The sequence below is a fragment of the Camelus ferus genome, chromosome 6 (genome assembly GCF_009834535.1).
Source record: "Camelus ferus isolate YT-003-E chromosome 6, BCGSAC_Cfer_1.0, whole genome shotgun sequence".
Classification (NCBI taxonomy): Eukaryota; Metazoa; Chordata; class Mammalia; order Artiodactyla; family Camelidae; genus Camelus; species Camelus ferus.
Window position 1 is genome coordinate 65,860,604 of NC_045701.1, and position 542,600 is coordinate 66,403,203.

The window sequence follows — 542,600 nt, forward strand, 5'->3', positions numbered from 1 at the left end:
GAGACAAAGGAATCACTTACAAAACCAGGTGGAAATAAAAGTGGAGGGAAAGGTTTTCTATATCTGGACCAGCCACTTAAAAATTTTATATACAGGATGCAGAAAAAAAGAAAACATGAGGCACTTTTGAATAGTTCTTAATCTAATCAGTGCCATCTGTCCTGCTAGTAAAAACAGCTATCATGGAAGAATCTGGGGATTAAATGTGCCTCCAAAGTTGGGGCCTCAATTCTCCAAGTTTACACAAAGGCACCCTGGAAGTAGTGGTTCCTGCCAGGTTTCCAGGACCATGATCACAGACAGGAAATTTCTGGAAATGAGAGTGGAATGGCTACAGAGACGAGCATTTCTCAGCCTGCTTCCATGGGTGTGCTGCAGGGGCATCTCTCTGGGCAAGCTGAACCAGGGGTGCTGGGAAGAGTGTCTCCCAAGGATGGAAGGCATCCTTGCTAAATAAAAACATCTTTCTTAGACTAAAGTTGAACCAGAATGAACTTTGACTTCTCTTTTGAGTACCCAAATGAGATTAAGGCTTTTAAAATAAAAAGACCAAATTCTGCATTTGGAAACAGTAACTACCAAGTAGCTAGTTCCCAAGGGAACTTTACTTCTTTTTCTCCAGGAGGATATGTGGATTGCCCTTAGAGAAGTCAGAAGAGGTCAGCTACTAATTGGATTAATTAAAATAAAACAAAAAGATTGGTTATGCTGACTAGGAAGGGGAAGAGAAACACACAGAGTGATTATATCTTTTTTTTGTATATAAAGGATTAAAAAATTCCAATTTAATAAATTTTGGAAAAGCAAATGTAAAATGACTTGGGCTTATAAAACCAGAATTTACAATTATCTGTGTATAGCCAAAGACAAATCATAGAACTGTTTTGATTACAAATCAAAGTAATTCTAACGGTTACAGAATCACTTTCCCATCCCCAGTGAGATTACAGTTGTTAAATTGTAAGCATCCCCACCGCTACTCACACTCCTTCGTCTCCTTCTCCTTAGACAGTATTTTTACACCCAAGTCACACCACACACACCAGGCACACCTTTCCTTTCACAAAGCTTAGCAAAATGACATCTCCTTTTGGCTTAGATCAACCTTCCTTTTATAAATAACCCCCCTTCCCCCAGTGATTAAATTCATCCAAGACTTCACCCTCCACAGGCTGTCTCCTCCTTGGTCCCAGTTCCAGTAGGACAGGTCCTCCCCTAAAAAGAACGCTGGATCAGTCTGGCCACATCAGTCATACACTAGGTCCTCTCTATGCCAATGCCGCTGGCTCCTAGTTATTCAGCACTCTGTGCCCAAGAAAGTTGTAGTGTTTTCTCTCTCCTTCATTTCTTCCCAGTATTCTCCTGCCTTTTCATGACATCTATGCCAACGAGACATCTAGTCATCCCTAGGTCTTCCTGTCTTGTATAATCGTTCAGTAATAACAAAGTGACCATAATGAGCACTGCAACGCCGAAAAGCTCCTGGCCTTTTCCTCTCTCTGTCTTTATCTACCTTAATGAAAGAGTCTCTTCTAAGAGCCAGGAGGCTTGAAAGCAGTGACTCCTTTCTCTACTCTCTGCCTCCTAACAGACCTACCCAGTAAGAATCTGTTACTTCGAGGTGCCTACTGCTCTGCAAGATCCAGTCAGAACGCCATAGCCTCCAAAGACTGCGAGCCTGAGGGAAGACGCCAGTCCCAGCCATTCTGACCAATCATTCTGGGTTGAATTAAACGAATGTAGTACCACACTCTGCTCTTCCCTACACTTCTTCATTATCACACGTATAGCATCCACTTTAGTAGTTTGAGCACAAAGCTCTTGAGAGCTTTCTCCTTTCAATATGCCTAGATTGCCACATGGGGCCAAGGCAGTGCCTGCTGGCCTTCCGAGTGCCTCTTAGGAACTAGCACCTAACTTGTTAAAGTGTTACCCACAATTAGTTATATTTTATGGCCTCCATACAGTATGTGTTGCAGCACTGCTCCATTTGCAATCAATGAAATTTTATCAGGCCTCTTTATTTTCTTGAATCTGACTTTAAGTGCTAACCTCTCATCAGCATTAAAAATGCTCCCCTTTTAGTACATCTACATTAAATGCTCAAAGAAGTGCTACTGAGAGAAAACATGGAAGATTTCTTTAAGAAAGGAACCATGCTTTCCTTTGCAGCACGGCCAGTGGGCTGAAGGTCTATTCCCATTCTCCTCTCCGTTCTTTCAGCATAAATCCACTCCTCACTGGCAGCACAACCTGATTTAGCAGGCACTCATCATTAAGACCAGAAAACCTATGGTGTGTAAACAGGTGAGATGGCAAAAAATACAGACCCATAGATCCTTTCTGATAGAAAATGGAAAGAAAAGTCTGAGACAATGAGCTCATGCGTGCCAGTGCACACACACACACAAGAACAAGTCAAACATCTTAACAAGGATTTACTTTAACAGAGTCTGCACAGGTACACTATGCTCAAGTCTCACTAGAAAGGAGTCACTTGGATTTTTTTTTTTCCCTTGACACAGCACGGCCAATGGCCAGCTAAACATCAGACCCATTGTTGAATGGAAGGGAGCAGCATCAGACACAAAATTGCAGGCCCTGGTTTTATGTGCCTTTAATACTATTTTTCCTTTCCTCTGTGTTCACTAAACAGGGTTTAAAATTTTCTGTTTGTAAAGCTACTTTTCATAGCTCTTTGTTTTCCCTTTGTATTTATCATGTTTTTAATTTCTTCTCTGAGGAGGAATTCTCCGAATCTGTATCTTCCAATTCGATTCGGTGCCTTTTGAGGCCACTATGGCCATGAACAGCCCTGCTGCTGTCTGTGTCTGCGGGGTCAGTGGGGTCCTCTCTCGTTCCAGCACTGGGGGTCTCACAGGCCATTTCAGACCCACAACAATCTTTGTGTAGGAGTGTCCCTGTCAGGGACAAGTTATCATGGTCAGTGTCTGAATGTCCTGGGGAAGAGCAGGCCACCGTCTCCAGCTCCCCAAAGTTCTGCCCATTGTTGTGGGGGTGAGGGGGGCGGGGGTGTAAGCGTCCATTGTTGTGATTGGCACAGATGCTTTCGAGGCTCCTCTCCTCACTGTCATCAGACTGGGCCCTGAGACAGTTGCCAGACCCGCTGCTGAGATTGGAGCCAGATGCCTTGGGGACAGAAGGGGATGGTGGCTCCTCAGCCCGGCTGCTCAGGGCCTTGCTTAGGGCCTTTCCATTGAGCCTCTTGGTTTCAAAAGTGTGTTCTACAGAGCCACCATTGCTAGTGTCCTGAAAGGTGTCCTCTGGTGCCTCTGCCCAAGGGTGGCTGCTGTGCTCATGGCCTGGGCCACTGCTGGGATTTCTGGCAGAAGTCCCTTCTTTAAAAGCGTCTTTGCTGCGGCCTTCGGGGGGCAGGTCCTGGTTCCTCTGGGCCATGGCCATGTTTAGATAGGCTTCCTTACTGGAAGAAGGGGCTGGGTTGTCCTTGTGGCTGGTTCCAGCTCTCCCTTCATCTGCTTCCCCAGACACAAGGGAGCTCTCTCCATCTTTGTTATTTGAATAGGAGATGTAGGAGTAGCGAAGCCACTTGTAAGCTTTATAAATCTTTCGTTCAACTGACTCTATGTCGGAAGTTGGCGATGCTCGGCTTGGCTGAATCTCCAGAGTGGATGTGCTACGCTCAGGGGAGGAGGCTGGGGAGGAAGAGAGGTCATCTACTTTGATCTGGGGATAATCGTAATTATCTTCTCCAATGTAGGTGTCGGCGGGCTTAGTCGGGACGCTGGGCCTCTCTTCTCGGGGTGTCTTCTGCCGGCGCCGCATGGCATTCCGCTGCCGCGTGGATGCTCTTCGTTCATTTAGCTCCTCTTCATCCTCAGAGCTGCTGGAGCTGCTGGAGCTGCTGGACTCATCTTCGGGGCTGGGAGACCGTGGCCGGGGGAAGAGATCTGTGTCCAGTTCAACCTCACAGGTGTTCTCTTCAGAATCAGACTCATTGGAAAGGGCCAGGAGGCGTTTGTCCTGGTAGCGCCGCAGGGCAGACAGGCGCTGCTGGCGAGAGGTGGCATCCTCACATGTGGGTGGCGGTGGAGTTGACGCCACCACGTTTGTGGTAGTGACCCGCAGGGGCCCCAGGTGGAAGGCGCTATCAGCAGACTCATCCACTGTGGGTGGAGGGGAGCGGGGCAGTGAGGCCGAGGACTCGGAGTCAGTGTAGCCTGAGCGCTCACTGACCCCTGCGTGCAGCTGGAGGATCGTGCTCTCGCTGAGGTCACTGTCCGAGTCAGAGCTCCAGCCCTCGATCTCACGACGGACCAGGGAGTCAAAGAAGGCCATCATCCGGGGATCTTCCTGCACAGACTGGTTGGCATAGTCATGCGACAGGCCACTCCCACTATTCAGCACGAGGCTGATGTACTCTTCGTGGGTATACAGACAGCGAGAATCATCCTCAATCCGCCCATCCAGGTCTCCGGTACACCCTGGCTGCTTGTATGGGCTCCAGATCTGCACAGAAGGCGAAAACAAAACGAACGAGGACTGATTGGAACGTACTCTGAGCTGGTGGCCATAAAGAATGCCAAAGCAGAGCTTCCCCCAAACCTCCCTGTCATTTAGCCAGGACTTGCTAACCAACTTAAAAATGCATTCTTTACCAGATTGGATTATGTGGGCCACATATGAAATGGAGGCTTCCAGAGTCAGATGTGGGAAGAAGTATGGTCTAGGACACAGCATTAACTTAGTGTCAGGAGACCAAGTCCTGTCTCCAGGCCCAGGACACACACATACCATCTCCCCCACAATCCCCCTCCCCTTTAGCTTCCTCTGTTAGAGGACAGAGGATGACTTGAAGATTGGCCAATCTTCAAAACTCTCAGAAGACTGGAGAGGTACTACTTTTCCAAAGTGAAAACAGACCCAGCAGTCAGTCCTCTGCGACAGTTAATATTTCAGCCTATAACTTCTCTTCTCCCCAACTGCAACATTTCTATTTTTAACTAATGGGAATTGCTTACTGGAGCTTGATAAGAATAGCCAACTGCCTACACTGCAGTTCCCTCTTAGACGTGCAGGCATCAGTTACCCAGGAAACTGGGCTCTCTTAACTAGGGAGCTGCTGGTCTGCTCCCCAACTCTTCTGTTATATGTAGGAATAGGTGGGTCACACCCTCCAAGACCACAGACCTATCCCCTAACATCCCTCCACTCCGTGGTCAGAGACATGGGCTTACAGCCAAAAGGTGGCAGAGCTAGAATTCAAACCCAGGTTTGTCTGAATGCAAAAGCCCAACTCTACAAGTTGAGTAAGTCATGCAAAAATCAAGTTCAAGGTAATTAAACTGTCACTGCAAATGAGAACAATTAGCTTCACCTGACTGCCAGACTAGTCCAGAGCAGCACAGAGAAACTCGGTTACATCAGCTGGTAGCCATGGCAACTCAGATGAAATTCCAGGCGATTTTCTTGCCTTGACAGGCTGGTGTCTATCTTTAGATGGCACCCAACCCAGAAAACAGTGGCTCCTCATTCCCTATCTTCTATCAAGACAATGGCTTTGTTCCCCCAAAGCTATCCAAGGACAAATTCGCCTCCTTGTGAGCACCTTCCTGAGGCCCATTCCTCTCATGCTTTACTTGCATCTCCTGGGAGGTGGTGTCTCTTTGGAGGATCCTCAGTTTAAGAGGGGTTGAAGAAACCTTCTAAGTTTGCTCTTTTCATCAATTCCCAACTCAGATTCATTCCTCCTTCAGTTTTGTTCCTGCTCACCACTCTTCAAGTGTTCTCCCATCTCCAGCTTCATAATCTCAACCCAGGGGAGTTTTAAGGCAGTGATTCTCAAACTTTGGTGTGCAAATGAATTACCTGAAGAATAATTACATCACTGACTCCTGAGCCTCACCCTTAGAGATTCTAATTCAGTAAGTCATGGGAAGGTACCAGGGCTCTGCATTTTAAATAAGCACTCCAGGAGGGAGTAGGTGGTGAGACCAATTTTTAAGAAACACTGGAATATAGTTAGCATAAAACAAGTAGCAGAAAATAAAGGATTTGTCTGAAGGGATCCTCAAATTCTTTGTGAGACTCAATGTTTGGAAAATATTTACAGGTGGCCTTCAGCAACAGGCTCAAGCTATAAATGACGATCTCTGCAAACAGATGTCTCTGGGAAGAAGAGTTTGGTGGCTTAGGGAAGAAACTGAGGGATCCAAAAGGCAAAGCCCTTAGGATGTTTTTGGGTCTTAGTCTATATTCTGTGACAAATCTCTCACTTCTCCAGTTTAAAAGTGGTAAAATGTCACTAACTGTGTTGCATAATATGAAGAAAAATCTGTATGTATTTCACAGAAACTGAATTTAACAGAATTACAAAATATTAATGGTGAGATGCTGGTCCAACATTCCAACACGCCAGTTTCTAGGTTCTAACCTACTACCCAGCCAGGGTATGTATCTTCACTCCAGGAATGAAAATCATAACACTGGAAGTCAGCTTTTATATGCGCTCTGGAATGTATTAAGCTGAGGTAGACCTTCATTCCTGAAGCTTGGAGTAATGGAACAAAATGCTGGATTAGGAGGCAGAAGGCTTGAGTGTGGGTTCCCACACAGCTCTAGTTCGCTGGTGACCTTGTGGGAAGCTCAGCTCCCTCATCTAGTGAATTAGATGAGTCTCATCCAGTTCTAAGATTCAGAGCAAAACAAAACCCTCATCCCAGATGGCCAGTCTTCAGTCCTCAAGGATTTGCAGCACAGAGCTGCAGGAGCAGGCAGAATAGGTAGGAACCCAGCCCCACCACTTCACACAGCTCTGGGCAAATGACTTCACCCCTGAAACCTCTTTTCTCATCTGTGGAAATGAGAATGATGAAATGGCACAACCTAACCAAAGCACCAATAAACGTGGTGTTGCTTCTTTCATTTGGCAGCTGAATACCTCAACCAGAAGGTTTCAGACCCCTCCTCAAAGAGACTTTTGAACACCAGAAGCACTGACCATTCCTATTATCTTAGTCCTCATCCTTAAAATACTAATTTCAAACATTTGGTTTTTTTTTTTATACTGAAAGTCAACAACTCAGAAGTGAAGTAATGAAAACACAACCCTATTGCATGTTAAATGTGGCTGGACATCCCTCTTCATGGGATAAGATTCATGAGAAAAGGAGGAAAGATGAGCAGCTTTCTCTCCAAGCCCAGGGAAAAGTTTAGCTCCAGAGGATGCTGAGGAAAAGGATGCAATTCACTTCTTATTCAAACATCACTGAAATGGAAAGCAGTTTAAGTCACAAGTGTTCTGATCTACACAGGTGACCATAACATGCTTCATGTAGCATCTCTAAGCCCTCTTCTCTCTTTGCACTATTATGATAAATTTAGACATTTGCCACCTACCAAGAAAAATGACAGATAGGGACTTAAATTGTTATTCAGGGGTGCTCCACACTCTCTAATCTGGCTTCCAAAATCCCCTGGGCTCACCTCCAGCTTACCCTCCCAGCCTTATACCTTAGCCCTTTCTTTTTGTGCTCTTCACTTGATTAAACAGAATCATTTTCTAAACAGGTTTTATACTTCGCTGTTTCTGAGCATTTATTTGTAAGCACAATGCCTGGAATGCAGAAAGTGATCAACAAATATTTATTGATTCAGTGAAATAATTAAATACCCATTCCCTTCCCTTAGAGTGGTCTTCCTATCTTATTTCTCTCCTTTATTTTGCAGTCTATTTTCTTCAAAGTCTAGTTCAAGTATTACCTACACTGAGATTACCCCAGATGGGAAAAAAAATCTCTCCCTCCCTAGACAGCACTGTTTCTATCTCTTGTGTCCTTACTGCATTTTTCATTACCTTTATTTCTTGGCTCTCCTACTGGGTCATCAATTCCTGTGGGGACCTGCATCACCTTTCTTTCTTTGTATTCCTCATGGAGCCTAGCACAAATAGCACACAGTAGGTATATATCACAAATATGGGATGAGTAAATGAATATTGGTCTTTGAGGGAAAAAATGCCAGTATTTGCTCCATCTTGCCCTCCCTTATGTTTAACTACAAACTGAACCCCCTTTTTGCTAAGTGTGGGAATTCAAGGGGGACAGAAGACCTGTTATGGGTGAGAAGAGGCTGGCCCTGACAACAGGGACTCTTCTCCAGGCTAGAAAGGCATCAGTAAAGGACAAGTCAGGGAAAAGGTGGAATGAGTGGAGAGAGGTGGAGAGAGAAAAGCAGGCTGGGATGTGGTGGGATGATGCTCTCTGAGCTACTGAACCTCTCAGAAACAGCAAAGAGGAAAGCGACATTTATTAAAATAGTCAGAAATTGTCAGGCACAGGTAACTCACAAGGCAATCCTGGTGTCACGTCATTGTTAGTGTCCTCACTTGACAGATGGGAGATAGACTCAAAGAGCTGCCCAAGGGTACTAATGGTACTGACTTAAGGTTTTAAATGGCTAGACATGCCTCCTGGTGGGGCAGGGTTCAGACTCCACTGGAACCTGGAAACAGTGAGCTCCATCGTTCAGTCTGGATAACCTCACAGAGAAAATATTTTCTTTCTTCTCTGAGAACTTGGCTAGTTTCCAACCTATGACCTTTTGGATAAGGACTCCAGTTGACTAAACAGTAATTAGGGAGACTTAGCACAGAAGCATCCCAGAGTGCACAGCCAAGCAGGAATCTCTCTTTTAAAGGAGATGCTCAAGCAGATTTCCCTAAGAGAATGATGTTAACAGGCTTAAAGAGGATATGCTACCATGCCAATCCATGAGTCACAAGCTAAAGGAGAAGGGATAGCAATGCAAGGGACAGGGCCAATTCAGTGACTGCCCAAGTGAAGGACTACTGAGATGATCAAATCCAGCAGGGGCATCAGGCTGCCTGCTGCCTCCCCACCAGCATGGTAAGTGTAGTAGTACACTGGGAAGAACAAAGAACAGGGTTCTATCCTGCTTTACCACTGGTTAGCTGTGTAATCAACCCCAGTCAGTAAATTTATAATTTAAACCTCATCATCTATAAAAAGTCAGTAAGAACTATCTAGGAGTCCTGTTCTAGCCCTATGGGGAAATAAATGTGTACAATCATGAAAGTCAGCCCTAATCTACAGGACCAACAAAACCTAAATAGAAGAAATTGGAACAAGGACAAATAAAAATATTGAGCCATAGTCCAACATTAAATTTCTGATAGTTTCTTTGCCTCAGATACAACTTGGTTTAACTCTGGATAGTTGTTTTGTTTTTTTTTTTTAAGAACAAAAGAAAATTAAAACTACCAGTTTGTTACAAACCAATTTTCATGTTCCCCTGAGACCTCCCTTAGGTTTTCAATGTCATTTTGGGGAAATAGTGAGGAGTTCTAACTTTTGCTGGGAGTTGAGGTGGAGGAGAGTTGGGATATCATCTATTCTTACTTAAAAGTCAAGTTATCACAGGGTCCTTAAAGTATTCATCAGTTGCTCCAAACGCTCATTTTCTCAGATGTGGGAAGGGTTACTAGCAACTGGAATGTGAGTATGGGCAATGGGCCATCCTTCCATGGACAAAGGCCAGGCTGGGTGTCTCAGTTGCAAGCTCTAAAAACATTCCTTGGCAGGGTTAAATTCACTCAGTCAATGTGCAGTTGATGCAAGTGTTTAGCCTCAATCACAACCACAGCAGTGGTTTTTGATATGTCCTTAGACAAGGTAGCTATGATTCTGACAGCCACTTAGTTATATCTGTGCCATATAAGGACAGCAATTAATGCAAAGTGCACACTGAGTAACTTAGGGGATGGTGGCTTCTTAAACTCCAGATGAAGTTTGGAAAGCAGAATTCATCAGACTCCAGATCAAAGGCCATTGGAAGTATAGTGTCACACAGATAGTGTCTAGTTTCAAAGCCTAGTGAGTATTTTTAAAAAATGGTCCTGAAAGGAGGGTTTTAAACCACTCTTTTTAACATCATTTTTCCATATTTTACAATAATATGTCAAAATAATCCAGAATTTAGATAGACCTTTAGTATATTTAGATAGACCTTTAGTATATTTAGATATGAGGTTCTACAAACACTTAGTTTCTTCCATTCATGAACTGCAACAGTTTCTCTACAAGGACAAAAGGGGAAGGTGCCTCACCTTGATAATCTTTTCTACACCAGAAGAGCAGATCATGTAGGTGTGGGGGTTAAATCGGACCTGGTTAACAATAGACCGATGCCCTTTCAGCACCATGAAGGCTCCGTTGACCACTCTACCAATGCCACCTGGGAAGACAGAAGGAAACAAAAATCAAATGTTGTAATGGATGAAAGTAAATAAGTTCCAGTAATGGCAGACAAACAGCTCTGAACTGGAGCTGAGATTTTTTATTATCTGTATCACCAGCAGAATGCTTACTCTTACAAATTAAGTTGCTATGGAAAGAAAAAAGATGAAATATCTCTCAGCATATGTGCTCTTACCCAGAGTCTTTATTTAGCCTTTAAGCATTGCCCACGCCCACCCACTGCAATTCCATTGTCAATGAAGCCACAGCAACTTTTTTCAACTTTTTGATCCCCAAGATAGAATAGTGTCACCTTAGAAAAGGCCAGTCATGAGCAAAATGAGACTGAACTGCTTGGGAACAGTTAGGCAGCTGAGCCAGGGACACGCAGAACCAGAAGCATATAATTACTTAAATGCACAAAAAACATCTCTGATCCAGTTGCCCTCAATTTCTATTATGAAAATAGCAAACAAAACAAACATACAAAAACCGCTGTTACACAAAATAATGGAGAAAATCCTTTCTTCACCCTGATAGCAGGGAGAACTAAGGATAAAGAAAGGAGAGACAGGTCACTTCCATAATAAACAAAGCCCAAGCACTGAGAGTTAGAGAGTGTGGGCCTTAAAGACATCATTTGTGGATTAAAATCAAGAGGCCACTAATAGAAAGCTGTATCTTAAAAACCATCCTGTGGACTTTCTTCTTCAATGACTGAGAAAAGTACCAGAGGCCTGGAATTTACTAACACAGATGAAGCTGTCATCATTTATGAACTTGGGATAATCTCAAAGGTTCAACTTCATTTTTAAGGGCAACACACTCACATAGGACACAGGCACCCAAGTTCTGAACAAGGTCACTTCTAAGCGGCCATCAACAGTTCAATACATGCAGAGACCAACCTGGCCAACTGGTAAAATGTGATGCATTCAGACACAAACAAATGAGTGTTCATTTATTTAAGCAATGAGTACCTTCTTAGTCCTACCAGGAGCATGGCACCTTGGGGCACAAAGTACCATCAGGCACCATCTCAGCTCCACATGCCTCCATCCCACTCCCAACTCCACCTTGTTCAAACATTCATTCCAAACACTTACCATCTCAGTATCTGGAAGGAAAATGGCTAGAACACTACCCATTCTCCAGAAATAATCTGGTTCTGCAGAAGGTGTTTTCAGACTATACCAATCTGCTCCTCGGTGGTGCCAATTTGGCTAACACCAGGCGCTTACTCTACTTAGTGGGTGCCAAAAATGTCCTTTGCCTAAACTTTCTCCCATAGTTGACATTAATATTTGAATTATCCAGGGTGGATAATACAACCATTCATACCTTGGCCCAACATCATCAAGTTTGCTAATAAACCATAAAGGAAAAAAGAGCAACTAGGACACAGGAACGTTTTTATGGGGAAAAAAAGGATCACAAAAGGTCAAACACCAATGTATGCTGCCTTGAGTGCACTAGGTTCCTAGGTTAGAGTGGGAACCCCTAGGCAGCCTGAGTGCACTAGGTTCCTAGGTTAGAGTGGGAGGAGGGAAAGGTAATCTGAGCCTAGTCAAATAAACTGGAGAGAATTAAAGGAAAAAGGGATCCATGGGAATCTAAAACAGTTTTCTCAATACAGTGATCTCACCACTCCAAGGAGGTCCTTTGGGTTTATTATTATTTTTTCTATATATGGTTGATTCAACAAGTAGTAGTCCTGAATTCTGTTTCCTACATGCTACTCCTATCCATACCCCCACTGGGGTAGTCACTAGCAAAGAAACTTAGGGTTAAACCTAGTACTAATCTCTTGTTTAATCCTTCTGCCTCTAAGAAAAGGAATTTAAGTGATTCAGTGAATTGAAGTGACTTCTTCCAAGTAGCTAGTAAATGACAGAGCCAGAATTTGAACCTGAGTCTGGTTACAATGCCCTAATATCCCTCCCACCATATCAGTGGTCTTTAAGAGATGAAAAGGTTTGAATAGGGATGGAGTCAGAAGGTCATAAATTATTTCTAAATCCTTCTGGTTGTCATCATATAAGCTGGTTTTCTTTTTTAAGTCCTAAATTTAAAAAAGGGGAAGGAAGAGACTCTGTCCAATGGTATCCTGAGTGCAAGCTCTAGAGTATGAGCAGAGGACATTTCATCACATTGCAAACACCGACTAATCTATGAGAGTAGAACTGGATCTCTTGCATACCTAGAACTTGGGGTGCAATGCCTGAACTAAAGCAGGTGCTCAGCAAACAGCTGTTGAATGGACAGTGTTTCTGGAGGGTAATTCTAGATAAATATTACCAAAGGAGGACAGATAGAGGGTCTCATGTCTTAAAGGATCAGCTACCAACAGAACTAAAGTTTATCAACCAAACTAATTATTTCTGTCAAAGATTACATGGAATACAATTACAGTAACTTGCAGATCTAAACAGTAGCTGAAGGGTATCAATGCTTGAAAATTCAGACCATAGAAAAACTGTTTCTATTGTTCTTTCACACACTGTACCCTCATCTGGTTTCTCTTCTTGGCAGCAATTTTAATACAGGATCATTTCTCCTTCTCCCTACCCAAATGTGTACCCAGGAAACCTGAAAAAGAGTCAGTAGAGCCAAGAAACCGATGGTGAAAGCAGGTACAGGAAGAATTATTGCTGCCATTTGTTTAAGGTAACCAGGTTGTGTACACAGAATCACAGCAATGAACAGGCTTCAGAGAGGTTCTCTATCATCTCTCTCTCCTGGTTTCCAGGTTTCAAGTGATTGAATACAGCTGCTACTGTACAGTTTAGATACAATGAAGTTTAAAGAATACATTTTTATCAGTCCTGGAGATTTGTTTCAGATAGATTTCTTAAGTCTGAAATGGCTGATGTCGAGATGCCAATACCAGTGAGAACTTGGGGTCTCCTCTCCCCTATTATCTAACCAGAACCTGCCCATCAGCAGCAGGATCACGTTGGAAGAAGTTAGGTAGGGAATATTTTTTCCAAGAAGTACATAACCTACATAATCTTCCTTTGGCGTCATCCCTCATCTGTGGGTAAGGGGCTTGGTAAGGATCAACCTCTTCCCATGGTTCCTGAGCTGAGTCATGATCTAATCAATAATGGCACCAATGAGCAAAATAGCACATACCCAGGAAAAACGACCTTACTCATCTTTGAGCTGTCATTTGTTTATAGAGTCCTGTACAAAGCAGTGGTCATTTTTCTGGACCATCTGCTCTAGCTGGCTCAGCCAAACATGTTGGCACCACTCTGTAGGTTTCTTTTATTACTCATGGTCAAAGTTCCTGTATCTCCATCTTTCCTTTGATTCAGAAGAGATGCTAGGGAAGTGGGGAAGGCTATATATAAATCACCTATTCTACTGTAAGACCTCAGAAAAGAAAATGAGTGGGTCATAAGATTCCAGCATCATATTCCCTATCTTGGGGGTATCCCAGAATCCCAGGAAACACAAAAGATTCAGAGAAAACACTCTGCTCATAACTCTGATAAAGACCTTTCTAAAATGCTATGGCCAAATGTTCCCCGAGAGAAGGCAAGGGGCTAAGCCTACAGGTCCTCATTTCCCTCTACTTCCTTATCTATGCTTTTCTTTTCATAACATTCAGCCAGAAATTTGTCCCCTCAAGCCACTCAAGAGGCCTCCCATTTCTCACCAACTTTGGTTACTTCTGTCTCTTACCAATTTCATTTGCTTTAACAAAGTCCTCCAAGAATGACTATACTTTCAACTCAAAAGCAAAAAGTAACCTGGTCAGGATTCCTAAATGACCTGGTCTAACAGCAACTTATCAATCATGCTGGGAAGTGATCCTCAATGGCACTTGGGGCTATAGAACAGGACACTTAAATATTTTCTACTGAAATAAATCCCAAATCAACTTGGATAAAATGGCAGTATTAATTTTCTTGTCAGTCTTCGGATTTTCACCCCTTCCTTGTATCCTATTACTTAATGCATAGGACAAACATCTTTGTGAGAATGGGAAGGAGAAACAATGGACAACACTGAAATTCAGAAGTGGGAAGTGTGAAAGCAGCAGTAATGAACCAGGAACAGGGACCAGAGGACTAGAAGGGGCTGCTGGAAGATGAGAAATTAAGACAGCATGAGATAAATTCGCACTTCCAAGAAATAGAGAACTGGCTCTCATGAAGAGGGTAAAATATCCTTGATCTTTCAAGATTTATATGCTGACACATCCAAGATAATAAGAAAAGAGCTGGGCATATAAAAAGGACTTCACAAGCAATTGTTAAATTGAATTTTTTTTTTTGGTGAGAGCGGGGAGGTAATAAAGTTTTATTTTTAGAGGAGGTACTGGGGATTGAACCCAGGACCTTATGCCTGCTAAGCATGCGCTCTACCACTTCAGCTATACCCGCAACCCTCACAAGCAATTGCTAAACTGAAATTAGTGGAGAACACTGTTAAGAGTGGTATTTAAAAATAAACAATACTCAGGTAAAAAAGACAGATTATGATATAGGAAATCAGTATTTCAAGGGAGAAGTTCATTTGGTAGCTTTAGATTGGGGTTGCAAACAAAATCCTGCAGAACACACTGATAAGGCAGGATGCTAAGCAAATATATAAAGGGGCAGTACTAATTTATAGGGAAAGAAGTCGAAATGTTAGGCAATGATGATTATTCAAGTGATGCAATGGACATTAAATCTCTATATTTACCTAGTCCTTCCCTAAGCAGTAAGACTTGGGCTTGGTGATAGTCATCAAAGAATCCAATGGTTAATTCACCTCTCACCTTATTTGACTTAGCAGGATTCAACAGAGTTGCCTCTCCTTTGATGCATTTTTTTCACTGCCTTCCTAGGATCACTCTCTTTTGGTTTTCCTGCTACCTCACTGGTCACTCCTTGACTTCCCTTTTGGGTCTTCTTCCCGACTTTTTAACATGAAAATGCCTTAGGGCTCAGTCTTTGATTCCCTTCTCTTGACTAGTTACACTCTCTTCACTCACTGGTGATCTCATCCAGTCCTGTGGCTTTAGATACTACCTATACGATACCAAAACTAGAAATTGTATCTCTAGTCCAGATCTTTCTCTTGAACTCCAGCCTTCCATACTTCTATATCCAAACTGTTTATTCAACCTCTCTACCTGGATGTTTAAGAGACAACTCAAACTCTATCAGCTCCCCCGCTCCCCCAATCTAATCTATCAGAAAATCATGGGGGCCTTACTTTCAAAATACATCTAGACTTCAACCCCTATTACCTTGGTTTAAGCCACCATCACTACTCACCTGTATTATGAGAGACTCCCACTGGTTCGCCTCATTTCTATCCTTGGCAGCCTCACTCCCACCATTTACCCCCAACTCAGCAGCCAGAGTAATGCTGTTAAATAAGTTGGATCATGTCGCTCCTCTGCTAAAAAAATCTCTAATGGTTCCCCACTTCACTCACAGTAGGTGCCTATGTGATTGGATACCTCTGTACCCCACTTACCTCTATGATAACCCCTTTTATTCTCCCTCTCTCTCACTCTGCTTCAACACATTGATTTCCTTGCTATTTCTCAAACACACAAGGCACATTCTCACTTCAAAACCTTCACATTGATACTGAGATGCTTTTACTCCAGATTTCTGCCAGGCTCCCTCACCACTTTGAGGTTTTACTCAAGTGTGACCTTCTCAACGAGGACCATACTGAATATCCAGAATTCAATATAATGAAATATAAAATTATATTCCCCTGATCCCTTCCCCATACCACTTCCTATCCCCCTAATTCTGCTCTCTTTTTTCTAAGTTGAAGTATAGTTGATTTACAAAGTTGTGTTAGTTTCTGGTGTATAGCAAAGTGATTCAGATATATATATATATATAAAATTCACCATTATGGTTTATTACAGGATATTGAATACAGTTCTATTATACAGTAGGATCTTGTTGTTTATCAATTTTATATATAGTAATTTGTATCTGCTACTCCCAAACTCCTAATTTAGCCCTTCCCCACCCCCTTTCCCCTTTGGTAACCATAAATTTGTTATCTATGTCTGTGAGTCTGTTTCTGTTTTGTAAATAAGTTCATGTCATATTTTAGATTCCACGTATAAGTGATAACGTGGTATTTGTCTTTCTTTCTGACCTACTTCACTTAGAATGATAATCTCTAGGTTCATCCATGTTGCTGCAAATGGTAGTTCATCTTTTTTATGGCTCACTAGTATTCCACTATAGATATATGTGTGTGTGTGTGTGTGTATGTGTATGTATGTGTGTGTGTGTGTGTATACATACACACTCCTCACATCTTTATCCATTCATCTGTCAATGGACATTTAGGTTGTTTCCATGGCTCAGCTATTGTAAATAGTGCTGCTCTGAACACTGGGGTGTGTGTATGTTTTCAAATTACAGTTTTCTCCAGATATATGCCCAGGAGTGGGATTGCTGGCAACTCTATCTTTAGTTTTTTAAGGAACCTCCATACTATTTTCCATAGTGGCTGCACCAATTTACATTCCCACCAACAGTGTAGGAGGGTTCTCTTTTCTAAATACCCTCTCTAGCATTTGTTATTGGCAGATTTTAAATGATGGCCATTCTGACCAGTGGGAGGTGATACTTCACTGTAGTTTTGATTTACATTTCTCTAATAGTTATGTTGAGCATGTTTTCATGTGCCTGTTGTTCATCTGTATATCTTTTTTTGGAGAAATGTCTAGTTAGGTCTTCTGCCCATTTTTTGATTGGGTTGTTTGCTTTTTTGTTATTGAGTTGTGTAAGTTGTTTGTGTATTTTAGAAATTAAGCCCTTGTCAATCACATTGTTTGTATTTTTCTCTCAGTCCATACGTTGTCTTTTTATTTTGCTTATGGTTTCCTTTGCTGTGCAAAAGCTTGTAAGTTTGATTAGGTACCATTTGTTTATTTTTGCTTTTATTTCTACTGCCTTGGGAGACTGACCTAGAACACTGGGATGATTTATGTCAGAGAATGTTTTGCCTATGTTTTCCTCTAGGAGTTTTATGGTATACGGTCTTATATTTAGGTCTTAAATCCATTTTGAGTTTATTTTTATATATGGTATCAGAGAATGTTCTAATTTCAATCTTTTACCTGTAATTATCCAGTTTTCCCAGCACCACTTATTGAAGAGACTGTCTTTTCTCCACTGTATATTCTTGCCTCCTTTGTCGAAGATTAATTGACTGTAGCTATGGGGGTTTACCTCTGGGCTGTCTATTTTGTTCCATTGATCCATCTGTCTTTGTGCCGATACCATGCTGTTTTGACTACTATAGCTTTGTAGTATTGTCGAAGTCTGGGGGGGGTCATTTCTCCAGCTTTGCTTTTTTTTTCTCAGGATTGCTTCAGCAATTCTGGGTCTTTTATGGTTCTGTATAAATTTTAGGGTTATTTGTCCTATTTCTGTGAAAAATGTCCTGGGTAAATTGATAGAGATTGCATTAAATCTATTGACTGTTTTGGACAGTGTGGCCATTTTAACAATATTAATTCTTCCAATCCAAGAGCATGGGATATCTTTCATTTCTTTGAATCATCTTCAATTTCCTTTATCAACATTTTATAGTGCTTAGCACATAAGTCTTTCACCTCCTTGGTCAGGTTTATTCCTAAGCATTCTTTTGTCTTTTTAATGTGAGTTTAAAAGGGATTTTTTGTCCCCCACCCCCTTTCTGTTATTTCACTGTTAGTGTAAAGAAATGCAACAGATTTCTATATGTTAATCTTATATCCTGCTGCCTTGCTGAATTTATCAGTTCTAGCAGTTTTTGTGTGGAGTCTTTAGGGTCATCTATATACTACTCTTTTTCTTTTTCTAAAGCACTTCTAACCTTTTAAACATACAATATAATTTATTGAGTCTATGTTTATTGTCTGTTTCCCCTGCTAGAGTTTAAGTTCCATGATAGCAGGGCTCTTTTGTTCCTCCGCTGTATCCCAAGCCTCTAGAACAGTGCCTGGCATATACTAAGTTTCCAACAAATGTTTGATGACTAATGAAAAGATTTGACTGTATTAGACTGCGGAATATAAGCGTGGAGGAAAAGGACTCAATCTTCACTAGTGGGCTTCATCATCCAACATGTGGGTTATCCAAGTGTCTCCCTCCATCTTCCTGCTGTCAATTTTGCGTGTTTCTTTTATAGCATTTTGACTATAGTAAGAGCAGACAAATAAAGGGGTTAAAATCCTAACTATACTTCATGGTCCTCTGAAATACTAATTCCATGAAAACTTTACTGACCCCCCAAACCACTTCAAGCCCTGCTTAGTTATCTTTTTTATGGGCCTTAGAACCTACTTTTAAATTTAGCATACATACACATACCCATACTTTTTTTTATCCCTCTTAGATTGGGAATTCTTGGAGGACAAGAAAGTGTTTATCTTCCATTTGCCCATAGGATTTGCATAATGTCTTATCTAAGGATATTCAGTAAGTGAACAAGATAAAGTAAATCTCATTATTCTCTCTGGAACAAGGCTTGAAGGAGAAAGCTAAAGCTATTATCTATCAAAATGAGGTTTAGTAGTTACGTGTTGAGGCAATTAATTTATTTCTTTCTTGACTCCACTGGTAGAATTAAGAGTTTACTCCTATGAGGGAAAAGGGGCTACTTCTTTTCCTTGCTATATCTAAAAGAGTTGTCCAAACAACCTCTTAGTAATTCCAAAAGGCCCAAGTGAACATTCCCAGGGCTCCAAGTTTCAAGCCATAAAGAGAAATACAATCAGGGTACTGACAATACAGAGAGAGCAGTGGCTGCCTCCTGAGGATCATGTAACCACTTAAGAGTTTAGAAAAGCCAGATGGGTACAGCCAGTGCTGTCAGTAAAGCTCTCAAAGAACTCCACAGACAGCAATGCTTAATTGCACAAAAAAGTCAATTATACTAAGTTCTTCTTTCATCATCTGTATTTCACATGTGTTTGCAACCAACTACTCGTGACCAATTAAAAACAGTTGTTCTTCTGATTACAGGGGAGGAAAAAGCAGATGCCCAGGCCTAACTCACTGAGAGTAAATGTAGGTCTAGAAAAAGGAGAGACAGAGCATGCACACATATGCAGGCCCATGGAAATGTATTTACAGCTGTTTCCAGTCTACTTCATCAGCCTACTAGCAGAGGGGGTGGCTGCAGTGACTTGGCAGTGAAGCTGCATGTTCTTCCCCTCCATTCAGGGAAAAATTTGTCATATAACTTCCCCCCTCTTAAACTATTAGATAAGTCAAGAGCAGCCTTCATGTAAAAAAATTCAACTGACCATTCAGGAGGGTCCCAGAGGAGAACAACGTCTTGGTCTCTAAGGAGTTTTTCAGAGGAAAGTTAAAAGGGAGAAAGCTTTCTTAATGAGGAATAACAACATTTAGTAGTCACTGAGTACCCTCACAATACCCCTAAGAAGGTAGATATTATTATTGTTGTTGTTGTTTGTACTGTATATATTCTTACTTGTAATGATGAAGAAATGAAAGTTTGGCAAGATTAAACAATTTTTCCAAAGCCTCCAACTAGAAGACAAATGGATCAGGAGTTTAAACCCAGGCTTACCAACTCTATTACGTTATGCTTCTTTCCATGAATAGTAAGGTCTTGTGTACAGGCATATCTCAGGGGAAGCAACTCTATCAGTAAAAATCCTAAAGCCCTTTCTAACAAGAATTAGAGAAAAAGGAAGGACAAGGCAATATGAATATTTTCCAGAGACACCCACCTTTGCCACATGTTGTCAAACCCATTATTTCTATTACCAAAGTTACTAGGGAGCAAATGCTTTGGAAATTATAAATCTATGGGCACTGATCTTATATATACCAATAACTGTTTTACATTTGAAAGCACATAGTTTTCAGAAAGCCTCCAATACTGTTAAATCATTCCACGATGTGAGGTGGTAGGGCAGGCGGTGGGTGGCAATTTTACAGAAGAAACGGAGGTTCAGACAATTGCTGTTGCATAACCTGCCTAGAATCACTCAATCAATTAGTTACTTGGCAGCACTGGACTTGAATTCAGGTGTGATTTTTAAGCCTATTGCTCCTTCCAGTATTCCACACTGGCTCCATACACAACTATCAGCCTGTTTATTTTATCTTCAGAATTATCACGTAAAAACAGATGCTCTTCTTAATTACTTCAGAAGTGTAAAACAGAATGCGCTTTTTCTTTGCCACAGCAAAATTCCCAGTTCTATTCCTTCCTCTGGTTTTTAAAGAGGTTTTTAGAAATGAATTATTAATTGACATCAACTAAAAAATTAAGTCTAATATTGTCAGGTTTTATGGTATTAGGTCTTACATCTCAAAATGATTTCCTCAGCCCACAAGGAAGACCTATATGAATTATGTAGCCTAGTGGCTAGTTCTGTACTGTTTATATAATAAATAAATTTCATGCCTTTGGAGTTTGTGTAGGAAGAAAATTTTCCCAGTGATTGTCAGTCTTTCTGAACAGGGGAGTGGAGAAGAAAAAGATGCCCTTGATTTTGGCTCACTCTCAGGGCTGCTCTCCATCTAATTCTCTCAGCATCTGGCATGCACTGTGAAAAACAGCAGGCATTCAATAAATGCCGATTGCTTGTCATCTGATTATGCCATTAAGGCATATGACAGCAAGGCACAAAACAGTGTTACTCTGCCTCGGCATCTTACTTTCAACTGGCATGATCAGAGGTGGCAAGCTCAGCCTCATTCCAGATTTAAGTCAAAGTGGCAGTAGATTAGATTAGGATTTTTTCTTTCTTTTTTTAGTTACAAAAATTATTCTTTCAATGAGAACTCTCAAGATAGATTAGGCATTTTCTGACAGACTTTTCACCATCTAAACATTCAAAGCTGGAACTCAAGACCAAATCTAGCCCTTATACATTATGTTTGGCTTGCTGAACCTTACTAAGTATTTTTTAAAACTATCAATTGCCAACATTTAAGAACAGAGATGAGGGAGGTATAAATTAGGAGTTTGGGATTAATATATACACACTACTATATATAATATAGATAACCTACAAGGACCTACTGTATAGCACAAGGAACTATACTCAATGTCTTGTAATAATCTATAATGGAAAAGAATCTGAAAAAGAATAGATATATATGTATAACTGGATCACTCTGCTGTACACCTGAAATGAACACAACACTGTAAATCAACTATACCTCAATTAAAAACATTAAAAAAATAAAAACAAAGAGATTAACATACAAAAGTAAAAGGTGCTAAGTACCCCTGAAGCTAGCTTGAAGGATAGGGCCAGAAACAGGATGAGATGTAAGCTTTATAAAGAGCAGTTACACCTTCACACTCCTCCTTCAAGCACACATGGCCATGAAACTGCCCCTTCCCCACACAAGCAGAGACCTGGGAGTTACCAGCTGGAGTTGATCTAAAGAGGTTTTGGACTGGGGACACAAGGAACAGCTTGGGTGGAATTAAACAAAAATCTGTGTATAGATCTGTGAGATCTCCAGCTCTATTCCCTTATTTGGCATTTAGAACCATAGTTCAACTGCCAGGCAAATACCTTCTTGACAGGAAATCAAAGATTCCTATTGTGGGAAATTGGCTGATTTTGAAAGTAGAAAGTCAGGAGAAAATACCCAAAATTGAAAATTCAAAAATATTATGAGTATGTTATAGGAAGAGAAAGAAACTGTTGCATTAAAAAAAAAGATTTGTAATATTATTTGATTAAAAAGTTAGGTACCTGTATTACTTTGATAACAAGAATTATAGTAAAAGAAATGAAAAAAAGAATAAGGAAAAACAGAACGAAAAAGGAAGCCTATATGAACAAGAAAAAAGAATATGGGTGGGTTGTCAGAACAGTGGCAGGAAGGCTAAATCCCCAAAAGAGCCAAGATTTGCTTAAAAATAATCCAAAAAGATGCTTTAGTTAACATGCAGAGCAAGATGAGGATCAAAGGGAGAGACTTACTGTGACAGACAAATGATATAATATTGAAGGGGTAATAAAGAGAAAAACTCCTCAACTACCAGTTACTGAATCCAACAAGAGAGATAATCATGAGGTCCTTTCCTTACCTACAAGAAACCCAAGCACCCAGACAAGGATGGGGATCCAGGACCAACCAGAGCCCATGTGGAAACCATAGGGCTTCCAGTCAACTCTAAGTAGATCATGGGTTCTGTGGTCTCCAAAAGCAGCTTATGTGATGCTGAGTGTACTTTTTAAAATACCATGTAGCACCTTTAATATCAAGGAGCTAAATATTTTTTTTGGTCTAGTCCAACTACATCTGTTAAACTTAGTTAATTTTTAAAGAGGTAGAGGAAGAAATCAGTACAGCAAAGAAATTGACATCATTTCTTTTTCTCATCAGAATGTGTTTGTTGAAGAACAAAGGTCATCTGGTCAGTCTGGATTCTGTGGATTGTATCCTCACAATGTAGTACAATATGCTCCTCTGTCCTCTGTATTTTGTGCAAAGTGAAAGCTGGATCCTGAGATCTGATCTGATTCAGGGTTGTTTTATTTTGCAAGCACAGGCAGTGTTGTGTTTCTTCATCAGGAGGCACATAATGTCCAATTGCCTTTATTTCTGTGATGTGAGTAGCTGCTGGTGCTCAATGTTTAGATGCATTAATTCATTGAGAACTGGTAAGTGATTATATTAAAATTTTATAATTTCTTTTTTAAAAATATCTTTTATTTTACCTATTTTTCATTAAAAATTTATTTATGTATTTATTTTACAATATCATACTATTTAAATTGAAGTATAGTTGATGTACAATATTGTATGTTAAAGGTATACAACAGTAATTCACAATTTTTAAAGGTTATACTCCATTTATTTTTATAAGTTATACTCCACTTATACTATAAAATACTGGCTATGTTCCTCATGTTGTACAATACATCCTTGTAGCTTATTATTTTTTTTTTTTTGGAGGGGGGAGGTAATTAGGTTCGTTCGTTCATTCACTTGAGGAGGTACTAGGGATTGAACCCAGGACCTTGTGTATGCTAGGCATGCGCTCTACCACTTGAGCTATATCCTCCCCTCCCCACCATAGCTTATTTTATACCTGACAGTTTGTACCTTTTAATCCTCCACCTCCTTCTTGCCCCTCCCCCTCCCTTCTCCCTACTGGTAACCCCTAGTTCTCTACATCTGTGAGTCTGTTTCTTTTCTCTTGTATTCACTAGTTGTATTTTTTTAGATTCCATATGCAAGTGATATCTTACAGTATTTGTTTTCCTCTGTCTGACTTATTTCACTTAGCATAATGCCATATATTTTTGAAGGATATTTTCCCTGGATATAGAATTCTAGGATGCCAGGTTTTAATTCTTTAAGCACTTTAGAGATAAAATTCTATTATATTCTGGCTTCCATAATTTGATCATCAGTCTGACTGTGGCTTATTTACAGGTAATTTGTCCATTTTCTCAGGCTGTTTTGGGGCTTTTTCTCATTATTTTTTATTTTCAATAGGTTGACTTATGATGCTCCTAGGGGTGCTGTATTTACCCTGTTTGTGGTTAGTGAGCTCCTTGAATCTGAGAATTGTCATATTTCATTTGTTTTGAAAACTTACAGCTATTATTTCTGCATTTATTGCATCTGCTTCACTTTCTCTCTTTTATCCTTCTGGGATTTCAATTTCATACATGTTAGATCCTGTATGTTCCACTTGTCTCTAACACTGTTTTGCTCTTTCCGTTCGCCGTTCTCACTGTCCTTCAGTTTGAATGTCTCTTATTGATCTGTCTTCTATTCGCTAAGTCTATCCTCGGTAGCTTAAACCCAACCAAAAAATTCTTAGTTTTAGACATATTTTTCAGTTTTAGAATGTCTGCATGATTTTTTAAAAAAAGTAGATTCCAATTCTTTGTTTAAATCCTCTCTTTTCATCCATTTGCCCATCTTTTCTTCTATTTTCTTTATAATATTTATAATATTTAAAGATCCTGTCTGTTAACTTCAATATCTGGATAATATTGAGGGTTGATTTCTGTAATTTTTTCCCCTTTTGATTACTGACCACATTTTCATATCTCATAATTTCTTGGGGGGGAGGCAGTTAATTAGGTTTGTTTGTTTTTGTTTATTTATTACTGGAGGTACTGAGGATTGAACACAGGACCTTGTACATGCTAAGCACGCACTCTACCACTGAACTATACCCTCTTCCCTTCATATTTTTTTTTTTTGTAGGCTGGACATTGAGAATAAAAAACCACAGAGACTCTTATGAACTGAATTGTCTCCTGCAAATTCATAGGCTGAATCCCTAACCCATAATGTGACTATCTGGAGACAGGGCCTTTAAAGAGATAGTTGAGGCTAAATGATGTTGTAAGGGTAGGACTCTAATTCAATAAGACTGGTGTCCTCATGAGAAGAGGGAGGGACACCAAGGATGTGTGTACACAGAGAAAAGGCCATGTGAGAACACAATGAGAAGGCAATCATCTGCAAGCCAAGGAGAAAGGCCTCAGAAGAAATTAAACTTGCCAGAAACTTGCTAAATCTTGGACACCTAGCCTCCAGAACTGTGAGAAAATACATATCTGTTGTTTAAGTCACCCAGTCTGTGGGATTTTGTTATGTCACCCCTAGCAGACTAATACAGGACAAAAGCTGGATCCTCCATATGCCATTTACCCATTCCACTCTTAAGAAAAGAATGTAAGGGACTGATCACCTTCAATCCAATCAGGAGGAACTAAGTCTGGGCTGGGATGTTTCTTTAGTCAGAATAAGTCTATTTCTGGTTTCAAACATGCCAGGCAAAACCTGCAGGATGCTTGTTGCAGGTCTCTTTCTCTAATCGGAGCTAGGGTCCTAGGTACCAGGAGATTGCAGAATACCTCACTCGGCCTTTCTGGTCTGGCCCCACCCTTGAGTGTAGTCCCCTTGGGCTTCTGATGGAGAGCCTGTCAAGTCTCCTCTGCTCTGAATGTTCTGTCCTTTGGAGGTTTGATGCTTAGCTCTTTATCTTGCTTTCTCACGCAGGTTCAAAATGCTCTGTGGAACAAGCCCCTCCCACTTGGCAGACTTTGTCTTTTAAGCACTATATACTGTTGGAATTTCATTCTGCCTTTCCAGCCCAGCCCCCTAGCTCCTGGTGCAATTCCAGCACTCAGTAAATGTCCTATAAGGAAGACTGGCCATGTGCTTGGGGCCTTCTAGATTCCAATCTGTCCCAGCAACCCACGTGGCCATCAAAAACTCTGATTTCTTTTGACCCTGGTACAGTCTGTCAGTGGCAGCCCAGTCTGCAACTCGTTCACAGATGCCCTCAGGAAAGAACAGGGCCCGCACCTCTTCTGCTCAGCTAGGAGGGGTTCTTCCTTCTTCAGAACTTTAGTTCTCGCACACTTTGTTGTCACAGCTCTCTGACATTTTTAAAATATAACTTGTGTAATTTGATGTTTGTACTTATTGCAGTGGGAGCTATCTACTGCATTCTATGTCGAGTGTGAAGTCTAACAATTTCTTTTTAATAGAAATTTTACATCATTCATTTTTCCTCCTTGAAATAATATTTCTACTTTATCTACCTCCCCCCAAATTTCAATCTAATATATTTTTATGAAAACTCTATCACAGTTTCACCAGCAAAAATATAAATACAAATTTAAATTTTTCTTAATTTATTGCAAACATAAGGCTGTGTCAAAATTTTGTCTTGGATTTGAGTTACCATTACAACTATTACTGGAACACAATTGATCAAAACAAATATACTTTTAATGTTTTATAAAAATCAACCACTATAAAAAGAAGCGATTTATTGTAAGCGTTGTAAGAAGAGAAGGGATAAGATGAGGGGGTGTGGTTGGGTTACAGTCCTATGATTAAAGGATGCTTTAGTTTTTTGGCACTTTAGGGGTTTCTGTACCTTAAGGGCAGTGTACTACACCAAGGTTCAAATAGTCAAAAATTTGTGGAGTATTTTTGATTTTCTGGTATTTTTTTGTTGTTGTTTTTTGTAAAGTGGGAGAAGGACAAAGGAGGAAAGAGAGGTGGGAAAGGAGAATGAATACCTTCTTAGGAATATGTGGAAGAATACATATGGAATTTGAGAATCTAGAAATGGATTCCTTTAAACCAGCTGTGCCTATACAATACTTGGAAAGTCCAGGCACTCACTTCCCAGTTTAATACTGGAGTCCTAAATCAGCTATGAGGGTCCTGCTAAACCAGAGATTGCATAATCTTCTAAAGTCAGCCTAACAGTGGCCCATATCCTGTCAGTACATAAATCATCAGGGGTTTAGAAAAAGATCATTTATAATACTACTGTTAATTCTTCCCCCTTCTCTATACAAAACAGGAAAAAGATTCTAGTGAATAGTCCTGGGGAAGGGGGATCATTTACTTTCTATTTTAAAAGTCACACGGACTTAATAATGAAAAGCTTTTCAAGATCAGGTAAAAGATACAACTAAGATTTTTTTCTCAGCGAATCAATCTAGGACTCATAGGGGTGGGAGACTCAATACAGAACTATGTTTAGTGCTAGAACATCACTTTTTGTTCAGATAGACTGCTGCTGTCCCATCTGGTTATGCTACAAAGGTAAGATGCTCCACTCACGCTTTCCAAATTCCAGAAGGGGAAAAAGGCCTTTTGCAATTTGTTTAGTAACCAGACCATAGCAATAGGATTGTTTCCAAAAGTAAGCTTCAACAAGTTCTGAAAGGCAGGTGTTTGATAACAATATTAATTCACCAATAAGCAAGCCAACAACTTCCTTAACTCTGAGCACTAGACACATTTTGTGTAATACGCTCCCACAGTCCTCTATTTACTTTCTTGACAGCCATTTTCCAGTTTGATGCCATGTACCACCTTGAGCAGAAAGCTGTATTGAGCTGTTCTGAGAATAAAAAATAGACATTTTTCTACCAGTAGGAGCAATGCAGAAATTTCTTCCTAATTTCTCTGATGTCTGCGGTCAGCTAGGGAATATGCCTGTCCATCAGTAAAGAAAGTTTCCCTTTAGTTAACATCACTGGGGAGGCCAAAGGAAAGACAGAGGCCCTAACCACTGTTTGTAAAGTAGTAAGAGTTAACAAGCAGGAATGTGCTCATGGAAAAGAATAAGCAGAAGCAGAAGCAGAAGAATAAGGCATATAAAAAGCAAGGTAAAAGTTCCAAGTGTGAAACAGGAAGACAGGAAAATGTACATAAAGGAAATCTATGAAGTCTAAAGAAAAGTTCTTAGGAGGAAAAAAATCTGAGCATCATAATGTCAGATAAGGCTGTGCATGAAGGTTATAGTTAAATCTGGCTTCTAATTTTTATTTTAAAATTTCCTTTGGTCACTTTTCCAATAAACTTATATTAAAAGAGAAATACCTTCCTCTATTGCTACAGAACTGTCCTTTGAGGGCACAGCATGCAGAAGGTCAAAGAGCTGACATTAGCAGCAGGTTCATCCTAGTGATGTACTCACCTGCTTCTGGATCTGCAGGAATTCTCCACATGTATAGGTTGAAGTCATCAGAGCCTGAAAGGATATACTGTTGGGACAGAAAAAAATCTATGTATTACTTATGTATTAGCTGACTGATAATCTCCCTCTCTCTCTCTCTCTTTTTACAGAGAAAGATTGTTTTAAACAAACAAGATAAATGAACACATATTCATAAGTACCACAAAGCAAACATTCTCTTAAAAGTATTTGCAAATCAAAAGGCTCGTTGGCTTAAACTTAGCAACAAACAACCTGATTTTAAAATGGGCAAAGGACTTGGATAGCTATTTCTCCAAAGAAAATATACAAACGACCAATAACATGAAGAGATGCTTAATATCACTAATCATTAGGGAAGTGAAAATGAGATACCACTTCACATCCATTAGGATGGCTATTACTAAAACCAAACAAACGGAAAACAAGTATTGGTGAGGATCTGGAGAAACTGGCACCCTTATGCACTGCTGGGGGGACTACACAATGGTGCAGCCATTAAACACAGAACTACCACATAACCCAAAATTTCACTCCTAGGTATATATTAAAAAATTGAAAGCAGGGATTTGAGATATCTGTACACCAATGTTCACAGAAGAATGCTCAGAACAGCCAAAAAGTGTAAACAACCTAAATGTCCATCAATGGATGAACAAAAAATCAAGATGTGGTATATCCATACAATGGAATATTATTCAATTTTAAAAAGGAAGGAAGTTCTGACACATGCTACAACATGGGTGAATCTTGAAGACATTACGTTAAGTGAAATAAGTCAGATACAAAAAGACAAATACCGTATGATTCAACTTACATGAGGAACCAAGAGTAGTCAAATTCACAGAGACACAAAGTAGAATGGTAGTTGCCAAGGACTGAGGGGAGGGAGAAATGGGGAGCAACTGTTTAATGGGTATAGAGTTTCATTCTGGGAAGACAAAAAAATTCTGGAGATGAACAGTTGTGATGGTTATACAACAATGTGAATGTACTTAATGCCATGAAACTGTACGCTTAAAAATGGTTATAGTGGTTTTATGTTATATATATAGTTTACCACAATTTAAGAAAAAAAAATCTTCTTTTTTTTAATGTGGGAAAGAAGATTAAGGAGTTTCCCAGAGATCTTTTATGCAAGCCCAAGTATCCTAAACTTCCCTGCTGTCATCTGACATCTCTGAGCAGGAAGTTACTGCTAACCCAGCCATGAGTTAGTGCTAGAGACGTAAGCAATCCCCTTTTATGTGGCAGATTCAAACTGCTTGATCTCAAAAAGATAGGACACTAAGCCAGACCTGTTCTAATTAGAACCCATAAAAACATTGTCTAACATTGTCTAATAGCAACCAGCTGGCAATTCTAGAGTTCATTTATTCCCAAAGATTAACAAAAGTGCTTTACTTTAACTTGAGGTCATTATTATCTCCTGCCTTTTGGTCCCATCTTCTTATTTCCCTAGAAAAATAAAGGCCTACAGTTTTGTAAAGAAAATGTCTGACTTAAAAATGACACTGCAAAGAAGCCCAAAGTGTAAGTCCAACACACACACATCCTCATGCCTAATGTAACTGCTTTACTGAATACTTTGTAGTCAGCAAAAACCAGCTTACCAGTCTTCAAAACACTTGTAGGAACATAAGAAAGGAGGGAGAGAAAGACATGTTTAAAGATGAAGAAAATGCTACCCACAGGGGCAAGATGACTTGGCCCAGGGCACAGTGGAAAAAGAAGTGGGTCTAGTACCCCTGTCTGGTTGCTCTGCTATGGTCTGAATGTTTGTGTCCCCCCCCAAGTTCACATGCTGAAATCCTAATGCCCAATGTGATGATATTAGGAGGTGGAACACTGGGGAGGTGATTGGGACTTGAGGGTGAAGCCCTCATGAATGGGATTGCACTTTTATAAAAGAGAACAAACAGGGCTCCTTAGCCCCTTCTACCATGTGAGGAAACAGTCAAAGTCATCAGTCTGCAACCTGGAAGAGGGCCTTCATCAGATCCCAACCAAGTTGGGATCCTGACCTTGGATTTCTAGCCTCCAGAACTGTGAGAAAGAAATTACTGTTGTTTATAAGCCACCCAGTCTCTGGTATTTTGTTATGGCAGCCAGAACAGACTAAGACACCCTCTGAGGCCCATTTAACTCTAAGATTCTATGATTACTCTGTGAAGAAATGGTGGAAGCCAGAACAGAGCTGAAAGTCCCTAAACTGCTGGCCCATGGTTACTTGACAAGTCACTACATAAGTATGCTCAAAACAAAATAACTCAAAGACTAATTCTGTTACACGTCAATTAAAAAGTTTCCTTAACAACAATAACAACAAAAACCAAAGAACTCAGGATTTTATAAAAATGGGCAAAGTGGGGAGGGTATAGCTTTGTGGTAGACTGCATGCTTAGCATGCACAGGGTCTTGGGTTCAATCTCCAGTACCTCCATTAAGAAATAAATAAACAAACAAACAAACCTAATTTACAGCCCCCACCCCAAAATGGGTAAAGTACTTAAACAGACATTCTCCAAAGAAAAAATATATACAAGCCCTATATAAACAGCCAATAAACATATGAAAAGATGCTCAACATCACTAATCATTAGGGAAATGCATATCAAAACTATGAGATACCACTGCACACTCATTAGGATGACTACTATCAAAAAAACCGAAAATAGTTCCTCAAAAAATTAAAAATAAAATCACTGCATGATTCATCAATTCCATCTCTGGGTAATTATCTGAAAGAACTGAATGCAGGATCTCTAAGAGATCTTTGTATACCTATGTTCATAGAAGCACTATTTACAATAGCCAAAGATGGAAGCAATTCAAGTGTCCATCGACAGATAAATGTATAAACAAAATGTGGTATATACACACGGTGGAATATTATTCAGATTTGCAAAGGAAGGAAATTCGGACACAAGTTACAACGTGGATGAATCTTGAACGTTATGCGAAATGAAATAAGCCAGTTACAAAAAGACACATAACGTATGATTCCACTTATGAGGTTCCTAGAGATAAGTGAGTAGTCAAATTCATAGACAGAAAGTGGAATAGTGATTGCCAAGAACCAGGGGTAGGGGAGGAAGGGGAGAATGTTTAATGGGTATAGTTTCAGTTTTGCAAGATGAGAAACTTCTTGAGATGGATGGTGGTGATGGTTACATAACAATGTGAGTGTATTTAGTACTAAAACTATTTTTTTCCTTAAAAAAAGAAGAAGAAAATGAATCCTCATTGCCTTGATTTTAGGGTCCACCCAGTAACTCCCTTCAGTTTATGACATCATCCTGGTTAAAGTTAGGAAGCTGGACTTCAGGAACCCAAAGGTTTTCCTCTCATAGTCTGTTCGGCAAAATTACCTACTAGTCAGGACGAAAAATTCATTCATTACACGTGAACTGAGCATTTATGTACCAGGCACTCTGGTGCTTACAAAGATATATAAGGTAGTACCTGGGTTCCAAGGAGCTTGAATCAAGTAGAAAATACACATGTAGATACACAACTACTATGCCATGAAATATAAATCACTAAGAGCCATTATGAGAAATAAGGTGCCTGCTGACTCAAAAGTCAAGGCAAGATAGATTTCAGCACTGAGTCACCCCTGGGAAAAGATGTGGTGGAAAAAGGTGAAAGAAAAGAGCAAAGATAAAGCTACGGTGCTCATATCATCTACTGTTTAAACTGAAACAGGAAGCATGGGTTAACTTACTCCTTGATACCCTGCTGTTCATATCCCTCAGGCCTTACTGCTTAGTGTACTCAGCCTGATTTCCAACTGCTAGTATCCATCTCTTTGCCTGAGGGCTACTCCAACGTCCAGGAGGCTGCAGGCTACTCTAGAGAATGAAGACTTCTTGGGAGCAGGCTGGAGCAATGACTCAAGGGAGACGGTGCATCAATATCCCAGCTGCCTAGCTCCCAGGTGGAGTAACTCTGAGGTGTGAGTCCTATACCCTTTCCCCTCATGATCTAACTCCAACTGCCCACAGTTTTTGTAGTTGGCTCACTAAATCATCCTTCCTTTCTATATTTCACTTTTCTATTTCTCCAGTATTTCCTGCATTTCCAAATAAACTACTTGTACCTGAAACTTGAACCCCAATTAAGACACACGGGGAAGGGGCAGGAAGGGGACAAAACATAAAAAAACTGTGCACAAATAATCTATATACAAGACATATTTAATACTCAACATCTCATCATTTCATGCTCTGTGTTTAAAAGAGGCCATAAAACTTCATACAGAATCCCCGCTACCCTGTCCCCTCAATATCTTCCCCAAACTAAACAAACAATAAATATTAAAAAGAGAGTAAGCTGAGGCTGGGCTTATCAGAGGTTTTACTATCTCATTGTGAAGGATTAGCACTTTCCTATTTGTTCAACTATTCACCAGGGAAAGCCATAAAAAGGTAAAAGGGGACTCCTAGACAGAATGCTGACTAAAGGCTGACTTAGAAGGAAGAAAACTCCCACAGAGTTAAGGCCTCTTGAATTTCATACGACAGCTCTAGAAGTACGTAGAAAATGAGTACAATGCACAGGCTTCCTCTCCGGGATGAGGGCAGCTCCTGACCCTTTCTTCCTCTTGGAACCACCACAAGGGAACAGCTTGGGATGATTTCCAAGGAGGGGGGTCTTGACCTGCTGCCGTCTAGTCAGACCGTTTAAGTGTTCACACACACTGGAATCACAAAACTGCCGTGAGGAATTCATTTATGGCATTTCATGGTTGTCTGCTGGGCCCCTTCCAACACTAAAAGTTGGCCGCCTAGGATACTGCTGACTGTGGGAGAATGAAATAAAAATGAGTTCATCCATTTATTCATAAAACAAATATTTATTAAGTGTCTGCTATGTGTTGGGTACTGTCCCAGGGAAAGGAGAATAGAATTGATCAAAAAAGACCCTGCCCCTACATTCATATGACTTACATCTTATTGGGTGAGGAAAGGGAAAAAAAAAATTATGCATATATAATGTGAGTGGAGAGTGGGTAGAGGAAAAAAGTTAAAAAGTGTGTGTGTGTGTGTGTGTGTGTGTGTAAAATGTGTCCAGTTGTGGTGGTATAGAGAAAAATTAAACAGCAGGTCGGGCACACAGGGAGTGCTGGGGTTGCTTAGTTCTGTTTTATATAGGGTGGTCACAGAAGGCCTCTCTGATAAAATGGCATTTTGAGCAGAGCCCTGAAGGAAATGAGGGAGCAAGTTATACAAATATCTGGGAGAAAAACATTCCAGGAGAGGGGACAGAGCTCTGGAGTATTTAAAAATATAAAGTAGCCCAAAGAGCTCTTTTTCTCTCTTCCCTTCGTTTTCTTTCCTCTCTTTTCTTTCTCTTTCTTCCACCTCTAGCTCTCCCTTCCCTTTTTTTTTTTTTATAAACTTTGTGGAAATAAAGATTATTTCAAGTAGGCTGAGTCCAGAGATACATTTAATATCATCAGGGCAGTTGGAAAGATTTCTCTCCTCCCAGGTTGAAGGAGGTTGAAGCCTCTGACTGAGGGGCGAATGATAAAGTAAAAACTTCATATGAGTCTTTTATCTTATATCCTAACAGACAGACAGGGCAGGGCTCCAAAGGAGAAGGAATGTTTTAGGTAGTCCATTATCTAGGTAATAGAAGCCCCAGTTTCCAAAATGTTCTGGGGTGGGGGTGGGTGGAGGGAAGTGGGAGACCCACAGGTACTTCAGATCAGAGTGGAAGACATACTTAATTTTAACTTGGCTTTATGGGTAAGATGGGTGATATCAATGCAAAAATGAGCATAAGTGGTTGTGTGGACTTATACCATCCATAATCCTTCCCAGCTGGCCACAAAGGTTAAAAGTTGGCCACGGTCTGACTCAGCTCAGTAGTCGTTCAGTAGTCCATGAGGGCACTGTTTACCGATCTTGATGTGGCCCAGTCATTGTAAGGAGAGTTAACCTGAGGCCAGTGCATTTTAGCTAATCTACTATCAGTATGGAGATATTAAACTTGTTCAAGCATAGATACAGAACAACAACTGCTCCTCTCAAAAGATTTCAAGGAGCCACCACCATGACCACCACCACCATCCAAAAAAAAAAAAAAAAACAAAAAACAAAAAACACAACTTACCACATTAGCACTCTGTCACTATCTCATCTGCCCACATGTCCTCTGACAATCCATTAACCTTTATAGAAAACAGTTACTTACATAATCCTTACTCTGGTAGACTGATACAATGCCCAGCATCCCCTCCTACCCTTTCTTCATCTCTTAGCATTTTCAAATTGAGCATACTCTCAAGAAAGACCTTTTTCTATTTGCAAAGGCATTTTGCTAGCTGAACACTCTGAGAAGCCCATGCCTCTAAATATGAAGACCATCTCTGTAGAGTGACCCAACTCACAAGAAATTTTTAATAAACTGAAAGTTCAAACAAGGATCTAAATGTGGCTGCCACAGCAAAAGTGACTACTAAATGGAAGTATACTGTAGAAAAAAATTATTTATTAGCCATATTCAAGTAAAGCAATAGTTTTTCCTTCCCTAACATCTTTATGTAAACCTTAATGATTGAACAAGCCAAAAAGGGAACAAGTTTGGAACAAAGATAACTCCCTACCGATTATATTCTAAGGCCTCATTGGATTTAGAGATACAAATATAAACCAAAAAAAAAAAAAAAAAAAAAAAAAAAGCCACCCTTCCTACTGACCAAAAATCCACATTGAAAAGAGGAGAAAGTTCTAGAAGGCAGGAGGAACACGCCATCCACCTGATACACTCCAAGAACAACCCAGAGTATGTCTTCAGTTCTTTGCTAACAGAGAAATCTTTCTGCTAATTTCTCTGCCCCCATTGCTCTCTCTAAATATATGTATATGATATGTACATGTAAGTGTAAAGTGTATCTGTGCTTGTGTGTGTCTGCAAAACATCTGACATTGTCCAACATCTGTTGATGGAGAAGGAGATATATCAATCGGTTACTCTTCACTGAGTACTGATCAATTTACACAGTTCTCTCCAAGGTTCCTTCCATGGTAATTGATTAATTATTCCCCAGTAAATGGCGTGCCTGTCTAATTAACTATATTGACTAGGATAGAAAAACCAGATGGCTCTCTAGGCTAGATGAATAAAAACAGAGAAACTGCTACTTAACATTTAAGTCAAACACAGCTCTTATTTCTCCTTGACTTTTATCAGAAGGGGGAAAAATGTGATAGAACAATTTTGTGATGTGCCCTCTGGAAGACTACCTTCGGAAAAAAGTTTGCCAATTTGTATATAATATACCTTTGATTATATCATTCATACCCAGGGCCTGCCACAATTTCCGTGCCAAAGCAATCAAGGAAATTTTTATTTCAAAATGCCCAAAGCCATAGATTTATTTTATCTGTGGTAGGAGAAAATAGAATTCCACTGGCTCCCAATAAAAGCATACACATATGCATACCCCTAAGATTAACACCATTTTTCATATGTGAAGTTACATGATTCTTGCTTCTTTGGATCATTTGCCATTTCAGCTCCAGTAGGCTCCTGGAATTCTTTGGTTTATTAAAATAACTAATGTTTATGGGTTCTGAGTAGGAAAAATTCTATTAATAAAGAAACGTTCCATAAAGACAGCCAATAATTGTCAAATAATCAGTAGGGAAGAAATTTTTAAAATGTTCTAAATCTCCAACATCTGCTTGTAACAAAGCAGCCTGCATGATTTAAAAATGAATTTTTATTGGTAAAACCTGGGCAAGATGAACGGTCATCAACCAGATGGCCTTCAACAGTCAATCTCTCCGCTGTGGGCCTTAGTTGTTGTATGTGGGGGCTGGGAAGAGAGGAGATGGCATCACTCATTTCAGTCTGCAAATGAGTGTTTATACTCTTCATTTAAGCAAAAGTCTCCAGGCATTTAGAGGATAGAATATTACTTTCCTTTTTCCTTTTTTTGAAGACTCCAAAAAAGAGGTAAAGGTACTTAACCTCTCTAAGGAGGACAGGGCAGGTGGAGCAGGTTGTACTCCATTCCCATTGTTGGTATCTACTGGGGACCTCCTAGTGGAGCCCAGACTCCTAGCCAGGAACTGTACATTAAAGGAGAATTCTCATGTTGTGTCTTGAGATCACATCAATTCCATTTGTCCTAAGTAGAAATCAGGTCACCCAGTGTGCCTTTTCAGCTTAGTGATTATAAACCAGACCATATCTAGCAGGTCTGCACACACTCTAAAACCTTTTAAGCTTTCTAAGTTTGAAACTGCATCAGTAAATGAACTAAAAGATGGTTTAATCCATGAAAACAGTCTTAATCCAGGATTGCTAATACCTGAAACCCCTGGTTTTCAGGAATTCCATAACCTCTGTAATAGTATATGTAAAACTATGTGCATATGTACACTTTCCTGAAATGATTGTTCATAGCTTTTAGACTTTCAAGTAGGTTCAGGATTCAAAAAGTTACAGGGTGGAGGGTACAGTTCAGCGGTAGAGTGCGTGCTTAGCATGCACGTGGTCCTAGGTTCAATCCCTAGTACCTCCATTAAAATAAACAAATAAATAAATAAGCAAGTAAACCTAATTACCTCCCTTTTACCCCTCAAAAAAAAAAAAAAAAAAGAAAAAACAACTAAACCAAACCAAACCAAACAACCTGAAGTACAAAAAGGGTTATAAATGGTTGATTTAATAAACAAGTTGTTTTCACACTACCTTCTCTTTTTAAAATAAAAAATCTCCTAAATATTCACCTAAAAATACATACAACAAGGAATTCCTCTGCCACAACATTCTGTGTTTAGCTCTTCCTCATCAGCTCATGGAAGAGTCTATCACCACTTGATCTGTAAAACACAGGTGGCAGCAAGCCTATGAGGAAGAAGGGGCTGAGTCTAGTCCTGGTTTTGCTAAGTGATTGGATCTGCTATTTCTAATTACTCTAGACCTCAGTTTCATATGGAGATAATACCTGTCCAATGACATCCAAAGGTCATGGGGAGGATTAATATGAAATCAAAGTGCTTTGGAAGCTAAAAAGCTAAAAATACATGATATAAAATAAAGGCAGAAAGAAGAAAAGTTAGCCTAAAGACATAAAGTAAGTCAAAGGATGGAACTCAAGAGTTGAATCTCCCCCTATTAAAAATGTGCCTTTATTTCAGCTGAAGGAGAACATATGGCATGCCAGGCCTCCAAGTGAGCTTAATCAGGGCTGCATGGAGTTATTACAAATAAGAAAAAGAAAAAGAAAATTTATAACTTTGTAGGGTGCCTCACTGGCTTGGAGTGCACTTCCTGGAGAATTTTTGCACCTCTGTTATACCCATATAATATCAACACAGAAAGGTTGAGTGGTGATGTAATGTCTGAGGCCAGGCCATGTATTCAAGGCCATTTGTTGCATTCACAGGGTGCAAGTCAGCTCTTTTCTCCAAGGGATGAGATAGAATGATTCAATTATCATGATTTTAGGGGCCTTTGCCACCTATCAAGCTCAAAAGAAAGACCTGTGTAAGTGATCCCAATGTTTAGACACTCCAGAGCTCAGTTCTTTTAAGAAAACCTTTATTATATTTTCTCCTTCTTTCTCCATCCCACTTTCAACAAGATGTAGGAACTATTAGACCAGGTGTTAGATGAGACTAAACCAAGAGAAGATTTTTAAATTACCACACTGTCCATTTCCAGGTTACACATAACCCATTAGCCTGAAAGACTTATTTTCCAGAAGCCTGAGCTGCTCTGCTGGACTCTCACAATCTAGGGCAAGAGCCATTTAAGGAATTGTGAAAGAAAGGAAACAAAAGCTGGGTACTGTCTTACAAGTGGTGTGCCAGAAAAGCTAGCAGGTGGAAAATTGGCCTTCTTTTTTAACCCAGCTAAGAGATTGGCTCACTGAATATACAGAGGGGAGTGTGAAGCTTGGGAGACAGAATGTACCCAAGTCAGGCTTCAAGGAGAAAATGAAAAACAAACAAAAAAGTTCAAGCATGATACGAAAGCAAGGAGAACTCTTGGGTTCAAGCAGCCTCCAGAGGAAGGAATGCTATTTGCAGTTTTACTGAAAGATTCTTTACTATACTGTAAAACCAGAAGGTGGGCTGGCTTTAAAATAATAAAGGGTCAAGGCTTTATGTGGGACTAACTGTTCCTGTTGATGCCCAGCCAATCTGAGGTTACTTATGTCATCTCATCTGATGATACAAGTCACCAAACTTGAGTAACTGAAAGATTATACTAGCAATAAACTAACAATGTAATTGTAGCCAAAAATAGGGGAAACAGAGTATATACAGGGCTTAGAATGAAAATCTCAGAGGTACTGTCTGGTAGTCATGTGAGTGTGTCTAACCACAGCAACTGGCACATAGTAGATGCTCAGTAAATATCTGCTTTCTTATTTTATAAGATGGAGGGGGAGAAAAGTCATGAAATTAAAATGAGTTCAGTAGGAAACAGGGAAAAGGAACCTTTCTCCACTCACCTATGAATTAGTAATAGACCAGGAAACTAAACATGACAGAAAAACATCCTGCTGAATCAGAGGTTTCAAGCTGGTGGCTCTAGAACAGAATAGGTGTTATGGTACACAGGTTTGTTTAATCTGCAACGAAGTATGAATCTGCTGCAATACTTAAAAATCAGGAAACTTCACATAAAAAAAAAATCTTTATTTCTGGCTTCCCTTGAAAAAAGCCAAAAGCCCTCTTGGCAACAATGGGCTGAAGCTGAGTCAAAGCTTCATTTACGTGGCATTCATTTAGATTTAGGATGGGGTGGGCTCTTTAGTTGGTCACAGTATCCAACACTCCCTATGTTTACTTCTAGCCCAGTTCACTCACTTTTGCTGCTTGCTTTGCTTCTGTTGGCATTAAGTTGTGACCTTTTGTACAGTGAAAAAGGGCCTCTTCTGAGAGCTCAAAAATCTGGGTTCTAGTCCTACTCAGCTACAAACTTGTATATGTCTTAACTTGTGTACCTAACCGCTCTAAGCCTATTTTCTCTTTTTTTAAACATTTTTTATTGATTTATAATCATTTTACAATGTTGTGTCCAATTCCAGTGTAGAGCACAATTTTTCAGTTATACATGAACATATATATATTCATTGTCACATTTTTTTCTCTGTGAGCTACCATAAGATCTTGTATCTAAGTCTATTTTCTCATCTATAAGAGTAAGGTTTGTACAAATTGAACTCTAATAGCTCTATAATTAGAATTTATCTAAATGGTGGCAACGAGCATGGGGAAGACACAAAGTAGACTGAGCCAGTTTTGTACTTTATTCCCTGAGTCCAAGTTCTTGAAATGTTAGTTTCATTTTGAGGCTAATGAATTATCTAGTGATCCTAGGATAGTTTAACAGGAAGTACAGGCTCTCTGGCATAATACTGGGTTTGATTTCTGTGGAGTGAGCAATCTCACTGTAATTAAAAAACAGAAGCCTGTCTTAGATAGACAGCTCACTTACTGCCTTTCTTGATCATGTTCATTCCTATTATGGAAATTCTCAGATTCCTCTGGGATGGTTAGTTACCCAGCCTATGACTAAATGAAGAGTTCCAGAGCACAGAGCCTCAGGCTGTGGGCGTCCTCAAAGTATACAAGAACAAGATCAAATATAAAGACCAATATAAGGAAAGGGTAGGCTTTGGAATTTGAAAGTAGCTAAAAAGATCCTGTCTGAACTAGTCAAAGAATATACACATCAGTCCTGCAGCTCATACTGTAACCATGGCAGCTGCTGCTTTAGCCCTGAGTGTGGAAACTCAGAGCCCATAAGTCACCTATGAGAGACATGTTTTAGAAATGAGATAATAAGTCTGCCCTCCTGTGTCACACTCAAAAAGTATAAGCTCAGTAGATCAGTTTCACGGAAAATCCATTATTCAATTCATCCTCCTAAAGTCCCCAGAAGTTGACCAGGAAAAATGGTACTTATCAATCCTGATTTGCAATTAGACAAGCCTTAGGCCCAGAAAGCTAAAAACCACACATTGACCAAAGTACTCCAGATTCACTTCAACAAATATTTATTGTGCTCTCAGTGTATCAGGCATTGGAGACAAGACAACGATGAATTAGCTACATTTCTTAGTCCCCAACGAATGAAGAAAACAGCCAAACATAATTCTCTTACTTCCTATTCCCTAGGTTAAATACTTCTGATAATCTATATGAGGAATATAAATAGATTTTAAAGACTTTTAACTCTGAAATGGATTCAAAGTTAAACTCACTGACTTCGCATCCTCCTCTATCCATGGAAAACCACTTACCCCAACCAAACAGCAGTCTAGTTTGTCAGAGAGGATATATCACCATATATATGGGACAAAAATCATAAATAACGGTCAAATCTGAATAGAGAAAATCCAAAGCCATTCAATGTTTTTATCATTATACATAACCTAAAGGGCAAAAACAACTACATCTTGTCAATGTACATAACCAAGACGATGACAAAATACCTTGTGTGGCTCTACCTATGGTAATACCTGTACTTGTCCCCATGTATCTGGGCAAAATGGGTAATTATCATCTAGGTCAAAAGGTCTCAACCAGAGGCAATTTTCCCCCCGGGACATTGGGCAATGTCTGGAGACATTTTTGGTTTTTTTGGAGGGGATGTCTGGGGAAGATAATACTGATATCTAGTGGGGAGAGACCAGGGATGCTACTAACCATCCTATAATGCACAGAATAGCCTCACACAGCAAAAAATTCTCTGACCATACATGCACCCCAATGTTCACAGCAGCACATTTACAATAGCCAAGACATGAAAACAATGTAAATATCCATTGACAGATGATGTAAAGAAGTTGTGGTATGTATATATCTATGGAGTACGACTCAGGCATAAAAAAGAATAAAATAATGCCATTTGCTGCAACATGGATGGACCTATAGTTTATCATTCTAAGTGAAATAAGCCAGAAAGAGAAAGAAAAATACCATATGATATCATTCATATGTGAAATCTAAAACACACACACACACACACACACAAATGAATTTATTTACAAAACAGAAACAGACTTGTAGACATAGAAAACAAACTTATGGTTACCAGAGGGGCAAAGGGGTGGGAAGGGATAAATTGGGAGCCTGAGATTTGCAGACACTAATTACATAACATAATTTTATACATAAAATAGATTAACAACAAGTTTATACTATATAGCACAAGGAACTATATTCAATATCTTGCAATAACCTATAATGAAACAGAATATGAAAAGGAATATATGCATGTATATGTATGACTGAAACATGTTGTACACCAGAAATAATTGACACAACACTGTAAACTGATTATACTTCAATTTAAAAAAAATCATCTGACCAAAATGTCAATGCCCAAGTTGAGAAATCATGGTCTAAGTCTCTTACATATTGGTTAGAGGCCTTTGTTCTGGGTTTTTTAAGGACTATGCAGACAGGTTGTGGCTGCTAATACAGGAATTGAAAGAAAATACAGTATCATTCTCCTTCACTTCTTTCTTCTTTCCCTCAGCCCCTATATTTCTGGTAATAAAACCTACTAAACCATTACATTTAGTGCCTGCTCTTTATTGTTCAATGGAATAAAAGTCATATGCATAAGAGGTTGACAAAAAATGGAAAAGCAACAAAAGCAAGGAAGAAAGGTAGAGAGGAAGGGAGGGGCTTGGTTGTCATTTCCACAGCTAAATGAAACTAAACCAACCGTTCTGCAGCTGTTCTATTATGAGTCAGATCATTTCTAGAAGCTGTTTCTTTCTACCCAAGAAACAAATTGCCTATAAAAACTAAGTCATTCAAGCATTGTGGCCCCTCTAAGGAGGTATCACTTATATAACTGAGGCCACCTGGTGGTTTTAAGTGTAGATCGCAGCTCAGTAGGCAGTAGGACTCTGACTTGAATATAAATTCTGAATTTGGATATACATTCTGTATTACAAAAGGGGAAATCCCCTAACCTGGACAACTTAAAAGATATTCTCAGTTTCTTTAATGTGCAACTCAATTAAACAGGCATTTCCTGTGCTCCTGCTACATGTGCTAATCTTAAAGCTATGACGCTGGGGAGCCTCCAGCAACCTCAACAAGGGAGAATAATCTTACCTATTGCCTTCTAAAAGCAGGGTCTTCTCATAGAACTGTTTCTTTTATGCCCCTTGCACACAAATAACTCTAAAGTGGTAGAGTACAGTATGTGAGAATTATGTCAAAATTTGACATAGTTGATGGACCTAAAGAGAACACTAAGAATGAGTATGAGACTAAGGTTTCTCTTTTTCCAATTTGGATGTGAAATAGCAGTATTTGTTGTGCTTGAGAAGAAAAAAAAACTATTAGTTTATTTGATCAATTTCTCTTCATGTTTGCTTTAGTCAGCTTGATTACTCAGACCAGTCCAACTGGTCCACTCACTGACATCCACTTCAGAACTTCTATAGCCATGACAGACAGGTACAAGAATGCTAAGTATGTTTTTAAACTGCCAGCTCTAAGACAACATCAATATATCGACTCCCAGTAAGACTGAAAAGGCTGGAAACTCACAGCTTGGGATCTCCTTCCCAGTTGTGATGCTGGCTATAAAAAGGAAAAGAGTCAGCATCTGGCTTCCTCTCAAACAAAGCTGCCCAGCCCATTTCATCTAAGAAAAAGATGCCATCCCAAGGGGCTATTCAGGATATATGCCTCTTGGATGGTACTTAGGGTGTTTCACTCATTATTGTGTTTTTTTGATACAAAAAAGGTCTCTTTTTTTTGGCAGGCTGATTTTCCATGGGCTCCCTCCTTTCTTTTGAAATGATACATTCTTAGAATCTTAAAATCTGTTCACAAACTTGGCAGAGCTTGCTTGCTAGAACCATACTGTGGTTTATGGTGTGTGCCTCATATAATCCAATGGCAGCTCTGATAAAAAAACTCACTATTAAGCCAGAATGTCTCCAGACACTTATATAGCTTCCCCTCAATTGTTTCTACCTGACATGGCTAAAGAGAAATAAAGACCAATAAAGAAAAAGCAATCTGAGAGGAAAGCATGAGTATGGGATACAGGAGGCAGAAGGCACTTACCTGGTCACGATCGCCTGCAAAACAGCAGCTTTTCATGGTGCAAGAGTTGAAGTAACCCTGATTGTCAAACTGGAACACAGGCAGGCGGGAGTGGATGTCATAGAGCACAGGGGGCAGGCGACGCCTCAGGGCCAGGAGCTGGGTCCCGTTGCTGTTGAATCGCACACTCATGGCACTTTGAAGGGATAGGTTGCCACCATAGCGCAGGAGAGAACTGGAAGGCAGAAAGCAAGGGGATCGGGGATCAGGCATGAGGCAAGCTGGACAGGAGTCTGCAAAAATCACTGCATTTATTTCTTCCCACCATGTCCCCAAGACCTCCTGTCAGGCTTGCACTTCTGAATTTTTTTTTAAACAATTTTATTGTGCTATAATTCTACACAGTAAACTACATTTATTTCTGCACATCTGAATTTTGACAGAAAGGTATTTCTATGCAGTGGGCTAGAAGGTAATAGAATAGAAATGACTCTTTGATTACATTAAAGCAAGTTATTTAACCTGGCAGCTACCCCTTTCAATCTCCAAAAGGTAAATTACCAGTAAATTTATAGGAAAAGGATAAGACCAGCATCTTGAAAGAAGAGAGATATTAAAATAATTAGTTCTTTCATTAACTTGAGCTAACTACATAATCAAATAGATACTTGTCAGGACTCTGGGAAGTCAGTGGTGTCCACTCTAACTAGCTAATCAGGGATGGTATTTAAGGAATATATTTGTCCTCTGTATAAGAGATACAAGAACCATCAGCAAGAAAAACAGATACTTTATAGTTTATTCTGGATTTTTTAAATAATTATTTTATTGTTTAAGCATTCATTTTTGAATTTTAATATTCCATATGGCATAACTCAAGAGTAAATATTAAAGAAAAAATTTTAATTAAATGTATAGCAAGAAGTTACAACTAAAAAAGCAAGATGACTTGTTTCCCTTGACAATTCCCAACAAGCTTACATTTAGCTCTGAAATAAACTTTGGTTAATATGTATAATTTCATTTATCTAGTTTCAGCAGGGAGCAGTATGTTCTGGTTCACTCAATTTTCTTCTGTAGTTTCATAATCTTCATAACATTTTTAAAAAGTCACACAGTAAAAAAAAAAAGTCATACAGTATTGTTCCAAATTATTTTGATGACTCAGAAGATACTTTTAATTTTACAGTTAAGTAGGATGGCTGTGAACAGTACTAAGTAACAAAGCATATTATGTTTTATTTTTCTAGTAGTCAGTTTTAGTCTCCTTGATAACCTGGGCACTATTTTATTATGGAGGGATGGCTGCTCAGTGTTCATGTCGTAACCAACTTTTCTTTCTTCAATTCTTGGAGCACTGAATAACTGGTAGGAAAGTGAGCTTAAGGATATGTGCTGGAGTTGCTACAGAAATGAGGGCCACATCACAGGGCCAAACTCGTTCTGCCTCACAAGACACTGTGGCCATGGAAAGAGACCCTCGTAGGTTAAGGGAAAAAAGTTTATAAATTCTAGTGAATTACAGAAAGGGCCTCAAGATACCTAAATTAGAGCCTGGCAGATTTATTTGAAACATTTTTAAGAAAGAAGTTTTAAAGCATTTTACCAAGTGAAAACTTAAGAGAGAAAAACTTAGATGCTACCAGAAGAGGTTTAATATTGAATGAAAATAATACATTTTCTTTTCTTTCTTTTCTGGCAAGAGAGTGATGGGGAAGATTAAGGGGACAAGAAAGGAGGTATCTTGAAAACAAAACTAAACTGACCTAAATAAAACTGAAAAAGAAACTTGCAGACAAGCAAAAAAGAAGTTTATAAAAGTGAATTAAGTTATTTACAATTATAATAATGTCTATAGGTTTTATAGAGAATTACTTGTTATTATTATAAGCATGTTTGACTACTTGATGTAATTGAATTCATAATTTTAGTTTTTTCAACATGCTATGTTAAACATAAATCCAAGAAGTTACCTCCTCTCTGAAACTCTGATATTAATTTTGATTCTGAAGACTCTTTAATACATTTTTATATATAAATTGAATTTATTTCATTATAAAAGTATAATGATATGGTATATGGTATAAATCTTTTGTAACTGGCAAAGTACTATACAAATTAAAGAGATTACTACTATTGGAAAAAAAAAAAAAAGAAGCAGCAAAGGTGAGATCCCATGGGAAAAGGAGCCCCTGGACCACAATGCAAAGGAAGCTGTCATTCTGGCCTGGTCATAAAAACAGCCTGAACTACCACTAGCCACGGTCAGTCCTGTGTCTCCCAAAGCAGTCTTCTCACCAGAGGGAAGAATGCTCTAGTACTGCAGCTATGTTTGGAAACAAGGCTTGGGCAAAACAGACTTTAATTCTCTTATGTTTGGAATGGAAAGGAAGAGAGAAGTAACTTAGAAAACAATCCTTACCTAGAATTCCAAACATCAAGGAGAAGCCCAGTACCCCTGCAGGCCCCAAATAATAATCCCTGCAGATGAATGTTCTTGTAATGGTCTTATACACAGGCCACACTCACTCACATACAGTGAATGAATGATGGGGCTGTTAGAGCCCAGGCATTTCCTTTACAGGGTGCCCACGTTGCCACAGGCATGTGGTGTTATCTAAACACCTAGCTCAAAAACAATGAGAGCCTTTCAACTCAAGATCAGCATGGAGTGTGCAAATAAACCAGCATCTGCAGGGCTGAAGAGGAGTAGGGGGTGGAAATAAGACTCAACAAAAAGAAATCTGGCCAGCCCCACCAGCCACAGCAGCAGGGGTTTGCATCAGCTCAGACATCCCTGACAGGAAAGCTGAGGCCTCTGGCAAATGCCCTTTCCATCTGCTAACAGGAACTTACTCAGCAGATTCTCATAAGACCTGCAGGAGTCTGCTCAGGACAGGGTTCTAAGACCACCCCATTCCCACCCAAGTCCTTGACCTATGTCTGCAATCTGGCCATTCTACAGGGGTCTGTCTGTGAGTTCCAGGAAAGTCACTAACTTTTCTCTGGCCTATGCTTCTGGGCAGGGAACGCCTATCTCTCGCATAAAGAGGGCACATAGGAATCTTGCTCCTAGAGTGTTTAGGGTTGCAGCCACTAAAACTGTACCAGCAGATTCATGTTTGGGCATAAAAGTCCATTCAGAGGGATAGACTGACACCTGAAATTCAGAAAGTGAGCTATGTTAATTGCAATCTCTCAGCAGGGGTTCTGTTGCTGGCTCCTCCTGTTGAGAATGGTAAGAATGATCTAGTTCATCAGAAAGAAAAAGCTTCTTTAGATGCAGTTTGTCCTCACAGTCAAGATATAAAGATAATGTCAAAAATCCTGTTGTTTATAATTACCAGCGTAAGCTGCGTGAGAAGTTAGCTGGGACTTTTTTTTTTAATGAAGATTCTCAGGATCCATCCATCTCCAGATATTCTAACTCAATCTGAGTAGTGGGCCCAGGAATCTGAATTTAATAAGCAACTTCAATTAATTATGATGCACGTGACTTTCAAACCACACTTTGGAAAACATGGTTCCATTTTGGAATTTAGGGTGGGGGAGCTAGGAGGGAAAATGAGGTAGAGAGGCACAGCAGATTACCAGGAGCTCAACAAAAAGCCAACCACACAACATGACACCTTTTTACAGCCCCATGTCTAATAATGGAAAGGATGCAAATTCCTTTACAAGATCAGAGTTCCACTCTACCAAAAATGCCTGAAATATTTTTTCCCGCCCTCAACACATTCCCTGAAGAAGTTTTGTATTTCCTCTTGGAGAACTGATGGTACCTGCACACAACAAGAATGCCTCAATCTTGACCTGCTTTCTGGATTCTCATTTTTTTTTTCCTGGATTCTCATCTTGATGGTACAGATGCCACCATATCCACTCCTCCAAAGAAATGGGCACCATTACACACCCAAAAGAAACAAGCAGTATATTGAAAAAACTAGCAACAAGTTAAAATGAGTTCAAATAAAAATATTCCTGTAAGAAAAATAAAAGCAGTACAGCCATTATGGAAAACAGTATGGAGATTCCTCAAAAAACTAAAAACAGACTTATAATATGATCCAGCAGTCCCACTCCTGGCATGTATCTGGAGAGAACTCAAATTCGAAAAGATACATGCACCCTAGTATTCATAGCAGCACAATTTACAATAGCTAAGACATGGAAACAACCTAAATGTCCATCGACAGATGACTAGATAAAGAAACTGTGGAATATATATATAATGGAATACTATTCAGCCATAAAAAGGAAGGAAATAATGCCACTTGCAGCAACATGGATGGACCTAGAGATTGTCATTCTAAGTGAGTAAGCCAGAAAGAAGAAGAAAAATACCATATGATATCACTCATATGTGGAATCTAAAAAAAAATAAGACACAAATGAACTTATTTACAAAACAGAAAGAGACTCACAGACAGAGAAAACAAACTCATGGTTACCAGGGGCAGGGGGGTGGGAGGGGATAAACTGGGAGTTTGCAGATACTAACTACTATATATAAAATAGATAAATAACAAGTTTATACTGTATAGCACAGGAAACTATACTCAGTATCTTGTAGTAATCTATAATGAAAAAGAATATAAAAGAAAAAAAGTATGTTATCTGTATGACTGAAACATTATGCTGTACACTAGAAATTGACACAACATTGTAAACTAACTATACTACAATTAAAAAAAAGAAAAAAGAAAGGCAATAAATCTATTCCCAACCTATCTTCTACCAAGGATTTGTCACAAAATGCAACAGGAATGGGGTAAGAGGTAATCCAAGGGTCAGCATACAAAAGACCCAGGACAAAAAGCAAGAGAATCTCAGAACATGAGGAAAATATTCCTCCCTAGTATGCTCCCCTGGTTTTTACTTTTTGGTTTTTTGGCCCCTCAAAAATACTCAGTTGGACTTCTTTATTGCTCTGGCGGGATAAAAGAACATTTGAAAAAGTCTTTGGCCAAGGTTAAAGTCTTGGAACAGAAGAGAAACAAGCTGAGGCTATTTCCAGAAAAACTGACTGGGAGTATCACGTCCAGCACAAGGTAGAGCATCAATAAATGTTTCAAGATCTGGATCCTTGAACCTAGATTTCCATAATTCCATAATTAAGTAGTTTATCAGACGGTGCCAACAAGATTTTCCAAAGCCTACTGGCATGAATTTCCTCAGAGTGTCTACGTGAAAGTTTCCTAACACCTGTGAAACGCTCAGAAGCAAGGTACTGCTAATCTAATTCACAGACATCAGAGCTGGTATTGGACAGCCAGAGAAGAAAATTCAAGGTCCCACAGGTGGGGGAAAACCTCTCCTCTCCAGTTTGTTTTAGGATAGGATGACCCATAAGGAAGAAGGGGGCATTTTGTACATTCTCTAACACAACCCACAGAACATGACAAGTCCTAGAGGAAACTAGAATTAAATAAAAAAGTGAACAAGTTCAAAAGTCCCAGCCCATTCCCACACTTCCATTCAAGTGTGTTCAAAGTCTCAGTAATCCTTTAACCATTTCTTTTATGTGAGTTGGGAGGGGAAGAACCGGGCTTTCTCTTTTATTTTTTCTAACACAATCCCTAGTCCCAAGATTGAGCCTTCTCTAGAGGACACCAGAACTGTTGGACAACAACCCTGAGAAAGACACATTTGTCATCTGTGACTGAACAAACTTACTTATTTTCCCTAGAACATGACCCACTGCCAAGACCCTCTGGTTTGAAATATACATACAGGTTCAGTGTGCGTGGCAAAATTTTCTTTCCTTTTTTTTTTTTAAAAAATTGAAGTATAGTCAGTTTGCAATGTTGTGTCAATTTCTGTGTACAGCATGTTCAGTCATACATATACACACATGTATTTGTTTTCATATTCTTTCATTACAGGTTACTACATGATATTGAATATAGTTCCCTGGGCTATATACAGTATAAACTTGTTATTTATCTATTTTATATATAGCAGTTAGTATCTGCAAATTCCTTCCTTCTTTGAACATCCAGAAATTCAAGTTTGACTGAGGTTGGAAGAAGGACTGGACTAAAGTTCTATTAAAAAGATCTTCAGGTAATCAAATGGCATATCTAGTCCCTCCATGAAGCAAACATGGACGGTAGGCATTGCAGTGCCTCTAAATCACATCTTCCAGAACAGGTACATGCCCAGAGCTGAAGTGATCCAGAGCATAAATTTTTGCCTTTGGCTCAGAAATCCCAAAGCCACACAGAACCACCCAACCAAGATCTCAAAATGAATTAAGAGGCAGTGTCATAACATTTGTTCTAGGACACTCATGACTTTTCTCCAGAATTAAGGACTCAGCATTTAGCCATCTCAGTTCATCAAATGACATGGCTTATTCAAACCCCTCCCCTTTATTCCAGTTGTGCAAAGTAGAGAGGGATTTCATAAGCAGCCATTTAATCTTCATCTTAAAACTATTCTTGGCCCTACCTTCTGATAGACGTTACAAAGCATCAGCCTTGATCTCATAGTATATAAAATCAGAGAGGGTTTAATGAATAGTGGTTGACAGGAGAAAGGAAAAAGGAAGGGGAAGTCAGGAGACTGAGATGGCACAATTGCTACGGCAACAGTAACAGTGCAGAAGGAGTGGGTGGGAATATAGGCAGGTAAACAGGCAGTCCCTGATGACAGGAGAAGAAACTGAGTGGGTGTGCTGTTAGGGTACAAGGCCACAAAGCTAGAGGAATGTTAAAGAGGGAAGGGGCAAAGTCTAGAAAAAATACAAAGCAGAAGAGGATCTGAAAACAAAAATCACAATTTGGTATCGTCCAAGAACACTTATGCAAACAGTGGAAAATAAGAGAAGAGAGGAACATAAAGAAAAGGAGAGAGAAGGCCAAAGTGCTGACTGATGAGACACGATTACAGGAAGACAGCCTGTTTCATACAGAAGCCACTTACTGAGAATGTGTCCAAAAACCAAAGTCATTTCTAGTTGTCAATAACAGAAATGTCTTAGGATAATGACTTTCAAACTTTTTTTTATAGTAAAGCTTTGTAATAAGTACGCTGTATACTGCATTGCAGTACACCCTTATTTATTTAGTATAAATTCATTAAACAACTTACCGCCTACTGTGTGTAATGCACTGATCTTCTGTTTTTTATTTAATAAAGGCTTGTGACCATCTAAATTAATTTCATGGTTCAATGGACTACTTGAAAAAGCTTCCTACCTTATTTCTTTGCTTCCACTCCCCATGCTTCAGTCTATCTTGAACAAAGCAGCCAGAAGGATGCTGAACCATGAGTCAGGTCATGTCATTCTTTTGCTGAAAATCCTCCAATGGCTTCTCATTTCAACGAGATTAAAACCCAAATTCCTTTTAATGCCAACAAGGCCCTGGACAATCCCAGCTGCCCCATCCCTTTACGTCTCTGATCCCACCCCTCCTACTGCTCTTTTTACCTTACTCTACTTCAACCACATGATGCCTCCTCACTGTTCCTGGAACATGTCAGACAGACTTCTGCTTCAGGGCCTTTACACTTGCAGATTCTAAGGGAATGTTCCTCTCCAGATATAAGCATAATTCATTCACTTAACTTTTTTTTTTCTCACTTAACTCTTTATTCAAATATCCTCAATTAGCCCTTCCTGATACTCCATACAAAAATGCAACTTCCCCAATACTCCCTGACTCCCTTGCCTGATTATTTTTCTCTACTACATGAAATCACCATCTTACATACCAATACATACCATATTTTTTACATATTTATTTTGCTTGTCTTTTCCCACTAGACTATTACCTTTTATATCTTTTCCTGTGCATCCCAAGTACTTTAACAGTGCCAGACACATAATAGGCATTCAATAAATAGCTGTTGCATGATCTAATGGATCATGAGTAGCAATCTGAAAAACCCTGACTTAGAACATTAAAAAAAAACATGCTCCACCAAGGTTCACCTGGCTCCTGACATCTGTCTGCCCATGAAACTTAATTGTGAGAGGCAAGTAGCAGAGCAGCATAAAATCAGAGAATTAGCAGAAGGCTTTGAGGTCATCTGAGCCAAAGTCTTCCTTCATAGGCAAAGAACCGTGGCCCAGAAAGTAAGATGATTTGCCAATGACCACTCAGGTCTCCCTCTCTTCACTGACACCACCACACATCTTTCAAATGAGTTAAATTTATCTACTTGTTAATAAGCAGTCAACAAGGAGGAAGAGCTTTAACAGGTAAACAAGTATCAATTATATTTTGTGCTTTAAAGCAAGTTCTGCTATTTGCAGAATAAAAGTTGAAAAGGAAAATTAGTAATTAAATTTTAGGAAGTCAATTACAGGCTGAAAAAAAGAAAATTCATTTGTCAGATTTCAGAATGTGAACAGTGAATTCTACAGGTTTTGAACACACGCTCTACCCAATTATATTTAAAAACAGATAGTGCTAAACATTTGGACTGATGTACGTACTGAGACCAACATGAAGATACATTAACTAGACTATAGGATTTAGGTAATTTCTACTTTTTTTTTTTCCAAGTTTTTCTACAACGAATATGAACTTCTCCTGTAATCAGCAGAAAATACGTTATTCTAAAATGCCATCTCAAACACACTCTTTTAATTAGGGAGCCACAGAGAGCTTTGAGAAAAGTATGAGAGTGGGGAATTTAAAGAGCTTCTTAATGGAAACTTCAAATAATGTGCTGCCCCATAGAATTCTGATGCAGATGGTAAATTTGAAATGAAATCATTTTAAATTCCTATAATGATAGTCAAACAAACATTTTCAAAGGACTCTGAAAATTTCAGAGTCCCTCACCAACCTTCTCAATGAGGGTAAATAATATCCCTCCTTTGATGGGTTTCTTAGTACCAAACAGGCCTCCCTTGGTTAGCACTGGACACAGTACCAGGTTAGATCTGAAACTACACTCAGTTTGACTTATTTCTGTAGATCCACCATCCCACTTCCAAAGCACCCATAAATAAGTGGCAAAGTTGTATTATTGGAATAAAAAAACAGATTTAAAACACAAAGTATTTTATGCAGAATCCAGAAACATTAGCAATGTTCTTGGGAAGTCTTCCATACATGGGAAAATTTATGGGTAAATGAAGCCAAGATTATGAAGAGTGTACTAAGAAGTTCTTACCTACAAAATGTGACTCACAGCAGATAAAATACAGGTAGTCAAACCTGAGATAACAACTTAAAAAGTTCAAACTATGAAGAATTCACTGAAGGAATTATATCACAATAGATACCCTTGAGGAAGCAACAAGTTCTTCATTAAATTTAATTGCCAAAATGTTTGTATGTAGATTGCATCATCTAACCCTTACATTAATCATTTCAAACTGAAGACCAAGGTCCTGAATGCTTATATGACTTGGCCCTGGCCAAACAATAAATGAGCAGCAGAAATAGGCCAAGCAAGTTTCTTTCTGCTTCTTGACTCAACAAGATTTCACAGAATACACTCTGGAGATGGATTATTCCACCCAGCAAAAAGAACAGCATCAGATGACAATGCATCAGGGCCAGAAGGATTCATCTAAGTCATTCACTTCATAACCTCCTCTGTAGTACAGTAACTCATTTATTTACTTATGCATTTATTGAATAAATACTTACTGAATACCTGACAACTATTCTAGACATTATGCTAGGCAGATTCAAGATGAAGTAAGATGAAAAAGATACCCTCGAGAACTTATGATGGACAAGAAAACGAACAGTTTCCTTCCATAATGCGAACAGTGTTGTAATAAGGGGAGCATGTGCTTTAACAGACATAGGAAGAATATCTACCCTCTCCTGGGGAGACAGGAGTGGGAGTGGTCACAAAAGATTTCCTAGAAGAAAGATCTAAGCTGACGCTTAACAGAGAGAGTCAGAGTTGACTCAAAATTTTAACTGGCAAAAGAAATGAGGTAAACCTAGATATGTTAATGTATGTATAAATTCCCAACACATACTGATGAGTGAAATAGTCAAGTTGTAGAATAATTGTATAGTAGCCATCACTTGTGTGAAAAACATACATGCATATAAAGTCATCTATTTTCTATGGGTACATGTATAAGCATATTAAAGAAAAGCAAAGGTTCTGAAGACATATAGTACAAACTCCTAACACTCATTTACTCCCAAGGGAGGGGGCAAGGGGCCAGGACTGGAAGAGGCAGTCAGACTTTAGCCTTACTGACAGTCTTAAAAGGAGGATGTTATTATCTATTACTTGCATTTAACTTTTTATTTTGAAGTAATTATAGATTCAGAGGAATTTGCGAAGAAATGTACAAGAAGGTCCTTTACACCCTTAACCCAGTCTCTCCCAATGTTACCACCTTGCATAACTATAGTAAGACACCAAAACCAGGAAATTTACATTGGTACAATCTCTAGAGCTTACTCAGATTTTGTCAGTTACCACATGCACTCATTAGTGTATGGGTGTGTATGTGTGTGTGCACACTCATGTCCATGAGCTTTATGCAACTGTATCAACTGCATAACTTCATATAACCACCACCATAATTAAGATACTCACCACAAGACTTCCTCATGCTACCCTTTTATAGTTACATCCACACCCTCTACCCCTAACCCTAACACCTGGCAACGACTAATCTTTTCTCCATCTCTATAATTATATTGTCTCATGAATGTTATATAAATGAAATCATGCAGTATTCATCCTTTTGAGATTGGCTTTTTCATGCAGCATAATTCCTTTAAGATTTATCCAAATTGTTGCATATATCAATATAGTTCACTTTTTTATTGCTGAGTAGTAGTCTGTTGTATAAATGTACCACAAGTTTTCTTTTTTTTTTTTTAACTATTCACCAATTGAAAAACAAAAGGGCAGTTTCCAGCTTTTGGCGATTATGAATAAAGCTGCTATGAATATTCATATACAAGTTTTTGTATGAAAATAAGTTTTCCTTTCTCTTGGATAAATGCCCAAGAATGCAACTGCTGGGTCAGATAAGTTAATTTTTAATTTATAAAGGAACTACCAAAATATTTTCTAGAGTGGCTTTACTATTTTACATTCCTACCAGCAATGTATGAGTAATCCAGTTTCTCCACATCTTCACCAGCATTACTTGTATTTTAAAAAGCTAAACTAAGAAGTCAGTCAATATATTTTAAAACAAAAGGAAAGACAAAACCAGACATCTTAACTTCCTTATGAATGTAATAACACCATCTAGGAAATATTTTTGTAAGCAAAAAAAAAAAAAAAAAAAAAAAAAAAAAAAAAGAAAAAAAAGAAAAAAAGAAAAAAATCAAACCTGAATCTGTTCGAGTCCCTAGATCTAATACTAATTTATGAAAAAACTGGGGTAAGAGGGAGCATGCTAAATGATGGTGTAAGAATGCAATCAGTATTCACTGGGGATTGGTTCCAGGACCCCCACAAATACAAAAATCAGTAGATACAAAACCTGAGGGTACAGAGGGTTGATTGTATAATATAAGATGTGAGAAATTCCATAAAACAATCTAGTTTCTTTAACAAATAAATTATAAGAAAATAAGTGAGAGGTAGGAGTAATCATAGATTTAAAAAGACTTAGAAGCTATGTCAACTAATTGCTTTGTATGAACCTTACTTACTTTTAATTAAAAAAATTTTTTATTGAAGTATAGTTGGTTTACAATGTTGTATTAATTTCTGGTGTACAGCACAGTGATTTAGTTATATATACTTCTTTTCATATTCTTTTTCATTATAGGCTATTACAAGGTATTGAATATAGTTCCCTGTGTTACACAATCGGATCTTGCTGTTTATATGTTTTATATAGTAGTTAGTATCTGCAAATCTCAAACTCCCAATTTATCCCTCCACCTCCACCCCATTGCCTCTGGTAATGACAAGTTTGTTTTCTATGTTTGTGAATGTTTTCTATGTTTCTGTTTTGTAAATAAGCTCATTTGTCTCGTTTTTTTAGATTCCACATATAAGTGATATCATATGGTATTTTTCTTTCTTTTTCTGGCTTACTTCACTTAGTATGACAATCTCCAGGTCCATCCATGTTGCTGCAAATGGCATTATTTTATTCTTTTTTATGGCTGAATAGTATTCTTGTGTGTGTGTGTGTGTGTATGTCACATCTTCTTTATCCAATCACCTGTCAATGGACATTTAGGTTGCTTCCATGTCTTGGCTATTGTCAATTGTGCTGCTATAAACACTGAGGTGCATTATCTTTTCAAATTACAGTTTCCTCCGGATATATGCCCAGGAGCGGGACTGTTAAATCATATGGTAAGTGCATCTGTAGTTTTTTAAGGAATCTCTGTACTGTTTTCCATAATGGCCACACCAAACTACATTCCTACCAACAGTGTAGGAGAGTTCCCTTTTCTGTATGGACCTTATTTAAATCCTGATTCATAAAAACTAATTGTAACATTGATGAGGCAATTAAAGAAATTTAAACACTCATTAAATATGCAATGGTATTAAGGAATTACTGTTAATTTTTAGGTGTGATAGTAATATTATGGTTTTTTTTTTTAAAGAATTATCTTTTTATGGAAAGTAATTTGGCAGCTTCTTAAAGTTTTAACACAGGATTACCATATGATCCAGGAATTCTACTCTTAAATAGAAACCCGAAAAGAACCTAAAACAAGTACTCAAACAAAAACTTATTCATGAGTCTTAACAGTAATCGTAATAGCCAAAAGGCAGAAACAATTTGAATGTCCCTTAATGGATGAATAGATCAACAAAATATGGTATATATCCACACATAGAAAATTAGTCAGCCATAAAAGGAATGAATTACTGATACATACTACAAGGTAGATGAACCTCAGAAACATTATGTTAAGTAAAAGAAGCCAAACAAAATGTTACATCATGTATGAAATATCCAGAATAGGTAAATACATAGACACAGAAAGCAGACAGGTGGTGGCCAAGAGCTAGCAGAGAAGTATTCTGGGAGTAATCGTTTAATGGGTAAGGGTTTTATTTGGAAATGATAAAAATGCTTTGGAATAGACAGAGATGGTAGCTGTATGACACTGTGAATGTACTAAATGCACTGAATTTTTCACTTTTAAATGGTTAATTTTATTTTATGAATTTTATCTCAATTTTTAAAAAAAGAATATTTTTCAGAGATACATATTAAGGTATTTACAGAGGAAATGATATAATGTTTTTTGAAAATGCATTCAAAATTGGGAAGGTCACAGATGAAGAATAAATGAAATAAGATTGCCCATGGGTTAATTATTGAAACTAGGTGCTAGGCATACTGAAGTTTATTTTACTATTAAATATATGTGTGTATATGTGAATTTTTTTAACATAAAAATTTTTTAGAAGAATAAAGTCAAGATTTGATATTAAAATAAGAGTCTACTCGACTTAGGGATTTGACATCACCTCCTCCTGAATAACAAGAGTTGGAGAGTTTTAAAGGGAGGATATGAACTGGTACATGCTTCCAGAACTCCCATCCATTAACCAGACATTCCTGAATAGCTCTGGTCTGAACCTAAGTCTCTCGCTATAAAAAGGCACATTTGTACTTGGTGAAAACTAATGGACACAGGGAAGCTCTGGCCTAAAGCCTGAAGATCTTGGGTCAGAATGAACATAGCAGCAAATTCAACACAGACCTCTGAATAACTACAGCTTCCACCTTGCAGAATAAGCAAAGTTGCTAAATTACTGGGGGTAGGGGTACCTGTTTAAAAAAAAATAGCAGATTCACAATTCAATCACTGGGTCTGTGCTCCAGGAAGCAGCACGTTAACAAGCTGCCCAGGTGATTCTGCTGCCCTCTAAAGTTTGAGAATCACTGGGTTAGGATATTGGGACCCTGGTGTCTTCCAGTGGACAAAGCTGACTCTAGAGCTCCACCTTGTGGTGCAAAAGCTAGAAAGCAACTTGACCAGAATCCTTGGCTTCCATTCATCACTCTGACAGGTGTCCAAAGCCTGGCAAGAACCATAACAACCTCCTCTAAGGGTTTACTCCCTAAAGATGACATTTTGATCCATGTCATCATACTCAGGGAGTTAACAGGTTCAGAAAACATTATAGAAAGCTAGCTTTGTAAATACATACTATTTTGGAATGAGTGTAACACTGCATTCATTTGATATTTATTGAGTGTCTGTAACATTCTAAGCACTATGCTAGGCACTACAGGTTAAAGATGAATAAAACACGGTCCTGTCGTTTAAAAATCCACAGAAAAACATGAGATGTAATAGTACACATTGAGACAAGTACTTTCTTTCTGAGAAGCAACTCCTGGGCACTGGAAGGAAATTAAGATTTTTTTTAATACTGGCCTACCTGGACATAAGGCTTACTCATATTAAAGACAATCAATGATGGCAAACGCAGTAACTGAGACATGCAACATGAATGCCACAGACCATTAGTTCTTCAGAGAGGGTCTGAATAGAGCGCACTCTTCCACTAGAAGTGAGAGAAAGCTTCACTCATTCAACACATACTCTGTGCCAAAACCGTGCTAGGTGCTGGGGACACAGTGAGTAAAGGAAGCTTGAAGATCTAACAAGGATGTTTTCCCTGATGGGGTACCATTAGATCCTGGACCTTGAAGGGTAACTAGGATTTGAATAGGAAAAGAAAAATTATGAAAAAAGGAGAAATTCTCAATGTGTGTTTGTATGCAGAAGAGGAGTTACAAAGGGAGAAGGGACACTGGCACCACAGAAGGGGTAGACTGCTTGCTTAATGAGTCTTTATTTCTCCCAGTAAACTAGGTCATACATTAATTCCAAAAAAAACCATTTCCTTGGAGTATCCCACATTATAGGTTCTGGAGATATGGCCATGAACAAAAATAATGAAAAGCCACTAACACTACTGGGTAGGGGAATGGCAAAAGTGAGGTTTAAGGTTATGTGCTATGTGTCAGAAGCAAGAGGTAGGTTAGGAAGCCAGTGCAGTCAACACCTTATGGAAAGAGTGCCATAGACCTGAAATAGGGCAGGGGCTTTAAGAACTGAAAACAGCGGCCAGGTACTAACACAGAGCAGGGCTGGTTATGGCAGAGGGGTGGAGAGACAGAAGAGTCAAATGGGATTCTGGGACTTTAGCCAGGACGGTTACAAGAGTGATGGTGACATTAATAAAAAAACAAACAACTTAAGAAAGGAATATAATTTTAGCAGGGAAATAAGCTTTTATTACAGGCTTCAGTAGATGGAACACTTGCCTGAGTACTGTATATGTACATATAGATAGTAAAGACGGGTGAGTGGGAGGAGAGAGAGAGAAAGCAGTGGCCAACTAGAAGGCATGTCCCCTGACTAGAGCTATGCATTCTGACAACTGAACTCCAACCATTCCCAGCTTTTCTCTTGCAGTTTTCTATAATACCATCTGAACTGTTAGGTCCTCCTGACTCCTCTCCCTCTTTTTCCCCTTCCAGCTGCTCCAAAAATTGCTGGTGATATTGCTACTACTATTGGAATCATAGGGAAGAAAGTAAATACCCACTTGAAGACAACAGTGACCTTGGGTTCTTCTTCTTCCTTTTTTTTTTTTTAATGTACTTTAACATATAATACATTACACTACTTCTAAAGCATACAGCTCAGTAAGTGCTTTTGCATAAATATACACTCATGAAACTATCACACAGGTAAAGACACAGAACACCTGAAGTTTCTCTCGTGCCTTCTTAAGTCAATACTCTACCAAGACCTAACCACTATTCTGACTTCTGTAACCTGCCTGTTCTTTAATAGCATACCAGTGAAATCACACAGTATTATGCTCTTTTGTATCTGGCCTCTTTCATTTAACATTATGGCTAGGAGATTCATCCACATCGGTGTGCGTTATCTACGGCTCATTCTTTTTTACATCTGCATAGTATTTTATAGTACGGCTACTCTGCAGTTAATCCACTCTCCTTTAATGGACATTTGAGTTGTTTCCAGCTTTGGGCTATCATGAATAAAGCAGCTGTCAATATTCTTGCACGTGTCTTTGGTGGAAACATGTACTCAGATATATCTAACAGTAAGACTGCTGAGTCATGGAGTCATGTTTAGCTTTAGTCAATACTGACAAATAGTTTTCCCAAATGGTTGTCCCAATTTACACTCACCTAAAATGTGTAAGTGTTTATTGCTCCATACCTTTGACAACACTTGGTACTATCAGCCTCTAATTTTAACCATTCAGGGTATACACTGATAAATCATTGTGGTTTTAATTTGCACTTCCCTCATGAGTAGTGAAGTTGAGTACCTTTCAAATACTTATTGGTTATTTGGATATCTGTTTCTGTGAAGTGCCTATTCAATATTTCTGCTCATTTTAAAAACTGAGTTTTGGGTCTTTTACTTACTGATTTATAGTTTGTTACATATTCTGAATGTGAATTGTTGTTTAATACATGTATTATGAATATTTTTTCCTAGACTATGGCTCGTCCTTTGACTCATCTTTTCACTTAATAGTGTCTTTGGTGAATAAAAGTTCTTAATTTGAATGAAATTCAATTCATCAATTTTTTGTCTTTCATGTATAGTGCTTTTGGGGTCCTGTTAAAGTTAAGAATCTTTGTTTACCCTCATGGCTGTGCATTCTGTGAGGTCTGGAGAGCACCAATCTTTAAAGTTTCAACAAAGGATGGGTGCCTCTTCCAGCCTTTGAAGTTGAACCCCTGGGCTCTATTTTCCACTAACAGTACAAGCAACCCTCAAATGCAATGTGGGCAGAGACTGTCCGGCTGCTCAGAAGGCAAGGAGTTAACTTAATTTGGTCTCTACAGAAGGATTGGCACAGGCTCAGAAAACAGACCATTAGTCCCCAAAGCCAGATGAGTTCCCAAGAGCAATTTCTTTCTAATAGTAGAATTACACTCATTGCCCATTTTCAGATGCGTCATCTACACAACACATAAAAGCACTGGCTTATAAGGCAAGTCTTTACAGGAATTCCTGGCTTGCCCTAGTTTTATTATTGAGTGGGAAAGAACCACTGTCTTTATTAGCCTTGTCAAAGCAAGACATTGTTACTTGTCACAGAACTAACAAAAACTGACAGAAACTAAAGACACGAGAAGGGAGAGAGGTGGTGAGCTAGCAGACAGCTAAAACAGGCAATGAAAACGGTGAGACAAGGAGAGTAATAGCAGGGGAAATTTCACTTTTTCTGAATGCTTTGGATGTTCAAGGATCTCAGTTCTGAAAATTGTTCAGAGACCACTGCAACTATCCAAGCAAGACATCATAACTTGGATGTTGGTAATGACAAAGGAGAGGATGGTTGTGAAAAGACATCAGCAGAAATAATGTAAATGAAATAAATGAAGCCCTGCCCAAACATGCAATGTACACTTGTATATGTTAAGTTTTCTCTTATCCAATCACTTATACTCAAGTTCCCCACCCTATGGAACACTCTTTATCAGTAAAATCCCCAAAGTCAACCTTCAAACTCCAATGGCTACATGGCCAGGGAAGTAATATAAATGAGAGAAGTACACCTGGATCAAGACATCAAGGACTGGTGGAATCCTTAACACATCATAAAGGGTTAAAGAGGAACTCATGGCTCAGCTCGTATGACTGCTGCCACATGAGAACAGAGGTCCAATGATAGATCTTTTGATTTTTTTCAAGAGATGTTAGAAATTGTGATTTTTCTGTGTAATTTTCCAAACACTATTACATTATGTAGGCCAAAATATCTCTGTGGGTTGAATTTGGCCTATGGGCAACTAGTTCACAACCTCTGTTCCAAAACTTTACAAAAGAAAAATAAGTAGCATGTGCAGGTTTCCAGGGTTAGGAGAACAAGAAACTTGGAAAGTCAGCATGTAGACAGGGGCTGGGCCAGGAGACAGTGAAAAGGGAGGCAGGATGTCTAAAGGACTCAGCCTTCAGAGTTGGATAGGTCTGTATTAGAAAAATTTGAGAGAAATTCTGAAAAAGTTTTATTGCAAGGAGGCCTAGATGAAAGAACACTAGAATATACAGGGCCCCTAACTGATTTAAAAGCAGGGGAAGATATTATACATACACACATGTATTATTTCATCTTTCTGTACCTTGATTTCTTTATTATTAAAGTAAGAATAATAGAATCTACTTCATAAAGTTGTCATAAGGATTAAATAAGGAATTCTTCTTATAGTTGTCATTATCCTTGGCAAATAACGCCTAATAAATGTAGGCTATTATTTACTATTATGAGACACTGAGAGGTGGAATAACATGCTCAAGATCACATGGCTACTAGGTGGACTGCCTGCCTTTGTGCCCAGAATGTACAGCTTCAGCTCCTACACTCTAAACCATCAAGCTCTTCTGCCTCCCTTTACCCTCACTGGGCTAGTTTCTTAATCTGTACAATGAGGAAGTCAGATCAGTCCCTTCCAGAGCTGACATTTTACTCTGCCAGCCACTCTCTGATCAGCTTATTTCAGGGCTGTACAGTGGGACAAATATGTCCCTGTTCACACTCCTACGGGATAACTAGCTAAGGTAGAGAGGCACATCTTAGGCTGGGGTAGGGCAGAGAAACCGTTCCAGCAATGGAATCATCCAGAAGGTAGGTTAGGAAGGACAAGGTATTCAGTGTGAGGCCCTGATTGTTCCACAGGGATTATTTTTATCTCTAGAAGGCCAGTGGGCCTCTCAAGTAGGTCCAGAATTCACACGTGTGCCCAACCTATTACAAGCTGAAGTCACTTATAAGCCTGCTAAGGAACCACAATAGGCTCTAAATCCAGAATCTTTAGAACACCAAGCGACTCATTTTCTTGGGGTTCAAGGGTCTCTATGAGAACCTGGTAAAAGCTCTCCCAGTCCCCAAAAGAAAATGCCACATGTGCTCAGATATGCAAGCACACATGATTTTACCTGCAGTCATAAGGGGTTCACAAACTCCCTAAAATCTTTCCCTAGACTTTAAGTATCCCTGAAATAGATCTATCCTATTCCAGGCTTGTCCTCCCAGGAGATTCAGAATTGTCCCTAGATCTGGGTTGGGGTTTCTAGGCAGCTGTGTTCGGGAGACAAATCATCTATTGCAACTCAGCATAATTAACCCCACATGGAAAAGATAAAGGGCCAACTCTTCCTCCCCACACCTTGTACTGAGAGAATTCAAACAGAGATCTGCAGTTTAATGTCCGAACACCAGTGGATGTGAAGAACAGTACCCCAAGAATATTTCATGTTCCTTTTCTGCCTCATATCCATAAAACCACACAGAACCTTAGAAAAGTTGAAAGAAATAGGTAAAAACATCCTAGGTCTCTGCAGTACTGCACTCCTCCTTTTATTCCAAGACAGGAAATCAGTCAAGATTGCCAATTAGTTTTATTAGTTGACTTTTCTCCCATGTGGGCTTTGAAAACTATAGATTACCAAAGGAACCACATAATCTCACCCATAAATGACAGGGTAATCAAAACAAGAAGATAATATTTTCCCCCCATAAGACTTGCAAAAGTTTAAGTGTTGATGAGAGTCTGGAGATACACGTAGTCTCATGCAGTTGGTAAATAGGATTAAATCAGTGCAGCCTTTAGTGGTGGTGGGAAAATCTGGCAATTTTTATTGTAAAACATACACCCTTTGGTGCAGCAATTCCCAAGATACTTCTGCAAAGGGAGGCCAAGACAGATGTGCAACCATATTCATGCAGCACAGTTTATAATAGCCCAAACTGGAAACAAGAAGTCTGGCTGTTGGATACATCATAAGAATGGAATACCATGTAGTCATTAACAGAATGTGCTAGAACTGTAAGTGCTGATATGAATAAAAAGCTCCAAGACATAGTGTTAATTGAAAAAAGAAGCTGAGAACAGTGGTAAGCATTACATGGTTCCTTTACTCTAAATTTTTTAAAGGATACGTATTCTTTACACTAATTATACACATTAAATCATGTCTGGACAGATACTTAAACTGTGTGCTGTAGTTACCTTCGGAAAGAAGAGATTAGGAAAGAGAAGAACCATATTGATGTACAAACATTTAAAATAACATACAAGGAACAGAGATAATCTCAACATGAGATTTTCCTTCTTCCTTTTTTTCATTACACGTCTCTGGACAAGAGACCCTAAGTCTAATAAGTGTTACTATAAAAATAAAGCAATAATCTCACTTAGAATTTTTTGAAAAGAAAAGAATTCAAGCAGAAAGAAGAGAGCCCAAATATAACGCAGAGCAGGAAGCTAGTAGAAGAAAATCGGGATGAGCATTAACATTCAGCCCCTTTCTTCTCTCAAGACACTGCTGACATCATGAACTACTCAAGCTTTCCACTGAGGATGAACAGCTCAGGGCCCCACTCCCATTCCAGTTGCCAGCTGTTCACTACAATTATCAGTACGGGAGATAGCAGGTTGGGAAAAGGCTGGCCTTAGTCCAAAATCCTGCCCTTTGTGATATGGATGAGGCAGAACAGTTGTTCCTAAAAAGTCCCAAGTAGCAGAGAATGCCATAGCTGAACACAGGAGACTGTCTTTTGGGCAGAGGACAAGCCTCCTAAGTACACAGTGCAAAGAGCACAACAGAGGTCCTGCCACTACATGCATTTCAGCTGCATAGAAAAGGAAGAACCAAGTGCATATGCAACAGAGAGCAGAAATCTCTGCTGCCCTATGGAGCCTCAGGGAGCCCTGCTCAACACCAGGGACCCCCTTCTGTTCTATCCAGATCTGCCACAGTTCCAACCCCATCAGACTGCCCCATGGAGAGAATTAGCTAGAACTAAATATCACCAAGGAAGATAAAATCCTCTGTACTTAACTGCCCCTTTCATCTGAGGCCCCTGCAATAAACCATAACTTTTCCATGATACTCTTCTGCAACAGTGCTTTAGTGTGGGAAGCTAGCTCCACGTAGAACTTTCAGAGGAGCTAGCACTGCATGTAAAAGCAAGGTTTGCTTTATATACAGGTGCCATAAAAGGTTATCTCTCCCCCATAGGATTTAAGGAACATGAAAGAGGCTCCTACTTGCCCTCAGCCACATATTTCTCTTAAGGATGCCTAAAATTCTTCCATTAGTGATTCATACCATCAGTTCAGAATTGTCCTAAGTGTACTCTTAATAATGCAAACAGAAGGGGAACACATTAGGTCCCTGACACTGTAGTCCAGTAACTGTAGTCCTCTTGACCTTTATTGTTACAGTCACTCTTCCTTTTGAGAAACATAAAAAATAAACAAACTCCCTTCTCAGAAAACGCTCTTAGATGAATACATGGTATAATTTCCATGCAATTTGGAGGGCTCACAGTTCTCATGAAGCCCATACCCTCTTCAGCCTGGGGTTAAGAATCCCCAGTTCAGTGGAAATGAGTTTAACAAATCACCATCACTCCCCTGACAAGACCTCCCGTGACTGTGGGGAAGCCTGGACCTACAGGTAGAAGGCAGCACTGAAGGGAGGCTTTCAGTATTGCAAAGTTTGCCTAGAGTGGACCCTGTCTAGAGTGCAGATTATAATTTATGACTCCTCCTCAGCAAGGAGTGTGCTATCTCAACACTGTCTGCCCTTTGGGAACAGGGCTCCCCTGGCTTCAGAGACACCAGGACATGTTAAGAGATGTCCAACTGAGATCAACTGCCAAACAGGTTCGCACAACCCTTGCTGGCTGATAACATTACCTGAGAGTTGAGGCAGGGAAAAGTGTTTTTTTTTTTTTTTTTTTTGTCTATAATGCTTAATTTTTTTTTTTAACATTTTTTAATGGAGTTATAGTCATTTTACAATGTTGTGTCAAATTCCAGTGTAGAGCACAATTTTTCAGTTATACATACATATATTCATTGTCACATTTATTTTGCTGTGAGTTACCCTAAGATCTTGTATATAAGGCAGGGAAAAGTTTTAACATCTTCTGAATAAAGGGGACTCACCTCTGAGGTTTTCGAATATCCCAGAGTCCCACTCCTTCCTTTGAATTGGCTGTGGCCAATAACCTGGGTTCCACAGGGTTAAACATGACACTGTGAAAGGCTGATGGATAGTTGGCCAAGCAGAAGGGCTCTGTGAAGAGAGAAATTCTGATCAGTCCTCTACAGGCACCTCTGGACCAGTGGCAGGCAGACAAGCAAGGAATGTGAATGCGAGGAGGAGCACACTCTTTTAACAACCATCCCAGTGGGCTGGAATCCAACAGAGTACATCACCCCAGGAGCTGTGCTTACTCACAAAGTCCCCACAAGTCCTGGTACACACTTTCTGCACACAGAAAGTCTGAAAACAGCAACTTAAACATACATACACAAATTTTAAACTATAATACTCAGAAATACACACAGAATCTATTCAGATCCTGTGACAAAACAGAAATGGTCACGGTAAATGGTAAATTAAGGTTTTTTTTTCTTTTTTTTGCAGTAAGTAAAACTGAATTCCTCATGAGCTGAAAAAAATTCACAACCTATTACTGGTAAAATCATAATACCTTAATTCAAATATATTAGCTTCAGAAATTAAGTTTTAAAATTATACAAAGATTTAATGAAGACAAAACAAAACAATAGTGCAGTTTTTCCTTCTGGTCATATTGCTCCTTAAATTGAAAAGAAAAGGGCTTCAGTCTAGAATTTTAAGATTTCACTTGCAATGTTGAAATACCTAAAAAAAAAAAAAAGGCATCGAACTTCCCTTGCATCCAGCCAGCTCCTTATCAACTTCACTTAGAACCCTGCAGCCTCTTACACGTGTTAGCTGGCTGCTAGGCGAAGCCATAGGCCTACAGAAGTTGTTTAGAAGCAGTAGACAGAAAGCACTCCCCAGTCTACGATTTCCGTATGTGACACTTCACAGGTCTCTGGGCACAGAGAGCACTCAATCATCTCTGCCAGCAGGCAGTTCAGACAGAGGAGAATTTCCCCTACCAAGCACACAGTGACTCGACCATCACCTCTGCTTTCAGCTACCTTGTCTGTCTGACCCTGAGAACAAGCTTCTCTTATAGCCTGAACCTCAATAATGAGCACAGCACACTATATTAAATGTTCAGAATACAGAATAATAAGACCCAGAGCCTGCCAGACAGACTAGGCAGGCAGAACAGTAACTCTGTGTACACAGGTGTGCACAAGAGTAGGGGTGGAGGCAGCACTAAGGGTCTGCTGGAGGAAAGAGCCTTTGAGGACAGAATGACAGAGAAACCTCTCTACCGAAAATGAGCAGAAGAGATGCATTTCCTGAAAACTCCAGAAACATTCAACATGACAAATTCTTCATTTTACATTTCAGAGACCCACAGAACTGATTTGGAAGAGGAACTCACTCAGACAATCCACTTTAAGTAGAATGTATCTGCTATCATTTTAAGCTCCTGCACACAGTTAAGGTGAGGTTCTGTGGTTCTTTCAGCAAAATAACAAGCCTGAAACTAGGATGCAAGAAAGAGCACAACACCCCCATTCTCTGTAAAAAGCCAGGAATATGTACATGCCAGCACCATGCACAGAGCTGACCCCTGGTGACTACCCTCTACAATTGAGGCACTACATGTCCTGTTCCTTGGGACTACTAAACACCAAGATACTGCGGTGTTTACTACAGGTGCAAAGGTCTGTGGAGATTCACAGGTGATTGGAGAAGGATTGGTAAAGGTGCCTCACTTCTGACTGCTTAGGGGTAGGATGGGGCCTCCACAGACACATATTTATGCCCCCACATGTGAGTTTCCTCTTCCTTTACAGCTCTTCCCTTCAGGCTTCCCAGGCCATAAATTGTATCTGCAATGAACCCAACTTCAAACTCTTCAACACAATCCAAAAGCTTTTTGCACAGTGACCCTACCTCCATGGGGAGACTCCCGGATGTCCCAGATGAGAACCCGGCCATCATCTGAGGAGCTGGCAAAAATGTTGTCATTCACTGGGCTCACCGACAAGCCATACACTGCATCTTCATGAGCAAACACATCCAAGGTCTCACTGCTGAGAGACAGAGAGCAGAGAGAGGCACACAGGCACACACATACACATCACCATGGAGCAGAGTCCCAGCCCTCTAGTTCCTAGAATGGAGTTCTCTTTCATTTCCTCCAGCAGAAAGTCAACCTAGCTAAACCCAAAGGATTATATATTTACTAAAAAAAGTAGGTACTCAACTTCCAGGTTTAAAGAAAAAATATTGTTGAACAGACTTCATAGATTTCATGACAAGTTTGCTTTGCAATAAATAAGCATGAAAGTGACTCAACAGACGAGCTTCATGTTTTCACTTCCTGCAGAATTCATCTGCTTGTGTACAGGCCTGGAGGTGGCGCTAGACTTCTAAGAGCAAGGGAATGCTTTAGAGCAGCCCCGATGCCAGCAGGGGCAGAAGAGGGATTTCCTGGCAATCTGGCATGGTGAAGAAAAGCATGGCTCCAAGGCCAGGCTACCTAAATTCAGGTCCTAACACCACTTGACCTTAAGTTACCTAACAGCTCTACTCCTCGGTTTTCTAATTGAGGTCATAATAGTATCACCTGATAAAATTACTGTGAGGGTTAAATAAATTAATACATACAAAGCACTTAGAGTGGTACCAGGCACATAAAATATTAGCTATCATTATTATTAAGGACTATGTTTACTTCCCTTCCAACCTCTCCCTTTAAATTTTCACCTGAAAACTATAATTTTATAGCAGCTTTCCAAATTTTTTTTTAAATCAAAATTTTATTCCGAAACTATTACGGAAATCTTTTTCAGCAAAGGACAGCTGGTTTCAGGTTATTTTCGTCAAAAAACAAAAACTACTTTGGTCTAAAGAGATATTTGCCTCTCTTCATATGAAAAACAGAGTTAATTACCTTTATACCAACAATCTATTTACCTTTCAACATCGTGGAGGATAACTTGCTCATCATTTCCTGTAAAGGAAAAAGCAGACGTTTGATAATTCCTGTAATTCATTAACTGTGAAACCTGGAGTAACATCTGTAACTTTTCTATGCCTCAGTAAAAACAGAATAATAACTGTATCTATATAGGTATTGTGAAGATAAGAGTGCATTTGTAAAAGCATTCAGAATAGGACTAAGCCCCAACAAATGTTTGCTACTATTCACATCCTCATCATTTTTTATGGCATTAAAATTTAATGACTGTGTGATTCTAAATGATGGGAAAGTGTTTATCCACAAGTTTTTTTCTCTTGCATTTCTCTTTATTCTGTCAAGGAATCTAAAAATACTACATTCATGATATGTGTAGTCCTGCCTTCAAATGGTTAATATAGTCAAAAAAAAAAAAACTCAAAAATGAAGACAGTAAAAAAATTTCCCCTTGTATGCTGAAAGCATAAGCAGTAGAGATGTGGCCCAGGTCATCCTAAAGCCCTGGCTGTAACTCTGCTACAGGTTCATACCAAGTAAATCAAACCCATACTAATGCCTTCCAGGTAACAGGCACAGTGTCAGGTGCTGGGGACAAGATTCAGCCCAGCCCTTGAGGACTTCTCAGTCCACCTGTATATACAACTAATCATGACAAGAGGGGTTATCTTGTTGCAGTGATATGCTCTACAATGAGGACACAGATACAGGAGCAACTGTGTCCTTTATGAGCAGGATGAAAGTACGTAACACAGGTGAGAATATTTTTAAGGGGAAGGAGACACATAAAGAAACTAAATAACCCAAAACTCTTACCGATGGAAGACGTAGGGGAAGTGGTGGGTACTGGACAATTAATCATGGCCTAGAGAGGAACAGCATGTGCAAAAGGCACAGGGCACTTAAGATGTAAAGTGATTTAGTAACTAGAGTACAAGATGTGGGGGAGGAAGATGAGGCCAGACAGGTAGATTGGATTTAGACTTTATCCCATGCACACTGTAGGGTCAAAGGTTCACATGGTTGAAACTTTCTTTTAAGAGAAAACCTGTATAAGCAATGAATAAGGAGAGTTACATACTGGTAGCAGAAATCACAGGACACTGCAATAGTCCAGGCCAAAGCTAAGGATCTGAATCAGGGCAGTAGGTATAGAAAGAAAACAGAAACTAAAGGATGAGTATGATGCTCTCAAAATAGATCTGACAGTCTAGTTGGTGACTAATAAGATGCGTAAATGAAAGAAAGGCAGGTTTGAGGATGACTTTGAGATTTCTATTAGGCTGAACCATACGAAATTGTCATTTTTGTAAGCTGAAAATGCTTCAATGTCAGCAGTTTCTTAAAAGTTAAACCTAACAGCTTAAATAATTAAGTGAATGGTGATAATAATTGGGAAAGGGAATCCAGGGAACAAGAAGAAGTATTTGTGCAGGGGAGGACTAATAATTTTAGTTTTAGATCTGCTGCATTTAAATTACTTTTGGAACACAAAGGTAGATATTCAGTGAGGAAATCTGCAGCTCAGAAGAGAGGGCAGGGCTAGAAATGCAGTGGTCAGAAAGGAGTGCGACTGACAGATGCCATCAAGAAGCTGGCTTGAGCACAAGCCATTACAGTTGCACCCTAACACAATGTTTTTTCAAACAGGAGCCATCCATGGTCATAACATCAATCTGAGTCACAATTTTTTAAATCTTTAAAAACAAAATAGAACAGAATAGAAAAAAAACTAGAGTGTACCTCAAATAGTAAGGTTAAGTACAGTTTCTAAAACCTTTCTGTGTACCAGACTGCAATGTGAAAGTTTCTACTGAAAAAGAAACAAGAGCAAAGGAGAGGAAGGAAAGTAGAAGGACAGACAGACATTAGTCTATAAATGTGTCTAAACTGCTGTAATGCAGAGAAGACAAGCTATGGGAAACCACAACTCAATGAGACAAAGGAAAGAAAATTACGGAGTTATTTTAGCACTCCTTTATCTGAAATTCCAGCCACAGTGAATTTCCCAAGGTGGAAATCTCCCTTCTTCTCACCTCCAGAGAATACTTTGGTGTTCCCACTGTTGAAAGCCAGGCAAAAAATATTGGAATGATGCTCTCCTTTCAGCTGTATGGGCTTGACTCTGGAGTGGATGGCTTGTTCCATGTGCCATAGTAGAACCCGGCGATCATCTCCTCCTTGAGAGGGGAGTAAGAATCTAGGGTTAAAACAGTTAACATTTCAAGGCTGACATTTGGTTTTGCCAGCCTTGAATCCCATCATTTTCAAAACTGCACCTCGACAACTCCATGTGATTCTGATGGGGCACACAAACCCAGGACTCTACCCTCTGAACCATCAGTAAACACATGGCCTCTAAACCACTCACTTTTCCTCAGAAATTACATCTTACAACACACAGAAAAGGAAGGGGATAAAAACACTAACATTAAAACCTTCAAAGCCACCCTGAATTTCCAGAGACCCAGTTGCTTAAATATTTCTTTATTTGCTACCTGAAATCTTTCTACTAATGTCCCCCTACTTTTTTTTTTCTGTCTAACAGAATCTGAGTTGGTTTCTAGTGCTTGCAACCAAAGAACTCTAAAGAAACATGCTAGTATTTCTATCATAATAGCTTTCAAAGCACTCTCCTTGATGTGATCTCACTGACTATGGGACACTATACAAATGAGGAACCTGTATGACTGTCACAACAGCAGTATCAAGACAGAATCCACCTTTCATGAAGCTCAGTCCAGCTCTTTCCTCTGCGTAACTCTCAACTGTCCAAGTTAAATGAGCAATATTATACTGCATGAGCCAGGTCCTATACATGTTCTATATATTCTTTGTATTTGCACATGCATTAAACACATCTGGAAGAATGAACAATGGACTGTAAACAGTAGTTACTACTTCCAGGAAATGGGATTAAAAGAGAGGTACAGGACAGATTAGACGGTTCTTGCCTTTATAGATTTGACACTGCTTGACTCTTTATAACAAGACTATATTATACTACTAACAAAAATTTAACTTACAATAGGCTCAAACATGGGCAGCAAACCGTAGTAAGTTGTATACCTCTGCCTCCACTCCTCTATTAAATACATTAAATAGCCACAAATTATAGCACATCCATACAAGGGCATACCATGTAACCATCAAATTAGTGAATCTGTAAGAACTAACTCAGAAAAGATGTCCAAAGGTCTTTGTTAAGGGAAAAATGAGGTGTAAAACAGAATGCATACCAACATCCATTTGTGTAAAACAAATTTTTAAAAAGCTCCACGATAGCAGGAACTTTGTCACTTTTGTTCACTGCAGAATTTCCAGCACCTAAATGAATACCCCAGAGTAGACACTGAATGAATATATTTATGCTTGTATTTGCATATCTAGATGGCTATAAAAGAAATTATTTTTAATGGACACATCACCTCTAGGCTAGGATTGTTTGGAGAATTTTTATTGTGGTGAAATATATATAATATAAAACTTACCATTTTAACCACTTACAGGTGCACAGATCAGTGGCATCTGCAGTGTTTGTGCAACCATCACCATTATCTATTTCCAGAAATTTTACATCATCCCCAAATGAAACTCTGTACCCAATAAACAATAACTTCCTCCAGTCCTCAGTAATTATCATTCTAGTTTCTGCCTCTATGAATTTGATTACTCTAGGTAGGTATCCTCATATAAGTGGAATTATACAGTATTTGTCCTTTTGTGTCTGGTTTCTTCACTTAGTGTAATGTCCTCAAGGTTCATCCATATTGTAGCATGTATCAGAATTTCATTCCTTTTCAAGGCTGAATAATATTTCACTATGCACACATCAAATTTTTTTATTCATTCATCCATCTATGGACATTTAGGTTATTTCCACCTCTTGGCTATTGTGAATAATGTTTCTAAGAGCACAGATGTACAAATATCTGTTTTCAATTCTTTGGGGTATATACTGTTAGAAAGCTTTTATGTTTTACCTTTTACTTTACCATCCGACATTTTGCTATAAACAAATTTCCTTTTACAGTAAAAAAAAAACTACAAAAACCAAAAAACAGTAGAAGATATAGTAGCCAAACCATACTTCTCTCTCTCCTAGAAAGAAGTTGTCTTTGCTCCTTGAGTTCCCTTGTTTCTTGAGATCCTTCTTCCTCTCATTATTGTTCAAAATCAAATTCTGCAGCTGTCCTCCTCCACAGTATTTCAGTGGCTACCACAGTGATCCCTTAAGTATGGCCCACCGTGTTCTGTATTTATGATTTGCCTATCTCAACTATGAGTTCTCTGGCTTGAATGGTTATTTAAATTCTGTATCTCTTATAAGTTTAAGGTCATAAAAATAAAGGTGGCTTTTTATTGTTTTATTTTAATGAAGAGTAACATAAAGGGGCTTTCCACCCTATTAATAGATTTAGACAGGGCACCAACACTTTAGTTCTCAATAGTCTCTACTCTTACTGTTTTTCTCCAACACTGAGGCCACAGGTCAGGGATCTAGCAATGCTTTTGCTACTGTGTATTTTATATTAGAGAAATATTTCTCTGTACCCATGACTCTATCAAAAGTGGAAAATTAAAAGATAAAGAGGCCCACATATTTTTTGTATTTACTCATATTTCTAATCTAATCTCCCTGAGCCTGAGGTTCATCAAATACAAAATGAGGATCATAATAGCTCTACTCCATGGGTTTTATAGATTGTAAAGCCAAGTCCAAGAGAGTTAAGTAACTTGCCAAGGTCACAACAGTAGTAAAGTGGTTGAGCTAAGATTCAAAAGCAAGCAGCTAAGACTCCATAGCCCCACTCTTAACCACTCCTCTAGACTGCCTGTCTTACAGAACAAAAAATGAACCATAACTGACAAAGCAAACTCAGTTGATGGACCACTGAAGGGATTCTCTGCCTTGGTAGCATAATCCAAAAACAAGTAGGTAAGAATAAAATAAAGGACCACAGGAATAAAAACAAACCAACTTAACTAAGAGTAAATGGAGGGAGCACGGGCAGGGACCAGGAAAGGACTGCCTGAAATTATAAATATTCTAGCAACGCACAAAACTGATAATGGCTTATTATGAAGAGTATACAAAGAATCCCTATAAATCAGTTTTGAAAACTACTAGGAAAAGAAGCAAATATGAGAACTCACAGAAGTGGAAAACTAAATAGTCAACAGGTATTATAGAGGATCTCAACCTCTGCAGTAATCAATGAAATGTAATTTATAATCTAGATACTTTCTTACAAAATGGCACAAGAAAATGTACTAGAATGTTCACTGCCTCATTTCTTGTTTGTTTTTTAAATTTTTTGGTGGGGGGGAGGAGATAATTAAGTTTTTGTTTATTTTTTTAGTGGAGGTGCTGGTGATTGAACCCAGGACCTCGTGCATGCTAGGCAGGCACTCTACCACTGGGCTATACCCTCCCCCTCCGCCTCATTGTTCATAATAACAAAAAAAAGTAAGTAACGTAAATATCCATCAATATATAAACTGATAAAATTCAATGGAATATAAATACAAATGAAATCTAAACCTAGAGGAACACCATACAGCATTTAATATGGGTTAGCAGTGGGGAAGATATAGCTCAAGCACTAGAGCATGCACAAGGTCCTGGGTTCAATCCCTAGTACCTCCTCTATAAATAAGTAAGTAAGTAAGTAAGTAAACCTAATTACCTCCCCCCTCAAAAAAACCAATAAAATCAGTTAGCGACACATGTACCAAAATGAGTAAAACCTAGTGGTAAGTAATAAAAAGTTTCAGAAGGATATGTATATATAAGCATATATTTTAAAATATGCAAACAATACCATAATATTTATGAATAAACACACATAGTAAAAGCAGACTTCAACTGTATCTGTAAAGTTTTGTTCTTTTAAAAAAACAATAGATTGGAAGAAAATTTAACAAATTGTCAACACTTAGCCAAATACAATTGATCTCTCTCTTCTTTATGTATTTCATGATATTGTTATATCTCTTAGGTGTAATATAGTGGTCATGTTAAAAAAGAAACAAGTCCTTATCAGTTAGGGATGCATTCTGAAGTGGGTCAAATAGTGAATGTCTGGAATTTCCTTTAAAATATTCCAGGGTAAAAAAAGGTGCAGAGATAGGTGATTAATATAATGTTGATAATTACTATGGATGAGTACACTACATTTTTATATATGCTTGCATATTTCCATAAAATAAATATATTTTTAATGTTTATGATAGAAAAAAGAAGACAAGACTCTCCAGGATGTGCTGGGATGCCCATAGTAAAGAAATATAACTGAGGGCACCTCTGCATTTTTTCAGGCAGCACAACCTCTCCAGACTGCAACAGCTTAAAAAAAAAAAGTTCAATAAAAAAGAAAACAGAATATCTAAACCTATGTACTCAGTCATAACCATTCTCAGCCAAAAGATCTTCCTCCATCACCCAGACAGCATTATCTTTAATGTTTATTCTAGACATTTATTGGATGATTTAACTTTGCCAAATAAATACTTTGTAATTTAAAATGCATGGTTATTTGTAGAGCATGCCTTGGGATCATTTAAAATGATGAGTCCTTAGTACCTAAAAATGATGATGACAGCCCAAGTTCACAGGAGATTGGAATCACTGAGGCAGAAATTATTGCTATGGCAGGGCCTGCTTCTTCTACTTTGACCTCAAGGTTAGTGTCAGTAGATGAGAGGTGCACCCCGCCCCTGCCACTTTCTTTAGGTAAGGTATTAAGAGCCCTATGCAAAGACAACACTTTTCAATCATGCGTAGGCAAAACCCACAAAGGGTGCAAACTGAGGCATAATCTGAAATTGTTGGGCTGCTTTTAAGCCAGTAGAGGGAGCAGAACAGCTATGCCCAAATCTCTGACCCCACAAAGCAAAGGAGGGCTGGTGAAGCAAGGATAAATCAGTTTAGAACATGAAAAAAGCTCTACAGTCTGTCTCTGTAAATCACCTGGTCAGTTCAAAAAAGCAGAGATTTACTGTATCTTCCTACAGAGAGACACAACAATCCAAGTGAAGAGTATGATCCTTTAAGGCAGCTCTGTGAGCCTGGAAGTTGGATGCTTGTGGGCCAGCCCCAGCCTCTCAAACACCTCAGGGAAAGCACAGGAACCTCTTAGGAAGGCAAGCCCTTTCTGTTTGGCGCCAGTGTCAGGCAAGGAACAAGTAGAGGCCAAGCCTTCTAAACTTTAGTTTCAACCCATCTGAGAACCCCAAGAGAAACAGCCACTCTGATGCTGGTTATCTTGGGTTGATTTAGTTCTGCACCAAACTGACCAATTCATCCTGAAATGTACTACAATCACATTGTGGCAACAGCTTTGTAGTTACAGAAAGCCTTTATATTTAAATACTGTTCTTTCCTACTGGGTTGTAAGCTATAAGCAGAAAGTATGCAAGAGCTCACATCGTACTGTAACAAAAGTAATTATTTAGTATTCTTCTTATTTTATAGCCCAGAAAACTAAGGCACAAAAGGAAAGAAATTGCTTTAGGTTTCCTCAGAAAGTCAGCCAAGTACAGCACAGAACAGAGAGAGCAGTGAAATTATGGATCAAATGTTCCTGCAGCACAACATTGTTTGAAGAGCAAAAGACATTTAAACGTCTATCAACAGAAGTCTGTTTAAAACTGTTGTTCAGTGAAAATAGCCAAACACAAAAGGACAAAAAGTGTGATTCCACTTACATGAAGTACCTAGAGCAGTCAAATTCATATTGACATGAAGTAGAATGGTGGTGGCCAGGGGCTCAGGGGAGGAGCAATGGGAGCCCTTATTTAATGGGTACAGAGTTTCAGTTTTGCAAGATGAAAATGTTCCAGAGATGGATGGTGGTGATGGTGGCTCAGCAATGTGAAAGTACTTAATGTTACTGAACAGCACACTTAAAAGTGGTTAAAATGGTAAATTTTGTGTTATGTATATCCTACCACAATTTTAAAAATGCAGAAGTTTATTGCTTATATATGTACTATGTATCCTGCAGGCAAAAAAAAAAAAAAAAAAAAGGGTAAGGCAGCTGTTTGTACTGTACTGACATGGAATAATCACTAAGATACAGAAGGTTAATGACTGTGTTAAGTATTCAAAATGTTATTTTCTTTTAAAAATTGACACAATGGGATTAGAGTCAGAGTTTGGGGTTTCATCTTTGACAGGCAGCAATGGTGGTACAGGAAGTGTAAGCTCTGGAATAAGTGTCTGGAACCAAATCCTGGTCTCACCATCCATGTGGCCTTGGGTGTGTTATTCTACTTCTCGAGCTTCATTTCTGTGGCTGTAAAATGAAGAAAATACCAACTATCCCCCAGGGCTGTTGTGTGTCTTGAGTGAGATAATATATTTAATAGCACTTAGCCCAGTATGTCATTTATTAGGTATATACACTCCTCAAAAAATCCTAGTTTCTCTTAAGTATCATTCATGAATTTGTTCTAATCTTTTAACTCGTTTTAGGTGGCCTAAGAGAATGAATAGCATGACATATTTTAACAAAACTAAAGTACACACAAATTTGTATGTGGAAGGGCAGATGCAAAATGGTTAACAGAGGTACCTCTAGGGATAGTAATTTACTTAATGTCTTTAATGTCCATCTATATTGCTGCAGTTTTATTTTTTCAACCTGAAAAAACTAAAGGAAATCATTTAGCCTGCCCTTCTTTCTCAGTCTACTGATTCCTTCTTCTGTATGTGTGTAATCACCGCTCTGCAGCCAAACCTCCTTTTGTGTCACCCATACCTCTCCTGAGCTCTAAGACGAAGCATGGAGATACAGAGGTAGAGCCTGTGTGCCATACAGCCCAGCTGCATCAGTGAATGAGAAATAGGTCTGTTTTGTTTTCCCAAAGTTGAAAATAATTAACATTTGTATAAAAGTTTATTTGCATGTATCTTTGCTTGCAGTGTAAGGATTATATAACCTTTTTTCCAGATGAGGATGAGAGAGACAAAATGACTCACTAATAATCCAAGAAGCTAGGCCTGAAGCCTAAAACCAAGTTGCATCCCTTCCACCAAAGTGCAAGAGGCCAGAACACCACTTACAACTCCAAATGAGGATGTTCCACAGCTTTACACAAGAAAGAGAAGCACCATCCATCTAGAACTTCTCATATTCCCAAACCGAGATTCCATATGTATTAAATTATAGCTATTCATTCAGGCCCTCCCCTACCCCAGGCAACCACCATTCCACCTCTGAAGACACCATTCCTATCTCTATGAATTTGACTACTCTGGGTACATCATGTGAATGGATTCAAGCAATATTTGTCCTTTTATGACTGCCTTATATCATTCAGCATAAAGTCTTTAAGGTCTACCCATGTTGTAGCATGTGCCAGAATTTCATTCCTTTTTAAGGCTGAGCAATATTCTACTGTATGTATATACCACATTTTGTTTATCCACTCATCTGTTGACAGACACTTAGGATACTCCGACTTTTGGCTATTGTGAATAATGCTATTATGAACATGGGTGTACAAATATTTGTTCAAGTCCCTATTTTCAATTCTTTTGGATGTAAATCTAGAAATGAAATTCCTGGATCATACAGTAATTCTTTCTTTGAGGAACCACCATATTGTTTTTCACAGCGGCTGTACCATTTTCCATTCCCACCAGCAATGCCAATTTTCTATATCCCCACCAACATTTGTTATTTTCTGCTTTTGGTTTTTTGATAATAGCTATACTGGGTGTGAAATGTTGGCCATCTCAACCTTTGAATAATAGCCTAAAATGACTCTCAAGTCCTTACTGAATATTTTGGAACACATCATTCTATAAGAAGTCTGTTATTTTTCTTTATGTATTCTTTTATACTTACCTACTCTGAAATTCAGTTATCACTCTGCTCCTCACTCACTCCACCCAGACAAAATAGTTGCCTGCAGTTTATTCCCATCAGTTTGGTATTTCACTACTTGAAGGAACTAATGTCATATATAAATTTGGGATACTTGTATGCATTCTCTTCTCAAATCATTTACAAAAACATTAAGAGCACTAATCTCTACTTACCCAAGGATGCCATTTCTGCAATTAGACCTGTTTTAGAGATGGATGTAGTGTGAAGCAGCACAGCATAGCACTGAAAACCACAGGCTTAGGATACAGGCATCTAGGTTCAATTGTCAATGTTACTACCACTTACTAGCTGTGTACCTTTAGACAGGTTACCTAACCTCTCTTAAATTGTATCCTCTTATCTGAAAAACTGAGAAAATAACTCTACCTATTTTGTGTTAGGATTAATGAATTAGATAAATGTTAGCTAATTATCATGTTCTTTGAACACCAACAACAATAGTTAACATCAGCTAAATTTACTCTAGGTCAGGGACTACCTTAAGGGTTTTACATGTAGTAGCTCTTCTAATCCTCATAACAACCCTATGAAGCAAGCAAGTATTGCTATCCTTATTATCTAGATGAAACTACAGAAAAGCTAAGTAACCTGAAGGTATACAGCTACCAAGAATGGAAACTGGGATCTGAATCCAGGCTATCTGGCTCCAAAGACCGCTCCTTACAATGATACAATCCAGTCTCTCAGGTACAACAGGGGCCAGGCAGCAAAGTAAATGAGTGAAAACTGCCAGATTAAATGGCAGACTAGAAAATATACAACCCTGTTTAAAGGAAGCCACGATTCAGCTCCAGCCAGCTACTGCTAAAGAGGAATACAGGCTTAAGTGTGCCAGATCTTCCAATTTTTCAAGAGAAGACAGCAACCTGATTTTTGCAGGCTGAATGCAGGTCTTGGTGCAGGCTGCATTTAGCCCACAGGTAAGTTAAAGTTGGGTAATTTGCCCAAGGTCACAAAATTGGAGTCCAATGGCACTTCCGAAATCAGGAAGAAAAAAACCAAATGGCAAGTACTGGCAGGTATGGAGAGATAAGGAGAGGTGATGTCATGGATTTTGCACTTCACTACACAAGTATTCAGAGGAGGGATAACATCTACAGGCATCAACTTCTGCTAATACCCTGCCCTTGCCTAGTACCCTTGTCCTAAAAGCTGATTCCACTTATCTGCCTATTTTCTCATTTTTCCACATATCCAATTAGGTATGTAAGGCAGAAACATTATCCCCATTTTAAAGAAATGAAAAGTGAGGCATTGCTTTCTTTGCCTCAATGATAGACGGCTTGTCTCCTAGCTTGAAGCACTTTACATTAAACGGAAAACAGGAATTAAAGTAGTAGCAACACCTAGAGAGACTAGAACCCTGGAAAATAAGTTTCTCTAAAATCAACTAGTAGCAGTAGAGTTTAACAGAGCTAGTATTAAGTTTTAAGCCCGCACACCAATCCCTAGACAATGTCTCTAATTCCTAAGCAGAAACAGAGAAAGGAATCTACAAATACCTTACACCAGAATCACAGAATAGAGTTGGAAGACACCAACAGATCATCTCCAACATCCCCATTTTGCCAATGAAGAAATTACGGCACAAAGAGGTAAATTCACCTACCCAAGTGACAACTACTAGGCAGAGGCAGAGTGGGATTCAAATCCAAGATGTCTGATTCCAAAGCCTCTGCTCTTCCTAAAGTGTGGTAAGCAGAAGCCACTGGATGATTTCAGATGGTAGAGAAGTAATTTTAACAATTATGTATTTTAATGTGTATCAGGAAAAAAAATCCTACCACACAAAAGCCATGATTTCATAGACATTATAGTAATATAAAGTTTACTTTCAAATACTGTTTTAAGAAGTCAATTTAGGAAAAAAATGTTAAATAATAGCACAGGTGATACCCTTTAAATATGACAAAAGTCAAAATATGGGGCTCAAACTTCTGAAATTTAGAGAATAGTTTACCTGGCAATTTACTACATACCTCCTGAAGAGAAGGCCCCTAAATCTGAGGTTGTGATTTGATACATACCCAGACCGAAACAGGGTACCCAGGGATTAACCTTAGAAGGTATTAGGAGAACGTGACCATTTTAACAAAGAAAGTTGCAACCTAATCAGTTGTGCTGTAATCACCCTAAAGGAAGACTACAAAATGGCCAAAACTTGAGATAAAAATATTCAGCTTCACTAATAATCAAGTCCAGATATATGAGAACTTCAGTAATAATAAAAATTTTAAAATAATGCCATTTTCACATACTGACTGAATTGGCAAAGATTAAATGAGGCCCAGCAATAGCCATGATGCAATCTCATAATATACTGGTACAAGTATAAATAGGTTAGTTCAACCATCTTAGTAGATAAATATATATCAAATGAATTTTATAAATAAAAAAATTTTGATCCAGAATCCCATTTCTAAGATTTTATTCTAAGGGGAAAGAAGACAAGTTTTTGCAAAGGTTTAGCTATAAGATTTCTGATAAAAGCAAAAAACAACTAGAATAAGAGGGAATTAGTGGTGAGGGTATAGCTCAGTGGTAGAGTGCGTGCTTAACATGCAAAGTCCTGGGTACAATCCCCAGTAGCTCCATTAAAAATAAATAAATAAACCTAATTATCCACCCCCCAAATAAAAAAAGAGAATAAGAGGGAACTGGTTAAATTCTGATGTAGGCCCTTGACAGGACACAATACTGCTATATTATACTTTAGAACAGTTCTCAAAGTATGTTCCACAAACTTCAGGAGGCCTGCTAAGACAAAACCATTTTCACAATAACACTAAAATGTTATTTGCCTTTTTCATGATGTTGACACTGTACTGATGGTGCAAAAGCAAAGATGGGTAAAACTTCTGGTGCCTTAGGGCTAATCAAGGTAGTGATTGCCCTTAACTGCCACACACTGGTAGTAGAAAATAAATGCCACTTTCACTTAGGAATGTCCCTGATGAAGCAGTAAAAATAATTTTAACAAATTTCAACCAGAGTACACATCTTAATGTTCTGTATGATGAGATGGGAAGTACACATGAAGCACTTCCACTGCACACTGAAAAAAATGTTTTTTTTTTTTAAAAAGCATGTGTGAGATAGTTCCTATTGTGAGCTGAACTGGCTGCATTTTTCATGGAATATCATCTTACTTGAAACAACTGATATACACTGTGGTTATTCAGACTTGGGTATTTGGCAGGTATTTTCTCAAAAATGAACACGAGTCTGTCATTTCAAGGAAAACAACTGGCAGTATCTGTAGTCAATGATAAAATTCAAGCTCTCAAGTAAAAATAAGAATTTTGGAAAATGTACTATTTGCCACAGTGAACCTGACCACTTCCCAATACTTAAAGACTTTTCTGATGAAATGGTGGTGATATTAACAAATATGATTTCTTAAAATACATTACATAATGAAATGGATCAAGATTTGGAAAATCTGCTAACTCAGCCACTATTTTCCAAATGATCAATGCATGACGTTATAAAACAATGCATGGGTTGTGTGCTGCCACATACAGAAATGTTAGTATCTAGGTTAATGCTTGTATGCTAAGAAGTCTTTCAAAGAAAACATACAATAAAGGTTAAGAAATAATGATTTAAAAAAATTAAAACAATGCATGGGGCTCTTCTAATCCTCTCAACAACCCTATGAAGTAGGTATTGTTATCCTTAATATCCAGATGAAACTATAGGAAAGCTAAATAACCCGAAGGTATACAGGTACCAAGAATGGGAGCTGGGAGCTGAATCCAGGCTATCTGGCTCCAAAGACCGCCCCTTAACCATGATACAATCCAGCCTCTCAGGTACAACAGGGCAGGCAGCAAAGCAAATGAGTGAAAACTGCCAAATTAAACGGCAGACTGGAGAATATACAACCCTTTTTAAAGGACAAGCCACTACTCAGCTCCAGCCAGTTACTGCCTTAGAGGAGTGTAGGCTCAAGGTTGCCAGCTCTTTGCATTTTTCAAGAGAAGACAGCAACCTGAGGAGCTAAAGGTGTTAAAGGCAAACTAACAGATTATCATGTAACAGACTATGTAAAGTTCTCTGATATGGTTTCAAATTCTACAATGCAGCTAATCTTTAAGAAACTTCCACTTACTGAGTTTTGATATAGTATCAGAGAAGAATATACACAATTAACTGATACGGTGTTAAAATACTCTTCCCCTTTTAAAATTACGTATCTGTGGAAAGCTGAATTTTCTTCACATACTTCAGCTAAATCATTATTTCACAACAGAGTAAGTGTAAATGCCCTCATGATATTTATTATGACATTAAAGAGATTTGGGAAAATGTAACAATGCTATTCTATTTTTTTACTTCTGTAAAGTATACTTATTTTCATTACAATATTATCGTTAATATAAAATTCTCTATTGCTGATTTTAAATAAATAAATTTTTAAATTTTATCAGTTTTAAATTCTTATACAATAAAAACTGATAAATACGATCCATATAATATGAAATTCTTTGAGGTCTTCAATGATTTTTAAGAATGCAGAGAGGTCCTGACACCAAAGAATTTTAAGAATTTTTGCTTTAGAATAGTAATTCTCAACCAGGGTAATTCCCAATCTGCCACCCCCACCCCCGGTGAACATTCAGTAATATCTGGAGACATTTTTCGTTGTCACAACTGAGAAGATGTTACTGGCATATACTAGTCTTAGGTAAGGGATGCTGCTAAATGTCCTACAATGCACAGGACAGCCCCCCCATAACAAAGAATTATCCAGCCCAAAATGTCAACAGTGTTGAGGCTGAGAAATTCTGCTTCTGAAAATATTCAATGACATTTGAAAAAAATGTTAATATTAAGAAAAAACTAAAATAGCAGAGATGGCCTAATTCCATTTTTAAAATATGTACATATGAATGCAAAAAAGGCTAAAATATGTCCCATGTGCCCAAAATGGTTATCTTAAGTTGGTGGGATACTTCTTTAAGTATCTCTTTATTTTCCAAATTTCCCATAATTAACATGTGACTTTTCCAAAATTTAAGAATGTGGGAAATCTGTCTTATAAATGCCATATTCTGATAACCTGTATGATTCAACAGAATTCTCAACAGTAAAGTATGGAACTAGTGAAATGTCAAAAAACAAAAGCTCCTCAAATAGAGCTAGGGCAACACTAAAAACAGATTCTCAGAGCCTCAACAACAGTAAGGATTTACAGGGAAGTTACTAGGATAGTGGATGATGCAATCATTTTGAAGTACTCCCAGACTACAGACTGTCTTCATGTCTAATCCCACTTCTTCTGCCATAGTGAATTAACCTGGACAATATGCTCTCCCGATTAAAGCACAGATGTTCTTCAGTCATTCTGAGAAGTTTCTAACATTTCAGGTTTTTTTTTTTTTTAATTATGCCTGCTAACTTTTGCAAAATTCCTTGCGTAAGCATCCATTAACAACATAATAAAGCTTTCTTTTCCTGGGCAATTTCTAAAAATTGAACCAATGAGCAGCACCAATGCTTAGTCCTTCCAGGAAAGTACACAATACCCACCCAAGAGTAGGTATAAACAGAGATGTGAACTTTGAGAGTAAATTAAGGGCTGCTTGAAGTTGGATGCCAAATGTGCCAATTTCAGTTGTTTTTTGCTGGTATGTCTAAGGCAAAACATGCTTCAGCCATCTACGGTAGCAAGTGATAAGATATCTGCACTAGGCCATCAAACATGGTTAAGACTATAAAGATCTATAAAGAAGGAAACAACAATCCTCAGAGACTCCAATTAGTCTCTTGGCCTTAAGGAGTAACACAAAAGATACAACCGGAAATTTAAATACAAGACTTGAATGGAAATTCAGAATGAAGAAAGTTGTGTAACAAGATTTTGACAGGCATCTGGATTTGCAAAAAATTCCTCCTCCTGAGTAATAATCTTGGAAGACTTTTTAAAGTAAGGAAGTAGAGGCAGGCTAAGAATTAAAACTGGAGAGACAGTCAGAGTGACAGTCTGCCTCCACCCTGGAAAATCTCTACTACTCATCTGTGAAATAATGAGACATCACTAACTTAATCAAAACAACCATGTTCAGAGACAATAAAACAGCTCCTGGTGGAGTAAGTCGCTTTGTTTGACTAAGTCCTTCATAAATGCAAAACCTCATGACTCCCTTCTGAGTACCAGATCAGAAGATGCAGGATTTTAACTCTGCTTGTACTACTTACTATCACAATAGTAGTTGTGAGCTACTGGGCTAATCACCTTACCTTTTTGTTTCTTTATATCCATATATGTAAAATTAAAGGCTTCAATTAGATGATCATTAGTCCTTTCCAGCAATAAAATTGTATGATTCCAGAGACAGAACATCATTAGTCTAAGATCACAAGAAGGGTAAAATCAGAACTCTAATCCAGATCTCTTAAACTTCTTTAATGATGACGTTCCATAACATGAAAGACATTCGAGAGCCAATTGCCCATATATACCTTAAAAACTACAATTCCTGAAAACCCTTCTCAGGGCCAACCTATACACTATAGAGGGCCAACTTTTATATCAAATGTATCTGGTGCTAGACTTATACTCCACAAAACTAAGCATTTAGCATAGTTTTAGTATCAATCTCGTATCACTTTTGGTTAAAAATACCTCAGGAAAAAAAATCCAACTCAGTGGAGAAACATTCCTCAAAACATCTTTTCTCAAAATCAACTCTGCAAGAAACAATCCACAGGAAGACTTTAAAAAGAAAGAAAAAAAATGTACACGTCAACAGTTGAACAAGAACTATAAGAAAAGATATATAGAAAGGGGTAACTTATTAGCCTCTAGATCTAGGCTTTTCTTAATGGTTTTAGCCTTTTTTTTTTCCTTCTTCTTTTCTAAGTAAGAGGACAAGGAGGGGACAAATGACTAATCAACCACTAGGCCTCTCAGATTCAATTCAGTACCTTGAAAGTGGCAGCTGAAAGACCTGACAAGGGGAAAACGGAGGCCTGGAGGCTTTCCCAGCAAGAGGCATTCGATGGTGAATGGGAGGAGTTAAGAGACTAGGGCTTTGGTTTTACCTGAGTACCAGACAGCTCAGATGATTATGAATAGGTGGCCATATGACTTATCATCCAAACTAGGACCTTTTTAAGAATGAAAGCACTAATAATTGTACCAGGACAATGGGGAACAGTCCTAGGTAAACCAGGACATACGGTTACCTTAGTTATAAAGGACCCCAGCAAAGGAAGGGGACCCTGTAGAGCTACCTGATCAACCACATAAGGTAGTCTTACCTTACCTTGTCAACAGAAGGAGTCCCGGCAGAGGCAACAGGGAAGATGGGAATCAGCCTTTCTGCCAACATCATCTCTGCTGCTTGGATCTATTACAAACTTGTCAGTTACCTCAAATGCCATTTCCTCACTGATTCCTACATGCCCCAGCCCTCTGGAAAATAACTCCTGTTTTAGGATTTGCTCTAACTGGAAAATAGTACTCAAAGCACACAGACCTGATCTCCAATGTATATCAGCTCTGTATCCTGAGAGGTATAGAATCTCGGGTATCCACCTCTGCAAAGTGCGGAGTGAGCAAGGCGGCAAGGAAAGTGTGAACGTGAAAGCATGTCAGCTAAACTATGCTTGGCATGAGAAGAGCAAACAACTAAAGTGACGAACTACTGCTGTCAAGTCTTTCCCTAAATCCCTGACCTAGGAAACTCAATGTGAAGAGCAACTGGGAATCCAAGACCAGAACCTGAAGAGCAACTCTCCTTGTTCATCCCATCAGTGAGTAACCTTGGAAATGAAAGCAGAGAGAAGTTGCAGGTGACAGAAGTAAACTTAGCTTGCAAGAACACTGTGCTTCAAGTTAGTGTTAAAAGTACTTCCAAGTGAGTAACAGAGTGCTCTGTGGGCAGATCTCCCACATTACATTGTTTGAATCTTCTTCCGAAAACCACTTTATTCTGAAGTACATTATTTATCTGAGCTCCAGGCACAGATATTTTCTCCTCATGTATAATTATGAGGAAAGATACCGACTTCTGTTGGCTGAAATTCAGTCAAACATGCTCAATCAGTATGCTTTCAGTAGAAATCAAACTCAAATCACAGGCTCAGCACTTGTTTGTACTTTCAATTGGGCTAATAAAGAAGAGGAAGCAACTTGGTAACCAGAGTATGTATACCCACTCCTAATTAGGCGAGTTTAACCCAGTGTGAAGTTTATGTAAGCAGGCATGGAACACGCAGTGTAAGAAAGAAGGAAACTTCAGCTGACTGCCAAGACCAAAATCCAGGTGAAGTGATCTGCAGCTGTGAACAGAACTGTGCTCAGTGGCCCCAAGCCCATTGATCCATCCCCTCAACCCCAGCCCCAACTCCTTCCTCTATTTCCATAAATAGGGGAAAAAAGCAATTAGCAAATCACAGGAGATGAGAATGTAGGGAAAAGGTCAGATCCTTTTAAAATGTATGTAACATTCTAAAAATTTCAGAGCAGTTAGCAACATGTCTCAGAGCAACATGTCTCAGAGCTCATGCAGACCCAGGCTGGAAATTCAGCTCCACCACAAACCACAGGTTTCATAAAAGTTCCTTAACTTCTCAAGCCTCAGTTTTCCTCATATGTACAATAAGGACAACAGTACTATCCCCAACTTAGGAAAGATTCTTTAAGGCATTAGTTGTGATCGTGTGTGTAAATGTGCCTGACACATATGAAACACCCTCAAATAATATTTGATGAATAACATGCTCAAATATTAGCTATTTTTATTGTTAAATATTTATTTTTATAAACAGCAAGGTCTCCAGTGTCAGGTGAGGCATTCCTACTTAATTTGGTAGCCACTGGGGAAAACTGTAGATTTCTGAGGGATCAGTAGGGGATGTGAGATAATGAGTTAAGTTTTAGGAAGCTTATACTATGTTGGCAGTGGTGACTAATAAGTATTCAAGCTGAAGAGAATAAACTTGGGAAGCAGCTATTGGAACCAAATTTTCTGCAAAGACTAAGGTAACAGATAAGGTAATAAAAATCTTTTTCATGCCTAAAATTCTATTTCACTTCCTTTTAAACAGAAACAATGAATTCCACTATTTTTCCACTAATGCCCTACCTGTTCTCATTACAGAACCCTCAGCAATCATTTTTCAATGTCCTTTCTTGATTCTTTATGACAATTAAATATAAAACCTACAAATCCCTTTGTCTTTCTAGATCACAGGTAACACTAGCTATTTTTAAGTGGCAAATAAAACATATTAAAGTGCTTAGCAGAGGGCCTGGCATACATTACTTGCTAAATAAATGCTTTAAAAAATTCTTAAAATTATTATTGAGATTCAAGAGGCTCACATCGTGTGTTCTTATTAAACATTTTTAATGAAAAAATAAACATAAGATACGTGTGTGGAGCAAGCTACATACAGCAAAACACAGAAATACAATTTATCATCTAAGAGGAGGAACTAGAGTTGGACACGTGCTCAGAAATTGCTAACATTCAGCTTTCAGTTCTTTAGAACAGCTCCAGAAAAGGTGGCCTTCTCTTTAAAAAGAAAAAGGACATACAAAAAGGCAACTTAAAAGCCACACTTGCCTAGGAGCAATGAGCCCTACTTGTAGTCCTCACCGCCAAAGACTAACTGGACAGTTCTGGACAAGTTACCTTTCTACTTCTCCACAGTATGAAGATCTTTCCATCTCTCTGATTTGACAAGAAAGAAAAAAAGAAATTTTTAAAAAGATTACCTAATGCAGTATTTCCCAAGCTTCAGTCAATTGTGATTACCTTTTGATTATTGCCATATCCATAACACATTAACCATTATTTTACTTTAAACTGACTCTTTAAAATTTAACCTCACCTTACGCAATAAATCCATGAAGATATTTTATACATGCTAGTTAACTTCTCTAATATGTATAAAATCAATGTACTACTAAAATATAAACATTCAAAGAGCACCTAAAATCAGGCAAACAGTAACCAGTCCTTATAACTTAAAATAAAAATTTTTAAAGAACAGAGAATTAAGCAGAAATGTAATTTTACATTGCCACCACAATCTAAGAGCTAATCCTAATAGATTCATAATCATTTCTTTAATTATAAGAGACAATACTTTTAATATAATGTGGGGCACTAAAAACTGAAAACAGAATCAATTCCTTCTTAACCTACATAATCTTCATTGGAATTCAGATTTTAGATCCTTTAACCTTAAAAGGCTTTAATTCTACCCTTGAGTATCTAAATTCAGACTAAAAAAAATAATTACTTTCTTGAAATCATGACAAAGAAAAAAAGATCAAAATTAAGTGCTATTTATTGGCAATAAAAGTGCTCTTTGCTCAATGCATGAGAAAATAAATGTATCCACTTCTTAACTCAGAATTCAGAAAGCAGTATCCATTTGTCTCAAACTTACTGATCAATAAAGTTTCCCTGATTTAAATGACTCCAACTGTACTTTACAACCAAATCTATCAATCATCAGTCAATGAACACTTGCACCTGGGCCTTTCAGTGTGTGGCCAGGATACGTAACTGAGAGCTACTGCTCTTCTTAGAACTCTTAGTAATCAGAAACACATTGACAAGTCAAGTCAGTGATGATCTTTTGAACAACACTGAACACAAAGACAACTTTCTGATGTGTTTCTAATGTCTAATGAGAGTAGTGGTCATCAGTTAAACCTCATCGGGTTATTTTAAAGCAGAAGTGACAAACCCAGGCATATTCTAAATTTGCCAATTTTTGATAGGTATCAATTGGCTGACTGAAGAACAAGTCGGAAAAATAATGCATACCTATAAATATCCATGTTACCTTATCCTTATGACATGATCTTTATAATTTATCATAGCAATGTCCTCCAAGGCCATCTCTATGAGCCATCTTTTTCACTAGAGCTCAGAGACAAGGGGGATTTTTGCTGTATTAAGTACTACAAACCTGAGAAAAATCAAATATCTATTAAATCAAATATCCATTAAAGTCAAGTAAAGCAGAAGAGAAAAATTAAAAAGTGTCATGCACTGTTACAATTGAGAAGTAAATGTTCATAAAACGCAAGCTTAAGAGCATGATTTATATCTGATTCATCATCTCTGTTCTCCCCATAGCTCCTGTCTTATAAACAGCATACACTCAAAAACTATTTGTTGAACTAATTAATAGACCAAAGAATAATACAACACCTTCACAGCAATGCATTATCAGTAAATGGAAAAGCCCAGAATTCTGATCACCATGTCAAAATGTATGTACTACAAAAGTTTATTTTAAAGTCAGAAACCTGTCCTGCCACTAGACGTATTTCTCCTGATAAACTAACCCCTGGACCACGAAATTAATTCTAATTAAATACATAAGAAGTGTTAATAAAGTCAGATTTTATTTAACTGGCTAAAGCCAAACACTACCTGCAGATAATAGGCTCTTACATAAATTTATTTACAAAAAACTGATTCCATAAAATGAAACATAACTAGTGACTGGGCAGCAGAAAATGATCATTAATTAGCGAGTCCCAATTAAGCATGTAGTTATTATCATAGCTATTATTTGATGCTTAAAATTATGCTTTGATGACAACACTGGGGATAAGCTTATTCATAAGGCATTTCTAACAGTTCCCCTCACTGAGATCATTCTCAGTTTTTCATACTGTACTGTGCCATGTGCAATAAATGTTAGATGTTGAGGTGCCGACCTCCTGTAAGCTTTTTGTGGGGTTCAAGTTAAACCACAACAGTAATAACAGTTGCATCAGCAATAGCAACCCGAGCCACAGAATGTCTGGGCCCTTGTGCTAGGAACTTTACAAGTGTTACTTCATTCAGTCCTCACCACAGCCCTGTGAGGTATTACTGTCCTTATACTGGTGAGGAAACAAACAAGTGACTTGTCAAAGGTAACCCAGTTTGCAAGCAATTGAGGTGATATTCACCCCAGGCACTCTGACTCCAGAGCTCATACTCTAATCTCTACATATAACTGTGGATACTTATAATGATCAATAAGGTCAGAGACCCATATAAAACAGAGATAGGACTAAATAGTTATCCCAATTATAAACATCATGACCAAGTTAATTAAATGCCTCTGCCCATTCACAACTCCCACTTTGAAATAGTATAGTTGCTGACGCTATCTGAAAAGCTTCTGAAGGTGCTTTTTCTACATTTTGTCACAAGCATTAAAAAAGAGATCGTAATCTCTCACTGTAACTCAAAACTTCATACTTACAGGCTATTAATCTACTAGCTCTACAGGTTCCAAAGCCTTGAATATCAATTCAGGGTAAATAATATTACAGCAACTCTCGTCCTACAGAGCTGAATATTTTTGTTTACTATTAGATTCTGTTTACACAAACCATTTATAAGATATAAGAAAGCAGAGAGTTATAATCCAAGTCAGGTACATATGGAGCTACATTCTGATTGGTCTCCCAACCAGATCCCAAGATGTTCATCTTCTTCCCAAGGAAGAAATAAAAAGACTTTTAAGCAAACATATAAAAGACTCCATTTTAGGGAAAAGGAGAAACCTAAGAGGAGGCAATTTAAAGAATTAGACTCAACCAAACACTTAAAAAAGTAAACCCAGGCTATCACCTAAATATATGTACTAGCATAACCTCCTCGATGTTGTCAGGCTCTCTTCTAAGTAGCATTCGAATATACAATGTTGTTCCTTATCTCTCAAAGGACTAACATCCATAAATATTCTAAGATGAGACTGCAAGCAAAAGCTGTCCTTTATAGACAGTCATGTTCACTCAAAGCCATGTAGTTCACAAAGTACCTTCACATATGACATTTCATTGAACACTACCTCCTTGCCAGGTAGTGAGGGCAATTTGTTGTCTCCAGTTTACTGATGAGGAATGAAGGGACTTACCTAAATTCATATAATTTATGTCTGGTAGAGCCTCCAACATATCACGTGACACCAAATTCCAGGCTCTTCCGTTGTGCCTCAGTCCACATCAAAAAGTCACAAAACTATCCTGTCTGCCCCATTTGCATGTGTTCATTATCAGCACTGTAAGAACAAGTGTCAGCTAACAATGACACCATGAGTTGTAAGTACAAAGGGGAAAGAAAAACTCAACATTTTTCTGAGAGGCCTAGCACTCTGTTCAGCATCCGATATAACCTTTGCCTAATGTAGCTCTCACAACAGCCCTTCAGGTGGGTGCTGGTACTCCCATTGCTTACAGCAGGAAAGAGAAGCTTAGCAACTTGACTTTAGTCACACATTAAATGACATAGCAGTGATTTTAACCATGTGTGTGCTATACCACACTGCCTTACATGATATCATAGTAACAACTTTTTCTAATCAACAGTAAAGAAACTACTTTTTATGTTAAAATGTTTTTATGTTTTAAAACATCAAAAAACCATCCTCTCACTTGTTGCTGTCACACTCTCACTTCCCCGGCAGAGTACCTTTTCTCCTTCCTGGTTTTCTCTGGTTTATTCTTAATATCTGTTGCCCTCATTGTATCCTAGAAAAGGGGCCAGCTATTAGAACGAAAAAGCAATGATGTAGCCTTAACAAATAGCATTTTATAAGGCCATAGGAATCATGCAAATATTATTTTTGCCCTAGGTCAAAGTTAATTCTATCAAATAGTGTGTGTCAGAAGACATGTGAGCCTGCCCAAACAATTAGAAAATGAAAACAGTGAACTATGAACAATCTGTCATTTTAAAAAATGGTTTTTCTTCCAGTTTTATTGACATAATTGACAAATGGCACTATATAAGTTTAAGGTGTACAGCATAATGATTTGGTTTATATACATCACAAAATGATAACCACAATAAATTTAGTCACATCCATGATCTCATATAGATAGAAAAATTAAAGAAACAAAAAAAAATATTTTTCTTGTGATAAGAACTCTAAGAATTTATTCTCCTAACATTCATATATAACATACAGCAGTATTAATTACAGTTATCATAATGTACTTTATACATTACAACTCTAGTAGTTGCTTATCTTAAAACTGGAAGTTTGCACCTTTTGACTGCCTTCATCCAAATCCCTACCCTACCCTAGCCCTGGTAACCACAAATCTGACCTCTTTTTCTATGGAACAATCTATCATTTTAATCACCACTTTCAAGGGCTTTAAACAATCCAGACAAGATATAAGAACCACAATAAAATGCATCAAAGTAATCTTATTACCATCCCAGAGTCTGGCCTCCCACATTATTTGAAACATTAGGGATAGATAGCATTAGCCTCAAAATACTACATACTCCTCCCCTCAGGTGTTAACTGCTAAAAGAAGGACAACGATAATTAAAATGTAAACATGACACTTTAGTTTTAAATTGGGGAAGATTATTGAAGGACTTCCCAGAACAAAATTTAATTAGCTTTAACATGTTAAGGTGTATTTACAACTCCTAGAGGGAGCTTTCTTATCTGAAGCAAACAGAAGGAACTTTCTGTTAGCATAAGTTGTACTCATAATTGAAGGTGAATAGCTAATAAGGCTTTTAACCAAAACTCCATGTTTAGGGAACAAATAAAAGCTAACACTATCTGAACTAAACTGGAGGGGCAGGAAGAAAAGCCTGCTGGAAGGACTAGGAACAAGGACAGGAGTAGATAAAAAGGAAACAGGAAGGACTCAGCTAGAGGAAGTGTGAGGGAAAGGAGGAGGAGTAAGGGGAAAAGACGGCTGGAACCCAGAAAGTACTGATGGAGTACTCAGGCCTAGAAAAGTGGAAATCAATGCCTAGAACCAGAAGGTTTGCTAGAGACTGACCTGTGGAAAGGGCCCTGCTCTTCTATAGACTTAAATTAAGATAAAGGAAATGAACTGGCCAAGTCTAGAGAACATGGGGTTCCTTTAAGACATAAGGGAAGGTACTTGCACAAGGATAACTGGTAGAGAATAGAGGAAACTTTTTAGCTTTTTAAAAAAAATGTTAATTAACTTTAAATGGATTGATTGTATGGCATGTGAATTACATCTTAGGAAATCTGTTATTTTTAAAAAGCGTGTTAAATTCAGCAATGTATGACTACATTTACGATTTAATCAACATGATTAATTCAATCTATACGAGGGTCCCCAATTTCCCTCACCCAGTACGGTGCGTTTATTTGCGTCTGGGAACAGTTCTGTTGGAATACTCCCGTATGAGAAGGAGACAGGAGTATTATGAATACAGAAGAAACAGGAGGGGGAAAAAAACTTGGAGCTGTTTAAAGAGCTCTTCCCCCATTTTAGCCCTTGGAATTTTTGGCCCTGTGCGGGAAGGACGCTTTTGTTTAGGGTATGCCTTTAAGTGGGATATCAAGTTTCTTCAGGAGATGATCTAGGGTCAAAATCTACCTAGTCAAAGAGAAAATGATCTGGGGTTGAAAAGTCAAGTCAGTCCTGGAGAAACCCCAGAAGGTTTATTGTGAAATGATCACATAAGTCTTATCTCTGCTAACCCCCCAAAATGGACCGCACGCCCCCTGTCACTTCCGAGTGCTACCAGCGAAGACGACGGATGCTATGCCGTGATCCCAGAAGTTTCTGGCGAGCTACCCACTGACGTAAATTAGAAAACCATTCGGGGACCAGCCTGGGTAAAGCAAAGCGCCACGTCCAGCGCTGGGCTCCCCCTTCCTCCTTCCTAATGTAGGAAAAGGGACGAGGTAAGGAGGGCAAAAGGCGAGCGGGAACGCCAGATCAGCCGTATTCGCCTTCCTCCCCTGAGCCCAGTTTCGGGGAGCGGCCCCCAGCGTACCCCATCTCCATTCGCCTGCCTGGGGCCCGCGACCCCCCGGAGGAGGGTGGCGGCGGCGAGCGCCCCCAAGGGCAGCAGGGGCACCTCCCCCGGGGCAGCTGTCGCCTCCGCCCGCTCAGCCCCGGCCTCCCCGGGAGCAATAGGCTATCGATTCAGCTGCCTGTCGCTAGGAGCCCAGGGAGAGCGAGGCCTACACCGCCCGGCCGGAGCCCCGGCCTCGATTTCGCCACTTTCCCCACACCAGAGGGGAAGCCCGGGGGCAACCAAGCCCAGCAGGGTGGGAGGGAAGAGGCGCGGAGACCACCTGCAACGGAAGCCGCGGGGAAAGGGGGTGCGGAAACGCGGCTCCCGCCAACAAGTCTCCCGGGGTCGCCCACCCCAAGCCTCACAAGTTGCGCATTCAAGTTCAGGCCGGTACCCCTTAAGCCTTCCAGAGCCCTCGGCACTCCCGAAATCATAAGAAAAACAAGACGCGGAAGAGGCCACTTCAGGAGCCGAGGAGATGGAGCCGGGCCCCTGAGGGCGCCGAGGGGGCGGCCGACAGGGACCCGCCCCCCCGTCACCACCCTTCGGTCGCCCGGCCAGCCCCCGAGTCGCAGCCCCGACCCCTCCAGCGGCCGGCCCTGTCACTGCCCACCCCAGGCCCCAAGGCCCCTTCCCCGGACGCCAGCAACAAGGGCTCGAGCTCCCCACTGGCCTCCGGCGCGCCTCGGCCTCCTCCCCCTCCAAAGCCCCCAAATGCCCCCCGCACCTTTTAAAGTAAACGGAGGAAGAGTTTCCCATCAAACTTTGTCAAGCGGTAACCTCGCCCCCCTCCCCGACCCACACTCTCAGGCCAGTCACCGGGAGAGAGCACTTTACACTTGGGATAAATCGAATTAAGGACCTGTCAACCATTTTAGGTCTTTTTTATGGAAGACATCCTCTCCTTCCCCTCCCTCCCCCTGCCAGGGTTTTAATTTGACACCCAACCTTGCCACCGCCGGGGAGGGGGGGGGGCGAGGAATTGAGGAGGGAGGGGGTGGGGACGGAGGGCAGGAGGAGGGTGGCGAGGGAAAGCGGAAAGGGGAGGTGGGAAGAGGGCCTGGAGGCGCGGGGAGGGGAAGGGGGTTGATTTACCTGAGACCAGCCACTGGCCTCCATTGTTGGAGAATTCAATGGCATTGACACAGCCGAAGTGGCCGAGGAGGTCCTTCTTGTAGAGGTTTCTGCAGCCTCGCAGGCGTCTCCTCTGAAAGTCCTGAGTGAGCAGGGGGTCCCCATGCAAGCCCCGCTGGGACAAGAAGCCCACCACTGACCTCATGCTGCCCCCCAGGCCAGCTCTCCTCTTCATGCTGGAACCGCCGCCGCTCGCGCCGCCGCCCCTCCCTCGGCCTCACGCGCGGCCGCCGCTCTCCCCCCACCCGGCCCTCCCCCCGCACTGCGATCCGGATGGTTCTTTAACCAGCCATAGCAGACGGAGCGAGGTGTGCAGACACTCGGTGGCGTTCGCGGCTTCCTGACGGTCTCCTCCCTCCCCTTCCCCCTCCTAGGCTCCTCCCACTTCTTCTCCGCCTCCTCCAGCAGCTGATCCTCAGTTGCGGCCGCGCTTCCGCGATGCGCGCGGCCCTTCCGTCGGCGGCGGGGGCCGGGAGTACGCGGGCGGCAGCGGCCCCTCCCCCGCCGCGGGCTGCGGGCCGGAAGAACGCGGGCGGCTGGGCTTTCCCGCCGCAGCTCCTCCCCGCGCGAGGAGTGGGGTCGCGCTTGGCTGAGGCCCGGCTGCACCCCCTGAGCGTCCCACTCTGTGAAGTTGGCGGCGCGCAACAATCAAAGTGGCCGCGGGGCTGCGGGCTCGCTTTCCTCCCCCGGCGGCCGGCGGTCCATCGCCTCCTGGAGGCCGGGCGCCGGGGCGAGTGCGGCTCCCCGCGCTTTTTTTTTCTTTCGGTCCGGAAAATGCAGCCCGAGGTGGCACAGAGGTGGAGGAAGGACTGCGGGCAGACGCTCCGGTCGTCTTCCCTTAGTTCTGCTCATCCTGGGGCCGCCCGAGCCCTGTCCAAGGGAAGGGAGCCCGGAGTTAGGACTGGACACTTGGGGTAAGGTTGCTTTGGACCCTCCCCTCAAAGAAATTTTTAACACCGCCTCTCCCCTCATCCAGTTCTCTGATTTTCCCTTCCTCCAGCCGTTTAGTGAAAAAGGCTAAACTGGGTTCCATCTGGTAGATGATAAAGTGGTATATGAGAAAAAGGTAGGAGGGGGAAGGAGAAATTCTTAAGAACTGAGAAGAAAATTGCCAAAACTGAGTTGAGAAAGCTCAGGTAAGCAGAAAATACTTCTGCCCATTAGTTCCAGGTACATCTGCAAGAAACAAGAAGCCTTATTTCAAAATAGCAATATATGTTATTTAATTGGGTGCGCCTCTTCAAGGTCTTGAGCGTGGAGCTCTGAGGCCGTACAGCTGTTAAGCAGCAGCTGCGTTCCAGGCCAGAAGTGGCTGCACTTCAGTAGGCTGGGAGCCTCCGCGTTGACCCCAGTGAGTAGTCTGGGTGTTAAGTGCTTTGGAATTCGACCAGATAAAGTGAGACAAAAAAAAAAGTCCGCTTGTCAGTGTATTGGACTTTTCCCAGAAGCTATTCTCTGTCATTAAACGGTAATAAGCTACTAGAATAGGCAGGTATCAGTTTTGCCCTTTCAATTTAGCAGGAATTACATCCTCTATCAGAAATAACAGATGGGCAGTCGGATATACTGCCATGAAAGATGGGCTGAACTTGAAAGAGGACACCTATCAAGCAAAATCACCTACTTCTACTTTTTGTACAAGGACAATAAGATTAATTATACTAATAAAAAATATACAGGTAAATGTTTAATTTAAAAGTCAACATTAAAACAAATGTTGCTGAACTTAAATTCTCCTAATTCCAAAAATTATGGTTTTAATGGAATTTTATTTCCATAAACAGGAAAATGTGTAATGCTTTCTTTTTAAAAGTTTAATTCTCAGGATGCTTCATAGTATTTATTCACTATAGCAGCACCATAAAGATCAGTAGTGGTTTACCAGCTTGATTATAACCAACATCTTTTCTTCATGGCAACCACCATCTTTTCTTCATAGTGATGTCATAATCTTTAATTAAATGTGTATTATTTTTATTATATCAGCATGTTCCCCTACTGTGCTGTAAGTTCTCATTGAGTTTGAAGTGTCTGTGCTTCATTCCAGTGGAGATGATTTCAAAGCCAGTTTCTCATCTCACTGTTCTTTTGCTTGACCTACTCAAAACACACATTCAAAAACAGGGAGCCCTCTGGCTCCTTCCAGTTAACAGGACATCATTTATACCTACTTTATTTTGCCTGGGGTGGGGGAGATGAGCACAGTAATGATGTGGTTGAAGTGAAATTTACTGTGGCAGTATATGACACCCCCTTCTGCCCTCTCATGCACATACCTCTTCTCCACAATTTTAAATGTAACTCACTTTTCCCCAATCCCTGGAATAACTGTCCCATTTACCTCAGCCTAAAAATAGACGAGGATCTGGTCACAAGCCAGCCCAATTCTAGGACCTTGCTGGAATTCTCCTTAACTGTTCAGTGACCAGCCAGGACAGAAATGTAGGACCACTCAGTCTGTTTATACACTACTGCTAGTCTAAGCAGCTTTTCATAAGCAAAGTGCATAAAATCTCTCATTCTCATAATTAGAATTGCCAGATAAAATGCAGGATGCCCAGTTCTATGTGAATTTCAGGTAAGCAATGAATAGTTTTTAGCATAAGTATGGACCATGTAATATTTGGGATATACTTATACTAAAATTATTGTTTATCTGAAGTTCAAATTTAATTGAGCATCATGTATTTTTATTTGCTAAGTCTGGCAACCCTGCCTATAACATAAGACAACTTTGGAAGATCAAACCCCATAGTATCTATTTGATTTTATTATGAATTTAACATGGTCCCTTGTGTCATTTATTGCCAACTAATAATATTGTACATAGCTATATAACACATTTAATCAATTTCAATGACCATATGAGCTTGGCCTTTTTTGTTTTGTTTTTTGATGGGGGGAGGGGATAATTAAGTTTGTTTGTTTGTATAATGGTGGTACTGGGGACTGAACCTGGACCTTGTGCATGCTAAGCATACACTTTACCACTGACTATACCCTCCCCCCCTAGACTTTCTGATGTAGGCATGTAGTGTAAAAGGCCAGTGTCCTTAATTTAAAAATAGCAAAGGAAATTGGACTCCTGAGTAATCTCTCCAGTACATAGAACATGTGGAGGAAGAGGGAGAAAAGTGAAAAATTCATGTTTTTCTTACTCAGGTGTAGAAAATTCTGTATATTAACATTCCTACTCAGAAAGCTTTGAAACACTTGAAAATTCATTCTGGAAAAACCATGATATGGAAATTACTTAACATGGAAACTCTTACTTAATTGTTACACCATGAGTTGAATACTGATCAAACATAGAATTCCCAGAAAGTCATTTATTCTTTGACTTCTATTTTGTTTGGCCCTGATATCACTGAAAAAAAAAGTAAAGAATCTTTAAAAATTTAGTTTCCTTAGATGCTAAAGAAATGCTCAAACATTAGAAAAATTTTTTTAAACTGAGAAAATACTAAGCCCCTTCTCACACATTTACTCAACTTTAGCATATTAAGAACTATGTATGGATACTAGCATGCTCAAAAATTTTTCACTTCAAAATATTTTCAACTTTAAAATAAAATAAACTGCTACTCATAGATAAGCGGTATTAATTGGGATAAAGATCAATGCATCAAGTATATGTATACTTTAACTGTAATGTCATTTAAATTTTAAAGGATAAATTATTTATTGGTCATTTCAAATAGACAAGAGTCAATTTTAACTTTGGAAAAAAAAATACCTATTTAAATGCAAATTCCTCCAACAAGAGCTATAGGACATATGTCCTTTTATTTATAACAATTTTATTAGATATAATTGACATAATGTAAAGTTCACCCTTTTAAAGTTCACAGTTCAGTGGCTTTTAGTACGTTCACAAAGTGGTACAGCCAGCACCACTATCAAATTTCAGAATACTTTTATTACCCCAAAGAGAAACCTCATTCACATTAGCAATCACTCCCCATTCCTTCCTCCCCTTACCCTCTGGCAAAAACTGATCTATTTACTGTCTCTTTGGATTTGCCTATTCTGGATATTTCATATGAGTAGAATTATACAATATGTGGTCTTTGTGTCTGGACTCATTCATTTAACATAATGTTGTCAAGGTTTATCCTTGTAGCATGTATCAGTATTCCATTCTGTTTTTTAGACCAAGTTATATTGTGTTGTTTGGATGATATCACATTTTGATTATCCATTCATCAGTTGATGGGCATTTGGCCTGTTTCCACTTTTTGGATTTTATGAATAATGCTGCTATTAACTTTTGTGTGAACATATGTTTTTATTTCTCTTGGGTATATATACCTAGTAGTGGAATTGTTGGATTATATGAAAACTATGTTTAACTTTGTGAGGAACTTCCAAACTGTTTTCCAAAGCAGCTGACCATGTTACATTCCTACCAGCAATGTGTGAGGGTTCCAATTTTTCCATATCCTTGTCAATCCCTGTTACTGTCCATATTTTTTATTAAAGCCATACAGGTGAGTGAAATAGTTTCTCAGGATTGTTTTGATTTGCGATTCTGTGATGATTTTTGATGTTGAGCATCTTTGCATGTGTTAATGGCCATTTGTATAGATCTTCTTTGGAGAAATAACTATTCGGATTCTTTTCCCATTTTTTAAATGATTTGTCTTTTTATTGCTGAGTTATAAGAGTTCTTTACATATTTTAGACACAAGTCCCTTATCAGATGTGTGATCTCCAAATATTTTTCCCATTCTGTGAATTGTCTTTTCACTTTATTGTATCCTTTGAATCACAAAATTTTTAAAATTTTGATAAGGTCTAATTACCTATTTTTCCTTTGGTTATGTGTACTTTTGGTGTCATAGCTGAGAAACACTGCCTAATCCGAAGTTACAAAGATTTATTCCTATATTTCTTCTAAGAGTTTTATAGTTTTAGCTCTTGCATTTAGGTCTGTGATACATTTTGAGTTAATTTGTGTGTATAGTGTGAGCTAGAGGTCCAACTTTATTCTTTTACAGATGGACATCTAGTCATCACCCAACCATTTTTTTAAAAGACTCTTCTTTCCTCCATTGAATTGATAGTGTATAGAAATACAACAGATTTTTGTATATTGACCTTGTATCCTGCAAATTTGCTTAACCCATTTATTAGCTCTAATAATTTTTTGGTAGGTTTCTTAAAATTTCTATGTACAAGATCATGTCATGGGCTAATAAGAAATAGTTTTACTTCTTCCTTTTCAATCCTAATGCCTTTTATTTCTTTTTCTTACCTAATTGCCTTGGCTGGAATGTCTCGTACAGTGTTGAATAGAAGTTTTAAGAACAGACATCTTGTCTTATTCCTAGTATTAGTCACTATTAAATATTATGTTAGCTATGGGTTTTATGTGATTCCCTCAGGCTGCAGAAGTTACTTTTTATTCCTGGTTGTAGATATTTTTATCATGAAAGGGTATTGGATTTTGTCAAATTCTTTTTCTTTGTATGTTGAGAGGATCATATATGGTTTTTGTACTTTATTCTATTAATATGATTTTCATATGTTAAACCAATCTTACATTCCTTGGTCATGGTGTTTAATACTTTTTATATGTTGCTGAATTCACTTTGCTAGTATTTTGTTGAGGAGTTTTGTGACTGTATTCATAGGTTTTTAGTTTTCTTTTCTTGTGATATCTTTGTCTGCTTTTGGTGTCAGGCTAATACTGACCTTATAAAATGAGATGGAAGTCCATTGATTTTTTGGAAGAGTTTGTGAAGGATTAGTGTTACTTCTTTTTTAAACATTTGGTAGGATTCAGTAGAGAAGTCATCTGGCCTGGGCTTTTCTTTGTGGGAAGATGCTGATATATTGATTTGATTTCTTTACTTGTTACAGTTTTATTCAGATTTTCTGTTTCTTCTTGATTCAGTTTTGGTAGTTTGGGTGTTTCTAGGTATTCATCTAGGCTATCTAATTTGTTGGTATGCTAATAGTATTCCCTTTTAATTCTTTTTATTTCTATAAAGTTGGTGGCAATGTCACTTCTTTAATTCCTGGTTTTAGTAATTTGAGTCTTCCCCCTCTTTTACTTGGTCAGTCCAGCTAAAGATTTGTCAATTTTGTTGATATTTTCAAAGAACCAACTTTTGTTTTTGTTTATTCTCTCTACTTTTTTTTTTTTACTTTTATTGTTTTTATTATTTCCTTCCTTCTGTTTGCTTTGGGTTTAATCATCTTTTTCTAATTTCTTAATTTGGAAGGTTAGGTTACTGATTTGAGCTCTTTCTTTTTAATGTAGATATTTACAGCTATTAATTTGTCTCTAAGCACTGTTTTAGCTGCATGCTGTAAGTTTTTGTATGTAGTATGTTTTCATTTATCTGAAGGTGTTTTCTAATTTCCCTTGTGATTTCTTTTTGTCTCACTAGTTATGTAAGAGTGTGTTGTTTAATTTCCACATATTGTGAACTTCCTCAATTTCTTTGTTATTGATTTCTAATACTTTTTAAAAATTTTATTTATTTATTTATTTTTTAAACTTTTTTATTGAGTTATAGTCATTTTACAATGTTGTGTCAAATTTTGTTTTTTTATGGAAGTGCAGTTGATTTACAATGTTAGTTTCAGGTGTACAGAAAAGCGATTGTCTACTACATTTTTTAAGGGGGGCATTTCCCACAGTTCTTGAAGGGAGTTCCCAGTCTGTGAAGTGATTGAATTCAGTAATTAAAGCCAGAATATTATTTGTTACTAGAATTTTCAAATCACACTTCAACTTACTTTCCAGACATTTGGTTCAAGTTTGCCATGCATATTTCTTCATGATGAATGAAGAACTCCAGTTTGAAATAACCTTTATGGAGTGAAAGTGGACAGAAATTCTCAATGGCCAGTATTATTCATTTGATATTTACTCAGTCATATTTTCTATGCTATTCTATGCCAACCATCTGGGTTTTGTATACTTGAAGTTTTCTTGACAAAATCATCATGAGCCAGCTGTTTTTACTTATTTTTAATTTTAGGCTTCCACATGAATAACCTCTGGTGAGTGGTATGAGAAACTGTTAAAACAGTTATCGTTTATTGCTATTGGTATGTAGTCACATAGCCAAGATTTCTTTTTCAGAGATGGTTCCGTGGATATATAATGTTTATTGAGCATCTTTAGTCTGCTAAACACCATTTAGAAAATAAAATTGGGCAATGCCCCTTCCCCTGAGTAAAATATGCCCAAGGAGAGGCAAGAAGATTCTTTGCTGTGGAGGTCAAATATATTGTCTTTATGGATTCAGTGGTAATCGAGGACAGGCTCCTGGAAAATGAAGTGACCACAGCATGCGTTTATAAACTTCTTTCCCCTCCCTTCTGAGCAAACCACATGAACTCATGATGTAAATATAACCAGCATTCTTGACTACAGATCCCACTTAAGTTGGAGCTGGTAATGTACTTGGCTATCTATGAGCTCGCTGAAAGATAATCATTATTCAAATTACAAAATGGTAAAGCCCATGGGATCTCAGAAATCACCTGGTCAAATCTCTTCACCATTCATGGTTGTTTTGTTTTGTTTTTTCATCCCCATTGAATCTACAGCATCAAGAAGAGTTCCTGGCTCACAAGTTGTTGGGTGAAAGGGATCTTCTTGAAATTTCCCTGCCCAAGACTCTCCCTTTTCACTGTCATGGCAGGTCCAGACTCCTTGATCTGCCTGTCAGGTCCCTCCATGATTTGTCTCTGCCATATCTATGATTAGATTTCCTGTTACTCCTCATCACACACCCATAAAATAGGCTTGTAGCCCATTCTTCCCTACATAACTATGTGTCACACGACTCTACCAAATCCAATACATACTTCAAGGTCCACTTCATCCATCTAAATCCTGTGCATATTCTGAGGGCCACTTCTTCTCTGACAACTTGAGGCTACATTAGTTTTCCTATCCTGAAATTCCTGTCACACTTACAGTCAGCATCACAATTTACTATTTAAAAGTTTAACATTTCTGTATCCCTGTGTAGTTTTTAAAAGTACTTTACATACTTTTTTTTTTTAGCTTTGTAACAGTCCTGTGTGGTTGGACATGAATTATCAATCATTCACTCAAGAAATGTGTTTTGAGCATTTACAATGTGCCAATGCCCTAGGGAGAGGTAAGGGGTATAATAGTGGACAAAAAAGAAGACCCTGACCAATGTTCATCGTACTTACAGGACAGAGACTGACTTTAATCAAATAATCATGCAGTAAGTGTAAGATTACAACAATACTAACAACTGCTAACATTTATTGAACATTTATTATGTGGCTGGCACTATTCCAAGTTCTTTACAGATATTAACTTATTCTATGTTCTCAACCACCCTATGAAGAAAGGCTTAGTTTATGTTGCACGTGAGGAAAATTACAGTTGTAGTACATAAAAGTGTGTGATAATTCAATTTCCATATATATTAAATAGAGATATTATGTTAAACAAATTTGTATTGGTAGAACCCTTAGGTCAGTGACTGACTTGTAGTGAATATGTCTGAGTATTAGCTATTATGAAGATGACTGTGAAAGATTAAAATGGGAGAATCCTATTAGAGACATTAAGGGAAGCTATGATCTGAAGGAAAGGCAGGTGTGAATAAGGCCGAGTGGGTGGTTGGGTGATGGTGCTCCAAGCAAAGGTAACAGCACATGCAGATGCTCTGGGGGCAGTGGGCGGGGTTGGGGGCAGGAGCCTAGAATGCAGCCATTGTGACTGAACCATAAATGGGGTGGGGAGCATGATATCAGATGAGAATGCAGCTGGGAAGCTGCTAGATTCTGCAGGGGCCTGGCCATGTTAAAGATTTTAGTCTTTAATAGTCACTGAAGGGTTTTTAACCGGGCTTATATGCATTTTATAAATTATTTTGGCTACTAAGAGAAGAAAAGATTGGAGGGGCTATGAGTGGATTAGAATAGGTGATTAGGAAGATTTTACAGTAGTATAGGGGAGAGAAGATGGTAGTTTACACAAGTCTAGTGAAAGTGGAGTTGGAGAGAAGTAAATGGATTTAATAGAAAAAGATAGAATTTGGTGATAGATTAGAGAGATTAGAGGTTGAGGGACAAGACATTGGGGAAATGCCTAGGTTTTTGTATAACCACTGAAGTAAAACCACTGGAAAAGGCGAAGTTTTAAGGGAGAAAACCATGAATTTAGTTACATACACATTGAATTTGAGATGTCTCTGAGACTTCCAAAAAGAATTGACAAGTAGCCTGAGCTCTTGCATGGTCTTGGCTGGTGTCACTGACACAGAGGTGATGATAAAATCCTAGGCATGGATAAGAATATTCAGGAGAAGTATCAAGTGGAAAGAAAAGAGAAGAAGGCCTGAAACTGAGCTTTGAGAGATGCTTGTGATTAATGCTTGGATAAAGGAGAATACTTGCAAGAAGCCAAAGCAGAGGTCAGAAATATAAGAAAAAAAAAAAACAACTGGGAGAATACTGTCATAGAAGCTGGGACGTGAGAGCATTTCAAGAAGGGAAAGTGGTCAGTTGTGTCAATTATTGGAAAGTCAATAAGACTGAAAAGTGTTGGATTTGTTGACATCAAGCGTTTAATCAGTGAGGCACAGGTGATCTTAATCAGTGGTCCTTCATGGGTGTAATGGTGGCAGGGCCTCAGAGGAGAATTGACTGAACTGGAAGGAAAGGAAACAGGGGCAGTTAGGTGAGTAGCTAGAAGGGAACCTAGGATCCAGGAAGGGTTTTATTTTGTTATCTTCAATAGAAAAAAGAAGTTGAGAATGCTTCCAAACCTTTGAGAAGGATCCTATTGAGAGGGAAAAACTGAAAAAGATACATAGATGAAACCAGACTGTATAGTCTTCAGGGAGGAGCTCTGAGAGGGTGGAGGGCATCCAAGGCACAGGAAAAGAATTTGGCCCTTAGGTGGAAGAGGAGCTTTAGGAGGAAGGACAGACAGCTCCTCTGTTAAAACAGGAGGGAAGGAAGACAGGATGAGTACAGGTGAAAGTAAGATTATATGTTTGGTAGTAAGAAGATGGGGAGTGCCCATGTAATAGTTTCTACTTCTAATGTGAAGGAGGAAGACAGTGTCATCCACTGCAACTATGGGGCAAGGAGGAGGAACCAAAGTTTGATGAGAGAGGGAAGGTTTGAATTAACAGTGAAGATTGGGAGAGTGTGATGACCTAGTTGGATGACACTGAGGGCTCATTTGGAGATTCTCTGGACCAGTCTGCCCTCTTATGTGGCTCTTAGGAATAGTGCACAAACTGCTCGTAACCAGGGCCATAGAGAAAGAGGAAAATGAAGTTCATTCAGGTTTGGGGATTTTTCAGGTGGATGAAATGGAGAAAAGGAGGAACAATGGAGGCTAGGGTCTTGACAAAATAGTGAAATCATATAGACCATGGAATCTAAACTACATCATGAGGGAAAGTAAGGAATTGAAAGAAAACTGATGAGGGTCAATGAATGAGGGTCCTGATGAGGTCAAAGAAAGTTGTAGGAGTAGTTAACAGGCAATTTGGAAAAAGAGAAGGTTGTAGTCAAAGAAGATGTTCACATTAGAGATTCTGAAACTGGCAGTTACCGATGATGACAGGGCCCAAAGGGTGATGGAAGGAGGGTGGCTCAGGTGGAGTCAAGGAAAAGAATGTTGAGAAGATAAAAGAAATGAGTGGCTAGGACACTGGTGGATGGATCCTCTTTTTGATTGTTGAAGTCACTCAGGATAATGGCAGGGCTTGTGGAAAGAAGATTAATGGGCCAGTCTTAGCTTGACTGAAGGGAGAGTTACAGCAAGGGAAGTAAATAAAAGCAATGAGAAGGCAAAAAGACTTGTGTATGCAAGTGGCATGGCCCTCCAAGAGGCTGACTCTTTTTTTTCATTTTAAGTACAAGTGAAAGAATAATAGCCAGGGAATGCAATGAGAAGCAAAAGAATGACAACCTCCCCCCAGACTCCCATTAAAGAAACATTTAATAAGTTAAAAAGGGTAAAATCATTACTCTCATCCAGATATAAAATGAAATATGTTAAAGATTTTAGTTAACCATTATTAATGAGAGAACAAGTTAAGATGTCCAAAGGTGAATCCACATTTATAGGTCAAGAAAATTGAAACAACCTTGAAAATATAGGCAAAACTGGCTTCTCCCTGAAGTGGGGGAGGCAAGTCAATTGCACTTCCACTGGACAGGGTTTATTTTGCCGTGCTCTTCGTTATCTACAGTGCACAGAGATGTAAAATACCTCAAAAGCAATAAAAGGCTAGAATCAGATAACCCGGAAAGTTCAGCTCTAAAGAATGCATAGTTTTCCATTGAAAACACCACTATATTTTTTGCTTATTCCAAGTTTCAGTACACCTCTCATCCCTGAGGTATGTGGAACCTGAGAGTATAAACAGCACCATTTGGGTGGGGCAACAGGAAAATAGTGTCCTTAAGGGAGAGTCAGATTTTAATGAGGATAAGAAATTGAAGAGAAAACTTGACAATGCAGGGGCTTTTACAGGTTGTGGATAATTAGTTCCAGAGGGCACAGTGGAAGAGTTTGGAAGGCAGAGTGAGGCTGAGAGAGGGGTAGGGATGTAGAAAATAATACAGGCATAGTAATGCATTAGCACTGTTGGTCCCAGTGGTGGTGGGACTGCCTTCCCATCTTAGGGTGGTCAGGTAGAACACCGGAAGCCAGCTAATTTTCAAATTTCAGATAAACAGGGTTTTTTAAAAATAAGTATGTTCTGCTGTTTTTGTTTTTAATTTTGCTTTTTTGTTTTGCTAAATCTGGCAACTCTATCCTAACAGGACATCTGTCAATGTCTGGAGAAGTTTTTTGATTGTCATAACCGTAGGGGGAGGGGTGCTATTGGCATCTGGTGGGTTGAAGCCAGGGATGCTGCCAAATATCTTACAATGCACAGGGCAGCCCCACAAAAAGAAGTTTCCAGCCCAAAATGTCAATAATGCTCAAGTTGAGAAACCCTGTATTTAAACAATGATCTATAAATTTTTTATCACAAACTCTCCTTTAAACATTTTTTTAAACATATACCCATGTTATTTATACATTATATACATTTACTACTGTCCTAATACGTACATTTTTAAGTCACAAAAAATGTTTAAAAATGTAAAACTAAAGGAAGATATAAAGCTGAAATAAACACACTATTTTAAAATATAAAACTTTATTACCTATACAAAAATCCCTTTTTGGTCCTATGAACTTTTTTTAAGCAAGAGCAATCTGGTTGACTTTGCTTTATTTTTGAAATGGTGGTTTAACACACTATGGTATTACAATTTCAAAAATTTATCTTTATGATCTGTTTCTTAGTTGATTTTAATGGAAACAGAACTCAACAAAATAAAGGATCCAAATGGAAAAACAGTTGGCTGGGCTTACTCAAACATGAAACTAATTTTTCAGTCTCATCGAATTTTATTAAAATTCAGCTAGTTAATTTTTATCTTTCATGATATCAATCAGTTGCATTTGCAAATTAACAAGAAGATGTTATATTTTTAACAAATATATTTAAAATTCACTAAATCCCTTTTATTTGGAAGATTCTTAAACACAGTAGAAAGCCATTTCCAAGATTTTATGTGTGTAAACATGAACATTTTATAAGTGACATACTTCTATACATTTTGGCAAAGGAAAAAAACCCACCAAAATGGAAACACTTCTAAATATAATTTTTCAAAATAATTGTTTACAATAGCTTTCAAAAGGCAGTTGTCACTTATTACACTGTCAACTTTATCTTGAAAGAAGAGAGTTTAAAACATTGCTTTTTAGTATCTATTAACTTGCATACTACTGACAGTCACCCTATCATTATTGAAAAAGTCAGCAAGTTTGAATGCCTGTCTTTTTGTAAAAGAAAACTGCACGTTACTTATAGTTTCTGACTATTTTAAAACTCTGACAAGAAATACCTAGCAAATCTCTGAGTGAAACCAAATATCTTTGTCATCAATCCTTTTTTCATAAAGGCCACTGTATCATAAAGATTCCACCATATAAAAGTCTTGATTCTACCAAAATGAACACATTGATGTCATCCTTTAAACACAAAAAATATATAATATGGGCAAGCACCACTATCAATCCATCTGTTCTGGAGCTCCTATGTCTCCCTCGAGATACCAGAATGACTCATAACCAGCTGCCATCCAGACCAAATAAGGATGCCAGTGTCCATCTGTATATTAAATAGTAGCAAAGCTGAATTTGTTATTTTTTTAGATTTAAAAAGTATAAATAGAAATCTAACATTTTCTGTTAATATCCCAGTGGACCATCATGCACACCCTGGATGTGCTCACCCTCCTTCACTGTGGGGACCACTATGTTAGGGGATGGGGTAGCTTGGGACCATTTCCACTTCACTGGGGAGGAGCATGAGGCCTAGACACATGCAGTAAATTGAAGTCAGAAAGGCCTGGGTTAGAGCTTCCAAAATGGCTCCATTGTTCAGCTGTGTGGTCTTGTGCAAATTACAAAATCCCTGTGCTTCTGTTTCTGTATCTGTAAAATAGAATACTGTTGTAAAGTGGAGATGATAATACCTCATGGGCTGTTGTTAGGATTCAATGGAAGAATTTTGTTAATATAACCATACCACGTTTCCTAAAGCCTCACAAATTGAGCACACTCCCCAAGCTCTTGCCCTCAGCCCTCAGCCTTGGCCTCCCCATCTTCTTCACATGACCCTTCACAAGGGTCATGGAGGCCATCGGTTGAGAAGCCCCTCAAATTCAGGTCTCCCCAGGGCAAAACTCCTCTTATCCAAGCACAGTGCTTTTACGTGCTCTAGAACCATTTCATGTTATCTTCTCATCTACCTTGTTCCATCAATTATCCCCTTTCTTCTATATATTAACCCACTCCAATGCTACTGACCTTTTCCCCTAAATTGGCAAATATGTTCCAGTGTCTCCCAACATTGAAAAAAATGTTAAACCTAGGTAATAAGTTAAATTCTGTATTTATGCTCTCCCTCAATTTCTGAGAGTAAACCATGAATAACAGTTTGATTAGTATTTATAAATCCACCTTATTATTTTAAACTCCTGCTTAAAATAGTGCTCCATAGTCAGCAAATATCTTGAGTGTCTACATTGTTTGATGCACGGAGGGTATAGCACTGAACTAGCTGGATAACAGCCCCTGACCTTAAGGAGCTTACCTTCTAAAGGGAGTAGGGCACAAAAAGTCAGTAAGGTAATCAAGTAAATATATATAATATGTTCGATAATGATAACTAGTTTGAGGTTTAAATAGGGTGGTCAGAGAAACCATCACCAAGAAAGGTAACATTTGAATAAAGATTAAAAGGAGGTGAGGGAGAAGCTCTCATGGATATCTGGGGGATGAGCATTCCAGGCAGAGAAAATAGCAAGTGCAAATGCCCTGAGGCAGGAAGAAAGCTTGCCATGGAGTTGTAGTTACAGTGTCTATATATGGGCAATGTTATTTAATTTTCAAATTCAGTCAAGGTCCTATCTGCATATATTGAAATCAAAAGACTAAATTATAAAGTTAACAACCATCGGCAATCCTTATGTAAATAAATAAGGGGAAGTCGGGAGAGAGGTTCTTTTTATGTACACACATTAAAAAGTTGGAAGAAAATCTGCACGACTATTACTGTGCTCGTTTCTGTAAGCTGCCACAAGGCCATAATTGACATTTATAACTTTTTTTTCCACTATCCATTTGTTATTTCCTTTGCCCTCAGCTAGATCATCTTTTTCTGGTCTGGGTTCTTTACCTGCTGGGGCAAATGAAAATTTCATTCCTGAAGGATCTAAATCCCTTTCAGGGTCCTGCTTTTGTCTGGGTTGCATTAATTTTCCATTAATCTTTTCGATTAGAAGTGGAAATGCTCAAAGGCTTCCCAGAGAATCCCTTGGGTTCCAGAGAAACCCTTGGATACCTGTCCCTATGTGTAACAGAGACCCAATCCCCTCATGTAATTAGGATGAATCACCTTACCCAGTTGAGTAATCCTTTCTTAGCTATTGACTCTGTGACATGAGGAGCCCAAAATGGCTAGATGGCATCTCACCTTCCCATTCAAAGGGACTGTTACTGTGTTTCATGGTAGAAGCATTCCTTTGTTGAGGACTAAGATCTCCAAACCAACAGAACTCAAAGTTACAGACATGGGAAGTAAAAATTCTGTAAGTGAATTATTAGGTGTAAGAATGAGAAAAGTCACTTGCATTTCCAACCCTTGATTCATGGATCCATGTGTTCTCGCTGTGGAAGGAATAGCACTATATACCAAGGAATAATACTGAAGTTTGTAAGACAATCCCAGTCTTTCAAGACTCTATCTCCTCCCTGGTTTTGGTGCTGAAACCAAGCCATCAGTAGTTCATTCCAGCACTCTTTCAGGCCAGCTCCTTTTGGATAATAAGGTACGTGGAAAGGTCAATGAATTCCACAGACATGAGCCCATTGCCACGTATCTTTTACAGGAAAACATTCTTGTTAGAAGCAACACTGTATGAAACACCATCATAGTAAGTAAGGCATTCTGTTTAAGTCATGGATGGTGAAGCTGGGAGAAGCACCATATGAGCAAGGAAGGCAAATCCATACCCATCTAGTAAGGACAAATTGCTGTTATGAAAGAGGTCCAGTGTGACCAACTTGCTACCGATCAGCTGACTGCTTCCCCCAGGGAATGTCACATTGAGGCTCCAGTCTAAGCCTTCGTTGTAGGTGTGTTACGCTTACTGAGGAGCTTACTCAGCCAGATCAGACTTACTGGGGGGAAGTTGACGTTGCTGGGTCCACGCAACATGGCCATATTGTACTTGAGCTTGTTGAGCAAACACTGCTGTATCTGAAGAAAAGAGGTGAAGTAACACTCATACTAAGTGTAATTTTGTCCACCTGATTGAGAGCTTCTTCCACAGTGGATGTCCTTTTGTGAGCATTTTTATGAGACTCAAATATCATTACGTTTTGCCTACTTGAGAGGTCCATTCATGCACCTCTTCCCCATACCTTCTTTCACTTCTTTTCCAATGCTGCTATTCTTTCCAACTCCATAAGCGTATAGTGAAGCTATCAGCAACTGCCCATTAGTCAGTGTAGATGTGTTCTGGTCATTTTTCCATCCAGATATAGTGGACATCCAAGTGTATTTCTTGGCTATTTGCTCACTTGGAGGATTTTACTTCACCACTGTCTTTTAAAGATACTCCTATTAGGGGTTGTAATGCTACAGCAGTTAGCTTCTGTTTGGTGCAGAATTATCTGTAAATCAAACAAGATACAGGTAAATTAAATACGTTGATTTTCAAATGTTAAACTTACTTTCAATTCCTGAGAAATTTTTTTGTCTTCTCTCTCTTTTTTTCTTTACTTTTTTCTCTTGATCAGTCTGGCTAGAGGTTTGTGGATTCTTTTGATCAATTTTTAAAAATAGTTTTTGTTTTCATTGATTACTGCTATTTTTGCCCATTTTCTGTTTTGTTGATTTCCACTCTTACCTTGATTATTTCCTTCTATTTTCTTTGGGCTTAATTTGCTCTTTATTAAAAATTTTTTTATTGAGGTATAGTCAGTTTACAATGTTGTGTCAGTTTCTGGTGTGCAGCACAATTCCTAAGTCATACATGAATATACACATATTCATTTTCATATTCTTTTTCACCGTAAGCTACTACAAGATATTGAATATATTCCCCTGCACTATACAGTATAAACTTGTTTATCCATTTTATATAAAAAATATGGAATGCTTCACGAATTTGCATGTCATCCTTGCGCAGGGGCCATGCTAATCTTCTCTGTATTATTCCAATTTTAGTATATGTGCTGGTGAAGTGAGCACTCATCTTGTAAACCTGGATGCCAAATTCAACACCTACTCAAATTCCTCCTAAGAATCTACTGGAACAAAAGCATTAGAGAATGATACAGACTTTATTGAAACTTATGAGAGAGAGAGAGAGAGAGAGAGAGAGAGAGGGAGAGAGGAAGAGAGGGAGAGAGGGGAGATGAGGTTGTATAACATGCATACATCCCAATGCAGAGAACTTAAACTCACATCCCTGAACACTTTAAACATTTCTTTCTCCCCCAATGTCTCTCCTGTGAGATGTCTTTCTCTTTCTCCCAGGAAGATTCAGCCTTTCAACCCCTATGGTTAGGTGAACTTGTCCCACTGCAGGGGTGTGTGTCTCACTCTCACTCTAAGGGGTCTTCATGAATTTCTTCTAAATGAATATAAGCATCTTTCCCAAGAGGTAGTCTCCACCTCTCGGGGAGGGAAAAAAAAGTTCCAGTTCTCTAGACCACCAAAAATGATCCCTTTTCTCACTTGCTGACAAGTAGTATTTTTGTGTTTCCAACTAGCTTGTAAGCTGCTTGAGTGCATAGCTACATAGTGTTATACTCTGTATAGTACCTAATATTACAAAGTTTATAGGAGGGATCAGTTGGCATAGAATTTCCATGGAAGGAAACAGGATTTTCAGAAAAAGCCTATTTGGTGGTTCCTCTAAGTTTTGACCCCTATTTTCAAAACACCAAGCAATCCAATAAAGGTTTTCCACCTTTATTGTGTACCTTCAGTTCTGGGCACTGTACTGAACAGGTTGTGGTTTACCTGTGTGGCATGCATTCATTATTCATATCTTTCATTTCCCATATCACTTAGGGATTGGGTTCTACTGCTGGTAACAAAGACTTGACTGCAGTGGCTTAAAAAAATTATTTTCTCATGCAAAAGAAGTCCTGAAGTAGGTAGTTCAGGGTTAGTATGGAAACTACAGAAGGCATCAAGGATCCAGTCTTCTACCTCCCCACACCACCTTCTTAAGAACCTGGCTTCCATCTTCAAGGTTCCACTGCAGTGGCAGAGAGCTCTGGCACTCCAGCCATCAGGTCCTAATCTCAGCAAGAAAGAAGTGGAAAGGTAATGACAAAAAGGCAAAAAAAAAAAAAAAAAAAAAAAAAAAAAAAGGCCTTTTTAGTAATTTTACCAAAAGTCCTATGCAAAAACTTTTGTTTATACCTCATTGGCCAGAACATAGTCACATGGCTACCATACCTATTCACAATGGAGACAGAAAAATATATTTTTTAAATGCCCCTTGACTTCTGCTACTAAACAGAGGGTAGAATGCATGTTGGGTAGACCACTAGCACTTCCTGCCATAGTTCCTCTTGAGTTTTCTGTGCATGTCCCAGTACTTGGCATTAAGTTGTCCTTGGAATCAATGAATAAATGAATAAAGCATTTTAGATAAATCAAGCAGTTCACAAGATGTAAGTGATCTTTTAAAAAATTAATTGATTTTATTTACAGAGCAGTTTTAGTTTCACAGAAAATTCTAATAGAATATACGGGGAGGGGGTATAGCTCAAGTGGTAGAGTACATGCTTAGTATGCACAAGGTCCTGGGTTCAGTCCCCAGTATGTCCTCCAAAATAAATAAGTAAGTAAGTAAAACCTAATTACCTCCCACCTCAAAATTTTTTTAAGATCTTAAAAAAAAAAGTACAGAGTTCCCATATACCTTCCCCCTACCCCACATAGTTTCCCCTATTATTAACATCTTCCACTGGTGTGGTACATTTGTTATAATTGAGGGACCAATATTGATACATAATTACTAACAAAAGTCCACAGTTTCGAGTTTTCTTTTTGTATTGCACAATTCTTTGGGTTTTGACACATGTATAATGTCATGTATCCATCATTACATTATAATACAAAATAGTTTCACTACCCTAAAAATCCTCTGTGCTGCACCTATGCACCCCTTCCTTCGTCCCCAGAACCTCTGGCAACCACTGATCTTTTTACTGTTGCCATAGTTGGCCTTTTCCAGAATGTCATGTAGTTGGAGTCACACAGTATGTACCCTTCTCAGACTGGCTTCTTTCACTTAGCAAAATGCATTTAAGTCTCCTCCATGTCTTTCTGTGTCTTGATAGCTCACTTATTTTTATCACTGAATAATATTCTGTTGTATGAATGTACCACAGTTTGGTTATCGATTCATCTATTGAAGAACATCTTGGTTGCTTTCAATTTATGACTAAAGTTGCTATAAACATTTGTATGTAAGTTTTTATGTGGATTAAGTTTTCAACTCATTTGTGTAAATACCTAGGAGCATGATTGCTGGATTGTATGGTAAAACTATGTTTAGGTTTGTAAGAAACTGAAAAAATATCTTCAGAAGTGGCTGTACCATTTTGCATTCTAGCCAGCAATGAATGAGAGTTCCTGTTGCTCCACATCCTCATCAGCACTCAGTGTTGTCAGTATTTGGATTTTAGCCATTCTAATAAGTTATTCAATGAAATAATTGTTTTTGATTTGCATCTCATTATTATTTTGATTTGCAATTCTCTAATAACATATAATGTTGAATACATTTTCATATGCTTATTTGGATATCACATATCTTCTTTGAAGTGTTTATTCAGATCTTTTGCTCACTTTTTAATTGGGTTGTTGAGTTTCAAAAGTTCTCTCTATAACAGTCTTTTAATAGATATGTGTTTTGCAGATATCTCCTCTAAGTCTGTGACTTGTTTTCATTCTCTTGTCTAGTAAATTTTTTTAGCATGAAGTTGTTCATTATATTTTTCTAGTTTATATCTCTGCTGTATTTTGTTATGTCCCTCCTTTTAGTCCTAATATTATTTATTGCTATTTCTCTTTTATCTGGAGCAATTTTTGATTGAATCAGGACCTCATGCATGCTAAGCATGCACTCTTATCACTGAGCTATACCCTCCCACCTACCTGGATCAATCTTACAGAGCTTTTTCCATTAGTATTTTCAAAGATCTAAACTTAGTTTCATTGGTCATATGAATTGTGTCTTTTTCTATTTTATTAATTTATTCTCTGATTTTTGTTATCTTCTTCCTTCTAGTATTTTGAATTTATTCTTTTGGTTTTTTTCTAATGAATTAGCTGATCACTTACATAATTTGCTTTTAGTCTTTCTTATTTTCTAGTGTAAAAAGCATATAAGGTTATTAATTTACCTGTATCCTAAAAGTTTTCATTTTGTATAGTATTTTTATTACCTCTAAAAGCTAATATTATAAATTTCCATTGGGATTTCTTCTTTGATCTTTCAGTTACTAAGGTTTTTTTTTGTTTTTGTTTTTTGTTTGTTTTGTTTTGATGGGAGGAGATAATTAGATTTACTTATTTATTTATTGTTCAAGAAAGTACTGGGGATTGAACCCAGGACCTCATACATGCTAAGCATGCACTCTACCACTTGGGCTATAACCTCCCCTCTTACTAAGATTTTTTTTAAATGTCCAAATATATAGGGTTTTAAAAATAATCACTTTATTATTGATTTCTAACTTAATTGTAACGTGGTTAGAGAATGAGATCTGCGTGATAGCTTTTTTCTTTTTTTTTTGGCAACATGTACAAAGTTGCTCAATGGCCTAAATTAAAATTTTCTTAAGTCTTCTTCATATATTTTAAAGTATGTGTGTTCTCAAAATTTGGTTACAGTGTTCTATACATGTTCATTAGAAAATGCTAATTAATGGTGTTGGAGACTCCTGCAATGACTGGTGATTCTTGGATGTCTTTTCTTTTTTAAGAGTGCTATAGAATGAATGTTTTGTGTCTCCTCAAAATTCATACATTGAAAACTAACCCCCAATATAATGGTATCAGGAGGGAGGGCCTTTGGGAAGTGATTATGTCATGAGGTTGGAGCCCTCATGAGTGGGATTAGTGCCTTATAAAAGAGGCCCAAGAGAGCTCCCTATCCCTTTGGCCAAGTGAGGACACAGTGACAAGACCGTGGAAGTAGGCACCCACCAGACAATAAACTTGTCAGCACCTTGATCATAACTTTTCAGCCTCTGGAAATATGAAAAATGAATTTCTGTTTATAAGCCACTCAGTCAGTGGTATTTTGTTATTATAATCCAGAGGGACCAAGGCAAAGAGTGAGGTACTAAAAAGCTGATTGGAAATTCTCTGTGCACAAATGGGGCTTGTTGACTGGGCCTTAAATGTTGGATGATTGCTTATAGACCTAGACAGTGTGCTATGAGATCCCTCAAATGATATATATCCTTCCATTCTAATCTAATTTCTATCTCTAAAATTATATTGATATTTGTTTGTCTGCTATTATCTCCTATCCTGTTCTTTTTCTTTTTTGGGTTTATAAACATTTCAGTCCTTCACTTTCACCTAAAAACCTCCACTTTTTATTGAAGTATATATGCATTCAGAAAAGTGCCCATAAATATGCAACTGGAGCACACATGTAAATCAGTACTCAGACTAAGAAACAGAACATTATTAACCCTTCATGAGGCTCCCCATGTTCTCTTCCAGAGTCATTACTCCACCGAGAATAATCATTACATTGACTTCTAACAGCATGGATATTTCGGTACTTTTCAGTTTAGGGCTATTACAGGGTATGGGTATGTGCTTTTTTTGTGCATGTCCTTTTAGTGCACGTATGTACACATTTCTTTTGGGTATATACATAGAAGTGAAATTATTGGGACAAAGGCTATGCATATATTCCACTTTAGTTGATACTGCCAAATAATTGAACAAAGTGATTGTATCAACTTATGTTCCCTTCAGCAGCCTATTTGAGTTCTGGTTGCTCTGCAGTCTTGCCAGTACTGGGCATTTTCTGTCTTTTTCATTTAGCCTTTCTGGTGGGTGTGTAATGGTATCTCATTGTGATTTTAATTTGCATTTCCTCCTTACTATTTATTTATTTATTTATTTATTTATTTATTTATTTATTTATTTATTTATTTTTGGTATTTCAGGATGGAGCAGATTAAAATGCGGGGGGTTAATTCTTTGTATCAGCCAGAAATTTTCCCCTTACGGGTAATTATCTAATGAAATCTATAACCTTTCTTCCTGTGCTGGAGACAATACAATATATAGGATGAAGGCAACAAGCTTTGCAATCAGACATACTGAGGTTTGATTCCCAGCAGCAATTGTTACTTGCTGAGTTACCTTGAGAAATTTATTTAACCTTCTTAAATTTTATGTAAAATGTCACTAATAATAGTACTGCCTCATAATGTTATGAGGATTAAATGAGATAAAATATGTAAAACGTTTGTAAAGTTCCTCGCATGCTGTGAGCACATAGTCAATGAATGGCAGCTATCATTATATCTTATATTGTTTATGCACATCTCATTTCTCCTTCTATTTTACACATGCTATGACAAAGCAACAGCACATACCACACATTAGCTGCCTCACATATAATTGTTGATGAAAAAGACTGGTTGAAATATTTTAAATATAAATGGAAGATACTGTGGTTATTGTTATAAATTATGGCATAAATTATTATAACGCTATAGGATAAAATGCACTGGAACGCGGAATACATTATTTAAGCAAGTGTCTCTTCTATTTACCTTCAGCATTTAACAGTTAAGCAAATTAATGCCGTAGAGAAACACCACTGGGGCTAATTTGTAAGGACAGATGTTCCATACTGCATTTATGAGAGTTCCAGAGGCTTCCTTCTTTAAAATCAAAACCAAAACAAACAAAAATATCACCCAGAAACAAAAACATAAACACTACTTTTCAGAAGAGATGTTAGCCCTTTCCCATTTTAACAGATCCTTTGTTCAGCAGTGGAGAAAACTGGGGAGGCAACAGCTGCCCCAGCTGCTTCCGTACAAGATGGCGTCGCCCATTTGTACACCCTAGCTGGGGTTATGGCCTCAGCCAGTCACAGGACCGGAAGTGGTTTCGGTCCTAGTGGATCCGGGTGGGTGCGTGCAGGTGGCCACAGAGGTTCCAGTTCTTCAGCGTGAGGTGCCGCAGGTGTTCGGGTCGGGTCCCGGGCCACAGGTAAGTGGGGATCAGGGCCCCGGGAGGCCTTTCTTCAGGCTTGTGCGAGCGGCGGAGGGCATTTCCAGTGCGGATCCAGAGAGGGCTCATGGAGCTGATGTTGTCACCGTCTGCGGGGGCGACTGATAGCGGGGACCTCGCTGTCCCCGAGGCACTTGGCCCTGCCCCTCTCCCCGCCCCTGGCGCGGTCTCCTCTCCCACCTCGCCCGCGGCGGGGGCGGCTCAGCACCCAGGTGCCCAACGAGGGATCTCACCGCGGTCAGCGGGCCCCCACGCCCTTCGCTGGCCGCCTCCCCGAACCTCCTCCTGCGGAGTACCTACCTCATGGCTTCTTGACCCAATTAGCTAGAAAGGAAGCACCGCGGGCAGCCTCTGGCAACTCCCTGGGCGCTATGTATTCCACGCGTCCGCAGATACAGTTCTGTGCCCTCGATTCGTTGGGACCTTCCCCGTCGCCATTGTTACCACCCTTCTCCTCCCAGACCACACCTGCTGCTCTGGGCCCTGCCGAGAGACACCGCTTTCTCTTTTCGCATCACTGGAATAGATCAAAACTAAAACCTTAATGATTATTTATTCCAAAATTGATACCTGTTCGTTAAAAAGATAAGCAAACCCAAATCTTTATAAGCCTTTGATATACGAATGGGCGCAAACTACCTTAGAAACCCACTCCCTGAAAACACTAAAATATTTATACTGTATTTTTAAAGTTGCATTACAAGGACAGAAGGAACTGGACCGAACGGTTTTGATAATATTGAAGTTGCGAAGTGAGAGAGAAAAGAGGTTTAGTAGGAGGAAGGAATTACTAATTTTGGTCAAGTTGGACTTGTTTTTAAAAATGTATTTTTTCTTCTATATTTATTTTAGTTGTTCTCCATGCATATGATCATAGAAGAAATTTAAACAAAATAGGCCTTTTTTGACTTATCTCTTCCCATCTTCATCTTTTCTTGTTTAATCTGTTGCCCCAAAGTAAAAACTGTTACCAGTTTGGGGTGGTTTTTTTCTATTTCTTTTTCTTTACATTTATTGACACGTGTATATACATATAAGTAAGATTTTGTGTTAAACTTTTACAAATGTGTATTTTACAAATGGAGTATATTGTACCCCTTCAACAACTGCACTTTTTATGCCTTAAAGTGGGTCTTGGAACTTTTTCTTTGTCAATATGTAAACGTCTACCATATTCTTTTTATTTGCTCTGTAAACTCCAGAGTATATTAAGACTTCATAGTATGTGAGATTCCATACAGTTTTTCACTGTTAGGTTGTGGCACAGAGCATTTCTCAAGGATAGAAACCTGGAGGTGGAATTGCTGGGTAGGAAGGAGGGGACATTTAATGCCAAACCTCCCACCAACAGTATATAATAATACTTAATTCTCCAACTCTTTTAAACATTTGATGGTATCCATCATGTTTTACTTTTGCCAATCTGGTGGGTGGAAAATGATTGTAATTTGGTGTTTTAATTTGTATTTCCCTAGTTATTAGTGAGATTGAGCATCTTTTCATGATCGTCAGCTATTTGTATTTTCTCTTTTGAGAAATGTCTCTTATTTTATCGGGTTATCTTTTTATATATGGTAGTTTTTTATATATCCAGGATATTAATCTCTTGTCATTTATATATATTTGAAATATTTATTCCCAATGTAGAGCATTTTAAAGTTGTTACTTATCTTTTAACCATGTGGCATCTTTGTTGAACCAGTTGTAAATTTTATGTTTAAATGTATCAATCTTTTACTATGTGTATTTTGTATTTTGTGACTGTCATTCCCTACCACTGTGGTTCTCACATGGGAGGTATTTTGCTTTCTAGGAGTCTTTAAGCAATGTTAGGAGACAGTTTTTGGTTGTCATCTAGTGGGCTGTAGCCACGGATGCTACCAAACATCCTGCAATGCACAGGACAGCCCCTACAAAGCAGAATTTTTCTGGCCTAAAATGTCGGTAATGCTGAGATTTAAAAACCCTGTTCTACTCTGAGGCAGAATTTTCTTTTATGAGTATGTTTTCTCCTGTTAGTTCTTACGTGTTAGTTTTTCTCTAATTCCTCTGTGTGTGTGTATGTGCGTGTATATGTGAGAGAATGGTGTGTGCATAACTATTGTTTTCCAAACAATGTCACTCTGAATATTCAGTCCATTCTTGACCCATTAATCTAAAATGCTGCATTTATCATGTACTAATTTCTCACCCACACAGTGTCTGTTTCTGGACTGCCTTCTGTTCAATGTCCTAATTTCTATTTTGCTGGACCAATACCACAACATATCTAATAGGGTAAATTGTCCTTCATGATTACTGTAATTTTACTGGAAGTTGTATACTTTATAAGCTCACATACTCATTATTTAATGAGTGTTTTGGGGGTAATCTTACAATTTCTTTTCCAGATTAACTTTAGAATCAGCTTGCCAAGTAGTTTTTTTGTTTTTTTTTTTTTTTGAGTGGCTTTATTTAGATGTAATTCACACAATTCATTGTTACTGAGTACACTTTAGTGATTTTTAGTATATTCACAGTTATGCAGCCATCACCTCAATCTAATTTTAGAACATTTTTATCATCCCTGAAAGAAACTCTGTACCTCTTAGCAGTCACTCTCCATCCTATTCCCCAATACCGCAGTCCTAGACAACCACTAATCTTTCTGCTGTTACAGATCTGAATATTTCATGTAAATGGAATCGTACAATTCGTGGTATTTTATGGTTGACTTCTTTCACTTAGCATAATATTTTCAAGGTTCATCCATGTTGTAGCATGAATCAGTACTCATTCCTTTTTTTTTTTTGAAACAGGAACACATTGTCCTATATTTGTGTTTCTCAGAATATTGTACAAAGGGAGTAAAACTCCTGTTCACACTTTGCTTAGAAAGATTTTGAAGTGAAAGTTCCCCATGATACATGGGGTAAATGTTCATTCCTTTTGATTGCTGAAGAAAATTCCATCCTATGATATATTTGTTTGCTACAACTACAGTATCAAAGTAACACAAACTGCAGTGGCTTAAAATAACAAATGTATTCTCTCACAGTCCTAGAGATTGTCAAGTCCAAAATCGAGGTGTCAGCAGGGCTGTGCTCTCTAACAGCTCTATGGGAGAATCCTTTCTTGCCTCTTTCTAGCTTCTGATGTTTGCCAGCTATCCTTGGCATTCCTTGGCATTCCTTGGCTTGCAACTGTGTAACTCCAACTTCTGCCTCTGTCTTCACATGGCCTTCTTCCCAGAGTGTCTATCTTCAGATCATAACTCTCTCTGTGCGAGTCTGTCTCCATGTCTCTTCTCCCAGTCATGTAAGGACACCAGTTATATTGGATTGAAGGCCTGTTCTTCTCCAGCATGACCTCATTTTAACTTGATTAGGTGTGCAAAGGCCTATTTCCAAATAAGGTCACGTTCACAAGTACCAGGGGTACCACAGGACTTCAAAATATCTTTTGGGGTGATACAATTCAACCCATAACATTATGGATGTACTACATTTTATTTATCCATTCATCAGCTGATGGATATTTGGGTTGTTTCTACCTTTGGGCTATTGTGAATAATGCTCTTGTGAACTTTTGTGTGGACATGTGTTTTTATTCCTCTTGGATATATACCTAGGAGCAGAGTTGCTGGGTCATATGGCAACTCTATGTTTGATTATTTGAGGAACTGCCAGATTATTTGCCAAAGCAGCTGCTCCATTTTATGTTCCCAGCAACAGTGTGTGAGAGTTCTGATTTCTTCATATTATTTATTGCCAGCACTTATCATCTGTCTCTTTAATTAGAGCCATCCTCGTGGGTAGGAAGTGCTATCTCACTGTGGTTTTGATTTGCATTTCCCTAACAGCTAATGATATTGAGCATTTTTTCATGTGCTTATTGTCCACTTGTATATCTTCTTTGAAGAAATGTCTATTCAGATCCTTGCTTGTTTTTAATTGGTTTATTTGTCTTTTTATTAATGCGTTGTAAGAGTTTTTTCATATATTCTATATACATGCACTTACCAGATATATGATTCACAAATATTTTCTTCTATCCTGTGGGTTGTCTTTTTCACTTTCTTGATAGTTCATTTTCAAGAAAGTTTTTAAAAAAGTGTTTGCATTTAATTTACTACATATTATTTTGAGTATTTCTATAAGACCTTTTCTCCTTTATTAAAGGAAAATAGGGTCATTATAGTACCTTCTGTAGAGGGTCGTTGAGAGGAGTAAGTGAGTAATTATACATGATATACATGAGTATCATGTCAAGCACCTAGCACGTGCTCCGTGCTCTGTGAGTGACAGCTGCTGTCTCTGCTCTTCCAGTCTTCTTCTATATCTTTGACGAAGTTTTCTATTTTTCTTCTCTATTGATCTTGCACATTTCTTATTGAGTTTATACCTAGGTTTGTATGTGTGTACATGTGGTTGTTGTTTTAAAGCATGTGGTTTGTAGTTTTAAAAAGGTGTATGTTGCTATTATGAATGAAATTTTCTTCATATTTTTATAATGGGTTTGGAAAGCTAATTTTTTTTTTGTTTGGTGTTTATTTTTTATTTTTTTTAATTAAAAAAATTTATTGAAGTATGGTTGATTTACAATGTGTTAGTTTCAGGTGTACAGCAAAGTGATTCAGTTATACATATATATACTTTTTCAGATTCTTTTATACTTAAATGATTTTTGTGTGTGTGTGTTTTATATGCATTGTTTTATTTGATTTTTAAAAAATTTTTTTATTGAGTTATAGTCATTTTACAATGTGGTGTCAAATTCCAGTGTAGAGCACAATTTTTCAGTTATACATGAACATACATATATTCTTTGTCATATTTTTTTTTCCGCTGTGAGCTACCACAAGATCTTGTATATATTTCCCTGTGCTATACAGTATAATCTATTCTACATTTTAAAATCCCTTCCCACCCCCTGGAAAGCTATTAATTTTATATTCATTGAACTTTCAAAATTATAAGTTGTAACACTTGTGACTTGTTTACTTATCCAAGTGATTCTGGTGCCGCTGTTCTGTTAGGAACTGTGGTTCTTTTCCATTCTGCCTTCTTCTGCCCTGATTGGAATCTTCTTCCCCTCTTGGCTCTACTATTGTGAGACTTCTAACGGGTCCCCCAGCCTCTAGCCTAGCCCCTCTCCAGTGTAGCGCCACACTGCCACCATGGTGTTCTTTGAAATATGAGTCTGCGCCTGTCACTCCCCCGTAAGTCTGTTATTGGCTCGCCACTACCTATATGGTTTTACCTTACAGGATAATATAAGGCTCCTCATGACTTGACCTGTATCTTCCAGCATCATCCCTCTCTATTACTCTGTGTGCTATGCTGTAGCAGACTGTTGTCCAGTAGAAATATAATGTGAGCCACATAAATAGTTTAACGATTTCTAGTAGCCACATTAAAAATATAAAAAGAAACAGGTGAACTTAATTTTAACATGTTTTATTTAACCCAGTATATCCAAAGTATTATTTCAACGTAAGATATAAAAAATCAATATGGAATTCATAGAGATAGGAAGTGTAATAGAGCTTACCAGGGGCTGGGGGCGGAAGAAATGGGAAGTTATTGTACAACAGGTACAGAATTTGTTTGAGATGATGAAGTAGTTCTAGAAATGGGTAGTGGTGATGGTTGCACAACATTGTAAATGCAGTTATGCCACTGGTACACTTAAAAATGGTTAAAATGATAAATTTTGTGTTATTTCTATTTTATTACAATTTAAAAAGTTCACTGTAATTAGATCAATGAAGGAAATTACCAGTAAGATATTTTTACATTTTTTAATGAGTAAATCTTCAAAATTCGGTATTTTACACTTAAAGTGCATCTTAAATTTGCTTGAACTTTTTCACTTGTACCACTTTGGGCCTTTCCTATCCTTGCATGTGCTGTTCCCTTTGCCTAGAGGGCCCTTTCTCTGCCTTGTGCACCTGGAGAAAGTTTGCTCATTTTTTAATGCCAGCATCTATCTCGGAGGTCATCTCTCTAAGCGAGTGTTTCTGTTAATAACCCCCCTTCCCCCTTTGCCATTCCTGTACTTGTGTGTGCTTCTGTTACTGGTATTATCTCACTGGATTGCAGCTTGTTCAGTACATGTATTTCTCCTTTTCTGAATTCTGCATTTTTGAAAGCAGATTGTGCCTTTTCACCCTTTTTACCCAGAGTCTAGTACAATGTCTGGTTTATTGAAACTGCAACATAATGTTTGCTGAGTGAATCTCTCTGCTGGAAAAAACTCACATAAAATTTCTCCATATAAAAATGAATTAAATTAAGTATTTTGAATATTGCCAAGAATTCCCTCATGTGGAGGTACCTCATGTACTCCTTCAATTTCCCTGTGAGGCCTTCCTTTTTCACACATGAGAAAGAATAAATCAGGAACCAGACTCTATGCCTGGGAACTGCAGGTCTGAGGGAGTCCTTCTCAGTGGAAGCAAATCAGTAATACTGTTTTTAAAAAACGTTTCTACTTTAATGTAACCTCACTTTAGTATTATGAAATGTGGAGATAGTGTGAAATGCAAAAATAAATTTGAAAAATCAATTAATAAGAACACATGCTAGAAGATGTTATTTTCTTTGAAAATAGAAACTCACTTTTTTATACAAAAACATGTTTAAGTTGGGAGGGAAGGCACAGTCAAGATGCAAACTGGTCTCAAAGGATGAAGTGTTTGGCTAAAATAAACAAGAGGAGGGGGAGAGTGTATAGCTCAGTAGTAGAGTGTGTGTTTAGCATGTACAAGGTCCTGGGTTCGATCCCCAGTACCTCCATTAAAAAAGTTTAAAACAAAAACAAATGAAATGCAGAAGAAAGAAATGTAAAATTGTGGACTTAACTGCAAAATATAAATTACAAATATATAAAATGGGGAACTCAATTTGATTTCAGTGAGTTCTGATTTACCACAAACTTTATATGACTTATCAGTGTGGTTCTACTATTAAAAAAACATATCATTTCATATAACATTGGTAAAATATAGGGTCCTGACACTGGGAAGTGATAGAACCTATGTAGTCGATGCCAATTAGACCGTGTGTCAAGTATGGAACACAGACCTGTGTGCCACATTTTAAGAGATACATTGATAAGTTTGGAGCCGTTCAGAAGGATCTAGCCACAATGATGAATGTCTATAAACTAGGTCACACAGGAAGACTGGTTGGGTTAAGTAGAATGTCCTAAGGGGAGTCAAAAGAGCTGTATTCACATGTTCACAAGATCTCAGGAGGGAATAAACACTTCCGTCTTTTCAGAGGCCAGAATGAGCATCAAATAGAGCAATTTCTATGGTAGGGAGCTTTTACAGAATGCAAGGACTTTTCAATAAAAACTGCCTCTTAAGGGAGTGACCTCTATTCCCAGAAGTATTCAGGTAGAGACTGGGTCATGATCTGTCAGGATTACCGTGGCAAGAAATCTTGAATTGTGTGGGAGCTGAATTTGACTCCTAAATTCTACTCTACAATTCTTTGATTTCCTTTAATAGCAGTTCTATGGTGTATAAAACCCCAATAGTAGTCATAGCTAACATTTATTGAACCCTAATGTGCAAGCCAATATGCTAAGTGAAATATTTTGATCATCTGACTTAGGTCTCCCAGGCAGAAAACATGCAGGACTCCCATGGAAGATCAGTCCCTAGAAGAATGCTCATAAACAAATCAAAACAAAACAAAAATGTGGTATCTTTCCCATTTTACCGATGAGGAAACCGAGGGTTAGAGAAGTTCAGTAAATTGCCCAAATGTATATGGCTAGCAAGTGGCAGAGGCTGGATTTGAACCGAGGATATTTGACTCTAAGGCTCATATTGTTATCCTCTACCTTATGCCACTCTGAACGTTTCAACATATTTGTTCAATTCATTAAAATGCGATTTATTTCAGGAATGTGATCATATGTCTTGTGTTAAGTGGGATATTACCTATCTCTAAAAAGCACCACTAAAACTTATAATTTCTAATTATGAATATATACATACTCAGATAGAATTTGAAAAATCAAAACTATTTATAACCCTACTACCCTTCAGAAACAGACTCAGACTTAGTAGCAATCTTATGGTTACTGGGGAAAGAGGGTGGGAGGGGATAAATTTGGGAGCTTGATATTTGCAAATGTTAGCCACTGTATATAAAATAGATTTTTTAAAAAAGTTTCTTTTGTAAAGCACAGGGAACTATGCTCAATATCTTGTAATAAACCTTTAATAAAAAAATATGAAAAGGAATATATGTATATATGTGAAAGACTGGGACATTGTGCTGTACACCAGAAATTGATACACTGTGATTGACTGTACTTCAATTAAAAAAAAAACCTACTACCCTTCAGTAACACTGTTACCAGTTTGGTGTTCAATTATTTTATATGATTTTTAAAAAAGAATGGCAGATCCTTTCAGTCACTGGAGATGATGAGGCACTGAAAACTTTGGATCCCAGAGCAAGTCCTTAGTGAGGTGTGCTAGTCTATTCAGGCTGCTGTAATAGAGCCACAGACTGAGTGGCTTATGGGCAGCAGAAATTAATTTCTCCTGGTTCTGGAGGCTGGGAAGTCTGAGATCAGATTGCTAGCATGGCTGGGTCCTGATGAGAACTCTATTCCAGGCTGCAGACTGCCAGCAATTTCTTATTGTATCCTCATGTGGCAGAGATCAGAGAGAAGCAAGCTCTCTCGTGACTTTTTAAGAGCACTAATCTCATTCATGAGAGCGCCACCCTCTTGACCTCATGTGAACCTAATTACCTCCCAAAGGTCCCACTTCCTAATACCATCACATTAGAGGTTAGGGTTTCCGCATGATTTTAGAGGGAAGCAGACATTCAGTCTATTTTTTTTTTTAAGAGTTTAGAAAAGTTGAATAGGTACGCTGCTATAGGCAACAGTGGGCCACACAGCCAAGAGGTGCCTGCATGAGCCCAGACATTCAGTCTATAGCAGATTTGATTTTTCTCATGCCTGGGTCAGTATTAAACCATACTGCTTCTTTATAGCACCAAGGCTCAATAAGGGAAAAAAAAATTTTGTTTCGTATGAATAAATAGATTTTTGTAATTTGATGACTGAATTAGAAACATTTATCATAAAATGTTAACATATAATACCTTGAATTGAGTTTTATCCATTAAATAAATACTTATTTTTATCAACTCTGTGCTTATTGTTGAGAATATTTATATATAAATGAAGAAGCCAGTTAAGTGATGAAGGAGCTAGTAAAGTTCCTTCTTTTCATGGGGTTTAAATTCTAGTGGGAAAGATAGACAATGAATGAACCAGCAGTCATTTCCTTCATCAATGTGGCCAACAGGAGAAAAATCAGAAATATCCTTGAATCTTGACATTTGCATACACCTGTGTAACCCAAACCTCCATCAAGAATTGAACTTTACCACAATTCCAGAAATTTCCCTCATGCCTGAAATGCTCTTCCTTAGAATTTGGCATGACTGGCTCCTTTTTGTCATTCAGAGCTCAGCTTAAATGTCTCTTCCCTGTACTCACCTCTCCCAGAGGCAACTATTGTTCAGATTTTTTTTCTACCATAGATTAGTTTTAGCTGTTCTAGAACTTTATAGAAATAGAGCTATACAATATCTCTTTTGTGTCTGGCTTCTTTCACTTGGTATAAGGTAATTTGAGATTCATCCATGTTGTATGTGTCAGTGATTCATCTTTTTTTATTGCTGATTAGCATTCCATTGTGTGGATGTACCACTTGGGCTGTTTCCAATTTGGGGCAGTTATGAATAAAGCTGTTATGAATATTCTTTTTCAAGTCTTTTTGTGGATAGATTTAATTTATCCAGTTTGGGACTCAGAGGGCTGTACCAAATCAGACCTCCTTCATTTTCCAAATGTTCATTATCTGGAAATTGAGTTTCTCAATCCATCCTCCATGTCTCTACTCATATTTTCTACCCCTTTATCTCTGTGCTGCGTTCTGGGTGACATCCTCAGATTTATCCTCAAGTCAGTAACGGTCTCTCTCTGTATATATCTGATCTACTGTTTAACCTGTCTATTGAGTATTAAGTTTTTAAAAATTTTTAACAAATATTTTTCACGTCTAGAAATTCTACTTTTTGTTGTCTCCTGTTCCTGTTTCTGTTTTAAATTTTATTTTCCTTAATTTCCCTGAGTGTTAAAGTCCCTTTCAGATCTTAGGCATGGATATTTTTGTTTGCTGGCTCTGTGAACTATTTTTATTGGCTTTAGGGGCTTTGGTTTTGTTTTGATTTGTTTATGAGCATTCTTCTAGGGACTGATCTTCAGTGGGAGTCCTGCATGTTTCCTGCTTGGTAGAAATATACCACTGTGTGGTGAAACAGTTTTATGATCAACTTCGTCTGATTCCAACAGAACTCACCAATTCTAAGCATTTTAAATTGAGTTTCTTGGCTGAGGGTTTCCTTTTGTGAGGGTAATGTGAACTCGGGCCCTGTATCAGTCCAGAGTGCAGGTTTGAGGGTCTGTCCTCTCATGAGGGATCCTGCTCATACTCTTTTAAAAATTATTATTGAATGAATGACTCTTTACATTTGATAGTGTTTTACAATTTTCAGAAGTTTCGTGCACATGATTTCATATAATCTCATGATAACCCCCTTTCTCCCTCACCCATTTTGCCCTTCCCCCTTCCCTTTCCCACTGGTAAGCACTCACTTATTTTCTAGATCTGTGAGTCTGCTTCTTTTTTGTTATACTCACTAGTTTGTTGTATTTGTTGTTGTTGTTGTTGTTGTATTTTTTTAGATTCCACCATGTAAATGATATCATACAGTATTTGTCCTTTTTTGTCTGACTTATTTAACTTGTATTTTTTTTCCATGTAATTGATTACTGGTTTCATAATGTTTTGGTTAGAAAAGGTACTTGTTATGACTTTAATTTTCTTAAATTTACTGGGGCTGGTTCTGTGGCCTAGCATGTGATTTATCCTGGAGAATGTTCCATGTGCACTTGAAAAGAATGTATATTCTGCTGCTTTCAGATGGAATGCTTTCTATATAATAAATTAAGTCCATCTGGTCTAATGTGTCCTTGAAGACAAGTGTTTCCTTACTGATTTTATATCTGAATAATCTGTCCATTGATGTAAATGGGGTATTAAAGTCCTCTACTATTATTTTGTTATAGTCAATTTTTCCCTTTATGTTAACAGTTGCCGTATACATTGAGGTGCTCCTAAGTTGGGTGCACATACATTTACAATTGTTACATCTTCTTGGATTGATCCCTTGAGCATTATGTAGTGTCCTTTATTGTCTCTTGTACAGTTTTTATTTTAAAGTCTGTTTTGCTTCATATAAGTATTGCTACTCCAACTTTCCTTTGATTTCCACTTGCACAGAATACCTTTTCCCATCCTCTCAGTTTCAATGTTTGTGTCTCTAGATCTGAAGTGAGCAAATAAACTGGTCTTGTTTCTTTTTTGTATCCATTCAGCCAGTCTGTGTCTTTTGGTTGAAGCATTTAGTCCATTTATATGTAAGGTAATTATCAATATGTATGTTCTTATTGCCATTTTATTAATTGTTTTGGATTTGTTTTTGTAGGCCTTCCCCCCAGCCCTTTTTCTTTTGCTCTCTTCTCTGTGATTTGATGGCTATATTTAGTGTGTGTTTATATTCCTTTGTGTGTGTGTGTGTGAGTGTGTGTGTGTGTGTATGTATGTGTCTATTATAGATATTTGATTTGCAGTTACCATGAGGTTTGGGTATAGCAGTCTGCATACATACATGATTGTTTTAAGTTGCTGATCTCTTAATTTCAAATGCATTTTAAAAACACTGCATTTGTACTCTTCTCCCGTCATGATTACTGCTTTTGATATCGTATTTTACATCTAATTGTTCTGTGTATCCCTTAACTGCTTATTGTAGAGATAGATGATTTTGCTACTGTTGTCCTTTAACCTCCCTACTAGCTTTGCATGTGGCTGATATTCTACCTTCATTGTATGTTTGCCTTTACCAGTGAGCTTTTTCATTTCAAAATGTTCTTGTTTCCAGTGTGGCCTTTTCTTTTTCTACCTAGAGAAGTTTAACATTTGTTGTAAAGCTGGTTTGACAGAGCTGAATTCTTTTAGCTTTTGGTTGTCTGTAAAGCTTTTGATTTCTCCGTCAAATCTGAAGGAGACCCTTGATGGGTAGAGTATTCTTGGTTGTAGTTTTTCCTCTTTCATCACTTTGAATATATAATATCACTTCTTTCTGGCCTGTAGAATTTCTGCTGAAAGATAAGCTGATAGCCTTATGGGAGTTCCATTATGTGTTATTTGTTGCTTTTCTCTTGCTGCTTTTAATATCCTCTCTTTGTTTTAATTACAATGTGTTTTAATTATAATGTGTCTTGGTGTGTTCCTCTTGAGGTTAATCCTGTATGGGACTCTCTGCACTTCCTGGGCTTGTGTGACTCTTTCCTTTCCCAGGCTAGGGAAGTTTTCAGCTATTATGTCTTCAAATATTTTCTTAGGCCCTTTCTCTTTCCCTTCTTCTGGGACTCCTATAGTGTGAATATTAGTGCACTTGATGTTGTCCCAAAGGTCTCTTAAATTGTCCTCATTTCTTTTTATTCTTTTTTTTTTTTCTATTCAGTGGCAGTGATTTCCACTATTCTGTCTCCAGGTCACTGATTCATTCCTCTGTGTCATTTAGTTTATTACTGATTCCTTCTAGTGTATTTTTCATTTTAGTTATTGCATTTTTCATCTCTGTTTGGTTATTCTTTATATTTTCTAACTCTTTATTAAAAACTTCTAACTTCTTGCCCTGTGCATCCATTCTTCTCCCAAGCTCTTTGATCATCTTTACGATCTGGGTAGTGCAGAGCCCAAAATATTTTTATTTGGCTGGCACAGTGTTTCAAAAACTGTGAATTTGTTGCTGGCACATAAAAATGGTGATGTTTTACAAAAATTCAGATATTTGACTTCTCTTGAATAATCAAGATAATCTGACCACACTGGGCCTTCTTCCCAAACAGGATCAACAGCTTGTGTTGAATGGTTGCTGTCTCATGTTTTCTCTCCATTATTGAGGCCAAGGCCAGTACTATTTCCATTCATTTTCAATTTACTGTTACATTTTTACTGTTGTTTTTAAAATAGTACAGAAATAGTAGTATATACGTATTTTTCTGTCAAAAACAGGAGATAGATGGGGAAAAAACCACATTGTAAGTATCAGTGAAAAAAAGTAATCAATCGATCTAAGAAAGAAATGGAAAATTTTATAAGAGCTAAATTTTGAGGATTACAACCTGGGAAGAGCATGTCAGGAAGCTCTGAGAACTGTTCCACTGTTTGGAAGTCAAGGGCTGTACAGCAAATGATGTATTATTGACAGTTTACATAATCCAGATGTAAGCACCATGTGTTTCCTTATGAGATCAAGAAGGAATGTTATCTTTAAAGAGTTGTCTTGTTGATGCTAGAACATTGCTCTTTAGGGTTGAGCATGTATTTCTGCTGATGGGGAAGGTTTAGTTGATGCATAATGGAGACATGCAATGCACAGTGGGGGAGAGAGGCCAAAGGGCAGAGAAATTTTTTTGTTTAATCTTTTCTTGACTTGCCATAAAATATGAATTTTATTTCACAGAAGAAAAATGGGAAAGAGGGTATTTTGTGATAGAGGAAGACAGTTCCTACGTATTTAATAGGATGTCTGTGTCAGTTTTCTCTTGCACTTGGCTTGCTTCACTTACTTATGTTATCCTGTTTTGACCCTGTGGACATTTCAATTTGGAACCTCTTTCTAAACATCTTGGGTCTCTCTCTAAGTCCTGTTCTTTTCTTTTTCTTTTCTAACGCCGTCTTTCCTTTTGTACTGCTCTAGCATACCCTCAATAACTGACTCTGTTTCTATGAAGAACTACTGAGACTTCTGGAGGAACAGAAAAATCCATGTTTACTCAAGCCTGTTTGTTCCATCCCCTACCACCCATACCTTCTAGAAAAGTGAAAAAAAGAAAAAAAAAAGAAAAGAAAAAAAACTTCCCACCAACTTGCTGATGATAAGAATTTTTTTTTTTAACTTAAGAGCAGAAGTTTCCATTTGACTGTTGGAGATTGAGGGTTTAAAGTGCCAACAGCCTGAGGCATGTATGTTAACTAAAATTTACTCACAGTACATCAGCAAGTGGAAGTGAGAGTCTAGTTTATTCTGTTTTGATTGATATGATTTTATAGGATTAAGAGAGCCCCGGACAACTAGTAGAGGGCGGGAAGGGGATGTTTCTCGGGTGAGAATGGAGATGGAGTACAGGATGTACAAAAGGGAAAAAAATTTTAAATATCATTGTGTCAAGTGGAAATTTGTAACAATTTTTTAAATTTGTGGGCACATGGATTGTAATTAGAACTTTTTCGGGGAAAACTTGTTTTCACATAGCTTTAAATTCTGTATGTAAATGTATTGTTACCATTTGTTTTGCAGATTGTGGGATTAGTGATATGCTTTCCTAAATAGCAGAAAAGTTGAAGATGTCTAAACATTTAGTGGCTTTGACAGTGACCACCCTTCTTGGGGTGGCTGTCGGGGGGTTTGTCCTGTGGAAAGGCATCCAGCGCCGGAGGAGTAAAACGAACCGTGGGACCCGGGAGCAGCCGCCGCCGCCGCCGCCGCCGCCGCCGCCGTCTCCGCCGCAGAAAGTGCCAGGCAGGAGAGAGCTGCCCGCCCCAGAAGAGGAGCAGTCGCGCTCCAGTGCCCCCAGAGCCTCCTGGGAGGAGAGGATCCTCCAAGCAAAGGTGGTGACTGTGTCTCAGGAGGCAGAGTGGGATCAAATCGAGCCCTTGCTTAGGAATGAGTTAGAGGATTTCCCAGTCCTTGGAATCGACTGTGAGTGGGTAAGTTAAAAAGCAAAAATAAAACAAATCAGTCTTTTCCGTTCTTCCAGCTAGTCAAATAGAGAATAAGAATAAAGGAAAATTAGCTTGTTCTCAACTTACTTGTAAATAAATGTGAGCAGAAGGAGAAACGGCTTCTCTTCTCGGGATAGGGGAGTGCTTATCGTCATGGATTCTGGAGTCAGACATGTATGAGTTCCTTTTCACCACTTATCATTCTGTGAACTTGTCTTGGACAAGCTACTTAACCTCTTTGAGCCTCAGCATACTTATCTGTAATAGGGATGTAATAGAATCCACCACCCAGGGCTTTTTTAAGGATTCAAATAGATGATCCCTATATAGGCTTCAGCACAATTTTAACATATAGTGAGTTCTCATTAAATATTAGCTACTGTTAATATTTTCAGTAGTGTTTTCATAAGGAGAAGATAGTTAAGGAAGTCTATTTAAGGGGAATTATTACATGAATTAGAATTTTAAAAGATAATAGTTAAAATGTAAGACATTATTTACTCCATGCCAGGTACTATGCTCGGTTTTGTGGGTTTGTTTTTTTTTTTTTTTTTGCATTATCTCATTTAATTTTGACAATAATTCTCTGTAGGAAGATACTATTATCTTCACTTTACAGCTAGGAAACCATAAAAAAGTTTAAGTTACTTGCCCAAGTCTATGAAGTTAGCAACTAGCTTTTGAGTTGGTCTTAAACATCTGATTAATTTTTCTAATAGCTGTTCCTTTGGGAGTGTTGTCACATAGTTGTGATGAGGATATGGTACACCTATTCTTCTATCATTCTGATTCACAGAGTGAACTTTAATCTCCTTGAAACAGAAGTTACTACAAAAATATAAATAAATCATAGTTATCATCTCTTATTAAACAGAATAATACCTTGCCAGGATTCTCTGATATATATCATCTGGGTATCTGGAGTTCAGTCAAGAGCCAGGTAGTGTCATGGAAAGAGGCCCTGAGCAGAATAGCTGCCACAAAATCAGATCACAGGTTGGTAGGAGGGATTATCAGATGCCAATACAATGATGACCAAGAAGAGAACATGTGACAGTGTGGGAAAAGTTTAGTAGTCACACAAGGCCTTCTATAGCTACTGAGGGTGTTTCTTTGTATCAGCAAGAGTAGTGGTTTATACCAGTGACCTTGGGCCATCAGGAAAGGATAGGGAATTTTTAATCTGTTGTGTATATGAATTATATCATTTTCGATATATTAACATGTTTCTATATCATTCTAGAAATATTTACACCAACAGCAGTAGAAGAAAACACAGTAAACAGTGAGCTTTGGTAGATTATGAAAATTCACATTTGCCAAATACCTTGATTATTCCAACTAAACTAAGTATAACTACAGCAAAAACAGAGTGGTCTGAAGTGAATAGTGACAGCAATTGATTTAATAATATATTTGATTACTGTAGCAGAGGCACGGAAAAGTTAAAGTGGCAAATAATCCAAAACTCACTTTGTTTTGGCTTTTGAGTGTTCTGAACTTACACTGATGCCACATCTCCCTTCAGGTGTGATTGTATTTCTCTGATTGCTGCCACAGAAAAACTGTTCCATCCATCCTTGTTCTCTTCATTTTTCCATTTGTTTCCCTTTCTCTTTCATTCACTTTTGTGTAAGTACTTGTTTAGTTACTGTTTTTGTTCTTCTTTTATATAGTCAGTATTTGTTTAGATTTACCCAAGTGTTTACCTTTTTCTTTGCTTACCTTTCCTTATATCTCAGAACTTTCTGGCATCATTCCTTCTCTTTTTTAAAGGCTTCTTGTGTTTATTTGTTTGTTTGTTTGTTTGTTTAGTGGAGATACTGGGGATTGAACCCAGGACATTGTGCATGCTAATAAGCACGTACTGTACCACTGAGCTATATCCCTCCCTACTTGGCATCATTCTCTTTAAGATGATCCTTGAGAAGTTCTCTTCTTGTGGACTCAGTACTAAACTTAATCAGTATTGTTTTGGAAGTGTCTTTATTTTGCTTTTGATCTTGGAAGATTTAAAAAATTTTTTTAAATTTGCATTCTTTTTTATTGAAGTATAGTCGGTTTACAATGTTGTATCAATTTCTGGTGTACAGCATGTTTAAGTTATACATATACATACATATATTCATTTTCATATTCTTTTTTGTTATAGGTTACTACAAGATATTGAATATAGTTCCTTGTGCTATACAGTATAAAGTTGTTGTTCATCTATTTCACATGTAGTAGTTAGTATCTGCAAATCTCAAACTCCCAGTTTATCCCCTGTACCCCCTGGTAACCATAAATTTGTTCTCTGTGTCTGTGAGTCTGTTTTTGTTTTGTAAATTAAGTTCATTTGTGTCTTTTTTTTTTTTTTTTTTTTTGGATTCCACATATAAGCAATATCATATGGTATTTTTCTTTCTCTTATCTGGCTTAGAATGACGATCTCCAGGTCCATCCATGTTGCTGCAAATGTTATTGTATTCTTTTTATGGCTGAGTAGTATTCCATTGAATGTATGTACCACATTTTCTTTATCCATTCATCTGTCAGTCGACACTTAGATTGTTTTCATGTCTTGGCTATTGTAAATTTTGCCGCTATGAACATTGGGGTGCATGTATCTTTTCAAATTATAGTTTTCTCTGGGTATATGCCCAGGAGTGGGATTGCTGGATCATTTAAGTCAATTTTTAGTTTTTTAAGGAACCTCCATACTATCCTCCATAGTGACTGTACCAGTTTACATTCCCACCAATTGTTTAAGAGGGTTCCTTTTTCTCCACACCATCTCCAGCATTTATTATTTGTAGGCTTTTTAATGATAGCCATTCTGACTGTTGTGAGGTGACACCTCATTGTAGTTTTAATTTGCACTTCTCTAATAATTAACGATGTTGAGCATCTTTTCATGTGCCTGCTGGCCATCTGAATGTCTTCTTTGGAGAGATGTCTATTTAGGTCTTCTGCCCATTTTTGATTGGGTTGCTTGTAGTTTTTTTTTATATTAAGCTATATGAGCTTTTTGTATATTTTGGAATTTAGTCTCTTGTTGGTTGCATCATTTGCAAATATTTTCTCCTGTTCTGTAGGCTGTCTTTTCGTTTTGTTGATGGTATCCTTAGCTGTGCAGAAGCTTTTAAATTTAATTAGATTCCATTTGTTTATGCTTTTATTTCCATTACTCTAGGAGCTGGTTCAAAAAACATATTGCTGCAATTTATGTCAAAGAGTATTCTGTCTGTGTTTTCCTCTACGAGTTTTATAGTACCCAGTCTTATATTTAGATCTTTAATCCATTTTGAGTTTATTTCTGTATATAGTGTTAGAGAATGTTCTTATTTCATTCGTTTTCAGGTAGCTGTCCAGTTTTCCCAGCACCACTTATTAAAGCGACTGTCTTTTTTCCATTGTATATTTTTGCCTCCTCTGTCATAGATTAATTGACCATAAGTGGGTGGGTTTATTTCCGGATGTCCTATCCTATTCCATTGATCTATGTGTCTGTTTTTGAACTTTAAAAGTTCATTTCTTGAGGACTCATAGATAGTAAACTTAATTATTCTTGTTTTGAAAGCGTCTTTATTTTGCCTTTGATCTTGGAAGATATTTTTACTGGAGATACAATTCCAGTTTAGCAATTTATCATCATTTTCAAGATTGCATCCCATTTTCTTCTGGCTTCCATTGTTGCATTGAAAATAACTGTCAGTCTAAATGTTGGTTCTTTATAGGTAATCTAATTTTTTGTAGCTCCTTTTAAGATCTTCTCTTTGAGTTGGTGGTTCTGAAGTTTCACTATGATAAGACTAGGTGTTGTCTTCTCTCTGTATTCCTGCTTGGGATTCAGAGAGATACCTGGATGTAAGGATAGATATCTTAAATCAATTTTTAATTCTCTTCAAAGATTGCCTTTACCCTGTTTCTCCTCCTCCTTCTCCTCCTCCCCTTCCTCTTCCTCCACCTTTTTCACCTCCTTCTTTCTTGCTGGAACTTGATCAGCTGTGCTCTGAACTTTTTATGCTCCCTTACATGGTTTGTACTCTCTTTAATGCCTAACATCTTTGTCTCCCTGGATTCATTCTGCACAATTTCTTCAGGTCTCTTTTATACTTCCCTTTTTCTTTCTTTAGTTCTGTCTAATCTGCTATTTAACTTGCCCCTTGAGTCTTTTTTTTTTTTTATCTTTCTTGTGAAATAAAACACGTGAGGAAAAGTGCCTGAAATGAAAATAAACAGCTAAATGATTTCCTAAAGAAAATATCTATTTAACTAGGAACTAGGTCAAGAAACAGAATTTGCTAGAACCCCAGAAGCTCTCCTTGTGACCCCTAGTAATCATTGTCTCCTTCCTCCCCTCTAAGAGTTACCATTATCTTGATTTTATGGTATTTACTTTCTTGTTTTTCTTTATACTTTTGCTACTCAAGCATGCATCTCTAGGCACTGTAATTGACTTTTGTCTGTTTTTTAAAATTTAATGTAAATGAAGCTATCGAGTATGTATTTTGTGTCTGGCTTCTTTTGTTCAGTATTATGTTTGTGAGATTTACCCATGTTGTGACTGTGATTCACTGCCATGTAGTAGCCTGTTGTGTAAATACATCAAGATTTATTCATCCATTTTAATATTGTTGGACATTTGGGTTGTTTACAGGTTGGGACTCTTACAAAGAATGCTGCAATGAACAAATGCATTTATTATTATTAGGTATATGTATCTGTGAGTGGTGTCCTGGATCATAGAATTTGTATCTATATCTTTAACTTTTATAGATATGCCAAATTGTTTTCCAAGGTGGTTTTAACTAGTTTATTCTCTCATCAGTAGTATATGAATGTACCCATTGTTTCAGCTGTTTTCAGAAGTGGTTCTACTAATTTAATCTCTCACCAAGACTATGAAAATTGCCTTTGTCTTATAACCCCGTCAGCGTTTGGTACTGTCAGATTTTAAAATTTTAGCCATTCTAATGGATGTATAATAATATTTCATTGCAGTTTTAATTTGCATGTCCCTGATTAGTAATGAGATTGAGCATCTTTTAGTATTTAATTGATCATTTAGATATCTTGTTTTATGGAGTACCTGTTTAAGTCTCCTATCTCTTTTTCTATTGAGTTGTCTATTTTTTACTGATTTATTGGAGTTCTTTATATATTCTAGATATGAACCCTTTGTAAGTTAAATGCATTGTAAATGTCTTCCCCCATTCTGTGGATTGCCTTTACATTCTTTTAATGTTATCTCTTGATGATCAGATCTATATAGTGCTGTTTAACAAGTCTTACCCTGCCCCTAGTCATGAAGATACTCTCCTGTGTTATTTTCTTGGAGTTTTGTGGCTTTAACCTTGCATATTTAGATTTACAATCCACCTGGAATTGATTTTGTGTGTGTGTGTGTGTTTGTGTGTGTATGTGTGTATGATGTGAGATGGAAATGAGTTTTATTTCCCCCCATATGCATATCCAACTGTCCTAGCACCATTGATTGAAAAGATAAACCTCTCCTCACTGTTCTGCAATGCCAATTTACTATAAAACAAATATCTATATATAAGTAAATCTAGACTCTCTAATAATCTATTTTTCTGTTCTTCCACCAGTGATCACAAACTATCTTAGTTACAGTTGCTTTATAATAACTTTTGATACCTGCAACACCAAGGCTTTCTATCTTGTTCTTTTCCCAGAATGTCTTGGATAGTCTTGGTCCTTTGCATTTCCTTATACATTTTGGATCAGTTTTTTGGGTTCTACAAAAAAAAAATTCTTGATAGTGTGATTGAGATTGCATTGAATCAATGGATCAATTGGTGGGGAATTGACTTCTTTTTAATACTGAGTTTTCTAAGAATATTTAATTAGATCTTTAATTTCTCTTTATATGTATTTATAGTTTTATGTAATTTAAAAAATTGTATTATAAATGAAACCTTTAAAAATTTGTGTTTCTGGCATATAGAAATGCAGTTTAAAGATATATTTCTCTTGTATTAAAGAACATAATAAACTCGCTTATTAATTCTAATTACTTGTAGAATTACTGCTAATTCCTTTTGAATTTCTGTGTAAACTATTATGTCAGTGAATTTATTATTTTATTTCTTTCTGGTCCTTATACATTGTGTTTCTTTTCTTGCCTCATTGTACTGGCCAGGGTCACAGTATAGTGCTCAGTAGAAGTGGTGATAGTAGGCATCCTTGACGACAGCTTTCTACATTTTCGTATTATTATTTTTTTTACATTTTTTTATTGAGTTATAGTCATTTTGCAATGTTGTGTCAAATTCCAGTGTGGAGCACAATTTTTCAGTTATACATGAACATACACATATTCATTGTCACAATTTTTTTCACTGTTAACTACCATAAGATCTTGTATATATTTCCCTGTGCTATACAGTATACTCTTGTTTATCTATTGTACATTTTGAAATCCCAGTCTGTCCCTTCCCACCCCCACCCCCTTGGCAACCACAAGTTTGTATTCTATGTCTATGAGTCTGTTTTTGTTTTGTATTTATGTTTTGTTTTGTTTTGTGTTTTTAGATTCCACTACGAGTGATCTCCTATGGTATTTTTCTTTCTCTTTTCTGGCTTACTTCGCTTAGAATAAAATTCTCCAGGAACATCCATGTTGCTGCAAATGGTGTTATGTTGTCGGTTTTTATGACTGAATAGTATTCCATGGTATAAATATACCACATCTTCTTTATCTAGTCATCTGTTGATGGACATTTAGGCTGTTTCCATGTCTTGGCTATTGTAAATAGTGCTGCTATGAACATTGGGGTGCAGGTGTCATCCTGAAGTAGGGTTCCTTCTGGATATATGCCCAGGAGCGGGATTCCTGGGTCATATGGTAAGTCTATTCCTAGTCTTTTGAGGAATCTCCATGCCATTTTCCACAGTGGCTGCACCAAACTGCATTCCTACCAGCAGTGTAGGAGGGTTCCCTTTTCTCCACAGCCTCTCCAGCATTTGTCATTTGTGGACTTTTGAATGATGGCCATTCTGACTGGTGTGAGGTGATACCTAATTGTAGTTTTGATTTGCATTTCTCTGATAATTAGTGATATTGAGCATTTTTTCATGTGCCTATTGATCATTTGTATTTCTTCCTTGGAGAATTGCTTGTTTAGGTCTTTTGCCCATTTTTGGATTGGGTTGTTTGGTTTTTTCTTATTAAGTCATATGAGCTGCTTGTATATTCTGGAGATCAAGCCTTTGTTGGTTTCATTTGCAAAAATTTTCCCACATTCAACATTTTCATATGGAGGATGACATCTGCAGTAGGTTTGTTTGTAGACCCCTTTGCAGATTAAATTGTTCAATTCTGTTCTTGGTTTGTTAAGATATTTTTTTAAGAATGAAATATGGTCATTTGCAGCAATATTGATGGACCTAGAGATTATTATATTAAGTGAAGTAAGTGAGACAGAGAAAGAAATACTATAGGATATCATTTATATATGGAATCTAAAAAATAGTACAAATGAATCTATATATAAAACAGAAACAGTCTCACAGACATAGAAAACAAACTTCTGGTTACCAGAGGGGAGAGGGAGAGAGGAGGGATAAATTAGGAGTAAAGGATTAACAGATACAAACTACCATACATAAAATAGGTAAGCAACAAGGATTTACTGTATAGCACAAGGAACTATAGTCAATATCTTGTAATAACCTATAGTGGAAAATAATTTGAAAAAAATATGTATATCTTGTAGCTGTATACCTGAAATTAACACAATATTGTAAATCAACTATCCTTCAATTTTTTTAAAGAGTTTTTTTTTGAAAATCATGAATAGTTGTTGAATTTTATCAAATACTTTTTCTGCATTTCTTGAGATGAGTATGTAGTTTTTCTCCTTTACTCTGTTTTTTTGTGGTGAAATACATTTTTTGAATTCCTGGAATAAATCCAACTTGGTCATGATATCTTATTCTTATACATTGCTGAATTCCTTTTGCTAGTGTTTTTAGAGGATTTTACAAAATAATCTAGTCTGTGAGTGATACTGGCTTATAATTTTCCTTTCTAGAAATGATCTTGTCAGATTTTGATTAAAAAAAAAAAAGTAATGCTGGCCTCCACGATGAGTTAGGGCTGTTCCTTATTTTTGTGTTCTCTGGAAGAGTTTGTGTAAGATCATCATTCTTTTTTCTTTAAATGTTTGATGAAAATCTGCTGGTGAAGCTGTATGAAATTTTTTTTAAGGGAAGTTTTTGAATTATGAATACAATTTCTTTAATAGTTTGGGGATATTGATATTTTTCTGTTTCTTCTTGTCTGTTTTGGTAAATTATATTTTTCGTCTAAATCTGTCTTCTTTGAAATTTTTAAGTTACAGGCATATACTTATTTATAATATCCTCTGACAATTTATTTCCTGTCTGATGATATATGTTGGGATGGCTCCTTTCTCATTTTTGACATTGCTTCTTTGTGCTTCTCTCTTTTTCCCCTCATTACTCCTTCCATGGGTTTATCAATGTTATTAATCTTTTTCAAAGAACCAGCTTCTGGCTTTGTTGATCTTTCTTGTATGTTTTTGTTCTATTACATTGATTTCTGCTCTTTCTCTGTTATTTTATTTCTTCTACTTGTTTGGGTATATTTGCTGTTCTCAATTTATTCTTCAACTGACTTTAATCTAACATCCTACCATACTACTTCACTAAAACTGATCAAATTGATGACTTTCTTGTTTTCTAATCCAGTGGACACTTATTCAGACTCATATTATTTTGGCTCTGAAAAGTATCTGCATAATTCCTGCATGAAGCATTCTCTTCATTTTCATGCCGTCACAGTCTCCTGTCTCCTATCTTACAGTTCTTTCCTCTTTTTCCTTTTGTGATCCCCCTTCTACCTGACATCTAAATGTTGAGATGGCTCCAGTTTAGTCTCTTCTGTATCTCCCCCAGGAATTGCCAACTCAGATGCCAGCAGGGTCCAGACAGGAAATGTAAATGAATGAACTAGAGTGATTGTTCGCACTTTTGAATGAATAGGAATGTTATTCAATTTCATAAAGAAATATGCTTTCTCCCTTTTTTTCTTAAGCATAAGGCCTCTGTGGTCTAGCTTCCATTTTTCTGGTTTTGATAGAAACACGGATCCTGAGAAATATTTCTTTGTATTAGAAAAACAGTGGTGTGCAAATACACTGATAAATGGAAAATGACAGTTGGCTTCAGTGTTGAGAAGACATTATGGTGAATTAGAGACTTCATGCCTTTTATAAATGAGGAAGCTGCTACACAGTTCAAGCCAAGTGTTGCCATATTGTCCAGTTCTTTAAAAAGTAACTTGACATACAGATTTTTAAAAATGTGAACTCCACTAATTTAAAAAATCTAACACAAGCTTTTAAAAATATGGAAACCCCAAAAAAAAAAAAAAATTAAACATGTCCATGGATCCGCAGGTGGGTCCATGGACCACTAATTTATGTCCTCTAATCTTATTCTTTTCCTAAGTGATCTCATCTAATTTTATAGCTTTAAATATCACTGATGGGCTGATGACTCTCAAAATTAGAACTACAGCCTTTTATATCCATCTGTCTACTTGACATCTCCCTTGAATATCTAATAGTCATCTTAAACTTAACATGTTCCTAACAGAACTCTTAATTTTTCTCCTCAAACTTATATTATCCCTAGTCTTCTCCACCTTTAAGATCAAAATCAGAGAGCTCCCCGCTAAGGGTTGTCTAACAGAAGTGGTATGATTGAAAGTCAGACAGAAATAGGCATTTACAGTATGTTAAATTTTTTTAATGGCAAAATATGTGGAAATTCAAATAAGTGGCTGTAGAAAGCAGGAAGTAACACAGCATGCCACCAGGTAGAGGTATGGGTTTCCAGATAGTTACCCATGATGATGTGCAGCTATGGATAAATCACTATGGATAAAATGAGGATTCTGCTGTGTTTCAGAAGCTATTACTGCCTTTCTCCTGGGAAGGAAGGAGATGGAAATGTTAGATATCTTTCTGGTTCATGTCTCCTGCCTGATTTTTTCTGGAGTCTCTGGCTTCAGACCACCGTGCTTAACAGGTGCAGATAATTGGTATAATAAAGATTGAATGAAGTGAAGATCATTTTCCCAGGAGCATCCTTCTGCTGGCCCAGGCTTCAGGCTTGCCTCAAGTCTCCTTCTTTTTCCTTACTATTAATCCTTCCCATCCATTTAGGAAATATTACAAAATAGATTTTGCAGCCATCTATTTCTCTACATCTCCTCTACTTCCTTCCTAGTCCAGGCCTCAAGTGTCTCTCACGTAGACCTTTGCAATAGCCTCCTGACCAGCTTCCTTACTTGGACTCTTGTACATGTACAGTCCCTTCTCCATATGGTAACCAAAGTGATCTTTTAAAAATGCAAATCTGATCATGTCGGACCCCTGCTTAAAACTCTTCCATTGCTTCGTATAAAACCAAAATGTCTTAGTTATGTGTTCTTAAGGATTCACATGCTCTCGCCTCTCTCAACATCTCTGATTCTGTCTCCTATTTTCTTCCCATCCTCCTCTTATTACATATATTCCTGCCTCATTGGGCCTTTATTCTGTTGCTTGAACAGGACAAACAAATTCCTGTCTCAAAGCCATAGTCTAAATTGAATTGATGCATAATCCACAGACTAGGGGTGCTTGCTACTGAACGTTGTTCCAGCCCAGAAGACAGTCCCAGATTATTCTTTACTCCCTGCTGCCATCACGGGGTCATTTAAAGAATCATGGACTTTTCCAGAAAGTTTATCTGCTCTGTACTTAATAGACTCCTGAAACTAAAATGGATTATCCACTGGCCCTCAGAAGGAGGATCTCTAAACCAATCCTTTCTAACTGAATCACTGAAATATAGAAAAAAGTGTTAGAAATTTTGTCTATAATTATTGATGGAATAATTCATTTAAAATGTTTGTGTATATTTAATGTCTGTAATACATTAGTGTAGTACTACATTTATATGATTTATAAATACATGTGCATATGTATTGTGTAATTCCAAACATTTTTTATGAGTTGACTAACCAAAAAAAAGTGACTACTGGATTACATAATGCTAATGAAATTTAAATGTCTTTTTTTTCCCTAATAAATATAACATTGGTAAGCCAAGGGTTTCATTTTTCCCATGGGTGGTAAGTGCTGTCAAGGCAAAAAGATGACAGCAAGGGGGGAAATATGAGAAACAAAGACTAGATATCTTATTTTTTAAGCCAAACTATTCTGCTGGAAGCATTATTCTTCCAATTATACATTCAGTGTAAATTAGATACCTATTAGAATCATAAACATTTGGATTTCTGATAGGAAGACCTTAATTATAATACAATGAATCTTAAGCAAATCCAGAAACAGTATTAAAGAGACAACTAATCTATGTAGTTATTTTTTTAGTGTATCTTAGACAATGGAATTTGACTGAAAAGAAGTACGAAGATTTGACCTTAAGATTTAGCAGTATCATGTCAAATTAGGAGTTCTAAATATTAGAAGTAGAGATTGACAGCTTTTTCATGAAGACACCTCGTATTACAAAGGGAGAGACTTAAGCTTTAATAATAATAATTTTAAAAAGGTGATTTGGCCATGTCCAGATAAATTGTTATAGAACAGGAACAACTTTCCTGTAGGTCTTTTTGACCTTGGCAGAGCCCCAAGAAATAGACACATTGGAAGTCAAACTGGCATGTTTTCATTTGAGGATATGGAAATGGCCCCCGTTGATAGTGCCTGACAAGGGAAATCCTGAAGCTTTTGTGTGTTAAGCCATGGTTTTACTTAGCACTGAAGTAGAAGTCCAGGGTGAAGTCCCTCGTGAATTTTGCTTTTAATAGCATTCTTTGTGATTTTGATTTGACTGTTTCTTCTCTGTTCTACAGATTGAGAAATTTAGGTTCTAGTTCTGACTTTGCCATTATCTCCATGTTTAGGCAAACAGCTTCTCCTGTAGACCTTAAATTTCCTCTCCTGAAAAAATGGGAAGGATTGGAATTTATTGCATGCTTAACCTGGGTTCTGTGGATAGCTTTAGAGAACCTTTAATTAATGTGAATTTTGTATGTAAATTTTTCTGGGAATAACTTCCTTAACTTTCAGCATTTTCTCCAACTTATTATCTCAAAAAGATTGAAACTAGATCAGTTCATATATAAAGTTACTTTTATCTCTTAAAATATGAGGATCCTTAGCTTATGCTTAATATGCATTTCTTTAAGAACAACATTTGTGATCATAAAATGCTGAGAAAGCACTTTGAGCTACCAGGCTTTATTATATTGGCAGGTACCACTTATTAATAGTACTGTATTTCCTACCTCTTTTCAGAAATCGGATGTTGAGGCAATGTCAGGTTACTAGCCTGCGTGTTGATGGATAATGGAAAGAGAGTGTTATCAATTGGCACTCTTGCTCCTTAGCTTTTTATTCCCTTAGCTGTTTAAACCAGTGTGTTTCCTGTGACTCTGCCAATGTGTGTCCCAGCGCTCCTCCGGGTCAGCTGGTCACTATTTATGGACTGCTCGTATTTCAGGCTCGTCTTTGGGCCCGCAGTAAGTAACCTCTGTTTAGGCTGCGGCTTGACAGAGTCCGTCCCATTTGTTAGCATTAACTCATCCTTAGGTTTTAGCCAAACTCTGGCCAGCTGTTCCCTTCCGGAAGTCAAGAATGTACCTCTTTAGATTTTCTTGCCACAGTTTCATGTTGTACTTGGCGCTGTGCTGAGGTGTGAACTGTGGCTCTGTTTTCCTCTGTTGCAGGTGAATTTGGAAGGCAAGGCCAGTCCTCTGTCACTCCTTCAAATGGCCTCTCCAAGTGGTTTCTGTGTCTTGGTTCGCTTGCCCAAGCTGATCTGTGGAGGAAAAACAGTACCAAAAACGTTATTGGACATTTTGGCAGATGGCACTGTTTTAAAAGTTGGAGTAGGATGTTCGGAAGATGCCAGCAAGCTTTTGCAGGATTATGGCCTCGTGGTTAAGGGATGCCTGGACCTCCGATACTTAGCCATGAGGCAGAGGTATGATTTGTATGAATGCTGGGATTCCTGTAGCTGCGGGGCAAATATTTAGCAAGATTTGTAGATTATGAGAATCAATAATGAAGCATCTAAAATTCTTTAGATGCATGGAAGTTCTGAGATATGTGCTGAATTTGTAAAGAAATATTGCAACTTCTGGGAAAACTTTAGTTACCTAGAATTGGTCTTTTTAGATGAAGCATTAATGAGGTGTCTCTGTAAGATACAGGTTGTAAACTCATGGGCCCCCTGGGCAAATTAGAGTTGCAGATATTTTGTTTTTGTTTTTGTTCTTTTCCCCATATGATATTTTGGGGAAATTTTATTTTAAGTCCAGAAGATTTAATGTAAAAATCTGTATCTCTGGCTTCTTTTGAAAATTGTGTGATCTGACTACACTAGGTTAGTGGTTCTAGATGACAGCTGTTGGCTGGTAGCACTATCTTCTTTAGATGGCATGCTCTGTTCAGTTTGCCAGTCACCACCTCTCCCATTGTAACCTCAACTCATCCTGATAAGCATTTGAGTTTGCAAACCCTGCTTCAGGCCAAAAATGATGGTAGACTTAACTTTTTTCTGGGGAGGAAGAGATTTTCCTTTTCTTTGGAATTCTATTCTTATGGAAATTCGACCTTTTTTTTTTTTAGGGAATTGCAGTCACCTTCCTATGTGTATGTGCAGGTTCTCATTTTAATAATGTGGACTGAAACAGTTTCTCCCTACCATGACACTGATATTGAAAGTCTGGAGGATTTGGTACATTAAGAGAAGGCCTGATTAAAATCTATGCTTATGATTTTTTAGTATAAAATGAAGTTTTATTTTGGCTTAGTAGTTTGCCTTATGTAAATAAAATTTATAAATAAAATATCAATTTTTTAAAGTAATACATCAAAATATTTACTGTAAAAATTTTTTTCAACTCTGTGAAATTATTTGGAATATAACAAAAAGCCATCTTTCATCAGGCCCTCCTCTTTTTGGCATTGCCTGCCCAGAGGTAGTGCTATTACTCTAACATGGCTGTTAGAGGCCTTGTGTGTAGTGGCTAAGAATTGACTCTGGAGCTGACTGTGGGGTGGGAGTCCTGTGCTTCCTCTGACCAGCTGTGCGATCTTTGGCAAGTTACTGAGCCTCACTGTTCCTCAGTTCCCTCTCTGTAAAGTAGAAATAATAATGTTCCCCCCGCATAGGATTGGTGTGAGGATTAAATGTAAAGAACTTAGACATGGTGTTTGACATATACAGAGTGCTGTGTAAATTTCAACCATTACTGTCAATCATCATCGTCACTGCCACCTTCAGCACCATCGTCATCTGATTGGTTTGTCCTTCTTCCAGATTTCTTTCTATCCAGTTACAGTCCTATGAGTATATAGAAATTAGAAGTGCGTTTAATTATCTGGTTAAGTGCAGAATAGCCAAATGTCAAAATTAAAATTTGGCCAAAGTTGAGTATTACCATGAACTTCTCTAGAAATAAGAATGAAGTATTTATCAAGCTTTTTAACTTTTAATGAAATTTTATTAAAATTTTAAACATTCCTATTAGAAATTTTTTTTCCATTCTTTTTTTATTGAAGTGTAGTCAGTTTACAATGTTGTGTCAATTTCTGGAATACAGTATAACTTCAGTCATATGTATACGTGCATACATTCTAAACATTCTTATTTTATTAATGAATACTTTAGTAGTAAAATTTGAATTTTTTGACATTATAATGGAAGAAATTTGACATTATAGTACAAGAATTGTACTTAGCACTTGTAGCTATAAGGTTGCTCCTGATGTTTGCTGTAAGTAGTTGTTACTTTCATTTGACTTTGGAGAGATGTACACATTTTCTTGGTAACGCTGTCTTTTTCCTTCATATTCTTTATATTTTTTATTATACGTTAGCAGAAGATAATTTATTATTGAGATTGGTGTATATGACTTTGGAATTTTTCCTAGTGAAACTTTAAAGTGGCAAAGGTGGCATCTTGTTTTTAATTCATTCTCAAAAAATATGAAACTTTCTTAAATATGACATTTTAAAAAAGACTAATGACCTAAATGGAATTAAATAACTAAAAGCTAAGTGCTATCTTTCAATAAGGGTAATGATTTCAAGAATTATGGAATACCCATGCGTATAAATTGCATACTTGTTAAAACGAATGAAATAAGTACATTTGTGCTTATTGTCATGGAAGGAGGTCTCTGATACATTAAGTGATAAAGCCACTTGTAGAAAAAAAACCAAAACAAATACCAAAAAACTGTATCTGCTTCTCCGTCTGACCATCTGTTTATTTGTGTGTAGAAAAGGTCTGGAGGGGCCACAGCATACTTATGAGTGTCATTCCTGAGGAGTGGAAGTGGGGGCAGAAGCTTTCACTTTTTACCCATTACTCTTCTCTGTTGTTTGAATTTTTAATAATAGGCATTTGTTCCTTTTATAATTACTAATGTGAAGGAAAACATAAAAAGATTTAAAAATGAAAAGAAAGTGGTTTGTCTCTCTCAAATTCTTAATTTCCATTCATTGAAACATGACCTTATGTATTTTATTTACCTAAGTGTGTCTGACTTTTTTTTTTAAATTTTTTAGTTAGTGTTGCCTTTTGAGGGTGATGAAATGCAACAAGTTACTGCTTGTATTTATAAGAAAAGATTTCCTTTTCTTCATCATTGTAATGATTTCATTTTCCACAGTACCTGAGGGAATCCTGCATGTTCTAACACTGATGTGAGCCTCCACCTCGAAGCTCCCTGCTCTAAACCTTCTAGTCTCTCACTTGGGAACCAGAAAGTCAGCCCCATTTTTTGGAGACTGATGTGTTCTTAATTTTACATTTAGCTCTTGTTTGGACTTTCCAATCCTTGGTTAATTTAAATTTTTTCCCACCACCCTGCAGCTACTTTAATCAGAGAGTGTTTGAAGAACAGAAGACTATTTGGTTTTATTGTACCTGTACCCCTTCAGTGAAAATAGCCTTATCATATTTTCAAATTTGAAAAGTAATGCACAAACACTGGCCAATACAAATATAAAAATGATAAAGATGTCTGATCACCCAAAACCCCACACCCAGAGATAACATCACTAACATTTGATTAATATCTTTCCAGTTATCTCTTTGTGCTTCCTCTCTTTCACATATCTAGAATCACATACCCACATTTATTATGTAGTATATATATTTTAATGTAAAGGGTTCATAACATGTATTTTCTTTCATAATCTCTTTTTACTTAATTAATATGTCATGGACATCTTTTCACATCAGTATACATCCACATCCTTATTTATAATAGCTGTATGGGATTTAATTGCATGGATATTTAACCAATTCTCTATTGAGGGTTTTTAGGTTGTTTCCAATTCTTTGCTAGTATAAATTGTGCTGTAATGAAGATTGTTTTATGTGCTTTTGTCTTAGGATGAATTCCTAGAAGTGGAATTATTGAATCAGAGAATTTTCATCTTCAAAATTTTGATAGCTATTTGTTGTCAGACTGTTTTTCAAAAGATTGTAAAAATGTTCAGCTTGTGAATTTTAGGGTAGACTGATTCTTCATGCTCTGCCAATAATAGACAGAGGTATTTTTAAAAATCTTTGTAATCTGATGGATTAAAAATTACATATACTTTTAGTTTTATTTTATGTAGTGAGATTGAGTATTTATCATCTGTTTATTGGTCACTTATACACTTTTTTTTGATTTGCCTGTTCTTGTCCTTTGCCTGTTTTTGATACATGATTTTATTTATTTCTCATAGAAACAATTTGCTCTCTAATGGGCTTAGCCTGAAATCACTCGCTGAGACTGTTTTGAACTTTCCCCTTGACAAGTCTGTTCTACTTCGTTGCAGCAACTGGGATGCTGAGAATCTTACTGAGGACCAGGTACTACTTATCAGAGTAGCTGAAGAATGGAAGAGCTATTGCTTGTGAAGTAAAATGGTTTTCAAAATTCTAATCCTCAAATATAAGTACTGGGTGGAAATACTTTAAAATAGACTCATTGTCTAATGATGCCCAAATAACTGGTCTTTAATAACACAGATGCCACTTAAATAAAAGGGTGAGAGTCTCTATTCTATTTTTGTTTGAGCATTTACTGTATGCCAGGCATTTCGGAAAATGTACCTTTTTGAAAATCATGAATACAAGTGCATAATTTAAAAAACCAGTGTTACAAGACTTATAAGAAACAGCAAGTAGTTCCCTGCCTTCCTCCCCCCATTCCTAATTGCTCTTCCTTCTTGTCAGAGACAACTAATTTCATTTCTTTCTGGTAATTATCATTGTATTTTTAAATTACATGCATATATTGCTTTTTCTTATTTTACATATTGTCTTTTGACTCCTTACTGTGGAAGACATGATTTAGTACTCCTGCAATTCCTCTATCCCCAGATAGAGACTTAATTCCCTTCCGCGTGCTCCCAATATAGGTAAATCATCATTTTTATTAGATCAATATCTACTTATATTGATATTATTTATAGCTGTTCCACATAGTAAACTGCAGTTTTTTTCTTATACAACTTTTTGTTTACCCAGGAGTAAAAATTTACATTTTTATTTGCTTAGTTTTCTATATACCTATTAACTATTTCAACCCCAGACTCTTTGACAGCCCTATATAGAGATCTCCTCTCTCTGGTTCAGGCATAATCAGGTAACTTATGCATTTCATTTCCCTTTGGAGCCAGCCCCCTGGAGCCCTCGGTCTTCCTGCTCCTTTCAGGACTGTTTGCACTCCAGCCCTGTTGCCCAACTCTCTCATCTTGGATTTTGCGTTTACCATCAGCCTGGGAACTCCCTTCCCCTCTCCTCTATAGTAGATCCTCAGTTTTTTAAATTGCATGTCTTCTTTCTTGGTGAAGTACATTTATAATAGCTTCCTGAGAAAGGGAGCATGGGGAGTTAATTTACGACACCCTGCATGTCTGACAAGACATTGGTTTCCCTATTAACTGATAGTTTGGCTGAGGACAGCATTTTAGGGTGGAAATCATTTTCCTTCAGAACTTTGAAGGCTTCCAGTGTTGACGTTGAGCATGTGACTTATTTTTCTTTCTGGAAAATATTCTCTTTATTCTCAGCTTTTAAAATTCATGATGATGTCTGTTAGTATGGGCCATTTTTCATTATAGTCTTAGATTCAGTGGACCCTTTCAGTCTGGCAGCTCATGTCTTTCAGTTCAGAGAATTATTCTCATAATATTTATTAGAAAATTTTCCTCCTTTTTGTTTGTAGAACTCGGATTATTTGGATATTAGATCCCCTGACTTGATCCTCTAATTTTCTTAAAAAAATTTTTTGTCTTTGATTTTCCATCTCTATATTTTTTGTTTTACCTTCAGGGAAATTTCCTCAAGTATGTCTTTCAGTATTTCAATCAAAATTTTAATTATTTCTATCATATTAAGTTACAAGAGCTCCTTGGTCTTCTCTGAATATTTATTTTTAAAATAACTTTGCATCTTTGTTTAGTGGATATAATATCTTCTGTAATCTTAGAGTATTGGAGATTTCTGAAGTTTCTTTCTCCTTCCCACATTGCCTCTTTTTCCTCTGAGATCCTAATTTTAAATGTTTGATTTGGTCTTTGTCTTTCACATTAAGATTTTTCTCAAATGTTTAGATCCTTAGCTATCCATTTATATTTACAAAGGAGACATTAAAGCACCGATTGAATCTATCAGCTAATGAAGGAGTAAATAAAATATGGTATAGCCATACAATGGAATATTATTCAGCAATAAAAAGGATACATGCTACAACATGGATGAGTCTTGAAAACTAATGCTAAGTGAAATAAGCCAGTTATATAATATCACATTTTGTATGATTCCATTTATATGAAATATTCAGAACAGGCAGATCTATGGAGACAGAAAATAATGATTGCCTAGAGCTGGGAGTAATGGGGGACGATTGCTAAAGGATATAAGGCTTCTTATTGGAGTGATGAAAATATTCTAAATTGATTGTGGTGATGGTTGCACAATTCTGTAAATATACTAAAAATCCTGAATCCTGCAACATCTGTAACAGACATCTTTAGGACAATTGGAGACATTAGAATAAATCTGTGTATTATTAGATTTTATCAGTGTTAAAGTTCTTAGGTGTAATAATGGTGGTGTGATCCTATAGAAAAGTGTCCTTATTCCTAGGAGATGCAAACCAAACTATTGAGAGTATCATAATAGCTGCAACTTAATTTTGAAATGTGTTGAACCAAAAAAAATTTGTGTGGTGTATGTATTATAAAGATATAAAGCAAATGTTGATAATTGTGAATGTCAGTTGTCATTCTTTTAACTTTTATGGAGGTTTGAAAAGTTTCAAAATAAAACGTGGGGAAGAAAAAGTTAATTGCTCCCAAATTTGAAACCAAATTTGTGATCCATATTATTGTGAGAATTCAGAATTTCCAAAGATTCTTACTCATTCTTTATTTAAAATATTTTTATTGTTGTAGTTCAATTATAAACATAATGCTTAATGAGATTTTATAAAATGCAAAAAATAGTATTTAAATTAAACACTTAAAAAATGGAATGAGAGCAAAGCACATATGGCCAGATTTTTTTGACTGGTGGATTTTATTATTAGTAACTATAGATTACAGTCAAATGTCAGTCACTGTATAAATCTTTTTTGTCATACTACTCAGTTTCTCCAGAGATGAATCTTCTTGTCCTCTGCCCAAGAGTTGTAAGTCTCACAGCCTGTATTCTGGTAGCTGAGTGGGAGAGAAGGTGCTGTTAGTCTCATCATTCAATATACAGACTTTCCCATAATCCCCCTTTTTTCTGGTGACACTTGGACCCCAACCTCTGCCATGCCCGATATTACTAGGTCCAGATCCTCTGTGATTTAGCCAGTATATGACTTAAACTTACCTAAACCCAAACCCTGCACATACAGTAAAACAAAGCAGAAATATGAGTTTTTTGCAACAGTTTTGACCTGCAGGCTGGAAAATGCAAGGCTTTGGGAGCAACGAGTTTTGAGTTGCTTACAGACTGAAGGGTTTTATGGGTAAATATGGAAGTTTTTTGGCTTTTTCAACTGATTGGTTGCCTAGTGATCTTCTTCCTAATTTGGATTAGGGTAGCTGAGACAGGGGAACAAGGAGGTCCAAAGATGGCATGGGCAGACTTGATGTTTGGGGGTTGACTGGCATCCTCTGCTGATTTTTGTGAAGAGATGTAAATTTCTGCAGCTTACGTTAAGTTTCATTTTCTTTAATGAGCCTATGTTAACTAACTCCGTTTTGTTCCTGACATAAGTGGCTCTGTTTTAGTTTTGGTTCCATAAACTTTTACTCTTCTGGGTTAGAGAAAGCATAATTAATTGCCTGACTCTGCACTGGTAAAAGAGGAGATCTGGGGTTATAAGTGTTCTTTACAGAGACTTCCACCTTATCCTCCTGCTTGTATCATTGCTTTCACAGATACCTCATGCCTCCCATTCCATTCCTATGCTTTGCCATTTTTGTGGCTCAAATTAATTTGATTTTTGGATTTTTTGCTCACCAACCCCTATAGGCCCAGGTTTCAGACTTCTCTTGTTTGCTGAGTGGGTTACCATTTGTTCATCCTTCCAAAACATTGTTAATGGAAATAGTTAGCAATAGTTAGTAACTTAAGGTTAATATTATCCTGTGAGAGAGTTCTGGGAATCAAATTATCTGAATTTATTTTCTACAACTTTTCTGATTTGCTGTGACCCTGAGTAAGTTACTTCTTTGTGCCTTGGTTGTTTTGTTCCTTTCTTTGAATAGTTTTAATGAAATATAATTTACATACAATAAAATCCACCCATTTAAAGTATATAAATCAATGGATTTTAGTGTATTTACAGAGTTGTATAACCATTACCACAATCTGGTTTGTTTCTTTAACTTTATTTATTTTACAATATCATATTTTTAAAATTGAAGGATAGTTGACATATAGTATGGTATATTACAGGTATATAATAATGATTAACAATTTTTAAAGGTTATATTCCATTTATAGTTATTATAAAATATTGCTATATTCCCCATGTTGTACAGTACATCTTTGTAGCTTATTTTATACCTGATAGTTTGTACCTCTTAATCGTCTACCTCCATCTTGCCCCTCTTTCTTCTCTCTCCCCACTGGTAACTACTAGTTCCTTCTCTACATCTGTGAGTCTGTTTCTTTTCTATTATATTCACTAGTTTGTTATATTTTTTTAGATTCCACATGTAAGTGATATCTTACAGTATTTGTCTTTCTCTGTCTGACTTATTTCACTTAGCATGATGCCCTCCAAGTCCATCCATACTGTACACCAGAAACTAATACAACATTTTAAATCACCTGTACTTCAATTAAAAAGCAAACAAACAAACGACCCATTTAAAATACGGGCAGAAGAACTGAACAGACATTTTTCCAAAAGAGGAAATGCAGATGGCCAACAGGAGCATGAAAAGCTGCTCAACATCACTAATATCAGGGAAATGCAAATCAAAATCATGAGACACCATCTCATACCTGTCAGAATGGCCATCATCAAAAAGAACACAAATAACAAATGTTGGCAAGGATGTGGAGAAAAGGAAACCCCTTTACACAGTGGGTGGGAATGCAAATTGGTGCAGCCACTATGGAAAACAATATAGAGGTTTCTCAAAACCCCAAAACAGAACCACCACATGGCCCAGCAGTTCCACTCCTGGGTACACACCCAAGAAAAACAAAAACATTAATTCAAAAAGATACATACTCCCACTATTAACAGCGGCACTATTTACAGTTGCCAAGACATGGAAGCATCCCAGGTGCACATCAGCAGATGAATGGACAAAGCAGATATAACACATACCTACAGTGGAATACAACTCACCCATAAGAAAGAAGGACATTTTGCCATTTGTAACTCTTCATTCACTTTTTTTTCACTTCAAAAACCAGAATTTTATAACTGGCATAAACATTTACATTGCATCAAAAACAACAAAATACCTAGAAATAAACTTAACCAAGGAGGTTACCTATATTCTTCAGACTGTAAAACATTGATGAAGGAAATTGAAGATGATACAAAGAAATGGAAAGATACCTTGTGCTCCTGGATTGGAAGAATCAACATTATCAAAATGGCCACACTATCCAAAGCAATCTACAGATCCAATACAACCCCTGTCAAAATACTCAGGACATTTTTCACAGAACTAGAACAAACAATTCCAGAATTTATGTGGAACCATGAAAGTCCCTGAATTGCCAGAGAAATCTTTTTGTAGGTCTTTTTTTTCTCTTCTTTTTGTTCTCTTTTCTTGTGGTTTGATGACTAGAGAAGTTCCTGTAACATTTGTTGTAAAGCTGATTTGGTGGTGCTGAATTCTTTTAGCTTTTGCTTATCTGTGAAGCTTTTGATTTCTCCATCAAATCTGAATGAGAGCCTTGCTGAATAGAGTATTGGTTGTAAATTTTCCCCTTTCATCACTTTAAATATATTGTGCCACTCCCTTCTGGCCTGTAGAATTTCTGCTGAAAAATCAGCTGATAACCTTATGAGAGTTCCCTTGTATGTTATTTGTTGCTTTCCTCTTGCTGATTTTATTTTCTCCTTATCCTTAATTTTTTGTCAATTTGATGACTACGTGCCTTGGTGTGTTCCTCTTTGGGCTGATCCTGTGTGGAACTTTCTGTGCTTCCTGGACTTGGGTGACTGTTTCCTTCCCCAAGTTAGGCAAGTTTTCGGTGATTATCTCTCCAAAAATTTTCTCAGGTCCTTTCTGTCTCTCTTCTCTTTCTGGGACCCCTATAATGTGAATATTAGTGTACTTCATGTTGTCCCAGAGTTCTCTTAAACTATCCTCATTTCTTTTCATTCTTTTTTCTTTTCTCTATTCTGCAGTAGTGAGTTCCACTAATCTGTCTTCTAGCTGACGGATCTGTTCTTCTGCCTCATTTAGTCTATTCTTGGTTCCTTGTAGTGTGTTATTCATTTCAGTGACTTTATTCTTCAACTCTGTTTGGGTATTCTTTATATTTTCCAACTCTTTGCTAAAAACTTCACTCTGTGCATCTATACTCCTCTTGAGTTCTCTGAACATCTTCGCTATCATTACTCTAAACTCTTTCTCGGATAAATTGCTCATCTCTTCATCACTTATTTCTTCTTCTGGGATTATATCTGGTGCCTTGGCCTGGGAGATATTCCTCTGCTGCTTCATATTGTCTATCTTTCTATTTGTATTTTTAGGTAGGACCTTGGAGAGGTGGCCCTCTGTGGGAGATGTCCTGTGCGTCCCAGCAGTACATTCCTCTCTTGTCACCCAAGGGCCAGGGTCCAGCCAGTCCCAGTGTAGAGTCTGGCCTGTGTTTGTGGATTCCTTCCACAGGCTTTGGGATTGTGGTTTTCCTATTTCTGGTATCTGCCCCCTAGTGGATGAGGCTGGGCTAGAGGCTTATGCAGGTTTCCTGGCAGGAGGAGCTGGTGCCTGCCCACTGCTGGGTGAAGCTTGGTCCTGGACCTCTGGTGGGTAGGGCTGTGTCTAGAGGCGTTTGGGGCTCAAGAAGTCTGCTGATGGCTGGGGCTGTGTTCCTACTTACTATGTTGTTTGGCCTGAGGCTTCCCAGCCCTTAAGCCTACAGGCTGTTGGGTGGGGCCAGGTCTTGGTGCTAATGATCCAATCAAGATGTCAACCTCCAGGAAAGCTCTTGTAGATGAACACTCCCAGAATGCCCCACACCACCAGCTTTTATGTCCCCTAGGGGAGCCACAGCCATCCCCTACTTCCCCAGGAGCCATCCCCCTTCTAAAACCAGAAGCAGGTCTGGCCCACGTTCCTATGAAATCACTGCCTCTGCTCTTGGACCTCGTGCATGTGAGATTCTGTGTACACTTCCCCAAAAAACGAAGACTCTGTTTCCCCCAGTCCCATGGGGCTCCTAGAATTAAGCCCCTCTGGCCTTCAAAACCAGATGTACTGGGGTCTCCTTCTCCCAGTGCCGGAACCTTGGGCTGGGGAGCCTGACATGGGGCTCAGAACTCTCACTCGTGTGGGAGGGCCTCTGTGACTTCATTATTCTTCAGCTTGTGGGTCCCCTACCCGGGGGCAGGGGGATGAAGTATGGGCCCAATTATTTCGTGAGCACGCTCTTCCTACCCTCCCACTGTGGTTCCCTCTTTATGTTTCCAGTTAAGGATCTTTTTCACTAGGTTCTGGTCTTTTTTCCCCATTGGTTGTTTAGCTGTCAGTTACGGTTTTGACGTAGTCTTGAGAAGAGGTGAGCTTGTGGTCCTACTAGTCCACCATCTTGACCTCAAAATCCTACCACAGTCTAGTTTTAAAACATTTTCATCACTCCAAAAAGAAACCCTATACTCATTAGCAGTTACTTCCCATCTCACCTCCCCAATACCCCAGCCTTAGGCCACCACTAATCTACTTTTTGTCTCTATAGTTTTGCCTATTCTGGACATTTCATATAAATAAAATTATACAATATGTTTTTTTTGTGATTGGCTTCTTCACTTACCATGTTTTTGTGGTTCATCCATGTTGTAGCATTTATTGGTACTTCATTTCTTTTTTGTTGTTAAATAACACTCCATTGTGTGGATATACCACGTTTTGTTTATTCATTCATCAGTTGGTAGAGATTTGGATTGCTTTTATTTTTTGGCTTAAGAATAATATCACTATGAACATCTATGTGTAAGTTTTTATGTTGACATCTCTTGGGTAAATACCTAGGATGGAATTACTGGGTCATATGATAACTTTATGTTTAACTGGTTGAGGAACTGCCGAACTATTTTCCAAAGTAGCTGTACCATTTTATAGTCCCACCAGCAATGTATGAGGGTTCCAATTTTCCATAACTGTACCAACATTTATTACCATCTTCTTGACTAGAGCCATCCTAGTAGGTGTGAAGTGGTATTTTGCTGTGGTTTTGATTAACGTTTCCCTAGTGATCAGTGGTGCTGAGCATCTTTCATTTGTACATTGGCTGTTTGTATATCTTTTTTGGAGAAATGCCTATACAAATCCTTTGTTCATATTTTAATTGTTTTATTTGTCTTTAAATTGTTGAGTTTTAAAAGATATATATATAATACATAATACATATGTATAAATGTATATATATATCACATTATACATATATTCTTTATATATTCAGTACACTAGTTTCATATCAGATATATAATTTATAAGTATTTTCTCCCATTCTGAAGATTGACTTTTTACTTAAGCACAAAAGTTTTAAATTTTGATGAGGTCCAGGTATCTGTTTTTTCTTTTCTTGCTCATGCTTTTGGTGTCATATCTAAGAAATTGTTGCCTAACCCAAGGTCATGAACATTTACTCTTATGTTCTCTTCTAAAGTCTTGTGTTTTAGCTCTTATACGTAGGTTCTTGATCCATTTGGAGTTAATTTTTGTGTGTGATGTGAGGTAGGGGTCAAACTTTAGTCTTTTGCATGTGGACATCCAGTTGTTTCAGCACCATTTGTTGAAAGAACCTTGGTTTCCTTATCATTTGAAAACAATTTGTTAAAAAGGCATTCTGAGCTATTCACATTCAAGCACCCTCTTTTCCTGTGGAAGACAGCTGGCTGATAGAGATGTCAGTTGTTGGGTCTAGGTGGAAAATTTTATCTAAACCTTTTTTTCTATTATTTTATTCTTTTTTCTATTATTCTAAAACCACAAAAAAATCCACACTAATATTATTATTTACCAGGCTTCATTAGTAAAGATGAATTAAAGAAATTTTAAAGTCCTTACATGGTTTCTTGGAAAAAGCTATTAATTAATTACAGTTTTAACTACTTTTATTTATGGCCAGCTTGCCTGTGAGCAGTTGCTTGGGAGAATGACTTACACTATTAAATACATGAATTCCAGAAATGGGCCCTTGTGACTTTTGACTTGAGATCCATGTTTGAAATAGTTTGTTTTCATTGTTTTGCACATCTTATTAATAAGTACAGAAGTTTGTTTCTTATCAACAACTACACAGGCCTCCTAATGAGTCTCGATTTCAGTTGTTCTAGATGATGACCATTCCCAAAGCGAAGTTCATGTACTAGTTATCAGACCTTTAGTAACTACCCTACCCCAAACTTGAGAAAAATCTGTCCAGCAGGTTTGGTGGCAGATGGAAAGAAACTAGGCTGATTTATATAGATTGGGAATTTCGAGCATTTAGAGTAAGTTATTATTTTAGTTAAAAACATAGGAAACACAAGGATTTATTATGCTATTTGATTTATTTTTGCACAGTTTGAAATTTTTCATAATAGAAGGGTTTTAAAGAGTACATGGTGTCTGGGTTACTGTATATCCTGAATTAGAATTTAGAAGTTGTCTCTGTCTTTGTGATTGACTTTGAAGTTGCTCTCTCTGATTTGCCTCCCAGATTCCACTGATCTCTGACTTTTCTCTTCAGGTAATTTATGCTGCCAGGGATGCCCAGATTTCAGTGGCTCTCTTTCTCCATCTTCTTGGATACCCTTTCTCTAGGAATTCAACTCTGGAAGAAAAGGATGACTGCATTGGCTGGAGAAAAGTCTTGGAGAAATGCCAGGATGTGGTAGATCTCCCATTCCGAAGTAAAGGAATCAGCAGATTGGGAGAAGAGGTTAATGGGGAATCAACAGAATCTCAGCAGAAGCCAAGAAATAAGAAGTCTAAGACTGATGGAACAATGCCAGGCAACCACCAAGCAAGAGACCCCAGAAAACATAAAAGAAAGCCCTTGGGAGTGGGCTATTCTGCCAGGTAACTGAGTTGTTTCTTGTCTAGTAAAGATTCAGAGGCCCAGCCTCCAGCAAAAGACGAGATGCCTCCCCTTGGATCTGGGGAGATGGCTTGTGTAGTAATGGGGCAGAGGCTCTCCTGGATTAATTTTATTACTCCTTTCCTTCAAGGACATTTGGGGCTATCTTTTTTTGTTTTCTTTTTGGCGCTATCCTTTGGTTTATTTGTGTATTTTTTTTCCTTTGCCCTTCTTATACTTTTTTATTTGGGGGCAGTTGGAGTGGAAATGAGGAGAGCTTAACCTAGCTTTGTCACTGACCTCAATGTGACGTCAGATCTGTGCTTCTCCAATTGTAAGTGAGGGCATAATTGTTATTCCTTGTTTGCTTCAGGATAGCTGTGAAAATGAATAACATGAAGTGCCTCATACTTTTCAGGAGAAATGCATCGTCTGAGTTCTTGTTCATTTGGTATTTGATTAGAGTGGCATCTAGCTCTAAGCCAATGTTATTCTCTAGCCAATGAGAATTTTCCTGTACAGCTTCTGCCTCTACTGCAGAAAGATGATTAATAAGTACTTTGGAGTAGAAGTTTGGTCCCTATAGCAAAGTGCCTTTAGGAATTGGATGATTAAATTGAAGCAAGTATTGCATATGAACCAGAAATAAATCCACATGGCACTCATTACTTTAGCTTGAAGTTCTTTAATTTTAATTTACTTTGTTTAATCCAGTGGTTACTCTACAGGGAAGTTTTTTTGGTGCTCTGTTCCTATTTGCTTTCATAATTGAACCATGTAAACACTACCTAATGTCCCAATCCATAAATATAAAAACTAAGAGTATAAACTAATTCATTTTAATTTCTGTTTCCTACCCCAGTGCAGATGGAGGAGTAAACATGGTTTCTTGCCTTGTTTCTTTGTTTTTCCATAAATGTAATGTTTGACCCTAGCATTGAGAATAGCTTGGGTCACTGGGAAGAGAACATAGGGAGGCATTTGATAGCTTGATCAACAGTTATCTCACAGATTTAGATTTCTCTCTGCCTTCCCCACAGAAAATCACCCCTGTATGATAACTGCTTTCTCCATGCTCCTGATGGACAGCCCCTCTGCACCTGTGATCGAAGGAAGGCTCAGTGGTACCTGGACAAAGGCATTGGAGGTTTGAGATTCAGCTGTCATATTTGATCTGTGATTCGGTGCATGTGGGCACTGGCTGGAGTTGGAGTGAGATAAGGGAGAGGGATGGATGGAAGATGGCAGAGAGACCTTGAGACACGTGGGACTGGGCTGTTCAAAACCCAGAAATAGTGATCTCTACCAGGACACAGGAGAGCAGTTGAGGTGGTGCTTCTTCCCTAGGGGAGAAGTGGGCAGTCATACGCTAACACTGCTTCTTTTCTCCAAGAGCTGGTGAGTGAAGAACCTTTTGTGGTCAAGCTACAGTTCGAACCTGCGGGGAGACCCGAATCCCCGGGGGACTACTACTTGATGGTCAAAGAGAACCTGTGTGTAGTGTGTGGCAAGAAAGACTCATACATTCGGTGAGTGTGGGGCAAGGCTACCGTTTTGTCTGCCTCTCATGGAAATTGCCCTTGAAGCCACACGCAGAGCCCCTCAGTAGGCTTGGCTGAGTCTGCCCACTTTGGCTGAGAGACTTGTCCCTAGGGGCATCCCAGTTTCCCCGAGAGCTTTGACGTCTTGCCTGGTCTTGCTGTAGTGGCTCCTGTCTGTCCTGGGGCAGCCAGTTCTTAGTTTCTGGGATGAAACACTTCTCAGTAACAGACTGCCATGAAGAGAGTAGTTCCCTTTCGCTCATGAAGGAACGGAGACCAGTGCCTTCTCTCTGTGTCCTTATGATCCTCCCTTGAGTGGCTCACAAGCTTTCTGATTCTTGGTACTGTCCATGAAGTATCCAGATGACCTGAAGGCACCTTCTGGAAGAGTCTGGAAGATTATTCTGAGTCAAGGTCCCCCCACAAAGAAGGTGAAGCTACCACTGGGCTGGGGTGCCCAGACATCTGGGCTTTCTGCTGGTTTCTGTGGAGTAACTCACTTCCCTCCTTCTCCACTTGCAAAGTGAGACAAATAGTTGCTGCCAAGAGTTTTTCCTGAGATCTTAGTCCTCCTTAGAAAATGATGATGGACTTCGATGAACCAGGGAAATAGTTTCAGATAAGGGATTCCTCAGATGAAGGAAACTGGCTTTCACAGATCACCAGGTTTCCAGAATTTCAGTAGAGGTTATCTGCTACATGCTTTGAGAGAAAGTTCTTTTCCAGATGTTAAGGGCCATTGGAATTTCTTCTTATTTCTCGGATACTTTTCCTTGTGGGAGCACTGCTTTCTCAAAGGTTGTTATTAGCCTCTTCCTCCCCTTGGCCCGCCAGTGAAGTCCAGCAGCAGGTAGTCTGCACTCACTTGGGGGAGAGGGCAGCCTAAGGCATGTAGGTAGGTGGCCAAGAATGAGATAGGTAGTATTGCTTTTATGTCATCTCTGCTGAATTGTGGCACCCAGGGCATCTCAGTCGTGTTTAGACGCAGATCAGAATCCCAGTAGCCCATCTGCCAACTCTGTGTGTGTTCTGTGTCATATGCTAATGAGCATTGCCTTCCGGGTGGGGCTCGTTTAGGAAGAACGTGATTCCGCACGAGTACCGAAAGCACTTCCCCATTGAAATGAAGGACCACAACTCCCACGACGTGCTGCTGCTCTGCACCTCCTGCCACGCCATCTCCAACTACTATGACAACCACTTGAAGCAGCAGCTGGCCAGGGAGTTCCAGGCCCCCATTGGCTCCGAGGAGGGCCTGCGCCTGCTGGAAGACCCCGAGCGCCGGCAGGTGCGTTCTGGGGCCAGGGCCCTACTCAACGCGGAGAGCCTGCCTGCTCACCGAAAGGAGGAGCTGCTGCGGGCACTCAGAGAGTTTTATGACACAGACACGGTCACGGACGAGATGCTTCAGGAGGCTGCCAGCCTGGAGACCAGGTACAGTCTACAGTGCTGCCCACAGGGCATTGAGGATTAACCCAGTGACATTAACCCTGACTGCTCAGTGAGAACGCTTGCCAGGGAGTGAGCATTAGTCACTGAGGTCAGGGCACAGCCTCATGCTCATCCCATTAAGTCTCCAGTGGCTTAAGATACCATGCAGGTGGGACAGAACTATCTATTTGCTAATTTACTTTCCACAGGAGACTTGCCTTCTGTCCTTGACCCTTTAAGGTCATATACTTATGTCCAGCCATTTTCATGATTAGCGGGAGAGTTCAAATGCCTTATACACTTTATGCAAAAGGTCAGCACATAAGAGGAAAATAAGAGTCAAAAAATGCCCTCAAATCTCTGGAGTTGCCCATGAAGTACAGTGTTTGTGGTTTTGCAGCTCTTCCCTTATCTAGATCTGTGGGAACTGGGACAAATGGATCCATGTTTCCGTCTCGCCTGCACTCTGGGGTTTTGGCCCACGGAGTGGAATGTTGGCTAGAGATGTTGTTACTCTTTAAATTCCTTTTCACCCTTTACCTTCCTTGCTTGCTTCTCTCTCCTTCCCCATGAGTACATAGTTGAATTCAGATCGTTTAATTCAGTGTTCCTAAATGAGAAGCATTTTATGGTGCTGAGAGATGACTGGGCACGTGGCCCAGATGATAAAAACTCTGGGCTACCTGCTGTAGTTTTGCTTCCCAACTGCCACTTCTTTCAATAGTTCTAAGGGTTGAAATAATTAAACTTATAAGTTCACAAATTCTGATACTGATGCTGGTTGCCTATAGTGTTTGTTATAAAATTTCTAAAAACCCACCTCCCCAAACTTGATTATAGCAACAAATATTTATTGAACAAATTTTTATTGATACCCTAATCTATTTAACCAAGTTAATAAACTTTCTATAAATTGCCTTCATTATTTCTTATAACGACCCTATAAGGTAGAATTCAGATTTCTTACTGGTAACTGCTAACATTATAGCCTATATTTTTAAAAATCTTTCAAAGTTTAAAAAAATTATTATTGAATTTTATCCTTATAACTATTTTCTAAGTTCTATATTAGGTCCCACGAAGTTGAAGTAACTTGCCAAGGTCATTTTAGAAATGAATGAGATTGGCTCCTTTAACCAATTCCCAGATGTATTTCCTAAAACAGCTAAACTTCCCCTTTCAGTCACAGACCTTACTAACAAATGCATCTTGCTGACCTGGATGGAAGGGTGCTGGACTTGGATGTCTAGGACCAAGAAGAATAGCTGTTTGGGGAAGGTCAGACAAGTTAGTGGGATGCTTATGAGCTAAATAATAAAATGCCTGCAGCTACCCAGAGGGCAGGAATACTGCTAGACTGTGCAGGGGGTGGTCTTGAGAGGGAGGATTGAGGGGGGTGCAGATGCAAGGAGAAGAACTGAGACTGTGGGCAGGGAGCTTCCTCAAGAAAGGTGATCTTTCTTCACATGAGCTGACATCACTGTTCACAGGGCATCTTAGGAAGGAGGCAGGGTTCATCTCATTTAACAGCACTAGCCACACAACCGAGCAACCCTGGGAGCATTTCACTGTGACCTAAACACATCTCTTGGATGTGGTTTGGCATTCTTTTTATGAGAAGGAAGGCACCAAAGAAATATGCCACCTTCATTTTACATTCAGGCATTACACTGTGATGAAAACTGGAACCGGTGGGCTGATGCAACAGCTCATATAAAGGCTGAATATGATTCAGAATGAGTAACTTAAAAGAAGGGTGAGCTGGTAACTGGGTAACCCTGGAGTTGATGAAGGACCAACATTCTTCACCCACCATCAGCCAGACAGCGGGGCCCCTCTAATGGAGGCTGAGCAGATGCAGTGAGTGGCCTTCCTATAGGTTCAGCACAGAATCCCCCAGTGCCTTCTGCTGGATTGTGTGTAATACATTGGAACTATTTTTTAAAAGGCAGATATGAAAAAGAGGATGTTTTTCAAAGCATCAAAGTGCCAGCCCTTTAGGGGTCCAGCAGCATCCTCATGTACCCCCAGGGAAGCTCCTTGACCCATAGTGTTTGGCACCATTGTGAGGCTGTCCTGTGCTTGCTTCCCTCAGACCCTTGTACTTTGTGTCTCAGCAGGATTTCCAATGAAAGCTACATCCCTCATGGGCTGAAGGTGGTGCAGCGCCACACCCGGGGCGGGCTGCGCTCCCTCATGCAGCTGGAGAGCCGCTGGCGCCAGCACTTCCTGGACTCCATGCAGCCCAAGCACCTGCCCCAGCAGTGGTCGGTGGACCACAACCATCAGAAGCTGCTCCGGAAATACGGGGAAGACCTTCCCATCAAGCTGTCTTGATAGGGGCTTCCCTTCCAGGCAAGAACAGCTGGGAAGCTGGAGCCAAGGTTGAAAAGACACCTCTTCCTGTTTTAATGCCATTAGTTGTCAAAGCCTGGTGACACAACTCACAATACTAACCTGTACTGATCCCAGGGTGCTTCTGGTGGAGCAAAGCTGTTGTTTTTTAAGGGGAGCTTATGGTTTTGAATTTTCATTGGGCCGGGTAAGAACTCTTATTTTTGTGGACAAGTGGGGGCCTTGGCCTTCATTTTACTCTCCCATCTTCTGCTTTCTCTGCTCAGACGACAGATGAAGGCTTCTCCCTGAAGTGTTTTTGTCAAGACTCTCAGATTTTTAATACTTTTCTTCCCTGTTGATTTATCTCAAACAGGCGCTGTCAAATATTTCAATCCTGTCAAATGAGGAGGGGAGAAAACATTCTTCCAGAAGTTGGAGGGGTGAAAAGGGGTCAAATTTATTTTCCCAGGTCAAACTTATAAATTCTTTGGCTTACTGCTCTCCTGCAACTCACCTGGTTGGTATCCAGGCCATCTCTGTGACTTCAGTTTATTTCATATGCTTGAAAATCCTCCCCTTTCCACGTGCAGGACCAAAGGAGCAACCTCCTGCCAGATGCATCTGCCGTAATGTGGGAGGGAATCCTTTTTTGGAAATAGGCCTTCAACCTGGGTAGGGCAGAGGGAGGCAGAAGCACTGTCTCCCAGAAAACTTGGGGGATTGTCTCAGCTTTCCCTTGAGTGCTATTCATCATCTGCTCATTGCGGTCCCCCTGCCCTGAACCACAAGGATTTTTTGCTAAATCCCTTCCTGAGAGGAAGATGATCTTTTCTCAGAATCGGTATCAGATCCCTTCAGTGTTCTGTGTTCCATCAGATTTGCAATACTGACCTCTTTTAAGTTCTTAATTCTTTCCCAGCGTCATTTGGTCAGGTTGCAGTGAGAGGATTTCTCCATCTCCCCTCAGGCCTGGGACACTGAGATTAATTAGTATGTTTAGATGTTCAAAACGGTGGTGTTTCATCTTTCAGAATGGGAGGCTGCCACTTTGATCATCGAACCAACTTGTTGGTGATTAGTATTTTTTTAAAGTATTAAGAAAGCTTTCTTAACTTAGAAGATCTTAACAAGCTTAAAAAAGAATTTTATGGCCAGAATCCAACAAGAGCTCTGTTTTGGAATTATGCCCGAGTTGGTGATGGTTGCTTTAACATTGATAAATAAAACTTCTTCTAAGCACAGAGTTCACTAATTATAAATGTAAAACTTTTTCTTCATAACTTTATAAAATCAGTAGATATTCTTGGGGAAGGAGATCTTTATCCTACAGGTCCCTGCCGTGTGGCAGCCCGTGGTATGTGTGTGTAGATATCCCCCACACATAGCATCCCAGACACACAGCGCTGGCCCGTCCACAGCAGCCCACGACCTCTGTATGGCCTGCGTTTTGTTCTGCCCCTTCATTCCCGCTTGTCCTCAAACAGGTATTTCTGGGATCTAAACTAGAAATCCTTGAAAACAAATAGTTTGTTTTGGGGACCTTATGTTCAACGCAGCAGGTTATTATGGGGCACATGTCTCCATGACTGTACTGCACAGAGCCGGTGGTGGAGAACCATAGGATGGATGGTGGTCGTCGTAGTAGTCAGGCTTGCCACGAGGTGGCACTCAGAGATCTTGTTTTATATTCATTCTCACGAAATAAGGGGCTTTTGTACATGTTTCCTGGAATAACTCATGACTTATGTTTCAGTTTGTGCACATCTGATTTTGAGTAATTTTGATAGCGTTAAAAGAAAAATGCCTTCCTCTGAAGCAAGAGAGTAGGGCTCTTCCTTTCTCTTTCCCTGTGATCCTCATTCTAAGAGGTGAGAAATATGTAAGAGGTTGCTTAAGGTGCTGCGGTTGCTGTGGGAAGAAGGCATGGGTTCTCCAGCAGAGCTCCCTACAAAGCTTAGTAACGTAGAGCCAGCAGCCAAGATAAAGGAAAAATGTAGACTGTGGCATAAGAAATTTCTCGTCTTTTTCGGAAGACTTACTGTGTGGATTTGAACCTTTTTGTTTTCTGAGTCAGCCTTGGATTTTAGCATCCTTTCCCTGAGACTGACAGTTACTATCTCAAATGACTTATTTTAGGGTAAGCATATTTTAAAATAAAAATTTTTTCTGATATAAAAGTAATGTGTATGCTCGTTAAAGATGAATCTAAAGAAAGAATAAAAATCCATGTAAAACAGAGCTAATCTTTGCTGTTATGTTTATGAATATCCCCCTTTCATTTTTTTTTAAATGCATATAATACATGTAATATTTAAACGAAGTTGAGAGTCATATATTCAGCTTGGTTTCCTATTTTTTTTCCCCTCATGTAACATGATATCACAAGTAATTTCTTGTGTCTTTAAATTTTTAAAAGTAGATTTCTAGTAACTTTACCTTAACTTTAATTATCTATTCCCACACTGTTGAAAATTTCGGTGGTTTCAGATACTCTGTTAATGTCAATGAGTGTGTGATAAACTTCTTTGTGTTTGAATCTTTCACTGTATCTTTGATCAGTTCTTTAGAGGAGAACCCTAGAAATTGGATTGCAAGGAGGGGAACTCACATTGCTGGAGTGAGTACAAATTGATAACCACCTTTTAGGAGTTTCTAGCAAGGCAATGCCTCTCTTTGACCCTTTACTCATGTCCTTGTGCATTTGCTGAGCTTCCTTACGAGTGGCAGTGGGAGGACAGTGACAGAGAAGGGCCTCTCTGAATGTGCCTGATGGTTCTGTTTGCAGGCTCAGGGTGTTTTCTCTGCTTCCCTTCTGTCTCCCATCCTTTATTGCCTCATTTCCCCTTGCAGTCAGTGTTTTTTGGAAATACTGCTTATTTTAAAATAAAAAATAAAAATGTTTAATTTTAAAATAGAAGTTATAGACTTCATTTTCCTGATAGACAAGCAATTAGTGGTTTGCCATCATAGAGTAAACAAGGCACCATATTCAGGGATTTATTGCCTCTTAAGAGCGCAGCCATAAGTCACTTATTCTTATCCATGTCACAGATAGAGATCAGATGACAAAATGTGTTCTGTTGAAATAAAGCCATTTTAATCTCTCATTTTAGACTCCTAGGAACCCAGCAGGCAGAACGAGCTTTGTTCAGCTTCCAATTCTACCTGTTAGTCTGGGGCCCTAACATTTGACTATAATTTAAATCCTTTGCTACCACCCTTTCTCTCTGAGTTTGTCACTCATCCATTTATCTTTTCTTCCTTTTTTTTTTTTAACTTATGTCTCACCCTCATGAGAAGTATCATGGTTTCTCAGCTTGCTAGTTTGTTAATTATTATATATTTTAAAAGGATCCTTCTTTCTGGCCTCTCATCTTTTCTGTTGTTTACATGATCATTTTTAGAGTACCTCATCCCTCAGGAATACAGTGAGAATCAATTTTTCTTGGATGAGTTAAGCTAAAAGAGGGTGTAAGAATTCTTACATGGTTAACTCTTGATCTAAGTAACAAAATAATACATAATCTTCAAAATACTTGTGTTTTGGAACTCAGCTATACTTTTTAGATATTCACCCAGTAGCCCCCTCGTGCTGGAGCCTAATACTTCCTGCCTGTCCCTAGTCCTGGGGCAGTTTTGCATCAGGTGACAGAGCAAGGCTGACATGCAGCCAAACATCCCTCTTGTTCAAAAGTACCTATTCCCCAACCCTGCCAGGGAGATGCTTTTGCTTGCGGCATTGAGGTCCTTGCTTAACTGCCAACATGTCATTTGGGAAGATGGGACCGTTGCTTCCTTCTGACCAGCTTTGGCTGTGGCCAGCTCTGTTGCTGGAGGAGGGTCCTGGACCAAGTGGGTAGTCATGTGCTGGGTAATTGAGGGCGGACTTCCGGTGCGCTGGAGCAGGGAACGTCAAGTGAGCTGGTCCGCATGTCCTGGGCTCTTCCCTCCTCTCATGTGGTGCACACTGCCTTCAACGGTGTTCTCTGCCCTGACTGAATGGAGACAGTTAATCTCATACCCTCCAGACTGAACTCAAAAGCATTTGCCCTCCTTGCAACCTCCTTATTTGTTATTAATTCTTAAATTTTTCTCTCTTGCTAGATGGGTAGCCTATTGCCTTTCTGCCAGCATAAGCTTCAAAAGCTGCTGAGTTTACAGTCAGCATTATTATAAGCATGATGTGTGGTCCAGATATTCCTGAGCTGGAGAAGGTACTTATACTCTGCTCCTGCTTCCCAAAGATCTCCCTTCTCAGGCTGCAACATGCAGAGGCAGTGTTGGGATTCTGACTTCTCAGGCCACCAGGGTATCTATTAAGTCCTGGGTAAAAATCAGAAATTTGAGCTTAGTAAGCTCATGGGGCTGAAAAGAAATGGGAGATCACGACACGGGGTTGTTTAAAAAAAAAAAGACACAGGTGGTTTTAAAGAAGGTACGTTTATTTGATTGGCAGGGATGATGGGAGTGTAGTCCATGGAGTTAACTTTATATTTTGCTTTTCCCTAAACTCAGTTCTGTAGTGTGTTGGAGGATCAGAAGAGTGGGTTGGTGACCTGGGTTCTGGTTCTGGCCATCAGCTATGTGTCTTGGAACCAATCACTTAACTTTTCTGGGCTCCCCTCTGTTCCTATAAAATGAGGAGTTTGAATGAGATGTGCCGTAAGGGCCTTCCCAGTGTAGCATTCTGTAATGTACCCCTCCGTTTCCTTATGTGGCCCCTGCCCTTGAGTGCTGTGTACCTTCTGCTTTCTTGCACGCTCTCATCCCACCTCCAGCCCTGGGAGTGAGGCTGTGCGTGGCAAGAAGGGGGATGAAGGCAGCGGGCGGCGACACCATGTCGTCCTGGCCTCGCAGACTCCATCTGAGCCCCGCCTGGATCAGAGTACTCTTCTCACCAGAGGGGACTCACGTTTCTATTCAGTTCACTATTTAACCGTAAAGAGAGGAGAGAAATTTTTATCTTCACCCACATTGCCAGTGCTGTAAGGTTTAATAAGAGATAAGCATAGAGTAGAAATGAGGCAATTTTTCCAAGTGTTGTAGTTGGGGGGATGTTGGGGGAGGGAGGAAGAGTGTTTCTCATTTTAAAGAGAGGAGAAATTAAGGTTATACCATAGAGAGAACTGAAAAGAATTGGATACTTTAAAAGGAAAACATTAAACCAGAAAGTTAAAAATATCCTCTCCCTTTTTTTATGTTGTCACGACTGCTTAAGTAAATTAGAGGGGTCCACAGTGTTAACACATTGTTATCCCCTCATGAGTCTAAGCTGTGATTAACTCACAGGGAGACGCGAGACGTCTCTGGGCCTGCTCCTGTCTAACCCGGACTTGCCTGGGACTTCATCCTGCTTCCCTTCGCCTGGCCGCCAGCGAGACAGTCATGCAAAGTGAAAAGTTGGTATTTTATCAGCTGCCGAGAGACATTTTTCTCTCTGTATATCCATTCCCTGTGACCTGGCAGAAGATACATTTTCCAGTCCATCCTTATGCTTAGTTTCAGCCCCAAAAAGGTATAGTGTATTTGTTTTGTTTTGTTTTGTTTGTAGCACGGATTTGTACCAAGTATGCTAAACTTGAAGCTCTTCACAATAATCACCTCGATGTAGACTTGAGCCCCCCATTTTCTACCAAACTGGGGTCATTTTGTTTTTTGTCCCAGATAGCCAGAAGGGAGGCGACAGTATATTTCTCTGTCCTCTCCTGGATGGACCCTAACTTTATCTAGAATTTTGACATCTTTCATTATATCCCATAGAGCCAGCTGGAGCCCCAGTGAGCTAGCTTCATTTCTTTTTAATCAGGATCTGTACGTTTGGCCCTAGAGGTGCGATGGGCCCATATGGCTTCCTCTGAGTTCTTGGATACAATGAGCAAGACTGAAGTTGGCTCAGAAAAGGAACAGAAGATGACTTGGGGTTAGTGTTTCTTTTTTAAATGTTACACAAGTGCAGAGAGTTGGCTGCCATCCTCCTCTCAAACCATCAGCAGAGCTTGACCTTGGCCAAGATTTTGCCTCATCCTCTCGGCATTTTAGCATAGAGTTGCGTTTCAGCCGTGGAATGCTTAACCAAAAGCACATGCTGTAGTGGTAGTTTCCAAAGAGCAAGTTTTTGCAAAACGTCTGCATCATGTTTTCTCAAAACAACAGTTTTCCCTGAGCCACCAACACAGTAAACCCCAAATGGTGATTCTTTGGTTTACTTGTACACAAGGGCTGGGATTTTTGTTGCTGTTAATAATACTTTATTGAAGTGCAGTACAGTGAACATACAATAAAGTGTACAAAGCTTAGAAGTACAACTCAGTGAATTTTAACAGCTGTAAACACCCACGTGATCATTAAAGGCTGGGGGTTTTTTATGTTACATGCAGTATAGATGCTGGTGATGTACAGCTTGGGGTTGGGAGGTTGAGCAGATTATTGTAATGCAGCAAATCCAGGTCAAAGTGTGCTAAGACTTGGTGGTCTGAGCCAGGCAGTTTGCCCTGCTGTCCTGTCTGGTGGACTTGGGAACTGCAAAGCTTCGTGATGTTTGTCTTTAACAAATTACTTTTAAAAACAGGTAGTATGTGCGCATAGTACAAAATTTGTTTTTAGATGTATAATGAGAAAGGACTTTCCTCCGCAGTCCTTTCCCTCCCTGACGGTCACCACTGTTGCTGTGATTTGTGCATGTGCCTCCTTCAGAGACAGAGACAAGAGGTGAATGTGTGTGTTTGTTTTAAATCCCAGGTTTCTTCTTTGATTGCTAAACAAGAACTTCTCTGCCCCCTCTTCATACTGTAGACTGTAGTCTAGGGAATTTGTGTGGAAAGTTGGCTCCTGTAGCCTCAGTGAGACTGAAGTCCATTCTCTTTATCTGTCATTTGGTTCAAAAGTCCATGTTTCTCAGAGGATTGGCTGTAGGTGGATAATTGTTGAGGCTGTGTTTTTTATATTAGGCTTTCTACTTTTAAAAAATATATATTTGAAAATTCCTGTTAAAAAGTGTCTTTCTTAATTCATATTTCTTTAGCAGTAGCTCCTGCAGTGCACCTATCTTCTTAAGTTTAGTGTTGATTTTAAAGTAATGTTTAATTGCAACCTGAAAGTAAACTATAGGCGGATCTCTAGACAGTCCCACCGCCACCAAGTCAGACACTCAAAATCCCAAAGTTACAAACAAACTGGGATGATTATTCACCTTCAAAAGCCATCCTTCTTTTTAAACATAGGATTGATCTCAAATTTCTTTTGAAAGGCCAACTTCTCTGGTAGGCAAAAATTGATTTGATTTGTACACTAGGTTTTTCAAGAATATAAATCTCATGCAGTGCAGAGGACTTATTTTTAGCCTTGAATAATGTTTTACACAATTTATGGGCTCAAGAGCCAGGGAAGGAAGAACCTCTCCTACCCACCGTCTCAGCTGGGGAGAATACAAAGCTCTCATGGACGGCTTTCCTTGGCCACCCCCTCTAGTGCCCACCCACCTTGTTTTGTACTCCTCTGTGGCAGGTGGATGAGAAGTCAGGCCTTCTTCAGATTAGAGCTTCCCAAAAGATACATGGTCCAGGGAAAGGTGTTTTCCGATTCAAGTCCCATATGGCCTCCCCAGGGCCATTTTACCCTTGATGTCTTTGCATGCTCTCTACTCCATCTTGCTGTAATCTGATCACCCAAGGCCTCTCCAGTCATCATTAAGTGTATTCCCACTGGCCAGGAAGCTCCCTTTGAGTGTGGCTTTGGAGCAGCTGTCACATTTGAGCAGCATCTGCTCTCTGACAAGCTCATAGGCGGAAAGAAGGAAGTCGTTGAGTCTTCCCCAGTGGAAGTAGGTAACACGAGCAACCTTTGGGACTGCGATCATATGCTGTGGGCTGAGTGGCCTGGCAGCTGGCGTGTGCAGGGAGGCGGGGGGTGATTCCCAGATGGGGCAGCAATCTTCATGGTCTCAGCCCTGTGATCCGTGCAGGGTCCTAAGGCTGGAATGGTTCCCTAAACCTTTGGCTCCAGCTTTTTCTGGGCAGGGAGACAGAATGAGGCAAAATGCCTGGTGTGTTTTAAATAGATTCTGCTTGCTGCAGCCAATGAACCCAACAGCTTGGGAGGTGAGTGACCCTTCCTGAGAGATTTCTGTTGCGCCATTCCTCAGGCCTCCGGCCCTGCAAATGCTGACACCCCCTTCCCTCCTGCTCCTCCCCCTGACCTAACACCATTGCTCTCTGGATGGTTTCTCTTCAGGTCTTTCTTGTTTCTTATACTTTGATGTTTTTTGCTTTCTGCTTTTTCTTTCCCTGAAGCAGTTTTTTCTTCTGCTCAATATCTTTTCATCTCTTGGAGTCTGTTTGTGTCCACTCTACTGAGTCCACAACCCATCCGCTGCTCCTTGTCTGACTCTGTCATGACTTCTCAAGTGTCCTCTTGCCTCCACCTTCCCACGGGCTGCTGGGGTCAGTCCACCCTCACTTGGGCTTTGCTGCACCTGGAAAGAAAGAATGGAGGGTGGAGGAACCCACCTTGAGCAATCCCAGTCATGGGGCAGGTCGCAGCTCCAGCCTGGGAAATGGGCCGGAAAGACGGCAGCTCGTTCTCGGCAGCGTGGCAGTACAGGAGGGAAGCCAATGAGGTAAGCCAAGGAGGAAGAATTGAGGGACGACAGGAGAGGTAGGGGACACAGATGTGCAGGGCCAGCTTCTATCGAAGGTGACCACCAGAAATGGAGGTGGAAGAGGAAGGCCAGGTGGAAGCTGGAGGTCACGAGGGAAAGCTGAGGAGGAGCTGGCGCAGGGGAGAGAGCCAGGGCCCCGCGAGCCCAGCTCTGCGGAGCCTTAAAGACCCTTTCTCCCCACTCATCTCTGGCCCTTTTGTTCTTTTTTCTTTCATGTTTCTGTCCTCATGTTGTATTAGCAGCAGAAAACAGAACAAAACAAAAGGCAGTCTGTCTCTGAAAGGGAATGGCAAGCTCTGGAGGATTTGAGATTTAAAGCTGGATGCTCTGGCCCCTTCACTGAACACTTAGGCCCCTTTGCCTGTCTGGCTGGTGGGGCCAGGAGGACCAGCCCTTTACTGGAACTCCTTGAATGGAGTCCCTATAACAGCCTGACAGCCCAGCTGGAGCACCAGCAGTAATGTGCGCACACAGCACCCCTCTGGGTGCATAGGGCAGCCAGGGGAGCATAGGGCAGCCAGGGTAGCAGGGCTGTGGGCTGACCCAGCTGGAGGGGTGGAGCTGGCCTTAGGCAGGGCCTGGGTTGAGGGGCAGCTACCCATGTGTGATGCCAGCCACGCCTTGGACTCCTTCCCCTCTAGGAACGGAACTGTAGAGAGGACTGTGGTAGAAGAAAGAGAAAGGAAAACTCTTCTTTTGCTTAAAAAGTTTTTTTAATTGAAGAGGTAATACCTGCATGTGGCAAAAATTCAAAAGGTACAAAAGAGCGTGCAGTGAAGTCTGCCACTTCTGTTCACCTCGGCTTCCCCTCCGCAGAGGTCTCCTTGGATGTACCAATTTCTATTACATTCTTCCAGTTTCTCCTTTTCAGGTCTGCTGTAATCTGGAAAATTTCAGATTCTCGATGCAATGGAACATTTTAAATTGTTTGGATGTATATGTATCTATGTAACGTGCCAGGGGTCCCAATGATAATAAAGAAAATTGAATTGGTTTATTGCCAATAATTCTTGCTGGGGCAGGGAATGGTTTAAAAAATTAAAACAAGTAAAATGCTGGCACTAGAAAGGACCTTCCAAGTCCTTTTGCACCAAAGCTCTCATTTGAAACATGAGAATGGGGTCCAGATAAGAGACTTTTTCAGAGTCAGCAAGCTGGCTTATGGCACACCTGGGACTAAAACCCAGGTTCCCCACCTCCTAATCATCCTTGTTGCCCAAGAACATACCAAACATTCCGTCTTTAGGTAGTGGCCTTTGTAAAGATGTGTGAAATCTTTGTAAAGATTTCAAAGAAATGGAAGGAAAGACAAATGATTGGCCATGGATTTAGAAATTTCCTCCATGGGACACAAATACAGGAAAAGAAATTAGTAATCCCAGGAAAAGCCTGAAGTCAGATTCCAACTGAAAAATAGCACGTGTGCTTTCACGCACAGACAGACACACAGAGGCACTGGCAGAAGACAGAAGACTAAGTCGTTAAAGTCTGTCTCTCCTGCCAAGCCCGGTAGAGGCTGTGAGAGGTGGTAGGACACCCCAACTCTGCTGAAGAACCTGCAGCCCTCAGACCTGCTTCACTGAGCTGGAGGCAGAGGCAGGCATTTCTGGGTTGGGCAGGAGGGAGAAACACCTACCTAGACTACGGTAAGAGGACAATCTGTGTGGGGATGTGGGGGCAGGGGTACTGAGGGAGAGTGCGCCTGGCCATGCCACCACTGGCTCCAGTGAGCACTGGCAGCCCCAACTGTTTATACCACCTCCCAGGAGGAGATATCCCAAGATTTATGTGCTTGCACAATGGCAACATAATTTTAAAAATTCCCTCTGCTTTGACATCAGCTCCAGACACTGAACAATTTCAGTGTCCAAGCCAGATTGATGAGCCTTTTGATGGCTTCAGAGTGTGACTCCAGTGAGAGGGGACATGTATGACTGTAAACATTGGCTGTAAAAACCGTCAGTTGCTTTGAAATGGTAAATTTCCAGGCAATGTGGATCTGATGTCACACGCCTCCTGCATTAACAGCTTTTTCTTCCTCTTCAATTATTTTGGCTGGTAAAGGAGTGGAAATTACACTTCAAAATATACCGATGGGTATTTTCAGCCTTGCTGAGAACTTCAAAATATATACCAATCTTGGGAACATTTCCTTAATTTCCACCTCCCAGGTTCTCAAGGAAAATGGAGGTTTCAATTATAGGCACCATTAGACTGAGATGCTGGACCAGGACCATGGGTGTCTTTTCAGTTCAGTTCTTTCTCAGTCTTATCACCTGACCCCTTCTTGAGCCAGATTTTGTTCCAGCCCTAGGTGTAGGAGTCCACTCTAACATGTGTCAGATGATGAAGTCCTTAATAAAAACATGAGTATTTCTAAGAGCCTGGGTCTGGGGCTTTGAATCAGGGCATCTGACAGGCAGGAGAGGAAAAAAAAGCCAATTCTGTCCCTTCATCTTCACAGGAGGGATCCAGAAGTCCTGCTCTCTGGTGCACATGGCCTCTCCCCTATGTCTAGGTGGTGGGTGCACAGGCAGCCACCCAGCTACGTCTTTGCCCCAATTGTGTTCTGGCTTTCTTGTCTCTACCTGACTGGCCTTTTCCACTCTTCCTAAGCACTAGCCCTTATAGCTCCCTTCCTGGGCGGACCACAGAGAACTCAAGTTCAGTTGAACATATCTCCCAAATTGGCTCCTCCTGTGTTCCCCAGTTCAGTTAGTGGTTACCTTACACCAAAGCTCTTGTCACCTACGCAAGAAATTTACATGTTATTCTCAAATCCTTTCTCTCACTACGCCTCCAACTGATCACCAAGTCCTTTGAGTCTGCCCTCTTTCTCTTCTGCACCAGTGTTTCTACCCTAATCCAGGCCCACAGCGCTGCTTGCTTGGACTGCTGCAATGTCATTGTGATCCCCTGCCACTAGGCTCCAGCCTCTTCACTAAAATTTAGAACTGATCATCTCACTCCCTGTTACAGAATCTTGGGTAGTTCTCCATGGCTTACCAGAATAAGTCCAAACTTCTTACAAAAGCATAAAAGATATCTGTTAACTGGCCCATGCCTACCTCTCTAAACTCTTTACCATCACCACCCCCTACCCATACACCCCAAACAGCTGACCATTTCCTGTGCTCCCCGCACACTTCCACGCATTAGTTCCTTTGTTTGCCTCTTGCTCTGTGTAGAACACCCTTCCACATCTTGCCCACCTGCTTATCCTTTAAGACTCAGCTCTCAGATGACTTCTTTCTTGTGAATAAGCCCCCTTTGTGCTTGTATAGAGCTCTGTTATGTCATGTTGTGACCATTTATGCCGCCCGTTTCCCCGTTATCCGTCACTGGGCTCCTCAGAAGCTGGGGTCAGGTTTTGTTCATTTTTGTATCCTTGGAACTTAGAGCTGCCTGGCATGGTAGGCATTCAAGAAGGAAAGGGAAGGAAGGAACTGGAAATACCACCCTAATGGACAAACAGGCATTGGCTTATGTCTGAGTAGGCTCTGTGGCATTTTAATGGGACTGAATAGGGATCAGCTGCAGCCTGCTGTCCTAGATATTTATTTATTCATTTATTCACTGCACAGATACTTAGTGAGCGCTGCCATGATGCCTGAAGCTGTGCTGGAAACTGGTGATACACAGAAGAAGGCTGTCAGGCCCTGCCCAGAGGAACTCCCATTCAAGAGCAAGAGACAGGCGTGTGACAGGCACTGGCCTGACATTTTGGGCCCTCTGGTCTGCTCTACGGACCTTTGCCACTCAGCTCCACAGAGGCTGTGGAGGAGGGAAAGGGAGTGAGATGGGAAGGTCAGGGAGGCCTTGCAAAGGGCTTTGCCTCCAGGACCGATTCTGCTGCCCAGCTGGCTTTATTTATGCATTTCTCCTTTGCAGGAATTCCTTGCTATTAAGAAACAGCATTTGACACACTTCTAATTAGCCCTCAGACTCTGCAATCCTACTGTTTCCAAATGTAGCAGCTGGGTCATTTCATGATCAGAAATAACATTGGTAGTTGCTGCAGTTAGTCACCAAAATCAGGGTCATTCCTCCCCTGACTTCTGACGGGACCACAGAGGACTTGCTCACCCTCTCATCAGGGGCAGCGGGATTTGGTGCCTGGCCCCATGGTTGGGGGTGGGGGGCAGCTGCTCCTGAGGCAGTACTGTGAGGGAACCCAGTCACTCAGTACACGGCCCACGCTGCCCCAGGTGAGGCGCTCCTGTCTCTCAGGTGCCTGACTTAAGAGAGAAGTGGATCTGCACAGAGTCCCCTCCCCTTCTGCCCTCCTTCCTCCCACCAGTGGATACTTAGTGAGCATGTAACATGTGTCACTAAGTGCCAAGCACTGTTCTAAGCACTGGGGAGACAAAGGTGAACAAAACACACGAGAACCTCAGCCCTCATGGAGCTTACAGTCCAGGGGTAGAAACTGATAAAAAGCCATGGTTCTCAGACAAATAGGAGAATGATGACAGATGAAGAAGACTCTTCGAGTTCCTTTCAAAGACCTAGGTCCTCTCCTCCATCTATTTGTAGAAACTTAACTTAAAAATGACTTTTCCTTAGGTACACTGGTGTATTAAGTGTGGACAGCCGGCAGGGGGTCGCAGGTGTGCTGCTTGATGGCCGGGTGACCCCTGCAGGCATCAATGTCCTCGTTTGTGAGATGGAGATGGTCGAGCCTTCCTCACACGGTGGTCATGAGTATTCCGAGATCGTGTGTCGGCGCAGTGCCTGTTTCATGGTAACAGACATTCTGATCAGCATCCCTGCCTCCTTTCCAGCTTAGAGCAGACACAGGGGTCTAATCAGCTCCTGTCACCCATTGTCTGGGCCCCTGCTGCAGCTGCAGACAAGGCAAGCGGCTTTTGAGGCAACCCAGAGTCTCAAGGGTAATGGGTATCCTGGCAAGAATGGACACCCAGCGGAGGCTAGGGCCCCACACTCTGCTTCTCCCCTGTGGCCTCCCCAGCCCACAGAGCAGAGGCTCTGGAAGAGGTAGCCACCCACCTGTGCGGCAGGACAATCATCCTTGTTTGATCCTGGGTGTGGCTGAAGAGGCCTGTCTGGGATTTGTTCTCCTTTGTAGCCCTGGTGCGCAGTTCCCGGCCTGTGACCTGGCGGGTCTTTCGGGAGTCCCCCTCACCCTAGCAGCCTGTAGCAGTGCCTGTAAGAGTGGGCCTCCACTAGGGTGTGGAGTAAAGGGAGCCCTCCTACCCTGTTGGTGGGAATGTAGTGTGGTGCAGCTATTATGGAAAACAGTAGGGAGATTTCTTAAAAAACTAAAAATGAACTTACCGTATGATCCAGCAATCCCACTCCTGGGCATATATCTGGAGAAAACTATAATTTGAAAAGATACATGCGCCCCAATGTTCATAGCAGCACTATTTGCAATAGCCAAGACATTGAAACAAATTAAATGTCCATTGACAGATGACTGGATAAAGAAGTTATGGTGTGTGTGTGTGTGTATATATATATACACACCCACATACATACATATATACACACATACATACACACATACATACATGCATATAGGAATACTACCCAGCCATCAAAAAGAACAAAATAATGCCATTTGCTGCAACGTGGATGGACTTGGAGATCGTCATTCTAAGTGAAGTAAGCCAGAAAGAGAAAGAAAAACACCATATGATACCACTTATATGTGGAATCTAAAAAAAGGACACAAATGAACTTATTTACAAAACAGAAACAGACTCACAGAAAACAAACTTATGTTGAGAGGGGTGGAAGAGGATAGGAAGGGATAAATTGGGGGTTTGAGATTTGCATATACTAGCTATTATATATAAAATAGATAAGTTTATACTATATAGCACAGGGAGCTATATTCAGTATCTTGTGGTCCTATAATGGAAAAGAATATGTAAAGGAACATATGTATGTATATGTGTGACTGAGACATCATGCTGTCACCAGAAATTGACACATTATAAAATAACTATATTTCAATTTTTAAAAAGTTACAAAATTAAAAAAAAATAAGTGGCCTCCGTTAGATTTTACTTGCTTTATTTCATCCTGTCTTTTCCAACAAATCTGCAAGTTAAGAGTTGTTAATTCCTCATTTTACAGTTGAGAAAACTGAGGCTAAGAAGGGGTAAGAATGTGTCCAAGCCACTCTCTTAATATGTGACAGAACCAGCATTTGAATTCAGGTTGTCCAACTCCAGAGCTAGGATCTTACACTGACCTATACTCTTTCTCCCCTCTGTTACCCACCTCGCCCTCCAAGTCAAATGCACAACAGTTCCCTGGGCCTCTGGGAGTGCCAGGAACACATGGCACTTTGCCAAGCTTACCTAAGTGCTGGCTTCAGCAGCTTTAAAAAGAAGGGGCCTGTGCCCGAGAGCAGTGCCACAAGGAAGAAAGCGCCCGAGGGACTGGAAGTCCAAAGTGGCAGAGTTGGAGGGAACTTGGAGGTTATCTCTCTGCATCCTCCTTTTACAGAAAAGAAAACGGAGGCCCAGAGTGGGAGTGAAGTCCTGCAGACTGCCCAGTGGCCTCTAAAGCCCAGCACTAGTGCCCAGACACTGGTGTGGAAAATGGGTTTAGACCTGGCCCCTCTACCCACCTGTTGTGTGGTTCTCGGCAATTGAGAGCTTCACTGAGCCTCAGAGTCCTCGTCTGCAGGCTGTGGGTGCTTTAGAGATAATGTATGTGAGATGCCAGCACAGCAGCTGGACCCGCTGGGCACTCAGTGAGCTGTAGCTATTATTATCACTCTGGTTGTTTTCAAAGTTCAATGATGTGAGGCAACAGTAAGTCTTCTAGGTGTCGCTTTGGTCCTATGGTTCTGCTGGAATCATTCCTAGGCCCAGAGAGGAAACAATGCTCAGAGTCATGTCTGAACACCGAAATCCATCTCCAGGAGGGCTGAGGCTCAGCTCCGTGCCTATTCGGGATTAGAATCTGGAAGAATAACCATGGGTTGTAGCTGAGGTGGCAGCTGCTAGCTCCCTGCTCTTCTAATGTGCCTGTGGCTTGAGACTTACCATTTCACCTCTGTTAAATTTCTGTGGGTCAAATGAGCCTAATAATCACCTGTCCCCTGACCTTCACCCCCGTCCCCAAGGACGTTTACCGTGCTTATCTAAGACAGTGCTGTCTGTGAAGTCTACACTCCTGTGGGGTTTTTCTGAAGATGCGGGGTAAGTAGGGAAGTCTTCTCTTTGGGCCAGAGCTACCAGGGAAGTGAAATTTGGTGCAGATGTATAGCATCCTCGCTACTGAGCCCTGGGGAATAAGGGGTGAGACTTATAGAAATCTGGCCAAATTCTAGCTCCTCCTTCCCTCCCTCTCTTCAGGGATCCCTCCTTTTGGAGCCATCAGAAATCCATCAGCCTGATTTGGGCTTGGGTCCAGCTCCATCCCCCATGCCTAGGGATGAGTTTGCAGCCTCCCACTAGGGGTTGATGTGATGTCTTTGGATACCACATCCTCTCACCTAGTTCTCTCAAGCCCAAAGGCAACTAGACACACATAGACCAGGCTGGGATGAGGCGAGCAGCCTATAGCAACAGAGGGTCATTGCCCAAGTCTCTCCACCTGGCTGACCTGAGAGCCTGTATGGAGGTGGGGACCCCAGGAGGGCAGTTCCCTTACATTTTCCCATTGTCTGGAGATGCCTGTGAGGCCTGATTTCTAAGGAGCAAAGTCTTTCTGGCTTTCCATGGAGGATACCGCCACTGGATCTTCCCCATGATTCCTGCAGAAACTAGGCTATGGCTTGACAGTGGTCTTCTCCATCTGTAAAGAGATGACCCTGGCAGTAGCAGTCTAATTAAACTCTCCAGCAGGAGAGAGAATTAGGAGAGCAAAGCTGGCCGGCATCTGCGCACCATTTCCTATTGTTCCTGACTGCCACACAGCTTTCCCTCAGATCTCTTTGTGAGCCCCTCTTTTGTGCATTCCCTTCTTTCTAGGGTCACATTATTGGTAGGACCATTTTTGGACTTCTCTGAATGTCCTTGTGGTTAGACTTCTGAGTGAGGAATGGGTACTGCAGTTACAACAATAACCTTTCTGTAGCAAAACTCCACTAGGATTTTCTTTCTTCATTTCATTTCACTCCAACAGAAACGTACTGAGCATCTATCAGAGGCGGCTTCAGTCCTGAGTGCTGGAGATGTGGGGAAATGAGTGGTGCCGATGAGAGAGGTTGGGGAAAAGCATGAGCTGTGACTTCATCATTTGTCTGATTCCTGAGGCAGCTTCATTTAGAGGCCAGGACCCTACATGGACCTTCAGATGAGCCAGTGTCTGGGAGCACCATCAGGACTCAAACTCCCTGACAACCCTGCCCCTCACCTTCAAGGGCCTCCTGAGTCCACACCCATCTAGAATGGCCAGCCTCAACTCCCACCAAGAACTGCCCAGCATCCTGGGCCCCAGTAACAGCAGGTAGCCCTCTTCCTTGAACACATCAAGTATTTCCATCCTCTGGACCTTTGCTGAGACTGTTCATGAAGCTGACACCCTGCCCTGTCCTCCCCTTCCCTGCCTCTTAATAATCTATTCAAAGAATTTATCCACTTTCTGTGAGAAGCCTTCCCCTAAGACCACCTTGCAATATATTATTTCTTCCTCTGTGATCCCTGCTTGGTTTGTTTATTTGACATCTATTTACAGAGTGTCTGCTTTGTGCCTGACCCTGCGCTGGTCTCCTAGAACTAATTTAGCCCACCTTGTCTTCTGCCCCGAGTAAGAGTTGTTCACATCACATTCTCAGTGTCACCAGGGCTGGGGCAGAATCTCAATGTTTTCTGTGTCCGTGTCTCTCACCATCGTGTTTGGCACTTTATTCAAAGTGTCAGACAGAGAGGTGGCTTCTAGACTGTGCTCTGCCGACTAATTTGTTGTGTGGTTTCGGGGGAATCTTCCAGCCTCTCTGGCCTCCTCCCTTCTTCCTGATGAAGTAATACCCCAGGGATGTCCAGGGGACAGTGGAGGGAAGCATCATTAAACTGGGAGCCCCCGGCCAATGTAAAACGTGGAGATGGTTTTACCCTCATTCTCCTTTCGCTGTGAAGCAGCGTTGCTTTCCCTTCGCTTTCTTCGAATGTCAAGTGCATCGGCTTCCAATCCCTCTTCGGAGTGGGCCCTCCGGCTCGGAAACCTAGGCTGCTGAAGATTTCGGTGCAAACTCCAGACTCTCCTGCCCAGCCGCCCCTTCCCAAGGACTCGCAGAATACACCTTAAACCCCGCGCCAGAGCGCAGTTTAGAGCACAGCTCAGAACTGCAGCTCCGCGGCGCAGGCCCGGGCCGGGGTCGCGCATCTTCAGCCGGTGACTCAGGGCTGCTCCGTCCGGGGGTGGGTGGAGGTAGGCGGGACCGACCAGGGCCGCGCGGGGGCAGCCGCCGGGAGCTCGGTCGCCGAGCTTTGGGAGTCGAGACTGGCTCTGGCCCTTCGCCATTCCGCCGTGGGCGTCTGCCTCGCCGGGCCTTCCTCCCGCCGCGCTCCTCTCCCCGGGCGTAGCAGCCGGGCGGCCGGCGGGGGCTGGAGCGCGAGGCGGACTCCGTGCTTGAATGAATGGGCCCCCGGAGGACGCTCGCGCTTGGGGCTGAAGGGCATTAGGACCGTGAGGATCGCTCCGCGCTCCTGTCTCTCCCTATCACCCCCCCCCCCAGCCCCCACCTCTCTCCTTTTTCGCTCTGCGGGACTGAGCAGCCAGGCACGAGAGAAAACAAACAGCTGGGGCTGCGAGTACCCCCGCTCCGGCCCCGAGAGCACGCCGGTCCGGGCCCCTACTCGGAGTGCCCGCCCGCCCACCATGAGGAAGATCCGCGCCAATGCCATCGCCATCCTAACCGTAGCCTGGATCCTGGGCACTTTCTACTACTTATGGCAGGACAACCGAGCCCATGCAGCATCCTCCGGCGGCCGGGGCGCGCAGAGAGCCGGCGGGAGGCCGGAGCAGCTCCGCGAGGACCGCACCATCCCTCTCATTGTGAGTAAGAGCTGCGCGCAGGGCGGCCGGCCGGGGAGCCACGGCGCGCGTCCTAGCCCCGCGCGGCTGCAGAGGGCGCGGGACCGGGCCGGGGGCTGCCGGCCCGCCGTGCCTCGCCGGCTTTGTATATGTTGGAGCATTCCTGTCCGTTGTTATGGCAACCTCTGTCGGGCTAGCGAGGCCAGGGCTCGCGGTTGGAGAGAGGGTGACAGCGGGTGGGGGCTGGGAGAAAGTGCTGCAAGTTTGGTGGGCCCGGCGTGTACGCGCGACTGGGAACGTGGCGGCTCTCTTGGCACTGCGCATCCGAGGCCCGGGGCCTGGGGCTGGGGGCCCGGGGCTGCCCGAGCCTCGCCAGCCCCGGAAGGCAGCCGGACCTTGCGCGCGGCAAGCCGGCAGTGGGAAGCTCGCGCTGCCGAGCGTGTAGGTGGCCGTGCGCACCCCATCTTCTCTTAGGGGCAAAGGACATCGGGTGGGGTCGCTGGGTGAGGCGGGATCGTTAGGGGCTGTACTGGACTTTGAGCCACCTTCTCAGCCTGGGTCAACTTGAACATGCTTCTTTGGCACGGAGGACTCCCTCACTATCACCCCCGGAGAAAGGTCTTGTCCTGCACCCGTCCCTCGCCCCAACACCAGCCCATCACAACGGGTGAGCTAGCAGTGCCTGCGCCCATGTTCGGAGATACTCTCACGAGGTCAGCCCCGCGACTTCAATGAGAGCCGGGATATCAAGGCGGCGGGGCACCGCCGGGGCCTTCTGCGTGTGCGCAGGGGGTACCCCCAGGCGCCCAGCGGACCTGGGCTGGGGTGTGCCTGTCGCTGCTTCCGTCCGGGCCGGGGGTGATGGCGCTTTGTGCCAGGGGCACCTGTTGAGACCGGTGGCTGTGGGACCCGAGAGGAGTGCTTCAGCAGGCAGTGTTCTTCCGATGCGGGCAGGTGGTGTGTGAGTCTTGGGAGACCCTCAGGACGAAATACTGGGCGGGGACAGCCTGGACGGCGCCCGGCAGGAGGAAGGAGAGCGAAGTGTGGGTCTGAGGGTGGACGAGTGGATCAGGGTGGCCATTCTGAAAGAGCTGGGCCTGGGGAGGGAGGGGTGAGGAGCTCCTAAAAAGGTGCAGGGTCAGGAGAGCGAAGGCTTGCGTGGAGCAGTCTGAGATATTTGCACCAAGGCAGCTGAGCCCCAGGAATATGGTGTGTGTGCGTTGAGGGGGTGGTCGGTGTGGAAATGCTCTCATATTTCCATCCGGCCCGATTTGGTTTCTTGTTACCGACTCAAGACGATGTAAAAATTCCCTGTAAAGGAACCATATTTCCAGGCTTTGCCTGAGGAGACCTTGGAGTTTGTGGGCTTTCCCCGGAGCCACTCCCCTATTCCCGATCTGTCTGGAGGCTGGTCTGGTTGGATGGAGTGTTCCCTTCAGGGCTGAGGGTCCCTGCCACTAGGTCACTGTTTTCAAAGCACTTGTGGATATTTGGACAGAAAAGCTGATGAAGAAAAAAAACCTCCTGTGTAAAGATCTCCGAGTGCTGGGATCTGGGTGGATGGACAGAGTAGAGTGGGAGCAACACAGATGGCCCCGGACCCCCAGGGAGCTAACACAGAAAAGACTCATCCAAGCTGCCCCGTTCTTACTCTCTGAGAGAGCCACCCCGGGTCCAGGTTAGGCGGGCCTGGAGTAGCAGGGGAGAGGCAGGCTGGCCAGATGTTCTGTCCATCTCTGTGGTGACGCGATGGGAGGAGGGTCTGAGCTGGAAAAGGAGGAGGGGAGAGAGGAGGGGGGATATAAAGGAAGAGCACAGAGAAACTGCTGCTCAGAGCCTGAGGCTGGTCTCATCACAGGTGCCTCTGCTTCAGAATCTGAGAAGACCACTCAGACTTCGAGCTGGGAAAGGCGCAGGGAGGGGAGGGGCAGGGGAGAAGGGTGGGGGTGGACTGCTGGAGGTATGGGATACTGGTTTTGAAGGGTGGAAATTGGAGGTCATGCGGGCTCCAGTGAACAACCTCTCACCCCTACTTGTTCCCTTGGGGTTTGACTTGCTGCCGATTAGAAAAGGCCTGTGAACTTGAAGCCAAATTTAAACTGTAAAGGACTATTGGGGAGCCAGGAATGGAGGCGAAGGAGAAGAGGAAGAGTGGAAGTTCCTGGGAGGGAGCAGCAGAGCCCTCCCTGGCCACTCAGGGGCATAGCCAGCTCCCTGGCAGTTCTTAAGCTTTAGCACAGGCTGGAGTGGGGGGTGGGGGTGGGGTTTTAAGTATTGATTCCCAGTCACACACCGCCTTTGACACAGCCTTGCATTGTATTCCTATCTTCTGGGTATTTCACTTCAGTTGGATTCTCAGTCTTGGGCCTGTCTCCTCACTGAATGGAAGCTATCAGGCAGGGACTAAGCAGGCAGCTCCTTGCATGCCCACATTGATGAGCAAGACTTAATAAGTACTGTTAGATGAGTGAAGTAGGATTTCTGCCCATCTCTGGGAGCAGTCAATGGTCCAAGCTTCATATCTTACTAAGACTTTATTCCAGCTCCAACCTGACTATAGCTAGAGAGCTAGGAGAATGCTGTTCAGCTTTTCCAGGAGGTAAACCCTTTGCCCAACTTAAAAGGGGCAGGTGCAGGTGCAGGTGCAGGTGCAGGTGCAGGTAAGGATTTGCTTTGTCCCTAAAAATCTGTGGTTAACCTCTCACTGGTCTCCTTGTGCTTCCAAAACATGTCTCTGTCTATTTGGGCCAGGACGCTGTGTGTGGATTTTCAGATTCTTAGGGAATGATGTGGCCAGTCCTGCTGACAGAGGCTGAGAAAATTCAGACAAGCGTCATCATCACTCCCCTGGGGAATCAGAGAGCTGAGTTGGGAAAGGGAGGGTCTGCCTAACAGCCCGGGCCAGGAGGCAGCTCTGCCTTCACAATGTCTGGGTAATTCGAAGCCAGCCAAGTTGCTTCTGGACCTTGGAGGCACTTGTTTGGCATTGTGGGGTGTCGGCATGGCAACCGTATGGCCCAGATTTCTCAGGGAGGTCCTGATTTTTAATATTCTGTCCTGCTGTCAGCCCGTGTGTCATAAATTTTGAGGTAAAAAATTGGTTACGGAATCTGTAAAACTAAAGAGAGATGCTGACTTCGTCCCTAAATGGTTGCTTCAGATGTGGCAGGCTTTGCGATTCTTCCACGCTGTACTTTATGGGCAAGGCAGTGGACTGGGGACTATCCACTTGAATCTACATCGATGCACGATGCACGCTAGCTCTGGACAGCTGCCAAAGCAGGAGGCAGAGCTGACACAGCTGGCCTTCAGTCTTCAGACCTCACAGTTGGGAAGAGCCTTTGTGATTGGTTTGGGTTTCCATATGCTAATTCTCTAATAGGCATGGATGGGATGCTAAGGTGTTACATGGAGTTTCACTTTACAGACAGATTTTTAAAAGACTATCCATTATGGATATTTTTGAGATAGGTGTACTCTTTTGCAGCGTCTCCTATTTGAAACTATGAAAGTTTTAGGCAAGAGTTTCCCTAAACTGGGGTTTTTTATCGTACTATTGGGATACTGCTCAGTGACTATGGACAAAAACTTACATCTCTGGACCTTCGTTATTTTATGTGTTAAATTTGGGTGAAATGATTTGTAAAGTTTGTTGATCCTTAGATAAGCTGATAATAGTTTCATTTCTAGAAGCAAATAAATGACTGTAAGGGAGTTCTTTTGAAGGGTGTCATGAGGTTTATTTCTGGTGGAGGGACACCCCTGTCCGAAGTAGATCCCGTAGTGATCCCTGATGCTGCGCAGGGATCCCAGCTTACCTAGCAGCAGAAAGGAACACAAATGATGGCTTTTCCAGCACTGTTCTCTGAGAGCAGAGGCTTCAATCCCATCTGGGTGAGTTTATATTTTATTTATAATGTATGCATTTCAGAACCGTAAGAATATGATTTGCCTAAGTGACCGAAAATGATTTTGTATTTAATTTGTCTGGGTGCCCTATGCAAGAAAGAGGGTGGGGAGGAAGAAGCATAAGCACCCCCAATTCCTTTTGCCAAAATGTTCAGATTGAAGGGGACTGATTTCCCATTGCTGGGGTCCCAGCCTGGGTCATGTTGAGACCTGCCCATAGGACTTGGGGACAGCACAGTGGCAGCAAGACTGGTAAGGGCCCTGACAGCCCAAGAGTTCCCTCCTTGGGAGATCTGAGGGCCAATGCACAGATCACTTTTAAGGCTCTGCTCATTCTCCTGCTGGGCCCTTTACTTCTGGTCAGAATAGCAGTTCCCCCACTGGCTGCTCTGAGGGCATGGGGCCTGGCTTTCTTCTCTGGTGACCTTGTCTATCAGCTCTGTGGGCAGAGGAAGCCCTGGGGTCTGGAAGTACCATTTAAGTAGATGTGGAGGGGCTCTGACAGGCAAGGCTGGGCCCTGATGTCTGTCTTACTGTGATGGAGGAAACAGGCCTGGAGTCAGAGGTAAGCCTGTGGCCAGGCAGTTCATTCCAGTTAGAAGATTGCAAATTTATCCCCATCTGCTTCTTGAGGAGACCTGAAAATCCTTCCCTATGAATAAGGGGGTCAAAGACACAAGGAGGCTAAACAGACAAGAGACCCAGGGCTTTTGGAAAGGAGCAGGGAGCAGAGTGCTGAGATTCAGGTCAATGATGATTACACTTAGGGAGTCATTCGGTTCGCTAAATCAGACAACGTGCATGGTACAGTCACAGTCAGTGTACAGCCCACTTTGGAAATGGTTTCAGGGGGTCAAGTCTCTCTCCCCTGAATGCTGTGGTCTTTGACCTGAACCTGAACCTGTCTAGCCTCTGTAATCACTGTTACATCTGTATTATATTTTTGATGGCTTCATACACTGGACCCAACAATGCTGTGTTAGGTGTTTTGCAAGCTTTAACCTCTTTGAATCCCTTCAATAACCTAATGAGGTAGGTGCCATTATCAGGTCCAGTTAACATGAGTAAACTGAGGCTCAGAGGGAGTCAGTGTCTTACCTATGATCTGGCAACTAGTAAGTGTCTTTGAAAGTAGGTATTTCTGCCTCTAAAGCCCAAGCTTGTGTCTTTTCCCTAAAGCACCTTCAGGGCAAGATCCAAGTCTGATGCATCAGTGCATCTTTCCAGGAACACCTAGATCAGCACCTTGCTTCGTATTCACTCCATAAACATTTGTTGGGAAAAAATGCGAACACCATACACAACAAAATATTAGCAACAGGAAAGTAGGATTATGGGTAATCCCCTTCCACCTTTTGGTTTTTTCCAACATTTTCTATATTAAACATCTATTAATGTTATAATGATATAAAGCCAATCAAGATCATCATTTAAAAAATACTCAACGCCTGAATAAAATCACTCTTGATTCTTTGATTAAAGTGTAAACTTCTTAACCTTGTCTCCCACTTCTGAATCCTCCAGTACTTAGCACTGAGCCAGCAGAAAAGGCAAGAGACTTATGTGAGTTATTCTGTAGGGTTCCAAGGAAGAGAACTGGGGCCAGTGGGGAGAGGTGGCAGGGAGGGAGATTTCTTTTCACCAGAAGGAACACTTTGTCACTGAGCTGTCCATCATTGGAACAGTCTGCAGGCTGACCAGGGTTTCTCTCCATGCTCCCTGTCAACAGGTCCGCACTTCCTCCCAGAAACGGTGGGAGGAGGCAGATAAAGCTTGTGGTCCTGACTATCTCTGAAGATGTCCAGGCAGCTCGGTAACCAAGTTTGAAATAAGGTCCAATTATTGCACTGCAGGAGACCTAGTGCCCTGGGAAGCAGGGCTAGCTGCACATACCAAGGCCAGGGAGGAGGGCGACAGAAAGAAACCCATCACTGCCACTGTGCTGTCCCCTCCCTGTTCCTTTGGAGCTGCCAAACAGGGAAGGAGAGGGAGCCAAGGCCAGTCAGAGGCAAAGCCACAAAATAGAAAGAGCTGGTCTTCAGTATCCTTCCTGCTCCCCAGAGCAAGGCCCACAAAGATTTTTCTGCCCACTTGAGGCCCCTGGAGTCTGACCTTCCCATATGCTGCTCTGTTTCCCCATCTGGCCTGGAGAGAGTTTCCAGAGAGCCTGTCCTGTCTCCCAGGGCCCTGCTGGGGGGTGCTGGCCGGAAGTGCCCCTGAGCTGGGTTTATGGAAGAGGCTGAAGCCCAGGCCTGCCTGGGTCCCCAACACCCTAAATTTCAGCCACACCCTATACTGGTATCTGGTTAGAGACAGAAAGGGATGGCGGGGTCTGTCATTATACTCTATAGGCAAAATGAGGCTCAGGCCACGTCTGGGGAGACACTGAGGCAAGCCTGCCCCAGGTAGAGATTTTCCACTTTTCTGGACCCATTAGGAAGAACTTCAAGTTTAGTTAAGGGCACGAGTGTCACTTTCCTGCCATTCCATGTGTGGCTCCATATAGATCAGGGACAACATTTTCTCAGAGCTTAGAGGGAGTGACATCTTTTAACATGCTCAGAATTGTGAGACCTGCCATTGTGGGATTCCTCTGGGTTCCAGCTGGTTCAGGTCTTGGCAGAACAGACCAGCCCAGGGTGGAAACAGATGTTGGCTGTTGGGGACAAGGGGGAGGGGATGGAGAGAACATGTGGGTGGAAGGCCAAGTGACCCCTCTTCTAGGATCAGCCCTGCTCCCACTGGGCTGTGTTTCCTTACGTGAGTCACTTCCACTCTCTGGGCCTTAGTTTCCTCATCTATCAGATGAGGGTTGAACTACAGGATCTCCCAGCTCAAACTATCTTTCACTTTGTTGACTCATTTCTGCAAAAGTGAGTTGGCCCCAAGCCAGGGCTCATGGTGTGCTGGTGCTTGGATTAAGTAGAATAAGGCCAGAGGGTGAGTTGTACAAAGACCAGACCACTTGTGTTCAGAAGAGCATGAAACCAATTCTCATAAATAAATGGATCAAATAAATAAATGGAATAAACTGAACCAAACCCTCCCCATTCTCTTCTCTTGAAACACTGATGGAGCAGTGCAGCTTGCCTTCTGCTGAAGGAGCAGCCTGTGGTATTTGTGTGTGTTTGGGAGGCACACAGACACATATGTAGGAGTGTCTACAGGTGGACTTCAGACTCTCAACAATCCAGGAAGACCAGAGGGAGGCTGCAAAGACCCCTGAGCAGAGAATTCATAGTCTCAAGCTCTTGGACTTTATTCAGAAGACAGTCATGGAATTAGGCTACAGCCTAGAAATGCACATTTTTTTTTGTAAAAATCAGTTTAAGGAGTTCAGAGGTTGTCCATCTCCTGGTAACCTTTCATAGGTTATATATTAGGAAAAACTATATATATATTAGATGAGAAGAAGCAAGATGAGGGCATTGCTATGAGGCGCTGATACACTGAGAAGTCAGTTGGCGGCAAAGGACCAACCAGGAAGGGCCAAGTGAGGCTGGGGCAACAACCCCCCACCCCACAGGCACACACTGATCAGAAGTGCTGAAGGCATCATTTATTCCTTCACTTGACTATTATTTACTGCTATGTGGCAGGACTGTTATAGGTTCTGGAGATAACAAAACAGGCAAAATCCCTGCTCTTAAGAAGCTCACGTCCTGGTAGGGGAGACAGTCCATAAATAGATAAAAATGCAACGTGTTAAGTGGTGGCAAACACTATGAAAACAAAATAAAGTGGCAAAATGGACAGAAAAATGAGAGAAAGATGGCCAGGAAAGGCCTGCAGGGTAAAATGGTGTTTGAGCTGCAGCGTGAATGGAAAGAGTGAGCCAGGCAGGCGTCTGGGGAGAGAGTGTTCCAGACAGCCAAGGCCCGGGCACCATCTCTGCAGGATGTGCACTCAGAGCACTTGGCTGGGGCAGCCTAAACAAGGGAGCAAGTGGCCCAAGGTGAGAGTCCAGATCGTTAGGCCTTGTAGACCAGGATAAAGACAGGCTTAGAAGCATGTCCCTGAGTCATCAGGAAGTGATAAATTATATTTGGTGTATCGACTTGGTATGTCAGGGAGCTTATGTCATTCAGTTCAAAAAATTTTCCAGTAATACAGTCAAATATATTAGTAAGTGTCGGTTATTTTAAAGAGCTAAACCGAGGTTCTTTGCAAGATGTTCTATGCTTGGGACACTTCATTTTCCTTATAATGTGAGGTCAATGATGTACTTGTGTGTCGTGTGTGTGTGTGTGTGTGTGTGTGTGTGTGTGGTGAGGCTGGTAAGGGGGAACAGAGTGCCTAGTGCCTGAAGATATTTAAAAGGCAAAAGATAATGGAGCCCTTGTTGAAATATTGGAGTAGAGCGGGATGGGGGAGGGCTCTGCCTCTGGGGGAGAGCTTTGTGTGGGAAGAATTCCTCTGTGTGGTGGTACCTGATCAAGCACGCCTTTGTTTCTTCGTCTGGTTCATCGTGTTCTCTTCAGGTGCATTTGGGACTCTGGAGATGTTTTCCTGCAATGCAGGAACTCAGAATTCTTGCCCTTTCCTGCCCCCTTCTGTACAAATAAACCCTAAAGGCCAGAGCGTCAGGGCTGTCCCTCACACGGAGGTGGGCACTTGGGGGGGACGCCAGGGCCTGGCAGGATCAATGACCCTGCAAAGCTCTTTTTCAGGCAGGAGGTGGATGAAAGGCGCTACTTTCAGGAAGTCGACTCTGCCTAGGCCTGTCTGAGGCTGTGTCCTGTGCCATTGAGGTGGCTTCCCCAGGGCCCAGGCGACTGTTATGATGGGGCTGTAGGCATTCTGTTTTTGTGGTTCAGGTCACACCCAATCCCAGAGCCCTGTCAATCATGCCCTTTTAGATGCTGCTTTTCAGACTTCAGATTTCCATCCCTTCATCTTCTCACAGAGGCTCTGGCTTCTGGCTCCTTTAAACAAACTGTTGGGGAGGGCTTCTGACATTTCAAGGTCTTTCATTTCAAGGGGTCTGGCCTTGGGATGCCACAGCCAGAGGGAACCCACGTTGCCTTCCAAAGCTGCCAAGTCAGTTCCAGGGGCGTTAGCTTCTGGCGCCTTGCAAGTCTGCGACCAGATTCTTTACTTGGAAGCCTCCCTGTGAAATCCCTCCCTGGGTGGGGAACCAGAGGAGAGTGTGGGAGGCTGAGGGTATCGCCCCAGGGTTTGGGACAGAGCCCAGCCTGAGGCTCAGGAGGAAAGAACCTGTGATCGATTAGTGATGTCTGCTGTGCTGTTGGTGCCTGAAGGAGGGATGTGATAGGACTGGGCCACAGCCCCCAAATCCTTCACCAATCCAAGAGGCCACAGGAAGAAAGGGAACCAAGGGACAGGGCACACACATACTGCAGGGGCGGGGGAAGGTGATGGAGGGCCTTTTGGAGCCATAAGCCAAAAGGGACTTCAGATAGAGAGCAGAGCTGCCCACGGGGATGTTTTAGTATAGTCCTGGTCCACCTTGTAGGGCATGAAAATGGCAAGGGTCTTCTCCTAGAACACCAAAAGGAAATGGCTTGCCCATGGATGCACCCCCAAATTGCCCATCCCTGTATATATTTTTTAATTTTTTTGCAAAGCAGAGAACACAGCATCACCTAGACAGCTCTTGCAGTCAAGCAGGGCGCTGAAGCACACCCGGTAGGAACTGAGAGCCAGGTGGGGGTGGATGAGCCTGAGAACCAAAAGCATGGAGCCTGGGAGCTCTGAAAGCCTGTACTGGGGCAAAGCTGAGGGCAAGTCAAGCAGAGAGAGTAAGAAAGGGCCCCGTCAGAGAGTGAAACAATGGTTGTGAGGCCCAGGCCTGTGCAAAAAGTGTTCAGAAGAGCCAGGCCATAGATCCCCTGAGCAAAGGGGCTCTGATGGGAGATGGCATCTGCCCACAGGTAGGGAGAGCCCTGCGTGGTCCAGACCTGCACTGACCGATACAGTAGCCACCAACTACATGTGGCTGTTGGGTGCTTGAAATGTGGCTAGTGCAACAAGAGGAGCTGAGTTTTTTTAATTTTATTTAATTTTAATTGATTTAAATTTAAAAGCAGACACTCATTTCAGTTATTGAGAAACTTTTAGGAGTGTTTAGAAGAACTTTGATATATGGAACCTACATTTTCTGTAGATTTTATGAAATCACAACACTGATCTAGTATGTCTGGTGAAAGTTTTGTATCTGAATTGAAATGTGCTGTAAGTGTAAAGTACACACTGGATTTCAGAGACTTAGTACAAAACAAAGAATCAAAATACTTCACTAATATTTTTTTATATTATGTGTCAAAATGATAATATTTGTTTATTTTGGGCTAAATAAAGTATATTACAATTAATTTTACCTGTTTCTTTTTACAGTATTTTTTTTAATGTAGCCACACTTTTTAACATGGCCACTAGAAATTTTAAAATTATACGTGTGGCTTATATTCTGTTTCTCTGGCCATTGCTTGTCCTTACATGTGTTCATGACCCCTTTCTAAAGTGCTAAGAGGTTGTCAGCCGAAGGTTATGTATAAAGAATGTGGCTCCACTCCTAGTTTGCCTTGACTTCAGGATGAGTCCTTTCCGGTCCAGCTGTTGCTGAGTCGTTGGTTCCTAATTCACCATCATGCATGGACACGGACACCTCTCAGCCTGGGCCGTCATCCTTACACCATCATTAAAACCAAGGTCAATGTTTTCTTGCAGTGTCTTCTCTTTTGTTAAATCCCTTCTAAGCTCTCGCTGTGATGAAAATGGGTTTTGGAGGAGGGGTAAGGGCAGTGGAGGCAGGGAGCCTTTTACTCCCTTGGAAAGTAGGGGGATTAGTTCCAGTCTGTTGCTTTCGCTGTTTCGTCTTTGTCCTGTTAGAGCCAGAATGACAAATAGGTCTCAGCTCTACTGCCAACTCAAAACCTGTGGAAGTGGCATCCTAGAGCACAGTGATGAGATGGATTCTGAAGCTGCATCCAGACTGAGTGGGAAAGAGGTGATTGATTAGCCAAGTCTGTAAAGGGCATAGAATGGGACTAAAGAATGTGTGCTTTGTATTTACTGATCCTGCGTTGATGAAGCTGTCTTCTTTGAGCAATTTTTCTGCACTTGAAAGACCTGATATGTTTTAAGACTTTAGCCACTTTGAAGAAGCAGGGATGAAACTTGCATTGGGTCAGAAGATGTGCAGAGGAGAAAATGGTCATCTCCATGGATCAGAGTCCTAACTGAGGAGATGTGACAAGAGCTTTAAAACACTATGCAAAGTTTTAGTAAGTTTTTCCACTTACTCAGTAGAGGTGAGTTGGCTCTGGTCTGCAACCAGCCAACTGGCCACATAGGAGATGGTTAAAACTGAAACCCAAGGAGAAGGGTAAAACCTGGAGGGTCCAGTGGGAGAGAAGAGGGTTGGCCCTTTTCCTTTTTCTCTCCTTCCTCTTCCTCCCTTAAAAGCGGGCTCTGTGAATTTGGGAACATTTCCCGCTTCTTGGTGTCACATTTCTGGTTATGGCTTAGTTCAGGAAGCAGCATGAGATGGTGGTTATGGGCACAGCCACTGGAGCCAGTGTAGGGGTGCCTTTTCCACCTCTGCTGCTCACTAGCAAGTTATTGAAGCATTCTGTGCCTTAGTTTTCTTATGTCTAAAATGGGGATACTAGTAGTCCCCATTTCAGATGGTTGCTATGAGACGTGCTGTAAGTATAAAATACACACTGGATCTCAGAGACATAAGGTGTTTAGAATAGTGCCTAGCACATAGTAAGTGCTATACTAGCGTTAGCATACAAGTTAATAATAACAATACTAGTTGTCATTATTTGTCAACTTGCATATTATTTATTTAATGCTGCATAACAAATCGCCCTAAAACTTAATGGCTTAAAACAATAATGATCATTTATTGTCTCGTCTCTCATTGTTTTTTGTGGGTCAGGTATTTGGGAGTGGCTTGGCTGGGTGGTTCTGGCTTGGGGTTTCTCAGTGTGGTTGGGCTCAGGTGTCAGCTGGGGTACCGTCATTGAAAGGATGGAGAGTTGCTGTCTCATATGGCTGGCAAGTTGGTTCAGGCTGTTGGCGGGAGGCCTCAGTTCTTCCCCATGTGGGTCCCACCACAGGCCTGCTTGGGTGTCTTCATGGTGTGTGGTGCCTGGCTTCCCTCACAGCAAGCAACCCAGGAAGCCAAGATACGTATTGCAAAGCCTTCCTGACCTGACCTGGGAAATCACATAAGCAGAGGAGTGATGAGGTCTGACTTACATTTTGAGAGACCCCTGTGGCTGCTGGTTTGAGAAGAGACAGAAGAAGGGCAAGGGCAGAAGCATTTTTTGACTGCCTGCTGTGAGCCAGGAGCCTGCCAATTGTGTTTCATATATTTTGCCCTTGACTGTCAAGGCAGGCTTGTGAGCTGAGCATTACTCCCCCATTTTACAGATGAGGAACCTGACTCAGAGAGGGCAAGTTACCAGGATTTGATCAGGGCAGCCTGGCACCAAAACCGGAAGAAACACTGACTTCTTAGGACGCCCACCACCTGATGGCACGACTTACGAGAGGAAAGCAGGCTTTGTGAAAGATCTTAATTCCCTTATTTCTTGAAATCAGGATGGGGAACTTTAGAAGACCAAGAGATATTCACAGGTCAGACAAAGGAGTGAGGTGGAGACCAGGTGATCTCAGCACCTGGCGGAGCTGGGGGAAAGATGAGGACCTAGGGCAGGGTTTGGGAGTTTTTATGAATTAGAAGTATGAGGGACAGGGAGAGTCCCTGCAATTGGCTTAGGCTCTCCAAATTAGCAGAACCTCTGAGGTCAGAGGAAGCCTTGGTATTCCCTGCACCCCAGAGTACCATGCCGAGGCATCCAGTCCACTCACCTGGGATGGAATACTTTGTGCGGTAGTAAAATAAATGAACTAGATCAATATATATCAGCATGAATGAGGCTTAAAAACATGATGTTAGAGGGGGAAAGAAAACCAGATTGCAGATCAGAATAATACAGAACAATTACTCTATTTTTCCTGGATGTGTGTGTGTGTGTGTGCCTATATTTGTCAAAGTATGATGCTGGACAAAAGAGGATACAGAGCACACTCAGGACAGTGAGTGTTTATGGAAGAGATGGTGGAGGCGACCAACAGGGAGCTTTGGCTGGCTTTGTAACATTTCATTTCACTTGGTTTGTTTGTTTGTTTTTGAGGGGGGTGGCTTAAATAAAAGAGAGAGGCTTAAAGCCAGTCTGATAAAATGCTAAGGAGTTGTTGATTGGGGGAGCAATGCAGGTGATTCTTAGTCTTTGTACCTTTTGGAATTAAAAAAAATCTTAACTCTAAAAGTATTTGAAAAAGAGAGAGCTGGCGCCCAAAGGTTGAGTCTCAGCTGCATGAAGGCAGAGGAGGGAAGTGGAGTTACTGAAGGCAAGAATCCTGCTCCACCAAACCCCTCCTCCCCCTGCAAATCCTGTCACCCACGCAGCACTGTTTTCACTTGCCTGAAGGACAGCTCTGTTCAGTTGATGGTGCTTGGGTGTGTGTTGCGTACCTGCAGGTCAGCCCCCTGCAGGGGGTCGGGGGCCAGAAGGTGGGGGTAGAGGGGGAGTTGGTGCGGGCTTTGGAGCAGGTGGTGGTAGAGAAAGCACTTTCTTCAGCAAGGTCAGGTGTTGGGAGTGCAGGGGGCTGGAAGGAAGGAAGGGTCGGGAAAGGAGGAAAGGGTCAGAGGAAGAGAATTAAGAGCCGGAGGGGGAGAGTCCCATCGGTGAAATGGTGTGAATAATAAAAATGGTGTTACACCCCTTTCAGGGTGAGGGGGTGGCAAAGTCTTGGTGGAAAGGTATGAGATCAACGACAAGCACATTTTTCTCTTTTTTTGTTGTTGTTGATAATAATGGGGTTTTTTTTTCAGTTTTATTAGGTAGAATTATTACAGTTTGACTGCACTTTACAATGTATTGCATGTAAATACATATACACAATATGTTACACATATTTTTAAAATTTACATACGTGTACTGTTCATTGTTTCTAAGAACGTTTAGAGCTTTGGCTTTTTAAACTTACATAGTTAACAAAGGAATAAGATAACAAGGTTTTTTATTGAAGTGTAGTTGATGTATATAATATTATATAAATTATAAGTGTACAATATACTGAGTCACAATTTTTAAAGGCTATACTCTATTTATAGTTATTATAAAATATTTGCTATATTCCCCGTATTACAATATATCCTTGTAGCTTACTTTATACATAATGGTTTGTACCTCTTAATCCTCTGTCCCTATACTGCCCCTCCTCCCTTCCCTCTCCCCACTGGTAACCACTAGTTTGTTCTCTGTATCTGTGGGTAAGCAGGTTTTTCTTTATTGTTCTTTTCTCTCTCTTTAGATGTAGTACGTTTAATATACAAGAGATGGGAAATCAAAAAACGACATGAAAATCACTCCAAAACTCACCATTCAGGTTTACCTCGATTCACATTTTGATGAATGATCAATGCAGATCTTTTCTGGTGAATTTTTCTTAATGAAATGATACATTTCATCCAGCTTTGTACCTGGTTCTTTTCATTTAACACTTCCTTGTGAACACCTTTCTACGTCCTTGTTGTCTTCCAAATATTTTTTAATGGCTGCCTGGATTTCATTGAGAGAATGTTCCCTAGATTATATGTAATCACGGTTTGTAAATTCTGGCTGTTTAGATTAGGTTGGCAATTGGAATTGTTCTTTTTAGATCAAAAATGGTCAAATACTAGCAGTTTCATGTGGTTCAACCAAATGTTCTCCTATTTTTTTGTAATTTTCATAAACAACGCAACAATAACATGTTTGTAGGTAAATCTTTACACATGGCCTTGATTAATTCATTAGATAATACGTGGAAATGGATTTGGTGAACAAAATCTCAAAAATTTAAATAAAGACAGAATCTGATAGGGCTGGGATTAGGTGAGGTGAGGGAGGCAAGTGGTGGTAAGTGCTGGGCCGGATCTTGTCTTGATCTGAAATTTTAATACTCGGTTGTAAAATATTCATTAAAATATTATCTATGTTGATTCCTGAGTTTTTTTGGTACCCCTTTCCATTTTGCATCCGAGCTGAGTGCTTCACTTCCCTCACCCAAATCTATCCCTGGATAAATATAATATTTACCTTTTTGCGTTGTTATGATGAGTGAATGCCTGTAAACCTCTCAGAACTGCATCCACAGTAAGTATGCTCATAAATGTTATACACGTGGCCACTGAGAAAGTGTTTGTTTTCTGGTGTGTGACAAGTGCCAATCTAGAAGCTGGGGTGCAAGGGTGAAAGAGCCCCAGTTCTTGCCTTCCAGTTGCTTAGACTTGGGAGGGAGCTGGTGAGGGTGAGGAAGGCTGTGGGTACCATCACAGGGCACATGCTGGGGAGAGTCTTTGCCGCTCTCACTGAGGGGGTGATGACGTGGCTGGACTTTAGAGGTGGGCACATGCTGGTTGACATGGAGAGACAGGAACCCTCAGGCAGGAGGTGTGGCCTGAGCAAAGGTACAGCGTGGTATGCCCAATTCCAAGTCATTCTGTAAGGTTGTAGCCTGGAATGGGGCGAAGACTAGATGATGGTTAGGAGCCAGAGCAAGGAGGCTCTTCACATGTGGGCTGCTTACTCATGCAAATGCTCCAGGGCAGAAAACTTGCCACCTGGACCCACACGTGACTCTGAACCTTGCCTCCACCCCAGTACCTGCCCAGGCACAGGAGAGAACGCTGGGACTCAGGACTCTGTACTCTGCACCCCAGCTCTGGTTCCACAGTTTACTGGGAACTTGGGCAGATTACAGCTCGGTTCTGTGCCTGTCTCAACTGCAAAATGGGAACAGAATACCTGTTGTTTGGAAAAGGCTGGTGCAAGGGTCAGATGAGCCTATGGTTAAAACGTGCAGTAGCGGGCTTGGCTTTACCATCACTTCTGATGCCGATGTCATGTATTATTGTCATCAATTTCCAGGGGCATTTAGGTCATGCCTACAGCCCGTCCCACACAGAAGTAGGGCGGCTCTCATGGAAGAAAGATCCTTTCATTTTCCCAACAAACTGGCCGACGTACCACTGTCTGCATTTCCATTACAAGGGGGCTGTTGTAGTTGCACAGAGGCGAGGCCCTCGAGTTTCTGCAGACTCCGGACACCTGGAATGGCAGCTGCAGCCAAAGGAAACTGAGGCCCCCTCTCCCGTGCCTTCCTCAGGGACCATGTCGTCCCTCACACAGAGGTTTGTGCCGCCTGGGAACACGCTCGTGTTCCTCACTAGCCCTGAGTTCTCCGCACTTCTGCTGGCCTGTGGCTCGTGATCATGGCGACCCAGCCCCAGATCTGCCTCATGGCCTTCAGCTCAGTGTCTTTGACCAACAAGTGAGGTCTCTCAGTGTTCTACCTCCTGAGGGAGCCTGGGATTGGCCCAGATCATCCCCCTGAGCCCAGCCATAGAGGTTAAAGGTCACTAGCCAACACCTTGATGGACTGCCTTCGGGTCAAGTGCCCACCCTGGTTCAGACAGCTGTGGTGAAGCACCCAGAACTGCGGGGCATATTATTCACAGATTAGGGCAGCAGGGGATATGGGGATGAGATGTGGGGTGGGTCCCTTAAAAATGGGTGGACAAGGGAGCTCTCTGGAGTGATAGTAATGTTCTGTTTCTCGGTGAGGATTTGGATGACACAGGTGTATGCATTTATCAAAATTCATCTGAAGGTACCCTTAAGATTCATGCATTGTACAGACACACACACACAAAACTTTAAACATATTTTGAACTCTAGTTAATGATATGCATGCTTAAGTGTTTAAGGGTGAAGTAAACTGAGGTCTACAGCTTTCTTTGAAATACACCAAAAAATTGAGGTGGATTGACTGACAGATGAAAGGATGGCTAGCAGGACAGATATATGATGAAGCAAAACCAGCAAAATGCTGTAGAATCAAGGTGGTGGGTATATGGGTGTTCACTAGATAATTCCTTCAACTTTTCAGTACATTTGAAAAATTTTACAACAAAATGTAAAAGTTTCAATAAAAAAAAAGAAAGGGAGAAGGAAGACAGCTCAGTGGTAGAGCACATGGTGAGCATGCATGAGGTCCTGGGTTCAAGCCCCAGTATCTCCACTTAAATAAAAAAAAAAAAAAAAAGAAGAAGTGGAGTGTGGACAGGCAGGCACTGACTGGCATCTCAGCATGATTTGCTCTATCTTCACTCAGAAACACAGGAAATTAGCCCCCCAGGCCTGCCCCAGGATGCTCAGCATCTCTTGACCAGTACCTAACTCCAGTCAAAAGCTGAGATGAGTTGATGAACAATTGAGTCTCCAGGGTCCGGAAGTCGCTCCCCACTCCCGGTTCTCCAGGTCAAGTTCCCACTTTAAGCCAAGTCACCAGCAAGTGGCATAACCTGGCAGTGATTTACGATTTTGTTCGCTGTTGGAAAGTCTTTGTAGAAGTACACCTCTGTGCCGCACCCTCACTTTTATAGCGCCCCTCTCAGCATCTTTTGTACCATTGCCGTTGGCATTTTTGTTGTTTTTCCCCAAGATAAAATCCCCATTGCCGGAGCCTCAGGTCTGGTTGCTGCTGTAGGCCCAGCTCAGTTGGCCTCTCCCAGATGCTTAGTAAATGTTTACTGGCTAAATGCAAGATTGAGTGAATTGTAGAATTCAGTGGAGGAAAGAAGCATCTCTGGTACATACTGTTTACCTTTTGGTGCAGCTAGAAATTCAGTATAGCAATTAAAACTGCTCCTGTAGCCAGGGATCCCTCGCTGGAAGTGGGAGGGCTACCCACTCCCCCTCTCCTACGACTCTGGATTTTATGTCTTCCTGTGTCTGATGCTACAGGGAAGACATAATATATAAATGAGTAAAGCCAAGTCCAATTCTTTCTTTTTGCTGTTGAAGAAAATGACTCAGAGAAGTTAAGTGACTTGCCCGAAGGTGAACAGCAGGGCCAATACAGATCCAGCCTTTCCTGCTTCCACAGTTCTTTCTCCTGGAGCACACTGCCTCTTGTGTTCAGATCTGAGGATAAGCTACAGCTTGGAAATGAGGCAACTGCCTCTAAGTGAGATACACTAACTGAAAATCCTAACTGTGGGACCCAAGTACAGTAGAAAATTCCCCACTTCATCCTTGTCTGGGTATTGAGTGGCTAACTCCAAGGACTCAGAGAAAGCCCTCTAAAACACCAGTAGCTCTGAATTGTCCCTGAAGTCTCTCGAGTCCTGAAAGACGGTGCTAAGAATGGAATCTTGGAATCAGGGACTCTGCAAGTCCAGAGGAAACTAGCACAGGTGTCTGCCACTGCCTCTCTCAAAGCCCCACACCCTCTTTCTGGCAGTGCCTGGAAGAATGGCCACTCGGATCTGAGGAAATGACCAGGAAGGACACCTGGTGGCCTGATTTACAGGAGAAGAAATGAAGATCGGTGAAAGCATCACTTGTTTAAAATCATATAGCTTGTCTGGGCAGATGAGGCTGGGATGCAGGCCTCCCAGGCTCCCAGCCACAATTCTTCCCATCACACCATGCTGCCTCTTCAGAAAGCCACAGGACAGTTGTTCTGCATTAGGGCAAACCAGAAGGCAGTCAGAACGGGTTTGACAACCAGCTGCAAAGAATTGTCTGATGCAATTGGTGGTGAATGAATTTAGTGGAGATGCTACCAAACTAGCCCTGCACCAACATGTCAGGCCCACGAGACTACAGCACTCCGGCCAGTAACCCCAGCACCAGGGCATCCTCAGGGCTTCTCAGGGCCAGTGATATTGTCTTTATTCCTTCCACATTGAGTGAGCACCTAGCCTGGCCCAGTGGACTGTGGCCCCAGGCCTCACTGGTTCACCACCTGGAATCACTTGGAGACAATGATATTCATGGGCCTTTCACAGGGTACGTCCTCAAGGATCAGAAGGTTCCAGTAGCTTTGCATCAACCCAGAACTTTATAGGTTGGAAAACAGTCAGTCTGCACAGCATCAGAAACTTGAAATCTCCAACCCAGGGTCTGGGAAAGTCAGCACTTAGAGAAAGAGAGAGAATGCGTGTGGCCCAGGCTCATGTTTGGGTCTGACGATGACATAGCTTTTTTCTATGGAGAGGGGTCTTTAATGATTTTCCCTCTGGGGGCCTCTGAGGGATGCTGAGGTGCTAGAGGCCTTGGGGACACTCCGTGGCTAGACCCTGTGTGGAACTTGTCACTTTGGTGAGATCGCCATTTTGGAGCCTCTGGCTATAAGTTAGCACGACAAACTTAAGGGTAGGGGAATAAACTTCTAGAATACCTGGGAGCCTGGGAACCAGCGGCTTCGGGTGGGCCAAACTTTGCTTGAAGGGTCACACTCTGCAAGTCTCTGCTGCTGGTCTCAAGCCTAAGACCTGGGAGGGCTTTGTTGGTCCATCTAAGTCCCATGGTTGCCCTTCGGTGGGAAGAAGTGGGATGTCTCCAAAGGGGCCTGCAAGGACCCCTCTGGCTTCTGTGGTGATGTTGGTGAGGGTTGGGGAGAGACCCTTGAATTTACCCTCCCAGTGAGGTTGCCCTCAGAGACAAGAGGCAGGTCCCTAAAAGGAAACCAAGGTGCTCCTCGGAAGGGGACATGGATGCTGGGCTTCCAAAAACAAAGGCTGTCTCCTATGCCAGGGGTAGAAATTGTTCTGAGTTATTTTTGTTAATTAATTTAATATGAACACATGTTTTTGTTGGTCATTGTCAGTGATCTAATACGTAGGAGACAGAGCCACAATGCTGGCTATTGCTGCATACCCACATGTGCGTCTTTCTCCGCAGAACACATATTTGTAGACACTCTCAAGTTTACACTTTGACCCGCATCATCTTGCCTGATCTTTGCAAGGTCCCTGGGAGGCAGTTTTCCTGGATTCAGTGCTCCCAGGAGAAGGACCCTTTGCTTCAGGAAACCAACATCTTGGATGGCTTTGCAGGCAAACAGGAAGGCGGGGGAAGAGAAAATTGTCTCAAGACATGAGAATTGAACCCAGGCCACCTGCACTGGGAACAGCTCTGCAGGGGTGGACTCCCAGAATCATCTGTTCCTTGGGGCCTCCCCAGAGGAGCCAAGACAAGACATTAGCGTGGGCTTTACCCTTTGGTTTAATTGCTGATAATTTTAAACTGACAGAAACAAATGAAAACGTTATAAAAATAATAAGGCTCTCTTTGACCCCTAGATGCTGGGGAGAGTGAGTGAAAGATTCACGTGAAGAATGGGGCTCCTGAGGGTGCCTTCCTTCACTCAGACTTGCTGAGGAAAATTCCCTGCACATGTCACCTCTGTGCTGGGAACAGAATCTCAGCCCCAATGGTAACGGTCTCAGAAAATTACCAGCCCTTGGAAATGAGGGTGGAGAATAAAAATGCTATTTCAGCTCTACCTGGAAAGAATTAAAAGCCCAAACCCTCCATCCCAGTCCCAGGGAAACTGTTAGAGGACATAAATGTTGGCTGGGAAGGTCCCCTGCAGCTTTTAGGACCCCTGGAGCTCCCTGGACACCTGTGGTTCTCAGAGGAGGAGGGGACTGTGCCCACAGAGCAGGAGAAAGGGGGTAGAAGCTTCCAGACCCATGGGGCTCAGTGATCCTCTTTTCATATTAAAATTCTCACCTTCAGTGGTTTTTACCTTAGGGTTAAAAGATAAAGGAGATTCTTTTTGGAAGGACTGGTCTTTGCTTTTTTTCCCCACAAGTCTTAATATTTAAAAATTTTATATAGAAATGTCTGAGGTTTGTCCCCAAAGTCTTCTGGGAGGACTCAACTCCACTTCCCATATCTCTGCACTGGGTGGTCCCAGGTAGGCCTGCTTGTGCGGACAGCTAACTGAGTTGCTGAGGATACGACTCAGTGAGACCAAGGCCTGGCCCCGCTTCTCCTGCTCTTGGGCAGGGCCGTGGGAGGGGTGCGCTCCTTCCACAGACGTACACCAAGCCCTAACCTTGGCCCTGGCCTGCCAGGCTTGTGCTTAAAGACCCCTGGGCGCAGAAGCTCAGGCGGGAGAGCAAGTGCATGAAGGGGCAGGACAAACAGTCACCTCTGCCAGGAAGACCCAGAATGATATGGAACAGATATGGCCCTGGGTTTAAGTCCCCCTTCACTAGCTGTGGAAGCTTCCTTGAATCTCTCTGCTTTTCAGCCTGTAGAACTGCCATTATAATACACACGGGCTTATCAAATGAGACAGTGCATGTGAAACTGCTTTATGAACTGTCCAGTGCTGCAAAAGCATAAGGAACCACAGTCATCACTGTAGTGGGTGCCCCCAGTTTTCTGATGGGTGGGATCCCAAAGGCACTGCTAACTTGGGAGGGGTGTGGATGCCCCTCTTGGGCACAGACCAGATGGCATCCTGATGGGTCCCTCTTTAAGACAGGAGCCTGGGGTGGGAAAGGGGACCTGTGGATGGCTTTGTCTCAGCCTCAACACTAGCTTAATAAGAGCTGCTATCTGTGACCAGCACCGGCCTAAGCATTTTACACACAGGATCTCATTTTCTTCTCCCAACATCTATGGGCTATGTACTGGGGCACAGAGAGGCTAAGTAACTTGCCTGAGGCTACACAGCTAGTAAGTGGCAGAGCTGGGACTCCCACACAGGTTGTCTCATTCTTGAGTTAGTATTCTTAGCCCGTCCAGACCACCTTTTTGTTTCCCATCATAACCTGTGTCCTGGGACAGACAGGAAAAGGTGGCTCAGCTGTTTAATGGTGTTGCCCGTGCTGGACCCTGCTCCTCCTGGGAGAGGAGACCGAAGCCAAGGTAGGCAGGGCAGGCAGAGGGAGTACCATTCCAGAGCCCAGGGGAGCGTATCTGACTGCTCCTCAGCTGGTCCTCCGTCCCCTGAAGACACCAAGGCAGGGCTCCCTCCACATCTTTCTCTGGTCTTACGGCCACAGGAAGGCCTTCTTTGTGCCTAACTTGGCCACCCTCCCAGCCCAGCCTAGACCCAGCTGCTCTTTCTCTGCTCTCTGGAGAGATGCAGAATTATTCCATTCTACCCATAATAATCTTTCTTTTACCAAACTCACAGATCTACTTAAAGCCCCTGCCCCTTGGGTCTTTAGTCTAGTGAGGCTGGCTTCCTGACACCCATTAGGTTTGCAGGCACCCAGTGGAGAGGCTGGCGGATGCCTCCTGGGGACAGTGGCTGCAGTCCCTGGGTCCTCTCCAGGGTGAGATCAGGGTTGGCCCACTGGGCAGCCTTTCCCAACATGGAGAGTTGGATCACAGTGCTGGGAGCACAAGACGTTTGGTTAATTTTCCTCTACAAGTGCAGTGCTTTCCTTAATGATCTGCAGTGAGAAATATATTTATAGGTGACAAGAAAATTAGATAGTCACCTAAGTATGTGTCCTGAACTTGTGCTGATCACTTTATACATATGACAATACGTAATCCTCACATCCCCCAAGCTGGTCCGTTTTTTTTTTTCAACCCACTTTTCAAATGAGGAAGTTGAGACTTAACAGAAGTTAAGCACCTTGTCACTGACTGGATGGCCTCTTTGGTAGAGGAGCCGAGATCAGACCCGATCTGTCTCACCCCAAAGCCTGGCCTCTGAACTCCTCAGCACCCTGTCCCACCACCTTGTGAAGAAACCCAGGCACTTAAGTACACATTAGGAATAGCCTTGACTTCTCTCTTCTCTCTCCACCCCATGATGTCTAAACCAGATAGAAAAGGAATTTCTTTATGGCTGGTCTGTAGGGTTTAGCGATTTCCTTCCAGACTATTTCTTAAATAGGGTTGGCTTTTTATTCCCTGAACATTTCAAAATACAGCTGGACAAAGGCAAGCCGTTTGAGTCAATTAGATGGTACTTTCTTCCCTAGCATTTACTGAATATTTAATGTATGTGCAATACTTTGTATTAATTATTTCCATTTAGTTCTTATAACAACCTGGGCTAGGTAGGGTCATTGTGAGGTAATGCAGTAAGATGATTAAGCACTTGGCCCTTAAAATCAGGCTACCTGCTCTTCAGCTTACTAGTCATGTGACCGGTAAGACCATGGGCAAGTCACTTAACCTTTCTGTGCCCAGTTTCCTCATTTGCCAAATGATGTAAAGTGATCACCATAGGAGAGCTGTAAGGCTTATTAAATGGGTAGACATGTAAAATGCTTGGAACAATGCCTGGCATTACAGTAAGCATGAGTTATTACAGACCCACTTTACACATAGGGGCGCTGGAAGGTAAGGTAGCTCGCCCAGCTAATCTGGGAGGGCTCACACTTTACCCCAGTGAGTCTAATGCCAGGGTCCATGCTCTTAACCACCACCACGCCTCAGTAGCCCCGGTTCCTTCACTTTTCGTAAGCTACTTTATTGAGGTATAATTTACGCACCATAAAATTCGTTCATTTTAAGTGTGAAGTTCAATGACTTTTACTAAATTTATAGAGTTGTGCAGCCTTCACCATAATCAAGTTAGGCTATTCCTATTATCCTGAAAAAGATTCCTGCTGCCCCTTTACAGTAACTTCCCCTTCCCATCCCCAGCCCTAGGCAACCACTCATTTACTCTGTCTCTATGGATTTGCCTTTTTTTGATATTTCATATAAAAGGAATCATAATATATGGTCATGTGTCTGGCTTTTTCCGCTTTGCATGGTGTTTTTGAGGTTCATCCATGTTGCAGTTTGCTTATCAGTAGGTTGTTCCTTTTTATTGATGAGTAGTGTTCCATGGTATCTGTAGGCCACATTTTGTTTGTTCATTGACCAGCTGATAGACATTTAGATTATCTCCAACATTTGACTATTATGAATACTTCTTAAATTTTTGATAATTTATTGTGAAAAATTCTCATACAGTGAATCCCCACAGACCCATCAACCAGTGTCAACATTTAGCATTAACACCCACCATTGTTATTTCATGAAGACCCTGGGGGTCTATCATTTCACTCTTTAGCTTCTTCCTTTAAACACTCATTCTTATTTAATTTTATTATTTTTTTATTGAAGTATAGATGGTTTACAGTGTTGTGTCAGTTTCTGGTGTACAGCAAAATGATTCAATTATACATACATATACATATTCTTTTCCTTATGGTTTGTTACAGGATATTGAGTATAGTTCCCTGTGCTAACAGTAAGACCTTGTTTACCTATTTTATATATAATTTTAATAAGGATTATATTCACAAGATTGTAAGACCAAAGTTTATAAAGAGATATATAGTGAAAAGTTTCACTCTGGAAAGTTTTATTCCCCATCTGCTCAGTTTTCACTCAGTGCCCTCCAATTTCTGCTATCTCTATGTATTCTTCCAGAATGCATATGTGAGAAAATAGGACTATATTGTCTCTGCACACTTTTTACACAAAAGGTAGCAAGGTTATTATAATACTGTTTAGTGCTTGGATTTTTATTTTTTACTTAATACTATTGCTTAAAAATCTTTCCATATCAGACTATAGTTTCCTTTTTCTTTTCTTTTTGTTTTTACAGCTTCCTATTATTCAATTGCATAGATGTACCATAACTTACTCAACCAGCCATCTAGTGGTGGACATTTGGGCTGTTTCTAGTGTTTTACTATTACAGATAATGCCGTGGTTCATAAACTTGTACATACATCATTTCTCACTTACACAGAATGTCTATGGGATAAATTTCCTAAAATGGAATTGCTGGGTCAGAGAGCACATGCATTCATAGCATTTGTAATTTTCATTGATTCTCCCTGATTGGCAGTTGTACCAATTTACACCCCAGCAGCAATCTATGCAAGTATTTGATTCCCTGTTGCCTTGACAATAGCGTGAGTTATCGGACATTATACCTTATACATAATAGTTCTGTTTGTCAGCTCTCGCCTTATTCTCTTTCTTTCTTGTACTTCTTATTTTGCTTAGTTTATACATTTTTGTGTTAAGAATTTTTGCATGGGTTATTGCCTGCACATCTTGAGTCATTTTTAAAGTTTTTTTTGGCAACAGCTCTTTGAGATATAATTCAAACACCATACAATTCATCCGTTTAAACTCTACCCTTCAATGGTTTTTTAGTTTGTAGCTCATTTTTAATGCTCATCTCTAACCTTTTAAAAAAGTGTTTTTTCTAATTACAGAAAAATACATGTTCAGTTCAGAAAACTTGGAAAGACAAAAAGCAAAGAAGAAAAATAATATAGTGCCATCATCACCCAAAGAGATCCACTGTTAACATTTCTAAAACTTTTAAATTTTTATTGAAGTATAATTGGTTTACAATGTTGTGTTAGTTTCAGGTGTACAACAAAGTGATTCAGTTATACATATACATCTATATATTATTTTTCAGATTCGTTTCCATTACAAGTTATTACAAGATACTGAATATAGTTCACTGTGCTATACAGTAGGTCCTTGAACTTTTTTTTAAACAAAAATGGTATTTAATGTATATACCATGTTGGGGTTTGCTTTTATCATTCTCAGTGCTTTGAAATCTCTCCTTTAGTTATGTCTTCAACACTGTAGGTCTGCTAATGAACATAATTATCACTGATGATGATAACAATAGCAGTAATAATAACCACAGTACTCCCCACTTACTGTGAGATTGCTGTGTGCCAGGCACCGCATGTCACACACTTTATGGACTCAATCTCAATTAATTCTGGAAATAATTCGGTGACATTGGTCCTATGCTCATCCCATTTTACAGCTAGAAAACCCGAGGCTCAGAGAGGTTAAGTAATTTGCCTAATGTTAAACAGGTAGCAGGTGCTGAGGCTTGAACTCTTATCTGTGTGACTTCAGAACCCCTGCTATCTAAACTATACTTCAGATTAAAGACGTTCAGGACTGATTCAAGCAAACAGCTTCTCTCGGGACGAGTCAGGAGGACACAGAGCTTACAGCATCTCAAGAGCGACCTTGGGGCCCCCCAATGCCAGCCCCACTCTGTCTCTGGGTGGGGTTGTCTCGGGCCCAGTGCCCTTCACCTGCACCTGCAGGATTTTCTACTGGATGGGTATGGTCCCCTCTCTGCCTCTGGAGGGCCCCTTCCTTCTCCAGCTTTCAGAAAGGGAGTAGAGGGTGTGTGGGGGGTTATAGCTGGAGAAATGGCCTACATCACAAGAAGATTAAGGACCCCCTGGCACAAGTCATTTACAGCTCTCCCGGTTTCAACCTGTTGGTGGGGAATTACGGACAATTACAAAAGCACTGAGCTCTGTGCCCCACAAACACCCTCCCATCGCCCCCTCTCACTTCCCACGTCCCCCCACCATGTTCCGGCCTTTGGACACTTTGGGGGTACCTTCCCCTGGGTTCACTAGCCAAAGAGCCAGTGGGAGGCTTGCGGCTGTTACCTAGCACAGCAGGCTGGCTGCTTGGTTGCCATGGCAACAGCTGTTGTGAGTAAGTGGTCTTTGTGGCAGAAGATTTAATTTAATAAACTAAATATGGGGGCCCAGTGGGATGATCTGGTACAGGCGTTATTGGGTATCTTCTGTGGAGTGGGGGCTGCAGGCAGAGGGCATGTTGGAGGAAGGCTGGAAGCTTTTGTCCTGCAGAGGTCGGCCCAGAGATGAGAGCTGTGTCCTGTGTCCTCAGAGGCCCTGAGACTCAGCTCTAGACATCACCTGTGGATGGCTGGCTGAGACCTGGCCCTACTGTTTCCAGCTATGAGGTGTTGGAGCAGCCTTCCCACAGGGAACAGCTGGAAAGTCTGGACAAAACAGGCAGAACTTGTGTGTGAGGTCGAGACTGGGGTGGCCAGGGCAGGTGTCCACCCCTAGGGGCCCATTTTGATGCGTGCAGTGGTCCCGGGGAAATGGCATACTGTTTCTGTTTCTCTGTGCTACCATTAAAATAGCAAAACTGGGAAGAGTTGTCTATTTTTCCTTTCTTTCTTGGTCCACTTCAGTCAGGTTTTTGTCCCTACTGTTTCTCTGAAATGCTCTTGTAAAGGGCACCAGTGACCTTCATGTGACTAGACCCCTTTGTTAATCCGGGTCCTCAGCCTTCTTGTCTATCAGCTGCTTTTGACACTGTCAGTCACTCTCTTTTCCCTGTCACTCTTGGCTTCTGAGAGACCACACTCAGCTGGCCATTCCCTCCCCTCTCTATACTGGGGCTTCCTCCTCCCTGACCCTTAACCTTTGGAAGGCCCAGGGCTCAGGGCTTCATCCTCTTTGTTTATTCTGTCTTCAATGGCTCCCTAAGGGATCTCACCTAGACTCTTAGGCTCCCAGGAAACAGGCTCTGAGCCAGAGACTTGCATGCAGTGGGTTCACTGGGAGTGCCTGGGGATGAGCACCTGCGAGGGAGTGAGGGCTGCTGGAGGCGCAGAGGGAGGAGTTGAACTGGGATGCTGTTGCAGCAGAAGCTTCAGCCAGTAGGGCCTGCATCCTGTGGAGTGCCAGGCACTGTGCTTTGCAGGAATTATCTCAGTGAATTCTCATAAAGCCCTTGTGGAGGAGATTCTGTCATTGTTCCCATTTTGCAGGAACAGAGATTGAGGCTGGGTGAAGTTATCCATGTTCCCACTGTGAGGAGCTGGGACTCAGACCCCGTTTGGCTGCTTCCCAGAACCCTATGCAGAGCCTCAAAAAAAGCATATCGAGTAAATTCTTGAGCCAGGTCTCTTGAAGGCCCTGCCAGGGTCTGCAACTCTATACTTACTCCCCTCACCACTGGCATTCTAGAATGCACACCTGTCCCCAGAGCATGTCACCTTTCTGAGGAGAGGGAACACATTCTTCTGGGGGCCTGGAGCAGGGCCTGAGGCCCCACAAAGCTATGAGAGTCTCCCGTTTCGTTTAAAGATATACGAGAAGTTTGTACCTGCTTCTTGTGTCATAGAAAAATAAAGTTTCCTAGCTCCTGAATTTTTGAACAAAAGATAGATGTGCTGGGATTATCTCATGTCTATGTGTATCCCTGGCTGGATGACCTTATATCCTTGAGATCCATGGGCCCTCCTTTGATAAGCACCAGCCCCCACCTCCTTACTTAATAGACGTGGGCACTGAAAATTAGGGCAGGCGGGCAGATTCTCCCTCCCCCAACCTAGTCCTGGAGTCCCCCCTCCCTCGAGTCCGTCTTTCCTTTCCTCCCTTATCTCCAGGCACTGTGACTCACACTGCCCTGGGCTGGCTGCCGAGAACCTCCAGCTTCACTGCGTGGCTGTCAGTCTGGGGGTTGAGGGGTAAGGGTGGTGCCAGAGCCCTGCCTCCCCAAACTCCGGATTCTGTCCCTAAGATGCCAAGGTGGCCGTGTTTCAGGGCCTGATGGAGCTGATCTCAGTTGATGAAAGAATTCAAGCAACCCCAGAAGCAAAATGAAAGGATAGAGACCCAGGTGATGGCTTTCAGGAGACACGTGTGCAAACTTCAGGGAGGGATGTTTCTTAGGGTGCAGCCATATGCTACAAACTGTTCAGAGGTATGCCCACAAAAAAGTCAATGGCAAAATAAGCAGATCTCTAACCTTTGGGGTGAAACCCTCTGCCTTCTTGAAGGGCTTTTATATCTTAAAGTAGATGTGCGTGTGCCACACATACACAAGCACACCCGTGTGTGCACACACACATGCCCCAATGCACACAAACATGCTCTCGTCCTCACAAAAGCTCGTGCCCATGTGTATGCATAAGCACACCCATGCCACCGCCAGCACACCCGCATGCACACACATGTACATGTACTCATACAATCATACAGGCTCAGAATGGAAACCCCGACCAGAATCAAGACTGGAGTGAAGCCATTCTCACCTTTGCTGCCCCTGGGGTCACCAGGGATCAAGGTGACATTCTCTGATCTCAGAAAACTATTCATGCCTTTGCCCACTCAGAACCCAGGGTGATGTTTGAAGCCTGTAGGGAAAACTTTGTAGATTTGGAGGATGGCCACTGAAGCATCTGCAGATTTTCACAGCATTCAACGTGGGGCTGGAGGGAAAGTCGGGTGGGCTGGCTTTAGACATGACAACCTGGGTTTCACTGACTGAGTGCTGGGCGTCAGTTTGGGGCCCATGGGAGAAGGGCTGAGGACGGGACTCCTGCTGGGAGTGCGAGGTAGAGGTGGAGGAGGGGCTAGCCCAGTGTGGAGTCCCTGGGGTGGTATCTTTCCCAGATGGGAAGGAAGGAGTGACTGTCCAGTGGCAGGGGCCAAGGGCATTGGTTGGCCCAGCTCTGGGAAGTTCAGCTAGCCGTGCTCGGTTTTAGGGCTGTGGGCTATACCCCTAACCTTGGTCCAACTGGAGGATGCAGGAAGGACTGGAGCTTGACAGAGCCTTCCAGTGGAACATGAGCTTCCCTGAGACCTGGGGGACCCTGACAGTCCCGGTCCCACTCCCTCATTCACAGCGTCTAATGAAGCACCTCTATTTGTTGTGCCTTGTTTTCCTCTGCTGGTCCCTTGGGCAGCTCTCTGCTCACGTGACTTCATTCAATCCTCCCGGGAGCCAGGGGTCAAGTCAGGAATTGATCCCATTGTACAGCAAGAATGTCAGGTCAGACAGAGAGCTCATGAAGGGCAGAACCAAGAATTAAAGCCTGTATTCTTTCTTCTTTAAAAAGAATTATTACGTTTTTAAAAGTCACCAAAGCAACACACACCTGTTTTCACAAGCACAACAGTACAGAGCTATCTAAAGAAAAAGTTAAATCTCTCTTCTTCCCCTGCTGCCCACCCCACTCCAATCCCATCTCCCTGAGCTAAACATTAACAGCCTACCGTGGGATTTCCGATTCTTTTCTCTAAGGCCATAGAAATGCACACAAACATGTAGCCAGCTCTCTCCGCCTTGCTCTCTTTTTACACAGAAAATGGAATCTTGCCTTATAAATGAGTCCTCAACTTACTTTCCCCCTTACAATGTTGGGACATCTCTTCAGGTCAGTGTGCTTAGAGCTACCGCTTCTGGGGAGTGGCCTTACCACGACTGTTTACCCATCCCCAGTAATGGGCATTTCGGGTGTTTCAATCTTTGCCAGCATACACACTGCTATAATGAACCCTCTTACGTGTAGGACTTTACATATTCATGTTTCATTTCTGTTGCATAGCATTCCCAAACTGGGATTACTGGTCAAAGCTCTGTATATTTTAAATTTAAACACACCTTGCCAAATTATTTTCCCTAAGGTGGTGGAAATGAATCCCTTCTCTAGCTGTGTTTCCTGCGGTCTCATCGGCACTGGATGTTTTTATTCCTTCTTCATTTTTTTTTTTCCTTCTTCATTTTTGCCCATCTGATAGATGAAAATGACGCCTTATTTTATTTTGATTTTCTAGCTACCCATTGTTTCATGTGTTCATTGGCAATTTGCACTTCCTCTTTAATGAGCTGTCCAAGTCCTTTGCCCAGTTATTTTTTGAGTTTTTTTTTTCATATTTCAGGGATTAACTTTTAGCTGTCAAATGTGGAATAAATATTGAGGTATTAAATAATAGGTTATTATTTGTCTTTTGAGTTTGTTAATAGTATTTCTGCTGTAGGAAAATTCTAAATTTTTGAAAAGTCCAATCTATTTACTTTTTCCTTAATGGCTTCTGGACTTCCTGCCTTCCGTAAGGATCATCCTCATGGTTCAGTTATTCTAAATTTTATTATAATTTGTATTGTTTTTTAATATTGGTATTTAAAATTCATCTGGAATTTATTTTCATATCTGTTGTGAAGTGCAGACCTAATTTTGTTTTCTTTCATATGAGTAACCAGTTATATCAACACTATTCATGCCAAATGATCCTCCTCATTGAATTAGAATGCCGATTTGTCATATACTGAGTCCTTGTATATATTATTTCTAGATTATATTCTGCTCCACTGATCTGTTTGTCTTTTCCTCAGCCAATATCATATTGTTCTGATTATAGTGGCTTTTGAGTTAGTTTTGATAACGGGCAAGGCAAGCCTTTTTCATTGTTGTTTGCCTTCTTTTGGGACAGTGGGCGTGGAGGGAATAGAGAGGTCGGGGCTCTTTTCAAATGTTTATTCTTCCAAATGAACTTTAAGATCTTTTTGTCAAGATGAGAGCAAACAGAGAAAAGGACTGGTGTTCACACTGGAAGGACATCCATTAGTCTTACATGACTTTCGAAGCCTGTGCTCCTGCCACTGTAGAGGGCTACTGTAGGCACTTTGGTCCTGTGAACCTGTGAGTACATAGGGGTGAGGTAGAAAAGATAAAGGCAGCTTTAGCCTGAGCTTGGAACTTTCCCTGTGCAGACTATTGTTGTGGTTTTCCCTTGGAAAGGAAATGCAAATTCATATTATGTTCATAGGGTTTGGTGATTATGTTTTGGTTTAAAAATGTATAATGAGTCAGAGATAACTTTGTGTTGGTTGACATGCTCCAAAAAAATGCCTTGAATATGCCTCCTTGCATTTGTAGATAAGTTTTGTTTGTTTGTTTGTTTGTTTGTTTGTTTGTTTGTTTTAAGAGATACCAAGTAGCGCAGTTGCTTGGTGGGAGGGTGTGCACATTGATATTCCAAGAGCTACTGCCAAATTACCCTGTTCTCCATGCGGCTGTCCTCCCAGGCTCCCAGCCCTCTCCCACACTGTCAGTTGGCTCCCCCCACTTGGTTTTCAAGGCCATAAAAGCGGTTGGTTCACGTTACAGCTACTTAAGGACTATTAAAGGGACTGGGTGGCCAACTCGGAGTTGACACAGTGCTCCTGTATCTCACTCCCGCACCTGCTCCCTGCCCCATTCAGCCATCCCGCAGGCACAGATCACACAGAGCAAGAGGTACCAACTTTGACTCTCCCTTCTGGTTCTTCCTCCTGTCCGTGGAATTCTCCCAACGCTAATGCTTTTCAGCAGCACTCAGTGTGCAAGAAATTCTTTCTCTGCGTCATGTTCTCCACCCCCGCCCCTGTCTGTCTCTCTTTCTCTCACTCTCTCACACACACTCACTCAGTCACTCACGGTTTTAGAAGTGCTTGCTGTGTGACAGTGCCCTGGGAATGCTGAGCTAGATTCTATCCCTGGCTCTGTCCCTTTTTTCATAGTCTATATTTAACCAGTTTGGCCCTAAAGGGAATTAGCGAAGTCAGGGCTCCAGCGAGTGCCAAAGGCTTGGGATTACACCAGAGGTGCTGACCCCACGTCTGAGAACGGACCTCGGGGAGTTTCTGAGCTTTGGAAACCGCCTGCAGCAGCATTTGGGTTCATGTGTGCTTTTTCACTGAGGCAAGTCCAGAGCTTTAAATAGGATCTCAGAGCAGGTGTGTGGCCATCCCCTACCCACCACCCCTGAAAAGGTTAAGAACAACTGCCACAGGGACAGAGTGAGGAGCTTTATGAGCAAGCAGAGTAAAGGAATGGCATTCTAGAATCGAAGGAGGGGTTCTTAACAAGAAGGGATGGGAGGGGGGACTGTATGTGGAATTTTCTATGAATATACCTTCTGAGATTAGGACAAAGAGATTTCATTAGATCCCCAAAGAATGCATAACTCCCAAATTGAAGAATCACAGATACAGAGGCTTGATGTTAAAGTATGAATGTCATCTGAGAGGACAGATATTTCTAATAGTAATTTTTTTTCAAAATGTAAATGCCTTTAGTTCATCATAGAGAATCTGAAAAAAATCTGGAAATCTAAAAATCACCTACAATCCCAACACCCAGAGATAATACCTTTAAAAAAAAAAAAAAAAGGATTCTTCTAGAGTGCTCTGTCTCTCACTCTGTCTCCCCACATACGTACATGTATATATACAAACCTATAGTCATACTGATTTTTAACATGGATTTTTCTACTTATTATTTTATAGCACTCTCTCCTGTTGTTAAATAATTTTCTAAAACAATGTTTTTCAACCTTCTTTTAGTAACAGAACTCTAATTTTCAAAGCAAACCTTATGTGGAAGGTTAAAATATAAAATAAATAAAAGATGAGACATTTCAGCTAAAAGGTGGCCAGATTTAGCAAATAAAAATACACGATGTCCAGGTAAATTAGAGTTTCAGATAAACAATTAATAATTTTAGTATAACTGTGTTCCAATTTGAATTTCAGATAAACAACAAATACTTTTTTTAGAATAAGTATATCCCATGTAATATTTGGGATATACTTATACTGAAAAAATTATTTGTTGTTTATTTGAAATTCTTATTAAACTGGACTTTCTGTATTTTACATGGCAACCTTGTGGTATACTATGGTTTATTTAACCAAGCTCCCATTATTGGACATTTGGCTTATTTCCAATGTTATGCTAGTATAAAATATATTGAGGGCTATATCTTTGTACTCATTTCTTCATATACTTATTGTTTTATAACACCCTAGGATCAGAATTGCTAAACCAAAGCTTGTAGACATTTTAAAGGCTTTCAACACATTTGCCAAGTTGTTTTCCAGAAAGAAATGTACTCTGGAGAGCTGTGAATGCAAACACCTGTTTCAGGAGGGGTTCAACATGTGTTGATCCATTATTAGTGGTTTATGTTAGGTTGTCATTCTGCCCCTGCAAGAAACACCCTGAGACATTAAGGTTCAAAGCTGGTAAGTTTGATCCATGGGATCCAGGAAAGCCAAAATGGGCTGGTTAGCCCAATAGCATTTGGATGCTTGGGGTCATGAGTCAGAGCTGATAAGCAGTAGAGATGTACAGACCCATAAAGGAGAAGGGGTTGGGAGTGGGGGTGTATCTCAGTGGTAGAGCACGTGCTTAGCATGTGTGAGGTCTTGGGTTCAATCCCCAGTATGTCTATTTAAAAAAAAAAGGAGAAGGGGTCACCATGATAGACTTCACCCAGGAAAAGTTTGTAAAGACAACCATTCCAAGCAGGGGAGAGGCTACAAAGGAAAAACTCTAAAAGGAGTTTTTTTCTACTTAAAGAATAAAAATTACTTAAACATAGTCATAACTGAATGGATGGAAAATCACCCATAATTTCCCCATCCTAACAAATCGGTGTTTTTATTTTTCCATATGCCTTTCCTGTCAAGCTCCATAATTTTTACATAGTTGCAATCACAGAGTATATACAATTTTTATCCTGCTCTTTCCTCCCGTTATCATGCAAGTAATTTTCTGTGCTGCTGCAGCGCTTTCATAGCTAATGTTGCTAATGTTATTTTTTCTTGATTTCACAGGTAGCAATTATTCATTAAGACAAATTAGAACATCTAGATAAACAAAAATGGGATCACAATGCTCATATTAATTTGTAGTCTGCTTTTTTCCCCACTTAACTGTGTACAGTGAACATCTTTCCATGTTAGAAAAAAATACATTTCTACATTTTTAAAAACAATTGTAATGTGTTCTTTTGTAGGGGTGTACCAAAACTTACTGATCCAATTCCCTATTACTGGAAGTCTAGGGGGTTCTCCTCCACAGTCTTTTGCTATTATAAATGGAACACATTTTTAATCATTTCCTTAGGACAGATTCCTAAAATTGAATCATATGTACACATCTTTTTCAGACTCTTGATACATATGGGTAAGTTTACCTCTAGAAGGTTTATATCCATTTATACTCCCTCTAATAACCCATAAGAGTCTATTTATCTCCCCACAGCCTGTGACAGTTATTGTAAATAGTTGCCAAATATTCTTTTTAGTTGATGGACCATAATTTACTTACCCAATTTACTTACTCTTTTCCCTGCTGTTGACACTTGAGTTGTTTTCAGATTTTCATTCTTATAAATATGACTGTTGTGAACATCTTTATGCCTAATATTTGTCTATAATTAGTTATATGATTAAAATAAAAATCCTAGATGAGAAGGCATATTTACACATGTCACTCATGCCTTGCGAAGTTTAAATTTAAATCTTCTGGGTACATGGGAGATTTGGGGCCCAACTGGCACCCTGCCATGACTAGGGGAAGGTAATGGACAGAATAAAACAGAAAAGGCCATGTGCCAAAGGATATAGTGCTAGAAATGTACTGCCAGACTGTTTTCCAAAAGGGTACTAATTTAATAACCATTCTGGTGACTTAAAAATAATTTAATGTAATACTCAAAGATATTAGTCAAGGGAGAAAAGCACTGTCTGCCATTAACCCATCATAATGTCATTTCCCACAAATGACTCTCAAACCACGATAAAACACAAATTTCTGTCTCTCCTGGACCCAAAGCTAGCATGCCCATCTGCCTAGTTCATGCACTTGGCAGAAGCCACCAGTGGGGGTCTCAGGTTAACCCATTTCCGGAAGCCCCCACTCCCTTTGTAGTGATCCTTTGTATTCTTACCTCCTGTCCGAACTCAAGGCCCTGGAGTGAGCAAGTGCCATTTTGGTGACACTTAATCAGAGCTACCAACCACTTCTCCAGCTCCCACCGAACCGGGGGCTCTGGGGCACAATGTACACACCTTCCTAATGTGACAAACACCCCCTGAGCACCTACTGTGTGTCAAGAATAGTGATAGGTCACATAAGAAGAAGCTCTTGTGGGGGCAAGGAGGGTATAGCTCAAGTGGTAGAGTTCATGCCTGACATGCACGAGGTCCCAGGTTCAATCCCCAGTACCTCCTCCAAAAAGAAAAAATGAAGCTCTTGGCTCCTTAGAGGTCCTCCACGATCTGCAATAAATACGTATTGAAGAATGATGAGGTGAACGGATATAGTTATAGATCAACTTAATGTTTGAGATGGAAGAGGCCTCAGAAATAATCTTGCTCAGAGTGCCTCCTTTTATTTATTTATTTTTTCGATTTACTTTTTAAAAATTTTTATTTTTTACTGTAGTTGATTTACAGTGTTAGTTTCAGGTGTACAGCAAAGCAACTCGATTTTACATGCATTATATATACACATATATTTTCAGATTCTTTCCCATTATAGCTTATTACAAGAAATTGAATATAGTTCCCTGTGCTATACAGTAGGTCCTTTGTTGTTTATCTATTTTTATAGTAGTGTGTGTCTGTTAATCCCAATTTATCCCTCCCCCTCAACCCACCTCCTTTTATACAGTCACTTAGTGAGGGCCTCCCACAGCCCAAATGTGATGGTTTTATTTACTACGCTTGACACCTCTGGGTGGAATTATTACCTCCTCTCTGCAGCTGTGGAAACAGCTGTGCTCAGGGGTTAACTCAGACGCTGCCGGATGGCTTGTGGGCTAACCTGAAGGACTTAACTGACAGCCCTTCTCAGCTCTCCTCGGCCTGCTTGCCCCTTTCAACCAAGTTGCTAAGTTTAGCACTCAACACTAGGCACTTGTGAAAAGGTTAAAAAAATTTTTAAGTTTAAAATGGACAAAATGAAACAGAATTGACACCAATCCCCCATGAGTCTGGGTACCAGCCTCTTCAGAGTGTACTTCTGTGGGCTGTACCTGTAGTACAATTGAGGTTAATAGCCCTTGACCAGGGTTTGGCTTCTTAGCATCCCCCCTGCACCCCATTTTCAGTTGTTAGACTCGCACTTTGGGGAGAAATCAGAAGTCAAGCTGGGTCCCAAGCATTACCTGAATGGTGAATTCACCTGCAACGGCTCCCCCTCCCCCTCCCCCTTCCACACCCTCACCTTATGTACTGTCTGGCTGTTGCTTCATATCATTCAGTATCCTTTGTGATAAACTGGTAATCTGGTGAGTTCTGTGAGCTGCTCTAGCAAGTTAATTGAACCTGATGAGGGGGTTGTGGGAACCTCTGATTTTTAGCTGGTCGGTCAGAAGCACAGCTAACAATCTGGGCTTGCAACTGGCATCTGAAGTGAGAGGCAGCCTTGTGGGACTGAGCCCTCAACCTGTAGGATCTGATACTATCTCTAGGTAGACAGTGTCATTTTTGAGTTGAATTGTAGGACATCCAGCAGGCAACCGAGAATTGCATGTTAGTGGTTTGGGGAAAACCCCCAGCACATGTTGGAATTGGGTCCCAGAATCCTGTATCTGTCTTTTTTTTTTTTTTTTTGATTGATTGATTGATTGATTTAAAACATTTTAATATTGAGTTATAGTCATTTTACAATGTTGTGTCAAATTCCAGTGTAGAGCACAATTTTTCAGTTATACATGAACATACATATTTTCATTGTCGCATTTTTTTCGCTGTGATCTACCACAAGATCTTGTATATATTTCCCTGTGCTATACAGTATAATCTTGTTTATCTATTCTACATATGCCTGTCAGTATCTACAAATTTTGAACTCCCAGTCTATCCCTTCCCACCCCACTTCCCCCTGGCAACCACAAGTTTGTCCAGAATCCTTTATCTGTCTTTTATTACAGGAGTCTCAGCAAAGAACTCAGAAGGGTAGAGGGAAAATTACTTTTCCTTCCCTAAAATTCCCTCTCCCCACTCTCCATCTGGTACTTCTGCCCCCAAATATTACAGCTGAGGAAGGGCTTATTTTTTAATCAACTTATTTATATCTGAGATTTACAAGAAAGATATTAATGTTGATGTTGACAATAATTAGCTCAACTCTTAACTAGAGAAGAATTAAAGTTCATCTGCCTTTTTAAAAAAATAATTTTATTTTAAAAGAATAAATACTTATTTATTTAAAAAACAGATTTGTATAAAAGAAAAGGTAAAATTCTTTAGTCTTCCAGCCCACTCCTGTGCCACTTTCTGGAAGTGACTGTTGTTTAGCAGTTTTCTATGTATTTTTGCAGATATATCTATGTATTTATGAACTGTTTATATGAAATGAATCACAATATTTATGCATGTCTTCTTTGTAACATTTGTTTAGAATTCTACTGTAAGCATAAACTGTAATTTATTTAATCAGTTCTCTACTGATGGACATTTAAATTATTTCCATCTTTTTCATAAATAGTATTGTAATTAGGATACTTGTATATTTCAGATACTCATGTGAGTTTAATTGTAGAGTTAATGTCTAGAAATGTAAGGTGATTGTATAATCTATAACCTAAACTAAGAGAAATTCTAATTCAGAGGAGCTCCTAAGAGCACAGGAGTATACTGGGACTGTCTCAGGAAAAACAGGTATATGTTTATATAAAATTGGAACTTCTACTGAGTCAAAAAGTAGTATTTAAAATACTAAAAACAAAAAAAAAAAAAGAAAAGAAAAGAATTATAAAAAAAAAATTGGGGGGTGGGAATAGCTCAGTTGTAGAGTGCCTGCTTAGCATGCACGAGGTCCTGGGTTCAATCCCCAGTACCTCCATTAAAAAACAAATAAATAAATAAACCTAATTACCACCCCCCCAAACAAACAAACAAACAAAAAAGAATTATTAAAAAAAGCTGATGTTTTCAGCCTTGGTGATATCAATTTATAATTCACCAATATATCAGGGCTTCTATTTTTTTCAAACTTTCAAAATACTGAGCACTATATTAATAATTATTCTTGAATTTTCCAAATTAGCAAGAAATAGTATCTTGTTTTAACTTGCATTTATTTAATAATCAGTGAGGTTGAACTTCTGTCATTTATTATTGGTCATTTTTATGTCATGTTTCTATGAACTACTTGTTCATATCCATTATGTTTATATTTCTTTTTATTGGTCCTTTTCTTACTGATTTGTCAGAGCTCTTTGTATGTTAAAGATATTAGTCCTTTGTTAGGCATATATTTGGTTAACATTTTTTCCCAATGTGATGTTTGTATCTTGACTTTCTGGTGTTTCTAGCCTCATAAAAATTTAAGTTTTTATGTACTTTAAAAAGTGACATTTGTATTTGTGTCCAAGATTGCAAAAAACAAAAACAAAGAGTAAACAATTTTTCTTTATACTTTTTAGTTTCTTTTTAAAATCTACATTTTTGAGGGAGGTGGGTATAGCTCAGTGGTAGGACACAGGCTTAGCATGCATGAGGTCCTGGGTTCAATGCCTAGTACCTTCATTAAAAAAAAAAAATCTAAATTTTTGAGCCACCTAGAATTTGTTTGGGTTTAAGAAATGAATTCAGCTTTATTTGTTTCTGTATTGTCTAGTCACTTTTCCTAACATCATTCACTGAATAGCAAGTCTGTCCCTTCCCCCTGCCTTTTGAAATGCAACTGTATCTTATGCCAACCCTTCATGTGTACTTGGGTGTATTTCTGACCTCTCCATTTCCTTTTATTGATCTATTTGGTTTTATGCCAGTAGTATCTTGCTTTATAAAGTCCTCAGTCTTTAATATGTCTTAATATCTGGTCGGCATGTTTCTCTATCTTTTTTTTCAAATTTTTTTTTCAATCCTGTTTGTTCACTCATGTTTAAACTCTTTCAGCTGAATCCTCCCCGCCCCACAGAACAGTTGTTATTTAATCAGGATTGCAATGAGTTTGTAGATTAAGTCAGGGAGGATTTATATCTTTATATCACTGAATCTTTTTCAAGAATGAGCTACATCTTCCCTTTAAGGTTCTGTTTAGCTACAGAGTGTCCATTGAGGAAAACACAGACAAACACATATAACAAGTTGTTTATTTACATTACATGACAATGCATGACATCATTTTTGTTGTTCATCCACAATGCCTGGTTCCATGCACTCTGCAAACCTGCAGTGAATACAGTACATAAAACCACATTTCTGTGGACCCCAGCACGTGCATCTGTGTGTGATACATGGAGATCAGATGATTTGTGTCTCTGATTTCTCATGGACTAAAACTGTGTCTTTAGCAGTTCCCAGAAGAAGTAATCAAAAGGGCTCTATTTGTTAAATAAATTTTAGTATTATCCCTGTTTCCAGATTTTATGGCCATTTTGTATTCTGTACCTAGATAAAACGCTGGGCTGCAGTGAGAGGTGTCAGTCCCAGAGCATGGTCCTGTTTAGGGGACAAGTTGTACCTGCCCCAGCCACGGCCCTTGAAGAAATCTGTCCATGAAGCAGGCTGCGTTTTCCAGTTCCCATCCCCTGCCTCCTTTTTCTGTTTGTTTAATCTGATTTTTAAAATCTGCCTCTGTCATGCTCTCTCCTATTGATGGGTATAACCTAATTGTTTAATTATATTAGTCATGACCCACAGGTGATGCACTTCTAAACTTGACCCACAATGCCAGTCATGTACTGTATCAGCCACTACTCTAATGTGGCTCTCTGTTCTGAAAAGTGTTACAAACTGAGGTGCCCAGTCCACGATTGCCGAGTGCCAGTGGGATGAATTTGATCCTGGCCCAGCTGGTCCCGACCTCAGTGGTGAGACAGGAGGCTGTTGCCACCCTCGAAGTAGTCATGCTGTATGTGTTGTATGTGTTCTATGTATTACATGGCTCAGTATTGCTTTTATTTTTCCAGTTACTATCTGACAGCCAGATAGATTCTGAGCCAGTCTAATAGATTCTGAGCATGAAACACTCCAATTGCAATGATAACTTACAAACGTGGGCATATTAACACTTGCGTGACTAGAGCAGAACTGGGTGGTGACTTGTGCCATCTGTTGGCCAGGAGAGTGTGCGCTGAGCCTGGGGAGCCCTGAGGTTGCCCTGTCACTGCTGTCACTGCCCTGTCATGGTAGTTCCTTCTGTTCGTTTCCCTTCTCTCAGCCGTAGAGCATGGCAGTGTTGTTTAGGGGATTGATTCTAGCAAGCAGACAAGCACCTAAACAGGAACCAGCTTTGTCCCCCTTTGCTGTGACTGCAGCTGAAGGTCACCAGGATCCTGAGGGTGTCCCTGGCTGGGAAGAAAGGAGGGCCTGGGCTGACCTGAGGCAATTTGGTTATGTGCTGTTTTGGTCTGAGTAATACAAACTCTTATACTATTCATTTTTTCCATGTTCTTTCTAGCTGTAAGCAGAGAAGCGTTTCCATGCTCATGTCAGGCCAAGAGATGACAGCACTGGGCAGGTCCCCATCAGAGCCATGAACTGAAGCTCTGAACCCTGAGCCCAGGAAGGGGGCCACCTCGAGCTTGCACTTGTCAGGGCCTGATCGTGTTCCAAGCACCAGAGGCCAGCTTGCTTTGGAGCTGAGGGGCCCAGAGGTGGAAGGGGATGCCAAGCACATCTGGCCCAGGACTAGTCTGAAGGCACACAGAGGAAGCTTTGTGCTTAGGCTTTGCAGCCAGACAGCCTCAATTCCAGTGCCAGCCCAGCCACTCAGCAGCTGTGTGACCTTGGGTGTGTGATTTTTCCCTCTCTGGGCCTCAGTTTCCACCTCTGTAAAATAGGGATTAAAAAGAGCACCCATTTGGCAGGACTACTCGAAGATAGAAATAAGCATCTCGTAACACATCCAGCTCATTGCAGGCCCTCAGTGAGCAGACAGTATCGATAGAAGAGGCCTAATCTTTCCTCATTCTCTGAAGCAGCTGTGGCTGGGAGGGGACGGCAGGGTTCTGGTACCCTTCATAGTCTCAAGAGTGCTCTACTCAAGATGGGTAAACTGATAAGCAGGGGGAAACTGAGTTATCACACCACATATTCCTAACATGGACCACTTTCAGGATCCCTCCATCCCTAGATGGCCTCTGGGCCAGGCAGAGAATGGGAAATGAGACCTGGAGAGCTTGATTGGGCCTAGAATCTCCCTGGATCTGAGCAGAGATGGCCTGAGCCCGATGCCTTGTCCCAGCCTCGAACAGAGGACCCTGGTTGGCTCAGATCCCTAAGGGAATGGAGAATTTGCCAGCCACTCCCCCCTCTTTCTTGGTGAGATCAGTAGAACCACTGGAACTCTTTCTTGGTGAGACCACATAAAGCTGTGCAGTCATCAGCACCCTGGAGAAGGCAGGCATGGTGGGAAATCTAACTGGAAGCCCAGGGTGTGCTTCCCAGGCAGCCCCCTACCGTGTGCTCCTCAGTATGTAATTAAACTAGAACTTCCCAGGCCTGTGAGCATAAGTGTTGCATGGTGGGGTTGCTATAGTAACACTGGAGGCTCTAGCTGATTGCAGTTGGTTCTGCTGATGATGAAACCCTGGGTCAGTACAAAAACAGGCCAAAAAAATCCAGTGAGGCTCCTGGCAAGGGGTCAGGGGAGATGGCCTCTAAGATCCCTCCTAGTTCTTGGTCCTGAGATTTCAGCGGCCGTGACTAGCAGTCACTCACCATCTTGCATCCATATGAAGCAGCAGCGCAGCATTGGTAACACATTGGAACACCTGGAGAGCTTTAAGAACCCCTTGTGCTTGCGCCCCACCTCCAGAGATTCTGATTTAATCAGTCTTGCGTAGGGCCTGGACATCAGGTGGTTAAAAATCTTCCCAGATGTTTCTAATGTGGGGAGCGGGGGAGAGCCACTGGTAAAAAAAGGCAGGCAAGCTAATAATAATTAATAATTATAATTTATGTGCCAGTTACTGTGCTAAACATGTTTTACATTATCCCCTTTAATCCTCACCATAATCTCCATTTTCCAGATGAAGAAGCACGCTCAGAAAGAGTAGGTGACTTTCCAAAGCCAGAGAGCAGTTAGCACTGGTGTTCTAGCCCAGGGCCATCAGATTTCAAAGCCCAGGCTTGTAACCCCTATGATAAGTCCCTTTGAGGTGATGTGAAAATGAAGATGGGGACACGTCTGGGGCGGCCCCTCAGAGACTCTTGGTAACCTAGGTGAGTTTCCCCTGTACCCAAGCTGAGGTTCCCGGCCAGGTGCCACCTCCAGCATCTTGTCTGGTTGGACAGGAGCACTGGCAGTATGAGCAGGGTTGGCTACTTCCCCAGAACCCAGCAGCTTGCAGGGAGACCCAGGGGACCCAACTTTTCATTTGGGAGAGGTGGAAGCTGAGACAGTGCACTCTGAGATGGTGACATGTGCTGTGCCCCAGCTCTCATAATGGATGGCAGGCTTTCAACTTGGGACACAGCATCAGATGAGATTTTGTTCCCAGGGGATTCAGGAGTGCTTGGGAATCACATTTTGTTCTCCAGGTGTTTTGGGTTTAAAGCCGACACAGGGGGAAAAAAAGTCAGGATCCATCCATAAATAGGACCAGAGCCTTTTTATTTGTAGTTTCGTCGAATTTAGTGAAAGGCAAACCCAGTGGGTACCTGTTTTACTGGCAGTAAAAGGAAATTGGGCAGCAGTTATTTAAAAGGAGCTCAAGTTGTTTAAATTTAAAATTTAGGGGTACATGTATATTTTAAAAGTATATAAGACTTGGAGATTTGGGTTGAACTGTTTTTGATGAAAATGACATGGAAGATATTTTCCTTTCTTATTTTAAACCTTCCCCTTGGCTGTTTGTTTCCTAAATTTAGTAGTTGAGAAGAAATAAGCAAATCCAGCTGGAAAAAAATGGATGCAAGTCAGGCAGGTTTCAAAGTTTAATCTAAGTGATGCACTGAAAATAAAAGCCTCCAAGATGAGAAATAATTCTTCCCATTTTATAGAGCAGAGTCATCATTTCAGCTTAAACAATTTCAGATGTGATTGACCTTATTGGATGTGGAAGTGCTGGATTTGGCACTTCCAGAAAAGACAGACTGGGTAGGAGGTGGCCACCTAAACATCACCAAGAACTCTCAGCGAGAGGCTGTGGGACTGTGGGAGGCTCATCAGGCTGGCACTCAGCAGCCATCTTCCCAGCCCTTGTTCCTCGCCATGGCAACTGAAGGGTCTCTTAAACTGTGGTCCAGATGGAACTTCCCCAACCAAAGCCTGACCACAGCCCTGCCTGCTGGGGAAAGCTGGAAATGCCTCATCCAGCTCTCAGCTTAAGTTGCCGGAGACCCCAGCCTGAAAATCCTGGAATGGATGGCTTCCACCTACGCTGTGTCATTGCCATTGGTGGCTCAGTTGTTGGTTTTTGCTTTTGATTTTTCTTTCTTACTTTTGGAGAGTGATTTTCTTTTCATTGAAAGGACCAAAGGACTGATTTCTGAACTTTTGGTTATTAGAGAAGAACAGGCAACTCAGATTAGTTCAAGAGGGAAAAAAATGCAGATAGGTAGGTAGTAGGGAGGTAAGTAGATAGATAGATAGAGATAGGAAAAACCCAAAGTGAATTTGGATTAGATATGATTAGCTCCAGGGACCTCAAACAATATCATTAGAGCTCTTTCTTTCCATCTCTTGGCTTTGAGTCTTTCTTCTTGGTTTCATTCTCCAGACAAGATTTCTCCATGTGATAGGAAAGAAGATTCTCACCTCCCAAACTTAGCAGTGCTGATGAGAAGAGCTCATCTTATGGAAGTCTCAGGATGGGTTCTGATTGGCCCAGATTGAGTTGCATGACCATTCCTGAACCAGTCCCCTGTGTCTAGGGTGCAGTGATAAGATCTGCTTAGCCAGGGTCTTGTGTGGTGGGATGGGAGGACAGTGATTAACAGCCCTGCCAGGAGCATGTGAGTGAGGAGACCCCCTAAGACAAGAAAAAGCTACCCTATCACCTCCTTGGTCCACCTCAGTTCTGTGTTAGCCAAGTGTTTTGGGGGGAGGGGAAAAGGGATGCTTGCAGTCATGACAGCTCATCACTCATGTGCTCATTAGCCATTGCTTTTGAGTCCTGTTGGGCACTGTTCTGGGCTTTGGGATCCAGCATTAAACAAAACAGACAATCCCTGCCCTGGTGAAGCTTATATTCTTGTGGGAAGAAGCAGTCAAAAAGATAACATAAATAAGCAAATGACACATAGAACATCAGATGGTGCTGAGTGCTGGAGGGAAAGATTAAAGCGGGCAGGAGGGCAGGGAAGGTGAGGGTGGGGCTGAGGCCACAGTTTTACAGATGGTGGTTGGGGAAGCCTCACAGAAGCGGTGTGGTGTGAGCAGAGCCCTGTAGGATGTGAAGGAGGGAACCCTGGAGACATTTGGGAGAAGAGCTTTCCAGAAAGAAGGCAGAAGGGGCAAAGGCGCTAAGGGGAAAGGTGCTGGCAGGCTCAAGGAACATAAGGAGGACACCATGACTGGAGCAGAGCCAGGGAGGGGGAACAGTAGGAGCTGAGTCCAGTGAGGTGACAGGGCATCCGCTCAGAGAGTCTCCTGGTCCCCTGTGAGCTTGTCCCCTGAGAGGGAGCGAAAGCCACTGAAGGTCATGTGTTGTGTCTGATTTATTTGCTGTGGTTCTCTCCCCAGCTGATGATAAGTAAGCTGAAAGCAGAGACACTATCTAGGTATCCATTCGTTCATCCATTCCCTCATTCATTCATTCCTTTATTCAGTAAACATCCACTCAGTACCTACTATGTGCAGATGCTGGGAGCTCAAAGATGAGAGGCTCACCATCTGGTGGAAAAGAAGGAGCAGGAAAGCACAGGTGTCAGTGCCACATGTATACGAATTCCACAAACAGCCCCAAGTGCCCTCACCTCCTCCAGAAAGGGCAGCAGTTCAAGTCCCATCTGGTGGCTCCAACTGGCTCCCAGCCCAGGATCTTGGGTCTCTCAGGCTGATCCAGATATAGCTCTTCATGGTCCCGCAGCCTAGAGCCAAAGGATGCATTTACCCCTCGCCGATATGCTTAGTAAGCAGTATGGCTAGGGGAACAGGATGGCATAACACACTTCCCCTTTGTGAGGGGAGAAGGGAGGCAGCCTTTGCCGGTCACCAGTGTACGGTGGCTGCGCCATCACCGGAATCCTGCCTAGCTGGGAGTGGGGTGGATGAGGTTCCGTGGCCAGTTCTGGTGCTCCCTGTGATCTATGGTCGAGGGTGAGGGTTTCTTCATGATCCTCTTTGGCCTGGCCTGGTGTGGGATGAGGGAGTAAAGAGGGTTGATCTAGATTCCCAGATTTCCTAAAAGTATGGGCCATACTTTTGTTTATTTCTGTCCTCCTGACTTCCTGTACAGTGTCTGTGCAAACTCAACTTTCAGTACATATTTGTTGATTTAACACTAGTAGTCTGTGCATCGGATACCCAGGGCAGGGTTTGAATCAGGCTGTGCAGCAAGGAGGAGGGCCCCAGGGGTGACCCCTGGACTTGTTACTTGGAGGACCAGGCGGCTGGGACTGCCCATCTCTGCAGCAGGCAACCCAGGAGAAGCAGCTACTTTGGGGATCAATGAAGAATTCGTTTTGAGGCGTTGAGTTAGAGGTAGCCGTGGGACACTCAAAGGCTCAGAAGTGTCAGGATGAAAGACCAGGGCCAAAGGGCAAGGAGAGTTCAAGAGCTGGAGGGAAGTGAGCCATGGTGTGGGCGTGTGAACTGGTTAGATACCGAGTGGAAGAGGTCTGGGCGGTGACTGGGGGGAGGCCAGGGAGGGGCTGGAGAGAGAGGAAGTGAGAGCCTGCAGAGGTCACATCCCGCCCTTCCTCAGTATCCAGGGCCAGCTGATGTTTCAGCACCAAACCCCAGGGATGCTGGGTCAACATGAAAGCAGAGCTGAGACCTCAGGAAAGAGCAGGGCCTGGTGTTCCCCTGGCGCCCTCCTCCACAAGGTGTGTCACAGGTGAAGGGTCGAACCTCGGAGGAGGGTTGGACCATCAGAGGGTAAGGGTCTGAGGGACAGAGCAGCAGGTGCTTCCTAACAGCCTCTTCGAGGATGTCTAGCTCAGTTCTGAGGCCCTGAGAGGAACTTTGCTAGAGATGCTCTTCCAGGACATTCTCTGTAGCCCCAAGGAAGCTCTGAATGAGGTGCAGGAAGAATGTAGCCTGGAGATGGGGACAGTGTCAGAAGCATTCTTTCCACTTCCTGGCACAGCAGCAGGAATGAAATAGTGTATGAATGCTGAATGAAAGGGTGTATGAATGAATGAGTGAGTAGACTCAAGCATCCGTAAACAGAGGATGAATCAGGTGATCCTTGGAACTTGCAGAAGGGTGTTCCAGAGCCCAGTAGATGGGTGGCTCTCAATCAATGTTTATTGGGCAATGGGTGGGTGTGTTATGAGGGCTCAGAGGTTTCCTGAGCCCACAGAGCGGCCTTAAGTCCTAAATAAATAAACATGATTATTTCCCTCAGTTGACTTGCGGGATATTCGGTGGCATATTCTTTGGGAGTTTCTGCAACTTTTCTCTTATTTTAGCTCCTCCAACGTCAGCTGGAGGCTGCATTCCATTTCCCTGACCCCAGGCCGGGAGGCAGACGGGGGGGCAGAGTTAGCAACCATTCTTTTCCCCGGTGGGAAGGACACAAAGGCTCTCTCATTCTCACTCTCACAGTTGGACAGCTTGGGTCCTTCTAGCAATCCAGGGTTCAAGCCAGAACATTCTCCCTCCCCTCCCCCCTCCCTCCTTCCTTCCCTCCTTCTGTCTTTCCTGAAATGGATTTCGAGTCCATGGGGGCTCTTCCCGATCTGTCCAGCCCCGGGCATGGCACCAACTCGGAATATCACAGCATGGCCACCGCAGCCGTTGTCACCATCCGGAGCGTCTGTGTGTGGCACGAGGCTGGGCCCAGCAGACACGGGGAAATCTCCCCCAATGGCTCTGACCTCAGGGAGCTCAGGACTGGCTCCTGGGAGGTGGGAATACTACAGAGAGGCAGCCCTTAAGGAGATAAGTACTCCCTGGAGCCTTCGCATTCCTGTCCTTGAGGTTGGGAGCTAGGCTCTCAGGGGAGCGTGGAGGCCTTGGGCTGCTGGTGGATGTTCTCCAGGACCACCCAACCCAGCGGTCTCCTCTCCACAGGTCCAGCTGCCTTCCTGGGATGGTCCCTCTAGAGACTAGGCCCGGGGCAGGGTCCTCCTGCAGGGGTCCTGTGCATGGGCAGCTCTAGCCCACCCTCCATGGGCCCACAGCTCCAGCCGGGCTGCTGGTCAGGCGGACGGGGTGGAGGCGGGATGTACTCACAGTTGATGTTATTTCCAGGCTCTCTGGGGAACATCGGGCTGGCAGTGCGGTTCAAATAATGAGATGTCAGGATCCATCTATCCCTCCATTCATCTCAGATGTGTCCTTCCCCAGTGTCTTTCATAGACGGGACTTTGGGAGTGCAGCGCAGGGTGTGGCCAAGAGGAGGGAGGCTGGGCCACTGCATCTGTCATCCATCACTCCCCAGCACTTAGCACTGGGAGCCCAGTAGGCCTGACAGAGGCTATTTCAGCAGTAAGTGCGAGGCCCTGAGAAGATACATCACTGTCCGTGCATTTGCAGCTTTGGAATTAGCCTGTGAAGGCCCGCTTATCCTCCAAGGTGGTTCTCTGTGCAGCAGCTTGTCCAAACCCTGGGTGTGTCAGTGATGGGGTGCCTCGTACATGCCTAGCCCAGTGTCAAGCCAAGTTCATCCCTAGGAGACTGCCAGTCTATGGGTTGCTTAGTGACCTCCAGGCTGGTTGGGGGTCCCTTCAGGACATCTTGTCTTGGGTGTCACCTTCTCCATAGCCAGCAAAGAACATGGGTTAAGAGTATGGGCTTCAGAGTTAGAACAATCAGTTTGAATCCAGAAACCTGGGACTTACTAGCTCTGACCATGAGCTTTTCTATTAATAGGCTTTTTTTTTAATCTTTTTTTTCCTTTGAGGGAAGGTAATTCAGGTTTTTATTTATTTGTTTATTTATTTATTTAGATGGAGGTACTGGGGATTGAACCCAGGAGCTCATGCCTGCTAGGCCTGCAACTCTACTGCTGAGCTATATCCTCCCCCACAATAGGCTTTATTTTTTTAAGAGCAGTTTTAGGTCCACAGAATTGAGAGGGAAGTACAGAGAATTCCCGCATGCTCCGTGCCCCCATACAGTACCCAATGCGGGTACTGTCTTGAGCCTCAGTTTCCTCATCTGTACAATGGGGGAAGTAATGTCTCCTGCTCAAAGGCACACATGAGGTAATGCAATTGGCTTCCGCCTGGGAGTACGTCTTACCACACATTGGCTACTTTGTCTTCTTGCCTGTGACCCCTCTGATGCTGACCTTTGTCTCAGGTGACAGGAACGCCCTCGAGAGGCTTTGATGAGAAGGCATACCTGGCAGCCAAGCAGCTGAAGCCGGGAGAGGACCCCTACAGGCAGCACGCCTTCAATCAGCTGGAGAGCGACAAGCTGAGCCCCGACCGGCCCATCCGGGACACCCGCCATTACAGGTGGGGCCTCCATCGTGTCGGTGGAGAAGGAGAGGTGGAGGGAAGGACCAACACCAGATGGCTTTCCTTTCAGTCACATGGATTTAAAAAATGAGGAAGATTTCCTCAGACTCAGTCTACTTACTGAGACATTCAAACCCTTACCATCAGTTGTTTCCTGACTCCTCTTTATTTCATGGACCTCCTGAGGACCTGAGAAGTCCAAGGAGACGTCCCAGTGGGGCCAGAGAGGGCCCTCAGTACCTCAGTCTGGAGTCCCAGCAAGAGTGACCAGCCAGGGGACCACAGGGAGGGACAACGGGGGTGAGCCTGGCGTTCTTGGTGCCCAGCTGGTGGTGCCTGAGTTGAAGAGGGCCCAGCCCGGCCTGTGCTGTGCAGGAGGTGCCCCACTGGCCTCCTTTCTTTCCTCTCTTCCTGCCCCCGCTTCCTCAGCGACTCCCAGAAATCCTTCTCAGTCTTGCTCTTTGCTCGTCTGGTGTGGTAGGCGGGAGGTGCCCTAGACTGGGATCAAGGACGCCTCCCATGTTAATCCCAGTGCAGACAACGTTCAGTGTGAGTGACTGATCTTGGGCAAGCCATCGGCCCCAGTCCCTGGTTCAGGCCCTTGTACAGCCCTGTCTGAATGATCTGAGTGTCCACCTTCGATCTCTCCTCTTCCCGCCTCACCTGTGTGAACAGTCTAAGCTCCTTTCCTGAAGGGCAAGCCGCCTCCGTCCCCTCCGTAAGTGGAGAATGGACATTGCTATCCAGACTCCCTCCTTCACAGGCACTAGAAGGCGGGGTTCAGAAACAGAGACCTGGGGCTTAGAGGTCAGTGCTCGGGGGCGGGGCGCCCAGGTGACTGCTTCTCCCAGCACTCCCACCTCAGCAGGCCACGTCCACTCCCGTCCCCAAATCCACAAGCCTCTGAGACGACAGGCACTTAGGACACCTGGCTTCCTAGGGGCAGTGGTGAATTTCCCTGCCCCTCCCACTCCCCCACATCCTCTCTCAAGGAGAATTATTTTAAGGCCTCTCAGGACTTCTCCCATAGGGGTCCCAGGTTGGTGGAACTCCTGCCTGTCTGACCCGAGCAGGCTGCTCCGCCGGGCAGGAGCAGGCCTGGGAAGCTGCTGTCAGTGGAATGAATGCCGTAATGAAAAAATAGTCACTGCTGGAATAGTTGGAGAGCAATTGTAATAAAGAAGATTGCCATGAAAACCAGCTCTGCAGCTGCCTTCCCTCCGACCCTAGGAGCACGAATAAACGCATTCACAGAAGCATTTGCAGAAAACAACAGGGATGGAGGCTGGCAGGATGGATCATTTTAATTCGCTTTCCTGAGGATGGGGAAGCCAATAGGCCCAAAATGTGGTATCTGGAGAAGGCAGAGCACACAGCTGCTGCTGGGGGAGGGAGTGGGCAGCCGGAACTGCCTCTGGGGTCTCCTCAGAGACTTCAGCTTCCCCTCAGGCATCCCAGGGCCGGTGGGAGGAGTGAGCCTGCTCGCCTGCCTGGTATCACCAGCCTGGCTGTTAGTGCCAGCAGCAAGACAGAGGAATTCATAGCAACAGGATGGGATGATTCCTCTCCAGATCCTGCCAGGTGTCGTGAGCCAGAAGAGAAGGAAGAAGCAACAGGATGTCAGAGACAAAAGAGAGGCTGTGTTCCCTCTTCTCCCCTCTGCCATTTTGTCTCTTGGCTGCTCCATTGGGCAGGGAGTTCTATCTGTTTGTCCGGGGCTGGATCCTGGGGTGGGTGTAGTGCCTGCACACGGTAGGAGCCCTCCTAAACACTTTGGTGCCTGTGGGGTTCATGCTCTAGGTCTTTGGTAAAGAGGACCCAGACCTGGGAAGATCCCCCCAACCTAGACTTCCCTCCCAGGGCTCCAGGCTGGGCGGCCGAGTGGGATGAAGCGTGGGCATGGAGGGGCAGGAGGCAGCAGGCTGGACAGAGAGAGGACTCCAGCCTGCCCTGAGGATGCTCCCACAGCTGCTTTCTGACGTCTCTGCTCTCTTCTTAGCTGCCCTTCCGTGTCCTACTCCTCGGACCTGCCGGCCACCAGCGTCATCATCACCTTCCACAATGAGGCCCGCTCTACACTCCTGCGCACAGTGAAGAGGTAAGCCCCACCCTGGAACCCTCATCTCAGGGGTGCTGCTCCCCTGGGGATCCACGGGGTCCTGGTAGGGGAGGACGCTGAGATAGGGTGCTGTGGCTGGATGGCGTGAAGACCAGTGGGCACTGGGGAGTCCTGACTTTCAGAGAAGCTGGGGCTGGCGAATCAGGGACAGGGAGACACGAGAAGATCAGCTGTTAGCGTGATGCACAAACACAAGGTCAGATCCCCAGGATGAGGGCAGGAGTCAGGAGCCAGAGGGAGGCAGGGATGGACATGAAGCCTCAGGCAGATGGATGCTGGCCCTATAGGAAACTGTCAGTGACTCAGAGAGAAGTGCCCCTTCTGTCCTCCTAAGTTTGGCCTTGGGTCAAGTTTGACTTCTACTCCCCCCCACCCCGTTTCTTTAATGAACTTTTAGATAAGAGTAGGATTCAGAGTGGAGTACCTAGTGGTATTCCAGGGATTAAGAAGCTAAGATTTCCTTCGCCAGGGAGTGAAGGAAGAGGAGGGATGGAAGAGTCAGGTGGTGGGTGGGTCAGGGGAGCTTTCTGAGAACACTCCTCCTGACCTATCAGGCCAGAGGAGCCTTGCTAGCCTTCCAGGAAGGCAGCTCTGGGGCCAGCAGGGGTTGCCCTCAGGCAAGCTTGTTAAGCCCAGGCAGCTACAAGCCCTGTCTCAAAAGCTAAACTAGGGCAGTCCCCACCCTTCATCGGGGGTGGGTCACAAGTGCCTGAAGGTCCAGGCAGCAGGGTCAGTGGGTTCTTGGAGGAGCCTGAGGAACACACTACTTCTCAGCCACTGGCCAGGGCCTAGAAGGTTAGCTAGCCAGTGTGCTGGCCCCCAAGCTGGGCAGTGGGGGAGCCGGTGGCGGGGAGAGGGAAGTGGAAGGTGGCCCCTAAACCCAGGGTCCTCTGTCCTGTCACTGCTTTAGTGTCCTGAATCGAACTCCTGCCAGCCTAATCCAGGAGATCATCCTAGTGGATGACTTCAGTTCAGATCGTAAGTATCTACTTTTTTTTTGCACCCCTCCACACCCCCAGAATGCTGAGGCAGGCACTCTTGAGGTTGTCCTGGCCATCACAGGCTGACCTCTGCTCCCTGCCAGGATCTTCAGTCTTTTCTAGATGCCCTCCCTGGCTCTGCTCCCTGGTGCTAAAGGAGTGGTGTTGCTTTGATGAGACACCAGTGAGATGACATTAAAAAAAAAATTAAACAGCAGCAGCATCCTTCATAATTACAGCTGCCATTTGCTGAGAATTGTCGCCACAATCTAGCTCCGCGGGTGTTGGACTGGTGACCGGCTGGTGCTCTCTCGCGCCCCCTGGGGGTAATGCCACAAGTACAGGCATCTCTCAGTCTGGAAGTGGGGGCAGGGCAATCCTTTAGCCAGCAGAGATGACCATGCTCCCCGCTTCCCTTCCCCAGCCCTTTCCCTGGACCTGGTATGGGACAGCTCCTGGGCAGTCCTGTTAGCAGTCAAACCACATATGGTCTGATGTCCATGTCTGAATGAGCTTGCTTTTCTTTCTCTCTACCTTCAGCTGAAGACTGTTTGCTCCTGACCAGGATTCCCAAGGTCAAGTGCCTGCGCAATGACCGGCGGGAAGGTAAGTTGGACCCTGGGTTTCACCACAGACCCATTTTGGTCTAGACTTCTGCACCTCCTCACTCCCTTTTGGCATCATGTCCTACCAAGCCAGTGTGGCCCTGCTGCATCCCTGGTGGCCAGGACCAAGGTCTGTGGAAAGACTGCTGTCCCAGGTCAGCCCTTACCACAGCATGGCTGTAAGCAAGCAGCTCTACTTCTGGCTGCCTTAGATGTCTCTTCTGAAAATGGGAATAATAATAGTACCCTTTCTGCCCTGCATGGTTATTGTAAGGATTAAATGCTTTGAGAAAATCACAGGGCAGCATAAAGCAGCTGTAACCTCACTTTCAATCAAGAGGTGTTTTGGAGTATTGACGACAGCATAGGACTGTGCACGGCACTCTAGGGGGCCACAAAAGGTATAAAACGTGGCCCCTGCCCTTGGAGAGCTTATTACAAAGCCAGGGCTGGTTATAGTCATGTGGGGGTAGAATGGAGATGGAGGAGAGGGAGCCGAAGGAGAGGGGAGTGGTGGGGAGGGGTCTGGATTGGGTTGTGAGACAGGGGAATGGCGTGCAGGGGAGGGCATTGCTGGTCCGGGGACTCCGCAAGCAAAGGCATCAGTGAGGCCTGGGTACCTGTAATACTAACAGCCCCTTCCTGCGTTTCCTGCATGTTCATCCTGTAGCATTCGCTTTGCCTAAATTTGCACGTCATCATAACAGCCCATTATCCCATTTTGCAGATAAAGAAACTGGGATTTAAGAAGGTTCAGTAATTTGCCTGGGGTGATGAATAGAGGGCCCAGGATTCCAGCCAGAGGAGGGGGCCCACCCAGAGCCCAACATCTTAGCCTCCGCCTACTTAATCTCCTTTCCCGGTGGGGAATGGGGCTTGATCAGCACAGGGAATGAGTGGGGTGAGGATAGATGACAGAGGGCCTTGGAGGCCAGAGAAAGGTATTTCAACGTGATAGAGCAGAGAATAGGGAGCCACAGAAGGTGAGAAAGAGAGAGAGAAAAAAAGATGTGATGAGTGTATTTAAGAAAGACCAGTCAAGCCAAGGGGACCTTCAAATTGGAATAGAAGAGGCCAGAGAGAGCTCTCTCCCAAGCACCGGGTGCCTTTAGGTTTGAGAATATGCTGTTCCCTGGGGCTAACAACACAGTTGTAAATTTATGATTAGGTGCTTTATAGTTCCCTGTGGAGCAGAAGGATGGGACAGATGGACTTTTGCACAGATGGATGGATAGTCAGGTGGGTAGAGGCACTGTGCCAGGCAGAGATGTGGCCAGTGAAATCTCTCCAAGAAGCAACTTGTATTCCGTGCTCTTAGGGTCAGGTTGTTCCCACAGCTCCCAGGGTACCAGGGGCTGCTCTGTCAGGGGCAGGACCAGCTGGGCCTCCTCTCTTCTGACCAGGCAAGTCCCCAGCCCTGACCAGGGAGCTGCCGAAAGCGAGGTCATTTTTTGACAGTGGGTGAGCCCTCAGCGTGACTGTGGGGAACGGGGTGGCAGCAGAGTAGAATCTAGCACATGCCGGCCTCCTGGGCACTAGGCATTGTCCCCAGCAGGCAGAGAGTATTCTCTCTAAATCTTCTACGTACGAAAACCAAGGCTCAGAGAGGTTAAATAATATGCTGAGGTGAGTGAAGGGGCTGGTATACTAACTCCAACCTGTCTTAGCCTAGAAGATTCTCTCATGTCACGTAGGATGGTGCAGCTGGATGGGACCTCCCTGAGGTTCCTAAGTGATGGAGGGGAAAGGTTTTGGTTTCTGGTTCTCCTGTGGTACCAATGTACCCTTCACTGCAACTCATGTTCACTAAACTCTTGACTGTTCATCAGTGTGTCCCCAAAGCCTAGGGTCTGGCACATGGAGGGCACTCAGAGAGTAGTGGTTAATGGATGGATGAAAGAAAGCAAAAGAGAGAAGGAAGAAATAACAAATACAAAATCAAGTAAAATCATAATAGCTCAGAGGAAACTTCAGCCCTCCGGGGTGGAGAGCCCCGAGATTTTAGGGGTACGGCTGAGCAAATTGGCTCAGTCCCAGCACCAACCCCTGACCACTCTCACTGCAGGGCTGATCCGGTCCCGAGTTCGCGGGGCAGATGTGGCCGCAGCTGCCGTCCTCACCTTTCTGGACAGCCACTGCGAAGTGAACACCGAGTGGCTGCAGCCGATGCTGCAGCGGGTGAAGGAGGTGAGTCTGTCTGTCCCTGGGGGAGCTCTGTCCCTCAGGTTGGGCCTGCTCTGTTCTTGGCATGAGAGGGTATGAACGGTCTCTGGAGTTGGCCAGGCAGATCAGGAAGCCTAAATGGCCTGCTCCCTCCTGAGTGTCTTCACCTCGTTGAACTTTCTCATCTGAAAATGGGGATAATTGTCAGATTTGTCCCACCAGGTTGTGGTGAGAATTAAATTGGCTGAAAACCTGAGCCATAAAACTCCAACTCTGAATGGGTGTTGTTTTCCCCCTGGGGGAGGCAGGGTCCTATGATGGGGGGTGGGGGTAGGTCAGGCTGGGAAACCTGGGAAGGAGGGAGGAGAGGGTGGTGTTCTCAAGGAGAGATGAGAGCAGGGGGGCCCTACCAGATGCCTGCTGTTCTCTAAAATGGGGAGGATTTGGACACATGGAGCAAGGGATGAGGTGATTACAACTCAACCGTAAAAAGACAAGTTACCTAGTTTAAAAATGGGCAAAGGATTTCAACAGACATTTCTTCAAGGAAGATAGACAAAAGGTCAACATGCACATGAAAAGATGCTCAGCATTAATGCAAATCGAAACACAGTGGGATACCACCTGGTACCTACTCAGATGGCTATAATCAAAAGGAGGGGCAGTAGCAAGCTCTGGTGAAGATATGAATAAAGAGTTTTTATACATTGCTCGTAGGAATGTTAAGTGGTGCAGCCACTTTGGAAGACAGTCTGGCAACTCCTCAAAAGTTTAACATGAAATTACCATATGACCCAGCAATTCCACTGCTAGGTATATATCCAGGAGAAATGAAAACATAACCCAAACAAGAATTTATACACGAGAGTTCAGATAGAGCAGCATTATTCAGAATATCCAACACATGGAAACAATCAAATGTCTGTCAGCTGATGAAAGGGTAAATAAAATGTGGTCTATCCACATAACGGAATACCATTCAGCCATAAAAAGGAATGAAGTACTGATACATGCTACAATATGGATAAACTTCGAAAACCTCATGCTAAGTGAAAGAAGACAGTCACAAAAGGCCACTTATTGTATGAGTCCATTTATCTGAGATGTCCAGAATAAACAAATCCATAGAAATACAAAGTAGATTAGTGGTTGCCAGGGGCTGGAGGGAGGATGGAGTGGCGTGTGACTGCTGATGGGTACGGGGTTTCTTATTGAGGTGATGAAAATGTTCTGGAATTAGATAGTGGTACTGGTGGCACAGCCTTGTGAATATACTACAAACCACTGAATTGTACCCTTTAAAATGGTGAATTTTATGGTATATCAGTTATATCTAATAAAACTGTTACAAAAATGTGAATTATATCTCATACCAAAAAGTCTATAAAAAGGATAAGGCGAGGCCCCCACAGAGCACTGTGAGAAACCATGGATGGTCTCCCCTGATCTGCCACATCCCACATTTTTGTTGTCCTGAGACGGGGTGTGAACTGAGGAACAAAGCTGGATTCCAAGTTGCCAACAAGAGGATTTTGATGGTCAGCACCAACTGAGGAGAGAGAAAAGGCTCTGTCCCGTGTCCCTCCATGGAGGGAGAGAGAAGAGAGGACTGATGGAGTGCATTGAAGTTTTGCTTGTGGTATTTGATATAATCATGACCCCCTGCCTCAAAAAAAAAAAAAAAAAAAAAACCACCTTTAGTAAAATCAGCTTTACCCACCAATGTTTGGAGGTAGGTTTGTGTCTGAGAGGTTATGGAGTGTAAGTCTGACCTTGAAATGGATGAAGTGTGAGAAGAGTGACACCCAGGTAACACAGGGACTGCAGGGTCCCTGCCCTCAAGCTGCTGGTGTTCCAGTTGGGAAGACTCAACCCAAACAAGTACAAAGGTGGACGAAAATTCATAAAACAACAGCTCAGACCAGCAACAGAAGAGCTACCTCAGGCAATGCATGATTCATGTCCACTGTAATTATGAGAGCAACTTTAAAAAGGAAGAAAGCCTCAGCCTGCAGCAATCAGGGAGGGCTTCAGTGAGGAGGTGAGATCCCCAGCAGGGCTCAATATGATGTGAGAGGAAGAGGCTAGGAGAGCACCGTGCCCATGAGACCCAGGTGGGACCTTTCAGGAGCCTGGATGTGGTGATGCAAGACAGCTCCCTGGAGCCCGCAGCATGTCTTACGGGAAATGCTGAGTGCCCCATGCCTTGGAGAGAATTTCTTCCCAGGATAGGCAGTGGGGCCTTTGTTCCCAGAGTCCCTGGCCTCACACCATCTCGTGTGTCCTCTCCTAGGACCACACCCGTGTGGTGAGCCCCATCATTGATGTCATCAGTCTGGATAATTTCGCTTATCTTGCTGCATCTGCTGACCTTCGAGGAGGTGGGTCCAGGTCCCAGGGGAGGGGCTCTAGACCTGAAAGGAGTCAGGCAAGGCCAGACAAAAGCCTTGGCTCGGTGTTCTTCTTCCCAGCTGTGCCAGAATGTCTCACATCCCCCTTACCTACAGAAAAAGGGATTGTCTATAGCCCTGGTATTAGGGACAAAGTATCAGAGCTGGCAGCTGCAGGCTCCTAGCACAGTCAGGAGCAGAGCCAAGCTAATCTCTTATCATTCCCTCCCCCCAAACTTTGACATATCCTTCTCAAACACGGCCAGCCCAGGGACCATGGCCACAAGTCCTGGCAGAGGAACATGATATAAAAACTGTCTTGCAGGTTGGGGAGGGAGCCCTCAACTTTGCATGGATTTCTAACATGTACACCTGGAAATAGTCTAGACCTGGCTGAATATAGTAGCTGTTAGCTGCATTTGGCTATTGAGCTCTTGAAATGTGACCAGTCTGAATTGAGATGTGCTGTAAGATAAAATACATGCCAGGGTTTGAAGGCCTCATATGAAAGGATGTAAAATATCTCATGGTAATTTTTTAATATTGATTACATGTTGAAATGATGATATTTTGGATATGTTGCATTAGAAATATATTATTCAAATTAATTTCATATGTTCTTTTTGATATGGCTGCCAGAAAAATTTTAATTGCATATGTGACTTTTATTTCTGGCTTGCTTTGTATTTCTTTTGGACAGCTGTGGTCTAGACTTCAGAATACAGTAGAAAACAGCCACACTTGCCTATTTAAGTGTAAATTAAAATTAAATAAAATTCAAAATTGTGTTCCTAAAGTGCACTAGCCACATTTCAAATGCTCAATAACCATTTGTGGCTAGGGTCTACCATTTGGGACAGTGTCTACTATATTGGACATTTTGGAAAGTGCAGACATTTCCATCATTGCCGAATGGACAGGCTGCTCTAGAGAATATGTTGCTGGGATGGACGGAGTGGATTTCCTATTCGGGGCCCAGACTTCCAATAAAAAACACAGGCATTTGTTAGATCTTGAGGTTGAATGGGATTCTGAAGGGAGCCAGGCCTTTCTCTTTTGGGAAATCACATCAGGACCTTTGCACTTGCTATTCCCCCACCTGGAATCCCCTTTCCCCACACATCTGCATGGTTCAGTCCCTCATTCAGGTCTCTACTTAAATGTCACCTTGCCAGAGAGCCTTTCCTGACTACCCTTACTAAAATAACATGGGCATGCCTCCTTTCTTTTCTTTTTTAGCACATTTTACCCTCGACTGATGTGTTATCTATTTATTGATTTATCTTTGTAGTCTCTATCTTACTCAGTAGGTTAAAACCCTCTGAGGACAGGGTCTCATTCTGAATGAAGGAATGACTGCACAAATAGGCCAGGGTCCTCTGCAAGCTGGGCTCTGATCAAGGAAGACTCTGAGGGGTGGTGGAGCAGCAGCGCCCGAGCCCTGTCCTCACCCCATTCTGTTCCTTAGGATTCGACTGGAGCCTGCATTTCAAGTGGGAGCAGATTCCTCTTGAGCAGAAGATTGCCCGGACAGACCCCACCAAGCCCATTAGGTTAGAGTGGCTGTGGGCTCTGGAGAGAACCCTTCTTTCTCTGAGTCAGGGGCCCTGGAGGCTGCTGGGTGGCCGTTCCAGTTTATGGGGCTCCTGGGGGTGCACAATCTAAGTGCTGACTCTGTTCTGGGCCCTGGGGAGAAAGAGGCCAGAGACCAGCTCCAGTGACTCTGCAAGTGGGGAGATTCCAGGGCAAATGGCCTGGGTCCTGGGGCCGTCCAGAGGGGTCCAGCTTCTCCAGCTCACGTGTTACCTCTTTCCTCTCCTTGCTCCCAGGACACCTGTCATAGCTGGAGGAATCTTCGTGATTGACAAGTCCTGGTTTAACCATTTGGGAAAGTATGATGCCCAGATGGACATCTGGGGAGGAGAGAATTTTGGTAAGTTGGGAAATAGCCATAATAATAATAATAATAATAATAATAATAATAATAATAATAATAATAATAATAATAATAAGTAACCCAGATTGATTACTTTCTACATGTGAGGACCTGTTCTAAGGACTTTACACACATTAACTTGTTACATTCTCACAATAACTCTCTGAAGTAAGTGCTATTATAGCTCCATTTTCCTGGTAAAGAAACGGAGGCACAGAGAAGTCAAGTAATTTGCCCAGAGCCACACAGCTAGTCAACAAAGAGATTAGGTGGTCAGGGGGAGCCTGTGACCACATGGTTAGATGGGCATGGGGGAGCGGGGAGAACACAGACTGTAACAGAGACCATAGCTTAACCACATGACTGCTTCTTTACCAGAAAAGCTGGGGGTAGGGGTGTGCAGTAGAGGATAGGGGTTAAATGTAAGCAATGGGGTCAAATCCTGGCCCTACTGCTGTTTGGCCCTGGGCAAGTGAAACCTTCCCTGAGCCTCAGTTTCCCTGAGAGGCTGTTATGAGTACTAAGGAAGATGAGAGGTTAAGATGCTCATGACCATTATCATTACTTATGAACTGGAGGAACCCTTTAGCCCCAGAAGGAAAGGGAAGAGCCAGGGAACACCCCAGGGTCGCTGATGAGGTTCAGGTGAGATAAAGGGTGGCTACAGATGGAACACCTGATGTGGGTCATCTAAGGGGAGTTTGCCACACTGGGCTCTGTGGGCCAGTTACAAGGAACCACAAGGCGCAGGGTAGTGCTGGGCTGGGCTGGGGACTGCTGGGAGGCGTAGCAACCCCTAGGTCTGGAAGGCGGGGTGGGGGCACTCCCTTACAGGAGCTGTGCTCTCGGGGCCAGGGTGGGGGGGCCCTGCAGCCAGCCTACCGCAGCCAGTGGAAGATGTCAGGGGGATAAACACCCACCCTCACTCTCCCCCGCAACCTGCTGGCGGAACCCATCTGCACACAGGAAGGAAGCCCCGTGGTGCAGCCACACAGGCAGCCTCCCAGATGAGGAGTGGGATGAAGGTGGACAGAGAGCAATCCCCCAGCTCTCAAGGAATCAGGACAGGTACCTTGAGGCCAATAAAACACAAAGGCCTGTTCCAGCTCTGGCAGCGGACCCAGTCAGTCCTTTGCAGGGCCCTTGCCACTGCTCTTTTTCATCCTGACTAGGTTTCTCTTGAGGTAAATAGGGCTGGTGGTTTTTCACCCATCTGACAAGTGGGCGCCGCTTTCCAGGTCTCAGTCAGGAAACTCCACGTCTGACAGGTGCAGGTCTCACCTTTACCAGAGCCACTTAGGTGTTGTGAGGTGTGATCCAAGTCAGAGTCTGTGTTTCTGGGACGTAAGGACCAGGTTTATCTTCCCTCCCTGATTGGGACACAGATGGGCAGATGGGCTCCGACTCAGAACCAACCAGAGTGGAAACAGTGTGGGATTTTCTCCCTTTTGTAATTTACTCTTGGAAACCGTTTCCAGGCAGGCATTTGGAGGAGTAAATTCTGGGAACTGGGGTGCAGTGACCCTTCCATCCCGACCTCCTTTCATGTATTTTGGGCCTATGTGACCTCTTTTGTGTCCTGAGTCTCAGCCTGAAGGGAGCTTTGGCAAAGCTGGTTTCCTGTACAGACTCAGACGGCTGGGAAACCGATGGTCTCTCCTGCTTCCAGAGGCCTTTTTCTTTTTCCCTTCTTTTTTTTTTTTTTTTTTTTTTTTTTGATTCTTTTTAGGCTGGGGCCTGATGGAGAAACAAATGAATGATCAAATAGCTAACTTCAAACTCTGCCTGAGGCCAGGGCTCAGTGGTGGGGGAACTTGAAAGGTGAACCGCACAGTGGGCCTAGGGAAGGTTTTGTTTCTTCGAAGAAATTCAAAGAAATTCCTAGGCTAGTCGGGCTGCTCAGACGTTCAGCTGCTGGGACCAGTTTTGAGCCAGGAGACTCCCGCCGCTGGTGGATTTGGGCCTTTCATTTTATCCCTTTGTTGAAGGAAGAGAGATGCCCAGACCAAATCATTCCTGTGTCCCCCGAGAGAGCCAAACTCGGGAACCCAGAGGCCACCTTGAGTGGGGGTGGCAAACGTGAAAACTTTGGGATTCACATTAGGGACAGTTTTAAAATGTAGTCAGATCATTTCACTGCAAGGGCTCCCACATCACTGAGAGCAAAACCTGGTCCTTACTCCATCTGCCCTCCCCCCACAAGCACACACCATCAGCTCTGCCCTCAGCTCCTGCTGCTCCTCCCCCCACCCCGCCTCGCTCCACTCCTGCCCACTACGTTCTTACCTCTAGACCTTTGCCTTGCTCCGCAAACGCGCTTCCCTGAGAGCTATGTGACTCTTCCTCACCTCATTTTCAGTCTCAGCTCAAATGGCTAGCCCCCATTCATGAGAACTTCCCTCAGCCTCATTGAAATTGTGCCCTGCCCCCAACTCCACTCACCTTCCTTCATCTCCTACCTGCTCCATCCTCTCCGTTGTGCTTATTACCATTGGCTGGAGGGCCTACATGCTATGCATTTTCTTGCCTGCTTGTTTTTTTGTTTCTTATTTTACTGAGTTCCTGTCTCCCCCTACTAGGGTGTCAGGGATTCTAGAACAGTGTCTGACATATAATAAGTAGGTCTTCAATAAAAATTTGCTGAATTAACTAAAGAATCTGATTCCAACAAGTGCTACCGGCTGGACAGTGTGGGAACTCTACATTGTAATTCTGCAACTGAGTGTGCAGGTGGCTTTGGAGAGGTTACTTAACATCTTTGAGCTTCATGGTCCTTATTAAAAACACGGGGATAATAACACCAGTGTCGCGTGATTGCTGTGAGAATTAGACAGCAGCTATAAAGAGTGCAGAGTGAAGGGCGCATTAAGTGGATGACGGTTACTGCCATTGTTGATAATAATGACGATAAGTAATAATAACAGCATGGACGATGTAGGCTGAGTGGGATAAAGTGACCCAACTGGCTTAACAGAGTTAGTCTGGCGGAAATGGAACCCGAACGCAGGTCTTCCATACCCGGTTCTGAATCTCACTTGCTGAACCAGCTGCCGAGCTCTGCCCAGGAGACAGGGCAGAAGCCTGGCAGTTTGCAGGCAGACCTAGGGAAGCCCATGAACAGAGCCAACCCTGGGTGTCAGTCCAGATGTGCTGAACGTCCAGCCCTGGTCCCGGGACCACACTGGGGAGTCGCCTGGGGCACACAGGCTGGCCAGGAGGTGGCTGTTAGTCCTGCCGCCTCTGCTCCCCACTCTGATAATCACTGGGAGGGTCCTGACCAGCTGTGCCCGGTGAGAGCCCCCGGGCCTGGCTAGGGACCACAAGAGTCCTTACAGCCAACTGAAGAGTGGGAAAAGGGACCAAGGCTGGAACTCATGAAAGAATGTTCTTTCCTTTTTTAAAAAAATCAAAAACAAACAAACAAACAAAAAGAAGGACTATGTATTTTCTGGGGCAGGAGGGAGGTGTTTTAATGTCACAAGATGTCCAACTATAGGGTTAAAATGAAAGAAAGTAGGAAATCAGAAGAGATTTTGTGAGGTTCAGCCAGCTGTCAAGGTGAGTCTCTGCCAGAAGTGACAGAGTGGGCAACTTGTGACATCCTCTTCTGGGAGGCAGAATGGCTGCTGCTCCCATCTCCCGACAATACTAGGCCCATAGGCATCTGTAAAAGCTCGTTCAGCATCACTAACACCATCAAAAGGAAGCGTGTCTCAAGAGGGCCAGTGGTAGCCTGTGAATGGAGACCACCGGGGCCAAGAGCGAGGTCTGGGCCAGCCTGGAAGACACCAGCTGAGCAACCTTCAGATTGATTGGTGTTAGTTTTCCAGCCTTCCCTGACTGACAAGCAGATGTGTTCTTCTTTAGCTCATGTCTGGTTAGGACTTTCTAGACAGAGGCTGGAAATGGTTGATGCTCCCGTTTGATTCAGTTTTCCTTCTACTCATGGTCTTGGTGTCCCTGCAAAGTTTTCCCCACTGCTCTCCCAGAGCTCGGATGTGGGGAGTGTGTGTGGTATCTGTGCAGAGGGTATGGAGGGTGGGTGTGTATGTGTTGTCTGTGTGAAGGGGTTGTGTGGTGTGTGTGGGGGGGATGTGTGTGCACATGCATGGAGGGAGCAGTCAGGAACATGTGCAGGGAGTGGGTGCACCCCATGTAAACAGGCCCAGGAGCTCCGACCCCAGCATGTGCCTCCAAGGAGACACCAAAGGCAAGGGAAGCCAGCTCCTTCCCACCTTCACTCAGTGGGGACCTGCCCAGGGGCTCTTCCCCATCCTGACGGCCTCCATCTCCTGCAGAGCTCTCCTTCAGGGTGTGGATGTGCGGAGGGAGCTTGGAGATCGTGCCCTGCAGCCGTGTGGGCCACGTCTTCAGGAAACGGCACCCCTACAACTTCCCTGAGGGCAATGCCCTCACCTACATCAGGTAGGTCACAGTGAAAAGAGCACCCTACTAGGAGCTAGGGCACCTAGACCCCCGTGTTGTCAGTTACTTGTGTGACTTTGGGCAGTTTCCCCACCTCTTTGGGCCTCAGTTTCCCTATTTCCCCCTCCCATTTTGGGCTCCAGGTACTTTCAGAGGATGAGGTTGGGAGTGTCTCCACCAGGCCTCTTTTGTCTTAACTGTCTTTGAAAACAGGCCAAATGACCAACTGGGAGCTGTCCTCTACTCACTGGGTCCCAAGCACTGGCCATGGACACCATGTCCCGACCCTGACTTGGTCAGCATCTGCTCACACGTGTCCCCAGACACAGCATGCACTTGACCTTCAAGGAGAGGGGGCAGGGTCCTGGAAGACCACCCCCATCACCCGCTCTCCTGGTGGTGGCAGCAAGGGGAGGGTGGGAGGAGTGTCATGAGGATGAGTCTCCCTTGGCCACGGTAGCTCCCCAAGTCCAGCTCATCCAATGACCTTTTTGTTTTGCTTCCCTCATCCTATTTTTATTGTTTTTGTAATTATAAAAATAATACATGTTCACTGTAAAAATTCAAAATGTATGGATGCACATTATGTATACATATCCGTACATATATTCTACATTACTGTTCTTACTCTTTATATCATAGAGAAAAAAGTAAAGGTCTCTTTTACCCAGTCTTACTTCTATCCCACTTATCTCTCCAAAGTAACTGTTAATAGGTTTCTGGCCCTTCATTTCAGGCCTTTTAATTAATTTTCATATATGTACAGTTGCTGTATAGAGAACATGAGCTTGTGTTTTTATGTAAATGGGGTTGTGCTGTGTGTTTTTTCGGCAGCATGCTTTTCTGCCACTCAGCACCAACTTGCAGGCATCCTTCTGTGTCAGTGCGTACTAACCATGATGTTCTTTTTTGAGGCTGCCTAGTACTCCAGCATGTGGGAATAGTCCATTGTTCTTCTACTGAATGAAGGACATTTAGGTTGTCGCCAGTGTTTTATTACACAGATGTACATGTCCCTTTTACCCACAAGCTGGTAGTCCCAGAGAATAGATTCCTTGAACTGGAGTGTCAAAGAGTATCTATACCTACAGAGGTGGAAACTGACAGATTGTCCTCCAGAAAGACTGCACTCATTGGTACCACCCCAGTCAATATTGTTTTGCATACACTCCCAAGAGTCTCATTGCCCTGTGCTGCACAAAGCTGCTCTTGATCCCAGCCCTAACTCTGTCACTGCCCTGGTGACCTTATTTTGCTCCTTCTTCTCCATTTAGGAACACCAAGCGCACTGCAGAGGTGTGGATGGATGAATACAAGCAGTATTACTATGAAGCCCGGCCCTCAGCCATCGGGAAGGCCTTTGGCAGGTGGGCCCCTCCACCAGACCCCTTTGCCTCTTTGCAAAATATGAAATGTGTATGCCAAGGAAGCAATCTGGGTCCCCTTAGTCACTGAGCCCCACGCCGCTGGGCCCTTCGGGGCCTGGAAGGTATACAAAGCAGGGACGGGGCCCTGGTCCTTGAGAAGGATGCAACCTCATGGGGAGAAATAACCAGAGAGAGCTCGCTTATGAAAGCATTGCCCATCCACAAGCTGCCTGCAGGACGAACATCTGTGGGAGTACTTAAGGGCCGGCTGTCTGCAGAAAACACTGGGAGTTTTGGCTCTCCTTCTTGCTGTTCAAAATCAGATGGTGATCTGTTAGCCTGTTTTCCTGTTCTGGACTCTTATGACTACAGCCTGTAAGCATTTTCAAAAATGCAGATTGGTTGTGAAGTCAATTTAGTGGGTCGTGACCAATATTTTTTAAAAAAATGACTGAGAACTAGAACAGAAAATTACACTTGATTGCAGTTTAAAGGCGAGTATTGTTTTGTGAAGCTCTTATTTCAGTTACACGCGTGCGTGTGTATGGAGACGTACAGGCCTGTGAGTATACTCGGCCACAGGGTCAGATGTATTTATTTCTTACTTAATGTTGTGGTCAGAAATGTTTTGAAAACATTAGTGAACATCAATGAATCTCCCTCTATTTACTTATATCTATCCCTTAAAAAAAAAAGTTATGTCATGATTTCTTTTAGTAGGGAAGTACATTTGCCTGTGCTGAGCATTTATGTTCCCTTAATTCATTTGATTCTCACAAAAACCTTCCAAGGTAGGTGATCATGTCCCCACTTTACTGAGAACAAACTGGCTTAGAGAGGTGGTGAGGGCATCTGTCAGCGGCCATTATGGTCAGTGTTGCTAAGGAAGATGTCCATGGAGACATCACATTGTTCTTACTTGCCAAATTTTTGGAAGGATGTTTAAAGCGTGGTTTCATTGTTAGATTGTTTCTGCTCAACTGGAGCGCAGGAAAGGAAACTTCTAGTTCATTGAGGCTCTGCTCTCTCTGTGAACATAAGGATGGGGTGGTGGTGTGCTACCTGAGGTCTCAGGGAGGGAGAAGCTGAGAGCAAAATGCATGGTCCCTGTGGGTTGGGCTGATCTTGAAAGATGGGCAGGAATTTGAGGAGAGAAATGAGGAAGGCCAGGAGCCCTGGGATGAGCTTGCAGGTCAGAAAGTGAATTTAGGCTGCTGGCTGAGGCTGGAGGGCAGACAGACTTGGACGGCTCCTGGCCATGGCCCACATCGGGTAAGTGGAAGGAGGGGGCCCGCCTCCTGGGGCCTGGGAAGGGGCCGCTGGCCTCGGGGGGCTTTCTCCCCACATCTCGCTGAGCCTTGCCTCCCCCTACAGCGTGGCCACGCGGATTGAGCAAAGGAAGAAGATGAACTGCAAGTCCTTCCGCTGGTACCTAGATAATGTGTACCCAGAGCTCACGTGAGTGCAGTCTTCAGATCGTGCATCTGGCCTGGGTACCCAGGGGCTGGCAGCTTGGGGCCCCTTCACCCTGATCACTCCCCATCCCAGAAAGTCTAGCTCTTTCTAGCTGTCAGTGTTTGTCTTCATGTGAAGGCTCTGGAGGACCCAGGATGTTACCAGGAGTTAAAAAGGAGGTGCAGTAGGAACCAAATTTTAACAGACTGGGTCTTAGAGCTAGAAACAGGCATCACCCCCTGAGGAAAACAACAATACATGATGCAGTGAAGGCCGCAGAAACATTCAGCCCCTTTGGCTCTCTTCTCTCCCTTCTGGGAGTTTATCCTAAGGAAATAGGGCAACCAAAGCAAAAAAAAAAAAACCTGTTGACAAATAGATGTCCACTGTAGCCTTCCCTGCTGCAATGAAAAAAACTGAGAAACAACTAACAATAGGGACTAGGTTTAGTGAATCATGATGGATCGATCTAAACAAGTATTATGCATCCATTAATATTATAATCATAAACTGTGAGAGAAAACAGGGGGAAGTGTTTGCTCCAGCAAATGAGGAAGCAACACACAAATGGTGTGTGTGTAAGGGCTCCAGCACGGTGGGTAGTAAGCTGTAAAGACTGGGGTGGGGCCGAGTTGATTCTTTTTTCTTATTTGAAAATCCTTTTCAGCGTCCTGGCTACACCTGCACCTTTCCTCACCTCCGGGTCTTGACTCAACCATCCCGAACTCTGCATTTGCAGACCGCCCCTTCCCAGCATCCCCTACTTATTTTCCTCCATCACCCTTATCATCACCTAGCACACACATAGCCACTTAATTCTGTTGTCATCTCTTCACATTTGACAGTAAGGTCCATGAGGGTAGAGGTGTTTATCTGTTTTGTTCACTTCTTTATCTCCAGCCCCTAGAACGGTGCCTGTCACAAAACGGGCACTCAATAAATTTTTTCTCCTTTTTAATTTCTTTTTTTTGCTTTGGTAATAAATAAAACATTTATTTATTTTAACTATTTATTTATGTATTTATTTTACAATATCATATTTTAATGGAAGTATATTTGATGTACAATATAGTATGTTACAGGTATACAATATAGTGATTCACAATTTTTAAATGTTATACTCCGTGTATAGTTATTATAAAATATTGCTGTATTCCCCATGTTGTACAATACACCCTTGTAGCTTATTCTATGCCTGATAGTTTGTACCTCTTAATCCTCCACCTCCATCTTGCCCCTTTCCCTTCCCACTAGTAACCACTAGTTCCTTCTCTACATCTGTGAGTCTGTTTCTTGTCTATTATATTCACTAGTTTGTTGTATTTTTTTAGATTCCACATGTAAGTGATATCTTACAGTATTTGTCTTTCTCTGTCTGACTTATTTCACTTAGCATAATGTCCTCCAAGTCCATCCATGCTGTACACCAGAAACTAACACAACATTTTAAATAAACTGTACTTCAATTAAAAAGCAAACAAACAACCCATTTAAAATATGGGCAGAAGAACTGAACAGACAGTTTTCCAAAAGAGGAAACGCAGATGGCCAAGAGGAGCATGAAAAGCTGCAAATCACTAATCACTAATGATTAGTGATGATTTTCAACATCACTAATATCAGGGAAATAAAATCAAAATCATGAGACACCATCTCACACCTGTTAGAATGGCCATCATCAAACACACACACACACACACACAAATAACAAATGTTGGCAAGAACGTGGTGAAAAGAGAACCCTTGTATACTGTTGGTGGGAATGTAAACTATGGAAAGCATATGGAGGTTTCTCAAAAACCTAAAAATAGAACCAGCATATGGCCCAGCAATTCCACTCCTGGGCATATATCTGAGAAAAACAAAAAAGTGAATTCAAAAAGATACATAAACCCCGCTATCAACAGCAGCATTACTTATAATTGCCAAGATATGGAAACATCACAAGTGCACATCAATAGATGAATGGATGAAGAAGATGTAGCATATATATGCAATGGAATGCAACTCACCTATAAAAAGAAGGCTATTTTGCCATTTGCTGCTCTTATTCACTTTTTTTTTTTTTTTGCACTTCAAAAACCAGAATCTTATAACTGGTATAAACATTCCATTGCATCAAAACCAACAAAATACCTAGAAATAAACTTAACCAAGGAGGTTACCTATACTCTGAAAACTGTAAAACATTGATGAAGGAAACTGAAGATGATACAAAAAAATGAAAAGGTACCTTGTGCTCTTGGATTGGAAGAATCAACATTATCAGAATGGCCACACTACCCAAAGCAATCTACAGATCCAATGCAACCCCTTGTCAAAATACTCACATTTTTCACAGAACTAGAACAATCAATTCCAAAATGTATATGGAACCACAAAAGACCCTGAATTGCCAGAGAAATCTTTTGTAGGTCTTCAGGTCTTTTTCTTTTCTCCTTCTTTTTTTTTTTTTTTTTTTTTTTTTGTTGTTGTTGTGGTTTGATGACTAGAGAAGTTCCTTTAACATTTGTTGTAAAGCTGATTTGGTGGTGCTAAGTTCTTTCAGCTTTTGTTTATCTGTGAAGCTTTGATTTCTCCATCAAATCTGAATGAGAGCCTTGCTGGATAGAGTATTCTTGGTTGTAAGTTTTCCCCTTTCATTACTTTAAATATATCATGCCACTCCCTTCTGACCTGTAGAGTTTCTGCTGAAAAATCAGCTGATAACCTTATGGGAGTTCCCTCATATGTTACTTGTTGCTATTTTCTTGCTGATTTTATTTTCTCCTTATCCTTAATTTTTGTCAATTTGATGACTACGTGCCTTGGTGTGTTCCTCTTTGGGTTGATCCTGTACAGAACTCTCTGTGCTTCCTGGACTTGGGTGACTGTTTCCTTCCCCAAGTTGGGGAAGTTTTCGATTATTATTGCCTCAAAAATTTTCTCAGGTCCTTTCTCTCTCTCTTTTCTTTCTGGGACCCCTATAATGTGAATATTAATGTGCTTCATGTTGTCCCAGAGTTCTCTTAAACTATCTTCATTTCTTTTCATTCTTTTTCTTTTCTCTGTTCTGCAGTAGTGATTTCCACTAATCTGTCTTCTAGCTGACGGATCTGTTCTTCTGCCTCATTTAGTCTACTCTTGGTTTCTTTTAGTGTGTTGTTATTCATTTCAGTGACTTTATTCTTCAACTCTGTTTGGGTATTCTTTATATTTTCCAACTCTTTGCTAAAAACTTCACTCTGTGCATCTATACTCCTCTTGAGTTCTCTGAACATCTTCGCTATCATTACTCTAAACTCTTTCTCGGATAAATTGCTTATCTCTTCATCACTTATTTCTTCTTCTGGGATTATATCTTGTGCCTTGGCCTGGGAGATATTCCTCTGCTGCTTCATATTGTCTATCTTTCTATTTGTATTTTTAGGTAGGACCTTGGAGAGGTGGCCCTCTGTGGGAGATGTCCTGTGCGTCCCAGCAGTACATTCCTCTCTTGTCACCCAAGGGCCAGGGTCCAGCCAGTCCCAGTGTAGAGTCTGGCCTGTGTTTGTGGATTCCTTCCACAGGCTTTGGGATTGTGGTTTTCTTATTTCTGGTATCTGCCCCCTAGTGGATGAGGCTGGGCTAGAGGCTTATGCAGGTTTCCTGGCAGGAGGAGCTGGTGCCTGCCCACTGCTGGGTGAAGCTTGGTCCTGGACCTCTGGTGGGTAGGGCTGTGTCTAGAGGCGTTTGGGGCTCAAGAAGTCTGCTGATGGCTGGGGCTGTGTTCCTACTTACTATGTTGTTTGGCCTGAGGCTTCCCAGCCCTTAAGCCTACAGGCTGTTGGGTGGGGCCAGGTCTTGGTGCTAATGATCCAATCAAGATGTCAACCTCCAGAAAATCTCATGTAGATGAACACTCCCAGAATGTCCATCACCAGCTTTTATGTTCCCTGGCTGAGCCGCAGCAATCCCCTATCTCTCCAGGAGAACTTCCAAAACAAGCAGACAGGTCTGGCCCAGGTTCCTATGAAATCACTGCCTCTGCCCTTGGACCTGGCACACACGAGATTCTGTGTATGCTTCTCAAGAGAATGAAGTCTCTGTTCCTCCCAGTTCTGTGGGATTCCTAGAGTTAAGCCCCACTGGCCTACAAAACCAGATGTTCTGGGGTCTCCTCCTCCCAGTGCCAGAACCTTGGGCTGGGGAGCCTGATATGGGGCTCAGAACTCTCACTCTTGTGGGAGGGTCTCTGCAACTTAGTTATTCTTCAGTTTGTGGGTGGCCCAACTGGTGGGGGCAGGATATGGGGCCCAAATATATCGCTAGCCTCTCTTACCATCCTAATGTGGTTCCCTCTGTATGTTTCCAGTTGAAGATCTTTTTTGCTAAGTTCCAGTCTCTTTTTTCCGATGGTTGTTTAGCAGTCAGCTGTGGTTTTGCTGTGGTCGCGGAGAGGCGAGCTCATGGTCCTACTACTTGGACATCTTCCCTTTTTAAAAAAATTTTTTTTTAATGGAGGTACTGGGGATTGAACCCAGGACCTCATCTATGTTAAGCATCGCTCCACCACTGAGCTATACCCACCCCTTGATAAATGTTTTTAACTGAATAAATTGCACAGTGAATAAACCTCAGTAATAACTTTGAAATTAGCATTCTCTCTTGTAGATCTGTCACCTTGGGGAATGGGTTATTCCACTGCTGTCTCCCAAGGATTCTGCCATGGCTTTCTAGAACACACAACCCTTCAGAGCCTGCATATCCTCAAAGGAGGCACATCTCTGTCCTTTGAGGGCAGATTTGATTTTTGGAATACAGCTGTGGTTAAGTTGCAGCCAAGTCCAGGGAATAAGTTAGTTGATTCCCCCAGATGATACAGTCCTGGGTCCTCAATACAGGGTGACAAGACTGAAATAAGGAACAAGAATAAAGTGACTCTGGGAGCTACGTTCAAGGAATTCCAAAACAGTTAGAGCAACGGCAACATCCTTGAAAAAAGTTGGCAGCTTGGATAACCCCAGCTCCCCAGATGATAGCTGTGAAGGGAAGAACATTAATTTATAAAAGTATAATAAATGAACAGCTTCCTCAAGTGCCCACTTTTAAGGGGACAGTTTCATTCAGATGTGTCATTTCTGAGGAGAAAAGCATGGTCAGTTCTTTCCATTCTGTCAGAGTTCCTGCAACATCCGGTTGGAGCCATGGACTCTAGGCCTCAGGCAGGAGCTGGGGAGCCCAGGGGAAGTGTTGGGGAGGACCCGGCTGTGCCCCTCCTCCTCACACCCTGTCCCTCCACGCTGTCCCATGTCATCCCCGGAGGACTGAGAGAAAGAAGTAGTTTATGCCTATCAGGAGCCTGGATCGATCACAAGACAGGAGAGTGGATGAAACCAGCTTTGTTCAATAAGAAGCATAAGTCATCTTCTGTTTATTCTGTCACCGTGTGGGAGTTTAAAAATGATTTTTTGTTGTTTAGGTAGAAAATGCAGCTCATTCCGATCCAGATTACTCATCCTCAGTCTGTTCATTCATGTTTGGCCTCAGTTCTCAGGCTGAGGGGCCAGGAAGGGATCAGGCTGTTGGTTCAAAAGGAGATCTATGGGCCCAAATGATACCAACTTTCCTCCAAATAGGGGATCCTAGTAGTTGGGCTGCACTTGCACATGGGCAATGGGGAGGCCAAGGAGGCTGAAGGGAGAGGCCTTTGCTTTCCTAGGCTGGCCTGCAGTGCTGCTACAACTCTGCCCCTTTTCCACATCCGAGTTCTGCAGCTGGCTCAGCAATTGCTAATATATTGCTTTTATTAGGCTGGTCAGGAACAGCTGTGCAGGCTGGGCATTGTACAAGCACATCACATTTGCAAGGGTGTTGGTCATGCAGTAGATATGGCACATTTATTACAACAGCTCCTGGAAGATGGCAGTGAAAGTCTTCTAACAAAACCAGATTTTCTGATGATTTTATAACAGATGGAAGTATCTTGAGAAAGGGGCTCCTATAGCAAAGATGTCTTCTACAAAGACATCATGAGGGCTAATGGCAGCCCAGCTTGGAGGTGATCCATAGAGAGGGAAGCAGATGCAGACTTAAGAGGGTGACCAACAAACAGGATGGCTTAGCCTGGCTCTGCCCGGGAGCAGAGGAAGCAGGTGAGAGTCATCCCAGCTGCTCCAGGGCTGCTACCACTCAGACACCTCAGGAGCTGCATCTGGTCTTGAGATTGCTGCCCAAGCCCTGGGTTTCTTCCATAAGCCTCAGTGGGCAGGCCTGTGGTGCCAGTGGCCATTGCCACATTTGGATAGTGCCTGCCTCACCTCTGAAAACTGTTCAACTTGCACATCTGCCTAAGCAGCAAGGGGTAGGGAGAGGAAGAGAAGAGAAAGGTCTGGCACAACCTTGGCCTCTCAGAGAGGCCCCAGTAGGACCTTACTCTCTGTAGAGAGGAAATATAACTCATTGCCCCTGGTTGAAGCAGAAGGGTGGAGCTCTTGCCTCTCAACAGCCTTGCACCTAGCAGAGGTTACAAACTTAAAACTCACAGTGATTAGAATGGTAATGGAAATAAGTCAAGTGGATGGGGATGACAATAGGGAGTGGAGGGGACTGTGGCTAGTTGAAATGCACAAGCCCCACCCAGAGGGGGACACCCCGTCTGATCTGCGCCCCCTGCCCAAGTTCTCTTCCTGACAAAGATAACAGAGAGGCAGATAGAATTAGGCACATGGTCAGACTCTAAGCTCTCCTGGTTCCCCATTATCCCTCTGTGCATCCATAATCCAAGCTCGTATATAACATTCTAAACCCAGGAGTATAAGCCCTCATCAGCTGGGACTAGCAGCCTCCTTAGGTTTATTACCCATGTGGTAAGACAGTGCGTCTTATGTCAGTGTGTATGTGTGTGTTTAAGCATGTTTGCCTGTGCATATAAAATGTTTTAATAATATACTATTTTGAAACGTGCCTGTTTTACTTAACAGTATATTGTGAACACTTCTCCACATTGCCAGGTATTCTTTCTCAGAATCATTTTTAATGGCTAAAGAGTTTTCCATCCTACAGTTGAATCAGAATTTACTTAGCCCATACCCTCTTGTTAGATATCTAGGAATTTCCAATGTTTTCAGCATAATCAGTCACTCTGAATTAACAGCCTTTAAACCAAATCTCTGTACACGTCCATAATTATTGCCCTAGGATATTAAGTTCTCAGAAGTGGGATTGTTAGGTCAAAGGTGTGTACATTTTTAAGGTCTTTGATGCATAATACCACAGTGTCCTCCAGAAAAGATGGGCCAACTTGTGCTCTCACTTGTGCAGTATGAAAAGATCCAATCCCACAGCTGTTGCCAACACAGGTATTGATATTAAAAAAAAAAATATATATATATATACACACACACACATACATTTAAATATATAAATATATATCATTTTATATATACAAATATATATAAACACACACATATATATACATATGGTAAACAGTGGTAACTCCCTAATAAGTATTTCTTTAATCATTAGTGAGATTGAATACAGTTTCATATTTGTGTGTATTAAATTTGTCAAAGCGACCCCTTCCCTGTCATTTGGAGATTGCTTATTGAGCCCACATTTAGGCCCCAGCCTCTACCCGGGATATCCTCTTTCTGGGCTGGGGAGCCCTGGTTTCTGGTTTGAGCTCTCTCCTCACCAGGTCCTCCGAGGCCTGGCCTCCAGGGCAGTCCCTGAGGTTCCCTGAGGTTCCCAGAGGTGCTCAGAACCCAGCGGGGCGAGGCCCAGCCTTCCAGAGGCATCCCTGCTCAGCACCCTCTGCTGCTGGGCCTTCCCCCCAGGGTCCCACCCCACGGAGTCCTGGGTGCCCGGGGGGCTGACTGGGTGTTGCCCTCTGGGTAAGCCCGCAGAGGGCAGAGGACAAGCCTGATCACTGCCTTTTCTCTCAGTGTCCCTGTGAAGGAAGTGCCGGGCATCATTAAGCAGGGGGCTAACTGCCTAGAATTCCAAGGCCAGGACACGGCTGGCAACTTCCTGCTCGGAATGGGGGTCTGCAGAGGGTCCGCCAAGAACCCCCCAGTGGCCCAGGTAAGCTGCTTGGGACCTCCGGGATAGGCCTGGGTGTGGGGTGAGGGGCTTTCTTCTGCCCATTCTCATCTTTCTGTTTTCACCCTCCACTAACCCCCTTTCCCAAGGACCCTGTGAGCTGTCCCCTAGCACTCTGCTCCTGCCACATTCTGTCCCCATTTTAGCCTGTCACACAGTTGCCCTCTGAGCACCACTGGCTTTCTCCTTGCAGAGGGAGGAATGCTGCCCAAACAGTGCCCAGTTCTCTCCTGCGTTGCAGCTGTGGTCAGCCTGTATGACAGGCCAGCCGCAGGGCGCCTGGGACTCCCATGTGTACCACATGTTGATGCACCAACGTCAAACTAGAGCAGGTCATGTAGATCACGATGTGGCTGGCTCCCTGGCTGCCCTGCTCCCACGTCCTGTCTTTCTCCCCATCCCAAGCATCCTTTCATCCATCCTCGATTGCCCTCTGGCCAGCTCCAGCTGAGCTCCCCACCCCAATACTCTATTATGAAAAATTTCAAACACATAGAAAAGTTGAAAGCATTGTACAATGACTACCCGTAAATCCATCCTTCTTATTTGTAAAAAAAAAAAAAAAATTCTACCAAGATACACAGTGTATTTGCTTTATTAACTATCTACCCATCTATCCATCTATCACTATACTTTTTGAACCGGCCTTTCTGCTCCCTGTCTGACAGGCGTGGCTATTCAGTGACCATCTCATCCAGCAGCAGCGGAAGTGCCTGGCTACCACTTCCACCTCTGTCTCCCCTGGAACCCTGGTCGTACTGCAGATGTGCAACCCAAGAGAAGGCAGGCAGGTAAGCCTCCTCGCCCCTGGGCACAGGATGGCCAGCAGCCCTGGAGAACACACAGTGGAGACGTGACACATAGACTCAAACAAGCCTTCTAGAGTGAGGGTCTGTGGGGGCTGATGCCCGTGTCCAGGTCAAGTCTATTGTTTTATTCATGAAGAAGTACTTCTTCAGGTAAATAGTTGTTAAATGTCCATCGTGCAACCTGTGAGCTCCATGAGGGCAGGGATTATTTGTCTCGTCGACACTGTTTCTCTGGCCCCTGACAACCAGCACAGCCAAAATAAATATTAGCGTTTACCGAGAGCCTGTGCTGGGAGTTTTACATAGACCATCTCATCTAACTCTCCCAGCAACCCAGCAACTTGGGCCCTGGTATGAACCCCATTTTAGAGGCAAGAAAACCGAGGCTCGCTGAATTTAATACATCAGATCACACAGCTGGGAAGGAGTGGAGCTGGGGTTCAAACCCAGGTCAATGTGACTCCTAAGCCCACAGTCTCACCCCAGCACATAGTAGGTATCCCAGCACATAGTAGGTGCTCAGTATTTCTTGACTGCTTGCTGACTAGGGACCCTGAGATCCAGACACAGTGATTTCCAAGCTGGCATGCCAGGCTTGCCTGAGCACTGACTTTTGCATTTGTCAAACATTCTTACCTGCCCTGTTTTCATTAATTTGGGGAGACAGATCAGGTCCACCTGTCCAGGAAGAAATGGATGTTCAGAGAGATGAAGTCACTTATTTAGGGCACACAGCAGCTGGTGACACAGCCCGCTCCGTTCCTGGCTGGGAGGGCTGCCCCTCTGTCCGGGAATGGACACCAAGGCATGGGGTCTGTTCTAGCCCTTCCTCTGCCCACCCCCTCCCGGTGACCTCCCATGCCTGCCCCTGGCCAGCCTGCAGGGCAGTGCGAGGGGCAGGAGGGTGCCTGGCTCTCTAATTCAGCTGCTAGGGTTTTCCTCCCGCCTCTTTTCTGTTTGCCTGGGTCAGCTCTTTCTTTAGGGTTGATTGGCAGTTTGCTATTTTATTCTGAAACAGCAGCGAGATCCCTTCTCTCCCTCCAGCGTGTGTGTGTGTGTGCGTGTGCGTGTGTGTGTGTGTGTGTGTGTGTGTATGTGAGAGAGAGAGAGAGAGAGAGAGAAAGAGAGAGAGAGAGAGAGAGAGCGAGAGCGATCTGTGTGCCATGGTTTGCTTGCTGGGCCTCCTGGACACATCTGAGACACTTCCTGGCTGAGCTGCTGCCCCCTGCCCACTGCCCTTGCCCTACAGTGAGGCAGTTCCCCAGGCTCCCCCTCACCTGGAGCGCCCGTCTTTCTGAGGGTCAAGTCTTGAGCTCACTCCCACCCACTCCTGGCTGAGGCCAAAGTTAGAGAAGCAGTTCCCAGGGCAGCCACCACTCAAATGCTTCTCTGGAGCGGAAGCACCCATTTTTCCCTTCATGCTGACCCAGACTGTGGGGCTCCTTGGAATCTCCCTTGGCCCCATTCCTTCTGCTCCTGCAAGTCCTGCCAGGCCCCCAACAGCTGTGCTCTCTCCTCCAGGAGGACAGGATGAAATCTACACTGCAGGTTCCTTCTCGAATCTGCACCTCCCTTCCTGGCCCCTCTTTGGCCCCATTTCTGAGGCACTTGGGTATCAGTTATAGGAGACATAGATGGGCACAAGAGCCTCTGGGATGGGGTCAGCAGGTCCCAGCTCTGTCGCCCCCTGACCTCTCTGAGCCTCAGTCTCTTCACATATGAAACGAGGGGCTTCCTCTCCGGTCTGCCTAGTAAGGAATCTGCAAGAACCAAGGCCGTGGCGATGGGAGAGTGAGTGCTGTGAGGTGATGTCGTTTCTCTGGCCGGGCCAGGGCTGAGTAGCTGGAAGGGTCGGGGAGACCCAGAGACTGTGCCTGACTGCACAGGTGGGGAGTGAGAATCCTGTGATTGGGGAGCACTTCCTCATGACTGAGGGATTCATTCATTCCCTCAAGCATTCATTCTTCATAAAATAAAACTGCATGGGTGCCTACCTTGTATCAGGGAAAGTGCAGGTCATGCTGGCCACAAGGATGAACGAAGGGCCTGGTGCATCAGTGCCCACCCGGGGAGAGTGTGGCTGGCCTCCCCCAGGAGGTCAGAGACTGGAAGAGCACAAGGCAATAGGATGCTGTGAGTTCCCGAGGGACCAAAGGCCCCGTCCCACCCACTGCCCGGGACCTTTAGGCCGGGGACTCCTCTCTGCTGTGACCACATGGGCCAGAGAGACTGGTTCTCAGCCCTTCACTCCAGAGCCCCGCATTCCCAAGGGGAATCTAGGCTCGCAGTCCCCGCCTTCCACCCTGTGTGTACATCCCAGTTGGTTCCCTTCTCTGCCCACCTCGCGTTCCCTGAAGCCCCAGCCCTGGCCCTGCAGCCGGTGGGTGCTGTGAATCTCCCTTCTCCTAGTTTGCTCCCATAAGAATGTGGCCTTTCCCCCTCAGAGCCCTGTGGGCTCCATCCACGTGGTCATGAGGACTCCATATATCCTATGGAGGACAGGGGACAAGGTAGATATAGGAAGCGAGGAGAGGGAAGCCTGGGAGGGAAATAGGAGAGAAGTCAAAAATAGACATGGCTCACTGTTTACTCTGTCCTGAGCCTCTCTTCCTTTCTGAGTGTCCAAACCACACTCCATCCTCCAGATGGCCACTTTCAAAACGTTCTACAGGAGCAACTCTTGCCCCCTTGTCAAGCCTGAGGCAGGGGAGACACCAGAAGGTGAAGGCACTGACTTGGATGCCTGTTCATGACTCTGATAGGGGACTCGAGTGCCCCCACCACCCCACTGGCTTCACTCTTCATCTCTGCAGGGGTGGCAGCCAGTCCCCACTACAGGGTGTACATAACCGGCTGCACGGCTACAGGCCAGGACAGAGCATAGAGTGGCAGGAAAAAGAAACCTTGTTTGAAGGAGTAAAAGATTCACCTAGTCCAGGACTCACACTCAAGTGCCTACAGGGACAAGTAGGAAGCCCTAGAGAAGCGTAGGGACCAGGTGGGGCTGCCGGGGACAGAGATCAGAACCCCACCTGCAGCAGGAGCAGATTCTCAGTCCCAGCTGATGCCACCAAAGAAACTGGGCCCACATCTAAAGGGAAGCTTTGGAAATGCAGATTTTTATGTGACGACTAGGCCAAATTTTAAATAAGCACTGTGCAGGCCAAACAAAATACATCTCTGGGTTAGAGTCAGCCTATGGGCCTCTGATCTAGGTGGTAACTCCATGCCAACCTGCAGAGGCAAGAGAGCATCTGGAGGGATGGGCTGAAAGCTTGTGTGTGGGGTTGGGGAGCCTCCTAAGTGAGGGACACACAGACTAGTTCAACGGCGGTGTGCCCTAGGGCCATGTACATACACGGCTAGTGAGGATGCGGACATTATTATTATTATTAATTATTATTTTCTCTCCTCTCTCCTTCCCTGCCTCTCCCCGCAGAGATGGAGGAGAAAAGCCTCTTTCATCCAGCATTCAGTCAGCGGCCTCTGCCTGGAGGCCAAGCCCACACAGCTGGTGACCAGCAAGTGCCAGGCCGACATCCCAGCCCAGCAGTGGCAGCTGTTGCCACACACATGACCGTAGCCCCAGGCCTCCTGTACTTTTTGCATGAGACTTTGGGACCGGAAGGGGGTTAGGGTGGGGGAGTACAAAGCGGGCTGTTTCCATCTCCTCACATTTCTGCCAGAATCATCAGCAAACACCGCTGCCACAACACACGATTCTCCAAATCTTGTATGGGGAGGATGCAGGGGGGATGGATGCCCTGCTGCCCTGGCCGCCGTCCCCGCCTCGCCCAGGGAGAGGAGCCGGTCGGGATGCTGGACTGCTGCTGAGCAGAGATTGGACTGATGCCCTGGCCCTTTGTTCCCTCCCTTTGCCCTTCCAGGGCCCAGATAGGGGTTTGGGGCCCTCCTCTTGTTGGCTGGGGAGAGCGAGGACAGAAGCTCGCACCAGTCCTGCTGGATCAGGGGGCTGCCCGTGGGATTGGGCATGAGAGGAGAGTGTGGGCAACATGGATGGGAGGCAGGCTGAAGGTAGAGGAAGGGGCAGCCCATGGGGGCGGGTAGAGAACAGGAAGACGTGAGGAGCTCAGTGGCCTGTCCTAGGCAGGTGCTGGGGTGGGGTTGAGGGGCAGCTGGAGCGATGGGATCTGGGGCAAAGGATGGATGATCTGCAGAAGGAAGAACTGCAGACGGAAAAGCAGCAAAGCACTGAAAGAGTGGATTTCTCCCCAGGACCTAGTTCCTCCCACACGTACCAGTCCCAGGGCCCTGTGCCTCCAGTCCTGCGCTCTGGTCCCCATGTACTCAGCAAGGGGCTACAAGGAGATCTCTGGGGGCAGCCTCGGGAATACAGTTATTAAACAGATCCCACTTCTGTTTGGATAAGTGTCAGGACTAGAGCTCTCCCTTGGGCCTTAACAACCAGCCGGTGCCCTGGCCCCCTCCCCCGGGCGCACCATGTGGACCCCGTAAGAACAGGCACCATCCTAGTTTTTGACTCCTGCCTTCTCCAAAGCCCTTGCCTTTGTAAATACAGTGTTTCAGGGTCAGATGGCCAGTAAGGTAAGAGCAGAGCCCTCCATTCTGGAGCATCGACATTCCCTGAGTCATGGAGTGTAAGCCATCCAGGTAGGACTCATCCTCACCCCTCCCAGCTGCAGGATGGAAGCTCTTGGGGCTTAGCCGCTGCGGTGGCCTGGAGGCTGGCCGGTGGCCCCTGTTTGTGCAGAGCTCCCTCTTCCTTCTCACAGCCCCTGGGCCTCTTCTCCCCCTACCCCAGGGTCTGATCTTAGAACCACTTCTGCTATTTCCCATGTTCCTCTTCCCCTGCCCCACTGGCTCAGGCGGTGTGATCTTAGGCAGAAGACTGGTGGTACCAGGAACCCCATGGGGGTATCCCATCCAAAGCAAATCAGCCTGGGGTCCCCTAGGGAGTTTATGGATTCCAGAGGGCCTAGGCACTCCTGAAATTGTCCCCCAAATAGTGCATGTGTGTGCATATATGCATTTTCCTGGGGAGAGGGTCCATGGATTTCCCCAGTTTCATACAGAGAGAGGCCTTTGATCCCCTAAGGGTCTGAACTACTCTGGACTGGAGCTACCTGTCACCGGAGCTGCCACTCCCCTCCCCCTCCCTGGTGTGCCTAAACTGCTAGGGGCCTGCTCCCTCCATGTGGCCCTTGGGGCTGTGGTCTGCAGTGCCAGCGTCCTCTCAGCAGTACTCCTGTGCCCCGATGTGCACCCCCTGGGCTCACCAGTGTGGAGCGCTTGGCCCCTAGGGCCACACTTCTGTCCTCTGTGTGATGTTTCATCCTCCGCCATCTCTGTTGTGCGTGTCCACCCTGGCGGACAGCATGGACCTTTAGGGACAGGGAGCGTGGGCATCTCTCATTGAATGTAAGAGGACTGCTGCTCAGAGAGCCTTTGAGAGGGCCCCCTCCTTCCCTGTGATCAGACTGGGCTCGGCACTTGTCTGCGGTCCTTTGAGACTCAGCCCTGTTCTGTTTTTGCTTTTCCTCTTGTTGACCAAAGCATGTGCCACTTGCTGTCCCCGAGGACCTCGTCTTTATGAAAAACACCTGGAATAAAACCACTTCTCTCATGCACATGTGCACCAGTGCGCCGTCCTTTCTGACTTCACAACCAAGCCCTGCAGCGCCCCCTCCCTCTATTCTGTAAAAATGAAACCAATCACGCTCAGGTCTCACCCCTCCTGCAACTGGTAGCTTGCTCTTCGGCCAGCCGACGTGCCCCATGGTACACCAGGGACACCCAAAAGATAGGCTGGCTGTTCTGGGGGAGCCAGCAAGTGGGGGCAGGCTGGGACAAGAGCCCAGGCTCCTGTGACCTCATCACGGGATGCTACTTTGAGATTAAAAATGGAAACAAAGGGGCTTCTCTGAATACTTGCTTTTTGCCAACTCTCTCTCCTTCCCTGTGCTCCAGCCCGGCCCCTCTGACTACCCTTCCCCTCCTCTGGCACATAAGAAAGGGGTGGTAAAAATACAAGTGGAACAGTTTTCCTTGGTAGAAACAGCAAAGTAATTCCAGAAAGAGTCCTACCAGCCTAACCTTGTTTATTCGGGTAGCAGATGCTCTGCCTAATGTTTCCATGGAAACCAGTGGAAAGCCCCCTCCATTTCTGTGATCAGAAGCTGAACCTACCCAGGTAAAAATAAGCACTGCCTTGGTGCACATATGAATGGTAGTGAGCAGGCCAGTGCGGGGCCAAACCTCTCCTGAGCAAAGCCATGTCTGCCCACTACCCTACCGTGTCTCAGGGGTGCTCCTCCAGGATTCCCCAGAATTGACCACTGGGCCTAAGGGGCTCGGAGCAATGCCCTGTCTGGTGGCAGTTCCAGCACACCCTGGCTGCAGAGTCTGTCTGTCTGTCCATCCATCTGTCCATCCTTCCTCTCAAGGAGCACAGCCCACTGCCTGCTGCCTTCTTGGGCTCCCTCCTGGCCTGGCTGAGCCAGCTTTCCACTTGCTGTCTAGTTTCACTCCAGCCTTGAAGGGCTCCGGGGCTGGCTTCTCCTGAGCTGTGCTCTCTCTGGCCCTCTAAGCCTACCTCCCCGGAATCCCATTCTGTCTCTCCTTTTTTTTTTTTTTTGTCCTGAGAACTAAGGCTCTTGGCCCTTGGCCAGACCCCAGAGGAATCAGCAAAAGCCCAGAGGCCTCTCCCAGAGCACACAGGGAGGGGAGGGCAGGAGGGACATCTGTGTGGGGCTAAGCTCCCATTCCCATTCGCCCAGCAGGGAGGGGCTCCTCCGTCCATGGGCCTCTGTGACTTGGCTTCAGTTTTCAGAGCCTCCTCCCTGGGCCCCTTGGTATGGGCCTCCCCACTCACAGTTGGGAGAAATAACCCAGGCAACATCTCTGTCCTCCAAGGCCTGTGGAGGATGTCTTCCGGCGCTGGGTGGGGTGTGGTCCTCTCCCACCAGGGGAACAGGAAAGGAAACCTGGAGAGGAAGGGCTGGAGTTTATAGTGTCCACAGCTTCCTTCCCAACAATGTTCTCAATGTCTGTGGTTTCTGTGTGTCCTTTGTGATGATGTGAGTCAGTTTCCTCCAGAAGGAGGGAGGGGGACTCCAGCAGCTTCTCTCATTTTAAAAGGTCTCCACTGCCAGGCACTTGGCAAAGACCTCAAGATGGAGCAGAGGCGGGGTGCTCTGTCCGACCGGCGGCTGGGCTGTGCGGAGCAGAGCTGGACTGAGGCTCGAGAGCCATCTGCGGACAGCCCTCTGCTGTGGGATTCAACCCCACAGAGTGTGGGGAAGAGCAGAGCAGGAGTAGGGACCCCAGGGACCCCATAAGCTGGGTCCATCCCATCCTGCCACTTACTGGCTGTGTGATTTTGAATAAATTATTTCATCTCTCAGCCTTAGTGTCCTCACCTGTGAAATGGGTGCACTCATAGCTTTCAAAGGTTTTTGTGAGGGCTGATTTATTTAACGACTGCGAAACATCTGGCCCTTTCTAAGTGCTTAGTAAGTATGTTATTGCTGTTACTAATAAACATTTTCTGAGTGTCTGCTGCACGCCTGGCACTTTGCTAGGAGTGAGGACACACATGTAGACAAGACAGAAACGTCCTAATGTTCTAGCCGGGGAGATGGACGAATTATTACATAACCATAATGCCACATGATAAAAGCTACAGGGAAGGCAGCAGCTCTAGGAGGAACACGGAGGGGCCTCTCTCTGTGGCCTGGGGGCCAGGGAAACATGATGGTTCCAGGACAGCTTGAAATGACATTCTGAGCAATGCTTGTTGTCAGCACACACGGTGATGGTGACACATGGGATGGTAAAGAATTACCAGAGACCGAGAAAAGTTTAGCAAAGTTTAATAGGTACACTGCTGTAGGCAACAGCAGGCCACACAGGCGAGAGGTGACTGAGTGAGCACCAGGGTGGGCTGCGCACACAAGAAGAGGCTGCAAGATACCTGGTAGGTTGTAAGGTCTGTCAGGGACTTCTCTGAACAATAGGTCTTATGCCTTCAATAAGGGCAGCTGTGAGGCCTGTCCGCCTATGGTATTAGGGTATTGTGAGACTGGCTACCTCCTGGGGCGATGAGTTTTGTTTGGGTAAGCACACATCAAGAGAAGACGTTTTACATCCTGCAGAAATGCAGGTATGCGAAGGGTCCTGCAATGAGGAGTGGGGTTAAGGGGTCATTAGGCTCCAGGCACACAGAGAGCCCAGGAGTGGGGGTTTTATGACTCCAGAGAGTGCCAGCTGGCTCCACACTTGTCTCTGGCTGGACAAAGGGTGGACTGAGTGAGGCCTGGTGAGGTCAACCGGTCATACTAGCCCAGCTGGAGTCTCAGGCAACTGCCAGTGGCCTGGGCTCCTTACCCCAGTGCACGCAGCCCCACGGTGATGCGGACCAGCCTGTAATCAGAGAAGCATTCTAGATAGGAACCACGGGAGCCATTTAAACCCAAACAGACCAGCCTTCTGCTTCTTGAGCCAGTGACCATTCCTTCAGGGCTCAGTTTTCTCAGTCTGGGGAGAGAAAAAGAGAGGGTGAGACTAAAAGGCCTGGAAAATTCAGTGATTCTTATTTGGAAAGAATGAACACAAATGACCAGGAGGAGTTACCGAAAAACTCTGTTACTTACTTCTCCCTGGCTCAGATGGTCTCTGACCCCCTCAAGCCATCTGAAAACCAGGCCAGTCTTTCCACAATTCTTTCAGATAAGCTGTCTCTCAGGTGCATCCAGATAACCCACTGGAATTACTTGAGGTGCTTGCATCTGGGCTCCCACCCAGACTTGCTGATTCCCAGTTTCTGCGTGTGTGATGACAGGTGGCCTGAGTGATACAGGTGCGCGTTGAGTCTGCAGTGCGCAGAAGCAGGAGGGAGAGGAAGGCGTGCAGGGGAGACTCTGGAAGGGGCCTGGCTCTGGGTTAAGAACACCGAGCACACCTGTGCTCAACTTCACTGCGAGGAGACGCCAAGGAGAAGACAGCTCACCTGTGCTCCTGGAAGCTGGGTGAATGTGGGAACCAGATCTAGGAGCCACAGGACCAAACCAGAACTGGCGCCCCCTTGAGGAGAGTAGTGGTGGAGAAATGCCTGGGGCTGGGAAAGCCTCATTCGAAAGGGAAACCAGGGCTGGCAGTAGAGTCTGGGGTTCTGGGTCTAGAATCAGGAGGGAAGAGTCTCTATAGGTGGTTGCTTGCAGCCTCATCGGGGTCTCTGTCACCGTCTGGGTGGGAGGCAGCTGCCAACGTGTCGGGAGGCCGGCAGAAGCCTGGGCGATCCGCAGGCCCCAGGCACTCCCGGGCAGCTCCAGGCTCCTCTGCTCACAGGGCAAGGGTGGCTCTTGGCTGGGGTGACTGCTCTCCAGAGCCTGTTCTCCATGGGGTTGGGAGTGTGGGGGGTTGTTAGGGTTAAATCAGGTCACAGTAAGCAGCGGGGGGCAGCAGGTTGAGGAGCAGAGTGACGCTGGGGGCTCTCTGAGTGTGTACGTGACCTCAGCCTGTGCTCAAGTCCTGCTGTCGGGGGGAGGGCAGGGACTGACCTTTTCTTTTCCAACGGATGCTGGGGAGGTGAGCAGGCTCTGGGCAGTAGTTTGGACTCCTGGGGGATCCCCTCATGTGTCATGTCGACTCTCACACCTGTGGTAGCCTCACTGTGAATGTCACCAAGCCCATGATGTGCTGAGCACCGACCCCACATGGACATGGAACGGGCTCGGAGGAGCCCTGTCAACCACTGATGGTCAAGGCCACCCATCACTGGACACCAGACAGCCAGGCCAGCTGCAGCCCCGCCCTGAGCCCTCTACCCCGCGCTCCGGCCAGCCTGCCCTGCGTCCTGCTGCTGACGCTGCAGTCTGCCTGATCTCGCTTGTGCTTTTGCTGTGCCTCTGCTTGCCTCCACGGGGCGAATGCTCCCCATTCTCCAGGCAAATGCTGCTTCATCAGGAAATCTTCCCTGTCTCCCACCTGCCTGAAAGCATCTCTCTGGCCTGTTTCTTCAGTCTCTTGAATGCTCCTCTCCAGCTGCAGCGAGCATCTGCCATATGCTGTGTGGTGGACCTGTCTTCTCTGTTCTGCTGGACTGCAGCTCCTTGATTATAGGACCTACATCTGCTCCAGCTTCGACCCTCCCACAGCCACAGCACAGAGCCTGGTTCTCAGACTCACAGTAAGTGTGGGCTTGCGGAATGAATGGAATGAATGATTCTAGCTGGGTTTTGTTTGTTTTTGTTTTGTTTTTAGTGATGAGGCATTTAGGAATTAGTACATTGCATTCAGAAAGCACCCAATCTACATTTATTTTTTTCTTCTCACTTCTCTTTAAAAGCCTGGGATGTTCACAAGCCAACCCTTCCTACTTATTAGTTGTCTCTGAGCCCTCACCCACGATACATTGGTGATGTCGGGGGTTGACACGAATTGAGCATTTCCTGGGACCCTAGAACTGAATGAGGCTACCATGTGCGTTTTCTCATTTGGTGCCCACACCCCACGAGATAAGTTCTGGTGTGCCCACTTGATGGATGATGGAGTGTGGCTTGGGCAGAAGAAACTTGCCCAAAGACAAATAGCAAAGTTTAATTAAACTCAGTTCCCTAGACGTGCAGGTGAGGGACTCTCAGCATGTGGTCCCAGAGCAGCAGCATCATCTGGGAGCTTACTAGAAATGCAAATTCTTGGATTCCACCCAGACCTATTGAATCAGAAACTGTGGGGGTGGGGTTCAGTCAGCTGAGTTTAACAAGTCCCCAGGGGATTCTGATGCACACTCAAGTTTGAGAGCCACTGGTTTGGTGACTGAGATGGGCACGGGTCACCACCTGGCACAGAAGGCTCAGAGAGCTAATGCTAAGCACGCTACCTCCATCAGAGCTCTGGGCTGTGATGGATACCTCTGGGGCAGAGGGTGTTGGGCACGAGGCTGGGGCAAGGCTTGCTGCTGAGCCAGATGCCACATGCCAGACTTGCTCTGTGTGATTTATGAGTTCTTTCCCAATACCTGCCACAGATGGCTGACTTGGTTATAGAAGAGTTTCCACCCCAGGAGATTCATTAATCAAGGAATCAGTGCTGCGTCTCCCAGCCCACAGGATGGGCATACGTTTTTGCCATGAGTTACGTGGCTAAGACCTTTCTACGGATCATCCAGCTGATGACATTCCTAGTTAATACTATCACTTATCCACCAGTCACTGAGATGGACACATTTTAACTTCTTCAGTCCTACCAACTCTATCAGGTAGGTATTTTATTATCACCCGATTTACAAACTAGGAAATTGGAGCCCAGAGAGGTTAACACATCTGCCCAAGATTACCCAGCTAGGTCTAAGGTAGAGCCAGGATTTGAACTCAGGAAGTCTGACCTGGAGTCCACCACGCTCCTCACTGCTCTTCACTGCCTTTCACATATTAGTTTGTATCCTCATACCAGTCTTGACATTTCTGTATTGTTATTTCCTCATCTTGCACTTAAGGAAACAGGTCCCAGGCAAGGCTCTCAGTTAGTCCAGAATCCAAAGTTTGTCCCCCTACACCCCACATCCTTCCATGGCTGATTCTTAGAAGCCTGAGAGGTGGGGAGGTGGGGAGGTGGGGCGGGGGAACAGTGGCTCTATGTCATCATCTACAGTTGTAGAAACAGGCTGAGAGGCCACTGTGGCCAAAGTTACAGAGCAGGGATTTGGGAGCCCCAGGAGACCCGAGAACACGATGTTCCATGACTCAGTGACAGAGGCAATTGCTGATGGTTCTGCCAGGTGCGGGGTGTCAGGAGGGTGAGATCCCTGAATGATATGGCCTCACAGGCTGAGGGCTCTTTGCTACATTGTCTGCTTTCTCCCTGCATCCTGGCCAGGGCTACTGATTTCCAAATGTCTTCCTGGCATTAAGGTTCTCCGTTCTGCATTATTTCTCCTCAGACACCAGTTAGTGCTTGTTCAGGTGGAGTCCCCTGTGGCACACTGGCCCCTGTGGTTTTGTCCACCTGCGGGGGGGATTTGAGGCCACGGTTTCCCCCAGGCACCTGTTCTTTGTAGGCTTATCAAGTGGCTGGGCTTATTTTAAATTAACTGTAATCAAATGTGTCCATCTCAGTTATTTCTTGGCTGCTGTGTGACAGCAGTGGCGGAGAGGGGAGTTCTGGCCTGGCAATAAGAGAACGATGGCTCCGGCTCTGGCCAGCCATTTATGAGCCAGGTAATCTCTAGCCAGCTTCCCCAGCTTCAGGGTCCTCAACCGAAAAATCTGGGTAATGGGGGGATCAAATGAGAAAACGTCTGTAGTCAGGCCTTGGAAACTGGAAAGCATGTGCAGCAGTCCAGGAAGTATTGGGGAGTGTTTCTCTGACTCTGGGGCAGGCCAGAGCTGCCAGACCCCAGGCGGTGGATTTCCCAGCTGCTAAGATCATTGTCCAGCCATCAGGGCCAGGCCTTGTAGCTCAGACATGGGGGCCCAAGGGAGAGGGAAGCCGACCAGGAAAGAAGAGGTGGGGCGTTCAGGAGTCCACTTTGTTCCTGAGCTAAAGATTGCAGACCTGGCTCTGAAACCTTTTTTGGTGGCACTCGCTTTTACCTTTGAGAAGCAGAGAAGGTTGATTCAGCAGGGGACTTGATGTTCCAACAAGGTTTTGAAAGGCTTCAGACAGGTGGGGAGGGCCAGGTGGGAGCCAGAAGCGGGGGTTATGAGGCAGGAAGAGTGGCTCCATCTGGGCTTCTCAGAGTAGAACTGCCCCCTCTCATCTGTATCCCCTACCTGACTTGGATCAGGGCTCACTGGGCCTGCCCCATGGAGCGGAGGTGACAGGGACTGTGATGACTGTCCTAGGCTAGCGGCCTCTGTCTCTAGAGGACACACAGGACATGGCCTTGCCACTCCCAGCAGGCCTGAGGGAGGATGACAAAGCCACATTGTTGAGAAGGCCCCACAGATATTTATCAATGACTCAGAGCAAGCTACGGTTGGGAGGCCCCTTCCCAGGCCACGGTTCGCTCTGCCTGGTGGGGCAGAAAGAGCAGAGGCCGTGGAGCCAAACCTAGAGCCGAGGCCTGGCAGTTTCCCCGACTAGCTGGGCGATCTGTGGCAAGTAACCTTGCCCTTCTGAATCTCCCCTCCCTAGTAAAACAGGGATAAGACAACCTGCTTCTTAGGGATGTTGTGAGATCTGCACGAGGTGACATATGTGAATGGACTGGAATAAACAGAGAAAAGGGGACATGGTGCCTAAATGAGTGCCCAAACTCTTGAGAGGTGTGAGTCTTGCTTGCAGCTGGACCACCAGTGCCTGACACAGGGTATGTGGTCAATAAGTGTTTGTGAATGAATCAATGAATGAGTGTAGCTCTGTGCGAGGCAAATGAGTCTCCCTGGATTCGTCTGGTCCAGGGAGGGTCCCCAGGACTCCAAAAGGGGGCATGTGTTCAAGATAGGTACATGTCAGGAGTGTTGACTTTGCAGACAGAGGAGTCCTGGCAGGCATGGATCTGAGAGATGGACAAATGGATGGAATTCATGGGCAGGAATGCCAGGAGCTTCCCTGAGATTCTCCACCTCTATCCCTAGCCACTGGGATACGGGCCTTCCTAAAATTTCTCTGAACATCGGTATTTCCCCCCTTTACCTTGAATCAGGGTTATATTAGAATTGCCTGACTTTTCTACATTCCCATGAGATTGCAAACTGCATGAAGATAAAGACATGTCCACAGTGCTGAGCACATGGTAGGTGCTCAATAAATGTCTTGAAGGAATAAATGAGCGCAATCAGGCTGCCGATCTCTCTCAGTTCTGAGAGTCTCTTGGAACACAAGGTTTGGGACACAGGTCAATTTGTTCTCAGCTTTCTCTTCTAATCTGGCTGTTGATTTGGGTTTTCAAGGAATCAGGTGAGGTTTGACCAGTGAAAACACTTTTTCATCAGACACAGGAGACCCAGTATTTGCAAGTTAATGCCAAATCAGTGCCTGATTAAACAGACAATGAATGTGAGAACAAGGATAATACAGCAGAGATGATGTAGCAAATACAGATGGGGATGTACCTACCTTGTTAGAAAACTGCCTTACATACTAATGAATTCATTAAAGGCTAAGGCAGTGAAAACTGCAGCTTTGGGATTCTCTAAGGTTTTAGCTGAAACTGGCAGCAGAGAAACTGATGAAGGCTTTTCCGTGGTCCAAGCCATGGTCTTCTTGAAGCTTTTGCCCAGGGCCATGTCTCAGCTCAGGGTGTTGGAGTCTTTAGTTTATTTGCATACAAATTGCAAACATCTACAAAGTCTATGCTCAAGCAATTTTTAAGTAAAATATATTGCTTCCCTGAAGGCTGTAATTCCTTGGTTTTTCTCCTCAATATTCTTCTCACTTAGCAGTCACTCATATTGACCCAGATTTTCCACCCTGGGAGGGAACAGGAGAGTGGGAGGAGCCTCAGGAAGGGAGAACAAAGAAGGGAGTAGGTGGGCTGGGCCATCAAATTGCTTTTCAGGACACGCAGAACTGGACCTAAGTGTTTTAAGTCTCATTTCACTTAATTCCCAAGCCAACTCTGGGGGGCTGGACAGTAATATTATCTCCATTTGTAATGAGGAAATCAAGGTTAGGAGATGTTACGTGAGTCACTCAAGGTCACACAGCTAGGAAGTGACAGGGCCGGGATCCCAGGGATGTCTGGCTCCTAGAATTATATTCTTAAACCATATTATCTCTGTAAATCACTTACCCTTTACAGAGTTTAAGTATATAAGGCAGTCCTGTTAAAATTGTTAACAGTAGTGTGCAGGGTCTACTGACTTGTCCCTAAACTGTTTGCAAATCTGAATGGCCTGAGGAGTTTTCTAGAATTATCTTCAGGGTTGGGCTAGCTACATAATTTGCCAGATTTGTGCAAAACGAAAATATGGGTCACCTAACGCATCAACTATTAAGAATTTCAAAAACAACGATAGCAGAATGGGGCCCTTCTGAACAAAGCACCCTGCATACCCATGAAGCATGCCCTGAGTCAGGGTTCTGGGTGGAAACCTGTCTGTTTTGTCTGGGAACCAGGCATTAGGTCTGGCACGTGATAGACATTTAAAACACTGTTGGCTAGTTGAATGAAGCAATGCAATGAATATTCACCTACTACTACATACCAAGCAGTGTTCTAGGCACAGGGGACAGAACAGTGAGCAATACCTATAAAGTCCCCGACCCCATGGAACATCTATTTTAGAGGGAGAGAAAAAGAAGTAACCCACAAGATGTTTCAGATTATTCCACGATACTTATAGGTGTTATGCAGAAGGTAAATAGGAATCTATGTGATTGAGTTACTAGGTTGGGAAGGGCTAACTTTTGATGGGGCAGGAGTTGGCATTTGATGCAAGACTTGAGTGCTAGGAGCTGGCCAGAAGCTTGTCTGGGAGGAGTATTCTGGGCCTTGGAGGGGATGCACCTGGCCAGAATGAATGAAGGGTGTAGTTGGATGGATGCGTCCAGACTGGGTTTCGTGTGTGGTGAGCTAGAGTCCTGAACTGCGCCCCCTGCCTACCCATCCATCCTCACTTCATGCTGCTCCCCATCTCCATCATGGTGCTGGTCTTCTTCGAATTCCTCAAATGCACCAACCTCCTCCCTGCTTAGCGCCTTTGCACAGTAGATCCTCTGCCCGTAACATGCTTCCCCAGCTCTGGCTGGCTGGCTCCTTTTCCTCGTTGAGATCTCAGCTTAACGTCAGGCCTTAGAGGGACCTCTGCCTCTGCCTCTGCCTCTCCAAGCTCAAATGAAATGCTATTCTCGCTCATAAAATCCTAACGATTTCCTTCATGATCACATTAGTTTTTAGTTTTGACTATAAGCACCATGAAGATATCCTGGATGGGGTTCAGGTCTGTTTCATTCATTTATGAACCTTAGTTGAGGCAATAAAAATGAGAGTTGACCTCTCCAGCCCCACGTTCCTTTATAATGGAGTCAGATTAATAGGCAAGTGCAGGTGAGAGTAACTCTTTGATACCATAACTCAATTAATTAGCTAATTGATTAGCTAATTAATCAACAAATATATTGAGAAACAATTATTTAGCAGGCATTAAGGATTCCAATACAAAAGATTTGCTTCCTCCTTCAAAGAGCAGAGATTATCGAGGGAGGTGGACAATCAAACCAATTCCATATAGTATGATTAAAAGCCATGACAGAGGATGCTACTAGAGCTCAGAAGATAGAGGAGTGGAGGGTTCAGACGATCAGGGAAGGCTTCCTGGAGGTGGTGATCCTGAGTCAAGCCTTAACCTATGATTAGAGGTTAAAGTGTGTGGGCCTTGAGAAATTAGACCTACCCATAAAAGGAAGGCCTGTGCAAAGGCATGCAAGAGATCATGTGGTATACTCACAGGACTGTAAGAATTGTGATGGGAGCAGGAGGCAGACTGGTGGGAGCTAAGTTTGACAGGTGGGCAGGTGCTAAGCATAAAGAGCCTTGGCCATCAAGTTGAAAATCTGGATTTTAAGAGTGATAGAAAGCTTTAAGAATTTTAAGCAGGACTGTGACAGACTATTCACTATAGAAAAATCTCTCTTCCACAGCAAGAAAGAGGATAGACTAGGAGACAGTAGTGGTGGAATCTGTTTTTTAATCAGCAGAACTGCCACCTCCTTTTCCTAGGAAATGCACTTTTTCTTGTGGTTTGAATAGAAGCTTCCATTTTGTTAGACACCGTATTAGTTACATATTGCCATGTAACAAATTACCTCACAATGTAGTGACTGAAAACAACTAATATTTATTATCTCCCAGTTTCTGTGGATCTGAGACCCAGGAACGGCTTAGCTGGATGGTTCTAGCTCAGGGACGTTGTGATGTTGCAGTCAGGGTGTCAGCCAGGGCCGTGATCATCTCAAAGCTCAACCAGGGCTAGAATTCACTCCCAAGTTCATTCACATGGCTTCTGGCTGGCCTCTGATGATCTGTTTCCAAACCCACACACAAGGGCCTCTCCACACGGCTGTCTCCCAACACAGCAGCTGGCTGCCCCCGCCAGTGAACCATCCAAGAGAGTGTGAGAGTGTGCCTAAGATGGAAGCCACAGCCTTTTTATAACTTAATACGAGGATCCATCACTTCAGCTGTTTTCTGTTTATTAGAAGAGAGACCTCATAAGTCCAGCCCTCACTTAAGAACTGGGGTTTACTCAAGGGCACAACTACAGGAGGCTGCCAACTACACAGATCCCACCTCTTTCTTATGGCAAGTGACCCAAGCTGGGCCAACCAGAACATTTCCTTGGGATTTGTGCACTCAGCTAGAAAGAAGGAATCTTTTTTAGGTGATGAAGCTTGAAGAAGTAGAAGAAGCAGGTCGGTGGGAAGAATGAAGCTGACACTGAGATGGGAGCAGAGACCAGAAATTGGAGGCTTTCCTGATTGCCCACGTTTCTGGTTGCATTTAACCCTGAGATTCACCTGTGCTCTGCCCACTCCTGTAGTCTGGTTATATGAGTCAATAAACCGCACCTCCTCTATTGTTGCTAAGGTAACTCAACGTGGGTTTTTGTCATTTGTAACAAGAGAGTGACAAAGGACTAACTCATGCAGAGTCACACTGAGGCAGGCAAGTCAGGAAACTTGGAGTAAGTCAGGTGAGAACTGACGAGGGCCTGAACTATGGCACTCGGAATGGGGATTAGGGCCCAAACAGGAGAACGTATAAGAATTGAAGGCAGGATCATACAGGACTATCTTATTCACCATTGTATCCCCAGAAGTTAACGTGTGTTTGGCACATAGTAGGTGCTCAGTATGTATTTGTTTACATGAATGAAGGTAGGGAGACAAAAGGAAAAGCAAGACTTGCTGACTGATAGGATATGGAAAATGAGTAAAAGGGAGAAATGGGGAGAGGGTATAGCTCATGCTTAGGATTCATGAGGTCCTGGGTTCAACCCCCAGTACTGCCATTTCAAAATAAATAAATAAATAAGCCTAATCCCCTCCCCTGCCAAAAAAGAGGGGGAAATAAAACCATACTCAGGTCTCAGGCTTGAATGGCTGTCTGGCTAGCAGCCCTAGTCAAGACAGGAAATGCGGCTCTGGATGGGGTCAGGGGAAGGGCGATGAGTTTGGTTTTGAATTACAGGCATGTTTTCAAGATGAATGGCTGGTCTGAGGGAAGAAAGATGTTAACCTGTCTACCTGAGGAACGTTTTTGTCACTGGCCTCCTTAGCTCTGACCGCATAACTGAGGCACGCAGCTACCTGCGCTCAAAGCCTACTTACTCACTAGAGAAAGACCTAATTTGGCAAATAGGCAATGATCACAACCGCCTCGGGAACTGGTGGTCCCTGATTAGGAATGGTCTAAAGTTAGCATGACAAAATCAGCTATCAAGTGTCAGCCTACTGAGTCCTGACTCCCAGCTCAGTTCTCCAGGGTCCCCTGTATGACAGCTTACTCCCAACCAGATGGGGGAAGATTATGGAGGCAGTTGAGAAGCTTGAAATTGGGTATTCAGGAAACGCATTTGCTTTCTCTAGCAGGAACAATGTGTCAAATGCAAATACCCACACTCAGGCTGGGTGTAGTCGGCAGCTTTTTAAAAACTGGCGTTGGAAAGCTGTCAGAGGTGGGAAATATCCCCTTTGAGACTGACACTGTGTGTCCAGCCAGAAGCAGTCGAGGGAGATAGTTAGGCAAAGGTTGTTAAATTCCACCAGAATTAAGTTTGAAGTGCTGACTCTGTTTACATCCCTGAGCGAAGCTCATTAGCATGTGTCAGAAATGCAGCTTCAGTGGCTCCAAACATCCCAAACTGCTCCTGGGCTTGTGGGAATGCCAGCCAGACTCAGCACAACTAGCTGGGCTTCCTGGTAAGTTCCTTCTGCCCCACTGGCCAGATTGTACAGAGCAAAGGCTTCTTTTGTGACCCAACTAGTCCTGCTTTGAGAATGCAGCTCTTCCTCTTCTGAGCTCACGTTGCGGGGAGGGAGCAGCATGAATGGAGTAGTGAACGCGAGGTTCTGTAAATGACAAAGCACCGCAGAGGGGTAAGTGCTCGTCGCCAGCCTCACAAAGGATCAGCACTCTAGCTCTGCAGTAGTCAAGACGGGAGTGTAATTGCATTATCCATTCTTTTTTTTCATTATGCTTTTCATTATGGGGAAATTTCAAGCATATAAAAAAGCAAAGAGATTAATGCCCACCACCCAGTTTCAACAATTATTAAATTATGGCTAATCTTATTTCTTCTTTATTCTTCCACTGGATTCTTTTGAGACAAATCATAGACAATTATGTCATTTTATCTGTAAATATTTCAGTACATACTCTAAAAGATAACAACCTAAAAAAATAACCATGATACCATTATCAAACCTAAAGAACTTCATAACAATTCCTTAACTGATGGAATCACAGACTGGTGAGCAAAGGAGGCTCCCGCACTCCCAACTCCTTTACCCTTCATCTCTCACCGGAATAATGTGTCAAACGTGAAGCAACAAAAAAGGCAAAAGATCAAAGCCAGGCAAGATTATGCTTACACTAGGATCGTCACTGACATCTTAGCAACTCTAATATGTTTAAAACATTTCTTGAAATAGGTTGAAAGAGAAGTTAAAGAAAACAGCAGCCTGCATGTTTTTATCAGACATTTTGGCATTTCCCAGTGCTACAGGGACAGCCCATTAGACGACCAAGAAGTGTTGGAAGGTGAATGAGATTCTTTTCTGATCAGCTGGTGGTTGGACTGCCATTGGGTCCTAGTCATCTACTAAGGTACAGGGATAACTCCATGGTAACATAAGTTGTTTTGGACTGCTTTCTGGTAATATTGCTTTAATAACAGTATTAAATGTTTCTGGGGAATACAATTTTATCAAAGTATAACATATATATAGAAAAGTGCAGAAAACTCTAGAAGTTTGTTTTGTAATGACCGTTATCACTTATTGAGCTCTACATTTGTCCTGAGGATTAAGTTAAACATTCACCGTGAGATGTAAACAGCACAACAGCTATTAGGGCAGCCGGTCGTATAAACGTTTACCACGTGAAATCATCTTTGTGGAGGAGCAAGATGAGACGGGCATCCCAATGAGAAGTGGCCTGGGGTGGGAGTCAGAGCTAAGTAGGGGGAGACATCGCTGCAGAGGGTAGCCAGCTGGAGGCTGTCAGAGCCCAGGTAGGGTGAGGAATCTGCTCACGTAGGGAAGCCTGAGTGATCCTCTCAGGACAGCCTGCCCCATGCTCGACCAACATTGACTCACTGTTGGGCGGCCCTTGTACTGCTAAAGAACCTTTTACACAAACTGTGTAATCCCAGTACCTAGGCTGGTCAGTTGCAGGAATTACTGAGCAATAATATTACAGAGATGGTCACTGTTCATATGCAGGTCACATAGACCCCAAATGCTCTGTTGTTTAAGTAGTGATCAGCAGCCTTGTACATGAAGGAAAGATGTACTTTTTCAGTTCAAGTACTTGATAGACCCAGCGGGCCTGTCTCAGAGAAGCCTCCAAACACTGGGGTATCAAAGCTTTCCATCTTCATTCCCTTAGAGTTTCATCAGGACTTCATGCTAATGAGCAATTGCCCTCATTAGTACCTGACCTTCACATCCTTTGGTAACACTCCTCTGAAGGACGTATGAGGCTAACTCCCCTTCTGTCACTTCACCTGCCACTTTCCATTGGGATTTGCTTAATAACTGGGAAGAACATATGGTAATCCTTTCTGGAATTGCTCTGTAGGCAGAAGGAATTGGGAGCCCACGCTTCTAACAGGCTTCTGGCCTCACAGACGGTGTCAAGGACAAAGCAATGTCTACAATGTCCAGGCCGCTGGAGAGAAGGGGCCCAGCACTGTTGGTGCCCTTTCAGCTGTTCACCCTGGTACAGGACTAAAAGACTCGAAACATACCCTTTCCCCCAGAGGCTAGAGGGCAATATAGCTAGCCAAGCTGGGGCGGGGGCGGGGGGCCCTGGAACAGAGTTGATACTCCATAGCAAATGCCGGTAAGTGAAGGTAGGAGTTAACATTACCATGGCAACACCTCCAACCTCAGGCTTCCCAGCAAGAAACCACGATCTATCCCATTTCTCTTAAATTATAGTCCAGAGACCTTAAATTCAAACATCTTTTGACAAGAACACAGGACCTGTCTCAGTTAAGTGATGTAATCAGTCCTCATTAGCCTTCTCCCTACTCTCTTGAAAAGCATAAAGAAAATTACCTTTGGCACAGAAGAGGCTTTTAAACCAAGCTCTTCACAATATGCCTTAAACTGAACATCCCGCTGAAGCACAGAATTACAAAACAGAAAGGAGAGTGCTAGGTAAGTTGACACAGGATCTCTAAATGTAGCTGAAGGGACTACTATTGTCTCCCAAGGTAAAGTATCTTTCTTAGATCAGGCTTCCAAGTGAAACTATGTAGTGGAGGAGACAGTAAATCATGAAGAAATTACCTCCCTCTGAGGTTCCTTTCTCTGCAGTTGCCCTCAGACTACCATCTAGTTCTTCGACTTCTCCGTCGCCCAAACGTCCTCTGGATTTGTCTCTCAGCCCCTCCTTTTCTCTTAGCCCATCACTCATTAGCCTTTCTGTCTAGCTGAGAGCTTGGTTAGCCTATTATTATGCTTGTTACTTATGATTCCTTATCACTCTCCCCTCCCCACCTCAGCATTCCCTCCCATGACAAAGATATGTTCTTATCTACCCCTACCAGATGGTACATTCATACTGCCTAAGCTCACTTTGTTCATTTTTGTAATCAGTTATGTACTTTGCAACGTTTAGTGAGATTCCATCGTCATTTACTGCACATCTGATACACACCAAGCACTTTCCTATGTTAGCTCATGGAAAGCAGTATGGTATAGGGTATCTTGCTGCTCAAAGTGTGGGCACCTGGAAGTTTGTTTAAAATGCAGAATGTGGAAGTCCACTTCAGACCTAAATCTGTATTTTAGGTGCAAGACTGCAGGTGTGCAAAATTCAGAATGAGTAGTGCTATACATCAGAATCTCCCAAAAAGCTTTTTATTTCATGTATTTTGAGTTGTTACTGAGTGCATGTTTAAGATTATGTCTCTTGGTAAATTTACCCTTTTATGATTATAAAACATCCCTGTTTTAAAAAATTTTTAATTTTTATACAATTTTAAAGGTTATTTTCCTTTTGCAGTTATTAAAGAATATTGGCTGTATTCCCTATGTTGTACAATATGTCCTCGAGCCTGTCTTACACCCAACAGATTGTACCTCCTACTCCCCTACCTCTTTATTGCCCCTCCCCACTCACTGGTAACCACTAGTTTGTTCTGTTAAGTCTGCTTTCTTGTTACATTCACTAGTTTGTTGTATTTTTTCTAGATTCCACATATAAGTGATATCATACAGTATTTATTTTTCTCTGCTTGATTTATTTTACTTAGCATAATGCCCTCCAAGTCCATCCATGTCATTGCAAACGGCAAAATTTCGTAAAACTTCCCTCTTTATCCCTGGTACATTCCCCATTATGAAGTCTGCTTTGTCTGCTACTGGATATATCTACTTCAGTTTCTTATGCTTAGTATTTGCATGGCATATTTATTCCCCCATCCTTTTACTTTTAACCTATGTGTTTTATACTTAAAGTGGATTTAGCATAGTCATGTCTTGCTTTATCAGTTCAACCTGACACTCCTAATCTTTTAATTGGAGTGTTTAGGCCATTTACATTTAATGTAATTATCAGTATGACGGGGTCTAAACCTACCATCTTGCTATTTGTTATCTATTTGGCCACCTGTTCTTTGTTCCAGGGGTCCTGGAGCAGAGTAGATACTCCATAACAAATGCCTGTGGGTGAGTGGGAGTTAGCTTTACTGTGGCGAGCCCTCCAACCTCAGGCTTCCACATTATCCTGCCTTCTTTTAAATTGAGGGTCTTTGCTTTTGTTTAAGTGATTGTAATCAGATTTACAAATAGGTAGCTTTAACTTTTCACAGTACACCTTCAAATATACTTCATGTCAGTGTTAAAAACCTTTCAAGCATGTATTTCCATTTCCCCCTACTGTCATTTGCACAGTTGTTGTCATATATTTAATTCTAGATGTTATAAACCACAGTAATTTTTATTTGAAACAGTAAGTTATCCAGTAAGTTTTTTTAATGAGAAAAGTCTTTTGTATTTGTCTACCTATTTACCATTCCTGGTACTCCTTGTGTATTTAGTGTAGATGCAAGTTTCCACCTATTTTTATTTTCCTTTTGCCTGAGGAACTTCCTTTAACGTTTCTTGCAGTGCAAGTATGCTACCAACCAATTATCTCAGATCCTGTTGTCTGAAGAAATCTTATTTTGCCTTTATTATTTTTTATATTGCCTTTATTTTTGAATGATGTTCAATGAATAGAATTTTAGGGTGACAGTTTTTTCTCTCAGCATTAAAAAAATGTTATTCTATTCTTTTGGCTTGTATAGTTTTGGATGAGAATTCTGCTGTCATTCTTACATTTGTTCCTCTCTATGTAATCTGTGTTTCTCCTTTGGCTGCTAAGACTTTCTCTTTTATCAGTAGTTTTTAGTAATTTAATTATGATATGTGTGTGTTTTATTTATCATTCCTGGGGTTAGCTTAGCTTTGTGCATCTTAGTTTACAGGTTTCATCAAATTTGAAAATTTATGGCATTATTCTTCAACATTTTGTTCTCTCCACATCCTCCTTCTTCCTGAGACTCACAATTATACATGTTAGACAATTTGCTATAATCCTACAGGTCACTGAAGCTCTTTTTTATTTCAATAGACTTTCTATACTTCAGGTTTATTAAATTTGTTTTTTTAATTTATTTGTCAGTGAAGTATAGCTGATGTACAATTATTGTTACAGGTACACAATAAAGCGGTTCACAATTTTTAAAGGTTATACTCCATTTAGGCATTATAAAATACTGGCTATATTCCAGCTGTTGTACAATATATTGTTGTAGCTCATTTTATACCTAATAGTTTGTACCTCTTAATCCCCTATCCCGTATTACCCCTCCCCTTTCCCTCTCCCCACTGGTAACCACTGGTTTGTTCTACCTGTGTCTGCTTTTTTGTTATATTCATTAGTTTATTTTATTTTTTAGACTCTACCTGTAAGTTGTATCATACACTATTTGTCTTTCTCTGACTTATTTCACTTAGCATAAAAATGCCCTCCAAGTCCATCCATGTTGCTGCAGATGTTAAAACGTCATTCTTTTTTATGGATGAGTAGTATCATTGTGTGTGTGTATATATGTATACACACTCCACATATTTATCCATTCATCTGTTGATGGACACTTAGGTCTTAGGTTGCTTTCATATCTTGGCAATTGTAAATAATCCTGCTATCAACACTTGGGTGCATGTATTTCAAATTAGTGGGTTTTCCTTTTTTTTTTTCCCCCAAACTCCAATTTGTCTCAGTTCTGCAAGGCAGCTGGGCTGTTTGGGTTCCCCTTTCTTGTGTCTGCCTTCCAGAAAAATGCCTCCAGGCACAATCCTGGGGTCAGTGTAGGACTCACTTCTGTTTTCCTTCTCTCTGGGTTCACAGTCCTATGTTAACCTGTTGCCCAATGTCTGGAAAATAGTCCTTTCATTTATTTTGTCCAGTTTTCTGTTAAGTCTGGCCTTTAGTCTATTATGGCTAGAAGTGAAAGTCCTGGGGAATTTAAAAAAAAAAAAATGTTAATTTTCCCAGGTCCTAATCCATACTGAGTCAGAGTCTCTAGAGCAGGAGTTGGCAAACTATAGCCCTCAGGGCAAATCCAGCTTCCAGTCTATTTTTGCATGGCTGGCAAACTAAGAATGGTTTTCACATCTTTGAAGGTTGGTTAAAAAAAAAAAAAAAGCAAAGAATATGCAACAGAGCCCACATGTGGCCCCAAAAGTCTAAAATATTTACTATTGGCCCCTTAGAGAAAATGTTTGCCAACTCTTCATCCAGAGGAAGGGTCTGGGAAACTGATTTTTAAAAAACGTCCAGAGAGACTGTGTTGTAACCATCTCAATACTAGTTGATAGACCAGTATTTGGAATCTATTACTGCACTGGAAAGAATGTGATCTTTGGAGCCAAAGAGACCTGGGTTTTACTTCCTGAAATTGGATAACTCCTCTTAAATCTGTTTCTACTGTTATGGCTGAAATCCCCCATGTGTTCCAAACTTTTCCCACCATCTTCAAGGCCCCTGATCTACCTACTCCCCACTTTCTCCAAGATGGTAACCTATTTTACTTATTTAATGGATTGAGACCATCTAACACAAACCCTCTCAATTTCCCATCCTTTCTTCAGCACTTAATTATTCTACCAGTACACCTAAACACCTCCTTTTCAACTGGCACTGTGATCTTCCACCATCAATTATCCAATTATTATACTTAAAAAAAAACTTAGACTCTTCATTTACTTATACACATGAACAAATTGCCTTTATTAAAAAACAAAAACACCCGTCCTCCCAACTATCATTCCACATTGCCACACTTTTTCTTTCAAGTTTTCAATGAACTTTGCCTTCCCAGTCTATACTTCACCATTTCCCTTACCCTTTACCTGCAAATTTGGTTTTTGTTTTCATATTATACCAGTGAAAAGGCTTCATAAACTCCAAATCCAAAGACTTCTTATAATTCCTCATCTCACCTGTCTCACTCAAAAATTCTCTTTACTTGGCTTCTGGGAGAATATATTCCCCAGTTTTCCAATCCAATCCAGTCTACACAGAGGAGTGAGTTTAATCCTCCTAATGCAGAGTTGACAGGTTATGCCTTAAACATCTTTAAAGACTATCCACAGCCTATGAAATTAAACTCTGTAGCTTTAAGTTCAAGGCACTCCAATACTAGCTGTCTGGGCCTTTATACCATATACCATCTCTCCTAAACGTTTTACTTTACTTCGGCCACGATGGCTTATTTCCTGTTCCTCAAATATTCCACAGTGCTTTACTACCTCATTATTCCTGCCCTATTTTCCTGTTTTCAGAATTTAGTCATTTCTCAAGGCCCAGTTCAAATGTTACCTCCTTTATGAGGCCAGCTAGGTATGTCATCTCACACTTAAATAGCTGTGGATAAAGGATTAATCAATCTCCTTCTGCTCTATGGGCAATCTGACCTTGGGTTAACTTTCCTGCTCTGTTCCTAAGGAAAAATAATGGTGGAATATATTAGGCAAAAATGATCTCGAACTGGTAATTTATACCTAGATTGGTATAAACTATGAATACCTGGTGATAAGAGAAAGTGGCTCCTGTTGTATATGAGGCTTCTAAACCAAGGTAGCTCTTACATTTACCTATCTTGTCTCTTGCACCTGAGTTATCATTTATGTGCAGAGAATAATTCTTGAGTGGCTGTGCGACCTGCCATGAGTACTACTTATTCTCATGGAAGAGGAACATACTTGATGATGCTGGGATGGCAAGCTGTTTTCTGTTCTGTATGTTTCTGAGTAAACTGGTAACAAATGTGACCTACTCAGGTCCATGAATCTAAATATTTGCACCTTTAAGGTCTCTCTGATAGTCACCAGAGATTCATTACCTATCTCACAGCTACTCATTCTTGGGGGCTTCTTACACCTTTTTAAGATCTTTGAGGTTAAGACCATGTCTTTCTCATTTAGCAATATCGCTGTGTAATACGGGTCAATTACTTGAACAATCTGAACCTATTTTTCACAGTAATAGTAATATTTACTAGACAGTTCACATATTAATCCTGATTTTTATTCCAATCTTAAAAATTAATAAAAACAATTTGATAAAGGAAGAGCTATAGTGATATGAAGCTGATGTCCTACTAGGAAATGCACTGCTCTTTCCTCCAACCCAAAGACTGGTCTGCTTTTAGGACAGTAAAAAATTGTCTGCTCATCCTTGCTGAAAGTAAGCAGTTCACCACCATTCTCACCCCAAACAACAGGAGTAAGATACATAACTTGTCCAAACAAGCCATTTTAGTGAACTGCTGGATATATTTTAAGCCAGAGAAATGTTAAGTGAAACAGTTAAAATATGCCCTTTATACTCCTGAGACCTCTTAGATCAAACACTAACAAACAGAAATAGCATTGTCAAAACATATTTTAGAAATTTTCAGGTATATAAAATAAGGTAGATTAGAGAATCATGAATTTTGTAAATTTTTCTGGTATGTTTTACCTTTAGGTAGCTGTATAAACAGTAACTTTATAAGCAGAAATAAAATCCGTTTCATTTGTGGCTGGGGAAAGGCCATACAATCAATACTCTAACTCTTTAACAACATGGAAACAGTGGCTGTAGCTCAAACAAACCACTGAAAAATCTCATCACAGAACTTCACCTTAACAATGAAAAGCCCACTTCTGTTCCTCTACTGTGTAATACTGGATACAGTTAAATGTGTATTTCTCCATATTTATTCCAGTCCTGTTCTTCCTTAAGCATTATAAAGTACCATTCAAAATACTGCTCCTCTCCTTGCTCTCATCACCCAACATCTAGGACCTAGATGTTTTTTCACATTCCTTAGAAAATCTTCTTTTCTTTATAAGCCCAATACCAGAAACCGTACTGTATCTGAGAATCAAGGGATCCTATTCCCTCTAGATGTGTTCTATAGTATTTTTGCAAAAAGTGAAGCCATGATGGTATCTGTCAGAGAAATAATATTAGCAGGACAGGCCAACTGAAAAGCAGGATAGTTTGACTTACTTTCAGATCTATTTCTTTTTCTGTGAGAACATTTTAGCTTTAAAATTTGGCTGATTCACAGTGAAATATTAACTACAGCTACACATAATTTTGTAAAGCACCCAAATTTTAATAATCCTTTAATACAGTAATGACTTCTCATCTTAGAGTAATTATTCTATAGAAAAAGTGAGCACACATAAATACTAACCCAGAATTTGGTTCCACATAAAATAGGAAAAAATAGTTAAGCCTCTAATGTGGAAGTGGGGGAGGGCACAAGGGGAATATAACACCAGTCATGAAGCCTCCAAAGAAAAATCTGCCAATCTTATAGGGTGTAAAGACATTATTAGCTATTGGTGAAGTGTGATAATAGCAGAATCAGGGAATGTCCACATACGTGATGACTGAAGGTACAATATAGTATATGTTCAAGTCACAATGTGAGCACGTTCTCTACATTAAAAGATTACCATGTACTTTTCTGTGGTCTTTCCCCCACCTTCTTAGCTTCCATACAGGAGTGGTAATCAGGACTCACCTGCTCAAAGCTAAGGAACTAACCTGGCTGTTGCTGTAGATAAGCCATGGTACCAGAAAGTCTTTCATAATGTTTGCAGCAACAGTAGGTAGAAACCCTGGAGATACAACTGAGATTCACTTACAAGGCTGGAAAAATGAGGTAAAAGCTCTTTAGCATCACACAAACCACAGCAAAATATATTCAGCACATAGACAAGCTTTCTTCAAATTTGTTGTGTAGCAGGCTTTTGGTTTAGAAACTGATAATGCTTTGCAAGAAAATTCAATTCAGTTCAGAGACAAAATCACTCAGGGGGAAAATATAACTAAAGAACATTTATTTGTTTTTCACTAAGACTTATCTTGAGGACACAACTAAACTGTGTCACCACCCCCCACCCCAATTTGAAATGGGTTAGTACAGTGAATGTTATAAAGCAGGTACGAACAGTTTGAAGGACTGGAACCAACAATAACTGACAAAAACCAACTTCCATCTAAACCATCATAAAAATGTTTAAGTAAAAAAAAAAAAAAAAAAAAAAATAAGGCAGGGAGGGCAATGGAGGTTTCAGATTGAACAAGATCCTCACATTTCTTCTACTACATTCAATCCTAGCCAGAATGTACCAAAATGGAAACAGGATTTACAGTAAAATACAAAACTTTCACCACAGCACGCTGTACACACCTGTGTTCCAAGCCCACCCCGTCCCCCTAATGCTTTCAAACTCAACTATTTCCCGGCCTGCTGGGCCTGCCGACGAAGGAGCACGTAGATCTTCTCTTTAATCCAGTCTTTGTTATAAGGCTGGTATGTCTGGGTATCAGCTCGGTAACTGAGGAACAGAAAGGTAAAAAGCAAAGAAAGTTACAATGGTCAATTACTGTCAAATTTTTAAAACCTGAAATTGTAACTACTCAACGATGGCAAAGATGTTCACATCTTCATACATGAAAAGAGCTAATTACATAACTTGAATTCTAAGTGACAGGAAGTTTAGATCACTTAGTACAATCTTCTGGCAGAAAAAGAAAACAAGGTCTAGAGATCTTAAGTTAAATGCTCAACGTGTTACCCATCTATTTCTTGACAGAGTATGACCAGAAACCACGTGTTCTTTCTCCTACATAGTTAATCTTTTTATGGTTCCTTTAGTGATTAAAAAACAAAACCATACACTAATAAAAACTTCAGATTTGCTAAATTTATTTTGAATCAACTAAAAAAGCTTTAAAAACATGCTACTACTACAAAGATTTATTCCCTGAAAAGTACTAACAGAAGGAAAATTTTGTATACATCCAGTATTTTAGGGTTTCCCTTTCAACAGAAGTACTGCTAGAGGCTGAGAAAGGTCAGGAATACAAGGAGTAGCATTAGCAATAAAACTCAAATGGGATTCCAGGGTTTTTGGAGTACAAGGTATCATCACTTAATAGCCAAATCACTCAAGGTATCTTCAGAGGACTCAAAAAATACAAGCATTGCAAGTGATCTACAACTGAAATCTAGCTGGTTAAGCAATAAATTCATTTTGGAGTTAAAAAAAAAACTAACGCTATAGTATAAAAAGCAGACAGTAAGTAGGTAGAGATCACACAAATACAAAGCACATCATAGTGTTTCAAAGCCATGTGCACCATCTGGTGGAAATACTGCATGGCATCCAAGAGGGGAAAATATACCTTGCCTAAAAAAAAAATACCTTAGGGATGGATACTCTAGAAAAATTAAGTATCTAATCTATCAACTATTGTTTCATTTTAGCCAACAGTTTCATTTTTTTTAGCTTCTCAGCAAAAAACAAACAAAAAAACCCCTGTAAAATGATAGTAAACACCTATTAAGACATTACCAACTGCTAGGTAGTGCTTTAAGTGCTTATCTGAATCAACTCACTTAATCTTGTTTACAACGCTATGAGTAGATATGATTACCATCCACCCCCCCCCTTTTTTAATAAAGGAGGAAACCAAGACTCAAAAAAAGATTTTGGGCAAGGAATAAAAGCTTAAACGCTCCTGACCGGAGTCTTCACTGTTAACCACTGAGCTAGAATCTTATGCTCCAATTTTTTGAAGAGAAACTCCAAAATAGGAATGTTTTATACACCCTTATCATATTCTTCCTCTGAATGAATCAGGTTTATTAAAAATGCACAAGCTTTCTACTTTCACAAAATGCTTAACCAGAAAGAAACATTTGGCTCTTATGAATGTCCTTTTGTTACAATGAGAAATATTCTAAAAAGTGAAAATTTTCTTTGACTACCCTTTGTTTATGCTTCTTAATTAAATAAGTGCTAATCAACTCTACTTCAGGGTATGGCAGAATAGAGTACAATATTTATATTAACACTGGTAAAGAACTAAAAAAGTAACAGAATTTTTCGAACTATAAAGTCTTGGTGGGACAGCCTTATTTAGACCATCCCCCCTCAACAAGATCACTTTGGTTTGTGAACATTTAGGAATCCATCAACTTGCATGCTATTTTCCAAATTAGATAGTAATAATGCCTTTTTTACAGAAAGCTGTGTGTTGATGGCTATTAACTGGCACTTGAAAATGAGACAATTAAATGTTACATACGTTAGTAAAATCCCTAGCTGTTGGCACAGATGAATCTTTTAGCTTAATATTATAGTCAATGAATGCAGGTGTATACAGGGCAGAAGCTGTGGATCTGAGTAGGGAAATCAGCCAGGATCTTCACTAATAAGCTGTCTTCCTGACTAGGTAGGAGTACCTCCTAATTACAATAAATAAGGATGAAAATGTCCCTCTGCCTCTAAGCAAACAAAGAAAGCCTGCATCTTCAAAAAGCTGTTCTCTCAATCTTATAAAAAGCCTAGTTAAAACAAAACAAAACAAAACCTTACAGATCACAGAACTGTGAAGAAATCTGTACTCTAACTTCAAATATATGAAATACAAATCCTCCATGTATAAATTTTACTATTAATGCCTGGTCAGTTTGTTCTGGGTTTAATTATGTCAACAAAGTATAATCTTATTTATTCCATTCTTCCCCTACTGGTTTCAATGAAATAAAAAGTGTCCTATGTCACTGCCATTTAGATGTAATAGAAGCAATGAGTACACAACAATTTACAAATCAAAAATGCATGCAATTCCTGGTCTGAGGAGTAACAGCCCAAGTCACAATCCTTGATTAAGGAGAGTAGGATGTGCTGTCATAGGAAGTGCCATGACAACAAGTCACCTCTTTGGAAACAATTTTGGAAAACTTATTTCTCCTGAACATCCAAATAACAAAGTCATATGGGCAAAATGATCCTAAATCCTAAATCTGATTTTGAAAGTTTTCAGAGGCCAAAAGTTCATCATTAGAGACAGCAACATGAATAGCTACAGTTTAGTTTTCCAGACTATTAACAACTATAAATTATCATGAATCTATCATTAATCTGAACTACTATAGTTGCAAAGAATTACCTAAAATAATTAAATTATAATCTGTAATTATATATAATTAAAGAAGTCTTTCCTCCATCTTGCTTTAATAATGCAAACATCAGAAATCATTTTAGCAAGCTACTTGTAGATTCTGGTTAACATTTAATTGCAGAAAGTTAGAAATGTCATGATCTGTTCTTAATGACACACTTGTAGTATGTCCCTAAAAGCTACTATTTCGCTTTGTGTAACTTTCATACTGTCAAAAAACAACATAACACCTCTTTATTAGTTAACAGTACAATTTAACTCACTTGTGAAATTTGAAACTCCTATCATTCTACTTGTGGCAAATTTTAAAGAACCAATCTACCTGTACTTAAAAATAAAACCCTGCCCTGACATTGTCAAGCTAGTTAAAGACGGAGCTCTTGCTACCTGATGCTGCTGTGCTAAGCAAGCACAAGAGCCTCACAAGAGTACTGGGAGGTAGATGTATCTAAATTTTGCAAATAAGCAATCTGAGGTTTAGCAATAGTAAGCTAACTTGCCCAAGGGAGCTAGCAAATGACAGAGCCAAGATTCAAAGTCAGCTAGGTCTAATCCTGAAACTCCAGTTAGCTGTTAACCATAACCTCCCAAGGTTGTAAGTAATTTCTCATTTGCTGAGGATGAGTGCCACATGCCAAAGCATCAATAAGTGATTTTTATAAAATTAGAAAGAAAGCCATTAATTTTTAAAATAAAATCAACATTCATTTAAAGAATGAAGTGAAGACATGCACACAAACTCTGTTAAAATCCTATTAAGTTCCAACTGAAACATCTATTACTTAAGTGTGAAAATTTCCTCAAATACACTTGGGACAAAAATACATTTAAAAAAACACACAGTTTACTCAGATAAATAACTTCAGCATGAAAGTCACATATTATATGGGTGACATGTATTTTTACAACCAATATTTACTCAATATTAACTAGGTGCTAACTACTACTCTAGGCACTGGGGATGTAGCAGTGAATAAAAACAAAGCACTCTGTTCTCAAATTCTATAAAGTGAGTAAACACATTATTGGTGACTTCATATCCAGTAAATTATCTGCCAACATCTGGGCTTCTCAGTTCCTTGAACTCCTCTCCTCCAATGATCTTGTTTCCTGCCCTTCCTTGACCAGATCCCTATACTTTGTCATTATCAGTAACTCCAATCTCCTAATTTCAAGCGCTTGTTCCCTGATCACTACTTTCACTTACCACAACTTCAACAATCCTTTGACCCCACTGTGACCCATAACTAATTGATCCTACCTCTGTCTCCACCCACCCCACCCCTTATTTACATTTCATGGTCATTCAGTCTCTTGCATTAATACTCCCTTGTATATATCTTCAATTTTTAGCAAAATCTCTGAAAGAGATTAATTGTGGCATTATCATTAATACCTGTAAAGACTCACCTGTAACCATTCAGGTTAAGAGTGATAAAGAAAAAAACCATTATCACAATGACTGATTTTAAATTATCAGTTACCTCTTAAATCACACATTCCCTAATCCCTTTACCCTCCTAGATTATTTACCTCTTTTCACAAACCTCCAATACCTCCTCCCTCACCCTTAGTTTCAAATGGTGTCCTTCCTATTTTACTCAGATAACTAAAGCAGAAAACAATTTCCCCAAGCTTCCATCACATCTGCCAGCCCGCCCTACTTTACTATTAATGAACTGTCCAAGATTCTATCTAGAGCCATCAGTTTCTCCCTCTCTGTTAGATCATCCCATCAGCCTGGAAACTTACCATTATTTCTCCCATCTTAAAAACAAAAATAAAATAAAAAGGGCATTTCTTCCTTTAGCTGTAACTACTTTCTATGCTCTCATTTTGAGCTAAATTCGTCAAAGAAGTTGGCTGTGTTAGCAGCCTACAGTTCTTCTCATTACCTTAAACTCACTGTAATGTATAGACTTTACTCCTGTCACTCTACCAGACTTCCACAGTGCTAAACTAGGGGTCAGTTCTCAGTCCTCATTTATTTCACCTACCAATAATATGAAATACTTCTGAACTGGCTTCTAGGATATCACCCTCTCTGCCCCACCAATTTCATCTCCTCCTACTTTCACTGACTCACTCACTCTTCTGCAGCTTCACAGGCTTCCTTTTAACCTGATTTATTCACTGTTCAACTCCCAGTGCCCATGGTATATAGTTAGCATTCAATAAGTATTTGTTAAATGACTATGTATATGTCTTTTTCTGTGTGTGTGTCTGGCAATAAACAGGTCAACTACAGACATTACAAACCAACACAGCATAATACATATAGCTCTGCTGGCCTCTTACAGTTTTCTGAGATTTTTATATTGAAATAACCATAATAGAATTATAACACATTGTTAACACATTTCATAAAAGACCAGAACTGGATCACTTAAATGTTCTGAGTGAGCAAAGTGAAATGGCTACAACTGAAAATACAATGAAGAGGTGCAGAAAATAAAACTAAAAAAAAAAAAAAAAAAAAAGTGCTTCCAATTTCCTCTGTAAAATTAGCTGTACTTACACTCACTCTCTTATCCAAAAAATGCTGAGAAGATTAAGTATTATAGACTTACTTGCTTCTTGGCAATAGTGATAATAAGCAATTACTGACACAATTTATAACAAACATAGTATATTAGGAAAAAAATTTTAATTTCACAAACTCTAAAAATAGAAAATATTAAGGGGTCTGAAAAAAAATCTCATTCTAACACATCAAAATATACATGATTAACATCAGGTGGGATTAAAATTAAATTCATTTCAGTCCTACAAACGTTTATTTTTAAAAAATAAGGTCATGAAAATGACCAGTGGCAGGCAAAATGAGCTCCCAATACCATACACTGCCTCAAGCAGATGAACAAACAACAGAAAAATACAACTAAAGAGACATAGTGGCCAATACTTACACAAGGCAGCTGAGATCTGCCAGATCATCAATAAAATCAAACAACTGACTGATGTCATATGTGATAGAGGGGCTGTTGGGATTCATTCTCTTCAGATGTTCTTCATACATTTTACAAACACCTAAGTAGGGGGGAAAACCAAGATCTTACAACTGCATCAATTTTAGATAACAACAGTTTTACATGTTGAAGTAATATCTATTTCTATAAAGTTATGCTGGGAAAAGAACAGTACAGTGATCACTTTTACTTTAATTGTTGCCACTAGCAAATTTTAAAATATTTTATAAATTCAGCAGAATGTTGATAAGTACCTTGTGCCTTAATAATAAAATAAAATGATTACTTCAAGTCATTGAATCTTTAATGACTTGTCATACAATGGTTCAAAGTGATGACATCATAGGTATCAGGTTTTCCAATAAATATTCTTAACACCTCAGAGTAAATAAAGAAAAATACCACACTTGGGAAAGATGAATGACAAATTAACCCTTTTCTATTCTGCTTTCAAATTTTGATACAAGGCAAAGTAAAAACCAAAATTGGCAATGAGGAAGAGATTATCATAATAGAGTACTTAAGATCCTGGACTCTGGATTCAGAGACTTGAATTCCAGCTTTGTCCTTTACTAATGACTCCATCCCCTGAATCCCACCTGTCAAACGGAGATAACAGTACCTCTTCATAGAGCTGTGAAGATTACATGAAATACTGCATATAACGCATTTGCACATATAATAAACATGTAAGTACTCAAATAAAAGTAAAAAGAACAACAGTGAACAAGATCACTGACAGCAAGCCCACATAATTATCTAAAGAACACATTTTTTATTTAATTTTTATTCAGTGACACACTCCTTTCTTGTTCCCACAAAATGGAAATAAAACCTTTTCAGCTCATTCCCACTACCAAATGCTTCTAAGACTACTATGATGAATGGACAAGTGAATAAATATTAGTAAACTGGGAAAAACATGTCCTGTCCTGTATGTACTGGTCTTTCATGTACCTCTAATTTGACTTCATAAATTTCCTAATAAAAAGTAATAATCAACAACAGAGTTTTCAAAAGCTATCTTAGTAATTAAGGGTTTTGATGGTACTGGTACACCACACTGTCATCAGAGAGTATCTGAATTCCTGAACAGAGAAGGTGAAATGGAAAGGAAATAAAAACCAGGAAAATAAATTGTTTTATCTTAAAAAGGCACTGACCCACAGCTACCATCATACTTAATGGTGAAAGACTGAGTGCTTTCCACTCAGATCAGGAAGAACACTAGAAGATCTGCTCTTGCCACTTGTACTCAGCATTGCATTGCAGGTTCCAGCCAGGGTGATTTGGCAAGGAGAAGCACTAACAGGCCTCAGGTTGGAAGAAGTGCACCTATCTCTATTCACACATGATATGATCCTGTATACAGAATATCCTATGGAAACTACAAAATGAAAACAAACTATTAGAACTAATAAATGAGTGCAGCAAAATTGCATGATATAAGATTAACATACAAAAATCAATTGTAGTTCTATACCTCAACAATATAAACAATATGAACATGAAGAAAACAGCTCCATGTACAAAAGCATCAAAAAATAATAAAATCCTTAGGAGTAAATTTAATGAGACATAAGACATACAATGAAAACTACAAAATGTGACTGAAAGTAAAGATTTAAATAAATGGAGATATGTCTCATGTTCATGGATTGGGCAACTTAGTATCAAGCTGGTAATATTCCCCCAAATGATCTACAGATTCAACGAAATTCTTATCAAAATCTAAAGGACTTTTGCAGAAACTGACAAATTGATCCCAAATTTGATATGGAATTACAAGGGACCCAGGATAGCCAAAATATCTTGAAAAAGAAGAACAAAACTGGAAGATTCACACTTCTTGATTCCAAAACTTAATCAAGACAAGTCTATGCATAAGGATAGGCACACAGGTTAATGGAAAAGAAACAAAGGTCCAAAAATAAACCCTCAATTTACAGTCAACAGTTATTTGACAAGGGCACCAAGACAATTCAGTGGAGAATAGTTTTTATTAACAAACAGTGCCAGGACAACTGTATATTCACATGTAAAAGAAGAAACTTGGACCTTGTCTCACAGCATGTATAAATATTTCCTCAAAATGGCCCAGGGACCTAAGAGCCAAAACTATGAAACCCTTGGAAGAAAATATAGGCACAAACCTTTGTGACTTTGGATAAGGCAATGGCTTCTTAGATAAGACATCAAAGCCATAAGCAACAGAAGAAAAAAAATATATGTAAGTTGGACTCCATCAAAATTTAAACCTTTCGGGCTTCCCAGGACACTATTAAGAAAGTGAAAAGACAAGCCACAGACTAAGAAAAATCTTTGCAAAACATATATCTGGTAAAAGATTTATCAAAACTATACAAAGAACTCCTAAAAGAAAGCAAATTAAAAAATGGGCAAAAGATCAAAACAACCATCTCACCACGAAAGATGTACAGAAGGCAAAAAAGCATTATGAAAACATTATATCATGAGAAAACTGCAAATTAAAACAATGATATCACTATACATCTATAAGAATGGCAAAAATACAAAACACTGACAACACCAAATGCTGCCACAGGAGCTCCCATTCATTGCTGGTGGGAATGCAAGATGACACAGCCACATCTGAAGACAGCCTGTCAATTTCTTACAAAGCCTTACCATATGATCCAACAATCATACTCCCCAGTATTCAATCAAAGGGACTGAAAGCTTAGGTTCACACAAAAACCTGCACAGTAATGTTTATAGCAGCTTTATTCACTGCCAAAACTTGCAAGATGCCCTTCAATAGGTGAATGGATAACCAAACTGTTGCATACTCATACAATGGAATATTATTCAGCAATAAAAAAATGAGCTATTAAGCCATGAAAAGACATGGAGAAAGAGGGGAAGGTATAGCTCTAGTGGTAGAGTGCATGCCTAGCATGCAAGACGTCCTGGGTTCAATCCCTAGTATCTCCATTAAATAAATAAGTTAAATAAGCCTAATCCCCTCCCCCCAAAAGGAATTAAAAATAATAAAGAAAAAAAAAGAAAACTTAAAAGTATACTGCTAGGTGAAAGAGCCAATTTGCAAAAGCTACATACTATAATTTCAACTAAACAACATTCTGGAAACTATAGAGACATTAAAAATGTCAGATGGGGTGGAGGGTGGAGATGAATGAATAGGTGGAGCACAGGGAATTTTTAGGGTTGCAGATGGTAGATAACATGTCATTATAAATATCAAAATCCATAGAATGTTCAAAGCAAAGAGGGAACATTAATGTAAAATCATGGACTTTAATTAATAAGGTATCAGGATTGGTTCCACAATTGTCACAAGTGTATCACACTAGTAAAAAATGTAAATAGCAGGAAAAACTGGGAAGGAGTGGGAAGGAAGCAGGAGTATGATGTAACTGTACTTTCTAACCATTTTTCCTGTAACATGAAACTATCCTAGAAAAAATTAAGTCTATTAATTAAAATGGAAACAAAATCACCATTCCCAACTAAAAATGTGGGTAGGGAAGAGCTATCAAGCCACAAAGAGACATGGAAGAACCTTAAATGCGTATTCCTAAGTGAAAGAAGCCATTTTCAAAGGGTTATATATGGTAATAATTCCCATTTTATAAAATTCTGGAAAAGACAAAACTACAGTGACAGAAGACTGGTGGTCTCCAGGGGGCAGGGAGTGGGGCAGGGAGGGATGAACAGGTGGAGCATGAGGGATTTTTTAAGGCAGTGAAACTATTTCCATGATACTTTAATGGTGGATATATGACACTATGCATTTGGCAAAATCCACAGAACCGCACAACACAAAGTAGGAACCCTAGTGTAAACTATGGACTTCAATAATAGGGGAAATTATGGGTTAGGGAGAAGTATATTGGAACTCTGTACTTTCCATTCAATTTTTCTTTAAACCTAAAACTACTCTAGAAATAAAGTGTATTAATTAAAAAAAAAAAGCACAATCACTAAAATCAGCAAAGGTTAGTAAAGAGTATTGCAGAATCAAAGACCAAATATGGTAATACAGGTAAAGCAACAATCTGCTAAGTCAGTGTGCGCAAATTCTATTTTAACAGCAAGTAAGGGTATCAGCACAGGAAGGGACCTGAAAAGAGAAAAGGACAGAAGCCTTGCTCTTCTTTAAAAATTACAGCACAATTTGATGGCACCCAGGAAGGCATAGAAGCTGTCTCTAATTATTATGAGTAGCTTTTTTTCCTTCACAGGTCTATCCACTGTTGACTTTAAATGAACAGATTTTAAGTCAAACTCAGTCAGCTTTAGAAAATCAGTAAATTCAGGGACGTGCTAAGCAACAAAAATAGCAACTATAAAATCCTTACAGGAAGAAGCAAAGAATGGACAGTTTGCTAGAAAGCATGCAGGGCATGCACAACTGGTTTACTTGATGTAATGATTAAATGTAAGGATGAATCAAATTTGTGATGATTTAATCTGTGTGCTCATGGTTTACTGAGGGCTAATACTTCCCTTCAGGGTTGTGCAAGCTTTTCAAATGCACAATAAATTATGCTGATTTGGTTCCATTTGCCTTTTTTGCTGAGCTAATTTTTATTTTCTAACAACATGCTGATGGACTGTAACCAGCTTTTAACATTAATTTAACAAGCAGACTATTAGGTTCTATAGGCACTCCTTGAGCCTGCCTTAAAAACTATAGTGCTTGAGTTTAACCAGAATATATAATGATACCTGTAAAATATTTACATAACACAGTAACAAAATAACATATAACAAATAGCAGAATATTTACATAATAATTGGATGCTTGTGAAAGTCATTAATTATATACATGAAGTTGATCAAAAAAGGTAAAGTACTTGCAAAGCAAAGGAAACCATAAGCAAAACAAAACGACACCCTATGGAATAAGAGAAAACTGTTTGCAAAAGATGTGACTGACAGAGGCTTAACATCCAGAATATATAAATAGCTCATACAACTTAATAACAAAAAAGAACCCCAAGCCAATCCAAAAATAGGCAGAAGACCTAAACAATTCTCCAATGAAGACAAACAGCCAATAGGCAGATGAAAAAGTGCTCAATATCGCTAATTGTCAGAGAAATGCAAATCAAAACTACAATGAGGTTATCATTTCACACCAGTCAGAATGGCCATCATTATAAAGGCCACAAATGATAAATGCTGGAGAGGATGTGGAGCAAAGGCAACCCTCCTACACTGTTGGTGGAAATGTAGCTGATGCAGCCATTATGGAAAACAGTTTGGAGATTCCTCAAAAAACTAGAAAGACTTACCATATGATCCAGCAAGCCCACTCCAGGGCATACATCTGGAGGGAACTCTTAATTTGAAAAGATACATGCACTCCAATGTTCATAGCAGCACTATTTACAACAGCCAAGACATGGAAACAATCTAAATGTCCATTGACAGATGACTGGATAAAGAAGCTGTGGTATATTTATACAATGGAATACTACTCAGTGATAAAAAAAATGAATAAAACAATGCCATTTGCAGCAACATGGATGGACCTTGGATTGTCATTCTAAGTGAAATAAGCCAGAAAGAAAGAAAACTACCATATATCATCACTCGTATGTGGAATCTAAAAAAAGACAATAATGAACTTATCTACAAAACAGAAACAGACTCACAGACATAGAAAACAAACTTATGGCTACCAGGGGGGAAAAGGGGTGGGGAGGGATAAACTGGGAGTTTGAGATCTGCAAATATTAACTACTATATATAAAATAGATAAACAACAAATTTCTTCTGTATAGCACAAGAAACTACGTTCAATATCTTGCAGTAACCTATAATGAAAAAGAATATGAAAACGAATAAACGTATATGTATGACTGAATCATTATGTTGTACATCAGAAAGTGAAACACTGTAAACTGACTATACTTCAATAAAAAAAGTAAAGTTATATTTGCAGCAGAAAAAGGCAGTGTATACAACTACCATTTCAAATAGTCAGCAATTATGGTCCTAAATATCTACTTTCCCTGCGCAGAGTAACAATTCAAGAAATCTAGAGGAAAAAACAAACCAGTGTCTAAATGTGAATGTAAGGGGGAGAAAAAAACTCTAAAAGATTTCTACCCTTTGATTATCAGTGTTTAAACTCACCTTCCATGCATTCATTCACAGATTCATAGTCAGCATAAGTTCTGCCTTCTGGCCTCTTTGTAGGCTGTACCAGCAAAATGGTGTGAGACTGCAGAAGGAAAAGTGATTTTAATATAAGTTTATAACTCATATTTGAGAAATTCATAGTATGAGATAAAATCCCCAATCATGATACAAATGATCATTGGTTATTAAAACACTATTAATCAGGGTGCTCTTTCTATAATATTTATGCCTTTGCCCAAGTGTAGCACCAGAAGCTGGGTTCACAACTCCTCTATAACCGTCTCTTAGTCCCCCAGTCCTTAACGGCTACTTTCTCAAACTATTATTGCACTCACTGCCAGCAGGTATTCAGCATAAGCTACCTTGTACTGTTTTCCTTCTTTCTTCCCAGCTGATTATAAACCTGCTTAGGTTTTCTATTTCCATTGATCGGTTTCTATCTCTAGCCTTATTAAGTCCCTAATGAAGAGTCAGATATAGGCTGATGAAAGGAGAGAAAAAGGAAAATACTATAATGATTGCAAGTACTGTATCAATCTATGTTCTTTTTCTAACCTTAGCACAACAGTGAAACAACATCTTATCCAGGGATTAGATTCAAATATCAAGGCATAAGATGAAATGGCAATATAAAATTAATATACATAGTTAATGTTACTCTAGTAAATTCATTAAATTATTCACCTAATAATGACTCACCATAAAGGGCTATATTATACCAAAATAATTTATTTTTAAACACTAGAATCACACAAAACAGCTAGAGGATTGCACTGTAGGAAATGTGAATATGCCTGAATAGCAGATAGATTTGTCTTCCATTTCATGCTCGGGGGAGGAGTGGGGTGGAGACATGTTTTCGTTAGTGGGTCTATTTCAGGGTTTCTCTACTTTGGCACCATTATATTTGGGACTGGAAGATCCTCGTTGTGGAGGCTGTCCTGTACATTGTAGGTTTAGCAGCATCCCTGGTCTATTTCGACTAATACCAGTAGCACTGGAACTCCCACCTGATCCTGGCCAAAGTGTGACAACCAAAGATGTCTCCAAAACACTGGTCTATTGAAATTATAACCCCTTCCAATTTTTTGCCGAGTATGTAAGGATCATTAATTAAATGCAAATATGATACAACTTCACTGTAAACCCAATCCTAAATCAAATCACTCATATTTTTTCCTTGTCTTTTGCTGTACTATTATTTTTGGGTAAAAAAAAATTTTTTTTTCTTAATGACAGGAACCAAACTTTTGAAAAGATAAGAATTTTTTATTTTCTTTCTTTCTCTTTTGTGAAAATAAGAAAGGAGTTTATTTTAGGTCTTAAGAACTGCAATTTGGGAGACACAAATTTGGGTAATTCTGGAAGCGTGTTCTGAGGAAGAGGAAGAGTTGGGGCTTATAAAGGCAAAAAGCCAAGCAGTTGGTAAAAGTTGCCCGGTGAGAATTGTGATGGCCTGTCACGAAATGATCAGAATTTTTAACTACCAACAAACTGGAACTGAAAAAGCTGATGCTTAGACTTTCTGAATAAGCACCAAAAAATAGTACTTTTGAAAACAATATGAAAAATAAAGTAATTTATTTTACTCCTCCCTCCCCGTCAAGAACTAAGTCATTCTGACTGAAAAGTTACAGAGCATTTGAGATAAAATAGAACTTGATGACAAGAGATCAAAAGTGATTCTCACCTATAATGACCTGAACACAGTCAAAGCCTTTCTTAAATAGTGGTTAAAAGCCAGAGAAGGCAATATACAACATACAAGGTTTTGCAAGCCATCAATAGTTTCAACAGGTCGTGTGTTGAAAAAAAATTTTTTTATAGAAACTATACTAACTTTCCTATAATAGAGCCTGTCCCATACACTAGCCATACTGGTTGCTACTGTATTAATTTTGTTCTTATTCTAATGCAAAATAAGGGACTAATTCACTTATAAGAGTAAAGATACGGAAATGGCTATACAGTATGTTGCTTTTTATATTTAGCCTTAAAATGATTCTTAAAATGAGCAAAGTTGACTATTTTAAATACTTAGTGCCCAAAGATAAAGCTAAAAATTAAGAAAAAATGACTAAATTTACAAAACTGTAGTCAAAATGGTTATTTTTAAGTGGCAGTGCCTTTTTGTTATCAGTTTAAGTTCATAATACTTCTCAAACCTATTTTGGTCACTTTCTTCTTACTGGAGCTAATTTTAGAATCTCTTCATTTTACTAAAATTCCAAATATATTTGTTTTGTTTGTTTGTTTGTTTTTGTTTTGGTGGGGAGGTAATTAGGTTTATTTATTTTTAGAGGAGGTACTGGGGATTGAACCCAGGACCTGGTGCATGCTAAGCACCCGCTCTACGACACTTGAGTTATACCCTCCCCCCTCCAAATATATTTGCCTTATAAAATTACCAGTTTTTTCTTTCTTCTAGACAGCTTTGGTCCTTGCCTTCCTCATGGTACTCTTTCTCAGGGGAATAATCAGTGTACGCACACATACACACACAAATGTATATATATGCAAAACATAAAGAAATACAGGCGTATATATATATTTACATAAATTTATGCAGAATTACCTTTAAAAAATTCCTTATTTTCTCTGATAACCAAGAAGTTATGATTCACTCTAATGAATAATCTGGCTTTGTTAACTTTTTAAAGCCTTACAAACATGAAATCTAAGAACAGTCATTCTACTGTTGTAGAAATACTACAATACATACATTTGGCTCTTCAGCTTCAAATGCTTCTCCCAAACTACCAAAAAGAAAAAAGAAAAAAAAAAGAAAAGAAACTGAAGCTGGTATCTTCAGTAAAGCAAAAGTATTTAAGACTTTTGAACAAATAGTTGTTCACTTTAAATACAAATTCCAATTTTTAATTCACTCGGACTGATAAGGAATTATCACTGATACTTGTCTAAGGAGAATGGGTTGTTGGTATTAACTGCTATCATTTTCTCAGACTTTAATCTAAGCATTTTAGCACTATCAAATAGTGACACAAAAGGCAAAGAAGGAAACTCAAAGAGATGAAATGACTTGCCTAAGGTCACAGTGCAAATTGTAATAAAACGGAACTAGAAATCCAGTTTTCTAATCCCTAGACCTCTGGAATTATATTGGGTCAAACACTGAAATATCTCAATTCAGAAAAATTTCAACTTGAAAACGTTCCTTGTTAACAACAGTTGCAAAACCTTTTAACTGCAGCAACCAGAAAACGAAAATTGAAGTGTGGAAGTAACCATGATTCCTCAGAATCTCTGCGAGCATCTCCTTTTTGTGGATTACAAAATACATAAGCAAAAAAAAAACAAAACAAAACAAAAAGCAAAACCTTACCCACCCACTCCACTACCACCCCGGTCAGATTCTAAGGAACCTGTATCCTCAGCTGAACCTATCTTTTCAGCCTCCAGCCCCAAGAGACTATAAATAAGGATAAGAACAGGACTGAGGGCTTAAAGAAAACACCAAACTAGGTATGTAGAGGCCTTAGAAAAGCGAAAAACCGTTATGTATTTTTTTAAAAGGCAGAACACGAAAAAACAAAAGGGAGCAACTGAAAAAGCACACTGTAAAGCAAAGACGACCCCTCCTGGACCACATGCTGGGTGCAGCAGATTCAATCTGTCAGCTTTGGGGCAGGATTGTCAGACATCCCCCGGCCATTGTTCCTACAGAAGGAGTTTGTAAGGAAAGAGCAGAATCCCCATGCCTGCCTCTACCAAGGAGAGCAATCGGGAGAAAGCGCATCCTCCGCACCGCACGCCTCGCACGAGCCGGCAGGCGGGCGCGCAACCGCAGGGCGGACCCGGGCTCCGGGGCCTAGCGCCAGGCCCAGCGTCTCCGCGGCGGGAAGGGGAGGTCGACCCACAAGCTGGAAGGCCGGGCAGCAGCACGCTTGTGCTAGACGGGGTGGAGAGAAGATACACGGGTTGGGGTCGCCTCGGGGGCTGGGGTCACCAGGGAGGCTGGGGGCTTGGGGTGCCGCTAAGGCCTTTCTCACCATCGCGCCAAACTCTTTCGCTGCAGCCGCTGCCGACACCGCCGCCGCACACGAGCTTAGCCGCAACGCCGCCAACAGCCAATCCCCGCGAGAGGACCCGCCGGAAGTCGTCAGAAGCGCACCGCGAAAAAGCCTTTTGGACCATAGAGGCGCACATATTTCCGGCAGCTAGAGCAGATACTGACTCTGTTTCTGCCATCTTGGATCTGGGCGACCTGACACACGGAGAATGTATCCGAACTTGAAAAAGAATCATTTTATTTTTCAGGACGATGTCTTCCGTACTCTCGTTATTAGACATGCGGCTAAAGTAATCACCGATATAAACAATGAGATAAGTCATCTTTCAATGGCCCGACTCAAAAATGGCGGCAGTATAAGATTCCCGGGGCATAGGTCGGTTGTAACCCGGTAGTGCCCGTTTGAAGGAGGAGGAGGTAAGGCAATCCGGAAGTGGATGTAATGAAGAGGTGCCACTTGGCGGCCATGGCAGCTGTAGTATCCGTGGCTCCGGGTCAAGGCCCAGCGGAGTGGAGTAACATGGGCAGCACTCGGTATAGGGCAGAGACAGCTTTATATCAGCTTCGCTGCTGAACCCCTAAGACCCGTCGTTACAGACCAGCGGGATTCCTGTCCTCATTCTAGACTCGGAGGAGAGTTTGCCCGGATTGGTGGGCTGGTCCCAGACCTGGGGGAATCACCGGCGGGGCTGCCCGAGGGAAACAGGGGAGCCGGGAGAACGAACAAATTCGCTTGGGTTTTCCTCCTTTTCTTGGTACTATCTGGGACGTTGTTCGTGGAGGAAGTAGGCCCTTTATGCTACCCTTATTATGACGAATGAAGACATCGCTCATTCGCCTGTTTTCCCCATTGACTCTTCTCATCTCTTTTAACCCAAGGGAATTCAAGGACTGGTATCTGAAGACTCAGGGGCTAGGACCTAAAATTGCTGAAAATTCTCTCTGGTGCTAGTATCAGCAAAAAGAGGCTGTTTCCAGGTACGTTCAAGAGAAAGGTGCCTCTCAAACACGTCTGCTGGTGGGGAGGACGAAGGAACTGGAAAGTCCACTTGTTCTCTTGGAGCCACCACACGCGCTTAAGAACCTAAGCATCATTTGAAGCCACAGAAAAATTGTAGTCTAGTGGTGGTAGTGAGTGAATAAAGGAGGGCAGAATGGATGATTTCATCTCCATTAGTCTGCTGTCTCTGGCTATGCTGGTGGGATGTTACGTGGCTGGAATCATTCCTTTGGCTGTTAATTTCTCGGAGGTAAGAAATTCTCAATTTTTTTGGTCAGCTATCAGGATGGCTGCTACGAAGTAGTGACAGTTGTAAACAGACGCTGCTTCCCCAGTTAATATCAGAGCTAAAAGTCTTTTTAAGGAAGACTATCTTTTCAAAAATGCATTAACATTTAGTAATAGAAACAAAGTTCATATTCAGCACTAGCGTTCTTAACCAGGGGTGGGTGGATCTCCTGAAGATCCTGGGATTCTCTGAGATTGCATACGAAAATTTGAGGCTGTGTGCATTTCTTGGAGAGAGGCACCATAACGTTCTTTTGCTACTCTTGAGTTCCAAAGAATCAAGACTCCAGATTGCTATCAAAAGATAATGGAGAATACTATTTATCCATATGAATTAAAGTCAATATAACTTCCTATTTTGAGAAAATCAAGCATAGTTTTTGGGGGAAAGTTTTTTGTTTTTTGTTTTTTTTTGGATACCTGTAATTAGAATGAAGTAAGAAAAAAACTAAATTGGATTATTCTTAACTCACATTTCCTTTTAAAGAAGGAGAACATTGGAATGGGTATTCGAAATTGCTTTCAAATGTATTTGTTTAGAAATGGATTTTTTGTTAATATGGTTTGACGTTTTAGTTAATTTGTTTGGTTATTTATCATTACTTTAATAGACTTTAACAGGGAAGAAATATAGTTGAAGGCACTGTTGAATGAAAATGAAGATATATTCTTCAGTTGGTCATAAGGAGTTCACAACATGCACAGTGTTCAAGGATTAGAGGGAGAAAAACTACTACATTTAGGATTTCATGAGCATGCCTTGGGTTCAGCAGTAAAGTAGTTTCGCTGACGGTCCTGAAAGTGTTTTCAAAGGAAACCGGAGTAGAGAATGGCCTAACGTGGAAAGGAAAAGTATAGATGAGGTGTGAGGTAGGCCTTGAAGAAACTTGAGGGAAGGGGAAGCCTTGCCGGTGAAGAAAATAGCCTATGGGTGGAAAAACATGTGGAAAGAGGCATCATGAGTTTGAAAATAAAGCCCACAGCCAGATGGAAGGAGGCAGGGGTTGCTTGAATTGCTATTACTCCTTTTTTGTTTTCTTTTTTTGTTTGTCTCCCTTAGCATCTAATGATAACATTGAGCTGGTTTTCTTTTTGAGCATATACATTACCTAATTTCATTTTTTTCTTTTTCCCTAATTTCATTTTACTTTTTTTCTTTTTGGTCAGGGGAGGTAATTAGGCTTATTTATTTATCTATTTTTAGAAAAGGTACCAGAGATTGAACCCAGAACCTCCTGCGTGCTAAGCATGTGCTCTACCACTTTAGCTATACCCTCCCCACTAATTTCATTTTAAAAACGCAGTGAGATACAGATGAGAAGACTGAGACTTAAATTATGTAATTTGGACAAGTTCACAAAGTGTTTTAAAATCAGAGCTGTTTTTTCAATCTGTATTTTTCTGACTCAGAGCAGTTCTTAGCCACTCTGTCCATTTTTTTCAAAGGTGGCTAACTGGTAGCCCATGTACCAGATCTAGCCCACAGACTTACTCTGTTAGATGAGCAGCGTTTAATTTTATTATTGTTGCTGGGTGTTTTTTTTTTGTCTGTATTCCCTCAAGGAAGCAGTTAGTTAGAGCTGAGTAGCGGTAGATTGTCATGGTACTTCTTGGCTGTGAAGCCTACTTCATTCATTTGGGCTACCTTCCTGCCCAGTATTTTGTGAGCCTGCTATCTCTCCTCTAACATAAACTGTATTTTCTTAAGACTGCATTAGAATTGAGTTGACATTATTAGGACTGACATTTGTGAAGTTTAAGTTGGTTTGTATATTTTAAAACATACTGCAATAACAGTTATTAAGAATTATAATTAATTCAAAGAAAGAACCGATGAAGCTTTTTATTTCTATAAAGTGCTTAAACCTTTTCCAAGTTCAGCATTTTCTCAAACTGTCTTGAGTTTTTTTTTTTTTTGCAATATGCAGGTGTATACTGTTTTCTTTTTCTACTCAAGGAAGTGTGTACATGAGTGGTGTAATTAACCAGGCCATTAATAAAAATAATTAGTATATGTCATTTATGGCTTTCTGATCAGGTAGTCTTTTTCCAGTGGTATGTCTAAAAATGCTATAAATCAACATTCATAATGTCTTTTCATTATTCCAGCAGAAACAATGCACTGTTGAACTGTTAGAATAAAAATGAAAGTTATATATAACTTAGTCAAAGACATTTTAGAATTCAGCTGGTGATTTTTATCTCCTAGGAATTAAGCATTTTTTCTCGACAAATTATACTGTTATTATAGATCAATGTGTTGTGAAACTAGCAAGATGATAAATTTGCAAAAAAGAAACTTCATTCATGAGGACTGGAAAACACAGTTTCTGCCCTTAAAAAATAGCTCCCCAAACTCCTACATTGGCTAAACAACTTTCCTTTTTAAGGGAGTCTGGCATTTCTTGGGAACTGGCATTACTATAAATAAAAGGACAAATAAACTTAATTTGTTTTACAGGTCATTTTCATTTATATGAAGAGATATGCTCTTTATTCCCGTTCTTAATCTAGCTGCTGCTTTGTCATTCAATACTTTTTTTCTTCAGAATTTCTCAGAGCAGGAATAAAAGAGCAATAAAGCCATTAATTATATCAGGATTAGTATTTAGAAATGAGTTAAAATCAAGTAGTCTGAAATTACTGTAGCAGTAGTATCTACTTGTCATATCTGACCATTAGAAGATTTCTGTGACACTGATTTTTATGTCACTTTCTCCTACATGCCTTGCTCCCAAACCTGCTTTCTTGATGCTTTTGTAACTTTTTTGCCTTTTGATCTGGACTGTACCTTTATACCTAAATGATTTCTAAAAGAAAGGAACAAAATCTCTGATTCTGAAATGCATGTATGAGTAACTGATAATCATGGTGCTTTCTTCTTCAGCATATGAGGAGAAAAACTAAACTTATAAAGGCAGCCAAAACATGCTTTACACAAATGAGGTTCTGTCTGGTAGAGAAGTTGGACACACTAGTTTAGCACTGTCTTGTGTTTTTCAGATTTAGTTGTTATTGAGCCCTTTTCTTTGGCCCTACATGAAAATACTACCTAAGTAGATTGAGAGCCTACAACTTAACATTACCTGGTATAATCTTATCAGGTGCTCTGTGAATGAAGTTAAGGTATAAATGATGGCCAGAGTGGGATTTTAAATTGATGATCTGAGGATTCTTATTTACCTGAGCATGTCTCCGTTTTGTCAGCGAGCTGGTAACAGATAGCAGGTTGTGTTTGCCCCAGAGCTTTAGGGCAGCACTCCTCCAACTATCTGGTACATGACCAGCTTTTGTTTTTGGTTAATTTCCATTCCATTGCAGACCAGTGTACTTGTTAAAAATGAAATACTAAGAAAATGAAGTGGAAAAAGCATACAAAATACAAGCTGAAGTGCAGTGTTTATTAGATTCAACAGACATAGAATTCCTCTTATAATTGTAGAAATCATATTATTATAAAAGTTTTTGAAGGCTTTCTCTCATTTCATACTTTTCTTGTTGCAGACTAGTTTAGATGACAATGCCACACTTTTCGTATGTTAAAACTATAGATTCACCTGATATGCAGATGAAAGTAGGGCTTCTCTTACTTCAATAAAGATGGTTAGTAATCTGCTAACTTCAAAAGGAACTTGTCTGAGACAGGTACTGTAGTTCACAATTGGTGTGACTACTTGTCAAGCTATGTAACATCCACATCTCTTCCGTTAAATGCCCTTACAGGATTGTTGTTAGGATGTAATGAAATAATATAAGCACAGGGCTTAACACTGTACCAAGAACATAATAAGAACTTTAGAAAACATTGAGGATTATTCTCAGTACTGATAACTTTGTACTAAATTATAATTTTTAAACCTTTTATTTTGGAACAGACTTCTAATGGTGGGTAAACTCTTCCCCTCCCCACCCGCAAATCACAGAAACTTCTCTGCAGTTTGTTTGGAATCTGTAAGGTCTTGTTTAGGGGTTGGCATTCCTGTTCGCCATAAATATTTCATTTGGAAAGGCCAGGGCTCTTCCTGCCCTGCCTTATAGTATGTTTCTTAGTATTTAACTTTTTCTTCTTCATTACACTTACTCTCGTTATAAGCTTTGTTTTGTTTTTCATGTGTTAAAGTTTTTGTTTTGTGTCTAATGATAATAACTAATTCATAATAAATATCTTTGGGGCTTTGAGTTACAACCAAATCAAAGGTTTGTTTAAATTTTTCTCCAACAATAGATTCTTTTTAAAGTAGATTTGATAAAGTTGCATTTTTAATGACTTTTGCATTGTCTGGTATATTAACCTTTTGTTCTGTTATGGTAATGCAAAACACTTTATGTTTGTTTGGAATTTCCTTTCTAAATTCTAACCTTTCAAACTTGCATTGTCTGTAATTTATCCATATCTGGAAAACAATCAGTAACTTTGTCCTTCCTCAGATTGCTGTCTTACCAGCTTTTTGTTTCATAAGTATCTTTGCTTGTTAAAGCTAAGTTTGAATCAAATAAAATCTAGGTACAATCTGATTCAATATTAAATTCCTGAAAAACTTTCTTTTTTCTAGGATATGATATAGCTAAACATCATTGAAACTTATCTGCGTAATAATATTAATAATACTTAATGCTTATTGAGCTCCTTCTATGTACCAGGCAATGATGTGCATTATTTTATTTAATCCTCAGGACAAGACTATGAGATAGATATTGTTAAGCCTCTCTTTACAAATGAGCACACTCAAGCTTAGAGACATCACAGACCCTAGTAGAGGTGGGATTTGAACTAAGTCCGTTTGATTACCAGTTCAAAGCAATTGATAACTAGATGATATTTCCTTTCCTAATGAACACTATAAAAAAGTAATGAATATATCATGGATCTAAATTGACACCTTTAGCTCCTCAAATTAGGAATATCTTTTACATCCCCAATACTTTACCTTCCACAGTACAGCTCATGTCTTGTGCTTACTAAGTGTAGCTCAATTTAAATGATCTCTGAACAGCATTGAAATCTATAAGAAAGACCGAATATGTTTTAGATGCCCTTTACATAAACACCTGCCAAATTGGAATCTGAAGCAGTTCCTGTTTTGAACTATTCAAGATTAATTTCACACTTGATGTCTTCATAGTTTAGTGAATTCTAAATTGTGCTGTTGAAGAATTGACATCCTGGGGTGGGGTGTGTAGCTCAGTGGTAGAGCGTGTGCTTGGCATGCGTGAATTCCTGAGTTCAATCCCCAGTACTTTCATTAAGGGGGAAAAAACAAAATTGACATCCTTTTTGAAGGAAGAAGATCTGAAATGGATTCAGAATGCTTCTGTGTGTTATAGTCTTAACCTCTCCTCTCTCTCATTGAAGAATTTAGATGTGAGACTTTGTTGAGTGGTAATGAGTTTTAGGAACCTCTATAGCTCAGTTTGAAATTCCAAGTAATAAGTAGTAATGCTAACCATGAGTACATATATTTCTTTAAACTTATGACGAATTATAGCGATCTCAGTTCCCCTTTAATATTCATATTCAATGTCTAACTTTACTGCAGTTAAATAGAATCAAGTGTTAGTTGGTCTGGAAATTCTTCTGCCCTGATTATATGGATTTTTAAGCAACAGGATCTTGGGGATAACCATTAGATAATTACATGAAACTATTTATTGCAAACCTGGAAGTCAAATTTCTATTAACCAAAAAGTTATACCCTAGCTTCTGCACCTTGTTGTGTGTTCTTTTCATTGATTCATTATGCATTTGACAAAGGCAAATTGGGGAAGGAAAACAGGTTCTAAAAGCAAAAAAAATGATACAATGAAATAGATTTTATAGAGATACAGTTTAGCATAGTGCTTAAGGGTATGGATTCTGGAGCTAGACTCTGCAGGTTCAGGTCGTGACTCTGCCATTTGCTGGCTTTGTGAGCCTGGACAAATTATTTGAACTTTCTATGCCTCTCTTGTACAAATTGAGGATAATAGAAATACCAGCCTTCTAGGATTATTGTGAGGATTAAATGAGTTAATATATGTAAAGTGTTTATGATAGAACATGCTTGGCTTAGTAAGTACTTAATAAATATCAGTTATTATTAATAGAGGTGAAGAAGTATCACGTCTGTTGTGTAGAACTTGTCCATCCAGAAATCTCAGTAACCTAAAGGACAGAAAAGTCTCTGATTAGCTAAATATATAGCCTGAAGACCAAGCATTTTACTTGCTCTCTACTGTCCTTGTCTGTCACTCAGCTCCTATGTATCTGTTAATGATTCTAGTAAATTGGTGTGCCAGTTATCAATTTATTGCCTTTTCGCTCCAAATTCACTCTTCATTGACTGCTCTGCAAAAATGGGCCCTTTAAATATTTTTCCTTTGCCAAGTGGCACAATGTTAAGCTTCATCAGTAGAGGATACTGGAGAGAAGTTGTAAGAGGAAGGAGTTTTCCTTCTTGGTTCTGGCATGCTTGCTCAGCCAGCCTTCTAGGTGACTTCTCTGGCACTGATCCCTGTAGCTCAGGCAGCCTCACCAGTGTCCAGCCTCTGCACTGCAGGTGGCTTTCAAAGCCTCAGACTCCTGCTGAACACACAGCTTTTCCAACACCCAGCAGCCAGTAGTTCCCACTGGCAACCCCGTCTTGGATGGTTTTATAGGAGAGTCTCTCCAGTGAGACACTTTCCCTTGGACAGCTTTCCCAACACTCTAGAGTGCAGATTTCCAGCGAGTTCTACCAGTGTGACACCACAGAAACTTCTCTGCTTGTGATGCTGTGACTTAGAATAAGAAGTATGTATTTGGTCTTACTCCTGTTTCTGACACAGAGCTCCTAAAACCTTTGGAATTTCCTAAATGATGAGAGCCGAATGTGTCTTATTATGTGAATGAGGTGACTTTTGGAAAGCCACTAGATAACCTAAGGATGGGGGCTTGTTGCCAGGAGAACCAACCACATGATTCCAAGGATTGGAACTTAGCGGTCGAACCAGGGAGGGGAAAGGGAATGAAGGTTGAATGAATTGCCAGGAGCCAGCAATTTAATCAGTTATGCCCATATAAGGAAACCTCCATAAAACCCCAAAGGATGGGGTTTGGAGATTTTCCAGGGTGGTGAACACATAGAGATGCTGGGAGAGTCACACTCAGAAAGCGTGGAAGCTCCATGCCCTTTCCCCATACCTTACCTATGAATCTCTTCTATCTAGCTGTGCCTGAGTTATATATTCTTTTATAATAAACAGGTAATCTAGTAAGTAAAATGTTTTTCTGAGTTCTGTGAGCTGCTCTAGCAAATTAATTGAACCCAAGGGACCAGTGGTCTATAGCTGGTTGGTCAGAAGCACTGGTAACAACCTGAACTTGGAACTGGCATCTGAAGTGGCAGAGGGCCAGTCTTGTAGGACCTATTGCTGATTCCAGATAGATAGTGTTAGAATTGAATTGAATTGAATTGTAGGACACCCAGCTAACGTCTGAGCATTGCTTGTTCTGGGGAAACCCCCCTCATACACACACACCTCGAAATTGGTCCCAGAACCTTTTACTGCCATTCACTGAGTTTGGATCTCAGCCCTTATGGGATTTCTTCTTTGAGAAACTCTTAATTTGGTCCTAAGGTAGTCACCGCTCCTTTTAGCTGCAGTTCTTATGTTTCTAATGAGCTAATTTCTCATTACTCCAGTTCCCTGTTACAGTTATTCTTTTTTGGTTCAAATTACTTTATGATTTCCATTTCTGGGTTGGACCCTGACTAATACATCTAGGTAACAGGTCATAAAATCCAATAACTACTGAGGCTGAACAGTGAATCAGGCCTAGAGTAAGATAAAGTGGTCCAAGTGTCTTGATATGTGGCAACTGACCTCCAGTGTCAGTTCCTGGGAGTCTTAGGGACTCATGAAAACTGTGGTCAGCTGTGGCACAGAAGACTATGTGCCATTTGATGACACCAGCTCTGGTGTTGCCAAATATTCCTACTTTTCAGAAGTTGGAAATCAGGATTTTTATATGAATCTTCTAAATTTTATACTTTAGCTACTAATTCAAATATTATCTCTTGAACAGTCTTATAACAAGAGATGCATCTTTCATTTTTTTTAGGAAACTATAATTGATGCTTTCAGTGCTAAAATGAGCATGGTACAAGGGGGACTGAAACAATCTTCGATAGTAAAAGCTTTTAAAAGTTATTGGCGTGTATTTAGTTGAACCAAACAATTTGTTGGCTGTTTCTATGAGCACGGAAAGAAAAACCATTTAACTATCTTGGTATCTGCCAAGAAAATTAAACTGACTTCAAAGCTTTGCACTGTGCTGATAGTTAATGGCATTGAATACAAGCTATTGTTTTAATTAATACTTCTGGTCAATCCTTTGCTCAGTCAGGCTACAGATGTAAAATTGTAAAATGAGATAACATAAAATGAATAGCATTGCACATTCATGCCTCTCTGGAGCAAATGTTTCATTTCTCCAACAGAAACTATTGCTTTGGGAACTCTTTTCATCTTGAACCACACTTGGAATTTATAGTTCTTCATTTAAATACATCCTTTAGTGATTTACCGTAGGCAAAGGAGAGAACTTGTCAGCATCTTAACTTTGACACATATACAATTTTGAGATTAGATCCCAAGTTGTGAGGTTGTGTGAAAGAATACAGCTGTGCCAGTAACATAGAGCCACATCTCAAGTGCTTGACGTAAGTCAGATTGAGTCTAAAATGATTTAGGTAGTAAGAAATTTTTTTTAAGTAAAAATTAAACTATAACCCATGGCAATTATGCTTATTTTTTTGCTGTTGATTTTTTTTCCCGTTAAAAGTTGCCTCTATGATTAGGTTGCCATGAGAAAGATAGTAGACATCTATCAAGCTGATAAAAGTTATATAGAATAAAGAATCTTTATATTGCTTTGCTGAAGACTGAAACAGTGACTGAATAATGGTTAGAACAGTGCTGAAGATTGAAAAAAGATTTTGAGCTCCTTGGAAAAAACCAGATGTCATTTAAGGGATTTGCATTAATGAGACAAATGACAGCATTGCCTCACATTTACTATGATGATATCCTATTATGGTTTTTTATTATATGTAGTTTATACCCCTTGAGCCAAAACATAAATTCTAAATTAGGTAACCACTGAAAATTCTTGATATGGTTACACTTATGAGGGATATGTTAGGTCTATTTCCCAGCACACGTATTCTAAAGAGCTTCCAATGCGTTCATACATTCGTTGATTTTTAAGGGCCAGTAAAGTGTCAGGTACCAAGTCCCCAGTGCCTTGCATGATGCTGGGCATTTAATTCATTCTTTCAATAAATATTCAGGGAGAATCAGTTTTGTGCCAGATACTGTTCTGTAAACTGAGGATTCAGCAGTAAATTAAAAACAAAAGTCTTTGTCTTCACAGAACTTAAAATTTTCTAAGGAGTTCCAGGAAATAACATAGCATTCAGTGGAGGTTTAACTTCATTTCGTAAATAAATATGCTTTAATTTCAAAATGGACTGAAAACATAATATAGTAATTTTAGCGCATACTGCATTTCCTTGGAGGAAATACTTACAAAGCTAGATGATTCACTCCAGTTTACCTGGATGATCTCTTCCTACAAGTTCTCAAATTCTTTTTTTCTGACTTTTTTTATTGTATTATAATACAGATCTTATGCTTACACTATTGTTGATCAGAGTTTTCCAGGCTTTTGGATTTCACAGGTCAGTAATAATTTTGAAATTTGGGAGAATTAATAAAAGATTGCCTGCTTTAATTCTGCCAAGTAAGTGGCAAAGTAAGTGCCAAGTAAGGACATTAAAAAACAAAAACTGTTGTCACCATCATTTCTTAAAGGACATTTTGGTAATGGCTCAGTGGTAGAGCACATGCTTAGCATGCACAATGTCCTGGGTTCTATCCCTAGTACCTTCATTTAAAGAAAGAGAAAGAAAGAAAGGAAGAAAGGAAGAAAGAACATTTTAACATCAAAGAGTAGATAGGATATAATCTTAGAATAAAGAATTGTCCTTTATATTGAAGAAATAAAATATTATGACAAGCTCATTACATTGCCCTTATTTCTCTTATTTTGCCATGGACCTTTAGAAACTATCAATAGAAAACAATTATAGCTAAAGATAATTTTGGTTTTCCTCTTGGTGTTGCTAAGGGATTTTGCTGACAGACTATTTACAGAGGTTGTGTGATTGAATTTTATCTTTTTTTCAGAGATAAATTTTATATTATGAATTGTATGTCTTGTGCCATTTGATGGACATTGTCTTGGAATGTACAGGGTGGCAGAGTACAATGTCAAATCTAATCATGCCTCTACTGCTAGCTAGCCTAGCTGTGTGATCTTGGGCAAGTCATTCCTCATCTTTGACTTTGGATTCTCCATCTGTATTTTGAGAGAAGATCATTTGTTACATTTCTTCCAGTTCTTAAGCTTGGATTCTGTGTTGATAACTTTGGTAGCTAGTATCACACTTTAAAAAGTGTCTACTATGAACTAATCTGCAGAACAGAAACAGACTTGCACACATAGTAAACAATCTTATGGTTACAGGGAAAGGGGGTGGGAAGGGATAAATTTGGGAGTTTAAGATTTACAAATGTTAGCCACTGTATATATAAATAGATTTTTTAAAAGTTTCTGCTGTATAGCACAGGGAACTATTCTCAATATCTTGAGAAAATGAAATATGAGTGAATTCAATATGAAAATGAATATATGTATTTACATCCATGACTGGGACGTTGTGTTGTACCCCAGAAATTGATACATTGTAACTGATGGTACTTCAATTAAAAAAAAAAAGTATGTGTCTAAAGATTAATAAAAATTGGTACTGTCCTTGTAAAAATTTGGACCGTGCTCCTGTTCACATTCCTTCAACAGAGAGCATTTATTCATATACGATTAACAAAGAGGTGTAATTTCATGACTATGGACTTTAAAGACTTACCATGATTTTTTTGTAATGATATTAGCTACACATGGAGATTCAACTATTTTCTAGCTTGGGCCTTTGGGAAATTCTTATAAAATCTTTTATGATAGAGAATGTTCAGAAATCAGGTCCATGTAAATAAGTGAATGGGATTATGGGTAATTTCATTTGGGAAAAAGAACATCTGTTAATTATTTTACATTATTTAAAATTTAAAAGGCAGCATTTTAGGGGAATCATTTTTTACTTTCTTTATGAATTTGAAGGTTTTATTTGTAGTGCCCATAGTCATTCTGGGTATATATCCCTCAGTTATCCTAAATGTTACTACTTCACCATCTTAATTTTGTGGTTTGGAAGCCTCAAAAACTCATTTCTGCTCTTTTAAAACTTGTCTCAATCTAGTGCTTCATGTGACTCTAGTGTAGATTATGAAGCACTTGGTAAGTGCCTAGTGAATTTGTGGAATGATGCACAATTGTAAAGACCTCTGGCTTCTGCATGGAGTTATTTACATAAAATTGTGGTGAATGTTTTTTAAGGAATAGCTGAATGGCAGGTGAGATTGTTTAAGAAAAAAGTTTGAAAGTAGCTTTTAGTATTCTTCATAGACCTCTGACCTTGCTTTCAAAGAGCTGCCGTGAAGATGCCTTGTTAAAATTGGATAGTTCTATAATGAATCCTTTCAGAGGTCCTGGTTGAATAAATTGCTTCCTAAGTAGTTTTTGAAATAAATACGTGATTTTATAGGGTGAAAGGTTTAGATCTTAATGCAGTTTGATGAATTTTGACAAATGTGTATAACTCACATTCCAATCAAGATTTAGAAATTTCTATCATCCTAAAAAAATAATCTTATGCCATTTTCCAGTTAGTCTTTTCTGCCACTGTGGTCCCCTGGTACCCCCTCCTGCCAGAAGCAGCCACTGTTCTGATTTTTATTGCCGTAGTTTAGTTTGACCTGCTTTTAAACTTCATATAAATGGACTCATACAGTACATATTCTTTTTGAGAAAGGCTTCTTTTATTCAAGCATTGGGATGATGTTTTTGAGATTCATGTTGCTGTATGTTGCAGTAATTTTTTTTTTCCTTTTTGTTGCTGATTAGTTTTCCATTGTGTAAGTATACCACAGTTTATCCATTGTGCTATTGCTGGGCATCTGATTCAGATTATGGCTATTACTGATAAAGTTTCTGTGAGCATCCTTATACAAATTTTGGGGGAAGACATATGCTTTTATTTCTCTTGATAAGTACATAAAAGTGGAATTGCTGGTTTAACTTTATAAGAAACTGATAATTTCCTAAAGTGGTTGTACCATTTTAAGCTCCCACCAGCAGTGTACGAGAGTTCCAGGTGCTCTGTATCCTTGCCATCACTTCGTGTTGTCAGTCTTTTTAATTCTAGCCATTTTAGTGGGTGTCTCTTACTGAGTTGTAATCATTTTTTGTATTTCAAATACAAGCCCTTTGTCAATGTCTTAGGTTGGTTCCCTAGAAAACAGATTCTGAAAAGCAGATTTGCACGCAGGAAGTTTATTGGAGAGTGCTCTTGGGAATAACACCTGTGAAAGAATGAGCAAGATTAAACAGATGGAGAAGTTGAACTATAATTCAGTTGCAGTAGAGGCCTCAGCTCATCCCACAAAAGGCTCTGAAGCTGGATGGCTCTTCTGAGATATTCTGAATTGAGGCAAGGAGATCAGGCTTTGTGCCTTTATACCTTTGTACCTTTCTCCACATAGCACAAAGAGGGATAGTCATTAGATGCGGACTGCCCTGGGAGAGGGAATATAACCTTAGGTTAGTCTTTCCCCTTTGGCCCAACGGCAGGACCTCTGAGAGACTGAGCTGTGAGGCATTAGTAGGCAGCACTCCCAGAAGTTGGCAGAACAGGTGTCTCCAGCCTGAAGGGGGTTAATGTAGACAATGCTACCACAGCACCTACCACAGATATATATATTTCCACTACTGATGTGGATGTTTTCTTCCAGTATATAGTTTGTCTATTCATTTTCTTAATGGATCAGCAAACATTTAAAATTCTGATTTTGAATTTTTTCTCTTAAAATGGTTTGTGTTTTTTGTGTCCCTGCTGAGAAATATTTGCCAACCCCAAGATTGCAAAGGTATTCCTCATTTTCTTCTAGCAGCTTTTGAGTTTTAGGTTTTATATTTAGGTGTATAATCCATCAAGGATCAGTTTTTCTATCTGATGTGAGCTACTACCCACATTATTCTTGAGGGCAATCAGCTCTTTTTCTTTTAGGTCCATCCTTTCATCACATCTCATCTTCCCTTAATTTGCAAAGCAGAGACATCTTTCATTTCCATTCCCCAGAGTAGAGCAGAGTCAAAATGCTGACAGGACAGTCTTCTTTCCTAGCAATTTATTCATCAGTTTGGATTGTGGAGTTTTGAAATTAAAGGCCCTAAAATAAAACAGTATGCTCAGCCCAGCTCAGTTTTACCCTTATTTTTGTCCTTCCTTTAGAAGTAAAACTTGACATTCATGAATTTTTTTAAAACAAAGGTAACTTTTATGAATTTTTTAGAGAGAATGACAAAAAGACTAATTAATTACCACATCGCCTTCTACACAGAATAGAGCTGTTTTTCCGTCTTGTGTTCTCCAGGCTCTGACAGTTTGTCTCAAATGAATGCTGTGATTAGCAGTGCTTTGGTGAGGTTAGTAACTTGGAAAAGACAAAGACTCTTAGAATAGCTCAGTATTAAATGTTAAAATAGTAACACCAGTTGTTTGGTGTCATTTTTACAAAATGCTTCAAACACTCTTTCCTATAGCCTCCTGTATCTTTACAAGACGTGTAGAAATATTCTTATTTTACAGAAGAAAAGTTGATGTACTGAGCTATTAACTAATTTGAACATGGAATCAACTCTGACTCCCAGGCCAGTGCCCCAACTACTGGATACATTCAGAACACTCTCAATTTATAGGTAGCTAATGGCTGTCCTGAATGTATGAAGGGCTGACCTACTTGCTATAGGACAAGTATTAGGTGGTGCTGACACTGCAGCTGTAGGTCCCCCATTTACCGCAGAGACACGAGATGTAGATCCCTTTATTCTTCCCAAATGAGGAGGAAGTAATGTTTCAACCAGCCTTTCAGCCAAGAACCTGTTTTTCCATGGAGACAGAACATGTTCGTATGTATCCTGCCAGCCTCACAGTCATAAGTTCAGTAGTACGCAGATCTAATACGACCACTATTATTTTTGCTAACCTCATAAAGGAAACTGAAACAGAAAAGTGAAGTACATTAAGTGATCTAAGTACCATTAAATTATTGAAACTTTTTCATAAGCAACATAAATGCCCTCTTGTAGTTTTTAAGATGATTTTTCATACTGCTAAGACTCCAGGAAGCCATATAGGGTAAATCACTGTTTCAAGAAACTTTGAAAGGTAGTCTTTTATATCTTGTATCTCAGGATGCAGTCTCTCAGAGGAATCTGAGTAAAAAGAAAAAATTGAGATTAAGTTGGATTAAAACTGTAGATCATTTATGACACTGATTGTGGTGATGATTTCACAGATGTAGACTTGTCTCCAAACCCATGAAGTTGTATACATTAAGTACCTACAGCTTTTATGTGTTAGTCATAACTCAATCAAGCAGTTTTTTTAAGAGCCCATAGAACATTGTAGTATTGAACTAGATACATTTTTTCAATGTATGAGTAATACATGTTCATTGCAGATAAATTAAAAATATAGGTTATAAATTTTATGTTGTAAAGTATATGTTACATATTATGTTTATAAACTAAAGTAAAAAATATTGTTAATGTTACACTTGTTCTATTTATATTTGTGCTTTTTAAAGACATATGAAATTATCAATACATATTGTTTGCTCCCAGCTCTTTCCTCATATCAGTACATCATGGCTTTCGATATTCATGAATAGACCTATATCGTAATTTTTAATTGCTGAGTCTTATGGTACTATGATGAAATATTAAAGTTAATTAGCCAGTGTTCTTTCTTGGACATTTAGGCTATTTTCAGATTTGCATTCTTAAAAAGTGCAGTGGATATCTTTGCATAGTTCTTTCTTAGGATGAATTTCTAGAAGTGAAGTTGCTGGATCAAAGAATTCACTTTTTGCGGGGGAGTGATATAGCTCAGTGGTAGAGTGTGTGCTTAGCACGCACGAGGTCCTGGATTCAATCGCCAGTACCTCCATCAAAACAAACAAACAAATAAACCTAGTTACCCCCTCCCCCCAAAAAAAGAAAATAGGGAAGGAAAATTTAAAAAAAAAGAATTCACATTTTTGAGGCTCTAAATCTAAATTACCAAATTGGGGTCCAGATCGGTTGCAGCACTTTTGTTCCTTCCAGTGTTAGACAAGTACGCTCATTTCTCCCTGTCTCGGGTAGTAGATAGGTTCTCCCCCATCGTTGCCTATCTGATAAGTTTAAAAACGGCATTTCCTTGTTTTAATTGGTATTATTATTCATGAAGCTGACCCTCTTTCATGTTCACTGGCCTTTGTAGATTTTGGTCTCACGAATAGGCAACTCACAATCTTGATTACAGATAGTTCAGAAACTTTCCCCCATTCATTCATCAACCTTTTTAACAGCTTCTTCTGTTTTCTTTCCAGGAGCGACTGAAGCTGGTGACTGTTTTGGGTGCTGGCCTTCTCTGTGGAACTGCGCTGGCAGTCATCGTGCCTGAAGGAGTACATGCACTTTATGAAGATATTCTTGAGGGTGAGAAAGAGAGGCGGGCCTTATTTGAGACATGTTAGTGATGTAGAGGGCTGAAAGGAGAAGCTTAGTGGTATGTTTTTCTGAACACAGTTCATGTTTCCAATAGAATTCTACTGTTAGAAGGGTTCTCAAAACATATCTTTTGACATTTTTGATATTAAACACACCCACAGCAGTTTGTGACTTGAATACCTCAATCAGTGAATACCACTTAAGATTTATGTGCCATAATGCATGAATTCTGGGCTTTCTAATTGTGACAGTTCTTTTTTAATGCCCATGCAAAAACTTCCCAAATCCTACATGATAGTGATTGTATTTTAGTATTTAATTGAAAAAAATACATAATTATACACATTTGGATTCTAGAACTCTTTATAGTAAACCTTGTAGATAATTAGTGGGGACCCCTGCAGTAGAGGATAACTAAAGATTAAAGAGGCCTCTCCTGACCCTGATAACCAGCAGAGAGCAGTCTAGCTGTATAAGAGTAAATGTTGGGTGGTCAGCTTAGTTCACTCACCTGCTAAATAATTTGGTCCTTCACACCAGCTTGAAGGCATACTTGGTTTAAATTTGTGACTTAGCAGAATCAGATTCCTGCTTGTCATGAAACTTCACAGATACCTGTGAAGGACTGAAACCACACCTGTTAAATTGGTGAGCTGAATCTTCAAATGCCAAGAGTCCACTGGAATTTAGAATACTATAAAGAGGTAGGCAATTTCCAAATTTCTTACTAGTTACAATATAATAAATAATTTTCCAGATCTCAGCAGAAGGAAAGAACTGTGTCTTTTATGTGGAATGACGATGCTCTTATGCCTAGGGTATGAATATGGCATAATGGTAAAGAGTGAGGGTTGTAGGGGTCTTACTGCAAAATAGGGCAGAGGCTAAGGGTTGATCATCTTTAGGAAGAAAATCTAATAAACCAGGAGCCTGCGAGCAGTGGCTGCCGCTCTCTTTTGATCATATGTCCTACTGAAAAAAAAAGATATACATGTATTATTACACCGATTTATTCTGTATTTTATAAAACACTCCTTAAATAGAAATTTTGGAATACAAGATTTAAAGTAAACATACATAGATTAGTATTTCCTTTCATATTCTAGTGAATCATCTTGAATTTTTCAGGCTGTGATCATTCCGCTGTGGAGAAAACATTCATAACATGACTAAATAGATAAAGTTTTTTGCTTGGTTTTGTAGCTCAGAAAGAATTATGGCAGCAGTTATTTTTTAAACTTGTCTGATAATAAGTTTCTTGAGGCAGAAGTATATTTAAAAAATAAAGTGTCCTGGCCCCCAACCTAGTCTGCTGAATCAGAATCTCCTGGGAAGGGGTCTGGGACTATCTGTTTTTAGCAAGTTGTCAGATGATTCTTACTAGACACGTTTGGGAAACACTTGGATAGAGGAAAGAAGTGCTTCAGGTATAGCTTTTTTTTTTGCTTTTTTAATAGTTTTATAAGATAATAATTCACATACCATATGTCAGGTATAGTTTTAAATTTAAATTTAGCTACTTTAGCTAAATTTAGTTGGGTTGTATTCCTTTATTTTCAGTTTTCTTGGGTTTTGGCCCAAAATAATTTTGTGGATTCATCTGAAAATAGATACAATGTGTTTATAAACCTGTTTTTCCAAAAATAAGCATTTTGATCTCTTTAATTTTTCATTATGAATTAGTCTCCTGCCCTAAGCCATCATTAAAATTAAAAAAAAATTTTTTTTCGTTTATATATTTTACATTCACTCTTTTTGGTGTAAATGACTAAGTTTTGACAAATGCAGAAAGTCAAAATACAGAACAGTTCTGTCACCCAAAAGATATTCCCTCACTCTGCTTTCTTCCGTCCCCATCCTCAGGCAACAACTGATCTCGTCTCTGTCCCTATTTTTGTTTTGCCTATTCTGAATGTCATATAAATGAAATCTTATAGTCTTTGGGTTTAGCTTCTTTCAGTTAGCATAATGCATTTGAGTCATCATATGGTTGTATATATGTATCAGTGATTTGCACCGTTTTATTTCTGAGTAGTATGTCATTGTTTGGATGAACTACAGTTTGTTTATTCCTTCACCAGTTGAAAGACATCTGGGTTGTTTCCAGTTTGGGTGGTTATGAAGAAAGTCACTATAAACATTTGTATACAAATCTTTGTGCGAACGTTAAGTTTTTATTTTTCTTGCGTAAATACTTACAAGTGGAATTGCTGGATTATATGGTAAGTGTATGTTTAACTTGTTAAGAAATTGCCAAACTTGTTTCCAAAGTCGCTGTACCATTTTGCACTCCCTTCAATAATATGTGAGAGTTCCAGTTGATTCCAGACTTCCTTGCACTCAGTGTTGTCTGTTTTTAGTCTTTTATTTTAGTGACTCTAATAGATGGGTAGTGGTACTGAATGTAGTTTTAATTTGCAGTCTCCTAATGGCAAGTGATGTTGAACATCTTTTCATGTGCTTGATTGCCACTGTTATATCTTCTTTGGTGATATTAAATCTTTTGCATGTGTTTTAAATTAGTTTTCTTATTATTGAGGTTGAGAGTTCTTCAGATATTCTAGATAGAAGTCCTTTAATGAGATATGTGACCTGTAAATATTTTCTGTTAGTCTGTGGCTTATCTTTTCATTCTCTTGACAGTATCTTCCACAGAGTAGTTTTTAATTTTGGTGAAGTGAATTTATCAATTATTCTTTCATGAATTGTGCTTTTGGTGTCATATCTAAAAACCTTTTGCTGAACCCAAGTTTACAAAGATTTTCTCTTTTGTTTTTTTCTAGTTGTATAATTTTAGGTTTCGCATTTAGGTCCATGATCCATTTTGAGCTAATTTTGCACATAGTATGAAGGTTCATTTTTTTTGTATCTGAATGGATATCTGAAAGTGTTGGTACTGTTTGTTGAAAAGACTCTCCTTTATTGAATTCTTTGCATCTTTGCCAAAAATCAGTTGACCGTATTTGTGTTCGTCTGTTTCTGGATTCTCCATTCTGTCTATAGACAGAATTGACCTATATGTCTATCCTTTGCCAATCCTACATCATCTTGATGACTGTAGTTTTATTTTTTTAACATGTTTATTGTAGTTTAATTCTTGTACAGTAAACTACACGTATTTCAGGTGTACAATTTGATGAATTTTGATAGATACATACACCTATGAAACCACCACCATAATCAAAATAAGTAACATTTCCATCACTCCTCAAAAGGTGCAAATTTCGAACTCCCAATTTATCCCTTCCCACTCCCTCCACCCACTGTGACTGTAAGTTTATTCTCTATGTCTGTGAGTTTGTCTCTGTTTTGTAGAAAAGTTCATTTGTGTCCTTTTTTTAGATTCCACATATAAGTGATATCATATGGTATTTTTCTTTCTCTTTCTGGCTTACTTCAGTTAGAATGATGATCTTCAGGTCCATCCATGTTGCTGCAAATGGCATTATTTTATTCTTTTTTATGGCTGAGTAGTATTCCATTGTGTGTGTGTGTGTGTGTGTGTGTGTGTGTGTGTGTATCTATATGCCACAACTTCTTTATCCAGTAATCTATCAGTGGACATTTAAGTTGTTTCCATGTCTTAGTTGTTGTAAGTAGTGCTGCTGTGAATATTGGGGTGCATGTATTTTTTCAAATTGGAGTTCTCTCTGGATATATGCCAGGAATGGGATTGCTAGATCATATGGTAAGTCTATTTTTAGTTTTTTGGGGACTTTCCGTACCGTCTTCCATAATGGCTGCACCAGCCTACATTTCCACCAACAGTATAGGAGGGTTCCCTTTTCTCCATGCCCTCTCCAGCATTTATCATCTGCAGACTTTTTAAATCATGGCCATTCTGACTGGTGTGAGGTGATACCTCATTGTAGTTTTATTCAAAACTATTTTAGATCAAAAGCTGGAGGTAAGTAGAAAGTAATGACAATTTTATTGTGATTCATAAACTTGACTCTGAAGTCTGTACCAAAAGAAGAGTTCCAAAATTATTTAGATAAAGAAAGCACTGTTGGGATAAGATAATGGTGAAAGGATCTTATACTCATCCAAATTTTTAAAATTCTGATAGTTATACCTCATGAAATGAAGTAATGTTAGCCAGTCTTTGAAAGGTGTAATTAGGCTTGACTTTTAGTTTCAGAGCTATGGACACTCCAGAAATAATTGTCTTTAAAAATCATCATGCAACTCTTCACAAATAATAGCATGACTAACACCGTCTAATAAGGTGTTAACCCACCTTCTTACCTAAGCTTACTTTAGCATAACCTTTCACCTAACTTAGCACATACATCTGTTACTTATTAAGTCTGGATTTATAAAGAAACGTGCATAATTATTTTAAAACATAAGACTAAAAGATTGTATTTTATTTCCATTAAAAATCATTTTGCCTAGGAAATAATTAATTGCATAACTTTTGGAATGAAATGCCACATAAAAATTTACAGAAGTGAAGGCTGTTTTATGCCTTCAACATCAGTTTATTGTGTATCTACTAGACTTCTGGCCTTACATTGATTGTTAGCAGTTCATAGATCTGCAGTATAGCTCCTGTCTTCAATAATTCACAGCCAATGGAAAATGAATAAATTAACAGTCAGTGACAGCAGGAATTGGCAAACTTTTTCTGTAAAGGGCCAGATAGTAAATATTTTAGGCTTTGTGGGCCATATGGTTTCTGTTGCAGTTACTCATCTCTGCTGTCATAGTGTGAAAGCAGCTGTAGACAATCGTGAACGAATGAGCATGTCTGTGTTCCAGTGCAAATGTTTATTTACATAAACAGGCATCAGCCTCTGTTCTGTAGTTTGCTCATGTCTGAATTATGGTTTAGTGAGATAAGACCTATGATAGAAGTGCATTCAGTATGCTGTGAATACAAGAGGAAGACACAGAAAATCTTGAGGAGGCAGGGACTTAGGTGTTGAGTCTTGAAAGACAAGATGTTATCCAAAAGAAGCAGTGTGGAAGGCCCGTGATTTCATTAACTCATGCAGAGTTGAGGCAGTGGCAGAGATGGGAGCCCATTTTGTTGAATATTTAGTATGTACCTTATGAAAAGGTAATCATTCAAATTCTATCCAATAGCATCTTTCTAAATAGTTTTGAAATTTGTAGTCACCAAAATTCTATGACTTGACTTCATGTGTACTCTCTTTTCATCTATAAATGTGAAGAATTGGTTTTATATATTAAAACAAGCATACCCAGAATTGCTTTGCCTTTAGAGAAGATGAGGTATATTAATTCATTTATTTTTTTCAAGTTCTTTAGGCCATACTAAACTATTCTCCCAGTGCACAAAGACCTACTTGAAAAATGATGAGTTCTGCCACCTCAGAATTGGGCATCAGAGTACTGCATTTGGGGTTTATTAATTTTTATTGAAAGCATACAAAAATATCTTATACACAAGAAGGTACACATACTGGCAATATATAGCTCAGTGATTTTTCACAAACTAAACACCCTCACGTTATCATGAGGCTACATTTTAATTCTCCATCCTCACTGATTCAAGATTCTTAGACTGCTTCTCTCATAAATGGAATTATTTTTCATCTCTGAGCCTTTAATCAATTCTTTGACTCAAAATCCTTATTGCTAACAATAATTTTGCTTGCATGAAGGACAGGGTGATCATATCAGTCTGCTCACCTTTTCCTCCTAGGCCCGTCTGGCATTTAGTTCTCTTTAGCTGACTACTACAGCATAAGCTTCTAATTTCTAGGAAATACCTCTTACTCCAAATTCATTCTTTTCTTCCTCTGAAAGTCTCTCTTTATCTCCACTGGTGCTTTTAAACTACAGATGGCAACTCAGTGAATCTTGAAATAAATTTAGTGAGTTGGACTTGTGACTGGCATTTAAGAAGAGCAGGAGGGAGGGACAAAGATAGAGAAGAAAGAGGTAAAGAAACAGAATAGTGCATTGTAACCATTGTAAGGCTGAGTGTTATTTTATGCAACTTTTATTTATTCATGTATGTATATGTTTATTAAATCATGCTGCAAAATTTATTTTTTACTATAGGTCATGGCCTTAAAAGTTTAAAAAACATTGTCATAAGTCTCATTTCATCAATTTGAAAAACTGCTTAACATTAATATCAGAATAACTACTGATATTCATAGACCTTGTTTAGTAAAATGGAAATGTATTGGCTAGAGGAGGTCTTTTCTGCCTGTCTCTTGGAGGAGCACTCTATCTTATTTTAAGATGCCAGTGTAACTCAAACAGAAATGTTATAAGAAAAAAGTTACAGGCAGATACCCCTTCATGAATGTGGATGGAACAGTGTTTTACCAAATATTAGCAAGTTGAATCCAGCTTTATATAAATAGGATAATACATTTGGACCAAATAGAGTTCACCCCAGGAATGCAAAGCAAGAGTTAGATTAATATCCCAAACCCTTTTTAATTTATCATATTAATCAAATAAAGTAGAGAAACCATTTGATCATCCTTAACAGGTATGGAAAAGCTTTTGACAAAATTAAACTCCCATTCATTAAAAAAAAAATTCTTAGCAAACTAGGAAAAAATTCTGTACTGAGAAAGGGCATATTTGAAAAGCCTACAGATAAGATACCTAACATTGGGAACAAAACAAGATTGTCTCCTCTCAACCACTTGTACTTAACATTGTACTTGGGGTCCTAACCAGATGCTAGTCTGCAACAAGGCCAGAAAAAGAAAGAAAAGGCATAAAGATTGGAAAGAAGTAAAACTGTTTGCAGATGACATGATCACCTATGTAAAATGGTTAAAGTTTTAAAGTCTCAAAACATCAAATATTGACAATGTTATGGAGCAACTAGTACTCTCATACATTGCTGCTGGATTTGTAAATGGTACAACCACTTTGTAAAACAGTTTGACAGCTTTTTTTATATATATATAAAATTAAACGCACACACACCCATCAGTTCTTTTCCTAGGTATTTAACCCAAAGGAAAAGAAAATGTGTATCCACAGAAAGACTTGTACTTGAATGCTTATAGCAGCTTTGTTTATAATGGACCAAAATTAGAAGTTACCCAATGTCTGTCAACAAACGAATGGATAAACAAGTTGTGCTATGTCCATACAATGGAACACTACTCAGCAAAATAGAGGAACAAACTAGTGATACATGCAAAGCTTAGAGAAATCTCAAAATATTATGCTGAGCAAAAGAATTCTTACACAAAAGAGTACATATTGTGTGATTCTGTTTATGTGAAATCCTAGAATAGGGGAAACTCTGGGGACAGAAAGCACATTGGTGCTTGCTTGGGACCAGGAGTGACATTGACTCCAGAGGATCACAAAAGAACTTTCTGGGATTTTTAAGTACTATTCTATATCTTGACCTTGGTGATAGTTACTAGAGAGTTTTTACATTTGTGAATTATACTTCAATAAAGTTCATTTTTAAAAGAGAGAGATTTAGACACTTAATTTAAAAACAAGTAAATAAAATCACTGTTGGGAAAAATCTTCAGATTAAAAAATTTCTTTGGGAAGACGAAAAAGTTCTGGAGATGGATGATGATGATGGTTGCAGAACAAGGTGAGTGTACTTAAAGCCACAGAATTGTATGCTTAAAAATGGTGAAAATGGTAAGTAAATGTTATGTCATGTGTATTTTACCATATTAAAAAAAGAAAACAGCTATGAAAACAAATACTTCCATGAGTTTGAAAAATATGTAGGTTTTTATTATCTTTAGGTGGCATGTGCTTTGTACTCCTTAGAAATGACTTTTGAAGAGTTAAGGCAGGGTCTAAAATATTACAAAAGGCTTATGTAATTTCTTTGCTCAAAGGTAAAAAATGCTTAATCTAATTATAAATGATGAATGTCTAGTATGTTGTCCTCTACTTGTGAAACGCAGCAAAGGTAAAGATTCTGGCCTTGAAGTGTTTATGCTCTGAGTGTCGAATACGTGAATGTAAACTAGTGGTATTACTTGGCCTGGTGTCATTTACTATAATTCAAAATATCCCAACAATCATATTTCTAGAACTAAATTTAGACTGTCTCTTTTAAACTACTCAGCCCTTTTGGTTGCTAATTAGTGATTATTCCCTGATATTTTTTAAAGCTAAAATTTTATATTTCATTTGCAATTTTTATATTAACCTAGGTTTAAAACTAGATACATTTGATTTGTAATTATTTTCATTGTTACTGTTCTTCATTTGCCTATTTTCATCAAAATAAACTTAACTGTAGTTTCATTGGTATGAATTTCTCTAGCCAGAAAGGCAGATTTGGGGATATCGCTTGGGAATGTGACTGCTTTCTTGCTTGGTAATTTGCTTTCATGTCCTAGGTTTTTTTTTTTAATGGAGGTACTGGAGATTGAACCCAGGACGTCATGCACGCTAAGCACGTGCTCTGCCACTGAGCTATAACTGCTCCCCTTCCTAGGTTTTGAGAATAGTAGGCAATTAAAAGTTCTGCATGTTAAAAGCAAAAGACCCTTGGGAATTTTTTCATAATGAACTTTAAGTTAAGGAAGTTTATGATTGGATTACAATATAGGAAGTGAATGTCTTTGCCATAAAGTCTATAGAGCTTGAAATACCAAAGAATGGAAATGTCCACATGAAAATGTTTTAAGAGGGACACATTTTCTCCTTATGGTTCATTCTGCTCTAGGAAAACACCACCAATCAAGTCAAACACAGAATGTGATTGCATCAGATAAAGCAGCAGAAATACCAGTTGCCCATGAACATGAGCACAACCATGACCACACACAGCTGCACGCCTACATCGGTGTTTCCCTTGTTCTGGGCTTCGTTTTCATGTTGCTGGTGGACCAGATCGGCAGCTCCCATGTGCATTCTACTGATGGTAAGTGGCTCCAAGGTTTTCTGGGCAGTCCAATAAATTTGTAATTTAGGTGGTCATAAATCATTGAATAGTTCGGTATGTATGTATCAGTGGCCTTATTTTATGCTAAAACTCTTGTCTTTCTCAGGTTCTGATGAACGTTTTATTCTTTTGGGCAAGCTAGAGTGTTGTGACATGGCACAAGAGAGTGTTTATTGGATTATTACCCTTGTTATTTTAAAGCTGTCTCCTTTGATGGAGGTCTAGGGCAGAAGTTCTTAACCCTTTTTGTGCTATGGAGCCTTTAGGCAGTCTGAAGCCTGTGGACCTTTTATCGGAGTAATGTTTTGAAATGCATAAAACATAGTGCATAGGATTATAGAGAAAATCAACTATATTGAAATATAGTTACCAAAACATTAAAACAAAGTTGTGATATAGTAATGTATGTCTTCTTTATCAGGGCATTAAATAAATGCGCTTTAACAAGGCAACAGAGTATTGAGTAGAACATCCAGTTGATTTGGGTTTTTGTTTTGATGGTTACTAGTGCAGAAGAGCCTGATTCACAAAGACATTTTATTACAGATATACTTAAATACATGCATAGCTCTCTTAGTAGGGAAAGACAAGCTTCTCCTAAGGGCAACTAGAATTCTCCAAGACTTTTAAAATTAATTCTAGTCAGAGTAACTTTTTTGTCTTAAGATCAGTGAATTCATCTTTGGCTAGATCAACATCTCTATATGGTTTATATTAAATAAAAAGAAATTCTGGTCCATGATAATAACTGATGCCATCATGATAGAAATACGTTTGAAAGAATTATATAGACATAAGGGTTTACAGATATTTTCAAATACATTGACAGAGATTTTGTGGATAGGAACTACTAGAAAGCAGCAGAGATATCCTGGTCCCCACTGAGAGACCATGACTTGTACTTTTTGGTGGCTGAATGACTGTTAGGTACAGAGTTGCCTGATAGTTGCCCAGCTCCATCACATGAGCATCTACGGACAAGAAGACTATAATCATGCAATGTGACAGCACTTCTCTAAGCCCTTAATCTGAAGCAGTGATGAGTGAAAGTGATAGTATGAAGATATCAATAACAGCTGTAAAATAATATGAAATTTCTGATTTCTGTTGGCAGTAAAGGTAGTACTAATGCTACTTGTGGTTCATTGTCTATATTCATAATTAAAGGAAATGCTAAAATTCAGTTAGAGGTTAGTAAAAATACAGTGCATTTTTTTTCAAGTTAAAGTCACAGATACCCCCTGCATTCTACCTGTGTTCTGCTATGTGGACCCCAGGTTAACAATTCCTGGTCTACCAAAAACTGTTTAAAAGCAGGCAAAAGCCATGTAAAGATAGTTCATTAAAAGAGATAAAAATGGCCTTTAAACATATGAAAAAATGTTCAATTGTACTTAAAATAAGAAGAATGCAAGTGAAAACTCCACTGAGATGCCATTTCTCACCTGTCAGATAGGCAAAAATTCAAAAGCGTGACAGTATACTCTATTGGCAGACACTGCCATCCATTGCTTTGGAAATGCATAATGAATGGTGCAGCCCCCTTGGAGGGGAATTTGGGTGTATCTAACAAGACTACATGTGTATTTACCCTTCAACCCAAAACCCCACTTCTCAGAATCTGATCATTTGGCTCCAATGTGAAAATACATATGCATAAGATTAATCAGTGCGGCATTGTTTACCGTTGTACACCCACTTCAGTGTCTAGCCATGCAGATTGGTTGAGTGAAGTATGGTGCATACATGTAATGGAGTTCTGTGCAGCTATGAAAAAGAATAAGAAATCAGATCTCTGTGAACTGATGGGGAGAGATTTCCAGGAAAAACTGTTAAGTGAAAAAAAAAAGCAAAAATAAATTACCATCTATCAAATACTATGTTTTGTACAAGAAAGGAGAAATAAGAGAACATGTATATATCTGCTTATCTCTACAAAAAAGAAATATAAGAAGGATCAGCTAGAACACAAAGTTGGTTACCTGTAGGAGTGAGGGCGAGGGTGGGATAGGACAGAAGGTTTTGAGGACGGCATGACAGTTCCCTGGGCATGCCTTTTTGATACAGTTTTGACTTTTGGAAAAGTGTTAATATTTTCCATATTCAAAAAATAAAATGAAATCAACCAAGATAGGGGAGCTAACTGAAACAAGTGAACTGTATTTCAGATGAATAACAATCACACTGAAGGGGATTTTTTAAAAGTGAATTCAAGTAACTTGTGAACAGAGTATTTGGTGACGTACCTTTAGTGATGTGTGGAGTTGGGGAAGAAGCATAAACAAATACCGAACTCTTTTTAGTAGGCTTTGCTTTTTGTAGTGGTATGGGCAGAACAGTTCTGAACTGTATTAGATGTGTTAAAAGATTGAGCAAATGAATAAATGTGTTGCTGATGGTGGAACCAGAGTCCTCACTGAGGAAAAAAGGACATACAAATAGGGAATGAGGGAAGGCAGGAAAGAACCCCTGCAGGGATGAATTGGAATTGGAGCCATTGGAATCATGATTTCTAAAACTTGTATGTGTATGTATATGTGTACATATATACATGTGTGTTTATGTATACATGTACGTATGTCTTAGCTCTGTCTATAGAAAGGGCCTAGAAATAAAGACACCCCACTAGCAATGAGCATTCCAGGGCTCTTCAGAGAAATGGCTGATTCCAGGACAGAGGCAGGGTAAGTATAAAATGAGCTTGGAACATCTAGCGCTCAAGAAATATATATACCTGAAGGAAGAAAGAAGATGGAAACATGTTACAGGATATAGGAACCAGCTTGAAGGGGCTTCCGCTGGCCAGAATTAGGACAATTTGAACACCAGGATAATTAAGAACAGTAATAAAGTGTAAGCCATTGAAAAAATGGGAAGCAGTAGGCCCATCCACATGAGACAAAGATAAAAGAAGGAGAAGGGGGTGCATTTGCTTACAGTAGAATGCTAAGTGCCAACTGATGGAATTGGAAAATCAGTTTTGCAACCTTCATAGTAAAAATAGGCTCAGGTCAGAATCATCAATGTTAAATCTAGGGGGTATATTTTGATTTGCTTATTAGCTGCAAGGGGAAAAAAAGTAAATGAAGAAGTCAGGCAATACCTTGATCAGATAACCAGAATTAATGTCATTGGCATTCTGCTTTAGTATAAATAAGTAAGTTCCTATCAGACCAGCCTCCTTACAGATAACTATAAACTTTGGACAAAATTTTAAAAGCACTATCTAAAGACAATTGGAGAGTGACCTAATGGAGGCAAATTCTGAAAGTGAGTCAACACTTGGGATCTATTTTTACTGCTTTTAATTCCTATTTTTACTGCTTTTAGCAGTCAGTGCATGTAGGGTAGCTAACTGATAGAAAACTCAAGTCTTTCTGGCCTAAGGAACTGGAGGACAGAGTTCCGGGTAACTGCAGCCTCTGGAAAGTGAGGGGAGAATCTTAGAAAGGAGAGAGACAGAGAAACTCAGCCCCAAATTCTGTGTATAAACTGCTCAAGTCTCTGGCTAAGCCCTGAACCGTACTTTCCTGGGCAGACTCCAGGAAGCTCAGCTGAAGATAAAAGAACTAAACTGAGATTTAGGCAGCTGCTCAAAAGAGAGAGTTGGCAGTTTGAGCCAAACCAAGTTACTTAAAGCAAAACAAAAAAGTCAACACTCTTTGGAGGAATATAATTGAATCCATAGTATCCACAAGATAACATTTACAGTGTCCAAGATAAAATCCAGAATTGACACCACAGTGAGCAGCAGATGTACATCCTGTGCTTCTGGATGTGATATCCTGAGAAGCATCACCTACGTAGTATGCCATGCAGGAATGCGTTATCTGAGGACACATCAGACAAATCTAAAAGGAAGGATCATTCTGTTAAAAGACAAGGAAGGTGCAGGGAGGGGAATGTAGTCTTCAGATATAGCAATGTCACCGAAGTCAAAGGCAGAGAAAATGTTTTAGATTAAAGAAGACTGAAGATATACAACTAAGTGCAAATCTGATCGTGGACTGAATCCTTCCTGGAAAAGGAAAAATGCTCTTTGGACAACTGACAAAATTAGAATATGCAAGAGAGATTAGAAAAAAAAAATCAATGTTAAACTTACAGAAGTTGATAACTATACTGTGATTATATAAGAAAACATCCTTTCTCTTGGGGAAATACATACTGAAGTAGCTAAGGGTAAAGAGCTCTGATGGATGCAACTTAAATGGTACAGGAAAAAATATGTGCGTTTGTGTGGTGTGGATAGAGAACAAGAGAGCGTGAGCACAAATGATAAAGCAAATGGGCAAAATGTTAGACTATCAGTCATTCTGAGAAAAGAGTATCTGAGTGTGTTTAGAACTATTGCAACTTTTCTGAGCATTTAAAATTATTCCCAAATGAAAGGTTTTTTAAAATTATGGGATTAAATTTTAAACAAAAAATGCCCGTGGTCTAGAAAAGTTTTAAATTTCCTTGTATTTACTATTTCTTTTCTCTTCTTCTTTCTTTCTTTCTCTCTCTCTCTCCCTCCCTCTCTCTTTTTTAAACCAAGTCTTCTTTTAGGAAATTGATTTAGGAGTAAAAGGTTTTATTCATGTACTGAATTCTAAATAGTAAATGAGAAGCACCCTCTGTTGGATGGAATCTGACTCCAGCTGCATTACATACGTAGTTGTCCACACTGGCCTTTATGACATTTTTCTTTCAATTTTTTTGAGTTTTAATTTAAAATGCATTTTTAGGCTGATTGGTGTCCTGTAACCCCATACAAAGATTAGATGTAGCATGTGGTCCTTTATTCTTCCTCCTGTTTTGTCTCAGAGGTCACTATTTTTGCTGGCTTTCATGTATCTAATGGCTTCACTTTACCTATTACCTGCAGAGTTTTGTGTATTTTTATCAGTAAAAGTTAATTCATGTATTAAATTTATTCTGACGCCATCTTTTCCTAGAGATTTATAAAAATTGTGTTTTAATTTTAAAGCCTCTAATTTTTATTTAAGATGCTTCTCATAGCTAGACCACAAGACTCTGTATGAAGAAAAGCCAAAATAAGCTTGTTGCATAGTGCCATCTGATTGTTCTTCCAGTTCGGGGTGATATTGAAATATTTGTTGTCTCAGAGTGATTAGGGGCTTTAACTTCCCTTCTTGCAGTGTTTTAATTAGAAGATAAATGTTGTTAATAAAAAGATGGCGTGTTACTTTACTCATGCATGCTTTTTCCATTGTAAACCGTCCTTTTGTGTGCTGGGCCTCTCAAAATGATTACATTCCTTGCAGTTTATTTGACTAATGTCCGTCTGTCATTTCACCTGGCATTTTGATGTCCGTGTCTTTGAACTTTGCATTGTTTGGACATTATTTACTTGTTTGTTTACTTTCTATAATAGCTGTAGTACAGATAACTACTTTTTTTTTTTTTTTACTCTCCACCAAGAATTTATTAATCAACTAGTGGGTGGCCAGTGCTATGCTATAAGATATATAAAAAAGAAATGGAGGGGGGAGGATAATAGCTCAGCGGTAGAGCACACGTTTAGCATGCATGAGGGCCTGGGTTCAATCCCCAGTAATTCCATTTAAAAAAAGGAAGGAAGGAAGGAAGGGAAAGAAGTATAGAATTTAATTCTATATAGTTCACAGTCAATCTGGGGATATAAGACATATTTAAGTGAAAACAGTTTGTATATCTAAGGTGGAGTAGAGAAGAAACCTTCAAGTAGCACGTAGAGACTTGCATAGAGCTGTATATTTGTAGGCAGGGGGCAGGTTGTTTTGAGCTGGAATTAACTAACCTTTGATTCTTTATGGAAATCAGCAGTCCTAGATTTAGACTTTGAACACTCTCTCAGTTTTGGATTGCCAAGCTGAACAGTACATGCCAAGAATTAGGGGTGAGGAGATTTGAGGAAAGAAGAATGAGACAGTTTTATTAGAGATGTTAAATAAACTGGTTTAACTGGATTGGACAGTGAGAAATAAGATGATACCAGTTGATAAAGGGCTCAAGAACCTACTTAATAGAGCAGTTTGGATTGAATTTGGAAAGCAGCAGATTCTTAACTGGATAACTGACCCATCACAAGGGTGGTGATTCAGAAAGATGCATCTGACAAGATTTGTAAGATGAGTTAGGGAGGAGAGTAAGGGGAAACAACCAGTTGGGAGCTTATTGCTAATTTAGGTTTGGGTTGATGAAAATTGAGGTTAGAATGATGGCGATAAAATGGAGAAAGGCAAATGTGACAGACATTTTGATGTTAGAATAAAGATGAAATTGCAGGAGGCTGGGGAAGAGAAGGAGGTGGGCAATGACAGTGAAATTGGTCTGGAGAGAAGTGATCAGAGGCTCCTGAGCACTTTCCGTGGAGAGGTAGGGCGTTAAGGGGTGTGAGGCAGTTGAGGGTGACGTCTGTTCAGGGAAGGCCGGGTCAAAGGAAAAGTTCCCTCCTGCCCACTTCTTCAGGACAGAGGAAATTTCTACATGTTTGAAGCAGAAGAAAAGACAATAGTGAGGAAAATAATCTACTACTTTAAGAGCTTGCTAAGAATTCTTCCACATCCAGGTGAATGTTCTAACAGTTTCTGTTTCACATTGCTGAATGGCTGACTTGCTTATTTTTACTTCAGATCCAGAAACAGCAAGGCCTAGCAATTCCAAAATCACCACCACACTGGGGCTGGTCGTCCATGCTGCAGGTAGGATTGGATTACAGTGGAACCCCTTTCTTTTCTGTCACACGGGGACCGTCCACATGAAATGCTCTTGGGCTGGCCTTTTGGGGAAATGGTTGCTTAATGAAGTCCTCCTACACAAGCACAAGCCCTGGCCTACTCAGAGTCAGGGGTTTGCAAGCCAAGAATGGTTTTTATATTTCTTAATAGATGGATAATTCATGGCATGTGAAAATTACATGAAATTCAAATTTCAGTGTCCGTAAGTAAAGTTTTATTAAAACAGCCATGGCCACTTGTTTACGTATTATCTGTGGCTGCTTTCACACAATAATGATGGAGTTGAGTGGTTGCAAGAGACCAAATGACCCACAAAGACTAAAATATTTCCTATCTGGCCCTTTAAGAAAAAGTGTTGACCTCAGCCGTAGGATCTCATCTGCATAAGGACCTGGCATTTTTGTACTGAATAGCCCTGCTGCCTGGTATCCACCCAAAGTACCAGTCGAGACAGAGGCAGGCTGTAGAGTGTCAGAGTCTTGGGATTGCTGACTGAGCAAGCTTTGGAATCACAAACCAAAACTAGTCTCAGTAGTAGGGATCTGTCAGTGACAAACAAAAGCATGTGAAAGGTGATACACTAGTATCTGGACTTTTGGTAAAACATACTTTTCTAACAAAAAATTCACCCATTCAACCAGTATTTACTCCATAAGTGTAAATCATGTATGCCGAGTCCTAGTGTCTTTATTTTGTTTTTTCAGCTGCAAGATGCAGAGATGCTTCCTTTGAAATTCTTTGACATTTCTATTAGTACAGTTTGATTGATTAATCAGATTTTTGAGCATCAGAATTTTCCAGTAACAGCAGTAACAGCTGACATACTGAAAATCGAATGGCACCTGTGCTAAGCTCGGCCCATATGTTTTCTCTTTTAACCCTCATAAAACCCCTAAGAGTATATGCTTTATTGAACCCATTTTAGAAATGAGAAGGCTATATGGTTCAGAAAGGTTAAGTAACCTTCCCAGAGTCCAGTCCAGCTCTATCTGACTTTACAGCCCACATGCTCAACCACTACACTATTATAGTTGTTATTTATAGTGTTTTATGATTTTACTTTTTCCAAATTTAGCGGATGGTGTTGCTTTGGGAGCAGCAGCTTCTACTTCACAAACTAGTGTCCAGTTAATTGTGTTTGTGGCAATAATGCTACATAAGGTAAGCAAAATTTTGGTGTAAGCTTTGGTATTGACTGTAGTCTTAATTAAAATTTTTCTTTGGTCATTATGTTTTTCTGGAATGGAAAAATTTTTTAGCTATTTTCATAATTGCTGTTCATTTTATGAATTGAATAAATCTTTCCATAGCTGGAGTATTTTTGCTACCATTTTCGTAAACTTATCCTTGGGGGGGCTTTATTTTTTGTGTGGTCTTATACACAAACTTAAATTCTCTACAGATTTCTATATTTCATAGTAATTTTTAATCATAAATGCTTTTCTTTTCTTATATTCGTTTTTTGACTATTTAACATGCACACACAAATAGGATATTTTCTAGCTTAGAACATTAATTTCTAAAAGCTCAGACTTGCTATTATGACTGGTTTTCGTGTATGAGGATTCAGTCAAATGACATGCTCTTCATAATGCAGAAGCAATCCAACTTCTAGAATAATAAAGGATAATTTTTTTTTTCTAGGCACCAGCTGCTTTTGGACTGGTTTCCTTCTTAATGCATGCAGGCCTCGAGCGGAATCGAATCAGAAAGCACTTACTCGTCTTCGCACTGGCAGCACCAGTTATGTCCATGGTGACGTACTTAGGACTAAGTAAGGTAAGTCTGACTCTTTCCTAGCTTATCCAGACAAATGTCTAATTCTTTTGTGATCTACTAGAACTTACGGGCTCTTATTAAGATGAATTTTTCAATTAAATCACCACCTCAAACTAAAGATAAAATTGGGATTAAAAACCTGTACAGAGTAAACATCTTAATTCCAAGCTAGTCCTCATCATGAATTTCTTTATTCATTTAATTCGAAAACTACTACTCCATCAGTTCCAGAAATATTTGCATAAATACATGATCTTTAAAATAACATAACTTAAACCTAATCAGACATTCTAATTTTATCTGACAGATACATAAGTCAGGACAGTACTTATGTAATGATTCAGTGGGCACAGGAAGTGTGAGTGACAAGCACGCAGCAGCTTTGAGGCAGTAGGGCATGAACAGAGAGAGCTCTGTTCAGCTAAGACTCAGGTTCTTCTAGTCCCAGCCCTCGTATCACTGCATAGTAAGTTCTTCCTCATTGCACCGAACATAGCTTCAGATCCGAAGTGGCACGCGGCTTTAGTCAGCTCAGAGCCTGGGCATTCTGCTGTGTTGCTCAAGTTGGACCTTTCTTGCCTTATAGTTCTGTCCACTTGGGCTGCAGTTCTTAGCAACAGCCATCCTCATTTTACTTAAACATCAACTGGCAGGCAACAGAACAGGAAGAGAATCTTAGAACCAAACCAACTAAGGATAGTTCCTGGAAACTGCTTTTTGCCATGCTCTCTCTAAAGGTCACTGATTCTCCTGAGTGTCATTCGATTCATATTTGATATAGTAAAACTTGTATTGAAAGGAATGTATGATCCAGGAAACTGTATTCAATTTCTTGTAATAAGCTATAATGGAAAAGAATCTGGAAATATATGTATATATGTGTATGTATGTGTATAACTGAATCACTTTGCTGTACACCTGAAACTAACATTGTAAATCAACTACAGTTCAATAAAAAAATTAAATTAAAAAAAAAAGAAAGGAATGTATGAGAAATGAGATGGTTAAAGAATGGTTACGTTCCTATTATCAAGGGTTAGCTGATCTGGATTGCTGACACCTGGTGACTCACCTGAAATGCCTTATTGTCCTCCAGTCAGTGAGCAGTATCTAGTTCCCTTTTAAACCTTACCCCATTTATCAATTCATTGATCAATGTAAGTTTTGAGAACTTTTGACAGGAAGGTATGATAATTCTGGAGGCATGGAGTTACATGTTATATTTATGGCATGTTCTTTTCTCAAATTTTTAATTGTCTTATTCCATAGGTCCACTTTTTTAATGGAAAAAGTTGAAGTTAACTGTGTAAAAATTAACTTATGAGATATTTCTAGGCTCTGTGAGGGCAGGTGCTACATCTAAAGCACTGGCCTAGAGCCTGGTGCATGTGGAATATTGTTAATATTAATACAGTAAATGAATGGATATGTGAAATTTGACATCTGCATTAATAATGCTGTTGATTCCATCTTAAGAATACAGGCCAAACCTGTTCAACCAGACTTGAAGTTTGTTTGAAAAAGTAATTGTGTACATCACCAATAGTCTTAAACCCTTGTTTGGAAGCTTCCCATAAATAACAAAATTGCTCTGATCTCAAGATGTCCCTTGTGTCCCAGTTAGCACCAGTTACGAATATTGAGTATTTTTTATTGAAACTTCTTCCAGACTCTGAATTTTACTGACTTAATTTTTCTTCTCTCTCTCTCTTACTCCACAGAGCAGTAAAGAAGCCCTTTCAGAGGTCAATGCCACTGGAGTGGCCATGCTTTTCTCTGCTGGGACATTTCTTTATGTTGCCACAGTACATGTCCTCCCGGAGGTGGGTGGGATGGGGCACAGCCACAAACCCGACCCCACTGGAGGGAGAGGCCTCAGCCGCCTGGAGGTGGCCGCCCTGGTTCTGGGTTGCCTCATCCCACTCATTCTGTCCATAGGACACCAACATTAACTGTGGAGGGTCCAGCCTCAGTCCGTGGCCGTTTGCCATCCAGTGAGAACAGCCGGCACGTGACAGCTGCTCACTTCCTCAGTCTCTTGTCTCGCCTGCCCATCTCCACCTGTATTCCGAAAGAGTCTGGAGGGAGGTGAGATGAAAACCTGGAGTAATGGAAAGCTTTCAGAGTAGAAACAACACATTGCGATTGGATACAGACATTCCGTTGTGTTGTCTTTTCAAGGGCCCTTGGCATTTTGAGTTTTGATGTTTCTCTTAACCCTATTCTCAGGGAAGATGGAATTTAGTTTTAAGGAAAAGTGGAGAACTTCATACTCTTAATGAAATAATTATGAAAGTACAGTGTTCTGTAATTAAGCTAAATCTCTTTCTTAGTTTAGAGGCTCTGCCACTTTATCCATTGATTTTTAACATGGTTCTCACCGTGTAAGACTGGTGCTTTAGCATCTATGCCACATGCCTTGATAGAAGGTCATGACGCCCACTGTCTTAGATGCTAAAGATAAGTATAGTTCATTTGGGGCTAGAGTCAGGAAAATGACGGCAAGACACGTTGAACGCTGACTTCATACTTGGGAGAGATATCCATTGAAGAGGGGGTGTCTGGAGAGACTTGAACACCTCCTTTTGCACATGCCTCTTTAAAGAGAGCCTGCCATTCCATCAAATGGAGCAACAGAGGTGGACTAGCTTTTAAAGACATGACTATTTTATAGCATTTCGTTTCAAGTTCTCATTTGTGTAGAGTACCTGCCTCCAACACAGTCTTTATAGAGGAGCCAAGTTCTAGTTCAGGCCTAGGCTTTCCTTCAAGAACAGTCAGATCCCAAAGTATCTTTGGAAATTAAGAGGTGTTAAACTTTAAGTGAATTTGGATAGTTAGTGATGTCTTTGTAGTAATCTTTTTAAAAGTAAGATTACCAAAACCTACATTGTCCTTTCTTTTTCTTTTTAACTGTGTATCTTAGCAGTCCCTCTGGCAGACTACTTGGTGTCCCCTGGGGACTGTTAGGCCAGCACCACATAAAGCACCTACAGCAGTGAAGAAAGTCAAGATGTGTCACAAATGGGAAGTGTTTGCCTATTGATTTAAAGCTTAAAAATCATGTCTCTTGTCTCTTCATCTTTTCCATGCTTTTCTCCTAACTTCTCCCTCCAGCCCCTCCTTCCTGTAATTTGCTGCTTACTGCTGGTGGCGATGTTAATATTTGTGTGAGTTGAGTTCTCATCAGGACAACCACTTCTTGAACTGTGATAATGAAGATAATATTGTCTGTGTTCTTTATTCCCTTCAATGATGTTACCTTTGTGTCAAATGCAGCTTTGTTAAACCCTTAAATATCACTTCCTCATACATGAGATGACACAATCACTAATATTCTGATAATTTAAACAATTGAGATAGTAAAAGTGTTAAGCAAAGTAGGATAATTTTTCATATTTGCCAAAATCCCTTGTAAACCTTGTGTTATGAAATAAGTGTATAATATTGTATTATTAATTTATTCTGACTTTACCATTTCAAAAGACATTACATAAAGAGGGAACCAAGACTATTTTCTTCAGGACATTGGATTTAAGAGTTTGTAAATCATTTTATATGGCACCTAAGCCAGCATGCCTAGGATTTCTTTATTTCCTTCCTAGAGTTGTCACTAGGTCAGCAGCTGTGGAAATAGAACTTGCCAGCCCTCTGCTGGCTGTAGACCAAAGTAGCATAAACAGGATCTGCTTTTGGATAGTGGCTGGCAACCACTGCGTACAACCAGCAGAAAGTAAGTGACTTTCCTGAGAACGCCTCTGACTTAGGAGAGTCATGAGGTTTCATCTGGTCCTTCAGAATGACACGGTTGCCTTGATTCTCCCTGGAAATATACTTTGTTAAATAAATAGCTTGTTTTGGTGTCTGGTTTGGTTTGGATAGTAGCACTTCCTATCATATTGTTGTGTGCAGTGATCAGAAATTTGTTCTACTTGGCCACAGCCTCTTTCAGCAGTGCCTTGCCGTCACACTTAAAAGTTTTGCTAGAATATCTTGCTGGATAGGGCCTTGAACTCTGGCAAGGATCGAACCATTTAACTTCCAAATTTGCCTTCCCCTCTGGACCTCACATTAACAAGCAGACCTTTCAAGGCCTATCAGCTCTCAGAAGCTATGGGCTTTCCCAGATTTTAAAACTGCTGCCTTAGGAACTACTCATTCCCCTCCTGGTCAGCAGGCAGAAATAGCCATACTAATCCTACAGGGCTCAAATGCGTCTTCAGGCAGCAGGGAACCGAGTAGCATGGCAGAGGCCTCCTTCCCCAGAGGGAGGAACTTGCTTGTGGTGGACACACGGATGGTCACTTATTGGCACATTTCAGTTCCATTTTCCTCTTGTTTAAAACTGCCTCCTTAGATGTGGATGCCTTACTGCTCTCACACATTTGGAAACATTGGCAATACCTAAGCTGCTGCCATGATCACAGATGGAACCAGTGGCTACCAGAGAGGTGCAGTTGATGATGAAAAGCACGGTCCTTCCTGCCTCGTAACCAAAGTTAATCTGAATTGCAATTTGACTCCCTTTCCTCGGTAGGGATAGACTTTCTTCAGATCTCGAGTGCTGTCTTAAATTAAATGGCAAATTAAGTTGAAAAGCACTACTGATCCATTCTGTCACTTGTTCTTCAGTAAATTGCTTATCAGTCCCCATACCCCCAAAGCAGTGATGTTCCAGGTCTGATGGCTTTCCTGTGCGTGTTGTTGCCAGATTGCATTTTTAGGCAAAGATTCTGCACTGAAGTGTCGAGAGCTGGAAACGGTACCACCTACAGAGGCTATGTGTTCTCTCTCCTCCCATCACCTTTTTATTTCCCTGTTTGAAACAGCCAAGGCTGTTCCTGTATTTTGAATCATTAGAATAAAAGAGAGAGGTGGCTGTTTTGACTGGTCAGTTCTTTGTTGAAAGGAGAAATGTAATTGTGTTTTTTTACTGGCCTACTTCTACGTGTCATTGCCTGACTTTTCTCTTTTTCAAGGACTAGAACTAGGAGGATTCGCCAGCCCCTCAGACACATGGTAGCTAAATACTGAACATGAGAACTGTATGTAAACAACGCAAGGCCCCAAAGAACGTTCTTGCTATGAGGCCCCGATCCCCTTGGGAGACTGAGAATCATGACCAGATTCACTCAAAACTGCTGCAGGGCAAGGCGAGAACCCTCTATAGGTGTTCTACAGGGAAACCTGCCTTGCATTAAAAAATTTCTGCTCAATACAGAGTGGTCCACATCACCCAAAGAGCACTGATGGAGATGCTATGAAATTAAAATCAGTGATGTAGCCCCTTTGTACCTGAGACATCCAGATTCACCTGAGAAGACCTGAGGGATATTTGTGACTTGTAGGAAAGGACTAGACAACCATTGGGAGTTTTCTAGATATGCTCAGCCTAGTAGAAGTAGACTGGCTTTGGTCTGTTTTCTGAGAGCCTCTTCTAGCAAGCTGGAAGCCCTGTGGGGTAACGCTGCAGTTCTCCCGGTTCAGTAGCCTGAATGGTGGTTTTAAATGTCCCTTTTTTCTGGATACTTTGTAAACATGAAATCATTCCATGGATGGCTGCCTTATAATTTTGTCTCTTTCCACCTTAATTGTGAATGGTTAAAACAATTTTTTCGCTGTTTTCTGATTTGTTTTCTGATATTAAATTTTTATTAGTGCATACCTTATGTGAGTAGCTCATTACTTATCCTCTCAACAGTTTGCGTTTTCTGTTTGATGACCAGACTGGATCCACATTGGAACATCAGAAAAGGTAATGAAAAGTTCTGAAGGGCAGTGGAAAGATGTACCTATAGGTACATCCTTCAGGGAAGGAGGGAAGGAAAAGAGGAGGAGGGGTTGACAAAATACACCATCTGCCCCCAAAGATAGCAATTTATTGACAACTTTTTCCCCATTGCCATTGTTGTTAGCAAATATTCTTTATGAAGGTAACTATCTAATCCCAGAAAAGAGAAGCAAGCCAATAGATACGAATCAGTGTGGATACATTTCAGAGGGCACAGTTAGGAGTTTGTGGAAGCTATGAACTGCTGACCCTGGAAATAGAGATTTAAATAGGAGTACAATTTGGAAATTTGATAAATGTTTTCTCCCTCTGTAGACTTTAATACTAGAGCTCATTTTAAAAATTCATATATAGATAAGCACTGTATATAGCAATGTATTGTTTAAATGTATCGCTTATGTGTTTAGCCGTTAGATTTCACTAGGGCTGGTCCACTTTGTGCTGGCTTTCTGTACGTATCACATGTGCTACAGCTAGTTACAAAGACTGTGCCGAGAGTGTCACATGTTAAAAGAAAACCTCTCCTCAAAAAGAAGAAAATAGGCAAAAAGGACATGGTATTTATGATTCCTGCGGTCTCTTACAGAAGCCTGCGGGTGGAGCGCCTCGTCCCTCCTTTGCCTTGAGCGGGTTGTGAAATCCTAGGAAGCCAGCATTAAGTAACAGCCCTTTCATCCTCCTGCCCTGAGATCAAAATGTGTGTACGTGTGTGTGTGTGTGTGTGTGTGTGTGTGTATACATTTAGCCAAAATAGCCAGCAATCCTTCTTCTGTTTAGTTTTGTTTCTAATTCTCAGGAGCTAGAGCTGCATCCTACAGTGCAGTTTTTATGATGTAGGAAATAAGCAGCCTTGTGTCTTATCCCCATGTCTCGAATGCCCTTCCCCCAGCTCCCTCTCCTGCTCCGGGTATTCAGGTAGGTCTCCTGTGCCCACCCTATTTAAAACTGTAATCTGTCCACCCCGGCCCCAGTGCTCCGTAACCTGTTTCTTTTTTTGTAGCACTGATCACCTTTTAACAAGCTTTATACTGTATGTCTTTAGTTTGTCTCTCTTTCCTACTAAAATATAAGCTCCAAGAAGCTAGGTTCTCAATAAATATGTGTTGTTAAATGAATTGGTCTGTCCTGAGGGGGCGCATTTTTCCTAATCTGTGCTGCCCCCTCCTTTTTCCCACCAGCTGTGCCCTGATCCCTGGCAGAACCAGCTGCTGGCCTTACATGTAGCTTGGCCTTTGTCTCACACTGAGGTGAGGGCTGCTCGGGGGGTTAGCAGAGGGGTTGGGAGTCAGGGCATGACACTGAGCATGCAAGTGGAAAATTAACTGGGTTCAGGTTACTAATCCAGGACTGAGTAACATTAGTAAGGTAGTATGTGACTGATTTAGGGATCGGAAAATCTGGATCCCATTTCTGGCTTAGCTACTGATTTCTGTTGCAATGCTAGCCATTGCCCAGTGTTACATATTTTGGATAGAAATGTGAATAAAACATGTGTCCCACTCTGGTTGCCTCATTTAAAGAGGAATCCTGACAAATTCTAGAGCCATCAGAAGAGGGAGCCCAGTGGAGAAGGGATTGGAAGCCAGGACCTTGGAGGAGGTGTGGAAGGGACTGGATTGTTTACTATGCCTGGAATGCTCTTGGGGACAGAATCTGATAATCATCACCAGATACTTGAAGGGCAGTCAGGTGCACAAGGTATAGATCATGTATTTTCCAGAGGGTGGAACCAGAAATAGACTGAGCCCCGCCCCTCTTCTGCTAATTCACATCTTCACTCAGCAGGTTAATCGAGCCCTTCCCATGGACCAGGCACTCCTAGGTGCTGAGTGTGCACAAGGGAGTACGGGTCAGCTCCAGTCCTTCAAGAGCTTGTAGTGCAGTGAGGGATTCAGACAAGAAAATAACTGGCAATGCTGGGAGACAAGCATGGGGACCTAAGAGAACATGTAGGGACAAGGAACCCAGGGGGTTCCAGAGGGAGATGAGACCTGCGCTGAGCTCAAAGGCTGAGCAGAATGAGCAATGAAGCTGGGAAGGGGAGGACCTATGCAGGCAGAGGCCTGGTGGCACAAGAAGATGGACCCTGCCTAGGAGGTGCTGTGGCTGGAGGACACGGGAGACAGGGTGGCGTGCATGACATGCTTGGCTCCTGAGATGACTTCTAAGCTTCCAGATTGAAAATTCGACAGATAATTGGGCCCATCCAGGGTCTTCGTAATTCCTGCCTCAACTGCAACTGGGGTCCCGTCCCAGGTATAGTCCTGGCTGGCCCCCGAGTTCCTGACACCACAGGATGACTCGTGGAGGTGGTGGTCTACAGTTTCCAGATCCCTGCACTCTAGTGGCTTCTCTGGCCCTCAAGGTGGGGCTTGGTGCCTTTTCTCCTCCCTCATCCTTGCCTGTCTCTCCCACTTCCAGGCTGGGGCCCAAGGACTCCCCTCATTCCACTTCTGAACATCAGTGTTATATTCAGAGGACCTGATCTGGCCTCCCAGGCCTTCCTTCTACCCTTTGGTTCTCTCCCCAACTCTGATTTACTTAAGGAGACATGTCCCCACCCACCATTTTCACTGTCTCCCTGAAGCCTCCAGTCCCTGTGTGAACTGGGTTTTTCCGTGGGCTGAGGGTGGTGTGGGGGCGGGAAAGTGAGTAGAACCTGTGTTATGTCTCCTTTCCTGTCCCTGCCTTCACCCTGCTCAGCACTTTGAGGAACCAGAAAAGAACATGCTAATGGATCCTGAAAAAATATTCCAAGGATAATGCGATGCTGAGTTGGAAGAGCCCCTTTTAAAATATGAACCCATAAAGGTTTCAAAGTAATGCCCAAGGCCTTTTCATTGAGTCAAGATGGAGCTACTACTGGTGCCCAAGCCCGTGGCACTTGGTGCCATGAATTGCTAACTCTGTTCTGGAGGAGAAACCAGCACCCTGGCTCTCCATCAGACGTTCTAATGTGTGAGACCGTGACAACAAAGAGCTATGGGCTTATTGGCGAGACTGAACACATCCCCTGTAGCCTCATGAAATATGATACTTGCTCTTAGAAGCAAAATTAATGTATACATTTGAATCCATATATCACCCACAAAGGGGAGCCCTGAGTACCTTTGGTGTTTCTGAGCAGTGTGTTGCCCACAACAATGCCCTTGGGTACCAAGAGCCTGTGTCAGCACTGTGAAAAGACTGGCAAGACAGGAGGTCCTTAGCTACCCCCAGAAGCACAGCCACATTGGCAGCCTCAGGTGTGAGCAGTTTTGTGGCAGACAAAGCAGAAACCTGGCAAGAGGCTGACCCTGCTGGTGAGAATAGAACTATCTAGTTTAAAGCAAGGGACTCCCAGTCTGGAATGGGGGTCTTCCCAGGGATAGGGTGGTGGGTCTATGTCCACACATGCTCTCCTTTGGTTCTCCCACCCGCTTCATCCTTCGGCTGCTGGCTTTGACCCTACATGTGCTGCCCACTACCCCACTTCCCCCTCCGTCTTGGGTTCTCCTGGGGGCAACAAAGCCCTGCCGCTGGTAAAGGAGCCTGAGACCTACCTGTGGCCATAGGAATTGCAGTCAAAGTGGAACCCATTTTGATAAAAAGAAGTGTTTTAATCTTTAGCAGGGGTGGCATCAGAAAAACTTCACAAAAGAAGAGTCATCTGAGCTGAATCTTGAAGTAGGATCTGGGGAAGGTATGAAAAGACAGTGAAAAGATGATGTGAAAGAGCATGGTGGCTCCTCAGAATATTAGAACCAGTATGGCCAGAGCAGAGAGTGTGGGGTCAGGCGACAGGGGGTGAGCCTGGACAGTAGTTCGGGACCAGATTGTGCAGGGTGTTAAGTCAAAGGTGAGGAATTGGGAGCTGGAGTTGAAGGAATGGAGACCCAGTCAAGGGTTTTAAACAGGAGGCTCCCATGATCACTTCTGGGTCTTGAGAAGATCACATGTGTGATGGTGGTGAGCCAGAATTCCTTGGGGAATCCTGCTATAGATGGGGTGTCATTTGCAAAGGCTATTGCCTAGTCCAAGTGGAAGAGGACTGACTACATGAAGATAGTTGGGAAGCCCAGAGAAGTCCAGTGATTGTCCTCAGTTCATTTGCTAATGGCAGAACCTGGAATTAAACCCAGCTTAATCCTAAAGCAGGTGACAAGCCTGCCCTCAAAAGATTACATTCACATATACTCTCAGCCCCCCACAGATTCTTTTTTATAAATGAGGGAACACTTGAGGGCCTGAGAGGTCAGTCTTCATTGGTTGGCAAAATGAAACAAGAAATTTCAGCACCTGAATGGGAGCCAAGTGAAGACAAATCAGTAAGTTTTGTTGTGCACCTACTACATGCCCTGGACTCTGTCTTCAAGGAGCTCACAGTCTGGAAGGGACATAAACACAGAGAGAAAAACTCCAAACAAGGCAGATGGATACGTGCTGGAATGGAAGGATGGGCAAAGGGCCCCAGGAACCAGGAAGAGGACATAGTTTCTGCTGAATTGTTGCCAAAACCTGTGGAATCCAGGACAAGAGCCTCAACGATGGAATTTGGGTTGAAGGATGAAAACAGTTTCCATGGAAGTGATTTGATGCTATGCAGGGCCTGGCCTGGAGCCCAGATCTTTCTGTCTCTCCTGCTCTTTGGCCCTATCGGGATACTTGTGCTGGGCCCAGCCATCAGATGGACACAGGTGCTGGGACAGCTCAGGGAACGTGGGTAGGAGAATTCCTGTGCCCTTCACTGGGCACCAGCATGCCCTACCTGCCTGATGGGGGTTCAGGAACAGAGGGCTGGAAGTTGAAGAGGTGGCACTATGGGAAGAGCCACTTTTGTCCAGGCTGCTGGGGGCTTTTGAAGCTCAATCAGGATGTGACTCCCTGGAGACCCTTGTCACTGTTTCCTGTTTGAGAATGCCCTCCTGCCCATCCCTGGCTGGAGCGGTTTAAGTCGGACTCTGTCTGGCTCACTCTGGCTGAAATCTAAGATCAGTGAGCCAGATCCCAGTCAGTTCTCACATGTAACTACCATGGGCTAGTCATATAAAGTCGCCCTGCTAATACCTGTTTCATGGAGCAATGGTGACCATCACATGAGCCTATAGACTATAGATAAAAGCAAAATTATGAAAATGTATGATTTTTTTTTGTACAGTAAAGGAAACAACAAAATGAAAAAGCCTACAGAATGGGAGAAAATATTTGCAAACTATTTATCTGATAAGGGATTAATATCCAATATGTAAGGAACTCATACAACTCAACAGCAAAAAAATAAACCTGATTAGAAAATGGGTAAATGACATGACTAGGCGTATTTCCAAAGAAAACATACAAATGGCCAACAGGTACATGAAAAAGGTGTTCAGCATCACTAATCATCAGGGAAATGCAAATCAAAACCACAGTGAGATAGCACTTCACACTTGTTAGGATGGCTGTCTTCAAAAAGACAAGAAGTAAGTGTTGGCAAAGATGTGGAGAAAAGGGAACACTTGTACACTTGGTGGAAATATAAATTGGTACAGCCACTATGGAAAACAGTATGGAGATTCCTCAAAAAATTAAAAATAGAACCAGGACAGCAACCCTACTTCTGGGGTGTATATCCAAAGGAAATGAAATCAATATATTGAAGAGCTATCTGCATTCCCATGTTCACTGCAGCATTATTAACAATGCCAAGAGATGGAAACAAACTAAAGTGTCCATTGATGGATGAATGGGGAAAGAAAATTTCACACACACACACACACACACACACGGATATTATCTTACCATAAAAAAGAAGGAAATTCTGCCATTTGCAACATGGATGAACCTGGAGGACACTATGCTAGCAGTGAAATAAGCCAGACACAGGGAGACAAATGCTGTATCATCTCACTTATATGTGGAATATAAAAAAGTCAAATTCATAGAAACAGAGAGTAGAACAGTGGTTGCCAGGGCCTAGGGGTGGTGGAAATGGGGAGATGGATCAAAAGGTACAAACTTCAGTTATAAGATGAATAAGCTCCGAGGATCTAATGTACAGTTAATACTACTGTACTGTATACTTGAAATTTGCTAGCAGAGTAGATCTTAGGTGTTCCCAGCACACACACAAAAGAACAGTAACTATGCGAGGTGACGGATGTGTTAACTAATTTGATTGTGGTAAGCATTTCCCAGTGTATATGTATATTAAACCATCATATTATACATCTTTTAAAAAGCATGTTGTGTAACATAAATTATACAATTTGTATTTGTCAATCATACCTCAGTAAAGCTGGGGAAAAATAAAAACCATAAGAAAACGAAAATATGTTTTCATTATTGGGAGCCTATCCCTGAACACAGCTGAGAGGCTGGAATTTTATAGAGCAAGCGGAGTTGTGTCTTCAGTTCTGCAGGAACTTTAAGCCTTAGGTGAACTGGTAATCAAGAGAAATTACTGGAAAAGGGAGGAAAGACTGACAGAGAGGCCAGCATGTTCCCAGACTGCACTTCACATGGCAGCGTGCATGTGGGGCATAGGCTTAGGATTCAGACCAATCAGGAATCTCCATCCTGTCACTTTCCCTTATTCAACTCATATTTGAGGGTCTGTTGTGTTCCAGGAAGTGACTAGCTGAGTGACCTTAGGTAGACAACTTTTTTGAACTTCATTTTTCTCATCTGGAAAACTAAAAATAACATGTATCTCATTGGAGCTTTTCCCAAAATTAAATGAAATAATAAGAGGTAAGGAATATATTTAGAACATTAGCTCTGTGTCTGAGCCTGTAGAGCGCTAGGGTCCTGAGTTTCCACCCTGACTTATTTCCTGATAAGGTTGGGCAGCCCTGGCCCACATGTAGGCTGGGCTCCTGGACTGGCACCCAGCTTGCCTTCCACAGAACTACCTGCCAGGCATTCGGCACTCCCACCAGCTGGGCCAGAGAACACAAAGGAAGCAAAAATGGCTTCTCCCAAGGCTGACTTGGCATGATCTGGGCTGGTTAGTTGAAGGAAGCAGAAGCCACTCAAGTATCTAGTGGTCCTTCAAACTCATGCTGTTTGCCTCAGGGCAGTCTTTCCACCCTTCCTTAACTACCATTAGCCAACGTCTGTTCAGATGTCCTGTATGCAGAGGGAGTGGGCAAAGATTGCTTTCTCTCTGCCACTAAAGAAACTTGGGCCCTATTTCTTCCACTGAAGAAACAGAATGAAGATGCATCTTTCCCAGGTAATATCTGGACTCACTCAGCCCATCTTCTTGGGAAGGACTTCCTTACAGACCTTTCCAGGCATCCTGCCTTTCTCCCACCTATGGCCCACGAGCCCATCACCAGTCCTTCATCACAAGCAGCTAAAGCTGGTACTGACCTGATTAAGCAGAAAAAGAATTAATTTATTAAAAGGGTTTCGGCAGGGCTAGAGAACCAGGGCTGACCTGAACTGAAGCTTCCAGAGATGCTATCCAGAACCATGCTGCACAAGCAACCTGACAAGGCAGCTGTTGATGCTGCCTTTTGTGTGCCACCAGGAGCCCACCAGCCTATGACTGCCCCTGCAGCCAGTGCAAATGCTGCTTGCTGCATTGAGAATGCCACCTTGCAGCCACAGCTGACCCCCAAAGCAAGTCACATGCCTTTGGTACCTTCCCTTAAGAAACTGACGCCTGAGCATGCTCTATCCTCATGTTGGTCACCTGCAACTCAGAGTCCTGTCCTGGTGCCCCTGACCAGTGAACTCCACACCACAAGCCTCTAACACAAGTTTTCTAGCTTCTATCTGGGAAAAGCAGACTCCTAAAGTGGGAAATCTTCCAAGCATTAGAACATGCCTCGAAAACAGCCCCCCCAAAATGTGAAATGTCCACTTGGCACGCTCTCCATGGGCTCTCATCATCTTCCTAGTCCTGTCTCTTCCCACCTGGTGGACTCAGGCCCTGAGTTGTTAAGGCTGGGCCTGAGATGTTCTGCAGGGAAACATAAGCCATGAGTGGCACAAAGAAATTCAGAAGGGCCCCTATGGACAGTGAGAAACAAGGGGGTGCTGCCTGGCCTTGGGAACCTAAGAGTTGGTTAAGGGAAGGGTGCCAGGGTTGTGGGAGCCCATTGTTAAGCCCATTCTTAACTAGACTCATAAAATGTTAGACCTGGGAAGGCCTTGGGAGAGCATCTAGTGAGGATCACAAACTCAAATGCCTGCAAGGAGGATCCAGACAGGTAATGAACAAAGGACAACAAGGGAGAGTGGCTCTGTGGAGAATGCCATTTAGGCATTAAAATTCAAAACTTTAAAAAAGGCTTGCAAATGTTGATGTGAGTCAGAAAGTGGTTGCCTGGGAAGTAGTGGAGGATGGGAAGTTGACTAGGCAGGAGCATGAGGGAACTTTCTGGATGATGGAAATATTCTAGCTTCTATCATGCTTTGGGTGGTGGTTACTCAGTGTGTACATCCATCAAATAAACTTCATCAAATAAATAGTTAAGATCTCTGCATTTTATCGTATTTTAATTATACCTTAATTTTTTACTTGGGCAAGTTAATAAAAGTCTATCAATAAACTGATTTGGGTTCAGGCTATTTGCAAACTTCTGTTCCAGTCAAACTTCTTTATCTTATATGTGAGGCATCAGAGTCTCTGAGAGGGAAAATGGTTTTCCCAAGGGCACAGGAGAATCCTGACTGCCCAGAGATGGCCTGCGACTCCTCGGCCTGGGGAATGGTGACAGCAGCGTGGTCTAGTCGGCCTCCTCTCACCGCGCAGACTCACTTCCCTGCCCTTTGGAGCGGTGCCGGCACGCAGCGGTGCTAACGTAGTCTCTCTGCCCGCGGTCCCAGGCGCTGGGCAGACGTCTGCCCCGGCCTAAAAGTGAGACGGTCACCTAGAGCCGCCGAGAGGAGCGGAAGTGTATGGAGCGCCAGGTCCCAGGGAGCACGGGCCAGGCGTGCAGATAAATCACGGTGACTAACTGCACTGATCATTCGGGATTGGCACTGAATGCCAAATGCCGACGCAGGCAGCCAAGTTCTGGGAAAAGAAATCTGCTCCGGGCGAGGCAGTAGCGGTACAAAGTGAGACCTACCTGAGGAAGCGGGGAAGCGCCGTCAGCCCCAACGGAGCCTCCTCTCGGGGGCGGGCGGGCGCTCGGGCACTTGCCTAAGTCTTACCTGGCTCCCGCCCTGCCCGAGGAGGTACAGGCTTCTCTGCTTTACAGGAGAGAAAAGCAAGGCTCACCGCAGCTTCTCGGAGCCAAATGAGGACTAAGGTGAGATTCCAAGGCCGATTGTCTGCTCTCCCTGACCCAAAGCGAGTAGGGATCTGCAGGAGTGACTTCAAACCCGTCACAAAGCAGACCTGTTCCTGTTTGCGATGTGGCGCTGCAAGCCAGAGGGAACTCAGGGGAAGGACCGGCATGCGGGGTGGGGGTAGGGAAGTGCTGGGGCCGCGTCCCGGGGCCAGGCGACCCGCCGGGACCTTCCGGACTCACGGAGCCCGTCCCTCTCGCCGGCGCCCGCACTGATTGGCGCTCCAGCTAGTTCACCTGCCCCTCCCAGCCAATCGGGGCCACCAGAATTGGGGCTGTCGCGGGGGGAGGGGGTTGCGGGGGGCGATGCTGCTGGTTGGAGGCTGAGCCGCTCTCCCTGCCGAGTTCCCGCCAGGCCCGCCGCATCCCCGAGCCCGAATCAGAGACTGCGCACCCCACGCCCCTGGCCGCCGCGCTCTGGGCACCCTGCGCTTTAATGCAGCAGCTCCCGGCCCGGGCGGCCCCTCGTCTCTGCCGGCTGAGACGCTCCCGGACGGCGCCCGGAGCCGCTCGCCGACGCCGTCTCCCCGCAGCCTCCCGCCACGCCCGCCCTTGCCCGGAGCCCCGCGTCTGTGCTTGCCCCGGGGAGCGGGTGGGCCCAGCTGGCGGCAGCCCCCCAGAGGCAGGATGTTCACGTCCAAGTCCAACTCGGTGTCGCCCTCACCGTCCCTGGAGCAGACTGACTCGGACGCTCTGGACATCAGCACCAAAGTGCAGCTCTACGGTGTGCTGTGGAAGCGGCCCTTCGGTAGGCCGTCGGCCAAGTGGTCCCGGCGGTGAGTGAGCCTCCTGCACCCGGTGAGGACTGCCCTGGGAGGGAGCCCAGGGCCTAAGAACCCCCTACCATCCCCTTCATTACCGTCCTGCCTCTGTCTTCCTTTGTGACCTTGGCCTTGCCCCCATTTCACTCTATGCTGGGCCCCCCTGGAAGATGTGCATCCCAGCCTCGGTTGGGGTCATCTCTGCACGAGGCTGGTCGAGCTGGGATGGGACGGCTGAGTTCTCTGTAGAATGGATCTAAGTCAGGGTGGGAGATTGGGTGTGGGCTGAAGAGATCGTGGTCACGGAAGGATCCCAGCTGGGTTAGACTGGGACAGGCTCCGCGGGGAGGGAGAAGCCCATCACTAACTAGCCAAAGATATTCTCCCGGGACCTCCACTGCCAGTTCCATCATCTTCACACACCCCTGCTCCAAGCTTCGGAGGAGTGGGCTTAAAGGTGGGCATGAGTATCCTACCTCCCACCCCCTACTTTCACCTGCCCCCAACTGGTACACACACTGAGGGATCTTCTGAAAGTCTCCGGCCAGGGGTGGAAGGGCCCCGGAAGGGTCTATGCCCATCACAGGAGGAGAGATTTTGGGAAACCTTCCAACTGTCCCTTGAATCGTGTACATTTTAAAAATCTGGGCCGATGGAAAAGAGGGTCCAGTGCTTCACGCAGAGAAGCCGGATTAGAATGGACTGTGGTTGGGGGTGGGGGTGGGGGTGGGAGCAGGTAGGAGACAGGGCAGAGGCTGAGGAAAGTGGGGGAGGGGATGGATTGGTCTGGATTGGTTTTGTTGGAAGGACTGATCCCTTGGAAGGGGTGGTGGGGAGGGTCAGAGCAGCCCCAGCTCATCTTGCAGCCTCAGCTTCCTGGTCCCAACTCAGAGGCCACTCCCCAGACATCAGTAGCCACTTTCCACTTATAAATGGGCCTGGAAGGTATTGGAAGAAGGGGAAGCTCACAGCTCTGAACTTGCAGGAAGTTCCCAACGCTGGTTTCAGGAGCAATGGGCCATCTTCCAGACAGTTTTCACCTTTAAGTCAAATCTCAGTTCTGAGATTTGCTGTGGAATGGCCTATGATCGGCACCCTACCCCCCCCCCCGAAGTGTGTCCTTCCAGGAAATTAGGAGTGTCTAGATGCCCCTTCCCATCTCACACTATGAGTCTGCCCCTGAGCAGGGGGACCTCAAATGTTCCCAAGAAGTTAGATCACAGGGTCTTGGTAATGGTTGGTTCTGATATTCTGTTTTGATGAATAATTTAATATTTCTACAAGACCATGGAAAAAATGGAGCTGTGGATGGTGTTTCATGTACATTTTTTTGGTTCTGCCAGGTTTCACTCTGGGATTTAATGGACTATAGGTTCCTTGAGTTCCTCTGAAGTTAAGCTAATCTCTGATCCCCTGAATGGAGGCCTGGGGCAGGAGGGACAGCATCTTGTGAGGGGCCTCCAGGGCTGTGCTTTCTGAGCTGCAGCTCCTGACCACCAGGAGCAGGCTTATCTCAACCAGGGCACTCGAGTGGCGGTGGGAAGGCTGCTCATAAATTCGAGTACCATTAGCAGAATGCCCCACCTCCTTCTGCCTCAGCTGCTCCCAGCAGCCAACATTCCTTTTCTACTGGGTCTGACTGCTATCCTTGGTATTACCTCTGGGTCTTGTCATCCAAGATTTCTCTTGCCAGCCATTTTCACCTGATTGCATCCCTGGTAAATGACTAGGGGCCTGTGACCCCCAGGTTATATCCCCTAGCCCCCCTCACCCTCAGGTATGGGGACCTGGCCCCTGCACCTACAGTTGATTCCAGGGCTGGGAGGTGTTGGGGGCAAAGCCTCTAAGCTAAAGGCACAGTGGTGGAGCCAGGGGGGCCTTGGAGAGCTGTAGCACCCCCTACCCCAAGAATCTCTACCATTGGCCCTATAGGAACACAAAAAAATCAATCCAAATCAGAACAGTACATGCCCTGCAACATCAAGTCCTCTAGCCCCCTTCCAAGGAGACTATCACTGCTGTTCCCTTTATAGGAATTCTGGAGTTGCCACTCTGCAAAGACTCCCCTTCCCCTGGGGCCCAGGAAAGACTAACATCCCACCTGCCTACCCTGGGCCTCTGTCCATGTTTACAGTTCTAGGGACACATAACACAAGCGCACACACACAACTTAGCTTTGTGTCAGCAATAGCCAGCCAGAGAGGGTCTGACGTGGAGGAGACATGATGCTAAGCTTAGCCCCCTCTCACTTCCCAGCAGGGCGCCCTGGGCCCCAGTTCCCCATTTGTGACGTGAAGTCTCTGGACTCAGCTAATTAGCAGCCACAGGAAGACCTGGGTAGGGGGCAGCTCAGGCCCTCCACTGCAGAGACTTGCCATTAGGGCGATCGATGCCCTAGCTGGGGCAGCTGAGGGGAGGGGGCCTGGAAAGGCTCCTGCGCTGCATAAATAACAAATGAGCAGGATGGAGCTGGCTATGGCCAGCTGGGTTCTATAAAACCTCTTCCGCTCAGGGTCTGTCTCAGGGCCTGTGCCTCCAGCTCCTACTGCCCAAGCAGCCGCGCCCTTCCTGGGGTGGGAAGATGCCCTGGAGCTGAAAGGTCAGCTTTCTTTATTTCCCATGAACAACAAAAAGGGAAAAGCATCAAAAACATTACTTAGCCGAGATAAGAGGATCTGGGAAATGTGTCTAGAGGGTCAGGTTGATGACTCTGTTCTCCCCTTTACCTGTGAGTGGTGGAGAGGCAGGTGCTGTTGGCAAAGACCTGGGCAGCTCCAAGGGCAGCTTGGAGACAAGGGAGAAAGGAGAGGAGCATCCCTGCCTCAGCCGGTGTCAGCCCCGTGGTGGGGCTGGTCCAGCAGGCGGCTCGCTCTCTCCCGGGGCTTCATACTTTCCCCCAGCATTCTAGTCCCTCTCCCAGATTCCTCTGAACACCTCCCAAGGCTGGAGCCCCTGATGAGGAGGGCCCAGCCAATTCCTTCCAGCAGCAGGGGCGTCTGCCTTCCTGTCCCTCCTTCCCCCCAGGTGTAAGGTGGCCAGTGGGCCCTGAGCCCAGCCCAGCTGCAGCTCACTCTTATGGAACATTGATGGGTCCTGTCTCAGGAAGTTAAGACTCACAGTGTCCACTAGGTGCCAGGGGACCCTGGTGGCCTCATTTCCCAAATCCCAGGCCACAACCTGCACAGGTGTGGAAAGATGATCTGTGAAATCAGTGGTCACTATACCAAAAAGACTTGCAGAGACTTTCTCCCCACAGATATTTGGGTCCAAGAGTTTCATCTTTGGTTCTGCTTCCTTAAGGTGACCCTGCGATACTGAGCTGTCCCAAAGGGCTGGGGGAAAGAGCTAACCTATCACCTCCATGTACCGGGCTCAGCCTGGCTCTAGTGACACTGGGATTTGGTCTCACTTTCTAGCTCCACTAGCATTTCTCACAGTGGACCGTGGTGTCCCACAGCACAGCTGCAGCATTTCTGCTTGTTCTCTCCCAGCTGGAGGGTGCCTGCAGGCCCCTCTTTTTATAATCAACTTGTGTTCTCCAGACTTCTGGAATGACAGCATTTGGAGGTGGGCAGTGGCTAGGTGGCAGCTGAAGGATCTCCTCAGGTCCCTCTGTCCATCACTCCCTGCCCCTTCTGAGGTGCTGGCATCGAGGTGACATTGTGTCGTTAGGTTCAGGAGATGGGTCCACTCTCCAGATCACAGCACAGCTGTACGATGAAATAACACCCATTACTTTCAGGCTTCACTGGAGTCGTGTGATGATTCGCCCCGACCAAAGTTAAATGAGTTTATTATGCAAACAAGTTACGTTTCTTCCTCCCCGTCCCCCAAGGAGCTGTAAGAGGCTTTTGAGGGCCTGTTTGAAAATGACTCTCACCTGCACAAGGCCTGGAACTCAGGCAGAAACCTTGCAGGCAGTTCAACTTCCTTCTGTCCAAGACCTGGAAATAATAAAGCAGTTTCTTTAGTGCTGTGGCTGTGGTGGCAGGTGAACCTAGGCTTTGAGGCAGGAGCTCTGCCCATGACCAGCTGCATGACCTAGGCCAAGGCGTGGCCACGTCTCAGCTCACTGGCTGGCACTGTCTCATCTAGAAAATGGGAGTGGATCGAATTGTGGTTTTTAAACTGTGTTACAGGGTGATTCTAGAGGTGCCTTGACTCCCCCACAGCAGGGGTGAGGAACAGAAGTTGGGCCTCCAAGGCCCCCCTCCCATTTCACCCATTGCCTCCGCCCTATGATCTGCTTTACATGTTAAGCTTGTCTTTACTATGCTGTTTGAAGAATTCTGCTAACATTTTTTGGAGCCCCTTGGACTTGATGATTTCTGTCTAAACCTTAACTTGTCATCACCATGCATTCACAGGCAGGATTCCTGCCATCTGCCGTCTCAGATCTAGGGCCAGGCAAGTGGCGGAGGCCAGGACCAACATCCCCTGAGCATACCAGGCTGCCTGGAATGAACAAAAGGGACACGCACTGGGGACTGTGTCATTTCTACCTCCATTCTGCCACTTCTGAAAGGGACAGTGTCATAAGCCGTCCTTCCCCGGGTTTAAGGTGTACCTGGCTCCAACCCCACACCCTCATTCTCAGTGCCTGAGGGACTCAGGGATGAGGGATCCTGGGTGCTGGTCCTATTCTCAAAGTTTGTTCCCTGGGGGAGAAGGGAAAGCCAGGCTGGATCTCCTGCCTTCCTGAGAATGGAACCCATGGGCAGCTCACATGTCCACTGGGCTCTCGCTGACCTCTTGAAAGTGAGATAAGTTTGACCCAAAGTATCTTCCCACAGGAAGACCTGAGGAAGTCTCAGGCCTGCACAGGGTTTCTGCTAATCCCTAAACTCTCATTTCCTTGTTTGGGGATCAATCTGCTGCCCAGGGTTGATGGTGTTTGTTGCACAAGCAGACATGGAGCCTGGTTCATCCCCCCTTCTCCCTGCCTGTCCCCACCGCCACACAGATGCAGCAGCCTCCAACAAAGTCTTTGGAAGTCTAGTAGACTGTGCTGAGGGGAAGGTTTACCAAAGAGCAGGGTGGAGGAGGCATTTAGGTCCCAGAGGTGCAAGCACTTAGCTGGGTGCCAGCTCCCTGGTTTCTCAAGCCTCCCAGGCACCCCATCCCGCTACCACCAGAGCTGGCATTGGTCACCGCTGTCTTCACGCTGTAGGACCCAGGCTCTGGCATCTTCCCTGGATCTTCTCTCCTCTGCCCTTTCCCATCACCCCTCCTCCCCACTCTCCTCCAGGATTTCCCCCAGCTCCAAGTTCCTCTCACTCTGTGATGCGAGGCCCTTTCCAGCCCCGACTCCCACACTTGGCTTTTGCATCTCCAAACATGAAGGAGCTCAGCAGAGTAGATGGGCCTTTCTTTAAGAGGACCCGCCTAACTTAGAAGGTACCTATGGGTCTAAGTAGTGTTTTTCCCTCACTTCCAGCTGGTTCAGTTGGGAGGCCAGTGTTGTCCATCAAGCTCTGGTTGAGCCCTTGTTGCACTCAGAGCACTGGGAATAGGAGTAAAGTTGGAGGCAAAGCTTGGAAAAATCCCTCCTGGGTTCCCTGGTTCATGCTGGATGGCACCTGTGTCCGCCCTGTCACGTAAGCTAGAGTCTTGGCCCTCATATCATCCCAGACTCTGCTCTCCCCATTCTTATCTATTCCACCAACTCTGCTGATTTTTATAGGCAATAACCAATAACTCTATTATCATGAATAACTCTAATCTGCCTCTTTGTTGGGCTGTGGTGCCCTCAAAGCCACCGTCTCCGGGTCTAAAACTGCAATTTGACCTCACGAGTGCCTGATTTGAAATCCACTGGCAGCTCCCCTCATCTGCAAGAAGCAGCCCAACCTTCTTGCAAGGACTACACGGCCCGCCCTGCTCTGATCCCTACTTCTCTCTCTGACCTTAACTCCCTCTAACCACCCCCCCACCACTGCCCACTACTTACCTGCTAGTAATACCAGACACCTTTTTTTTTTAACAAATGATTCCATTAAAAAAAAACTGAAGTATAGTCAGTTACAATGTGTCAATTTCTGGTGTACAGCACAATGTCCTAGTCATGCATATATATATACATATATTCATTTTCATATTCTTTTTCATTAAATGTTGTTACAAGATATTGAATATAGTTCCCTGTGCTATACACCATCTTTTGATAACCTTGAATGTAATATTCCTTGCATATGCTGTTCCTTCTGTCTGGAAGGCATCTCCCACTTCCTCCTCCTCTCAGTTTCCTAAGATACTCCTATTCATTCTTCCAAACCCTGCTCAGCTGTCCCCTCCTCTCAGAGAACTCCCTTGGCTGAACAACTAAACCATTTATCTCCCTGGTCTATTCTCTTCCTGTACCTCATACAAACTTGCAATGCAGCAAGGTACCCTGGTGCTTTATAATGATCCCAGCTGCCCACTTACCAGCTGTGTGACCTGAGGTGTGTTACTTAACCTCTCTGTTCACTTACTTCATCTAGTTCACGTGAGGAGTGACTGAGTTAACAAACATTTTGATGTTCCTAAAACAGTGCCTGGCAAAGAGGAGGAGCTCAATAAGCATTGAGTATTGTTTAAATGATTGATTTGTACAATGCTTGCTTCTGTACTTGCCTGTAAGCTCCCTGAGGGCAGGGAATCATCTGGCCTCAGGGCCCAGGCTATAACAGGTGATTTGTTAATGCTCTCTGACTTGAGCCCTTTGCAGTCCCTTTGCAAAGAGAAGCTCTCAGAAGAAAAACAGCAATGCAAGCTTAAGTGATGAGGAAAGCCACCTGTCGTGGTGAGGGGGACTGGGCATTAGAGAGCACAGCAGTTGAGGACATGTGACCCAACCAGGTTCATTTGCCCAAGGCCCAGCAAGTCAAACACTGAGCCATCTAGGTTTGTGGCAGAGAAAAGGTTTATTCCAAAGGCAGCCAAGTGAAGAGACAGGAGAACAAATCTCATATCTGCCCTCCCGAAGGCTAGGGGCTTGGGGTATTTCTGGGATAAAGAGGCAGGGTGGTCTGAGACATGGGGAGAGGTGATTGGAGGAAAAGGAAAGGTGAGGTGACCAGTGCTCCGCCCAGGCATATTGAGTCACTCACTTCTTCATTGGACGCATGTGCAAGCTTCAGAGGAGTTGGTATGAAATATGGGGGAATTTGGGGATGTGACGTCAAAAGGTCACCTATCAGACAAGTGAGTCTAGTTTGTGCAGGCTCTAATCAGCCAGGTTGAGTCTGTCCGGTTTCTTTCCTAGCGTCAGAGGGATTTTTAATAAGTCCTTCCCTTATCTGCTGTTCTGTAAGAACAACTCAAGAATTTCTGTTAGTCACCAGTTTCTATTATGGGGTTTTAACCCAATGGGGCAGTTTCAGTCCCTCCCTATTTCTCTCTCTCTTTCTTTTTTTTTTTTGTTATTGAAATATAATATACAATGTTGTGTTGATTTCTGGTGTACAGCATAGTGATTCAGTTACACATATATATATTATATATATATATAAAATATATATTCCTTTTCATATTCTTTTTCATCTTTTGATTGAATTCTTCAATCTTGAAGGAAGAGAGCTACTTCCTGCTGATAAGGGGCATGCCTAAGGAGGACTTGAGGAATGAAATTGTTTTGCATTTGATTGCAACCATGGGACCAAGGCTTTGGGTCTGGACCTTTATGCTGAATGATCATCATATGGGTTGAAGTTTTGGGCTTAAGGATATGCAACAAAGAGCAAGCTCAAAGTTTGAATGAGAAGGAATATAAATCATAGCAAGCACAAAACAATGACCCTTAGTTTAAGTAATCCCTCAAATATAGACCTGATTCCTGATGGGATCCATGAAAAGATATTTCCTAAAAGATCGAATCCAGGTTCTTGTGTTGACACTTGTTGGCATCAAGCTGTCTACTTTTATCCCAGTAGGTTTTAACTTCCGATGTGATATTAACATATATGTAACGGAAGCTATTGGCCACTACACATATGTCCCTTTCTATGCTGCAAACCTCAGCGCCACAGCGTTTGGCTTGCTGCATGTCGGGCAAAAGAACCTGGTTCGGTAACAGGCGGACAGAGCTGAGCTCCAAGTTTGCCACTTACTGGTTGCTGAACCTCTCTGTGCCTCAGCTTCCTCATCAGTGAAATAGAAAAACAAATACCCTCATCTCTTAGAGTTGTTGTAAGAGATTTCAATAATGTCAATAAGACAGAAAAGTGGGTGTCTCGGCCCCTCATAAATTCTCCTTAATCTAGAGGTGAAGGTACTTAAATTCTTTTAAGAGCAAAGAGAGGAGGCAACCAGGGTAGACACAGACCCCTCACTCACACACACATCTGGGCTTCACCGCAGCACGGTGGGCTGGACAGGGAGGCCCTAAAGGTTAGGGCTGGAGACAAGGGACTGAAGTTGGCCTGGGTGGAAGGGGGAAGCCTTGGGCAGGAGGGACGGGCAGATGCAGAAAAGTACTGTGTGTTTGGAGGACAGTGAGCTGCCCAGCTGGGCTGGGGCCAAGAGCTCCCGCCAGTAGGAGCCATTGTGAGCACAAATGGAAGAGGAGTCGGGGGAGGCTGCAGCAGACGCTGAATCTAATAATAATAAATATTAATAGTAGTAATAAAAGTGAACACTTATGGACTATTACCACGGGTCACACAATGTTCGAAATCTTTATGTGAACAAACTCATTTAATTATCTGGACGCCACTCAGAGATATATGTACTATTTTTATCCTCAAATCACCCTGAGGGACCTGAGCCCTAGTGAGATCAGGGGACTTGACCTGGCCATGCTGCTGGTACATGGCAGAGCTCTGACCCTTGGCTACCCCAGCCTTGACACCTCCTGCCTTCGGCCCATCTGTTTCCTGCCCAAGTGATGGCGCAAAGGCCAAAGCAGCTCCTGAGACAGTGTGATGTGGGAGTAGGAACAGGGAGTTGTCCGTGGGTTCCAGTCCCAACTCCACCGCCGCCCTCACTGTGCGACCTTGCATATATGTCCTCACTTTTAAGCCTCAGTTTTCTCATCTGTAAAATGGGAACAAAAAGCCCTCCCTTCCGGGATTGTTGATAGCTCAAATACTGGTACATACGCTGTGCGTGGGAGCCAGCCCATGAGAACAGTGAAATAACCAGTGACTATCTCCAGCCCCTATTCAGCCCTCCCAACTCTGTAGGGCCTGGAGGGATGTAGCCCCTAGCTTGTAGTCAGAATGAGAGGTCTGGGAGTAAGGGGACTTTGGAGGATAAGACAGGAAAACGAAGTGCCCTTCTGCGCAGGGGCACTCTGGACCTGGGTCCTCACCGGCCGAGAAGCAGCTGAGAATCATCAGCCAGGGCAGTGGGCAGGCCCTGAGGCAGGGCTGTACGCACAGCCAGCTCTTTGGGTCCTAGGAGTGCGCCTGCCTGATGCGTTCTTTGTTGGGCTATCCTCTTCCAGGCCTGTGCCAGCTCCCCTCCCTTGGCCCCCACTGCCACCCCCACCCAAGCCAAGCTGAGAACAGCTGCAACTGGGCCAGACTTGGCATGCATGGCTCATGGGCCTTCCGCAATCCCTGCTGCCCACGGTGGGGCCCTCCGGCCTGCTGACGTCCAGCTGGCATGGAGCAAAGGCTGCCCTGGACATCCATCTTCCCCTGCCTCTCTGTGCCCTCCTTCAAAGGGCAAGAGGAGGGCCATGACATTTGGGGACGCATCCCATGTAGCAGGCAAGTGCGGAGGACTTTATATGCCTTCACCCATCACATCCTCTCTCGTCCCTCTTGTGGCCACAGCCCCTAATGGATTTCCCTGCCTCACCCACCCCTCTCCCTGCCACGCCCCACCCGCCAACAATCTGTTCTCAACACAGCAGCCAGGCTGAGCCCTTTGGAATGTGTGTCAGATCATGTCATTCCTGCTCAAAACCTGCCAGTGACTGTCTCTCTGATTCAGAGGAAAAACTAACTAGCAGTGTGACCTTCAACAAGTCATGTCATTTTTCTGCTTCATTTCTGCCCATCGAAAATGCAGACACCTGCCTCATAAGATGATAGTAAGTGTTAAATGCGTTAACAGAGATAACTGCTTGGAATAAGGCATGGCTTGGGGTAAATGCTAAATGATTATTAGCTGTATCGTTATTGTTTTTACAGTAGCCCACAGGGCCTTACACAATCTGCTTTCTACCTGGCTCCCTTTGCTGCAGACTCTCAGTTTCTTCCAGAGCCAGGCATACTTCCCACCCCAGGGCCTTTGCACCTGCGGCTTCTCTGCCTGAAACACTTCTCTGCAAATATTACCTTCAGGTTCTCCCTGATCACTCTGTTTAATATGGAGCACTCCCCTACCCACCCCTTACCCTATTACCTACCCTACTTTATTTTCCTCCATAGCATTTATCAACGTCTGGTACATGGCATCTCATCTATTTACTGTCTGCCTCCCCACCACACGCACTGAGTGTAAGCTCTATGGGGACAGGGATTTGTGTCTCTCTTGTCCACAACTCTATCCTCAACACCCAGACATTGCCTGACATAGGATAGGAGGGCCGCATTATTTGTTGGATCAATGAATGAAACTTCCCAGCAGCCCCAAGAGACAGATATTTGCACCCACATTTTATAGAGGGGCTTTGAGGGAAAGTCTCAGCAGGCTGGGAGCTTGCCTCAGACTGTGGTTTGAGGGATGAGGACTGACTTCAGAGCCCCATTCTCTCCCTGCTCAAGTGACTAGTGATTGTCAGCCCTTCACCCCCACCAAGTCCCTGGCACAGTGCTTTGTTCTGAGTGTGAAGGGGCCTCTGGAAGTGTCAGAAAGGCAAGAAGGTATTTTTTTTTAATTTTGTTTTTTATTGAAGTGTAGTTGATTTACAATGTTAGTTTCAAATGTACAGCAAAGCAACTTAGTTATACATACACATACATATATATATTTTTTCAGATTCTTTCCCATTATATGTTATTACAAAAGAAGAAGGTATTTGTCTGAGTCAGCTCAGGCTTCCATGACACAATACGACAGACTGGGTAAACAGTCTTTTAAACTGTTCTGCTAACTACAGAAATTTGTTTCCTCACTGTTCTGGAAGATGGAAGTCTGAGATCAGGGTGCCCGCATAGGCAGGGTCTGGTCAGGACACTCTTCCTGGCTTGCAGACGGCTGCCTTCTCACTGTGTTCTCAAGTGACAGAGAGAGAGCAAATGCTTCCTCTTCTCAGAAGGCCCCAGTCCCATCTGATTCTGGCCCCACCTATTGACCTCATTTAACCTTAACTATGGCCTAAAGACCCTTTCTCCAGATACAGTCACACTGGGGTTTTGGGCTTCAGCATGTGAATCTGGGGGACACACTTCAGTCCATAGTGGTATTTCAGAAGCCACTGAAAGGGGAGGAGAAGGGTCCCCAGGAGGCGGTCCTGTGCTGCCTGCCTCACGTTTTCCTGTGGGCAATGCATATGCGGACCGTGGGAATGCAGCGCTCAGCCCTGTCCTGGATCTGATGCGAATCAGCAGAGTGATGAGCACAATCTCATTTTATCCTCACAACAACCAGATGAGGTAGGTGTTATCACCCCATTCTACAGGTGAATAAATTGAGGCTCAGAGAAGCGTACTTAGTTGCCCAAAGCCCCCCACCTGGGAAATGGCAGGTCTGTTCGACGCCAAAGCCTGTGTTCTTAGCTGCTCTGTGAAGTTCCCTTGAAACTGTCAGAGGACGTCTCCCTCGGCCCACAGGACTGAGGGGCCACGGCCTGCCCTCTAGGAGCCGGGCATCCCCTCGGGACAAGATAAGCGCGTGGGGTGTGGAAGTGGCGCAAAGTGCCAGGTGCAGGAGGAGCTCAGATGGCAATGTGGGCTGGGCTGCTCACCAGGGGTGAGAAGTTCAGTCAGATGAAGAGAGAGGGTGGGCATTCCTGGGAGAACTGCAGTCTCCTTCGCAGGAGGACGTGGTGAGGTGGGAAGCCGTGAGCTCAGTGCCTGGAGCAGAGAGGATCAAGGGCAGACGTGGCAGGAAAGCTGAGGTGGGGGGAGGCAGGGACAGGGGTTGGAGGGCCCGGAATGTGCCTGCAATTCTGCAGAAGGTGGTATTCATGTGCTCTTCCTCCACTGGGGGCAGAGAGGCCTGGGGAAGAGTTGGCATCAACCGGATGTCACTTCTGAGGTCCGTAGCTCCCTTTGGTATCTGGCTGGGCCAAGAGGGCCAGTGCAAATAAAGAGCAAGGTTGGCGTGAGGTGCACAGCAAAGGACAGAGCTGAGCTGAGCTTTCCTGGGGGAGGCGAGATGGCAGCTGTGAGCAGTCCCAGCGACCCTCCCACTGCAGCTGTGACCTCAGGAAAGATCACATGGCTGGTGGCACCTTCCCAGATTCACTGACTCCACCTTGCCCGGCGGCAACTTTTGGAGCCCCTCACAAGAGGGTGCGTCTCACCGCGGTGTGCTGGTGAATGTTCAACAACTGGCTCTCTTGGGGGCAGAGTGGGGTGCGACACTGTTTTGTAGCATTCAGTGATTTTCATGATGCAAATACTCCCCTGTGACTAATATCAGCTACCAATACGATGTCACTGATCGCAGAGCCAGAGGCGAGAGTCACTCTGTTATTGGCTACTGGGAGCCCATATGAGCTGGCCCCTGCACACCGTTGCTTCCACCTCCCCCAAGACCCATGGCTCCAACAGCAGCATTAGCAGGGCACCTGGGAGGAAGGAGCCAGCCACTCTGGGTGTCCCAGAGCCTTGGGGCTCTCAGGTCCAATTGGATCTTCCCCTGGAGGGCACCTGATGTCTTATCCCAGTTAGTCCTTCAAGAGTCCCCAGGGTGGGTCCAAGTGCTCCACATATGAGCATCAAAGTCAGAAAGCACCAAGGTCCCAGAAGTCCTAAGTTAGACCTAAGTCCCAGAAGGAGGCCATGGAGCAGCTGAGACCAAAGGGAATGCAGGTGTCATGTGTAGCTGCAGGCCTGGTCTCGCCAGCCCGGTACCCACTCTTCATTTGACTGCCAGTCTTCAGGACCTCTTGCCAAAAGACCCATCTTGGAATCTTGTGTTTTCTTGTCCTCCTCTGCCCCTCCTGGGGTAGACCCTAAGGGACTGAGATCATGGCTCACAGGGTTGAAGTTACCCGAGGGGGACCACAGACACCCCCAATGCCAAGAGTGGCAGCTTGGGGGGATGGAGGAGGCAGTTGTGGAAGACTAGAGGCCACCACAGACCTCCCACTTCTGCTGCTGGTACGAGGATCAGGCAGCCTTGTGGCGGGCGGCTGGCCGGCTGAGGCCTTTGCCCAGATGTGGAATGTGAGTTGATGAGGATCAGTCTGAGCTGGTGTCCCCGTGGGCTCCTTGTGTGGGTGCGGGCCCCCCAAGGGCACTCTTGTTGTCCCAAGGAACCTCACCCCTTCTCTCCTGGTTGCCCCTCCTTCCCCACCACCTGCTATAGGTTTTTCATCATCAAAGAGAGCTTTCTTCTCTACTACTCTGAGAGCGAAAAAAAGAGCTTTGAAACCAATAAATACTTCAATATACATCCTAAGGTGAGGGGGCCTCTCCCAAGGACCACAGATGGGGAGGGCCCAGGGGGGACCTTGGGGACTGGTATCCTCTGAGGGTAGGGTACGACCTGTTGTCTTGCTGTGGTCTAACAGAGAGTCTGGAAAACAAATCCTTTTGGGGGCACAAGCCGCCCTGTCCCCTTCCTGGGCTAGATTCCTTCCCTCCTGTGCCCCTTCTGGGAGAGTTCTGGTCTGGCTTCCAGCCTAGAGCCAGACCTTGGCAAGACCTGTCTGTGGCTGAGGGCTCCCAGAGGCTTTGAGTGACCTGGCCTGGACGGGGTGGGGGCCGCCTGTCCTGGTTCTTTCTCAGGGTGTCATCCCTCTGGGAGGCTGCCTGGTGGAGGCCAAAGAAGAGCCCAGCATGCCCTACGCCATGAAAATCTCCCACCAGGATTTCCACGTGAGTAAGGCTCTCCCCCAAGCCTGCTCTCAACAGGGACAGAGCAGTTTCTCTCAGATCTCCCATCTCCCTGGGGACAACCCCTCCAGTGGGCTGGCCTGGGAGGAGTGTCAGTGACTTGGGGATGTGGGGTGGGCGAGCAAAGCAGGGCCTGCAGAGTGGCCTCCATCATCCTCAGGGTGGCCTCCTCTCAGGTACACCCGTGGCTCCTCTTCCTGGCAGGGGAACGTCTTACTGGCTGCCGAGTCCGAGTTTGAGCAGACCCAGTGGCTGGAGATGCTGCAGGAGTCTGGGAAGGTGTAAGTGCACATGGGCAGGATGGGGTCCAGAAGGGGAAAGGTATGGGCTGGGCCGACCCTGATCTCCCTGCCTCTCTGCTGGGATCCCAGTGGGCACTGAGGTCCCTGGGAGAGGGCAGGGTGGGGAGGGCAGGGTGGTGGGAGTTGGTTAGGGTAGGAAGAGGAGACGGACCAGGTTTAAAGCATCTGTAGGGGGTTCTTCTATGTGAGATTTGCTTGTCCAGAATCACAGGTGGCAGATGTGGACATTGTTTGTCTCCAACTCTCAGGAGCAAATCCAGCATCACTTGGAGGATTTGGCTGCCTCCCGACACCCATCTCATCTCCCCAGGCCCATAATTAATCCTAGCACAGACCAGAGCTTGTGCTTGTAGATCAGAGTCCAGATCACAGAAACCTCTAGCCCAGCACAGTCCATTTGCACACAAACCCCTGTCCCAGCACCTGCCTATTCATGCTGGGTTGTGCTTTTAGTTCTAAAAATAATGCTGATTGCATGCCCCCTGCCAGGCCTTGTGCCAGGTGATGGGCATTCAGTGGTGGAGAAAGCGGCACAGGAAGCAATCTCTTCCCTGCTCTGAAAGTGCTGTCGGCCCAGCCCATGGCGTCCCACTTTGCAGACTGGGCCAGCCTCTGGGGCTGTAACTGATCCACGCTGGTGACGTGCCCAGAGCCACGGGTGCCAGAGTGAATGCAAGCTGTGATTCTGGAGGAGAGGATGGCGAGTACATACCATGCACGCTTTTCCTCCTCCATCCTTCTGTTTTAACGATTTTGTGTTTCTTCCTCCTCTCTCCTGTCCCATCTGCCCTCCCTCCCCAGGACTTGGAAGAACGCCCAGCTGGGAGAAGCCATGATCAAAAGCCTGGAGGCCCAGGGGCTGCAGTTGGCCAAGGAGAAGCAGGAGTATTTAGGTTGGCTGACGGATGGGCTAGAAACCGTCTCCCTGATGGTAGCATTTCAGGGCGGGTGGCTGCAGCCAGGGGCTTGGTGCAGGAGTGAGGGAGCGTGTCTTGGGTGGGGCTTAGCAGGCTACAAGGAGCCAGAGACCTGCTCGGAGTCTGGAGAGCTTTCTGGCGTGATACATGTCCCTTGGGCCAGCATGACAGGAGGCAGGAGAGCCCGGTGGTTAGGAGCCGGGCTCTGGACCCAGCTCTGTCGTTTATCTATCAGCTGTGTGTGTCTTTAGGCAGCTCACCCTAAGCTTCCGTTTCCTCATCCTTAAAATGGAGACAAAACAGGTCCCTAGCTTTTAGAGATGGTGTGGGGATTGAGTTAAATGAGAAAATGCCCGTAAGCACTTGTGTCAGGCACACAGTAAGCACCCCACAAATGGAGCTGATGTTGTTATCCTGCCCTGGGCCCCCAGGTCCTGGACTTGGCCCCAGTACTCACCCCCAGTCCACTGTAGATCTGACCATAAGGTTCTAGGCTCCTGTGTCCTGACTCACTGGTGGGCATGCTCTGTCTGACAAAGAAGAAGGTGAATCTGGGGGGCTGGTCCTTTGCCTGGGACCCTCTCCTCTGCTGCCTCCTTAGACACGTGAGGCCCCAGTGCTGGTTCCCCTCTGCCTCTTCCAGACACACTTTGTCCCCAGGACCTGCCCTGTCCCACTAGCCAAACACTAGAACAGAGGTCAACAGCATCCCAGGGGGCACAGAGACCCACTTGAGCTTCCAAAGATGAGCTGTCATTGTCTTGTGAATGCACAAAGCAGGGGCAGTGATGGGAAAGGAGGGTAGCAGCTCAGGACAGCACAGAGCTTCCATCCCCGGGAGCTGGCCCCACGCTCTGGTTGGCCTGGGTGAGGTGGTGCCAAACCCCTCCTTGGGAGGGGCTGGGGGAAGACGGAGGTGACTGCAGCGCCAACCCCTCGAGACCGGACCTGGAGTACGCTTTTCATGAGTCTGTGTGCTTGCTTTGGCAGACAAACTGATGGAGGAGACCGAAGAGCTCTGCCTTCAGAGGGAGCAGAGAGAGGTAGGGGCGAATGGAGGCTGCTCAGAATTGCTGCCGCTCCCCACCGCCTCCCACTCTGTGGGCCCTTTCGCAGCCAAGGTGTACTGGCTGGTGTTCCTGGCCTTAGGGAAGGATGTAGGGGACATGGGCACCAGAGAGCTTGCTGAGAAATCAGACGGCAGATCGGGGAGGCCAAGGAGATGTCAGTGATTGGGACTTGCTGTAGCTTCTTGGCAAGAAGTGTATCTCTCCTTGCCAATCCCCAGAGAGGAAAGTAAAAAGCCTAGGTGATCACTTTCTAGAGAACGAGCCATTCAAAAATTTTATAAGCTGTGTCAGGAGGTAATGAGCTGCTTGTCACTGGTGATATTCACAGGAGGATGTCGTGGCCTCTCTCATTCATAGAGGGGCTTCTGGCATCATAAAGGTGATTGGATTGAGTATCAGATTTCCCTCCATCCTCTAAATGTCAGCATACTAGTTCTAAGGAGTCTAAGCATTGGCTGGAGGCAGCCTGTTGCATAAAGATCCTTGCCTCATTTGGGCGTGGGGAGCGGCTGAAGTCTACTTCATTTGGGATCTCCAGGCAGCACTGGGCCTAGCCTGTTCTGAGAAGTCATTACCACCCCTGAAGGGCAGGGTAGGGTAGTGGTTAGTGGCACTGGCTTGGAGCCAGGCCACTTGTGTTTGTTTGTATTGTGTTTGTATCACCACTTCTGGTTGTGTGACCTTGGGCAAGTTACCTAACCTCTCTGAACATTAATAGTCACATGATAAATGGGGATAATGATAGAACCCCTCTTATCAGGGATGTTGTGAGGATTAGATGAGATGTTACATATAAAGTGCTTGGCACGTAGTACATGCTTAATGAACATTTGTGTGTGTGTGTGTGTGTGTGTGTGTGTGTGTGTGTGTGTGTGTGTGTGTGTGTGTGTTTTAATATTATGATCATTAATGATTAGCCCATCCTGCACTTGAACTGCCTGAGCCCAAGGCTACAGAGAGGCATGCCTGGGGCATCCGCAGAGGGAGGGCCTGATTTGGTTCACTTCTCTTTGCCTGGTTCCTTTTCCTTGTCTCTCCCAGGCAAGTCCAGGGCTGGGCCCATCAGCCTGTGTTCAGTGCCTCCCTCTCTGACTTGACTCCTGCAGCCTCCTCACCCTTCCCAACCACCCCTCACTGGACTCGGAAACAGGCCCTACAGTCAAGAAGCATCATGTCCCTGTAGCACCGTGAACACTCCCAGGGCCTGGCACAGCACCTGGCCCGGGATGGGTGCTTGACAAATGTTGTGGAATGACTCAATGAATGAATATTTTGGATTCTTATTGTTTTACATTACATCTTGGTTTTAATCCCGTCGGATAATCCACCCTCATTTTTCTTCTCCCAAAATTTTATCAGGTATTCTTGCCCATTTATTCTCCCAGCTGAAGGTCATTATCATTTTGTCAATTACCAAAAAAACCCCCCAAAACCCCCCAAAAACCCCAAGACGAAATACCCCAAACCAAAACAAACAAGAGAGAAAAAAAAGGGAAATCTATTGAGGATCTGCATTAGGATTGCATGGATTTGAGGATTGGCCTGTGACAGCACTGAGCCTTCCTCCCCTCAGTGGTGTGCAAGCCTCCAGGTATCTGGGTCTCCGGGCTCTGGTCTGTCCTTCTGGCATTAGAGTTTTGGCATTTTCTTCATATAGTTCTGTACATTTTGAGAAGTGAGACTTCTGGTGGATTGTCAGCAACTTAAAGACAGGTAATTTAGGAAGCCAGGGGATGACACATAGTGACAGATACAGCCACTGGCAGGGAGAGACAGACTTATCCATCAGAGAGGCTAAATCTGGGGCAGCAGTCAGCCCGAGGAAAATTTAGACACTCTATCTAGGTCTTTAGCCAGGAAATGAGGCCAACGGAGACCCAGTGCTAAGAGGCCTCGCTTAAAGCCCTAGCACGCTGAAGGGGGGAGTCCAGCCAGCTGTGAACTTCCTGGTGTTTTGGTACAATATGTGAGTGAGACTCACCTGGGCCCAGGTGGTATCGCAGTGAAGGCTGCTCTGGGCCGGCAGGAGGAAGAGGATTGTGCTCAGGTTCACATTCCTGTGTCAGCTGCATACTCTAGACCGGGAATGGAGCTCATTGAGTCATTCTGCCAAGGTTACTCCTTCCTTAACTTACTCATCAATACTATGGGTCTGCCTGTCCCCTGCACCTCTCCCATCTCCACTCCAGATCAGAGGTGATCTGGGAGTAACTTGCTTGGGCCACATAGAAAGACATTTGGTACAATAGCCCAGTGATAAGATGATTTTCTGGTCTCTAAGAAGCAGTCTGGTCTAAAGGGAGACTCAGTGTCTGGTACCAGGAAGCCCAGATTAGAGTCTCAACTCTATCACTGACTATGTGACCTTGGGCAAATTCGCCTCTGTGATGCTCCAATAAGAGTGATGGCTGTGCCTGGCTAGCTCCCAGGCTACTGTGAGGCTCAGTGAAATAATGAAATAGAATGCAGGGAGCGCTTTGTGGACCAGCAAGGCCCATGCAGATGTGCGCTGTGTGCTGGTGCAGCCCTGACATCCTCCACGTGGCAGAAAGGGCCCGGAGGAGGGCAGCCTGCCTACCTATATATATTTTAAATGTAATAGGGTCATATCAGATATTCACTTTTATGGCCTTTTTCAGGATAGTTTCATTTTGCCTTCATTCATATTGTGCCTTTAGCAATTTTCCATGTCAGTCAACATTCTTTGAAAACATCAGTTTTAATGACCAAGTACTGATTCATCATATGTGATGATCATTGATCTTCTATTTTTGGACATCTAGGCTGTTTTCACTACTATAAATTATGCCACAGTGAACATTTTTATATGTAAATCTTGGTCTGCTTTTCTAACTGTTTCCTTAGGTTAGATTCCTATAGGTGGAATTACTAACTCGAATGGCAAGAACTTTTAAGATTCCTGATTCATATTGCCAAACTGCTTTCAAAAAATTTGTAGTGGGTGGGGTACGGCTTAGTGGTGGAGTATGTGCTAAGCATGTGTGAGGTCCTGGGTTTAATCCTTGGTACGTCCACTAAAATTAAAATAAAAATAATTTTTTAAAAATGTACCTATTGCCACTGCCACCAGCAGAATATGGGGATTTCCTTGGGGATTTAATCGTTTACTTTCTCCCATTTTCAATTACAAAAGGATATCCCAGTGTAATAGTAAGCAAAGGGAAACGTTTACAAGTTGGAGTGTTGCAGAAAGGGGCTCTCCAGGCTAAGAGGCTAACATTGTGGGATGGTCCTCCAGCCACGTCCTGTGTGGTCTCTTCTGAAGCAGCAGAAGCCAGGTGCCTATAAGAGCCAAATGCCCTTGTGATTTTTCAGGTCTAAGCCCAGGGATGCTTACAGCCTATAATTTCCCCAGTCCCCCGGGCCACCCTGGAGGCAGAGGCCTCCAAAGAGAGGAGATAAGTCAGGTTTATCGTCATTCGCCATACCATGTGTCAGCTACTGAGAATGTATTAAAGTAGAGGTTTTCAAACTCTTTGAAGCTCTGAACTCTTTTTTCATGAAAAAGGGGGAGGTCTACAAGAATAAAATTTTAGTTATATTTATATTATGTCCATACTTGGCTATATCTACTGCCATAACACACAACCCCAAAGTATTAGTGGCTTCGAACAGCAAAGGTCTACTTCTGACTGTGCTACCTCGGTCAGCCTGGGGCTCTGCTCCACGCCCCTCAGGGATCCGGGCAGATGGAGCCTCCACTGTTGACAGCAGCACTGGCTGCCGTGGCATAGAAGGGCACAGAGCTTGTCCACCCTGCCTCTTCTATCTGCCTGGAAGTGACACACTTCTGCTCACATCCATTGGCCTTGGCCAGCCCCATGGACCTACCCAGCTTTTGCAGGTCCACTGTGGCCATGCAGTGTGACCAGGAGGGGCATCAGAATACCAGGGAGCGGCCCTAGTGATAACTGTTAGTGAACCACCCCAGAAGTGTCAATCGTGATTAGAAAGGAAAGAAAGCAAATTTTTGAGTGAGAAGCTTAGGCATAGAAGGCATAGGGCTTGGAATCAGACTCTTCCCTTTCCTTCAGGTTTTATTCCTTCTCTGATTCTCCCCCAGGCCAATGGCTACTTCTCCCTGCAGGCAGCCCCACTCCCTAGTGGGGTTTCCATTATCCTTGAGAACAAAGTCCCTGCATGAAAAGGAGGGTGTAATTTGGAACTAGAGGATGAGAGGGAAAGCGGATCTAGAAATAACATCCTCCCACAGTGTAAAATGTGGAGGAACAAAACAGTTGTCACAAAATGCTTCTAGCCACTCTTCACTTGAAGTGTCCCCCCCCAGTACCATCTGCCATTGAACCCCAGGAAAATAGGGCACCTGGGGGGCTCCTGCTTGTTGAGAAAACACTTGTTGGCATTCCTGAAGGGACTGGTGTGGCCCGTCTGGGCCAGCCTGTCCTGGGCTTTCTGGCTCTCCTGTTACCTTGGGGCTGAGTACAGGGGAAGCTGCAGTCACTTGTACGCATTGTCTCCCAGATGCCCTGAGAAAAAAGTCTTTATTCTCTGACTTTTGGCTTGGGAATGGCTTTTCTTTGACACTTCTCACCAATGCCACTCCAGGGATCTTCAATGGCGATATACACTCACACTTTTCCCTTGGCGACTTGGGGGCCAGCCAACATGCGTTAGGGTGTGAATGATTGGAGTTGCCGAGTGGCAGAGAAGACATCTAGAATTATCATCACATTCAGTCACAGGAAATAGTGTTGGGATCGTTTCCAAACCCTGCCTCAGCATGCTGAGTGTGTTTTAACTGAGCCCAGCTCATCACCAATTTCAGTTTTGTTGAGACTCTGTGTCACTGAGTGGGGCCAGAGATCCTCGGGGCTTAATTCCAAGTCTGGTCCAGACTGTGCTGAATCCCAGAGGATCCCCTGGTTTAGAGTGGGGTTCCTGACCTCAGGGCCCTTTGCTGCCCGTGACTCTTTTCTTTCTCTCTAATTCTCTTCAGGAACTTGAGCGCCTGAACCAAGTGCTGGAGGCTGAGAAGCAGCAATTTGAAGAGGTGGTACAGGAGCTGAGGATGGAGCAGGAGCAGATCAAGAGGTGATGGTGGTGCCCTGGGAGGGAGCGGGAGGGAGGTGCATCCAGGCTAGGGTGTGTCGGACCCGTGTTTCCGGTCAGGCTGGAGAGGCCTCCCTCCAGGAGATCTCATTACTTGATGACTTTGCCTCTATCTTCCCAATGCTGCAGGCCTTGAGATGTGCCCAGAAAAAGCTGTGATCCCACATCAATGGACCAGTTCTGCCCCCTGGAACATGAGGCAGGGGCAGGTGCACTCAGGCATCCCCCCAAGCAACAAGCCCCTCCTGCCTCTGTCAAACCTTCCTTCCCTGGGGCGGAGAGGACAGGCTGGTCTGGAGGTGCTGTTAGCCAAGACCCCCAACATCTCCTGTCTTTCCTGCACAGTCTTTTCACATTCTGGCTAATGATGCCTGTCTCTTGGGATCTTTAGTCTGTGTGTGGTTTGCAAACCCAGTTGCACATTATAATCATCTGAGAGGATCAGAATCTCCTGAAGGTAGGGCCCATAAATCTATATTTTAAAAAGTATTCTATCCCTGGTAGAAAAACAGAAGAAGAAAAAAAGTTCTCCAGGTCATTCTGATACAGTCTGTGCATGAATTCGAGACCACAGCTCTGGGGATTGCTGGTGGTGCTGGCTGTTGTCACCACCATTATCATCGTCATCACTATTGGTTATCAGCAAAAGCCCAGAAAAATTTTTCTTTTAACAACTTTGTAAAAGAAAGTCATTTGTATTTGGGGGAGAGAGGAGCTCAGAGGATCTCACCAAGTGATAGCCAAGCACTTGCTCACTTCCAGAGTTGTGCCAGACACTGGAATAGAAGGCAAGTCCTCTCCCCTAAGGATCTGGTTGGGAAAACCAGACTCACACCCAGGAAACGTCACCATGATAATACACAACCAGGAGCTCAGAGGCATAGGACACACTCCCTGTGTTACAGGAATTAAGATATATGTGTGATCCTTGGGGACTTCAGCAGAGGTTAGATTGAGCTGGGTCTTGAAGGGCGGGTAGGAGTTGGAAAATTGGGCAGGAGAAGGGAAAGGCATCCAGGTAAGAGGAGGGGAAACCTGGAGTAAAGGCCTGGGGGGTGGCCAGGCTTGTTAAAAAAGCAGTAAGGAGTTTGTCACCCCAGAGAAGGGTCACAGCCACATCTCATATTAGAGTGAGCTGGGGTTCTAGCAAGAGCTGTCCAGGAAAGAGAGAGGGTGAGGTCTCTGTGTCTCCAGTGCTCCTCTCTGCTCTTGCGGTGGCCCTGGATTGATTCTGACTGACAGATTCACATGTCCTTGGAGCAAGTGACTTCTGCCCCACTTGGCTGGCATCTTCCTTCTTTCAGCCCTGGGCCCCTATAGCTGCTGGCAGGACCCCAGCCGTGCAGAGGGGCTGGCCTTCCAAAGAGTCCGCTGAGCTGTATAGAGAGTTAAAGCGGAAGCCACAAAGGGGCCTGGGAGGGGTGGACACTACCAGACCCAGCCCTCTGTCCCCGCAGGGAGCTAGAACTGACTGCAAGATGCCTCAAGGGGGTGGAGCAAGAGAAAAAGGAGCTGAGGCACTTCACGGAGTCCTTACAGCAGACGCTGGAGGTGAGGGGCCACTGGTGGGCTGGTTGCCTGGAGGCAGGCTGGTTGGATGGGACACACAGTAACAGTTTATCCAACAGTGTTTCCCCAGAGGGTTATCTGCAAGGGAAACAGGGCACCAAGGGGCGCTGATCTAAAGGGTCTCTTCCCCGTGGACCATCGGGAACTCCAGCCACCCCATGAGGCCCAAAGCAGGACCCAGAACGGCAAATTCAAGTTTGCCCTTGCTATGACCGTGGCCTTAGGAAATCCACCTTCTTCAGTGCTTGTATTTTTATACCAGATGGAAAATTGATTCGGGTGGGTGGCAGGGTGACCCACCATTTCCTTCTTGTGGCTCATTCACTCAGGATGAAATTGAACATGAGGGGAAATCAACAGTAGGTCACCTCCATCTGAGACCACAGAGACTGTGAGGGAGGAGGAGGCGGTGTGTGTCAAGGACAAAGAGCACACTTTGGCCCCAGTCCCCCCTCCGGCCCACTCTCCCTCCACTGCCCTCCACACCCTGCACAGTGACACCCCGAACCCCTTTTCAAACCACTAAGCACATGTGCCCCGAGGAAGCAACGCCCTTTTATCCTGCAAATCTTTGCCCACACTGTTTCTTCTATCCAGAAAGTGCGCTCACTTTTTCTCTTCCTGGAGAACGCTTTCATCCTTCAAAGACTCAGCTCAAATATCACCTTAGACAAGCTTCCCTGACTCTTCTAAGGAGGGTTTGCTCTGAGTGCTGCGTTCCTGCAGCATTTTGTCCATCTGTTATGTACTTGACATGTGAGGCTGTGTTTTCCAAATGGTGAACTTCACTAGATTGTGTCTTAAGTTCTCTCCAAGCCCAGCACCGTGAGTGAGCCTGGCACATCGTGGGGGATCCATGATGGTCACTGAATTCATGAATTTCCTTGCAAGCTGCAAGGTTTCTATCCTCCCTCGACTGACTGGGGTTGGTTTGTGGTGCCTTTATTTGTTTATCTTTCCCTGGTTCACATCATGGGAGGTGGCTCTCACAGGTAGTTCCAACTCCAGAATTTCTGAGTAGTAAAAGATCCCAGTCTGATAAGTGGGGAGAATGTCTAAAAATGCTCTTGGGGTGGTTCCTGTTGGGTGTTTTTCACATGAGCCCAACACACTCCCTCACTCATCCCTGGAGGAACAAGAACCCCAGAAGTTCATGATGCCCTTGGGTACCATTGTAGTAGATGCCACCTCCACTGGAAGCCACACTGGGCTCATCCTTGCCTCCCTTGATGGAGGAGTAGGCTTGCCTTGGTGTGAAGGAGATCCTGGTTGGCCTTTTACCTCAAGGGAAGAGTGGAGACATTTCAGATGTTCCCAGAAGACTGAGAAGAGGAAGGCATCACTTCCCGGAATTGAAAGGCAGGTGAAGGTAGCCATGGTGGAGAACCTGAGTTAGGCTCTCTCTCTTCCTCACCTCCCTCCACAACAGGAACTCTCTATAGAGAAGAAGAAAACCCTGGAAATGCTGGAGGAGAATGAGAACCAGCTGCAGACACTGGCCAATCAGAGTGAGCAGCCCCCTCCCAGCGGGGGTCTCCATAGCAACCTGAGGCAGATTGAGGAGAAGATGCAGCAGCTCTTGAAGGAGAAGCTCCTGGCGGAGAAGCGGTGAGGGAGTCCATGGGGGTAGCTCTCCTTGAGCTGGGCACCTGGGCTCTTGGGTTCTAGATTGGCCTTGGTCAGGTAGGTCACTCACTTCCTTTTGCCTCAGACTCAGTTTTCCCACCAGGCAAATGGGAAACAATCCTTCAGTATCCTAAGCTGACTTGATGATTGTCTCTTGCAACAATGTGACCTATAAAGACAGTCATTAGGCCCATCTGGCAGCGCTTTGTGGCAGGCTGGGCAGGTCCTCTCTGCCCCTTTTGACAGATGAGGCAACTGAGCCTTGGAGTGATTGGAGGACTTTCCTGAGCTCACAGAACTAGCGAGACCTGAACCCACTGACCACCTGGGGGATGCCACCTGGGGGACAGGACCCAGCTGGTTCTGGGGTTCGCCAGATAGGGTCTCAGGGTTTCTCCAGCCACGTCCCTACAAGGGGCCACTGTCCCCCTGGAAGCGCCTTTGGCGAGCGGTCTCTGAGTGAGCACCTCTCCCGCAGGATGAAGGAGAATGAGGAGCGCTCGCGGGCCCTGGAGGAGGAGCGGGAGTTCTACTCCAGCCAGTCCCAGGCGCTGCAGAACTCGCTGCAGGAGTTGACGGCAGAGAAGCAGCAGGCCGAGAGGGAGCTCAAGGTGCTGGCCTGGGAGCATTTGGTACTCTGGGCCGTCCCGCACCTGCAGACTTACTTCCCTTACATCCCTGCACTCACCAGGCAGCTACCTGAATTGTCCCTGCCCTTCTGCCCAGCCAGGTGCAGGTGATGCTGCCACAAAGGGAAACCCAGAGCCTGCCCTTTGGGGCAGCACTGTAGACACTCGCAGAGTGCAGGGGCCAAGTCCAGGCCATCGGGTGGAGGGCATAAGACACGAAGCAGGATGCGGTAACTTCCATCCATGTCTGGAGGCAAGAAAGCCCACTTGAACCAGGAGCGATCAGGGAAGACTTCCAGGGGGTGGCAGCTGCTCCCTAGAGCCCAGTTCCCTCTCCTGGCCTCTCCCCACAGGCTGAGGTGAAGGTCCGCATGGACCTGGAGAGGCGTCTGCGGGAGGCCGAGGGGGCCTTGCGGAGCCTGGAACAAGGGCTCAACTCCAAGGTGCGGAACAAGGAGAAAGAGGAGAGGATGCGGGCTGACGTGACCCACCTGAAGAGTAAGCCATGCCCTCGGTGCCCTGCCCAGCCCCAGAGCTCTGCCCAGCTGTGTCCAGACCCTGGGGAGCCCCAAACCCGGCCTGATGTGCACCAGATGTTCCCTAGCTGTTGATGGAGTTTCTTCTCCAGACTCCTGCCTGTGGGCCTTTCCTTAGCGTGGCTTCCTTTGGCTGCTGGACCTGGGGTGGTGGGAAATCCTGCCATTCTGCTCCCTTCAGCTGGTGGCTCTGGTCTCCGAAGGGAGAGGGTCAACGTATTTTCCTCTCAACCCCAACTGGATTCTGGGGAAGGTATGGGAGGGAGCAGAAGGGAAGAATACAGTGGAGCTATGGCTGCAGGGTTCTTCGAAGAATGCATTCGGAATGCCGAACTGGAGGCCAAGATGCCGGTCATCATGAAGAACTCGGTGTACATCCACAAGGCGGCCACTCGCCGCATCAAGAGCTGCCGCTTCCACCGGCGCCGGTCCAGCACCTCCTGGAATGACGGTGAGTGTGGCTGTCTGCAGCCCTGGAGGGTGGGATGGTCATGGGCTGTCAGGGACGAGGCAGGAAGAGAGCAGGGCAGGGAGGAGGAGGGGCTGGCCCAGCCTTGGGCTTCTCCCAGAGTCCTGTCCCCATGGGAGCCCTTGATGGGCTATAGGACGGGGAGCCAGGCAGATGGGCTGGGGTTGGGGACAGGGCTGCGCCTCAGTGGAGGGAGAGCTGTTCATGGCCGGCCTGTGGGGCCACTGTCTCCCCAGTGAAGCCGTCCCAGTCCTTCATGACCTCCCAGCTGGAAGCCAACAACATGGAGGAGCTGAAGGAGGTGGCCAAGCGGCTCAGCCGGGACCAGCGCTTCCGCGAATCCATCTACCACATCATGGCAACCCAGTCCGGAGCCCCCTCTGTGCTTCCCCGGGGGGGGAAGTGATGGGCGCTCCTCCCCTGCCCCCCAAGTTTCTGCTCGTTGGGGCAGGAAGGGGCAGCAGGGAGAGGCCTGACTCCACCTGGCTCCTCTTTGCCAGAGCTCCACCTGGCGGCCAGCCTCAACCGCAAAGGTCAGGAGTGCCACCCACCTACCCTGTCCCCAGACCCTGCCCTTGGGTCTAGGCCAGGCCCCTGCAGGCCCAAGCTGGGGGCTGCCTGGTTGTCATGATAAAATGAGGAAGGGGCCTGGTTGTACATACAGGCCTCTTTGGTTGGGGAGTGGGGTGGGCAGGGCCCACTGTACCTCTCTGTGACTCTTGCCACCCTCCCCACCTTGACATTTGCTTTCCCAGGGCTTCCGAACCCTTTCTTTGCTTCTGAGACCCATAGGCTTCCTTCAGTCAAGGCTCCTCACTTTGACCTCACTGTGGGGTGGGGAGGAAAGGGACCTGGCACAGCAGCTCCTGGGCTCATGCATACCACACACACCTTTCCTGAGGTCAGGCCCTGGCTGTGGGACACTCACTCATTCCCCTCCTAGGTGAGCTCACCCACCTGCAGCCTCAGCACCCTTCAGGGGAGATGTGACCCCTTGCACCCCTCCTGTATATGTACTGAGGGCCCTGGGTGAGAGCTCCAGCCAGCAGTGAGGCTGAGGTCTCCCCTAGAGGACAGGTAGCAAGTCAGAGTGGAAGAAGGTGGCTGGCTCCTGCATAATCTCCTCCTGGTCGAGCAGGGAGGCAGCTCCCTCTGGCTCCAGCGGCCTTGCTGGTCTGGGGGATCACAGATGGTACCCCCTCAGCTGCCTCAACTTTGATCACCTTGCTGCCTCCTCTCCCTGCAGAGGCTTTACTCAGTGAAACAATGACCACAAACGCTGGAAGATGGGGGGCTTGGGCCTGTGATAAGGCCAGTAGCCATTGGTTGGTCCAGAGTCATCAGGGGTAAAGCTGAAACATCTATCTGCAGCTTTGGTGGGAGACACTGCCCTCCAAGGGGCTGAGGACTGTGTCCCTCACCCGTGGACAGACTGTCTGCCCTGCTCTTTTCCCTCTGAAACCGTACGAGTCTGTTGGTCTCTCCAGAAAAGGGGCCTCCATGGGATCAGGGTGCTCAGGGACCCTGGTGGTATTAAAGGTACTGATCTGCTGCTGCTTAGAAAACAGCGCCCAGTCTGAAAGGTGGACAGATGGCTGCGGGGCAGAGTCCTGCAGCTTGTTCTGTGGGAAAAGGAGTGTTGCTGACTCAGAACATGCACGTGTCTACCGCTAGGCCGGCAAGGCCAGACAGGCTGCCCTGCTCCGCACTCAGGGCTGCCTGGTAAAGTGAACCTCAGCGGCTCCTTCTCCGTGGTGGGCGGAATTGGATGGCTTCAGCCAGTCTCTTCAGAGCCTGGGTGGGAACAAGGCTGGAGGCGCTTCAGAACCAATGCGTCTGAAAGGGGATGAGTCTAAATGTAAAAGCTTTAAATGTATAGAACCCTGCATAAACCTGGAACTCATGTATCTAACATGTATGTAGGATGGACTTTGAAATGAGGACAATTTATAAGCCAAGATTACAATTTTATTTTTTGTTTTTAAGAATTAGATTAATAATGGTTTGCTCTTGGAGAAAGATCTTCTGGAAATTTTCAAATGTTTCTCCCCCTGGGCAAGCTCTTCACCAGAGAGGAAAGTGCTTTTCCACGCACATTCACCAAACTCTAGTTCCTTTCCTCCTAGGTCACCCTGTACTTATTATTTTCAACCAACTGATCAATCCATAAGTATTTATTTGTTAAAAACTTACTACTGTACCTAGCACTGTAAATAGGAAAAGAGTGATATCTCTATGTGAAAATATGTGGAGGTGGAAATTGCTCACTGGAAATATACTGATGTGATTTTTTTTTTTAAACAAAGCAAAGCCCTATTCTTGGCTAATTAAAAGTGTTTTCCTGCAGTATCGTTTGCACTGTGGTCCTGGCTAGAGAGATGTTGCCCCCTGCAGGCTGAATGTGGAATTATGGAATTGTGGGCTTGCGCTCCTTTGCACACACATTTTCCTAGGTAGGAGGCTGTACTCCCCTCTGCTGCACCTCCTGGGAGTGGTTTCTTAATAATTAACTGAAAATCTGTGTTCCCACCCTGAGGTCCTGGCTGTCGCCATGTAACAAGGACTATCAGCAGGATTTTCTTCTGATTTGAGCACGGACCAAAGGGACAGAGCTGACTGCACAGTGGGAATAGCCTCAGGCAGACAAAGTGTACCTAGTTTGATGGCTTGCTAGTTTCAGTATCCCTACTGGAAATTGACAGTTTTATCTGCTCCGTTGAGGAGAGATGTATACTTTTATTTTGTAATCATGTAAGGGAGAGTGGGAAATGGTGATGCCTGGATTCTCCCCCTATTTTGTTTTCTCACTGGGGTTGGATGCTCTATCATCACAACCCTTTTTGTGCTGTTTTCCAGCGTAATTATTAATGGCTCCCCCTTTTGCTATCACAAGTGTCCCAGTTTGGATGATAATTCCATGGTCATTCTGGTTTTAATGCTTTCCCTCAGTGACATGTTAATGGGTGAGGCAAGAGATCTGTAAAACACTTGGATTCCCAGCCCCTGGGAATGATCCACTGCCTGTACTCGTCTCTGAAAGGATGTAACTCTTGCCCCCTACCCATCCTATTCCTTCCAGCTCCTTGTGACCTGTGCAGCCTGTGGGTGCTTGGGTGCCGTCTGCCTGAAATTTGGAGCCCATAATGAATGATGATGGTGAAACAAACTTGCTCAAGCCCAGGCTGTGTCAGATTTGGTCTAATTGGAAGGCAGTTACTAAACCCACCAAACAAAGGAGCCCTTGGTAAAGGCCAACAGTCCCTGGGACTCTTGTGCTTCTGTAATAAGCCAGGCTGAAGCTGCTCAGACCCCCAGGATGCTTCAGGGGCTCCCCAAAGTCAGGAACCCTGTGACTTTGACTCTAATCTTGCCCCACCCCTGGCAGCAGAGGTGAAGAGATGTCCTTTGCAAAGCTTTGAGAGAGAGTACAGTGGTGTCTTTTTCTTCTTGCCACTTAGAAACAGAGATCCACTCCCAGACATCCAAAGCAACTGGGAGAAACTGGTTATTCAAATGTCCACGTGGGTGTGGATGAGTGCAACGTAATGCCCCAGGCTTGGTTCTCCTGACTCTTTGTATGTCCCATCTCCCCTTCCCTTCCCTACACTTGGGCTTCCACTCATCTCTACCAACTCCTCTGACCCAGAAATGAGCTTCCTTCCCCATCCTGTTGGGTTAAAGGTGTTCAGGGGAAGTTCAGGAAGCATTCCAAGCCCAGAAAACTTGGGAGTGGGGGATCTTAATAAACTCAGTCCCCTTGGGGGGAATTCTACCTGCAACTGTCACCAAATGTTTCAATGCAGTCCAGTATTTTGTGCGTTCTTTGGCTTTGCCCCTGGGTAAGACTTGACGATCAGACAGGGAAGTTGAGATGAGTCAGGGATGCTCAAAGGTCCAGGCTGGACCACAGGTTCTGCAGCCACTGTTCAGGCAGATGCAGAGCCAGCTCAATGTGTTTGGGGCTCATGCTCTCTGCCTTGCTTGCCTTGGAGGATCTGACACCTGGCTCTGGGCTGAGAGTGCTGCTATGAACGCACTCAATTTGCCTTGTTTCCTGGCAAAAACTGACTGATGGGCCTTGGAGTGACATTGACTACAGGGAGAACCTTTCCTCTTGCAGAGCAGTGACCCGATCACAAGGTGCCCAGGGGAGGAACTTGACCTATACTCTGCCTGCTGCTACCCAAGGGAGTGGGGGCGGGGTAGGGGTGGGAGGAGTTGTTGCCTTACTACTTACTGGCTCTGGAGCTTTTGATAAATCACTATTTAAAATGCTTTTTATATTTATATGTTTTTATTAGATAGGAGATAAATCTCTTAAATCTCACCGAGCTTCCCAGAGCACTTGTATCTCTGAAGTTCTATGATCTGGGAACTTGCAGCCCTGAAGTCAATGGAGACATGGCTGCTACAGACAGCGCTGACTGAGAAGGTGCAGTTCTCAGGGAGGATGTTCCAGCTTGGGTTGGACTTGGTGCCATGCTGTTGTCAGAAGGGATGAGAAGAGGAAATTTTAGTGTTGAGATGAGAACAGGAAGGATAACTGATTTATTGCCCAAGGAAAAGGCCACTGCAACTAATTGCAGTCACCTGGAAGGCTGTCCTGGGAAAGGAAAGAGGTTGGTTCTCATGTTCACGCTGGTGTCTGAGACCAGCTGTCAGCATCACTTCTTCCCATCTTCATTCAACAAATATTCACTGTGATTTTAAAAAGAAAAACTGATGGACATCTTATTTTTCTGACAAATTGCTGGCCAGTGGTGACGGTCCTGCCCATCTTAAAGATAAGAGAGTCATAGATGAGGGGAAGTTGGGTCCCTATGCATCATCTTTTCCGGGTTGCATCTCGTGGTGACCTTGTGTTAAGGGATGCTTTGGTGGTCACTTCCTCCTTCTTTCCAGCAGATGGCAGCATGCTCTGAGCTGGGCCAGCAAATTCAGCGGGAAACTGAACCAAGGCTCTCAGAAAGGGGAGGGCTTTGTGAAACCACCAAGGTGCTGTGTTATTGGTGGGATTCTCCCAGCTGTTCTCCCCTTTATGATATGAAACAAAAGTCTCTGCTTCAACCATCATTCATCGAGTCTATGGGGTACCGTGCGTGCCATCTTTCCTTGATTTACAGAAAAATGAAACCCACAGAAGTTAAGGGACTTGCCCGAGGTCACAGAACTTCTAAACGGAGTTTCAGGTACTTGAGTTCATGGCTAGTGTTCTTTCTAGCATATGTAAATATTAATATGTAACATTAGTATGTAAAATATTATGTGTAAATACGTAAATGATTATATGTAAATGATTTTTAGAGAGCGTCTTCCCTCCATTCTTTCCTTCAACAAACACATTGGGCTCCTCTATGTTCTAGGCCCCAACAGTCTCCAATTCAGATCTTTTCTGTTATGGGTTCTTAAGGGTTTGACTCAGCTGTTTGGTAACTGACAGCCTCCTGGAATTCTTCTCTTCTGAAGTCTGACTGGCCCAGTGCAGCAGGCCCTGAGGGTCAGAGCTTCTCATCCTAAGGATTTGCAAAGTTACCAGGCCTTTTCTTGTTGCCTCCAACCACTTTCATGCTGGCAGTCTCTTGGCCTTCACCTTCCTTTGTCCTTCCTCACTCCCCAGCCCAGTGTCCTCTGAAACAGAAGTGTCCTCTCAGCGAGGAGGCAGCCAATGGGAAGGCCCTGGCCTGGGAATCTAGAGGCAGGAAAGTCAGTGATCAATCCTGAGAGAGGGGCAAGCCATCCGACCTCCCCTTGATTAAATGAAGGTGTGGAATTAGATGCTTTCAGATACCCTTCATAAGTCTCTGCTGGAGATTGCGTTAGGCGTGGGCATGTGACTCAGGCTGGCCAATGAGATGAGAAGTCTGTTGGAGGATTTCTAGGACAGGTTTTTTCACTTTTAAAGAGTCATGGGGGTGGGGAGTATAGCTCAGTGGTAGAGCGCATGCTTAGCATGGACAAAGGCCTGGGTTCAGTCCCCAGTACCTCCATTTTAAGAAAAGAGTCGTGGGGAAAATACAATCCTGTTATCTCCACTGGACATTGTGTGTCGTGTGTCTGGATATGACACCTAGAACTAAGGCAACCAACCCGTGACCACGGGGGCAGCTGGTCCGAGGACCAGGCCAGTGTGCCTAGGTAACTGAGCAGAAAGATGGCACTGGGCCCTGGTCCTTACTGGGTTGTCACTGAGTGAACCAACCCTGGATCTGCCCTATTTCAGGACTTCTTGCTATGTGAGGTAATTTATCTTTCCTAATTTCTGAGGTCATTTTGCTTGGGATTTCTGTTGTTTGCAAATATGAGCTGCGTAATTGATAATCACCTTAGCTTTATCAGAGTTGTGTGATTCCCAAAGTCTGAAGACCTTTTCCTAAGGAAGTCAAGGCATTTTTCAAACATAAACTGGGAACTCGAATTCATCTCCTCATTCACTCAACGAATAGTTGTTGAGAACCTACAATCATATTCGTTAAAGGTCTGTGACACACACACCCCAACCCCAAATCTCTGAAATCGGGATGTATCTAAAATTGATGGCATCTTGTGATTGCCGCTGGCTTTACGGCAGCCTTGATGACTTTGCCATTGCCTTTGCAGACATCAAAGTCCCAGCACCAAAATGTGCTGAGTGTATGTCGATAGTTTGGTGAAAGAAAAAAATCCCAAAATACTCATGGAGATGCTTTTAACAGATAAGAATCAAATGGTTGTGGGGGAGGTGGTGAATCAGACATGTGTGGCGGTGCTTGAGATATAACCAGATCTGCACAATTGTAAAAAGGGCTTAAGGACATCACATGTCCCCAGCACATGTGATGCTTAGTTCTTTTATGGCTTCTTTAGAGAAATGCTGCATCACCAACACTTGTGACGCCTCAGAGGATGGCAGTGTGAAAAGAGATGGGTATCGTCACTCACAGTCCAAGAGAAAGGAGTCAGATTTGGAATGAGAAGTTCTGCAAATACCTTAGCTCCATCATTTCACTTCTGTTTCACATTTTATTATGCACACGAGTGATTTATGACGAAAATCCATGACTAATCCAGTCTAAAAGAGCTCTTTCAATAAGTGTAAAATAAAAATGCTGAGTGAAAGCAATGTCATAGTTTAATTGACAACATCTTTTATTTCTCAGTGGTACATAAACTAATAATGTGCCTTATATTTAATGATGTCGTAAGTTGGATGATATGTACTATGTGTCAAGCTCTACTGTGGTGCTGGGGAGATGACAGTGAACAAGACAAAACCCTGGTTGTTTGTGCAGGTTGACTGTGGAGAATCCCAGATACGTCATTCAGGAAACTGTATGACAGTCACTTTTTCTGCTATCAACCCAAGGCTTCCAAAGTTGCCCTGGGGTCATAGTCTCCTGCCATCCAGAAGGATTCTCCTCCTTTTCATTGTGCCTGGAAGTGGCCCCCCACCCCAGCACCTCTGTCCTCATTTAATTGGCTGAAAGTGGCTCATCCCCCTGCAGGGGAGTCTGGGAAATGTAGTCTGGCTGAGCACCAGGAAAAAGGTGAATGTGGTCTGTACGCCACACTGTACCCCACACTGCGGAGGCCAGGGAGAGTCCCAGCAGCTTGAGCCTCCCAAAGAGAATAAAACACCAACCTGCTCATCATAGCATGGTCTGTCTGGGGATGCTGTCTCGAAATCAGGCCCATCACCAAATAGGAAGGTGTTCATGACTCAGATTATTAGCCCTGCGGGTAACCAGGAGCAGTCTAGTTATTAATTTATTTTTCTTGTCTTAATTTAATATTATTTGTTAATAATAGACTATTATTAATAGTCTATTTATTTATTATTTACATGGGGCTGCTCGGGTTAATGGAGCCTGTGGGGCTTATCCTAAACCATGGGTCTCTACTTAAGCTCTTTTAGGGCATATGTTTTTCTGGAGGGTCTGTAAAGCCCCATCACTTGGCACCGCTGAAATCACTGTGCCTGCCCGGAGAGGCTGGAGGGGAATGGTTTGCTTGCTCAGCGGAGTATGTACTAGCGACTCGGAAAGCAGGCTTCCAGCCTCCAGGATGTTAGAGCAGCAGGGCAGCGGCAGCCGACGGCCCGTGGAGGAGTTGGGGTCACCCGTTACAGGCTGAGGGACTTGGGCAAATTACTTAACGTTTCTGGGCATCGGATTCCTCAGTTGTAAATGTGCACTCCTCAGATATAAATGCAGCTGGAATACCTGCCCTTACAACCTCACAGGTGGTTGAGAGGATAAGGAAGACCTGTGAGACATTTATTGCGTTGAGGTGAGTGGGCAGCCTCTGCTCTTAGGAGGGACCACGTGAACGCTCCTTGCGTGACTCATGGGGGTTGTGCTCACACTCTCTACACCTGACTCAACATTTCTATGCTGCTTCTTTGAAAGTCTTTCCCTCTCCTTCACACACACGTGCTCACCCACCCACACACACATAGGAACTTGTTCCCTTTGGTATTCAGGGTAAAGCCTCTAAGTCAGGGCTGAGGAACTGAGGTCTAATGTTAGTAGGACATGCTCAGGAAAGTGAGGAAAGCTGGGGACCATGGCTGTCCTCTCACCCTGTGTGGCCGCTGAAAGCACTGTTCCCTGGCGGCGGCCTGGCAGCGTCTGGGATGCCAGGAGGAGCCCGTGTGCCCGGTGCCGCAGCCCACGGCTTTGGCTCCCCACTCGGGCCAGCTTTGTGGGTTGGTTCCTTTCTGTCTCACCCCCTCTCTTCAGCATGAATCATTTCTGTCAGTCCCCGAATCCTGGGACATATTCCTGAGTCCCCGGCCTTCTAAGCCTCTTCTGTCTCCTCTTGCTCCTTGAACACTTCCTAGAATAAAGAAAGGTTGGGAACAAGATGCATTCTCTTCATTTTAGAGCTATGCAAATTAAGGGACTGAGAGGGAACGGATTTCTTAGGATTGGGCGTGGAGGCGGATGGGCAGTAACTGGGAATAATTCACTTGGAAAGAGGGAGGGCCCATCAGGACACTTCTGGTTGCCGTGACAGAACATATTGGCTTGTGAGGCTGGGAAAGACTCTAATCAAATAATGTGTCACCGGAACCAGGGCCTTAGGGCCTAGAACTGGGGACTCTGCCATGGGGATGTTGGCTCTTTTCTCTGCTTATCTTTGCCTTGCTTTGTGTGTTGACCTTGCTCTCCCACTGCAAAGCTCTGGGAGAGGGTATGGCCACTGCCAGCCCCAGCTTGGCACCTGAGAGGAAAGGCAGAGCTCCTTTCTTGAGGTTCCCTGTGTTCATCCCAAGGAATGAATTAGTCCTGCTGCTGAGGTCATTGCCCACCACTTGGTTGAATCACTCATGTGAGTGGGGAGAACTGGATCTGTGATTGCCCAGGCAATCCAGCAGCACAGAGGTGGGTGGGAAGAAAACATGCAGAGGACAGATTCGGAGGAGTGTGTGTGTGTGTGTGTGTGCATGCCTGAAGTGCAACTGGCGGGACTGTTGCATTGTGGGGCGAGCGTTGCTGAGGAGCTGAGGAGCGGCCGGCAGCAGCAGGACCACATCGTCTCGGGGCTCCAGCAGCTTTTGGAAGGCTGGGTCAGCAACGGTTGTCATGGCAACAGCCTCGTGGGAGGGTCTTAAGGAAAAGACTGAGGCTGGAATGTTTTGAATGATATTTGCCTATAGATGAGTCCCTCTCTTGCTAAGAGCCAAAGAAAGGCAGAGCCCAGCTATCTGGGTCGTCTCACTCTGAGTAGAGGCAGGTGGGTGCCTTCCTGAGGTTGCAGGGGGGCAGCGGTACTAGCCCTGCTTGTTATGAGTTAACAAAGATGCGTGTTCTGTACTCATGGAGTGCACAAGATGAAAATATGCTGCAATGAGGTGCTTGGGGCTGGTGAAATATCCTCCCATGGGGCCTCTCTGTCTCCAGCCTCTCCTCCTCCAGCTGCTGCCCAAGTGATCTTTCTGACAAGTAAAGCCCATCAGGTTGCTTCTCTGCTTAAGCCCTGCAGTGGTCCCCGATTCCTGACAGAATAAAGCTCAAGTGCCTGAACGTGACATTCCCTGGCTTCATGACCTCACCTTCTCTAGACTCTGCTTTGCTGTCACGCTCCTCCCTCACACTCCTTGCAAACCTGTATTCTTGGATGGCTTCGTGCCTCTGTGCCTTTGCACATGCTGTGTGCCTGGACCATCTTCTGCTCCCACTGGAGAATGTTGGCTCCTTCTTTAAACAAAGTGGGTGATGACTCCTCCAGTCTGTGTGACTCTCGGCTGAGGAAAGTACCAGCCAAGTGTTTGTGTTGGAGCCTCTTGAGGCACACTCTCCCCTGTGGGTGCCTGAGATCATGGCCAAGTCTGCCCAGCCCATCTGCCCACCCCCGGCCAGGTTGGGCTGCTTTCCCTTTAGAGACAAGCAGACCCAAGATAAATCAAAACCCCTTTCTGATTCTTTTCACACCTTCAAGAAAGGTGATTCATCCATTCATTTGACAAAGACTTAGTGAATGCCCCTGTGTACTAGGCACTGTTCTAGACACCTGGATATATTGGTAAACAAAACAGACAAAATTCCCTGCCCTCATGGAGCTTATGCTCTAGTGGGGAGACAGACTGTAAACAATAAATATTTTTTTAAAAATGAATTATATGGTATGTTAAAAGGCACTACGGGCTATGGTAAACAGGAAAAGTAGAGTAAGGTAAGGGAGTTTGGGAGCCCCAGGGAGGGAGGATGGGCAGGAAACAGAGAAACAGGGTCGACCTTGCGTTAGTCTGCTGGGGCTGCCATAACAAAGTGTCGCAGACCGGGCGGCTGAAACCACAGCTGTTTATTTCTCACAGTTCTGAAGTCTGAGAAGTCCAAGATCAAGGTGTGGGCAAGGTCGGCTTCATTCTGAGGCCCCTTCTCTCTCCTTGCAGGTGGCTGCCATCTGGCTGGTGGCTCACACGACCTCTTCTTTGTGTGCGTGCAGAAAGAGAGTGTAGGTGTCTCTTCCTCTTCCTGAAAGGACTCCAGCCCTATTGAATTAAGGCCCAACCCTCGTCATGTCACTTAACCTTTATTACCTCCACATAGGCTCTGTCTCCGAATACCATCACACCAGGGGTGAGAGCTTCAATATATGAACTTGATTTGGGGGCAGGGTGGGGGGACACAATTCAGTCCAAAACAAGCCTCACTGAGAAGGTGAAATTTGAGGATAGGATTGAAGGAGATGATGGAATTGGAATAGCTGGGGAAGGGTATTCCAGGTAACAGAACAGCTACAGTAAAGAGCCTGGGGTGGGGGAAGGTGCCCACATGTTAGAGGCATCACAAGGAGACCGGTACGGCTGTGGGGTGGGGTGAGCAAGGGGACTGTCATAGGAGGTGAGGTCAGAGATGCGACAGGACCAGATCATGCAGGCCTCGTGGGCCATGTGAGAACTCTGGCTTTTCCTGTGAGAGAGATGGGAGCCATCGCAGGAGGGTGAGCTGAGCGATGACATGATCTGACTTATGTTTTAAATGACCACCTGGTGTTGAGAGTAGACCATGTAGGAATAGGAGGACCTGTTGCGAAGCACTTGCAGAAATCCACATAAGGATTATCTGTGGCTTACACCAGGTGATGAGAATGGAGGAGGAGAGAAGTGGTCAGGGTCTGTATCTATTTGGAAGGGAAAGGCCACTGGATTTCCTAACAAATTGGACACGGAGTGGATGAGGAAGGGAATGCAAGATGACCTGAAGATTTTGGCTTGGGCAGTGGGAAGAATGGAGTCACCATCAGTTAAAATGGAGAAGGCTGCAGGTAGAGGAGGTTTAGGGGTAAGGATCCGGGACTTCTAGTTTGGATATGTTGAGTGTGAAATGTCAGCTAGATATCAGGTAGATGTATCAGGTAGGCAATTGGATATATAAGCCTGGTGTCGGGGAGAGCCTGGGAAGGAGACATACATTTGGGAGTCATTCCATACTGATGGCATGAAACTAGGTGAAATCATCAAGGGAGTGAGTGAGGGTCAGGACAAAGGTCTGACCCTGGGGCATCCCGACAAGAACAAGGCTGAGATGCTTAGAACCAGCATTCCAGAGGAAGACACAGGGGAGATAAAGAACTAGAGACCACTTTCCGTAGGTTCCCAGGGACACGTTTCTGATCTCACCATTGTTAACCTCCTTACAAGATCCCATCCTAGCCTATTCTCTAAGATTATTATGCATACCTAGAGTTTTTCAATGCTGCCAAATCTCTGAACTTAAAAAGAAGAAAAAAGCATTAAAATCTGTGATTAGAGCTGAAAGTTTTTACTTTGAAAATCCTCTGATTTCCAGCCTCCAGGAGCAGAACAAACGCCTGGGGTGTTCCCCTACCACCGTGCCCTGTTTTGATCCCCTCCGTGAGGGGCACTGCCTGCTGCTCCCCCTCCTTGTGGGTCCCCTTGGCAGCCTCCCCCACCCTCAATCCCTGGCTTCTCTCCACCCCATGGTTAATGCTGTCGGCACCTGAGGACCTTATCTTCTCCCCTACTCAGGCCAGTGGAGTGGCAGTCGGCCTCCCCAGCTCCCCACACCGCACGCTGGTCCAGGAGCATGGCTCTGCCAGGTCCCCAGGAAAACAACCCACGGGAAAATAGCCTCCCTCTTCCCCATGACTCACACAGGGTTGTGGATGCTCACGACTCATTTTCTCACTTGCAGCAGAGACAAAGCTGTGGAGGCTTCTACGATAATTAATAATGAGAAAACTCCCAGAGATGCTCCACCTGCCCTCCCAACGCTGCAGGAAAGAGACACCATTAGTTTGAGATTCCAGGCTGCCATCTGTCTTGTGAGCGAGGTAGAATGCAGCGGAGGGTCCCCCACAGGAATATATGCTAGGAAAAAGCCGCTCTTTGTGCAGACTATAGAGGCAGAGTCCAGGAGAGGCCGGGCAGGTGCTTGCTCCCCTCTCCTCTCCCTTCACAGCACTGTGTGGTCCAGCCAGGGGCACTGATACCCTTCCCCAGTGTTCCTTCGGCTTCCTGCAGAGGGTCCTTATCTTTCCTTCTACAGCTGAACAGATCTTCCCCATCCAGTGAGGTGCCATGCCTCACCCCCAGATCCACTCTCAGATTTCAAACACAGGAAAAAAAATCACTCTTTCAATATTGAATTTTATGCTAATTATTTCTTCTGAAACTCTGCCTCACCCCACCCCCCCTCCACCCACAAACAGGCTGGCGATATCAGCATAGAGCCTGGCCCTCCTAATGCTTGTGGAACTGATTCACTGCAGCACAAGTGAGACTGGTCCATTTGAAGAAGTGACCCCCATACAGTGATTCAAAGCAAAGTGGGAGGAGAAGGGAACTGCCTTCTGGGAGAGGGTAAGGTGTCGGCACGTGGACTGGGTGCAGCAGAGTTTGAAAATACATCTAATGTTCTAATATAATTTAAAGTCATCACCATCATCCAGCATTTTTATCCTTCAAACCACAGATAGTAGTAAAGCTTCATTGAATACTTGTGGGTGGACTATGAGTTTGAAAATCTCGAGAATCAGGGCCTAAGAGACTATTTGCTGGTAAGTTCCTTGGTTGTGGGGATGAAGTCTTCTCTGAAGGAGTTGGTCCTTGGGATAGTAACAGAGTGAGGCCAGTTCTTGGGGATTTGGGCTCACTGTAAGTCTTACTGAGAGGGCCAATGTCCAATGTGTGGACCATACCAGGTGAACTGCAACCTAGCTTGTTTCCTTGGCAGAATAGTTCATCAAGGACAAAAAAAGGAGAGGCAAAAGACTATCAGGAGAGTAAGGGCTCCCAGATACCCAGAGAGAAAGAGACTGTGGATGAGAAGGGTGTGGGATGCAGTCACCATTGTAACTGTGATGGAGTAATAAATGAAACCCCATGAGATTGACCGTACCCTCTGGTTTCATTATTTTTATGAGGAAATCTCCTGGGCTCTCACTGGGTCCCTTGAGTGGATGTATGCCTTCTCAGAAGGATGTGGGATGTATGCAAATGAGGGGGTACTTTTCCATTACAAAGAATGCACTGGCATCTGGACCAGGGGGTTGGCTGACGTGAGCCTCTTTCCCAGGGTGGACGAGTTTCTGAAAGGGTTTTGAAACTGCAGAGTCAAGGACCAGGCTGGAAGTGATGGTGACTCCACCAAGGTATTGAGGATACCAGGATCCTGACTGCAGGGAGATCAAGGGACTCAGATTCTAGAAAAAGCATGCTAACTGCATACAGCCATCTATCAGCAGCAGTGAATCTGTACCAGGTTGTCTGCCATCGCAGGGTGGTGCCTCAGGGTGTTGCAGGAGTCTGTTCTGTTTCCAACACGCATTTAGGTAACTTGCAGGCAGGGACTGCATTCATACACAGCATGCCCCCGCAGGGAGCTTCTGCAGCCAGGATATACTCACCATCATCTCCAGTCCAGCAAGAGCTTCCTGAAGTGGGGACTGGCAGCCCCACAACGACAGACAATGTTGTGAGGCTCCTCGCTGTTGACAGCACCTTCACCTCCATTGCTTCGCTTACCCCCAGTCAGCCCATGAAGAGCAGGGCTGGTGCTTTTGCAATTCCCATTTTAGAGATGAAGAAACAGATCACAGAGGGCTGGCTTCAAGAGAAGCTTAAAGTCTCACTCTGCCTAGCCCTGCCCATCCCCCTCTCCCATCTCCAAGGAACAAGAGGATGTCAGGGATGACGGAGCACCTGGGGAAGGAGGCATTGCTCTAGGCCTATAAGGTGGGGAGGGCTGCCTCCCTGGGCTCCTCTCTATGCCTGGGAGCTTCCCTCCCCAAGGTGTGTGGATTGGGCCTGCCCTGCGTGGATCGCAGACAGAGAGTCTCGCTCACTTTTCCTTGGCATGCTTTTCCTGGGACTCACCTTTACTTACTGCAGGAGCGTTAAGTAGCTTTGGGATTCAGGAGAAAAGAGAAAAAGGCTTCTTAAGTGAGCCCTCGGCCTATCTTAGGGAGTCCCTCACACGGGGCAGCCTGGTCCACCAGGGCAAACATGCTTCAGAACAAGCTTCAATAGTAAAGAGTTTGCCTGTGTCTGCCCTGTGATAAGATAGGGTTGGAGCACACAGGGTCTCTGGTCAGATATGGTTATTCTGTCCTCACCCTGCTCACACCATGCACTAGTGACCCCCCCCCCCCCGCCCAAGGTCCCACCACCATGAAAAGTAGAAGTGGAGCTGAAACTCAGCCAAGTCCCCATCTGTTTCCTTCTATCTCTTCTAGTCTGGAGACAATGCAAAGACAAAATGGGAGGATGAGGGATGGTCCTGCAGCCTTGGGCATTCCAGGAAGAGCTCTGGTGCCAGGTTTCTATCTGGGTTCAAGGTTGGTTCCATGGTGAGCCAGCTCCACACTCAATGGTTACTCTCCTGCAGTTGTGCTGGGAGGCAGGCTGGCCTGTCACCAGAGAGAGCTCCCACAACCTGACCACAGCTCTTTCCCCAGCGCTGTTACCCAGCATGAGCTGAAGTCCTTGGGAGCCAGTAAGACTGCTTGAAGGAGGAAATTTATTCTATATCTAATTTTCCTTCCCCTTTCTCTCCTTCCCTCCCTGTCCTCCTTCCTTTTATCCTTCCTTCCCTCCTTCCTTCCTCCCATCCATTCACTCAAATCTAAGCAGATATATCCTTGCAGCATCCTATCTACTGTCTCCTGTAGGTTAAGAAGCTTCAGAAACTGAATACCTCCCCTGAGTCGAGAGCCATGCTGAATTATTTATAGGCCAAATCTATTGCAAATTTCAAAGTGATTTTTCTTCAAGTTTGCTGTTGTAAGGCTACTGGTGAAAGGATTAATGAACATTCCTAACATTCATGGAGGTCAGAAATGCCATCAGAAATCAGGTAGTCCAGGGTCTCCGTCTCATAGGCTCTAGGACAAGCCCAGGGAAGAGAAATGCCATGTGTAGGGATTCACACAACCTTGGCTTTGGGTGGATAGAATCCTGGACTTCCTAAATTCTTCAATCAGTGGATGAATGGATTAAACACACCAGGAGATAACTGGGCCACATCCAACCTCTACATCTGTGTAGAATCCATATCCCCTTCAGCTGGACCATTCAGAAGGGGATCAGGGTACCCAGAGTTTTGTGACAGTGACACTGGCTGGAGGTGGTAAGCTCTCCAACACTGAAAGAGTTTGAGTTGGGCAAGGATGAACCATCAGGCTGTAGGAGGGGCTCCCTGCTTTGGGTGGGGTTGACTAGATGTCTGTGGATATTCAAAGCTATCCTGTTGATCATTTTGGGAAACAAGGTCATCTTTATATTTGACAGTCTTAAGATCCTGGAATTCAACTACTAGGGATAATTTTGTCTCAAAGCAGAATCTGGATATTGATTCTATTAGACTCAAAAATAGCTGGCTTTATAGAATATTCCTTCTTGGATTCACCTGCCAACTGTTGCCAATCTCCTCCCTGCCTCCCAGTCTTCATTCATTCCCCACTGTTGTGCCCATCTGTTGGCACCATTCTGCCAGAGACTCCTGGAGTCTCCCATAGCCTCCCCTACCTTAGGTAGCTTTACAGGGAGGGGGTGTAGCTTCATGGAGAGACCAGCAGGTCTGGAACCAGGTGGACCTAGCTTAATATCTTGGTTTCACCATTACAGCTGTGTGACATTGGGAAAATCACTTAACCTCTCTGACCTTCATTTTCCTCTTCTGTAAAATTTAAATGGTAACGCTTTTTCCTTATAGGATTGCGAAGTTTAAATGAAACAAGGTAGGCAATGTATTTAGTATGCTACATAGCACATCCCTCCCCAAGTCCCTTGTACTCTCTTGCCTCTTGCCCTTGACTATGGCACATGTGTAGACCATTCTCTTCCTGCTGTGACAGAGACTTCTAACTGTCTACTAGTGTCCATTCTCCCCTCCTTCCCTCTTGGTTTTAGCTTGACACATGGCTACTTAGCCAGGGACTATATTCTCCAGCCTCTTTTGTAGCCAGAAGTGACCATATGACTAAGCTCTGGCCAGTAAGATGGAAGCAAGAGTAATGTATGGAATTTCTACAAAAGGAAATGGTTTGTCTTCCATGTTTTCTTTTTTCCTGGAATGTGGAAGTGGGGCTGGTGAGTTGGCTTTACTTATGCAAGTAAGGAAAACTCTTGAGAAGCTGGTAAGGTAAGAGAGAAGGAATCAGAGCCCTGGACACCTCTTGTCATGGGACCCTCTACCCAGCCTGGACCACCTACCTGCCTATGAAGTATCACATGCAAGAAAAAAACAAGCCTCTTCTCAGCCTTCTGCTCATCCCTCAGGCCTCAATTTAGATGTCCCTCTTCTAGGAAGCTGTCTCCGACCCTCCCAGGACCAACACTTCCTGTGAGCTTTCACTTCTGTCCTTACTGGAGCACACATCACAGGGTCTTATAAAGACTTATTGGCTTATTTGCAACTCCCACCAGACTGGGAGTGCCTCAAGGCAGGGACTGCAGTCTCACCTGTACTCTCTTCTCAGGATCTGGAATACAGTAGGCACTTAGTGAATGCTGACTACATCAATGCTATTTGCCACCTACTTGCAAACTGCCTCGGTTCTTGCCTAAAAGGATCTTAAACACTTCCACTGCTCAATCCCAAGAAAAACCTGAAGAGCAGTCCCCTATTCTTCTCTCCCTTCCTCCAAATATACCCAGGGTTTTCTTCCATGTCCAGTTGGCCAAACCAGGCCCTGGAAAAAGGTGCTTCCCCAGGGAGCTTGCTGACCACGTGCAGCCCAGTGGAGTATATTTCCACATGACCCTGTTATCGGGAGAGCTCTAACCTAATGTGAGACCTGGGAATGTTTTGATTAGGTCTATTACCCTCACTAGATTATTTTTGCCTTGAAAACCTGGGCAAAAAGAGTCTCTGGGTAAAAGGGGGGAAAATCATACATCAAATTTAATTGGAAAAAGTATGCAAATGCTTCTGTAATTTGTTTTCAATTTATAAACAGCTATGGAGATCTGTTTATAAACCTGGGGCAGAGCAGCCCTGGTGGAGTTCTCTGGTCACTGTATGGAGGGAACCATGCCTCATTCAATGGACCAAGGCCTTGGCAGCCGACTCTGAAAGCTGAGGTTCTGGCCCCCAGCCAGCCTTTCCTTGAAGACAGTTCCCAAGGGCATTGGCCTTGGCAGCAGTTAGATGCTGTTGCTTTTTATTAGTGCTTCCTTCTCTTTTGCCAGATCTTTCTTTGGAGTTCTTTGCATGGATAGCAGCTTCCATTGAGGCTTCAGGGTTCGGAAGAGCACAGCTGGCCTGCCTCATCACCCACCAGCCTCAGCTCTGGGGACCGAACACAGAGCATCACCCACATTCCCAGACTTCCGAGCATCCACCATTGTGAGTCCGCAGCCTAGGGGCCTCAGAAATTGTGTCAGCTTTCCTGAGGGTTTGGTGGGCCCAGCGAGCCTCAGCCCGGGGTGTAAGCGGATCTTTAAGGGGTTGAGTTTGCCCCAGAGCAGGGGGCTGTATCCTTTAGCCTAAAAAGAATGATACTTGTGCTTTTGAGAAAAGGGGTACCACCTCAGAGCAGGGCACTCAGACCCCACATTTGTCTCAGGCATGTCCTTGGCCATGACAAGGAGATTATGGTGGTGTAACCAGTTCCTGGTGTTTGAGCCAAAACCCCACACAGCCATGGAAGGATACAAAGCGCTGAGCTTCCTCAGGCTCAGCCTCTGATGGGCCATGCTCAGATTTCCTCCCTAGAGCGGCACGGGCTGAGCTGGGGTAGGAGGGCGGGCCAGCGAGCAGGGAGTCCCTTCAGGGCCGCTAATCCCCTGGGAGTAGTTCACATTAGCTAATGCTGATGCAAGGCCACTGTTCCAAAATTCATGTTCATCTTACTGAAACGTGTTCAGGTGACAAATCACATGGACTTCATGAATCTTTGTGGTGTTCAACTTTAAAACACTTGGTATCTGTTGGTTTTCAACAGTTGCCATTTTAGAATACATTCTAGTTTAGAAGCATGCGCCAACATCTTAAGGAAAACATCACGGGGGGGAATCTAAAATTAAGACAGCTTTACACTGTGACTTAATTTTATCTGTGAATTGGCAAGAGAATGGCCTTGATTCAGCTTTGGGGGAGACACCTCAGGAAGTTAGGTAAGGGTCCAGGATCCCACCCTAAGGGACTGTTAGGGTCTATGATTTGGGTTGAACCTGGACACCTCCAGCCACCTCTCTGTACCCCTTCCAGCACATTTTGCCTGAGAGTGAAGTTAAGAGAAACAGCTCAGCTCATGGTTACATCTGTTTCAACAGAACTCAACTTTCAGAAGCAGCTACTTTAAAACAAGAATGGTGAGATTCATCACAAGAGCTATTTATTGAGCTCATGTTACATGCCAAGCACTGTGCTAGTCTCTCTTCATGCTTTATCTCATTTAGTCCTCATGACAACCTGTGAAGTAGGTGCCATTATTGTCCCCACTCTACAGATGAAGAAACTGAGGCCCAGAGAACTCATATAATTTACTCAAGGTGATCCAAAGGCCAGGTTGTCTGACTGTACAGTTTTAACCACTAAAAATTTTTGCAAAAGGTCTAATTGTTAATGAAATGGGCAGAAACCAGGTTCTTCCACTACGGGAAAGGCTATCTCTTACCACCCATGTCTGATGGTCCTAGAAAACCCCTCCCCAACCTTTATACTCATGTGTAGGGAAGGATCTGAATGGGAATCAGAGAAAGGAAAACAACAAAATAGGATGTCTGTATTTTTCTTTTCTCTGAGTCTGGTTTTGCAGCTGTAAAAGTGTATACCACTCTTAAAGTTAAAAATTCCAGACATTTTATCTCCTGATATTTGGCTACAGCCTCTTCTACCAGGTATAAGGATTTGGCAGAGCTGGCTTTATGGGAGTGGAACTTGTCTGGTCACACGGGGATCCTGGGCTAGGAAGGGTCCTGTGCTTGGTTGAAGGCTCCAGAGTGGTCATCTTGAAATTGTTAATAATATTTGAATGAGAGGCCATGCATTTTCAATTTGCTCTGGTCACTGCAAGTTTTGTCGCTAGTCCTCTCATGTAGGAGATAAGAACAATGTACTATGACACAGAGTAGCTGTAGCCATGAACTACCCCAGAGCCGAAGCTGACATGCTGTGGCACCACTTGTTGACTCACTCTCTTTGTGAGAGTGATAACAGGGGTCTTATGGAAATGCAAGTGGCCACAGGAAGCACGCAGGGATGTCCACTCCCCCGCCCTGCAGAAAGGGCCGGCGGTGATGTCAGAGCAGGAGCTCAGCACTGTTCCCATCAGAAGACTAGAGGGAATGGAGGTGGAGGAGGCCCTGATCCTATTTGAAAATCCTGGGAGAATGGGGGAGTTGGCTCATCGTTCCCTGAGTTTGGGTTTGCTGATACCCAGGACTGATGGCAAATGCTCTGATTTCAATGCCTCTGATACGAGCTCGTCCTTCTGATCTGAGGTCAGAGTTCAGAGCCTTTGGTAACCCCTGTTTTGAAGCCAAGCTATAAAGCCACTCCACCATTAGACAGGGCTCTGTTTAAATAGGTGGGGTGATGGCTGGGAAGGGTTGCAATATAACCATGTTAGGGGAAGCGTCTGGCTCCCCACTATAGGCTGCCCTGGGGTCTGGGGCCCCTGCCTCTGCTTTAGCCATAAAGAAGCTAAATTGAAGGGCAGAGCTGAGAAGGAGAATGGGTGTCATCTGGTTTGGCTCCTGTCTTCACTCCGGTTTCTAATTCACAGATTTGCCGCTACCTTGCTCCTCTGGCTTCCTCAATTGTTCATAACTTCTCCTGATGACCCCAGACTCCTGATACCTCCAAGGAAGCTTCTCTGTGGCTGCTGGGTCTCAAGCCATCTCTGCTGAGCCCAGCATTCTCCTCCAACACTAACGTCATTAAATATTAGGGAGGAAAAGTCGATTTTTTGATTCTTAGGCTCTGACCACTGTGAAATCAGCCAGGGCTGGGGTGATTTGGGCGGATGGGGGGAGGGGACATCTGTGAGACATACCATCTGGACAGGACTTAAGATGTATAAAGCATTGGTACAATCACAAAGCACCAGCAGCCCATTAAAAAACCCAGGTCCTTTTTTGCTGGATTCTCATCATTCCTCTCTTCCTGTTCTGCTGCAAAAGATCTTTCAAGGAGAAAAGAAGTCCAAGCTGCCTGGACTATTTGGCTTCTGCACTAATGTCAAAATTTATGAATTACCTATCATTATTGGGCATCTGGAGACACGGGTTCACTGCTTCCCCAGACCACTTACTTCCTCAGAATATGGGGCATATTAACCCCAGACTGCAACACTGCTTAGGCAGAATTTTGGCATCCTCAGCTGCCCTGTGCTGTCTCTACACTGTCTGCCCCCAGGGCAGTTCTCTGGCTGGCTTCGAGTTGGCAGCCTGCTCGCAGCCCGGCGTTGTCATGGAGAAGGTTTTTAGAAATGTACTGCTGGATTGCAGGCGTATTTCTGCCACCTGGAAACAAGTGGGTTTGTAGAAAAGCGACAATGCAGGGAGAGAAAGGGCTCTTGGAGGGCGGAGCTGGTGCCTGGGTAGCTGGCTGCAGCAAAGGACCGGGAGCCTGCATTGCTGTTTGCTATTTGGTATTCTGGGCAGGCAGCTGTGTGCTGCTCCACTTGCTCCCTGCAGGACCCCATGGGAGCGTGCACTCAGACAGGAGGCCACAGCCTCTGCAGAAAAGTTTGCAGATTCTAAGAAAATGAACTGTTGTGCCACCCAATCTGTGGGAGGAGCCCAAGTGGGCTCCCATTTTAGACACACTAATGTAAATTTTTGCTTCCTGCAGGCAGAAAAGCTGCCCTTTGCCTGTGCACAAAAGCAGGTTGCCCTTGACCTGTCTGTGCGGGTTGCTTAAGGGACAACTCTCTCTGCAGGAGACCTGGATGCCACAGCCATCTGGGCTTCCGCCCCTCAACTCCCACCCTCCAGTTCCTGCAGGGGCTTCAGAGAGCCCATTTAGGGCACCAGTCACTCTGCTGTTTTCTGCTTTGCAGGTCAAAAAACAGTTGAATATCAACAATTTCATACTGTTCAGCCAAATTGAAAGCTTCAGGGCAATCTGGCATCTTTCATTGTGATTAGATGATGAGAACATGAAAGCAAAGTAATAGAGTTCTTTCTTGTCTGATAAACATGATCTATTACCTTCTAAATTGTTTTAAATTCCAATGCTCTGTGTACATTTCAAGCCTTCACCTTCCAAATGCTGTATCTGCAACTAGTCGTGCCCTCAAAGTTACAAAGCATACTGTCTGCCTTTCCCTTGAGCTTTGTTGACTTTTTCTGCTACTAGAGGTAGAAATTATCTCTGTTCTGGTGCACATGTGGAGAAGAGGTATCTCAAAAGTACCTTTGGATGGATTCCGAGAATTAAATACATATATACTTTCTTGTGCTTAATCACCAGCTCTAGAAATTCTGTATGTTTTCATCACTTGTACATTCTTTTTGCTAGAATTTTTGGCGACTTTTGGGAAGTCATCTTAGAAACATCTTGCCTACCCTTGTCTATGTAGATCTGACACGTCTTTCAAACACATTTTGAGTTGGGACCTAAATAGCAACTATCAGTTTCTAAGGCACCTTCTCTCTCCTTTCTCCTCCCTGGGTTTTGCTTCAGCTGCTATGAGATAGCTCCAGCTTAGCAACCTAAATGTTCATCGACAGATGATTGGATAAAGAAGTTGTGAGATAGATACACACACACACATACACATACACACGGTGGACTACTCAGTCATAAAAATGAAATAATGCCATTTGCAGCAACATGGATGGAACTAGAGATTATCATATTAAGTGAAGTAAGTCAGACAAAGACAAATGTCATATGATATCACTTATATGTGGAATTTTTAAAAGTGACACAAAGGAACTTACTCGCAAAACAGAAACAGGCTCACAGACATAGAAAACAAACTTATGATTACCGGTGGGGAAAGAAGGGGGCGGACAAATTCGGAGTTTGGGATTGGCAGATACAGACTATTACATATAAAATAGATAAACAACAAAGACTTACTATACAACACAGGGAACTATATTCAATATCTTATAATAACTTATAATGGAAAAGAATCTGAAAAAGAATAGATACATATGTATGTATAACTGAATCACTTTGCTGTACACTTGAAACTAACATAACATTGTAAATCAACTATACTTCAATAAACAAACAAAAGAGATGACTCCAGTGGTGGGCCTCTTATTCTGCTTTCAAGGTACTGACTTATTTAGCCGTTCTCCAACTCACAAGATATACATCCCACTTGAATTTTTCTCTCTGTGGCTTCCTCTAGTTTTCCCCAGCCTGTCTGTTTTTTGATTCTCTTCCCATTTTCTACACTGTCACTGCATTTTCTCCTTTCTTGGACGTAATGATGCTCTTGCTTTAATGACCCTTTAAAAATCAGCTTTTTCTCTCCCCAAATAAGCCCACTTTCCTTCCTCCTTGTCATTTGCTTCCACTTATTTTAGTGGCGGCAGGAAGTGGGAACCCCAGAATTCTTGACCCACCTATGGCAACAGAGACAGACTGAAACATAAGGCCAGAGCTTTTGGCTGAGCCCAGATCAGACAATTAAACTGCTCCACTCCTAATATCCTTTTGCTGTGAATCTCAAGAGGCAGGAAGGGCTGGTCTAGTAAGTGACATGTGTATCAGATGAAGTTAAGCCCACTTAAACTGAATTCCCCAAGCTCAGTTCTGCCCCATACTAGCTGTGTGACCTTGGGCAAGTCACTTAAACTTGGTGCCTCAATTTTCTCCTTTGTAAAATAGGAATAATAATGCACTTACCTCCTAGAGATCTTGTGAGGATGAAGTGCTTAAAACAGTCAGCTGCACAGTGTAGGTGCTTAGTGCCCATTAGATGAGGTTAAGCGCACTTAAACTAGATTCCCCTTTGCAGGAAGGAAGCCGGTGAACCACCAGGTTTTCTCACTTAAACCCCTGGCTTCACAAAATAGTGAAAACAAACACTCACCAAAGTATGAAGGAGGAATAGCCAGTTATAACTGAGAATACTGAGTACAGTTAACACTCAGAAAATAAGAAGGGCCACAGGCAGCTCAGAGGTGGAGAGGGAGGAGGAGAGACTTCTGTTGAACTGCTCTAATAGGTAGCTTTTTCCCCTCCTGCCTTCAGCCAGATGAAATCTTCCAGAAAATCACATACTTAGGGAGAGTTGGGAAGCCCAGTTTTTGACACCTGCAGCCACCCCAATAAAATTAGAATGAGGGCGAGTGTCTAGAGGAGGAAGCCCCAGCACAATGTTTAGCCAGGGGAGGGGACTTAGTCATATTACTCAAGAGGGATGAATGGTATCTGACTTCCCTTTGAGCTCTCACATATCACAAGCCGGTGGTCTGGGAAGTGGAAGCCTAGCCCCAAAGGACAAAAATCTGCCAGGAAGGAAAGAGTTGCCAAGGAAGAAGGAGGTAAGAAGGCTGTTAATCATACTTACAAAATGAACTTGACTTGGACTTGCCTTCTAGAGCAGTGGTCCTCAAACTTTAAAGAGCAGCATGAATCACCCGGGGGAATTGCCAAAAAAAAAAAAAAAAAAAAAAAAAAGCAGACTCTGATTCAGAAGGTCTAGGGTGGGACCTGAGTTCTTCATTTCTAACCAGTTCCCAGTGATGCCAATGCTGCTGGTCTGTAGACCACACTCTGGAGTAGCAAAGTTCTAGAGCAGCACTGCCCATTAGAACTTTCTGTGATGATGGACATGTTCTACATCTGTGCTGTCCAGCATGGTGGCCACCAGTCACATGTGGCTACTGAACACTTAAAATGTGGCTGGTGCAACGGAGTAGCTTAATTTTTGGTTTTATTTAAATTTGAAAAATTTAAATTTAAATAGGCATAAGTGGTTAGTGACTACTGAATTGGAAGGCACAGTTCTAGAGCAGGGGTTCTCCAACTTAAATGCACATCAGAATCACCTGCAGGATTTATGAAAAAGCAGATTGCAAGGAGGGGCAAGATAGGGGTAAGGGATTAAGGGATACAAACGACTACGTATAAAATAGATAAGCAATAAGGATGTATAGTACAGGGAAATTTAGTCATTATTTTGTAATATTCTTTAAATGGAGTAAAATCTGTAAAAAATATATTGCATCACTATGTTGTACACCTGAAACTAATATAATATTATAAATCAACTACACTTCAATTAAAAAAAAACACAGATTGCTAGGTCCATCCCCTGGAATATCTGATGCTCAGCCTGCTGGCCCAGGGACCACTGCTGGAGATCTTCTGCTCTAGAGCATGCTCCATTCCAGCTGGGTTAAGCTTTAGGGTCAGCACAAGAGGCCCTCATCCATTCTCTGGGCAGTGAGCCTCAAGTCCATCCTCAGTGCCAGTGGAACCCACCTGGTTCAGATGACATCTGAGCTTTCTCCCTGCAGGCCTTACATAAGGGCACAGCAGGCAGTGATTCAAAGGGCTGACACTGGAAGGCTTCAGGAGGGATACTCTGTTAAAAAAACAAAACAAAACATCTTTCCCACTGACTTCCAAGAAGCTACAGAACATACTAGTTTATAAGTAGCTGCTGTATAGCCATACTAACTGAGCCCAAGCCCGGTTCTGCCCAACACTAGCTGTGTGACCTTGGGCAAGTCATTTAAACTTGGTGCCTCAATTTTCTCCTTTGTAAATGGGAATAATAATATACTTAGCTCCTAGAGATCTTGTGAGGATGAAGTGCTTTAAACAGTCAGCTGCACAGTGTAAGTGCTTAGTACACACTAGCTATCATTACCCCTGCAATCCCAGCATCAGCAAATTGTTCCCTTTCCCTATGTGTTTTGCTCACCCTGCAGGTTCTCTTGAAACTAGCAGATGTTCCTGGGTGGCACACTCTGCTTCCTCCACTATTTTGCTGAGAGCTTGGGAGGCCTTTAAGGTCCACTCGGGCCTCTCTCTTTCTAGGGTATCCAAGGGCAGAAGAAACATGACAATGCAGGAGAGCTCCCAGCAGCGTGCCTCACTCGTTGTCCTCACTTCCAGATGCACAGTGCAAGCCAGTACAGGCCAGGTGGCCTGTTCAGCACCTCTGTGCATTGATGTGCATCCAGACTGGGGAATGGATTTCTACAAATCCAGCCCTGCCACTAACCTTTATACAGCTGTCTGTGGGGACAGGGGAGCGAGAAAGGAAGTGGGAGCGTTTTCTGAGCCTTCTCAGAGAAAGTCATTTGTTGAGGATTAAGTGATGCTAGTGGACACTCAGTTCTCTCATTCCTGTTCCAACATCTGTTCCTACAGTGATCCCATCAGCGCTCCCCCGAGGTGGGCTTATCCTTGACCCTCATCCTCATCCTCCTGTGGCTACAGCAAAGATAGCTGCATATCCCAGAATTCCTGCCAGGTACCACATCCTGCAGTACCAGAGCACCCCAGAACAGCTCTCCCACACCCTCTTCTACTTGGTTCCAATAAAGATGCTACCAAAGCATTTGAGTCTAACCACGACAAAAACACAACCTCTTTTCCCAAAGAAAGGTATATAAATTTGAAAACATTCTGTCATTTAGTCATCATTTAGGAAGTTTGAAAATAAAATTTCAAAAATCATCATTACATGTCAATTTTATTGCCAAACATTTGGTAAACATGGTAACCTCCCCCAACCCCAGACTATGACACGACTGGGGACCCACTATTTCAGAGCCCCTTCCTTTGGAATGTTTAGGGGATTGCCACACAGCATGGGATACAGATAGTTGCAAGGGGCGGCCATCCAAGCTTAGTGTCCACCGGTACCACCAGGCTGAAGTTCAGCCTACCCCATACTTTCCTTTACCACCCTCCCAAGTTCAGAATAACAGTACCCCCAAGTTGAGTGCTATTTGCCAGGGACTGTGCTGCTTTCCAAGCATTAACTCGTTTATTAACTCCCTACCAAGTAGGACTTACTGTCCCCATTTTACAGATGATGAGAGGGGCCTGTGGAATAGTAGGTAATAGTTTAAATAAGTCAACAGAGCTTGTTATTTGCCAAACTCTTTGCTTTGAAGGTATGGTAACCACATGGACTGGATGTTCAGAACTTTGTAGGTATCAGTCATTCTGTCACACTGAGATGTTCTAAATGTCCACATTTTGGCATCCAAATTCCATTTCCCAGCCAGCCTCTCACACTAAGTAGGGGGAAGAAGTACAGGGGTGGTATGAAAATTCTTTGTCACTCACATGGCTCAGTGACAGAACTGGGACATATGGACACCATGCTTATAAGCCTGAGACTGCAGCAGCCTTGGAGCTGGAGGTAGGTGGAATGATTGGACCCCTACCAAGGGGCAGCTCATTTTCCCCAGGGTGTACCCTTCTCTGAAAGAACGAGATGGCTGCAGATCCCATTCCTCTGCAAGAACGCTGATGCTGGGATCGGCAGGAGTGTGTGTGTGCGTGCGCATGTCCACTCTAACACAGGGGTAGAGGTGGATCGTCTTTCTGACAGTCCTGTGAATTGTGCAAGCATCTGACACAAAAACATGCCACCAATACTGTACTAGTGGAGAGGAAGAAAAAGGCATGAACACTTCAAAATGATAGCTAATTTAAAAATCACTTCAAACTAGGTTTCTATGCTCACATGGGACATGACAGGATTCGATGAAGCAGGAAGTAACAACACAGCAAATGGTGATTACCTGTGTTCTTCAGAAAGAAACCACCCTCCCCTTCTATAGCCTAACACCTGCTGCCAACTGCAACCTCTGTCCCAGCCTTGACCTATGAGAAGCCAAAGCAGCACCAGGGAGAGTAGGAGGGGCTGAGGGCATGTAGGGGTTGCACCAGAGCTCCGTGGAACAGAGCATGTATGTGAGCAGACAAAGTGCTCTTGTGTAAAGACTCACATAACCAAAGCACATCACCAGGCGTGATTCTGCAGGTGCTGTATCAGACACGCAAAGCCAACGTGTCACATATAAGGCCTAAACAACATTTCTAGAATGGAGAGTTGTCTGCTGGGACTCTGGGACCTCTTTCCAGGCTGTGTTGAGAAATGCCAGATTTCCCATGCTCCTGTGCCAAATGTTTTCCTAGGACGTGCAGGGTGGAGATGCAGTCAAACCATGGAGAAAAGGCAAATCTGTGTAGCAACCTGGGGGTACCCTCAATCACCTGGAAGTCTTAAGAAGTAGGATATTCTGGTTCACTAAACGTTCTCATCAATTTAGTACTGATCAGATACCTCTTCTTGTTGTGACTTGAAAGCTGGAAATGCTTCTGAAGTGTTCAGGGTCTTGTCTTAGCAAGAACAGTCGAATGATGGAGCTGGTACCCTGTTCTGGTGATCTGGGACTCTGCGTGGCCTAAGGCTTGGTTCTCTAGGTCAATGATCATTTATGCTGCCTCTTGTTAAAGGCAACACAGATAATGCCCTTTAAGGTAATTAATCTCTTTTTTACTGTAATTTAAAGTTGATTAAGTACATGACCTTATGAATTTGACCTGATTAATCAAGCCTCCTCCGAGGGAAAGAGAACAATGGTGACTGGATAATGGCTGGCTGGAGGATGGCGTGGTCCAGGAAACTTGAAAAGGCTTGAAATTAGTGCTTGAAGGACCATCAGGTCTGTCTGTGGTTGGATACCACCACAGAGTGGAAAGGCAGTTAAGCCCAATGGGGAAATAAAGGTGTCTGCTCACAACATTGCAGCACAAATGGCCTCCAGGGTCAATGATCAGAGAGACTCTGTCTCCCCAGCACCAAGAGCAATGCCTGGTACGTAGCAGGTGCTCAATACTAATCTGTCAAATGAATAGAGGCCTGTCCATTTGACCTGTTCTATACAGGCATCCTCTGGTCACCATTCATTTGTCCCTCATCCACCCGTGGTCTACCCCCTTCTCCATCCAGTATTTACGTGCTTACCACATGAGGTGCTAAACCATGGGCCACAGGGGAGTCAATGGTGAATGAGACAGAGCCCCTTACATAGAGTCCATCACCCCTCTGTTTCAGTGGACTTTTTAAAGGAGGGGGGATGATACGTGGTGGACTTTATAGAATGTCCTGAACACAAACTGCATTCTCTTGTGCCTTCACTACCCTACAGACTCTTTGTCTTTGGAAAATTCTGCTTACTGTTCCCACTGAAGACTCACAGTCTGTGTGCTTCCGAAAGGAAACTTCCATCTCCCTGTCCAGATGTGGCGTAGACATTGGTCATTGCCTGAGCAGGACACTGGGTTGGCTTCACTGATGATTCTATCCAAAACAGCTTGGTCTTGCTTGTTTCCTGGGTAACACACCAAACTAAAGTTTTTTCCAATTCTTCCCATTCCTCCTCCTTCCACCTCATATTCTCTCTGTTCTGAGCAACAGGATGTTCAAAGAGGGCAAATGTGAAGGCCTGTGGCCATTTCAACGCTGTATTTTCCAGGATTGCAAGAACTTCCAGCATGGCGCTCGGAGATAAATTCTGGGCACTTGTGAGAATGTTCAGAGAAGTAAGACTTTCTCTGTCCATCAGCTCCACCATCCCCCACCCTTCCAATTTTCTCTTGCTGCATTTCAGAGTAAGAAACATTTCTCCTCTCTGGCATCACATCCTAGAGAAGAAGACAAATAAAGGGCACAGCAAAGGATCCTGGAAATTCCTCCTCCTCAAAGAGCAACATGACCATTTATCCTAGAATACAGAGATGGCTCTATATACTAGAGGATGGGCTGAAACTTGGAAGAACTATTATTTATTATTAGCAGGTTTGGCTTTTGTTTTTGCTTTAATTCTTCTTAGCTATGTATATTTTTTCCTTCCCACTGTGCTTTCCTCAAAGTGCAAGTCTCTAATTTGGTGACATTCAGACCTGGGCCTCTGCATCACATGTGACATTATGATCTGCAATATGCTTTTTGAGAACATTCCTTTCTGCACTAGGTCACGACGGTACATCACACTTTAGGCACAGGACAGTCACATGATCCTTTCTGGTTATAGTGATTGCACCTGCCATTGCAAAATCTTAGAACTGAGGGCAGCACTTTGATTCTGATTCATCCTCACAATGTTTGCGTGAGGAGGGTGAAAATCATCATTGCCATTCTACAGGTGGGGAAACCAAGGCACAGAGAGATGTGATCGACCAAAGTGACTCATTAAGTCAGAAAGCAAACTGACCAAAGGGCCAGGTAAGATCACCTTTCAGCGCCTTATCCAAAGAATCTGACAGTGTCCTTCTCAAATGAATGCATGTACTTTTGGAAGAAAGTAGTTTCAGGTGAAATTTTCTTTTAAGATCTCAAGGGCCCTCTATTAAATCAGGACCCACAAGGTAAGGACCAGTATCACATTAACATTTTGAGTTAAATGCTCCTGACTCACAGACAATGGCGATTATTATAGCTCACTGACAACCCTGTTACCAGAATGAAAATTTGAGGAAAAATCCACCCATTCAAGAAATAAGCCTTGGTACAACTCCTTTCCAGGTTTCACGACATCTGAAGTGTAACATCTGAACACTGCTTCCTTCTACACAATATTCCTGTACCTGTTGGCATTTGTGAGGGGAAGGGGGATGCTGACAGAGTGTGAGAGTGTGAGTGAGTGTGTGTGTGTGTGTGTGTGTGTGTGTGTAACACCAGACATTTTAGGGATATGAAAGATGTCTAAGATAGTAGTTCTCTACCCTGATTCTTCTTTTTTTTTTTTTTTTTTGGTAACTTTCATTTCTTGATCCTGATTTAATGTAAAAAGTAATGTTTTACTTCCCCCCTTCCCTGATGGAGGTATTGTCTTTGGGGGAACATGGCTGGGGGCTGATTTCAGGAAGGGAAGCACTCGAACGGTTAAAGTTGCCCAAAGACAACTGAACAGGTCTTTTTGGACCAGAGAGTGGCCTGGTCCTGTGGGTATTTTCCCCCAGAGGCTCAATGACCATCTGTCTGTGATCCACTGCCCCTTCCTACGCCAGGAATCCATATTCCTAGAGACAAACTATGCCAACAGCAGCCCTCCTGCCTCCCAACTCCAGGTCAAGAAAGGCACAAGGAAGACCAGCAAATAATACCGAGGCAGCGCTTTGGATCCGGGAGACCTTGAGGTACCAGGAGAAGAGAACTGATGGCCCCATCTGGCCGATGGGGAAGCTGAGGCACGGAGAGACTGACTAAACTCTCAGTCATAGGTGAGAGAGAACCAGGGGTGTAAGGGGGATTCTCTTTCTCTTCACGTGGGGAAGGAGGGGAGGGGGGATACACTGCCAACCACAGCGAGCATGACCCTCACAGCAAAGAGGCAATTCCAGCTCTTTAGCCACCACAGTAAAGTAACTGCCCTCAGAGCAGCTGTGATGATTCCTTCATGGAGGGAATCCGACACCCCAGACTCTCTGGGGCCCACCCTTGGGACTGCATCTGGGGCTGAAGATTGAGGCAGAATTGGCCTGGGCAGGCACATAAGGTAGCTCTGCTTCTTAAGGCATGGCTGCTGTCTTCGAGGAGTGGGCCCCACCCTGGGAGGTGGGCATCTGACACCACCTCCCCTGAAACTACCCTGCAAGAAATCTCAATCGGGTGGAACACTGCTGCCCAAGGAACCCGCTTCCCCCAGGGGCTGGGGGCTTCCACTAGAGCTAAACAGCATCACCAAACCAACCGATTTCTTGTGTCACTTGGGAGAATAAGAAGGAGGGGAAAACCCAAATTGATCATTATTTGCAGATGATTGTCTAACTAGAAAACCTAGGGGACTCAACCAAAAAACTATCAGAACTAAGACCAGAATTTGCACAAGTGGCAGATCAAAAGTCTAGCGTACAAAAATCAATAGCTTTGGGGTCACTTGGGTGTGACCCAATACCTTGGAAGAGCTGTGCTTTTCTGCGAGACCTCCGAGCTTTGTGCAATTTGCCATATTTTAAAAGATGGAGGTGAGCCAAGGAGGTGCCTCTTCTGCTGCAGTATCTGCAGTCGTCTCAGACACCAGTATGTGAACGGTGCCTGGGGCGACCGCTGTAGGAGCGGGCAATCGCCTCTGTGCTCTCTCCTAGGGGGCCCTCCCCCAGTCCCAACCCAGTGGCTTTCTCCTAGCTCTTTCCTATTCTAACCCAACAGACGCACGGAGAAGCTTGGCAAGGGCCTGGTCAGGAGCCAACCAGGACGTATGTGGTCAAAGATTGTGCTATGTCTTTTTTTTTTTTTTTTTTTCCAAACGAAGTCAATTTGTAAAAACAAAGGCGGAGTACTGACAAGTCTCACAGGTCCGTCCTCTCATTGCCTCCTTGGTCAGAAGCCTGGCGACGCCACGGTACTGTGCCCGGACTGGGGACTCCCACAGTCTGGTCAAAACTGGCCAAAAGAGGCCCCGCGGGGGCTGAACGTGGCAGTCTGGCCAGGGCACAGCTGCGGTCATTTACGGTCTAGGCTGGCGTGCAGCTGGGCCTCGCGCACCATGCGGTCGAAGGAGCGAGTGTTGGTCTCCTGGCGCACCTTCTCGCGCACGTGGAAGGACGCCCGGGCAGTGGAGCGGGCGCTCTCCAGCGCGCTGCGGCGCTCCCGAGACAGCTGCTCGCTACGTTCCAGCTTGCGCCCGATGGCTTGGAGCAGTTCCCGCCGGCGGCAGTCTTCGTCCCTCTCCACCTTCTCCTTGTTGGCGCGTTGCGCCCGCTCCTTCTCTAGACGGCTCTGGCCCACGCGCCGCGCCTTCTGCTGCACTGCCTCCTCAGCAGCCTGCGCCGCGTGCTGCAGCCGTCGCTCGCCCGCCCGGGCCAGCGCCTCCAGATGCGCCTGATGTTCCCGATCTTTGCGCTCGGCCGCTTCCTTGGCCCGCCGGCCCTGCAATTCCTCCCTTCGGGCCCGCTCTCGCAGCTCCCGGGTGCGCTGCTCCACTAAATGCTCGTAGTTTTCCTGCGCGCGGCCCAAGGTGGCCTCTAGGGAGCTCCGCAAACCCTCGCGCTCCTCACGCTCCTGCCGGGCCCGGCCTTGCAGCAGCGCCTGGTGGCGTGCCCGGTCGGCCCGGCTCAGCTCCCGCTTCTCCCGCTGCAGCTGGCCTTCCTGACGCTGCTTGGTGCTGGCCGCGCGCTGGGCCCGCTCCCTGCGGATCTGCTCCGCCCGTTCGCGCCCTTCTTGCAGGCCCTCCTCCCGCTGCTTCAGATTCTGCTCCTGCTGCAGCTTGCGCAGCCGGTCCTCCCGGGCCGCGCGCTCCGCCCGCTCCCGCCGCAGCACGCCCTGGCGCTCGGCCAGCTCCCGCCGCCGCTCCTCGCTGCGCTCGCACTGCCTCTGCCGCCTCCGCGCCTCCTCGCGCTCCTCGCGGCCTCGGCGGCCGCGCCGCTCCTCCACCTGCGCTGCCCAGGCCCGGCGGCCCTGCTCCAGGGCGCGCTGCTTCTCGCGCTCCTCGCGCTCCCGCCGCTGCTCTGCTCGGACGCGCTGCTGCTCCCACTGGCCGTGGGCCGCGGCGCGCTGCTCCAGCAACAGGCGCTCCTCCTGGTGACGCGCCAGCATCAGCGCCGCGATCTTCCGGTCGCGCTCGGGCACCCCACGCAGGCCACGCTCGGCGCGCACTTGGCGCACGATGCGCTCCACGTGCTGAGCCGTCTGCGGCGAGTGGCTCAGGTCACCGAGGCTGAAGCTGCGGCCGGTGAGCGGAACCAGGGCCAGGGCGGACGGGCGGCCCAGAGGATTGGGAGCAGAGGAGGCCGACCCTGCCGTGCAGCTGTTCCTGGCCGAGGCCCGCGGCGGCCAGTGCAGCTCCCGCAAGCTCTCCCCGCTGTAGGATGACGACGATGCGCCGGACTCGGAACTGAGGGCGCCTTCCCTCCGGCGTGACAAAGAGTCTAGTGAGTGGCTCTTCCTACCTGCCCGCGACCCCGCGGGCGGAGGCTTGGGGCCGGGCCGGGGACGGGCTGGAGGAGGCCTTGCGGGCGGCTCGTGGTGCGGGCGATGCCGGGAGGCTGGCGCTGCTGCAACTGCTGCTGCTGCCCGCGCTGGGGGCCGAGGCTGTGGCGGGTGCGGAGCCCAGCGGCGTGAAGAGGCGCCGCTTCTCCTCGCGCACGATGCGCTCGCGCTCGTCCCGGCACTGCTGCAGCTTGGCACGCCGCTCTGCCTCGTAGGCCTCGTACAGGCCGGTGGCCACTCGCATAGAGCGGCCTGGGGCTTCGCGCACCAGGTCCGCCAGGGCCCGTGGCAGCAGCTCCACGGGTTTGACGGCGCAGCGGGCGCAGGCCTCTAGCGAGCGGGGACTGGTCAGCACGTAGCGGCTGCCCTCGGCCTCCGGACAGTCGAAGTTGAAGAGGTCGAGGTGCAGCAGCGGGGACTGCTCCCGTCGCCCGCCTTCTGCTGCGCACGGGACTTCAGCCTTGCGGGGCACCGCGGCGGAGGCCGAGGCTGAAGAGGCTGCGGGCTGCTGGGCGCCCTGGGAGTCAGGGGGCACAGACGCGGCGTCTTCGTCTCCTTCTGAGCCTCCGGGCTCGGCTCCCGCCTTCTCTTCAGGCACGGGATCCACCATGGCTGAGCCCTGTCCCTTTGTGGAGTCTCTGCAGATGACAAGGGAGGGACATCGAGGAATACATTTGAAAGCAATTCTCCCCTCCCTGTTCATATCATCCCTCCCCTTTCCCCAACTTAATCCGCTTTGGGATTAGACTAAGAGGCCCGATGGAATGTAAATCATAATGCCGATGCCCTGAAAACCCAAGCGGCGGGCGGGTATTGGTGCACAGAGAGCAGCCTCAATCTCCCTCAGCCCTGGTGTGCGGGGCGGAGGCCTGTGGCCAAGATCCCCTGGGCATCTGGCCCGCTAGACTCATCTCCTTCCCATTGCAAGTTAAAATAAAAGATCGAGGTGCCGGCAGTAGCTGACCAGGGAGACGCTGGAGGATTCCCGGAGGATTAGCGTATTTGTTTGTAACCTAGGAGGGCGACCCGGCATGCAGCTTTGCAGGAACAAAAAAGGAAGAGGTCTATTCATCCCCGAAGTGCACTGCTGATAGGATCCCCTTTGCCTAGGGAAGAAGTTTGTGGTTGATTTCTCCTTGCCACAGGAGACACAAGCGCGGGGCCCAGGGGTGATGGAAGGGCGATGAGAAATGCCTCAGTCTCAAAAGATCACTCCGGGAGGGGTGATTCTTGCTTCTGCCTCTTGGGCAGGGCTTGCTAGGAGCTGTGCCCGCCTTCCCCTATCTCCCCATCACACCGGGTGTTTGTCGGGGATGAAGAAGACTCCTGGGTCCTCCCGGATGCATCCGATCGCCTTTAAGTCTATGCTAAAAGCGCCTTCCACCCCAGTCTAGGTTCGGACACCTGCCTCCAGATGTCCTCCGAGTCCCCCCACCATATACCAGCAAGATGGGCTCCTGGAGCCCAGCGAGCCCGGCCGCTCCCGGCTTACCGCACTTCCCGGGCTCGGCCCCGCGCCGAGGGCTTTTGTTCGCAGCTCGCCTGCTTTCCTTTGCGCCTCTTCAGTCCCGGCGCCGACGGGGTCGGATTACTGCCTGCTGCAGCAGCGATAAGAGCCCCAGCTGCCGCCGCAGCCACCGCCAGTGTCTCTCCATGGGGCCCCGCACATACCCCAGTCGCTACCTACACGCGGGAGGGGGAGTGCGACAAGGTCTCCCTAAAATAACGCAGCTCTGCTCCCTTCCCTCACACTGATTCTTAAAAAAGGAAGCAAGCCGGGTTCCATAGCTGCTGCATCCATCGCCGCCTCTCCAACCGTGAAGGTACCGCGGGTCTTTCGACGCCCCCGGCGCCTCCTGGTGGACGCTCAAGGGTGTTGATTTGTTTGCTTAGAGGGCTAAGAAAAAAGTTCAAAAAACAAAACAAAACAAACCAAAACCCAAAACCAACCAAACAAACCAAAACCCCCCAAATTATATATACTCTCTCTCCCCACCACCCCACCCCCAGAACCCCTGTGCTTTCAGCACCTTAACTGAAGGAATAGGTCAGCTTGTTTCTCAAGGGGGACCCTGACAGGCAAGCAAATTTCATAGCCAATAATTGAGTAGAAATATGGCTCCTGATTCAAATCATGATTTTATTTTTTTTAAGAAATACTAAAGACATTCAGATAGATTTGAGGCAGGCAGAAGACGTGTGCCTAGTGTTTATTTAATGCAACATTTTAGAACTTCCTAGTTTCAGACAATTCAAATTAAAACCAGTCAGTGACAATTAACGAGTGCTATTTTGCAACGTCTCATCCCCACCTCTTTTCCATTTTGAGCCACAGCAGACAGATGGAAGGAGTAGTTGAGGGAGGGGTTTAGAAGGTGGTTGAGACATAACATTATAGAGCATGGTGATCTCTGTTGTTAGTAACCTTGACATTGTCAGATAGGCAGTAAGGAGCAAGTGAAAGGCTTAAAGCAGGGAAATGATTTGGTTTATTTTTGAGGAACATAAGTCTGGCAACAACAGGATGAGGGTTTTAGAAGGGCCAAAGGGAGGCAGAAACCCAGTTAGCTGGACACTACAGTCACCCAAATCAGGAAGGATTGGGACCTGAGGGGGAGCAACAGTAGGAGTGGTGGGCCTGGTGGGAGGTGGGGGGGGTGTGTACAAATTCCTGAATAGAGTGTAAAAGAGGCAATACTCAAAGGTAGCTTGGCTCTGAGGTGTGAGGAGTAGTGAAGGGGCAAGGATGACTTCCTGGAGCAATGGGGTGGCTGGGTGGACCACAAACTGAGAGCGTGGATCCAAGAGGGAGGATTGAGTGGTGTGGAGGGCCAGAAAGGATGGGTTCCTTTTAGGATCACTTGAATGTAAGGTGGAGCCGCTCAGCAGGTGGCTGAGTAAGTTGTGTCACGGGTCTGGACTGGCACTAGAGTTTAGCACATCATCACCATATTTGAAATTCTTAAAACCAACAGTGTGAGTGAAATCATCCAGGGAGGTCAGACAGAGCAGTAGAGACGTGGACAGGACATTGATGGGGCTGCTAAGGGAAAAGGAGTCCATGAAAGGGCCCAGTAAGGACAGACAGCAAAGTGTGGTCTTGTGGAATGTAATGGTGGAACACTCCAGAAGGAGAGCATGTGCCTACTGGTAAGGCTGCAGAAGTCCAGAAAATTTTTGCCTGAATCGGATGCATACTGAAACTGGCAGTGAGTGGGACTTTGGTGACATCAACAAACATAGCTTCTGTAATAGTCCTGGGAGCCGATGCCAAACCACAGGAGGTTGAGGTGCAATGGGAGGTGAGAAAGTGAGATGTCTTTTGACATTTGGATGAGAGTGTCTGTGAAGGGCTTAAGATTTTATCCTACTTTCATGCTAACAAGTTAACCTGCCACTGTTTCATGGATGCTGGCGGAAGACATGAAACTCTTGGATCAAAAACAAAGGACTTTGTTGCTCATGGTACAGTAAGCAGCATGAGGTTTCTGTTTTTGTTGTCCCGTGGGGCAATGGAGAGGTGGGCTCAGACAGACATTGTACATATAATCAGTTTGTGTTACAGCTGAATGACCCTAAGCTTAGGAGACTCTAACCTTTAAAGGAGGCTGCTAGCAAACCTGTACTACCTGTAAAGTAGTCCAGAATAAAAATCTTTACAAGACATGCAGAGATGCCATGAGCTGCTCTCAATAGAGAAAAGGAGCAGTTGGTCAGATGGCCAGTAAGAGGTGGGGCTGGGCTTTGGATGTGGCTCTGTCTGATCCTGAGGTGGGCCCCATAGTTTGTGTTTCCACACCAAGTTGAACATCTGGAGAGCTGTGGATTCAGATGGAGATAAGTGGGGCAAGTCAACCTCTTCAAACCTCTTTACCTTGGTTTTCCCCTCTTTACACAGGATCCCACTGAATTGCCTACCTCAAGGATTAATAATGTCTGCTATGTAAATGTCATCTTTGTCATTAAATAGAGACAATAATAGCTACCTATGCTAATTGCTACCCAATTGCATATAGAACTGGAAGGACTATATGCAAAGTACCTAGACCAGTGCATTTCAATAAACAGTGATAAAATAGTTACTCTTTATTTTGATAAAGCTCATCTAATAGGTGTGATGAACATCAATAAGAACACATCTGTAGTGTCCTGCAAGATTTTAAGGGAAAGCCCAACAAATGTTCCACCCTTGGTTAAGAAATCATTCTTCATCTGGGAAGGTCGTGAAAGCAGAGGGCATGGGAAGGGGGCCCTAAAATAGGACAGTGACCTAGCCAGCCAGTTCAGCAGAACCAACTTGGCAATCGGTGGGGCGCTATTGAACAGTCAGATGTCTCTCTCCTATTGTCTTTAGGTGCCTTGGACATTTCAGGAGTTGGGTTTCACACAGGATGAGCACTGAGTTCCTCTGGGTTGGGAGTCCCAGCCTGCCAAAAATCAAGAGTTGTAAATCCAACTTTATTCTGGTACCCAGTAAAGACAGCAGCCCAGTTTGGGAACACCCACTTGCCCATTATGAGTCGGGTAGTGGAGTGGTGGGCTTAAGAGTTGATAGATTAATTGTTCAAATTCTGGCCCAGCCGGACTGTATGATTTGAGGCTAGTTTCTTAACCTCTTTGAACCTCAGCTTCATGAAAAGAAGAGGGCACTATGTGGACTGTTATCTTGCCTTGCACAGACCCTTAGAGATAATAATTTATTACGTACCTGTTGGATTCTTTAATATAATAACTCACTGTTAGTCAGTTTGGGCTGCTGTAACAAATTACCATAGACTGGGTAGTTTAAACAACAAACATTTATTTCTCATAGTTCTGGAGACTGGGAAGATCAGGCAGATCTTGTGTCTAGAAAGGACCCACTTCCTGGTTTCCAGATGGCCATGTTGATGCATCTTCACATGGTGGAGAGTGGGCTCTCTCCTGTATTTTCTTATAAAGACACTAATCCCATCATTAGGGCTCTGTCCTCATAACCTAAGTACCTCCCAAAGGCCGCATCTCCAAACACCATCACATTGGAGGGTAGGGTTTCAACATATAAATTTGGAGGGAACACAGACACTCAGTCCAAGGCACTCGTTTTAGTTTGGATTTAAAAAATACAGTGTAGACATGATCTTCATTTCAATTCCTTTTTCTCAGCCTCCACCACCCACCTCAGCTCTGTGCACTGTATTCACCCCCCTTCTTCTCAATGTAATCCCATCCACAGAACGGAGAGGATTCACTCTAAAGTTCTAGAGTTGGTAAACTGATCTGTGGGTCAAATCCACTGGCTACTTTTGTAAATCAAATTTTATTGGAACAAGCCATGCCTATTTGTTTCCTTATTGTCCTTTCTACTTCTCCCCCAACATGGCAGACTTGAACAGTTTTGACAGAGACTGTATGACTCACAAAGCTTCCAATATTTACCATCAGACTCTTGACAGAAAAAGCTGGTCAACCTCTGTTCTAATGACTGCTAACAGCTTGTCCCAGTTATCAATCTATTGCCTTGCACCTCCAAATCCACCCGTCAGTGCTTGCTCTGGGGTAACGGTCTGTAATCATTTCCTGCTTGACAGTGAGCACCATGCTAAGGTTTGCCAATAGAGGGCCCCGCAGGGACGTTGCAGAAGGAAGGGGGCTTCTCTGCCTGGTTTCTGTGTGCTGTGCTTTTTGCTTTTTCTTCCTCCTGCTTCATAGCGAGCAGTGCAGGTGTGTGGGACTCTCCTGTGAACCCTATGCCTGCTGCATGCTCAGAGCTGTCCCTTGGCGACCTGGCAGCCCTGGCCCAGGCCTGGGCACTGCCTTCCTGTGCCTTCCCGAGGCAGACACCATATGCTCCAAGCCTTGTGCCTGTTAGGTCACTCTCAATCCCTCTTACCAGCCTCTGTGCACCTGTGCCCTTGAAGATGGTTTCCTGTGAAGTTCTCTGCAACCCAGTGGGCTGCAACCACATCTTTTCCAAGGAGGTCTGAACCCCAGCCTTGATGAAGGGGCTCCCCCTCCAAGTTGTCCTTCCTTGAATACTCTCCTTCAGCCTTACTGAACTCTTGAGAGTTCTCTTTCTGTCTTTATATTTACTCTCTTTTCATAGCTTAATGCCTCTTTATATTAAGCTTCCTCTGTTTAAATTATTCTGTGATTTCTGATTAGACCCAGAGAAACACGCAGTATAAAGCAGTAACCACTCCCAGTTCTTGAGACTAAAGCCTTAAGAAGAAATTTATGACACAAACCAGCTGGTAAAGGTAGTATTTGTTAAACATAAAGTGGTTTATTTCATGCCTTGTTGAAATAATGTATGTTCATCAGAGTGAGAAATTAGAAAATACAGAAAATAGGAAGGAAAAAAAGTACCTGTAGATAAACAATCACCCAAAGCCCATGTGCTTGGTTGCAGCTTGGTGTGTAGATGCAGGGACTTACAAACTGTGAGAAGACAGATCCATGTGTGTCGCTGCTCATAACTGCTTAGAGCCTGGGACACAGCAGTCCGTCCTGCCGAATGCATCAGCGAGAGGGACTGGGGTCTAGTTGGTGCTATTTTGCCCGCTGTATGTACCATGGAACTGGCCTTGTCAAAATATTCTGAGCCATTAGGTCACTTGGATGAATCTTTAGGTTTAAGTATCTCAAGAAGGTGATGCTCATGTTTGAGAACTGACCTGTGGGACAGGAGAGACCAACCGGCACTAACCTGTGGAGGTGCAGCAGCAAGGACATCGAGAGGGAATCTCACAATTAATTTAATGGGGTTTCCTCACGTCTAGAAGGACCACACCTCATTCCATTTTGTGTGATACTGGAGAAGTGTCCTCAGTCCTGAGTACGGCCATGCACTGGGGGCCCCATGGGCATCCTGACTGTGAAATGTTTGGGTGTACTCAAAAGAGTGGGCTGTTGCTTAGGAGCCAGACTTGTTTCCAGCCTCTGCCTCTCTTGCTGGGTCTCCTGTCTCTGGCACGAAGCCACCTTCCTGCTCAGTGCTTTAGACCCCTTCTGTTTTCAAAGGGGCTAGTCTGCAATCATAGCTCCTGTTCTCCATAGGCCTGCTCCCCACTATCTGGCAACACACACACACACACACACACACACACACACACTCCTTTTTGAAAAAATGGAGATTCTAACACCAAACATTGGGCACCATTGCCCTTCATAACGTCTTAGCTCAGACATCCTGATGTTTGTATTTGGAGATTCAGAGATGAGTCATGTTCCATTACTGGAGATGATGGCCCCTCCCTTTTTTTGTATGTTTCTCTTGAGGGTCAGGAATCTGCCATCAAGCTCCTCTTTACCCATCCGAATGTGGCAGTCATTCACACAAGAACAACAAAATAATGCCTTGAAAACGTACTATTAAAAAGCACCAAGCTTAGCTAGGAAGTCTGGGGATACTGAGAAGGGTAAGACGGTCCTTGCCATGTGTGCCAGTTGAAGTAACAATACCCAAACATCCAAGAAGCTGAGTAATAGAAGAGCTCAATCAGTTACAAGAGTTGGTGAACAACATCAAAGAGTGATCACGTGATGAACACATTATTAATGAACGCATTCTTCATTAGTTATTACTATTTACTATCCAGCATTGGGTAAGTCCTTCAACCTCTCTGAGTCTGATTTCCCTTTTTTGACTGTATTAGTTTTCTTGAGCTGCTATAACAGACCACCAAGACTGGGGGGCTTAAACAACAGAAACTGATTGTCTCACAGTTCTGGAGGCTTGAAGACCAAGATCATGGTATCAGCAGATCTGGTTTCTTCTGAGGTCTCTGTCCTCAGCCTGCAGATGGCCACCTTCTTGCTGTGTCCTCACATGGTCGTCCCTCTGTGTTTTCTGTGGACTAATCTCCTCTTCTTGTGAGGACGCCAATCATGTTAGATTAGGGCTTCCCCTAATGACACCACTTTAATTCCCTCTTTAGAGGCCCTGTTTCCAGTCACATTCTGAGGTCCTGGGGGTTGGGACTGTGACATTTGAGTTTTGGGGGCACTCAGCTCAGCCCATAACATTGATGAAATGGGAATAATGATTCCAGCCTATCTTCAGTCATTCAAATATTGAGTACCTACTCTGTGCCCAGCACTAGGATTATGGTGGAGGAGCCCTATGGTCATGAAGTCTCTAATGTGGGGAGAGGATTATAAATCAATCACACAAGTGCTGGGAGGGAGACGGACTGTGGGAGAGCATCTAGTCAGGCAAGAGGTGGCCCTGGCCTGGACTAAGACAGAGCAGTGAGCACAGAGAGAATAAGATGTTAAAGATATTTATGAGAGGGAATCATAAATTGGTGAGTGATTAGGTGTGGGGTCGAAACTCTCAGGATTGTGACTTAGGTAACTGGATGCGGGAGAGGATAATGCTATTTGCTGAGATGGAGAATGGAGGAGGAAGAGGAACAAGTTTTGGGCAAAGGTGATGAGTTTCTCTTTGGACCTGTTTAATGCCATATCCATCAGGTATCTAACCCAATGGTTGAGAGTGTGAGCTTCTGAGTCCACAAATCTGGGTTCATTTCCCAGCTTGTCCGTGTCCTGGCTGCATGATCACTATAAAATAGGTGTAGTAATATCTCCCTTATAAGGTTGTTGCTGAGAACTAAATGGGATGAGATATGTTTAGCACGTAGAACAATGTACCCGTGTGGCTGGCACATGGTAAGCACTCAACAGATGGAAAATCATTATTATTGTTAAATTTGGATGAAATGATGAGCAAATCCAAGCTTCCTTTTAGTTGATTTTCTTCATGCCTATAAATCATGTCCCTAACTTGGATTTCGATTCCTCTGATCCACTTGGAAACATTGCCCTCTACGTATTTTGCCTGTTTTTTGTTCCTGGAGAGCAGAAGGTTTCCCTGATGTTCAGCTCTTGGATAGGGCTGAATAGAAGGCAGGATTATTTCGTTTACCCAAGGCAAATTTTGAGGCGGGAACTCAATGCTCACGTCACACTCTGGCCTCCAGGTGGCGCCTCTCCTCTGCTAAGCTGCTCTGGGTCTGGTGCTGCCCTCTAAAGAAAGAAACCAGGCCTGAAACACCACGCCCAACCCCTAAAGCCCAGAGCGTTGAATACACCGGAGGGACAATTTTTATAAGGGAACTTGAAGAAAATGTTTTCCTCATTTTGGCCTCAATTGACTTGTACCTACATGCTCTAAGCAGGCCATGCTGTCTCATCTTTCTGCATCTCTCTCTCTCTGCCTCTGCCGTTCGCCAGCAATATTTATTTTGTGCTCATTTGCCTCACGAATTCCTTCTTGTCTAGCAAAGCTCAGCTCAGATATCACCTCCTCAGTGACGCCTTGCCTGATTGGCCCTTCAGTCTGGGATGGGCCCCCTTCTACTGTGATTTCACCACACCCTGAGCACTGCATTTGAATTGAGCTACAATATATATTTTTAAACATTTTATTATAACATTTATTTTATATTTTATTATAACATTATTTATAAACATTTATTAGATATATACTTCAAAAATATAGAATGAATGCTCTAATAACATCCATTTTGCTCAACTATAATGTCTGATTTTCTTATTCAGTTCACGCACTAGATAATGACCTCTATGAATTTATGGCATTTTGTCCCCAAGCCCCTGTGCCTGACATAGGTATTCAGTAAAGGTTTGAGGAATAAATGAACACGCCATACAGTTGGCCTCATTTCTCTGTTGATACTCTCCCCCTCTTCCCTCCTTTTTGGGCATTGCCAGCATCGCCTTCGGTTTTTGAGAGGCAGGTGAGGAGGCAGCCACGGGCGCTCCCAGCAGCACTGGGAATGGAGCCTGTCTCACCACGACACTGTCCCCCACCAAGGCTCAATATGGGCTTTGGGACCACACACACGCGCATACACACACACACACCCCTGTCCAAATTTCAGCTCTTTTTTTTTAATGAACGTGAAAGATTATTTAACCTCTCTGAGCCTCTGTTGTACTATCTGTAAAAGCTTTGCTTTGCAGAGCTATTGTGAAATCAACTAAGATACCCAATTGCTTGGCACGTAGTAGGTGTGCAATAAACGCTAGTTTCCTTCCTGTGGGTTTGACGTTGATTCCAGGGAAATGACTTCATCCTTGGGGGAGAATGGCTGTTATTCATTGTGTAGGTAGAACAATGACAACAGGGAGCTTTGGGAAACGCAGGCTTCCCCCACCCAGGCACAGGAAATGGAAGGTCAGCCTGCCACCCAGGCCCTCTGCATCCGACCAGGGAGGCCAGGCGAGCCACGGCAAAAGAGCCAGGCACCAGGGCCTCTGCACAGTGTCCTCCTCTTCTATTTGTCCCTTCTTCCCTTCATTTACTCCTTCATCTCACATTCCTTGTTCTTTTTTTTTTTTTTATCTTTTTAGCATCAGGACAAATATTTATTAGACATCTTGTACATGATCACTGAAAGTGATGAATTTGTGCTATATATTATCTTATTTAATTCTCATTTAGTCATAATAGTAGCTAGCTATTATAAGCCCCCTTTCAACAGATGAAGAAATTGGAGTTTAATGTAGCAAAGTAGCTTTCCCAAAGTCATGAAATTAGAAACTGGCACTGTTGAAATCCAAACCCAGATCTGTATGATAACAAAGCTTTTGTTCTTTCTACCAAAACACACTAACCATCAAATAGTACTTTTTTCAATGTGTTCAGTGGCACCTGTCTCTTCCTCCACCCCAGCCACAAACACCGCAAGCTCTCTGAGGGTGGTGGCCATGCCTGTCTGCTCACCACCGGCTCAGCACCTAGCCCTGTGCCCGTACACTGGAGGATCTCAAGAACATAGCAGTGTTGTTCAATGAGATTTCCCTACCTGCAACTGCCAAGTCTTTAGAAATTCCAAATATGCTATGCTAATGATAATTTTATAGGGTCTCCTTCAATTGCCAGAGTTCAGACACAGGTATTCTGGAATCTTAGAAGTGAGGAGCAGAGAATAAAGGGAGGGAGTAGAGAATAAACTCTCCAAGAATACTGTTTGGGACAAGTTGGATTCAGATGTGGTTTGCGTGTTATTAATATGAATGGGATCTAATCCAGTCTAGGGGGATCCTAGAGGGTCCATAATCAAGTCTTGACACAGGGAACAGGGAGGGCCTTAGTGCCAAGCAGTTAGGAAGGTTGTGAAGGACATGGGTCCAATAACGACACTGCATGTTCTTGAGATCCTCCCATGTATGGGCACAGAGCAAGGTGCTGAGCAGGCGGTGAGCAGACAGGCGTGGCCGCCGACCTCAAGAGAGCTTGCGGTGTTTGTGGCTGGGGTGGAGGAAGAGACAGGTGCCAGTTGCAAGAAGGGACAAGGGCTGTGAATAAAAAGTGTAGGCCGGAGAAGGAACAACAAGGGGTGTCTGGGGGGGGGGGCTTCCTGGAGGAAATGACATGGAAATGGAGATGTAAAACATAAATGGGACTGAGCCAGGCCAAGTGTGTGGGGAGAAGAGAGCCCTTCCATCCTTCCACTCCTGGCTCACCCACTCTCCCCATCCGCTGTGGGGCGCTCCATGTGGGTGCCCTACCCAGAGCTCCCTGACACAAAGCCCTACCCAAGCCTCACCTCCCAGACCTGCTAGCCCAGCCCCATCTGACTCTCTTCTCAAGTGGCTGCAAGAACTAGAGTCTCCTCACCAAGAAAGTCTCCCTAAGATGACAGCTGAGGAACGTGTCTGTTCAAGGAACACTTACCTTCTACTCAAGGATGCATCAGAGGCACTGTCTTCAAAGAACAGATTTCACAGGGGAGGGTGTAGCACAAGTTGTAAAGCACATGCTTAGCATGCATGAGGTCCTGGGTTCAATCCCCAGTACCTCCTCAATAAACAAATAAACCTAGTTATCTCTCTCCCCACCTAAAAATAAATAAATAAAAATTAAAAAAGAACAGAACATCTCAACCACTTTCTGTCCAGTGCTGCCTCCAGAACCCTGAGCACAGCCTCTGCCCTGCAAGGACAGTCTTTCTTCTCTCTCTCTCTCTTTTCCCCCGCACCCCCCATCACAGCCTCCCTTAACTTCTCCCCACCAGAGCAACCTGGCAACCCCCAGAGTCTGTCCTTCCTGCTTTGACACTGCCAGAGACCAGGGCTCTGGGCACCCCCGGGGATCAGGTGAGGACACACAGGTGTTCTGTTGCCAGGCAACACAGCCCAGCCCAGCCCAGGGCAAAAAGTGAACTTGATATCAGCCCTGGCTAGGTCAGCCAACAAATGATCTATGAGCCTCAAAAGCAAAAGAAGGATCACCAAGAATGGAGCCAGGCTGCTTTTATTTTCTTTTCTTGACTAGGTTGGCAGATCAGAGCAACACTGGCAGTCAAAGCAAGACCTTGGCCACCCTTTGTGGATGGGATGGGAAGGTGTGTTCCCCATCAGATTCCAGCCTTCTTGTGCCATCTCTACTGGCACTGCTGTCCGGAATGCTGTTCAGGGGTTTTATCCACGACTTGGATGTAGAGAGGGTGATCAACGATGGCACTAATCTGGGCAGAGAGAGAATAAAAATAATTGTGACTAGATTTATATGTCAGGCACTTACCACTCTGTCACATAAGTTTTACTTTTTAGTTGTTGGTCATAGTCCCAGAGAAGTGGGATTATTACCATCCCCAGTTGACAGATGAGGAAGGAGATGCAGAGAGGTTAAGCAAAATGCCCAAAAGGTCACACAGCTGGCAAGTGGTGAGATGGGCTTGGAAAACCGTCTAAAGCTCACATCAGCACTGGCAAACTCCATTCATCCATCCATCCATCCATCCATTCAACAGATATTTATCGAGATCCTTCCACATGCCAGGTGATGTGGGAGATAGATATGGCAGACAAGATCCCACTCTCCTGGAGCTGGCATCCTAGTGGGGAGAAGGGAAATAAAGAAGTAAGCAAATTAAAAAGATGATTTCACAGACATGCTATAAAAAATAAAACAAGACAATAGGACAGGGCACTTTAGGCTGACTGGTCAGGGCAGGTGTCTCTTAGGAAGTGACTTCTGTGCAAAAGGAGCCAAGGTGGGAAGGATCGGGGGAAGGCCTCTAGGCAGGAGCAGGTCCGGCACCTTTGAGAAACAGAGTACCAGACTCTCCTGGGTTCTAAGCTGTGATTCTGAACTGAGTAGCAATGAATTGGTTAGGACATAGTAGAGTCCTGTAACCAAGCCCAGAACAGCAGCTGCCTGAGCACAGAACACATGCCTAAACTGGGCTGGGGTGAGAGAGGCTAGAGCCTCAGTCGAGCTGGTGGAACCAACATAATCTTGAGTTGCTCTGATGATAGTAGGGTCTGGGGTGGAGTCGTGGGACAGACCCTCTGCTCTTTGTGCTGGTCAGACTCTGCCTGGGGATCCGTGCGTGCTCTGGACACCACAGACAGATTGTGTTACCTGGAGGGTGATCACACCAGGGCGGTAAGCAGGATGGGCCAGAAAAGCCATTTATCCCAGGGGGAGATGATTTGGGAGGCCTGAGAGCTGCTTCCAGAAAAAAGGTCTGTCGGAAGGAGTTTTAAAAAATCAGATTTTTTTTTCTTTCTTTCTTTTTTTCCTGCTGATAAAATGAATCTGTGCAGACATTCCCCAAAGTAGAAAAAAAGTATAAAGAAGAAGGAGAAAAGCCACTTTTAATTCTGTTATCCAGAGGTAATCACTGACAGTATTTGGCACATTCTTTTTTTTTTTTCTTTAAATGGAGTTACTGGGGATTGAACCCGGGACTGCATGCATATTCAGTGCACGCTGCACCACTGAGCTATTCCCCTCTCCCCTGTCACATTCTTTCTCACACTTTTTCCAGGCTTTAAAATGTAGTTAAATCATACTGTGCATATTCACAATTTGTTGATGCTTGTGTGTGTGTACACATGTTTGAAGAAACTGTGAAGCAGAGTGGTCAGAGCCCTTGGCCTGGGCTTGAATCTTGGCTCTGTCCCTTGTTCGCTGTCTGACTGTAAGCAAGTCACTCCAGCTCTTATCCCTGTTACCTCATTTGTAAAATGAGAATAATATTAGTATCTACCACATCGAGTTGTTTGAGGTATAAATTAGCTAATACTTGTAAACACCAAAAAGAGTGCCGGGACATACCAAAGTTACGTAGTGTTTGATAAATAAACACCACCCTTCTTTTGTTTAACCTTATGTCATCACCACTACACGGCGGCATCAGATGTTTTATGTAAACATCAGTTGTCTAAATCAAATGCCATTGTTTATTTAAATGCTGCCCTGTTACCTTGTAATAGTTTATAATGAAAAAGAATGTGAAAAGGAATATATATATGTATGCTGTACTCTAGAAATTAACATGATGTTGTAAACTGACTATACTTCAGTTAAAAAAAAAGATAATGAAAAAAAGCTCTGTTAGACATTGTTTATTTGTAACGTTTCACTATTGTAAATGGTCATCTTGTGTTGATCATTGGGTCTACATTTCCAGTTGGTTCATCTGGATAGAGTCACAGAAGTGGGATGGGGATAAAGGATGTGAACTTTGTTTTTTACTTTTTTTTAATATTAAAACTTTTATTTTTAGATAGAAAAACATACAAGTGGTAAAAAAAAATTCAGATGATAAGAAAGAGTGTACAGTTGAGAAGGAGGTCTTCCTGAGACTCTAGTCTCCCAGGTTCCCACTCAGTGGCACCAAAATTGCTTTCCTGTGTGTGTTTCCAGAGATAATGAGTATGAGCATCAGATATAACCCACATTTTTTTAGAAAACTAAAATTGGTATGCTCCGAGCACATTTTGCCCTATTCATGTAATATCTTAGAGACGTTTTCGCTTGCCATGGAATTAGAGAACCCGTATTTCAGGTTTTGGCTCCAGCACTTATAGCTGTGTGACCTTGAGTGAATTACTCAACTCCTCTGAGGAAGAAGAGCCTTGCCTTCTTCCTAAGTAAAATAAGGATACAGGGCTACAATTCCTCACACACAATTGCAAAATCCCAGAAGTTCTAAAAGTTGGACTTTCCCCTAAGTTTGGCAATCAAAACCGGTTAGGTGATGAAATCTGACCTGAGCTGACGTGAGGTCATTCATAGTTTTATTTATCACACTTAATGTGACTGCTCAAACATTTCACCATGGAAACATTAATATGTGGGATACATAGTGCTGTACCAGACCCCAGCAGGGGTATTATATAATATGCACTATACGTTCCATATCCCCTTTATAAAAATCCAAGGAATTCTGACTTCCAAAACATAACTAGTCCAAGAGTGACAAGAAAGATAAGGTATGAAAATGGTAGGGCATAGATTACTTATTGCAATCTTATTATCTTGCTTAATACAGAATCCAGAATGATTTTATTAGGGATAGAAATGTGCCCAGCTAAAATACTGCTTTCCAGCCTTCCTTGCAAATAAAAGCGGACAGTGAGATGTAATTGGAAGTGGCTGGGTCGGACTTCCAGGAAATCACCCCCTTTTCTCCTGGCTCTTCTTCTTACTGCCTGAATATGGATGGGATGACTGGAGCTACAGCAGCCATTTTGAGTGTGTTTAAACCAGTCTGATATCTATTAAAGGTAATACTAACTGAAGCAATGGACTAATAAAATGTCTGGAGACTTATAAGTGTCATCAAAGTTCATAAGAGCACAAGAGGTGTGGTACTCTTGGAGGTGTTCTGATGATGATAAGGGCCCAGCCCAGCAGGAAGGAGTGAGCAGGCATCTCCTCAGCTTCCATTAGAGCCCAAGTTCCTGCCGTGGGACAGCAGCACTCAGGAATCTTGTTGGTGTTCAGTTTTCCAACGAATGATGCCAGCTTCAGGGAGAGAGGGACGAGGCCTCTATGGGTGTGAATGAGAGCCCAGGAAGGGGTCCTTGGCCATTTGGAGGATTTGCAGAAAATGACCAGTCAGTGGTGATGGGCTTTTACCTATTCCTGTTCCTGAACCCAACAGGTCCTGGGAGAGCCAGTCTTACAAGGGTTGGAATGGGTTGAGGGTGGGGGTTCCTGAGAGCCTTGGCTTTGAGTGGCTCTGGGGAGTACTGGTCATCTGGAGGGCTAGAATCAGAGGACACAGAGCCTGAGGTAGGCTATAGGACTGCTATGGTTGAGGGAAGACTGAGAGGTGGTTCACAAAGTGAACACTCATTGCTTCCAGGAAGGCTACAGAGGGGCCCACTGGGAAAGGGCAGGAGGACTGGGAAGAGGGGTCTAGGGGACCTGCTGCAGGGCTCTGAGGCCAGAGAGAACATAGGGATCTTGGGACCTTGAGTTAATCAAATTGTGTGTTGCGGCCTGGAAGTCATTGGATGGTTAACGATGTGGTTTCCTCTGCAAAATTGCTGTGACTTCTGTCAAATTACTTCTTGTTTCTGAGCATCTGTGTCATCACTTGTCACAGAAGCCTTGTCCTCTTCCAAGACGAATTATAGAGCAATACTTTGGAATGATCTGTGGGCTGGGAAACCCAGAGAGCGGTACTGTAGATAGCGTGTCTTTGTTAATATGATTACAAAATATTGAAATGCCCTATAACTGGATGAAAAGGTGTATTCATAGACATCCCTTAACTCCAAAAGATAAAAAGGTGCATTTAGAGACTCCTTAACTCCAGATTCCACAAGATACTGCTAGAACTGACAACTATTTCTGCCCGAGGGTTACTTTCAAAGTTGAATTGTGACTGTGTAAGTCATATCTGTCAACTCCTCGGGGTTGTACAGCGCCTCCAGGTGCTGGATGGAAGGTCCTGAGCAAGTGTGTGCAGGCCTTCTTGTGTTCTCATCTCCGTGCCTTCGTCCTCCATCCCCCAGCCCTTCCCAGCTCCATGGAGATCAAAGCCGCTCCCTTAACCATGCAAAGCCATTTCTGGAAAAGCCACATCAACACGGCAGCTCTTTGCTGACTGGGGCTGGGAGTGGTGCCAGGCCAGAGATTTCAGAAGGGAAACCTTCCAAATGCAGGATTAAGCCTCTGGAGCAGATGTTGCCTGTGGACCGCCAGCATTCAGAGAGCTGGGCAGGCAGCGGCTTGGATGGGGGTTTGGCCAGCGCACAAAACTGTCGAACAAAGACCTGGGGACACTGTTCCAATGGAGAGGCTGAGGAAGGGTCAGCTGTCAGGGGTCCCCAGGGGAGCCCCGCTCAGTGCCTCAAGAGACTGGAATCACGGTGAGTCATTTCAGACAGAAAGAAAGGGCACAAAACAGCCGTTGCTGTGAGCACCTCCCTGATACCTTGCCCACACGGTACTTGAAGGGTATTCTTCCCTCTTCAGCCTTCCCACTTGGAAAATGGGAACAACTTAATGCCTGAAATTGGCAAAGGAGTCAGCCTATGAGAAACGGTAGAAATCACGTAGGCACTGTGTCCATAAACCATGCTTTTTGTACACAGAGCCCAGCCACTCAGACAGAGCTGATCTTGCCCTTTGGAATATATAAAGGAGGGACCAGAGAGGCACAAACCGGAGGACATCTCTCTCCACGGCACGTTACCACGCCTGAAATTCCACCGTGGCCAGTTGGAAGCCCTGGGTAGCTGAGTCAGGTCAAAGAAGAGAGCAAAAAGGGGAGGCCAGGAGGCCTAAAAAGAGGTGGTGAAAGGTAGACTTTGCTGACTGTGCTGATCTTAAGGGCAGCTTTGGGACAAAGACATATTATACCCTAGTGTGCAGGGAAGAACATTGGATTTGGATTCAGGCAAACCGAGGTTTGAATCCCGCCTGACAATTACTGGCTGGGTGATTTTGAGCTTGTTACTTGGCTTTTCTGGGCTCCCATTCCCATCACTAAAGCAGAGTATTAATTCCTGCTTCACAGGCTTGTTGTGAGTGTGAACATGCTCTTTTATTGAGCCCTTGTGCACGCGTGTAACTTATTAGAAGCGGCGGCCCCTGAGCGTCACTGACAATGCTGGGCCTGGGATGTTCTGTTAGCCAAGCAGATTCTCTCTGCTGTGATTGTCCTTCTCAGCCCAGAACCTCTGCTTGTTCTTGGGCAGTTCCTGCAGCAGCTGTGGTGACATCCCTTGCAAGCTGTTGAGTGGCTGGCAGCTTGGATTTCACTGAAGCCTTCAAAAGGTATTTACATTTTGAGGCCGGTTTCCCTTTGTCATATTTTTTCCATTTATTTTTGGCCCTTGGGAGGATGTTTTCATGTTTCTAGCTCCCCTGAAATTAATCTTTCTTTGGAAGTATTTCTTACCACCAAGGAAGATCTGGGACTGCCCCCAGACACATTTGCAAAAGAGGGCAGGTCGGAAAAGGAAGAGGAGGGAAAAAGTTGGAGTGAAGTCAGGAAAAGGAATCTGAGGGAGAGCAGCAAAGGGAGAAAGAGCAGGGAATTAGAGGTCAGAGGAAGGTGGCCTTGAACATGGAGGGTCACCCCCTAAGTAACAGTGGGAACCAGCAGTCCCCATGGACATGTTTTCTCCCAGGGACCCCTGTCCCTGCCTCCATGCCTTGCCTGCATGGACCTGGGCAGGGGCTGCCTATGTGTAGATTCTAAAATCAACACCTCCTTTGCCCTCAGGGTCTTCTAGCTCTTCTATCCGGATACCCTCCTGTTGCCTTTAAGAGGCCTATGGATTCTTCTGGTAACTGCTCTTCCTAAGCCCTGTTTCATCCACTGCCTGTCACTACCCAGTGCAGGGTAGGCTTCACTGTGTAGTTATACAAGGTCCTGCGCTCAGAAGGAACATTCAGCCTGCCTTGGTTTAATGCTCTTCTTCTGTCTCCATCTTGAAATTCTTAATAATTTAATCTTTGAAATAGAAAAGTAGGTGTTTTGCAAGTAAAATTCAATGAATCAATGGAGCAGACATGAGACAAGACACCAGGTGGGCAGACAGGAACACAAAGCAGTGGGCCTAGTGGCCCCACACACACATGCATGCCTGGTACAGTCTGGGGCATCACTGGGCCCAGACTGGTGGCAGTGGCAGTGGCGGCAGCAGCAGCAACCACAGGAGAGCTGGAGGGGCTCTACAGGAAGGCAGCACTAGGTCTCCCACTGGGAGGCCTGCTTGTGTCCCTGGACCCCATCCCTGCAGTGCCTGCACAAAAAATAACTCTTGGGAAATTGGCACATTGTAACTGACTATACTTCAATTTAAAAATACATATATAAGTCTTGGATCTGAGCTCCCAGGCTGGAACTGCTGGCCTTCAGGCAGTAAACTTTGTCAGTAAATTATTACAAAATAAAATATATTACAATATATATACACATTATAATAGAGCATATCAGGAAAGTATTAGAATTTTTCAAGGAATTTAGAGCCTTCAGTTTCGAAAACAACTGCAAATATTCACAGGCTTAGAAAGAGAAATTAGATTTAAATCTAATTGTCTCATCGAATGGAAAAGACACTACATTTATATGAAGCTTGAATTAAACCAATTATTAACAAGCAAGACAATTTCAAAATTAATTTTTCTTGTAATTGAAAACACAATGAAAGAATGCATAAATAGGTGTTTTAAATTATATACAAAAGATGAAGCCAATTTCAGTTTATTGTACGACCTCCCAAAGTTACAAGAAATGTCGGAGGAAACATTAAAAGGCCATTGGGAAAATTTACATTTAAAATCAAACTTAGACTTGCATGAAACTGATTTGTATGAAGAATTAAAACTGCATAGAAAGATTGTTCCATGAGAATCATCAGCTCTAAATGTGCTAAAATTTAAATTTTGAAATCATGTATCAGAAATGTATGCACAGTCCATAAAATACTCTTAACAGCTTCAGTAATGGTTGTATCAGCAGAAAACACTTTCTCAAAATAAAAAATCATTGAACATTATTTGCGATCGTACATTTGCCAGGAGCAACAAACATCACTCTTGGTGATACTGACTGAAAATAAAGTTGCTAAAATTATGAAGTTTGATGACCTAATAAATAAATTTACAGAAAAGCAAGCCAGAAAATTCTTATGGTCAATCAAGATCTAACATCAATGAAGTATTATTATATATTGCATTATATAAAATTTGACACCAAAAATATATTTGTTTACAATTTGTGAGTTTATGTTGTTACTCATGTATCACTATTACCCCAATAGATTTTATAAGTAATAAAAATATTTCTAAAGTCAAAACCTTTATATCCTAGTACCTTTAGTGGCACATTTTTCCTGCTCTATAAACAAGGGCTTGCACATTTTAATTTTGCACTGGGCCCCACAAATTATGCATCCTGCTCTCCTCAGTACCTTAAAGGCTCTCTGGCTTCTAGCGAAGCCCATTGACATATAATGTAAGACTTTCTCCAGACTCCAGAGCAGTGGTTCTCAACCAAGGGCGATTTGGCCCTGCCCTCAGGGGATATGTGGCAGCATCTGGAGACATTTTTTGTTGTCACAACTAAGGGGCTGCTGCCGGCATCTAGTGGCTGGAGGCCAGTGATGCTGCTCACCACCCTACAGTGTACAGGACAGCTCCCCACACGGAGTTATCCAGTCCATGACATCAGTAGCGGTATAGTTGAGAAACCCCCGTCTAGAGTCTCCAGATGTGGTTTTGGGCTAGCAGAACAGGAACCCTGGTGGGCTGACTGAAATGCAAAGCCTTGGGCTCCACCCCAGACCTGCTCAATCAGAATCTGCATTTTAACAAGATCCCCACGTGATAGGTGTGCACATCAAAGTTGGAGACGCACTGAGCTAGGGGACCGCAATCTCTAATGATGTATTTTAGACATGTGGGAGGAGCTTTCTCTGACCGGTCAGTCCTGCCAGGTTAGGGACTGTGCAGGGACCCCAGGGACCAGGCTGTTCCTGCCACTTTTTTCATGCTCTGGTTCATCTCCCAAGCCCCAACCCCCAGGCATGTGACAGGCAGGCTCAGACGCTAGGACGCCATGTGCAGCGTCTGAGAGCACCTCAGCCCTGCCTCTCAGTCTGATTTTGAACTTGTACCTCTGTCGAGCAAGTTATACGGAGACAGACAGCAGGCTGATCTCAGACCTGGGAACTTCCAGGCTCTGGCCTGGCTCCTAGCCGGTTTCAGGCTTCTCTCTGCTGCAGAGTCCAAGGACTCTGCCACGTGCCTTCCTGCCCTTGCGACTGGTCCTCAGGCACAGGCCCGGGCTTTCAGAGCACAGCCTTTGAAGACGTCACTTCCTCCGTGAAATGTCCTTTCCCCCTTTATTTGTCTCTTGCTGAGAGTTCAAGGCTCACTCACCAGCTCATGCTGGAGGCTTTCTGTTTTCCTCAGGGCCCCCACAGCCACCAGCGGACAGATCTGTGACAGTGGCCCCAAGCTCCAGGGTCCTCCGGATAGGGAAAGTAGTGAAGGCCAGGTGGAGACTGTAGCCAAATGCAGAGCTCCCACCCATCCAAACAAATGCAGGCCCAGTGTTTATAAAGCTTTGAGTTTTTAAAGGGAAGTAGAAAGCCTTGCTTTTTATGTGAAATCTCATTTTCAAATACTGGTAACCAAATAAAAAATTAAAACAAACAGATAAACCACAAGGCTGACCGAATCCCTCTGCAGGAGGCTAAAGTTTCAGACGACTTACTCCTGCTGGTCTGTGTTAACACTTACCGCGTTGTGTTGTCATTGTATGTGGACATCCTCATCTCGCCACTCAGCCTGGTGGCAACTTGAGGGTGGATCCTGGAACAAGCTAGTCCTTAGCACAAATTCAGTGATTCAGTATCAACATTCTTTTGATAGATGTCTTTTGGTGAACATACGTCATTTCATAGTAGTAAGGGGGTAATACGAAATACTCGCTACCTAAAGGAGGCATAGGTTCTGAGGTATAGTTGAGACCCTCTGGTTTGAAGCAGGTACTCTTTCCAGGGCCCATCTGTCTGTCCCACAAGGATTGTCCCTGTTGTCCTGTGCTCCTTGCTGGGGAGTGCTGTGCTGTGGCTGTGTTCCGCGGTGGGAGAGATTGGAGAATCCTGCAGTAAAGCTAGACAACAGAGGCCTGCATTCTCATTTCCACCACTAGAGGTCAGGCATTCACAAAGGACCAAGCGCCCCATCTTCCAGACAGCCTTCCTCTCAGGCCCCTGCCACTTCTCCCTTGGTAACTGGGGATACAAGTCTACCAGGGGGCATTAAAAGAAATCTTTGTAGTGCACCACGGAGGAGACAATGGAACCAACACCGGTTTGGGGCATCCAATTTTTTCACCCATGTTCCCTGTTAAATGGAGAATCTCTGGGCTCTGGCTGTCTTCTAGGGGTATCCCACATGTTCCCTGCCCTCACTGATTTACTGGCTTTCCTGGTGAGTGTACCTAACCCTGGACCACCTCTGCTGGGTTCACTGTTACTTTATGGTGGCTTCTGCAGACATACATGCTGGTAAATGTTTAACAGCTTCTTCTGGGAATGGGGACTGATTTGTAGTGTTTGCTAATTTTCATGGTGTAAATACTTCCACTGTGTCTAATTTCAGGGTATCAATGAGATGTCATTGAACCTGGAGTTGCGAAGAGATGCTAAGTAGCACAATATTATATGGTATTTCTGCCATACGTGCATGATAGACATAAAAAGCTTGAAAGCATAGATAATAGTACAATTTAGGAAAATTATGAAGTGATACATTTTAAGTATTTATTACTTTAAAACTTATAACTTTTTTACTGTAGAGTAAGCACCATTTTTTTAATTGAAGTATAGCTGATGTACTATATTATATGTAAGTTTCCAGTGTACAAAAAATGATTCGTAATTTTAAAAGGTTATATTCCATTTATAGTTATTATAAAATATTCCCTGCACTTGACAATATATCCTTATATATTCCCTGCACTTGACAATATATCCTTATAACTTATTTATTTTATACATAGTAATTTGTATCTCTTAGTCCCCTACCCCTATTTTGCCCCTCCCCTTCCCTTTCCCCACTAGTACTTACTGGTTTGTTCTCTATATCCGTGAGTCTGTTTCTTTTTTTGTTATATTCACTAGTTAATTTTATTTTTTAGATTCTACATATAAGTGATATCATATAGTATTTGTCTTTCTCTGTCTGACTTATTTCATTAAACATAATACCCTCTAAATCCGTCCATGTTGTTGCAAATGGAGAAATTTCATTATTTTCTATGGTTGAGAAGTAATTCATTGATATAAATACCACATCTTCTTTATCCATTCACCTGTTGACAGACACTTAGGTTGCTTCCATATCTTGGCTATTGTAAATAATGCTGCTATGAAAATTGAGGTGCATGTATCTTTTCGAATTAGTGTTTTCATTTTTTTTTCAGATAAATGCCCAGATAAATTGTTGGGTCATATGGTAGTTCTGTTACCGAAAAATCAGCCTCTGCACCCCAGAAAGTGAATTCAAACTCAGAGGCAGAGTTTGTGGAGCAAAGAAGAGAGTAGCTTCATTGCTTTGCTGGGCAAAGGAAACTCAAAGCGGGCTAATGCCTTGGAAACTGTGAATCCATCTTGGTGTTGGGGTCTTGAAGTTTTACAGAAAAACTGGATGGAACAGAAAAGGTGAAAACAATCAGGGCATTTTACAGGGTGTTACATTCTCTTCATCTTGATACGAACTTGCTGTTTTATGGAGGAACTTAGGAGGGTCTGCCCATTTTCCTGAAGTTCAGTCCATGACCTTCTTTCAAGACCTCTAGGGTAAAAAAGGATTAAGTTATTCTAAGAAAAGAATGCACAGGGAGGGAGGCTCGTTCGTCATAAGATAAGTTTAGCTAAAAGTACAGGACTGAACAACTCAATAGCCATCTTGTTAGTCATTTGAGAAACCTCCATACTGTCTTCTCTAATGGCTGTATCAAAAATTTACATTCCCCCAAACTTATAATTTATTTCATCTTACATATATAATTTAATTTTTAATGAGGTCTGTGTTTAACAACTGGCTCACAAAAATCTTGGAAATTTACAGTTGGTTCTTGAGCCGCAGCATGAGCAAGCTCCAGCACAACACTGCAGGTAATCAGCTCTGATCTCCCCGTTAAAAATCACATCTGGCTTTTGCATTGCAAACTGCAGTTGCATTCCCTGAGAGGTAAGCAGGCCTGGCCCTGCTACTCAGTAACTGTGACCTTAGCCTTATCTTTAACCTCTCATCCTCAATTTCCTCATTCCACAAAATGGAGATAATGATATTCATACCAAGTTGACAGACTGCTGCAAAGATTAAATGAGATCATGTACATAAAGCTGTTAGCACACTGCCCAGCAGACAGTAGGGTGTACTTAGTGAATGGGCAGTGACTGCCAGAGCTTCACAGCCCCGCCTCTGCCTCCGCCTCCCCGGACAGCCTGAAGGAGGGGCCACTCCATTCCTCATCCACCTGCAGTCAGAGATAGCAGAACCAATCGAAGAAAGGGAAGGGGTGTTGAATGACTGGGAGCAGTGTGGGTGGGGATTGTGGACTGTGTCCAGAACGGCCTCAGGCCACCACTACCCCCAGTGCCTTGGTCCTTCCTGGCTGGCTGCCTCCTAGAGTCACTGCCCAGCCCTCGGGCAAAGGCCAGGGAGGAGAAGCAGAAATCAGTCTGGCAGGTGCCTGTGGAAGGGGGATCTGGGCAGTTACCGTCTGATGACACAGCAGGTAGAGGCACTCTTTGCTACCTTGGCTTATCTTGAGTGTAAAATGGGGCTGATACTTTTACCCTGCTTACCTGGTCTGTGCCAGAGATAAAAATGTCATCAAGGACATGTCAGTGCTTCAGAAAAGCAGGAGGGGCTGGGTCACCCTATCACGCGCATACCTGCTGACTGGGCAGCGTCAGGTGCACATCGCCTCAGGTGCACGTTTTCCAGAGCTGGGTTTGGGGCTGGGGTGTGCACGGAATCATAGTTCCTGCTCTGAGCTCTGCAAAGCCCTTTGAGATCAGGGGCCAACAGGGACTGGGCCACCAAGCCTGACTCTCACAGGTTCCTGACACGCTCGAGGAGCGGGCAGTGGTAGCCTGAGGCCCTTCTGGCCTCACCAGACAACCACCTAAGCTCAGGGTCTTCCTCCCCAGAAGTGGGAACCACCCCTGAGCTCTGCAGACCCAGCCCTGCCTGGCCCACCCATCTGGGACTCTGACTTTCTGTGGTGACGGTGGTTTGAATGCCACCACCTCCCCTGGATTCAAGTGGGTTTACATGTTTACTTTCACAGGGCTTTGGAGGCTGCCCAAGGAATCTTGAATCGAAACAGGAAACCCCACGCTAATTCCCCTCTCAGGTTAGGCAAACCAGAAGTCTGCTCGTTGCCTCAACTTCCTTGCGGGTGTAACTGGAGGATAACAATGTCTCACTTTATGGGGAGGTTGTGTGGATAACATGAGCTGGTGTGCAAGTGCTCTACAAAAGATCAATAAATGTGTAAGGACCATTTATTTGCTGTTTTTATTGGGGACAGAATAATTTACACATGATTTTCACATGATTTATTTGAAAAAGTGTGACTTTTGGAAAAAACAGGAATGAATTCTGGTTTTGGTTTTGGTTTACGGTGTATTTTTTTAAATTGAAACTATGAAGTTTTTGATGTCACAAAAATCTTTGAGACTGTTTCCTCAGATGTAAAATGTTTTCATTTGGGGGTGTTGTCAAAATTCATGGTTACATGTATAAAGTCCCTACCAAATACCCGGCACACAGTAGGTGCTTAATAAGTAGTAGCTGTCATTCCTGCTGTTATATGTAATAATGATGGCAACAGAGAAATCAAGTATAACTGACCTTTGAACAACATGAGTTTGAACTGCGCAGGTCCACTTACATGAGATTTTTTTTCCAGTAAATACTACAGTACTACACTGATTCCCAGTTGATTGAATTCAGGAATGTGGAACCGTGGGTACAGAGCAACTCTGTACAAGGTAAGTTGACTATAAGTTACATGCAGATTTCTGAGTGCAAAGAGGGTTGATGCCCTTAACCAGATGCAGTCCAAGACCTGCTCCAAGTCTGAGTTTGTTCTGTGGACACTGGGAGGTCCAGGGGAGGAGTTTTAGGTGGTGAGTAACAGATATGCATAGGGTCTCAGAAGCCCTTTTACAATGTGAGAGGTGGAGGTCTTGTGTGAGGTCACTGAGGGGTTAGTGGCCCAACTGACTGCAGTGCAAAACCAGGGGCTCCAATGCTGGGCCTAAGCCATCTTCCTTTACACTCAGCTGCCTTCCAGGATGATCTGCTCCCTCTTCTGTCATCTCTAACTCCTCCCCTGCCCCTCCCCTTGCCTCCTTCCATTTGTTTCCTTCCTGGGCCTTAGGCCTGCCTGGGGTGTTCCTGCAGACCATACAGGGTTGCTGGGGTCTGTGGCAGGTCCAGGCAAATCTGATGTTTGCTATTCAACCCTCTTAGTGGTCTGGGTAGTGCAGCCCCAGTAGAGGAGGGAAATGAGCAGGAAGGGAGGGTGTCCATCTTCTCCATGAGTTGGGACCCAGGAAATTCAACCAAGTACATATGAAGATCTAACTGACTTTATTCAACAATTCAGGTATCAAGGTAGCATCCCGTCTACCAACTAGAAGGGGACTCAGAGAGGTTGCACAAAATGGAAGGTTTTTGTAGGAAGAAGGGTGGGGCAAGGGAGCTATTAGCAAAAGAAAAGAAAGGATTTGTTTTAGGCCTGAATATGAACATCTTCTTTGTGGGGGAGAGAACTGGCGAGGGTTTCATGGTGTAAATTGTGGAATGGAGAGGGCCCATGTGACAGATTACTATGTGACAGCACCTCATTGGTGCTGACCAGAAAATTCCAAACTGGTTAAGATTACATTTATGGTGAAGGTCAAAACTGCAATTAGGTTAGGTATTATATCCGGGTTTGGTGTCATGGGCTTTATCATCAGGGACACCATTTTGGGCCTGTTGGTTTTCTCTAACGAAACTCAAGGAGGAAAGAAGGCAGAGTAAGGCAGGCTTATGGAAAAGGAAGCAGCAGCCATAGGTTTCGTGGGTCCCAGAAAGGAGGCTTCTTTTGGGGATGGGTGTGTGTGTGTGGTGGGGTGTGGGGAGGCAAGGGGACTCTGCTTGCTTTGTTTGAGCTACCTCAAAAATATGACCCGTTAATTCACAGCACTTTTTCAGAGAATCTACTAGAACTAAACTAGATGAGAGGCCATGAGAGGGTGTATCCTTGTCCAAAGGGCACCTGTGACGAGAGCCTGCTCCACCCAAGCTGCAGCTGAGGCTGAAGTCTCTGAGTCCAAGCACAGACTCTGGTACTGATTCTCCAATAGGAACGCCTCAGTGTTTATTGAGTGCCTCTGAGACAGGCACTGTTCAAGGTCCTGGGGCACAAAGATAAAAAAAAGTCACAACCATTGTCATCAAGGGGTTAAAAGCCCTATAAACACATAGAGAGGGCTTATCTCCTAGGGCCCCAGTGAGACCACCAATCGCTGTAGCTATAAAGTACACACACTGCTTACATAGCATATGTTGGAAAAATAGCCCCAGGAGGAAAGGCTCAGGATGGTAAATAAAGTTAGAAGTGTGTCGGGCTTCTAGCCCAGACTCTGCCAGTCCTTACTCTGAACTTCAGTTTTCTGAACCTTGAGGTCCGTCGCGTGCTTTCAGTATGCTGAGAAATAACTTTGGAATGCTTGTTAAAATAGATTCTAGAGCCCGATCCTAACTTTTTTGAATCAGAATGGCTCGACAGGGGACCTCAAATCTGCATTTACCCCGGGGGGTAATTTTGAGGTCGACAGGCTTCGCACCATAGTTAGAGAAGTACTGCTTAATGGAGATAATGACCAGCTTCAGCGACAGGCCTGGGAACGATTCAGGTGCTAAGAAGGCAACATGAATGAAACCGTCTTGTCAACTGGAGAGCAAACCAATTCTTTGCAAATAACAGTAATCCCATTATCCAAATAATAGTCCAAAAAATCCAAATGATAGTACTAATAATAGTAGTAAAACAACTAGAGAGCGCACCTGCAAAGGCGTCGCAGTCTGAGTCCGTACGCAGCACAATTGGTGTGACTGTCCCTTTAAGGGCCCCCCCACCCCATCTCTCCTCCCGCGGGGCGTGCAGGCGGGTAGGCGGCGCGTGCGTTCTGGCAGCTGTCGACCGGCAGGGCCTCCCAGCGGGGCGGTCCCGGCGGCGCGACGCCTGCGCTTGTTGCGTGCGCGCCTGGCCCCGCCCCTCGACCGCCCCTTCCCCTCCCCTTCCGCGGGCCTCCCCCGCCCGCGCGGTACAGCTGGGCTAGTGACGCGGGCACTGCTGCCGCCGACGCCGTCGCTTTCCATTCTCCTAAGCCGGCGACAGCCTCGTTCCCTGCCTCCCGCCTCCTCCTCCCGCAGCGCCGGCCAGCGCCAGCCAGACAAGGGTACGCAGGGTCTCGCCTAGACCCAAGAGGGCTGCGGGCGCGCGCAGGCGGCGGAGCGGATCCCGGCGCCGCGGAAACAGCGAGCGCCTCCCTCCCGGAGGTCGCCGCGCTGTTCCCCGGGTGAGTTGTCACAGCGGCCGGGGGGCGGCGGGGCCGGGCATTGTGTCACTGGCGCGCCCGGCCGGCTGTCAGGGGCGCGGGGCCGGCGCGCACCGCCGGACAGGGACGCTGGGGAGCCGGGGCTGGCCGCCTGGCGACGACTTCTCTCCGCGCTCCCCGCGCCGGCCCCGCTGTCACCCCGACGCCCGGCGGCGAGTCCTGCGCCAGCGTGGGCCGGGAGGGCGGCGGGGTGGGCTGTGCCGGGGCCGGGAGGAGGACCAGACGGCCGGTTTGCGGCCGGGAGCGTGGTGGCCGGGATCGGGGCGCGCCACCTGGGCCTCGCCGGGCGTGCGGGGTCGCGCTCCCGCCGGGAGAGCAGGGTGGAAGCCACACTTTACAGGTCTCTGGAGAGAAGGTAGGCAGAGGCTGTCTTTCTTTATTAGTTACCATTTCCCCCTCAAGCCGACATAGGTTGCGGGTCCTGCGTAGGGGGCAGGATTGACTTGGCGACTGTTGACTTCCGAGGACACCTTGGAGCCCGGGTGTGCGAGCACTGGAGCTTTTTGGAGCCCCTTGCGCCGGTTCTGGATTTTAATCTCAAAAACTTTTCTTATTATCCGGGCTGAGACGCACCGAAACCACTTCCTGTTTGTGTATGTAGATTTTTTTCTTTTTGCTTCTGGTTTTTGGAGACTCCAAAGATTGATGTAGGTCTGACCCTCCTACAGGGTTGTGACCGTGGGGCTGCTGAAGTGGAAAAAGTTACCTGTAACGAGGTCAGTTTAGGGGGACCGTAAGACCCAGAAGAAAAGCGTCAAAAACAAGGCTTTGGCTGATACGAGGGAAGTTCACGTCTTGGCTAAGAGGCCTGATGCTGCTGTTTCCATCGACTGGCCCCTCAGTGGCAGGCTTCTCGCTGGGCTCTGTTGCTCTTGCTAACTGGGCTAGTGTGTGCTCGGTACAGGAGTGCAGTAAAACTACTCAATTCATTTAAACTCCCTTTCTCCGTCTACAGAGATGGCAAGTATGTCTTTCCATCCTTTGCACTGGTTGATTTAGTTCTTGCTGTTTTCACTGTTCTAATTTAAAATATACGTATGAATGGTGTGAATTCATATACACACCTTTGCTGTTTCGGGAATTCCACACCCAAATTATCGCTGTTGAGTGGAGGCTAGTAGAGACATGTGCTTGGCATTGAGTTTTGATTTTTTGGGGCTTTACATTTTTAGATAGATGCATATTCAGCCAGAAATGAAAATTTTTACAGAGTCGGATGGGGGAGTTTGTCTGCTTTCGCCTCAGTAAAGGAGGTATTTTTAAATCAATAAAAAATGTTAAAAAAAATTACACCTTAAAAAAAAAAAAAAGGAGGTATTTACCAAGACAAAAGTAATAGCAGTAGAGAAGTTCCTGAGGAGGTACTGTGAACTGACCTTTGTCCCAAGAGCTTTACTTTCTTGATCTCATTTAATAAACAATAAACTTTCATGATATATATTGTCATTATTACCATTTTTTTCAGATGGGACCAAAGCCAAACAAATTAAATAAGTAGCCCAAGGTCACAAAGATAGCTCATGAGAGAGCCCACACTCATAACTACTAGATTATACTGTTGATTTCTAGTTTACTTACCGTTTTTGGTGAAATTGAAATGGGAGTCTTTCTAGAACCTACTTCTTCAGGCTGTTTCTCAGATAATGTGTGTTCTTATCTCTTTCCCTAGGGGACACATTTATGGTACCTTTGCACAACATTTGTGCATTCATCCTTTTATTCAGTAGTGGTAAGTATGTGATACAGAATGTATGCCAGGCCATGTGTTAGGTATTGGGGTTATGGCAATCAGTAAGACAGAGCCCAGCCATATTCTCATGAAGTTCACAGTCTTTAAGTCAATTTATTTTGATTTATATTGTTAATTTTCATTGGTGGTTGTTTGCTGCTTAAGGAACTTTTGCCCAATGTGTTAGAGGGCGATGCTGGCAGTGAGGTTTGATAGATAGGACCTCTGTCCACAGAGTGACTTTTTGGATGCTGTAGTAGAAAAGACATATGAAACAAATCCTCAGGTACAGCTTGACAGGGACAGGCCCCTCGGAGCTCAGAGTAGGGCCCTGCTCTGCCCTGCAACGTTTAAACCCTGAGAGCAAACCCATTGTCAAGTGGCAGAGTTCAGTGTATTTGTTGAGGCCTGCCTTCTCAAAACTTAGAATTTGGGCAGATAGAAGAGGAAGGAAGGTAGAATGAGGTGTTAGAGACGCAGCTGGCAGATGAAGAGACTTTAGCACTTTGGCTTCCTGGCAGGTCTCAGTCATGTGTTGGTTGAACTTGTGCTCTTATGTAATGGTGCATCTCCTGGCAGGGGATTTCCTTTCTTGCTGTTGCCGGGGCAGCAATTCCTATAGCTACCCTCCCCCTCCACACAGACACACACGTACCCTTTAAAGGGAACAATTCACCTGGCTTTTTAAAAGTAAGAAATTATTTCAATTTTATTGCCTTGGCGTTGTTTCACTCCCTCCATGCTTTTCCATCCTCTAGAAAAGAAAACTTGCCTTAAGTTTTAAGTCTTTTCCTTGTACTCCTTTTTGATATCCTGAGTTCTCCTGACAACCAGGAGATAACTACTGGTATCTATCTGTGGCCTCAGAGAATTACAGTGTCTTTAAAAAAATTAATGAGTGACATACTCTTCCTCATTTCTGAACCAAAATAGGTGACTGGGGAGAATGTCTCTAGCAGAGAGCCGCTTGCAGGCAGAGAAGGGAGGCCAGAGAGCAAACATGCTCCCAATTCGCTCTGAGAGGCAGCAGCAGGGATGCGATGCCCCCTTGGAGGCCTGAATGTCCGCAGATCCACTCTCCCCACTTGTGTAATTGCCATGTATGAAGCATCTTACTGAGCTCCTGAATTGACATGCGATCTCCTAGCTGACAAGCAGATGCATTTTCCCTCTTCTGTCTACCTAGACAGCAGGGAAGTCTTGTGTAGAGGGCATTCCTTCAGGCAGTAGGAGCAAGATGTGAAGAAACAAATCGAGGAAGAAGCCCGGTGCCTTTTTTTTTTTTTTTTTTAACTTTGAAAGCAAAGTATTGCTGTGGTACACACTTGAATGTTGAGGATTGGGACACTTGGGTTAAGGGTAAGCATTGGGACAAATGCTTGTATGATAATAGAGACTTTTTCTCCTGGTTTCTTCTAAAGATGGTTTCAATCTGGGGGCCAGCCACATTTCCTACCATGATGAGATTTCATTTAATAGAATGGCTTTTTGAAAAAGTAATATTCTTTATATGTACTTAACTTTGGGGGTGGTAATTAGGTTTTTAATTAATTAATTAATTAATTAATTAATTTTAATGGAGGCACTGGGGATTGAACCCAGGACCTCATGAATGCTAAGCATGCACTTTACTACCAATGAGCTATATACCCTCTCCCTGCTAAAAAAATTAATATTCTTAAGTTATATTGCCATATTTCAGGAAGCTTGGAAATTGGAGCAGCAAGTAATAATGCCTGTAGTGTGGTAAGGCTGTTTCCCTATTGGTGAGAATGAAGGAGGCAGCTTGAAGTTGGGGCTGGGGGTTTGTGATGGATATTTGAAGCTGCTAACAGCTGTGGATCTGAGATCAGTGAAGCAATTTCAAGATAACATTGAGTATCAAGATCTGTTCACTCCTGCCCTGGATTGTATTCAAGGCAACAACCATTGTTCCCTTAGAAGGCTGTAGTTTCAAGTGTCTCCGTGTAAAACCTTTATCTGAAAAAATAGAGGTGCTGGGGAAAGAGGCACCTCTTTGAAGGGTTAGGTTTTAGTGGCAGAGCCTGTCAGGCGCCTGTGGGTGTTTCCTTTTTCTTGTGCTCACTTGTGTCTGTGATGGTGTCCTTTTTCTTCCCCTTTTAGTTCTTTGGCCTAGAAACCAGCAGGATTCCTCTGTTTGCTCTCTCATCCTCTGGCTCTTGCCTGATCGTGGAAGTCTCCACTCTATTGGTAGACCTCGCCCTGGTGCCGAGCTGGGTCACTGCAGCTATGAAAGGCCACCTGTGCTGCCGGCAGGGTTAGGGGACAGTTGAGTCTCTGTGAAGGTACTGATAATAGCAACAGCAGAAAATGCAGCGACTGTAGTGAGAACTGAACGGGTTTCACAGATGCTGGTGTTGCCTGTGATGTCTTCTCCCTCCCTGGCTCTTACATCTCAGAAAAGGAAAATAGCCACCCTTGAAGCATCTGAAGGCTGCATGCCAAGAATTTATGCAGTACTCCAGAAACAGGATATTATTGAAGCATTTTTCTCAAGCAGAAACAGATGTAGTTCCCTGTTACTGTCGCCAGTGTTAGTAGATCCTTTAGATTACCTGATAGCAGTGTGCCCTTAAACGTACTTCCCCACCGCCCCCCGACACATATGCAAGTATTAGCCTTTTTTTTTTTTTTTTTTTTTTTTTTTTTTTGGCAGACCCCTGTTGCTTGATTAGGGGAAACTTAGCCTGGGACTCCTGATGACTGATGATAGTAATAGGTTCCCAGTCAGTTTGCAGACAGCAGAGGTGGTGCTGACAATTCTTTATTACTCAAAGAGGATCTTCTGTGGTGAACAATTAAATGACTCAGGGTTCTTTCTTCCTGTAGTTAGAGATTGGACATAAAACCTCAGAGAAGACATAACAAATAGGGACTTTTTCCCAGCCTCGCCTTTCTTTCTATCCCTTTTTAAGGAGGGGGAAATTCTGATCTTTCCAGATCCAGCCTCCTGCCAGCAGTGATTTGCCTTCACCCACAGTTTAAAAGTAGAGTGTGAATTGCCCTGTGTGTAGACTCTCCTTGCTGAAATTTTGGCTAGACTAGGTTTTGGCTTCTGAAAAAGCCAGGAAAATGAAACTGGCTTCTTGGAATGGGATAGGAGGAGTGTTTATCCCATTCTTCCTTCTTTGGGTTGTTCTAAGTTGATCTTAATAAACTAAGTGGATGGAAGTTTAAAAAAGGGAACTTGAAAAAGAGAACAAGATGGTTTTGCTTATTTTGCATTTTAAGTTATAATGAAAGCAAACTGAGAAGACTGAGGGTTTTTTTGTTGTTGTCAATACACTGGTACAAGATTACAGAAAGCTTGGAAAATAGAGTGGGGAAAAGTCGCTTTGATTCTACCATCCTAACACAAACATCATTTCCATGTATTCTTTTTCTTTTTAGTTGGTAATCCCTGTACATTCAATTTTGTATTTTTTTTTCATTTAACATTATAACATAAACACTTCCTATAATGACATAGAGCTTTTAAAATTATTTTTAGTGACTTTACAGTATTCCGTCAGTTGTAATTTAAATACCCTCTCATACATCTAGATTATTTCCAAGTTTGCTCAAGGAGTTTTGGGGGGGTGGTTTTATTTTGTCATATTACATGTTTTTCTAAACAGCTTTATTGAGACATCATTTGTATGTTATAAAGTTTACCCATTTAAAGTGTACAGTTCAATGGATTTTAGTATATTTACAGAGTTGTCCAGCCATCACCACAGTCTAATCTAATCTTAGAACATTTTCATCACTCCAGAAAGAAACTATTAGTAGTCACTCCTGATTCTTCTATGATCCCCCTAGCCCATGGGCATCACTAATCCCCTCTCTATAGTTTACCTATTTGGACATTTCGTATGAATGGAATCACTTATACAATATGTGGTCTTTAGTGATTGGCTTCTTTCACTTAGCATAATGTTGAGATTTACCCATGTTGTAGCAAATATCAGTACTTCATTCAGCTTTATTGCTGAATAATATGTTTAGATATACCATATTTTATTTATCCATCCATCAGCTGATGAACGTTTGGGTTCTGTTTTTTGGTTATTATGAATAATGTTACTGTGCACCCATGGGTTTCGTGTAGACATACGTTTTTATTTCTCAGGGAGATATTTTAAAAGCTGAGTCCATATTTCTACTTCAGAATTCACGTTCTACTGGGTTATGTAGTTTGGGCAAGAAAAATGTAGCCAAATCTCTTGGTCCTATGGTGTTGAAGATATTGCCCTGAATTAAGAAAAAATGCTACGAAAAGAAAAAGAAAAAAAACCAAATCATGTGTTTATGAAGTTTGAACTTTCTGATAGTGTTGTTTCCTAATCTTTGGTGCAGAACTTTAAATAGTAGTGAGGGGTGACAGATGGAATAGTGCCTAAATTTAGTGCACAGGTACTGCTACTTAAAAAAAAAAAAGGTTTTCAGTGAAGCCTCAGTTCTAAATTGCATCATTGTGTCTTTTAGAGAGAACATTACCAGGAACTCCACAGAGCCTTCCTTACCAAGTGTAATTTATAAGTTCTCAGAAGTTCCTTTTCCTTATGAAAAATTCCTTGTGGGGGTTCTATACATCTGCTTGGAGGCTACTGCTAGACAGGGGAGTGGAATGCTTACTGGATAGAGAGCCAGCCGGGGAGGGGGAGGGGGAGGGGCTGCGAGTGTGGTTTAAACCTAGGTCTGAGAAAGAATGCTCTTTAGAACAGCTCTCACAGGCTCTTACTGGTGGACCTTAGTTGCACCCGAGGTTAAAAATATAGATCACGCCAGACACAAAGAGGAACAGATGGTGCTGCCGGGCGTATCATTTCCTCTACAGTATCTACCCCTGGGTGGTTTTACATCATAGCAGCCATATTACTGAAATAGTGCAATGCCTCCTTTCACTCTTGTCCTCATTGAACTCCTGGCATTCATGATCAATAACTGGTCTTGCTTTTCTTTCTCCTAGATCCCCACCAAAAGCGCTTGAGAGTGTGTATTTGCCAGCCATGTAATTTTTCATCAGAGGTTTCAATATGGTTCTACCTCTACAGAGCACATGCCCTTTGTCCAACAAGCCTGACAAAAACTAGGAACTGGAACTATCTTCTCTTGTACCTGTTTTAGGTTCCTGTACCTGGAGGCAAGCCCAAGGACCACTCTTTCCAGAAGCTCCCCACCATGTGTAAATGTGTGTGAATTCAGCCATAACTTCCCTGCCACTATTTACGGTTCCCAAGTCCTAGGAGTCTTGAAAGGCTGAGTGAGGAGACAAGACTCTGATCTGAAGATCTGAATGCTTGATTATAGCATCCAGGTATTACCAAAGCTGCTTACACAGCGACCACGTATGTGAAAGAGGGAGCTTATGAGATGCTAGAGTTGGAAGAATGGGCCCTCGGGGATGGGCTCATTTTACCTCCTCACTTTATAGAATGGAAAAATGGGAAATGGTTGTTTGCTCAGAGCTGATTTCCCTGAGTGGCGACAGGGCCAGCAGAGAAGCCAGGGCTCCAGATTCTGCATCTAGTGCTTTTTCTATCCTCGTGTGATCAACTTCTCCTCTGGCCCTGTTCCAGGAAAGGAGATTGGAGCCCAGAAGGGTATGTGGTTCATTTCGTTAGGAACAAATTCATATCCCTTCTGTGATTGTGGTTTTGAGTCTAATAGTGAAATTATGAAGGAGAAAGAGTCTTTAAATTCAGTTTTTCTGAGGAAGAACTGGTTTTAAAACAGGAGTTGTTCTGAGGTTGAGCTTGTTTAACTCTTATCTCTGTGCTGTGCTTCCTTGCAATTTAGAAAACACCGTCTGTCTCCAGGCCGATGGGATGTGTTCTCTGAACATTTTCCCCATGGGTCCTGCTTGCCCAGGTGGGCCAGTGGCAGGTGCTGGTGGCATCCTTGATGTAGTCAGTTGCCCACTGTGTGGGAACATGCTGTCAGGGAGGGCTGACAGCCCCTCCCTTTCACCCCGTTAGCAGACCAAAGCCCTTCACAACTGTGGTTCTGATTTCCTCAGGTTTATTTTATGTGGGATCAGCCACACATCCAAATGCATTGTGAACACACATCTCTGTGTCTCTAACCAGCCAGGAAGGAAACAGACTTCTTGGGTTGAGGTCATATATGCTTGCTTTCTCCATCCCGGGAATTCAGTGAGCAGTTTGCGTTCAGTGGGTGCTGCTTTCAGTTGGCATGCTCAGGACATTTCTAGAGAATTAACAAATGGTATTGGCCAGTCCACACCTTTATCAATCCTTGCTTCTCATCCACCCCCAGGTAGAAACTCTGCCATGGGGAGGCCATCTACCTCATTTCAGTCCTGTGGGGATTTTATTTGTTACACAACAGGATGGCAAGAAAAACAGGCTCTGGGTTTCATAAGATTTCAGATTTCATCGGTCCATCTTATTTTCCCCTTTACACGCACCTTCAAGTCATTATAATCTGTGAGCTGAAAATCTGGTTGGGCTGTGACATCGGGCTGGTGGGAGGTGAGTAGATGGTTGCTGCAGAAACTGAAAGGAAGGAAGTAAATCAAGTCATTTATTTGGCAGGTATTTAGTGAATGCCGGTGGTTGTTCAGTCCTAGGTAACAGTTGTGAACAAAGAACAAAATGGACACAACACTTGCCCTCGTGAAGTCAACAGTCTGGGGGCATACCCATGGGTTATTTAATTTGAGAGCAGCCGTGGAGGAATCTGTTGTGCAAAGCTGGCTTTCAGCTTGGCTTTTCTGAAGGAGTGGCTCTGGTTTTTTCAGGGACACTTGTGCTCCAGACCAGCAGTCTCCCTGGAAGGGAGGAAGGCTTGAAAAATATCCTTGGAGAATTCCTCCTGACTTCTCTAGCAGGAGAGCAAGTTGCCTTTCTCTGCAGAGTGAGCTAGGTCTAGGAGTTTCGTCTCATCTGAGGATTCCTGTTTTCTGGCTTTGCGTAATCAGTCAATTTTTAATGTGGGAATGTTTTCTGACCCTGAAATATCTTTTTTTTTTTCTTTTAGTTAAGAGAGAATGAGATGTGGGTCAACAGTGAGAAATTGGGAGAAGGGAAATAGGATCAGTGGTGTGAATTTCCTTCAAGCCTCAATTTTAGTAGTTTCTTTGTGTGTGTGTGTGTGTGTAATTAGGTTCATTTATTTGCTTTTAGTGGTGGTACTGGGGACTGAACACAGGACCTCATGCATGCCCAGCATGCGCTTTACCACTTGAGCTATACCCTCCCCCAAACCTCAATTTTAGATATGTTAATTTGTGGTGTATCTTTTCCTGGTGTATCTGTGGCTTTATAACTTGCTAGGGACAGTAAAGGACCTGGTACACCACTGGCAAAAATAAGGCCCCCAGTAAACACACATCCTCGTATGTCTTAACCTCTGTGGGAAGCCATCTCTATGTAGGCTCAGGTTCTAGGCTGAGATTGGAAGTTCCCTGAGGTCAGTGACTGTCTCATCCACTTCTTTGTACTCAGCTCCTGGATTAATTGAGTAGTTGGTAAGTGATTGACTAGGTATAGAGGGTTAAAGCAAAAAGGGTGAGAGGGCAAGGTGACTGAGGCCATGAGCCTTGATGACAAGGAATGAAAGAGTGGTATTATTGATGAAATTCTAAAGAGGACATTTGGAGGGAGGCCTGGTTTGAGTGAAAAACAAATATAAACAAGGTGATAAAAGGTTGTTAGCACGAAGTTCACTCTGATGGGTGGCAGGAAAAGAAATACAGCTGAGGAACCATGGAGGTGGGAGGAGGAGAAAGAGAAGGTGTTGGCTGTTGTCCAAAATGTTTTAGTATTTATATATATACATATATATACATAGTATTATAAAACATGTCTACTGTGAATCTTGTTGCAGGAAAGGAAGTAGTTAACACAGGATGGCTTGTTTCTGTTTGTTCTCCAGAACTGAGCTCTTTTAGGGGCAGTTCTTTTACTTCTGAAATTATAAAATATAATTGTGTGGATCATCTTCTTTAAAGGTCTGTGCATGCTTTTGAGAAATCACATCTTTAAAAGAAGGGCTGCTCTCTGCAAATGCTGACTGCTTTTCTTGGGATGTATGTGAGCAATAGCAAATGAACAGATTTCAGAGCCTTTGGTGTTGGTAAAACTTTCTGTGGATGGTAACAAGCAGGTATTTTTCAAACAGCTCATCTGAACTCATTTATTAATTGAACAAGTATTGAAGGCTGTTTCCCGTATAATCATTTTCCCACTGGGATTCTTTGCAACATGCAGCCCAGCAAAGGTTTTGAATTGTTCTCCAGTGTTTTGGTTAGTGTTTTCTCATCATAGATTTCAAGCCCCTTGAGGAGAGAAGGGCTAGTTTAAGTTTCCTCTTTGTTTCCTTTTTTCAGGTTGGGCTTTCATGTTAATAGCAATAAAGATTTCCTCATTTCACAAAGTGCTTTCACATAAGAAATTAAATAGTACTGTGAGTAAGGTTTCAGTCCTATTTTACAAATGAGAAAGTCAAGGCCTTTGGTAACCAGGAGACATTTAGCATTCACTGTGCTTGTATGTAGTGGCACTGAGTCAGCTGGGGCTCACGTTGAATCAAATATTGGTATCTCATGCTGGGAAATACAAAAACTCCTGAAATTGCAGACCTGATAGATTTTAACTTGTAATGGAAAGCAATATAACAACCCATTCCCTCATTCCTCACCCGCATCTCAGCATAGGTGCTCTCAAGGTCAGTATGTCAGTACGTCTTTGTGTACTGATGGGACAAAGATATGAAAATGTACGTAAGTTGAAAGGGCGACCTTCATCTCCTAACTAAGGAAAAAGCATTTCCATATAGTCTGAGAGGCTTTTATTTTTGGAGGAAGAGGAAGGCAACAGGGGCAAGCCCTGGTATCCAGAAACCAATGCAGTTTTTGGGTTATTAGAGGGTCCATTTGAAGGGGTGGATAAGCCAGAGCAAAAATTCTAAGTTCCTTGGGTTCTAAGGACTCTGTGATGGGTATTTTGAGGGCTCTGCAGTCTTATTCTGTGTCAGGCATTGTTGCAATCTTGTTCTGTCTTTTTGCAGGTGTGTTCTGACTCTAGGTACCAAGTGTGAGTCCAGGGCCTCCCTGAGATGCTTCCATGCTGTTTCCAATGGGGGACTGTCTTTGCTTCAGAACTCCTAAGGGCTCCTTCCTTTTTTGCTGACACAGAGACCCAGGGTCTCCTGTAGGTGAGGCTTAACTCCCTCTTCCCCACTGTCCTGCCCTTTCAGAGGCAGAAGATGAGCTTGTGCGGGCGGTGAGGAGGTTAGAGGTGAAGGTCCTGCCCCACCCAGAACAGCTTAGATTTGAAAAACATAAAGCAGTGCTAATGTTCCTGGGGCAGAGTGTGCCCAGAAAGCTGTGTCTGTTTTTTCCATTTGGTTGGGAAAGTGGAGGAGTAAGACTGGCTGTGGGCCAGGCATAGTTTCCCTTTCCTATGGTGAATGAAAATGGATGATTGATTGGAGGAGTGGGTACTGAGTGGGAGGCAGTGGAGGATAGCAGGCCTCGGAATCAGACTCACCCTGCTATCCATCTCAGCTCGGCCACTTACCAGCTGTGTGAACTCTCAGACCTTCAGTTTTATCACTGGTAAAATGGAGAAGATAACATTGCCACTACCTATCTCTAGATAGATAGCTACCAGAATATTAATGATTACCTAGGGTGATGAAGAGTAATAGGAAATTATAACTTCTTAAACTTTCTTTTGGTGTCATTTGAACGTTAGCTATTGGCATGTATATCTTAAATAATTAAAATTATGTTGAAGAGTTACCCCTCCTGAGATTGTTATGAAAATCAAAGTGGGATATTTAAAAACACTAGGTACAGTGTCTAACAACTAAAAGATACTCAAATGGCAGTTTATTTGGGGAAGAAGTGATATTAATTAGTGGTTGACCCTTGCCTTTGTAGTGTTAGGTTTCCCGTCTGGCTGTTTACTTTGGGTAAGTCTGTTAAGCCCCAGTTCTTCAACTGAAGATGGGCGTTGACAGTGGTAGCTACCACACATGGGGTTGGAGGAGACGTGTACAGCAGCTAGCTTGGTGCCTGGCACATAGTAAGCGCTCAGGACATATTATCTGTCGTCAGCTGTTAACCATCTTGGCTATGCTGGAAGTGAGGTGGGAGTGATGTCCTCTTCATGGGTACAGAATGTGAGGCACAGGGTGGTCTAGGACATGTGTCCTGTCTTAAGGCCAAATGCTGAGTTAGCAGAAATGACGGTGCTGATGCTCGTCTGGCCTGTTGGCTGGGTCGCAAACCAGGGAGCTCTCCCAGGTGGACAGACACAAAGTGCCATCCAGGGCTGTGGATGAGAAACACGCTGCTGGTCTGGACAGTGGGGGTTATCGAGGGTCAGTTTGTCCTAGAGGAGGAGAGGCCAGTTTAGGAGCACATCCTTTCTCTGCTTTCCGGGGCAGATGGACTGCGTTCGGAATGACAGAAGGGAGGGGCTTGTTTCCTCTCGCTTTTCTTTCTCGTCCCCCTGGCTTGGCAGGTGTTGGAGTCCTGACCACTGACCTGCTGTAGCTTCCGTTTTCTCAGCTCCTGCAGTCTGGCCTTCTGTGTGAAACTACCCTGCTGCTGGAGTCCTTGCTGACAGCCTCCTGGCCCCAGTCTGCTCCTCATCTCCTTTGACAAGGCCCATATGGGGATGCTCAGCTTCTCCAGGGGACGCCTCTCTCCACACCCGTTTGTTGCTGCCCATGACTTGCACCTGCTCCTCTGCTGTCCGCCTGTCTGTGGGACCTGAGGATTGAGTTGAAGCCAGACTTGGTGGGAAATAGGTTTTGAACTTTGCTGTTGGGCTCCAATTCTGTATATTCCCATTTCTGAGAGGAAAGAACCCTGAGTGATTTCTGCCCAGTATTGTTTGCAGAGAGTAAGGGAGTCTCATCCTCAGACTCAGTTGTGGGGCCAGAGGTAACTGTGCCCCAGTTTCTCCCCTTGGGTTTGTACAGAACACGTCTCAGCCTGGCCTTGTCATTTCCCTCTTGATCAGACTTTACTACATGTGCCTTGGCCCCTTCTTCACAGGGGTCACGATATACTTACAGTTGGGGAAAAATACAGGCAATGCAGTGTTTAAAGTTTTACCAATCCAAGTTTGCCTAGTGGATTGGAAGGAGTGTGCATGTTTCTACAGATGGTTGCACTTGATAGTTTTTATCCAGTTTTTCTGCTTCACATGTACCCTTTTCCAAGTTTGCATTTACTGGCTGCTGGCAAACCTTGTAGTCCATTTTCCTTTGGAGTATATCCTTGGTTTGGTGTTGGGTTCACATTTTATGATTAATTCCCCATCAGAATCTGAAGAATTTAAGGGGCCTGCTATTGAGGTACCACCTTTCAGTAATTAACACCAAACAAGTCATTGCACCTCTAGACAAGTCTGCACTGACCCCCAGCTTGCTTTCTTTTCCTTAGTAATGGTGACCTGAAGGCCTCCGGGAGGTGCATCGAAGTGCCTTCTGTTGACTTGACAAAAGGAAGATCCTTGAAGGATCTTAATGACCTCATGGCAAGGACCCTCTTACTCTTAGCTAATCACAAAATGAAACTCTTCGGTGGAGAAGCCACCCTCCCACCCACTTTATGAAAGCCCTTCTGAAACACAAGTTGTTCAGGCTGTTTATCATGTCTTTGGCATTTATCTGGTTTTTGAAGATAGACTTGCTTACATTAATTCTGTTTATAAGGGTGATACCTGGCAGTGTTGGAGGAGATCCTTATAGAAGAACCGAGCTCTGGGTTTACTTCAGGCCTAATCATGATCTGGCAGGAGCAGCTTTAGGGCTCCAGGGAGAGAGGAGTGGCACACTGCTGTGGAGCTGTCATCAAGGATGCCACCTTTTGAGAACCAAATGGTGGGCATTTCCTGGCCTGTGTGAAGTTGTGCCTGGGTCTTATCAGAAATGAACCAGATGGTGTTTCTAGCAAAACTGGCAGATGTTCTTGCTGTCAGAATTAATTTAAAAAATTTAGATGTAACTGTGGAATTATGGGAATCTTCCTTTTGGGGTTTTAGTTGAGTGTGAAAGTGCTACCCTTGCTGTGCAGAGGCCTTTATTTAGCTCTTGGTTCTGGCCAGAAGTGACTCCCAACTCTGTCCTCCCATCCCCTCTGGTTGCTGTCCTCAGCAGATGGGTCATTTGTGGTGAGGAGATACAGGTGAGCAGTCCTCTCTTTAGTGCAATTTGAGGGTTGTAGTTGGGGCTATGCACCCAGAAGAGTGCCTCCTACACAGGTAACATTGATGACTAAAATGTTCATCATTCAAGTCACTCCTTTGAGTTGAGACCTTTGGAGTTAGCAGGTATAATACCTAGAAAGAGTGACTGTATTAGAGTCACAGAGCCCAGAAAAGAAAGAAGAGAACCCTGGGGAGAGGGACCAGGTGGGAAGCAGGGGTGCACGCTCTGTGCCCTACGCCGTGCTGGGTGCTGCACCTAGGCTTCCCTTCACAGATCAGAAAGCCATGCTCTCAAAAGCTCGCTACTGTAATTTACTATGTGGAGCTAGAACCAAGGTTGGAGTGATTCCAAAGCCTGTATTTTTTTCATGGCAGATGAAATATATGTGGGTTAGGAAGCTGGGGTGGAGGATGAGATGGTGAGAGACAGAAAACAAATGCCTGGAGAGAAGAGGACAGGGTGAGGGCAGCTGTCGTGGAGGGGCGCTAGGGAGTGGATGGTTCTGGGTGAAGGGTGTAGGAAAGAGAGTTTGGTTAGCAAAAATAATCTGAAATGGAAAAAAAAAGGGTTATGGTGTCACCTGGACGGGGTGTACTGTTGGATGATGGAAGCTCTTCCCTGAAGGAAGCTCCATGGAGTTTGGGGTCTGAGGGACCGGGTAGCATCTGTTTCAGGCAGGTGGCAGGTGGGCCCCACAGGAAGCCTTTTAATCCCTGGTATTTATCAACTGGCCTGTGCTCTCTTGTGCTCTACTGAAAGACAACTCCCGTTTCAGTTAGTGAAGGCAGCATTATCTGCCTTTGAAACACTGCATTTATGCATTCGCATTTGGCCCAGCAGGAGGGGCTGGGTAATGCCCTGCTATATTATCCTGGTTCCCTGCTGCCTCAGAGGTTCTGCAGGGACAGTCCTGGCATTTCCCTCTAAGTGACCTCTGGCTGCTCTGTCTCCTGCAGTGATGCTCCTTTTCCTTTCTTGGAGTCAGGAGTCAGGACTGGGGAAGTTAGTCCTTTTGTCTCTATGTTCAGAGTAGCCAAAAATTCCCTAGAATGATGACTCTGACTTTTTCCCCAGCTCCTTGCCATAGGCTGGGGTCGCTCTGTTTATAGCCTCACCAGCCCTTGCTGTAAACCTTCAGTCCAGCTCAGCATTGGTTTATTGAGACCTGTTGGCATGTGTGTGGGAGTGGTCTACAGAGATGATGGAGACAGATTTCTGACCCAGTGATGGTGGCTGATAAGCAAACAGCTCAGGAGTAACAGGTCAGGTTAGTTCCTTTCCCTTATAGCAGGACGTGTCCATAAACTTTCAGTCCTATCTAACTTAAATGGTTTTTGTATGGGCTTATTGTAGTAATAATGAGACTGCTTCAAAAGTATAAAACTCTAAATTCATGCAAAACCTTCTTAACACTACAAGGTGGAGTCATAATAAAAGATAACATGTATTGAGTGCTTTCTGTGTGCCAGGCACAGTTCTAAGCATTTTATATATATTAGTTTATTTAATCTTCACAGCGACTTTGAAGTAGGCTGCTTATATTATACTCATTTTATAGTTGTGAAGATTGATGCCAAAAAAGGATAAAAACACCTTTCTAGAATGGCACAGCTGGTAAGTAGCAGTAGAATGGGCAATCTGAACTCTTGGCTATACCGTGCAGCCTCTGTAAAGACCCTGCAGAAGTCGGAGAATGGGGGGGGGGGTCCCACCTCAAGGGGAGGCAGCAGCCAGGAGACCAGAAGGGAGCAGGGCAAGGTCAGCCTGGTGCCCAAGAAAGCATTAGCGTTTCTGCACAACGTAATGAAATTACCGAAACTGTTTCCGAACTTGGAGCCATCTATCTTGGATAGTAATGCAATTGAAATAGATAATTTAAGCCAAAGAGGAAGGACAGAATTGGTGAACTCACATATGTGGATGGACACTTACTGACTCTAACTAAAACACAAAGAGGCAAAACCTTAAAGCGAGTGGATCTTTATGTAATTTACAAATGGTTGCAAAGGCCCAGGCAACGTGCTTTGTGTTGGAACTTTTAAAAAATACACATTAAAAGAAACCCTCTCAGCCTTTTTCTGTTGAAGTTTCTATTAAGGCTATCTGAATTTGGTCATTAATATGCAGTGTATCCTTCTTTGGCAGTTATTTTTCAGAGGAATCAAGCTCATTTGGGGGGGCATCTTCTAGCCGGGTTATTTCAGATATGGAAGATGGGGGGCAGATCTCTTCATCAGGTGCACATCTGCAAAGAGAGCTTTGAGAGTTAAAGTCTCTGAACTCCTGTTTCCCTCCACTCCATTCTGTCAACAGCTTTCTTAGCATGCGGTGCCTATGACTGAAAGTGATTATCTGTCTCTTTAGCAGTTCAGGGGAATTAGCCATCAACATCTAATGACCTAGTTCTCAAATCCTGCAGTGGCTTCAGAAGTTCCTAGAATACCCTGAAGCGGTGTTTCTCAAACTGTGCTTTAGAACCACCTGATCCACCCTATACCTTAGGAATCCCCTTGTTGGGGCCCTAGAGTCAGTCTTCACTCTGCCTAGGTTCTGAAGTAGAGCTGGGAAGCCAAGTCTAAGCTCACTCAAGAGGGTGCAGAGCTGCAAGCAGCAATGTGAACAATCTTCAAAGCTTCCTGTTTTCTTTTTATAGTGAGTGGGAATTTTGCCTCTTATTCCATAATACATCCAAATGATTTTAATATTTAAAATGAATTACATTATCTAACATGGGATTGCTTTGAACCTCTACCAAGATTATATGCTTTAGGGTCAGACTGCTTAGTTTGTAATCTTGCTCTCATGAATTGCTATCTTTGTGACCTTGGGCAAGTTATTTAACCTCTCTGTGCCTTGTCTAAAAATGGAGATAGTAATAGTTATCTAACTTTTAAGACTTTTGTGAGGATTAAATCAGTTATTACATGGAAAATGCTTAGATTCATGCACAATGATTAGGCAGTCAAGTTCCGGGTAATATTAATGATGTTGTTATTTTTGTTTTCCTGAGGTTTCATGTTACTGGGAGTATGACCACCCCAGTTCCAGAGTAGAGTCCTGCGGGATAACAAAACATCCCTCTCCCGTTGACACAGCCAAGCCCCAGCTTATAAAAGACCCTTTGCCATCCATAGGAAGCCAGTACAGAGCACTGGGACAGTGCTCTGCAACAACATAGTCTCAGGTCGCATCCCAGATTTAGTTCTCTGAGCCCCTGCTGTGAAGGATGTGACTGTTCCCAGGCAGCCAGGATCAGGCAGATGGGAGGGAAGTACTTGTTTAGAAAATGTTGGAGAACCCACCAAGTTGTTTTAACCCACTGTTCTTCATTCAATCTGCATTCTCCCCACCATCACCATTCTTATTTAAGAAGGCTGAATTGCACTTTTCCACTGTCAAGGTACACATATCAAATTCATTTCCTCCATCAAGTTACTTGTTTTCAGAAAATTTAAGGAATCGTGAGTTCTACTTGTTTCCAGCGATTTGGAAATACAGGTTACTTGCTGTCATGGAGGGAGAACATGACCTGTGATTTCCCTGCCAGAGATCACCACTGTTCACCTGTTATTGTGCTACTTCTGTCTAGGATGGTCAGGGATGGCGGAGTGGCCGGCAGGGTGGCAAGATTCAGAGGAGGGGCCACATTTCTGGGAGCCAGGCTTCCCCCGCTGTGGCTTAGGGCCTTACACTGGGCAGCTCTACTTTGGGACAAGTACTTAGCAGGTCCTCAAGTGTCCTCTCCTCTTCAGAGCAGTTACTGGAAAAGGCCAGCTGCTTGTTTCCATTAACACTGCGTGCTCAAGAGTTTTCAGCCTGGTTCATGTTGATTGTGCCCTCCTGATCGTGTGCTCGCTTTTTCACTTAGCCGACTGGGGTGGGATCTTGGGCCACTCTTCTCAGTAGGAACTGGTACTGGCTCTCAGGGTTGGTACTTCTCTTTTGCATCTGCTTTTGCTAAATGCAGCTGGAGAGGCTCTGCCTAGAAGCAAAACTCATTGGGTAAGAACACCACCTCAAGGCTTTTAAAATGTAATGCTTCCTCCCCCTTTTCTTCTCTTCCCAGAATAAGAGCTGCCAGTAAAACTTTAGTGCAGAACTACTGAGATGTATTTGTTAGTGTTGTGATAGACAAAGGAATTGTCAGCTCCTCATCGATCTCCTTCACCCCCTTGCAAAGGGGAATTACAGGAAATCGCAACTAGCATTAAAAAACTGTAGGCAGATGGGAAGGATGGACTGTGTATCCCTTGTTCCCAGAAATGGGCAGAATGGCAGAGCTGACTGACCTTAGCAGTAGGCTGTCTGTGAGCCGAAGTGAGGCCTGAAGAATGTCACCATCTGGGAATTGAAACCCGAGTCTTCCTGCTCTCTGACTTTGTGTCAGGGCCTCTTCTGAGCCCCTCCTGTCTAGTCAGTAACAAGCTCCTGCCAGTTCTTTCTTCTGGAGGTTTCTGTCACCACCACCCTGGCCCAGACCTTATCAATCCTGTCTGGCCTCCCAGGCTGCTTTAGTCTCTCTTGCCAGGTGCATGTCCCGTGGACATTGTTCTTATCTCAGGTGAGACTAGGTAAGAGAATGCAGCCTTATGTGTGTGGGAGGTCATACTACCATCCCTTCCTGTGGTGGCGGTGCTCCTTGAGGGCGAGGACCAAGTATTCTGGTGCCTCTCAGGCAGGCCTTAAGTAAATGTGTGTTGAATTGGATTAGGTCATGTTTCCTGCTCAAGAACATTCATTGGCTCCCCACAGCCTACTGATCCAAAGCTGAATTTTTCTGCTTGTTTTTCATGGCTGTACAGTCTGGCCTTATTGTAAATATTCAGTTGAATACTTAATACTTTGTGGAATAACCAGAGTCTGCTATGTGATAGATACCAGGAAAACCATAAGAATTGTCCCTTGCCCCGAAGGATCTCAAGTGGATTTTTTCCTGTTCTTTACTGATTCTTGGCCCCTCTTCCTCTTCTTTCCCCACCCCCAGCCTCCCAATTGGTCATGTTGACTTAAGCCCAGAAATTCCCTCTTTCTTTCTGCAAACTTATTCAGCATTCAGGGCTTTTAGGTCAGATCTCCCGTCCTTCCTTTTTAAGGCCCTCTTTAATTATCTTGGTTTGGATGCATTGCTGTCTTTTTTTTTTTTTTTTCTTCATTATTTTGTCCATAACTCACAAGTAGTAGCTGATTATTCTTCCTTATTTTCTAAAATGTACATCATGGTTTTGCATTTTATTGCATCCATATGAAATGCTGAGATAAATACTCTTGCCTTATTGTGTGCCTTGATTTTTTTGCTGTCAGAACACACAACCTCTCAAACTCCATTGGAAGTTCCTGGTGGGCTGGGATCTGTGCTTTCTGTGCATTTTGCAAGCCACATATAGAGTACTGTTGGAGATGATGATACCCAGAGTGGACAAAGGTGAACGGTGATCTGACCGTACTCGAGAGTGTGGTTCCTAGCAGGATTTTGGATGGCCTGGAGCAGAGCAGGGGTTGGAGGCTGAAAGACCATCAAGGGATTTTAGGACTCTGGAAACTAAAACCTGAGAGAAAATGGAAAGGTTAGGAAGCATCAGGCTTGTCCCCGAAGAGTTTGTTCCTGTCTGAGATTCTCTTGAAACCCCGCTTCACATGGAAGATGTGTTCATCCTTGAAGGTGGCCATTGTTCTTGGGGAATTGTGGGGAGGCCAGATGCATGTGTGGCAAATCCTCTCAAAAGGAGGTTGTGAAACGTACCTGACCATAGGGGAGCTTGTAGCTTAAGGGAACAGACAATTCAGGGCAATGGTGAGCAGACATGATTTGATTTATTTGTATTGATTCCTCTGGGAAGTTTAGGGATTTAAATATATTCTGTAAATACAAACACTTTTTTCCCCTTTATCACTTTTGGGGTTTATGGCTTATATTGCATTTTTCCTTCCAATAATAGAATCTTGCATGAAATGAAAAGCAGTGTCTTCCTGTTCTGACTTGGGCAAAATTTTAAGTGTTGTGCTGACTCCCTGCCCTCCCTCCCCCGCCCCCCTTTTACTTCTCAGATCCACCTAAGACTGTTAGAACAGGTTAGTAACATCTGTGGGCTGGGGCCAGTTTCAGCCAGCTAAGTTCCCTGTAATCCAGTTTAAATCTAAGAGGCACATCTAAACTTACTGGAATTCTAGGTAGGAAGTGTGGTTGCAAAGGCAAAGCCATTTAATTATAGCTTGTATGAAAGTAAAACCAGCTTGAATTTTCTTCTCACAAACTTTCTCTGAAACGCTTCTTTAGATCTTTTATTTTTGGCAAATGGGTTTTGGGGTGGCAGCCTCATTACTTGTGATGGCGGGGTATAATAAGCCAGTGGGTGATTTCCCAGAATCCTGAGCCTTTGAAAACTGCTATTCTGTTTGGAAAGTGAAAAGTGCAGAAGCCAGGCTGCCTGTCTCAGATTTATACCCCTTTCTCGTTCTGTTCTCAACTAGTAAATACTGTGGCCTCAGTCTGCCTAAAAACATAAGGGCTTACGTTTGCTTAAATGTCTGTAGCAGTTTGGTAATGAAGTTTAGCCCTGTGATGATTATGAAGATGGTGATGGTCATGGTGATGATAATAATAGACGCTCAGAGGCAGGTCCACTGGTTGAGTTGTGAACTAGTTCTTTTGAGGCCCCCAAAGGAGAATCACTAACTCACTTTATGTGTCAGGGTCTTAGTGTTAGTAGAGGAGGAAGCAGCTGTGGAGTGTAGAGAAACCATCTGTCCAGAAGTTACACTTGAGAGAAGTACTTTGAAGGAAGTTGTGTGTTTTATATTTGGAATGGGGTGTGTTGCTTCTTTTGAGAAGTCTTTTTACAATAGTATAATGGTTTCTCTGGAACTCTTAGCAGGGTCTTTTTCTGCCCTCTTCTGTATTTACAGCTGCTTTTCCCCTAGGGGAGCATTCATCTGTTTTAAAAAGCAGAGAGAGAAAACAAGAAGTTCTCTCAAACAGTGAGGTTTGGAAATCGCAACTGCATTTGCCTTTCAGAGGGCAAGTTCTAAAGGGTTGTTGTTGTTTGGGTGGAAGAGAAGGAAGTCCGGCTGCAGTCCCCACCCCAACACCCCTCCATCCAGAGGTTCCTTGTGGCAGATGTGAAGGAGTTTGGGACACAAGGTGCCCATTATGGTCCCTTTGTTGCACTAGACCAAACATTGCTTTTCAGCCCTTGAGTAAGGCAGTTTTTCTGGCAGGCTGCTTTCTGGCCCTGAATATCTGTGTCTAGGGTCCTGGGCTGGTGTTGGCCTTGAAGGCCAGGACCAGCCTATGGTGACTGCGCTTGAGTGTGGGGTCAAAGGCAGCATCTGAGGACACTGAGGTCAGGAAAGACTTCTGATCATTAGGATGCTTTCATTATACTGACGCTTCAAGGCCTCGGAGGTGGGGTTTGCCAGGCATCTAGATGAGGTTAGTAAATGGACTTAACCCCGGTGCCCTTTAGCCTCTTTCAGCACAGTTTTAACCAGCTAGCCGGCTTGTGGACATGCATCTTTGTTTTGTTATGAGAAGGAGAGGAATTCTGCTTTGCACTTGAATAACTGTGCCTTCTGTTTAGGTTCTATAGAAGGTGACATTTGAAAAGTTAATGATGCTTTCTGCCACTCTGCACGCACACTCATCCAGAGTGGGTTGCAGGCTGGAGGCTTGGGGACTTTCTTATGGAGCAAGTGCTATTGAAGGCAGATACTGAGGTGACAGTAAGGGCAGCTGGGGCCCTGAAGCTCCAGTGGCCTGGCCTCCTGGCTGATGGCCCTCAAAGCTAGGTCAACAGAGAGGTCTTCAGCTTCCCTGAGATGACTGCTTCTCACAGCTAGGTTAGTGTGACCAGCCAGAGGAGAGGGCGGGCTTCCTGGGGAAGAGGGTAAGAATTAAGCCTGTCTGGTTTGGCAGTAACTTAGACTCACCTCCCGTTTCTGTGTTGGCTGATAGTTTCCTCCAGCTCTCAGAACAACCCTTCTTCGTTTCCAAGGGGGCATATTTTTGCTAACATTGCCCCCCCCCCCCAAACTACAACCTAGTTTGAGTGTTGCTGAGCATGCTTTTTGCCTTCTTTCTGGAAGAGGCAGGTAGCCACTCTTGTTTTTTCACGAGCTGCTCTGGCTGCATTGGAGTTCCTGGAGGCTAATGCTGCTGGATTTCCTAATCTGGCAGAGGCCTGGACATGATCCATTCCTTGGGGGCTCAGAATGGACAGAAAACAGTGGAGAACAGTGCTAGGATGGCACTCTGAGAGGGTTCATTGGTCAGATTCTGATTGGGAGATATTTGGGGAACCTAACTTAGTGAAGAGTTAGGAGAACTGAGCTTTGGTTCAGCCATAACAAGCCCTGTGTCCCTGGGCAAGTCATGAGCCCTTTCTAGGCCTCAGTTTCTCCCTCTTAACAGGGATAGATTAGGCAGTACAAGATGACCTGGAGTTCCCATGGGCTGCATTGTGCTGGGATCCCAAGACAGACCCAGGAGTCTGCTTCTGGTGAAGGTGACTAGAGGCAGCAAAGGTAGGGACAGAATGACCCGCACTTGCTGGTTCTCTTCTGCCTCCAGGCTCTTGCATGTGCTGTTCCGTCTCCTTAGGGTGCCCTGCCCTCCCTTTACCCACCTCTTCTCGCTCTGCCTGACACCTTTGTAAAGTCAGTGTCAGCTTAGACTGCTGCTTGCCCCCTCACCGGTGGGAGAGGCCCTCCTCTGTGCTGCCGTAATGTCCTGTGCTCAGCCCTTACCCCTGTATCTTTCCTTATTCTTCCTGATCCTACAGTGAGCTTCGTGAGTGTCGAGAATGTTGGCTGTCACCATTGGATCCCCAGTGGGTTGGTGCTGTTCCTGGAATGTGGTATATCGCAGTAAATGTTGAATGATTAAATGACCCCTTCTAGGCCAGCAAGCCCCAGCGCGCTCAGGGAGCTGTTCTGGGGCGTCTCCCACCCCTTCCTCACCAAGGCACTCTTTCTGAGGAGCCGCGTGTGGGTGCAGGAGAACCTTGGATAATGCTAGAATAGTTTTTGAGGTTCATCTCATGGTGGCAGAGCACTGGATGACGTTGCCACCCGTCCCCAGGGTGCTTTCGAGGTGATGCTTCCACCAAGTTGGGCCAGAACTTTGTCCTGCTCCTCCCCATCTTCAGCCCTGGGGGTGGGGCAGGCAGGCATGTGCAGATGGCTGGCTCTGCCAGCTGCCGGGGGCTGGGCCATCTGCTGCTGGTGCCAGCAGGTGGGGTGAGGGGTGAGCAGCAACCTAATCTCCTTCGCCGCTCTCCCGGCTCAGCAGTGTCCAGCCCCCTTCTGCCCGCATTCTGTCCTCTGTTCCAGCACTCTGTTCTGCTGGCCTTCATCAAGGTCCTGTTTTGCTCCAGCTGCCCCCACCCCCAGGAGAACCCTTGCTGTGTTTTTGCTGACTGTGTGTGTGCTTTGCCCTTTAGCCCATGCCCCAAGAATCTTTATGTAACGTAAGAGTAAGATGCAGCAGCAGCGGCAGCCACGGCAAAAAAACAAAAAAAAACTTCGGAAATGAAACTTTGGACCCCCGTTGGTCTCTGTTCAGATGCAAATGAAGAGCCTCTTCTCTTCAGAGGTTGTACCTTTGGGTTCACCACCCCTTTTTTCATCCCTCCTCCTGGGGAATCTTTGAACTGCAGGGGTGGGCTGAATCACTCACTGGGAAAATCTCTGATTTGGCCTGTGCTTCTAGCCTTCTTTCTGGCTGTGTGTGGATATAGGAAAGAGGCAAGGAGAAAGGAACATCTCCCAATCACTCTTGGTGAGTCTGGGTTGGAGGTTCTGAACTGGGGTGTGTGTGTACATGTCCACAAGCTGTGCAGGGAAGTGGGATTTGGGTAGGATGTGGACCGTCTTGAGAGTCATCTTTACAAGTGAAGAGGTGACAGAGCAGGGAATACAAGGGCAGCATACCCTACCCCCAAGACTTCTCAAATTTTAACTGGCGTAGGAGTTATAGATTCTCATTTAGTAAATCAAGGATGAAGGCTGAGATTCAGCATTTCTAATAAGCTCCCTAATAATGCCTGTGCTGCTGTTCAGTGGCCCGTACTTTGAATAGCAAGCTCTTAGCCTCCCCCTCCTCCTCTTAACATTGATGGATGAGATTGACCTGGGAAAGGCAGGAGGAAGGCTAGTAAGCACTTTCATATTTTAAACCTGAGGGCCTGGGCTGGACTTGCAGCCACTGTTTGCAGAGCCCTTTCCTGGGTCCCTCATACCGGAGCTCCTGGCTTCTCTGGAGCGCCCTTTGGCCAGGTTCAGTCTCCACACTTTAGGAACCTCTGTTCTTCAAGGGTGGATGTGCATACTCATGACTAAACTGGATTCTTCCCCTTTCTCTCTGGCTCATGATAAGGCCAAAGCTAGCATTTCAAGTAGAATTTTAGAGCTGGAAGAACTCTTAAATCATTTCTTCCAACCCCTCTATTTTACAGAGGAGGAAATGGGCCCAGAAAAGTGTGACATGTCCCGTACCAGATAGCTAGTGGCTGAGCTGGGGTGGAAACCCAGATGTCTGAACTCTTAAGCTTCTCTTTCTGAGGGACTGTAAGCCTGAGTTAGGGACAAGGGGAGGATCAAAATATTGTTCAGGGACAGGTGGTAGGACTGTCCTGTAGTGTGAGGGCATTTGCAGGACACGCACAGCTAAGGTAGATGGGCTGGCATCTGCTGCAGCTCAGCACTGATCCACTTAGGCCAGGGTTCTCAGATGCGGCGCTGTTGACATTTTGGGGCCAAATAATTCTTTGTTCTGGGAGGCTGTCCTGTGCATTGTAGGATATTTAGTGGCATCCCCGACCTCTACCCTCTAGATGCCAATAGCACCCCCCAAGTTACGACAATCAAAAATGCCTGCAGACATTGCCAGATACTCTGGGACTGGGGTGGGGTGTAAAATTGCCCTTAGTTGGAAACGACTAGTCAGGCGGAAAGTACTTTGGGAAGAAGGGTCCCTCTTGGGCACCTATACTGGGGTTTCTTGGAAGTGTGGTGGTCTGAGTTACAAAGAAAGCATAAAAAACAGATGGATTCCGCTACCCCTGCCAAAAACCCCAGCAAGAAAACAAAAAAAGCCAAACAGATGGGGCCCCAGCCTTCCTGGGACCTTATAGTTTACTTTACAGTTTAGTGGGAAGCCCAGACCAGCCAGTGCATGAAACAGATAAATTGCCGTTTTAATGATCCCTCCAGGATGGAGCCCCAGGCTGGATTTGGAAGGATGAAGGTCCGCCAGCCCAGGGTACTTAAGAAAGAGGAGACTGTGCTGCCCGGGGCTGGATTGCATAACTAAGAATTGAGTAACTCTCATTCACACTTGAGTTATCCTTACCTACTTTTCAAGAGCATTCTTCCATTCTGAAAAAAACATTTTATCTGAATCTGTAAAGACCAGTCAGACACATTAACCAGTACACTTGAAGGGAGTGAGGCCTTCTCAAGCCTGACACTGGTAAGGCTAATCATTCCTTAATGAGATTTACTTTTTATTTCTTAACTTGATTTTCTTCTCCTATGGGTTGAATCCTCTGATAGACCTTTCTTGTTTTTTTTCCAGTGTGTTAGAAGGAGTGTGACTATGTAAGAGCTAGTCTATGATGTTTTGAGTACATAGGTATAAAACATGGATAAATGTCCCTGTATGAGCCTAAGAAAGGGTCTTTATTCCTCTCAACTCTTCATAGGTTACTGTACTTACAAATGTTTATAAGGCTGCTGAGCTTCCGTCTTGCGCTCAGCATAGGCTTCCCTGAATAATATTACTATAGAGCACAAAAAGCATTAGTGATGGGAACTTCATAGTTTTTGTCAACTTTTCCTTAACCAGTGGCAGACTGATTTTTTTCCAATATTTTAAACATGATGCTCCATTGCCTCCTGGTTGCATTGTTTATAACAATAAACTTGCTGTAATTCTTTGTTCCTCTGAATGCAGTGTCTCTCCTCCTACCCCTCATAGCTGCTTTTAATATTTTTCTCTTTAATGCTAATTTCATCATTTTGATTATGATGTGCCTTGTTTTTTTCCTTCTTCTTCGGGTTTGATGAGCTTCTTGAATCTGTGGGTTTATAGTTTTCATCAAATTTGGAAAAATTTTCAACCATTATTTTAAAAAAAAAGTTTGTGCCTACCCATGGGCTCTCTCCCTGCCCCTATTATACATGTGTTAGGCTGCTTGATGTTGTCACACCACTGACTGACACTCTGTATCACTCTGGATAATTTCTGTTGCTATATTTTCAAGTTCATTTAATTTTTTCTTCTGCAGGATCTAATCTGTTAATCCCATCCTATATATTTTTCATTTCAGCTATTTGTATCTTTTTCTCTAGAAGTTCCATTTCTCTCATCATGCTCATGCCTTCTTTTCTCTTGAACACACAGAGTATATTTGTAATAGAGATTGAACATTGTTGTCCACTAATTCTGTTATCTGTGTCATTTCTAAGTCTTTTTCTATTTGATTATTCTCCTCGTTGTGGTCATATTTTTCTGCCTCTTTACATGCCTATTAATTTTTGTTTTGAAGCTAGATATAATGAGTTGTATGTTGTTGGGTGCTGGAACTTTTCTGTTCCTTTAAATACTTTTGTGCTTTGCTCTAAGAAGCAATTCAGTTAATACTTAGAATTGGTTGGTCCTTTCAAGGCTTCTTTTTCAGCTTTGCTAGAGTGAGTCCAGAACAGCCTTAGTCCAAGACAAAGATGGCCCCGTTGCAGAGGCCAAGCCCTACTGAAGATTCTTTCCAGTGCCCTATGGGCTAGGAGATTTTTCCACTTTGGCTACTGGGAACATGCAAATTTCTGACTCTGAGAGCTTTGGGAGTTAATGCTGCCTGTTTCTTTCAGCTGATTCTTTCCTCAGCCTTGCTAGTTTCCTCAACATGCACAGATCAGTCGTCAGCTTCTGCAGCTCTTTGGAGTTTTTTCTCTTTGCAGCTCCCTCCTTTCAGTTACTTTTCCCTGCACGTTCTAGATACCTTGGCATCCCTAGATTCCCAACTCTGTCTATTCAACTCAGTGAAACTGTTGAACTTTCAGGTTCTTTCTTCCCCACTCTGTGGTCTAGAGACTCCTTAGGGAGTTAACTGGGGCACAAGTGGGGCTTGCTCCATTTCTTTTTCTTTTCTCAGGAATCACTGCCCTGTGTTGCATATTGTTGAATGTCTGAAAACCATTATTTCATTTATTTTATCTGTTTTCTAGTTGTTACGGAAAGAGACTAAACCTAGTCCCTGTTACTCCATGACTTCTACATCCCTCAGACCAATTTTTAACATTGGATATCTTTTTCCTCCCTATTTGCTTGTTGAAAAAATTGATCCACTGAGACATTCTATTGGGAATTTAACCAGGTTCAGGTCATGTCAGTTTGCTAAATGTGTAGTGAACACCTACCATGTCCAAATGAATAGCGTGATGTAGTATCATGCTGTACATAGTATATTCTGTAATCTTATTATATTCTAATGCTATACTTTCTAGCAGAAGACTGGGTGTGTGCTTCCAGGTTTTATCCTGGCATGAACATACGGGTGTATATACCCTTTGAGCCTCTTTTCCTATACCTGCTGACCACTGTCTCATTGAACCTGGGTAACTAATTGAACTAATAGGCAACATTGATGAGCAGATAGCAGGTGCTCAGCTGCCTATTCATGAATTAGACAGCCCTGTGGGGGGAGAGGAGGAGCACTGAATTTCTATGTGCAGTGGCCCTTCCTTCCTGCCTAGTCTTACTTACTCTCTGCCAAATACTGTATTAAACTCTTCAAAAATGTGTGGATCATGGACTCTTCACAATTCTGTGAAACAGGTATTGCTGCCCCAATTTTATATATGACAAAACAGAGGCTCACAGTGGGTAAAGCAGTACACCTAGCATCCTTAAGAAGCAAGTGGCAGAGTCAGGATTTGAACTCCCTTTTGTATGACTCTCAGACCCATGTTGTGATTGATCCTGTAATTAACTGCTTCATTTACCTCTTCTGGCTCCAGCTTACTTCCTTGTTTTGTCTTTGACACTTTGGCTATGTACCTCTCACATGTCTTCACTTTTCTACCTCATTGTAATTATTTGTGTATGTGTCTTAACTTCCCCAGTAGGTTGTAAACTCTTCAAGGGCATGAGCTTTCTCCCATCTTTGTACCTTTCATGGGATCTAGTATAAATAAGTGCCCATTATACTTATTGAATGAAGTCAGTAAGTTCCTTATGAAAGATGTATGTTGGAAGTGAGTCCAGATGCTTTGTTTTGACAGAGAGACAACAGATTGCCTTATTAATTTATGATATTTCTTTCTCATCTACTGTAATCCGTCTCAACATCTTCTAGGATGATACCCGGACTTCAAGTTCTTTGATACCTCTGCCTGAATTTTGACTAATTTGAGATTACTTTTGAGTCTGTATTTAGAGATATAAGGGAATATTCCTTCTTGTGAATTAATCAGGTTCCTTTCTTCCCTGGTCCTGATTTAGAAACCCACATGGAGAACTGAAAGTATGATCAGAGCTAGAACTAGATCATGCAGGTCTTGGTGGAGGGACTGTGTACAATTAGAGGTTCATATAAGGGCATAGGTAGGAGCAGGGGTGTGGGGCTAAGCAAAGGGGAAGGAACAGTAGGCAAGTTCCTGCTTCTCATTTTTGCTTAAGGCCTCACAGCCCAGCCTTGACAACTTACGGGAAGTTTGGGTAATTTGTGAGGAGGAGGACAGGAAGAGTCATGGTTTGGTTATAAATTAGGAGGCTTCTTGGAACTTACACAAGATGGAGAACATTTAGAGCCGGAAGACAGTGTCCTGTTTGGTCTAATTGTATACCTACCTCCTTGTGGCTGTTAAGCTCTAATAGTTGGAGATGAAAAACATGCTCGTGCTCCTAGAATCCCAAACCTGAAACTCAGGGGAAAATGCTCAGGTGATACTTGAGTAGAAAGGAGGGAAATGGCAGAAACTGAGACTGTGTTTATGGAGAATCTTAAGGCCTGAGAGACGCTAGGAAAGGCAACTTCTCTGGCCCTGCCGCTAAGTTGACTGTTTCTTCTCACTTGTGAATCCTACAGAAGAGGTAGCAGTTTTGGAAGAGGGGTGATGGGTGGGGAGGCTTTTGTTGTTGCTGAACACTGAGGAAGCAGACAGGTCCTAACTATGCATCCGCAGTGTCTCCCTAGCTTTGGGCAACCATAGTGTATGGGAGTGTCAATTCAGAAAGCCTCTCCACTGGGGTTTAGGAGTGGCGAGGGAAGCGGGGTGGGGGTATCTCTGAGCTATCTGGGCAGTTCTGGCTTGAGTTAACTGAGAAGGTACAACTCATGATATACAAAATCCCTCTATCTATCGTCCAGTCTATCTTCTCCCTTCTTTTCCGACCTCATCCTGCCACCCCCTGAATAGTTTTGCCCTTATTGCGTCTACTTTCTCACTTTGAATTCATGTTGAAGTCAGTATGACCTCCCTTCACCACTCTAATAAAACTACTTAATGTGTAAACCGGTGATAGCCTAGTGGCCAGATCCAGTGGGTGTTTTTTGAGTCTTCATTAACTGGACCTTTGCTCCATCTGCCACACCCCCTTACATTCTCCTTAAATCACTCTGTCCCTCCCTTGGCAACTGTGGTGCACAGGCTCCTGGTTTCCTTGTGCTTTTTAGAGTCTTTCATGGTCTCTCCTTCCTTGATATGCCTCTCTACAAGTTACTGTTTTTGCCAGGACTCTGTCTTGACTCTCTTCTCATTCAACTCCCTTACCTAGGTGAGCTCATCTATTGCATGATTTCAGCCATCACTTACAGGCTGATAACTCCAGGGTTACATCCCAAGTTCAGAGCACTCTGCAGAGTTTCATACCCATTTCTAATTTGCTTGCTAGTCCTTTCTACCTGGGTATCCTTCAAGTACCTACAACTCAGCCCATCCAGGAGTAACCTGAACTACATTCATTACATTCTTGACCAAAACCTACTTGTCCACCTGTGTTCTTTTCCTCCTGTAGTAGTTTCTACTATTCACCCAGTCCCAGGCCAAAAACCCAGGCATCATCTTTATTGTTCTTCCTTGTCCCACCCTATTAGTTTTTGGCATCTTCTACAGCCTTTGGCACATCATGGACACTGAATGGATAAAAGAAAAAGTTTATTACTTTTATCTGAATTTAATTACAGTTTAGCACTTTGGTCAAACACCTCTGATTACACTGTTTTGGGGAAGGGCATTTGATTTTTGACCACATCGAAATTATATTAAGGGGAAGTCACTTTTTTGTTTAAAACAGAAATACTTTGTGGAGAGATTAGTCATTATTAGAAGTGGGTGGATTGGCCACGTGCTATGTTTTAGGGCTCTCTAAGGAGCTGCTCACGGTTAAGGATGAGGTGAGTGAAGTCGAGTTGTGCCTGGCCCTGGAGGGCATTGTCTTTCACGCATAGGAAGAGTAGAGGCAGCATGTTATGGGTGAACTTGCCACGTGCTATGGCTTTAATGCAAGTAATGAGTAAGACTTTTCCACTGGGGAGGGTAACAAGCCCCCTTTAACTCACTGATAGATTTCCTTAATTGTATTCTAGTGTTTCCAACATAAACATTGAGGTTGTGTTTGTAACTGTCATGCTTCTCTAAGTTGATCTCTCTCCCCTTCCATCTAGCCCTCTTTAAAAAAAAGAAAAAATAGAAAAGGAAAGAAATTAAAAAGAAACAGAGAAAGTGACTTAAAGAATCATAAGATTTTGGAGCCAGAGAAGTTCTTCAGGTAGTGGTTGTCTAGCTCACCCTTGCATTTTCTGATGATGATGACAGTAATAATACTAGATGGTGATAGCTGTAACACCTACCATTTTTGACAGCTTACTGAGTGCCAGGCACTATGCTGAGTGCTTCATGTGTATTTCCCATATGATCCTTACAATAGCCCTATGGGGTAGCTATCATTAGTGCTATTGTGTAGATGAAGAAACTGAGGTCCAGAAAGATTGGGTAACTCCATTGGGGTTAAGAGGATGCTGAAGCAGCTATTATTCAGAGAGATGAAGCATCTTGCTTACTCAAGGTCAAGTTTTCCAGTTATAGGCAGAACATGAGTAGGATCCAAATCTTCTGACCTTGAACTCAACGAGCCAATATTTTTGTTTTCACCTGAGAATTCATTCTCTGGTCATTTTTGTCTCATTTCTTGCTCAACCCATTTTAATTTCAGTGAAATTGAATGAGGTAGAGAAAAGAGTGGTTTAGAGTAAGGGCTTCTGGTGAGTTTTTACAGTTTATTTTTAAATAGGCAGCCTTCCCAGACTGACTGGGAATGTAGCAGAAGGCCTGAGAACCAGGAAGTGACACAGACCTGTTTATACCGTCCCACTCGGGAGCATTTTGGAAAGCGATCCACAGAGATGGTAAAAAGTAAACACAACTGCTTCAGCCAGTTCTCTTAGGTTTGCTATTTTTGACCTGGAGGAGGTGTTTCCTGCACAGCTATGAGTACATACTTGGAAAACCAAAATCTAGCACCTAAATGTCCCCTTGAGTGAAGGTATATGGACAGATATTTATTTGTTACCAGACAGCAGCATTCAGTGGGTCTTGGCAGACAAAATTGTCACTATTTATTTTCCTCTCTCTCTCTGCCATCCTTTTGGTGGATTGTTCTTCTATTTCTTTTTCCTTCTTTATAATTACTGCTATGCATGCAGAACTGTCCCAAGAGCTCACTAAATCTGTGCCTGCTCTTCAAGGTCCATCTCAGAGCTTTCTCTTTCACCTCCCCCTACTCCCAACCAGAAGTCTTTGTTCTTATCTCCTTTGGGTTCTCATAGCACTTTTTTTAAATTAAAAAAAAAGACAAAAAAACCTAGTGACAGTTTCATAGTGTTATATAGAAAACATAATTCGTCTCAACACAGATTGTGAATTCCTTGAGAGTGAGAACTATGCCCCACTTCATCTCTGTGATCATCCAAGCCTTATACTGAAAACAGCCAGTAAATATTTGCTGAACTGCAGTATAGTCCCTGCAAACACTGAGCCCTAAGATACCAGATTTAGCAAATCAGCTTCCCAGACTTTTATTTGCCAAATGAGTATTGAAGCCTGCTCCACTTAGCCCTGATGGGAACCAAGCAGAGGGGTGTGATGACACATGGATGTATCTGGGGTCTCGGAACCAATTACAGCCACTTCTGCCAAGCATCTGTTGTGCTACGTGGCAAAAACTTCAGGATTTATATACCCTTTTCCCCTCCTGTTTTATATATGCTGCTACTTTGCCATCTTGTATTTCCTACACAAATTATGTCTTTTGGGTTTATCTTTTTTCCCCTTCGGTGAACAAGTAATTGTTGAGTACTCTGGGGCACAGAAAGGGGCAGAGTTGGTGGTCTGTGCAGGAATTTACTACCTGCAGTAAATGCAGCATACAGCAGTTAAGTAACTGTGAGTGGGCCCTGGGGAAGGATATGGTTGGTTCCCCCAGTCTTCCAGACAGCGATGCTGTGAGTTCAGAAGAGCCTTCATGCTTGTGGACTCCATTGATGAGTTTTCCCAGAGGAGATACAAATCAGCTTGACCTTGTATTTGGAAAAAAAGAGCAAGGAGTGCTTTGCAGTAGGAAAGCAGGAGGAGGAAAGACTTCTAGGCTCCTTCGATTCCATTATCTGGAAAATGGAGGTAATGGCACCTGTATAATGAGGTAATAAGTACATGTGTTTATGTGTGTATATATATGTGCCTGTGTATCAATATCTCAGACATGTGAGCTCTCTGCCGTTATCCTTTTCTGCAATATATTGAAGCTTGAAAACCTCCTACGTCCCCCTAGACACAGATAGCACTTCAATATAGTCACATACATTACTATTTAATTTGAGGGAAGGGAATGTTAAGTTCCTTAAAAATACGTATTTTTAGACCCTCATGGGAGAGACCTTTGGAGGTTTACTTTTTAACCTGTTGGCTCCTCTTTCATCTAAACTAAATTTGTGTTTTGAGCCTGGTCTCAGGGCATATGTTTCCAGCCCAAGTGAAACGGTGCTCTTTGGGAGTCTAGTGAGGGCACAGTTACAGCTTGTTAGAGCAAGAAGGGGCCTTGGCCAGCACTAATTTGAGGGTCCAGTGTTCCAGACCCTGTCCTGATCCTTCACGTTGCTCTCATTTCTACCTCAGGACAGCTCAGTGAGGTGGGTATTACTTGCCCATTTTATAGATGGGAACTATGTGAACATGACACTAGACCACACAACTAATAATATCCAAGCAGACCAGAGGTTTCGGCCTGTCTGCCAGAATCTTTCTGTGGGTCCAGCCTTCCTGAGATTTGTTAAACTGTTTCGTCTCACTGATGAGGGGAGAGGGGCCTGGGGAGGCGAAGTGGCCTAGTTCAGCCCATCTGCCACTGGTGAAGTGGTTTCCTGCCTTCAGGGTCGGAAATTTATGGCCTGAGCCAAGTTCCTGCTCACGGGCACACTGCCTTCTCTCTCCTTTTTTTCTATTCTGTCTTGAGTCTGTCTTGTTCTGTTCTCTTCTGTCCTTCTCTCTTGCATTTTCAGTTTCTTTCTGGGCCCCTGCAGCTCTGTAGTGATCCTTGTATGTGTGTGTGCGGAGGCTGGAGTTTCTTTTGTTAGATGTTTGTTATTTTTGGAAAGCGTTTTAGGAACACTGTGTACAAATGGCCTATACAAATATGCTGATGGATTGATCAAGCTCTAAATGGAAAAGTGGAGTCTCCTGAGTTTCCTGCAATGCAGAGGGAGATGGATGCTGGGATAGGTCTCTGGAGATGCAGGGGGACACAACTGCTTATGCTAAATGAAGAGGATGGATTTAACATTACTTCCTTCTAGTCAGAACTTCTGTTGATTTATGTTTTCAGAGGAAATACTTCTGGTCTCCTCCTTTTCCCTAGAAGACATTCCAGATTCCTTAGAACTGAACAGCCGTTCGGGGATCATGGGGCCCACCCCTTGAAGGCCAGGAAGAATGATTGACTTGCCTGGGGCCCATCCCTTGTTGGTGGGTGGAGCTGAGCCTTGGGGCTGTCTCCTGCATTCAGGTCCGTGCTGCAATCCTGCTGCTGCTAGGTCCTAGAAGAGAGATGTTGGAGACTATTAAAGAGAAGGTTTAGGGATAGGGTGGTAGTGCGTCTGCTGGCGTTCCTTCTGTCTGGAGCCTGAGGAATAGGGTGGGGGCAAGTGTGACAACAGGAGGTTGTAGTCAGCAGTTCTCGGGAAGCAAGACAAGAAGACAAGGAATGTTAGAGCAGTTCAGAAAACCTTTAACTTGTACCCTACCCTGGCTTAGGTGGTTTCTGAGAAAAGCTTATTATTAAAAAGGGTTATTTTTGTGATTTGTAGGAGGTAAATTTTAACAAGAGTTTGATGTTTGTGTCCTTTGGGCTTTGGAGCTGAAGGTTAAAAGGAAATGGATAAAGTAACATTTTGGCTCTCAAGGATCTCAAAGTCCAGTAGACAGCTTTGTGCCTGCTGAAGTTCTCAGATGTTAGTGGCACGAAGGAAAGGCGAAGATAGAGTTGGCAAGATTGGAAGGAGCCATTTACCCCCAGGGAGGAAAAAAGTAACCTGAAGACATCTAGAAGTAGTGTAATTTTGTCATTTTGTAGGGGAAGAGTGGGAGGCTTTAAGATCTGATAAACATTTAGATACCTTTTGCTGCTGTGGCCCAGCCATTTCAGGGTGAGTGGGAGAGAAGAGGGGAGACAGGGCAGGGAGAAAGGGAGGGAGGTAAGGGAGGGCCTCCCAGCATGTGTTCCTTTCTCTTACCACACCCTCTGAGGAACTTTGGACTTCACAGAGTTAGCACTTCCTGTCTTTACAATCTGAAATGTAATGGTTAAATTCTGTTCAAACTTCTTGAACTGTTGTCTTCCCCCATCACATGGCAGTATTGGGGTTGGTGAAGATAGTTAAGCAAAGGAACAAACTCTTACTCTAAGAGGCTCCACCACTGCCATCCCCTCTCCGGTCTAGTTTGAGGCAAGGAAAGGATTTATGTTGGTTTTACCTGTTCAGCTCCCTCCCATAACTAACGGAGAGATAGCCATAGTTTAGGAAAGAATCTGTCCTGAATGTTACATGTGAACTGACACTGAGCTTACAGAGCTGTAGGGAAACCCACTGAGCACCTGGGAGCCAAGCTTGCCTGAGTCAGGATGCTTTTGTCTCCACCGAGGAGAGCTCAGTAGAGTGGGACATGACCCTCCCCTTCCAGCAGGACTCTGACAGTCTCCATCCACAGGGATAGGCCCCAAAGCAACCAGGCACACGGGGTGCTGAGATCTGGGCCCTGTGCTGTCTAGGGGCCTGGGTACCCTGGCTGTTTTGTGGCTGGCCCCACTGACTGCTGCTGCCTCCCTAAGCTGTGAGTCATTTTTGAAGGTGACTCTAAGTACACCTTTAATCTTAGCAGACTCTTTGGTTAATCTGGAAGCATCTATGGCAACAACAAGCAAGCAAACTGTGAACTTTGAGCTCGTGTTACAGGTTCTCCTTAACACCAGAAGCCTGTCACACTTATCATTGTCATTTTTATGAGCAGTTTCTCAGAGAGCCCTCTGCTGTCTTGGCTTACAGGCTAAGACTGTAAATAGAAGGACCTGAGATCACCAGTGTACAGAGAAGTCCCTTATATCTTGTCCCTTTTGAGCCTCACTAGGTGCTAGTGAGATAGTCAAAGCAAGCAACAGCCCCATTTTACAGATAAGGAAATGGAGGCAGAGATGAGGGAAGTTTCTTCCCCAAGTTCAGAGCCATTGCATAAGAGCAGTGTCCTTCCTCTTGGGAGGATCATTCAGAACAGGAAATGAGTGTTTGTGACATCACATTCGGCAGAGACCAGTCACCCAGCTTTTGAGATTTTGGGTTCACGGAGGTGAGAAAGGCCAGATCCTGACCTTAAGGGGCTGGCATTCTAGCTCATGGGGTTCCCCCTGTACCCCAGGCTATTGGGGCAGCAGCGTTAGTCCCAAGAAGGAAAATCTGAAGGGTGAATGCAGATTTTCTATGACTCCTCCTCACCCCATGTTTTGGCTGCTGGAGGAAGAGATGGATTATACAAAGAGAAGCCTGGACACTGGAGAATTCTGCAGCTGAGAGAGACCTTAGAGCAGTTTTTAGATGTAAAAATGGAAGCCAGAGAGCCTGCGTGATCAGCTGGCTGGTTGATGGCAGCTGGTAACCCCAGGCCCTCTCCTCTCTTACCACCTCTAGTTCAGATGTTAAATGCCTTGTGAGGATGGGTGAGTGCAGGCTTTGAAAGTGTGGCTTATTAGTTCCAGGTTCCTCTTTAATCATGATTTTTCCCCCAAATTTTTTATTGTGGTAAAATTCATGTAAGATAAAATTGACCATCTTAACCATTTTTAAGAGTGGTATTAAGTACGTTCATAATTTTGAGCAACCATCACCACCATCCGTCTCTATAACTCTTCATCTCATAAAACTGAAACTCTATACCCGTTAAACAGTAATTCCCAGTTCCTCCCCCTGCCCCAGCCCCTGACAACCACTATTCTGCTTTCTGTCTTTAATTAATCATAATTTTTTTTTAAATAAGGGTAAGTGGTCACTAACATACCAAAAGAATACTGAAGTGAAATGAAATCTTTTTTTTTTTTTATTAGATTTTCACCTGTGTGTTTCTCTAGGGATAATAATGAATATCTAGTCTTAATTTGTTCTAAATGTTTTTCTTTTCACTTAGTCTAAGGCCACAATTCAAGGCCAGGTTTTATTTTGTTTTTTTAAGCTCTATCAAAGGCAGGTCCTTTCTTAAAATGATTAGATGTAGCCTGACTCTTTCTCCATAGTAGCCGGGTTTTCGCATTCTGGGTGATACCCCGGGATTGTGGGGATTCATTTTCTCTGTATTATTTTTGAAGCACTAACCCTTGGCTCAGCCTTGCATGTAAACATTGTATTGACTACCCTCTAGTCATCTTTCTCTTTTCATTGTGAAGCCGTCACTTCTGTCACCCCAGTTGTTCTGCACTTGATCAGGTCTTAGGCTTCGCCTGGTCCCTCAGCCCAGGTAGCTGCTTAAGCAGCAAGGGAAGAACCAGCTTTTTCTCTAAAACAAAGCAAAACAGGAGGTCATATGTGTGCATCTCCTCTCCAGTTCCATACTGGCTCCTCCCCACGGTATTCATGAGTTTGACAGACATTTGCTGCCTGCCTGTCAGGGGCCAAACCCTGTGCTAGCTTTTAAAGATTCCAAGTTGAGGAATTCACAGTCCCCGCCTTCAAGGAACTTTGAGCCTAGTGAGGTGAGACAGGTAAACAGATGTAATAACCTGATAGAGGTGCAGTCAGAACAGGGTGCACAGGACACTTTGGGAATAAGGAAGGGGTTAGTTCTACTGGAAGTGGGCATGATGTGACATGTCAGAAAAGAATTCCTCCAGGAGGTAACCTTTGTGTTGAGCCCTGAAACTGGCTGTATTCCTGGTAGAGGAAGCAATCAGGTTTATTAGAGTGTCAATCAGTTTGTTGAGGGAGGAGACAGATGGTCTACAGGAAGGCTTTGTTACATTAATTTTATTCAGTATTTTATCTGTTTGAATAGGTAATGCATACACTAGATGCAACACTCAAGGTGGTTAAAAGGGAATACATACCGAGAAAAACGTTTCCTTCACTGTTAGCCACTCAGCTTCCCTCCCTGAAGGTACTTGGTAGGGACCAGTTTCTTGTACATCAGTTCCAGGGCGAGATTTTCAGTGTGTACAAGGGTGTACGTGTATGTGTGTCCATCCTTTAAAAACACATACATACACACAAGTGCTTTTCTTCATGTACTAATTTTGTAAGTTATTCCATGTTAGTACAGACTGAACCACCCAATTCTTTTTAAACAGCTGCATGGTGTTGTTATATGGGTATATGACAACTTGTTTAACTAGTCCCCCCCCCCAGTCTTTTGCCATTAAAAATAATGCAGTGAATATCCTGCGTGTGTAACAATGCATATACGTGATTTCTGAGTACAGATTATAGAAGTAGAATTGATAGGTCAGAGAACAGGTGCATTTTTGGGGACAGAGATTGTCACACTGCCCTCCAAAGAGCTCTATGTTAATTATAAAATACTAAATGTAAGATTCTTTACCCCTTGGTGACCTCCTTCTCACGCCAGTCTTCTAAACTCCTTGCCAGAGTGAGCTTCCTAAGTGAATTAGGTGTTGTAACTTCCCTGCTTATAATCTCAGTAAGCTCCACATGGTTTTCAGGATAAAGCTTAAACTTAGCCTAGCCCCTGCCAGGGGTGCTCCAGCATCTGCCGGGAGTGCTCTGTTCCCATTGCTCCATTGCACTGTGGGCACTTGTCTTTGGTATCTCCACTGGACGCATCCTTTAGCAGTCAGTTTAGCTTCACCTCCTCTGGGTAGTCTTTCCTGATTACCTCCATTTGCGCACAGAACACCAAACACCAGCCTGATCTGGCCTTGTCCATTCACTGTAGAAGTATTTGTTGTGCACGTGCTGTGATGTGGCACAAGCAGGTGTCTTTCTCAACAATCCACTGGTTGTTGCATTGAGGGGATGATGACTGCCTGGTCGGGTTACCTGCTGTGGCTGCATGTACAATGGCAGCACTGAGGGCCCATTTGCTAACTGGCAGGTGGCTCTGGGCACATCCTTTAACTCTTTGGACCTTGGTTTTGGCATCTGTCAAAAGAGGAGGTGACACCTGATGACCTCCACGGTCCCCCCCATGCTCAGATCTTACTGAAAATTATAACAGCAACAGCAACTGGTGTTTACTGGGGACTTGCACTGTGCCAGGCACTGTGGGCACTGTGTTGAGCACTTTATATGATCCTAATCCTTACATCAACTCTGTGAAGACAGTACAGTTACTGTCTCCACTTTCAAATGAGAAAACTGAGGCTAAGAGAGTCAGTTGGCCACAAGGTCATAATAGAGGAAACAGATTTGAGTTCTGGCATTCTGACTCTACCGTTCTTAGCCACATAAATGTTTACACATTCCACACATGTATGCACACACAGTTTTGTGTACTGTTTTGGGTCACTCAAAGACTCCACCCCTAGACCTCTCGGTGATCCATCTGTTCTGCAGCTGTAAAGGCTCAAGTTGAAGTCTGGGTAAAAGGTGGGGGCAGAAGACTGCTACAGGCACGACTGTTTGGAGTAGTGGATGAGGGCCCAGTGGCTAGCTCTGTTCTTGAACCCCTGGCTCATGCTGCTTTTCGTTGAACTGAGACAGTTTGTATTGCTGTTTGCAGTAACTCTCCTTAGAAGGGATGCACAGGCCTGAGTCAAGACTTCATACATGGATTAAAGTCAGGTCTGGGTAATATCTTTGGCCGAGTCTCAGGGGCATTTCTTTTTTAACTGAAGCACAGTCAATTACAGTGTGTCAGTTTCTGATGTACAGCACAATGTCCCGCTCATGCACATACATACATGTGTTCATTTTCATATCAGGGACATTCTTTATTAGGGTTGTAGATGGCAGGCTCTCTTATCTATTTACATAAAGCCTTTTTGGAGAAGGAGGTGTGTATGGAATTTAAAAAGGAAGTGTAATCTTATTATTTGGAATACCTGTTATAAACTAGGATAAATGAAATCAATTAATTAAAATATAATAGGCCCATATCATTATGTATCATCAACCCTTCTGCTTCCCTGAAGGCAAGCTGAAAAAAAATCCTGAAAAGTCTTGATCCCTGATTTTTTTTTTAAGATATTATTTCCTGTTCTTCTTAAGTCTTCCAGCTAGAGTGGGTGGTGGGGCCAATTAACAATTACAGCCCACCCTCTGCTCAGTCATTGTCAAGTACAGCCAACAGATGTTGCCTCTGGTGTCACAGGTGTGTTGGCTGAGCCTTGATTAATTAGCCCATTTTTGAGATTCATGGCTGTCGAGTCAGAGCCAGATCCTCAGGGGCTCATCCAGCCTCTGGTGGTTGAGCAGGCCAAGCCAGGGGCCCTTGGCTCTTGCTGCTGCATTCCTTCTCTAGGCGGTGTGTTTCTCCCTTCAAGACACGTGTTCTTTATTTATTTTTTTCTTCTCAGTTAGTCGAACTTGCTCTCAGTCCAGTGGCAGAGGCAGAGGCAGACTCAGACTCAGACTCAGTGTAGCAGTTCTGTGTCAACAGCTGTCTCTCCCCTCTTTGCTGGAGCCTCCAAGGCAGGCCGCTGCCGGGCAGAGCCAGGCAGCTTCTGAAAGCTCTGCCGAACCTGACGTCTCCAGGTGAGCCGGTGCTCGTCTCCTTGTCCTGTCGCAAGGCTCTGGCTCCCGGATGCTGACGCTGATGGCGGCTTGCTGCAGGCCTTGGCTTTTCCCCCACCGTGAGGAGCTGAAAAGCCACTTACATTCTTGTCTCTTCTGGCAGCAGGAATGCAGTTGCTAGAATTCTTTCAACTTTGTATGTGATTATGGCTTTCTTACTGAAGTGCCTGCTGTAACTAACTTATGGCTAAAGTTTTCACTCTACTTATGTCCTTGTTTTGTTTTGTTTTTTAATAGGTGGATCTACCCTGGGCTGACTTTAGAATTCTTACTTCTGGCTTTTAAATTTTTTCTTTTTAAAATAACTTGGACGGATAAAAGATGTGCCATGGCAGGATAGCACCAAAGAGCACCTCAACATTTGCCGTGGCCTTCGTGGGACATGGAGTGTTTCTTCCGCTGGTGATTCTCAGCACTCTCCTTGGAGTTGGTCTTGCCTCAGGTGAGTCTTGGTCTGCCTTTTCCATGAGGAGAAGAAAAGACTCAAATTCCATTACTTCTCCCATCTGTTGGGCAGTTACGGGATGAGCAGAGGGTGGGGCCTTTTGTGCTGTGGGATAGCAAGGAACCAGCCCTGGGGGTTGCACCAAGGGGCCTATGGAGCCAGCCAGAGGAGGGGTGTGTAGGAACTTGCTGGGGATGACATGGTGACATTCTCACCCCTCTCCCCTTGTAGTCATCAGCAGGGCGGAGGTGTAGGATTCAGTGTGATGTGCAGGTCAGATCCCAGTCCTGCTACTTGCTTAACTCTGTGACCTGGAGCAAGTCTCTCCTCTGTAAGCTCCAGAATGTTCCCTCAGCTACAGAATGGGATAATAATGGTACCTGCTTCAGGGTGGTAGTGAAGATTGCCATAACTCAGTAAGCTCTTAATGATCATTAGCTCTTCATTGTTGGTTTCTCGTCTTTCTGTTCTTTTTCTCAGCATGAGTACAGAGTTGAAGTATTGTAATTTAGAGAAAGCAAGACCTGGTCACTGACACTACGAACTCTGTGATCTTGGACAAGTCACTTAACCATGCTGTGGCTCAGCTTCTTCATCTGTCAAGTGAAGGGGTTAACCTGGATCACCTTTAGAGTCACATCTAGCTTCATCACTCTGTACTTTCATGATTCTAAGCACTTTCTGTTTGAATATTGTGAGCTGGATGAGCCCTAACAGGACTAGAAATGCAGCAGTTTGCCTCTGTTAGTTTGTATGGCCCTTGCTGCCTTCAATAATGCTCTGAAGATGCTTCTAGGTTCTTTTCATGTGGTCCTTTAGACCTGGTGTTCTTTTTAGAAAGCGCATGCTTGCATGTGTACTGTAGACCTTTGGGTGATGCTACAGAATCTGCCTCTGTAAGTAGTGGTAGGGGTCTCATTCAATTAAGATGAGTTCACCAGTAACGGTGCCCCTACCAGACTTCATTACATACATGTATATGACAGTTTTCTTTGGACGGTGTTCCTACAGCAGCATCTCAGCTAGATTCTGGAGAGGGGCTTGGAGCTGGGGTTGGGGTGGTGAGGTTTGTAGAGCTCCCATAGCTCTGTGCTATTCCTTCATTCTCTTTTTATCCCACCACCCACTTACGCAGATAATGGTGCAATTTCATATAACCTTTTTTTTTTTTCCCTTCTGAATTACTGGGAGAAACAATTACTGATTTTTTTGTTCCATGATAGCCTTCCCCACCACCTATAGACAGATTTCTTCTGCTGCTGCTTCTCCTTCACTCCATTCTGACATTTAACCCAAACCTTTCCCATAACCTTTCCTTGACCATGAGGAGCCCTGGCAGAACCAAAAGGAACACTAGTGGTTAGAACCCCACAACCACTGGTGTGGACATCATGGTTATATGAGGTCTCAAAGGAAAAGAGGGCCAGAGCTACACCAATGCAACAGACAAAGCAGGGCCTGTATTCATAGGGCCACTCCAAAGACAGGGGAGGCCTTGAGAAGTGGCCGTCACAGAACCATGGAACATAGACACCCTGTCTTGCTCACTGCTATATCTTTAGAGCAGAAATTGGCAGACTATGGTCTATAGGCCAGATCCTACCTGCTCTCTGCTTTTGTGCGACCTGCAAGCTAAGAATTTTTTTTAGTTTTTAAATGGCAAAACAATAATATTTCATATGTAAAAATTATATGAAACTCATATTTTAGTTTCCATAAATAAAGTTGTATTGGAACTTAGCAGTATTCATTAACGTATGTATTAAATATGGCTCCTTTTGTGCTATAAGGCAGAGTTGAATAATTGTGACATAGACTGTGTGGCTCCCAAACTTTAAAATATTTGCCCCTTTTTAGAGGATGTTTGCCACCTTACCCCCAGCTCAGAGCAAACTGTGCTCAATAAGAATGCATATGAATGAAATGGCTGTCAGAGTAGGAAGGAAGGAAGGACCAGGCAGAGCTAGGATGGACTTCAGAGGTGGTGCGCTTGCCCAGGGTCTTAAGGCCAGCTAATGGTGGTGCCAGGACCAGAACCTCACCCAGTTCCTGGTGCACTACCACCACCGTCCTCTTCCAGGGCTCCAGTGGGGAAGCTGTTGCATGGCAGTGTTAGGGCGGAGCACCTGCCTTCGGTGTCTGAAGTATTTAGCCTCTTTAGCTTCATTAAGCCATCCCTCCTACCCCCACTCTCTCTTTGATGGGCTTCCCCCCTTCCTCCTCCCATTCCCCACCCCATTTTCCAGCTACCCACACCTTCCCAACTTTCCATCCATGTCTGAAATCAATTATCAGGGACTGATGGGTCCAGACTGGCTGGATAAAGGAATTATTATTCTCCAGTATGGAAAAATGTGTGTCTGTAGTGTGGGCTCAAACCAGGGTGGGAAAGTTGGCTCTGTTGTTTTCTTTCCCTCCCCCATCTGCAAAGATTCCTTCCTTCCCTACCACCCTTCCACCCTGCCCCGTGTTTTTTACTCCCCATAAAACATATGTACTGGCACAGAGCAGGGTGCAAGCAGGGGAAGGGGTTTTACTATTGCTTAGATCTAGTGCACCAAGTTGTGATGTTTTTCCCTCTCTGGAGTGGCTTCTGGGGGAAGGAGGCGCCCAAACCTTGGCCTGAAATCCAGAGCACACCTGTATGGCCGTGCCTGCCATGAGCAGCATGCCAAGCAAGCTTGCCAAGAAACCAAGACTCTCAGATACTCTGAAGTCAAGGAAAGACAGTTCAGGTCAGGAAAAGTCTCTCTTCCTCTTCCTGCATTTCTTATCTGCTCCTGTGGCTGCCCATGAACACCCATTCCAGAGGCATTTTAAAATGAGGTGCTTATTACCCAGTGGGCTGTGGTAGATGTGCTTGTGTGTCCTCGCACATTCATGACTGTGAGAATCCCACTGGATGTAGGTAAGTGTGCATCCTCTGGAGGACAGTTTGTCCGCATAGTCTCTGGTCATAAATATCACAGTCACCCCTAGGCATGGTCCTGATCGCTCATGTTTAGAAGAAAGAAATCACGTATGAAGAGGCACTTGAGAGTTCTGGGGTAGAGTTCTAGGTAAAATTATGTATGTCATGTTCGGGGTTTGATTTTCCATCCTTGTTGCTCTTATCTACAGCTTGGGATTTGGAGTTGTAACAGAGAAGGAGCCATTGGGGTTAGCTCCCCCTTGGTCATTCTTTCAGCAGAGATGGAGAGAACTATTCAGAGTTCCCTTTTCAGGAGTAGCAAAAGGAAGCTTGTCTCACTGTTCACACCTGGACACACCGTGCCATGCAGGGGAAGACCAGATTAAAGAGAAGATCTATGCTCATACTACCCAACGCTCCTTTCTTGGGCTAGAGAGGAGTTAGGCTCCCAACTGTGTAGCAGCCTCTCCCAGATCTCTTAACCTGTCATCTTAAGAGACTTGCTGTATGTATGACCTTAGGTAAATCACTTGACCTCTCTGTGTCTCTTATAAAACAGAAACTAGATCCTCAAGGATGTTAGGTCGGTGTTGAGTAGACTAATAAAAATATTGGAGGGCACTTGACATATAAAATGCGCAGTGTAATAATAACAACAGGGATGGTATGTGACCTACTGTTGAGTCATGCTGGGCAGGAGACTTCATGCAGATGACATCCTCTGCTGCCTTTAAAACAAAACTGGGGTTGCAGAGTCACTTTTGGGCTTAGGGATAAGGGATCAGGAGGCAGTGTCAAACTTGCCCAGCTGAGGAAAGATTGATTACTTCCAAAACCCTTTTGCCTTCCGTGTTTACATAGTTTGATGATCTCAGCCCAACTGCCTTGCTGACTCCTATAAAAAGCTTTTGATTTTCATTCTCTCCCTGTTCTGAGCGTAATTACTGAAAAAACTTAGTATTTTACTTGTTTCTGACTTTTTCCCCCTTAAGATGTTGCCATGACACTCGACGACCACGTTAAACATTATACAAGCACCTAAAGCGAGGGGGGCAGCCACCTGCGTTTCTATGTGAAACTCAGAATAAGAAAGCCAGGCAGTTAGTGTTCATTGAAGAAGGAACATGTTGAGGACTAGGCTCTCAGGGAGGTGATACGGGTTTGACCCTTAAGACTGCTGTGGCAAAGAGATGTTGGCAGGTGGCCCTGGCTCACCTCACCATCTCTGAAGGGACCTGGAGTCAAGTAACATAAGTGAGCTGGGAAGAGAGGCCAGGTGGGGAAATGATGTATATAGAGCATCATTTGTGTGTCAGGCTCTGCGTTACCATCACATTTAAAGCTCTCAGAATGCCTGTGAGCTAGACGGTCATGTAACTGTTTTACGAAAGAGAAACTGGGGTAGAGGGAGGTTAGATCACTTGCTCAGAGACAGACAGTTGTAGGTGGTGAAACTGGCTGGGATTTGTGCCCAGTCTGTCTGACTCTGTTGCCCATGCTCTGCTGAGAAGGTTACTACCTGTGCTGAGTGGCAGGCTTCTCTGAGGCCTGTTTCTTGTCTTGCTCTATTGCAGCACTTGAATCGACCTTCAGAGGATTATTTTGACAGTGGAAGAAAGACATCGTCTGTTTTCTTCCCTGGATAAAGGATGCAGGAGTCATCTCTGGGTTACCGTGTTTACCTCTGTGGTTGTTTCTGTTCCTCATCTACAGCGGTCCTTAGTTGTTTGGGTCCCACTTTAGGCACAAATTTTGCCAAAGCAGGTCTATTCTTGGAAAGGAACAATGGGGACCTCAGCAAATTGTTTGCTAAATGAGGCTGTAGTTCCCAAAACATCCGCAGAGCATCTTCCTGTCAGCTGCAAACCCTGCTGACAAAGTGATGTAATCTCTCCATGGTGTAATTACCTGTGACTATAAAAAGACTTGGGTATTGTGGTAGGAGGCTGGGTGGGTCATTATAGAGCTTGTTGAACCCTGGCGTCATGAAAAGGCATTGAGAAATTACCCTCTGCAGGCTGATTGTTGTGTCATGTTTAGAACATTGCCAACACATGGTGCAAACTTTGCACTGTAACTTTTGAATAAAAGAAGCCAGGAATCCCCCAGACTGAACACTTCAGTGGCTCTCATCTGGGTTTAAGCCCTCATTAAACACAGATTCCACCTACCATACAAAGCCACCCGGCCACACTAGCCTTAATCGCATGCTTAGAGGTTACCCTTACCTGCCCAAATATTTCTGCAAAAGAGGGTTACAGGGTGCTAATAAAAAAAAAAAACAACAAGAACCAAGAAACTGGGGTTAACACTCAGAGTCTTTAATTATTCTAGGTAGGTCTGCGGATGAATTCCTCCACCACCTCTTACCCACTGGGAGATTCCTTTCTTCTGCGTCACCCCAAGAGTGGCCCTCCCAGTCTCCAGGTGGCTGGTGCTGGTGTACCTGGCTGCCTGGACTGTGGCCAGATCAGGAGTAACCTTGGCTCACCTTGTGTTTAGCTTTGTGACCCAGAGGGACAGCATTGTTTAGAGACAACTTTTCCACGATGCAGTGTGAATAAGAGGGGTGCTGGCTGCTGGTTTTGCCAGCCCTTCTCACCTGCCTCACCTGAAGTCAACCAAGCACGAAATCTGAATTCACTGGCAGCTGAGGGTGAATACTCCTCAACTCCTAGCTCCCTGTATTACCTTGGATAACTTTCCTGAACTCATTGTCGATATTTTTCTAGAATAAGGGAGACAGTAGATAATCATAGTTCCTAAGATTGTTGTGAGGATTAAATAAGGTAGTACATGTAAAGCACCTAGGATATTGACTGGCGGACAAGGAAGTAATTCCCAGGCTTGGAGAGCAGATTCTAGCACCAGTTGATACCGTGCTTCTGACACCACAGCTGAGTAGCTCAGGTTGGAAGTGCTCCTTATTTCTTCCATGTGTCTTGGATTCAAATCCGTACATACTGAGTAGAATTAGATATGTGCTGCATGAGTTATTCATAGTTGTAAGTCCCTAATTCTCAAATTCGTGGAAGCACATGAAGACAAGTAAGAGAGAGCGGTGATGGCCCTCTGCGATGTCGGTGCTGAGGAGTCAGCTCGGTCCTCACACAGTGAGCCCTTCCCTTGTTGGCGTTGCAGAGCCAGGGCTCCTCAAAGCTGCTATTTGTCAGGAACTTTCAGAATTACTTTTGAAACCTTATAAATTTGAGAATGCCAAGGGTCTGTTCTTCTAAAGACATTTCATTTCATCAGCCTAGCGAGTGATTGAAGGATTACATTTTAACAGATTCCTAAACACATCCAAGAGAACACAGCATTAGAATTAAAAAATCAGAACTCTCTTCTCATCTCTCCTCTTGGTAGTCCCTTTGCCTCCTCCAACATTTCTTAACTACGTTTGACAGCATTTCTTCTTGTGAGAGCCTCTTCCTACCTAGATTCACCAGCTTCCCCAGGGATGAGGTTTTCCTTTGTTTAACTTTTTTAACTTGTTAGCTGTGCCAGTAGCCAGATGTTTTAAAAGTACAACTGTTTAATCATTCAGAATTCTGGGAAGTAGTGCAGGGAAGATAAACAGATTCTCTTCACGGTTTCTTCTTTGCAAAACTTTTTTTCTTTTCAAATTCACAAAAGTATTTTAGGTGTTTCAACCCAGGAGGGGAAATGTGTTTCAGGAAGTTATGGCCAAGTACACGCAGAGCTATAAAATAATTCTGCTGTAGCCTTTGTTATTCTGAGTAACAAGCGGCACTTCATGAAATACAAAGGGCCTGAGGATCGGTTCTTCACGTACAGGGGACACGTCTCCCTGGGAGAGGGCGGGACCTGTGCGTTTATTGTCACTGGCTTGAGTTCTGACAGCTCGGCCTTGTTGACTCTGGCAGTGGTGGGAGGCACAAGAGAATATCGTTGGGATTGTCACACTCCAGACAAGCGCTGAGTGGGCGTGGGGAGCCATCTGTCAGTATTTACCGAGCACTGATCTCAACACAGCAAGGTGCAGGGGCCGACAGGAGATAAACCTTGAATGTTTCTGCTTCCCAGTTGATCGCATTACTTTGGAGGCTAGATTGCAGAGGACCCCATGTACCTTGAGCTAGTGCAGCCCCCCCAAAGCTCTTGATAACCATGTATGGTTGCTCAGAATTGCTGATGAATGGCCCATGCAGCTGGCTGTTGATGTCAGGAGGCTGTTACACCCTCATACAGGGGACCCCTTCAGTCTCTGATTTTTGAGGTCTTCTGTGCACGTGCCTCTGATCCTAGTTCATGTTTTTTGTTCTTGTTTGCTGTGGATTTGCACATAGCTCCTTTAAGTCAGGGACAAAGCCCTTTACACTTTGTTGTAACCAGGCCAATGATCATCCCAGGTGAACTTAGCAAGCACATCCTGGGGAGGGTGTTGGGGTGGGGCTCACTCCCAGCAGGATTGTGCAGAGTCATGGCCCGGCCTTTGTGTGAGGATAAGCAGGACAAGTCCATGCCCTGAGCATCGGCAGCCTGTGGGGCTCCCCGCTGATTTATGGTTCCCCATAGGGGTCCAGAAGGATGTGAAAGTGTCTTCATGCCTCAGGGGATGCAGGTGGTGGGGCTTTTCTCAGGGGAAGGGAGTGGGGACTGGGCAGGCTGCACAGGAGAGTTCATTGCAGAGTGGTCCTCACTGTAATGCTGTGAAAGGAGGTACTAACTTTCAGCCTGGGTGAGGATCTTTGAGCCCAGTGTGGGTCCCCTTAGGTGGTGAGGAAGGAGGAGAGGTGGGCTTTCATTACCTGTGGGGAGTGAAGGTCATGTGGAAGAATGCATGTGAAAACCACGCTGGCTCGCAAAACTTCCCGACATTGGAGAGGCTGGGGAAAGGCAGCTTGCGTGGGTTTGGCTTCCCTTCCCCACCCACAGCTTCCTCTACCTCTGTCCTAAAGTCAAGGTTAAGGGGACTCCTTATTCTTGTGAACATTAGCACCTTCAAACCTATCCTCATGCTCTTCTTCTGGTGGCTAGATTCCTGTGGCTGGAATCTTGCCGCCTCTCCTCCCTCCCTCCCTGCCATACTTCACTTCATCCTTCAAGATCAAATTCAAAGTCACCTCCTCATAGACACCACCCATCCCCTCATCGCTAGAATTAATAGGGTCTGAAGGAGGGAGAGTAGGCTGTATATTTGTTGAATGAAATTAGCAGAGCTCCCAGTCTGTCCTCTCTGTTGGGAGGCTATTAGAGAGGTTTTCCTATGAACAGGCTTCCAGTTCCTAGCATCGTAACTGTCTTTGATTATTTGAAGGGATTGGACAGCTTGTTAAGACTTCTGGGAATTGCAGCTTTGGGAGAACCTGAACCCTTTGTTCTGCAGATCACAATACACAAACCCTGTAGACCTGTTTCAAACCCTACCGACCAGGGTTGCCAGGGCTGCTATGGGACAGATTGGGTTTTGGTATTTTCATAAGCAGCATCAACTCGTTTAGCAAGTGTGTGTTGGTGTAAGGCAGGCAGGGAGGACAGCAGGAGATGGTTAATGCCATGGAGGGCTTTCTGGGGCCAGGCACTGGACTGGCTCTTGTTGGAAGTTACCACATGTGGCCTGGTCCTCACAGTAAGGCTGTGACAGGAGGGCAGCTGCGGCCAGGAGCAGTACTCTACACTGGGAGGAAGGCAGAGGTGATGGTTTGGCACTCTGATTTACCCGGTTACTTGCTGAGCTGAGTGCTACGACTGTGCCAGCTCCAGCTCTGTGTGATGCTTGCTGTGATCAGGGAAGTCATTGCACTACACTGAAATACACACAGGAGGGGCTCCTGACTCAGATTGGGATGATCATGGAAGCCTTCTCCAAGGGAAGGAAGTCCACACCAAGAACTGAAGCAAGTAGGGGAGACAAGATGGCAGAGTTAAGAATGCAGTGTCGTGGGCCAGACAGGCTAGGTTGAATCCTAGGTCTGCCACTAACATGTTATGTAACTTTGAGCAAGTTTCTCAAAGTCAGTGTCCCTCAGTTTTCATATATGTGAAATTTGGAGAACGTACTTACCATATAGGGTTGATCCTCACTGTTGCTGTGTGGTCCTTGGCCAGCACGTTGGGGCAGCCTGGAGGGAGCAGAGGGAGAGAGTATCATGTCTGCTGTGCTCGCCTCGGCTCTTCTTTCCTCTGGAACTTGCCACGTCACTCCTGTTGAACCTTTGGAAGTCCAATATACTCTATCCTCCATACTGGTTTGCCTCTTACCCTGGTGGATGAATGAGTGGGCTTCTCTAACTTTGGTGGAGTGTGTTTGGAAGCTGGGGTTTCAAAAAAGAAAAAGTCTAGCCTTAGCCTGGGAGTTCATAGATTGGGCCGAGCATCACCAGAAGCACAGTTTGGGGGAAGTACCTGAAGGGGTGAGATGCTGCTGGTGGAGGCCTTTCCTAGCTGAGTTCTAGCTGAGTTGTCAGTTGTGGAAGAGGGAGAGGAGGAGGAGGAACAGACTCGATGTTAAGGATCAAAGGGGTAAAGAAAAAACAAACACCAGTTAATGGATTAAGGGTTGACTGAGTCTAAACAGGGAAATGAGGAGAGCTGGAGGAGGGTGTTGAATTTGGTACGAGTTGTGGTGAAGCTGGGGATGAGAAGAATGGGCTCCTAGTTGTCCATGGGAACAGAAAGTGACTGGGTAAGTGAGGCTGCCCCTCTAGGGGTCACTCAGGACAGGCTTCTCATCCTCTGCCCCAGCCCAGCCAGCCCGTGGGAGGCGTGTCAGACAAGGATGACTTATTTCGGCCAGTCTGACGCATAGCACAGGGTCCCATGTGGATCTCTGTGTCAGGAATTCAGCCAGGGAGGCTGGAGGGTGTGGGAGGTTCCTCATTGTTGGGGAAGGGAGAAGAGAGGAGGAGCAGCTGGCACCTGGGCGTGTTCCAGGAGTCATCATCTAGGAGCGGGCCAGCATAATTGGAGGTGTTGAGGTGAGGACTGTCTGTGATTTGATGTGTTTGGGATGCAGAGAACCACTGTGGCTTTCAGCAGAGATGTGTCTCAAGTTTCTCGAAAGAGGCTTTCAGCAGAGGAACTCATACTCCACGCTGCTGCTTGTTGGGCACTTGAGAATCTTTGCGGTCCCTCTAGCTGGCATTCAGAAATCCTGTTACCAGTGATGGGAGACCCTGACTCTACAGGAATAATTAAGATTGTGAATAATAGGACTAGATGAGAGGATATATGTAAAAGTTCTAGGCGAGCAATTGAAGTCTATTCCAATGGAAAGGATAATTATAGTGCTCTTTTCTAAAGAGAGCGTCTCTTTTCTGAATTGGTCAGAGCACTTGGTTAACACTAACCGTCCCTGGGCTGGAGGCTGGCATTTATTTTGATTGCCCCCCTTTGTATAAGAGATCAAACCAAAGTTTCAAAAAAGCACCAAATCTTGAATTTGGAGTCTAAAGCTTAGACCTCCACTGTGAGAATGCATCATTCCTGGAAACAAAGAAGGTGAGAGGAGGAAGTGAGGGATCATTAAAATTTTTTTTTCACTGACATAGTCACGTCAGACAGATTGTTGTAGTCGGGATTTTGAGAGGCCTAGAAATCTGACATCCATGTTCCTCTGGGAAGCCACAGAGTCCCTGGAGGAAATGAGGGCCTGGTATAAGCTAGAGAAGCAGAAGGCGAATCGCGCAGAACTCTGTTCTGTTTAGGCGGTGATTGGCAGCACCTGAGGCTCCGGATTCTGCGCCACAGTGCAGTGCAGCCTTCCTGGCACACACCAGTGGGACCCACTCACCACCCTGATGTGTCCCAGGACGTGTCGGACACCCACAGAAGGTGCTTGTATTCTGCTGGCGCCCTGGTAAAGCCCCGTGGAGGTGGAGTCAGGAGCCTCCCTGGGTGTCTGGCCCAGGCTGGTTTCACTGCCCAACAAGTGCTGCAGCCTGCACGGGGATGGCGTCCGGGCGGATCAGCCTCTCATCAGCTGTCCAGTCAGGGAGAGGCCTGGGCCCGTTGGCCCACTGCTGTCCCTTCTGAAGTCTGCTCTCACCAGTCCAGAGCTGGCGAAGGGGGGTTCTGTTTTGTTTTCATTACTAGGGAAGGCCCTCCAGGGTCATCAGGACCTTTCTCTCCAAGCCCATGCTTTCTTGCCTCTGGTCACAGCTTCAAGGACGGTTTGTGTACCTTCTTGTATAAGGTCTTGAACCCTGGAAGCAGAAGAATATGCTGAGTTGGGAAGCTCCTCCTTCCTCCAGTGGTAGCTCTGTGGGCTCCTCAGCTTGAAGATCAGGTCATTCAGCTGTGCCAGTTAACAGTCACCCACTTGTGAGGGGAACCAGCAGGCTGAACCTTATGTTATATGCACCGTTGGGTTTCAGATTTGAGTGCACATTAGAATCCCCTGGAGGGTCCGGATTGCTGGGCTCCACCTCCAGAGCTTCTGATTCATCAGGTCTGGGTTGAGGCCTGTAAATTTATATTTCTACTAAGTTCTTACAGGCTACTGCTGGTGATCTGGGGACCACATTTTGGGAACCACCAAAACTTGGGGTGAACATCTCATTTGACCTTCCCAGAGCAAATTTGGTAAGGTGGGGACAGTGGGATGGAGAGGTCATGAACCCACTGGAGAGAGAGGTAGTTCAGAAATAGGGCGCTGGCAGGTCTCATACCTTCACCAGTCTGGCTCTGGTCCTTGCCCACTATCCGGCAGGGGGAGTAGCCAGACCTGGTGAGCCCCTGGTGGGTCACCTTGGGCATCTCCTCCCTCCATTTCTTATTCTGCCCTGTTATGCAGCACCGAGCTCTGAAAAGCCTGCATTTTAGAAAGTCTTTCCCCACCTTGGGGTCTGTAGTATGAGGATTAGGGCCCTGACCTGGAGTCCCTAATGTCTCACTGCCTCTAACGAGCAGTAGCTGAAGACCCCTTACTTTGCTCAGGGGTGAGGTAAGGCCTGGACTAGCTCTCCAGGGCCCTTTGAGTTCAGATACCTGAGATTCTTTAGTGCCTCCTCTGATGGCTTCCTCCGCAGGGCCAGGAACTTCTGCTTGCTTGTTACTTGTTTTTAATTTATTTTTTTGTGTGTGTGAGAACTTCTGCTGATAACCAGTACTGAACCAGAATCCTATCCAGAGACTGACTTGCTGATAGTGAGACCAGAGGAGCTTGGGAATTAGAATAACTTTTCTTTCTAGAGAGTCTTCAGCCTCTGCAGTTGTGCTGCTTCCATCAAACTGTCCAGAGAGGAATGACTTAGCATCCATGTCGTGTCCTGATCACACTCCACTGCAGTATTTCCCAGGCCATCTGATCAGTTCTCATTTCCAGGTGCTCAGAATTGTTAGCCTACGTTCCCCACTGCCTGGCACAGTGCTCATGGCAGGCGTGTGAAAGTATTTGCTGATGGATAGAATAGAGGGATGTATCTACGTGCCTCTTTTCCTTTCCTTCAATTTCTCCCTTCTTAGCTGTGAGTTACATAATGTTTCCCCCATCCTAGGGGATCTTACTGTTCTTCAGATTGAATTTGACCCTATTTACAGCCTTTATTTCCTGCTGTTTGCATTGGCCGGCTAAGGGAGAAAATTAGCACATCCTGCTTCAGAAACATTGTCTGGCCCTATCTCTCCAGCCTCCGTCTGAAGGGCGAACGAGAGATTTTCCAGCCTCGGCTAACTGTCACTTTGCCGCTCTGATCCTGCCTGGGTGGCTTTCAGGCAGCTCAACCACTGACTAGCCCGAGGTCTTCCTTGAAACAGGGGAAGATTGAGGTTGATTTAATTCATTTTAAGTGAAATCATCAGCCTTTTGATGATTCCATTAATTTCCTCCCTTCTGAACACCCTCATGTTAGCAGTAATTAGAAATCCTGACTCTGTTTTTCATTTCCCCCCACTGGCCTGCTTTAATCAAAGACAGCTGGATTCTGCACACTGCTTTTTCATTTACTCTAAAGAGCAGTTTGAGGATGATTTTAACGACTAGCTTTGATAGTACTTCCAGAAGCTGAGACTGTTGCCTCAGTCTCACTCACCTTGCTCCTATAAAACTCTGCATAGTTCTTGATATGCAGGTGGGAAGGGGTCCCCGTGAGAATGCTCCTTGTCCCAGGTAGTATATGCAAGCTTTTCATCACTCAACATTTATAGACCTTCTGGGTGTGCCAGGCACTGTCTAGTTACTAAGGGTTTCCCTGGTGCCTCCTCCCTGCCCTGGTGGAAGTACAGAGGCCTGAGGAGGTGAGGTTCCAGCAGGGCAGTGACTCCCACAGACCTTGGGAATTGTAGTCTCTGAGGCTTTCTTTCTCTGTGTTTTTATGGTTGCAATACCTATTTCATGTTTTTCCTTCTTGGCTCTAAAGAGGAAGAAATAATATGAGCCACCTTTTTGAGATCAAAGAAAATAATCAGCAGCAGTAGCTGTAACAGCTTACTACTGTTGGCAGTTGACAAGGTTGAAAGCACTTTCCTGTGTATCATGTCACATTGGTGTCCTCATAGTACCTTATCACAGCCAGTGAAGGATAAAGTTGGACTTGAATCCAGGTCCTCCCGTTGCAAATCAAATACTTTCTGTACTACATTTTGTGTATGTATGTGTTTTTTAACACCGACTTTCCCATTCCGTTGTCTTTAGCATTATTTCAACCACTTAAATGTTAAGAAGCTATTATGTATGCCCTAGGCTCTCTGCCAGAAACTGAGGCCCTCACAGTCTAATTGGAGGGAAAGATAAGACAGAGTATATCTTCATTTCTCTTGAGTGGTTCAGGTACTGAGTGCTGTTAGAAGAGAATTAACCCTGACATCATCCAGGAAGTCTTCCAGAGAGCTGCAAATTACACGGGGCCTGGTGAGAAGGCAGGGTCCAAACCAAGGGAGAGCTGGAAAGGAGTTTGATACTTGGCCACTTGAGACTCTGGGACACAGAAAAGGTGGTGAGGTTTGATTTCTTCATCAGATTTAGAAAACTAACATCCTCTGGGGTGATGCTTTTCCAGCTTTACTGTGCTTTTAAAATCAGATTCACAAACCCCTGCCCACAAAGAACCATTCAGTCTGTCTGGAGTGCAGCCCAGCGATCTGCATTCTTTAAAAGTTTAATATCAAAGTCTCCCAGCCCTTCAGTTCTCTTTCCTGAAGAGAAGAAATCAAGGGTATAGGTTTCATTTATTCCATTCTAGAGGCAGACACTATTTAACCTGCTGTTGTAGGTGGTGAGGATGGCCTACAACCCCCTCCATGTTGCAGAAGTTATTAGGGATTGGGGTTCTGGGTTTTGACACCATAGAGGACCCACTCCTGAGGACTAAGTGTTGAGGATAGACTAAGGAGGAATGGAGGAGTGATGGTAAATGATGTGAGTTAAGCTGACTGTGACAGCAGCTGGGTCAGTCTGACTGCTGTCTTGAATTGAAGGCAGGTGGTAGGGCCATTGAGGCTGAGTACCTTTGAAACAAAGTCCGTGCTCAGAGTTACTGCATGTTCCTCTGACTCATAAGCAAAGCGTTATTACAGATGCTGTTTAGTATCTTAGCTTGAAAGTGTTGGGAGTGAGGGTCAGTCAGTGGATGGGTGGAAACTGGTCTGGGAATCAGGGTCGTATACATTGAGAGCCTAGAAAAGGGAATCCTATGTCTTCCGTAGAATTTGGCAATCTTGGTGAATCTTACAATTTCTGTCTGTATTTTGGTACCAAATGGGATTAGAAAAGTTACCAAGTTACTCAATACCCTATTAAGAAATGACATATCCCTTAGTTTTGGGGTGTTGGTTTCATCATTGGCTTCTCTGTCTCCAAAGTCTCCCCTACCTCCGTCCCCTCAAATCTGTCTTCCACCCTGCTGCCAGAATAACTCCTGAAATCTCAGACTTAGCATGCCACTTCTTCCCTTAAACAAACTCAGGACTTGCTGTAAGGCTGCTACTGAGGTCTGTACTCCTTAGCAACATAGCCCTCATCTGTGCTTTCTCTCCAGCCACTTCCCTAGCCTGTTCTCTGTCCTGGAACCTCACTTGCCATTTTATCATTCCCACAGCACACCATCAGATGTGCCCCCAGTGTCTCGCTTATGCTGTCCCCTCCATCTCAGGTGTTGTTGCTCCCCACCTGTCTGTTAGGGGAGAGCCTGTTTGACTCTCTGACCCCACAAAACTCAACAAGTAAGAATTCTGAGAAGGTGATTCCTTTTTCATCTTTGTCTCCCCACTGCCTCAGCCTTTCCAATTAAAATGAAGACTCGGAGTTAATTTCTGTTAGTCTTTGTTTCACTTGTGGCTTTGTTGGGGGACAGCTGCTATGTCTCCATCCCTCCCCCACGAGTTCCTTCCCCATAAGTTCTGTTTACAGGATTGACTCCTGTCATTTTACTTCCCAGTTCTTTAGTAGCTTCGAGAGAAGGGGATTTCTTTTTTTGTGGTTAAGGAGCTGATGTAGACATCCTGATAAATTGTCTTCCAGCATATCTTGCCTGCAGGGAGGGAATGCCCTGAACAGACTATTGAAAGCACCTAGTTCCTCACTTTCCCTGCCACCAGTTAAGTTATTGCTCACTTTGAAAAATAATAAATAGACATGTATTGTAAATTGCCTGGCATATTTAAAAAGTGTTGCATGAGTTGCATGTATGCATTAATGCTGCCAGCAGAAAGGCCCCCTGCACAGGGGAAGAATTCTGAATGGTGCCATTTTTCCTATTTAGCCACACCCAACCTTCTGCCTTTCCTTCAGCAGCCTAAAAAATAAAATTTCACAAACCCTAGAAATCTGTTAGAGATGTAAATTAGGTTAACTTTTATTTTCCAAAAGAGCTTTGTAGCAGGAATCCACATGGGTACAGAGAAAGGGGGCTCTTGCTGGAAAGAAAGAGATTGGGGTGGGGACCTAAGAAGGGGAAGGCTCTGTAGTGGGGATTCAAGTCAGAGACTGTAAGCTCACAGGAGCCTTCTTCACATTGTTATTGTGTCTGAAAGAGCTGACTTTCTTTGGCAGCTTGTTTATGGCCCTTTCATTCCTTCTAGGTAGGTGGGGAAGGTAAGACTGCAAAAGAGGAAGATTTGTTCCTTGGCTCATGTTGCTGATGAGGGCAAAGCTAGGATTTGATCTGTTGCACACTGCCGTCTGGCCCATGCAAACAGGCTAGGTGGGCACGAATTCTCAAGTTCAGGGAGAAGGGGTTTATGCCAAAGAGGTGAGGTCTGAACACACTAATGAATGCTGGTTACTAGCTGTGGAAACCTTGGGTCTTTATATGGACACCAACCTGAGAGGTTTCCTTTGTGGGTGATGCATTTCTTATTTGAAGAGTGCTCTAATGTTGCTGTACTGTTTGATTAGTAGTAGTTTTAAAGGTGAAATAGGAGTAGTTAGATGAGCCTTGCAGATCAAGCAAAATGATAAGAATTTTCTCTTTCTACCCTAGTTTGCCCATGCCCCACCCCTGAAATGCAGGCACTCTCACAGGAATATGTGAGAAAGCAGTCCTTGTAATCAAACCTAATGTGTGAAATACAAAATTACCACACACACCCCAATTAAAAAAAAAGTGTGGTTATTGCAAAAGGATTTTATCATCCACCAAAGGAGTCACTATGCAGTTGTTTTTAAGTAGCAAGTGTTCCTGCTGTATGTGAAATACTGCGTTGGCACCCAGCTTTCTAGGGTCACATCTGTTGTTTCAGGCATGTAGGAGGAAGAGAAGAAGGGGGAGCTCCCAGTGGCATCGTGGGCAGCATCACGTGAAGCGTTAGGTTGGGCCCCCAGCTCTGAAAACTGCTGTGTTCTGCATCTGGCCATAAGGATTTGCCTCCTCTTGTCTCCACTGTTCCTGCACAGCAGGCTTCTTTGTCAAGGATAAGGAGCCTGGATGTCAGATCCTTTCTCTCTGCGCTGGCAAGGGAAACGGTTCTATTTGTTTTCCAAGAAGCCTTTTTGCAATGGGGAATTTTTTCTTTTCTCTTATGGGAAATTGCTTCATCATTTCCCAAAAATATACCACACCTCTTGTTTAAACAGGGTGCCCTTGAAGAGCCTTGAAGAGCCTGAAGGGGGGGCGGTGTTGTGAAATCCTTTGTTTGATGCTTTGATGCAAGCTGGAATGTGGGCTGTCTGCAGGCAGAAGCCTCAAAGTTTGCCAGGACTGGGTCCAGGAGTGGGGTGTGGGGAGGAGAGACTCCCTGAGAAGCAAGAGCTGGGGTCTTTCTAAGCATTTAGTCAGTCCGTGTTGTGAGAGGTGTCAGACCTTGTGGACACAGGCTCCGTCAGGTATTTGTCCAGTGCCTTCAGTGTGCCCAGGCTGGTGAAGGTGAGGTCTCTTTTCTTTTGAGATGCTCACGGTATTCTGGAGAGGCAGGACCAGCTCACATGTGGCAACGACCAATAAAATGGTATGTCGCTGTGTGCTAGATTGTGTAGCCATGGGCGCTTTAGTTCAGAGGAAGGAAGTGCCTGTGGAAGAGAGCACTGAGATCAGGCCTTGCATAGGGGTAGGGTTTGAGTTGCTGGAGGGAAAGCGGAGGGTACTGAGAGGGGAAGAAGGAGCTGAGAAGAGCCAGAAGGCTGATCTGAGGCCATGACCGTGGGTGGGTGAGGCCAGTGGGCATAGTCTAGTGGGGCTCAATGTTGGAGAAGTGGAACAGACCAAATTGTGGAGAGCTTTGTGTATCCAGCAGAAACATTTAGACTTTTAGAAATAAATAGGTAGATTCTGAGAAGAGAGCGTCATTAGGAAGAATGTGATTTGGGGGAAGATTTACTGACCAGGGTAGGTTAGTGTGTACCTCCAGAGGGGCAGTAGGAGAAGCCCGAGCTCCACCCAGTTTCTTGGAAGGAAGTCGTGCTGTTGGGTTCTGGGAGGGAAGGACAGCCTGGTAGAAGGTTCTTTTGCCTTGGATGAGCACGGTCCTACAGTGCCTATGGCCTCTGGCCCTCTGCAGCTCCCCATGGCAGAGCACAGTAACTCAAGCCATAATGTTGATGCTGGCTGAGTAGGCCCAGCTATTGGGTGCCAGCCTGAATTACTCTTTGACCAGGCCTGGTGTGGAGGTCGTGTACCCTGGTGGGCCCAGTGGAGCCAGGCATAAGGAGCAGCAGTTTCCACCCCTCTAGCTGGTCATTTTAGGATGTGATTGGCCAGGGATTATTGCTCAGGTCTAGGTGACACGAGTCACCTCATGCCTAATCAGGAGTAAGAGTGCTGTTTCTGAAACCCTTGCCAATGCTGAGCACCATTACCTTCCCCTGTGCCCTGCATCCCCTTAACAGTTTCAGATCAGGGACTTGGGTAATTTTGGGTTATAAGTAAAATCAAAGAGGCTCAGTCAGCAAGTGTTCTTCTTAAACTATCTATTGCTGCTCTTCGTGAAAAATGGAAATTGAGAAAATGAATTTTTGTTGAGAGGTTGTATCAGTGAGGACAAACAAGCATGAACATGTTGTACTTAGTGTGAGATCTATTAATTTCCAGTAGAAGGAAAGAAAAGCAAATGATTGCCAAGGGAGGTACTGCCCAGTTTGCCTAAGTCAGAAAACGAATGACAGTTTTGATACCAGCTGCTGGGCCTGGGTCGAGCCTGCCACTCCCAGCTGACCCACCCCAAACTCTGGGACGCAGATCCACAGCTTGGCCAGGGCGGACGTCAAGTTTGCAGCCCTGGGAAGTGAGCAGTTCCTCTTTGGGGATCATCCCAGCTGTTTCCAGGCTGGAGGGTAGGCCAGGCTGAGGCTCCGCTGCCGGCCTGGCTCTCTCCACAGAGGGGTTTGGGGCCCTTGTGCAGGAGGCGGGGAAGGGTGGGGAGGACACTTAGCCTGGAGTCTTGAGTCTTCGGCTTTTATCTCATGTTACTGCCTTTAAAGACCGGTGCTTTCTTCCTCTGTGAAAATTAAGAAGCCTGTTTGAATACTCTGAATTGCTGGTAGATAAACTGCTAATCCATTCTGAGTAATCACTGTTATAGTTGAGTAACACATTGGTCCCTAAAACAAGGTTTGACTTTCAGTGGCCCTTCCCACATTTGCAGGAGGACCAGTCGTCTTTGCATTTGTTTTTCTCTGTCCCTCTGAGAGGCGAGGCTAGCTGGGAAGACTGAGGGGGTTGGGTAGGAGAGAAAGCAGCAGGCCCAAAGGGCAGGATCTGTTGCTCTTCTGTGCCATCTTGGTGTGTATGGTTTCATTTGGTTTTGCACAAGGGCCGCGAGTACAGATAGACCAGCCCCAGAGGCTTGCTCACCCACTTGCGTGGAGTATATGAGGCGCGTGGATTCTGTTTTCCGTAGGCCGAGTTGTTCCTGGTGGGGGAAGGAGCTGTTGTTCTGCTAACGTTATTCCACTGCAAGGTCTGGCTGGAGGCATCTGCGAAGACTCAGGATCCCAATCGTATGTGTGATAAGGCTTTTCCAGCAACCCGGCAAAGAGGCTGGGGAAACCCAGGATGAGCTGTCATCCTGAGTAACAGGCCTGTGGCAGGTGCTGACTAGCTTGACTTCCCTTGGTGCCATGCAGACCCCTGAGCCCTGGCTGCACTCACAGCTTCTGTGTGAAATGCAGGTGTGTGTTGCTAAGTGCCAGTGATTCTTAGACACATTCCTTGTTTGTCTCTGGGCCTATCTAAGAATCTGTTTTCTCTGGGTTCACCAGAATGATTCAAGGCCTTTGGGGCTAGGGGAGGGAGAGGCAAGGGATCCAGATTTGATACCTTGTGAGGTGGTTCTGAAGTGGTGCTGAGCTGTCAGCTTTAAAACATTTGTTTTAGGAACAGCCTGTTCTCTGGTACATTGTAAATCGACACCCGATCACCTTTAGGTAGTGAATTTGGACTTTTGTGCAGCAGCTGAGAAAGAACCTCTGGGGCGGTGGGTCTGAGGTGTGGCCGCCTGCCAGCCTGCAGCAGGCTCTGAGCCGCGGCCCCGACTCCGCCCGTGCAGCCACGCGTGCTGCGGCAGTACCTTGAGTTGGACGCTTATTCTCTAAGGATGAGTTGAAAATGGGAAAGTGACATTGCTGCTGGTAGTTATAAGAAGGGTAGTTCTTCTAAAGTTGATATAATTGAGGAAGAGATTTTGAAACTCAGGGAGCATGCCAGAAGGAGGGAATCAGTGTCGGCTGAACGCTCGCCGACAGTAAGTCAACACCCCTTCTCAGCTGTGAAGAGAAAAAAGCACAGTTAAAGAACAGTGTGATAAAAGCCCAAATTATGTTGTCCAAGAGTGTAAAAGGCAGAGTATAATTAGGCATTTTACGATCTTGTTTGGCTTTCTTGTTTGACTTCCTTATAGTACGTACACGTATTACTTGACTGCGGGGGTTCTTTTCAGGGACATGGGGGTGGACTATCTATAACCAGGTTCCGGTGTGACTGAGAGTTGTGCAGAAACAAAAGTCTCTTTGAAGTGTGCAAGGCCCTTCCAGGACTGTGAGTCTGTCCTTTGGAACACAGTCCACATTAACCCACCCTCTTGGTGTATCAGTGCCTTTCCAACTGCATTGTACTCATTTATTTGCCAGCTTCTGTCATATTTTTTTCATTTAGATACATATAAGCTATGATTTTAAGCTGTCAGGTGGGCTTTATTTATTTAAAAGGCTAGACTGCTCAAACACTGCTAGCCTTCTCTAAGAGGGAGAGCCCCAGGTTCGGGGAGGTAAGAGAAAACCAACCATCAAAAAATAAACCAGCTCCTGGACTGTGAACTTTTTATATACTTCAGTCTCAGTCCCTACCTTTGAGGATACAGAGTTTTATTATGTGTGTACTTTAAGCAACTAAGTTTTTAAGAAAAAATAACCGACATCCCATACCAGAATATCATTATAATGGAAAGAGTAAAATCTCTTTAATTATAAGTGTTGCAGCCTTCTCCCATGCCTGGCTGGCCACAGCATGGACTTGATAAGCATACAGTGTCTTTCATACTTGCCATTACAACATGTTAATTAAGAGAATTCAGCTGTGGCACCAGCTGGGGATGTCTGGCTTTGTGGAAGATTGCAATTAGATGCTTTATTTTCTATTTTCTTTTTCCCCTTTCAACTTTGGTGGAATGCCTTTGAGTAGGGGCTTTTAGTCTCAGCAGTATAAATACTTTAATGTGCCTAATTATGTAATCATACACTTACGCTCCTCTGTGTACACACACATCGTTTTGTGGATTTTTATCCCCTTTTCCAGTACATGAAACATCTAGCCTGCTTTTTGGTTGACATGGTGGAGCCAGACTCCTCTGAGTATTGAGCAGGAAGACGAGGAGGGTCAGAGTCAGTTAGGGGTTTCCTCTGATTATGATCTGACCCTCTGCCCCTCCCTCCTTAACCCTCTCATGGACAAGTCCTTTCTCTCTCAAATAATTAGCATCTCAATAGTTTCCTAGAAAAGTCAAGGTAATTTAAATGAAGTTAGACTTTATAATACTGTATCTTTCCATTAATTTGCAAGTGCAGTCTTTCAAAGTGTGTGGTGTTATTTTTCCCAGTCCTCTGTTCCAGGCCTATGCATAGGGCATGAGCCTGGACACGAGAGCTTATGTGTGCAGGCACAATGGAACCCATTGATCTCTGGCATTCAGCTTGTGCGAGAGGTCCTGTGGCCCCAGCTGTTAGACCAGGACCTGGGAGCAGCTGCTTTCTTAGATCCAGTCCTCCAGGGATAGGCCATCTGCTGCCACGTGAGGGAACCCTGGAAAAGAAATTGACCTCGAGACGTCTTTGTACTCCTTTTCTTAGCTAAGTCCCTACAGTTTTTCCTGCCCCCACCCCCAGGCAAACTTAAGCAAGGTGCCTCTGCACTGGAAAACACACATGGTTTCCGCTTCTGTTCTTCTCCTGTCTCCACTCCACCACACCATCACACCCAACTCCATTAAAAAAGTTTCCAGAGTAGGCAGGGAGATTTAGATGGCTGTCTTCTTCAGCTGGATTAGTAACTACTGTAGAGCAGACTTTCATTTTATTATTAGTAACATGACTTTGCATTTTAGGACTGGAAGTGTCCTTAAAAATCTCATTTTATGGAAGAGGAACCCAGGATATTTTCATTCCTTAGCCTTATATTCAGGGCCCTCCCTGCTCTGGCACCAGCGTGATTTTCTGCATTTCCAGCTCCCTGCTGCTAAACCTGGAATCATTTGCTGCTTTCCGTACACATACCACCTCTTCTTGCTTCTCTGCCTTTGCCCATGCCCGCATCTGCCCTTCGCATGGTCTTCCCGCTTTCCTTCATCCCAGGCACGGTCCCATAGTCACCATTTTATCCCATAGTCACCATCTTTCACCCAGTGGTCACAGTCCTGTTTCCCCCTGATGCTGGAGTTCTAATGCCATTTCTTTCTTCCTTTCTGATCTCTTACTCCTTGGATTAACCCTTCGTCGGCACCTCCTCTTGCAGCCCACATTGATTTCTAACACATGTCTATTGTGGTTATTCACTAGACAGCAGCTCCCACCCACCTTCCCCTGTTCCCTGCTGCAGTGCTTTGGTGCCTAGTAAAAACTTGTCGAAAGAATGAATGGATCAGTGTAATCCTTACGTGAACTCTGGGAGATAAACAGAGTAGATGTTACTATATCTATTTCCCCAGTGAGTCTGATGTCTCCTCTGGGATAGAACCAAGTATTAACTTGCTCTTGAATTTCTAGCCTGACGGACTGGTAGGTGCTCATCTATCGATATTTATTTGTTACACTAGTGAAGGCATTCCTATTAGGAAAGTGAAATCCAGAGAGAATAAGAATCAACACTTGTAAATGTTTTTTAGTTCTCTTCAGGGTGAAAGTAATTAAACCTATTCTTTGGAAGGCAAAAGATTAAAGGATATTTTCTGTTCACCCATGTGACATTTTGACACGTTTATCTACTGACGTGAAGAATGGGTGATGCTGCCACAGGCAACATCTGACCAGGAATCTTGATTGGCCAGTCAGAAGTGGCTTGCCAAGGTCAGGGGTCCAAAGACCAAGAGAGCCCAGGGGAGGTGGCTGGAGTGTGGTCCTCAGTGTGGCAAATAAAAGCATGGTTGAGACTCAAGCCCTGAAGCTTCATTCATTGGTTTTGAGGTCACTCTGTTTAATGATCAAGGAGTCTCAGCAGTATGTCAGAGCCAGGCTGGTAAATACTCAGGCGAAAATCAAAGGGGAGGCAAGTCCCAGACTTGTGAGAAAGTACCTTGAGGGCTGGGAGCCCTGCTTTGGACTTCACAGCTGGTTTGAGTGGATTCACAGGAGGTGAGAGGCTTTCCTGTCTTCCCTGCTACCTGGGAGGAGGAAACTGATCTGCTTGGAGTACTCTGGCTCCAGCTGGTCCAGAACTTTAGGAAGACACCTAAGTTGAAAATAGGGAAGCAAAAAAAAGCTTCCGGGCAGATTTGACTCCTCTCTGTCCTTGCTCAGCTGAGGATAGCCCACGATGCTGAGTCCCCCTTGTCTGAGGGGCAGAGGAGACCAAGAAGGCGTGTCAAACTCCCTTTTCCTGGGGTGGCCTTGTGAGACAGGGTGATACAGAGGAAGTGTTTGAAGAAGAGAATCCCATTCCCTGCTGGACAGAGGAGGAGGGCTCTCCAGATGAGTGGATACTGTGACATCTGACTCCACCTGCCCCTGTGTCACAGGGAGCCTTACACTTGTTCAGAGTGGGTACGGCAAGTCCCTAGCCCCAGCCGCTTTACTCCCCATGCCCACCCCCACCACACCCTGCAAACAAACAAAAAAACCTTTTCTTTTCCCTTTTATCTCTCCTAGTCTTGGGGTAGGGTCCAGGCTTGACACAAGCCAACACAGAATGTGCGGGGCTCACTTCATGGCCTGCCTTAGCTCGTGGTCTCTTATTTGCGCCTTGTCACAAGGAGGCCCAGTCACATCCTTTCTTCAGAAGAGATCATTCGGGCCTTTACCCCTCAATTACTGGTGAGTGTTTTTCAAAGAACTGTGGTGGTTGCTGGTTTGGGACCATCACCCCAGCTGATTTCTGCCACCTCAGCTGGTTTTTCCCAGCTGTCTGTGGCTGGAGTTTACCGATTGCTTCCTTTCATCTGTTGCAGTTACGTAGGCCTCAGAAGTTGCGGTGGCCTGTTGAGCACCTGCCATGAGGGAAATGCTGCCTGACTCACTGGTGGTACTTGGCAGAGATGCCCCAGTGACCCTGAGTCTTCCGGGCAGCTGGCAGCACGGCAGCCCCTGTCGGATTCTAGCTCGCATCCCTGTCCAGCATTGAGTGGCAGCCTTCCTTTCACATATCCCTCTTGGGAGGAAGGCTTGTGTTCCCAGCTGAAAATGCCCCTTAACCCTCTCCCACTTGAAGCTTTAGGATCTGTGCTCCTTAAATAGCTCCATTGTTTGCAGTGCTCAGAGATTAGTGAAGGAAACTGTCTTGCCTTTTTCCCCACTTCTCTGGAAAAATGAGGCCCCACTTGAGATATGAGCTGAGTCCTCTAGGCTCAAGTAAACTCACCAGTCCACATTCTTCTCCAAACAGGAATTACTGCAACTTCTGTCAGACGGACCCCACCCCCACGCTATACTTTTGTAGGTCTTGGGGGATATTTTTCCACTGGCATCTGTAGTCAGGGAGCTTCCCTGTAATATAGAGAAAGGCAAGCCAGAGTTTGAATCCAGACTCTACTGCTGGGTAGCTGTGTAATCTCAAGCCATTTCTGAATTGTTCAGTCTCACTTCCTTTATCTGAACTAACTGTTACACCACCTTCCTCATAGAGCGGGAGAGTTGAATAGGATGGCCACTTTAAAGTCCAGCGTAGTGACTGGTGATATGTGTTAATTCTGTTTATCGCTTCTACCCTGTTGGACAACAGAGATGTTTAAATTTGTTTTAAATTTGAATTTGTGTTTCTTGAAGGCCTACAGTGTGTGTCTGGCACTGGACTTCGTATAAGGCATTTCCATTAGATGGTAGAATTGAAAATGAAACCACAACTCTGAGCTTTGTACTCAAGAGTCCAACCCTATTTTAAACTCCAAGATAGACTTCTAAGTTAATTATCACTGACTCATCAGTTACCCTTCTGAGGTTGTACAGTGCCTTAAGCGACTGACCGGAGTCTTCCTCCAGAGAACCAGCCTGCACCCTCCTCGAGGTGGGGCATTCTGAGGGCAAGAGCAGACACATGTGCAACTTCGTGAGATGATAGGATAAAGGAGGTGAGACCCGGGAAGCTGTTGCTGATGAGGAAAAATAAACATCTGCTTTCTCTTAACCCTTTAACCCTTAACTACCACTCTCAAGGGAACATAGTATCATTTGTTAATGCATATGGAATGGCCTGGCTCCCTGGGTCTACTGGCAGCCCACCATCCTGGAGGTAGGGGTGGTGGACAGTTGTGGGCACTGCTCTGTAGGGCACTGCCCTGTTTGGGGGCTTTAGATATCGCGTGGCTCAGGCCTGGAGCAGGAGGATGAAGGAGTGTTGTCCTCCTGTCTGTCCTCCTAGCAGTCATGCGGTGCAGGGTGCGGTGGGGGTGCAGCTCCAGCTGGCAGCATGTTCCCCTGAGTGCCCAAGCTGCAGGAACAAGAGGAGGTAAAGGGGTAACAGGCCAGATGGAGGCCCCTTGCCAGCCAAGAGCAACCCGGGCTCTTCTGAAAAGGGAAGTGGGGAAAGAGACTGGCATATTACTGAGCTGGAGCAAGGAGGGGAGCAAAGCAGGACCCCTCCAAAGTGCTCATCTTGCTCTGTTCTCTGCCTGTCCCTGCTCTAAATATCCAGACATTTCTGAAGCAGTCCTTTTTCTTTCCTTTGCCAGAGTCTTTGGCCCAACCCCATTCTAGGTATTAGAGGTAAGAATTTCGTTTGGGATGTGAAAAATGTGTCAGTGCCTGGTATGTGCCAGGCGTGGTGCAAGACACTTTCAGGTTCACAGTTGTATCCATTGTCTCAAACACTTCTTGGAGGCTGGTATTGGCTGTTGAAGAGTAAGGCTCAGAGGAGTTCAAGCCGTTGACAAGGTTGCAAAGTGGTCTGCTGGGTCAAACTTAGATTCATCCATCTGACACCCCAGGGCATGCTCTGACCCCTCTTAGCCCTGATCCTGTTCAGTCAGGAGTGCACCTCCATGGGTAGGTGCCAGTTAGAGAACGCGAGCTGTACCATGCAGAGGAAGGCTGTTTGCTGTTGTCTGTTCTTGACTCATCTCAAATCAGAAACCACGCCATGTGACCCTTTGCATTTAAAAACAAGACTGCCTTGAAATGTGGGCAAAATTTTGCAAGTCAAGTCATTTTTCTGCTAAGGATCTACTCTCTGCCAGATTGTATGCCAAGATGTGGGGAGGCAAGAATGAGCAGAACAAATGCTTGGCCTACAGATCGGGTGGGTGGGTGGAGAGGTTAGGGAAGGACTGACCCGTGAGGAAATAGTTGCAGAGACAACAGTATGGTGATGTTTTGTAGAGAGACGTGAAGATGTTATGGAAACGGAGGAGAAGTAATAAAGCTGCTGTTATTGAACACTTAGTGTGTGACAGACCCATTACCAGGTACTTTAGCTGCGTATTTGTGATGGGTCTGTGCAGCACGCCTTGTGAGGTAGAGGCCTTCGTTCCCCCATTTTACGGATGAGGGAACTGAGGAGTGGGAAGATCTGCCCCAGCCCACACAGGGGGGACTGTCAGAGCAGCACCCACCTCAGTGCTCTCAGTGTTGGCCCGTGCTGCTCAGCTCTACCCTGTGCTGCCTGAGTCTCCCTGGCAGTTCTATTTAGGCCGGTTTCCTGGAGCACGCCACCTTGGAACAGAATCTTGAAAGATGGGTGGGGTTCCAGCTGAGCCCGTGTACTTTCAGGTCAAGGTTTCCAGGCAGAAGAGAGAGAGCACTTCTTTCGGAATGACTAGGGACTTTGATGGCTGCTTCCAGGTGACAAGAGTTTTCATGTTTGGGGCGGGGTTCAGTAAAGAAAATGTTCTTCTGTCTTGTTGGCTCTGAAGCTGCTGGCTGGCATGTCTACTCTCCTGTGAGGTCGAGGAAGTGAGGGACCCAGGCTTAAAACAAGAGGGACAGGCTCTGAAGCCAGACCTACTTATGAGCTGCTAGTCTCCCCAGGCTGGGCTTGGGCTGGGCCTCTCTTGGGAGGAGGAGGGGTGGCCTTAGAGGTGCTGTAGGGTGTAAGCCGTGGTGGCTTCTTCCGCTGTCCCTCCCACCCCCAGCTCCAGCCCCACACCCTGGGGAAGGCTTGAGCTACTGCAGGGTGGCCCTCCCCCCGGCGTGTGGGAAGTTCTCATGAGAAAAGGGATCTTGGCTGGACAATGGGCTTCCTGTCTGACTGCTGGGAAGGTTTGTCCTAGAGGAGAGGAAGGTTGCAAATGGCATGAGAAATCATCTCTTCCCTCCCGCTACAGCCTGTTTTAAACTTTTGACTATTTGAGTCAGGGGTCAGGAAGGCAGAAAGCCAGGGAAAGCCATGGACAGAGCTGCCCCGGAATATCTCTTGAGCAATTGAACACCTGCCTCATTCTCTGCTCCCACCATGTGCTTGAGGTAGGAATCTGCCTTGGTGATGGGTGCAGGAGCTTCTGCACAGACAGGGCACTTCTTAAGCTTCTCCCTGTGCTCAGTTCAAAACCACAGTGGCCATAGGACTTTTATGAAGGAATTTCAGAAGGTGGTGAGGCCAGTCATCTACCCAAATATACACAAATCTACAAATGTCACAAGAGACCTCAGAGGTCATCCTGTTCAGTGCCTTCATGTACTGAAACTGAGGCCCAGAGAGACCAGTGTCCACAGGCGGTACCCAGATTGTCTTTGTCACTGGGCTCCCCTGCCTGTGCCTCCCTTTCCAAAATGTGGGTGTGGGAGGAGAAGCTGCCGTGGAATGGGAAACCAGTCTTCCTTGGTTCAAGTCCAGACTCTCCCTCTTACCCTCTTGGTGACCTTGAGCAAGTTTCTTAACTTCTCTCACTCAATTTGTTCATCTGTATAATGTTATAATATTCTGTTTCTTACAGGGTTTTTTGTGAAGCTTAAATGTGTTAAACAAGTAAAGTGCTTAGACTAGAATTTGGCACATAGTAGATGGTCAATAAAGAGGAAATGTTATTACTGAGATTTCTAAAGGAGGCTTCAGAAGAATCCCTTAGACGGTAGTCAGATGTGATACCCCACCCTCCTTGCGTTTGTCTGGAATGCCCAGTCCCAACTTTCTTGGGAGGCTTTCTTGAAGAGAAGCACCTCCCCTTTGGACTAGTGAGTTCGCACTGTAGGATGACTTTCCTTTCACATATGGAGTAGCTAGATGTTCCAAAAGTCCCAGGCCTGGTGCATCTGCGGATGAGCCGCAGAACAGAACCTGGTGTCCTGCCCTCCTCAGCTCCTTGGCTTGGTGCTCAACCCTGCACCTGAGAAGCCAGAGTGCCTGTGGACTCACTGACAACTGTGTGATTTGGGGCAAATTACTCAGCTCATTCTCATCTATAAAATGCAGAAAATATAGTTACCTGTTTCATGTAAAGAGAGAGCTCAGAAGAGTGCCTGGCACATGTAATGACGCTGTTTGCAGTAATTATTATTTTCCTTGTCTTGTGTCCAAAAAGAAATCTGCACATTCGAATGCCTTTTTTTTTTCCTTCTGTTTTCACTTTGCTTTTTCTCTGGCTCTCTCTGCTCCTTAACAAACCACTGAGGGCTAGAACTAGAAATTGGACCTTCATATATCAAGAAAGGCTTTTAAGAACCAGAACACAAACAGTGCTTTAAAAAACTGCCTGCAGGGACCCCCCTCCCCGCCACCCCCCAGGGCTCATGGTTTCTTCTTTCCACATCTGCTGTCACGCCCAGTCGTGCAGTTCTGAGCCCTTTCCAGTGTTTTCAGACTCCTCCTCTGACTCTCAGACACAGACTCTTCTCCATCAAGCGTCTTTGCTGCCCAGTACAATGGCCACTAGCCCCAGGTGACTACTGAAAACTTGAAATGCGGATAGTCTGACCTGAGATGTGCTGGAAGTGTAGACTTACTATGCAGAAAAGAATAGAAAGTATCTCATTAATAAATCTTTATATTGATTACATGTTGAGATATCAAAATGTGTTTTGCATACATTGGTTAAATAAAATACATTATTAAAATTAATTTGGCTGGTTTTACTTTTTTAACGTGGCTACAGAAAACCTGGCCACATTATGTTTCTGTTGGACCGTGTTGTGCTGGATATGTGCTTTCCATCCATTCCTTCCTCCCCTTTGTATTCTTTTGATCCTGTTTCTCTTTGCCCGGGCTCTCAGCTTCCTCTGGTTGCCAGCAGTTCTCGGATGAGTAGGAAACATGTCCCTGCCTAGGACACCCCAGGCTAATAGAGGATCTCACTTTTGAACACTTCCTTTTTTCATTTACATTAGAGTTGGCTGTGTGCGTGTCTGTCTAGATTGTAAGCGTTTTTGAGGGCATGGTCCTGTCATGTGTACTTTTCTGGCCCCCCTAGAGCATCTTATGTGGAGAGGCACATTCTAATTGTTTGCTGGAGTTACAACCACATAGGGACATGTATGATACTGCCTCACTTGTGTCCCTGGTGATTACAGCTTCTGTGTTGGTGTGGTGGGTTTGGGGGGAACCACTTCCTTTTCCATTGAATTCCCGGGAGAGCTTTTCTCTGACCATCCTTTCTTTCAGCACCTTCATTAAGCACCGATTTCTCTGTGCCCAGTTGTGTTCTAAATGCTACTGCCCTGGTTTAGTGTAAAATGACATCATTTCAAATCTGTGAGTGAACACTGGCACAGATTTCTTAAACCCTCGGTCACTGTGTTTGGGACAAGTGTTTTCTTGATAACTGACAGCAGACAGAAACCTTTCTTGCTGAGTCTTTTAAAATACACTAGGGATTTGCATGTCTGCTTCCCCTTCTGCTGATCTCTACACTCCCTGCTCCCTATACCTTGTTTTTAAGGGGCTCAAGTATTTGTTCAGTCTGTTAAACTGAACACTTTGACCCCTGGGCCTTTCCTGGAGCTTGTTGTGATTTGCTTGTTATGGAATCTTGTGAAAGTTTGTTTTCTTTAATTTGCCCCTTCCTCCTAAAAGTCTAGTCCCCAGAATGAGAAAAGCAAAATGCACTTTAGAAGGGTGGATGGGGGGTTCCTGTTGGCTTCTGCTAACGGTTTTAGGGCAGGAACTCTGAGGCAGAAGTATCAGCCAGATCACTGCTTCTCTACCTGCACCATCCCAGCTGGTCGGTCTCACTTGGTGACTGCTGTGTGCCAGGCGCCCTGCTGGCCCCCTGAAGAATTACCTTGCTGCTTCCTGTGCTTACTGGAGGCCTAAGTGGCTTAAGAGATGATGGAAAGCAGAGAATGAAACTAAGGAAGGAGACTTAATTGATTTTTTTCTGTAAAATTTCTGTCTTCTGGCTTTCTCCTTCTCTTTAAAATTATGCAGCTTTGCCAAATCAGATGAGTTCATCGTCTTCTTGGGGCTCAGAACAGAGCTTGAGACTCCGTCTGTGGACCTGGGGTTGTCAGAGCATGCAGCCGATGTGCAGATTAAGTCAGCCTCCTGCCCAGGAACAGTGGCTTCTGGAAGCCACTGAATGATTTATTTTCTCTTCCTCATGTTCTTCCCTTTCCTGTTAACCCCAGGCGTCACTGATAGGGTCCTCTCAAACACCTGCCCTTTGCCAAGGCTCTCCCACTCTGCTCTTTGATTGGGTGAAAGGGCCATGTTATTTCCTAATGTTCTTGGTGTCTTAAAATGACCTTGCCTTTTTTTGACTTTTCTTTCTAAGGCCTCCTTACTTCTTCCTTGGATGTAGGGCAGTCCCTTTGTGCTGCTGAACTTGAGGTTCTCTAGTTTATTTCCTTTGTATGATCCTTATAGACAAAAGAACTTTTGTCCAGTTTATTTCACCCTGCTAGGGTTCCTCTACTGTTGACATACTTTATTATTATTATTATTATTAGCTGAATTATCTTATGCATCCAAGTTTAAGCTGGGCTACTTGATGTTCTCTGGACCTAACCTGCCCTCTCCTACTTTGGTGCATTAGCTTCAAACCACCACCACCTTTCATCAAGCCCCGCTGGAAATGCTGCTTCCTCCAGGAGCCTTTCCTAGCCTCCCCCCACGAGGTTGATCTCTCCTGCTCTGAGCTCCCTCTCTGTGGCACTAATCCCATTCGTTGACATGTATTAGATTAAATCTGTGGCTACAGGTACCTGAAGTGCTTATCTTTTTATCCTTTTTCAGAGCATAGCGCAATGTCCCCTACACAGTGATCAGTAAGTATTGAGATGAAATTGAATTGTAAGTCACTTCTTGTGGACTTCACTCTTTGCACTTACAAAATGAGTGCCAGATGATGTTCAGGGACCCCGCTCAGAAATTTTGTGTAGATGTGGGCTTTATGAGCAGAAGTACTCAGAAGAGCAGGAGTGACTTTAGAATCAGCAGCCCTTCCCTTGGGACTGTTTTCCAGCAGACTGGACCCAAGTGAGTGGGTCCTGCCTGCTTTCAGGAGCTGCCCCAGTTACTCAGTATTCATTATGCCAAGGAAATGAACCAATCAGACACAGTCCAAGGAGAGCCAGGGGGATCTATGGCAGGCTTGTCACCCTGAACAAAAGAGGGAAGATGTGAAGGGTAAAGCAGTGTGCTGAGGTTTCATTGGAAATCCAGCTGGCCAGCTCTTTGAACTACTTGGCCAGAGTTTAAAGAGGCACCAGAAGGGGTGTGATGCCTGTATCTCCCTCCTGTTCAAGACTTCGGGCAAGGTGGGTGGCTTGGGAGGAGTCTGGAGAACGTGTGTCGCTAGAGGGGACGGAGGCGGCTAGTTTGGCTCATCTACTTATTTCAGAGAAGCTGCCCAGACTTCTCTGGATCCCAGCTTTTTAATAGCTCTTTAAAAATGGAATGTTTCCTCCTGATCTCAGTGATAAGCAACCCGAGGACGGGGACCCATTGTCTCTTTTTCAACTTGGTATCCACCCTGCAGCCTGGCTGGCAGTCAGCTTGCTTCAGTTTGTAGGTTGAAGGGAAGTGGTATTCGGTGAGAGGGTGGTGGGCGTCCTGTGAAGGGAAAGCACCTTATCTCAGACACTCTTAGTCTGTTAGAGGAGGTGAAAAAAAGAAACCCAACAGTTCTCATTCTCATACTCATGTCCCTGTGATCGTCAGCATGGAGACAGGGTATTTGTCAGCAAAATCCAATTCCTTTGGAGGCTTTCATCTTTCTTGCATTAGCAAGGCTTTTGGGAAGTTGGAGGTTGTGGGTGCCTAGCCGCCTGCCAGCATGTCTTCTCCCCAAGCCCAGCCTTCCAAACAATCCCTTAGTGTCCTCACCGTCCCCTCCTGTTTTGCTAGGCACACCCCACAATCCACTGCCTGGAGACTCAGTTCTGCGGTGTCTGTCCAGGCTCAGAAGGGGAGACCTTGGAGTCAGAGGCCGCCCTTCTCCGTAGGCTGCGCAGGCCTTCCAGCCCTCTGATCAATTACTGCAGCTTATCTACACCAGAGTTCCCGCTTGGGTGCTGCTTACGGTCTCCCTGGCTGACCTGCGTGAAGGGGCGGTAGCCTTGATATGCACACTCCTTAAAGGCCTGCTCCCTCCTGGTGTGGAAGCAGGGTGTGGTGGTGGGAAGAGCACAGGTTTCAGAATCAAAAGACCTGGCTTTGCTTCCAGGCCTGCTCTTGACTCTGCTTTACACTTGGCTAAGCATCGTTTAACTTTTGTGGACCAGTGACCTCATCTTCAAAGGGGAGTCAGAATAACTACCTCATAGGGTTGTCAGAACAAATAAATAAGATAGGAGGTGAAGGTGCTTTTAAAAGTAAACAGTCCTGCAGATACAGACTACTGTATATGTAACAGATACACAACAAGGACCTACTGTATAGCACAGGGAGCTATATTCAATAGCTTGTAATAAGCTATAATGAAAAAATGTATACGTATAATTGAATCACTACACTGTATACCTGAAACTAACACAGCATTGTAAATCAACTATACTTCAGTTAAAAAAAAAACTGCACAATCCTACCTGAATGAAAAGTGTAGGATTTACTGTGGGATAGAGAGGAGGGGTGCCGCTGACCACTCTAGGCAGGAAATGGGTGGTGCCGGGGGGGCCAAGGAAGCCTCCCAGGAAAGGCCAACGAGGTACATTTTTATTATATGAAGGAGTCCTTTCTGGCATTGATATTGGAAACAAGGCTAACATTTCCCCTGCGCAGGTTATCAGTGTTTTACCACCTTTCGCTCTGATTCATTGTGTATTCCTGATTCATTGTGTATTCAGAGGGCTTTATTAAAACCGTATTACGTGCTAGATCCCCGTAAGGTCGGCTCTGCCAGGGTCCACCATTCAGCGATGGACGCAGCTCCCTTAAGGCGTGGTGGGGAGGGCAAGGGGAAGTGTCACAGGCAGCCAAGCTTGCCCTGTTGCCAGGGCGCCTCCCTCCGTCATTGGCAACCTGAATTTCCAGACTTTGGCCAGCAGCCTTTCCCAAGGGCTGGCTCTTTGCTCCTCGTGTTTCCTGCTGAGGCCTTCAGAAATGCCCTTCTCTGTCACTGACAGGACTCCTGCTGGAAAGCCTCACCATGGTACCACTGCTCTCCCTCTGTCTTTGCAGTGTGTTCCCTGCCCCCGGAGCCAGAGAATGGTGGCTACGTCTGCCACCCCCGGCCCTGCAGAGACCCCCTGTACTCCGGCAGCGTCATCGAGTACCTGTGTGCTGAAGGCTACATGTTGAAGGGTGATTACAAATACCTGACGTGTAAGAATGGCGAGTGGAAACCAGCCATGGACATCAGCTGTCGTCTCAACGAGGGTCAGTATGGCAGATGAGAAGGGGATGCTGCTGGGCTTCTGCTTTCTTTTAACTCCCGGAAGTGGCACCCGCTCCCCCTGGAGCACCTGTGCTGTGGGGCAGTGTAGCCCCTCGGATGCCCTGCAGCCTCCCTTCCTTTGGGATTTCACATCTTAGTGAAAGGCATTTGGGTTGCTGGTGCGTGTCCCGCTGCGTTTCAGCTGAGCCACTGAGGCATCTGCTGTGCTGTGTAAGGTCCCTTTGATGCTCCAGATCTCTTGTTTGCCTAAACAAGTGCTGGTGACCTTTGACCCTGTTCTGCCAACTCTTGAGCACAAAGCGAGCACCTTCTGTAGGGTCTCTTTTATATTCTTTTTCCTTGAATGGGAATGGACTGTTTTGTTATGGAGCTACAGTCCAGCTGGACAGAAGACCTCTCCCCCATCCTGTCATGCATGACAGGAAACCCAGCTGCCTATAGGAAAGTGTGTGTCACAAAGCCATCCTTGTGCTTTTCACTCGAGCTTTAAGACCGTGACACCCCAGAGAAGCGTGGGGACCGGCCTGAGATTTGCACTGAAAGCTACAGGATCTTAGAACAGGGGGTTATTACCGCCTAGTTCTTACCAGTTTTCCTACCACATGGGGAAAAGCTTGGGCGGGACTTCACATGGTGGAATGGTGTGTGCACTTAAAGGGTTGATGTCCTCCAACCTGCTACTGAGAACAGGATCAGAAGGAGTTTATAAAGGTAAGCTCTCTAGGGGTAAGTGCATTTAGGTGTTAGATGGTCCTCAAGGTCCAGAGTGAAGGGAATTTTAGATTCAGAAACAATGTAAAAGCCGCTCTGCACCATGACGTGGAAAACGTGGCATGTACGTGGCATGTCCCTGCATGACACCCTGTAGGGGCCCTTGGCAAGGTCAGCTGTGAGGTTCACAGTCCACGTGTTTGGGCACAAAACACTTCTGATGATGCTTTGTTTCCACAGACAAAGATGCCCACACGTCACTCGGGGTCCCCACGCTGTCCATCGTGGCTTCCACTGCCAGCTCTGTGGCACTCATTCTCCTCCTCGTGGTGCTGTTTGTGCTGCTGCAGCCAAAGCTGAAGTCTTTCCATCACAGCAGGTGAGCCCGGCGGTGGTGGGCGGCAGGTGCCTCTGCGAGGGGCTGGCCTCTGACTGGCAGAGGGTGGGCCTGCCAGCCCCTGCTGGTCTGTGTGGCTCAGGAAGAGGGAGGGCCCTGCCACGTGTTAAACTTCTGCATGTGCCTGGCACTGTGCTTTTGCTGTGCATACATTATCTTAATCCTCACAGGATCATTGCAGATTAGGAAAGGGAGGCTCAGGGAGGTCCAGTCATTCACTCAAGGTCATGCCTCTAGATATTGACAGAGCTGAGATTTAAACCCCCATCTGTCCAACTCTGGAGCCATGTTACTTCCCCTCCCTCAGTGGTTCTCACAGTATGGTTCCAGCAGTATCAGCATCACCTGGTAACTTGTTAGGAATGCATATTTTCAGGCCCCACCTCAGACTGACAGAATAGAAACTCTGGGGCTAAGGCCTAGCACCATGGTTTCACAAGCCCTCCAGGTGATTCTGATGCAGGCTGGTGTTTGCAGGCCACTGCCCTGTCTCCCTGGTCCCCACTCCTGGATGCACATGAGGCACCTGCCAGGAGTTAAAACAAACATTAACACCTGGGCCTCCATCCCAAGACGTTATGATTTATTTGGTTTGGAGTGGGAGCCTGGCATTAGTGTTTTTTAGAAAGTTCCCCAGATGGTTCTAATATTGTGCAGCTAGTATTGGCAGCCACTGCACTGTGCCTACCATACCAGAAACTGAGGATGTGGTTTTCTTCCCTGCCTTTGTCATTTTCCCTTTTCCAGGGCTGTGCATTAGCCACAAAGCATCCCAGTTTGGGTAGGTGAGGTTGGGGATGGGGGTAGCCAGTGGTGGGGAGCTGGCCCTGAGTGGGTCCCTCAGGGACCCCAGGCTGACGTGGCCTCCCCTTGCTTGGGTTGTCCTGGCACCTCCTGGTTCCCTCTGAGGACAGTTCACATTCACTCACGGCCCCTCCTCAGTCACTGTCCTCACTCACAGGCACAGAGGAACAGACTAAACTGCTTTAAGCAAAATGCTCCTGGCTTGGAATGCACAGACAGGGGGCCAGGCTGAGCTGCATCTCTGTGCACTGCATGTGTGGTTTTCTTCTTTTTATTTTGTTTTATTTAGCAGCTATTTTTAAAAGTCATTAAACAATTAGTAGAATGAAGAGGATTTGGAAGGGACTGTTTATTTGAAAGAATTGGCTATTTCCCCATCAAGTCAAGCTAATCTACTCATCACTTCGTCCAGGTTAAGGAGTATTTTCTCCTTATAGTCAACTAGTCAGTGTGTTAAAGGTAACTGATTTTGCATGACTTGAGTGGAAGGGAGATTTGGTTTCCATCATAGAGCCTGTTTAAATTTTGTACATGTATTATTACATTTTTAACAAAAAAATTTGTTTTGAATAACACAAGTTAAGCACATGCCAAAATGCACCCTGCTTTTGATGCCACCCTGCCATCAAAGTTTCCCTTCCTTCCAGAAACCTCTAGCACTTTTATGAGTGCCACTTCTGTCATCCTCACTATTTGTAAGCCATTTGAAGTAGGTAGCACAGATTTTTATGTGCAAGTACAGATGAGGAAACTTACAGCGCATAAAACAGTCTAGCAATAATAATATGGTCCAGCCATAGACCTAGTGTGTCTCCTGGTCTGGCGCACAGAAGAGGACACTACATCACGGACGATGTTGTGGTGTTCAGGGATCTAGGCAGACTGACCTGACTCTAATCCCAGGGATACAATTACACTGGCCCAGATCAAGGGACATTCTAGGAGACAGCTGTTCCAGACTTGATTTAAAATGCAGTGTCGTGAAGGAAAACAACACTAGACTGTTCTAGATTAAAGGAGATGAAAGAGACAGGACAGCTAAAAGCAATGCATGATCCATAACTGGGTCCTGGGTGAAGACAAACCAGACAGCAGCTGAAGGAGACTTATTTCAGGGAGTTGGGAACACTTGTATTACAGTATTACACCAGTGTTACTTCCGGATGGAATACTGTTGTAGTTACATAGGAGAGGAGGTTCTTGGGAGGTGTGTGCTAATATCTACTGTCGTTTTAGCAAGAAAAAACTTACTTTCAAAATGGTTTAGAAAAAAAGGTGCATGTATAAAAGAGATCCAGAAAAAGTGTTTGCATGAATAAATCCCACAAACATAATGTTGAGTAAAATGCGAAGCCAGACACACATATGTGTATACACACACACACACACACACACACACACACACACACACACTGTCTATCCCATTCATATAAAGATCAGAAATATGCAAAACTAAACTGGTGTTGAGGGATTCATGTTTAGGCAGTAAAATTATTAAAATAAAAGTCAGGGGAGTGATTTTCATGAAAGCTGGGGTAGCAGTCACTCTTGGTGGTGAGGAAACAGGAAGTCCAGGGTGTCGAGGGTGCCGGCCGTGTTCTGTTTCTTGACTGAGGCAGGGATTATGCACCAGTGTTACCTTTGGGGTAAATCAGCTGTACATTCTTCTATGTGTTTTCTAATATTTTTGTTATAATCATATATAAATTTAAGTTCACAAAGTTAAAAATAGATAAATAAAAGGCAAGCAAAGTAGCTGAGTCCAAAAAACAAAATTCTTCAGTTTTTGAGTCCAGTGTCCATTTCAAGACCACAGTGCTGCTTTTCCTTTTCCTTTTTTAAAGACAGCTTTATGGAGCTGTAATTAACACACCATGCAGGGTAGGCCCTGAAGGGTGCAGGCAGCAGTGTGTTCACAGGTGTGTGCAGCCATCATTCTCTCACGTTCCTGTCGGCGCTGTGCTGGATGAACGGCTTCATTTCTCCATCTCGAGGTTCCTAGGTTTTGCACGGGACCAGAGGGCTGGGTACCTGTGAACCCAGGGGTTAAGAACACCATCTCTGGAAGCAAGTGGAATGGATTCACATCCTGCCTTTCTCCCTTACCAGCTCTGTGACTGGGCAACTTAGTTTATTATTTCTCTGAGCCTGATCTGCATTCTGGGTGAATCTCTGCCTGAAAGGACTCAGGTGAGGATTTAGTGGGACGACACTGTGTAAAGCACTTCATGCGCTGCTCGGCACATAGTGAGTGTTCAGAAATAGTTGGTGCTGTTAGTACTGTGGTATCTACTTGTGTGTTTGTTCTGATTCTCACTTTGTCATTTCCCTTTGCCATTCCCACCTACGGATGCAGGCGTGACCAGGGTGTCTCTGGGGACCAGGTCTCCATCATGGTGGACGGAGTCCAGGTTGCACTTCCATCGTACGAGGAGGCTGTGTACGGCAGCTCCGGTCACTGCGTGCCGCACGCTGACCCCCGAGTACAGATTGTGCTGGCAGAAGGGTCTGGGCCCAGTGGGAGGAACGGGCCAAGGGAGCAGCAGCTGCAGGACCAGGGGGCATGCTCCACTGCAGGTGGAGAGGAGGAGGCCCCGGGCCAGTCTGGACTGTGTGAAGCCTGGGGCTCTCGGGGCTCAGAGACTGTGATGGTGCATCAGGCAGCCACCTCTTCCTGGGTGGCCGGCTCAGGGAGCAGCCGAGTGGCACACAAAGAAGCCCCTGATTCAGAGAACAGTGACATTCAGAGCCTTTTATCCCTCACATCGGAGGACTACACGGATGGTAGGTGGTCTGTGCTGATCCTGTGTTTATTATCTGCTTGGGGTCCTTGCGGGGAGTGAGGAAGGACTGTGAGCCTCTCTAATAATTGGTATATTCAGGGGCAAAGAAAGGTAATACCCGGGGGATTATCCTACAAAATAGGATTTTACCCTCAGAGCTCCAGGTAGGGCTTTGGGCTCTGTATATGGAGACTTTTCACTGTTGTCTGTGAATTTTGATGGGTTTGGAGTCTCCAAGAAGCTATTCATGGCCTCGGGGCTATGCTAAATCAAAGGGTAGACAGCTGGTTGGAGGTGGGAGTGGGGGCTGTCCTCTTGTTGTAATTTTTATGTTCCTGAAAAGACTGGAATGACAAGGAGGTGTGGGGTCATATTACAGAGAAAACTGGAGCCTGTCTCTTCCAGAGCATACAGCCACTTCATTTTAAACACTAGTGTGCCAGCTCCTGTGCTAGTTGGTCTTCTTGCACTACATCAGTCATACCTCACAGTGATCCTGAGAAGTGGGTAGTAGCCCCATTTTACAGACGAGGAAGCTGAGCCTCAGAGAGGCTAAGTCACTTGCCCATGGGTAAGTGGCTGAGCTGGGATTTGAAGCCAGATGGATCTGCTCCCAAGCCTGCATTATCACCCCATGGTGCCTTGCTGCCTCCCAGGTGACTCCAGGCCCTTGTGGCAAATCAGCCACAGAATGAAATGGTACCTCCTGTCACCTCTGCCTTAACCAGAGCCTGGAGAGTTGAACATTAGGATTGGTTCTGTCACTTTAGGAAATATCTTCACATAACATCCCAGTGTCGTTCAGGATGCAGACTAAACCTAGATGTTTCCCTTCAGAAGGTAAGGACTTCTGTACTTACCAACCTTCCTAAAAGAGCCTTAGAGCAAACTTTCTGCTTCCTGGGAGTCTGGACCCAGTTACTGTCTTAAGGTTTAGAATATCTGAAAGCAGAGAAGTTAGAAAGTCTTAAATGCAGGTCAGGTTTAGGGTTTCCCTGATTATCAGCAGCGTGCCTCCTTTTTTCTTGGTGGGATATAGAGCTAGGAAGCGGCTGTTAAATAGCTGACCCGGGTTTAAAGGTAGAAGCCATTGCGCCTGTGGGCAGCCAGCTGTATATTGTGCCTGCACATATTGACACAAACCTCAGCCCTTGTCCTTCCTTAGGAGCCAGAATGGTGCCAGCTCTTTTTCCTTCCCCTCCTTGCTCCCTTGCTTTGTTCCATGTATTGAACAAGCATTTTCCAGAGCCCATCTTGTGCCAGGGGCTGGATTAAGTTTTAGGGTTGATGGAAAGAAATTTGAAACACATTCTTTGCCTGCATGGATTGTCATTTGGGAAGGTGGGGCTTCTGAATGATAGGGTCCATGTCAGGATGAGGGGTGTAGAACCCTAGAAACACAGGTTACCAGTCATTGCAGGCCAGGCCTGAGCTGTCTGGGCTGACGGGACCAAAGGAAATCAGGACCTTAAGGTGTCAGTCTAACCCGCTTGACATGTGAGAAGACAGACCCAGAGAGGGGAGTGATTTACTCAGTGTCAGCTGGACGATGGCTTTAAGGAGGAGGTGAGACTTACCAGTGCTCAGTAGCATCATAGGGTGAGATTAAGGATAGAAAGAGAAGCAACTAAAGCAGCAGAGTTAGAACAGAGAAGAGGGTTCAAGGTGGTAGGAACATGAGGGGTTTGAATGCCAGACCGAATATTCAGATTTTGTCACAGAGCAGAGGGAGACCCGAGACAGGAAGGCCTAGAAAAGAGGTGAGGGATTCAGACAACCTAGAAGTGTCTGAGTGGGGCATTTTATGTCCTTAAACCTGGGGCCCCCTGCGATGGGGTCCAGTGTACTGCAGAGACACCCACACTTCCCTTCCTTCTCTGCCTGCAGGTATCCCACTGCTGAAAGAAGCGTGAGGGCTGCCACTGGCTTCTCTCCTCTCTGCCCTTCTTCCCTCTCCCTGTGGATTTGAGCACCGTGTCCTCCAGCCGCCCTCCCTGGACACCTGGGCTGCCACCTGTGTATCTGTGTATCTCCATATCTCCGAGGGCCTGCAGGCCCACCTCGCTGGAAACTCAAGGAAGATTCTCTCCATCTGCCTGCTGGACAGCTGGAGGAGCTGGATTTTTGCCTGGCCTAGCCTTCCCATCTGTGTCGGGGACAGATCTGAATGTGCTGGATTGAACCCTTCCTTCCCCTGAGCCCTCGGGGTTCCCTCCAGCCAGCTCTGTGGTGGCAGCCCCACCAGCCCACGTGGGCCTGAGAGCCGCTGTGTTTACTTGTGCCTTCCTCCCACCGCGTCCAGCTTCCTTCAGGCAGGCTTGTTGCTGTCCTAAAAACCTTTGTGGCTGCACTGCTGCCCCCTGCCACCCAGGGGGCCGGGCCTGGGTCTGGCCTGTTTCCTTTGAGGGCTGACACCGCTGTCCTTAGCAGGAGCAGTGGCTCGAACTGGGGCAAGAGTGTGGCTCCCTGGGCCTGCCCTTGTCGACACCGGTGGTACATTGCCTTGGCCGAGGATGGAGGCTATGGAAAATCATGCCAAAGCCGTCCCAGCACCCAACTGTCTGGCTCAGAAGTGCCGTCTCCTGGCCCTGTTGAGTTTCCGAGAAGCAACTGGAAGATCCCGAGGGAGGGAAGGAAGGCGGCTGATAATGATTGTCTTCCTAATATGCAAGTTCTCACTTCCTATTCCAGCATCCAGCCTCCCTGGCCTGGGTTTTTTCTGTTTCCCTGGAGCATAAGGGGAAGTTGTGTGCTGCCTCCTGGGTCTGATCCTGGGCAGCTCCAGCTTCCTTCCTGCCCAGGGGCCTGAGGCGAATCACCTCTGGGATAAGAGAGTTGCTGAGATGCCAGGGAATGCCTGCCTGCTCCCTGGCAGTTGGGGCCAGTTGCCCCATTCTGGGCTTGTGGTGTTGGAAGGGAGCCTGAAAGGCACATACCGAGTGCCCAGGCAGCTGCCGGCAGCGCCAGCCTGGGTCCTGAGGGTCCTCCTCACCGCAGTCACGTGCCTTAGTTCCTGTGCCCCGGAAGCTCCTGCCGCCGCTCTGCTCGCTGCGCTGCTGCTTCTCCTCTGCTGCCCTGCCCCCGCCCCTCCTCTCCCCTGCTTGGCCTGAGAGACAGTCCGCTCGCACCCCCACCTTGCTGGTAGGGACAGTTTGGAAGCAGCCTGGCTCCGGGGCCCTGATGTCGAAGGCCCTGGTGGGTTCTGCGCTCCAGATGCTCCTCCAGCCACGTATCCAGTGCTGACCGGGCTGGGGCGGCAGAGCTCAGCCGAGCCGCCCCCTCCCCTAAAGATGTGGCATCCAGGAGTGCTTGTCTTTGTTTTCGAAGCTCTGCACCTCTGCACCTCCTGAGCCTCTGTTTGGGGTGGTGAAAATAATTAAGAGCCCAGGATGTTTTCAGTTCCTGACCTAACAGGGTAGTTCCAGGCTCAGAGACGAGGGAGTGAGCGGCCTTCTCTCGGCCTCCTGCCTCCGCTCTTACACACGCACTTTACTCCCCGCTCATCCCCGGCCTCTTGCCGCCTGTCCAGTCTTCCTTCCTCTCAGGTAAGGGCCGAGCCTGCCAGGCGGCTCTCTCCTCCCCACCCAGGAGCCCTGGCCCGCGTGCATCAGTACAGAAAAGGTTGGCCAAGGTGCCAGGACGAGGGCGCGGAAGTCTCCTAGGGAGATGGGACAGAGCAGGGGCCGTCCTTGGCCTCCGGAGATACGGCCGCCAGCACTGGGCCCGTCTGGAGGGCATGTCCCCATGACCCCAGCTGCTTCACCTCACACTGGCTCTGCTCCGCTAGCAGGGTGCCCTTGTCTATCTCCAAAAAGAGGGACAGGTTGGGGGTGGGGATGGGGGAGGGACACATCAAAATCTCACTGCTGAGCCTGCAGCTTTCACTTCCCAATCTTCCAAAAGCGGAATTCTAGTCTAGAATATTTTTTTAAATGGGAGATCTTACCCTTTTTAATATAATTACTCTGGGTTTTCCCCCCAAGAGATTGCACTTTTTGTTCTGGGTTTATCTAGCCACAGAGGTGATTGGCATGGCCCTTGAAAAAATGGAAAGCCTGCCTTCTGAAGCTGCCTTCCACCTTGCCCACCTTCTGGATCACAAGCCCAGACTTGCCTGCCTGGTAGAAAGGAGAGAAATGAGGCGCTTTGCCCCTCGCCCCCGGTTCCCTGGCTTCGATGGGCCCACCCTCCCGGAGGCCCTGGGCCGTGGGTGCAGCGGCAGCCTCGCGCTGCTGCTGGCAGTGTGACGGTTCCCGCAGTTCTCTTTTCCCCAAAGCAGGTCCGTAGGCATCAGCAGTGTGCTGCTCTTCCTGCAGTCTGGGCTTTGTCGCTGGGAAAGGATTAGGAACTCCACAGCTGCCTTGGGGTGGGCCCCGCTGAGAGACAAGGTGGTGTTGGGGCACCAGTTGGGAAGGAGGCCGCCAGAGGGGCTGGAGCATGTGGGAAAACCCGCCCGCAGCCTGGCCTCCCGGGCTCACCTCAAGCGGAGTCCCGCAGAGAGCTTGTCCAGGAGAACAGTCAGCACCAAAGGACTTTTAAAAGGGTTTTTTTTTTTTTCTTTGCACACATGAGCTGATTCAATGCAGGTTTTATAGCCTGGCAGTTTGCAGTCACATTCCAATGACTTTCAAGGGCCAGGTGAAAGTTAGTTAAAATTTCCATCCCTTTCAATGCCTTAGTTCAGCAGGTAGGCTCTATCTTTTGCCATTTCTGAATTTTATGTGCTGTGTTCCCACTTCACTGGGTGTGAACCGGGAAATGGGCCGAGTCCTGGCCACTTTGTGAGTTCTTTTGATTATATAAGGCATTTCCATGTACATCCTACTAACACTCCATTTGCAGACAGAACTTAACTAATGTTGTCATCCCCATTCATCCTGTCCTCCTCTCCCCTCCCCCAGATGTAAAAGTCTGTGGAGAAGCTGGACGGCGAGACAAGGGTATACTTTTCCTGCTAAGTTAGTGGTGGCACAGGAGGCCGTTGTCCTAGGCCTTTCCCCTCCTGATTTCCACGGAGCTCCCAAACCACTGCTTCCCACACAGCGCCACTTCCATTTCCGGGGACACCCTTACATAGAGAGTGGAATATGCTGCAAACGTTTCTAGGTCCTTGCCCAGTTTTCCCCCCTTCCTTGAGAATAAAGGGCCCAAGAGAGAAGGGACACAGGCTTTACAGCTTAATTCCAGATGTGCTTGCTGAGGACAGGGCCTGGGAGCATCTCTCTTGGAGCCTGCTGGGGCTCCTGGCTCTCAGCATAGGTCCTGTTGTTACTGGTGTCCAGTGAGGGGCTCAGAGAGGATTTTGTTCCGCAGGTGTGTGGACTGAGTGGTAAAGTAGCTGGTTCCCTGGAGAGGGAAAGGCAGGTTCAACTTTCCTGGCAAGCAACTCCTCTTAATCTGCAGTTGAAAATCTAGTAGAATTTTGAACCCCAAGGTTGAGCCCTCTGCTTGGCAGCGGGGGGCAGGGTCGGGGGAGCGCAGGGGGCAAAGCACTCAGATTGCCAAACAGGGAGGAGAGAGGGACAAGGGTTGCGTGGTAGCGCACCACGTCCTGCCCTGGCTTCTTACCGCACCACTATGGAATCCTTTGCGATGGTTGAAAATGACATATGCATCATTGACTCTGCAGGATGTCACTCAGTTTGGGTTTGCTTTATTTTATTTTATATATATATTTTTTTGGTATCCTGTACATTGCGGTGGGTGTGAAGATAGTATTTTAATATTTGTACAAAGTTTAATTTAATTTTAATTGTTCTATGTATATAACTGCATTTCTAAATAATAATAATAAAAAGTTCTTATGAAGGCGGTTGTGAGAGATGTGATCCTTCCAGAAGGTGTTTGCAGAAACCCCAGATCAAAAAGAGCCACGTGGGCAGGAGCTCATGAAGGCAGAGCACTGGCTCTGGGGGGAGAGGGGCCTGGCGAGAGGAGACAGGACGCGGAAGTGGTCTGTGGTGTAAAAAAGAGACCACAAACATAAGTGGAAATTTATCACTTTTCTTTTTTTAGTTCTCTCAGTGTACCAACCACTGCTCAAGCTGGGATTTAGTGGAATTCAGCAGTGAGCAAGACTGAGTCCTGCGTGGAACCTCTGATAACCCAGGAAGGTGGACGGTTACAGTAGTGGGCAGTGATGGTTACGATCAGGGAAGTTACACTGGGGGGCAGTCAGAAACACCTTTTGGACGACATGCCGCATGAGCTGAGATGTGAAGGATTGGAACAGTGCGGCTGAGGGGCAGGATGTGATGTATGTGTGGGTGGGAAGGCAGCAGAAAAGCACATTCAGTGTGAGAAACTGAAGGGAGTCTAAGGCTGCTGCAGGCAGAGCTGAGGCAGAGTGGCTCAGGAAGGGCCCAGGGAGGTGGGCAGAGGCCAGATTGTAGGAGGCCCTAGCCAGCAAAGCTGGGAGGTCTGACTTCATCAGGGCCATAGGAAGTGCCTTACCAGTTTTAAGTAATAGTATGACCTAGTAAGCTCTGCATTTTTGGTTGGTGGGGAGCTCTCTGTCTCTTAAGGAGAATGAATTTCTGGGGGTAAAACGCACACCTGAAGACCACGTGAGAAGTTGTTGGTCTCGTGGGGAATAAGGCAGTTTGAGCATCTAGGTGAACAGCAACACCATTCCTGAGACGGGGAAGTGGAAGACAGTTCGGGGAGGGGAAATGATGGAGATCTGAAGATGTAAGGGCAGAGGACGTAGAGATGATGAGGTCATTGCCAGGTGGGAGAGGCTGACTGCACTTGAGCAGTTACAACAGGTGAGAAGGGTGTGAGTAGAGAGGAGCACAGAGCACTTTGGGATAAAAAATCAGGCCACCCTTAAATTTGCCATGGAGGGAATGGTCAGGATGAGTTTCTCTAATAATGTCACATGGGCAAACATTCTCGGGGTTTCTGTGCCCAACACCTAGTCTCAACCTCAGTAGCACCAGTCCTCAGTAGTGTCTGCCCAGGCATCACTGCTGCTAATTGCAAGAGGTGAAGAGTATTTTACCAATTTTTAAAAGTAATGGTGATAATCGCTGACCCCTGGTGTGAACCAGGCAGGGTTCTAAGTGCTTGGTGTGTGTAAACTCATGGAACCCACACAGCGGCTCCCCGAGCCAGGTGCCACCCCTGCCCAGAGCTCCAGACCACGTAGAATGAAACAGGACTAAAGAGTGAACCAGTTGCCCAAGGTGGGGCCAAGATTGAATTCAACCCCAGATACTCCTGCTGGAGGGATCCCCTCCCTGCCCTGTTCCTACCCCATCAGACCCTGCTTGCCTCTCAAGGCCCTTGCCCCCTTCCTTCTGCCTTGCAGTCTCTGTTCTCACCAGTGAGCTTCAGGTAGAGGAAGAACTAATGCCAGGGCAGGGAAATGGCACACTGTTCACGGGGATAATAAACTCTCATCTCAAAGGATGGGAGGTGCCCATCACGGTGTCAGGGGAGGAGGCATTTAAGCTGTGCAGAACGTGATAAGAAAAAAGTCCACAAAGCAGCAGTAGTTGTTCCTCCACAAGAGAAAAACATAGAAAGGAAAGAATGATTGCTTGTTTCAGTGAGAGGTAAGTCGCCTCTGTCGCTGGAAAACAGGGGCAGGAGCATGTCCCATCAGGTAAGGAATGCTGGGGAAAGGAGTCTTGTCAATACCGGGTCAACCACGGGCTTGCTGCCTTTCTCTTGATGATGGATGAGGGGAACAAGGGTACCAGCCCACAGAAACCTGCAGAGCTGCTGGGGGAAGGGCTGTCTTTGAAGTGGTTGCCTTGGGTTCCAAGGTGGATGGGAGGGGAGAAGAGGAATTTCTTGCCCTGCTGCTGAACCCCCGCCTCCCAGTTTGGAAAGTTGAGAACCCGAGACAACAACAAAAGTAGTAGCAATCTCCAGGGTGGGTCTTTCTCAGACTACTTACAAATATCTTTAAACACGCCACGTAACACAATCATTTCAGAAAATTCAGGAAGAAAATGAGTACATATTAATTATCACCTATAATACAGTCAGTCTCCTACTGGCCACATTCTCAAAATTTCATTGACATCATTTTTAAGAGTTGCATAGTTTTCTAGCATATTGGTAATTTGGACTTTCAGATTGTCAAAATAAAAAAAAAAACTCTTAGAACCAATGGTTTGATAGCATTTTAAATTTTGAGGAGGGGGCGGATAAACTACTAGAAATGGAATTGCTGGGTCAGAAACGAAGTCTGAGGGCTTTTTAGAGGCTTTTGATGTGTCTCAAATTGCCCACCAAGAAAGTTATTCCAAAGTATATTCTCATTGGTAACCTCACCAGCATGGGGAATTATCATTTAGAAAAATATGCCAATTGAAAGAAAATGGTATTTTGATTTACATTTGTTTCATTATTCCTGAAGTTGGATTTTAAAATATAGTTTGCTTATTTACTCTTTATAACAAAGAGATATTGAAAACTGTTGAAGTTTGATGTCCAAGACGTTCACGTTTGAGATGAAAAGTCAAAAGTGCAATTCCTCTTTTAAACTAAATAAAATTACATATGATAGACAAATTTCTGAGGCAAGGGATTAATCCGAACCCTGGCAAGCCATGACACATTCCTGAGGCAGGCCTGGGTTGCTCCTCCAAGCTCCATGGTGGTGGAGGAGTGTCACAGGGCATGGGGACCATCCCATCCCACGCCCAGAGGTGAATAGCTGTTTGGCATTTCAGATTTCCCATGATGCTCCAGTGCCTTCAGAAAAGGAAATTTCACGGCATAAGAATGTCCTGAGCAGCCCATCTAGGGCAGCTTGAACTTTCTGAGCCTGAGGTGGCAGATGATTGTCAACTTGGCAGAAGACCGCGGAGGGCTTGGCAAGTGTGGACTTCCCCACGGCAGAACTTTACAGGGGAGCAAGTGGTCCAGACTCCAGCACAGACGGCCTGCTTGCGGGTTAAGCCTGCTGACTGGGGCTGAACATCAGGTGACTTGGGGTGTGTGAGGGAAGGACTTCGGCTCCATCCAAACACACAAAGCATGAGGGCTTTATGGCCTCTGGGGTGGTCTCTTGAAGCCGTTAAATATCCGGCTCCAAAGACTTCTAGGGACTTTGGTGCTGTAGCCTTTCTATGGGATGGCCATTCTCATTCCTGGTCTAATCATTTGTTCATTCATTCATTTGCTAATTCATTCAACAAATTTTTTTTTAAGGCTTACTTAACACGAAGCCTGGTACTAGGTTGGGGGTAGGGGGGCAGGGCAAAGCAGTGAATAAAACCCAATTTTTTGCAGACTAATGAGGAGAAAGAAATTAAATAGTTACTAACTACCATATATAAAATTAACAGCAAGGACCTACCTACTGTATAGCACAGGGAATTCTATTCAGTATCTAATAACCTATAATGACAAAGAACATGAAAAGGAATATATGTATGTATAGGTTATGACTGAAACATCATGCTGTCTACCAGAAACTGACACATCATTGTAAACTGACCATACATCAATTAAAAAAAACAAAAAACAAAACAAAACAAAAACAAACAAACAAGCAAACAAAAAACCCAACAACAAACCAACCCTTAAGGCAGAATGTAAAGAGAGGAATCTAATGGAGCACTAGCAAGGTACCTGGGGAGCCAAGAGGGAGGAGGGGTTAATTTCTCTGGGGGATGAGCAAAAATTCCCAGGGGAAGGGCCATTTGCTTTGCATCATGAAAGCTGAACTGTGTTTTGATACTGCAGGAAGGGGAGTAAGTCAACAAGGAGCTGTGGTTGGTGGGTGAAGAAGAGGGACACTTCAGCCTATAGAGACCTATAGGAACAAAAGCACCAGCAAATAAAATGATGAATTGTCTGAAATTGCCATTTTTGCAGGTTAATAGAAAAGGTCGGAAATACCTAATGCATAATGCATACTTGTGTAATCAGAGCAGGAGTGAGATCTGCCCAAAGTTGAAATCCCTTTCCTCTCTGGGTTGACTGACCTTTAATTATCCTAATCAAGAGAAGGAAATTTCAGGACACCCATGGACAAGTCCAGGACTTCCTGTCCCAGAGTCGATTCCCTACAAGAATAGAGCGCTAAGCACCGCTGACTTTCCGGTCCCTACCTGCCAGCTCCCGCCCCCAGCCTGCGGGGGGCGTCTCCAGAGAGTGCGTGACCCGTTCGAGTCTCCAGTACAGGGCTGGCCAATTCACTTGCTCTTCGGGATGGACGACAGAAGGGACACCCGCTGCCTGCAACCAAGTGTCTGCCAGCAGCAGTCAGCCAACTGACTGACTGCCAAAAACACCAACGTTCAGAGGTGTTTTTGCCCTTTTTTATTGTTTCCCTCAGGCAGAAATTAATGAACAGTGTTTACATCCAACAATGACTCTTTTCTTGTCAAGTTTTTCTACTTTTCATTAGAAACATTCAAAAATAATCAGGCTCTTATGATGAGCTGTACATGTTAAAACATAAGAAGTAGTACTTTTTTCACCTATCAGATTGGCAAAAGAAAAAGCTTAAAAATATCTAGTGGGGGTGTAAATTGGTACATTCTCTGTGGGGGGCGATTTGGCAACAACCTTCAAATTACAATGCAGTTTCTCTTCCCGTCTCTCACTGAACAATTCAGTTCTAATGCCATTAAGTAGGGGAAGAGTTACACAATCAGAAAGGGAAAAACAGAACAAACAGAACGAACCCTGCAGTGTCAGATTGGAATTCATGGTCTAGGTCTACATAAATAGATACAAAAATAAAAGAGATGTGATGCGTGTGTGCATGTACCACACACACACACACACCTTGATATTCCCTAGCTCTTCCCAGAGGGTTTGGGAGCAGTGACACTTCAACAGCAGTGAGCACACCTAGAGTTCAGAGCTTGGCTTTTAAATACTGTTTTCCACTAAAAGGAACCAAGGCTCCTTGGAGAAATGGCTGATTTCAGAACGGAGGCCGGAAGGTTACTAGATGAGTCTGGAACATTTTGTTGTATCAGAAAGCAAGAAAGTATTCAAAAAATGATGGCTACATGCCCAAAGGACTCCTGCTTGAAGGGGCTTCTATTGCCCAAGTCAGGAACAATATGAGCATCAAAATAAATGGTGATGATAATGAATTATAATCCATTGAATAAAACAGGAGAGCATGAGTCCATATAGATAAACAGAAGCCTGGGAGACATAAATTTCATCAAGTGGGACAAATCAAATTCACGTACCACCTGTTAGTAGGCAGTGAGAGAGCCAGCATCACTTCCGTAACACGCCTACTGAAATGCAACCTAAATCTAATCATGAAATATGAGGCAAATCCAAACTGAGTGATACTTTACAAAATGACTGGCCTGTAGTCCTCAAAATGCCAAGGCCATGCAAGTCAAAGAAAGACTGAGGAATTGTTCCAGAGAGATGCAAGGCACAATTCTGAGCTGGATCCTTTTGCCATCCAAGACATTACTGGGACAAGTGGCAAAACTTGAATGGAGTGTGAGAATCAGGTGGCGGCAGTGTATCCGTGTCAATTTCTTGTTTTGTTGGTTGTATTGAGGTTATGCAGGGGGATGTCCTTGTTAATAGGAAAGATACATTAAAGTGTAAATGTTTGGAGAGGATCGGGCAGCATACTCACAAAGGTTCAGGAAACTCTCTGTAAGTTTGTGATTGTTTCTAAATAACATTTTCTGAATTTTAAAAACGTTACAATGCATTCTTTGACCTGCAAAATTTACTTCAGGAATTTTTCTGAAAGATACCCTTGCATAATACATGAAATATCAAATGTTTACAAGCTAAACATTGCAGTTGTCTAATGAAGCCCAAAATTTGAAAATAATCTAAATAATCTCAGCATGGGCTGGTTAAATACATATGATACATCTGGACATAAAATAGATATAGAAAAAAAAGAATAAAATAGCTCTGGACTAATCTGCAGAATATACTGTTGTATAAAAAAGTGAGGTGCAGAAGAGGGTGCTGGATTGCTATCATTTTGTACACACAAAAAGATTTTAAAAATGTGTCGATATGCATCCTTTTCTATGCACAGATCATTCCAGATACGAGCAGCATTGGGTTCCTCTGGGGAGACAGAGTGACATGGGAGGAAGTGTCATTTTCTATACCTTTTGTACTTTTGAATTTTGCAGCAAGTGAATATATATTAACTGTTCAATAAATTAAATTATATCTAAAAAACCAAAATGCATAATACCTAGGTGCAGAAAAAAGCATCCACAAAGAATTTTGCAAATGTATCTGATCTCTTGTTACAAATTAGTAATCTGTCTTCTGGAAAGGGACACAGTGCTCTCTGAAGAGCTAGTAGCTTTGCTTAAGAACAATAAACAGTATTCATTGCTTGTTATTTCCATCCGCTTTCCTGGAGAAAATAAAAATTATTTCTTGGAAACTTTGGTGTTATGAACTGAATTGTGTCCACACCCTCAAAATGCATTGCTGAAGTTCTAACTCCTAGTACCTTAGATGGTGACCATATTTGAAGCAAATGTCTTTCAAAAGGTTATTAAGCTAAAACTTGGGTCATTAGGATGGGTTCTAATCCTATATGACTGGTGTCCTTATAAGAGGGAATTTGGACACGAACCCAGAACAGGTGATGTGGAGACACAGGGAGAAGATGGCCACCCACAAGCCGAGTAGAGAGGCCTGGAGCAGAGCCTTCCCTCAGGAAGGGCAGCCTGTGGATGATTCCAGCAGGAGGTGGGCTTGAGTTTGTGTGGAAGAAACAAGAGAGTTGTTGCTCACATGTTTGGGAGGATCGTTCAGGTTAAGAGGTCTGAGGTCTCTGTGCTTGACTGAACTGTACAGAGAGGAATGAGAAACCGAAAGGTCAAGAAGACTGTACAAGTGACCCTTGAACAGCACGGGTCCACTTACACGTGTTTTTCAGTCGTAAATATTACAGTGCTACACAATCTGAGGTTGGTTGAATCCACAGATGCAGAACCTGGGATGTGGAGAGCAGGTTGTAAACTTATACTGAGATTTTCTACTGCTGGGCGTGGGCACCCTTAACCCCCGTGTTGTTCAAGGGTCAACTGAACGTCTCTATGGTGAGAAGGAGAAAAAGAGGAAGGCCAGAGAAAGGCAGGAAGGGCTTTGATTGGGAAGAGAGCATGCAGGGCAGAGGGTCCAGGAGTGCGGGGCGCAGGGACCGGGACCCAGGGTAGGGTGCATCACACCTGTTCAGGGGGAGAACCAAAGTCAGTTCTAGGGATTTGCTTCTGGGGCGAAAAGAGAAGTGGCTGGGCTCCCTCAGGAAGATGTAGGGGAGCTGGAAGGACCAGAGCACAGCCCACCTGGGAGGGCAGAACCCAGGGGGGCCGGGCGGGGGTGGGACGGATGGAGTAATCTGACTCCTCTGATTTCTCCCCACGACAACTCAAACTCTGAGGCTCGGAAGGATGGTTTGCAAGGGAGAGGCTCTGACTTCCTCTCTCTGACAGAACAAAAGCCACTTCTTTGGGAGGAACTTAAAGCAGTTGATGTCTGTTCCTTGTCTCGGCCTTGGGAGCTCAGCCCACTGGTGACTCTCCATACCCGGTCCCCTTGGCCGCCCCTGGAGCCCAAGGAGCCAGGATGCTCAGCCTGCTGGCGCCACCTAGTGTCAGACGAGGCAGAGTCCTGGGCCCGGCAGAGAGGCGAGGCTTAAGCCAGGCGAGTGGGATAAACTGGAAAGCTTGCAGCAGGGTTTTGCAGCCTCTTGGGGCTGGAGGCTTGGGGTGGGTGGCAGGAAATGTATGCAGGAGTTTACTGGCAATGAGTCTGGGACTCTGTATTCGTTTCCTACAGCGGGGCTGCTGTAACAAGTTACCACTAACCAAATGGCTTACTCTCTCACAGCTCCTGGGGCTAGAAGTCCAAAACCAAGGTGTCAGCAAGGCATTTCTCCCTCTGAAGGCTCTAGGGGGAGAATCCTTCCTTGCCTCTTCCAGCTTCTGGTGGCTTGGCTTCCTTGTGGGACACACAAGTGGTGGGTGTGACTTCCTCATAGGCTGTGGCTGTGGGCATCAGCGTAGTTAGTGTCTTTTAACTCCTAGCTTGTGAAGTGTTGGTAATAATGAATGAGTGTTTAATTTTATCATATGCTTTTTCTGCTGGAAAAGATGATAGCTTGTTTTTCTTTGATCTGTTACTGTAATGCATTGTATTGAAGTGTGATAGATTGATTGCCATTAAGCCATCTTTATATCCTTGTGAAACCCAACTTGATTATAAGAGCTTGTAGCCGTGTTTGGGTGCGTGTTTTAAAATGCACTGCTGGTTTTTTGTTTATGCATCAACTGCCAACTGAAAATTGTCACTTGCCACCTGGTTCTACAAGAATGAAGTCACGAGCCACTGTGGTCGCTGACACTCAACACACTCTGAAAGGAGTTCAGGGAGGAAATGAGGAATGAGGCACTCTGGGCCCTTGGAAAAACGGACAGAACAGGTCTTCAGATGGTTAGATATTTTCAGGAGAAGATTTTATGAGCCCAATTTCTTGCATCTACTCATATCTAGAAAAGCAATAAAATTATTAACAGAGATGTCTGGTCTTCGTGACTAGCAGCAACCTTCTGCCAAAATGTGTGCTTGACTGCACGTATCCCCTCTTCCCTAAAATTGTATATATATGACCTCCCCCACCTCTTTAGGGCAGTTCCTCAGAGCTATCTGAGAGGATGTCTCCTGGGCTGTAGTCCTCATTTGCCCCCAATAAATCTTAACCCACAACTCTGACGTTGAGCATTTTTTTCAGTCGATGTATATTCATTAGTGAAAATGGTCTAAAAAATTCCTTTCTTGTCCTTGTTTGCTACCAGAGCTATACTAACCCCATACAATGAAATAGGTGGCTTCCCTCATTTTAATTTTCTGAAACCATAGAGTATAGAGTTTATTGGTTTCTTATCAGTTGGCTACGACTGACCTGTAAAACCATATTGCAATTTCCTGAATGATTTTTGGTTTAGTTAGGTTTTCCATTTTATTGAGATGACTGGTGATTTTTTTCTATAAAGTTATCTATTTAAATACATGCTTTCCAAATTTGTTGGCATACAGTGTTCTGATTTTTTAAAAATTGTCACCACACCCCCTTTTATATTTCTCAGTTCCTAAAATTGTTTACTTGTGTCTTTCTCTTTTTCTTGAGCAATCTCACTAGAGACTTGTCAATAGTTGTGTTTGTTTGTTTTAGTCAGCTTTATTAACATACACTTTATATACAGTAAAATTCACCTTTTTTCATTTTTAGTTTTGACACTCATGCAATTATGTAATCACCAGTATGGTCAAGACTGTTCCATCACCCTCCAAAATTCCTTTATATTCCTTTGTAACCACCCCTCCCCAACCCTAGCCCCTGGCAACCACTGATCTGTTTTCTGTCTCTATACAAGTTTTGCTTTTACAGAATGTCATGTAAATAGAATCATACATTATGTAGCTTTTTGAATCTGACTCCTTTTACTTAGCAGAACGCATTTGATTTTCACTCATGTTGTTATGTGTCTCAGTAAGTTCTTCCTTTTTATTGTCAAATAAGCGTCCCATCACTTGGATGTACCAGTTTGTTTATTCATTCACCAGTCAAAGGACATGTGAGCGGTGTGCATTTTGACCAGTGATGTTGAGCATCTTTTTACGTGCTTATTTGTCTTCGCTGGCCAAGTGTCTGTTCAAATCTATTGCCCATTTAAAAAATTAGGTTGTTTGTTTTCTTATTAAGTTTTGAGACTTATATCCAAATTTTCTCTCTGGTTTTGTTGTAGGTCTCTCTCATGTGTCGCATTTTATTGGATTTGTAGTATTTTGATCGGATCTGATAAGTCTTTTTAATATCTGAATTTATTATGTTTATCTTCCTTATATTAATATATACATTGAGACTTATGTCTACTATCTTATTTTGTATTAGTTTTGTTGTTTTTCACTTTAACTTTTCTTACCTTCTTTTGGATTAAAAATGTTATCAATTTTTTTACAATTTCTATTTATCCCTTGTCTAGTTGGGAAGCCATAGGATTGTATTTCCATTCTTTTTTTTTTTTAATTATTGAAGTTTAGTTGATTTACAATGTTGGGTTAGTTTCTGGTGTACAGCATAGTGATTCAGTTACACATATATATTCTCTATCGTCATAGGTTATTACAAGCTATTGAACATAGTTTCCTGTGCTCTACAGTAGGCTCTTGTTATCTACTTTATATATTTTCATTCTTTAGAGACCACCAAACCTTTTCTTAAAAAACTGGTTTTTATTTCCACCTGCCAAATATTTCACAGAACTTTGCCTGTCTTGAGATTTAAAACAAAAACAAAAACAAAACCTCTGCTTTTGTTACACATGTCTAATTCTACTGCTTTGACATCAGAGAATACAGTCTGAATGGTAAGGATCCTTTGGAATTTGTAGAGGCTTCCTTATGGCTTTATGGCTTACCCTTTTAAAGGTTGCATAACTAAAGAGGCATATGTATTCCTTTTTTTTTTAGGTTTGGAGTGCTAAATGTAGCTAATAGCCCAGTCTTATCAATTATATTGCTTGGCCATAGAGGAGTGGGGTAATATTTCAAGGTACAACTGTCGACTTACCTATTTCTCCTTGAAGTTTTGTCGGTTGTTGCCCTATGCCAAAAGGCTCTCCTATACTATCACAGACACAAGCCACATCGTTTTTCCAATGTATTTATTTAATTTTAATGTCAAGCTCTATTCTTACTTGCTTCATTTGGATAGCTTGTTGCTCAGGCACATGGTCCTTCAAATTAAAATTAAAACCCTGGTGAAGGTTAGAAATGGGTTTAAGTTCATAAAGTGGTGGTCAGACACTACCACTGAAAATGGATTTGGTAGTGAGGGATAAACCTGTTTCAGAACATTTAGAGAGGTTTCTGACGTCTGTGACTTCAGGTCAGCTCTCTCTTGAGAGAGCGTGCAACACAATTTGTCCACCAGGTGGCGCACTAAGCACGTAGTTCACAGCTCATTTCTACCTGCCAATTCCCGCAAGAGATCTCAGTAAGAGATACAAGGAATGGGGGATTTTTCAATGAAAGATCAGTACTCCACAGTAAATAATATGTGTGTATACCAGAACAGGAGCTTACAGTAGCAGAATGTAAGATCTAGATTAGACTCTCTGCTTCTTCTCCCCCCCCCCCCCAAAACAATCAATTCAAAGGATGAAACAAATGTTTTGGTTCATTCATTCATTCATTTGGAAACATTTCTTCATGTTTTCTTCCCCCTTTTGTAAAAGAAAAAAAAAAACCACCTAAACATAAATGTCATTAAAGTGTGTTTAATCCATTACTTCTTTCTGTAATGTAATATTTATGTTTTATTTTAAATTTAACAGGGATGATTTTATATTCCTGCTGCTGAGAAATGTGATGCATTGCTTTAGTTGTTGAAACAAAAAAATGCTGAGTTGCTATATTTACATTATTGACCCCCACCCCCTGTTACTGTTCACTTAGAACACTTCTATGTGGACACTTTGACCCATAATTGTAAAGATTCCATTGCTATGTTGAAAATGCTTATAGTATGGCAGGCAACAAAAAGAAGACATAAAATAGAAGATTTGCTGTCATTACAGCCATATAGACATGTGCGTATGTGGATGTAGGTTGGAAGTGAGCCATGGAGAAATAAACCTGTGGTTTTCTTAGGGGACTGGAGTTGTGTGTGTTTGTGTGTGTTTTTCCCTCTATTGCAAATCATACATTGTTGCTGTAATAATTTGATAAAGAATAAAAAATTGAGTACACAAATATATATACTTTGATATACAAAGCTTAATAAGAGAAAAACTTCCTGGTCTGTGTTTCTTTTCTGGCCATTCTTATTATTTGTTTCATTCTATGATTCTTTTTTTTCTCCTTTTTTTTTTTTTTTTTTTGGTAGGTGGAAGGTAATTAGGTTTGTTTATTTATTTATTTAATGGAGGTGCTGGGGATTGAACCCAGGACTTCGTGCATGCTAAGCATGAGCTCTACCACTGAGGTATACCCTCCCCTCATTCCATGATTCTTGATGAAAATAATTTTGTTATATGTTAGAAGATGGTGTTAAAAAATGATCTGCTCCAGTGGTCAAAGATACTGGGTCTGCCACTGTTGGCAGCCCAGGTCTCCTCTGCTGAAAGGGAATTAGAACAGGACTGTGTCAGAGTTAAGTGATCTGCATCAATTAGTTGAAATAATCACTTTACATTTATTCAAACTTAAATGCATGAATTAAGAAAGCCTGCCAAAGGAGAGGGGCACATCTCCTGTTTGGAAGAATGATCCAGAGACTTTTCCCTGCATGGCACCTCGTAGTGGAAGTCACCCGCAGGAGTGGGAACAGTGGTGACTTATAAGCTGGTGCCAGGGTAGATCTGGGAGGCACCTCCTGGCTTCCCTCAGTGGCCCTTCCTGCAGCTGTTACAGCAAAGGTGCTGGTTTTCCCGCTGCCTGGGGCCTGGAATCAACAGGAGAACCGTGTCCATTCAGCTTGGGAGTCAACGTCGGAAAGAAAGGCGGAAGGTGAAGCCTTCAGAGGAGGGAAATCTCAGGTTAGCCTCTCCCTTCTAGGCAGAAACAGGTCGGGGGTGGGCGTTGACCAGGTGGGCGGGGCGGGGCGGGGTCTCCGGGTTTCCCACTTGGTTGGTTTCATCCACCGCAATGCCCTCTCCGTTGGTCCAGGGCTTTTCCCAAGGAGCCAGCACTAGCTGCTGCTCCCAGGACTTCTCATCTCTGCCAGTCTCACGTTCTTGGAGAGCTCTCCAGGCCTCTGCACTCGGCCCAAATATCTGCACTGTTTCCTCCCCGCCCTGAGGATGGAGAAAGCCCATTTTACAGGTAAGGAAACAGAGGGGATTTTATTATCTTCAGGCTGGGAGAATTCCCTCAGCCAGCCAGAGGCTCCTTCCTTTGGTGCAAATACCTTCTTGTTCTGAGAAAAAATATAAACAGCACAGGACATTTGAATCATTCATTAGGAGCTACAGTCTTGGTCTGAAGAGGGAGGACTCAGTGTGACAGTGGTTAGACTATGAGCTCCCTAAGGATGGGGACTGGCTGGGTCATCTCTGTCCCCCCTGGTCCAGCACAGTGACTGGCTCATAGCTGGGAATTACTAGGTGATAGTACCTACTGTTTTGTCAGAAGTCATATGGGAGCACTTCTCTGCATTTCTGGGAGGCTGGTGCTCTCACCGGCCCCATCAGACACCTGGGAAACAGGTTCAGAGAGGGTAGATAACTTGTCTAAGGTGAGTAAGTGGCTGAGGCTGGGACTGCATCTAGGGTGATTCACGTACAGGTGGTCCCTTACCTGGAGGAAACATTGTCCTAAGGGAACTGGGCACTTCCTTTCTAATAAATCAAGAGTATTGGCTTCAGTTCTTGACTTGACCACGGTTGAGTTCGGTGGTCCTGACCTGTGGCAAGGTGGGTGGCCTGGGCTCACGGACAGTGCATCCTCCTCCTTAGCTCTCTAGCTAACTGTGTGACTTTGGGCCAGTCATTTGCCTTCTTTGGTCCTTAGTTTCTTCATCTGTAAAATAAGAAGATTAGGCCAGTTTAGTAATTCTCAAGCCTTTTTCTGTGTGTGTAGGGGGGGAAGACAGCATTTCCCTGTAGGACACACATCTTACTCAGCACTTTCGCTGCCTCTGACAGCCTAAATTCTCCCCTCTTCTCTAGTTCACTAAAAATAAAGTGATTTCAAGAACCACTAATGAGGGGAGACACACAATTTGGAAACCTCTGGACTCAATGATCACCTTACACTCTGTGGGTCTATAACCAACAGCCCTGTGCTCACACCCCCTGGGGCCAGGCAGGAGGGGGAGGAGGGTGGGGGGACCTCGCAGGCACTGCAGCCAAGGGGTCTGCAGGCAGATTTCCACATGCTCTTAAACAAGTCCCAAAATACACATTTTTAGGTGAAATTCCCCAATTTTTAATTGTTAACAGTAATAACTTTGGTTTTAGACCAAATATTAGAAATTTATTATTTTGGTTTTTAAATGCCACACAAACAAAAAGAAAAGAAGGAAAAGAAACAGACGCAAAAAGCCTGTAGAGCCGGGTTTGGTTCTCTGTGGAAAAGATCCATTCTCTTTATTCCTTTCACCTTTGCTGGCCTGTCCTGAGTCAAATCAATTCAGTGGAATCACACACAAAGGCCTGGAGGCTAAAACAGTTGCATGTTTGCTTAATTCACTGTCAGGCCCTTCCTCAGCCCCAGTCTCCTTTGCAAGCACCCCTCACTTGCATCCCCGGGTTACTCTGCAACCAGGGGAGTGTGTCTGTGTGGGAGGGGAGAAGGGTGCCTCAGGCAGGAGAAAGTGGGAAATGCTCCCTGGGGAAACCTTCTCCACCCCACCCCACCCCCATCTGGAGCATCCTGGGGCACCCACGGTCTGCCTCCAACGGGTACAGAGGGAACTCCTCCTATAGGGCCCAGGTGCTATGACAGGCCCAGGCACCCAAAGCCTAAGCCAGAGGCAGGAGGCAGAACAGCCGCTTCCCCCCGAGCGCCCCCCCCCCCCCGCATTCCCCTCCGCACACCCCTCCCCCGCCCCCGCCCGCTCTTGCCCACCTTGCAGCAGCTTTCCCTGCCCTAAACCTCCCAGTTGGACTTCTGCTCCAAGCTGGCCGCTCACCACGACCTCCCCAACCCTGGGGTTTGGTCTCAGCAAACTGAAGATGGAATGTTAGAGCACACTGTAGTCTACTTTTAAAAAAATACTATGGGCAGTTTCAAACAGGCACACAATTAGAGAACAGTTCAGCAGACCTCCCTGTACCTGTTCCTGTGCTTCAACAGTTATCAATATTCTATGGATTTTGTATAATTTTTTAAAATGAGAGGGTGAAGTTTTACTTATTGACAGGAAAAGATGTTCCTGGTTTATGAGTAAGGGCAGTTTAAAAAGAATTCATAGTCAAGTGTAGTGTGATCCCAAATGGGTTAAAATGCGTCTTTTAACGTTTGAAACTGCAGATTAACCACAAGATAAATTTGTCCAGCTGACTGCTGCTGGGCTCTTAGTATCTGTGGCCTGTTCTAGTAGCTTCTTTCAAGAAAGAGCTCGTCCTGCTTAGAGAGACAGGATGAGGCAACCTCCTGTCCTGGCCAGGGAGCTACACAGCTGTCTGTCACACTTTTGCAACCCACTGTTCACCCACTCACTGTTGTGTTGTGCTGAAGAAAGTATCACAATGACAAGGAGCCACTGGTCTTCAGTAACCCTGCACACTGAATTCATAAATGACAAGCCGTCACTTAAAGTCACGGTGTCAAAATCCATTTGAGTAAGATGTTTGTGGTATATTCTTGCTAAGTGGAAAAAAACAAGTTACAATACTGCCAACAGGGTGATCCTCATTTTGATTTGACAAAAGAACAAATGTCCAGGAAGAAGTCCTGAAAGGCTGCCCACGTGTCAGCGCTGGATGTAGGGGCTCTTGTGGGGATGTTCTGGATTCTTCTTTTTTTTCCCCTGTGAGATGCCAATCGAAAAATAAGCAATTTATTTAAAAGCAATTAAACCACTCAAAATAAATGCATTTTAATTTTATTAATCTCAGTGTCATTGCATTTGAAAGCAAGACATGCGACTAATCAACCAACTGGGTGCTACACTCAGAGAAAGTCCGGAGCTGGTGGAACCTGTCCCGCAAGGCAGGCTGAGCGAGGACACCGAACGAACGCTACCACGCTTCCTCGGGTGTGGACAAGAGCCGAGGCGGGGGATCCAGGTGTGGGCGTTGCACCGAGGAAACAAAGCACCCAGTGGAACCTGGGGAGTCTTTGGGCATTGTGTGTGTGTCCCACTGGACAAGTAGCCCCGATCCAGTGCAGCAGGGTTGAAATGAGTGGTTGACTTTTGATAAAATAAAGTTCTCTTCCTCAAGGAGCCTTTAGGCAATTTGTGCGTGAAAAACAAAACAGTCCAGAAGTGAAGCCTGACAGAGCAAAGACAGGAATCTTAGGTAAGGTGAGCCGTGGTCACTGATAAAAGAAGCTGTGCTCCCGGCAGCGTTAGACACCGGGGGTCCTAGACCAGGAGCCTGGAGGGTGCATCTTTCATGAGCAATCTGGCCTGGGCTGAGATTTAAATCAATACCATTCAACTTTTAACTGGCTACGGCCCATGCAGCAGAAAGAAAGGATGGTTTCACAGGAAATCTAGATGAATAACACTAATGCCAACAATGTTCCCACCACTAGTAAGAGCACCTGTCATTTATTTATCGAGCCCTTATGATGCTTCAGGCACTTTGTGTTTATTATCTCACTTAACTCCTGTAACTACTTTGAACCATTAAAAACTGGCTGTGTTATTTAACACC

General features: G+C 43.5%; 8 protein-coding genes, 1 long non-coding RNA gene and 1 other non-coding gene across 22 annotated transcripts; 5 read left to right on the top strand and 5 right to left on the bottom strand.

Moving 5' to 3' along the window:
- Positions 1-851: 851 nt before the first annotated feature.
- On the bottom strand, positions 852-94,726 carry DCAF5 (DDB1 and CUL4 associated factor 5). Of its 3 annotated transcripts, none has more exons than XM_032482254.1 (9): positions 94,365-94,726; positions 69,619-69,762; positions 67,582-67,618; positions 66,556-66,692; positions 64,653-64,782; positions 42,776-42,989; positions 27,684-27,750; positions 10,106-10,233; positions 852-4,488 (listed from the first exon to the last, which is right to left on the bottom strand). In XM_032482254.1, exons 1-9 carry the CDS (start codon positions 94,576-94,578, stop codon positions 2,719-2,721), a joined length of 2,841 nt encoding a protein of 946 aa, XP_032338145.1. In that variant the 5' UTR covers positions 94,579-94,726; the 3' UTR covers positions 852-2,718. The 3 variants fall into 3 exon arrangements, with proteins under 3 accessions (XP_032338145.1, XP_032338144.1, XP_032338146.1); XM_032482253.1 differs by having other exon boundaries at positions 66,556-66,695; positions 94,365-94,725; XM_032482255.1 differs by having other exon boundaries at positions 66,556-66,695; positions 94,544-94,687.
- Positions 94,727-95,193: 467 nt separating this feature from the next.
- On the top strand, positions 95,194-173,960 carry EXD2 (exonuclease 3'-5' domain containing 2). Of its 3 annotated transcripts, none has more exons than XM_032482257.1 (9): positions 95,194-95,317; positions 131,761-132,170; positions 144,961-145,217; positions 148,985-149,111; positions 158,673-159,004; positions 160,043-160,149; positions 160,396-160,531; positions 161,621-161,977; positions 164,092-173,960. In XM_032482257.1, exons 2-9 carry the CDS (start codon positions 131,808-131,810, stop codon positions 164,309-164,311), a joined length of 1,899 nt encoding a protein of 632 aa, XP_032338148.1. In that variant the 5' UTR covers positions 95,194-95,317; positions 131,761-131,807; the 3' UTR covers positions 164,312-173,960. The 3 variants fall into 3 exon arrangements, with proteins under 3 accessions (XP_032338148.1, XP_032338147.1, XP_032338149.1); XM_032482256.1 differs by lacking the exon at positions 95,194-95,317 and adding an exon at positions 117,180-117,283; XM_032482258.1 differs by lacking the exon at positions 95,194-95,317 and adding an exon at positions 117,180-117,283 and having other exon boundaries at positions 164,095-173,960.
- LOC116664619 lies at positions 111,150-111,256 on the bottom strand. The gene has a single exon (XR_004321137.1). It is a non-coding gene; the product is annotated as a U6 spliceosomal RNA (small nuclear RNA).
- A 7,874-nt stretch (positions 173,961-181,834) lies between the features above and the next one.
- On the bottom strand, positions 181,835-192,837 carry LOC116664325. Its single transcript, XR_004320800.1, has 3 exons — positions 192,758-192,837; positions 182,151-182,154; positions 181,835-181,847 (listed from the first exon to the last, which is right to left on the bottom strand). It is a non-coding gene; the product is annotated as an uncharacterized LOC116664325 (long non-coding RNA).
- Positions 182,335-263,526, top strand: GALNT16 (polypeptide N-acetylgalactosaminyltransferase 16). The gene is made up of 15 exons (XM_032482259.1): positions 182,335-182,948; positions 231,447-231,604; positions 233,607-233,705; positions 234,637-234,704; positions 235,247-235,312; positions 237,377-237,498; positions 239,768-239,855; positions 241,333-241,417; positions 241,694-241,797; positions 246,099-246,225; positions 247,500-247,592; positions 248,967-249,050; positions 256,952-257,090; positions 257,777-257,899; positions 261,357-263,526. The coding sequence occupies exons 1-15, from the start codon at positions 182,772-182,774 to the stop codon at positions 261,492-261,494; spliced, it is 1,671 nt and encodes a 556-aa protein (XP_032338150.1). The 5' UTR covers positions 182,335-182,771; the 3' UTR covers positions 261,495-263,526.
- A 22,907-nt stretch (positions 263,527-286,433) lies between these two features.
- ERH (ERH mRNA splicing and mitosis factor) lies at positions 286,434-302,841 on the bottom strand. Its single transcript, XM_032482262.1, has 4 exons — positions 302,713-302,841; positions 298,697-298,784; positions 292,508-292,628; positions 286,434-286,963 (listed from the first exon to the last, which is right to left on the bottom strand). The coding sequence occupies exons 1-4, from the start codon at positions 302,713-302,715 to the stop codon at positions 286,861-286,863; spliced, it is 315 nt and encodes a 104-aa protein (XP_032338153.1). The 5' UTR covers positions 302,716-302,841; the 3' UTR covers positions 286,434-286,860.
- Positions 302,842-303,143: 302 nt separating this feature from the next.
- Positions 303,144-342,762, top strand: SLC39A9 (solute carrier family 39 member 9). Of its 3 annotated transcripts, XM_014560668.2 has the most exons (8): positions 303,145-303,982; positions 319,594-319,702; positions 328,371-328,568; positions 335,210-335,278; positions 336,390-336,475; positions 336,959-337,093; positions 338,815-338,916; positions 339,032-342,762. In XM_014560668.2, exons 1-8 carry the CDS (start codon positions 303,887-303,889, stop codon positions 339,089-339,091), a joined length of 855 nt encoding a protein of 284 aa, XP_014416154.1. In that variant the 5' UTR covers positions 303,145-303,886; the 3' UTR covers positions 339,092-342,762. The 3 variants fall into 3 exon arrangements, with proteins under 3 accessions (XP_032338151.1, XP_014416154.1, XP_006186491.2); XM_032482260.1 differs by having other exon boundaries at positions 303,144-303,982; positions 336,393-336,475; positions 338,815-342,762; XM_006186429.3 differs by having other exon boundaries at positions 338,815-342,762.
- An 8,948-nt stretch (positions 342,763-351,710) lies between these two features.
- Positions 351,711-381,406, top strand: PLEKHD1 (pleckstrin homology and coiled-coil domain containing D1). Of its 3 annotated transcripts, none has more exons than XM_032482263.1 (14): positions 351,711-351,806; positions 352,061-352,926; positions 366,322-366,415; positions 366,744-366,833; positions 367,056-367,132; positions 367,955-368,046; positions 369,061-369,113; positions 374,119-374,213; positions 375,689-375,782; positions 377,230-377,408; positions 377,905-378,037; positions 378,409-378,553; positions 378,893-379,042; positions 379,297-381,406. In XM_032482263.1, exons 2-14 carry the CDS (start codon positions 352,778-352,780, stop codon positions 379,464-379,466), a joined length of 1,521 nt encoding a protein of 506 aa, XP_032338154.1. In that variant the 5' UTR covers positions 351,711-351,806; positions 352,061-352,777; the 3' UTR covers positions 379,467-381,406. The 3 variants fall into 3 exon arrangements, with proteins under 3 accessions (XP_032338154.1, XP_032338155.1, XP_032338156.1); XM_032482264.1 differs by lacking the exon at positions 351,711-351,806 and having other exon boundaries at positions 351,925-352,111; positions 352,829-352,926; XM_032482265.1 differs by lacking the exons at positions 351,711-351,806; positions 352,061-352,926 and adding an exon at positions 353,635-364,439.
- Positions 381,407-410,937: 29,531 nt separating this feature from the next.
- CCDC177 (coiled-coil domain containing 177) lies at positions 410,938-413,788 on the bottom strand. Its single transcript, XM_032482923.1, is given in 2 exon segments — positions 410,938-412,870; positions 412,872-413,788. Coding segments are annotated over 2 exon segments (2,187 nt in total). The 5' UTR covers positions 413,589-413,788; the 3' UTR covers positions 410,938-411,400.
- A 27,197-nt stretch (positions 413,789-440,985) lies between these two features.
- Positions 440,986-526,092, top strand: SUSD6 (sushi domain containing 6). Of its 5 annotated transcripts, none has more exons than XM_032482266.1 (6): positions 440,986-441,256; positions 481,733-481,937; positions 515,370-515,567; positions 516,538-516,676; positions 519,855-520,282; positions 522,169-526,092. In XM_032482266.1, exons 2-6 carry the CDS (start codon positions 481,817-481,819, stop codon positions 522,192-522,194), a joined length of 912 nt encoding a protein of 303 aa, XP_032338157.1. In that variant the 5' UTR covers positions 440,986-441,256; positions 481,733-481,816; the 3' UTR covers positions 522,195-526,092. The 5 variants fall into 5 exon arrangements, with proteins under 5 accessions (XP_032338157.1, XP_032338159.1, XP_006186488.2 ...); XM_032482268.1 differs by lacking the exon at positions 440,986-441,256 and adding an exon at positions 441,509-441,650; XM_006186426.3 differs by lacking the exon at positions 440,986-441,256 and adding an exon at positions 464,880-464,994.
- The last annotated feature ends 16,508 nt before the right edge of the window (positions 526,093-542,600 follow it).

Bases quoted from the DNA above. Each gene is read 5' to 3' on its own strand.
- EXD2 (XM_032482257.1), top strand. From the start codon at position 131,808: ATGTCTAAACATTTAGTGGCTTTGACAGTGACCACCCTTCTTGGGGTG. The intron at 132,171-144,960 runs GTAAGTTAAAAA...CCTCTGTTGCAG, and splicing joins TTGGAATCGACTGTGAGTGG to GTGAATTTGGAAGGCAAGGC. The intron at 159,005-160,042 runs GTAACTGAGTTG...CCTTCCCCACAG, and splicing joins GGAGTGGGCTATTCTGCCAG to AAAATCACCCCTGTATGATA.
- ERH (XM_032482262.1), bottom strand. The intron at 292,629-298,696 runs GTGAGTTTAAAC...CCCCCTACTTAG, and splicing joins TGTGAATGAATGCATGGAAG to GTGTTTGTAAAATGTATGAA. The intron at 286,964-292,507 runs GTAAGTATTGGC...TCTGTTCCTCAG, and splicing joins GCAGATCTCAGCTGCCTTGT to TTACCGAGCTGATACCCAGA.
- SUSD6 (XM_032482266.1), top strand. From the start codon at position 481,817: ATGTGCCATGGCAGGATAGCACCAAAGAGCACCTCAACATTTGCCGTG. The intron at 516,677-519,854 runs GTGAGCCCGGCG...CTACGGATGCAG, and splicing joins AAGTCTTTCCATCACAGCAG to GCGTGACCAGGGTGTCTCTG. The intron at 520,283-522,168 runs GTAGGTGGTCTG...CTCTGCCTGCAG, and splicing joins ATCGGAGGACTACACGGATG to GTATCCCACTGCTGAAAGAA.
- PLEKHD1 (XM_032482263.1), top strand. From the start codon at position 352,778: ATGTTCACGTCCAAGTCCAACTCGGTGTCGCCCTCACCGTCCCTGGAG. The intron at 367,133-367,954 runs GTAAGTGCACAT...CTCCCTCCCCAG, and splicing joins CTGCAGGAGTCTGGGAAGGT to GACTTGGAAGAACGCCCAGC. The intron at 374,214-375,688 runs GTGATGGTGGTG...CTGTCCCCGCAG, and splicing joins GAGCAGGAGCAGATCAAGAG to GGAGCTAGAACTGACTGCAA.
- DCAF5 (XM_032482253.1), bottom strand. From the start codon at position 94,578: ATGAAGAGGAGAGCTGGCCTGGGGGGCAGCATGAGGTCAGTGGTGGGC. The intron at 66,696-67,581 runs GTAAATAGATTG...TCTGTCTCTCAG, and splicing joins ATCCTCCACGATGTTGAAAG to CAGTGAGACCTTGGATGTGT. The intron at 10,234-27,683 runs GTGAGTACATCA...CTGTCTTCCCAG, and splicing joins TCCTGCAGATCCAGAAGCAG to GTGGCATTGGTAGAGTGGTC.
- GALNT16 (XM_032482259.1), top strand. From the start codon at position 182,772: ATGAGGAAGATCCGCGCCAATGCCATCGCCATCCTAACCGTAGCCTGG. The intron at 182,949-231,446 runs GTGAGTAAGAGC...CCTTTGTCTCAG, and splicing joins ACCGCACCATCCCTCTCATT to GTGACAGGAACGCCCTCGAG. The intron at 235,313-237,376 runs GTAAGTTGGACC...CTCTCACTGCAG, and splicing joins GCGCAATGACCGGCGGGAAG to GGCTGATCCGGTCCCGAGTT.
- SLC39A9 (XM_006186429.3), top strand. From the start codon at position 303,887: ATGGATGATTTCATCTCCATTAGTCTGCTGTCTCTGGCTATGCTGGTG. The intron at 319,703-328,370 runs GTGAGAAAGAGA...ATTCTGCTCTAG, and splicing joins TTATGAAGATATTCTTGAGG to GAAAACACCACCAATCAAGT. The intron at 328,569-335,209 runs GTAAGTGGCTCC...TTTTTACTTCAG, and splicing joins CCATGTGCATTCTACTGATG to ATCCAGAAACAGCAAGGCCT.